The 521632-nt window shown below is 45.5% G+C and overlaps 3 protein-coding genes, 1 long non-coding RNA gene, 1 other non-coding gene and 1 pseudogene across 12 annotated transcripts; 5 read left to right on the forward strand and 1 right to left on the reverse strand.

The window, feature by feature from the left end:
* Window positions 1-18154: 18154 nt before the first annotated feature.
* LOC118550951 (uncharacterized) lies at window positions 18155-378519 on the reverse strand. The gene is made up of 14 exons (XR_013445824.1): window positions 378364-378519; window positions 357680-357763; window positions 335666-335840; window positions 324114-324209; window positions 308608-308783; window positions 253327-253417; window positions 110236-110342; window positions 108353-108464; window positions 44896-45003; window positions 43453-43498; window positions 30029-30160; window positions 26121-26296; window positions 18932-19196; window positions 18155-18560 (listed from the first exon to the last, which is right to left on the reverse strand). It is a non-coding gene; the product is annotated as an uncharacterized LOC118550951 (long non-coding RNA).
* On the forward strand, window positions 23431-23907 carry LOC118540098 (translationally-controlled tumor protein-like; annotated as a pseudogene).
* Window positions 33831-127399, forward strand: FGF1 (fibroblast growth factor 1). Of its 7 annotated transcripts, none has more exons than XM_036099126.2 (5): window positions 33833-34263; window positions 42652-42803; window positions 106656-106858; window positions 119983-120086; window positions 124068-127399. In XM_036099126.2, exons 3-5 carry the CDS (start codon window positions 106690-106692, stop codon window positions 124257-124259), a joined length of 465 nt encoding a protein of 154 aa, XP_035955019.1. In that variant the 5' UTR covers window positions 33833-34263; window positions 42652-42803; window positions 106656-106689; the 3' UTR covers window positions 124260-127399. The 7 variants fall into 7 exon arrangements, with proteins under 7 accessions (XP_035955021.1, XP_035955019.1, XP_035955020.1 ...); XM_036099123.2 differs by having other exon boundaries at window positions 33836-34263; window positions 124065-127399; XM_036099128.2 differs by lacking the exon at window positions 119983-120086 and having other exon boundaries at window positions 33831-34263; window positions 124068-124282.
* LOC118540101 (small nucleolar RNA SNORA36 family) lies at window positions 98937-99063 on the forward strand. The gene has a single exon (XR_004919465.2). It is a non-coding gene; the product is annotated as a small nucleolar RNA SNORA36 family (small nucleolar RNA).
* On the forward strand, window positions 233657-251654 carry LOC118550930 (F-box only protein 27-like). The gene is given in 6 exon segments (XM_078066483.1): window positions 233657-233710; window positions 234330-234838; window positions 234840-234945; window positions 234947-235304; window positions 241859-241967; window positions 251507-251654. Coding segments are annotated over 6 exon segments (1284 nt in total).
* Window positions 378520-378687: 168 nt separating the features above from the next.
* On the forward strand, window positions 378688-392651 carry SPRY4 (sprouty RTK signaling antagonist 4). 2 transcript variants are annotated; one of them, XM_036116418.2, is made up of 3 exons: window positions 378688-378878; window positions 380744-380845; window positions 387983-392651. In XM_036116418.2, exon 3 carries the CDS (start codon window positions 388030-388032, stop codon window positions 388927-388929), a length of 900 nt encoding a protein of 299 aa, XP_035972311.1. In that variant the 5' UTR covers window positions 378688-378878; window positions 380744-380845; window positions 387983-388029; the 3' UTR covers window positions 388930-392651. The 2 variants fall into 2 exon arrangements, with proteins under 2 accessions (XP_035972311.1, XP_035972307.1); XM_036116414.2 differs by lacking the exon at window positions 380744-380845 and having other exon boundaries at window positions 378690-378878.
* Window positions 392652-521632: the final 128981 nt, after the last annotated feature.

Here is a 521632-nt window from a genome sequence, read left to right on the forward strand (position 1 = left end):
GTGGTGGTAGTGGTGGTGGTAGCAGTGGTAGTGGTGGTGGTAGTGGTGGTGGTAGTGGTGGTAGTGGTGGTGGTAGTGGTGGTAGTGGTGGTGATAGTGGCGGTGGTAGTGGCGGTGGTAGTGGCGGTGGTAGTAGTGGTAGTGGTGGTGGTAGTGGTGGTAGTGGTGGTGGTAGTGGTGGTAGTGGTGGTGGTGGTGATGGTGGTGGTGGTGGTAGTGGTGGTAGTGGTGGTGGTAGTGGTGGTGGTAGTGGTGGTGGTAGTGGTGGTAGTGGTGGTGGTGGTGGTGGTAGTGGTGGTAGTGGTGGTGGTAGCGGCGGTAGTAGTGGTGGTAGCAGTACTAGCAGCAGCAGCAACAGTAGTAATGTTAGTAACACCAGGCCGAGGCCCTGAGAGGGAGGGTTCTTGGCTTGGCACTAGACAGAATTCAAGAGCGAGCCATCTGGAGACAGGGGACCAAGATTTATTAGGTATAGAAGTAAGAAAGGAGCTACTTCACAAAGTAGCAGTCTCTCCTCCCAGATGAGGAAGAGAACCCCACCCACTTTGCCTCTAAGTGTTTTGTAAGGTTTTTTTTTTAGGATTTATTTATTTATTTATTTATTTGAGAGAGAGAGACAGACTGAGAGAGTGAGCAGAGAGAGGGAGGCAAACAGACTCACCGCTGAGCAGGGAGCCCGATGCGGGGCTCGATCCCACGACCTGATCCAAAATCAAGAGTCAGGCGTTTAACAGACTGAGCCACCCAGGAGCCCCAGGGTTTTACAGGATTTTAAAAACCAAGGAACCATACAAGGAGGGGCTGACTCTTTCACTTGGGGCTCATCATTTACGTTGAGCAGTTAGTTTTTCCACTGTCTTAGGGTTGTGGAGTTCCTCACCAGGAACAATTTTTACGAATGTCCAACTCTTGGGGCTTTTACTGTCAGAGGGAGTGAGGTCTCATGGTCTCCCGTGAGTTGGATCTTGTGACTCTTTTTATGACCTGCTATCTTCCAGGTTAAGGGTCAGCCTACAATCAAAAGGGCTTTACTTTGGTCAGCTTGTCTCCTGAGTCGCCCTTTCCTTCTGCACCGGTAGGGACGGCACCGGTAGTAGTGATGGTAACAGTCAGAGGGTGCATGCTTACCACCTCCTGACTTGCCATCCTCGGGGAAACTGTACCAGCCTTCACAACATTCACGAAACAATTAAAGGGCTGTCTTTGCAGAGAATGAGACGCAAGGAGGACACGGGGAGATGGTTTCATCAGGGTTTCCAAGAAGGGAAAAGAAGCCTTCGCTGCAGTATCAGCAAAGACAGCGAGAAGTGTCCCGGTCTGTCAGTGCTCACAGTGTGAGAACAAGGAAGGGCCAGCCATAGCTCCTTCATGTACTGAGCCATCTCCTACTCCACCCAAGCTACAGAGCTGGCCTCAGCAGCTGGGGACAGGAAGGACGGAGAGGAAGAGAGCCGCAGATGATGTTGCCACGCTGCCCCCAAAATGCGCTGTCTTGAGAGGCTGTCCTATTGTGTAAGACAACCTAAGATCCAGATGGCAAGTTTTGGATTTGTAACTTCCTATGCAAAAGTCACATTTTCCAGTACATCCTAATTCTACTTAGGGTGTGTGTGATGGCCAAATGTCATTCACAATGGCCAGGCATGAAAATGAAGACAGTCATTAGGCTAGACAGGCCTCGCAGCTGCACCCGCTCTGTGCTCTTGGAGGGGAGGTGCAGGGCGCAGGAGTCCGTGCTGGGCTGCATCCAAGGGTCACGTGGCCTCCAGGGACCATCACGCATCTGTAAGCACAAATCTGGACTGACAGCCACATCACATTCAATCAAGGCCTGGCCTTACCCTCGGAGCCATAGACTTGCTAAAGAAAATGCCTGAATGGCTACACTCAGAAAACAAATAGGTGCTTATTTGCATTAGAACTTGAATTTGCATGCTGTTGGCTTCACTTAGGTACAGAGAAAGGAACTGGATGTAGTCTATGCTCCCATAGTTCTACATCCTTCTGATGTCAGACTGGGTCAGCTAGGACTAGAACATCTAACCATGGGGCAGGCAGGGGTGAGGTGGTTTACCAATCAAATGGCCTGGGTCTGAATGCTGGGTCTGCCTCTCACTCCAGCATGAGACCTGGGGAAAGCTGCTTAGTTTCCCAGAGCTTTTCTTTATCTGTAAAATGGGCACAGTAGAAATACCCACTTCATAGGATAGTCATGAGAATCGAATGAGGCAAATTTTTAGCTGGGTACCTGACATACAGTAAGTGCATAAGAAATGCATGCTTATGGGGGTGCCGGGGTGGCTCAGTCAGTTAAGTGGTCACGTCGGCTCAGTATGATCTCAGGGTAGTAAGACTGAGCACCGCTATGACGGGCTCCGTGCTCAGTAGGGAGTCTGCTTGAGATTCTCTCCCTCTTCCTCTGCCCCTCCCCTGCTCCTGCTCGAGCTTCTCTCTCTCTCTCTCAAATAAACAAATCTTTTAAAAAAAAGAAAGAAAGAAATGCATGCTTCTAAGTATGACTGATTTTTATTGTAGCCGTCTTTACTTAGACTTTGATGTTCTTCCTTGCTGCAGAACAGGAAAGGGTCCTGTTAAATGAATGGAACAAGGAGACATTACACTGAGGCGGCGCTAACACCCCGGTGGCCTAAGTGAGCAAGCAAACCAGAATCTAAGCCTGCAACTGCAGCAAGGCTATGAAACTGACGGACAACCAATCACAAACCGCCATGTAGGCTTCGCGCTACAGCCCATCAAACACCTTCCTCTTTGCTTCCGCAGCTTCTCTAAGTCTTTCCCTGGCTCCTGGCCCTGGAGCGCTCATAACCACTTCTGGTCTGGAGCTGCCTGATTCCAGTGGGTTTTTGCCCAAATAAACTCTTCAAGATTTTAATATGCCTCAGTTTACCTTTTAACAGTACAAAGAGGAATGGACACAAAAATGGGGACAGAATTTGCCCCGAGGCAAGCCTGACAAGAAGAAAAAAAGAAGAGAGAGGTGGGAGAAGAGTGGGTGAGGCTCCCAACAGGAATGGAAGTTGGGAAAAAGAAAGAGCACGTCAGGACAGTACTCTTGTGCTCATAAACACACATTAATCTGACCGCAACAAATAACTTGGTGGGAAGCTGCATATGTTTATTCCTAAATAAAAAGGGAAATGAGGCAGAGTATAATTAAAACATTTACTGGAAGTGGGAAAAGGAGCCCCACTGCTTTTGCAGGCAATATCAAAACACCAATAGTGACGGCAGTCTTCTTGGAGGGACAACCTTCTCCTGCTGCGGCCTGGGAGCCCCAGTCTCCGCTGACCCCCGCTGACCTCCTGCTTCCTCTCTTGCCCCCGCACAAACCCTTCTCTGTCCAGCCGGCAAAGTTATCTTTTAAAAATACCGATCAGATGATCAGATTACGTGACCACTCTGCTTCCAATCCTAAGGGCTTCCCAATGGACTTAAAATACTATCTATACTCCCTGCCATATCCTGAGAGGTCATGATCAGGTCTTTGCATACTTCTCTGGCCCCATCTCGTACTGCCATCTTGCTGACATTTCTATAACACGCCAAGCTCCTTCCGACTGCAAGGTGTTCCCTGCCCCTGGACCACTCGCGCCCACATCTTCAGCTGGCTGGCTTCCTAGCGTGTGACGCTCAGTTCAGCCATCACCTCCCGGAAGAAGCCTTCCTCAACCACCGAACCAAATGTTAACTCTCCTGCCCTATTCTCTGTCCTATTATTTTCTTTTATTCTCTTTCCAGCATTTTAACACTAGGCAAAATCACCTTCTACGTGTGTTTATGCACTTATGATCTGAATCCCCCCTCCCCACACACACGCGGATGGGAGCCTCGGGAGGGAGGGAACTTGTTCACCCGTGAATCTCAGGGACTAGAGAGGCATCGACACGGAGAAGAGATTTCTTGAATAAGTAAGTAAATAAATATGAATATAAATTCCACTCTCTTACAACCCTCCCCCTTCTCCATCTCTCAGCTGTGGGGGAGTTTGTGACACTGAGCTAAAAGCTGTCCAGGGGCGCCCGGCTGCCTCAGTCAGTTAGGCGTCTGACTCTTGATTTCGGCTCAGGTCTTGATCTTGGGCGGTGGGCTCTGTGCTCAGTGGGGAGACTGCTGGAGATTCTCTCTTTCCCTGTCCCTCTGCCCCTCCCTCTGCTCATGCTCCCTCCCTCTAAAATAAATAAATAAATAAGTAAATATCTGTAAAAAAAAAAAAAAAAAAAAAGTAAACACAGAAGCTATCCAAAGCCAGCCTGTCCTTCTCTCTTCTACGAAGATCTTAGCAAATTGAAGACCAGATGGAGGGGGTGCTTAGCAGGCCTACTGAGTAAGGGGTCTGACTTTGGGGAAATAAGCAGGATTTTCTTCAGCAGAGGGAGATGGGCAGATTGGTGAGTGATGGGACCCTAGAGATAGTCTCTTGCAGATCCCTGGGATCACACAGAGACCCGGGCAGGGCATGGAAGGATGCAGGGGAGAGAGCTTCATGGTGGGCTCAGGAAGGTGGGCCCCCGGTGTGGAGGCCTAGCCTGGGACTCCTGCCCCCTGGGAGGCATGGAAGTGCAGGGTCAGCAGGTCACAGGTGCTCACCTGAGTCCAGACCAGGCCCAAGCCTCCATAGTGGTATCTCCAGGGCGTGGGCACTCTGTGAAACCTGCGCACGGACGAACTGGAGAAATAACTGAGGGACTTTCCTGAAAGCCTGATGGGATGGGGGATTAGAGTTGGGTTTCTTTTGATTTTTTAAAAAAATAACCAAGTAACGGGACATTTCAGACACAGCTGAGTTCTGGAAGTAGACTACACGTGCTGTTCCAATACCTACTACAGAAACATCCACGCTTTCGGCAGCTTTCATTTAGTAAGACATTCCAGTGCCAGGCCTGGCCTGGGTATTCTGCATACCTTACTCCCCTTAAACCTCAAAACATGGATATGAAGGAGGTGCTATCTATCTATCTATCTATCTATCTGTCATCTATTTATCTATCATCTATCCACTAACCGATTTCAGAAGCCGAGGCCCTGTGATGCTCGGCAGCCAGTTCCAGGTCCGTCTGGGGCATGTTGTGGAGTGTGGTGCTCGCATCCTCCTCACCACCCAGAGGTGGCTCCATTTTGAGGTCAGTCCCCTTGAGACCCACATCCCTACCCTTACCCCCTTGCAAGGTTCGTGAAGAACCCCTGCTCAAAAGCCAACCCCCAGCCTAGGTCACTCTGCTCTGGCTCTTTGTCCTGCCGCTAGAAACAAGGGCGGGCCACGAGCCTGACGTGGAAGAGAACAGTCATGGCAGCCTTCTCTCCGGGAGGAACAAGGTGTTCTGTCCTGCGAGGCTGCAGGGCAAGGGAAGGGGGTATCGCTTTCCTCCAGAGGTTTGGGCTGGGATAGTTTTCACCCTGAAGAGGCAATAACTGGAAAGTGCTTAGGGAGAGTGAGCTGGCTCTGATGTCCTCCTCTGTCCCCAACACCTGCTAGAGGCACCCTAGGGGACATAAACGCTGCCTGATTTTTTTTCCTTTTCCTAGCCCACCCACAGCATGACATTAAGGGTTGTTTTCTTGCCTCAAAGACACAAAGATCTCTTCCTCAAATACCTGGAGACAGGTCAAGCAGCCATATACCACATTAAAAAAAAAAAAGAACTGCTAACAGTAGTCTATTACACAATATATCATTTTTTTCACGATCGGGGCTTCCCATCTGCCCCCTTAACCACTCCTCCTCACTGTGCCCACCCCCTCTTATGCACAGCCAGTGCAGTCCTCCTGCCCAGGGTTTTTCCTGGGATTGAGGAAAGGCCCAAGAAAATGAGTTCCTATGGAAGCACTTGAGAGTCAATCATTTCTTTCTTAGAAAACGAGGGCGGGATGGGGATGGGGGAGAGGAAAAGACTGTGTTTTGGACTGAGGAATGGCTCCCGTGGTTAGAAGTTCAGTCCCGGAAGGCAGGGAGGGAGCACAGCTGAGATCCCACCACCTATCGGTCCGAGTCACAATCCGGTGTCCTACCGGTTTGCATTCCTGAGACCAGGCCTGCACCCAGGGCCGGTGAGAAGAGTGGGGGTGGGGTGGGGTAGGGAGATAGGCAGCCCAGGAGGGGCATCTGGCTGAGCTTCTAGGGCAGGAGGGGGCCTCCAATTCGGATACTTGGAGGTTCGGGGCATTTACATATTCTCGCTGGGCTCAGTCAACCAGAGTTCTTAGTAGTCAGGGCACCCTCAGACTGGGAGACCAGGAGAAGGCTGCTCAACTCTCATGCTGCTGCAAGAAGCTGGGGAGGGTGCGGTGTGTAGTTGACCGACAGCCCCCTAGCCCCCCCAATGTCTGTGCCCAGGCAAGTGCTTTCCAGAGCTGCTCCCAGCAAGGACTGTGCGCAGGGGCGTCCTGGGCATGACGCCTCGAACTCTGGCTCAAGAACTCTCCCCTGGCCAGCTGAAACTTCCTTAGAACCACTCTGCGCTCAGAGACTCTTCATGACCATCTTCCTTCCCTCAGTCTCTTTAAACAGATCTCAGACCGACAGAACAGTCTGAAGGCTCGCCCGGCCCAATCCTGCTCCCACCCCTTGCCACAAATCAATCTTGTGAACTTCATGACATCTTGGCATCTGCTTCTCAGAGAATCCAAACTAACGCAGGAATGGTTGGAGAAAGGGGGCAGAAAGATGGGGGACTGCCTCACTCGCCCCCAGGAAGGCAAAGAGGACGCCATCCTGAGTAGACATTGCTGTTTCATTGGTGGGGGCCTGGGCAAGCGTCCCAGTGGAAGGACACAGCCTGATGAGGGGAAGAAGCAGGCATTTGAATGATACTGGGGAGCAGTTTGGGTGATGTCTACAAGGGCAGCAGAGTTAGCTGGTTCTTGCTAAACTGTCTTGAAGCTTGGCCAGGAGGGAGAAACTGAGGATCAATAACAAACAGTTAAACAAACAGTTAAAGGCTAAGTATGACAGCCAGAGGGCTTATTTGGGAGTTGACAAAGAGGCCCTTATTTCCTGCAGTAGAAAAGCTAACAGAGCTGAGGAACCCAAGCAGAACTGGATTGTTGGGAGCTTCCGAGCTGCAGAGACGTGCACAAGCTCAGTCCAGACTGGCTATTCCGCTGAGGTCAAAGCCCTTGCTGGAAAATCTTGGCCCTGAAATGTGGGATGGAGACAACCGGATAGATGCTCTGGGCTTGTTCACATCCAGGGGGATGCCTCCCTCCCCCATGAGGTGCTTCTGCAGAGGCAGCCCACCTCTTCCTAGTTAGAGTTAGCACTTCCCAGTGCCGATGGTGCTGCAGAGAGCTCTCTGCAGCAAGACCTCAAGAAGCTGCCCTCACTTTCAGATAAGTAGGATGAAACTCCAGAACACGCTGGGCTTGATCAGGGAGGAAAGTAACTATACAATGACAGCTGTATGAATCAGCTAGCATGTATCACCTGCCACTAGAGAAGGACCTCAGGGATTAGATTTGAGGGTTCTTGATCAAGAGGCAAGAATATAGGACTCAAAATACTTTGACTTGGAGGTGCTTTCTTGGGACATGGGATTTCATGTCTGAAGGAGCCCAGGGGTTGAGGCAAACCTGCTATTAGGGTAGCTATGTCAGACAGCCTCCAACATGGCCCCGTGCCTCCTGGTACTCATGTTATATGATCCCTTCCCGCTGAGTAAAGGCTCAGGGACTCACTTCTACGATGAAGAACATGGCAGAAGTGATGGGATGTCACTTTCCTGAGTAGATTGGCTTAAGACTTGGGCATTCTGAGGCTAGTCTTTCTCACACAGAGTCCAGCCATCATGTAAAGAAGTGCATACTCTTACAGAAGAAGCCACATGGAGAAGAAAGGTCCTGGAGGATGAGAGGCCATGTGGAGGAGAACAGAGGCACCCCAGCCAGTGCCATGTGCCAGTCGTGCGAGTGAGCCTTCTTGGAAGCATGCCTTCCTGACCCTCAGCAAGCTTCGGGTGATACAACCCCTGGCTGACACCTTCATGGCAACCTCATGAGAGTCCCTGAGCCAGAAGCATTCAGCTAAGCCACTTCCAACCGGACCCACAGACAGTGTGACATAATGTGTATTTGTTGTTTTAAGCCACGAGGTTTTGGGGAATTTGTCCACAGCAACTGACAACAAAGCCAATAGTGCTCAGAGGCCTGGAGAAAGTGATGGCCCACAGAGAACACGGTGCTTTGCTCTGAGAGCCTGTAGAGGGAGACCAGATGTCCCCGGAGCATGACTGTAACTCACCCTAGTAGTAGCCCTGGGCTGTAGCGGCTGCCCTGGAGGGGCCGTCTGCATTCCACAAGATCAATAAGGCCAAGGTACACAGCGGGTGGCTCCTGTCGTGGTAAATGTGTGTTTTATTCTCCTTAGAAAAGAGGATCACAAACAGTTGCCATTATCATGAAACTGACCACAATGATAGTTCTGCTTCCATGCTCTTTTAACTCTCTCACCTTCTGTCACATACAGTTCAGACAGCTGGTTCCCCGGGACACCCCACAGAACATCACATTGGTCCATCAGGCTGATCAGATAGGATGAGGAAGAGGCGGCCAAACAGTGGAAGCCTCGGTAAGATGAGTGCAGCCCACAGGGCGGGGTAAGAATGTTCTGAAGTTCAGGGACCAGCCACACCATTGGGAGGTTTTTAGGGGTCCAGTGGTCAGAGGCATGCCAGAATATCCCCTCTAAAGCAAAAGACAAATTGCAGAAGGACCCCATGGGAGAATCATGATGCAGGCCAGAGATTCTAGAGCAAGGGCATGTAATCTACAGCAGACATGCATACAGCTTTGCAGCAACAATGTAATGTGTTACTGACCCTGGTAGAGACAGAACGCTTGACCACTGGGAACAAAGTGATCGTGTGTCTGCAAGTGCCTCTGATGAGCTTGCTTCCGTCAGATCCATCAAGTCATCAAGTTGGGTAGGATCAGCAGCAGTCCTGCTGTTGGAAATGGTGTGTTTGGGATCAAACTGCATGGACAGAGAGTCCAGACTTCCGGGTAACCTAGCACCGTGGCACAGATGTCCCTGAGCTGGCCTGCACCCGTGCTGTGTTGTGTGTCCTTAAGAGCAGCTGAAGGAGGACGAAGAAGCCCTAGCTTGGTTTACACACAGGTTGGTCTGGTTGCCCAATATAAAAGAAAAATGAATGACGGCTGTGTTACAGCCACATTCAAGAATGGTCTTGAATGGATGGGAAATGGAAAATCTTATGAGTGGATGGCGCTGCAAGTGATCATCCATTTTATGTGAAAGGAAAAGTGGTCTGAGGGGAGAATACAGAGAGATTTATGGGCAGAGGCCATCAGGTCATTGGATCAGGGGTCTGGAAGAAAAGGGACTCCTCGGCAGCATGGGGCAAGGCCTCTAGAGTCTGCATGGTCTTGACATAGAGACTTGAGACAGAAGACCAGAACGGCACTGCCTGAGAAAAGAACAAGAATTCTGAATTTTCTGTTGCCACCCTAGAAAGGGATGAGTTGGATGCCTCAGACTTAACATGCCCCAACCTGAACTCCTTGACCTCAGCCTCCCCCTGCACTTGCTCCTCATAGCTTTCCTTATCTCAATAAATGCCAACCCCAGGCTTCCAGTTGCCCAACCTACCCCCCCCAAACTGGAGCCATCCTTGAATCTTCTCTTTCTTCACACCCTCCATCTGATCCATCAGCGGACCCTCTTGTACCTCGAAGCTATTTGCAGAATCGGAGCACTTCTCACACTCCCACACCCATCAGTCTGCCCCACACCACCAGTGGCTGTGGCTTGCTTCCAAATGGGTCTTCTACCCTTGCTTCTACCCTTGCCCCATTATGGGCTGAATTGTGTTCTCCCCAAATTCATGCGTTGAAGCTCTAATCCCAGGACCTTAGAATAGGATTGTATTTGGAGATAGGGCCCTGAGAGAGGCACTTAAATTAACATGAGGCCTTTAGGGTGGACCCTGATCCAATCTAACTGATATCCTCAACAAGAGGAGGACATTTGGACACACAGAGAGACACAGGAGATGTGTGTGCACAAAGCCCATGCGAGGACATGTGCAGAGGGACTCAGAAAAAACCCACACCTACCGACATCTTGATCTCAGACTTCCAGAACGGTGAGAAAATCCACTTCTGTCGTTTCAGCCACCCACCCGGTCTGTGGTATTTTGTTATGGCCTGCCCTAGTAGACTAGCCAACACCCTCTACAGCCCATTTTTGACACAACAGCCAGAGTGATCTTTTGAAAGCATACCAGCTCTCTGCTCAACACTCCCCTATGCTGCTCATTTCACTCCAGGCAAGAGTCAAAGTCCTCATGTGGCCTGGAAGATGCCCTTCTCCCGCTGACCTCACCTCTCCCCAGGGGATGCGAGGTCACACGATTCCCAAGGGCATGGTATACCACCTAACGCTTCCCCCTTTGCCCCTCCCTGTGCTCGAGCTCCACTGATGTCCTGGAAGTTTCTCAGACACATTAACTGCCCTCCTGCTTTGTGGTCTTTGCACATGCTGCCCTCTGTGCCCCGAACACACTTCCCCTCATCCATGCAGCTCACTTCTTCACCCTTCAGTTGCTCGTGTCACTCCCTAGAGGACGTCCCCCACCGTTTGGTCTGAAATGGCTGTACCCTCTCCTGGGCTCTGTACATCCCTGCACACAGTTTCACTTTTCTTTTAGCATTTATTATCGCCTGATATTCTGTCACATTTCAGTGTTTACTAGTATATTATTTATTTCCCTTAAGTGGAACTTAAGCTTAAGCTCCTTGAAGACAGGGACTTAATTTTGTTCATATGGCTCTATACTCAGGGCCTAGGACAGTCCCTGGCATATAGAAGCGCCATATTTTTTTTTTTTTTAAATAAAGCAGAAAGTGGAATGGAGCCTATTTGAGTTACATTTAGGACTGATCGCTTCTTTGCTTGCTAAAAAGCTCAGAACCAAATCTGTGTGCTGTCTTTAATAAGTATACCAGGGAATTCATGCAAAAACTTCTACCTGGTTTTGTCTGTTTCCCTTCCTTTGCTTTCGCTTTGATTTTATTCTTCTTGCTGAGATATACTATATACAATTTGGTAAGCTGTCTCAATTTTTGAAATGACACCAAGTTTAATAAAATGAAATTAAAAACAAATTTTAAGAATGCCTCCAGTTTCTGGCCTTCTGGGATGGCTGTTTGATCTCTGGCTCTTATAGGGGTGGGAGAGAGACACTGTGAGTGTTCCCAGTCCATACTCCTGGGTGGACATAGGTGGCTCTTGTCCCCAGAGCTCCTGGGGGAATTCTTCTCAAGATCTATAAATTGGGCAGGAAGAAAAGAGACCCTCTTGAAGAGCTCATGGTCAAAGAGTATGGAAAAACTGGGCTTTGGGGGAGGAAAGTGCATCTTCTCAGCCTCTGAGATGTGGGGCCAAAGTTAAAAGGAGAGCTTTTAAATTTGCCTGCCCCAAAGGGCACAAGGGCAGTTTCTGGGTTAACTGCCTGGGTACTAGCGAACACAGGAACAGAGTGCCCATTGTCTGGCTGGCTAGGTTCCAAGAGAATGGCTCTGCGCTGGCTCTTCGGGGACTCACACTGCTCTCACGGACCGCCAGGAGAGGGGACACGAGGGTGAGGGCTCCATGGGGCTGGCAGCACAGCCTGCCCTGAAACACTGCACAGACACATGGCCCGCACCCCTCTGCTGCCTCGAGGTCAGACATTGCAGGCTCAGGCCCAGGCTGAGGCCTCTGCCCTTTGGGATCCAAGCTCCCAATCTCTCTGCTCACACCATCCTGCCCCAAGACTGCCATGAAGAGTCAAAAGCCACCTAAGTCTAGAAGCAGCTTCTTGTTCTCCAGGAGGAAGCTGTGAACTACAACTGACCCATTTGCCAAAGCACTGTGTAGTGTCGACAGTTTTCAGAAGGTTCACGTTACGTTTCACCCTCCAAAGCTTTGTCACAGTCAAGGTGAGGAGCCCTAGTGTTTTTCCATCACAATTTCTTGGCCTCAGACACAACGTGGCTTCAGATTACATCACTTTTCTACTTTCTTTGCTTCTTTGTATTCTGTTGGCCAACCCTGCTCTTCGTTGCTGAGGGAAGTCTAGTTGAGTCAGGGAAAAAAAACATCCAGGGTCTGCAAGATGGAAATGTGAGCTTAACTGTTGTAGAGCGGTGGCTTTGCCCGTGTCATGATGTGTCAGAATCACTGATGCAGTGGTTCTCAAAGGTTTAGGTCACTTGTTAAAAATGAAGCTATCACTGTTGAATCTCAGATCTGTACCTCTGAAACAAATAATGCAATATATGTTAAGAAAGAAAAAAAGAAGAAGAAGAAGGTAGCAGGAGGGGAAGAATGAAGGGGGGTAAATCGTAGGGGGAGAAGAACCATGAGAGACGATGGACTCTGAAAAACAAACTGAGGGTTCTAGAGGGGAGGGGGGTGGGAGGATGGGTTAGCCTGGGGATGGGTATTGAGGAGGGCACGTTCTGCATGGAGCACTGGGTGTTATGCACAAACAATGAATTATGGAACACTACATCTAAAACTAATGATGTAATATATGGGGATTAACATAACAAAAAAATATAAAAAAAATGAAGCTATCGATGGGTGAAATAAATCAGACAGAAAGACAAATGCAGTACGATCTCACTTATATGTGGAATCTAAACAAAACAAAACGAATGAACAAACAAAAAACAAAACTCATAGATACAGAGAACAGACTGGTGGTTGCCAGAGGGGTGAGTGAAATGGGTGAGCCGAGGCAAGAGGCAGAGACTTCCAGTTATAAAATAAGTACCTCATGGTGACTACAGCCAGTAATATTGTATTGTAAATTTGAAAGATGCTAAGAAAGTAAATCTTAAAAGTTCCCATCACAAGAAAAAAAAGTTTTTTGTAACTATGTATGGAGATGGATATTACCTAGGGTTGCTGTGGTGATCATTTCCCAATGTACACAAACATGGAATCATGAAACGAACACAATGTTGAATGTCAATTACATTTCAATTTAAATAACTTAAAGCCTCAAAATCCTAAGCTGTCTATTCCATGAGTCTGAGGTCAGGCCAAGGAACCTGCATTTTTATTTTATTTTTTTAAGATTTATTTATTTCAGAGAGAGTGAGCGAGCTCAAGCATGGGGGAGGGGGGAAGAGGCAGAGGAAGAGAGAGAATCTCAAGCAGACTCCCCGCTGAGCACACAGCGGGTCACGGGGCTCACTCTCATGACCCTGAGATCACAACCCAAGCCAAAACCAAGAGTCGGACACTCAACAGACTGTGCCACCCAGGCGCCCCAGAACCTGCATTTTTAAAACAAGCACTCCGGGTGATTGGATTCAGGCGATCTGCGGACCGCACTGTGAGAAGTCCTAAGGAGCTGAATTAAGATACAGGTGTCTGGGCCTGGACACATACCTACCCTTCCAGAACTCACAGCCCTGTGGGTCTCCTACTCTAGAGAGGAATCTGGCACACGGGTAAGTGTGGGACCCACTGTCACAGAAATTCTTGCAATTCAGAAACAATAAGCCAGACTTCCACTTTTCAGGTCCCTCCCTCCTGGGCCCCTCATCACCACCTGAAAATCGGGGTACGCAGCTGCCAGCACAACAACCTGGAGAAAAACTCCCATGGGCTCCAGCCACTGAGATCCTGAAGCAAAAATGACTACAGATAGGGAAAGCACGACTGTAATCATTTTCGAGTTTTTCTCTCTTTTCCTGGGAATCCCCAAGGTGAACGTGGCCACCTGGAGCTTACCCAGCTGGCTGGAGACTGTCCCCCTCTGTGTTCTTTGGGAGCAAGGGACACAGGGGCAGCAACTGTATCCATCCATCACGCAGGAGCCAACAAGGTTGTCATGGGTCCTGAACGGATGCGGATTTCCAGCGATGGGCTCCTTGGCGCCAGGCGCCAGACGGCTGCAGCTGCCTGGTAGGGAGCGTGCTGTTGGCCGGGCTGTGAGCACCTGGAGGGAATGATGAAACCTGCAGGAATGCTAGAGTCACAGGAGTGCAGATGAGCCCCCTGGGGAAAATCAGCAGCCTCAGCACCCAGTGATGGCTGATTCAGCTGCAGCATCTGGGGTCAGACTGGCGTGTGGAGGCAGGCTGCTGGTCAGGGGGACCAGATAGCTTCACTGGGACTTTATGACAGCACTGAAACGTATCTCCGTTGCAAATGAATGTAGCCCTTATTTCCCAGTCCTCAAAAGACACGCAGAATCACGTGCGAGTCTCAAGTTTAAGCTCCTGCACTGATCTCCCAACTCCTGTTGGTATCACTGAGTTGGCTTAAGCCATTGCCGTCTTTCATTCATTCAACAAACATTTAGTAAGTGCCTCAATGATGATAACTCACATTGTCTAAGCAATTGCCCTGGCCAAGCACTGGCCTAGACCTGGCAGGGGCATCTGATGCAATACCCACCAAACTATCAGTGACAGACTCTACTTTGCATGAGGAAACTGAGGATCACAGAGGCGAAGGAGCCTGCTTACGCTCTCATACTAGTAAGAGGTGGTCAGTCCTTCCATGTGCCAGGCTGAGCTAATGCGATGCCCTCCTCCGGCTTTTTGGTCGATTTATCTCCTCCATTCACTCACAAATCGGTCTTTATTCTCTCTGTGGGGTCTGCCCCTTAGCCTACCAACCCTGCCTCCTTTAGCACCCGCCCTTCTGTTTGTCAGCTTTTTCGGGAACATCTAACCCTGAGGTCCCCAACTCCTCCTGATGCCTGGTCACCACCCTCCCGATCTTGCCTATACCCTCTGCCTCTTCCAGTGCTGGCCCGTTGAACCTCGCTGTTCCTCAGAGTTCTCTGACACTCAGCCCCCATGACATTTCTCACAGGAAGTCATCCCTGACTTACCCCTTCCCCCACATGCAGGACTCCAGTGTGTGATCTCACCACATCCCGGGGATGCCTGTATTCCAACATGACATCCCACATTATGTTGAGATTTTGTGCTTCCGTCAGCATTTCCTAACAAAACAGTTTCATGGGGGCGCCTGGCTGGCTCAGGCAGTAGAGCATGTGACCCTGGATCTCGGGGTAGGTCGTGAGTTCCAGCCCCACAGTGGAGGTAGAGTTTACTTAAAAAATAAGTAAAATAAAAAATAAAACGGTTTCATGATGGTCAGTGACTGGTGCCCAGCACGCTGCATGGCACATCATGAGTACCCAGTAAATAGTTGTCAAACCGACCAGAACAGACCCATATTCCACACCAGGGCATGGGCAAGGAAAATGCACACCGATATTTTAACACAAGAAGGTAAAACACAACGTCACGATTATCGCTCATGCTTGGAAGGTGGAAAACCATGACTGAAATATGGTAACTGAACTACACAGGAAAGGATATGACACACAGGCTAAAGGCATGAGTCAAGAATGTGACCACCTGGGCTGGAGTCCTGGCTTCCCTACTTGCTGTACGATCTGGGGCAAGGGATTTTACCTCTCTGAGCCTTAGTTCTCTCATCTCTAAGATAGGAGTAGCTAGTCTTACAGGACTGTGAGAGGATTAAATGGATAATCCAAGTGAAGCATTTAAAAGTACACTGTTGATGTTCAGTGAATACTTATTTTTTTGATTTTCATCATAAATGGGTTTAATAGAAAAGAGTGAGGGAGGAAACTAAGAAGATATACTAGCTTTAGTATTTTCAGAGTATGGTACAAAGCCCCAGGCCAGGAAAAAAAAAAAAATCCAAGTCAGAGGGGTACCTGGTTGGCTCGGTTGGAAGAGCATGCGACTCTTGATCTGGGGGTCATGAGTTTGATCCCCACATTGGGTACAGAGATTACATGAATAAATATATAAAAACTTTTTAAAAAAACCCTTTAAATTAAAAATTAAAAAAAATCCAAGTCAGAACTGACCAACCAGAGGCCCAGACTTTAAAATTTTTAATTAGCTACCATATTTTAAAATGAAGAAACAAATAGGCTGATTAAAAATGGGCACGGGGGCGCCTGGGTACCTTGGTCGGTTGTGTGTCTGCCTTCGGCTAGGGTCATGATCCTGGGGTCCTGGGATCTGCCCACATCGGGCTCCTTGCTCAGCGGGGAGCCTGCTTCTCCCTCTCCCTCTGCCACTCTCCCTGCTTGTGTGCTTGCTCTATCTCGCTCTCGCTCTCTCTCTCTCTGTCAAGTGGGTAGGTGAAATTTAAAAAAAAAAGGGGGGAGGGCAGAGGACATGAATACAAATTTTCCCTAAGAAGACCTCCAGATGGCCAACACATCCGTGAAAAGGTGCTCATCACTCATCATCAGAAAAATGCAAATCAGAGCCACAGTGAGTTATCACCTCCTACCAGTCAGAACGGCTAGCATCAAAAAGACAAGAAGTACGTATCAGTGAGGATGTGGAGAAAAATGAAACTTGTGCACCCTTGGTGGTAACATAAACTGGTGTAGCCACTGTGGAAAACAGTGTCGAAGTCCTTCACAAGTTAAAAATAGAAATACTATATAATCCAGTAATTCCACTACTGGGTATTCACCCAAAGAAAATGAAAACACTAGTTTGAAAAGATATATGTGGGGCACCTGGGTGGCTCAGTCATTAAGCATCTGCCTTCGGCTCAGGTCATGATCCCAGGGTCCTGGGATTGAGCCCCGCATCAGGCTCCCTGCTCAGAGGGAAGTCTGCTTCTACCTCTCCCATTCCCCCTGCTTGTGTTCCCTCTCTCTCTGTCAAATAAATAAACAAAATCTTAAAAAAAAAAAAGAAAAGATATGTGCATCCTTTTTTACTGCAGCATTATTCAAAATAGTCAACATATGGAAGCAAACTAAGTGTTCATCAATGGATGCAATGGATAAAGAAGATACGATGTATAAACACTGGAATATTACTCAGCCATAAAAAATGAGATCTTGACATTTGCAACAACATGGATGGACCTAGAGGAATTATCCTAAGTGAAATAAGTCAGATAGAGAAAAACAAATACCATGTGATTTCACATGTGTGGAATCTAAAAAACAAAACAAATGAACAACAATGATGAAAACAAGCAGAAACAGACCCATAATACAGAGAAAAAACTGATGGTTGCCAGAGGTTAAGAGGCTGGGGGTGGTGAGGAAGATGGGTGATGGGGAGTGGGAGGTACAGGCTTTCAGTTATGGAATAAATAAGCCACGGGGATGGAAGATACAGCACAGGGAATACAATCAGTGGAAGGGTAACAGCACTGTGTGGGACAGTTGGGAGCTACACTCGTGGGGAGCACAGCATCATGTATAGACTCCTGCAATCACCATGTTGTACGCCTGAAACTAACGTAACTGTGTCAATTATACCTCAATTTAAAAAAACCTCGTCTCTTTTAAAAAATGAAGAAACTTCACATTAAGAGACTGATTCCCCAGTAATCCCCCACGTTAGAGTGGGCACGGGCTCTAGCTCACCACAGCCCCTCCCGGCCCGACTGCTTCGTACCTGACCTGCTTCACACCACCCGCATTTCAATCGTGACTCCGGCGGGACATGGTGCCTTCTCAGTACTGATAGAATTCATTATTACACACACTTCTCCTCCGCTCAGGAACCAACTCCAACTTTATCTGTCACCTCCTCCGTCTGAAGACCTATCCAGCCTCACTTCCCACGACTCTGCATCATATCCTCCATCCCCCACAGGCTACCATGACCCTCACGCTCAGGCCCCTCCCTCCCCTCCGCTCACCCGGAGCCCCCTCACCTGCCACGGCTTAGCTCACGTCCAGTGGCCCTCAGGAGCTTCTGCCACACCTGCAGCCCGCAGCTCAGTCTCCATGCCCCAGGCTTGCAGTGCTCAGGGACAGGAGCACTGATGGTCAAGTGCACTCGGGTGTTCTCGGTCTTTATCCTGAACCGAAATCTGTCCTTGTCCGCTCTGTTCTCTCCTTTCCCCCTGCCTTCTGGGGTCTCTGTCCTTGCTGAATCTATCCTCGGGACTTCTAAAACAAAACCAGAATAGGGTGGAGGGGAAGAGGACAAGAGATGGGGGGGTGGTGTTAGGGGCAATAAGAGAGAAAACTGGAGCAAACCCAGGGTGGGCAGTGAGCTGGAAGGAAAAGGAGGGGGCTGTAGCAGCAGCTGGGTGTGAGAGAATAGAAAAAGCAAGGAAGGATGGGGGGGCGGGCGGGGAGAGTTTTGCAATGTGTGTGCTTCCATTCTGTTTCCACATGCAGTCAGAACCACACCATTCGGAGCCCCCGTGGTCTTTGGTTCTCTCGGTCTTTGATTTGGCAGTCCCATGTTTTACAGGTGATTGGAAGCTCCTAAGGGCTGACTTCACTTAGCACTCCTTTCTACCTCTCAGAGCCCAGGGACTGCACACGTTCACGCAGAAAGACGGACCACAGTGTCCTCAGGTGTTCTCAGGTAAGTGACCTGAAGAAGATGTCAGGCATCAAGAACCTGGGCTCTTAGATTTCACCTCTTGGCAGAAGCGTGACAAGATCAGATAGCAACGTGGTTGTGCATCCCAGCCAATACTCCGGAAGATGCTCTGGACTAGAAAGCAGTGGTTCTCAAGCTTGAGCCAGCATCGCAGTCACCTGGGGTGGGGGTGGAGGATAAGAGGGAAGACACTTGTTAAAACAGAAATCATTGGGTCCCATCCCCAGAGCTTCTGATTCAGCTGGTCTGGGATGAGGTCCAGTAACTTGCTTGCCTAACAACTCCCAGGTGATGCTGATGCTGCCAGCCTGGGGACCACACCTTGAGGAATCCGGCCCTTGAGTCCAGGGCAGAGGTCCAACTCAAAAGTCACACCCCTGAGCCACTTTATCAAAGAAGTAACAGTTCCCTCCCCATCCCTTCACTATCTAACAGGTCAAGCAACCTTCCCCTTCAGGGTCTTTACTTGGCCCATGGACGCCCATGGCAGGGTGGAGGGTGCCCCCTTGTGGCTCAAGCGGAAAACTACCTGAACGGTAACGCACTCGCTCTTCGCCTTAACGAGGTTTGCCGAACTCATTTATCTTGTATCTGCCTCACAAAAGATCCAGGAAAACCTGCGATGTTCATCATTCGCCAGATTGGGTGCACGTGTAGATGAGGGGCCAAAGAGTCATTCAGTGTGCGATGTCAAGTGCTTGGCCCAAAGGTGCCCCGGGGACAGCAGAAACGACTGATTCTCATGGCTTGGCATTTTGTAGGGTGCGAAGCGTTGAGATTATTCACCCAATTCTCTGTTGGAGAATATGCTTTAGTCACATAAATTAGAACTAAACGATTTTAAAGCCCTGTTAGCACTATGTGACTGAGATGGGACCCTGAATGAGTTCGAACCATGTTTTTCTCCCTAACCTTCCCGAAGTTAGAAAGCAGGCCCACTACTGAGTGGGAGGCAGGAGCGAGCACGCAGCGCCCCCGCTCTCCGCCAGCCGTACCACCCCGACGTCGGGTCTGCTGCCACCTGCCGCTCACGCGCGGAACGTGCGGGAGGCGGTAACCCGGGGACACCGTCAGCCCAGCAGGCTTTTCAGACCTCAGAGTATATTACAATCGCCTGGAGGGCTTGCTTGTTAAACCGTAGATTTCTGGGCTCCACCTTATCTGATTCAGTGGGGAATGGGGTGGGGCCTAAGAAGGTGCGTGTCTAATAACTTCCCGGGTGGTGAGGCTGCTGCTGCGGGTGGGAGTTGGCGGGGGTGGCTTCCCAAAGCACCTGGATGACATCTGTAGTTCTCCTTGTGCCACACATTTCTGAAGCTTGATTATTAATCAAAGTCTGTAAATGACCAAGAGCCTCTAACTCAGGGCTGCTCACCTGGGGCATTATTGATACTATGTTATGGGGAGCGGGGGGGGGGGGCGTGCTTTAAGCTGTAGGATGTTTAGCGTTATCCTTGGCCTCTGTCCTCTAGATACCAGTAGCAGCTTCATCCCTCCAGGTTTTGATAAGCAAACATGTCTCAGACATCACCAGATGGCCCTGGGAAGCAAAACTGCCCGAGCCAAATATTGCTGCTCTTCAAGGTGGGCAGATGTTCCTTTCCCATTTGGTGGACTGTGAAGGCATCCTTAAATATTGCCTTGCATATATAATGATACTGACATAGAATAAACTCTCAACTCTTTGGAATTAAACAACAAAAAAACATAGCTTACACATGTTGAATACCTACTATATGCAAGGCACTCTGCTAATGCTTTTCAAATCACCGCTTTTAGAGGAAAAAGAGAGAGAGAGACAAACCAAGAAACAGGCCCTAACTATAGAGAACAAACTGATGGTAACCAGAAGGCAGGTGGGTGGGGCGATGGGTGAAGTAGGTGATGGGGATTAAGGAGGGCACCTGTTGTGATGAGCACCAGGTGACGTATGGAAGGGCTGAATCACTATATTGTACACCTGAAACTAATATTACACTGTATGTTGACTACACTGGAATTTAAATAAAAACGTTTAAAAAAATTTTTAAAAAGACCCCCTTTAATTCTTATAACACTTCTTTTACTGATGAGGAAACTAAAGCTTTGACTTGTTAACTAACTTGCCCCCAGGCATGGTTACTGCCAGTGTGGGGATGTGGGGGTCGGGGGGCACGGGGAATGTGGGGCTATCCAGACCACCACAGTCCAATAAAAATATAAAGCAAGTCATAAGTACGAGCCACGTGTGTGATTTTACATGTTATAGAAGTCACATTTAAAAAGAAAAAGAAACACAGTAAAATTAATTTTAGTATATAGTTTGCTTAACTCAGCATCTGAACCGTTAAAGTTTTAACGTGTGATCAATATATTTTAGATTGTTAATATTTTTATGTTCTTTTTTTGGTACTTAGTCTTCGAGATCTGTGTGTATTTTTACACTTATCACACTTCTCATTTTCCAGCAGCTACATTTCAAGGGCTTGAGAGCCGCCTGTGCTCCCGGCCGCCCCTCCGGACAGCACAGGCCCAGACTCTGCTCAGCTGTCCTCCAGCCTTTATTTGTGGACCAACATGGGCCGATTTTACTTCAATGTCCTTCAATTTCTGCCTGCACTTCAGTCATTTTGTCAGACTCACATACCTATTCACATACTCTGCAATCTGTTCTTGGAGTATCTCTACTTCTACTTATTTTAAAATGAGGTCTACAGTTTTAATTTATCACAGTAGATGCCTCCTCTGGTGGCCAGACTGTTGACTACTGTCTAATTTTAGTTCTGATGGCTTTTCCAGTGGCTGTTTCCCCACACAGTCTGTGTTTGTACTTGCATAACAGAGATCATTCATCTTATCTGATGCTAACCACAGAGGTACATTTTCGTCATACTCTCGTGCTTTCTGGTTTATCTCCCAACATCTAGGAATGTTCATTCTCATTTGAGGATTCTGCCTTTCTCCAGCCCCTCTGCAATGTTTCTCCCTGTAGTTTCTCACGTTGTCCTTTTTAAATGTTCCTTTCCTTTTTTTTTTTTTTTAAGTAGGCTCCACACCCAACGTGGAGCCCAGTGCAGGAGGCCCAAACTCATGACCCGGAGATCAAGATCTGAGCTGAGATCAAGAGTTGGACGCTTAACCAACTGAGCCACCCAGGCGCCCCTTAAATATTCCTGATCACTCAGGAAACCAATGATTTTTCTAGAGAATTTTGTAACAAACCCTTAGTCTTACCACATTTGTTCATTTACATTTTATAGGTGTGATAATCAAGATGGACTTAGATCATACGGTCAACTTATACCAATAAAAAGTAGTAACGAGAGCTATTCCTTAAGAAATGCTTCCTATGAGCCATGCACTGTGCTCAGCACCTGACACATGCTGTCTTACTCACTTCTTCTAATAGTCTCATGAGGTGCCTGCTATTGTGATGGCCATTTTTGAGGTGAGGAGAGGAGGCACAGAGCATTGAAGTAACTTGCCCAAGATCTCCCAGGTAGCAACTGGCTGAGCTGGGGGTCTCTCCAGATCTGTTTGATGATAGAGTTGATCTCCTGACCTCTAGGCTCCACTGTCTGAAAGATGTTGTGCAAATGTTGTTCTTGTTTCTGAGTCTGTAAGGATATGGTTCCGTAGATCATACACCTTACCTGGGTTACCATATACCTTCATAGGAGAAAAAATATATATATGTACTCTCGGTATTCTAGGGACTGCCTCTGAAGCTACAGGCCAGGACTTCTCAGGATGAGCACTCTTGCTGTCTTGAATAGGAGGTTGAGACTCAGGTCCATCACGAGCTCAGACCAGGAGGCCCAGCAAGGTCACAACTGAACCCAGAAGAAGAGCATAGGGGCCAAAGCCAGAGTGCAGTGGGTCTAGGAGTGAATTGAGTGGAATGTGAGAGCGGATGGTGAAGACAGGTTTCCAGGGGGACAAGAGAGAGGGTGGGAGGTGAAGGGAGACGGGGCTCAGAAGAGGGGTTGTGCTTTTGCCTTGCAGTTTTGTTTTGTTAAAGACTTCAGCATGTTGCAGTGCTGATGGGGAGAAGTTAAGAGTTGAAGACACAGGAGAGCTCAGGGAGGGGTAAATGGGAATCAACAAGGACCCTAAAGAGTCAGGACAGGAAGGCGTGTGGAGTCCATGTGGGGGAAACATGTTTGCCAGGTTTAATGCCAAAGCCTGTTTGTTCCTACATCATTCTGTCACCTCTCAATGTCACTGCCTGATTAATCACCACCGTCAAAACGCCCATGGTCAACTGGCTTGGGAAGTTAAGTGTTTATATACTTTCTACCCACTGGGCATAACTTTTTATCCTTTTCAGTGAGGAAATGCAAAATACATGATGCTAGAACGTGCCTCTGGGGGCAGGCCCATATGCAGGTGACATGGTTTGATGCAGGGGACACTGAAATCTGTTTCCACCTAAAATAGCTCTCACTGGCTTTCCTGGGTTCTTAAAATATCCCACCATTTGAATTTTCTTCCTAAAGAGTCCTGTTGAAACACCAATAGGTCAAAACAATCTTGAAAAGAGCACCTAATGTTTCTTGTAGCATTATTCACAAAACCAGAAGGCGGAGGCGACCCAGTGTCCCTCAGTGGCTCCGGGGATAAACCAAATATGGTTTATACCTACAATGAAATAGTATTCAGCCTTAACAAGGAAGGAAATGTTGACACATGTCACAACATGGATGAAAGTTGAGGACATTATCCTAAGTGAAATCAGGCAGTCACAAAAGGACAAATACTGTATGTTTCCACTCATATGGGGTACATACAATAGTCAAAATCATAGAGACATAAAGCCGAATGGTGTTTGTTTGCCAGGAGCCAAGGGGAGGGAGCAATGGGAAGCCGTTGTCTAAGGGCACGGAGTTTCTGTTTTGCAAGACAAAAAGAGCTCTGCTTTTCTGCCTGTTGCCTGCTCCCCTCCCCAGTGAAGCAGTGCTCAAGCTGGACCACTCCCTCTAGGCTCCAGGCTCCTGTTAACCTAGAGCCATCCTCATCTGTCTCCATTCTCCACCTGCCACTGTGATCATGTACGGTGACATCATCAACCATGATGATAAGTCCTCAGACATCAAGATCCAGGAGATCAAGGGTGGGCTGCCCCCCGAGGTAGAGAGGAAGATGGTCAGTGGGATAGAGGGTAACACTGATGACTTATTCGTTTGTGGCAACGCCTCCACTAAAGACCCTGAGAGTGAGGGTACTGAAAGCAGTCACTGGTGTTGGTACCTCATGGACTGTCACTTGCAGGAAACCACCTTCACGTTAAGAAAGCCTGTACATCACAGACAACATGAACTCGACCAAAGGCAAACCTGAAGAACAGAGACCCGGGTTGCAGAACAAAGCAAGCCTATCCTTGCTAATTGCAAAAACCACCAGCTCTTTATTGATGGAAATACAAATCCAGACGGCGTGCTTGCTCTGCTGGACTACTGTGAGGATGATGTGACCCCCGATATGACTTTCTTTAAGGATGGTTTAGAAATGGAAAAATGTGACTAAGTTTGGCTATTACTTTAGATCTATCACCTGCTGTCGTAACTGCTGCTGCTATTCATGCCCACACCACCAGGACTCAGACCAATGGGTGATGTCCTCGTGAGGTCTTCATTTACTGTGACCTTGATTTCTTTGGAGGAGAGGCATTGTTTTTAAGAAAAAAAAATGTCATGTAGGTTGTCTGAAAATAAAATCATTTAACCTTTAAAAAAAGATGAAAAGAGTTCTGGAGCTAGAGGGTGGTGATGGTTGCACGAGAACGGGAAGGTACTCAATGCCACTGAACTGTGCACTTGAAAATGGTTAAAATGGTAAATTTTATGTCATATGTACTTTATCACGATTTTTAGTTTTTAATTTTTTACCTTTTTTTTGGTCCCCCCCGCCTTTTACTTTTTCAGAGACACAGAGCATGAGAGTGTGAGGGGGGAGGGGCAGAGGGAGAGGGAGAGAGAGAAAATCCCAAGCAGGCTCCACGCTCATCACAGGGCCCCACGTGGGGCTTGATTTCACAACCCTGAGATCATGACTTGAGCTGAAATCAAGAGTCAGAAGCCCAACCGACTGAGCCACCCAGGTGCTCCCCTTTTTTTCTTTATTTAAAGTAGGCTATACGCCAGCGTGGAGCCCAACGTGGGGCCTGAACTCATGACTCAGAGAGCAAGACCTGAGCTGAAATCAAGAGTCGGACACTTAACCAACTGAGCTACCCAGGTGCCCCTATATTTTAACTTTTTTAAAAAGATTTTATTTTTATTTTTATTTTTTTAAAGATTTTTTATTTATTTATTTGACAGAGAGAGACACAGTGAGAGAGGGAACACAAGCAGGGGGAGTGGGAGAGGGAGAAGCAGGCTTCCCGCTGAACAGGGAGCCCGATGCGGGGCTCGATCCCAGGACTCTGGGATCATGACCTGAGCCGAAGGCAGGCGCTTAACGACTGAGCCACCCAGGCGCCCCAAAAAGATTTTATTTTTAATCTCTACACCCAATGTAGGGCTCAAACTCACAACCCCAACATCGAGAGTCACACGCTCCACCAACTGAGCCAGCCAAGCACCCCATCACAATTTTTTAAAAAAAAAACATTAAATACCCAGGTCATTTAACAGGGGCCACTTGATCACTTGTTATTGTCTGCTGTTAGTTTGGCTCAGTTTTGCTTTTCAGTAAAAGACTATCAGTCTTAAGCAGGACATCGAGCGGCTGGGACCCGGAAGAGCGGGCAACACAGATGACAGTCATGAGGAGGAGAGTTCACCAGGCTCTAGGACGTGCTTTGAGAAAGGCCCAATCTGGGGTTCCTGTCCTGAGCTAAGGGGACACCCCTGGGGATCCTTGGTAGGAGGAGGAAAATCTGAAAGCCCCAGACACCTTGAGGAGCTGCTTTGTGAAGGAGAGGACATCAGCTTCTGGGGTTTTTGTTGTTGTTGTTGTTTGCCCTTTTACTGAGGGCCGCCTGGCCAGAGACCTCCCTCTGGGAGAGTAATAATACTACACAGTTATGATGATCAATTAGGCTCCTGTGAGTCAGTGACACTGGCTTGTCCAGAAAACCTTCTCCCAGATGCCCCATCTCACAAGCTGGTGTAAGAGGTGGTCCCTGACACCATGTCTCAAAGTCAAGGATGGGTGTGAGGATGGTAGAGCTACACCCGACTGGCCAGAGGGAGCCTCTCAGTCTAGTGCTTTCCTTAATTCAGCCAGCACCTCCTCCACCTTCAACCCTGGGAAAGAGAGGCATTTTGGTCACAGAAAGTAGCATTTTAAACCTCTCTCATCACTGAGGGAGACAGAATTGTTATACTAGCAGAGGAACCCTCAAGAAGGAATAAATTTCATTTCCATGCATCTCCAGCTTGAGTCCCAGGCTTAACAGATGCTATTTTTATCAAATACTTTCTATTCTGTGACATGCTTTGCCAGCTTTCTATTATTAGACAAATCAGGAAAAGTCCACATTTGATTTTTCTTCCTTCTGGCTTCTCCCTCCTCATTTGCAAGATGGGTGGTGGTTTGGGAGGGGGCACTGTCCTTTCAATAGAAGGTAAATGACAAGGAAATGGCAGCCATCAGAAAACCCAACTTGGTGCCAAAGCATCCTGGAAATTGGCTCTGCTTCCTTTGCAAATGACATCGCGTCCTGGCTTTACCCCATCCCAGATGGCATAGCTGATGGGACAGGAAAAAAAAAATACAGATTTTAGAGTACTTACAGCGTCATGTCTCCCCACCCCCACTTCCTGTGAAGGAGGATTAGTCTTGGCAGCTAGGTTTTGGAGCCTTTCTTGTGTGGAATATAGGAAAATGCTGGAAGGGATTCTGAGTCACATGGTGCTGTGGGCGGGGATGGTTTGATGAGTCCACTGAAGAAAAAGCAGGGAATTACCTGCTAGGGAAAGCAGAATAGATCAGAAGGTAAGAGGGAGGATAAGAGAGCTAAGAGCCAGAGATGGGATGAACCGGGGGAGGGGGGAGCACAAATTTAAGAGATAAGTTAAGGGGGATTGTAGTAGCTGGTGGGCTGTCATAAGAAGAATTTGGGAGAGAGATGGGAGGAGATTTTCCAGAAATATTGTTGGTGTTATGAATAGAACCCATCCTCCTGTTGGCATTTTTTTTAAAAAGATTTTATTTATTTATTTGACATAGAGAGAGAGCACAGTAGGGGGAGCAGCAGGTGGAGGAAGAAGGAGAAGCAGGCTCCTCATTCAGCAGGGAGCCCAATGTAGGGCTCCATCCCAAGACCCTGGGATCATGACCTGAGCCAAAGGCAGCCGCTTAACAGACTGAGCCACCCAGGTGCCCCTCCCATTGGCATTTTTAAGAGATTTCAGTAAAGACATAAATTGATTTCATTTTTTTTTTTTTTTTTTGTATGAGGGACTCGGGTTTACTCAAGGCAGCCTGGACTACTGGAAGCTAAGGTTAATAGTGAAAGATAACCACATTTAACCCCCCTTCTCCCATCAATACATACTATAGTTCAGATATTTCAAACTGGATTTGAACTGCAAATGTGTCTTGTTCGGTTTCCTGATAGTTAAATTTTTTTTTTAGTCACCATTGAAAATTGTGATTTCACATTTTAAAAGCCTGCATTTCCTGCTTCTTTTGAAAAAAAAAAAAAAAAAAGGAAAAATCTGGTAACATGAGACTCTCATTTCCATTTGTCAAAAAAGGCTCATGCTGGGGCGCCTGGGTGGCTCAGATGGTTAAGCATCTGCCTTCGGCTCAGGTCATGATCTCAGGGTCCTGGGATCGAGCCCCGCATCAGGCTCCCTGCTCAGCGGGGAGCCTGCTTCTCCCTCTGCCTCTACCTGCTGCTTCCTCTGCTTGTGCTCTCTCTCTCTCTGTCAAAAATAAATAAAATTAAAAAAAAAAAAGTCTCATGCTCTCTCGTTAACCCCAGCACCCAGCACTCACATAAGGTTTATGCATGCACATAAACCTGGCCCACTTCCCCCGTTTCTATTTTCTACCATCTGGTAACAGCAGACTACATCATTGGGGCCTGCTCTCCTGCTAAGGACAATTACAAAGGTTGGACAAAATAAAAATAAAATCAAACTGAAGGGCATCAAAGAGTTAAAAAGATAATGAAGAGATGCTAAACCAAGGTCTGGGGAAAGATGGGACTTTAGGCGGGCAAGCCCAACAACTGAGGTGTCTTTTCCCCTCATGATGTTTGCTACTTCTGGAAGAGACAACTAAGAAGTTGAGAGGCTAAGCAGCGTGGAGGCAGTTTTGCATCCTAAGGGGACAAAAGTTGGAATCCAGTGCCCACCATAGGAGAGGGGACCCTGTAATCCCCCATTTTACATGAGGGCCCTGATAGAATGCACCTTAAAACTGGATGAATAGGAAATAGACCACATTTTGCAGGGTCTCAGTTCAGCTACCAATGAGCTTAATTCTTCAAATTGGATTAAGGTGATCCTAGATTGCTAGTATTCCCAAGTGCCTAGCAGAAGCATATATAAATACTTACTGGAGGAATAGAACACATTAAGGTCTCATGTTACTTCTACAAACAATTTTTCACACACAATTGCTGCACTCATGAAAATATCCAGGCACATAAGGAAAGAAGACGATATGAATGAGATCCAGTGGAAACAACTACAATAGAAACAATCTCAGAAAACTGCAGTTACTAGTGTTATTAGGCAGAGACTAAGCAAAGGTGATAAAAGATTAAAAATTCTGGCAGAGAACTAGAAACTTAAAAAAAAAAAAAAAGACAATGATGATTTGAAAAATAACCAAACAGAAATGTAGAATTGAAAAATATAATAACAAAAGTAAAGAGCTTGGTAGATGAGTTTAACAGCTGACTAGACATGGTTAAAGGGAGAATTGATGAACTGGGCAGTAGAGTAGAAGGAAACATCAGGAGGAGACATGAAGGGACAAAAAGTGGAAAATGCTGTGAGAGAATGAGATATGGAAGATAAAAGTGAAGACTGAAGTTCCACAAGAAGAGAGAAACAATAAGGCAGCAGCAATATTTGAAGAGAAAAATAGTGAGAAATTGCCAAAATTGACTAAAAATATTAAGCCACAGACTCCAGAATCCCAGGGAACCCCAAGCAGGATAAATAGAAAGAAAGCCACACCTAGGTACATCACATTAAATTGATGAAAACCAAAGACAATGAGAAAAAAAAATGTTAAAAGCAGCTAACATTACTTGAAAAAAAAAAAAAAAGAATAGACCATTAGCTTACTTCTTGACAGAAACAACAGTTGCTAGAAATTAGTAGAATTTAAATATCTTTAAAGTGTTGAGAGAAAACCTAGCATTCCATACCCAGTGAACGCAGCCTGTGATAATAAAAGTGAAATTAAGACATTTTCAGGATTTTTCACCAGCAGTGTTCTTTAAGCAGAAAATGATTTTAAAGGACAGGTTATATATATAAGAAGAAATGAAGAATGATGCAAAAGCTAATTTGAAGAATCCAAATGAATTAGACTATACAAAATAACATAACAATGTCCACTGGGGATTTAAACTTTTTAAATGTATAACAAGTACATATAAATCAGAAGGGAGGGGTAAATGAAATTAAAATGGCCTGAGATCCTTGTATTACTGTGGAAGAAGATAAAAATACCAATTAACATTAGACTTTGATAAGTCAATGACACATATTGTTATCTAGAATAACCTCTAAAAGAGTAGTAAAAGACGTATATAACTTCCAAGGTAATAGAAATATAGAATATTTGACCACACCAAAACAAGAAAGAGAGGAGGACAAAAAGAATGTAGGACATGTGGGACAAATAAAAACAATAAGACGGCAGATTTAAATCCAAATATATCGGTAATTACATTAAATGTCAATGGACAAAATACTTCAATTCAAAGTGAAAGAGTATTGAACTGGATAAAAAAATCTACATACTAACTAGAAACACATCTTAAACATTAATTTAAAAAATGTTAAAAGGGTGGAAAATATGTAAATATTAACCAAAATTATATTAATATTAATAGTATATGTTAATATCAAATTATATTTTAAGGCAAAAATCATTACTACAGCTAAAAAAAGATACATCATAATAATAAAAAATTCAATTCACAAGGAAGACACAGTGATTATAAAACTTGTACACGTCTTATAATGTAGCTTTAAAAATATGAAGCCAAGGAGCCCCTGGGTGGCTCAATCAGTTAAGCGCCTGACTCTTTTTTGGTGCAGGTCATGACCTCAGGGTCATGAGATCGAGCCCTGCATTGGGCTCTGTGCTCAGCAGGGAGTCTGCTTGAGATTCTCTCTCTCCCTCTCACTCTACCCCTCTCCCCTGCTTGCTCTCTCTCTCTCTCAAATACGCAAATAATTTTTTTAAAATATGAAGCTAAGATTGATAAAACCACAGGATGAAGTGAGCAGATAAATGAGTAAGGATACAGATTATTTGAACATGATTAGCAAATGACTTAATGGACATATATAGAATATTGCACCCAACAATTACAGAATTCGGGTTCCTCAAATATTTATTACTCTCTACCTTCCAAGAAAATAATAGGATTGAAATTCTCCGTTTCATTTTATGTTAGGTGTGGCCATAGGACTTGTTTTGGCCAATGAAATGTGAACAGAAGTACCTTCTAGGTGCTAGTGTATTAGTAAAGGTATCTCCTTTTTCCTTCCTGACAGCAGAGTTCTGGAGTTCCTTGGCCTCCTTGAGCTCTGGGTCCTTGATTAAGGATGATATGGAGCAGAGTTCCCCAGCCAACCTGAAAAGGGACAAGTTGATGTTCATTAATGAGAAATAAACCTTTGTTATTTTAAGTCACTGACATTTGGGGATTAATTATAACCACAGTATAACCTAGTCTATCCTGACTAATACAGGCATAAAAAATGGAGGACTGTTCTTCAGGCACAGAGGTGAGCCTATCTTGAAAGAGTATGGCCTGATGAATTCCCAGGAATCCACTATGGCTGAAGCTCCAGGGAGGTGGGGGTGGGAACAAGGCTGGTAAGGGACAGCAGCTCCCAAGAAGAGCCCTAAGTAGACTGGCTGGAAACATGTTTGGAAGGGCTTTGGATTTAACAATAAGGAGTGGATACTGTCCTGGAAGTTGAAGGATCTCCACAAGTTGGTGACTGGTTGAATATTGCTGGTATTGGAGATGATAAACTGGAGAGAATCTAACTGATGTGAAAGGAGGAAATCAGGTAGAGGGCTATTCTCACTGAACACGTTCCAGGGTTATTTTTCCACTTCCTAGAGATAGCCATTATTAGAATTTGGTGACAATTTCTCCAGTCCTTGCATGCACATGCAAACACACGCATAAACCAATTTAAAAACATAAATCACATCAATCATACTCTACCCACTATTCCAAAATTTTTTCCCAGTTAATAATATCTTCATGGTTATTTTCTGTGTCATCTTTTGTTTCTTTCCTTTTGATTGGACCGCAAATATATGGCTGTGCTAGAATTATGTAACCATTCCCCTACTGACGGATATTTAGGTTGTTTCCACTGTTACAATGCCTCAGTGACCATCTTACTGATAATGTCCATACCTTGTTATCTCTTCTTTCTACAGACAGTAAGACCAATTTTGCCACTATGTGGATGGTGACAATTTTAGGCTGGGTCACAGGAGCACAACCAGGCTGGCCGTTTGAGGTGACAATTTTGGTTAAGGGTATGCCTCAGATAAACCCAGAGTAGGGTCTCAAGCATAGTGAGCACTCACTAAGTATTTGTTGAATGAATGAACAAATCAATCCACATCCACTGCAGACGGGTGTCGGGCCTGCCCTGCCCTCATCTATAACAGAATTTCTCAACCTCAGCACTACTGACTTTGGAGGCTACATTTTGTCGTGGGGGCTGCTGTCTTATATATTGTAGAATGTTTAGCAGCAACCCTGGTCTCTACCCTCTAGAAGCCACTAGCACCACCCCAGTTGCAGCAACCAACTCTATCTGCAGAAATTGCCAAATGTCCCCTGGGAAATAAATCACTCCCAGTTGAGAACCACGGATTTATAACATGGGTTGTACTTGTGTAAAGGCAAAGGCCCTTTCTCAAAACAACCTACTCTATAGAGGTTGATCCTCCTTCTTCCGATGCTGCCATACTACCAGGGCCCTTCTTCTTGGGTTCTCAGAGTCCTTTCATAGAGAATCTACGTTCTTGGTTCAGACGTCATTTCCCTAGGGCCACCTTCCCTGCCATTTCCTTCATGAAATGGGTCCATCCTCATTATTTTTTGTCAGTCTCCATTCTACATTCTCTACTCACCAAATGCCCCTCCTTAGTAGTACTTACCAAAGTTGAATTTTAGGGTTATTTGGGTAATTATTAAATTAAGCACTTTGCCTCACTCAGCTCCCCAGAGGTAGCCACAAGTAAGAATCTGGCATGTAACATGTCGGTTTTTGCTCATGATGTTTCCATCTAGTGCTGGAAACAATGCCTGACATGCAGTAGGTGCTCAATTCTGTTGGACGGATGGACAACAATTTGTTATCAGTCAGCCATGGCTAGCTCAGGGTACAATGATCTTCAACCATCTGTGTTCTGTGCCTTCTGAAACAATTCTGAAAAATGTTACCTATACCTACATTTTAAAGTTGATACGTTACATGTTCATCATTAGGTTCATTTGGCTTCAAGATAATAACTTCCAGCACAATGTAAATATTGGGAATGAAAAATTAAGCTGTGCCATCATTCTTTAAATATACCTCTTAATCTCTTATTATTTCTAATATTCCCTATGATTTGCCTTCACAGTGCTTTCTTTTAAAATCAAGGAATAGAAGAGAGTTTTGTTAAATACAAAAAAATGCCTTAATTAATCATGAAAGGTAGCTGAATTAAATTAGTAAAGGAAGTTTCCAGTTTGGGGAACGTGGACCTGGAGATACTTATATTTGGAGCAACTGCCCCTTAGTAAGATTTGTGGAGTGAGGGGTATGCTTTCCAGTAGGGGAAGGATTATTACCAACACAGACACTTTCTCAGGCAAATCAGTTTGAGGAAACGGTGCCTAGAGAAACTGAGAAAATGGAAGCCAATTCTCTAAAAATAATCCTTGCCCCTTCTGAAGTTTTGACCACCATCCTGGGAGTAACGCAGCATAGTGGCCCGAAGGGGTCAGTGTTGGACAAGCTGATGGACCCTGTCACTGGCACTCTCCTTTTCCGGAGAGAAAAGGCCAATTCCACCTAGATGCAGTAGGGAGCCCGGCAGGGGCGGCCCAACCCAGTCCTGTCTGGTGTGCATGTGTTTGCACTGTGAATTAGCCATAGGAGACCGGCTCCCAGGAGAATGGAGGCTAGAGATTCTCCCTCCTGTATCTAGAATCAGGGTCTGGGACTGTAAACAGATGAAAACCTCTTTCTCTCTCTGCTTCAAGAACTGGGTTTAGGAAAGAAACTGAGGGGTGAAGTCATGCGTCTGAATCAACTGTGAGGATTTTTTATTTTCCTCTTAGGAAATGAAAACAAGAGTGAAATCTCAGTAATTTATAGCTCAGCAGACAGTAAGCAAAGGGGCCAAACACTCCTGCTCTGGAATCAGACAGATGAGGAGGGCTCGGATCTCTCCTGGGCAAGCCCACCTTTCCAGCCCCTGCTTCTCGGGCTGTCCATCGGAACCACAGTCCCTTCCACAGAGGGCTGCCAGCAGGAGAGATGAGCCAGCGCAGGGAGAGGGCTCGGCATAGGAATGGCATGTAGCAAGAGCTTAATAAGTTAACAGTGATGATGGTGAAGATGATGATACAGCATTTGTCAGCCATGAGTGTTTCAGAACTTTCCATTCATGTCTGAAGAGGAAAAATCGGAGGTGAAAACCCAAGCCATTAAAAGGTTTTAAGTTCCATAAGCCTAGGAGTTAGAAGCAGAAATAGCAGGGCTGGGGGAGCGGGGAATCCGGGCGCTTCCATGCTGCAGGCCGGCTCTGTTCCTGCACGTTGCTCCTGACTGCCTCCCAGGCCTGAAGGTCCCAGCCGGTACTGAGAAGACGGTCTTGATGTCTAAGACAGTGTGTATGTGACGGCCAGATCTATGTTGACCGTATGACAGGTCCACCGGCCTCAGACAGAAAAGTAATGGCATTGCTCATTATATGTATCCTCTGTGAAACCTCACGGTGGGCGGGGGGGGGGGGGGTTGCAGAACTAGCTGACCTAAAATTAGTAATTGGGACTAATTGCTGGGATATATGAAAAGTCAGGTCCAGAGCAAGGCCCCCAGAGTTCCGCCTTATACAGGGCAAGGTAACAGGGACTAGCTCAGCGAGAGGCATGGAGACAACTTGGATAAGACACCGGTCCTCTCACCTGGCAGCTATCCAGCCTCCAAATAGCTTTTGTGTCCCGTCCAAAAATAAGATCACATGAGAGGGGAGAAATAAATACGCAAGTGCTTGTCCTTGGGCTTTCCGTGGGTACACCAGCATCAGCCGCCCTGCTGGAGGCCCGGGGTGGGGGGTGGCCTCCCCGCACACTCTGCTGCCTCTGTCTTCGGGCTTTTGGGGCTGGGAGAACAACCTGTATCAGGGCGGGTGTGGTGTGTGCTTTGCACTCAGCCCTCCTCTTAGGACTCCCTTGAGCTCCATTCACATGGGAGAGGGAGCAGGAAAGAGGATGAGTGAGCCAGTCGAACGAACAGCCTGACTCCAGGGGAATGAGGGCCTCGCCTCCTTTTGGGGAAGGACACTCCCTTCTGATGGAGAATGGGAACTCCCTCCCACAGCGGCCTGCCTGCTAGCTCCGGCTAGCTCCGCGTGGACTGGGTAGCCTGCTGAGGCCTCGCCCGCCACCCCCACCCCGGAAAGAAAGTGCCTCAGAGCCAAAGCAAAGAGGTGAGTGCATTCCTTTCCCCGAGGGGCTCAGTACTGCAGATGTTATGCTTGGCTTCATGCTCCTGTCCTGCACGAATGCTCTCCCCTGCCCTGCTTCTGCCTCTTCTCCTCCCTGATCTGGGACTGTGGCAGGCTGTAGTCTCCGTGAAGGAGGCTAGCTTCAAATACCTGTCCTCTCTTCTCTCATTTAAGGCCAATTTGCTCCCAGAAAGAACTGGCTAGGTCTAGTTCTTAGCGGGGAAGCAGGAAATGATTCCCACCAAGTGAATTATCTTTGCTGAGATCCAAGAAGATGTTTTCCAAGAAATCATTAGACAAATCCCATTACAGTAGAATTAATGCTTAGTTTTAAAAAGCCCTGCATGACATAGGAAATAAAAAGACGTCAGCTCATTCCTTATTATTGGGCAAAAGGGAAAAAACACATACGGGATGTGCAGAGCTTCCTCCCCCCTCACGCCTTCCACACCTCATCCTGGCTTCTTAGAACCCTGCAAAATATACTTAACAGAGCCTTGTTTCTTTGGCTGAGAACAAGAGGAATAAAATGGAGGGTTGGGGAGAATTGCTCGTAGGCAGAGTCACAGGACAAAGAAGACAAATCTCGCAGAGTCTTGGTTTCCCCTCCCAAGCACATGAAGGTACCTGTGCCCGAATGGGGATGTGTGCAGATGTCACCATCACGTGCACATGCCTAACACTAACCTGTTACAGAACCCCCTTGACTATGGACCACAAATATCTATGCTAAGAAGAAGTCAACAAAATGTAGGTGGGAGCAAGGTAACTACTCCAATGAATCAGGATGCTTTTAGTGACAGTAGACTGGAAACCAGTTTGAAGAGACTTGGGCCAAAATGAGGAAATTTGTTTCCTCATGTAAGTGAAAAGGCTTTGGTATGGCGGGATCCAGGTGCCCAGATGATGGCATCCTGACTCCACTTCTCAGCTCTGCAGCCCTGGGTCATTCTATCCCAGGAAGACTCGCCGACGGCAGTGGTGAAATGGCGACCAGCGGCTCCAGGCTGACACCCTCCTGGCCCAGCCACCCTAGAAGAACAGCCACTTCCCATTCCCAAGAGTCTAGAGTCTCAGAGTCACATCTCTCTGAACCAATGTGGGCACCGTGCCCATCCCTGCCACGGGGGTGTAGTCATCCCCACCCAAAACCGCATGGACTGAACGCAATGAAGGGCTGGGTCCCCAGAGATAACCAGCGTGCTAGTCCTAGGAGAGGGGGCTGGATACAGGGCGGCCATGGTCAACGCGGGCCACTCCGTGTTGCTCTTTTTGTGATGATCTGGATTAAGAGTTCAAGTTCCTCCAACATAACTCCTCCTCCTCTCTCTTACAGTCCACAAAATTAGTGACAGCAAGTCTCATAATAAGGATAATTATTAGAAGTGACTAAAAGACCCCATGGCATCTCATTCCTAGAGACCCCAGACCGTGGAAAAGCCACCAGAAGGCTTGTCTCTGGCTCAGTCCCCAGATAACTCACCACGCCGAGACCCACCCAGGGCCCCAACCTGCCTGTGCGCACACAGATCTCCCCTTCCCCCTCACCCACCCCTGCCCACTTGGGTCTCCCTCTGCTCCACTGATGTGAACCCATCTTGTCTTTCAAGGGCCAGCCTCAGGGCTGCCTCCCCTCTGAGGCCTGCCCAGGCCCATCCAGGCTTTCTGCTGTCTCCCACCCTGAATCTGGACAGCAATGACAGTCACCAGTAAGGCTTACTGTATCTTACTTTCTCTCCCAGCTTGAATTTTACATTCCTGGGGGGAATTAGATTTCATCTCTAGCTCTCTCTGTGGTGTCTGATACCTAGCAGGTGCCCAATTAAGTGACCAATAGAAATCCAGCATCCCCAAATACCTGAGAGAGGATGGCTTGGTAACTTGAAATCCTATATTTTTATTTTAAAAGTAATATGATAACTATAGTAGACATAGATTGAGCTTGAACTGTGTGTTGCCCTCATGGGCATCATCTCAGGAAACTCTCCCCATGATCCTACAAGTATTGTCATTATCCCCATTTAACATATGGGGAAACTGAGTCTCAGAGAACTGAGCTACTTGTCCCATATCATACAGCTAGTAAGCGGTGACATGGGAGTTGGAACCCATCTCATTTCCTATTAAACTTGTCACTGACATGCTTATCAGGGGAGCTTCCGGCTGACTGATTTTAAAGACCAAGGAACACCGGTGACTGGCCAAAGGGCATGAGTCAGCTTGGATATTTTGGACCCATCCTCTGTCAGTGGGGCTCCCAGTGCCTTTATAGGGGGGTCCTTATTAGACTGTACCCAGGGCTGAGGAGACACTCACCCACCCCAAAACCAAAAAGAAAGTCAGGGGCACATGGATTTCCCCAAACAAGATACCTCTGGGGCTCTGTAGAGAGTGAGGTATCTTTTCTATTAAATGAAGGTAGAGCAGTCGTTCAGGAAATGTGAGCTGGCAAGTGGGCTTTAGAATTTAAGCTTGCCGTTCTGGCTGCCCATCATTACATAGATGGCCCTGACATTTCTACCTTTGGAGGGTAGCTTGCAGGATTTGGAAAGCAACCAAATTCTGATCTCGAAGGAAACCAAAATCTTGAGAAAATGGTATTTTTTGTACTGCCTGTGCCTCGAGCGTCCAGCCACTGGCCTCTTGTCTGATGCTGTCACCTGTGGGGCCTGTGAGGCGCTTGCTTTGAGGGTATGTGGTTTTCTTGATGCCCACTGACCTATTCATATGGGTTAGCATCTTCTCAAGAGCAGAGCCTCCTTGACTGATTTCATTAATCCTCCCAAGTTCCCATGGGAGGGTCAGAGTGAGAGCGTTCTCACAACTGAGGCACGGTGAGACTGAGTCTGGTCCCGGGTTACACGGAGGTTACACAGAGCCCAGACTGGGGCTAGCAGAGCTCTGAGGTCTCAGGGTCCAAGCCTGCTCACTTCTCAAGTTTATTGCAGAAAACAGTTAAAGACAAAAGAATCATATAAGATAAGTAAAATTCTTTGGCTAAGTCTTTAAGAGAAAAAGCACTGTTAGACCCAACAGAAATGAAACTATACGTTCGCACAAAAACTACACAGATCTGTACACAAACGTTCATAGCAGCATTATTTGTCATAGCCCAAACAGTGAAACAAGCCACACGGCCACAGGCTGGAGAATGGGTACATAAGATGTGGCATCTCTGGACAATGAGATATTACTCAACAAGAACTAGGAATGAAGTTCCTCTATAACACCGAGGAACCTTGAAGACATTATGTTTTTTAAGGGAAAAAAGCCCATACTGTATGACACCATTTCAGACAGAAAGCAGACGAGTGGTTGCCTAGGCCTGGCAGGAGGGGGGCATGGGGAGTGATTGCTACTGTGTATGGGGTTGCTTCTACGGGATGACAAAAATGTTCTAAAATTAGTGGTGATGGTTGCACAACCATGTGAATACACTGAAACCATTTGACTGTTTACTTTAAATGGGTGAACTGTATGGCATGTGAATTCTATCTCAAACTTGTTTCAAAACCCAAACCATGGTTAATGAAATAATGAACCCAGTGACAGGGCTTCCCTGAAGGATATGGTCTCACCCGTGGGCTCTGATCAGCTCGGGTCTTCTCCCGCAGAGCTCGGCCATGACAATCTCAGGGGCAGGGATACAGATGGAAAAGACTGGATCCTTTGATTTCTCCACAGAGACTACACGAGGAGGAGTTCTGACGCCCTCTTTCCCGTGTGGATTATTTAGAATTTTATGGAATCGATCTCACTATTCTGTTTTCATTTCTGGGTTTCAAGTCAGGCTTCAAAAAGCATTCTCCATTCTAAGATTATAAATCTTATAGAACTTAACTAATGTTTTCCTCTAAGGTTTGTCTTCTTACGTTTAAATACTCAACTGAGGATCCAGGTTGTTTTTGTTTGTTTTGCCAAACAGATAGACAGTTATTAAATCAGGAGTTTTAAATTTGGGGTTACGATGGACTTGGGGTATCTTGTAACTTGCAGGAATATAAAAAAATGTGAGTGTGTGTGTGTGTGTGTGTGTGTGTGTGTCTGTTCATTTTTGGGGGGGAAAGGGTTATAGATCTTGTCACATTCTCAGGGGTTTTGTGACTCACAGAAAAAACCACTGAACTCTACATTTCATAACCTGGGGTCCAGGTAGACTATGCATGTATATTCCAGTGCACGAAGCTGAATCCAAGCCAAGAGGACAATTATTAAACAATTACAGGGGAGGCCTGAGCGATTACTTCTGGGAAAGTTCTTTGTCACATGTCTAGTGAGAGTTGTACCACCTTTTGGTTTGACGGCTTACTGAGGCAGAGAACAAGAGGTAACTCTCACGGGCTCTCCCTGGGCCTAGAAAACTTGACGTTTTTATTCATCTGCTGACAGATCAGTGGAGCTAAATCATTTTAGCTGACAAAACTTGGGGCCTTCTGTCACAAAGAATTTGAGGAGGCTTACGGTCCTCAATATAAATGAATGATCAAGTGGAAATGAAACTGCCATGACAAAGAAGGTGGCAGACCCTTGTGTTTGTGTGTGTGTGTGTGTGTGTGTGTGTGTGTAGACTCATATATTCATGTACTAAATATATACGCAACACCCGATGCATGCCAGGCATGGTCTAGACTGGGCTTCTCAAAGTGTGGTCCCCAGACCAGCAGTTTCACCATCACCTGGGTACTTGTTAGATGTGCAAATTTCTAGGTCCACCCCAGACCTCCTGAATTAGAAGCTTTGGAGTCAGGGCCCAGCAATCTGTGTCTTAATAAACCCTCCAGGTGATTCTGATGCACATCCATGTTTGAGAACCACTGGTTCTAGATACATCTAGGGATGTAATGGTGAAAAGACAGATGAAATCCCTGCTTTCCTCATGGAGTTGACTTTCCAATGTGTGTGGTAGGGGAGACAGGAAACAAGTAAGCAAATAACTGAATATGACAATGTTCTGATGGCAGTATGGTCTATGAAGGAAAAGAAAGCAGGGGGATATGAAGGACAGTGATGGGGGCTGATTTAGAGCCAGTGGTCAGGGAAGAGGCAATCTGAAATGAGATAAGAATGATAAGCTATAGCTGGCTGTGCAAAGAGGGGCAGAAAATAAATGTGTACATTTTAGGTAGAGGGAATAGCAGATGCAAAGGTCCTGAGGCAGGACTGTATTTGGCCTAGATGAGTAGTATGACTGGAACACAGTGAGCAAGGAGTTTATAGCAGGTGGAATTAGGGAAGCAGGTGGAGGGAGCTAGCTTAGCTTTTGTTCTTAGAACAAGTCAAAGGCAACAGACAGTTTTGAACAAACACGGACATGATCTGATTTACCTTTCAGCAGGATCCCTCTGGAATGAACTATAGAGGGTTAGGGTAGAAGCAGGAAAATCAACTAGGAGGATATTCCAATAACCCAGGAAAATGGTGCTTGGATGGACTAGACAAATGTGCAAAGATCTATTATTAAGGGAAAACCAAACAATAATGCAGGACACTGGACCTAGTAAATTGTTTTTGAGCATATACACATTCAGATGGATGAAACCATTTCTCCCCAAAGTTTCCAGGAAAACTCCCCAGTTTCCCCTCTGGGGAGAGGAGATTAGTGAGGGTCATTTTATAGCCTACTGTATGTCATGCATTTTGGTCATGTGTGTGAAGCATTACTTTTATGTAAAGATAAAATATTTTAAAATAAAAATTGAAAAACTGAGATCGAGGAAAACATAAAACAGAATAGGTGATGGGTGATCAATATCAGAGAGAGGAAGCCCACGTGGGTTAGAGTCCTTTCCAAGCACGGGCTCCTGGAGTCGCTGGAGAGACAGGCTGACCATGGGCTGAGCTCCTGCTCTTGGATTATGATGGGATCAGGCTACCGCCTGCTTGAGAACCACTGGGCCCTGTTTCTGTCCTGCGGCTCTGATGATGTTTGTGGCTTTCGGGTCTCCTTGGGCAACTCATACAATTTCCTGTGAATGTCTGCTGCATTTCTCTCTGCTCTGTTTGTCAAATCGCTCCCCCAACATCCTGGCAGTTGGTTCACCATGAGGCCAGCATGCCCTTCATTTAATTGCATGATTTGGCATAAACAGAAGGAAATACTTTGCTAGGGGAGAGAGTATAATAACGCAGCATCTGATTTCTCCTGTCAGCTGATTAGGATTTGTCGTGTCCCAACAAGGTCAAATGAAATTAGAAAGAAAATGCAGTGTGTCTGGTGTGTTTCAAATAACTGCGTCATTTATGTAAACAGGACGAACGAAGGGGAAGTTTTTAAAGCAAATACTGACTATCAGCCTCAAGATTCAAGGCAAAAGAAGCCATCGCTTGTAGGTTATGCCTGGAGAGGAAGAATATTTATTGGGGGGCATTTTGAATTCTGCTGATTCTGTCATGCTCTGGTTCTGCTGTCATGTTGGTGAAATTAACCAGGGACATCTGATTTTCAGAGGCACGGAGCATAGAATAAGTAAAAGCACAGCAATACTACATCTACCTTTATCACCCTGCTACACCTCTTAGAAGAGGTTTAGAACCACTTTCTCTACAAGCAACTGCTCAAGGGCTCCAGTGAGTCAATCTCTTAGGATGCAGAAGGAAAAATCTCACCTCCGGAACCAGCCACAACATTTTAGGTGTGGACGACTCTGGCCACAGCCACACTTCCGTGGATAAACCTACCAGGCTTCTCCTAGGGTTTCTGTGGGTCCTGCAAATTGTCATGTTCTTCTTCTCCCAGACCCACCCTCTGCAGTGCTAGGAGGCCCGCATACAGGTTGTAACCACTGCAGAAATTGTTTAAAAGTAGTCTAGGAGCTTTGAGGGAAGAGATGGGTTTTGTTACATGGTCTGTAGAGGATCTGGTGTCTTGTGGATGCTTAATGAGCAGCTGCTCATTGTTATCTCTCTGTGCTTCAGAAGGCCCTTTGGCAATGTTCAGATCCTCAGGAAGATTATTATGTTTTAAAGCCAATTATGAGTGCCTTTGAATACGTGTACATGGCAGTTCATGGAGGTTCCAGGTAATAAAATTTGGTGAAAACGACTTTTTCTGTAGTTTTCAAGTCCCTTTCAGGAGAGCTGCGGCTCACCCATTATTAGACTTAAGTGATGTGTGTGCTTCTAGGTCTCTGTCCCAGGGGATGAGCTTCTCTGAGACTCATCCCCTCAGAAGGCACAAATATGGCTCTGTGGATGCTACCTTCAGAATGCATCAGAAGCTACCCGCTGTGTTTGGAGACCAGGCTTCCACCCCCACCTTCCAAGGGGAAGTGGAGAACAGAGAGCCTATTTCTAGTTCTCACAGGTCCACCTGTACCTGTCTTTCTGAATCATCGGTGGGTAGGCTTAGACACACACACATACACACACACACACACTCACCCCTCCCAGGCTCAAATGCCTACCTAAGGAGGAGGGACTCTCATCCATTATAGGAAACTATTAATCATGTTTCCATTTAGTCTCTTCAAAGATACCTCCAGATCTATATCCTCTCAATCCAATTTCCAGCTTCACTCCCTACCTTCTAGCCAGGCGGCTTCCTCCCTTCCTCACTCTGTCCTGGCCAGTGGCATAAAGATGATGCCCGAGGTCCTTTAACGAAATCCCCGCCCCTAGAGCTGGGCTCACCTGAGGATTTGTTTGCCTAGCTCAGCAGTGACAGGCTCGACCACGGGTAAGGGATGACAGAAACGCTCACTCTGCAGCCCCTTCCAGCCCTAGCCTGGATGGCCATTGCCTCGAGTGGCTTTGCAACATGCCCTTTGCAAGGCGTGGCTCTAGGAATGGCACAGACACACACACACACTCTGCCACACACAGACACCAACACCCTGTGTAGAGATGCCAGGTGACAGAACAGAAAGGGACTCTTTCATCCAGCAGCCTTCTGATTCCAGAGGAGCGTCTCTGAGCCACGACCTGCTGTTTCCCTGGCGACTGAGACTTCCAAATAAACAGGATTCTGCTCAGACAGGCCAGTAGTCCATTCGGCTCAGCCATTTGCCCCAACACAAACCACGCTAAAATAACACCCAGGACAGTCGCTGTCGCTGTCTCTGCCTCCCTTCCCGGCCGGCCAATAGCTCTGCATTCCTGGGCCTGCAGCTGGAGTCAGAGCTGGGGGCACGCAGAGCTTTGTGTATGTCCTTGTGGGTGGGGTCCGCATGGGCTGTTGTCTAAAGGCAGGTCCCCTTTGCTGACCAACAAGGCCAGCGAGAGACCCAGAGGCTGACATTCTTGGCCCCCCAGCCTGCCTCCCTGCTTCCCACACAGCCCCGCGGGACTGGTAGCCGGCTCTGTGGCATGGTGTCTGGAGGCGGACCAGCAACCTGATGTGCATGCCACGGCCCGTCCCCTCTCCCCACACAGAGCTGCAGCAACCAAGAAGTCCAGAGAGCCGGTGTGGGGCTGCTGGGGAAGCAGCGGCGGCACAGTGACCGCGACACAGAGCGGACGACACCCAGCCGATTCCCTTTCCCCTTGGACGAAGAGGCACCGTCCTCAGCCTGCAAGTTTTTCAGGTAAGAATCTGAGTATTTGTTCTAGGGAACAAAGAGCAGCTTATATGCAAAGCTGAGGGTGTGTGTGTGTGTGTGTGTGTGTGTGCGTGTCCCAGTGCAAGGACAACAATGACGCGGAGATGGAAAAAAACTCGGGAAAAGTTAAGGCAGTAGGATGTTTGAAGCAGATCCCACTGGAACCAGCTGTCCTGCAAGGGCACCCAGAAGCTCCCCTCCGGCTGGGTTTAAACCGTGCTGCAGACTGCTTGGGGGGAAGGGCTTGCTGATGGCACAGGCAGGTAAAAATAGCACCTAGTTTAGAGACTGTAAAAGTAATCATGCACCATGCTGCCCAGCACCTTCCTCCCTGCACTGCCAGGCTGGTGAGGACTGGAGGGGGCAGAATGTTCTCATTTACTAAAGTGCTGGATGTGGCCCTTTTGGTTCGGCAGAAGCCAAAATCTGTGGCTTTAGTGAGTCTGGCTGGCACACTCACCCTCTTGGGGAGCCTGGACGTTCAGCTGCCTCAGGAAGTCTGTTCACTGGGTGGGCACCTGAGATTTTATCAACATTTTGGTATGAAAGTCAGGCTGAAATATAGGATTAGCAGAATGCGATAGGATAGGCTGGTATTCTGACGGTCCTCCCAGCCACCTGGATTATTCCTTACCTTCCTTCTGATCTTCTCAGAAAATCACCTCCTCCTCTCCGTACCCCTGCAGACAGGCACCGCAGAGAAGGTGTGTGAAAGTCTAGCCACACCCACGTCACGATTACGTGCCCAAAGTGTTCAAGGCTTCTAGACAGGAGCACCTGACAAATTCAGACCTCCAGGTCTGAGGTAGAATTCAGGCATTCAATCAAGTACCCATTTTTCAGAGACCCCAGAGGGACCCACCTCATCTGGGCACTCGGGTCCAAGAGCTCCCTCCGTGACTCGGCAGAATGTAAACACTCTGTGCTTTCTCCAGCTGTTTCAATCCACCCCCACTTTTCTGCATTCTTTTCTGCTTGGGCACTTTCCCTTTCATTCCCTACAGGGATGTGATTGTTTATGACTTAGCTCTGCGCACACCAGTGGGAGATGCAAGCATCCGGCAGAGGATGAGCCGGGCGCTGTGTGGGGCTGAGCCGGCCTGACGGGGCCAGAGGGTTGAAAAGAAATGAGCCTAGCATTGCAAAGTGGTGTCCAGTGAGGAGCTGTCTGGGTGAATGAGTGTGGATTTTGGTGGAGACTGTGATTCACAGTCACAAATTCCCTTTTCCTTTGTTTTCCTTGTGTTGGTCATTGAGGGCTTCTGAGGAAAGTCCCCTTTTGAGATTGTATATCCGAAGGCAAGATCATCAACTTGCCGCCGAGGGCGGCTGGTGCACACTGGAGACTTTCTTCTGTTGACCCTGCCTTTTTTAGTGTGAGTAAATGGATTGGCAAGTGAGGTACTTAATCCAGAGCGAAGTTAATGCACAAAAAATTAAGGGAGGAAACACGGAGTTTCTTGTAAACTGCCTCCCAAATCTGGTGTGCAGACATACATATATGGCTTTTACCTGGTTGCGGAAAGGATTTAAGGAGGCACTCTGCTTCGTTCGGTGGTGTGACGTCACAGGCCAGGAGCATCAACCATGATGACTGTATTTGCAGTGGTGACGGTGGAGGGACATCATACACTCCTCTACCCTTAGTGAAGGGATGCCTGATCCCAGGACAGGGGGTGTGCTCACTGAGTCTGCTGACATGCATTCTGTGGCCCTTGCGTCAACTATGGAGGATCATGGTGCTACCAGGCCTGCTGTACCAGCTTCTAGGAATCAGGGATGGTGCGGACCGGAAGGCACGCCCCTTCCACTTGATCAGATCGGTGTTGCTTGGCTAATGCAATACTCCTTGATTTAAGCTACTAGAAAAATAATCTACAGTCATTGGTGCCACAGACATACCCTGTTTTAGGTAAATCTAACACCTACACATGACACAAATTCTAGGCGAATGAGTTTTTTTCCTTAAAAAAGGATCCGCTAATCAACAAATGTTCATTGGGTACTGCCAAGGTGTCCCACTTCAAGGTACCGCTGGATCAAGCCCACTCAACCACAGAGGAGGGAGGGCACCTACCTGGGTGGGCAGGTAACAGAGAATGGGCCTGGGCTGACAGGATATCCAACGCAGCTGGGAGGCAGAGTCCAAGATATGGGGACAAGGACAAGCATCTGGACCAGTGGCCTAGAGGGAGAGAAGAGGAAGGAAGGGAACAGTAATTGTCTGATTCCTAAATATCACTACTTAAGAGAGGCAGCCTAACATAGTGACCAAGTGCATAGATTCTGCAGCTGAGCTCCCTGGAGTTCGAGTTCAGACAGTGCTATTTATTAATCCCATGGCCTTATGCCTCAGTTTCATCATCTGTAAAATGGGGTAATAACGTACCATCCTTGTTGGTGAAAGGATCAAATGAGTCATGCTCTTAGCACAGTGCCTGGCTTATAGTGAGTACTATGTGAGTATCTGCCATTGTTATTACTGAAAGGTGGGTCTGAAAAGGCTGTCCACAAGTCCATTTGTTCCAAAGTCCAAAGTGAGACTCTATGAGTGACCACTATGGCCACGTTTGGGGCAGCATGGAAGTGCTTTGGCTCTGGCATGGGTTTTGCTTTCATCTCGGGAGCATTCAGAAATCGAAGGGCTTCTGTGTTGGTTGCTAGTGTTTCCTGAGCCCTTACTGTGTGCCAGGTACTCTGCCTGGCTTTACGCACAGTTGCTCAAGACAACGTCTGTGAATCTGTCCAAGGAATGCTAGCGATGGGGGCAGGTCTGAGGAGCATGCCCGTCTTGCTCCAGGACTGTGCAGATGTGGGTGGTCCTTCGGCCAAGACTCATCTCTGTCTCTTCAGGATCTGTGGTTTGCAAACTTTCACATGCATAAGAATCATAGGGAAGCTTGTTTTAAAAATCAGGTAAAGATCCTGCACACAGAAGTCCTGATTTAGCCAGGTTCCCGAGGGCCCCAGGATTCTACATTTCCTGGGTGGGGCCCAGGTGATTCTGACTTTGGTCCATAGGCCACAGCTGAAGTCTGACCATGACTCTGGTTCTTTTCTCTTCATTATTGTGAACAAGAACATGGAGTCATTTGGCCTCAGTGACCGTCAGCTTCTTCCTTGCCATCACCTTCTTCCGGAATGGCCATTTTCCTGGGACTCACCCCCCACTGGCATGAGGTGGACCACACACCACACCTGCTGCACCCTGAGTTATTACGTGCCCAGCACAGTGGCAAGCCCTTCATGCCCATCCCTCACTCAGTCTTCAGAGCTATCCCATCAGTCAGGTGCGGTCATTATCCACCTGTTACAAGGGAGGGGAAAGGCCCCACTGCTAGTGAGCAGCTAATTTGGGGTATGAACGCCGATTACCAGAGAAGCAGCATGTAACCTCTTGGCCAGGCGACAACTGGGGTTTTAGCTGCTTGTCAGGTCAGCCTTTCCCTTCTCACTCGTGGGTGTCTTTCTCTGGTTCACACTCCTCTCTCGTCTGCTTCTGTTCCCCGGCTCCCACATAACTTCCTCAGAAGATGATGTGTCCCTGTGCTTCCCTACTTTTTTCTCCTTCAATAAATCAAAAAGGGTTGGGGCAATGCACAGGTGGAAGGCAGGTGTTATGAGTTGAACTATATCCTCTCCTTAAATTCGCATGTTGAAGTCCTAACCCCCAGAATATCAGAATGTGACCTTATTTGGAGACGCCTTTACAGAGGAAATCAAGTCTAAATGATGTCATTAGGGTGGGCCCTAATCCAGAATGACTGGTGACCTTATAAAATGGGGAAATTGGGACACAGAGACACATCTAGAGGGATGACGAAGAGATGAAGACACAGGGAAAAGAGGGCCATCTCCAGGTCATGGACAGAGCCTGGAATAGATCCCTCCCTCACAGCCTCAGAAGGAGCTAGCAGCCATCTATAAGATGGAGAGAGGCCTGGGACAGCTCTTTCCCGCACCACTCTCAGAAGGAACCAGCCCTGCCGGTACCGTGGTTTTGGACTTCAGGCCCCCAGGACTACAAGGCAATACACTTCTGTTGTTTGAGACATGGTCTGTGGTACTTCCTACGGGAGCCTAGCAGACTACTACAGTGGGAACCGGAGTCCTACATTCCCCCCGCAGGCCCTGAGTTTGGGGTGATCTAGTTTGAGGCCAACACGTTATACCAAGCTATGACAACGTTCTCTTTTCTTTAACTCACGACTGTTCTTCTGTTGGCTTCAACACTGTTCATGGGAGTCACAAGTAGGTCCAAGTCCCAGGAAGGAAGAAGGAATGAACAGCAAGGATGAGGAGGGAGGAAGGAAGGGAAAGTAAAGAAACAAAGAGGCAGGAAGAGGAAAAGGAGAGAGAGTGGGGACTGGGATGGGGGATACTTGAGGGTCGATCATGCCCATGTCAGGTCCATCCCACTCCCCTGTGGGAGGCCACCTGTGTGCCAGGGAGCATGTTAGGGAACACTGGGGTACAACAGAGCCTGGAATGGGTGGCCCCTACCTTCAGGAAAGCCGGAGGCCAGATAGGGACACAGATCTCAATCACGCAGTACTTCTCCCGAGTGTCTCAGGAAAGCAAATGCACTACCCGACCCAGTCGGGGGGTCTGGAAAAGCTTTGGTGAGTTCGTGATGCCTGGGTTGAGATGTGGGGGACTGGCAAGGGTCCACTGGGTGAGGGATGAGTGTTTCAGATGGAGGGAGGAGTACTGCCAAGGTCACACGGGATGAGGAAGTGTGGCACTGCTAAGGAGTGGTGGAAAGGCCAGTGTGGCTGGAATGCAGGGAAGAAGAAAGAGGAGCTAGCCAGAGCTCAAGGCCAGGACGGGGCTGGACCATGGCAGCTGTGTTGACGATTTTTGTTCTTCAAATGAGAACCACAGAAGGCCGGAGAAGGAAGCCATCCTATATAGGGAAAACTCCTTTCAACAAAGGGAATGCTGGGATAGAGATGCTGATGGTGTGGTTTAGCAGCGGATCCATCCTGAAGCCAGACATCAGGCTTTTTGAGCTCCCAAACTTGGGGTTGGCTGCATTGCTTCTCGGGACTGAAGTTCCAGGACACTTCCTAAAAATTGCTGTAGCCATGGTCGACCCTCAACAGAGCACATTCTAGGTGTTCGTCATGGTCCCACTGGAAAGGGTCAACTAGGGACACTTTTCTCCTGTCAGCGAGGTTGATTAGCAAACTGGGCACCTCAGACGGGTTGACCAGGCAGCCCCCTGTTCGGCATCCTTTGGAGGACAAAGAGAGGCAGGCCCCGGAATATGACCTCTCTGCTTGCGTACTTTGCCTGAAACAAGAGGAGCTTGCATGCATCCCGGAGGCTAATGATTCCATGGGGCTGCCGAGAAGGGCAGAGATTCCGGTTGTGAAAGGGAAAGAAGTAAGGGCAGGAAGCCCAGAAAGACCCCTGAGGCTATCAGGGGTGAGAGTGGGCAGAGAAGCGTCTGAAAGGAGCAGGGCAAAGTCCAATGTTGCCTTATTCATGAGTTCCTGGGAGCAGTATTCAGCTGAGCCTGGAGCCTGTAGCCCTCCCAGGCACAGAAGTGGCCCCCTACCACACACACACCATCCCCATCGCCGGGATCCTTCTCATCCATGCCTGTTGTTGTGGGCACAATCTGCACGGGAGGCCTTCGCCAGATGCCCTGCCTCCCACAAAAAGAACTCTCTTCCTTTTTCTTTCTGAAGAGGGACTGGATTTGGCTAAGCAAGGATGAGTTCTCGGAACAAGCGGAGCACACTTTGGAGAAGAGAGGTGATTTTCAGGAAGGTGAATAAGCAGCCCGAGGCCTCTTGGCGAGCAAGATCCCCTGACTCTGCTCCTCTCACATCTCTCACCCACTCTTGCCCCACTGGCCTCTTTCCTGTTCCTCTGGGGTGCCATGTCCTTGCCTGCCTCTCGGACTTTATGACTCTGTTCCATCTGTCTGGAATGCTCTACCCTATTCTTCACATAGCAGGTCTTTTCCCCCTCGGGCCTCACCTCTCTTGGGAACTCCCCAAAGAGGCTTTCTTTCCTGTCTCTCCCTCTCATGGCCCTTGTCCCAGTCTGGACTTTTCAATTTTTTAAAGACTTACTATTGCCCAACTTCCCCACTCATGAGAGCAGGATCTCATCCATCTTGTTCCGTGCTGCATCCCTAGGACAGAGCCTCGCTACAGAGCAGGTGCTCGATAAATATTGGCCCAAGGAATGAATGAGTGAATCATACAGTCTTGGAGTGGGAAAGCCAAGGTCAAGGACACTCTCTGTTGCTCCTCATAGCTCTAGAAAGGGGCGCATCACATCTGAAAGCAAAGCTGACAAGTTTGCATCAAGTGCCTCCGACCCTGCCTTAGGGGAGCACACCCCTCAGGGGCCCCCATGCTATATGCCACCGACTCTGGCTTATCCAGCCTAGTCTCATCTCTTCAGAGCACTCACTTTGGTTGTCTGGAAAAATCCAGCTTAGTTGTATTATTCATGCTTAGAGATGAACAACATCTTTTGGCTGATGGGCATCAAAGGCAAGTAAGTGATGTCAGGCACCTAGAAGGGAGAGGTCGATCTGGTGTGTTCCGGCCCTCACAGCCATGGAGGCAGCTGGAACAGAGCATCTCTGCCTTCGCCATCAGTCGGATGGGAACAGAAGCAGTTTGCATTGATTAATCAATGTGTGCAAAGTGCTGGACCAATACCTCTGCGGACATAAAGAACCTCTAAAAATGAGACTCTCCTTGTCCTTCCTCAGGATCTGTCAGAGTTTAGAAATGGCAACAGGGGGAGAGCTGAGGTGAAGGCTCCAGTCACTCCCTGGAGCCCACATAGAGCAAGTCTGCAGCCCAGAGAACATTCCCCCAGTTCAGAGTCATGGGCTAGGTCGACCCAGGCTTCTCGGCCTTTAGTGATAAGGAATTTCAGTTATAGGAGCAAGCACAAAATCTTCGCTCAGGTGGCCACAAAAAACTTGCTCCATTCTCCCCGGCTGGTCCTGGATGCCTTTGTGGAGGGCTCTGGAAGCAGAGTTCCAAGTGCCTTAGAAAGACAGTAAGCAGAGAAGCCCAAGATTCATCTCACTGTTCCGATTCTGCCCCACTGCTCTCATTACCCTTTCATTAGTTCAGAGTGACAGTCTGTGGTGCCTAATGGTAGGGGAGCAAAACGGTCAAGGGCATGGACTCTAGGGTAAGGCTGGCTTTGAATTCTGGCTCTGACTCTCAACAGATGCATAGCCCTGGCCAACTTCTCCATTTCTGTAAAACAGAACAGGGGCACCTGTTTCCTGGGGTTGCTTCTGGGAATATGGGCGGTAATAGAGGCGAAGTCCATTCTGCGTTACATTATCAATGTTAGGTGCTGCTCTCTCATAGGGTTGGGTTAAGGCTTTAGTGAGACAGTCCGTGTAAAGCACCAAAAATGTTTTAGGATGTAACACACAGCACAGTATTTGCCCATTAAAATAGTAATTATTGCTACTGACAAGGCTTTTTTAGAAGTCTTTGTAAGAATTTATTTGATCTAAAAAAATGTTCCTGGGACATGAAGGTCACCTGCTGTCCTGCTCTTCTTCCATCAGTTTTTTTGTTTGTTTGTTTCAAGGGACAATAATCACCCTGTGCTTTCTCAGCACTCTAAAATCCTCGTGTCAGGAACCCACAACTAGCCAAGGAAGCCATAGAGCCCTTGAAGAGTTGAAGCATGGAACAGACACAGGCCACTTGTTCAGGACTTGTAGGCTGTGGGCGTTTCCAACAAACAATTAAAGGAGTCAGCTTCAGCAGGCTCCTTCTGCTCAGTTCACAAAACAGCTTTTGGGATTCCCACCCATCCAAGGGCATGAGGTTCCTCAGGGCACAGACTCCTCACAAATTCTGCTCTAGCGCCCCGGTCCGGGACTTTGAGCTTAAGTCATCTGAAAGTCCGACTGCTGGGATGAAAGCGACAGGCTGGTGTAGGCCGGACTGGCCCGGCTTTTGCATTCAGGCTGTCCACTGCTCCGTCCCTCCCTCCTGCATGACCTTGCGTAAGGAACTGGTCCTTTTTATCCTCTGGGCTCCTTCTACAAGAGCTGCCTCTAGAGAGTGGGGTGGAGGTTAAATGTGGTGTGTAGAGCTCCAGCTGTCTCTCTCTACACGCCTTCCTTTGTGGCCTTTCTGACCATCACATAGTTGTGGATATGGAAAAACCCCAGCAGCGATCAATGTGTTAAAGGTTTGCCAATATTCGCTTGCACCAGGTGACCGTGAGCACATCACTTGGCTTCTGGAGCAGCACAGAGAGATGGATTATGGGAAGGGGTCCAGGCCATGGTCTGAAGGAGGGGATGCTGGCAGCCCCCACACTCAGCTCAGCCCATCCTTGCAGCGCGGGAGCCAAGCCCACATTATGGATTTTCAGCCTGCTGCTCCCCTGGGATGTCAGACTTCTCACGAAGACCTGAAGATTGATGGTCTTCCTTAAAGGAGGGGGACCCCTTCCTGACCCACTCTGAACTTCCCCAGATGCCTCTCCACCTCCCACTGAGGCCCGAGGACCTAACACGCAGCTGGTTCAGGGTGGATCCAAATGGAAGCAGCACACATGGGGGGAGAGCGTTTCCAAGGCGATGTCCGAGTTGTCTCTAGTGACCCGCTGACCTGATCCTCCCTGCCTTATGCTGCCCCAGAACTGAGCCAAGCCTTTGGAGGGCGGATACACCTTAGGATGTCTGGCCGGGGCCCTACTGTGGTGGGAGGTTCGGATCCCACGCTGGGATGGGCCCTGGGGAAGGTCAGGGGGAGGGTGAGCCAAAGCAGCCTTCATCGCCTCTGTTACCTCCTGGCCTTTCCTTCTTCTGATGGAACGGCAGTCAGATGTGGGGTGTGGAGGCCCCTGTTTCAGCGATTGTAAAGAACATCTCTTCAAAAGAGCTCTCAACATGTCTTATTGTAGGATGGAAGCAGAGCCTGAATTGGTTACTTTAAAGTCTTTTTATACTGTAGATCAAGAGAAAGACCTCTGGTGACTAATTAGGAGTCCTACATTCGTCAGACTATTACAGCCCCAAAGTCAGTGTTTCCCCGGAGTCAAGGTCCCTTTCTCTTCCTGGCCAGTCCCACATCCTGCTGGGCCTGCGTTGGCCGCTCATGTTTCTCATTATCTCTCCCCCATCCTCTTTAAAGGCTTCTCACTCCACCCAGGGGTTTTATTTTTAAAACTTGCACAGTAATGCTAGGGCTGAGCAGGACACACTGCCCACATTCCCGGGAAACTGGGCTGCCTGGAAAAGCATCCCCCTTTTCGGAGACTTCCTTCCTTCCTCCCTCCCTCCCTCCCTTCCTTTCATATTTATTGGGCACCTTCTCTATGAAGGGCTCTGCCAGAGGACATGAAAACAAAGGGAAAGATACAGTCCCTGCCCTCGGGGAGCTTACTTTCTAACAGGGTAGGGAACACTGGGGATAGGCACGTACACACACACCAAGTAAATACTGGAAGTAAGTAGAAATTTGTTCAGATCTACTCTATAAAAGGGACAAACAAGGCACTGGAACAAGAGAAGCTGTTACAAATCAGGTAGACAGGGAAAGCCTCTCTAAGGTGGTGGCACAGAAGAGAAAGCCAGAGGAATGAGGGGCGTCATGCATGCAAAGAGTAAGGCTAAGACTATTCTTTGTGGAAGGAAGACTAGGGGGTAAGGTCCTGAGGTGAGCAAGTGCTTGGTGTGTTCTAGAATTCCAACAGAAGGCCAGGATACTTCAAGCACCGTGGGTAATGGGGAGACGTGCTCAAAATGGAGAAGTGTGCAAAGAACAGATCATGCAGAGATGTGGAGTCACGTTGAAAGTTAGGGCTTTTGTCTGAGGGCAGTGGAAAGCCAGTGGGGATTAGAATTAGGAGGTGACATGCAATACTTGACATTTTTTTTTAAAGATTTTATTTATTTATTTGACAGAGAGAGAGAGAGAACAAGTAGGCAGAGAGGCAGGCAGAGGCAGAGGGCGAAGCAGGCTCCCCGCTGAGCAGGGAGCCCGATGTGGGGCTCGATCCCAGGACCCTGGGATCATGACCTGAGCCGAAGGCAGCAGCCCAACCAACTGAGCCACCCAGGTGCCCCAATACTTGACATTTTAAGATGCTTATCGGGTTGTGAATGGAGAACAGACCCTAAGAGGGGCAGGAGGGAAGGCAGGGCATGAGTTAGGAGGCCTCAGAATCGTGCAGAAAGGAAATGACGGTGGCTAGGCTGGAGCCGGGCAGTGCTACAGCTAGAAACAGGCAGGCCCTTCCAAGAATTAGCCTGCCACTGGACGTTCTCCTTCCAGAGTCCTAAGTGTCCCACATTCAGAAGACAGAATAGAACACCAAGCCCCAAAGTCGAGGTGGTCAGAATAAACCATAAAAGTTTAGATGTCCTATTGCCTATAACTAGCCAGATTTATTAGGTTTCCAAACCCAATTAAGTAAGATCCTTGTCCAACATTGGCTCCCATGGTTTTCTGAAAGGCGTATACATTCTCCTTTACACCATGGCGGCTCTCTCTGTCCTTTACAGCTTTGGCTTGGATATGAGACCAAATGGCTTTGACTGGGTGATCCCACCTACACACAAAATCCAAAGGTGACTTTATATGCCCAAAGGACCTGAACAGTGGTCTCTGCTGTCCAAGAGAAACACAACTGTTTATACTCTTTGGAAGCAAGGAGAAGGAAAACAAAGTGGAATAGCAATGTATCCGTTCTACATGCAGTAATAATAACAACAACATGACTTGTTGTGTACCTCAAGGCACTTTACTTGTAACTCACTGAATCCTCCAAGAGACCCATGAGGCAGGTACCACTCTTAGTCCTGCTCACTGGTAATGGCACGAAGGCTTAGGGGGCAGTGACGTCTGCTGGTACAAGAGGCAGAGTCAGGGCTCGGGGCTGGTTGGCCCGGACTGGCTGAACGAACTCCTAACGACCAGGGCTCAGGGCTGCCTGCTCTGTGATGACTCTGTTTTAAAAACTACACTGAAGGAGATCATCCAAAATGTGAGTGGAGCAGGGATATCAGTAAATTTTCTTTTTTGGTTTTATTTTATTTTCTAGTGTTTGGAATACATAGAGCCTGGTACATAGTGGATACTCAAAAACTATCTATTTACTGAAATTGTTGGGTTAATGAGTATGTGTTACTTAAAAATTATCTTTACATCATTAATATATTTCATTATAGGAAATGTAGGCAATACCAGAAAAAAAATTTACCCATTATCCGGAGATAATCATATTAAGATATTGATATCTTTCTAGTCCTTTTCCTGTGTTTCTGTCTGTCCATTTCTATCTCCTACCTGTCTATCTACGCATATAGATAGTATGTGTGTATAAAACAAAAATGGGATCATACAATATTTATGGACTTTTACTTTTTCACTTAGTGATATATCATGGGCATTCTCCATTCCATTTTATATTCTTTTATTTTTTGAAGGTTTTTTTTTTTTTTATTTGAGAGAGAGAGAGAGAGCACAAGCAGGGGGAACAGAAGAGGGAGAGGGAGAAGCAGACACCCGCTGAGCAGGGAGCCTGATGGGGGCTCCATCCCAAGACTCTGGGATCATGACCTGAGCCGAAGGCAGACCCTTAACTGACTGAGCCACCCAGGCGCCCCATTTTATATTCTTTTAAAAGAGAATTCTTCACAGTGGCAGTGCGTACCCCTAGAATTTATTTAATGAGCCCTCTCTTACTGGATATTCAGTTTGTAGTACTAATATCAATAATGCTTTATTGAACTTCCTTCTAAAAAACATTTATGCAATCTATATTACTATTAAAGAGAAAATGACTATGTATTGAAATACAAAAGTGAGAAAGACACTTACTTAGGGGGTTCTTTTGGGTAGGCCAGCTAGCATATTTCTGGCATCTGTCCGTCAGAATCAAAGCGGAGGAGATGTCATTTACAATACTCTCCACTTTCCCAGTCTTGTCATTACTCACCTCTCAAGTATGTTTTTGGTGCCACTGTGTTGCAATGCAGGTAGGTTAAGAAAAATTCCAGTTGTGGCTACAATGTGGGCCCTGAAGTCAGGCAGCTGGCTGTCTGTTCCCAATCCTACCCTCACCAGCAGCCTGACTCCAGGCAAGTTCATTTTTCTGAGCCTTAGTTTCTTCATGTGTAAATGGCATATACCCCAGAGGATGCAATGAGGTAAATCAGGCAAAGCTCTCAAGCAACTGCCCAGCCTAGAATGAATGCTCAAAAAATGATGGTTTCTATCATTATGAAAATAGACAAAGACTTTTCTCACAGGTTCAGTGCTTTGGAAAACTCCCGCCCAACCTACAGTGCAGGATCCAAGTAAAATGAACTAAAAAAAAAAAAAAATCACTCAACATACCCTCTGGCTATATTACCCTTTTACTCTTTGTGTGTGTGTGTAAGACTAAATTAAAAAACAATTAACTTGGGGCGCCTGGGTGGCTCAGTCGTTAAGCGTCTGCCTTCTGCCTTTGGCTCAAGCCACGGTCCCAGGGTCCTGGGATCAAGCCCCGCATCGGGCTCCCTGCTCCGCGGGAGGCCTACTTCTCCCTCTCCCTCTCCCCCTGCTTGTGTTCCCTCTCGCTGTCTCTCTCTGTCAAATAAATAAATAAAATCTTAAAAAAAAAAAATTAACTTTCCCCCCCTTCCTTGCCAAGAACCAGGTTTGTTGGATTAGAGATATATTTAAATTCTGTTGTTCACAGCTGCAGTTAGCATTTAGCCAGCTGTGTTTTATAAATGTCTATGCTAAAATAAAAACAAAGCAGGCAAAAAAAAAAAAAAAAAAAAGCAGGACTGTCTATAGCAATCCTCAACTGCTCTCAGTTTTATATAACAAAACAGAAAATATCTAACCCCTAAAACACAGACCACAGAAAGAACTACCCTGACTTGTATACTGTACATTGTTAACCCAGACACACTGTTGGCATGTAGTAGGTGCTCACTGAGCCTTGCTGAATATATTTCTTGAATGTATGTTTTCCTTACAGACAGCAAGCTGTTGAGAAATAAATCAGGATATTCATTACATCCAAATACTGTCAGAGGGGCAGAAGAAGATGATAGATGATTGAATGAACAGATGCTTTTTGAGTTTGTAAATTGAGTGTTTGGGAAACTTTATCCTCCTAATTCATGGCTCTTGAAATATGTTTATGATCCTGGTGGAACTGTCTAGGGCTTTCTCTAAACTGCCATCAGGGACAACACATAATGATAAAGCACTTCTGATGGGCCAGGCCAAGCTTTTCCATTTTCGTCTAACTCCAGGCAATGCTTGGCAAAATCTTAGTGTAGGTGTAAGAGTGTATCCTCCATATCAAAATGGCTCTAGAGAGCATGGGTAACACATGCGGTTGTAAGACAACCCCCCGCTGGGCCAAGATATTAATTACAGAGTGAACCCCTAAAGCCAAATAACTATGAGGCACCCCATAATTTCCAAATAACTAACAGGAAGTGGTGGAGCTGTCAGCAACCCCTGCTCTGGGGTACTTCTCTCTTCATAGGCTTTGCGGGTGTTGGTGGACTGCCTTCCATGCATGAGAGCTCGTGCTGTGGGCGATTCAAAGACAGCATGTGTCCTTTCCTCTCATAACATAAGCTAGCAGAGGGGAGAGACAAGCCATCAGGTCGATGGAATCCTAGAAAGAATGAAATAATGGCTAGGCGAAGCACTCCATGGGTCCTGGAAGGAAGGAAGGGCCCTACTTACTGGAGATATCATGGAAGGCTTTGCAATAGAGGTAGCATTCGATAGAGGTCTTGAGGGATGAGAAGAGTTGTAATTAGCAGCCATCAGAGGGGAAGGGCCTTCCAGGCTAAGGGAAGAGTCTACACCAACCATGAAGGCTTGAGAGTCCCTGGTATGCAACAAGGAGAGGGAGCACCGCAGCCTGATGAGATGGGGAAGGATGTAGGAGAAGGGGGTGCTTTTCAGACCACATGTGGGGTCACTGAAATGCTTTGCCACGGGCTTTGGGCCTGACTGTCTAGGAAGTGGGAAGCAATGGAAGGTTTCTGATAATGGAAGCAATGACGCATGCAGATCCTCCTCCGGAAGAAGGACCTCAGTGACAGCGTAAGAAGTGATCAGAACAACAGAACTTGGAGGTGGGAGACTAATCCTACAGCTCTGTCTGCCATTTTCCACCTGTTGAACCTCTGGAGTTTTGCACAGTACGGACCAGTGCCAGCTTTCGCCTTGAATGCTGTGACCGTGTGCCTTGGGCCTGTGTCCCGTGGCTTCTCTGAGAGAACTGTCACATATTGTGGATCTGAGAACGTGGGGTGCCCCCCAGGGTAGCCGCCTCTGTTCACTTCTCTCCTCAGGTTCCAGGTTGATCTCCCTTGAAGATCCCACCTCTCCCCTCTGCTCTGACTCTCCTGCACCTTCTTCCAACTCTGACCTCTCCGCAGAGCCCTGCCTCCACAGCCGGCCCCACCCTCAGCTCCGTAGGGATGGGTGACTCGTTTTAGATGCAGCACATGCCCTAGGGAGCCCCCCTCTGCTCTGTAGAGTGGGATTCTTCTGGTTATGTCCACCCTGTCGGTGAACAGCCTCTCTATTCCTGTCTCTGTCCTGCGCACCCACACCCTGAGTTATCTGATGATTCCTATGTTGAGTTCCGGTCATTGGCCAAATCCGACTCATTGTCCACCCCTCGTGGTTTGGACCCATCATCCCCCTTCTACTCTCATGGCTCTAGTTTAGGACCTCCTATTTCCATTCAACAACTATTGATGGAGCACCAGGGACCGTGTTGAGGATACGAAAGTGCAGAGGAAGCACGAGGCCCCTGCCCTTGACCAGCGTGCACTCCAGTGAAGAAGATGAGCATTAAAGAAAGGACTTGAAGACTGATGAATTTTTTGGGGATGGAAACACAGAGCACTGTGCCCCTTGGCCTTGGCTCTGCCTCTGCCCTGCCCTCTCCCACCACCAAAATTTTCCCACAAAATGTTACCAGAAGTATCTTCCAAATTCCCTTCTCAAAAATTTCCACTGGCTCCCCAGTGCTTACAGATAAAAGTCGAAACTCTTCAGAATGGCACTGAGGTCCTCTATGACCTGACTCTGAACGAGTGTGAGGTGACCCTAGGCACCTGCACATCCCCCTGCCCAGCAGCACCCACCCCTCTGCGGGGAGACCACCTCTACGTCCCATGCCTGGGCCCCTGGTGAAGCCGGCCCCTGATCCCACATCCACATGCGCGAAGCCTGTCTGTCCTTATGGCTGAGCGGCCACAGCTTCTGCCATGTCCCCCCGGACCCTGTCTTCCGAGGGCTCTCACACTCCCATCCTGCTGCTTACCACGGTCTGTCTCATGCACGATTTCACTTCTCACCCTCCATCAAGCATAGGGAGTTGGTCTTATTCATTCTGAATAATCCTAACAGCAAAAATCATAGCTAGAACTATGAGATGCTTTCCCTGTGCCGGGAGCCCTGTACTTCACTCGTGTTACCTCGTTGCATCCTTAAAGCGAGCACGTGGGGCGGGCACCATCCCTGGTCTCCTCGTGCAGGTAAGCTGACTTTCTGGGTTTAAATCCAGGAATCCTGACTGCAGAGCCCATGCCTTTGACCACGACCCCACCTTTACTCCTTTACTGTGTTTTGTTAGGTCCTTTACACTTACTAAGGGTGGCTCAACTAAGTGCATGGGGACAGTGACCTCCAGAGCAGTGAAGCTCAAGGTCATGCTGTAAATCATAGTCTCTGAGAGATGACAAATGCAGAATGGCTAGTGGCCATGTCTTCTCTTTGGCATATTAACTAGGAAATAGAGGAGATTTTCAGAGGAAAGCTTTTTTGACTGATGGAGGGCAAAGGACTGGATAGCAGCTAGTTGCATCCCACTTGGTTTAATCTAGTTTGATTTGGGTGGTGACACACCCCTCTCGCACAGCCCTGCTGCACCGGGTGCCCAGAGCAGAGCACTTTCCTCTCACGCAGTCACCGGGTCTCTGCCTGAGCCTGTGAGGAGATGTTTAACAAGGGCAACAGCCTCTCCCCAACTCACTGGACTGGACCTGTCTGTTTCCTTAAGGAGAGAGGTGTGGAGCCCAGGCCCTCCCCTGAGGGCCTGCCCTGCTCCGCTCCAGACAGACCTGCCTTTGTGAATAAGGGCAGGCAGGCAGGACCTCTGTGGCATCCTAGCCCATGGGAGTGGGGCCAGAGGGGAGAGCCAGGATGGGAAGGGTGGGAAAGGGGAAAAGCTGGTTGCCCAGAGGGCTGTACACAGGCAGCCACCAGTGGGCCAGCCAGCGTGCTTCCTCCATCCTTTGTGGGCATGAACAGGGAGCGTAGCCCTGGAGAGCCTGGACCAATGTGGCCCCAGGTCCCAAAACCTGACCACACGAGGCACTCAGTCTTCAAATCCCCCCAAGAGAAGACCTCTGTAGTGTGGACATTTGGGAGTGGGAGAAAGCCCACCCCTTTCTTTCCATTGCCTCTGCCCCTTAGCTGGGGAGGAACTACAAGGTGGGTGGCCTTTCTTTGCTTTATTTCTTCCCCTGGCTAGAGTTTGGCTCATCTTGCTGTAGTCTAGACATCTTTATAATGCCACTTTGTCTTCCATAGCCTGGCTTAAATGCCACATTCGGGGGGGGGGGGCGGGTAGGGAAACATGTCTGAGGGTATACAGATGGACAGACAGATAAATAGGTAAATGTTGGGAGTCTTGTCTAACACACTGTGCTTTCCAGTCTCTGATTCAAGGGTGCCCCAGTACTGCTGCATTGTGTGAAACCCTATGCCCCAACCCAGCCAGCACACTGCACTATGTCCTTAAGATTTTTAAGTGAGCAGAAACAAGTTCTGAGAGGCTAGGCCTTTTTTTGGCACACTCCTTAGACCATGAGAGTCATTCTGTTGTGTCGCAAACCCAGTGAAAAGTCCTAATTCCACAGCTTCCCCAAGGGGCATCTGGAGGGCCCATGATGCTGCTCCGGATCCAACTCTGTGATAACCAGACCTTGAGGGGAAACCAGTGTTGTTAGAGAACTTTCATCAAATGCCATGCTGGAGTGGCTCGTGCAACACTGCAATTCTGTTGGCAAAGGTGTACATAAAAATCCGGGTTTTCCTGATCCCGGGATCGATGCAATGAGGCAGGTCAGCTATTAATGGCGGAACAAGGCAGATTGCGGGGGGTGGGGGTGGGGGTGGGGTCTCACCTCAAAAGAGAAAGGCTTGCCAGAGAGCCAACCTGGAGAAAAGTCATTAGTTCTAGCTTGGGTCCTCATGAAGTGAGGAGAAATATCAGGGATAGGGCGCCTGGGTGGCTCAGTTGGTTAGGCGACTGCCTTCGGCTCAGGTCATGATCCTGGAGTCCCTGGATCGAGTCCCACATCGGGCTCCCTGCTCTGCAGGGAGTCTGCTCCTCCCTCTGACCCTCCCCCCTCTCATGTGCTCTCTCTCTCATTCTCTCTCTCTCAAATAAATAAATAAAATCTTTAAAAAAAAAAAAAAAAAAAAGAAATATCAGGGATAAAGAAAGGAGCTGGTAGAGCCTATCTGCCCGGGAGCCTCTGCAGCCTCCCCAGAGGAAAGCCTGTTTATACCACTTGGAGAGGAAATACGTGCAATGCTCTCAAGACTGTGGAGAATTTCGGATGGGAAACACCAGGGAGATCTGAAGATACGGGGAGGCTCTGGTGTGTGAGTTATTTATGTGGTACACAGATCCTGACTGATTTTGATAAGCCAGACTCATTAGGCAGAGGTAAGAGGGTTTGAAAAAAACATGCATTTACATGTAGGCTACTGCATATTGAGGGAATTCCAGCAAGGACAGAGGCAGACCGCTGGGAGAAGTGACCAAGGGTGCAAGAAGAGACAGGAGGATGATGGGACAGAGAGGAGGCTCGTTGGGGGGAGCTCTTGGGTCACTAATTGCTTGAGAAACCCTGGGGTTTGTGGTGGTCTTTTCCAAGGGAGATGAGCCAGCCATCTTCCCAAGGCAAAAAGTTCCTAAAGTAATGTGTCCAAAGGGGCCAAAGTCCTGAGGAGGGGAGTGCTGGGGAGATGGAAAGCTGGCTCAAGAAGGAGGATGGCAGCTGGGGGAGAGCATGCAAGGTGAGGCCGCAGTCCTAGATACACACCAGCGCAGAACAGGAGCGCCGATTTGGGTTCTGAGATCCCTTCCTGCTGAGAGTCCCAGTTGGATGTTTTGCAGCGGGGCTCCCCAGGTAGTTCAGGAATAATAATAGTAACACTTTTTAGAAAATGTAATCTGGTTATATAAGGTAATGCTATTATTTAATTATTAGTCTCATCATCATCATTATTCAATGTGTATGCAATGCAGCACTGTGCTAAGCCCTTTACAGAACTCTATGCCATTTTATCCTCACAAAACCCTAGGAGGGTAGGTAATATTGTTACCCCCTTATAGAGGAGAGGGAGAACTGAGGTTCAGAGAGGTGATGGTGCCTAGCCCCAGTCTCATGGTGAGCAGCAGCCAAGTCAAGACTTGCCCTCAGTGGGGCTGACTCCAGGGGCCAGGCTCCTGTCCCCAGGGAAAAGGCTCATCCCACCTAAAGTCAAGAATGAAACCTGTAGACGTTGACGGAGCCATGAATCTAGCACAGGTAGAATAACCAAAAACACCCCAACTGCCTCTTACTAGATGTCTACCTACTTCCATATTTTATTAAACTTAAGACACCATAAATTGAAAGGTACACCATCATTTTACATACCACCATGAAAAAAATGCTGTACTTCCTGATTCTAGAGATGTGAAAATACCCAAAGAAAACTGCCCCCAAGGCTTGGGAAGTGTTTCAAGTGCCATACTGTGCTAGGAGCTGTGCCTCTACTATCCCATTTCATCCCAACCACAGCCGTTGCTTATCACTCCTGCTTTTACAGGTGAGGACATAGGCCTTAGTGCAGCGAGGCCTGAGTGTGTGGTCAGTGACACAGAACCAGGGAGCCACAGAGCCTCGGCGGCTTCCTGGGCTAAAATGCCTGCCCTTAACCAGAAGGCAAGACTGCCTCTGAAGGAGATGGGCCATCTTTGTCATCTGTTCTTTCTGGTGGGTGGACAGCTGGGCAAACCAAAAACACGATGGAGGTGCCTGGCCTCAAGAAAAAATAAAATCTCGCCTCGTTCCTCTTCACAGGGTCATCTGTGCCTGGGCTCACTCCAACACTCAAGCTCCCCTGGGCTCCCGGAGTGTGTCCTCTAGTTGCAAAGTCGGCCAACCCCTTTAGGAAGATCCTCCAAGATCTACTCATTCATTTACTAGCTCATAAGCTTCCTCGGTCTGGGGTCTTTCTCTGACCCATCTTTCCCTTTTCCCCAAACTCTAGTGAGCAATCTGCACTAGATTCTGTAGCGTCATCCTTGACCCTGAACCTTATTCTGCCCACATCTTCCTTGTCTCCTCCCATTTCTCCAAGTATCTTAAGTCTCTGACCCTGCCCTGCCTTGTGCAAGAGCCATGGTCATGTCCTAATCAGTTCCTAGCCCTGTTTCACATCTCCTTCCCATTATAGGTTTTCTAGAAACCCTGCATATTAAAATGAAAACATGGGGCAAAAGAGAGGTGGAATGAGGAGGTTGTAGGTGTGAGAGAAGTCAACTAGACAAGTTTTCTTACTTTCATTTTCAACTCCAAGACTTCCATCACCCACTGTGGGCTGTGTATCTACAAGCCAGCCTCTTGGTTTCCCAACTGTGTCATCATCATATATCTTGTTGCCCTCTCTCTTGACCTCTTGGCTGTCCTTCCCATAATTTTCCATTGTGAAGAAGGCAGTTATACTATAATGAAATCTTCCCCATCTCTTTAAAACACCCTTGTTCCCTCCCCTCCCAGCCACTGAGTCACTCTTTCCCTTCCTATCTCTTCTTGAAGACTTCTCAACAGTGGACATGGAGGATGGTTCTTGGCACTTTCCCCTTTCCCAATATTACTCCCCACCTCAACAAAAACTTAAAATCACAGCTTGGAATTGCCTCCTTGGAACCAGCAAAATCATTGGCAAACACCCGTTTTCTTCTTTTCTGGATTGACCTTCTACTCACTCATCCTCTATCCTTCAGAATCTTTTTCTTTGCATGACTATCTCAACTCAGCCCAACTTCCCACAGAGCCCCAGTAAGGGGAACTTTAACAGAATTTCTGCTTTCAATATTTGCAAATCTTTAGTGAATATTAGATATTATTTGTTTTCAGTGTTTCATCCAAGTGCTAAACCTTCTCGGTAAAGGTTTCCTTTGCTGTAAGTTCCCCCAGCACAGAGACACGTCTGCCTCATTCATTCACTCCACACACCACGAGGCTGCAGTAAATACACGCTGAGTGAATGATGACTAGCAGTCATCACTGGCCTTCTGTGTCCATTTAGTATGTGAGCTCCATGAAGGCATCCGTTCATTCAACAACTATTTATTGAGACCCTACCATCTGCCAGGCCCTATGTTAAGCATGGTGGATATAACAATGAACAAAACACAAGTCCCTGCTCTCTTGGAGCTTACCTTCTAATGGAAAATAACTGTTTAAAGATCATTAAAGAGGTGTCTAGCTACCTAATATCAGACTCTAATAAGTGTGTTGGAGAAAGTCCTGAAATGACTGGAAGTTGAACTCATATTTGTCCTAGGATACCTAAGGAACTGGGAAAGAGGGATTCAGTTGGCGAATGAGATGAGCACATCTTTTCACAGCTTTCTTGAGATAAAATTTACATACCACACAATTCACTCATTTAAAGTGTCCAATGCAACGGCTCTTACTATATTCACAGAGTTGTGCATCTCTTGCCACTATATCCCTTCAGGACATTTTCATCACATTAAAAATAACCCACACCTATTAAGCAGTCCCTCCCCATTCTACCCTCCCCCAGCCCCTGGCAGCCACTAAACTACTTTCTGCTTCTATGAATTTGCCTACTCTGAACATTTCATACAACTGAATCATACAAAATAGAGTATTTTGTGACCACCTTTTTTCACATTGCATAACAATTTCAAGGTCCGTCCGAGTTGTAGCATGTTATCAGTACTTCATTCCTTTTTATAGCTTAGTAATATTCCACTGTGTGGCTACACCATGTTTTATTTACCTATTCATCATTTGATGGGCATTTGGGTTGTTTCCACTTTTTGGCTATTTTGAATAATGCTGCTATGAACATTCGTGTACATGTTTTTGTATGAACGTGTTTTCATTTCTCTCGGGTATATCCCTAGCAGTGGGATTGTAGGCTCATACGGTAACTCTCTGGATTAACCATTTGAGGAACTGCCAAACTGTTTTCCAAAGTGGCCATACTGATTTTACATTTCCATCAGCAATGTATGAGGGCTCCAATTCCCCATATCCTTGCCAACAGTTGTTAGTATCCATCTTTTGATGATAGCTATCCTAGTGGATGTGAAATAGTATCTCACTGTGGTTTTGATCTGCATTTCCCTCACGGCTAATGATGCTGAGCATCTTTTCACATGATGAGAATAGAGTTGACACTTGAACAACATGGGGGTGGGGGGGGGCTGACCTCCCATGCAGTCCAAAACCCATGTATAACTTTTGATTCCCCAAAAACTTAACTACTAATAGCATACTGTTGGCTAGAAGCATAAATGATAACATAAACAGTCCACACATATTTTATATATTACATACTGTATAACACAATTAACTAAACTAGAGAAAAGAAAATGTTATTAAGAAAATCATAAAAAACTAATGATGTAATGTATGGTGATTAACATAACATAATAAAAAAAAAGAAAATCATAAGGAAGAGAAATATATGTGGAAAAATCCACATATAAGTGGACCCGCGCAGTTCAACCCCATGTAGTTCAAGGTGTTCTACTGTATTCATATCACAGCTGTGAGGCACTACTCACTTGGATCTCAGCACAATGCCTGTATATCAGGTGCTTAATGACCACTGCTCAATGAACACAGGTAAGAATGGAGCAAAGAAAAGTGTCTTGGAAGACATTGGCGCCTTCAGCTGTGGTAGGCCTGGAAGAGGCATGGGTGCAAAAGGGAGAATATTTGGCAAATACGAAGCCATGTGTTTTGATCCCTCCCACCCCATCCTGCTGCCTTTAAACCATGCTCCATTTGGAGCCTCCTTTCCCAGAGGCTGGGTCAGGGGGCCTGTCACACAGAGCCAGAGAAGGAAAATAGAACACAGAATACAGAGGATTAGGCAGCTCCACTGCCAAGATTTGTGGAGAGAAGGCTTGCAGAACTGCTCGAGCTCCCATTTAATACAGCAAGTCTAGGCGTATGGACAGACTGGTGCTTCCACTACGGTGTAGGGGGATGCCCATCTGCCGTGGGAGCACCTGAAGATGGAGGTGGAAAAAAAGGTGTGTGTGTGTGTGTGTACGCATGCATGGGTGCAGGTGGTTTGGCCATGGAAACATCCAGATGAGCTGGGGGCAGCATGGCTGGCCTGGGATATGGGGAGGCCCAGAGGGTTGAGAGTGTGGATGGGTGTGATCCAGTGCAAGTGGGCATAATTCGTACTCTGGATCTCCTGCTCTCCCTGCATGATGAAGATGCTGAGATGACAGCCAGAGGCCACTGGAGGGGGGTGGTGAGCCTGCTGTGGGGCTAAGGGGAGACCTCCTGGGCGGGGAGGCAAAGAGCCCATGGCCAGCAGGAGCTGGTCATCCAATGAGCCGCCCTGACTGCACCGAGAGAGACCAGGACCTCAACTTGAGCCTGACGGGGCAGTGACAGGGCAGGCGAAGCACTCCACATTGAGACCCTGGGCCCCAGAGGCCTGTGAATGAGGGTCTCGGCTCTTCTGGTGAGAGACTGAGTGACCCTCACTCCCCTTATCGCGAGATGATACTTCTGAAAGGAGCAGGTGCCAGAGACGGGGGGTCTCGGGGGCAGAGTATTACTTAACAGGACTGTTTAAATTCTTATACTGGACAAGACTGAGCTGTTTTCAGCCACTTAACAGCCGAGGTCTTGTGAGAAAGCCCAGATTACAGACAAACAAAGAGAAATTAGTCATACTGTGTGGGGTACCTTGTGACCCTGCCACCCGGGTCTGTTTGTGGCTGGTCGCGTGGCCTTGAACTAGCCCAACACAGGGCAGTGGGAGCAGGGGTATGGTCAGAATCTGATGGAAGCTGGATGTGTGGTGTGTCTGTGACCGCTTCCACGCCTGCTCTGGAGTCAGGGAGTGCAGGAACAAGAGAATTTCTCCTCTTCCACCAGAAAAATAGCTCAAAGTGCATGCCCTTTGTCGTCTTTGGCTACGATTCGTCTAGAAGCTTTAGGAGGCATTTGGATGGGCCAGGCTGAAGAATCCTCAGTCCTGTAAGAGCGGCACCTCCCGGTTTTTGAGTCCTTACTTGGTTTCATGTGCTGTGCTCTTACACGTGTCACTGAATCCTCCCAGCCACGCTCTGAAAGTATGTACTGTTGTCAGTTATATTTTACAGATAAAGAAACTGAGGCCTTGGTGAGGTTCCCCAGAACCTATGGACCTACCACTGTGGGTAGTGGCTGGACCAGTGATCTAGCTGCAGAGGCTGGACACTTAAGCATTGTGTATACTACCTCGTGTTTTTCTGCCTTAAAAAATTCCCTTAGAATTAAAGCAAGATCCAGTTAAGAGCTGTTTATTGAGAAAAAAGTTTCTAAACGTTAGTTTTTTATTTGTAAGAAAAAATGCTTGCCTGGAATAGAGTCAATAATATTATAGTAACTTCATATGGTGACAGATGGTAATTATACTTATTATGGTGAGCATTTTGCAATGCATATAATTGTTGAATTACTACATTGCATGCCTAAAACTATATAATATTGTATGTCAATTCTACTTTAATAAAAAAAATACTTGCCCATTTCACAATAATAAGGATGATTACACAGAAAAACGACGTGTAACTAAAGTGGTAGAGAACCTGAGTGAGAATTCTTTTCAGTCACTTTTCTCGCAGCTCAAGCCAATTCCAGCAAACTCCAAGCCTCAGCTTTGTTGGTTATAAAATTATCCCCAAAAGACAATACAGCCAGCTCAGCTTAAATCGTGTGTACTTTTTTACCCACCCATCTATCTACCCACTCACCCATCTATCCATCCATCCACCCACCTATCAATCTATCATCCACCCACCCAACTACCCATTCATCCACTCATCCACCTATCCATTCATCCATCCATGCCTCTATCCACCCACCCACCCACCCATCTATCTATTCACCACCCAACCACCTATCCATCCATCCATCCATCCATCCATCCATTTATCCATCCATCCAGTTTTTCATCTCACAATTATTGAGCCTACTATGTGCCAGGCACCAGGGACCCAAATGAACAAGGCAGTTCCTCCCTTTGAGAAGATCACAGCTAGGGCAGAAGCATCCCCGAGTACAATGTATACGAGTACTAGACGGTGGTTCAGCCTGCATGAGGTGCAGAGTAAATAGGGAAAGGGAGTGAAGAAAGGCCAGCATGAGAAGGAGAGATTTCGTCTGGAATGAACTACCCACTGCATCTTCTCTTCCTCTGGGTCTCAGCTTAAATGTCATCACCTCAAGGAGTCTTCCCTGACCATTTATCCTAAAGTTGGCTTAACTCTTCATTCTCGTAGTCCCTTGATACTGAATTTTAGTTTGTCCTTTAAAGTGTGTATGCATGTTGGGAGTGGGGAGTCTGTAAGGTCCCAGGCACAACGTGGTCCCATAAAGGCAGGGACCATGACTTGTTTTCACAAAAGTGTCTTCAAGGCCTGACAAATAGTGGGCGCTCACTTTGTTGCCTGAATGAATAAAGGCCAAAAGCAGATCATAAAGAGCCTTGAATGCCAGGCTAAGAAGTTTGGACTTCAGCCTGCAGGCAGTGAAGAATACGGGAGGTCATTTGAGCAAGGATGAGACCTGATCAGATTTGTGGTTTGGGAGGACAAGGCTGGAGATGTTGTGGATGAGGTAAGAGGAATAAGTTATAAGAGAAAAATTAGAAACAATTGCCTTGGATAGGGGTCAAGATTTTGCTGGCCTGACTCAAGATGGGGATGGTAGGGAAGGAAAGGAATGAAAATGTAAGGAATCAAATCATTAGGAGAGGCCTGTGGGTACTGAGGGAAAAGGAGTATGACTAAGGTCTGTGGTTTGGGTTACTTTGTAACCACTGTACTGTCATGAATGAAGGCAGAGGCAGTTTGGGATTTTGGAGACACGAGCGGAACCTGAGGCAGACAAGGGCACTCACGGAGACAAGGAAAGCACATACACCAAGGACAGACCCCTGACGGATGTTGGACTTCAAAGGATGGCTAAAGGAAAAGAAGCCAGGTCAGGACGCTGAACAAGGGCAGTTAAAGAGAAAGGAGAAGACCTAGCAGCTGCTGCTACTGTTGAAACTAAACAGAGGAGAAGGGTCTAAAATGGGATCAAACACTCTACTGCCCAGGGGGCCGGGAGAGTCCACAAGACAGAGTGGTGGAGACCCCGGGTCTGGCTGACACTCAATTCCAGCCGTGTGGGAAGGTGGGTGTAATGGGCCAGATCTTCTGGTGGTTAAAGAGAAGACAGAGAGCAGGAACTCTAGGGCAAATTTCCCAACTGGTAAACATCAATACTCTGGTTTCTCTTCAGATCGCATAAATCTTTCGCCTTTTACCAACTGGTAAACATCAAATCCACGAAGAAGAAACACAACCAAACGTGGTGCTAGCCAACTATAAAGCCTCGGGCCACATCTGGCTCCGGGGTCACAAGTCTGCAGTCCTGGTGTTGGAGGAGATCAAGGGCACTTTGAGTGCAAGAGTGGGGTGGAAGGAGGACTCCAGAGGACTGGGGATGACGGAGAGGTGCTGGGGCTCTGGCTCCCTTTGGGAAGCTCAACCCTGCGGGAAGGAACAGGACCCAGCACAGAGGCGGGCGCAGCAGGAAGGATTCTCCAGGAGGAGGGATTTAGCAAGTTTTGGGGCTGAAGGGAAAGACTGAGTGGATAGCATTCTTGCCCTCTTTTTAGAGGGCTTCAAAGGTGTTACAAATTTTTCCTTTAAATCAGAAAAATAACTGCAAAAAAAACAAAAGAAAATGTGAGTTCCTCCTCACCCACCCCATCCCATTCTCCAGAGCTAGTAATTTTTTCAGGTTTCTAGCCGTGTATCTACAGAAACACGTATAATTTTAAAAATAAGTTATGGGGTAATTCCACATATATTACTCTAGGGCCTCCTTTTCCCCCACTCATCTATCTACCTATATGCCTAGCTCTCTTTTTTATGGCTGCCTGGTATTTGCTTGGCTGTACAACTTATCATTCCATGATTGGTGCCGTGGTTTCCAAATTCCTGCTATTATTTAAGTGGGATTTTTAAAAGGATTTTATTTATTTGAGAGAGAGAGCAAGTGGGGGTGAGGAGCAAAGGGAGAGTGACAAGCCGACTCTGCACGAAGCACAAGCCTGACACGGGGCTCGATCCCACGACCCTGAGATCATGACCTGAGCGGAAACCAAGAGTCAGATGCTTAACCAACTGAGCCACCCAGGCGCCGCCCCTGCTATGATAAACAGTTCCTGCTGTGAACCTCATCCAGTGACCTCTCCGCACTGGTGTGAGTCCTGCCATAGGACAAATTCTTAATATTAAATGTGCCAGCGACAGTCTGTGCCGAGTGTGCTGTCTCTTCCACGTACTTGCTGAATCTGTCTGCTCATCCCTCAAGGCCTAGGAATAAAAAATGTAGGGAAGAAGATGTGCTTCCAAAGAAGCTTATAAACTGAAACAAGCCTTTAAATTATCTTTTAAGCTTTAAAGCTGACGAATATACAGCTTTCTTTTTAATCAAGATGTTGTGGGTAAGGACCACAACTCACATGGCTAGGTACCTCTTATTCATTACCTTGACAAACATAGAACGCATCCACATAACTCTCAGAAAGATAAAGTAAGTCAACCCTTCTTGATTTGATCATCCATTTCCTAGGTGTAGGATCGATATTTGAAGATACTGATTCCTGGGGGCCCATTTAAACATACTAAAAGCGTTCATGGTGTGGGAAATTTGTTCACAGATTTCAGGGAGACCAAAGGTTGAAGGCCATTAAAATGTTTTTGTTTAAACACGATTATACTCTTGGGTTTTGGTACTTAATCTGTGAAATCATCAGTTTAGTTAGACTTTCGGAAGAGGATTCTTTGGCACAGAGGGGGAACACCCTCTGTCATTCCTACAGAGAATGTGAAAACATGGAGAAGAAACAAAGACATAACATAAACAGCCTCTTCTAGAGACCTGCTATTTCAGCACGGCCCTTGGCACACTTAGCTTGGAGCGCCCTCTTCTGGACCTGGGCTCCATGGCACCATCCGACCACCAAGGCAGTCAGACAAGTCTGATTTTCAAGTTCAAAAGCTGCTCTAATCTCCAATTCCAACTTCAGCACATCCTTCTTCTACCTCAGCCACTGAAACCCTGAGATGTTCTTTTTCAATATTTGTGCTATATTTTCAGGTTACACAGAACTCTTTCTCCTCTTTAAAAATGACTCCTTGGTTGCTATTTAAAAAAAAAAACACCCTCCTTAGATCTGATTTAAGCCACTGGGATTCCACTTAACATTGTTCACTGTCAGAAATACATTCATAACTTTGAATAAATGGGAACTAGGTCTAGAAGCCAAAGGAGAATGGCAAACAGTTCTATGTGTCGTTACCGAATACACTGGAGCAATATATGCTTAAGATGAAGGCTTTCTGTCCCACTCTAGAAAGCTGTCAGAACCTTCAGTTAGCCTCATATTTCCTGAATTAATTAAACAAATATTTGCAAAGCAAATTGTATGTACATGCCAGGGAGTGTGCTAGGAGCTGTTTCACAATGGGGGACAAGGTGAGGGTAGTGTCCCTTTAATCAAACATGTGTGATAACTAGGTGTTTTTATTGCAAAATGCTTGGCAATCTTCGAGTGTCATAATGGGTCACTGGAGCTTCAATGTTCTTTCACATTACTGTTAATCTATCATGTGCTACTACTATTAAATTTAACTAGGTTAATCCTCTTACTCAGAAATGCTTTCCCTCAAACTTCTTAAAAGGAACTATTCAAACCTCCAAGGAACATGCTCATGATGTGTTGTGATGGGAAGGAGGAGGCAGGATGAAAGCAAACAGCGTTTGCAAACAGCTGCCTGTTTTCCTTGGAGCTGGGGTGGGTAGGGCTGAGGCCGGGCCCTGCTTGGATGTGGGAGCCTGTGGTTCCCTGGCACCATCTTCACAAAACTCTCCTGGGTGAGCACCAGGCCCATCACCCACAACTTGCCCCTTGTCCTGCTCATCCACCAGACAGAGGAGAAGCACCGTTTGTTCCCTCTCTCTCTCTCTCTCTCCCCCCCGCCCCAACCCCTTTCTCTCTCTCTCAGGTATGGAAGCCCATAACCCATCTGCCAGACTGAGGGGCACCAGGTCCTGGGCAGGGCCAGCCCCAAAGAGGGGGGTGTTTCCATGTAAGCAGACCACAGCATTTACGGAGTCAAAGTCAGCAATGACAGCAATGACAGCACGGGGAGGAATGAGCCACGCAAGGTCATCCGAGAGAGATAAGGAAATGACACAAGGCCACCCACCGGCTGTAAGGAGCCAAATCCCAACACGATTTCTAGTGAGATTCCACTAGTAACTTCTGCTCTGACTTTCTCTCAACTCCAGATGAACCTCTGAGCTGAGATGTTCCTTCTGCCTCCCTTCTCTTGGGTTCGTAACTGTAATCCGATGCTTCTTTGGGCAAGTCACGGATCCCTCTATTCTGTGATCCAAATTATAAAGGAACTTGGCTTTTTAAAAAAGCTAATTTTTTCTCTCAAATCTCTCCGGATCTCCAAGGGTGGGGGATGGATTCGGAATAACTGTAATCTGTGGGCTTTCCCCATCCTAAGTTCTGAGTTTTCAGGTGCCCTTTCCTCACTCTGTCCCACTAAATCCAGTACATTCAATTCAACTCACCAAATATTTACTGAGCTGAGCGCTGTGTTAGAAAAAGACCTGGACGGTGCCCTCAGGAAATTCACAGACCAAGGGATGAGAAAGATGAATAAACAAATCCTTTCAGGCCAGTGTGGCAAGGGCTATGACAGAATTATCTAGCACTTTCAAGCCATTGCTCTTGCGGAGTTAGGGTCTGGAGGGACAGCCGGACACTGATCAGAAAACTGCACACAGGAAAGCAGGATTTCAGTTCTGACCAGTACCCTCGAGGAGAGGCGGGCAGAGACAACTGAGCTTTAATGGGGCATGCTGCTGGGCGGGAGGGGGTCCAGTAGGGCATCCTTGAAGAAATCACAGTTGAGATCTGAAAGATGGGTCAAGGAAGATTAGGTGTAGAGTGTAGGAGTAAACAGTGGCCCAGGCAAGGGGGAAGAGCTTGTGCAAAGGAACTGTGGCAGGAGAGCACAGTGATCCAAGGCAGCAAACCAACGCTGGTATGGCTAGAGCCCAGGGTGGGAAGGGGAGTGTGGGGTGGCTGGGCCAGAGAGGTCGGCAGGATCCCACATATTGTGTGGTCAGCCATGGCCTTGGCTCAATTCCTCATCTGTATCAAGGGATCAGACCAGCACCCACCTGGTAAGAATCGGTGAATCCCGTTTAGCACTTAGGGGAGGATGCTCTCAGCACCAGCTGCTCTTACGTTGTACTCATCATCCTCATCATCTCACCAGGACGAGCCTGTGGATGAGGACCCTGTCGGCCCAGGTCAGATATTTCTTCTTAACACAACACTGCTTATGTGGGCACAGCTCCACAGAGGTCTCAGAGACCACAGAAATTAGCATAAATCCTATAAGGGTAACCGCTGGCTTTCTGGAGACATTCTGAATGAATGACCGGCTGGGCTGCTGACCACAGGGCTTAAAAACAACCACCAAGAGTTTATCCTCAAATACCCAGAAAAAACCGAGACAGAGGAAGGAGGACAGTGCCTCCTGAGAGAAAGCGGTCTATAAATGGAAAATTACACGGAAAGCAAACAAATCTTATTTGATGTGAACCCTTTTTGACTCTGTCTGGAAATCCAGGGCAGAAGGAAGTGGAAGGGACAGGGAGTGAGCAGGTGTGCCCAGGCTGAGGCTGCCTGCCGGGGACCAGTGGGTACTGTGACCAGGATGATGAGGAAGGGCTGGAGCCGCTGCCAAGGCACCCACACCTCAGGCCAGACACTGGACAGACCCAGACGCTCCTGGGCTGCTTCTGAGCTGTGACGCATGCCTGGGCTGCAGATGTTGGCCCAGGCTGTGGTGGGGAGCAGGGAGATGGGGGGGGCGGGCAGGAGAAACTTCAGGGGTGTGTAACGAGCAGAGCTGCATCTCCCACCTCTGTTTCCTAATGTGGGTTGTTGTAGCATTGAGGGGGATAAAGTATCTAGTAAGCGCTCAGTAGATGTTACCCTCAACAACCAACTCTCTTCAGAGCAACTTAGAGCCTCCATTAACCATGACTTTTAGTTCCGGACCTACAAGCCGTTTGCTGCGTGGCTCGAGGAGATTTCTGAACATCTCAGTGCCTCATACTTCTCCTTAGAAGAGAATCGTGACCCTCTGATTTACGTGGCTCTACTTCAAAAACATTAACAATAACAAGAGGTAACGTTTGGTGACATGTTTTATCTATGTGCCAAACACTGGTAAGAATGTTCCTGGAAGGTTAGAGCCTCAGTACTAAAACCTGGAGTCAGAACATCTGGGTTTGAATTCCAGACAGTTCCTTTCCTGGATGTGTGGCCTTGACCCATTATTTAACCTCCGTGAGCTTTAGTTTCTACACCTGTCAGGGGAGGGGCAGGGGGTTGTTCATACTACCGATGTCACAGGTTTCAGGAAGGACTAGATGAGGTAGAGCAGAAGGAGGCGGTTACCAGGGTGGCTGGTAGCGAGCACTTAAAACGTCCGTGCTTATCGTTATTACGAAGTCTCTTAGTCTCTGCGACCCAGAGCCCTGTATCCAGGAGACTGAGGCTAAGAAAAGGCAACATGCTCACACGATGGAATACTATTCAGCACTAAAAAGAAAAGAGCTATCAGCCAGGAAAACATGTGAAGGAAACTTACATCCATGTTACTGAATGAAAGAAGGCAATCTGAAAAGGCTACACAGTGTCTGATTCCAACTATATGACATTCTGGAAAAGGCAAAACTAAGGAAGCAGTAAAAAGATCAGTGGTTGCCAGGAAGTTGCCGAGAGGGAAACGAATAGGCAGAGCACAGAGGCTTTTTAGGGGCGTGAAACTATTCTGCATGATACTACAACGGTGAAGATATGTCGTCATATATTTGTCCAAACCCTTCAAATGCCCAGCACCGAGTGAGCCCGATATAAACTATGGACTTCGGGAGATTAAGATGTCAGTGTAGGTTTATGGCTGTAACAAATGTGCTGCTCTGGCAGGGGCTGTTGGTAACGGGGGAGACTGTGGGGCGGGGAGGGGCAGACAGGAACCCTCTGAACCTTCCTCTTAATTTTGCTGTGAACCTAAAAACTGCTTTTTTTTGTTTGTTTTTATAGATTTTGTTTATTTATTTGACAGAGAGACACACAGCGAGAGAGGGAACACAAGCAGGGGGAGTGGGAGAGGGAGAAGCAGGCCTCCCGCGGAGCAGGGAGCCCGATGCGGGGCTCCATCCCAGGACCCTGGGATCATGACCTGAGCCGAAGGCAGACGCTTAACGACTCAGCCACCCAGGCGCCCCTAAAAACTGCTTTTAAAACGTAAAGTCTATTAATTAAAAAGAAAAAAACAAGTTAAGAGAGGCAGAGCTGGGACTCAGACCTCTGTATCTGAAGTGTAAGCCAGGGGTCTGGAACTCTGTCCCCAGCTGTGGTGGCAGATTTGGGCTCCTCTGGCTGATGCAAGTCACAGGAGAAAGGTGGGTTGAGATGCAGGGAGGAAAGTTGGTGGGCACGCCTGGGTCAATTTTCCCTGGTCCTTGTCTGTGGATGGGACCCTACACGCCCTGCCTCTGGCCCCCTCGCCTCTCACCACTGGCCCTGCCAGGAAGGCGCTCACAGGGAAGAGGTGTAGATACTGCTATGTTACCAAGGCCCCTGTGTTGACACACTCAGCTCCTCGGCAGGGATAACCCAGGCCGTGTGCGTGCTGTGAGAGCGCGTGGGTGTATTCAGCTATACATTTACACTTAAAGTTTAAAATGTTTACCCTTTGGGACTCAGCCCCCACCTCCAACAATACAGGCACTCTCCATTATCCACCTAATACATTTCTAGAACCTGTGTCTTACAGCTGATTTTATGTGTTAATCATACTTTCCCATGAGAATAATGGAATGGCTGAGGGCGACATATTGAAGATCTCCATCCATGTGATATGAAAGCAACATCTGGTTACTATAAACCTCAGTTGTAGTTTCAATAATGGGGTATGATCCAAATTATAAAATGTGTATGAATGGATTATGAAGGGGGGGATAAAGATTAACACTCACCACCACTATCCTCATTTGGTGGCCACCTAAGAAGTTTCAAGCTCTGGGTTAAGCAGGTCATGTGCCTTAAGTCATTTGATCTTCACAAAATTCCTTTCAGTTAGGTACTATTATATATTGTAGATGAGGACACTGAAGCTCAGAGAGGTTGTGTGACTTCCCAAGGGCACACAGACACGAAGCGGTGGACTCCACAGAGTTATTTTTTAACTGCCATGGTCACCTGTGCTGGACTTTTGAACTTCCTGCATATATTATCTTGATAAATCTCCATGGATTTCCCCATCCTTTTTACTCCAAATGTCATGTCCTAGTACAGTCCTCCCTCTGACCAGCCCCCTCCACTCCCAACTCCTCTCAGAAGAACCATCTGTCTCTCAGGTACGTCCCAAACTGGAGGATGCCTCAGCATCACCTGGAGAGGGTTAGTATAGTGTAGACTCAAAAGGTCTGAGGCAGGGCCCAGGAATCTGCATTTATAACAAATGTCCCACGTAATTCTAATGTCGGTGTTCCTTGGATCATACTTTGAGAAACACTAATTGGCAGGTTTCCAGGGGAAATTAATTTTTCTTATTTAAAGCATCTGTTAAAGTGATTTGCAATGTTTATAGCAGCAATGTCCACAATAGCCAAACTCTGGAAAGAACCCAAACGTCCAGCGACTGATGAATGGATAAAGAAGATATGGTATATATACACAATGGAATATTGTGTAGCCATCAAAAAGAATGAAAATTTGCCATTTGCAATGACGTGAATAGAACTAGAGGGTATTATGCTAAGCGAAGTTAGTCAGTCACAGAAAGACAAGTATCATGATTTCACTCATATGTGGAATTTAAGAAACAAAGCAGATGAACATAGGGGAAGGGAAGGAAAAATAAAATAAGATGAAAACAGAAAGGGAGACAAACCATAAGAGACTCTTAACTATAGGAAACAAATGAACTCTTAACTATAGGGAATAAACTATAGGGTTGCAGGAGGGAAGGTAGGTGGGGGGGATGGGGTAACTGGATGATGGGCATTAAGGAGGGCACTTGATGTAATGAGCACTGGGTGTTATATGCAACTGATGAATCACTAAATTCTACCCCTGAAACTAATAATACACTATATGTTAATTAAATTGATTTTAAATAAAAAATTTAAAAAAATAAAACACCTGTTAAAAATATAAACGGTTGGGGTGTCTGGGTGGCTCAGTCGCTTAAGCGTCTGTCTTCGGCTTAGGTCATGATCCCAGGGTCCTGGGATCACGCCCTGCATCGGGCTCCATGCTCAGCGGGGAGCCTGCTTCTCCCTCTCTCTGCCTGCTGCTCTGCCTACTTGTGCTCTCTCTCTCTGTCCAAGAACTAAATAAAATCTTTAAAAACATATATATATATATATATATATATATATATATAAATGGTAAAAAATTCAGAAAGTTCAAAAGAGGGGCACCTGGGTGGCTCAGTCAGTTAAGCATCTGCCTTCAGCTCAGGTCATGATCCCGGGGTCGTGGGATCGAGCCCCATGTCAGGTTCCCTGCTCGGCGGGGAGTCTGCTTGTCCCTCTGTCCCTCCCCCCGACTCATGCTCTCTCTTTCTCTCTCAAATAAATAAATAAAATCTGGAAAAAAAAGTTCAAAAGAGTAGACAGTAAAAAATATATCTCTCCATGTACAAGGTTGTTCAGAGCAACAGTTTCAATGAGAGTGAAAAACTAACATACCTGTTTGTCCCTACAGAATATATGCAAATACAGTGTAGGCTATTTGTAAGACCGGAGCTTACTTACAGAGTTTACTTACATAATATTTGTTGATGTATCTGTATGGGCATATACAAATGGAGATCTCAGATATAATGTGAGTGAATAGAAGCATCTGCAGAACCAGAGAGCACACTGTTTATGTGCATTACACACACCCCTAAATTCCTAATAGTAGTTGCATCAGAGGAAGAGAGAAATATTATGTAAAAGGAAAATGGGAACTCCAACTTCCTCTCTGATGTTTTATTTTATATATAAAAAAGACCTGAAGAGGGGCGCCTGGGTGGCTCAGTCATTAAGCTTCTGCCTTCGGCTCAGGTCATGATACCAGGGTCCTGGGATCGAGTCCCATATCGGGCTCCCTGCTCGGTGGGAAGCCTGCTTCTCCCTCTCCCCCCACCCCCCGCTGTGTTCTCTCTCTCGCTGTGTCTCTCTCTGTCAAATAAATAAAATCGTTAAAAAAAAAAAAAGATCTGAAGTAAATTTGAGAAAATGTTAACATTTGTTAAATCTGTGTAGAGTGTACACAGGTGTTTCTTCTTATTATTTTTGTTTGTTTTTCTTAAATAAAAAAGAAAGCTGCCCCTGGCTCCCCAGTTCACCCAGTTTCCTTCCCTGAAGGCAGCCTGTTATTTTTCCTTTGTCCCTGTCTAGGTCAGCCTCAGCATTAACAAGCACCTGAGTCTAATCTACATTCTTCATCTGATTCTCTCCTACCCACTTCAGGACCTGGTCTTATTAAATTCTCTTTGGATCTTCAATCTATTCAGTCCCTTTTCCTGCAGGTTTCTTCTTGACAAACATTCTCAGGTTTCTCATTTTAGAAAAGCTGCGCTCCCATCTTACTCCCTCAAGACACGAATTTTCTTTTGGTGGGATCCCAGTCGTTCCCAGGAGGGTGGTGTGGGCTCACCGTCCCCAGCTTCTTACACTGACTCAAGCCTCTTGTCTCCTCTCCTGGCTCCCCCACCCACCCATCTCCGGAGACAGACTCAAGACTTTTCTGCAAATCTGATACATTTGGCAGTCCCTTTCTTGACCTTGTCCCCTGCCCATACTTTTGGAAGCACTCCTTATCAGTCTCTTTTCTCACTTCCACACCTCAGCTCACCTCCTCTCTTGCCATCCCAGGCCTCTCCCATGGCCCACCAACTCTGTCTGCTTCTCTTCTCTCTTGTTTTTCTCTCCATTGACGACCTCACCAAGCCCCTAGACGCCAACCCTCAATGCGCATTTTGGGGAAGACACCCACTTCCTCTTGAATTCTCTTCCTGTGGCTTCAGAACCACCTTTCCAACTGTCTGAGGGTCATGCCCACCTCAAAATCCTACAGATAGAGTAAATTCGTCCTGCCAAGTTCAAAGTACTTACACAGAGTACGTAATTCTGTATTTCTGCTAGGTCAGTTCTTCCTAAATTTAATACGCATACAAGTCAACCTGGGGCGTCTTGTTGAATGGCAGATTCTGGTTCTCTAAGTCTGGGGTGGGGCCTGAGAGTGTGCATTTCTAACAAGTACCTGGGTGATGCCTGTGGGACCCCACACACAAACAGTAAGATGCTAGAGCGATTTCCATTCTCCAGGTCAGGGCTCTCAACTCTGTCTTAAACTTAGAACTACCTGCAGCTCATGCTAGGTATAACATGGTTTAAAAATATGCACATGGTTAGAAGATTCAAATTAATTAACTCTTCTTTTGCCTGGCCCTGGCCCAGATAAATGAATCAGAATTTCTGGGTGCGTGGCCTGGGCCACCTGCGTTTCAAGAATAACTACTAAGTACCTGGGCAGGCTAGGATTGTGGGAAAGACTGAAGGGACAGTGGTAAGACAAAGCCCCTGCGGAGCCTACCTATTAGTGGAAGTGGTGGTGATGAAACAGGAAAACAGACATCAATATTGGAGAGCATTTCAGGTAAGTGCTACAAAGGAAAGAGTGGAGTTCCGAGTAGAAAAAATCTGAAAAGGGGCTGCTTTAGTTAGGGTGGTCAGGAAAGGCCATTGTGCAGGGAGGACATTTGAGCTGAGAAATGGACATGTAAAGGTCTAAGGACAGAGAAGCATTTCAGGCTGAGGGAACAGTAAACACAAATGTACTGTGGCAGATCCATGCTTGGTGAGGAAAAGAAGGAACGTGAGTGGCGTAGGTGGAGCACAATGAGCAAGGGAGGAGCGGTGAGGGATAAGTCTTCGGGAGGCTAGAGGCTGATCATGAGCCTGCGGAGCACCATCTTCCCAAGGACAGAGCAATAGTAAGCCTCTAGAGGGTTCTACCCAAGCAAAGCCCTGTAATCAGACTTAAGCAAGCTGCTGTAGGAGGCCAAGGGTTAAAGCAGGACGCAGGTGTGAATGGTGGCTTGGAACACAGTGGGAGTAATGGAGAACCCAGAAGAGGGCAGACAGAGGATAAAGCCTGGAACAAGAAATAATAGAACTTGCTGATGAATGAATGGAATGGGCTTACATGAAGTAGAGACATAAAAGGACTTCTCTGTTTTTCAACTGAGACATCAGGGACATTTACTAAGATTTGAAATATTTGAGAAAGAGATGCTGAGGGGCTGCGTGGGGGAAATCAAGTTATGTCTGGGTCATCTTAAGATAATTACCAGACATCCAAGTGGAGGTGCTGAACAGGAAGTGGGATTTAAGATCTGTCTAGATATCTTTCCAGCCTTATTCCTCACCTTCAAGAACCCATTATATATGAGCCAGTCCTAATTCAAAGTGTCCTGATTCCAATTCTCACTATGCATTTTCCTAACTCTGTTCCTTCCTATGCTGTATCCTCTGTCCAATGTACCTTCGATCTTGGCCTTTTGAGACCCTAGTCCCACATTACAAACCATCTCAAGTAATCACTGTTCCCTAATATCTCTGTCATCAGTGAGCTGTGCCTCCTGGGGACTCCCATAAACCCTGATGCCTTGTTTGTGACATCTGTCACATTTTCCCCCCATGAGCTATTTGTGTGCGTTTACCTGCCCTGCTGGGCTGTAAGTTCCTGGAGGGCAAGGCTTGCCTCCTATTCTTTTACTGTATCCTCCATGATATCCAGAAATACACCCAGCACATAGAAGGCTACTCATTAGAAGTGTTGAATAAATGAGGATTAGGACATGTTCTGAGATGATCACCTGAGGTTAATCTAGTCATCAGTGATCAAAGGTGGCAGGTTTTCTTAACCCTGGAGGAACTGATGACTGCTGAGTCTCTGGGTCATTGGTATAGAACCACCTAGTACGACGCTAAAACTCTTGACACACGTATGCCATTGCTTATCTCTAAGTAGTAATGCATGCTTTAGGCCCAGAGTATATCCTTTTTAAAAAGTATTAATCTCATGTGTGAACTCACTAAAGACACCTATTGTTGGAAAAGCTGGTGGTATGTTCTTTCCCAAGAGAAAAACTCCCTTTGTAATTATCACCACTGCTGCCCAAGACCCAAGTTGCTAAGACTGGACTGTGATCCACTTTGCTTTCTGTGGGGGCATGTCTATTACACTGGGGCACTGGAAAAACTGGTGTTGAGCCCAGTTCAGTTTATAGCCTCATGCCCAATTTGTCCATGAGGCTTCATTATAATCCGATTGATTTATTATAGCGCATTTTGCCTCATGGCGTGCAAGGCATGGATTGTGTACTGGGGAAGAGAGAATGACAGGTCACATATTGAACAGTGGGCTCTTGGTACACAAGCTGGCAGACACTGAGAAAGTAAGAGAAAAACAAGACAGAAATGGAGAGTAGTGGCCATGAAGGGAGGCTGGGGTGTGGCCAGAGCTCATAGGGCACCATAGGTAAGGGATCACTCCTGCAAGAGGGGCATGGGGGCTGAGTGAGATTAACAGAGAAATAAAATAAGAAAGGATGGAGAAGTAATGGAGGCTGGGGGAGGAAAATGGTCAAAGAACGTTGTCAGTTCCCATAGCGATCATCTACTGAGTGTTGATTATGTGCCAGGCATTGTGATGAAAGCTTTACACAGATTGTCTGATTTACTTTTCCCACAACCTGTAGTAGATACTATTTAACCCATTTTACAAATGAGGAACTTGAGGATCAGAGAAGTTAAGTAACTTACTCAGAGTCACAGAGCTAGAATAGGCGAACTGGGATTCAGACCCAGGTCTGTTGGACACCAAAGCCTATGTTCGTAACGACTGCTTTATACTACCTGCTGATATGGACGGAGGGGCATTTCCTCCCACCAAGCCTGCTATAGGCTGAGAAACACAGTGTCTTCCAATACTCCAAAGAGCAAGGTACTGAGTGATGAGCTAAGTTAGAGGTGTTGTTAAAAAGCCCTGCTATGACTGAGCTGTCTGCTGGGGCTGAGGGTGCTCAGGGCGGAGATGCTCTCATCCATCATCAGGGAATACTCACTCCATTGTGTCGGGCCCCACCTAAATGTTTTTTTATTGTCTGCTCTTCACCATGAGTAATGCCACTTTCCATTTTAAGCTGGGAGCTTCAGGAGATGACCGCGTTATAAGCCAGAGTTTAAAGCTAAGTGCTGCCTGGGGGATTACTCACCCACTTCAAGACGTGGCCAACATCTCACCCTCCCACTCAAGATGCTGCTGGAATATCCTCTTCCTTGCCAAAGCCTAAAGGAAATCTGGCTTCCCCTAGAATCAGACTGGGAATGGTGCCAGGTTATCAGAAAGCTGGCAAGTTAACTAATTCTCCAAGTGAAACTACTGTGGTTGTTCTGGTCCCTGCCTGTGTGGTAAAGTTTGCTTGCTTATTCATTCATGTGGCACAGGCTGAGAGCCTACTATGTACCAGGCAGTCTGTTCCACGATAGAGATACTGCAGTGATCTAGATAGCTTTAGTCCTCGTCCTCAGGCAGTTAACAGTCTGGGGAAGATGAGCAGTTATAACAAGATGTCATAACCAGTAGAGTGTAAGAAATGATAGGACATGAGGAGCTCAGAGAGTTTGAAGCACTCACAGCTGAAGGATTTATGCCAGGGTAGGAGCTGACTGGGTTTCTTAATTGTAAGCAACCAAAATTGACTTTGACTGCTAATAAACAGAAAGAGAATTTAGAGAACCTGGGGTTGCCCCAAGAATCACTGGGAAGGTGTGGTGGTCCAATATCACAGGAAGGGTGTAGCCAGACCAAGACCCTGGGGGGTGGGTAATCCCTCAAACAGGGGATGTGGCTTCAGATACTGGGCAGTCAAAAGGATGACAAATGTCCAGGACAGCAGGTAGAAGTAAGGAAGGTAGGGAGGAGAAGCCCGTCTCAGAATGACCTAAGATAGTCTGAGTCACAGAAGCCAAAAGGAACAGCTTAAAGGGAGTGCTGCCTTATTGAGGGAAGCAGGCAATGGGGCCAGGCAGCCAAGCTCCCAGGGGTTTCTGTAGGGAGTGAAGTTTGCTGCTCAACCAGACTTTGAAGCTTCTGTGGGGAAACAGCCCTGTGGCAGCAGGTAAGGAGGAACTGTATTCTAAGCCTTTCCTTTTTGTTTTTAGGGCTCCTGGGGCCATTCTGGAAGGCCCCAGTTCTCAAAGGATGCCTTGAACTTATAAAAACCAGCTAAATCAGAAGAACGTTCTCCATATCATAGTTGGAAACGATGACAGAGATAAGCCAAGGAGATAATAATGATAATAGCCAATGTTGACTGCTTGTGCTAACATGAGCTTACATGCATTATTTCATTTACTCCTCATAATAAGCCTATTAGTTTACAGACAAACAGATGGAGGCACAAAGATTATAGATGACTTGGCCACAGTCCCATGGTCAGCAGATGGTGGAGAGGGATGCAAATGCAGATCTGCTTTACTGTAACTAGAGTCTGCTGACAGGAGCCACGAGAATGGAAAGGTCAGAGAAAGAAAAGTGAGAAATCATTTTTTTTTTTTTCTGTGCCAAGTGTATCATAAGAGATTGGAAGCCTAGTCCCTTACCTCTTACCTCTCGCATCGGTACCATGTTGAATCTTAAGGATAGCCACTGCTCCCAAGCAAGAAATTTTCAAATTTTATCTGAAGGGGAAAAGGCCTGTTTTCTAGAGGGAGTCTTGAGTGAGGAACTTGTAGCAGTAAAGTCAAGGTATTGACCCCTAGACTACAGCAAGAGCTATATACAGCATTTTTAATGGATTTTTAAAAGTAGAAATTTCTCTAATTATACAAATAATACATGATATTTGTGAAAAAATGAGGGAAGTATCGAAAAATAGGAAGAAGAAAACAACAGTCATCTGTAACCTCCCCATTCGATGATGGCTGTTGTCACATTTGAGTGTGTGTGTGTGTCTGTGTGTGTAATTTGTACTCTCACTTTCCAATGCATATATATGTCATACTGTCTTGTAAAATCAGTTCTTCGTATCTGAAATAATTGTTATTTGCCTTGATTTCATCCTTTTCCTCAAGGAAAAAGTGTATCAGAGTGTTCCATTTTGCAAATCTACTAAGTGAATATCAGTTCACAGAGTAGAGCATGGTATGTAATGCAAGCCTGTTTGTTCAAATAGGTGTGTAGATGACATGGGGCTCCCTGGGATGCACTGCATACAGTGTTTGTGAAAAGGCCTAGTTCTTTAAGGAGGACTTGGTTGTTCATCATTCACTGACATTTCTAACCAGTAAGCATTACCTGAAAAATGTATACTATACTGAGTAACCTCATCATTTATTAGATAACTATTTATGTATCAGGAGAGATTTATTTCATCATCTACCATATGGATAACATTCAAAAACGTTACATAGACAGAAACCAGAAGAGCGGTTTCTAGGACTGAGCTCCAAGTGGAATCCTGGTTCTGTCTGATCCCACTTCCCCTTCTCAAGCCTAGGGGACCTCATCTCCTTCGACATCCCTGCCAAAGGCGGTTCAAAGCCCCCCAGTCCAGCACACACAGGAACTTGGCTTTCTTGGGCAGGAATGCAGCTGGGCCTCTCCAGTCCTCTCTGAGTATCTCATCTGGGAGCCCACATGGCTCAAGCCAGCCCACAGCCAGGTCTGGTAGACCGCTGCTGTTGTCAGCTCTTGGCACACCCAGTGCCATCCATCTCTTGTCCTTTTCTCCCACTCATTGAGACAAAGTCCCACCAGTTCAGGAGCCCTGCGTGCTTCCTGTGTGCAGCCCAGACATCTGTTTTGAGTTGAGAGTCAGTGGCCGGTCAAGCGCCTGCACGATGCAGCTGGATTTGTTGATGTAAACAAAGGAGCTTGCATGTGAGTTTTCTGACCCCGAAAAGGCCCCATAGGGTGATTCCCTCGGGCCTCCGTCAGGATTTTAACCTTGTCCAAGGGGACAAGGAAAATGAACTTGAGTTTAGTTAATGAGCTACAGCCGAGAGAGAAGCAAAGCACTTGGGCCCTCTCTTTCCTTCCCTGTCTCCATGTAACCCTGTTCTCACTGGGCCATTCCTCAGCCTGAACTGAGGCCGGATCACTGCCGGGCGAGCCATGTGGGGCTCCGGGGAGCCACGGGTTAGCTGGCTCCTCTGCTCGTGGCGGACACTTTCCTTCACACCCCCAGTGCAGGGCTCCCTTCCCCCCTTGCTTTTTTCGCTTTGTGTTTCCATGCTTCGTTAGATTTTATCTTTACTTACAAAAGCAAACAGTTCATACCTAAATTTATGTTTTAACAGTTAACCATCTCTGGCCCCAGCATCTATTCTACTTTTTAGCTCCATGAAATTCCTGGGGTCCTCTTCACATAGGACATTTGCAAACAAAAAAACTAAATGATAATTCAGACCGAAGGACCTCCTAACTCTGGGAGTGACTGAATTTCTTCATTGCCCAAGAATGAAGTTTTTTCATCCATGAAACCGAGAATAATGGTATGCTCAAGTGCCACCCCATGAAATCATGAGATAACATCTAGGAAGCCCTTCATAAGACAGTACAAATTAATTAGACTTTATAGTTATATACTTCTTATTTTTTTTAATTTCCTAACATGCTATGTTTTGATCATTCTTACTTTTACAATTACCTTCTGTGGCAACTGGTGCTGGTTATATATTTCCAGTAGTGATACCAAATTTCCATGTGATATAAATTCCAGTTTGAACACTAACTCAACTTTAAACATACTAATTAAATGATAATTAAAGATAAATTCGAGCTGCATATATCTAGATTAATCAGGACAAATCGTTCTGTATATATGGAAAATGAACCCACTGGAAGAAAAGAAATGACCAAGGAAACAAGAAACCCCAACCAACCCCTAAATCAACCAACTAACCAACCAGGCAGCAGAAATCTCAGAGTAAACATGGACATCTGTGGCACCGTGCAAGATGATTTTCTTTCTTTTTTTTTTTTTTTTTAAAGATTTTATCTATTTGACAGAGAGAGGCAGTGAGAGTGGGAACACAAGCAGAGGGAGAGGGAGAAGCAGGCTTCCCACTGAGCAGGGAGCCCGATTCGGGGCTTGATCCCAGGACTCTGGGATCATGACCTGAGCCGAAGGCAGATGCTTAATGATTGAGCCACCCAGGAGCCCCACGTACAAGATGATTTTCAGTGGCTCTTTACCACCACCAAGACCAAAACAGCCAAATTAGGCATTTAGTCTTCATGGCCCTGCTTCTTCCTGTGTCCCCCACAACTTGCTTTTCTTATCCTGCCATCCTCACTGGAAAGCCTCAGGCATCTGACATTCTCGACTAGAACCATCTGGGTGTGGGTCTCCCTCAAGAATTCTATGCTCCAAATTACCATTCCGGTTGCCCAAATTGTGACTTTTTTTTTTAAGATTTTTTTTTTTTAAAGATTTTATTTATTTATTTGACCAGAGAGATACAGCAAGAGAGGGAACACAAGCAGGGGGAGTGGGAGAGGGAGAAGCAGGCTGCCTGCCAAGCAGGGAGCCCGATGTGGGGCTCCATCCCAGGATCCCGGGATCATGACCTGAGCCGAAGGCAGACGCTTAACGACTGTGCCACCCAGGCGCCCCTTTAAGATTTTATTTATTTATTTATTTATTTGGCAGAGAGAGAGACAGCAAGAGAGCACAAGCAGGGGGAGGGGCAGGCAGAGGGAGAAGCAGGCTCCCCGCTAAGCAGAGAGCCCAACGCGGGGCTCCATCCCAGGACCCTGGGACCTGAGCCAAAGACAGACGCTCAATTGACTGAGCCACCCAGGTGCCCCAAGACTCTTTAAAATAGGTATGTTTTTAAAATAATAGCCAGAAATCTTAGTTATCTGATTTAATAAATGTCAGCAAATATCCACTGAGCATCTACTAAGTGTGAGACAAGAGTGTGTCCATGGGAGAAGGGAGAGCATAAGATCCAATCCCTGTCCTCAAGGAGTTGAAAAGTCACTAGGGAGGCCAACCAGAGGATGCAAATAACTATAATTGATGGGTAGAATGTAGTGACTGCCACAAACAGCGCCAGCCAACACGCTGCAGGAGGAGACAATGAATTTGAACTTGGTGAGGATCAGGACAGGTTCACAATGGAGGCAGCACTGGCCCTCAGAGAAGCATCTGTCCTTTGAAAAGATTCTATTAACTCTTGTGGCTCCCCAGTTGAATTATTTTGAGTCCTGTGCCTATTCTGGGCTAACAACTGGAAGAAAGCTTAGCATCCTGACTTTTCTTCCCCGAAATGCGCCAGCTCCTTGCTCCGGGGGATCACGCAGTCTCCTCCAGCCAGTGAAACACACTGGGACACATGGGGCTCTGCACACGTCCCTGACTCCACCCACTGAATTCCTGCTCATCCTCAAAGGTTGCAGCTCAGTGTGACCTCCTCAGAGACACCTGGACCACTCTCCCCCTGCTGATGCACTCCCGCTCTCCGGCCACTGGTATCTGATTTCAATGGACGGAGAGAAGAATTGGCACTGTTTCAGATTATCTTAGCTGTTCACTTTTTTAAAAATGCAGTATCTCCCCCTACAGGAGTAAAAATAGACAAGAAAGCGGGAACTTGGCTTTTCTATTGCCTCTGTGTCCTCCGTGCCTGATAAATCATAGTATTTAATAAGTATTGGTTGAATGAATTAATGAGTAGTAATAGATCAACTCATCCCTTCCCTAGTTTTTTTCATCTCTCTGATCTGTTATTTTTGTGGGGAGAGATCAATGGTTTTAGAAAATATGTAGGATTAATGTCATACTGATGTAATCAATCAAAAATATTCATACTTGGGACCGCCTGGCTGACTCAGTCAGTAGAGCATGCAACTCTTGATCTCAGGGTTGTGAGTTTGAGCCCCACGTTGGGTGCAGAGATTACCTAAGAATAAAATCTTTAAAAATATATTCATCCTGGGGCTCAGTATGGCGACTGGCAATTAGCACAGTTTCTTGGGCTTTGGTTCATGAGAGGTTTTCTGCACAGTGCAGGTCTTTTCAGCAAAACCCACACACTGTGCGGCACAATAGAGCTCATCACCCCGCTCCCGCCCTCATTCCTTCCAGCAACTATTTAGTGAGCACGTATTACATACCATGACGTGCAAGGCACTGCAGATACAAAGCTGAGCGTCACAGACAAGGGCTCTGCCCTAATGGAGCAAAGTGGAGAGGGAGAAAGAGTCCGCGAAACAGCACCAGTGAAGAACAGAGGGATAAGGGGCACCCCACCCTCACCCCCGCCGGGGGGCTGGGCCTGCTCCTGGGGCTGGTAGTAAAAGAAGGCTTATTTGAGTACCATTTGAGGTGAAGTCTGAAGAAGAAGTAGGAATGTGCTGGGGGTGGGAGGCAACGTTGGCAAAGAGAGCTCCAGGCCAAGGGAAAAGCAAGTTCAAAGGCCCAGAGGTGAAAGCAAGCTTGGCACATTTATAAAATGGAAGCTCACTCTTGTTAGAGGCAACTGAAGGTCCGATGCCAGGGAACATGGGCCTTTTTATTCAACACCAAGACCAAGAGAGCATGGAGGCAGTGTGGGTCACTGATTGTGCCTTGGGAAATGCCTGGAATGTAAGCTCCATGGGGTAAGGACACTGCCAGCTTTATTCACCATATGAGAATGGGTCCAGGAACACAGCAGGGTCTTAATAACCATTTGCTGAGTGAATGAATGAAGCGCCCTAAGATGACCTCAGCTGTCTCTTCTAGTGTCACCAGGCCCCAAGGCATCATAAGACTGGGAGGCGTCTTGAGAGCTGGCTGGTCTGCTCCCTCCCCTCAGGCTGTCTGACCTGCCCTGAAAACTCTCAGAGGTGACACTATCTTGTGTATTTTAGAAGTATAGTGGCATGACTCGGAAATTCAGTTCTTGAGGTCATACACATGCAACTGAGGGGCAGACGATCTGTCCAGTCATTCGGTGAGTCACAGCAGGATGGACAGGAGCAGGGACAATAGTCCTTAATGCTCCGACTGGCAGGTCAGGTAGCGAGGGCACTCTGGCTCCCCAGCATTATCTGTCATCTGTTAAGATGCCCTGGTGCCTCATTTCTCAATCTGCGAGTGAAGATCAATGAGACCCACATTCTCAAAGCAGCGCCCTCAAACGCGGAAATTGTATTTTCTGGTATAGCTGGCAGACCCAAGTTTCTCTCACCTCTCAGTACCTCTCAGCCCTGGCTGACTGCTGCCGTCTCTCCCAGAGAAGGCCACTGCGCCTGTGATCCAGGATATCCTGGCTGGGAAGCTGGGAAGAACAGACACCACATCTGGCCTAGGCCCACAACGCTCACCCTATCTGAGGGGCCGCTGGCTCTCACTTGGGCTACTGCACCTGTTCCCTGCTTCTGCCTCACCTCCCCGACTTCTCCACTAAGCCCCCAGAGTGATGTTTTTAGAAAGCTAATCTGATCATGTCACACCCCAGCCCGCACTGCTCAGTGGTTTTCCACAGTCCTTCAGAGAGAAGTCTCCAGGGCTCTGCATGGCCTGACCCTGCCATCTCCAGCCACAGCCATCTCTCCTCATCCACAGCAGGCTATTTTCTCCCCAAGTGAAACATGCTCTTCCTGCACTCAGGATCTTTGCACAGGCTCTTCCTGCTACCTTCTTTTCCCTACTCACTAGGAATATAAATTCCACTTCTTCTAGGAAGTCTTCCCACCTCTCAGGCTCTGTAGGTCACCTATTATCTAACTTCCATGGTACCCTGGACTTCACTGCAACACTCAGTTCACTGGGAATCCCTTTTATGGTGGGCCTTCCCCACTCGAATGCAAACTTCAGGAGGTCCTCATTGTGTCTGCCTTATTCCCCACTATATTCCTCATGTCTGGCACAGCGGAAGCTCATCAAGTGAATAAATGAGGACTGCAATCTTGGAACTCTCGGGAAAAACTGGACCAATTAAAATAGGAGGCAGAGAGAAACGGAAACATAACAGAACCTCATTACATTGCTAAGCTAAATGACCCCTCTGCCCCCCTCCCCGGAGGCCTGATTTCATCTTATCATGGGCGTGTATATTGTGACTAGGCCTCAGTTCATTCTTCAGAACTGGTTTCTGGTTTGGATTGGAGACATATGGGCCTTGCCACCATGTGCCACCATGGTCAGTAGCCGGAGCTCTGTGACAATCCAAATCAAGTCAAGATGCACTGCCTGTGGCCTGTGCCCTCCGCTGCAGAGACAAACAGCCCTCCTGTCCCAGCCTCACACAGCAGAACAAGGCCAGAAGGACCTGGAGCCTTCACTCGTTTTGTCTTACCTTCTGTCTTATTTTCTTCCCCCCAACAAGGACAAACAATAATTCAGTAAAGGAAATATGAGTAATGGAAAGAAAGAGAAAAAAATAAACATATCAAAATGGGCAGTGTCCCTTGGGCCACTGCTTTTAAAGAAAACAAGAAGAGTCGATTTGGAGATATTTCAGTAACTTTGGAGAAAAAAGGAGAAAAATAATCAAGCTGGCCTCTCCCTTTCTAGGCTGGATTCCTTCTCTCTCTCTTGATATAGAAAGAAAGGATTTCTCAGGCCAGGGGTTGTCACTCTGGCATGCATCAGAATCCCGTGGGGAGATGTGTTGAGCTTGCAGGGGCCAGCCCCAACTCAGGTCCAGTGAATGAAAACCCCTGGGGGAGGGGCCCTCACAGGATCACCCCTCCACCCCTGCAGGGAGGGCCCTCTCCGAGGAACAAAGCTCAGGAGGCAAAGGCAGAGTTATGCCCTGTGCCCATTGACGTAAGGTACAGCTCAGGTAAGGAACACAGATGTGCTCCTGGGGTCCCCAGAGTCAGGTACTGAAAAGCTTGTTCAGGGGCGCCTGAGTGGCTCAGTTGTTAAGCGTCTGCCTTCGGCTCAGGTCATGATCCCAGGGTCCTGGGATCGAGCCCCGCATCGGGTTCCCTGCTCTGCGGGAAGCCTGCTTCTCCCTCTCCCACTCCCTCTGCTTGTGTTCCCTCTCTCGCTATGTCTCTCTCTGTCAAATAAATAAATAAAATCTTTAAAAAAAAAAAAAAAGAAAGAAAAGCTTGTTCAAAGTAAATGGAAGAGGCCTAAGAAAATCAAAAGAATTAGTGCAAAACATACAGCTTTATGAAACAATGAGCAATCAACCTGTGGACCCCTGGTGAGTCTTACCCTGTTTTGGTTAAAAACTCAGCAGAGGCTTTGTTACCTGGATCTCAGGAGTTGTGAAAGGAAAGCAAAGTCCTCTAAGCAAAGCAACCACTTCTCTCCTCTATGGAAGGGCGGAGTCGGAGTGCCTTAGAGAAAGCCAAGCAGCCTTTACAGTGCGTCCCCCCCATGGCAGGAAAGGATGAGGGGAGCAGGGGGCAACACAGCCCAAACCCAGGAGGGAGGCTGGGTCTTTTGCGAATTCCCAAGTTATGAAAGACAGTCATGATCCCATTTGTGGTGAGCTTATCACTTGCTAGGTACCGCGCGCTATTTGCTTTCCGTGCTCTTACCGAATGTGATCTTTACAACAACCGTGTGAGCAGGTACCGTTCACGCGAGGAAACCGATTCGGAGAGCGTGAGCGACTCGCCTGCAGTCACACATCTATCTATAAAGGGGCAAGTCAGAGATAATATCCGTCAGTCTGAATCACAGTGAGTTCTTAACTTGTATCTTGGCTGTCTCTTATTTTAAAGACAAGGACAGACACCATTTGGAATGTGACATGAGCAAGAATTCTCAGTTGTCTGCCATTTTTATTTGGCTGGGCCAAGCGTCACCTCAACCTGGGAGATGAACCAGGTTCTTATTTCAGTAAGTGTTACTGACGGCCTTCAATACATTGTGCTCTGTGGCAGCTACAAAAGCCCCAGATTTAGTAAGTGGGAGATGAGGTCCCCCTTGCAAGAATTTACTGTAAATTTACAAATTTACAGCGTATTAAAGAGACAGACATAAAACACTGACAGGTAGTTTTACCAGAGGTCTGGGAATTGCTGCATCATACAGAGTCACCGATGCCTGGAGATTTAGAGAGGAGGTGAGCTTTGAACAGAGGTCAGGACTGGTTTGTCAGAGCTGAGAGGTAAGGGTGGTGCAGCAAAGGACGAAAGCAGCCAAGTGTCAGTCAAAAGACAACTCTGCCTCAGGCCATTCTGCTCCCCCTTAGTCCGGGCCCAGCGGAGTCTGGCAAGTTCCCAAGCTCACGCTGGAAAAGCAACCCTTGGCTTGGGTCACGTGTCCAGAAATGCCTGCAGTGAAATCCCAAGAAGGGTGCTATGCATCCTCAGAGCACCTTGAGGCAAGGGGAGCAAGGCTCTCATTTTATGAGGTGACTTTGAAACCAAAGTCAGCAGGTCTGAAACTTTCCAATTAATTTCTCCTCTACCTTGAAGAGCAGACATATAAATCAGAAAGGAAGCACATGTAAGCCAAGGAGTAAAAATGGAAATTAAACCCACGATAGGTAGAAACTTTCAGAATATTTTGAGTAAAAACCTTAACAATATGCACGTGCTTTCCCCCGCAATTCCACGTCCATAAATCCTCCCAGGGGGAGGGGAGGGTGCAAGGCATGGGATGCAAGGATGACTATAGCAGTTTTGTTTATAATAGTGACAAACAGTACACAACCAAGTGTCCAACAAGAGAAGATTAGCTCACAGAGTTCAGCATGTCCACAAAACAGAATCCTATAATCCTCTGTAGCCATTGCAAATGGAGATGTAGATTTATGTTTATTAATGAGGGAAACAGTCCTAATGTATTTAGTCAAGTCTGGTTATAAATAAGCAGATTATAAAACTATACATATATATATATTTTTTACAAAATGGAATCATGTGATTCTACTTTCTTCAGACCAATCCTGAATCAATTGAATAGAATTGAAATCATATGGAATAAACTCTCTGATCACAGTGTAATTAACTTAGATATCAAAAACCATAAGATAACTAGGAAAACTGCCAATATTTTCAATTAAACAACACACTTTGAAATAATCCATCAAAAGAAAATTTATAGGGTAAGGAGAATTTATAGAGTAATTTAAACTGAACAATATACAAAATATAGAATATGAAAATTTGGGGAGGCAACTAAAACAATTATTAAAGGGAAACTTTTACCTTTAGCTGCTCATATTAAAAAAAAATTTAAGGTCTAATATTAATGACCCAATATTCTGCATGAAAATAAATAAATAGGGGCACCTGGGTGGCTTAGTCATTTAAGTGGCTGCCTTTGGCTCAGGTCATGATCTCAGTCCTGGGATTGGGTCCCCAGCGGGGAGCCTGCCTCTCCCTCTCCCTCTGCCTGCCACTCCCCCTGCTTGTGTGCGCTCTCTCTCTCTGACAAATAAATAAATAAAATCTTTAAAAATATATTAAAATTAATTAATTAATTAATTAATTAATTAATTAAAGGGCAAAGTAAAGCAAAAGTAAGCCAAAATAAGAAAAATGAAAAATAAAGATAGCAACAAAATAGAAATCAGGCAAACAATGCAGAAATCTAAGAAAGCAGAAAGCTGTCTTTCTGTTTCAGAAAATCTGAGATATTCCTATATATAAGACCCTGTATAAAAGGCTTATATCTCTATGAATAGACATGTTAACAGAAGTTGTCTTTGGCTGATAGGATCAGGGACAATCTTTAAAGACTTCTTATTGACGTTCATCTGTATTTTCTTTTTTTTTTTTCTATCCTTCTTTTATATTTGAGGGCTCCTAAGGGAACTGACATCCTCTGCTTATTTGCTGAAAAGCAACAGACCCTATTAACCCTTTGTTTCCCAAAGGAGGGGCATGGGCCCCTGATGATACAGAAGTTCTGAGTGGTATGAAGATATCTTTCAATCACACTGCAGAGAAAAAGGGGGCCCCCTTTGAAGTTTCCTTCAGTTATTATGACTGTATTCAAGGAGACAGCTTTGGTTTGGTGCAACTATGTTTTCGAATGCTTTCCTCTCTTTGCAAGCAAAAGGGCTGCAGGGGCAGGAAGCAACACCTAAGCAGAAGCTAACCACAGCTGCCCTTCACTGTGTTTATCTCGAGGACTGCCTTCTGTTCATGGGATGCTTTTGCATTAATACTCGAGAGAGATAGCTTCCTTCAAACAAGGAAATGAAATTGAAGTAAAACCACACATCAGTAGTTTAAATAGAACTCACAAATAAGGAATTTGGTCAGGGGATAGCAATCAAAATGATGAAGCTAGCACACGTGTACTGCAGTCCCAAGGTAAGTGGTGGGAAGCTCTGGGGAGGAAGAAACTGCCCCTGAAGAGTATCAGTGTGCCCTGGACTGTCCCCATGGGTCCCTCAGGCCTTGATTCCTGTCTGTCGTGTCACTGAGGTATCAAAACAACAGCACGGAAATAGTAAATGTGCAATTTGCTCAGGTGATGGCCCAGGCAGTAGGAAGACCATTTCAGAACAGGATTCCAAGTCCAGATAAATCCTGCTGGGAGGATGATTGATGTGGGAGGTTTCTAAGAGCAGATAACATTTCTTTGCAATGTTTGCCCAGAGGAAAGAGGCCCTTCCACAGGAAGAAGGTCAAGGCCGGTCTATTTTTATAAAAGCATTTCAAGTGGTTTAGTGGACTTATTTCCTGTGGTTCCCAGGAATCCTGCAGCAGGCTCCCAGGAGGATGTTGGTGATAGGGAGCAGAGACTTGATGAGTGACAATCAATAATTATCTCTATATTTGCTTCACTTTTTCCAATAAAAATAATCTAGGGGAAAAACACTTGCTCTAGAAGAGCAAAGTTCACAACAACAAAGAGCAGAATGGGACATGAAAGTCCCTTAGTGTGCGGGAGAGTCCCGAGGTCAAGATTTTGCAAGCTGAAGATTGATTTATTCACTCATTCCCTTTTATTCAACAAATAATCGAGCATCCCCTCTGTGCCAGGCACTGTTTACGGGCTGGGAAGAAGATGGTAAATAAACATGGCTTCTGCCCTCCAGGAGCTTACAGTTTACTGGGCGAGGAAGAGATCAGACAGGTCACCACATGGAAGGATATATACTTAATCACAAATGGCAGGAAGCATTGGGAAGGAAAGAACAGGAGGTACAAAAGAGACTAATGGAGGTGGGGGTGGGGGCAGAACTTAGACTGGGAGGTCAGGGAAGACCTTTGAGGGGGTGGCTTCCGCTGCCATTGAAGAGTGAGCAGGAGCCAGCCAGGGGAAAGTGCTAGAAAGTGAACAATGTGTATGAAGGCAGCTATGTGGAAGAGACCACACTAGACTCAAGGATCCAAGAGAAGATAGGAGTGGAGGAGTGACTGGAATATAGTGGGCAAAGGGAGGGAGTGGTGGAAGGTCAGACCAGACCATCCAAGATCTTGCAGGCCATGGTAAGGATTCAGATTTTACTTTATGGAAATGAGAAGCTACAGAAGGTTACAAGCAAGGGGTTGATGTACGTTTCCAAAGATCCTTCTGACTCTGTATAAAAACGATGGGGGTCCATGGACAAGAGAGGAGGCTATTTTAGAAGTTAAGAAGTGGACTGGACTGGGCGTTGACAGGAGGTACTAAGTACATAAATTTGATAGCTCTTAACTTGACCATAAGAGATTAGGAATTCTACCAGCATACGGAGCTGGGACTAAGGTGAGGCAAGGGAGACACTTGCTTTGGGCACAAAATTTACTCAGAAACCAAGATAAATAATACTTTAGTGCAATATTTTTTTTAAGTTTATTTATTTATTTAAGTAATCTCTACACCTAATGTGGGGCTCAAAGTCATGACCCCAAGATCAAGAGTCGCATGCTCCTCCAACTGAGCCAGCTGGGCACCCCTTTAGTGCAATATTTTTAAAAAATCAAATTTCGGGCAAAACAATCCTTGATGAACAAAATATCAAATTTCTTTTAAAAAGACAGGATCAGCAACAGTGCTGTGCCAAGCCACATAAGGAGCCTGAGGCAAAAGGAAAACGTCTGTAATATTGTCTGTATTTAAAATTTTGATTTTTTGTTCATTTCCTACTCTTGTCTGGCTAGCTGACCTTCCCCACTGTAAACCAAGAGGTCACCATGTCATTTTCTGCTCTTAAAATAGATACTACGCAAAGAAAACTAACAACAAAAATCATCACAAGCCCCCTGGTAGTACAGATGCTCTTCTTTTTCCTGATTCTGGAGACTCTGAGATAGAAAGTGCATCATAGTTGCTCCATAAATATTTCTGATAATGTTAATGGCTAACATCTATCAGGCTCTTCATATGTCAGGAACTTTGCCAGAAACTGGTAAATACAATGATCTAATTTTATCCTCACACCAATCCTGTGAGGTAGGTATAGCATTATCCCTGTTTTACCATGGTTGGCATATACTTGGTTAGCACTTAGTGAATACAGGAAGCCAGAAAGGGTGTACAGATCAAAGGGAAAATGAGAGAAAAGAAAGTGACGGGCCTCATACTATTCCTTAAAAGTCCTATCTGGATAACCAGTGATTCCAACTCCCTTGGCAAACACTCTTCTCTGACAAACACTAATTACCACACTTAAATGGACCTGTACAGAAAGGACTATTTTTGGTAAGTTAGGTGTTTTAAACCGAACAGCTTTTCTAAGAACATATTTCTTGAATTCGTTCATTCCCAAATATTTACTGAGCAATCAGTATGCAACAGGCACACATCTAGGTACTGTCATGTGTGAGCAAATCAAACCTGAATGTGGGTCCTCGTGAGACTTATAATCCAGTGTGTGCGTGTGCGTGTGTGTGCTGAGAGTTGTGTTGGCATGAGACAGTCAATAACTAGGAAGCAAACACATGTATAAGATCATAAATTATCATAAGTGTTATAGAAGTATAGACAGGGAAGTGAGGGGAGCTACCCTGTATATGGTGGGCCCGACACAATAGACTCAGGGAGGCAGGTATCCTGCTTCCCATAATACTTATGTTGCTGAAAATGCCGTGTGAAGAATGTTTGCAAATCAAATCAACCAAACTCCCTTCACAGAGTGTGAAACTTTACAAACTAATGACTTATTCCTATCGAGGACAGTTTCAAAAAGCAACACCATTTACTTATTTTCTACCCAAACACATCTATGGAAAAGGTCTTCCCACCACTGAAGGTCAAGAATACAATACTGGAAAACATTGGAAAATGTTCTGCCTTCTGTCTGCCCCACCCCCGTGGGCCCATCTAAATGTCTAGATTTATGGAATTCCCGAGGAGCCCCACGAACCCGCCAACACCAAGGAGGAACCAAGGAATGTAGGACCTTTGAAAGCCAGCAGAAATTATGCACAAAATGATGGCAGCCTAGCGAAGTAAGGAGAAGTCCCTTTGACGTTTCTTTTTCCCTCCTGTTGCCTAATCTACTTTCAAAGGCCAATAATGTAGAAATTCTCCATTTTTCAAACAACCCCACCCAACAGAATAGCACTTTGATCTCGAAAGCATGAGAAAGGAGCAGTGGATGGTGCAGGGTATAAATGGCTTTGAAAGGTCAGTCAGAAAAAAGAAATAAACAAGGAGAGGAACCATGAGGAGTTGAAGGAATAAAAGCAAACCATGCTTTGAACTACCTGCCAACTTGAAAGCAAACTCCCCTGAGAGGCCACGGATGACAGATGAGTGTATTATCAAGGTTACTGGTACCTACCTATGCTTGCGAGGTGCAACCCGCACCTTCCTGGTGATGCTAGACACCGGGGGCAGGTTTATCTTAGTTTACCCTCTTGGATACAAGATTTCAACACACTTCCAAGCTCTTTCATCCCTTATCAAACACCAGTCCTTGCCCGGGGCCTTCGGTGATACTCTCTTACTTCATCTTCTTCCCATAAAACCCACCTGGTTCCTGCCAACAGCTGGGTTGTGGATAGGGCTGCATGTGGAATACCAATGACATGCTCACAGGACCACGGGAGCCATTGGGCCTGCTGAAACAGGGCAAAATGTGAGGATGGGAGAATGGTCCCTTTTGGACTTTCTGTGTGGGATCAAAGAGAGCTGGCAAGTGAAAGGAACCTCTAAAAATAGCCGAAGTCCTTAAAAAGAAATCATGCAAAGGGAAACAAGGTTTATACTGTCCTAATGTAGGCTCTGCAAAAACTAAGGCCTGGCAGGCTGATGCTGGGACAGCTTATTATTTTCTTCCGGCCCTTTGGTGGAGACACCCACTGGGTCCCTTTGCAAATCCCGGGCCCTGCTCCCCCGCCTGCTTCCTGCATAGCGCTAGAAGCCTCCGCAGGAATGTAGCTCTGCTGGGGCACAGCCGGGGCCTCCATGGCCCACTTTCAAGATCCAGAATAGACTCTGACATGTGAAATGAGCTCCACGGGGTTTACAATCCTCCTTCGTATCCAAGTACCTTAAACACAAAACCTCATGCCGGGATTGCTAACCATTCTTCCAGAGACGCCTGGATATCATGTCTGGCAGAAATGTGAGTTTTGTCCTTTTTACTCTTCAGTGTTTTGAATGAGCATGGGGCCCGTGGAAATGAGGCTGCCCAACAGAGGGCTGACATAATAAATGGATGTCTTAGGGCTCAGGGTTTTGTTCTTGGCTAAGCTACAGATTTGCTTTGATAAGCTGTTCAGCCTCTCTGTGTCACACTTCTCTTGGCTAGAGAAAAAGAGAAAGGGCTCATCTATCCCACGTCATAGGAGGAATAGAAAATACAAAATGATTATCAAGTATCTCATGTAGTATCTAAACACAACAGGCATCCAGAGATGCCTGCTTACTCATGTAAAATGCTTTGTGAAACTCCAAGTGCCATAAAAAGGTAAATAACCAATGCTGTAAACCATAGGCTCTTATTAACAACCATAACAACACCTTTTATTTCCTAGGCACTAACTACATGTGAGGCCCTTCCCAGGCCTGCCTTGCTCTATTCCTCCCTCACAGCACCGATACGAGATCAGTATGCTTAATAGCTTCATTTTACAGATGAGGCAGCTGAGGATCAGAAAGGTTAATGACTTGCCCAGTCATGCAAATTGTTAATGACACAGCAGAAACCAAACCCAGGTCTATGAGAACTTCCCTTTTTCCTGGCCTTTCCAGCCCAGTCGGAAGTAGGACTATCCACTCATTTCCCCCAGTGGGCTCTGGCCTTAGCCCAGCCCCTTGAAAGCAATGGCAATTGATTCTACTGTGACAAAGGCCAGGAGGGACTTGACTGCCACTGGGTCATCTTGGGAAAGCATCACAGTGACGATCAGAAAAGTGCTGGTGGGGGTATTTATCACACTGAGCTGAGAAAGAGGACCATTCTGTGTCAAGGGAGGAACCTGCAAAGACTCCATTCAATAGACACAAGTATCTGTCGATGGGGCTGTGTGAGTTATGGGTGCTGGGAGGGCTTGGGGAGTAAACAGAATAGAGAAGCTAAGGATCAGTTATCTAAAGGCCCTTTTGTCTCTTTCCCGTATTTCTTTGGCAGTTAAAATCATGGACTCTGCAGTTAGAAAACGCTACGTTCAGATCTCGGCTCTAACATTGATTTATCTGCGTGACCTTAGACAAACTGTTTAAACTCTCCAAGCCTTGGTGTCCTTCACTGCAAACTGGGGATAAAAAAAGCAATGCCTTGAGTTCAGTTCAGGGCAGCCTCCTTATTCAATTAATTAAACTTTGGGACATGACCAGGCTAGGGTAGATGATTACATAGAAAATATTATTCTATTCATTTATCTCTCAGCCGAAAGAAAGAAAGAAAGAAGGGAGGGAGGGAGGGAGGAAGGGAGGGAGGGAGGGAGGGAGGAAGGGAGGGAGGGAGGAAGGAAGGAAGGAAGGAAGGAAGGAAGGAAAGGGAAAAGCAATGCCTACCCCACAGAACTTCTCTGAGGATTAATTAAAATAATGTATGTAAAGCACTTAGGACAGTACCTGGTACATAGTATATGTTCAAGAAAACGTCACTACTTTATGATATATGAACTTATTTGATTATTTATGGGTATGTCCAGAATAGGCTATTGGGAAACATACGGTAGGGCAAGCCCTCAGCATTTCCAGAGATAACAAACACATACTTCAAAAGACTGAGCTTGGAGAAGCCAAATTTTGTAGGTCAGGAGGGAAGAACAAAAAACACCTAGCAAGCAGACCATCTTCCTACGAGTTGGAAGGTCAGCTGTCTTGGAGAAAGGAATGTCCTTGTGGGCTGGTTCTGGAGATTGTAACTTGCACAACATTTTCAAAAGAGTTTTGGAGGCACATCAGTGAGAGCAGCCTGGAGAGCGGGCCCAGAGCCCCTGCAGAATCACTTTGCATTTGGCTGGAAGCCCAGGGCTCTAAAGCATCAGTCTGTAGGAAGGATACATCCACGTAGGAAGTGTGGAGGTCTTCAGGCTGGCCGAGAGCCTACAGGATGCTCCGGACGGAGGGGCACCAGTACCTGGGGCCCGCAGAGCATGCCGCTGCACCGGGGCATGCGCAGTTTCTCCTCTTGGAGGGTGTTTTCTCTAAGCATCAAAATAATTCCCGACCTCCAAATGAATGATGCTCTATGGGGGTCTGAGTTTTGGGGGTGGATAAGCCCCACTGCAGAGAATTAAAGACCCAGAACCCAGGGAACAAATAATGGACACTGGAGGCGATCCCTGGAAATGTGTGCATCTCTGCTTATGTTTTCCTACTCCTCGTAAAGGAGTGCGGAGGCTAACGGTGCGATTGAGCTGTTGGGAGATACCGCCTGACTGGATTTCCAGGCCCTACTTCCTGCCAGCTACATGCGGTCCAAGCATCTATGCCCCTTTTACTGGAAGCTCGGCTGGATTGATCTGGTATGGCCAGATTATAACCTCCTTAAAGACAGATACTGTGATTTCTACTACAGGCTCAGAATCCCTTCTCTGAAAAGCCTTGGGATGATATGTTTCTGAGTGGAGACTTTGGGGGATTTTAGACAGGTGGTTTGGTATGCATATTGTATATTATGGAACAACCTCAGTGGGGTCTGGGGCAGTTCCCTGTCATCAGAAACACTGGTGATTCTGTACCAGATTACACAAATATTAATACAAAGGGTGATAAAGACTTTAAATCGTCTCAGGGCAGTTTGGGTCAGGTTTTGCCACAATTTGAGTTATGAAAGAATGTCTAGTTTTCAGAGCTTTTTGCATCTCAGAATGTAGATTAGGGATTTCAGGTCTTTCTTTTCATTTCCATTTCTTTCTCTTTATTTACTTTTTTAAATTTCCAGAACAGTCTGCCTGTGGCAGGTGCTGAGTAGAAGTGGTTGGCATCTAGAGTATGACATCTTGATCTCCCTCAAATAATATTTGATCCTGGAAGCCAGGGGATGGTTTATTCTCAGTGACTTGGGGATTCTTGAGGATTAGAAGGATTCTAAATTAAAGAACAGGAGAGAAAGACATTGAACCCACAGGCTCTCTGTCACCCTGGACAGTAACACACAAACCCATGAATACACAGAATGGTGACTAGTACATGATATTCAGCACCCAAGTAAACGAGAAGAGGGCATCATGGCGCATCAGTGGCAATGGTAAGCTTTAACTGATTGCTTAGAAAATGATATTTTTAAAATATTGCTAAAATATTACTAAATGTTAAACTCAAGTTTGTTCAATGCTAAGTCGATAGCACAGGGGATTGGCAAAACGAAACAACAAGCTACATGGAGAATGATAATCAAGCTAACATCTGTGAATGCTTACAAGTTTTCAAATGCTGGGCTTAGCACTTCATATGCATGATCAATGAACACAGCAATTCTGCGTGGTAGCTAATGGGGCCCCATTCTGCAGATGAGGAAACTGAGGCTCTGTGAAACTGAGTGAGTACTTTGCTAGTGAGCGTCCAGCCAGGACTAAAACTTGAGTCTAGTCGTATGCTGGTAAACCAGCTATCAGAGAAAAGGAAGGAAGGAAGGAAGGAAGGAAGGAAAGAAGAAATTGAAGGAAGAAAGGGAGGTGGGGGAAAAAAGAGAAGAAAAGAGAGAAAAAAGCCCTGATTGTAGTATTTTCCAATTTCTGTGGTGTAAATACTCTCACAAGGGTTGATTTCAAGCCCACTAATGATTTACTAACCTGAATATTTAAAAATTGGCTTTCACAAACCGGGAGGAACCACCTCCTGCACACGCGGTCAAGTCCACCCCATGGCCATGTCCACAGTTCGCTGCCAGCTCTGGAGGATGAGATTGCAGTTCACAGAACACAACTGGCCTGGGAGCGCCAGACCAAGATGCTAGCCCCACCAGTCAGCCAAGGCCACATTCCTACCTCAGACCTGGTACAGATCCCTGAGCGGGGGAGGAGGGGGAAAAAGACAGAAAAGCACCCTGTCTCCCTTTCTTCAGGCAAACTTTCCTCACCAGAGGGTGTGAGGTGGGTTCCTGCCAACCTGGCACTCCCTGACAGAAATAACAAAACCTAGAGTTCTTTTTAGGCCCTACAGACTTTTTCGCCATGAGGTAAAGAAGTGAGGTAAAGACTCGAGACTAAAAGATCTGATCCTTTTTTGAGATCTTTCAATTCCCAAATATTGCCTTCAAAGAAGTAAGGAAGTATCTTCTACAAGATGGGGAAAAATGTTTGGGTCTGCTTTTAACCAAGGGTAGGGTATTCCAGCCTAATTTGAACTCACTTAGAATACGTTTAGGGTCTTGGTTTAGCCTCTCTGTTAATACCTGTAGGACCCCACCTTCTAATTAGGTCTTCTGATAACATGTTTCCACTAGAGGCTCCTAAGAAGGGACCGGCCTGGTATTCAATCCACAAATATGCCGAGGGCAATGATTATGTGCAGGCATTTGCTAATAAATGCAGGGCCTAGAAAAAGAGGCATAGCTTTTGTTCCGGAGCTTCTGAGACAAGTGAAGGAGACAGTCAGGTAACCTTAGTTAAATTGTATTCATTTACTCATTAAACAAATATTTATCAAGGGCCCATTAGATGCCAGGCATTTTGCCAGGCATTTTGCCAGGCACTGATGGTGAGCGAGACAGATTGGTTTGTACTATTATGGAGCTGACAGTCCAGTCATAAAGGGAGACATTAATTAAATAATCACAAGAATGAATGTGTAATTAAAAAATGAAGTAAGAGCTCTGAGGAAATGTTAGATGGTTCTACGAGAACGAGAGGAACCTGACCCAGTTAAAGAAAGTCAGCAAAGGCTTCCTTGAGGAATTGGCAATTGAACTAGGACTTGAACAAAACGTAGGTGTTCACGCAGGCGAGTGGGGTGGAAGGAAAGAGAGGAATCGTGCTCTAGAGAGAGGGAACCGTGTGGGCCAAGATCCCAGGGTGAACAGGGGCACAGGGGTTTCAGGGAAATGGAAGGCCAGTGTGGGGAAAGAGCACGGTGGGTGATGAGGCAGGGGATAAGCCAAAGCTGGTCCTCCGAGCCCTGCAGGCCCTATTAAGGCCTTAGAACTTTTTTAAAAAAGCAAAAGGGAACTTGTAATTATGTTTTGTAATTGAAGTGTAGTTGACATACAATAGTATATTAGTTTTAGGTGTACAACATAGTGACTCGACACTCATATACATTATGAGACAACAGGGATAAGGCCTTAGTCTTGCCCCCAAGCAGTGGGAAACCACTGGATGGTTTCAGTGGGAGACATACATGGTAATCATAGCCAGGGCTTCCGTAGGGTAAATGTGCTACTAGAGGGGCATATAGGGAATCAACTAAAATCTAAACTGGTGTGTGTGGTGTGGAGGGAGAGGAGGGGGTTAGGGCTGAGGGATGTGTCCACATCGACCTTCTGGAGGAGGACATATCTGAGATGAATTTTTGAAGGGAGAGAATGACCTAGCCCGGCCACGGTGGAAGGTGGAGGGAGGGAGAGAGGATGCTTCTGGGTGAGTGTGAGGGTGTGGGGGGACTACAGGAAGAAGAGGCCAGTAAGAGAAAAGGCAACAGAACTTATAAATTTCCATTATACTTAATGCCTGATTTCATGTAGTTAATGGATTCATTTATTAGAACAATTTGTGAAAATCCCCAAGGGCCCATGAAGGCTGGGCTTAATGGTTTTATCATGTCATAGACTTCCTTTACTCCTCTCCTTTAACGAATCCTGAGTAGGCAAGGAACTTAGGACTAACTACTGCTTAAAATATAGGTAAATTGTAAATAGAGCCCCCAAAGAATAAGGGCTTTTTGTGCCTCTGGGGTTTCCTTCAGCAACAAAAAGGGATTTCATTTTTTGTATGTTTCAGCTGATTCATAAATCCCACTGCCACAGTCTATCAGCTTCATGTTGACTCAAGGCTGATTTTCAGGAGTCGACATGTTCTCCTCAGGTTTCCAGCTATGGATGTGAACTGCAGGGCGGTGAGAGCGATCTGAAGTCAGTACAGCCACCCCCCATTACTGTCCCTCTTACTGCGGGAAGCAGACAGAGAGCACAGTCGTGGCTTTATAACTGTGGGGTGCACTGTGGTCGGGAGGAGAGGGACACCTGAGGACCTGCTGGCCTCTGGCCGAGATCTCCACAGTGATGAAGCCCAGGCTGTCAGGCTTAGACACACATAAGAATGTGAGCATTAGGACAATCCTTGGCCAGACCTGGAGCCTCCAACCTCAGGAGCCTTCTGGTCTATCTGGTCCCCCTTCGTACCAAGGGGATAGAAGCAAGAATGCAAACGGGTAGAGCCAAATTCATACCCAGCACTTAGAAAACGACTCAACAGAGACTCCCCGCTGGTGCTAGATCTAGAAGGGAAGCCATCCTTGATGCCCACACAGTCAGGGGCACACAGGGACCTCCACTTGAGGAAATCCAGGGACAATGACAAACAAAATCCTGTCTACCAAAGACTGGCAATACAAATGGCTATTTGTACAGTTAAATGGCAACCACCAGTATATAATTATCGTCTCCTGTACCAAATTAAGTACACAACTTAGCAAGTCCTTGGGGGAAAAAACCAAAAAAATATTTATTATCTCTTGGCTGTACTTTAAGGCACAGGGATCTGATCACTGTTGCATGTTAATGAAGAGGTGATAGGTGAAGATGCCCAAGTTTGGAAGAGCTAAACTGCTTTATATCAGAAGGAGATCCAGAAGCAAATGGAGGGAGGAAATGGAATGAGAGAGAGATTGAGAGGTTGGGTGAAAAAGGGCTGAGCAGAAAGACAGAAAGAGAGACCGTGAAAGGAAAAGGTGGGCCCACAGACGTAGAGGCTTGTGGATGAACAAGAAGGGTTTGGAAGAGAGAGTGTGGATTTGGGAAAGAAATGCAATGTGCTCCACAAGGTGAGGTCTGCGGATATAAATAACATTTTTTATCTGTTACTACATTATCTGAAAAGAGCTGTATAGAGTTTCACCATATGTGAAGGGGATGTTTGGGATGGCCTGACTTTAAATATAGTTTCTGTAGCATATCCAAAATGCTCTTTGGGGGTCGCTGGAGGGACTGCAAAGCATAGCTGAAACCGGGGACCGTGACTGGCCCGTGTGACTGCGGATTGGAAGACATGAACCACAGACATTAAAATGCCTGGAGCAAAAGAAACAAAGAGAGGCTTCCAGCATGAACCCTAATTCCAGGAAAATTACTCAAATTGTTTTGATTTATGATGGAATTGCTTTCCATGTGAGCAGCTCTCTGAGGCCACCCTGGAGATGGCTGGCTGGATGGATGGATGGTTAGTGCAGGGCCTGCAGGAGGCTAGCAGACCTTCCGTGAAGCACACAGTGCTCCCTAGAGCCTGGCGCTGTGGGGTCTCTTGGGGAATGAGGACATGCCTGGAGTCTCGCTTCAAGGTTGACATGGGGACAAAAGTTGGTGAAAGCCAACATCTGGGTCACAAATGAATAACTTAATGAATAACAAGCTCAGGGGGGCAGATGTCTGTGCCAGACAAGAGGTAAAAAGCCCACTTTTGGCAATGATACAGTATCAGTGAAGTCCCTTCACCTTTTCATGGTGTTAAGGCCAAGTGACCGCTTTGTTTCAACACACTCCTTTTGAGGCTCAGCACCACCACCTAGAAGCTGTTGACCTTGGACAGGCCATCGAACATCTGTAAGCTTCGGTGTCATTTTAGAAAAAATGGGGATCATATGAGTGTCTGTCTCAAAGAGTAATAAAGAAGGTCACATGAGCTAATTTGTACCCCAGAACGTGTGAATGATGATGATCATTATTATTATAATTGATATTATATTGCTATATTTGATAATATACACTTGGTATAATTGATAACAATATAATTGATATTACTGATGATCACCGTGTACAGCCAGCACCTGATCACTTTTGTAAGGAAGCTCCCACATAGTTTTCTGGCTCTTCTTTGCCTCCTCCCTGCGTATCCCTGTTGTCACCAGCGCATTGTTCTCCTAAGTGGTGGGGCAAGGAGATGTTTTAAAATTCTAATGTTTATTACTTTTGCTTTTTAAAACTTAGCTTTGTGTCACTGATGCATTTTTACATGATGATATAAATCTCTATAGAGTGGGTGTCTACACTATTGGAGGATTATACCGTGTAATATGGCGGCTGCTGTGTCAGAATAAATATGTCTCGTTAGAAAATAATGAGGAAGAAGACGGCCTTTGTACAAGGGACAGACCCACCTTCTCTTTGTGATATGAGGACGTACGGAAAGCTGGGGAAGGATAACTGGCAGACCCTTCATCATGATCTGTCTCATCAAGGTTCCTTTGGTACAGCGTCTGCCCTATAGAACCCTCCGGAACACGTGCCATGTGCTTGTTCCCTGCTCCACTGCTGTTCCTGCCAGCAAACCCTTGACGCATGAACCCTTGGCGGTCCCTACTGTGGGCGGTCTGCAAGGCCTCCATCCCTTTTCCTATGGGTCCCCAACAGTCAGGCTATCCGCGGGGCCGGCAGTCCCCAGCCAAAACAGTGGGAGGATGGAGAGCAAAACCTCAGTGCCGGCCTCTCGGCTTTTGTGGGTTTCAGCCAGGGCCCAGGTGTTATTTTAGTGCAACTCCAGTGTTTAATTTGAGGATATGTGTGGATCAGAAGGAGGGACCAAAACATTATTTTTTTTCCCTTGGCCAAGTGATTAAATTTGAAGTTCTAAAAAATGCACAGCCTGGTCCAAAGCTGTGTCCAATTGGGAAGTAAGAAATGTCCTGAAAATCCCTCCCAGGCCAGAGACCTTTATTCCTTAACCACTGCCCACCGCACAGGCCCGTTTCCTGTGGCCATCACCTGGGCAGTCTGTGGTTACTAACCCACCAGGAGCCCCGTGCCCTGAGGCTCTCCTCCCCTTCTTGAAAGGGTACGCGGCACCTTTGCCGGTGGGACATTCTACAGGGTTGTCTAATTTCTTACAGCCTTGAAAGCGCCGTAACCAGCAGCTGCTGAGCCATGGCTGAAGGGGAAATCACAACCTTCACCGCCCTGATGGAGAAGTTTAATCTGCCTCCGGGGAATTACAAGAAGCCCAAACTCCTCTACTGTAGCAACGGGGGCCACTTCCTGAGGATCCTTCCAGATGGCACAGTGGACGGGACAAGAGACAGGAGCGACCAGCACAGTAAGCACCCATCTCTCTTGCAGCCCCCTGCCTTCCTGGCGTCTTCCTTAGTCAAGGAGGCGAGCAGGGAAGCTATCTGCATACGGGTACCCTTTCTCTTCCTGACACACTCAGCGGCAGGGCAACATAAACGTGTACAGCTCTAGGTGTGGGAAATAACACACTGTGAGAGCTACAGCCTACCTAAAGGGGTCCTATATCAAGATTTTAAAAGGACTATCTGTTGACCTAACATAACTGCTTTGAGATCAGATACACCTGCCAGAGTTCAGCTGTTGTGGGTTTCTGTAACTAGTGAAGACGGGCCTGGCCCCCAAGGCTGGTGAGGGCCCTGCCTGCTCTCTGACAGGAGGATCCACGTGAGGCAGGGGGGCAGTCAACCCTACACAAAGACCTGGGCTCAGTTTCATGGTCATGGACGCTCCAGCGTATGTTCCCACCGGGCTTGATTTGCGAAATCCTAGTTCATAATCATAGTCTTACACATCGTAAATTACGCAGCTTTTGCTCTGCGTATCATGCAGATGTGGTTGTGGTAACCGGGAAGGGGTAAAGTCATTCTCCAGATCTTATAGAAACTGGAGAGCGAGAGCAGTGGGAGCCAAATGCTGACTATCTCTTCCGGGCTTTCCTGCCAGCTTAGCTCTCAGATGGCGTTGATAAATGGAGGTATGACTTTAGAGAAAAGAATCGTCGTGACTATCTAAGAATAAAAATCTCTTCCTTCTGCTTTAGTACTTTTCACGGTGGTGTGTCTGTTTGATATTAGGTGTCTGGGTCCTACTGTGATGTTATCAAGGATTCCCTGAGCCAAAAGTCGGAACTAAGTTCCTGCTTAGAGGGTCAGTGATCTGATGGGTAAAGCACACTGTGAATCAAGAGAAGAAAAGTGTAGAGGAAACCAGGAGATACATAATAATAGCACAGGTAGCAAGTAAGGGTCTACAGAACAGGCTTGAAAATGAATGCAAAATACTGACCTTGATGTGATATACCAAATAGTCTTAATTATTCATGTAATATGCACCAAATTGCAGGCTGTAAGCACAAATGACCACCTCGGTGTTGCTCACTCTACTTTTAAATGCAAAGGTCGTGGGGTCGGAAGCCGCCATTTATGGACCAGAGGCATTGTCTCTTCCTTCCCATTCACCAGGCAGACCCTTGAGATAAAGAGCAGGAAGGCTGATGTTGGGCCTTGCAGTTGCAGGGTCAGATTTTTGGGGGGGTTTGTTTTGATGGCTTGTCTTCAAATGGGCCTAGCAAATGCCTTATATTTGATGAAAACTAGGTACCAGAGTGAGGCAAAAAGAACCCTATTTAGTACATTAAACATATATATGTATATAAGTAACATTTACTGCAAACAAATGGACTTAGATTGTAGTCCATTATGTGAGGCAAGCTATACAATTTGTGTGATCTGCCCCATACAACACAAGGGAAAGAAGTTTTAATTCCTCTGGGATTTTAAATGTTTCTCATAAGTCTTACCCATCTTCTGAACCAATGGGAATGCTCTCTGGTGCTCAGACTCTCAGGGGAAAGACAACCATTATGCTGTGTTCCTCAGGGTTAGGCTGGCTTTTCTGGGAAATCTTGAATTCTGGGAAAACAAGACACTACAATTAGGACTTCCAAGTACTGGAATTTCTGTACAAATGGCATGTGATTCCATTGTTGTCATCCCATCATTAACACTATCAATTGCATTCTGGGTATGTAACATTGGGACAACTCCTGAAGGTGCTGTGAATTTGGCCACCTGACCAAAGACATCAGGAACCCCTGGAATGCAGCAGCAGAAAGCTATAAGAGTAGGTGTGAGGAGGTCTACATCCAAGTAATGCTGGATCGACTGTTTGCCAAGTGACCTTGGGCTAATTATGTAATCTTTCTGGCCTGACTTTTCTCACTTGTAAAATAAGAATAATACTACTTGCATCGCTGGTTTCTTGGGAGGATTAAATGACATGATCGAGCACAGTGCCTGGCTCAGGGTAACAGCTCAGTACAATACTGCTGTTGTTGTCACCATCACATAATCAAGGCTTCGATATATTCAATCCAGCATGTGGAAATACAGTATAATATTTGAGGACCTTCCCTTCATTTTTTCTATAATATTGTCTCCCAGGAAGGTCAAGGGTCTGGATTCACGTTTTGATTCAGGGCCTCTTTGGCAACATTCAGAGTTGTGTTGGCCTATTTATTTACTCTAGAACTAGGAAGATGGGCCAAGGAGGACAGAAATCAGAGTAAGTGGGGTGAGTGAGCAGAAATCCATCTCTACTTGTGAATGCCAGGAGAACGGGATAATTCACATACTCTCTGCAGACTCAAGGGGCCCTAGATTTGGAGTCAGAAAGCTTGAGTTCATATTCCTGCACCATCACTTTGTGACTGGGACAGCACTAAACAATGACCATTCTCCCCATTTTGCATAAAATGCTCTGCAAAATAAATGTCAAGTCCCCCAGCCCAAGGACCCTTCCAATCACCCCTCCTGTCTAAAAATGTAGATGTCTCCAGTGTTCCCAGCTGTCTAATCTTGGGAATAGTATTGAGACTCAGCTTCCCCAACTGGGGAATGGGAATAATAACACGGCCCTGTGTGTCCGAAAAGTCTTAAAAGATCGTGCAGGCAAGAGGACTCCCAGGCATGGCTGTACCCACTGAATGTGGTTCTGTCGCCCTCTACTGCCCAGTGGCGGTACTGCCACACACCGTCTTCATTTTAAGGGTTATTCTGCATCAGAATCAATCTGGACAGGGCAGGGTCGGAGACAGTAGATGACCCTGGCTTACCAATTAGCACCGTCTGGCGAGGGGATGGTTTCTATTCCTAGATCATTAGTTTGAGCATGACTAGAGATTGTGGTCACAGGTACAGAGCCATACTCTAAGACTTCCGTGAGGAAGAATATTTCTAAAACCCAATCAAATATTGAAATGAATCTACATACCAAATAGAACTGCATGCCTTCCAGCTCTACAAGGCAAAAAAATAACTCTTTTCACAGCTTCTCTTTGTCTGCAACCAGCAGATCTGCCCTGGGCAAAATTGGGATGTTTTCAAAACTTATCGTCTTCCTACTTCCGGGAGAGTAAGTTTCCATGTACCTAACACAAGGCCTTTCTTGGAGTGGTTGCTGCTGTTGTTGTCACCATCACATAATCAAGGCTTCGATATATTTAATATCTTGAATAAACCTACGACAGATGCTTGTGCGCAGGCCACTGTAATGTAGGCCTGAGTAAAATGTCCCCCTAACTCCTCAAACCACGGCTGTAGGCAATCATCCATACAGGCTGTGACCATCTGTTACAACGCCATTCTAGGAAAGCCAGGCAACACCAGAGTAAGAGCTGCAGACCTTGAGACAAGGCAATGGGTGTTAAGGTGCAAGAAGATTCGTGGTGACTCCTATGGCTTTCCTTTGGGACATGGGTAGATGGCGGCATCACCTTGAGAGGGAGGATCCTGGAAGAGGAACAGGCACAGGGAAAGATGACCAGTTTCATTTCAGACACAGAGTATTTGAGGAGTGCCTCTTGTACCGTGCATATCTCCTGGTAGTTATAATTACACTTATTGTGTGAGTATTTAATGGTTTCCCCACACACACACTAGGCTCCCTGAGGTTGGGGACTTTGTCTCTTATAGTTCAACAATGCAATTCTGTGTCTAGTACATTGACTGGCACTTGGCATAATGCCCAATAAATGTGAATTTGATGAGTGAATGAATTGTATTCGTGGCAGATAAATTCAAATTCAACAATAAATTCAGTAAATTTATTGAGCACCTGATATATGCCAGGCATTGTGTTAGATTCTTTCATTTCCACTTAACCATAATCTCACAAGGTTATGAATTATCATCACTCTGCAGACACTGAGCTAACCGGGCCTGTGACCGGTTAATAAGTGGGAAAGTTTAAAAGAGGTCCATAGCTTCTTCTTCCAATACTAAGGCTCTTTCCATATACCACTACGGCCCCTGACATCAATACCATGATGGTGGTCTTACCCCATGAACTGATTAAATAAACATAGTGGAGGGGCGCCTGGGTGGCTCAGTTAAGCATCCGACTCTTGGTTTTGGCTCAAGTTGTGATCACAGGGTCGTGAGATCGAGCCCCATGTCAGGCTCCGTGCTCAGCATGGAGTCTGCTTGAGATTCTCTCTCCCTCTCCCTCTGCCCCTGCCACTTGTGCTCTCTCTCTCTCTCTCGATCTCTTTCTAAAATAAGTAAATAAATCTTTAAAAAAAAAAGAAAAACAAACCATACTAGATTCACACAGCCTGTCATGTGGATCAGAGGGGTGTAGGTGCAGCTCCCTGTTCACTAGCTCCTTGTCCCCCTGGAGAAGTTACTTCCCCACAGGCCTCCGTTTCTTCATTTTAAAAACAGTTCCCATGTCCTAGGAAAGGAGGAACCTTAAAAGTAGTATAGCACATAGTAGGTGCTCCAAAAATGTTATTCATCTTCACTCCTAGGCTTACTTGACCTTCTTCCTGTAACCATCTGATCTCTGTAGGCTGTTAAGTTAAATGAATGTTAGCCTTGCTCACGGGAGTTAGTCTTACTCTTTATCTCGGTATCGCCAGGACCGTCTAGGTTTGGCGCTCTCAAGGCCTGGAATGTAGGAAAAATGTGCCCAGGCCCAGCAAGCCCTGCCCTGTCTAACTTCTCTGGCAGAGAGAGCAAGCTGTGGTGGGCAGAGCAAGGAGGGGCTCCGTGTTCCATTCTGTTCTTCCTGCTGCACTTTCTTCTCGGGCAAAAGGGGACATGATTTATTCCTCAATGGGTTGAATACCTGAACGGTAACTGGAGAAGAACAAGTTCACGAGCATCCCAGATCTGCAGCCTCCTCCGTGACCCACACCCCCTTGCCTCCCCAAGCACACAAGAGGCTGTGCGGGGAGCAGGATTACTGGCACTGCTCACCGCACAAATGGAAATGTTCCTGAGCAAAGTGTGTGCCAATCAAATATTTATAAATCAAACCACATCCTAAAGGCACTAAGGGAGTTCACTGGTCAGAGGAATGTACTTTGCAGCCCTTTATAAAGGGCAGACTCCTTTTCAGTGAAATCCCTCCCACCTCCTTGTTTGGGGGCCATGCAGACTTCAGTTTCTGGTATGACTCGGCACCCCATGGTAAAGGCACCTGGCTCCCCACCAGCTTGGGCTGCAAGTCAAGACAGTTTTTCAGATCACCAAGGTGGGCAGAACTGGGCCCTGCTTGCAGAAGCCAGCGAGCAGGGCCGGTCTTCAGGCAGAAATGCTCCCTCAGCCCCTGCAGGGTGTTCCCACCTTGGTGGGATATGATGCCAGAGGTCGTCCTGCCCCTCCTCCCACTCACCCCTTATCTGGTTATACAGAAGAGATTTTTCTAGATAGACTCCTTTTTTTTTTAATATCCACAGTCCAAGGACTATATCAAAATTTTCCAGGCATCTTTTTTTCAGACCCTAAAGCAGAAGCAGACACCTTTACACATTCTAAGAAAAGTCTTTTTCATATATATATATATATATATGTATTCCAAACCACTGGAATTTTTTTTCCACAAACTCACTGTTTTTTTTTTCTTCTCCATTTTTCTCTAATGTTTTACGGAGCCCAGCTTGGGGCTACATTTTAATTATAAATGCCACTGACATAAAACAACCTCACTGAGTTCTGAATGAGGCTGACCTCACTTTGGGTAAACACAGCAAAGGACGGGAAGTCTCCGACCCAGAATAAACTCGGCACGTAATCTTTTTTGGCCTCTCTTTGGAGAGCAGAGGTGGAAAGCAGGCTTCAAGGCCACAGACGTGCTACCAAAGCAGAACCTCCCTCTGCACTCATTTGTCCCCTGAACGCACCAGTTGTAATCTTATCTTTAAAAATTTCTAGGGTAGGAGAGGAAGACGCGAGGATGGCTTGGGGCTCGGAACCATGGTGCAGTGCCCCAAAGCTCACTTCATCTTGGCAGTGGTAGGCTCGTAACACCTTTCCCTTCTTTCTATCCTTGGAAAGTAAGAATCATGTATCTTCCTGTGAATAAAAGTACTGCTAAGAGCTAAGGGAAGGTACTGCGGAGAAGAGAAAACCAGGGATATAGACATAGTTCTGCAGAAAAACAGGCACACTGCCTAGTTAGGGGCTGGCATGTCCACCCAAAAGCTCTGGGTTCACCTTGATGTACGTTCCTCCCAGTAAAAAGCCCCGTGAAGGGGTCCAAACTATAAGCCCAGGGCAGGGAGGAGTACGATCCACAAAGGTGGAAATTACGTTGCAGTATTTCGACATTTAGTTTTGATAAATGGGCCATTCCTAAACCAGCACACCCTTCTGCGTTTCCTAGTAAAGAAGCAGGGCTCTGGATGCCACTGGGCACATCATGGTCACAAATCCACCAAGCAAACACTTACAACCTGTGTATAAAAAATGTAGCCCATTTTTTATACTGCTTTGTAAATTTGACTTTCTCTAAGAAGCTTATGTCTATCTAGAGTAACTTTAAAAAAATTTGCTGGTGAGGGGCAGAGAAGAGGCCCGGCCGGGGGCAGAGAAGGCAGGAGCCCCAGACAGTGGCAGAGCCTCTGTGCCTGTGCAGGCCGTGGGGGCTGGGAGAACTGGGGACCACAAGAAGGCAATTAAAAAATAAATAAATAAAATAAAACAAATTAAAAAAAAAATTTTTTAATTAAAAATTGCTTCCATTTCTCCTGCTAAGTCAAAAGTGGAACAACAAGTACTCTACGGACTAAATGACTTGTCTCATTTTTCAAAAAGTACTTGCCCTTTCATCCTGGGGATGTGACAGAGCCAAGGACCTTCCTGTCACAGACAGCAAGTCCTAAATTCCCTGCCCAGGATGAAGAAAAGCTGTTCCTTCCCGTTTGCTCAGGTGTTAGTTAACCTGGTGGAAGGTGCTGGAAAAGGAAACTGAGCAGAGAATGGGGAGGCCCTAGTGCCCCCTCACCCCTGTCCTGCCTCATCAGCTTTCCTGGCTCCCTGTCACCCCCCAAGAAGGCTCACCTTTATGGATACCTAGGTTTGGGTCTACACGGGGCCTGGGTCAAGCCTGAGCTGGGTCGTAGGGCATCAGGGGGGAGTCAGGAGCAAGCAACGGGAGCCTTGGCCAGCTCTGAGTGTTTGCCCATTGACTAAGAGCAGAGCCTTATACATCAGCTACGGCCCCGAAAAGGAGAAGTCCATGGTCAACAGCAGCCCCATCACCCAGACTGAACCAGGGTCACCCGGCGGCTGGGTTTGCCCTGGAATTGTGCTTTTAACAAAATGAAGAGCTGGGACAAAGGGGAAGTTCCTCCCACTGCCCTCCCCAACTCGGCCCTTCACCTCATCCTCCCCAGAGCAGCAACTGGTATGAATTTGGTCTGAATCTAAGGCACATTTTCCCATTTTACTCCCTATATATTCATGACCTATGCACACTATTTTGTGTTTTATACAGAATTTCATCAAGGATTTACTACATTCTTTTGCAATTTGCTTTTTTTCACCCTACATTATTTTCTGCTTTTCTTTGAAAGATAAAAAATATATATATATATATTTTCTACCTAATACATATGTGTATCTACCAATAGCATCTAGTACATATGAAATAGAGAGTTTCTGCTGTAGCCATTGCACTTGTGTTTGCTTGTAGCTGAAAAATGAGTGGAGTTTCTCTAGTGGGTGTCTTTATCATTACAGGGTCTGAGCCCCCTCGGCTCCCGGGGCGGGGTCCCTGGGTGGCACGGGGCACGAGTCTCTGCACGCCACAGATGGGCAGGGAATGTGTGCTGACTGAGCAGTTTCCAGGCCGTTGGGTGTTGCTCTGAGAGGGAGGAGCTGTTGCTGGGCCAGGCTGGGTGGCTACCCCTCCCCTTTCTGAGCCCCCTTTCTCACACACACTCCTTCTCGCTCCTCCTGGGCAGCAGCTGCCGGAGGCTGTAGGTTGAGAAGACTGGAATGGAGTCACTCGAGGGAGCCAGACACCTCGTTGGTTCCACAAGCAGCCCTAGCTGGGTGTTACTCCTTCCTGCCAGGCCTGCTCGCAGAGGATATATGTTTAGGAAACTTAGCCAGAAAGAAATCCAGTGAAAATGAGCTATGAAACTTGGACATCCTGGAGAAATAATATTTACAGAGGAAACTCTTGAGACGAACTCTCACCAGTGCAACAACCCTGGCGTTGGGGCTCATGGCTGAGGACTGAGTCCTGTGCCAAGCAGCTCCGGCTCATGTGTAACTCCGTGAGGCCTTCACGTGGCCAGCATGGGAGTCCATAGTCCACAGACGGCGAACTCAACTCTACCTGCCCACCCCCCACCCCCGAGACTAGGGAAGGCAGAGAACAGAAATGAGCTAGGAAATGAAAAGCTTTCTAAAAACGTTCCTTGCTGATAATGACGTGTCAGTGTAGGTCCATCAGTTGTAACAAATGTAACACCGTGATGGGGGTGTTGGTAATGGGGGGCTGCACACGTGTGACAGCAGGGGACATACGGGAAATCACTGTATCTTCCCTTCATTTTTGCTGTGATCCTAACATGGCTCAAAAATACAGTCTATTTAAAAAAAGCATCCTTGATTACACAAAAGGACCTGTCCTTTGGGATTTCTGCAGCACCTATAATGTGTTTGAATAAATACCCACATAATGGGTGGGTAGGTGGAAAAAAGTCCCAGGCAACCGACCTGGGGCTACAAACGGGATCCTGGATGACTATCCGTCATCTGTACATCTTGTCTGACCTTGAACACAAGGGGGTGCGAGAAAAGAGAATTTGGCTGGATTTGGATCCATCTTTCCCATCACTGGAGCCCAAGGTGTTGTATGAAAGAGAAGAAACACAGGGTACTTGCAATACTCAGGGCTGGGCTCTGGTCACGATGTGACTCCTGATTATAAGTATAATGTTGGGTAAAACATTTTGTCAGCAAGCTTCAGTCTCCCTCCCTACAGGACAAAGCCACTGCCACCTTCCTCCAGACAATGCTGGGAGAAGCAATGAAGTCACCGTAGCTCCGTGGAAATGACAGTGACAGTCCTGGGCCCTCACCATGCATTAAATCATTTAATCCTCAAAACAATTCCATGAAGCAGGTACTATCATCACGCATAAGGCAACAGAGCTAAATAACTTGCCCAATGATCACACAGCTAATACACAGCCAAGCCAGAATTTGAATTCATGTAGTTTGATTCTGGAACCCACACTCTAATTTTATACTGTTTATACCAGGATAGAAACTAGCACGATGCCTGGCATGTTTAGGTGATCCATACACAGTCCCTTCCCTTGGTCTCTCTTAAACATACAGATTATGCTGAGAAACTGGCAGGAAAATGTATGTAAAACTTCTCTGAAAACCATAAGATCCAATGAAAACACAAAGCACTAAAAAACCCCAATTTTACTGAGATATCATTCATATACCGTAGAATTAACCCGCTTATGGTGTACAAGTCAATGGTTTGTTGTTTGTTTTTTTTTTTTTTTAAGATTTTATTTATTTATTTGACAGAGAGATAGTGAGAGCAGGAACACAAGCAGGGGGAGTGGGAGAGGGAGAAGCAGGCTTCCCCGCCAAGCAGGGAGCCCGATGTGGGACTTGATCCCAGGATCAAGCTCAGCTCAGGCTGAGCTGAAGGCAGACGCTTAATGACTGAGCCACCCAGGCGCCCCCAGTGGTTTTTCTTAATTCACAGAGTTGTGACTATCTCCACAATCAATTTTAGGACATTTTCATCTCCTGCAAAAGAAACCCTGTACCTCTCAACCGGAATTTCCCCTTTGCTCTCCCTACCCTTGTCCTCAGCCCCTGGCTACCACTAATCTATGTCCTGTCTCTATGGGTCTGTCCATTCTGGACATTTCATTTAATAGAACCATACAATATGTGGTCCTTCGTAACCGGCTTCTTTCACTGAGCACGTTTTCAAGGCTCATCCATGTTGCAGCACGTAGGAGTACTCCGTTCCTTTTTATGGCCAAACAATATTATGTTGGTGCAGCACTGCTGTGAAAGGTATTTACTTAGATGTTAGAGCTGGGAAAAACTTTAGAGACTGAATGCAAAGCCTTCCCATGTTACTGATAAAGAGCCTGTGGCCTCGAGGTTAAGGAGCCTCGCCAAGGTCACCCAGCAGGCTGGTGGAAGTGCCCGGAAAGCTCTCAACTCGGTCCCTCTTACTTCGTTCCACAAAGCATTACTGGAAACATAATTCAAAGTGCACAGCTTATTGATGATGGACAGCAGGATCATCTCTGCAAATATTGGCCTAACATCATCCATCTGACAAATCTATCTTGGCTGAACTGGTGGGCAAGACACGGTGTGAGGTGCTGCAGACCTACGGGCAACAGGACAGAGACGATCCCTGTTCCTTCCCTGGGTACACATTCTCCTGGGGAGGCAGGAATAAAGGAGCAAATCCCTAAATGACAAAAACAATTGCTCGCCGTATACAGTGCCACAGAGAAAACAAAGGACTGAGAAGGCGGACAATGGCGGGGACTCAGGTGGCATTGGCAGGGGCAAGGTTGTATACAGACAGTTCTGGGGGCCTTGAGTGGGAAAGGCCTCTCTGAGGAGGAGACATTTAGGCTGGCGCCTGGAGGAGGAGAAGGACCAACTGTGTCAACATCAAGGGTTAGAAGGTGCCAGACAAAGCGTCAAGCGTGGGAGGTGGGAGAGAGCTTGATGTGCTGGGGGAGTTAAGTGGGTGGGGCAGGGTGAGTGGGCGAGCAAGTGGTGTGGTGTGAGGCTAGAGCAGAGGCCCAGATCACCATGGAGGCCCTCTGGCCTGTTCTCTCATGACTACCCTCTCCGACTAACCCAAGTCAGGAGGACCCGTGGGAAAGGAGATCAGTGGCTTCCGGTTTCCTTCCTGTGAATTAGATAAACTCCACTGACCACAGGAAGCTAGAGGAGACCCTAGTCTCTGTAGTGAACACTTCCAAGGACAAGAAAACTGCATCTTCAGTAAGGGTAACTATGTATCACTCTCGGGATGAATCAGAAGATAAGGAAAACAGAGGGAAATGAGAAAAAACAGACATATTAATAAGGAAGCGGTTAAATGATCATGGTGTAGCCACATAGTAGAACACATAGAGGTGCAGCTGGTAAAAAGAATGAGGTTAACTCTTTCAGTGCTGCACTGGCAAGATCTCCAGTTGGTTGTTAAGTTTGTGTTAAAAAAAAAAAAAAAGGCAGAGGGGCGCCTGGGTGGCTCAGTCGTTAAGCGTCTGCCTTCAGCTCAGGTCATGATCCCAGGGTCCTGGGATCGAGCCCCACATCGAGCCCCACATCGGGCTCCATGCTCCACAGGAAGCCTACTTCTCCCTCTCTCACTCCCATTGCTTGTGTTCCCTCTCTCACTGTGTCTGTCTCTGTCAAATAAATAAATAAAATCTTAAAAAAAAAAAAAAAAGGCAGGAGGGATAACATGTATTTGCCCAGTCGCACAAGGGAGGCTGGGGGACAGAGGCAATAGAAGGGAGACTCTGTCTCCTCTTAACACGGTTTCCAAGTTCGAAACAGGTGAATGTATTTCCTATTCAAAGAAATTGAATAAAGCAGGAAAACAAAGAAAAGGCAATGAGGGGTCTCCAGCTGCCAACCAGAGTCCGGTGTTCCTTCCAGCCCACCCTGCCCCTCAGCCTCTGACTAAGCTGACCCTTAGGGAGGTCAGCTTGTGCTCCCGGAGAACGGGGTGCTCACTGGTCCTCAGTTAGATTTTTCACCCCTAGTCATCACGATGGTTGTGATGACTAGTCTAGTGACCAAAGAAATCATCCAGAGAGCCCAGAATTAGTTTTGCTTCTCAAATGTGAGCCATTAAAGGATCTCCCCCTTTAGAGCCACCAGGGGGAGAATGAACAAATGAAGAATTATTGAGTGGCTGTCATACTCCAGGTAGTGGTCCCGCAGTGGGCAAGCCTCCTTAGGGTTATTAATCAGTGTAAATGGGGAGTCTAACTCAGAGGAACTCAGCTCCTTGCCCTCAACCTCATAGTTTCCCAACCGCAGCACTATTGACCTTCTGGGCTGAATAATTCCTTGTTGTGGGGGCCACCCTGAGCATTGCAGAATGTGTCACAGCATCCCTGGCCTCGACGTACCATCCTCACTGCAGCTAACACAGCCCAAAATGTCTCCAGATGTGGTCAGATGTCGCCTGGAGAACAACAGCACCCCAGGGTGAGAACCACTGTTCCCATCCCTGCATTTCCAGACAACTGCTTTGTCTTCCCATTGAGAAGCTGGGGTTCCCCTCTGCCTCTGTCTCAGCTGGGCTGTCGCAGAACCTGGCAGTTGACTGAACTTCATGGTGGGAGAGTTCCCCGAGTTTCAGATGCACTAATCAATCCAACTTCCTGGGAACCTCTCTGTCTGGGAAAATAACGCTATCGGATTTTTTTAAATAACAATCTAGGGGCGCCTGGGTGACTCAGTCGTTAAGCGTCTGCCTTCGGCTCGGGTCATGATCCCGGGGTCCTGGGATTGAGCCCCGCATTGGGCTCCCTGCTCAGTGGGAAGCCCGCTTCTCCCTCTCCCACTCCCCCTGCTTGTGTTCCCTCTCTCGCTGTGTCTCTCTCTGTCAAATAAATAAATAAAATCTTTAAAAAAAAACAAACAATCTATCCGTGAGAAGCTCCCATGGCGGAACAGGCTGGGGCCCTAAAAAGGCACCCCCAAAGCAGGTTGCTAATGAAAGCAAAACGCACTCAGGCTGGCCAGCTGCCCACCCTGCAGCACCTAGGAGAGCGAATGTTACTCACTCCCTCCCGTGGTTACTTCCCTGCCAGGAGGGGACAGAGACAGGAAGTGCGTGAGGGGTCATTCTGTAACCAACAGGGGGATGGAGGCCACGCCCACCAGCATCTCTCCTTCTCTCAAGAACATCACTCCCAAAGGGCAGCTTTCTTTGGAGGGCAAAGAAAAAGGAACTGTATTTCTATGTTTTGATTAATTTGAGTCTCATCCTTGAGGGCACTGAGAAATGAATGAGCAGAATTTTCCATGGCTAACTGTCCTGGCCGCCAGGCCCTATCAGCAAAGGTTTAGTGTTTATTTACTTTTGCTCGTGTTATTTTTGTTTCAGTTCAGCTGCAGCTCAGTGCGGAAAGCGTGGGGGAGGTGTATATAAAGAGTACCGAGACTGGCCAGTACTTGGCCATGGACACCGATGGGCTTTTGTACGGCTCAGTAAGTATGAGGCTGACATGCTTCCAGACACGGCCAAGGTTTGAGGTTTCCAGAAATCGTGTTACACTGAGTGATGCAAACTATAAAGCAACAATTAGTCTCTGTTTGTTATTTTTTCCAGCAGGATTCCCACCCTCTACCGTGCCTTATTTTAGGCGCAGGCATGAAAGACTTTCTTGTGGTGCTCTCTCAAAATACTCGAACGTATTATCACCTAGACACAGAGGAGATATTGATTGAAATTTTAGTAACTCCTCAGTCAATCATTTCAGAATACCTACTTCCACTTCATTCATTCATTCCAAAAATGTTTCTCCAGCACCACTGCATGCTGTGTGTTCTCTATGCTTTTCACAAAAATTATAGAGCCTAGACTCTAGCATGTGACTCATCACCCAGTAAACCTTCAGCAAGTGCCTCCTGTGTCTAAGTACTGAAGGGATGTGGCGATGAATGAGCTACATCCCTGTCTGAGCGTTTACTCAGGAGCTAAAAATCCTCCACATCTTTTGCACCATCCCTCCTCTGGGTAATGCTTTACACAGGTTTGACTCAGTATATATTGGTCTTTGTGAAAAAAGAATGGAAACACACAGTGTGATTTTTGCCCCTATTGGTATCTCTGGTAGAAGATTTAAATGGAAAGAGAACTAAAGCCAATGGACCCAAGTTTTGAAATGATTTCTGAATCTCAGTGATCCTTTCTCTATATCCTAACAATTGATCATTGAGGCTTGGCCAAACTCCTTTCTTCCCTTTTATGAAGATGTCTACAAAAAGGCAGCTAGTAGGGGGTTTTGGTCGGAAGCCCCCTTTAACTTACATCAAATTGCCAAGGGGCATGGGCACAGAAAACTGCCTCTTAAAGCTGTCACTTCAGCCAGGGTTCAGGATGTGAGCACAGTTTGGTCTTTCAGGCCGCCTGCTAAGGGTCAGGAGATGAGACTGTCAGAGTAATGAGCAGCCTCCTGTAGGCTATTTGCTGAAATATGGATTAAATGGGACAATTTTAAAGGGTTTGGAGCTAGGTAGTGACTGCTACATAGGAAGTAGATTTTTTTTTAAGGTGGTTCTTCTACTTGGTAATAAAATCAATCAACCAATCAATCACTGAATCTCAGACTCAAAACTGAATCTCAATTCTCTGCAACTTTGGCAAGTTACTCACCTCCTCTGAGCCTTGTCTAAAATGAAGATAGTAATTGATGGTGACTACCACATATAGGGGTTAAGAGGGGTCAAAGAGACAATGCACAGAACCAACCCACCAATGTTGCTGACACATGGGAGGTACCCCATCAGTGAGAGTTATAACAAATAATAAGTTTATAAATCCCTTCTCCTCATTATTTCATAGGTTACATTTTTAGTTTATGGCTTTTCCTCTTTTAAATCAGTTTTGATATTTAATATAATCTTCTTTTACTTGTATAAAAATATTGAGGGAGAACCCCCAAATCCAGTTTCCTCTGGGCTCCCACCGTAGTCCTGTCCATCACTGTACTTCACCTGAAATATTCAGAGGGTAATCTTAATATATTATGCCTAATAATCTATATATTTCTCCACTAATAATGACAAGTTCTAAAATATCTCAGAGCTCTGCCTCACACTCTTAACCAGTTTTAGGTATTAATCCACCCTGCTACAAATTTTTATGTCTGTAGAAAGGACATATTATTTTAAAAAATAAGTTTGAAAGGCTATATATCAAAACATTAATATATGTATCTCTAGGGGTGGTAAGTGGCTAATTTTACAATATGTGAATGCCTGTCTTATCCAAATTTTCTACAGGAGGCATATGTCACCTATTTAGTGGGGGGAAAAAAAGTGTGCTAAATATAAAAAAAGAGAGTAATTTTTAAAATAGTCATGAATCAACTGTTAATCTCCAGGCCCTTGGCATTGCACCAAGTGCATCACAACTCCTGACAAATCCTGGTTGAGGGACAGACGGAGCTCCTCTGATGCGGCCCTGCTGACTCAGCCTGTGACTCAGCCGCTCTGTGTGTGTCAACTGCCCTAGTGTAACAGAGACATCAGGGGAGGGACGTGGCCATCCTCACCTGCGTCACAGAACGCAGGCCTGACGCCCACTGAGGGGTGCCATGGGGGTCCCTCCCTGCAGGGAAGCGGGTAACCCACACACGTCCACAACTGCCTACCTCCTCCCACACCCAAAAACGTGCATCAACCGCTAACGTCTGGATAAGTTCCTTTAGGGGCAGCAGCTACCCAATTAAATATTAGTTGTCTCCCATCTTATTCTAAAAGGATCCAAAGTGTCTCACCCATATGTCATTGCATGAGACTACAAATGAATAAGAAGCAGGAAACGTCTTGTTCTGTAGTTCCTTACTAATCAGACGTGCCCACAAATAAAGAATAATGAACAAGATCGGAAACCACCAGGAAGGGCATCACCCACTCCTGTGGGTGAAGAGATAACGTTAAGATCACGTGACTTGGAACTGGAGCAAAATCAATATACAGCATACGTATTTTATATCCAAATATAATAAATGTATTCTAAAATCCTGATGAATAGGAAGTTAAATGCCTGGGATTCTTCCCACTTTCTAACAGATGAACTCCAAATAAAACAGTAATCGTTGGTAGATATTTTTAAAGTAACTGCACTATTGAATATGTCATAGTGATCTTTCCAGCTTAATAAACTGGCAACTGCACTGGATTCCACTGTATGGATGTGCCCCTAGCCACTTAACCAATCACCTTTCCATGAAGATGTAGGTTACTTCGAATGTGTTCCCATTATACCCAGTACTTCAAAGACCATCCTCGAAAATACCGTTTTACATTTGCTCAACTATCTCCCTAAGGCTCAATTCCTACAAATGAAATTGCTGGGTCAAAGGTAAGACATATTGCCAAACTACCCTCAGAAAATTGCTACCAATTTATCTCATCAACAGTGCACAAAAGTGCCTATTTCCTATGCTCTCACAATACTAAGCATTGCAAATTTTTTTTGTTCTTTTCAGATATTACAGCCAACCTGTTAAATTGGTTTTAACTTGCATTTTCTTGTGAGATTGAAGGTTTTCATAGGTTTATCCCCCCCTCCTTTTTTTTTAAAGCAGAGATAGCATGCCATTTTGCTAACATCATCAGCCTCTATCCGTATGGCCTTATCTATGTCCCTCTGTGTTTACATACGTAAAGATGGGAGGAAGTATGTTCATCACTGTTAACAGTTGCCTATATCTGGGTGGGTGGCTTTGGGGTGGTTTTTAAATTTTTTTTCTTTTTTTAAAGTAAAGTTGTGATTTTTTAAAAGTGCAATTCTTTAAAAAAAAAATACAGTGCAATTCTTTGTATAAGTAGGTCTTTTTATACATAGGAAAAAATAAAGCTATGTTCACTTTTTAACAATTTTAAGTTCCAGGATAATGTTTAATGCTTAGGATACATTTTGTACAAGTGTTTATATCCCTAACAATGCTAAGGTAAAAATGCTGATATTGTTAGTGAAAGTCACCAGGATATAAAATAATATTAGTAGGTTTTCATTTATTTTTCAATCCAAACTTAAAAACCCTCACCATATCACGGTTTGGTTTTACCGATTTTGGCCTTTTTTCAGGGTCATGTCCATGTGCCAGGCCTTTACAGAGACAAAAGGCTCAGCCCTGCCCTTGATGTGCTACGTGGTCGTTCGGGATCTTCCCAGCTGGGAACTCTAGGGTCCTGAGGACAGCAGATGGAAGGGAGCTTGCAAAAACAGTAAATGAATTTGAAGGCTCACTAGGTGCTGGGTCCTGTTCTAAGTCATTACCATTACCATTACGCTCAGAGACAGGTCCCATTATGATCTCAATTTTCCTGAAAAACAAACTGAAGGACAAAAGGGCCTCAGTAAACTCTCCCAAGGTCACATGGCTAGTAAACAGAGAAACCTCACTGAAAACCAATCACTAATAATTCTACCCTCTTTCGGTCTTATCTTTTTAGCAGACACCAAATGAGGAATGTTTGTTCTTGGAAAGGCTGGAGGAAAACCATTACAACACCTACACCTCCAAGAAGCACGCCGAAAAGAATTGGTTTGTTGGTCTCAAAAAGAACGGAAGCTGCAAACGCGGTCCTCGGACTCACTATGGCCAGAAAGCAATCCTGTTTCTCCCCCTGCCAGTCTCCTCTGATTAAAGAAATCTCTTCTGGGTGCCGACCACTTCAGAGGAGGCTGAGGGGTCCTCACCCAGTTGACCCCAGATTGTTCCCTTGACCTTGGCTGCACTAACCCCCGGCCCACAGAGCCTGAATTTGTAAGCAGTGCACTTCTAAATGCCCAATTCACTTTTTTTTGCAGAGCCTCTTACCCCAGCACAGTTTGGAACAGAGGGATCAAATTGCTTCTAGGGGCCAACAGGCTGGTCAGTCTGGGTGTGTGGCATGTCCAGTTGCCTCCGGGCACCTGCTGTAGGCTAAGCCTCTCAATGCAAAGGTGTGGCCAAATGAAGTGTGTTCAGGGGGCTGCCACGCGAGTCATCAGTAACTGCACACAGTTCCCTCTACTGAGTAAACTCTGTCTGTGATTCCCCCAAACATCTGGCATGATGCCCTTTTGTCCTTTCAATTCCCCACATGTATTAGCAGAGAAGCTTATGGCTAGGTTAGGGGAAGGTAGTGTTCCAGGGGTAGAAACTGGGAGGAAGAAATCAACCTCCCACCCCACCCCACCCCCCAAGAAGAGAAGGGACTAAAATGGCAAGGGGAGATTGGGTTCTGGTGGACAGCTCACAAGGATGGGCTCTCAATGCAGAATAAACAAAGGATGGGAGGCTTAGCCGCAAGAAAGGATAAATGCATAGCTTCAGAAGTCCTTAGGATGCCTCGACTTTCCCAAGATGATTAGGCAGCAGGAAGCCCCAGGATGATGTCTAATGGGCAGCATCAGAAGTGGGCTCTTGGATAAAAGCAAAAACATCCAATGTTGGTAAATTCATTTGGGTCTGGGGTGTGGGAGTGCTGAGAAAGAAAGGAAACGTGGGCTGAGGGGACGGCTTTCCTTGAAAGAGGTAGATTCCAGAAGTGAGGAGGAAAGAGAAAACAGAGGATCTGGGGTCCCAGGCAGTGCTTACAAATCACAAGCGGATCGGGTTCGAGTGTAGATTCCGGTGCAGTGGGTCTGGAGTGCGGTCTGTGTATTTCTAACATGCCCCGGGTGCCGCAGGTGCTGCTGCCCTCCCCCCGCCCCAATTTAAGTAGCAAAGTCCTGACGAATGCAGTACAAAGGAAGGTGGCTCAAGCCCCCTGATCCTCTCTCGCCTCACCCCTAGAAACGTACACACCACGAATCTTCCCGAGCGTTCAGGCACCATCCGCAGCAGTGATGCTGCTGTGAAGGAACAAGGACTTAAGGCGCTTTGGCCCAGTGCCTATAAAATACCCATTTAGAAGATATACAAAAGCATACTTCAAAAATGTTAAACCCTCACCAACAGCTTTTCTCAAGAGACCATTTGTGTTACGATTACTTGTATAAATATGCTTCCTGCTTAAAGTAAACTTGACCCAAGTGGCTAGCAAATTAGAAACACCATTCATCTCTGACATATGATACTGTTGCCATGTAAAGGCCCTTAATAAGCCATTTACATTTACTGTGAGACTGTATGTTTTAATCACATTTAAAAATATAGAGCTCAAAGGCAGTTAACTGATTAGCATTCAGCCGCTGAGAATAATAATAGGCTATGATGTATAAGCTCTTCAATTATCTACTACTTATACTATATTTACCTATAAAAAGAGATTGTACTTCATTTTCCATTGTGCTATTACAAATTTTCCTTTGAAAGTACGGACTCTGAAGCAAAGATATGATAACTGTGGATAAAAACTGTTGAGAATATCAGCTCATGGTATAAGGAACTGACATGACTAATTGAAAAATAATTCCTTACTAATTGAGTTGTCATGTTTACAATGGGGAAAAAAAGACAATTTGTGAAAGTTCAAAGCAACGGTACAACTGAGGAACTGAACTAAGTTCACACTATGGTTGATAATATCATTCTGCATTTGTGCAGAAAAATGATTTCAGAACTTTTTGTTTTTTATAACTTGGATAAGACAATGCTATTTCATTTTAGTAAATGCTTACAGGCAAGTTGGGGATCGTGCAGTGTGGTTTAACATCTCCTTACTCTGAAGATCTGGCAGAAAAGGGTACCCAGAGAGGAAATCTAAGATATTTATAATGGTCCATAATTTTTAGCGTATGAATCAAATTCAAATATAACACCGGCCAAGAAAAATTAACTGTTGCTAACAGATGAGACGGAAGTCTGTGGTTTCAGAGATCCAAAGCAGTTAGAAGAAACACTACCGTGGCCTCCACGGCCTCCGCCTGATTATTCATGCATTCATTCGTGAATATTTATTTAGTGCCTACTGTCTGCCAGGCACTGTCCTGGGTACCAGGGCCCCCGGAAACCTTGTCTGTCTGGTTCGCTGCTGTATTCTCTCCCAGGGCATTATATTTATAGAAAGATGTTGTGGATTCATTTATTTCAGTCAAGTAAAAACGGAGACTGTGTAGGTTCCTGCTGAATAAACAGCAAGTCCCCGAAACCCAGATTCTGGAAGAATTAGCAACACCCAGTGTAAGAAAATCTATCAAGGTGTCAGAGGACATGGCAAGGTAAACCTAGTATTTTCAACCGTAGAACCATGTCCGCTTCAGGGGGACCTCTTTCAAATTGGGAAAAGAGCCTGTCAGATCTTGTAAGAGGGGCGTAGTGGGCAGATCCCCCGCCATCGGGAACATGCTCTAGTTCCTTAAACGTGGAGCGTTCCTGTTGTGCTCTCTCCCTTCCTTGAGTAAGTCATGCAGCCATCTGCTTGTCACATGCCTCTCGTTTGGATTCATTTTCAGGCCAACTGTTAAGAATTGCCTGACATTCTGTACAAAGCACCAGGAGCATTTATGCTTTTTGTTTTCAATTTATTGTTTTCAACGCGGAGGTGGAGGTGGTTAGTGATCTGTTTCCTTGGAAGGGATGATAGTTAGAGCCTCCTCTGGCCAACAGTGGGTACTTATCGAGAACTGACTAGAGCATCAAGTGTTCCTGAAGATAAAGGTCCTTGCTTTGTATCAGAAGCAACGGAGCCCAACTGCTCGGCCTCGGGGAACATACTGCCTAAAGCAACCGAGCCCACAGGCTGTGAAGCAGACCTCTGATGAAGAAGACATCTGTCATTTTACATCAGTGTCTCTCCCCCCCCCTTTTTTTTTTTGGCACCTTACAAGTATTAATAAATGTTCCACTAAAAGGTGACAATGTGTCTCTGAGTTTTAGAACATCACAGGTCTCATCTTCCTGTGGAAGGTCTTCCCCTGGCACCTAGCAGGTGTGGCTGCTTTGTTTTCTAGATATAGCTTGTCACCGGATAGGATACCTTAAAGGCCGAGAGGAAAAGTTAAGGTAGAAACATTTTTTCATTTTGTTTGGAAACCTAAGGCCATATTACTGTTTTTCTAGGGATCCATCAGGGAAGTATATTCAAAGGGATTTGCTCCCTGAAGAGCCAAGTATCATAACGAATTCAACTGATACTTTTTTCTTCATGGTATAAATTATGAAAATTTATGCTACTATCATACAGTTGACCAGCTTGTGCTTAGGCAAACATATATACTGTGACGTGAAAAAAAAATTTAAGGACTTACAACTTTAGGTCAATGGCAAAAGGTGCATCTCTTGCATCTCAAGTGCCTTAATGAAGAGTAATAGGTTTGCCCATCAGATTTTCTGAAATTACTATCATAGTAAGCAACATCTCCTTAAATAAACTTCTCAATCTTAGTACTTTATCTTATTTTATTTATTTTTTGAGAGAGAGACAGGGCATGAACAGGGGAAAGGGCAGAGAGAGAGGGAGAGAAACAAGCAGACTCACCACTGAGCAAGGAGCCCTACAAGGGGGCTCCATCCCAGGACCCCTAGATCATGACCTGAACTGAAGTCAGACTCTTAACCGACTGAACCACCGAGGTGCCCCTTAATCTTAGGACTTTTTTTTCTTAGGAGAAAGCATACCACTGCCTAGACCTCGTGGCAGAATCAGATCACACACACAAACACTCACACATACACACATACACACACACACACATACACTCACACAAGCACGTGTACCTATTAATACTGGTTGGGCCGTGTTTGTCCACTCTACCAATTACACACCACAATCAATCCCTCCTTTTCCTTTCAAAGTCACCTAAACCCAGTACTTTCCTACTCTTTGAGCTTGATCCACAGTAAGAACTACATTTTCCATAACAACCCAGCGCATACACATCCTTGTATACACACACAACTGAAACAAAAACAGCAGGAAGCTATATACAGGTGATGCATTTTTTTCTGTTACATTCCACTAAAAAATGCTGGTCAAAGATCCATTAAGTTGGGTCACAACATTAATGGGTTACAACCACAGTTTTTTGGAAAACACTGGCTCAAAGCACCTGGTCTTCTTCCCAAAGATGACGAGACCCAATTAGGATTACTAATCATGCAAAATGAATATAACGATGCAGATCCCACAGGTAACCACTGCCTGCAAAGCTTCCAAAGCTTTGAGCAGATTTCTGCTGGCAGAGCCCTGAGGACTTTGGCCCCCTCCCCTCCTTTGGAATTCTCATCACTGTGGGGCTTGAGGCCATTCCCTCCCTAACTTCCACAGTCTTCACTTCATTCCTCCCTCTTGCTCTCCAGCGCCACCCCCCGCCCCAACCTCAAATTCTTAATTCATAACCATTTCTAAACAAGACTTGAAAAATAGATTGAGCCAGGAAAAGGCAAGGCGCCCAGGGTCTCTGAACATCCTCCCCAGCCCCCAGCCCTTTCTGACAATTACCCTCTTATCTACCTAACAGAAGAGTTTAACATCCATAACTCAGTGACAAGATGAACACCATTGCTACTGGAACGCATCTTATACTGGGATTCAAAGATTTTCATTTTTGCTGAACCAACTAAAAAAAGTAACTCTGTGCCCTAAATGTTTGAGAGGGTTAGGCTGGCTGAGAATTGGCCTCTTATGGGTGAACTCGACAGCAAAAGGGAAAAGTATAACTGAAGTCACTGCCTTCCATATTTATCTGAGTGATGTCCTAGCTGCCATGGGATGGGGAGGGGAGGGGAATCCTAACCCTAAGCACCCTTGGGTGGCCGTTACATTGAGGAGTATGGTAACAGTGATACGTCAAACAAAGACGTGCTTTCATGTGCACTTGTACAAATTAACAAAAATTATTTGTAGGAGCAGTAGTACAATATAGGAATCCTTAAACCTGACCTACCCTTGGGACTTGTAACTTCTCCATTTCAAAATCACTAGGCATTTGTTTGACAACCATTAAAACTGCAATAATGGCTCATGAAAAGCGGCACACCCCCACCTTCCTACTCCACTCCTTAAACCTGTCCTCCAGTCCCAGAAAGAAACTCCCTTGCTACTGTACATAAAACTTACTCTAAAACCCAGAGAACTCAGAGCCTGAGATGTGGGGATCCAACACAGGGCATTCGGGACCCCAGTGATCCATCTGACATTCTCTCAAGTTATGGGGAAATGTACTAAATGACTACTGGGATCTTTTGGTAACACTGTACTCACTCTGCGGCTGACATATCGACCATGACATACTACACTGTTAGCTTTCCACCCCAGTTAGAAAATTTAAAAGAGAAACCAGGTCACACACAGCCTGAAGCTGGAGGGTGGGTTTGCTTTATAAAACGCATGTATTGTAGGACCTACTTTTGGGGTCTTCTGATGGGGCTAAGAATGTGTGTGATGTGGGAAGGAGGTATTTCCTAAATTGCTTCCTTCCCTCTGAGCTACCCACTGTCACACAGGCTGTGTTTACACATTTAGCAGCTAAATACTGGTGTCTATTTTATTACGTAAACAAGCAAAACCTCACCATGTCCTCGATGTGCTCTTCTATCAGCCTTAATGAAGGGTTGGGCACTCCTTGTTTGGAAGTGTGTTCAATTTCAGGATTTGGTTCACTTGGTTGCAGTGTCTGGGGAGGTAGGTGTAGGCAGGCAGTTCGTGCAAGTCGTCACAGAGATGCACATCACTGTGACTTTTGTAATTCATATTTTCCTGCCTTAAGAGAAATTCTTTTTTTAGTCTTACCCAGAGATGCATAAGAGCAAAAGGTTAGCCTATTTTACTGATACGCTTTGGCCCAGAACTTTTTCCTCCAAAGTAAGTTACAGGGACGTCTCCATACACTAACTGGTTTTGTTTGGACTGTAAAAACAGGACTGTTCGTAGTCTTGACGTCAACTGTGTGGAGAGTTCAGTAGTTTCCTGTAGAAACGAATAGGAAGATCCCTGGCTTTCTCAAAATATAACACCTGCGGGGCGCCTGGATGGCTCAGTCAGTTAAGTGTCTGCCTTCGGCTCAGGTCATGATCCCAGAGTCCTGGAATCAAGTCCCACATTGGGCTCCCTGCTCAGCAGGGAGTCTGCTTCTCCCTCTCCCTCTGCCTTTCCTCCCTCTGGTGCTCACACTCCCTCTCTCTCTCAAATAAATAAAATCTTAAAAAAAAAAAAAAAAGCACCTGCATTAGGAGCCCTGAATGATCAAATCAAAAATCCAGGCGGGTGTGCAGAGGGGACGTATGAGAGAGGAACTTGTTTCCCTATCCGTGGTGCCGCTGGAATCTGTCACAGAACATTTACCTGAAGAGAAGAAGAGAGGTGGGTTTTGATAGACTGTTTGAAAGTGTGTAACTCTCAAGCTACCTGAACATTTGGGAAGAGTTTGGCAGGGCAGAGGGCTACCCCACACCGTCAAGTCTTCAAGAATAAACAGAAGGAATACGTTTTGAAAAGGATGCATTTTTCCTCAATTCTCTCCCTCATTCATTCATTCACCGGTCATTTATTGAGTATCTAGCATTGTATTCGTGAAAGTCGGGTCAGGAAACTGAGACCGCACCAATACTCTGAACAGGGAAATTTTAATGGGAAGAATTCTTAGCTAATGAAAAGGGATTAACTACTGAGGGGTAAAGAGATCTCTAAGCAGGTGGAGGGAGCAGCTTCTATCCCAAGGCTAAGGAAAGTACTCAAGAGAGAGGGCCTTCTCTCAGGGATGAGATTCAGACTCCATGGGCAAAGGGGTGGCTCTGGCCCAAGGATGGTGGCGGATCTCACCGTGGCGCTTCAGGGAGCTTCCCACAGGGCGCTGGCGAGCCTCCCTGGAAGCAGCCTGAGGCCGAGCCAGTGCGACTCGCTGCAGGTTTGCACAGGAAGCTGCCCGATGGCCACCCCAGAGACAAGCCCCTTCCCCTCGAAGTGTCCCTCCGGTGCCCTCTGCTGACAAAGCCTAAGCTGCATCAGCTGGCAAAGGAGAAACGTTGCCAGGGTCCGGCTGCAGCACGACAAAAGGAGGCAAAGAGGAATGGATTTGGAGCAGAGAGACAATAAACCGACAACCTGCATAACCACATGATTTAGATACTCGGCCAGACATAGCATTAGAGATGAATAAATGTGGTCCTTGCCCTTAAAAAGCTTATTGTAGGAGTGGATGGAGCCAGTCCCTAGATGAAGGCATCGATTTTTTTTTTTTTTTTTTTTTGGTTTATTCCCTTTAAAAAATCACTGCTCTCTGAGCCCTCTGAGCCTCTCCGAAGACCATCACGTACATTCAAGGTACTTCCTTTAGATATTAAGTCATTTGCTATTTTATTTTTTCAGGGAAATAATAAGGTCATTTGCTATTTTAAAGCAACCCTAATTGGGGCGCCTGGGTGGCTCAGTCGTTAAGCATCTGCCTTCGCCTAGGTCATGATCCCGGGGTCCTGGGATCGAGCCCCGCATTGGGCTCCCTGCTCAGCGGGAAGCCTGCTTCTCCCTCTCCTACTTCCCCCCGGCTTGTGTTCCCTCTCTCGCTGTGTCTCTCTCTGTCAAATAAATAAATAAAATCTTAAAAAATAAATAAATAAAGCAACCCTAATCAGTGCAATATACACACAGAGAAGCTAGCTCTGGAGCCAGACCAGCAGAGTTGGAATTTGGGCTCCTCTGTTTACGGACTTGGTAACTTTGGGCAAGTGACATAATCTAGCTGTCCTCCAGGTCCTCCTCCATAAAGTGAGGATCCAAATAGTATCAACCTCACAGGCTTGGTGAGAGGATCAACTGAGATGGAGGCACACAAGTACTTTTAACACAATATCTGGCAGACAAAATATAATTATACATATTATAATAAAATAGGGCTAAAAATGATCTTTTAGATTCTCCATTCAGGTTCCCAGGGATTGTTTTCATGAACCCACATTTAGAAAGATCTTGCTTTTAAGCAATTCATTTAAAAGAGTTATAAATGGGGGTGCCTGGGTGGCTCAGTCAGTTAAGTGTCTAACTTCAGCTCAGGTCATGATCTTGGGGTCCTGGGATTGAGCCCCACATGGGGCTCCCCGCTCAGCAGGGAGTCTGCTTCTCCCTCTGCCCTTCTCCCGGCTCGTGTTCTCTCACTCTTTCTCCCTCTCAAATAAATAAATAAAATCTTTTTTAAAAATAATAAAAAATTAAAAAAAAAAAAAAGAGGGACACCTAGGTACTCAGTCGGTTAAGCATCCGACTCTTGATTTCAGCTCAGGCTATGATCTCAGGGTGGTGAGATAGAGCCCCGTGACAGGCTCTGCAGGCAGCGTGGAGTCTGCTTGCTTTTCCTCCCTCTGCTCCTCCCCCTGTGCTCTCTCTCTGTCTCTGTCTCTCTCTCTCAAATAAATAAAATCTTTTTAAAAAAGATAAAAGTCTAGATTGACTCCAAGCTTACTTTTATATGGCACATCTTAAATGAAGTTTTACAAATTAAAAAAAAAGGTGTGTGGAAGATAACACAGGAATAGTAAGGGGCCAGAAAAAATGTGCAAAAACAGAGCCGAAGAAACTATGTGTGTTTGGTTAAGAGGTTTAAAATGAGAGGTCTTTGCTCTCTTCAGATAGTTCAAGGGTGATTTTGGTTTTCTTGCTCTGCTGGTCAAAATGAGTATGTGGAACTTAACAAGGAAGGGGTTTTGGTTCAGCATAAAGGAAAAAAAACTTGTAACAACTACAGCCATTCTAACCATGGTTGAAGTACATGCACTTAGTGGCTGGTACCTGCTACTCCTGGAGACGTTCACACAGAGACGGGATGGACACCTGCGGTAGCCTGACACCCCACCCACACCTCCCTCCCGAGATGAAGCCATCAGCACTCCGCAGGGGTGGTGCAGGTGAAGACAGCTGCCCTGCCCAAGGGCACGCACGCCCCTCCGAGGCAGTCTGCATAGGGGCACACCTGCCCGGCTCCTTTGCTTCGGCACCAGACAGCTCTCAAGGATCATTTCAGCTTCAGAACTTCTCTAACGTGGGCTGAGGCCCCTACCGAGACCGCCGCACTTCTCCTTCTACCCTATCCTGCTTCCTTCCCTCCCACAGGGGTGGATCCCCAAATCCCTAAACAACTGCCGGCAGGAGAATCTGCACCTCACAGTCTGCTTCTCGGGGCAGCCCAGCCTGTGACAATACCTGCCCAGGATGCTAGAGATACGGCTCTGAGCAGGATAACTGCAAAGGTCCCCTACAGTCCTGTGACTCGACAAAGCCATTGGGCATCTGAAGCTGAATGTTCTAAGTCTACACAGTGTCCACTATGTGCAATCCATACGGATGATCCTCAAGAGAAATCTCAACCTTCTTTAGTACCGTCTGATCTACGGCCGGCCTGAAGTCACTTAGGAGGGGTACCTGTGGGGTCATTACATTGTTCATTCAATCACTTGTCAAGTCTTTCAACAACTATTTATCAAGGCCCAGACAGGCACCCAGCCTGGTAGAGACAACAGTGAACAAAAGAGCTCTTTTCTGGAGCTTACATTCTAGTGAGGAGAAACATATCAACCTATTTTCCAAATTTCAGTCATTTGCATAATGCTTCCAAAATTTCTGCCTCTATGCCCATTGCCTGATCATGGTACTTCTACTTCCTCTGGCTTATAGATGGTGGATTCACAGTTTTATCTACTTTCGGCCCAACGTAGGCTAAAATGTTCACAAAAGGATAAGCTGAGTATATACATATGTTTTCTAACACACATTAAAATAAACATATAACTTTAAAATAAAAAAAAATGAACACCTGCATATCATTTGTGCCATATGCGTACCATACTTTAGGAAGCAATTTATACAAAGGATCACACAGAGAAATGTAAAACTGCAAGGGTGACAAGTACTTACAATGAGAAGTATCCAGTGTCCTCAGAATATATAACAGGGGGATTTAATTTACTTAAGAGCTTCCCCCAAGGAAGTGAGCTAATATCTGAAAGAAGAGTAAGAGCTGACAAGGTAAAGAGGTGGAGTGTGTGTTGTGAAGAACATTCCAGATAGTGGCAGCAGCATATGCTAAGGCCCTGTGGCAGGAGGGAACACAATGCCAATGAGGCTCAAGTGTGGTGACCAAGGGGTAGGGAGCATGTCATGAACTGAGGCTCGCTGGCAAAGTAGAGGCCAGTGAAGGAAAAGGGAAGTTAGGTAGATTCCGTTCTCCAACATCCGTAGATAACCAAGTTGAAGCTATATATACATAATCACTCTCTCCCTCCTTCTCTCCCCCACACAACTGAATTGTAACACTTCTCTAGACCCTCTGCCAAAGGACACAAATAAGCAGCATCAACATGCGTGTTTCTGGACTGGGGCTGTGAAATTATTCCAGACTTGAAATTTTGGGGGCTGAGGTTACATTTGTTAAAATATTTAGACCTTTCCCCTAGGCTTTTATTCATTCCATCCAGCAGGTGGAGTATAGGGATATGCTTTTTGTTCCCAGCAAATCCCCTTATGTCGAAAAGGAAGAGCAAGGTTTGCCCGCACAGTGAAGGGTGAGAGAGAGAACAAGGAAGCAGTGATTGTGTATTTGAGTCTCATTCATATGGAAAACATGAGCTAATTAGCTTCTTACTGCTGCGCTTCCAGAGATTCTGAATTTGACGTTTCTGTCCAAGTTTGGGGAGCTATTAATCAGTCCCAAAACAAATGAAGTGGCTTAAAAAGAATCACATAACCAAAAACCACATCCTTCATAAGATAAAAAAAAAAAAAAACAGAAAGGCAACTTGGAAACTCTTCAGAGATGGTGCCCGTTTCAGGGTTTGGGGGGGATTTGGCTGGCTGACAGAGATGTCTTAATCTGGGGATGAAAATAGAGAACACAAACATATTTACACAGCTCTAATGAGGAAAACTCAACAGACCACATTGCCCTGTGGAAAGCGGCTTCTTAAAGTCCTATAGCCAAACAGTGACCTTGTGGGAAAAAACAAAGAAACCGAAGGACAGAAAGTGAATAGAGACAGAATAAGTTAGTTGGGGGGCTCCAGATTCTGTAAGAAACATGACTGATTCTTTATAACCATTCTGAATTGATCTCATTCCTTTTTCTGGAAGACACAGAGACCTGCCTTCCTGACAACCAAACAAAGAAGACAGTTCCTGAGTCTCTGCCATGGAGGAGGTTATTGCAACAGATGTGGGGGAAAAGGAGAGAAAAGGGCTCTATTGAGGACTTGCCCCTGAGGACCCTCAGCTGGTGGATGTGGTTTATAAACAAACCCTCAGAACGCAACCTAAGAGAGCACCGAAATAAATGCAGGCAGGGTGCTCTAGGAGCATGGGCGGAAGGAAAAATTCCTCCTGGGGGAGTTAGAGAAAGCTTTCCAGAGGAGGTGATGTCTGACCTGTGTCAGAAGAGATGAGCAGGTGTCTACCAGGCAGGGAAGAAAGCAGGAAAAGGGGGGACCATGGGGAATGGGGGGAGGGAAGCAGGATGATGGAGTCTCACCTCACTCATGGATTAGGAACGAGAGAGCCCACTTATAAAGAGGAGTCAGTCCCCCCATGGTCAAACTCAGTCCTGAAAAGCCCCCAGAGAGATGGACGTACCATATCTCAGTGAGGAACTGGCATGCATTTGGGGGGGGGGGGCTATGAACACTGAATAATTAAGCCCTGTAATCACATTCAGGCAGCCAGGTGCTCCCAGTACGAGAGGCCTGGAAAACCAGGATAGCAGCAGACTCTTGCCTCCCCTCACTCCGTGGGGGGAAACAGACACAGGAGTAGAATGTCAGACAGATCACCCACAGTATTTACTGTTATCTTTCTCCTTCCTCCCTCCCCCACGCTCTCTCTCTCCTGAGTTGGTAAAGTTGATTTCTTTTAAGTTAACTGTGTGTGCATGTGATGTCACTTTCCTTCCACGTATAGGGCACAAGCCGGGAGTGACCCAACTCCACTATTCAGTATGTGGTTTCTGCATCTCTAACACAGGGAGAACATTAAAACCTCCCTCACAAGGTTATGGTGAGGATGAAATGAGCTAATCAGTGGAGACTGCACAGAACACTGCTTGGTGCAGGGTAAGTGTTTAATTATTACTGTTACGATCATTACTCCAATCACAGGAGACAGCACACGTTAGGACACAGAAAGACAGAGGAGAATGGTGTGTTTAGAGGATGGTGAACAGCACAACCAGCCAGAGGTGAAGCTAGTAAGGTAGGCTTTGGGGAATTTGTGAATATTCTTTATTGCAGGACTAAGCTTAAATTCTATCTTTGGGTAAGAAGAAACCAATGGAGGTATTCTGCAGGTAGGTCATACTTCTACATTTATATTAAACTGAGATACCTCTGGCTGTTGTGTGGAAAAGAAGATGGGAAAACCTGTCAGAAAGCCACTGTAAGAGTGTGGTCTTGGGGGGCACTGGGTGGTTGATTTAGTTTAAGCATCCGACTCTTGGTTTTGGCTCAAGTCATGATCTCAGGGTAGTGGGATCAAGCCCTGCATTGGGTTCCACACTCTTTGGGGAGTTTGCTTGGGATTCTCTGTCTCCCTCGTCCTCTGCCCCTCCCCACCATGCACCCACTTGCGCTCTCTAATAAATAAATAAATCTTCAAAAATAAAAGAGTGTGGTCTTGGGATGAGGAGGACCTGAGCTGATGACAGTGGTGAGGGTGATGATTTTAATGTCAGTTCCCCCAAAACAGACCCTGAGACCATGACTTGGGCACAGGCTGGGAGGAGATCCCAAAAAGCACAAGTGTGGGAGGGGAAAATAAGACAGGGATAGGAGAAGGGCCAGCCATGCCTCATGGAACAGGTCACTGGTGTGGACAAGTGAGGCTCAATTCCACCGGGGTCTCTGCGAGGCTGTGGAGAAGACACCTGGGAATTGCCCCAATCATGGAAGTGGGATACTTGTGCAGCATGCCACCCTTCTCCAGCTGAGGGCTTCCCCTGGAGGTGTAAATCCCCGTACTTTGGAGCTGCTGTGCCTCCAGACTGAGCAAACTTCTTTAACACCCAAGGAAGTCCTCAGGCAGAGAAAAAAAGAGAGGCAGGCTCTGGAGGGGAAGCTGTTGGTTTGTATGGGGACCGTCCAACAAGGCTGCATGCGAGCTCAGAAGTGGCTTGAAGAGATATGAGGCAGGGCATGATGATGACGATGATGATGACGACGACAATAATACTAGCTGCAGTAGGTAACCTTTTCTGAGTGCTTACCATGGACCAGACATGATGCTAAGCATCTCATGTAAATGCATTATCACGGTCTATCCTTACAACCCTCAGGAGGTGCCAGTGCTATTACTATCCTTATTTTACAGATGGGGAAACTGAGGCACTGAGAGGTTATGTGATATGCCCAAAGGTACATAGCTAGGAGATGATGAAGCGCATGCTGGATCTCATGTATTGTGACTCCAGAGCCCATACCTTCAATCGCTACTGCATACTGCCTCAAAAAGACTGGCAATGAGCTGGGAAGAAGAGATGAATCTGAGAATGATTTAAGACAGTGCAATCCAATACAATAGCCACCAGCCGTGTGTGGCTACTGAGCACTTGGAAATGTGACTAGTACAACTAAAGCAGTGAAGTTTGAATTTTATTTAATTTTAATTAAAATAGTTATGCATGCCTAGGGGCTACTGCATTGGACAGTGGAAATTTAGGAGGTAGAATACTCTGCCCTTGAAGAAGGTAAAGAATACTTAGATGTTTACCAATATGGTGATGTTATGATGCATCTTTATGTGTGTCACAGTTAATTAATTACAAAGAGTATTGAAAATTCTGGGGGCGCCCAGGTGGCTCAGTCGTTAAGTGTCTGCCTTCGGCTCAGTTCATGATCCCGGGGTCCTGGGATCGAGCCCCACATCGGGCTCCCTGCTCCACGGGAAGCCTGCTTCTCCCTCTCCCACTCCCCCTGCTTGTGTTCCCTCTCTCGCTGTCTCTGTCAAATATAAATAAAATCTTTAAAAAAAAAAAAAGAAAATTCTGAAATTAATGAATTTTTTATATTTAATAAAATCAAACTAAAGCAGGCACACAGTTTTAAAAACACAGTATTACAAAATTTATAGCAGTAGTACACTTTCCCATTGTACTCCTGGTTCCTGCTCTCCAGATGCAACCACTTTTATTTCTTCTAGACATATCTCCTGATACTTACTTTGTATTTCTAAACAGTATCTATTAAACAGTACCTATTAGTTTCATTCTATGGAAGATACAGATTTAGCTTTTTATACTATATGCCCACCAGTTATTTACATAACCTCTATCCCATCCCAGGGCCCTTCTCATCATGCCTAAAGAGTCACATCACTGGTTTGTTCAAGATTCAATGTTCACATTAGTAAAATGTTGTAATTATTAGTTACATATAAGCGAGGGGATGATTTCATGTCATTTTTCATACAAGTGTCTATCTTTCATTTCCTCCATTTTCAGCTTACTCATCATTAATTTAGCCTCAAACTTTCAGACAAGCTCTAAGAAGCCTCTCAATACAATCAACCACATTTTTTATCATTTTGATTTTCATTGAGACATCCCTCCTGGAGCCCTCAGATCTGTGAGGGCCTTTGGCAGCACCATTACCCTGTGGCTTCCCACCAATATTTTCCTGGGATTCCTCGTGCCTCTCTCCTATTTTAGATTTGCTATTCCAGGATCCCATGCAATCTTCTTTCTTGATTTAGCCCCTGGGCTATTTAATATTACCTCTAGTAGCTTTTTTCACAAATGGTAAATGGAAAGTTACTATTTAGAAGGTGTTTCGGTCTTCATTTGATAGTCCAGCCGGGTATGGAAGTCTCAGTTGTAAATTACCCTCCCTCAGGAACATGAAGGCATTGCTCTGTTGTCCCTTAAGCTTACAGTGCTGACGTGAGGGAGTGTAATGCCATTCTGATTCCTGATCATTGAATGTTACCTCTTTTCCTCTCTGGAAGTTTTCATTATCTTCTCTGGCTCCAGTATTTGAAGTATTAGAATAATGGGTCTTGCTGCAGATATTTTCCATACATTGCGGTAGGTTAGTGGTGGGCCCTTTCAGTCTAGAAATACATGACTTTTGGTTCTAGAGAATTTTCTGGCAAAATTTCTTAGATAATTCTTTTCCTCTCCTACCCCTTCTACACACACATACATTCTCTCTCTCTACACACACACACACACACACACACAATTTCTCTGGAGAATCCTAATTAATACAGTTTGTTAGGTATTAAATAGTACTACAATCTTGTAAAGAAAACCCTCATTTTTGGAGATGCATAATAACATATTCAGGGGTAAAATATCATGATATATATAATTTACAATGGTTCAGCAAACACAGACATACAAAAGCAAATAGGCAAAATGTTAACAATGAATAAATATAGGAGGTGGGGGTATGGGAGTTTATTGCATTTTTTTTAATGTTTTATTTATTTATTCATGAGAGTCAGAGAGAGAGAGAGAGGCAGAGGCAGAGGGAGAAGCAGGTTCCCCACCTAGCAGGGAGCCCGATGCGGGACTCGATCCCAGGACCCTGGGATCATGACCTGAGCCGAAGGCAGACACTTAACCATCTGAGCCACCCAGGCGCCTTGCATTCTTTTAGTATTTTTTCTGTTTAAAACTTTCCAGAGTAGAAAGTCAAGTCAATTAGGAAATAAAAAATCAGAGCAGTAAGTGGGAACTGGCAGTATTAGAAGTTCATCTCATTTCTCATGGTAATCAAGTAGATAAAGTATTAAAAGCTTCTGGTGGGCTGAGGTGACAAAGGAGAGGTCTTGAGCTGGAAGTAAGCAGAAACTATTACTGAGACTACTACCAACCAGGAGTTTCAAAGAGCTGTACTGTCAGTGATGGGATGGATCAAGGGAAAAATAATCTATCCCATGGTTGGGGATATGGCTGTCCTCAGGCCTGTATCATGAGAAAGGAAAGTCTCCCTCTAAGAAGCTATAATCATGAGCCTGTCCTCAAGCAGAATTGGACTACAAATTTATACTACTTGCCTCATCTAGGAACCCATACCCTTAGAAATTAATGTAAGAGAGTGGTCCATGATATTCTTTAGACACCAAGTACAAGCAAACAATCCAAGAATTACTGGGCAACTGGGTGATTCAGTTGGTTAAGTGTCTGACTCTTGGTTTCAGCTCAGGGCATGATCTCAGGGTCATGAGCTAGAGCCCTGCCTCAGGCTCTGAGCTAAGCATGGAGGCTGCTGAAGATTTTCTCTCTCCCTCTGCCCCTCTCCTGCCCACACATGCTCTCTTTCTCTCTCTCTCTCAAACAAAACAAAACAAAAATTACTTATAAAAAGTTGAACAAGAGGGAGTCAATGGACAAAAATGGTGCTGTGGAATACTCAAGCACTTCAGACACTGGACTTTCGGGTACTAACTGGATACAGACCATCAAGAAGTACATTTAAAGTGGTCAAATACATTTTTTCAAAAGGGACTTACAGTGTGAGAAATAAAAAGACTATCATGAACACCAGGTGGGTTTAACTCAGAAAGGAATGAAATAAGATTCCAAATGAACAACAGAGATACTGAAATTAAAAACCTAATGGGTAGATTGCTTCCAGAAATGTCAGAGGAGTGAAGCAGACATGAAGCCCTCCCATAGTTAACAATAATAGAAATAAGACTAAAGAAATATGTTTTAGAGGACATCTAAGTAAAGATATTTTGGACTGTGGAGAGAGTCCAAAAGCAGACAGAAGCAAGAGAGTTTAATCTCAATAAACTGCCACAGGAAGGGGTCAGAATTGAGAGTTTATGTCTTCCCGGACTGAGGATGATGCCCAACCCTTACAGCTCTAGTTGTAAAAAACAAAACAAAACAAAACAAAAAACAAAAAAATAGCAGTGGAAAACCACAGCCTTACCAGCTAAGGTGCCAAAGATCAGAGTTCAAGGCTGAAAACGTAGCTAGAAATCTACAGGAAAAGTACTGGCAGCAGAAAAACCACAGAAAGAGTATAAAACTCTGAGTATAAACTCTGCCCAACTTCTGGGCCAAGAGCTAAACTACGCATGTGTGGGAACAGGCACTAAGAGGCCTAGGGAAAAAGTGGGCAGAAACCAGAAAGCAATCTGCTCTTGAGTAAGAAAACTGTGTGCTGCCCTATCTGTGAGTTTGCTGCTTTTTTTCAAAATTGAGTTAACTTCCCAAACATGCACAAGTCAGGTACCAGAAAGTTGAATCTTACAGGCTTGAAAGGTCAGAGACAGAGCCCCAAACCAGCCAAAATAGCTAGAAATTAAGAAGAGGGGAATAACTAAAAGCAAGAAAATCAAAGAGAGTGACCTCTATCTCTGTTGAAATCCTTGACTAAACACTACATTACAAGAAGTGGAAAACTCCCAAAGGATCAGGTGGGAAAGGTAGCAATGAGAAGCCATAAGAACAGAGATATTCAATGCTGCATACTCTAAGGGTGACAAAAGTAACACTGGAGTCCAGACAAGTTAATTGCCTACTAGAAAACAAAATGCACCTCAGAAGAATGAAAGAGAATCTAGAGTTGCCATAACATATCATCTGTAAGGCTCAATTTTCAACCAGAAATTACTAGATATACCAAGAAATGTTAAGTGTGCTCTGTATTCAGGGGAAAAGGCAGCCAATAGAAACTGACTCTGAATGCCTCCACATGTTGAATTTAGCAGACTTTAAAGCAATTATTATAAATATGTTCAAAGAAGTAAAGGAAAATACGGTATCGTATTGAATGGACAGCTAGGAATTCTCAAAAGAAAAACGGAAACTAAGAAAAAAAAAGGAAATTCTAGATCTGAAAAGCACAAAAACTGAAATTTAAAAAGTTTATTACATGGGCTCAATTATCTATTGAGAATGGCAGAAGAAAGAATCAGTGAACTTGTAGGGCAACAAAAGTATCAAGAAACAGAAAGAATAAAGATTAAGGTAAATTGAGGAGAACCTCAGAGACCTGAGGGAACAATATACAAATGTTGCAATACACATATAACCGGAATTCCAAAGGAAGAGGAGAAAGAAAAAAAAGGGTAGAAAAAAATATTTGAAGAAGGAATTGCTGAAAACTTACCAAAGGGGAATAAGGAAACTCTTAGGGGTGATGGAAATGTTCTGTATTTTGATTGTGGTGGGGGTTTCATGGGCATATACATTCATCAGAACCCATCTAATTATACAGTTTAAGTGGGTATGTTTTGTTGTACATAAATGATCTCAATAAAGTTATTTAAAAATGTAAATGATGAACTATACCTCTCTCTTCCATTTAAAAAAAAACAAAAACTAAGAAGGGGAGCCTGGGTGGCTCAGTCAGTTAAGCATCCAACTCCTGATTCTGGCTACAGGTCATGATCTGAGGGTCATGAGATCAAGCCACCACATCGGGCTCTGCACTGGGCATGGAGCCTGCTTAAGATTCTCTCTCTCCCTCTTCCTCTGCCCCCCTGCCCTGGCTTACACACTCTCTCTCTCTCTAAAAAAAAAAAAAAAAAAAAAAGTCCTAACAAATGGGCTAAATATTATACTGGACATATGGGAGAGAATATGGATAAAGAAAAAAATAAATCTGAAGAAATTAACCGGAATGTAACATGGTGAAATCAAGAGGTCAGGGAGAAGAGAATGAGAGGAGGAGCTGTAGTATGAGACAGAGTGGAAATGTGGACAGATAGTATTTGAAGGGATTTTTACTGAGAATTTTCCAAAGTTGATGAAAGACATGAATCCTACGTTTCAGGAAGCACATGGAGTCCTGCAGAGTAGAAACAAAACTACAGCCACATCTAGACCAAGAGCTGTGAGGGGGGGAGAAAACCACGGAGAGTATCTTCAAAACAGGTGGAGGAAAGAGGGATTGCCTACGAAGTGGCATTTACACTGGCAGCAGACTTTTCAACCCAACAGTAGTGGCCAACACAGAGTAGAATCCGGTCTTCAAAGTACTGAGAGAAAATAGATTTCGACCTCTCCTGCTCCCCCCTGGGTACCTTGCACCCAGCTGCAGAGCTATTTCTGAACACACCTTCTGTTTTGAGCCTTCTCATTACCTCTTCACTCCCAGTCCATCAAATATGTCCAGTCTCTTGGGCTATTAAGGGATTTTATTTAAAGTAAACAGTGTTAATGTGCTGAGGGTGTTAATGACTCGATGCTGTGGGTTGCCAGTATTGACCTAAGCTATTTTTATTATAATATTACTTAAATACACACAAATATATAAAACTAGGCATAAACTCTTATGCTTATCGTTCTTACACAACTATTAAACCAAGACAAATTCATAAATACATATGATTAACTTATAAAGAAATTATAAGCAAAATTATGACAATAAAATCTAAAATACAGATATGTGTGGCCGATGATACTAATTTGCTGAGATGAATGGCTAAAACTGTGTTTGTTTTTTAAAAATTTTATTTATATGAGAGAGAGAGATAGCAAGAGAGTATGATCGAGGAGGAGAGGGAGAAGCAGACTCCTTGCTGAGCAGGGAGTCTGATGGGGGGGGCTTGATCCCAGGACCCCGGGACCATGGCCTGAGCCGAAGGCAGACACTTAACTGACTGAGCCACCCAGGTGCTCCTAAAATTGTGTTTCAGAGCAGAAAGATACCATTGTGTGTCTTTTCCTTCACTGAAGCAGGCTCAGAGCAGAGAGTCAGGCTGCCTGGGTTGAAAGCCCACTGTGTGATTTGGGCAAGTGACTTAATCTCTTTAAGCCCCCACCCCTCCCCTCTAAAATGAAGAGAGTGAAACCCAAATCAGGAATGTTGTGAGGATTAAATGCAACAAGAGGGGAGTACTTAGCCCAGTGCCCAGCACATAAAATGGGCTTTATAAATTATTATTACTATTGTTGTAATTTGTCCTCTTTGATAATAAACCCATTTTAACTTCTGTTCCATCATTTTGAAATTTAAAACACAATACTAAAAAAATTTCTTTTCAAGAAAAAAGTCCTAATGAACTTGGAATCTACAAGCTGGCTCTTGGCTGAGTCTTTGCCTGTAATGAAAAAGGTAGTGATCACATCAGGCTTTTGAGTTTGGAACACCTCTGCTGGCGTGGACCTCCTAAGACTCAATTTCTACATAATGTCTTCCCTTAAGTCTACCCTGCGATGGGAAGTCAATGGCCTTCCCTTGCTCCCAGTGTAAGCATAAACTCCCATGCAAACCTGGGAGCTATAACGATGTTATAACGATGTTATAGCGATGGGGTAAATGTCCAGGCGATCCAGAATAGGTATACAGTCCCTTTTAGAGATCCTCCCTGAAATAGAAACACACACACACCACCTCTACCAACACCAACACCACCCTTAGATTTAACAGCTTCCTGGAAATGAAGGGTTTTAAGCCAAAGGAGTTGCTCCAGGGTGAGAACCTTAGTCTTGGTGGCAGGCTGTAGCAGGATGGTGATAAAGGGGAGGGTCTGTCATCCTTTAGGGGCAAAAGAATGCTTATAACATAAAAAAACAAAGAAACCCCTATATATTCAGTCTACCAAGAAAGCAGGTTCAGCTATTTAAAACAAAATCTTACAGTTTTAATCTTTATGAGATGGTAATTTATGGTAAGAAAGGCTTGGATGAAATTGAACTATCTTTATAATGTTTGTCAAGAGAAATTTAAGGGGCACCAGGGTGGCTCAGTCAGTTAAGCATCTAACTCTTGATTTTGGCTCTGGTCATGATCTCATGGTCCTGAGATCAAGCCCTATGCTGGGCTCCTCACTGGGCGTGGAGCTTGCTTGGGATTCTCTCTCTCTCCCTCTGCCCCTCCCCCACCCCTCTCTCTCTAAAAAAAGAATAAAAAATTTTTTTAGAAAGAGAAATTTAATAAGCAAACTAGCAACACTAGAGGATGAACTTTTCACCACTTGAAAAAAACAACCATTTTTAAAAATGACTTTAGCCCCTACTGTATACAATGAAGCTACTTAAAAATAAGTTATAGCTATCTCTCTTAATTAAGGAAAGTCTTTTAAGCTCTTGGTCCCAAAGGTACATGCTTGAGGGTAATCATAATCTGTTTCCAGTACTTCTTGTAGTTGACTGGCCCTATTGCCAATTAGTCTAAATGGGTAAGGAATTAGCTGAGCTATCTGAGACTGGGTAGGTTCAGACATTTCTTACAAATAAAAGCAGATCCTTCAGGGGGGACCTGGGTGGCTCAGTCGGTTAAGCATCTGCCTTCTGCTCAGGTCATGATCCTGAGGTCCTGGGATGGAGCCCCTTGCTCAGTGGGGAGCCTGCTTCTCCCTCTGCCTCTGCCCCTCCCCCAACTCTTGCTGTCTCTCAAATGAATAAAAATCTTAAAAAAAAAAAAAAAGGCAGATCCTTCAGAGTGAGAAGGTCACTTCTCACTAGGTACTTTTGTCCTTAACCTTAAGTCCTCTCCTAATGGCTCTGCAAACTCTGTGATAAAATGTAGCAAAGGCCAGATAAAGTACATCATGTGAAACACTTATCAAAGACCACTTCAGGGGGGCCTGGGTGGCACAGTTGGTTAAGTGTCTGCCTTTGGCCCAGGTCATGATCTCAGGGTCCTGGGATCAAGTCCCACATTGGGCTCTGGTTCAGCGGGGAGTCTGCTTCTCCTTCTCCCTCTGCAACTTCCCCTGCTTGTGCTCTATCTCAAATAAATACCTTAAAGAAAAAAAAAGACCACTTCAACCCAGGTGTTATACCACAACCTGAGAAAAGTACGCACAGAGGCTCCACTGACGGACCCCTGCCCATTACCTGAAGCCCACTTTGCCCATACCCAAACTATGACTGCCTTCCTCCACCTCCCAGAATACTGAGAGGCACCTGCATGGCTCAGTTGGTTGAGCAGCTGCCTTGGGCTCAGGTCATGATCCCAGGGTCCTGGGATCGAATCCTGCATTGGGCTCCTTGCTCAGTGGGGAGACTGCTTCTCCCTCTGCCTCTCCCCTCCGCTTGTTCTCTCTCTCAAATAAATAAATAAAATCTTAAAAAAAAAAAAGGGTAGAATTCCTCCAATACCTTAAGAATGCTAGATACAAAGAACAATGACAGCTAGATTCAGACAAAACACCAGATTCTTAGAAATGAGGATTCCCACATACACGACCACCCCACCAATTTAAATAAAAAGTGGGGGTGGCCAAAGAACAGAAAGCAAGGACTCAGATACTAGTGCCCCATGTTCACAGTATTATTCACAATGGCCCAAAGTAGAAGCAACCTAGTGTCTATCAACAGAGGAATGCATCAACAAAATGCAGTATCTAAATACAAGGGAATACTGTGCAGCCATAAAAAGGAAGGAAATACTGACACATTGTACATCACAACATAGATGAACCTTGAAAACATTACGTTAAGTGAAACAGGCCAGACACAAAAGGACAAATGCTTTATGATTCTATTTATATGAGGTATCTAGAAGAGACAAATAGAGATCAGCAGGGGCTGGAGAGAATGGAGAGTTATAGCCTCTCCTGGGCCCCCCATACTCCCCTCCCTCTCAAAATGTCCAAAGATCACAGTCTGGAAAATATGTTTTGTAAAATTATAATGAAGGGTCCATATTTCTATTCCTAGAAGGGATTCTTCTCCCTGCACCTCATCCATCCACATAAAATCACACTGTCTTTCTAGCCTGGATACCTTTCCTGAACAAAACTCTATTCACTTGGGAAAAGAAAGGTGGCTGTGTCCCAGGGATAATGTCCACAGGGTCCTGGAAATGATCAGAACACACATCTATCACAACACAATGAGGAAAACATTGAGAGTACTTCCTCTGAGGTACAAACTTGGCGAAATTTGGGTTCTCTCATGAGTGTCCTAGGTTGTTCAATAATGACAGCTCCAGAAAACCTTCTGGGTTCATGACTATGAGTACCTGGAAGGAGACAATCCCACAAGAGCCCAAATCTTAAGGCTCCATCTAGAAAGCACACCAAAAAAAGCTGTGGGAAACTCTGGATGTAAACCAAGGGTCTGCAGGAAGAACATGGTAACAGACGGCTCCCAGCTATCTCATGTTTCCATGGTAATTCATGCTGCACTGGCAACTCCGGCCTCTGGAAGCCCCTGGGACATGATTTATGGCAGCCACAGGCAGCTATGGGCGCTGGATGTGAGCCGGACACACATAGGATAAAGCAGACAGAGACAGACTGCCCTGCTTTATCTCATCATGTACTTCCTCACCTTTCCTGACTGGGCGGGGGTGTCGCCCAGTGAAAGAATGTTTTACAAGCAAGCCATTCATCAGGACTCCTAATTAAAAAGTCGGAGAGCGTAACAATGGAGCGGATTTTGCCGTCTTCTGACACTTCATTAACCTCATCATTGTTCTTCTGCCGAGGGCAGGAGTCTCCAGGATTACTACCTAGGTTCTGTCCTTAACACTCAGGCAGAAAAAGAAGCAGTAACACTTTGCCTGAAAAATAACTCCCCCATATGACCACAAGAGTTGTGCCAGATCATGAAGGAAACGGGAACAACATGACAAGGAAAAGAAGATCTACTTGGACTTCACTAAATTTAGGAATATTCCCCTTCACTCAGAGGAAAATAGAGGAGGAATAATAAGTAACCTATTTTTTCATAGACCTTTCTAGTAAAGAGTAAAATGTTACCCACTTCTCTCTGAAGCAGACAGCTAAGAATAAAGAGCTAGGGAATTGACATACTATCTCTATACCAATAGCTGCACATTTTGTGAATTTTGACTTGAGCTCACTTATCCTCCCCCCCCCTTTTTTTTTTAACTCAGTGGCAAAACTAAACTTATGTTTTAAATACATAAATAAACCCCGGGGGATGTAGTTCAAACCAAAACCATATCCATTTATTTTCTGTGACTGGTGAGCTGAAACATAAAAATATTCACCCAACCAAAGCAGTGTTTCTGTGTTTGAGTCTGTCTCTGGGATCATGGAAATGGGAGGAAGATGCCAGACTCTGCTGGAGCAAGGCATTCAACTTCACCTCACTCCAGGTGAGAATCTGGTTAAGACTCAAAGAGGGAGAGGTCCTGAGTGGTCTCATGAAGCCCAAAGGCAGAATTCCCAAAACTCTAGGTTTTACCTGACTCTGACATTCCTCAGAGAGCAGAGGACAGTGATACAGGCCTGGCCCAAAGCCCTGATCATCTTTCACAGTCTCTTTTGCTTTGTGTTTCCTCCTCTTTTTTTTTTTGCCTATGGGTCTATTGTTGGCCTCTTCCACTCTCCTTAGGTGACTACAGCTGCTCTGACTTTCGTGGACAGCCTGTTCTCTGATGACTTCCAACCCATGTCTGTGCTTCTTTTGGGAGCTGCAGGTCAGTATGTTCAACTGCCGGCTGGACATTGCCAAGGTGATGTTCAGCAAACGCCTTGAAGGTAATTAGCTCTCCCTTTCTCAGTTCCAAATCTATTCCTCCTCCGGATTCACTCATGAAAATCCTGAGCTCTGAAGCAAACATTACTCCCAAATGATTCCCATGATGCTTTCTCAGTCTCAAAATGAACAGATTTCCAGAAAGGAGACGGTGGCCAGAGGGTGACCACGTTGTGGAGAGATGCCTGCTCACCCTGAGGCTACGTGGGTGAGTGTGAGGAGGTGTGTGTAGGGCAGGGGGATAGGGAGCTGTTCCCAGGAGACAGAAATAGTTCCTTGAAAGTCAGAGAGGTTGGTCAAACAATCCACTGCAAACTCCAAGAGCTTTCAATATTTATGCTCAGTGTAAGTGTTTAAAGGACCTACCTTATTGCTTATAAAATAAAGAAAATTACAAGATTTATGTGGAGTTTGCTTACGTCTTGGGATATCAGGACTTTTATAGCTTCCTTTAGCCAAGTCACCATGTGCTTAAATAAAAATACAAAATTTTCTCAAGAATGACAGAAAAATCTTCTAGAAGGAAGAAATGTTGAGCAGTTTCTGATTCTTGCCCCCTGAATTTCTGCCTATAGGTGAAGTATAGACAAAAATCCCCTTTCTTTGTTTCTACTTGTAAGGTCTCAGACCATCTAACAATTTTGTAAAGAACATTATAAAACAAATAAGCTAGCAAAAACACAGAATGCTTAAGTCCTCACAGTGTTAAAACTTGAAATCTGGGCATAATCTAACAACCAACCTCTTTAACTTTCTTTTTATAAATGAGGAAACTAAGTCCCAGAGAGAGTAAATGAAGGGCCCAAAGCCACAAAACTATAGAGTGACAGAGGCAGAACCCAAACTTGGTGACTTACCTCCCTATCTCATGTTCTTTTCATTCTTTCAAGCTACCACTCTTAAAAACAAGGTCTTGATCCCTTCCCTCCATCCTAAGGTTGACTCCTCCTTGGCTTTCTACCGTATGGCCTCCCAGCACCATCTTGGTTCCTTGGCCCCTGAAAACTGGTTGATCCAAATATCTTGCTATATTCAAGGTCAGACTCCAACTCCTCTAACAAACCAGTTCTTTTATCTCATAAACATTCCACTCTGTTCTGGTTTTCCATCTAAGCAACATGCCTGATTTACAATGGAGTTACCTGGTAATGGGAACTAAAATCCCTGAGTCTCCATGAGTGGCCATGGTTCAGGTAACTTGTTCCAGCCCCTTTAGGAGTCTACAGTGAGTCTCCCAAACAACATAGAAAAATGGACTCTAAATTGTGAATATTACCTTCTCAATAGACTAATGCCTTAATCAGACAACTATTATAACTGCACACACATGTGTGTTTATACACACAAACTCACACAGTAAGAACTAGAATATATATATTGAGGAAGATTATTCTTGCTGTAATATCAATAAAAAGGCACTTGAAGATCATGGGATTTTACAGAACATGATGTAGTAAACTCAGTCTTAGGCTGGAAGTCATCATAATGTGTTCCTTCTCCTGATTTTGCTAGCCAGAGTTCTTTTTTTTTTTTTTTTTTGCTAGCCAGAATTCTAAGAGAGTCTGGTCTGCATGCCAACTCAGGAAATCTGTGGAATCAGCAGGAATTTCATTTGCCTGGGGCCTCAAAACCTCATAAATTGTGCTTTTCAAATATCTTTGGCTTTCCTTGAGGGATGGAGATGAAGGAGATGTAGTCTCTACATTAGTAAAAGATAAATGGTTGAGGAGAGATATTATATGATGTGTAACATTCCTTTTCTAGAAGTTTATGTATGGATCTCAATTTCCCTTCTTTGGCTTTACAGGGAGTGTTTAAGGGGAACACTAACTTTTCTCTGGAATTTTTGCTTCTGGTACTTAGAAGGGACTTGAAGTGTCTTCCTTCCCCATTCCACTCTCAGGCAAAGCCTGAAATTGTTTTTTAAAGGTCTGAGCATCCTGGGGGTGACTGGGTGACTCAGTCGGTTAAGCATCTGCCTTTGGCTCAGGTCATGATCCCAGGGTCCTGGGACGAAGCCTTGCATCGGCCTCCCTACTCAGCAGGAAGTCTGCTTCTCCCTTTCCCTCTGCGCCTCCCCCCAGCTCATGCTCACTCTCTCTCAAATAAATAAAATCTTTTTAAAAAGTAAAAAATAAAATAAATAAATAAATGTCTGAGCATCCCATCCCTTCTCCTATCCCCTCTTCCCCCTCCCCTCTTCCTTACGCTTAAGGGAATAAGAGTAAGCATTTTTGGTTTAGGGGGATTATACTAGATCAACCCAGAGAGAAGGATGTGGGCCTCTACTTTACACCAAAGAAGCAAAAGCAGCCAGACTCCCCAAAAGGGTGGCTGGAATTTTTTGGAAGGTCATGGTTTTGAAGTTTCTGCGTATAGAACCTGAACATCTGTACCCTATTGACGTGCCATAACCTGAACAGGAATGGGGCATTGCTTCTAAGTCACAAAAGCCTGACAGCAGTGCCAGGGGCTTCTGTATCTTCATCCTGTAAAAATAAAGCTCTTTGAAGGACATCTCTGGGCATCTTGGGGAAATAGTACCCAAAAGATGGCCAAAAAAAAGCCACCTGGAAATAGCAATCAATGTCCCAAATACTTCCCAATTCAATTTATGAGACCAGTGTTACTCTGATACCCAAACCAAAGACATTATAAGAAAACTACAGACCAACATCCCTCATAACATAAATTTAAAAACGCTTAACAAGGGGGCACCTGGGTGGCTCAGTCGGTTAGGTGCCTGACTCTTGACTTCGGCTCAGGTCCCGATCTCGGGGTTGTGAGATCAAGCCCTGAGTCAGGCTCCATGCTCAGTGCTTAAGATTCTCTCTCTCTCCCCCTCTCCCTCTGCCCCAACCCTGCTCATGCTCACTCTCTCTCTTAAAAACAAAACAAATAAAAATAAAAACACTTAACAAAATATTAGCAAATTTATCTAGTGATACAGAAAAGGATAAATGTGGTATATCCAGGCAACAGAAAATGACTCAAAATAAAGGGGAACAAACTACTGATATGCATGACAACAGGCATGAATCTCAAAAACACCACCCTAAGGACAAGAAGCCGGACAAAAGTGTGTGTGTGTGTGAGTGCAGATACAGATATACATGATTTTTTGTATATGAAACTCGAAGAAAGACAAATCAATGGCAGGGTGATAGAAGGCAGATCAGCGGGTGCCTGGGGTGGGGAAGATGAGAGGTGAGCACTGACTAGGATGGGGCCCAAGGAAACTTTTTGGGGTGATAGAAGTGTTGTACATCTTGACTGTAGTGATTATTACATTGATTTATAACTCTCCCCAAACTTATCAACATATACTCTTAACATGGGTGCTAATAATCACATGTAAACTATAGGTCAATAAATTTGATTTTTTAAAAATCTGACAAAGCAAGCTTCTCTAACACAGGTTCTAATCTTTAAAAGGCCCCAACATTTGGTGGAGTTGGCCAAAAACACTGTAAATACCAGGATGCAAACTCACTTACACCACCAAGGACTCCCTTGAAGTTGGGGGCAGATAGTCTTGGGAAAGGCAGTGGCAGTATGGACAACATAAAATAATCAACCCAAACCCTGAGAACTCACTAAAAGAGACATGTCTAAAAACCATGGGGTTGATGTCCCTCAAGAGTCCCTGAGCGCTCAGGCTTCAAGGTTTACGAGGGTTGAGGCCTCTTCTTCAAGTCCTACAAGCCTTTTTTTTCACAGAAATATTTATTAATTTATTTTAAACTAGCAGTAATAAACCATTGCATGTTAATACAAAAAACATTAAAAATTTTTTTTAATTTAAATTCAAGTTAGTTAACATATAGTGTAGTACTGGTTTCAGGGGAAGAATTGAGTGATTCATCAGTTGCATCTAACACCCAGTGCTCATTCCATCACATGCCCTCCTTAATGTCCATCACCCAGTTACTCCATCTCCCGCCAACCTCCCCTTCAGCAACCCTGTTTGTTTCCTATAGTTAAGAGTCTCTTATGGTTTGCCTCCCTCTCTATTTTCATCTTATTTTATTTTTGCTTCCCTTCTCCGATGTTGATCTGCTTTGTTTCTTAAAGTCCACATATAAGTGAAATCATAAGGTATTTGTCTTTCTCTAACTGACTTATTTCGCTTAGCATAATAACCTCTAGTTCCATCCACGTCGTTGCAAATGGCAAGATTTCATTCTTTTTGATGGCTGAGTACTATTCCATTGTACAGATATACACCACATCTTCTTTTCCATTCATCTGTCGATGGATATCTGGGCTCTTTCCATAGTTTGGCTATTGTGGGCACTGCTGCTATAAACATTGGGGTGCAGGTGACCCTTCAGATCACTATGTTTGTATCCTTTGGATAAGTACCTAGTAGTGCAATTGCTGGGTCGTAGGGCAGTTCTATTTTTAACTTTCTCCATACTGTTTTCCAGAGTGTCCAGTGTGTGCATTCCCACCAACAATATAAGAGGGTTCCCCTTTCTCTGCATCCTCGCCAACATCTGTTGTTTCCTGAGTTGTTATTTTTAGAAGTCCTAGAAGCCCTTTTGTTTTTCTCATGAGAGGTCTCTGAGAGCTCAGGGCAGCACCCAGACAACAGCCAGTAAGGACATGGGTACCTCAGTACTACAACCACACACAACAGTATTCTGCCCATGACCTGAACAAGCCTAGAAGCAGATTCTTCCCTCAGGCCTCTGGAAAGGAACTCAGTCATGCCCACACTTTGATTTCGGTCTGTGAGACCAAGAACAGAGAACTATGCCCACCAGATTTCTGACCTGCACAACTGTGAGAAAATAAGCCTCTAAGATTGTGGTACTTTGTGATAGCACCACAGAAACCAAACAGGTTATAACAATGATAGCCACATACTGGAACTCTATAGACTTTACTAGACTAAAAAAATCAGAGAGAAGAAAGAATCAATCTCACTGTTCTTTTTTTTTTTTTTTTAAAGATTTTATTTATTTATTTGAGAGAGAGAGAATGAGAGACAGAGAGCATGAGAGGGAGGAGGGTCAGAGGGAGAAGCAGACTCCCTGCCGAGCAGGGAGCCCGATGCAGGACTCGATCCCGGGACTCCAGGATCATGACCTGAGCCGAAGGCAGTTGCTTAACCAACTGAGCCACCCAGGCGCCCAATCTCACTGTTCTAATATATCTTCCTTTTCCTTCACATTTCAAGAGGAAAATAATTAAACATATGTGTATCTAGTGGTCCATACCCCTAACACTAAACTGTTAATTTCCCCTTTGGTTTGACCTGAGTAATTCCAAGAACTGACATTTCATATGGAAGAGACAGTATCTTTATAGTAGACCTTTTGTTTGAGTCAAAAGAATTGAGATTTTCTTTATTACAGTATGGAACTGAACTTTGATAAGAGACTTTCTTTGATTTCTGAAGGAAAGTATATTTAACATTTTACTTCACATATAGAATTAACTTTGATTTCAAAACTGCTCTTCACTTAAAACCCAGACACAGGATTTTTAGTACATAGTCTTACTAATATACAACAAAGATGTATGTTAGTTAAACAAGGTTTTCATTTTTAAAGATGGGATTTTCCAGGTATAATCAAAATGGTTTCTTAGCTATAATCTATAAAATATCCTCCCATGTTTCTTCACTATGTGATAGCAACTTAAAATGCCTTTTCTCCTCCTTAAAAAGTTTTAAAGAGCACCTGGCTGGCTCAGTCAGTGGAGCATGTGATTCTTGACCTTGGGGCTGTAAGTTCGAGCCCCATGTTGGGTGTAGAGATTTACTTAAAAAAAAAATTCTTAAAAAAAATGTTTGAAATAAATTTTTTGCTTAGAAAGCTGATGTCAGAGTAGCATAATACCTCAAGCAATAGTGAGACAGATTCACAGATCCTTGGAAATCAGTGGAGTTTAGACCAATCCAAAAGCTACCCTGAGGATTATTTGAGTAAAAAAAAAAAAAAAATCTAATGAGTTATACAGATTTTATAATACATTAATCCAAAAGGGGTTTTTCGGTTTTTTGACATCCAACTTTGAGAAATAATGGATGTGGGTGCCAGGATGTCCCAGTGATCACTGTGTCAGGGGCTTGTCTTGGCCTGGGTTGTACTTTTAGTCATCACTAGGAGAAATATCATTTTCAAAAGGTGAGTGGCTGAGAAGATCCTATTCTTCCCTAATTCCATATAATAATTCTACAATATGAAAATAGAGTACTTTTCCATATTTCCTAGGTATTCATCCACTCCTCTGCATCCAGGATTATTTCCAAAGCTCCCAGATACTTAGAGTTTGTTTTTTTTTTTTTAAGGGGATTCCTGCACTAGATTACTCATATGCTAATTTTTTTTTTTTTTTAAAGATTTTATTTATTTATCTGAGAGAGAGAGAATGAGAGAGAGAGAGCATGAGAGTGGGGAGGGTCAGAGGGAGAAGCAGACTCCCTGCCGAGCAGGGAGCCCGATGCGGGACTCGATCCAGGGACTCCAGGATCATGACCTGAGCCGAAGGCAGTCGCTTAACCAACTGAGCCACCCAGGCGCCCCTCATATGCTAATTTATCTATAGAACTTCCGGTTTCTAGCTTTGCTTTCTCCCTCTTCCTGGTTGCCATGTCTAGTTGCAATTGTCAAACATGGTTTATTAAAAAGACAAGCTGCCTCTTGAAAAGCTGCCCTTAAGCCACTATTAAAGAGTCAGTCTCAAGGTACTAGAGTAGGGGGTGCCTCCTAGAGGACAAAGGTGATCACCAAGCCCACAGCCCTCGCCAGCAGCAAGATGAGGCCACCTTGGATCTCCCAGCTTAGAAGGAAGTAGCCAAGCAGCACATGAGTCAACCTACACAAAAACAGCAGAGGAACCACCCAACCAGTCCATGGATTGGTGAGAAATAATAAATAATTGTTATTTTAACCCATTGTGCTTTGGGGTGGCTTGTCCTAGCAAAGGCTCATTGAATTATTCGTAAAATACTGAAAAATTTCTGCCTGGGATATGGAATAACAGTGTATAACTTACAACCTTCTACTGGAGGTCTTACTCAGAACAGTAAGGTGGGAGGATATAAATAAAAGGGCTAAGGATTGGAAAACAAAAACAGAATGGTAAATATTTGGAAATAACATAAATATGCAGGTAATATAGAAGGACCTATTAGGTTTAATAAACAAATTTAGCAAGGTCACCGGTTTAAGAATGAGATCAAAATTTCCTTCATATATAAGGCAAAACACATAGGAAAATAAAAATGATGCCATTTACAATAGGATTAAAAGATATGAAATACCTGGGAATAAGTTAAATGAATGACATGTAATACCTCTATACAGAAAACTACAGAACATAACTAAACAAAACAGAACAAGACCTAAATAAAGGAAGAGATACAATATGCACGGAAAGTTCAGTATTCAAACATATCAAATCACCCCACGCTGATCTATAGGTACAAAGCTAGTACAAACAAAATCTTGGCAAGGTTGTTTCTTCTTTTTCCTGGAAATTGACCTGTTGACTCTACAATTCATATGGAAATCCAAAGAGCTAGAATAAAACTGATAATCTTGAATTAAGAACTTTCAGAAGGACTTAAAGTACCAAATATCAAGGCCAGCATTACCCTGATACCAAAATCAGACAAGGACACTATAGGCCTGTATCCCTAATGAACACAGATGCAAAACTCCTCATGAAAATACTATAACACTGAATTCAACAGTACATTGAAAGGATCATACACCATGATTGAGTGGGGTTTATTCCTGGGAGGCAAGGATGGTTCAACATCTGCCAATCAATAAATGTGATACACCACATTAACAAAATGAAGGATAAAAATCATAGGCTGACAAGAGAAACAGATTTACAGATGATTCCAATATTAGAGGTAGCTAATAAGGACTTTAAAAATAACTAGGTTTAAGGCGCTCCTGGGTGGCTCAGTCCAACTCCTGATTTCGGGTCAGGTCATGATCTCAGGGTCGTGAAATCGAGTCCCATGTCGGGCTCTGTGCTCAGTGGGGAGTCTGTTTGAGACTCTCTCTCTCCCTCTGCCCTTCCCCCTGCTCATGCTCTTTCTCTCTCTCAAAAATAAATAAATAAATAAATCTTAAAAAAAAAAAACTAGGTTAAAATACTGAAGAAAATAGAAAAGAATGCGGAGCAAATAGGTTAAAAAAGATGGAAACATTTATGTTTCAGATGGAACTGAAATCTATTTATACTTATTTTTATTTTTCAGCTTTATTGAGGTATAAGCATCAAATAAAATTGTAATGTAGTTAACATGCACAATGTAATTATTTGATTGTCCAGATTCCTTTTCTCTGGAGGGTCTGTAACTCTAATCTTTATCTCAAGATACTGCAAAAGGCTTCATTTTTGCTCTTTAGATGCTTTCCACTTAGGTTTTTAGTTCTGCACAGTCCCCCAAAGCAACAAATGACCTGAGGAGGAAAACTGATTATGCACTTAAGGCCCTTCTGATTCTCTGCCAACAAGTTCTCCTTCTAATTTTTCAATACATTCTCGACTATTCATAATGAGGACATTTCCCAGATACACTTTTAGCCCAGCATGTCCATGTGACTAAATTCTGACAAAGAGATTAACGAATGTGTCATGTGACAGCTTTTTGAGCCTTTCTGAAAATAAAGCTGATCCAGGAGGCCCTTTACCCTTTCCTTTTTGTCTCTTTCTGTTGGGTTAGAATGTGGTTATAATGGCAGGACCTGGAGCAGCCATCTTGGGCCATAAGGTGAGCCTAGTTAGAGAAGTCATGTGGGGAAGCAGGGACGGGAGCTGAATATTCTGCAGAGCAGAGCTACTATACCCAGTCCTGGACTACATACCATAAGACTTTTCCATGAGAGAGAAATAAACTTCTCTCATGTTTAACAACAACAAGATCAAGCTGCTGGGAACATTAGACATGAGAGGGACAAATAGGGTATTCCTCATTTATTATGGACTTAGTTACAATATAGTAAACATAACTAAAACCCAGATGATGTAGGTAGTAAAAGAGACAGTGAAGATGTTAGGTTAACTCTAGGAGAGTTTTGTCCACCATAATGGCATAGGTTGGTGGTAGACCAGTAAAGTTACTGTGGTACTTGACAGAGGCCTTAGAGTGGATCAGACATGGAGAAGCCAACATGAGCCAATCAAATGCCTAAGAGACTTAAGTATATAAACCAAATCGACAAATTACGGTTTCCATTCCACTGTGTAGGTGGGATGATTTGAAAACGTGTTCAGTGGGTGTCTGTTGTCTGCCTCAGTTCATAACCTCCAAGCGTGGTCCTCTATCTTTTCCTTTGAGCTACTCCTTATCTTTCTGACACTCTCCTCTAGTACCTGTCATTCAGTTCTCATGACAAAGATGCTATTACTGTCACCAATTTTTAGATGGGAGAATGAAGGCTTAGCAAGGTTAAGTGACTTGTCGTCCATGGTCATACAGCTGAGATGTAGACTCAGGCCCGGCTTACTCTAAAGTCCCTGCTCTTAATCACCCTGCCACTCTGTCTCCTTGAAAGGGTTCAGGTGTTCCATATAGGTAATCTTGTTTAATTCCCAAAGCTGTGTGTTTTACAGTTGGTGAAGTGCAGGCTCAGAGAGGTTAGACAACTTATGAAAGGCCACACAGCCTCTGAGCAGCAGAGCTGGGGCTTGAACGCAAGCTTGTCTGAGACAAAGCCTAGAGTCTTCACCTTACTATGTGGTCTCATTCTCTCTCTCTTTTTTTTTTAATTTTAGAGAGAAAAAGAGAGAGAGTGCAAGCAAGCAGGGGGAGGAGCAGAAGAGGAGGGAGAAAGAGTCCCAAGCAGATGCTGCGCTGAACATGGAGCCCACTGTGGGGCTTGATCCCAGGATCCTGGGATCATGACCTGAGCCAAAACCAAGAGTTGAAGGCTCAACCAACTGAGCCACCCATGCGCCCCAACTATGTGGTCTCTCTTGGCTGTTAGGCAAAGATAAGCACGCTCCTCATCTGAAAAGTAGGGATAATAACAAGCAGCAAAATTTGGAGCTTGATGAGGTACATTAGCCCTTTCAAGATCACAGCTTTGGAGTCAACAGTTTCTACCAAGAGAACTGCATTTTTTTTCTAAAATAGAGAAAATGATGACATTTGTCATTTGATGGGAGTTATCTTCACTCCTTCAAACTCATTTGACACTTATCATTTAAAGAGATAAGAGCATTTTATGAGGTCTGCTCAGTAGATTACATTTTAAAATAATAATTGTTGTTACTGCTTTGTTGTTGTAATTACATTCAGTGTTTAGATTTGTAGGCCAGTGACTCTGAAGAGTTAATGTGCCTCCTTCAATGTTTAGTTCCTTGCCAGGGTGCCTCAGGCAGTGAGGAGAGGGGAGCGTCAAGTACTATAAATTCTGAGTCGTGAATTATCACCGCATGAAAACATTCCCAGGACTTTCAGTGTACGTTTGTTCTAATATGCTACAACCTGAGAAGAAACAGCACAGGCACCGTGATTAAAAAAAAGAGACTGCCCACCAAAACAGTGCAAAGTAGACAAGCTTTCATTTATTTTCTTTGGAGCATTCCTGTTGGCAGCTCTACTCACTTGGTTAATGGAATATTCTTGATTCATTAAACAGGCTCATTTAGAAAAAGGAGCCACCATGGCTGGGGTGGGACGGGGAACCACCCTTGCTCTCCCTGGCAGGTTCTCCAAAAAGTGGTGCCTTTTCAATGGTTCCCAAAGATAGTATGTGGACAGGATGGGCGTTAGAGCCATGTTGAAAGACCTTAAAGAAAGCAGCATGAAGACAAGACTGTGAGTCTCAAGGGGAAGGAAGTCAAGGGTGGAACCTCTTCTGTGGGCTCGCCTGGCACCACTGGGTGAGGGGTGTGGACAAGGAGAATAGTGGTCAGCGTCAGGCCCCACCTCCAGGCTGGTTGCCTTTACACTAGGACTGGCCTTATCCCTGAATGCCTCACCTGCCCGGAGACTATTCCAAGAGCAATCATGGCTCATCCTCCAGGACCCTCCAGTCTTCAGTCCCCCTCCTAGTGCTATTTTTGAAGTGCAGCAGGCTCCAGAGTAGGGAAGAGGCTCCAAACACTGATTCCCAGAGCCCATGAAAAGGCCTGTGGCCAGGAACCGTGTCAACAATTTGCAATATGGTTTCGTGCCAAACATCTCAATCTGTGTCCCTCACCTCTGAAACTGGAACTAGACACTTCTTTATATTATCCCCCAAACTAACTCTAAGCGGCAGTTAAAACCTTTGATGGATGTTCGAATCTTAACAAAGCTGTGCTGGCAGGAACTTTCGGTGTCAGGGTAGACCAAATCCCATTACAGTGAGTTCAAGTACAACACAAAATCATCCCAAACTCTTCCCAGGACCCACTTATTTCTAGCAATATTTAATACCAGGTAGCTCCAGCACCACCCAAGAGTCTGCTAATCTCTTGTTTTTCTCCTGTTAAATCTGACCTATTAATCATACACTGAAGACAAAACTCTTCAGTCGAACATTGACTCACTTTTTCTACAGATTATTCCCATCAGTGACTGACAACTGTATAGCACTTTGGGACATTTAATGTTAAGACCTACTTCTCTTTTAAATACCATTATAACCATTTGTTATTTACTTGTCATCTCTCTGCTCCTCTGACTCTAATCTCCCTACTCCTCCCTGCCCCAGCCTTCTATCTTGATAGCTTTCCACCCCAAAGTGGCATCTCTTGGCTCAAAGACTATTTCAAAGACCTCTGGGTGACAAATGTTAACTAGATTTATTGTTCTGGTTATTTTGCAATATATACCAATATGTGGAATCATTATGCTGTACACCTGAAACTAATATAATGTTATATGCCAAGTACACCTCAATAAAAAAAGGAAAATTATGGTAGGTAAATTATACCTCATGGAAGCTGTTAAAAAAGTTCTCTGAAATGCACTTGGGGAAGGATTGCCTGACTCCAGGGATATCCCCTTACTCTGGGTTCTGAGTTTGGTTACTTAAAAGCTCTGCTGGGACCAATCAACGCTTCAGGGTATGACAGAACCCTAAGGAGAAGGACAATTCAGGCATGTGTATGCACACAGACAAGAAATAGGTTTAAATACTTTGGTTCCACCAAGACCAAGTCCAAGATCCCTCTGGAGACTGCGCGCGCGCACGCACACACACACACACACACACACACACACACACACACACACGTGCACGCCCACGCGCAGGCACGAACAATGTAATTCATTTCCCAACTTGAGATAGAAGTAATAAAGTTAACTGGAAAGTGATAAGGAAGGAGTTAGGTTTCACAAAACTAATCAGCCGCCATAAATATGAACACAAACAACTCTGCTCAAGAGAAAACAATCTTTCTTTTTTTCTTCCTACATAGAAGTTTCACTCCACAGTATTATAAACAAAAAAGACTAGCCATCCAAGAGGAGGGAGGAAAAACTCTATAGATTTTGCCATTTGCCTGTTTTGTTTATTCTACCCCAGAAAGAGGGGCATGAAGTCACATAAACCCCTGTACTCTAGGGGCTAAAACTTTTTAAAATTGTACTTTATGTTAAATAAACAAACTTTCTGAAGCACTGCCATTTGCTGAAGAAGAATGTAAATCTGGACTTAATGGGGCTCAGATGTCCTTCAGGGCTGTCTGCACATGACCATGAATGGAAAAGTACTAAGCCCCAGACAGTAATAGTGTGCACAGCTATGGATCTGCTCAACTAGAGACTTTCTCCTTCCTTTAGAGATGAATTCTGTCCCCTAGACATGAAGAAGGGGTAGCCATAGTGCCATCCAAGAGAAGCCAAGGGAAAGGGCTCAGGATGAGGGCTGACAGAGAGCTTCTGATATAGCCTAGTACTCAACAGAAATGAGAAGCAAGAGTTACGTTACCAAGCTTATCACAAATATATCAAAGTCTCACCCTGAGACACTCCATTCTGCCCACATATAGCCACTCACCCCCTCCATGGATATAAAGAACCCACCGCAGGTGAAGTCTTCTTAAAGGATCTCCCCCAGGGGCGCCTGGGTGGCACATGGATGGTGCAGTTGGCTACGCATCCGACTCTTGGTTTCAGCTCACGTCATGATCTCAGGGTCGTGAGATCGAGCCCCATGATGGGCTCCATGCTCAGCATGGATCTGCTTAGGATTGTCTCTCTCTCCCTTTCCCCCTGCCCCCTTCCCCCACTCTAAAAATAAATTAATTAATTTAAAAAAAAAAAAAAAAAGGGATCTCCCCCAAAGCCAGATCTATATTCTCCCGGGAAGGGATGCAGTTTACCATCTTTGGTCAACACCCTCTCCTCTTGTCTGTAGGCTCAGAAGACTCAAAAGCCCAGGAGTCTCTACTTAAGACTATTAAGGTCATGAAAAACAAGACAAGACTGAGGAACTCTCAGACCAGAGGTGCCCGGGGAGACTTGAGGACCGAATGCAATGTGGATTGGAGTCTGGAGTTTAGCTAATAGTAATATACCACGGTAATATAAGATGTCAAAAATGCTGGGAAACTGGGTGAGGAGTATATGGAAACTCTGTACCTCTTCACAACTTTTCTTTAAACCTAAAATTATACCAAACTAAAAGGTTATTAAGAAGTTTTATTTTTTAAAAATGCCAAGAAAAGATGTATTAGTTTTTTTTTTAATTTATTATGTTATGTCACCATACAATACATCATTAGTTTTTGATGTGGTGATCCACGATCCATTGTTTTCGTATAACACCCAGTGCTCCATGCAGTACGTGCCCTCCTTAATACCCATCACCGGGCTAACCAATCCCCCCTCCCCCCTCCCCTCGAAAACCCTGTTTGTTTCTCAGAGTCCATAGTCTCTCATGGTTCATCTCCCCCTCCAATTCCCGCCCCCTCATTTTTCCCTTCCTTCTCCTAGTGGCCTCCATGCTATTCCTTATGTTCCACAAATAAGTGAAACCATATGATAATTGACTTTCTCTGCTTGACTTATTTCACTTAGAATAATCTCCTCCAGTCCCATCCATGTTGATGTAAAAGTTGGGTATTCGTCCTTTCTGATGATGGAGTAATATTCCATTGTATATATGGACCACATCTTCTTTATCCATTCATCTGTTGAAGGGCATCTCAGCTCTTTCCACAGTTTGGCTATTGTGGACATTGCTGTGAACATTGGGGTGCATATGGCCCTTTTTTTCACTACATCTGTGTCTTTGGGGTAAATACCCAGGAGTGCAATTGCTGGGTCGTAGGGTAGCTCTATTTTAAAATTTTTGAGGAACCTCCACACTGTTTTCCAAAGTGGCTGTAACAACTTGCATTCCACCAACAGTATAAGAGGGTTCCCCTTTCTCCACAACCTCTCCAACATTTGTGGTTTCTTTCCCTGTCCATTTTTGCCATTCTAACTGGTGTAAGGTGGTATCTCAATGTGGTTTCGATTTGAATTTCCCTGATGGCTAATGATGATGAACATTTTTTCATGTGTCTGTTAGCCATTTGTATTTCTTCTTCAGAGAAGTGTCTTTTCATATCTTCTGCCCACTTTTTGACTGGATTATTTGTTTTTTGGGTGTTGAGTTTGAGAAGTTCTTTATAGATCTTGGATATTGGCCCTTTATCTGTAGTGTCATTTGCAAATATCTTCTCCCATTCTGTGGGTTGCCCCTGTGTTTTGTTGACTGTTTCCTTTGCTGTGCAGAAGCTTTTTATCTTGATGACGTCCCAAAAGTTCATTTTTGCTTTTGTTTCACTAGCTTTTGGAGATGTATCTTGAAAGAAGTTGCTGTGGGTGATGTCAAAGAGGTTACTGCCTATGTTTTCCTCTAGGATTTTGATGGATTCCTGTCTCACATTGAGGTCTTTCATCCACTTTGAGTTTATCTTTGTGAATGGTGTTAGAGAATGGTCAAGTTTCATTCTTCTGCATGTGGCTGTCCAATTTTCCCAGCACCATTTATTGAAGAGACTGTCTTTTTTCCATTGCATGTTTTTTCCTGCTTTGTCAAAGATTATTTGACCACAGGGTTGAGGGTCCATATCTGGGTTCTCTATTCTGTTCCATTGGTCTATATGTCTGTTTTTGTGCCAGTACCATGCTGTCTTGGTGATCACTGCTTTGTAATATAGCTTGAAATCGGGCAACATGATGCCCCCAGCTTTGATTTTCTTTTTCAACATTTCCTTGGCGATTCGGGGTCTTTTCTGATTCTGTACAAATTTTAGGATTGTTTGTTCTAGCACTTTGAAATGTCATTGGAATTTTGATCGGGATGGCATTGAAGGTATAGATTGCCCTGGGTAGCATAGACATTTTAACAATGTTTATTCTTCCGATCCATGAGCATGGAATATTTTTCCATCTTTTTGTGTCTTCAATTTCTTTCATGAGTGTTTTGTAGTTCCTAGAGCATAGATCCTTTACCTCTTTGGTTAGGTTTAATCTGAGGTATCTTATGGTTTTTGGTGCTATTGTAAATGGAATCATTTCTCTAATTTCTCTTTCTACAGTTGTGTTGTTAGTGTATAAGAAAGCAACTGATTTCTGTGCATTGATTTTGTATCCTGCCACATTACTGAATTGCTGGATGAGTTCTAGTAATTTGGGGGTGGAGTCTTTTGGGTTTTCCACATAAAGTATCATGTTGTCTGCGAAAAGAGAGAGTTTGACTTCTTCTTTGCCAATTTGAATACCTTTTATTTCTTTTTGTTGTCTGATTGCTGTTGCTAGGACTTCTAGTACTATGTTGAACAACAGTGGCGAGAGTGGGCATCCTTGACATGTTCCTGATCTTAAGGGGAAGTCTCTCAGCTTTTCCCCATTGAGGATGATATTCACTGTGGGTTTTTCATAGATGGATTTTATGAACTTGAGGAATGTTCCCTCTATCCCTATACTCTGAAGAGTTTTAATCAGGAAAGGATGTTGTATTTTGTCAAATGCTTTTTCTGCATCAATTGAGAGGACCATATGGTCCTTCTCCCTCCTTTTATTAATGTGTTCTATCACATTGATTGATTTGCGAATGTTGAACCACCCTTGCATCCCAGGGATAAATCCCACTTGGTCATGGTGGATGATCCTTTTAATGTATTGTTGGATCCTATTAGCTAGGATTTTGTTGAGGATTTTGGAATCCATATTCATCAGGGATATTGGTCTGAAATTCTCCTTTTTGATGGGGTCTGTGCCTGGTTTGGGGATTAAGGTAATGCTGGCCTCATAGAATGAGTTTGGAAGTTTTCCTTCTGTTTCTATTTTTTGGAACAACTTCAGTAGAATAGGTATTATTTCTTCTTTGAATATTTGGTAGAATTCCCCAGGGAATCCATCAGGCCCTGGACTCTTGTTTTTTGGGAGGTTTCTGATCACTGCTTCAATCTCGTTAGTGGTTATTGGCCTATTCAGGTTGTCAATTTCTTCCAGTTTCAGTTTTGGCAGCTTATAGGTTTCCAGGAAGGCCTCCATTTCATCCAGATTGCTCAGTTTATTGGCATATAGTTGTTGATAATAATTTCTAATAATTGTTTCTATTTCCTTGGTGTTAGTCGTGATCTCTCCCCTTTCATTCATAATTTTATTAATTTGGGTCCTTTCTCTTTTCTTTTGGATAAGTCTGGCCAGTGGTTTATCGATCTTATTAATTCTTTCAAAGAACCAACTTCTAGGTTCGTTGATCTGATCTACTGTGTTTCTGGTTTCTAATTCATTGATCTCTGCTTTAATTTTAATTATTTCTCTTCTAATGCGTGGCTTAGCCATCGTTTGTTGCTTTTTCTCTAGCTCTTTAAGGTGTAGAGTTAGTTGGTGAATTCGGGATTTTTCTATTTTTTTGAGTGAGGTTTGGATGGCTATGTATTTCCCCCTTAGGACCGCCTTTGCAGTATCCTATAGGTTTTGGACCGATGTGTTTTCGTTCTCATTGATTTCCATGAATTGTTTAAGTTCTTCTTTGATTTCCTGGTTGACTCAAACATTCTTGAGCAGAGTGGTCTTTAGCTTCCAAGTGTTTGAATTTCTGCCAAATTTTTTCTTGTGATTTAGTTCCAGTTTTAAAGCATTGTGGTCTGAGAATATGCAGGGAATAATCTCAGTCTTTTGGTATCGGTTGAGACCTGATTTGTGACCCAGTATGTGGTCTATTCTGGAGAAAGTTCCATGTGCGCTTGAGAAGAATGAGTATTCTGTTGTTTTAGGGTGGAATGCTCTGTAAATATCTATGAGGTCCATCTGGTCCAATATATCATTCAAAGCTCTTGTTTCCTTGTTGATTTTCTGCTTAGATGATCTGTCCATTGCTGAGAGTGGAGTATTGAGGTCTCCTACAATTAATGTATTGTTATCCATATGACTCTTTATTTTGGTTAACAGTTGGCTTATGTAGATGGTTGCTCCCATGTTGGGGGCATAGATACTTACAATTGTTAGATCTTCTTGTTGGATAGACCCTTTAAGAATGATATAGTGTCCTTCTGTGTCTCTAATTACAGACTTTAGTTTAAAATCTAATTTGTCTAATATAAGAATTGCTACCCCAGCTTTCTTTTGAGGTCTGCTGGCATGGAAGATGGATCTCCATCCCTTCACTTTCAGTCTGGATATATCTTTAGGTTCAAATGAGTCTCTTGTAGGCAGCATATGGATGGGTCCTGTCTTTTTTCCAATCTGCAACCCTGTGCCGTTTTATGGGAGCATTTAGGCCATTCACGTTGAGAGTGATTATGGAAAGATATGAATTAATTGTCATCATGTTGCCTGTGAAGACGTTGTTTTTATAGATTGTTCCTGTAAATTTTTGTTGTATATCACTCTTGGGGTCTTTCTCCTTTTATAGAACCCCCCTTAATATTTCTTGCAGGGCCGGCTTAGTGGTCACATATACTTTCAGTTTCTGCCGGTTGTGGAAGCTCTGCATCTCTCCATCCCTTCTAAATGAAAGCCTTGCTGGATAAAGTATTCTTGGCTGCATGTTCTTCTCATTTAGTACCCTGAATATGTCTTGCCAGGCCTTTCTGGCTTGCCAGGTCTCTGTGGATAGATCTGACATTATTCTGATGTTCCTCCCTCTGTACGTAAGGAATCTCTTCCCCCTAACTGCCCTTAAGACGGTTTCCTTGGTTCTAAGATTTGCAAGTTTTACTATTACATGCCGGGGTGTTGGCCTGTTTTCCTTGATCTTGGGAGGGGTCCTCTCTGCCTCTAGGATGGGAATGTTTGTTTCATTCCCCAGATTAGGGAAGTTCTCAGCTACGATTTGCTCAAATACATCTTCTAGTCCTCTCTCTCTCTCCACTCCCTCCGGGATTCCAAGTATTCTGACATTGGAATGCTTCATGGTGTCACTTATTTCTCTGATTCTATTTTCATGGATTCTGAGTTGTTTTTCCCTGGCCTCCTCTTTTCCCTTTTTATTTATTATATTGTCTTCCAAGTTGCTTATTCATTCTTCTGCCTCAGTTACCCTAGCTGTTAGATTATCTAGATTGGATTGGATCTCATTGATAGCATTTTTAAGTTCTGCCAATCAGCTTTCATTTCTGCCCTTAGAGACTCTATGTTGCCATGAATTGATTTCTCCATTCTAGCCATTGTCTTCACAATTGCTAGCTTGAATTCCATCTGCGACATCTTGGTTATATCTGCATCCATTTGTAAATCTGCAGCATAAGTCATAATCTCGGAGTCTTTTCTATTTTGGGGGCTCCTCCTCCTAGTCATTCTGTTGATGGGTGATTGAGGGAATGTATAGAGTCCAAATTATTGACCAGAACCCAAGCAAGATGCACCTGTTTTCTTGGGACCTTAGGGTTGCTGGCCTCTTGTTTTCCCAGCCTGTCTTCTGCGGGAGGGGCCTGCCGCGCTGTTACTCAGGCAACCCTGTTTGGGCGGAGTTGCCCTGCCCCCCTGTTGCGGGGGATGGGCTCAGCGGGAATCAGTTTTGGGGGCTTTTGTTCTCTGGCGGCTTTCCCTGGCAGCTTTCTGCGTCTCTTCCGCAAGTCAGAGCAGAAGAGACCGTTTCCAACCCTCTGCCTCAGAGCAGAGAGATAGCAGTCTGTTCTTCAGTGAGCTCTCCAGGCCACACCGTCTCCGTTTCTGTCCGTGCTGGGTGCTATAAACTGCAGCGTCCTGGGTTGTGCGCCCCTCCGCAGCGCTCCCAGTCCTGCCTCCAGGTCGGGGCATGTCTCTGCCCTTTGTGCTTCTAAAACTGCCAGCCCCTCCCAGATCCTGCGCGCAACCCTGCCGCTCCGGGTTTCCGTCCCGGAGGCTGCCCTAAAGTCCTTTCCCCGACGCTACTGGTCTGCGAGTCTGTGCCTGTCCCCAGCACGTGAGGCTCTCGCTCACCAGCGATGTAGGATCCCCATGGCCAGGCACCCTCCCGCTGCCGTTTATCCTCTGATATCTGCCCGCGGAATCACGGCTCTCCGCTTCGTACCTCAAAACCAACCACCTGCGATATTCTGTTTGTAGAGATCCAGATCTTCTTACATCTCAGGCTGGTTTCGTGGGTACTCAGAGTGGTCTGGTAGATATCCAGCTCAATTCCGGGGACCAGTTGAAATAGGGTCCCCTACTCCTCCACCATCTTTCCTCTCCTCTCGAAAAGATGTATTAGTTAATGGATTGTATGAAACAACTGTTTTGACAAGTGAGACATAAAGTCAATCTCTATGGGATGATTTGGTCTTCCCCCCAAATTTTACTCGGATTAAAGATTTAAATATAAAAAATAGAAAGATGGGTCATTAAAAACAACAACAATAACAACATCTTAGTTTCTGGGACAGTTTCTAAGCATGTCCAGAACCAAAAAAACAATAACAATAAAAATGAAGAAAAAATTGATAATTTTGATAAATTTGTCATTTAAATAATTTTCAGAGGTTACATGGAAAAAATACCATAAACAAAACTAAATGGCAGCTGATATAGTGGGGACCTACTGATAATACCTAAGACCAGAAAAGGGTTATTTTCCTTCAGATATAAAGAGATCTTCAAGTCAATAAGAGGCAGATAAGTAATAGGAAAAGAGTCAAACTTACACAAGCAGAAAGCTATACATCTTATTTGGGAATAAGATTGGAAGCCCACTCCTAACAAACTATTACTTTAAAAAATCATAAAATTCATTTATTTCAACATTGGCAAAGCTAAAAAGTGTAATTATACATGTACTGGTGACAGTGTACATAATCAGGCATTCCCATACATTCATTCTTGAGTTTAAACCAGCAAATCTTTTTGAAGGACAATTTAACAACATCCATACGATTTTATCTTCCCAAGCCCTTTAATCTATTAAAAAAACCCAAAAAAACAAAAAACAAAACCACCTCTGAGTGGAAGTCATTCTAAAAATACAGGATATGGATATAGATTTAGGATACTTATTGTACTATTGTTTGTAATAAAGTGGAAACCACTGAAATATTCATTAGAATGGAACTGGTTAAATACGTTAGTACATTTACACAAGAGAACACCACTTGGCAATTTTTTTTAGTAAATCTAGATTTACTGAAATAGGAAACATCCAAAATGTGCTAAGTAAAAATAACAAGTTGTAGAACAAGATGTCCAATATGCTCCCATTTGTGTTAAAAATATATATACATTTGTATGCTTGTAGGTTCCTAGAACATTTCTGGAAGGATATACAAAATTCTGTTAAACTGTGGTTACGTCTGGAAACGATTCTGTTTGAAATTTTTGCCATGACTGTGTAATGCTTTAGTAATAAAAAAAAAATGTAGTTAAAATACAAAAAGAACCATGTTGCTTCCTCTGAAATTTCTCAAATGGGGGGAAAATGTTAGGACTTAACATTTCTTCTTAAGAACGAGTGTCTGGAGGCAGAGGGGAAAGTGCCCATAAGGAGAGGAATCTCTTGGATGAATCTTTCAGAACACAGCTCTAAATGGAATATTCGGAGAGTCCCCGAGTTTGGATGTGGATGGGGCTGAAGAACCCTGTCACTTCCAGCCTGCCTGCCCCTGACCCACTTGGGCCTTTACCACCACAATGGATAGAAAAAGCAGCAGGACTCAGTTCCTTAATCTCTTCCTGACCTCAGAATTAAAGCCAGCTCAGGAGGAAAGGAGAAGAGGTGGGTGAGGAAAGGCCTCCCGGGAAAGACATCAAACAGAATGGAAGCATCTCTGACCTCCAGGTCACAGGCCACTTAGAACAAATGCTGCCTCACTGCTAGCCCACCCTGGGTGCCTGCGCCAGCCCTGGAAGCCGAGCTGAGTGATTTAGGAAATCACCCCAGCCCCAGGGCCGGGGTGAGCAGGAAAGGGGCGATTAAGGGCGAGAGGGAGAGGTGATGCTTCCTCGGGAATGAGCACATTTGGAAGCGAGGCAGGAAGGGGGCAGGAAGCAGCTCTCATAAAACAATCTGACAATTATGTGTCAGTCTAGGAGAAGGGCTCTGGAAATTACGGGGCTGCCACACCGCACTGCTGGGCCCTCCCCCCGCGGTTTCCTCACGGCTGCAATGAGCTGCAGGAGGAAATTATATTTGGGGCCAAGTGTTTGCCGCTCTACGTTTGGGTTCAACTTGGGACTGAGAATTTTACGCTCACATGCCGAGGGAGAAAGTTTCCTGTTGCCGCTGGAAAGCACAGGGGCTGCACTGATTCCGCAGGCCTGTCCCACTGGGGTTGGGATTCCCGGACCTGGCACTTTCCAGCCAGACGCAGCACCTGCGTGAACTCACAGCAACCCTGCGGTGGATACTGAGACCTCAGAGGGTCAGTGACCGGCCACAGGTAACGAGCTAAGAGTGGCAGGACAAGAATCAGAACACAGGCATTCTGTCTCCAGAACCCCCCACTCAAAATCCAGTTGAAAATGGATTTTATGGAGATTTTTCATTTAGAGCAACCAGAACCATTATTTTATAGATGTTTCTGGAGGAAAGGGATTCCTAAGCAGACTCCTACCCAAACACAGTGTCTGCCTTCTCCTGGTCCTTCTTTCATTCCTTTGCTCACTTGTTCGTTCCTTTGTATGTAGGAAGTACCAGTGGTATGACCAGGACAATTAGGTGCTAGGGAATCACAAGACCCACTGCTGCTCCTGAAGACAATGGGAGGACACATTTCATAGACTTTGAGTTCAAATATATCTGCAGTCTTCTCCCGGGCCTTGACATGATTCTTCTAGGCCCATTCTGGGTTTGCCTCAAACAGACCCACTCCCTTGAACCCTCAGAACCAGCAAACTTTCCCAGCCCCCGTCTTGCCCACTGGAGCCCTCCATGCGGAGAGGATCCTCTGGGAGGTAGTGGAACATTTGTGCAGGGGCCCTGGGGATAATCTGATCTTTCCTACATGGGCTGAGGGAGTGAGGCTCTTAGAAGCTCCCACATGGCACCTGAGGAGTCCAGGGGAGCAGTGGTCAAGGGTCCTCTGTCCACTGCTCCACTAGCCATGTGACCCTGGGCCAGGTGCTTCACCTTTCTGAGCGTCTTCTGTACGTGGGGTTGAGGATTCAATGAAACAGCATGCTGGGTTTTGAGCGAGTGTGCTTTCTGGAACCTAGAAAGCATTCATCAGGTCCTGGCTATGACCCGAAGGTCTGTGCTGTGTGCTCTGAGAGATGAGAGGGAGCCAATCCTGCCCTCACAGCCTCTTCTAGTGACAGAAGCTCCCAAGACCTCAGAAATGCTCTACTTCCTCCCTAGCTCAATCCCGTGACGCCAAATCACATTAATATTTAGGAAATGAACTGTACCTGGGAACATGATTATTTCTTTAGTCTCTTAGCGGCACATTTATTAATTACTTGCAAATGCTCAGGCAGATAATGTACACCGTGGAGAAGAACAAGGTCTCTAGAGCTAGACTCCCCACTCACATCCCATCCCTGCCACTTAGGCAAGTTACTGAATGCCTCTGAACCTTAATTTCCGCATCTGTAAAAGCAGGGATAATAAAGATGGTTCTTAGCCCCTCAGGTAACTGTGAGCATCAGATGAAAGAAAATGAAATTATTCTGTGCCTGGCTTCATGTAAGGACTCACTAAGTGACACTTACTCTCATTATTATTTTTTATCATTATTGAATTGAAAACTGAACAAGCAAAACAGACATAATACTCGATTTATGAGATCAACTGGACAATGCCCATGGTCTTCAGCATATAGACAGAGCTAAATAAAGCAGAACTTGCATGCCAATTAGAATAAACGTCTGGGTGAAACAGAAACTAGAATGCTGAGTGGGATTGAGAAGGTGCCATTAATATCTCTTATTTTTCTGCAAATGTCAATGAGGAGTCTAATGACTGGTGAAGAAAAAAGAGGAACGTGGATGGTGGTGGTAGGGGTTGGGGGGAAGATGTCCAGTTTTATGTTAACTTGTTCAATAAAAGAACCTTCCAGTACATCTACGTCCACAATACTATGTGTGAGGACTGACCATCCTATCAGCAAGTCCTCTCCTAGCATGTCACAAAGGGACTGCCAGGCCACAGACCTCACCTCACCGCTCTGCGATTTCTGCCATACCCAGGGTGCCTTCAGCACACTCGGTGCTTTGTGATGGTTTAAAATAGTCTTTTCTGTGCGTTTAGGTATTCATTCTTCATATTCCTCATCTATACTGATTACAAGCTCTTCTTTCCCTTCGTTCACACGCTTGCCCTGGTGTCCTGCACATGGTAAGTACTCACGTAAGTGTTTGTTCCCTAACACATGGGAGTTGTAATCTCCGATGTTATTCCTGTGGACTCGCAAAGAGTTCAGGGTAGCATTAAAAAAAAAAAAAAAAAAAAAAATAGATGGGGCCAGGAGGGGGCAGTGATGGGGCAGAGCTGGCCAGAGAAAGGTAAATGTCGGTTATTATCCTAGATGATTTCAGGACAAATAGAAAACATTTGGATTTAGCCCAGGAGAGGGTGCTACCTACTTCCAAGACAGCCTCGCCAAGAACGCTGGGCAGGGCCTGTCCCCTGACATGAGGCTGGGGTTTGGGCTTCTGAGCCGCCGCTCACCAGCACAGGGAAAATGCTCCCACTCATCGCATCCTGCTTTGATAAAAATCACTCTTCTTCTAAATTAGATAGACAACAGGTAGGAGTCCAGGGAGCAGGAAGACGTCAGCAGAACACATGCAAAGCTTCTCCTTTTCTTCTCAGCATTTCTCTAAGCTTGCTGGGAACTGGAGATGATGTAAAAAAGAAACCTACATGACCACCCTACCACTGATGCAAACTCGAAGGTTGTTTTTAAAAGATTCTGAGAAAAGAGGGGAAGTGTTAAATGTAGGCATAGGTGGTTAGAGATCACAGGATATTGAATAAGCCCTAAATCTGGACCTTCTCCCAGCCCTTACATAAGGTATCTTTCCATGTCCAATGATATTCAAAGTCCCTTTTGTCTTTGTGGTGGAACAACTTCTCTGGAGACTGGGATCTAGGAGACTGGCCTTTATATTCTTAGTTGCATCCCTAATCCTTTCTCCCCATAGCTCTTCAGCTAGCTGTTTCATTTCTTCAGAATGGAATATGCTCCTAACTTGGACAGAAAAAAAAAAATCACTTGCATCTTTTCAGCAATAAAGTGGAACTTTTGCTCACAATGCACTTTAAACAATACACAGTATTATACTGAAGGAGATCACTCACCTGCTTCTCATTTGTCTCTCGAAAAGTCAGAAGTCCTGCCTGCTTTCTCTAAACACAAACCCAAATAACAAAACTAATAAGTGAACAGGAAATAAAGTGAATGTCAAACTGTGGTTCCTGATGGGAACCTGAGTTTAAAAAGCAGCCTTTATACTGTTGGTGGGAGTGTAAATGCACAGGGCTTATGATAAACTTACACGTTTATCATACCACGCCACCTAGCAATTGGAATTGCTAGGTGGCGTGGTATGAGTTACCGTTACAGATGTATTGGGACACATGCACAAAGATACACATACAGTGAATCTGTTGTAGCAATGTTTGTAATAGCAAAACTCTGGGAATAAATGTCCATTAACAGGAGACTGGTTAAATTAATTATAGGACATCTATTGTACAACGAGATACATACATCAGACAGAAGTCAGTGTACATATGCTATTTTGGAAAGATGTTCAGAATTATTATTAAATCTAAAAAACAAAGTATATTACAGTATGTGTGGTATGTTCCCATTTATGTTATGTATGTGTATATATACATACATTTATATATTTGTGTGTATGTGTATATATATGTTTATATATATATATATATACACACACACACACACACACACACACACACACACACACTTATTTATGTATACCTTCTTTTTTAAAAAAGAAGGACTCTCTATATATGGAAAAATTCTAGGTTGTCCCCAAAGCTTCCAACATAGTGAGTTTTAGGTAGTGGGACTGGGGAAAGGGAGCACCTTTTTACTGTCCGTAGCTTTGTACCATTTGAATTTTTTACATGTGTTACTTCTGTAGTAAAAAGCAGCCTCAAGTCGTAGGAGATGCTCTTCTCATCTGCCTTTAGAAACTTGGTTGGCTTTCTTCACCTACCTCTAGAGTCCAAGTGATAGATGTGCAAAAGTAATAGACAACAGTGTGTACACTGGGACAAGTCCCTGTGGCTAGGGGAACACGTGAGCTCAAAGCACATTAGGTATGAAACCATTATTTTCACTTCTCGATATATGAGTAAGGGTGATGCTCACTGCATTAGGATTTTGTGAATGATCCTGGCGACATAGGAACGTGGAGTGACTGAGGATTCAATGACTCGGAATAGGTGCATGTTCTCGTCAGCAGACAAAGACACCGTGGAGCACATCCCTGAGCAGCCTACACAGAGCAAAACTGAGCTAATTGCATTAGTTGGGATTCGGTTCAACTGCGAGGACTAGCAAATCTCGAATAACAATGCCTTAAATAAAATTTCTTTTTCCTCTCATATAAAAGGCCTCAAAGACAGTCAGGGTATGGTGTGCTATGCCTTCTACCTTGTTGCTCCATCGTGCACTGCTTCTACCTCGTGGTTTAAGATGGCAGTTTCTACATTTCAGGGAGCAGGATGGAAGAACATATGAGGAAGAAGGGGCAGAGTGTACACAAATAACATCTTTTAACTGGATTTTCTATAAGCTGCCACAAGACACTTTTACCTACTCACTTGAGCCAGAACTCCATTGACTGGCCTACCTAGCTGCAAGGGAAGCCAAGAAATGCAGTCTTAATGCCATCTGGCTATATGCACCACTCAAAATTGGGGGTTCTATGTTATTACCATGGAACAAGGTAAGGGTGGACACTGGAGATGGCCAGTGGTTTCTGCAACATTGATCTAATCTATTTCCCCAGGCCCCCCAACCTACTTTCCAAAGATGAATTTATTTTATCACCTCAGCAAATGACACAGGTAAGGAAAAGTATCATGCCTTGCCATATACCCAACTTTGTAAGCTTAGGGAAACATTTATCTATCTATCTATCTATCTATCTATCTATCTATCTATCTATCTTAGCTAGGGAAACATTTAGAGAAAAGTTTTGCTATTATTTTAATACTGAAAGGATGGCAGTGTGTCCTGGAATTTCACCCACCTGTGTACCACGCCCCCCCCCACCCCGTCTCCATAATGGATGGGATACAGGAGCTACTGGGGACAGGAACCATGTCATTCCCACAATAGTCCTACAATAAACGTCAACAGAATGCAGTAGAACTGGTCTGTGATGTAATTCAGAGACTATTTCCTGTGAATGAGACAATATGCCCCGGAATAAAATGCTATTTATGCTATGGGAAAGGCCTGTGGGGCTTCAGATTTAGGTTCAAGGAAAAAGAAATTCAAGAGCTGATTACACTGGATCCCTGGGGGCTAAGTACAGTAGTGTCAACAGTCATAAATGAATCGGGACTTGAGAGACTCCCAAGGTTAAGAAGGACTAAATACTCTCAGAGGAGACTGGGGCCGGCTCTCTACACATTCCTACTGGCCGCCCATCCTCAGAATTGCCAAAGACCAGGGCTTGAGGGAAGCCTCTGCAAGGTGGGGACTGGATGCCTCCCTGCCCCTGCCATCCCCATCATTTACTGCAGGTTCTCAGACACAGGACAGCTCTTCACTAGGAGCTCGAACAAGGATACTTTCATTGGTTTTATTCTGTGGGCCCCACCAGTTAGCGGTAAAAAGTCAAATGTTTAAATCTTTAGCTAATCTCCTTGTTGTTTAAAACAAGTCACCTTACGGTTCTTTGATCAATAAATAGCATCAGGGTGTAGAGATACAGGAACAGAACATTATTAAGGAGGCATGAAGGCAAGAGCCGAATCCAGGTGCCTGTGGATGACTCAGAGAGGTAGGAGCTCAGAGGCTCCTCTATGGATTTCCCCGGTCACTATGGAAGAGCTCTATTTCAGACTTGAGGATTTGTGATCACTCCATTTCAGCATCTGCGGAGCTTGGCACTGACCCCACCTCCTCTTGGGCCCGTGGCGAGTTGGGACTCAATGGTCATCATGCCCATCCTGCGTCTCTGCCCCATAGGTTCTACCAAGGTGCTCAAACTTAGGACATGCCGCCACGTCAACTGTTGCATTCTTCCCCAACGTGCATCTCTCAGTCTCCTCTATCTCACTAAATGGCCAGGCTATTCTGCCAAGGACTAGGTCTGAAAGCTTCGAGGCCTTCCCTGCTCCCTTTCTCACATCCCATCTCCAAACCACGAGCAAATCCTATGGCCCCACCTTCAAAGCATATCCAGAATCTGACCATTTCTCATCACTTCCACTGATCCAGGAAAATAACCTGCTCACCTGGATGACTACAAAGCCTCCCACCTGGTCTTGACAAGCCACCCAACCCATGATTTTCAGCTTTGAAAACCTAAGCCAAGTCAGGGAACCCCTTGGCTCTAGACCCCTCTGGAAGCCTCCCCATTTCACATGGAGTCCAAGTCCATATACTAGGCCTCCAAGCCCTCTGTGACCTGATGCCATCTCTCACTTCCTGCACCCTTCCTCTTGCTCTGCTCTAGCCTCCCGGCTCCTCCATGAATGAGGCAGGCACTTAACACTGCTCTTCTTCCACCTATCTGCCTACTTTGCTCCTTCACGTCCTTCAAAGAGTTCTCCATGCCCCCCGATCAGAAACCTTCCCTAACCACCCCTTTATCCTACTTTTTCTTTACAATGTTTATCTCTACTTGACAAAATATATATTCATTTTACTGTCCATCTCCCCCCAGTGGAGTGTAATCCCCATAAATACAGGATATTTCCTCCCTAGAATACAGAGCAAATACCTGAAAAACAAAGGATGCTGCACGCTGCACAGTTAAATGTGCAGCATAAAGTGAAAACAACAGCCGCAGGTACAAGAGAAGACCCAGTCATCTGTATGAATATACGCAATGTCTTTCTTCATTACTAACGTATTTAGTTTTCTCATTACTAACCTACTACAAGAAAAAGAGAGGGAAAGTTTTAATTTATTGAATGACTGAAGAGGAAAACCATTTAGTGAGCACCTACTATGACTCAGGAACTGTTCTAGTTCTGGAGGTATAGAATCAAGATAGGTAAGCTCCCTGTTTTATGGAGCTTATGTTACAGAGGGAACATGGGGATTGAGGTGGAAGTTGAAGAAGCTGAGAGGAATATACCATAAATAAGCAAACAAATGAATAACACAGTTTCAAATAGTTATTAATCTATGACTATTACATTAATAGAAGAGTCACAGAAATCTTACTGAAAATTATGAAAAATACACCTGTATTATTTCTGAGTCTCTTTCCTCAATCCACCCCCTCAAATCCAGCACTTTAAGTAAAATATATCTATATTTCATTTATATTAAATTAATACATGCTGCTCATTTCAGAGCAGCTACTTATAACTTCTTTTGAATGATGAACTATGCCAAGTCAAAGGCAATCTCTCATATATGGATTTAGCAATTGATACTGTAGTCTGCCATGTGCCTAGAAGGCACCCATTGAAAATGGGTTGATTTCCCAAAGATTTTCAAAAAGTGAATGTCTACAATTCTTCCCAACCTATCACTGAATCTTTGTACATATTTCTGAGCACTGCTGAGAAGCTGCATGCTTTTATTTTAGTAGAGTTGGTAAAAATTCCATATGGATTCCTCCGTTCACAAAACTAAATGAAAACACAGAACCTCTTAAAATAAAAATAGACACGTTTGGGAATCACAAGGGAAATGTTACTTATTCTCTGAGCACTCAGCTTCTGCTATCCCTAGTGGTAGGAACCTACACTGGCATTCCAATTTCCTATAAACTTGGCAGGACTCTGTGTCCACTTGGAATTGTAATAGCCCGGATTTCAGTTTGGGGAGGAAGGAAGGAGTCATTGCATTCCACCTAAGAGTGCTCCAGCTGAATCCCAAGAAGCCAAAACTTAAATGTCAATGTTCTCCCAAAGGAAAGAGATGGCTCCATCTAATGAGTTTACCTGGTTAATGCTCCATAACCAGTTCTGGGCTCTCTTTGCTGGCCTTTCTTTGGTAATGTTGCTTGTTGCAGAAAATTCTGGTGCCTGTTACTGGCGTTTCGGGGGTTATTTTTGTTTTTGTTTTGTTTGGCAATTATACACAGATGATTTTCATACTAAATACCTAGGCATTTGAGACCAAAAGTTCCAGGATGTGTATATTCGTACTGTTCATTCCCCACTCCTGCACGCTTCCTAATTTAGGATGTGGAAGATGCAAGGAAGGCCAGGCAACTGGCCCTCACCACCCCCCCCAGCTCTCATCTCTTACTGTCACTGTCAGACAAAGGAGCCGGATCCTGTCCAAGTAGCGGAAACCCTGAGACGGAGTTGGGGGGCGGGGGCAGGAGACTGCTCTAACGGGCTCTGAAGTGACCCAGGTAAGAGACACGTGTTGTGGGGAGTGGAAAATGCACAGGCTTGCTAAATGCTGATCAAGCCCTGAGCCTGTGGCTCCTATATCCCTCTCCCCGACTTTTGGTTCCAAGTAAGAGATTTGCGTGCAAACAGTTACATTCCACAAACAAGCCACTTCCTCTTCCTTGGGGGAAGGCAATTGAGAAGGAGAGGAAGAAACACACACCTCTTAGAAAACTAGGACTGGGTTCAGGCCTTCAGAGCCCCTCTGCTCCTGATTTTTCATGTGAGAACTCCACTCTATGCCCTCCTTGATGTAAACATAACAAAACACATCTCAGGTTAAAGATGTATGTTTCTTTCCCTGGTAAAATAATAATTAAAAAAAAAATCTGAATTTCACTTTTAAAATTATTTGGCTCCAAAGAACTAAGGTCTAAACGATGCTGGGGAAATGAGTAAATCTAACATACAAATTATTTTCAAATGAAATAGTTTTAATGAGCACCAAACTTAGTTTCTAAGTTGACATGATGTTAGGTATCATAGGCATTTAATTAGACAATACTAATTTAAATTCTGTGGACTTCCTTTCATATGCTGAAAAATATATTTGTATTTTGCTATGTATCTATATACCATATAGATGACTATAAATATATTACATATGTAATATTTTTTCAGGGTTAAATATTGCCATAGGCCCTGAAAACACCGTGGGCTCTGGGACCTGGCCCTATGGAGCCTCATAGATTCACCAGACTGGGAGGTAAACAGTCCTCTCTAAAACAGAAGAAAAAATATTAATGTAAAATGTTACTGCAAACCCAGGTTACTGAATGGCTTAACGTGACCAGAAGGCCCGTTCTGTTGAGGCTCTCTTGCCAACCCCCAGGCTCCACTAGAAGCTCTAGATTTTTACACCCACTCCCCTCCAGCCTTGCCACAGGAAGCAGTAATCCCACCACAGAGTCTTCTATTTCAGACCCTCTCTCGGTCCCTTGGGACTCTCCTCCAGGCTGTCCTTCCCAAACCACTTGAATCTCATTTCTCCTGCAGCTGATTTTTTTTTTTTTCAAGATGTTAACAATTTCTCTGGAACCATCTGGATGTTATTAAGAAAGTGTCCTGGGTCCTCTGAGGCAGCTGGCTGTGGCCTCTTGCCTTGTTTCCTGTGTCCTGGATGTCTAAGTTGACTTTCATAAGAAATTTGGAATATTAGTTTAAAAAAAGAAACAGTCAATATTTTTTAGGCACTGAGCTCTTGCAGCTTAATTTCCCGGACTGGGACTTTGCATTTTGAGTTCCCATGGCTGGCCCATGCTCTGGGAACGATGAAGCACGTCTGTTTTAAAAAACAGAAGGCCCTAGTGGTCAGGGGTGAACCAGAAATCCAGTCTTCCCCACCCTCCCCACTGAGCCCCACAAAACCTTCCTTATGTTGCTGCTGCTCAGCCATTTCCACATCTCCAACCCCTGCTGCAAGCTGAAAACACCCCCCACCCCCGATCTCGCTCTAAGAGTAAATACTAGTTCAGCTCTACTAGACTCTCTCCTAGCATCCTTGAGGGAAAAATAATGGAACAAAGACAAAAAAAAAAAAAAAAAAAAGAGGCTGGGCAGATGACAATGATTCCCCAGGTAAGAGGGGTAGTGTGAGTAGGTAGGACAATATGGGACACCATATAGTCCCTTTTCTAACCACCAGCCAAGAGCAAGGCTGGAACAAGGAGAATCCCAAGCATCAGTTTCGCTATTCAGAGGCTGCAGATGGGGCCAGGACATTGATCCCAGCTTGCTTCCGTTTATTAGTCAAACTCAACAGCCAAACTTGGGTTGCTGGCCTTGACCCTTTGCCTATTGCACTCCATGTGCATATGCCCGCCTCCTTCTTCCTTCTAGTTCCTAGGCCTTCACCTTCAGCTGACTTGCATCTCATTACCCTTTTGATTTCACTAGTTAATGCTAATTAGTTAACACTGGCTCTCTGGAAGATTTTAAGACCCCCCCCACCCCCCCCACCCCACCCCACCCAGGCAATCCTATCAAGTCAGACATGCTAGCAGACCCACTCTACCTATGAAGCCCAAGAACAGAATGAATTTCCTGGAAAACAAACAGCCTGATTATTTGTCTCTGATGCTGGTGGGAGCAGGAGATGTTTTGAAGGGAAGCATACAATTCACTCTCCATTAAGCATTCCCTCAGAAAGGAGGGAGGGCTGCACGACAACATCCCTCATTTCTTTGTCACAATCCCACAAAAATCTATCATCCCCTAACTGGCATGTAACAGACACCCAGTAAATGAGCCCCCCCACCATCTTTTTATTTTGAAAAAAATTCAAGCTACAAAAAAGATATAAGAATAATAACAATGAACCCATGTATATCCTTTACCTAGATCACTGATTGTTAAATTATTACTACATTTGCTTTCTCCCATTACTTTTTTTTTAAGATTTTATTTATTTATTTGCCAGAGAGAGCGCATGCGTGAGCAAGAGCGGTGGGGAGAGGCAGAGGGAGAGGGAGAAGCAGGCTCCCCACTGAGCAGGGAACTCGATATGGGACTTGATCCCAGTACCCTGGAATCATGACCTGAGCCAAAGGAAGACTCTTAACCAACTGAGCTACCCAGGTGTTCCTCCCATTACTTCTTCTGATTCATTTGAAAGTGCAAATAGCATGACATTTTATGCCTAAATACTTCATACTTAAATACATCCCTAAATATTTCCTACAACTCAAAGACATATATATAATCCTATATAGTCACAAAACCATTATCACATTCAAGAAACTTAACATTAGAAAATATCTAATAGCTTATATTCAAATTTCCCCAACTGTCCCAATGTCCTAATAGCTTTTTCAATTGAGATATAATCCACATATCATAAAATCCACTCTTTTAAAGTATACAATTTAGATTTTTAATATAATTACAAGTTTGTACAACCATCACCACCATCTAATTCCAGAACATTTTCAACATCCAAGCAACCCATTAACTCATTAGCAGTCACTCCCCCTTCTCCACTCACCTGGCCCTTGGCAACCACTAGTCTACTTTCTGTCTGTTCTCAAAGTTTCATGGAATTGGAATCATAAAATATGTGGCTTTTTGTGTGTGTCTAGCTTCTTTCTCTTAGCATAATGTTTTCAAAGTTCATTTATGTTGTAGCATGTAGTGGTACTTCATTTCTTTTTCTAGCTGAATTATATCACATTGGGTGGAAATACCACAATTTTTTCATCTATTCATCAGTTGATGAACATTTGGGTTGTTTTATGACATTTTTTAAAAACCAAGATCCAATCAAAGAATATACATTGCAATTGAATCATCATGTCTTTAGTTTCCTTTCATCTAAATCCTACAAAATTAATTCTAGAACATTAATCTAGATTCAAGGAAATCCTCTTTTTTTTCCCTTTTTTATCTCTTACAACAGTAAAATATTTGAAAAGCACAGGTTGGTTGTCTTGGAGAATGTCCTTGCTAGTCTGTCTGATTGTTTCCTATAATTTGATTCAGGTTAGACGGTTTTGGCAATAATACCACACGGGTGAGATTGTATACTTCCTGTTGCATTAAATTAGAGGACATATAATATCAATTTGTCTCATAACCGGTGATACTAAATTTGGTCATTTGATTAGATGGTATTTACCAGATGTCCCCATAGGAAAGACACATTTTTCTCTTTATAAAATATTAAAGTAAATAATATTAATACAAGTAATCTTTAAGACTATGTGAATATCTTGTTTCCCAACAACCTTTAACAGAACATTTTAACCTCCAGTAATGATCCTTGCCTGAATCCATGATTGTAACAGTGTTACAATAGAGTATTTTTCTGACTTTTCTAACTGTAATCCCTTCCACATAAAATTGTGGTTATTCTGTTTTAAAAAAGGAAAGAAAAAAAGCTTTCCCTGCTCTATCCCATTGTCTTAATAACTACTGAGAATTCATGGATTTTTTTTTTCCTCTATGTGTTATAGTCAACATCACTGTCATTATTCTTCTGATGCTCAAACTGTCCCAAATTTGATAAGTGGGAGCCAGTTTGGTTGAGTTTACCTACCTTTTTTTTTTTTAAGTTTTATTTATTTAAGTAATCTCTACACCCAATGTGGGGTTTGAACTCATAACCTCAAGAACAAGAGTCTCATGCTCTTCTGACTGAGCCAGCCAGGCACCCTCCATCTATCTTTCTGATGTCCTCATCAGCACTTCATTATTTTGTGACACAATAAAATGTTCCAGATTCACATTGTATTTTCCCTTCTCCAGACCTTAAATCAACATTTCTCCAAGAAGACCTGGTGTCTTTTAGTGAGAAATGGTATTTAGAAACCAAGATTTGGACACTAGATGTGCTCACTGATACTGGGTGGTCTCAAATGTTTTTGCCTGGATGACTTATAGCATTATTTAAACCTTCTATGTGTGACATCTCTTAAGATTTTCATTTGGGTTTCAGTTAGTTGGTAACACTACTACATATAAATGAGTCCTAAATATTATAGGTGTAACAGCTTCCTTTTTTTTTTTAAGTACTTAATAAGTATTCAAAAGCTCTGCACTTGGTGTCTTACACACAGTACCTTAATCTCTATAACAACTCAAAGACATAGGTATAATTCTTTATCCTTACTTAACAGATAAGGTCATGGGGTATCAAGTGGTTAGGTAATCTGTTCAAGGTCACGCAGTTAGTAAGTGGCTGACCTGGAACTACACTCCAGGTCTGTCTGACTTCAGATCTGCTAACTACTAGGTGATAGGTCAAAAATAATATTTCCTCACTATGAGGGAAATATAAGTATGTGTTAAAGCTTATAATCCACTCCTGGGTATATTATATCACATTTGTCAAGGGCATGTGGTCATTGTAATCCACCTCTGAGACACAGTGTGGTATAAGGAGAAGGGCACAAGGCACATTGATGAGTGGGTCAATCTCTACACCTGTCTCTGTTTTATCACCTATAAGAGAATAATGATACTTAGCTTGTGTACCACATAAGGTTGCAGTGGGATCAAAGGGATTATAAGCGGAAGCCCCTGAAAGAATTATAAGCTCCATTTACTATTAGGAAGCAGCACTCAAGTCAAACCGAATATGTGTAAGAATCACCTGGGGGAAGGAGTATGTATTGAATTTAAAGTGCAGATTGCTGGGTCCTGCTCCTACAGATTCTGACTGAGTGGCGTAGTGTGGAGCCCAGCAATGTGAATTTTTAACAAGCATCCCAGTGATTCTGAAGCAGGTGGCTCATAAATGACACTCAGAAAAACTCTCATGTAGTTAATGCAAGGATGATGAGAATAAACATGATAAACCCATGCGTGGAAGCCACTGCTACACCTTCCAAACACATTCTTTGCATCAGATTGCCTTTTTTTCATTCTTTCTCCCTCGTCCCTAGTATTTATCCTTTACCTTAGTTTCAACTCAAATGTCACTTCCCCAGCTTAGTCTTCCCTGACCCTTGACATAATCGGCTGTTCCTGTGACCCGCTCTCATCACAGTCTTTGATTCATTACAGCCACACATCAACCTGGCAACTACATAGTTGTAACTAGATGCTTAATGTCTGCCTCGCCTGATAGAGCGTAACCACCTGAGGGCAGAACCAGGACCTCCTTGGTACGCCCAGTGTCTCTGTTTAGTGGGCAATTTAGTGTCTGTTGGACAAACCCACAAATGAAGGGGGAAAAAGGCAGTACTAACTTTATTACTAAATAAAGTTTCGGCTGAATACAGCATTCATAAATAATGAATACAGAATCAAGTTCATTACCAACATGAATAACAATACCCTACTTCCTGTTCTCATCTTTCCTGGGATCCTTGGAAAGACACTTCTCATAGAGGAAATTGCACTTTTAATGACAAATTTGGGGACAATCTGCTCAGAATAGGCAGGAATTCATAATGCAATTATGGCCCTCTGCTCTGGCCTCCCCTCTCACTTCCTTCCCCTCCTGGATTCAGTTGTCATCTCACACCGAGCATCCCCTCCCTCCTGCCTCCTGCCAATTCTCTCTAACTAGGATCAAGCAAGAGAGCTGTCGGCCTGGGGAGGGAGGATGTTTCCCTCGGGCCATCATTAATTGTGTGTGTTCCGCAAGTATGTGTATTTTCATTTGTGCATTTATCTCCATCCTGAATGGGGCCGTAAAACTCCTTTATGATTTAGCCTCAGGCCAAATAAGCATTGAATTTCACAACTAGAGTTTATGCTCATGTATTTATGGCAAGGTGGGAGGTGGGGTTGTTTTGTTTCAAATATTTGTTTCTCCAAAGTGGCTGCTGATTCTGTTTGGAAGACATGCCAGAGTACATGTGAAGGAGTGAGAACTGGAACTGTTTCTATCAAGTGACAGGGATCAGGACTTACTATTCCACAATAGGGTACCATACATATTCAGTATTTTAAGCTGAAGGAAAGTGAAAAAAACAGCAGAAGCATAAAGTTCTCTCATCTTTCTCCCTGAAGCAGGTCTTAAGATGTGAGAGGTGCATTCTCTACACCCAGAGGAAAAGAGCATCTTTACTGCCAGGATGGAGGGTCACGGGGAAGAATCCAAACAAGCAGGACTTGCTAAGTTTCCCCCAGTTTGCTACACTTCCCTCACATTCTCTGTTCTACCACATTTCTGCACAACTGGCCACTCTTCATCAAAGTCAGCATAAAAATGTGCAGGGTTAACTGTTTCTTCCAGTCTTCATTTCCTTATGAAGGCTCCTGTGCCATGTAAAACTTATACTAAATAAATCTGTATGCTTTTCTGCTGCTAACTTGTCTTGTCAGTTTAATTGTCACACCTGCCAGGGGCCCTACGTGGATCAAAAAAACCTTTTTTCCTTCCCTGCACAAGGTTTCCAGAATTTTACAGCAACTCTCAACTTGAGGCACCAGCATGGCACTAAGTGAGGACCCCGGGGAACTGAGTTTATGTGATATTTTGTCCATGGAGACCATTTCCCAGCACACAAAGGTGAAGAAGGCAAAGACACCAAGCATTTTCAAGCTTTCAGTTTTAACTAGATAAAGGAGTATCCTAGTTCCTGAAACTTACTGACCTCAACAATATTAAGATAAATATGCATAGTTATTCTTATAAATCTGGCTTATGTTATTTTCCTGGGAAATTCTGTTTGATTGTGGCACACTCTAAATTCAGACCTGAGGAGGGCCGCTGCCAGTGGGGACCCAGCACCAGGGTTTGGTCTTCAACCCAATAAACTATTTGCTGGAGGCAGAATGATGCAGCGGCTCACCGGGCTCAAGTCCACGCTCCGACACCTACTAGCTGAGTGGTGTAGAACACAGTACTGCCCCTCTGTGCCTCGGTTTCCCCAACTGTAAGATGACATTAAAAATACAAAGTGGGGATAATAGTGGAAACTTCAGAAGATTGTTGTGAGGCCTCAATGGACAATGTGTGTACACAGCTTAGCACAAGGCCTGGCACAGAGTATTAGCAGTTATTATTTCAATGTCTGCATTCAAAGAGGTTCTGAGGTTTAAGACACACATCTGTATGATGAGCTCCAGCTGACTTTCTCCAGCCAGTATAATAAACCTATGTAACAGTCAATCATTCCAGTGTGTGTGGTCATCCAGCACCTTCCGGGTGTTTTCCAGTTTAGGAAGCTGCCCAAATCCTAAGTCCTGCTTCCCAGAGGTAGAAGATGTCGTCTGCCCATGGTCCTGTCTTCACCCTGAAGATAGAGTATAGGTATGTGGCCAGTCTTCTCTAATTAGAGCCAGAAAGCCTTCTATTCACAAGAGTAACATGCAGAATCCATTTTGTGGTGAGGACAGCAGCCCGACCTGTGGTGCCTGGGGAGGCAGCCAGAGGGGAGGCTCAGGCATCATGATGTGAGCTGCAGTCTGTGTCTGGCGACGACAACCCAGAAGCTTTTCCAGGACAGTTCATCATTGTGGCTTGGGCCTTGTCCCTAGCTTCAGTCTGACACTTCTCAGCTTCTAGAGAACTTGTGAACCACCTAACATTCTTTAATAAATTTCCATTTCTGCCTCAGCTAGCCAGAGTGGATTCTAAGCCTGGCACCTAAGAACGTGATCAAGGTCCCTGTCTACTGGGTTGGCCAAATACCAAGGCAATGAACTCCAAGAAACCATCAAAGCTCTTTGATTCAATGAAAAATTCAATGTAATAATTCGTATTTGGAGAGAAATGGTACACTAACTGGAACTAGAAAATCCTTTTATTAAGAAGATTTTCATCTTCACAGCATTTGTTATAACTATGTCTTCTATTTCTTCTTCTTTTTTCTTTTAAGTAAGCTCTATGTCCCATGTGGGGCTTGAACTCATGACCCCGAGATGAAGAGGCACATGTTCTACCAAATGAGCCAGCCAGGCACACCTACCTTCTACTCCTAATGGAATAATAGAGTAGCAGAGGTGGAAGAGACTTAAGAGATGGTCCAGTTTGCCCCAACAATTTCAAATGAGGATGAGAAGTACCAGAGAGGATAAGTGACTTGCCCATGATCAAACAGCAATTGCAGCCTAGGGTGAAGATCACCAGCTCAGAAGTCAGATATTGGCTATGATACTTACTTACTATGTGATCTCAATCTAGCCATGTAGTCTCTGAGCCAGTTCTCTTGGTCTCCTTCTTTGTTAAATGAAGAAAGTAATAGTCGGTATCTTACAGGGTTATTATGAAGAATAAATGAGATAATGCATCTGAAGTGTTTAGCATATGCTCTAAAAATAGTAAATATTCAATAAACATTAGTTGGTATTATTATCATACCCTTAAAAAAATATTTACCATGATCCCCTATGAGCCAGGCACTGTCCTAGAAGTTGGCAACATAAAGATAAAGAAGACATTCCCAGAAAACAACAGTCCAGGACCAGATGGCTTCACTGGTGAATTCTACCAAACACTTAAAGAAGAATTAATATCAATCCTTCTCAAACTCTTCTAAAAAAACGGAAGAGTAGGGAACACTTCCAAACTTACCTTACAAAGCTGGCATTACCCTGAAAGCAAAACCAGACAAGAACAAAGACAAGAAAATTCACAAGAAAACAAAATCAAAGGCCAATAACTGATGAATATATATATATATTATATGCAATAATCCTCAACAAAATATTAGCAAACCAAATTTAACAATAAATTAAAAGGATAATATACCATGATCAATAGGATGCAAGGACAGTTCAATGTCTGCAAATCAATGTGCTATACCACATTAACAAAATGAAGGATAAAAATATGATGATCTCCACAGATGCAGAAAAGCCATCTGACAAAAGTCAACATCCATTTATCATTAAAAAAAAATTCTCAACAAAGTGGGTATAGAAGGAATATACCTCAACATAATAAAGATTATATAGGGCAAGTCCACAGCTAACATCACATTCAATGGTGAAAGTTTTCAAAGATCAGGAATAGGACAAGGATGTCCACACTCACCAGTTTATTCAACACAATATTGGGAGTCCTAGCCAGAGCAATTAGGCAAGAAAAAGAAATAAAAGGAATGCAAATCAGAAAGGAAGAAGTAAAACTGTCACTGTTTGCAGATGACATGATACTATATATAGAAAACCCTAGAGACTCCACCAAAAAAAACCCACCAAAAAAACATTAGAACTAATAAATGAATTCACTAAAGCTGCAAGGACACAAAATCAATAGACAAAAATTTGTTGCACTTCTACACACTAATAAGAAACTATTGAGAAGAGAAATTAAGAAAACAATCCCATTTACAACTGCATCCCCAAAAATACCTAGGAATAAATTTAACCAAGGAGGTGAAAGACCTGTACACTGAAAACTATAAGATGTTGATGAAAGAAACTGAAGAGTCAAATTCCATGCTCATGATTTGGAAGACTATTGTGCAAATGTCCATACTCCCCTAAGAACCTACAGATTCAATGCAATCCCTATCAACATTCCAATGATATGTTTCACAGAAATAGAATAAACAATCTTGAAATTTGTATGGAACCACAAAAGACCCCCAATAGCCAAAGCATTCTTCAGAAAGAACAAAGCTAGAGGCATCATGCTCCCAGATACTGAAGTGTATCATGTATCACAAAGCTATAATAATTCAAAAAGTATGGTATTGTCATAAACACAGACACACAGATCAATAGAACAGAATAGAGTCTGAAAATAAACATATGTATATGTGGTCAATTAGCTTATGAAAAGAAACCAAAAATATACAATGGGGAAAAGACAGACTGTTCAATACAGGGTGCTGGAAAAACTGGATAGTCACATATGAAAGAATGAAACAGGACCATTATCTTACACCATACACAAAAATTAACTCAAAATGGATTAAAGACTTGAATGTAAGTCCTTAAAGTGTAAAACTCCTAGAAGAAAACATAGGCAGTAAGTTTTGTGACGCTGGTCTTGGCAATGATTCTTTAGATTTGATACCAAAAGCAAAGACAACAAAATAAAAAATAAGTAGGGCTACATCAAAGGCTTGTGCACAACAAAAGAAAACATCAACAAAATGAGAAAGCAACACCTTTCCAGTGACATACAGATGGCCAACAGGTACATTAAAGGTGCTCGACATCACTCATCAACAGGGAAATGCAAATCAAAACTACAATGAGATTATCACATATTAGAAAGACTATTATCAAAAAGACAAGAAATAACAAGTGTTGGCAAGGATGTAGAGAAAAGGTAACCCTTATGTACTGTAGGTGGAAATGTAAACTGGTGCAGCCACTATGGAAAATACTACGGAGGTTCCTCAAAACATTAAAAATAGAATTACACTATATTCCAGCAATTCCACTTCTGGGTATTTACCTGAAGAAAATGGAAACATTAACTCAAAAATGTTTCTGCACACCCATGTTCACCTAGCATTATTTACCACAGCCAAAACATGGAAACAACCTTAGTGTCCACCAATGAATAAATGGATCAACAAAATGTGGTACACACACACACGAATATTCTTTTGTAAAAAAAAGAAGGAAATACTGCTACTTGCAACAACATCAGTGAACCTTGAGGGTATTATGCTAAGTGAAGTAAGTCAGACAGAGAAAGACAAATAAATATTCAAGATCTCACTTATATGTAGAATCTAAAAACAAAAAACAAAGCTCACAGATACAGAGAACAGACTGGTGGTTGCCAAAGGCAGGAGGCAGAGCATGGGTGAAACAGGTGAGGGAGGTCAAAATGTACAAACCTCTAGTTATAAAATAAATAAATCATGGGGATGTAATATAAAACATGATACCTATAGTTAATACATATTTCAAAGTTGTTAAGAGAATAGAGCTTAAAAGTTGTCATCACACACGAAAATTTATAACTAAATATGGTGAGGGAGGTTAATTAGACTTATTGTGCTGTTATACATTATATATATATATTTGCAATATATACAAATATCAAATTACATTATATGCCTGAAACTGATATAACAGTATAAGTCAATTACACTTCAATATTTTAAATTAGGGGGCACCTGGGTGGCTCAGTCGTTAAGCGTCTGCCTTCGGCTCAGGTCATGATCCCAGGGTCCTGGGATCGAGCCCCGCATCGGGCTCCCTGCTCAGCGGGAAGCCTGCTTCTCCCTCTCCCACTCCCCCTGCTTGTGTTCCCTCTCTCACTGTGTCTCTCTCTGTCAAATAAATAAATAAAATCTTAAAAAAAATTTTTTTAATTAGATTTTTAAATAAAAGTCATGCCTAAAAATACTTTCTCACTTCCAATAGTAATGACAGTAATAAAAATAATATAATGATAATAAAAATGATAGTAACAAAAATGTAACAACAATGGTGGTAGCAACAAGTAATATTTATTGAGCATTTAATATGTGCCAAGCATTGGGCTGGCTAAACACTTCCATAGATTATTCCAATCTTTAAAATAACCTTTTAAGAAAGGTGCATTCACTGTTTCATAAATGAGAAACCTGAGGCTCAAATAAACTAAGTAACTTACCAAATGTCACCAAATAAGCAAGTAACAAGACCGGGATTTTGAACCCACCCAGTCTGACTCCACAACCCAAGCTCTTCAGATTCTCTAGGGAGGTTTCCAGTCATTTGAGGGTGAGGGTAGGGAATGGAGAGAGGGAAGGCATGGGAAAAAAATAATTGAACGCACTCTGACTACAGAGTTCCCTACAGGAATATACTGTGGAGAACAATGTGAAGGGACTTGAAAGGTTCAGAGGTTCGGGTGGTGGGAATGAACTTAAGTTGGTTCAGAGGTTTGGGTGGTGGGAATGAACTAGGCTTTGAATAATAAGTAGGGGGCTTACCAGGCATTCAGAGTCATGGGCTGGGATGGGGCAATGGGAAAGGAAGAGAATCCAAGGTAGACAAAAATCCAGAGCGTGAAAAAGCACACAAGAAAAATATCACGACATGTTAGAGGAGCAGCACGCTCCATGGGCAGAAGTAGAGCACGGAGCACGTGGGACACAGGCAGAGGGGAAGATGAGAAAGTTGGCCGGGGCTGGCTGTCCATGAGGACTGAAAGCCATGCTAAGGAAGGGGTACTTTATCCAGGAAGGTTCTGAAGCAGGCCCGGATATGGGGACGAGATGGTAAAGAGAAAGAAAGAACTAACCCAAATGGAGAGGGGATGAGGCCTGAGGAAGGGGGACAGTGGGGAGGCTGCTGGAAAAGTCCAGATAAGAGATGAGGGAGCCAGAAAGGAAAGATCAGCAGAAAAAATGGAGAGAAAGACACCGATTTGGACAACATTTAAGCAGCACTGATTAGGAAGGAAACTAACCCTTGAAGAGCCCGGGGTGCTGAGTCGGGGCTGAGTTAGACACATGTTACCTCACTTAACCCTGTGAACAGCCCTTCAAGGTAGGTACTATCATCATCCCACTTGCCTGGACGGACACGGAGGCTCTGCAATGTTAAGGAGCTCACTCAAGGCACGTGAGGATAGGGAAGCAGAGCCAAGATTGGAATCTAAGTTTATTTCAAGGCAAAGCATGTTTCTTTCTCTTCTAGATGTGGGAGGAACTGAAGCAGGAAGGAGCTGCGTATGAGGCATAGGTTTCCTGCTCAGGAGATCAGATGAATGGTAAGGCCATTATCTGAGATTTATGTGAGGAGGTGTGTAGGGAAGGATGGAAGGATGAGAGACTCTGAACTTGACACACTTGATGGGATATCCTGGTGATGCCATTCAGTAGGTGACCAGAAATATGAAAGTCACTGGATTGGGAATATAGAATCAACCTTCAGGTTGAAGTCATGGGGAGAGATGAAATCAGAGAGTGAGCATAAAGAGAGTCGGGCATGGAACTCCATGGAACACGAACTTTGAAGACACTAACAAAGGAACAGAAGCCAGATAAAAGCCTGAGAAGAAACAGTCTAAGAGAAAGAAGACCCTAAGTGGGGTAAGGCTGAGGCAGGAGACCAGAGAGAAAAAGGTTTTGAGAAGAGCAAAGTGGTTAACAGGGTCTAATGCAGCAAAGAAATCAAGTAGGAAAACAGTGTTCCCCGAATTTAGCAAATAAAATGTCACCAGTGACCATGGTGAAAACTCAGCTTCATTGAAGTCAGGACAGTGGAGGTAGTGGAGATGGAGGGGATACGATCTTCAGCAGAGCTCGCCTATGGAAAGCACAGAGGGAGCAAGGTGGTTAGAGGAAACACAAGGATTCAAGAGTCTGCTGCTGCTTTGTTTTCACATGTGAGACAAGAACATACATGGAGCGGGTAAGAAGTCAACAGAGAGGGAGGACCTAAATCCATATGAGAGACCAGAGTCACCTGGAAAGGGTGGGAGAAAAAGAACTGAGAGCACTAAAATAGGACACAAAAATGTATTTAAAAAAACTATAATTAATCAAGGCACTAGGATGTTTTAATTAACTGCTATACAGAGTAAGAGAACAGAGATGAGAGCCCAGGGAGAGACCCGAGGATGGGTGTGTATATCTATGAATTTAGAAAAGGAAAAAGTGAGGCCATTTCTAACAGGGCAGGGAGAGAGTTTATTCAAGACTGTTTAATTCCATGTGGTTAATTATTTTGGGGAAAACTTAGATTCTTACTTCTTGTAATGTACCAAAACATACTCCAGATGGATTAGATGTTTAAATCTATGACATGAGGCCATACACAAAGTTATCAAAAAATATATATGGAAATAATAATATAATCTTGAATGAGGGTGGTCTTTCTAAATGGATTAGTATGTCCCAGGTGAGCCTGAAGAGGGATTCAGTTTGTCTCTGTTCGGTTAATGGGTGGGCTAGTGCAGCTGATGCAGGTTGGGAGGTAAGCGTGTATTTTGTGACCTGATTTGCTTGGGGGCCAAAGGGCCTTCAGGGAGGAGCTGCAAACCCATCACTTGAAAGTGGGGGGTGAGGCAGCAGAAAGGAGTCAGTAGACATATATGGACTGAAACGGACAGAGTGCTATGGCAAAAGACTCCTAGCCTGGCTTCATGGACCAGATCTGAGCTCCCATGAAAGTAGCGACAGTTCTGACAGGAACACAGAATGGCCATAGCACAAGGAGCCCTGAAAGAACCATCCAGGCTCCCAGGAGGCCTTCTGGACCTGAGAGCACAAGGACTCATGCTTCCATGGAAGCTTCCAAGGTAAGGGCAGTAATGAGGTGTCAAAGCCTGCCACTCCTGACAAGTCAAGTGCAGAACATGCAGCAGAATAGTGACCACCTCCCCTGCTAGACACTTCCTTGTGTGCATAAGCCTTGTTCCACAAGTAGTAAACTGAGTAAGAAATGATTCAGAGGAGGATTCTGACAAGACAGTGGTGGTAGCATAATCTTTCAATCTCTCCGAATTACCACATAAAAACAGAGGCACTAGCCCAGGGAAACCAAAAACCATGGAAGATATTTACAAAAAACTAGATGAGACAGATTAAATATGGTGACCAATCTTTGGTGGTTCTTCCCATGGAGAGCGGAAATCTCTCCCTCTACCCTGTGGATCTGGGCTGGCCTTGTGGCTTGCTTTCAACAATCCAATGTGGCAGAAGTGACAGAGCATGACTCTTGAGCCTCAGCTCTGGAGGACTGAAACTCGGCTGCCTGGTGAACAACCCAGCTCACCTCCCTAATGATGACACATCTCCATGAGTTAACAGATATTTATTTTATTAAGTTACCTTTTGATGATGATAGGGAACCAATTTGTTACTAAAAAACTGGATAAAGGGAAAGTATTTATCCTGCCTTTCCTATATGAATTGTGCCCCTATATGAACAAATAGTAGATGAGGTAAAACAACCTTTTATAATAAAAGTATTTCAGGGGCCACCTGGCTGGCTCAGTTGGTAGAGCATGCGACTCTTGATCTCAGGGTTGTGACTTAAAGCCCCATGGTGGGTATAGAGATTACTTAAAAAAATAAAATCTTTAAAAATAAAAGTATTTCAGCAAATAAATTTTTTAAAAGAAGAATTAGAATATATCACCAACCTATAACCCCAGTGAATTAAGATCTAGGCAATGAGTATCAATAGCTGCTAACATTACAAAAAAAAAGAGAGAGAGAGACAACAGACATTATGTGTCTCTTAATGAAAGAACACAGTACCACTTATAGTCTTGCCCAGGGGATCGAACAGGAGTTTCATCAAGACTCTGAACCAGTTGCCAATCTGCAGGAAACACAGAGGACAAAGGAACATGCTGAGGAAACAAATCATGGGATTGCAATCAACCAAATCCAGACTATGGGAAACTCTACAGATCAAGTATCTTGAATGGCAGGAAATGTGCAGATTAAAGAGTCTTAGAAGAAATACATACATACATATATATATGTGTGTATAAATGTATATATATGTCTTAGAGGAAACACATGTATATATGGATATACATATTATATATATGTATTTTTAAAATTTATGTTTATATATATTATATATTTCTACATAAAATATATACTATATGTAGATATATAATAAAAGTTGGAAGTTCCAAGCTGTGGTGTCTATCACTTGGGTGATAAAACTATAACAAATAGAAAGTGAATACTATAAAGTCAGGATAACCGGTGCTTTTGAGGGGACAGAGAGCATCTGATCAAGATAGAGCCAAAGGGGGGCTTCCAGAATGGAGAGCACAGTTATAGTTGCTGACCTGGATGGTATCTGTCTTAGAATAAGTTTCATCAAACTATACATTCGTTTAGAGAGATCTTCTACTTCTGGTTGTTTATAAAGAATTAATTCCAAAAAGCAGGGGGGTGAGAGAGTGAAAGAGTAACAGGTACAGAAGGCTCTCTTTTCCCATCTCTTATGGTTGGAGATGATGAAATACTAAGCGGGACTCTGCTAGAGAGACAAACAATATGGGCTGTTTAGAGTGATTCTGCATAATGGTAATAGTCTCTTGGGGGGAGGTGTTTTAGAAACCAACTAGGGACATGAACCAGGTGAACAGATATGCACAGTCAAAGGCGTGAAAGAGTATGTAAGACATTTGCAGAAGTGCATTGTGAAAGAAAGAAGTATGGGTATTATTTGTTATGTAGGCGTTCATGTATGTATATTCCTTATCTCATCGTTCCACAGTGAACATATACTGATTTTGGTAAAAACAAATAAAGCAATTATTTTTCATTTTTAACAGAATAACATCAGTAAATAGAGAGTTCCTCCAGGTTTAGGATCTTCCGGGAGAGGGGCCTTATGGACCCACCCTCTGTAGCAGTTCTGGAAACTAGGCCTATCACACTTCGTGCCCAGCCCTTAAGATCACCCCATTCGCACCCCTTGCTTCGGTACAGGTGCAACCACCAAGAGACCTTCAGATTATCATTTGGCTTCTCGTGTTATTTTCTTGCAAGGAGAGAAGGCACTGAATGGCTAACACGAGCATTCTTATATGCTTGATTATAATATTTCTGACTGTAAATTAAGAAACTTTAAAGTACGTATAGAGGGACTGGCTTAGGCCAAGAAGATGAACACTACTTTCTCTGAAACCCAGGAGAAGGTAAGTCTGAATGATGAGTTTATCACTTTTTAGTTTAAAACCCCTGGTTTCTTCATCCCCTGGACAGTGGGAGGTCAGTCATCTGCTGAGGCAGAGGAAGGCGGGAACAGCTGCCAAAAGTCAATGAGAAATGGGGCACCTGCGTGGCTCAGTCAGCTAAGCTTAAAACTCTTGATTTTGGCTTAGGTCATGACCTCAGGGTCTTGGGATTGACCCCCACGTCGGGCTCCCCGCTCAACGAAGAGTCTGTTTGAGGTTCCTCCCCCTGCCACTCCCCCTGCTTGCATGCACTCTCTCTCTCTCTCTTAAAAAAAAAAAGGCACTGGGCGCCTGGATGGCTCAGTCGTTAAGCGTCTGCCTTCGGCTCAGGTCATGATCCCAGGGTCCTGGGATCGAGTCCCACATCGGGCTCCCTGCTCGGCAGGAAGCCTGCTTCTCCCTCTCCCACTCCCCCTGCTTGTGTTCCTGCTCTCGCTATCTCTCTCTGTCAAATAAATAAATAAAATCTTTAAAAAAGAAAAAAAGGCACTGAGAAAGAACTGAACCCAAGACAGGTGAAGGGATTACTTGCCAACCCTCCAGGCCGTCGGATGCACCACCTGTGCCAGCCAATCGGATCACTAAAAGGCACCCAAATCTGAAATCCCAGTTCAGGTTCAACTAGGACATACTACCACGCTTAGAAAGGCCACCCCCCTCCAGTTTAAATATTCACCTCTATTTTTTCCTAGTATCTTTGTTTTAAATTTAGATCTTTAGTTATTTTAGAATTTATTCAGATTCATTATATAAACCAGGAATCTAATTTTATTTTATGTTTTTCCAAGTATGGGTCAATTGTGTCAATACCACTGAACTAACCTATCCTTTCCCTACTGGTTTAAAATGCTGCCATTATCAGGACTGGCTACAAGAGAACACAAAACTAACTTTCATATGGAGAGGATTCTTCCATATCTTTAGTTCAAAGTCAGTCATGGCTTCAAGGCAGAGGACCAAAGCCTTGACTCCAAGACTTGACAAAGTGTAAGCTGGCTCATTTCCCAAAGTGTGTGCATAGCCACCAGCTATTTCTCTCCCATCAGGAAGTGACAACTGGTTGATCAAAACAAGGACTCCGGAATCAGACAACCTGAGTTTGCATCCTGGCTGACTCTTCACTTAGCCAAGTGACACTGGTTACAATACTTCAGCTTTCTGTATCTCAATCTCTCCCTCTGTAAAATGGGGATAACAGAAGTACCTACTGCACAGGCAGCTGTGAGAATCAAATGAGATAAGGCTTTTAAAGTGCCTGAGTGATAATACCAGTGGAATGACATCTTTCATAATCGGTGGTGACATCATTTTCATCAACATCTAGATAGGCTTATGAGGGACTGCGGCGAACTCATGTTCACTGTTCATTCATTCAGCAACTCCTATTAAGTATTTACTACGTTTCAGCAACCATTCTAGCAGTAAACAGCAAGGACAAGATCCCTACTCCGTCAGAATTTATATACTACTGGGGGAAGACAGTTAAACCAATGCCTAAACAAGCAAATATCTGGGAATGTGAACAGTGCTACAGTGAAAATAAAGCAGAGTGCTATGGTAGAACTTTACCGGGGAGCTTAATTTGAATTGACAGAGAAGGCCTCATTGAGGAGGTAAATTCTAAGGTTCAACCCAAATGAGAAGGAGTCAATCGGTAGTGTGTTGTTTTTCAAATACTTGGAGTTTTTCTACATATCTTACTGTTTTTAATTTCTTTTTTTTTTTTTTAGTTTTTATCTGAATTCCAGTTAGTTAACATATAAGACTAGTTTCAGGTGTACAATATAGTGATTCAACACTTCCATATATCACTCTGTGCTCATCACAACAAGGGCACTCCTGAATCCTCATCACCTATCCAACCCATCCCCCATCCACCTCCTGTCTGGTAATCATCAGTTTGTTCTCTCTAAGAGAGAAAGTCTATTTCTTGGTATGCCTCTTTCTCTCTTTTCTTTTCCCTTTGCTTGTTTGTTTCTTAAATTCCACATGAATGAAATCATATGGTATTTGTCTTTCTCTGACTTATTTCACTTAGCATAATACTCTCCAGCTCCATCCATGTTGCAGCAAATGGCAAGATTTTGTTCTTTTTGATGGTTGAGTAATATTCCAATGTGTATGTATCTTCTTTATCCATTTATCAGTTCATAGACACTTGGGCTGTTTCCTCAATTTGGCTTACTGCTTTTAATTTCTAATTCAGTTCCATAATCAGAAAACATGCTCCATATAATTTCATTCCTTGTAAATTTATTGAGACTTGTTTTATGCTCCAAGATATGGTCTGTCTTGATGAATGTACTATCTGCACTTGAAAAGAATGTATATTCTGCAGTTGTTGCATAGTGCTGTGAAACTACTAGATCAAAATGTTTGATAGTGTTATTTGTAGCTTCTCATTTTACCTGTATTTTTGTCTAGTTGTTCCATTCACTGGTGACAATGTTAATGTTCTAATGATTATGGATACTGCCTCTCTCTCCCTTTAACTTTGTCAATGTTTGCTTCATGTATTTTGAAGTTGTTATTAGATGCATGCATACTTATGATTGCTCAGTTATGAACAAACCATTTTATCACTCTATGTCTCTCTTGATCACATTGTCTTAAAGTCTACTTTATCTAGTATCAATACAGCCAATCCAGCCATCTTACATTCACTATTTGCATGTTACATATTAATCTATCCATTCACTTTTTAAAAAATATTTTATTTATTTATTTGATAGAGTGAGTAGGAGAGCACAAGCAGGGGGAACAGCAGGCAGAGGGAGAAGGAGAAGCAGGCTCCCCACTGCACAGAGAGCCCGATGCAAGGCTCGATCCCAGAACCCCGGGATCATAACCTGAGCTGAAGGCAGATGCCCAACCAATTGGGCCATCCAGGCACCCCTTCCATTCACTTTCAATCTGTATGTCTTTATATTTAAAATGGGTTGCTTACAGATAGCATAGAGTTGGATTTTGTATTTTTATACAGTTTGCTAATATCTACTTCCAATCAGCCCATTTACTGTATCTGCATTTAATACGATTATTCAAGTGATTAGATTTAGGTCTAACATTTTACCATTTTGTGTTTTGCCTGTCCTGTTTTTGTTCTTCTTCGCCTACCTTCTTTTGGGTTAGGCAAGCATTGTGTAGAACTCCATTTTAGTTTATCTACTAGCTTTTTAGGTAGACCTCTGCTTTTTGTTTTGTTTTGTTTTAGTAGTTGTTGTAGGGATTATAATATACATCTCTAACATCCCACCGTCTACTTAAGTTAATGTTATACCATTTCACGTACATGTCAGAACCTTGCGGCTAGTATCCAAAATCTATAAAGAACTTATCAAACTCAACACCCAAAGAGCAAATAATCCAATCAAGAAGTGGGCAGAAGACATGAACAGACATTTCTGCAAAGAAGACATCCAGATGGCCAAGAGACACATGAAAAAGTGCTCAACATCACTGGGCATCAGGGAAATACAAATCAAAACCTCAATGAGATACCACCTCACACCAGTCAGAATGGCTAAAATTAATAAGTCAGGAAATGACAGATGTTGGCAAGGATGTGGAGAAAGGGGAATCCTCCTACACTGTTGGTGGGAATGCAAGCTGGTGCAGCCACCCTGGAAAACAGTATGGAGGTTCCTCAAAAAGTTGAAAATAGAACTACCCTACAACCCAGCAATTGCACTACTGGGTATTAACCCCAAAGATACAAATGTAGTGATCCAAAGGGGCACCTGCACCCCAGTGTTTATAGCAGCAATGTCCACAAGAGCCAAACTATGTCCATCAAGATGTCCTAGATGTCCATCAACACATGATTGGAGAAAGAAGATGTGGCATATATATACAATGGAATATTATGCAGCCATCAAAAAAAATGAAATCTTGCCATTTGCAACGATGTGGATGGAACTAGAGGGTATGATGCTAAGCGAAATAAGTCAATCAGAGAAAGACAATTATCATATGATTTCACTGATATGTGGAATTTGAGAAACAAGACAGGATCATAGGGGAAGGGAGGGAAAAATGAAACAAGACGAAACCAGAGAGGGAGACAAACCATAAGAGACTCTTAATCTCAGGAAATAAACTGAGGGTTGCTGGAGTGGAGGTGGGTGGTAGGGATGGGGTGGCTGGGTGATGGACATTGGGAAGGGTATGTGCTGTGGTGAGTGCTGTGAATTGTGTAAGACTGATGAATCACAGACCTGTACTCCTGAAACAAATAATACATCATATGTTAATTAAAAAAAAAAAAAAAAGAACCTTGCAACAGAACAGGTCCATTTTCCCCACTCCCATTCTTTATACTGGAGTTTTTATACATGTTAGATATTCATAGACCCTGAAACACAATGTTCTAATTTTCCCTTTCATATATATTTTAAAAGAGTTATAAGAAAAAAACCTTTTCTTATTTATTTATTTATTTATTTTTAAAGATTTTATTTATTTATTCATGAGAGACAGAGAGAGAGAGAGAAGCAGGCTCCCAAGGAGCAGGGGGCCCGATGTGGGACTCGATCCCAGGACCCTGGGATCATGACCTGAGCCGAAGGCAGACGCTTAACCATCTGAGCCACCCAGGCGCCCAACCCTTTCCTATTTAAAAACACATTTACCATATCCAATATTCTTCACTCTTTCCTGAAGATCTAAATTTCCCTCTGGTATTATTTCCTTTCAGCCTGAAAAACTTCCTCTAGTGTTTCTTGTGGTGGGAAAAGCTGGCAATGAATTCTCATAGCCTTTGCTTATCTGAAAATGTCCCCTCCCTAACTCCTTCAATATTAAAGGGTATTTTTCATATATATAGGATTCTGGGTTGATTTTGTTTTCTTTTAGCATTTAAAGGTATTGTTACACTGTTTTCAAGCCTCTAGTGATTACAAATCCACAGTCATTAATATCATCTCTCTTTCTGGCTGCTTTCGAGATTTACTCTTCATCTTCAGTCTTCTGAAGATTTGTTATGCTTTGCTGGAATATAGCTGTCTTTGTTTTTTTTTCCACTTGGGCTTCATTGGGTTTCACAAAAAATTATTAAATGTATAGCTTTAACTAAATATGGGACATTTTCAGCCATTATTTCTTCAAATATTTTCCTGTTCATTCTCTTTTCTCTACTTTTGGGACTCCAATTAAACATATATTAGACCTTTAACTACTGTTTGTAGGTACTGTTCCATAAGGTACTCTTCTGTTTTTAAAAGACTTTTCCTCTTTATTCTTCAGCTTGGATGATTTCTACTGATCTATTTTCAAGTATATAAACTCTTTCATTTGTTATGTCCAATTTTCTGTTAAGCTTATCCAGTGATTTTTCCCCCCAGATATTGTATTTTTCAGTTCACAAATGTCCATTTGGTTCTTTTTATAGTTTCTCTTCCTCTGCTGAGATTTCCATCTGTTCACTGACTGTGAGAATATTCTCCCTTATGTACTTGAACATAGTTATAATAGCTGCTTTAAAATCCTTGCCTCCTTAATTCGACATCTGGTAATCTAGTAATGGGTATCCAAAGATTGCCTTGGCTTGGGTATAAGTCATACTATTCAGTTTCTTCATATATCTAATAATTTTGTATTGTGTCCTACACAGTGAGAATGATGTGTTGTAAAGCCTCTGGACTCTGTAATATTTCTCCAAGTAGTGTTTATTATTATTACCTTATTGTAGTTTTGGCAGGCCAATTGACTTGATTGACTTGAAACTCCCAAGTTCTGTTTCCCCTGCAGTGCATGGCAGCTTGATAGCTCTGCTGAGTTTTGTTAACATTATTCTGGGTTGCATGGAGTCTACCCCAAGCAAGCATAATTCAGAGATCATCCAGAACTCTAGGCACTCCCTCCTTGCTGTATCCCATTTTTCAAGTGTAGAGTCCTTCTCAATCGTGTCTGCTTTTGATCATTCTCCAGGCCCTCCAGGTATTTATCCATTTTTTCTGGAGTTCATAGCTTTTATCTCCATGAGGGTTAGTCTGATAGGAGTCAGCTAGATATTACTGGATGTAGTCCAGTGAAAAATTTTTAATGGGGGAATGACAAGAACTTACTTCTTTAAGAGATAATTTTGGCTGCTATGGAGGGGAATGAACTGTTGCAGGAATCAATAGTGGAAGCAAGGAAACCAGTTATGAGGCCACTTTAATGGTCCATGAAAGAGTTGGGGTGGCTTGTACTAGGATGGGAGCAGAAGAAAAGGAGAAAACAGTATTTGCTGAGATTAGATGTGGTGAGTGAAATAAAAAACACTAGGATGACTCCTAGGTTTGTAGCCTGAGCATTTGGGTAAATAATGGTGTCTCTTAATGAAATGAAGGAGATTCAGAAAGAAGCAGGTTGGGAGTGGGGTATATTAAGTATGAAGTGCCCATTAGTTACCAAAGAAAAAGTATCAAGTAGGTGGCCAGACAGATGACTCGAGTTCAAAGCACAGGTCAGAGCTAAAGGTGTAGATTTGTCGTCTTCAGTATCTATAGGATGTGTAACACAATGGGATTAAATAAGCTCACTTGAGTGAAGTGAAAATCAAGAGAGGTGGTTGCAGGAAAAAGACCTTGGACATTTGAAAATTTAGATGTTGAGCAGAGAAGAGGCAAAGCCAAGATGTATCCAAGCTAGGAGAAAAATCCTAGAGGAAAAAAAGTGCTTTGAGAAGGAACAAAGCAGTGAGTGCTGTTGTGACTCTGACAAATTAAAGACAGAGAACATCTTCTAGATCTAGCAGTGTGGAAAGGCATGGGTGGAGAAGGGCCCAAAGACTGTGCAGACAGAGAGGAGAAGAAAACTCAAGTGGGGGAGGTGGCAAAATGGTGATTATGGAGAATCTTTGTGGAAGCTGCGTTGTGAAAGGGAAAGAAATGGGGCAGTGGCTGAAGGGGGGATGTGGGTCAAGGAAAGCTTTTTTTGTTTAATATTGGAGTTATAAGAACATGTTTATATATTGATAGGGAAAATCCACTTGTCTTTTCTGTATGAGCAAAGCTGAATTCAAATGTAGCCTGCCTGTTCTTGACTTCCATTTTTCTACTCCACGTCCCCAAAGAGGAGGAGAGGATTTATCTGTATTAAAGACAATGAAATGTATCTTCTCCCCCTCTTTGAGGATATAGAGTAGGAAACTATGTTAACCATGTAGTTACCAGGGGGAACAAAATCCCACTGTCATGTGATCATCAATAGGCACCTTGTGGTCATTGATATCAACAGTTCTACATTTAATACTGTGAAAATGTTAACCTTTATAAATGTAGGAAAACCCCAGTATATTAAGGGTATTTTCTCTGGGTGATATGGTCAATCAATTCTTTTAATGATGAGTTATATGGTTCTTTCCTATAATCCCAAGAAGAGCAATACAGTTTTATTATAAGAATACAGACTTTGGTATCACTCAGACCTAAGTTCAAGTTCTGGTTCTGCCTCTTCCTAATGCTGTACCTATTTTTAAAATGACAAATAGAGATTACTAGCCAAATATTTGTGTGTTTTCTAGACCTCATTAATACCATTAGTACATCTGGCTTTCCATTCTTGTGCTCCATGATTGCTCTGGTAATAGGAACTGTAACCACTTTAAAATCTACCTCGGCATTGGAAAACTCTGAGTACGGGGAACCTGAGCCCTGCACTTAATATTTGCATTGCGGATGTGAAGATAGTCCACACCTCCAAGGGTTTCCGGCCACCAGGGATCACTAAATTGCATAAACAGCTGTCCGTGCAAAGTCCAAGAGGTTAATAATGAACAACTCTATTTTATCTGTGGCTAGGGAGGTGGACTCAGTGTTGTCAACACCAAGCGAACACACGGCAAAGCATTTCCCGAGAGAGATCCAGAAAGATAAGTCAGAGAGAAATGCACCTGTTAGAAAGATTACCCTTTTCCTGGGATTTCCTACTGGTTTTCCAACAACTGGTCATATTTGTCCACATGAGTCACTATTTCCGCCCCCGCCTCACTTATCTGAGCTAACAATACACAGAACAAAGACAAAAATTCTATTTCCCCACAAATCCTATTAAAGGACAGGGCACCCTCCACATCAATGGAAAGGATCAGATTCCCCATCAAAAGTCAAAGGAAAAGCTCTGAGAATGATAATATTTGGTGTCTAGAAATTATATTGAGAGTGACTTATTCAAAGATTAGATTTCCCATTGTTCTCATTTCGGGATCTGGAATTTGCCTGAAAATGAAGCAACGGGGAGAATAGATGTTTCCTGATGATTTGCGTATATTTGGCATGCTATCCTGACTTCAAAACCATCAGAGTATCAAACCTAATAGTACACTTCAGAATAAAAAAGAAAAAATAGTGCCTCTCTTACAAGTAACAAAAGAAATATTCCAGGTAAGGCTTTTGAGTTTTCATCTAATTTTACACTCTGTCCCAGGAAATGGAGCTCCCATACTCCAGTGTTAAAAAACATTCCTTCTCTGGCCTCTTTAACATTCAAAATTAGCAGACAAGTCTTTGTTACCACCAGCAACTCATCCACATTGCCCTCCACACACATACATGCCAGTTTGAGAAACTCAATCTTCCTGCTTCTAAAACATAAAAGGCTGCCTCGGCCCCATGGTGCCGAGGAGTCTAGGTATCCCAAGAAAGGGCTGAGATCATAGGCCACCCAGCCCCTCCCCTGGGAAGGGTCTGCTGACAGCAGCAAGGGAAACCACCACCAAGGGTAAAGGCTTGTGGGTGAATTATCATTATTTTAAATTGTCTTCCAGATTGTAAAACTCCTTCCAGGTCTCCAACCAGAATGAACAGCTTAGATCCTGCAGGAAACAGCAAAATTGCACAGAGAGGAGTTAATAGCATGAATATGCATGATGGCCAAACTGAGCAGAAAACTGGCGTGTGCTATGGAGATCTAGGCTCCCTGGACTCCTAGCAGTTCATTTTTACCAGTCTAACAAATATTACCTGGCTCCCTTGGGAAAATTAAAGCGCCCACAACAATCACAGAAGATTGAGGATTGGGATTCTTCCCATTTTCATCAAAGGGGTGGGTTGGGACCTTTTAACGGGTAAATTTAAGTGTGTGTGTGTTTGTGTGTGTGTGTGTGTGTGTAGAAGAGAGAAAATTTAATATTTCAACTGTGTCCCTGGAAGATGTGAAGTACGGAGAAGGAAAAACTATACACCCCAGTTTTAATGGCAGGGTTTCTCAGCGTGCTCTCTGGGGCAGCTGCAGCAAACTCACCTGATTCGTGAGTTTAAAATGCAGATTCCTGGGCTCATGCCCTCATAGATTATGTTTTAGGGGCCTGAGGTGGGTCTTGGGAGTCTGCATTTTCCATACACTCCCCTAATGATTCTAACATACCCTAGAGTTTGAGAATCACTAGCACAGGGTATGAGAAGAACAATTACAGGGTTGAGCCTCATGGAATAAAACAGATTTCCTTCATCCCCATTTTCAGGTAGGCCAAAGTTACCACATAGCACCTATTAAGGACACATAATAAAGGTGAGATTGTTCAAAACACAGGGGCAGGACAACTGGTCATCCATGTGAAAAAATAAAAACTCCACTCCTAACCCGCAGCATACACAAAAATAATTCTAGGTAAAAGAAAAATCTAAATGTAAAATATCAGCAATCCTTTAGCTTTCCAAGGAAAAAAAAAAAAAACTGCATATCTACATTGCATAGCTAATTGAGTGATATGTAAATATTTTTTGAATAAGTTATAAAAAGCACAAAGTATAAGGGAATGATTTATCAATTTGGCTACATGAAATTTTTAAAATTCTTTATACATAAAAGACTCAAAATATAAAAGATAAGCAATGAACTGGAGAAGTAAGTTATTTGGAACACTTAGATCTGATAGATTACTATCCATACTTCATAAAGAACTCCTACAAATCAGTAGGAAATAAATAACCCAATATAGAGATGGACAAAGGATACAGACAGCCAAGTCACTGAAAAGAAAGCCAAAACGCCCAATAAACAAATGAAGAGATGCTCAATGTCACTAACAATCCAGCAAATGCAAACATTTAAAAAATTAGATAATATTTTCATACCCATCAGATTGGAAAAAAACTTTTTAGATCTGATGAAATTACATGTTTGTGAGAATGTTAAGAAATGACAGCTCTTGGGGCGCTTGGGTGGCTCAGATGGCTAAGCGTTTGCCTTCGGCTCAGGTCATGATCCCAGGGTCCTGGGATCAAGCCCCGCATCGGGCTCCCTGCTTGGCAGGTAGCCTGCTTCTCCCTCTCCCTCTACCATTCCCTCTGCTTGTGCTCTCTCGCTCTCTCTGTCAAATAAATAAAATCTTTAAAAAAAGATATGACAGCTCTTGTACATTGTGAAGGGCTCAATAAATTGATTTCATTAGTTTCAAGAGCAATTTCTTAATCTCTAGTTAATTTCAGGAGATGCATTACCTTCTGACCTATCAATTCTCCTTCTAAATATATAACAAAGGAAATTTCATATATGTGCACAAGAAACCATGTATGAGAATGTTCACTTCAACAACGTTTAAAATTTTATGTAACAAATTGGAAAATAAGGAGAATATTTTCCTTAAAGGCCAAAATAGCCATCAATAGGGTAGTGAATAAACAAGCAGTGTTATATTCATATAGTGAATTATGAGCAGCAGTTAAAATGAGATAGGTCTGTTGAATTAACAGGGATAAACCTCCAACACATAATGTCAAAATAAAAGCATCTATCAAAAGGCTGTGTAGAAAATAATACCATTTAAGTAAATTATTAAAGTAGAAATGGTAATATATATTGTTACGTGAACAATATAACGGAAGGTATAAAACATGCATGCGAAAGAAGCACTTCAACTTTCCCTTAATGGTTTCCTTCTGGGGAAAGAGGGGAAGGACTTTAGCTGTAATGTTTCACATCTTAAAAAAATAATGATCTGAAGAGAATATGACAAAATGTAAACATAGTGCTCATCCGAATGGTGAGTAAACAGGTGTCTGTCATAGGATTCGTGTAGGCTTAAGTATTTCATAATTACAAGAAAAGATAAAAACAAAACCAGTATCAACCACAAAGATGTGACTAGGGGGCGCCTGGGTGGCTCAGTTGGTTAAGCGACTGCCTTCGGCTCAGGTCATGATCCTGGAGTCCCGGGATCAAGTCCCACATCGGGCTCCCTGCTCAGCAGGGAGTCTGCTTCTCCCTCTGACCCTCCTCCCTCTCATGCTCTCTGTCTCTCATTCTCTCTCTTGCAAATAAATAAAAAAATCTTAAAAAAAAAAAAAAAAGATGTGACTAGGTTAGGTAGACTGGCATAGTCCATTATAGTCCAGTGATACCTAGAAAGCTCGAGAAAAGGAAGTGGAGGGCACTAGTCTTTTCTTTTCTTTTTAAGATTTTATATATTTACTTGTCAGAGAGAGAGAACAAGCAGGGGGAGCGGCAGGCAGAGGCAGAAGCAGGCTCCCCGAGAAGCAAGCAGCCTGATGCGGGACTCGATCCCAGGACCCTGGGATCATGACCTGAGCCAAAGGCAGACGCTTAACGACTGAGCCACCCAGGCATCCCAGTACTAGTCTTTTCAAAGAAACATGGTGGGAATGAAGAAATAAAAGATTTTCCCAAGTGCTAACTCCTACAGGATTTGATTACAGGAAAAATAAAAGAAGTAGTATTTACTCACGGACCGAAGAAAGGAAATGCTGACAACCACAAATGTAAAATGCTGTCTTGACACGAAATGTTTTTAGCAGATAGAACATACTGTGGTTACATGATTTCTTATTAAATTTGTTATGAAAATAGCACCAAAGAAACCAAAGAGATGAGTTAGTGTGAAATCCAGAAAACAAAGGTATCCTTTGTGATATCCTGAAATAATACATTTGGTCAGAGGTTGGTCTCCAAACAAATCATATTCTGAGACTCAGAGGACTTAATCAGAAGCACAAAGTTTCCCTTGAAGTCATGGCCAAAGGGCTGGGAGTTTCACGAGAGGGTATCCTTCCCTGAATATCCAAAAATGAACACAATCAGGAGGGAGGGAAATGATTCTGGATCAGAATTTAGTACATAGTAGATGCTCAGTGCACATTCGTTGAACTCACAGAACAGTCTCAATAAACAGAGGACAACTGAGGCAACCAGGCAAAGAAGCAACGGGATACCTTAATTCTTTCAGTGAAATTCTAGCATCCTGAACCATATATACTTTCCACTTTATCTTTCCTCTTTAACTTCAGTTTTTATCCCCTTTTTCTCCATGTTTTTGTTACCTTCTACTTTTTGCTTTTGTTAACGTGGCCCCAGGGTTATTTCGTCAGGTTTCTAAGTCTGTCAGTTGCTGATGGAGTGATTTGTGCTTTGAAAAGCACTGTCGGAAGAAAAGCCTTTCATTTTGCCAAAGAACTTGTGTCAACCCCAAAGCCACTATTTCATGCAGGTATCTAGAAGCCAGGTGCGGCAGGAGAAGCTGGGCCCCTCCCCTGTCCCAGGGTATGAATTTTTATTAATCAAACCAAATATAATAGGATTCTTCTTGCCAGTGACTGTTTCAGGAATGAGCAATGTTACAGCTCTGGCCATTGAGATGGGAGGAAAGTCTGCTGAGAAACTCATTTTGCCCCTAAAAAGAAAGAGACAAGATTGTTCCCTTTCCCTGTTTCTCAAATCGCTCGTGTAAAATGATATCCTTAGAGACTGCAGCCATCCTGTGACATGGACAAACCTAAGGGGGAAAGCCATACATGGAGAATGGCAGAATGGGAAGATAGGAAGAACGTGAGTCCTCGATCCTCTTGTGAACCAACCCTGGAACAGCCCTACCCTAGGATTTTCTGCTAAGTGAGCTAGTAGATGTCCTAAATATTTAAGCTAATTTTAATTGGGAAACTCTGGGAACAGAGTTTCTTGTAGCAGAAACTCTCCTAATAGTGACCTCCTACCCAAAACTGTGTTTATCACATTCCATTAGGTGAGATCTCAGCCCAAAGCGTCTCTGTGAAGACAGTCCACAGCTTTTAAAATTGGGGTCACTGGGCCCCAAGAGAAATTCATTACTTGAGGACTTGCAATCTCTCTTCTCCTGGGCAGCATTTTAGAGAGCCCACAATTCTGGCAAGCATGCATCCACTCTACAAACATCTGAGTACCACGTATAAGCCAGGCACTATTTTAGAAGTTGGGAATTACAGCGGCAAACAAGAACGTCACAGTCGCTGTACCCATGGAGCTTCCATTCGAGGGTGAGGGGCAACAATGATAAACAAGTAAACAAATAAGATGACTCCCGCAGTGGTAAGTGCCATGCAGGAAAGGAACCAGAGGGCGGTGAGCAAGTGACTGTCAAGACGCACAGCCATTTCAGACAAGGTAGTGGCAAAGGTCTCTCTGAGAAAGTGACATCTGAGGGCAAATCAGAGAAGGAACCAGCACAGGTGAATCTGGGGACAGTTTCCCAGGCAGAAGTAAACACCTTGTGCAAAGACCCTGGGGGTGGGGGTTGGGAGGATGATGAGTCTGGGGTGCTTTAGGAACAGAAGGAGCATGCAAGGGGCTGGAAAAGCATTAGAGAAGCAGAGCACTGGTCGACAAAGTCAGAAAATTCTGGAGTTACCAGGTCAGGTGAGGCCTGGAAGACTGGCAGGAGGTCTGGCTGTTACTCCATGCGCTAAGGAAATCCACTGGTGCGCTGGCAGGGAGGGCATGACAACCCATGATCCAATTATCAGGAGGTTTCACTGCCATCTGCCCTCTGGTCGATTGCTAAAAAGGGCCATTTTATCTCTTTCTCAGAGCCCTAAATGAATCACAGTGCCCTGGGATGCAGCCTGAGCCTAGGGAGCCAAAGAAGGGGGCTGGCGATGGAGAGGTTCTCACTCTGGTGCTATCCCACACAGTCCATTTGGGAGCTGGCTCGTGTCCATGAGGGAGATATGGAATCCGACATGTTAAATAGTCAACAAAACAAAACACCAAATCCACTTCATCGATTTCACTGTCCTGTTGGAGGCTTCACAACAAGCAGCAAAACTTCCTTTAAAAAAAAAAAAAAAAAAAACTAGGTCAGGGCTCTTCTGCTTGGTAGCGCACTGAGCACTGGGCAAACTCCAAAAGGAACCGCTCCACTTGGAGGTCCCTATTGAGCAATTTGAGTGATGTCAGTACTAAGGGCCTCCGAAAGCCGTACGGTTTCTGAACCTGACCTCACCCGTGGTTTTCCTGGTAACTTTTTAAAACCATTACTTCCTGCCCTGTGCTTTATTTATCCCACATGTTTATTTTCTATACAGTCTATTCCAAAACAGAGCTCTGTGTGAGTTTCCAGGTCACAGCGTCCCATCAGGGCAAACTTAACAGATGTGGGATGAGCTGGAAGGTAAAAGAGGCCATCACTGCTGATACTGAGTGCAGCCTGCCACTGCTGAGCTGGGTTCTTGCTCTGGGGCCAGCCAAGGAAAGTCAGCATGTGGGATCTGTGCTGTCAGTCCTCCTTCTCAGAAGGACATCCTGTGGGCAGGCAATGTCTCCCCAGCCCCCACACCCCAGAGCGTTCGTTGCTGACATATTCAACATGAGGGTGGAGGTCAAAGAGATGTCCACAGATTCCTGAGAAGCCTGCTTTCATTTCTTTTTTCTTCTGAGGGCACCAGCAATTTCCTTCCATTTAATTCATTCTTTGGGTCTCCTGGCACAGTCGGCTGTTGTCACGGCAACGGGGACCAGCAATGCTGCTCTCTGAGGTTAATGCACCCTGTGGCCCACTGCCCACTGGTCTCAGCTCATCTCCAACAGCCCTGCCTGCCCCCCAGCAGCCTGGCACCACCGCAGAACCAAGAGCCCACAGGACTTTCAGACAAGATTGATGTCTCTTGCTCCTCCACCAGATCCCAACAAATAATAATAAAAAGCCTCTCTAGAAAACCAAACCCCAAACCTTTGAACTCAGTTTTGCTAAACTAAAATTGATCTTTCATGTGCCTGAAACCACAAGCAGAAGCTTGGTTTTGGCTGTGGGCTGTTTTCTTTGAACTCTTCTGCCTAGGAAACTCATTCTTCAGCACCTTATGAGGGTGGTTCAGTACTACCAGGCCTGAATCCATGATGGTGGTAGTGATGAGCACAGTATTAATGGAAAGTACTGGAATGTAGGCACAATCAAGGAGAAAGGCTTTCCTGGGTTCTTTATCCTTTGTTATTATTTATTATATAGTATTTATTATTACCGTATTGCCGGTATCTAGAACCTAAAATAAATCCTATCTGTTTTCCCAGATACAGAAAATGAGCATAGATAAAGAAGTGATTGGCCCGTGTTCATATAGTAGGGGGCAGAACTGGAATTTGAACCCAGACAGTCTAGAATGAAATGCTTGCTCTTCACATTACATTCATCCCTGAAACATCCACTGTGTGTCATGTGTGCTAGATGCTATAGAGCTATAAACAAAAGAGACAAAGCGCCTCATGAAGCTTATGTGGGGACTAAGGTGCAGAGAGGGTGAGTAATTTGTCTAAGGTCACACAGCAGAGGGAGCTGGCATTTGAACTCAGCATTCTGACTCCAGAGCCTGCCCTCTTCTCTCTCAAACAAAATGGGAGGAGCTGGCCTAGTTGCACCCTGGAAACTATAACTAGAAGATGAAAATGTCGGGACATGTAGTGGATTGCAGCCACTGTCCCCTTCACCTCCGAGTAAGGTCCCTTGTCAGTAGGGTTCACTCAGATGGCCTTGTGACTGTGGAGCCAACTGGTCTACCATGAGGCAGAGGCAGAGACCCTTTCTACCTCTGCCATCAGGATGGCCCAAACTCTGGGGAAAACACCATGAGGAGATGGTTTACACCAACACTGCCCTTCCAGATTGTAGGCAGCCTGAGACATCTGACTTAACTCTTCCAGCAACAGGGTCAGGTCTGCTCCTGTTCGCAATGGAATAATTGGAATTCCACCTGGAGAACAAAATGACTTATTAAGTGAAACCAGACATCACTCCCCAGGTCCAAGTGTAAAAGCTCTGAGTGGTGCATCTGCACTTTCAATGAAGCAGAGATGTTGTGTCCTGGGACTTCCGACACCTAAAGACAAACACATTTGAGAGGATGAAGGTGCCAGAAAGGGCCAGATATGTGTTTTTAAATTTCTTTCTTTCTTGGATTAAAAAAAGAAAGAAAGAAAGAAAGAAAGAAAAGAAGAAAAAGGTAGGTTACCCTGAATAAACGTGGTACAGTTTCCTTTTTTTGAATTGAATTTAACTAGATCAATGGTGAAAGCAAAGGGAAGAGAATGAAGGGAATAAAAGAAAGGCAGGAAAAAAAGGGGGGGAGGGTTGAAAAAGTAGAAAGAGGGAGACAGAAGAGGGAAGTCCCTCCAAAAGAGGTAAAGAAAAATATGAGGATGAAGCGGCAATGGGACGATGACAGAGGATCAGGACAAAATGCAAGAGAGACTAAAATCAAGATAGGTGACCAGAGGAAAAGTGGAGAAGAAAGACAGTTATTTTCTGCATTGGTTTTCCAAATGACCCTCCACCTGGGGCTCTGGCCCCCCCTCCCCTTAGCCATTGCTCAGGGGACTCTCTATCAGTCTACTGAAGAGGCAGGAGGCTATCAGTTTACAAGAAGAGAGGAAGCAGAGGAAGAGGAAAGAAAGCAGACAAATTACTAAATGAGGAAGCCAATTATCCAGTGCACCATACTTCAAGCTGTCAGTAGGCTGCTATTCCTCAGGCACCTTGGAGCAAAGTGGGACTTAGAACTCTAGAGTTTGCTGCCATCTGGCCTTTCCAATAAGATCATCTATACAGACTTCCCCCTGGCCACCTCCAACTGCCAGCACGCTGAGTGAAATCTTTCCAAGTCAGAGACCACTATTATGGCACCACTGGATCACAGGATCACAAAAGCAAAAGAGGCTTCCAAATAAAACCACCCAGGAGCCATCTCGGTTTCCTATTTGTACAAACAGTGGGGCTTGTTTGGAGCCTTCTGCTGACTTCTCTAATAGCCACAAACCTAAAAAGCCAAAAGCAATAGACACTTGCTTTAGTCAAGAAGCTGGAGATGGGGCCCGGTGAAAGATCTTTCGTAACTGCCAAAGGCTGGTACACGGAAGGCGGTTCAGCACACAAGTAGCTTAATGGATGGGGAATTCTTTATTTTCACATAAAACCCTCAGAAATGTTGACGCAGAACAAAGTAAATGCACCTAGCCACACAGGCTGACCGGGGCATAGCTGCGCAAGAGCGGCCCCCATACCGTTTGACATGGGGAGGTGAGGGCAGAGAAGGTCAGACAGGGGATCAAAATGTCTGGAAAAGGATCCTGTTAGTCTGTGGCAGGTTCCACTTTGCAAGAAATACGAGTTACCGAGGAAAGCTGGGGCATGGGGCAAACAGCAACAGCACGATTATATAACATCTCCATCCTGAGTAAGCAGCAGAACAAACTCCAGCCGCGGGGACATCTGCAAAGTTTAAATTTATGATATACTATATTTTCTTGTTCCCTGCATACACTCAGGTGACGTGTGGTTGGCCTCAATGTGAAGGAAAGCAAAGAACCCTAAGAAAGGGAAAATGTCAGGTGTACAGTGATAAGGTTACCTGTGGGATAAAAGACGCGGGCCTTTCAGGGATGACTACATGCTTACGTCCCTCTGAAAGCAGAAATGGTACATCAGCCTCTCCCCTCACCAGCGTGCTGCCTAATTCCAGAAACGACTCTCTCCTTCTCCATAGAGAGTGATGACTATAACTCTGGAAAACATTTATAGTGACTGATACACCCACTTTCATGCTCTGGAGGGAAAACTGATTAGTCACATTCACAGTTTCTATAACAACGATTCTCAGTGTGAGGCCCGTGGACTACTTGCGTCAAAATCACCAGGGGCACTTGTCAAGAGTACTGACTGCTGAACTGAAGTTTCTTGGGAGTGGGGCTCAGGAATCTACATTTTTTAAAGTAGCTCTGCTGGGGATTCTTTCAAACTCGCAAGTTTGAAAACCACTCTTCTATCACAAGCTATCCACGGAACCCTTCCTTCTTTCTCTCCAGCCAGCTCTCTTCCTTCTTTGCCTCCCTCCTCCACCTATTACAACCTTCATTCGAGGCATGGTGTTGAGTCCTAATGACGCATCAAACGCAGAGCTCACACTGCAAATGGGTGCAACAAGGAAGCACAAAGGGAAACGTGTGTCCCTAGCTCTACTCGAAAAGCTATCAAACTGCAAGAAGATGAGTTTGGCTTCCTTCTGTGAAATGCAGGACTTCTAAAATATAGTTGAGGAAATTAACACACACGGTAACAATCACAAGCGAGACATAGTCACTTCCATAGACCATTTCCATTGGGAAGAAGGCTGGAAACATAAGCACATTTATCAAGTTTGCCAGTAAGTCTTTGCCCCATACACTGTCCTTATCTAGTTTTTGACTGTGACGTACAGAGCATAGCCATCTTCACTTAGTGTGAATAAGAAATGTATCCACTGAGGTCTGTGCCAAGGGCATAACCATCTGAACAAGTAAGTGAAGGGTGGCAGGAGACACCTGACATGGAGGCCAGGAAATTCTCACCCATGGGCAGGAATTTGTACCAGGCCTGCCATTATTCACTCCAAGGCAAAGACAAGAAGAGAGTGGCACAAAAAGCTGCTGGGAAGTGATTCTGGAGATGGCCATGGGTCGGTCTTGTTCATCTTCTCATTACAGCAACATGTTCCACGTGAGAGGAAATACAGTGGCTCGGAATTACATTCTGGCCCAAATCCTGATCCCAATACTTTGCCTCGGGCAACACAGACTAGATATTCAGCCATGTCTGGTACAGACCCTGACACTCTTCATCAGTGCCCCAGTCAGCTGAGAAGCAATCCCCTTTCTGTGAAGGGGAACTCATTCTTGCCAGTTCCCAGGGAATCACCATCTTTGCGCACCACCTGGGTCAGCCTCCGGGGGCCCTCCCCTCTGCTCTCCTCTAACCTCATGTGAGTCCCAGATCCCATCACACTGTCCTGTCCCAGTTCACAGTCTCTTCTACAACAGCGCCCTTGACCCTTCTCCATCCTCCTTCCTTCCATCTTTTCAACCACCACAAGCTTTCAAAGGAGGATGAAACAAACTCCTTGACCAAGTTTTGCATGTATTTTAGTTCTACAAATAAATAGGGGAAAAGATCTCCAAGAATTTCATGTCACCCATAAAATACGCTTGTGAGGTATATTGGTTTCCTGCTAGACAAAGAAAAGAAAAAACGAGCACATCGTATACACAATGGGAGGTTCGGGAGATGGCAGCATTGAGGTTTCAGCTCTGCTAGTCCAACTTAAAGAAGACAGCAGTGGACCAGAAGGAAACCCTGTCTGATAACTCTTTAAAAATAATTCCACTGCCTGGTAAGAAACAACTTATTTTCTGTGAGGTGGGAAGCTGAGTGGGCCATCAGTCGAGCTGCAGAGCAAATCTACCTTGGGAAAGAATCCACTGGTCTTACAGTCAAATTATCATATTTCTGCCCATTTGGATTTTGCTTAAAGCTACCTTTTACACTGGTTTTTAAACTGTGTTCTAGAGTTATGCCCAACATGTGTTTGTTCACCTCCAGGTCCTGCCTGTAGATTGGGGTATCAGATCAAGAAAAACAACACCTCAAAAAGCTTGAAAACCACTAGCATAGCACAATAGTTTCCCTGGGGTCTCAGGTGCTCAGCCAAGGCAGAGGATGAAAACAGAATAAAGAAAGGAAATCACTCAACCTCAAGACCGCTGTTGGCCACATCAGCTTGGCCGGAAATCTCGCAACAGATTACGCTGGCTCTGGCAACTGCCAAATATTTGGGCCAGGGTGGGGTGGGCAAGAGAAATACCTTTCTCAGGGAGACATTTTCACCCTCTTTCTATTCCGTGGATTCATGTAAAGTGATTTCACAGAAAATTAGCAGCAGCTGATACAAATAATAAGGAAACCCTCCAAAGACTACAACTCGGCAGTTCTAGCAACTCGGGCTAAATTAGAGACTTCACAGGTCTTGAGTTCCACAATTATTTTTAATTGCCTTAGCTAACCGTCTCTGTGACCCATGGTCAACAACAACCTTCAGTGAATAGCCAGGACATGGGCTCTTGAATCCGTTCTACTGAAGCAGACCCCGGAAGCTCCCTTAAAACCAGGATGTGTAATTTTTCAGCAAGAAGGAGGGGTGAGGGGAAGGGTGTGATATGTATTCCACCCAATTTATAAAAAGAACCCTGAGTTTTTAGAAAATCTTGTCTAGTGTAGGTCTCGGCCTTAAAGTTTTCTAGGAAACAACCTAACTGCCTCAGAAGAAGAAGTTCCAGACTCATCACCTGTGGGCCTGTGGGGAGAGCACAGCCAGACAAAACGAGGGAAGAGAAAAGTAGCAATTACTTGCTGCCCTTATGCCCCCAGCTGCCACCCTCCCCTCTCCACTTCCTGCCTGGTGATTTCTCACATACTCAATAATGTCATCCCCATCATCCTCACCCTCATTTCTGAGCTCTGACTATGTGCCTGGCATTTTGTTTTACAGACACCACACCTCATTAGTTCTCACAGTATCCTTATAAGGCAGATATTATCATTACCAGCATTTACAGGTGCTACACCTTAGGGCTCCAAAATTTTAAAGGACAACCCAGGTCACAGCCAGTAAGTGGTGGAGCAAGACCCCGAGTCACCCCTTTGACTCCAGAGCCTGTGCACTTAGGCAGCATAAAGAGAAAAAGAGGTGTTAGCTCCATTTACCAAGTGAAGGAGGCAATGAGGTATGACCAGGGAAAATACATAAAAAGGCTTAAAAACCAGACATTCGCAGAAAGCTAAGCCAAAGCAGATTCAGTGGTACAGAACCACTTAGTATAATTGGAGGGGATTTCAGTATACAAAGCAAGAAATTTATGAGTAATTTATTTTTTATTTTTTATTTTTTTTAAGATTTTATTTATTTATTTGAGAGAGAGAATGAGAGACAGCACAAGAGGGAAGAGGGTCAGAGGGAGAAGCAGACCCCCCACTGAGCAGGGAGCCCGATGTGGGACTCGATCCCGGGACTCCAGGATCATGACCTGAGCCGAAGGCAGTCGCTTAACCAACTGAGCCACCCAGGCGCCCAATTTATGAGTAATTTAGATTCAGTGAATTTAAAAAGAAAAAAAGAAAGAAAGAAACCTTTGATTTCTTTAGTGACATAATGTTGGGAAGCCTTCCCTTTGAAGATTTCTGGCCCTGGATAGGAATATGCAAGGCAAATAAAAATATGAGAGGCATATCAAGGGGTCCTTTGGAACTCAAAGTTTTGTTTCAGTAAACTCAGTTGCCTGAGAGTGGTCTGTAGATTTGACTACAGAAGATGGGAAAACTGATAATAACATGTTCCCTGGTGTCAACTTTGAAGACTTAAGAAGCTGTAAACGGTACCTTTAGAAGTAATCACGGAGGAGTTTTCATTAAGAGCATTAAAAAAAAAATCAAACCTGCATTTATCCCAGTGCGTCGAAAGATGCTGTGAAAGGAAAATATTCCCATTGCTAATAACCTCTTTACTCTTCAGCAGCAAGCTCAGTGGTTCAGGAGTATGCAGTCCGGCCATACACAGAAATGGTAAGAAATGGCAAGACTCCCATTTGTTACCTGCAGAGATAATATGTTACAGAATGCTTTCAAGATCATGAAGATGTTACTGATGAGATATTAAATCGTTCCATGAATGATGGGCAGACCTTATGCTGGGCAGGATAGGGCACCAAAGAGGTGATAGCAATTTGGTGGACAGTGCAGAAAATGAAAAAGCCTTGGGTTGACAAGAGATCCCCAAAGTGACCTGACTCCTTCTGTATCTAAAATGGAACCACAGTTCTTTGTCACTTAATAGAATGGGTGGGTTAGATTCCACTGATGGAGGCTCCAGCCTCAGCTCAGATGGAAGGGAAAACCAATCCCTCATCCCACGACGGAGACAAATTCCATCAGGAACGTCCCCTGCATACAGCCAGGACATCTGCCACAACATACCCAGTGATCACAAACAAGTAGATTTGGGTTTGCAAGGTAATGCATACATACTCACACCTGGCATCCAGTATTTTCCCCACAAGCATCTTTGACGCAAGCATTTTAACTGTAAGCATTTTCACCGCAAACATTTTCACCACCTAACTAATTGGCCGTAAGGTAATTTTGCCATAAAACATAAACTCATGAAAAATAATAAAACAGTGACATGTATTTAAAAGGACACAAAGAAACATGAAAAATGAATGACAGAAGTAAAAAGACTTTATTGCAAAACACAAAATATTTGAATACATTCAAAACGTATAGCGTAGATTCATGGCAATACTGTACAAATAACTGATTTCATTTTGTTGACTGCCCCCAAGCATTTGCCTTCAAGGTTTTTTTGTTCATACTATCATACATCATTTTTGTTTGTTGATCCATCTCCTCATTCTGCATCACACTTTCTTCTCCAATATTTCTTTCTTCATCAAGAGAGGTATCAGCTTCCAGATACTAGAACGCTTATTGGCACCCGAGCTTTGTATTGCACTATGAAAGCCTTCTACACTGGTGTTTGTTGTTGGTAGATCATCACATTGGAATGTTGACAGACATTCTAAAGTCCTCTAGAAAATGTGGGTTAAAAACTGTGTGACAGTGTAGAGACCATTATGATGGCTAAGATTTATATAATATAAAAATGGGAATACCCTATCAATTGAAAAATGAAACCAAACTGTCAACCAGTTGATTAAGCCAGCAACCTGTCAAACCAAACTGTCAACCAAGTTATTTTTTATCTTTTAAGGTAGAACTGCCTTACGGCCAATTGGTTATGCAGTGAAAATGCTTCTGGCAAAGATGCTTCCGGAAATTCCCTAGAACCCTGACACATACACACTTACACACACCCCGAGATTTGGGGGAATAGATAAAATTCTTAAGTGAAATTTTCTGGCTTTGTTTATAAGAACAATGTATTTCTGGAAAAAAAAAAGTGGGGGAGGGGTGCCTGGGTGTCTCAGTCGGTTGGGTGTCCCACTTTTGACTTTGGCTCAGGTCATGATCTCAGGGTTGTGAAATTGAGCCCCACTTCGGGTTCTGTGCTGGGCATGGAGCCTGCTTAGGATTCACTCTCCCCCCTCTCCTTTTCCCCCTTCCTCTCTTCCTCCAAAAAAAAAATGTATTTCTGCATCACTTACATAATTAGAAGTAATTTTAAGATATTTAAATATATCAGGCATGTCATTCCCAGCAATGGGACTCCCTCCCCTTCACATAAAAGAAACAAAATAAATTAACTCTCCTTCACCCTAGGAGACTGCCGACATAATTTCTCAATTCATTCACTCCTTCCACAAACATTTTCTGAGAGCCTACTATGTGCAAAGCTGTGTTCTATGCACTGGTCTCTTCTCTCAGCACAGAGCCTCCACTCTAGAGTTTCTTCATTCCCTGATACTTCCCATAATTCATCTTCTAATCCCAAACTTCTTTCCACCCATGTCCGCCAGACCCATGAGCTCTGGTTTCCAAACTCTCACCCAAGCCTCAACCTTCACCAGGAGCCATGCTTTTGGGCGCTCTGCTCCTCCTCAACAAATAATAATGTAACCATTAGCCTCCGTACCAGTTAACTACACCTATTCCAACCCTGACGTGACCAGGAGCACTCCCATGTCTACAAAGTTGGGGCATAGGGAGGGGTATTTTCCACCAACCACCCCCCACTATGACTCACAGTAGAAAAATTCACAGTGAAACACAGACCCACATCTGAAAACTGCCCTCACCCCTTGCTAGACACAGAAACAGCAGAGAGTTATTTTGAAGTTTCTGATCTGCTAACCTCCCACCCAGACATCTCTAGCTTCTGCTCTGTCTGCAACTGGAGAGAAAGGGGACATTTGACACTAACGAGATTTGGTTCTCATCTCAGCTTTATATCATTTCTGCCAATGAACACTTTCCAGGCCACGGCTCAGCTTCATTCTTCCTTGATTTTTCTTTTTTTTTAAAAGGCCTATGGACCTTGCACTTGAAGGTCAGTTTCTATTAACTTTCCTTTCTCTAGTCTGCCTCCAAAACCAAAAAAAAAGGCTAAAAAGCAAAAGCAAAATCCCAAATGGCTTGGTGGTGGTTTGGCAAGTGGCAGGTTTCTCCCGGAGAGAGGCAGAATTTGTGGATGAAGGGTTAAACATTAACACGCTTCCCTGGAAGGTCTCTCCTGTCCTGTTAATGGAACCCAAGTGCAAACCTTGGCAGGAATTGCACATTAGCTCATGACAGGTGTAGGCTTCATGCTGGTTGCTGCTGCATTTCTAGCAAAAAATCAGGGACATGGGGACCACTCCATGACACAGTAGGCTGGAACAGATTGCTTTGCAGACATCTCCTCTGGCTGAAATAATTCCCTATAACAACTTCCTTGACACGCTGTTAGTATGGCCTATTTCCAAGGTAATGGCTGATGCATGAGGATATAATAGACATCATCTGTGGTCTTCCAGAGACGAAGCTGCCAGAACCACCCTGCTGCATTTTTCTCATAGAGGCATTCACCCATTCGGCAATGTTTACTAAACTGGGTCCCCTTGTTACACGCTCCCCAGCAGTCTCTAGTTCTTTCCACGTCATAACATTGTTCACTTTTTAATCTAAGTCTGGGGCCACAAACTCAACCATCTATGGGGACTTGCCAGATAATATAAATGTCTGAAGCAGGCTAGGGACAACCAGAGCATCTCTGCCTGTCTAAAGGGAGGTGTCACTCACTCCTGTGCAGGTGTTTTCACTTCAGGAGTCTCTTCTGGAAGAACTCTTTGCAGATCTCTTCTGATTAAAAATAGGCTTGTCAGCAATGTCCTGACAGCGTCAAGACGGTCTGTATCCTGGGCTGAACAGTGTCCCCCCAGATTCATGTCTACCTGGAACCTCACCATGTGACTTTATTAGGAAATATGATCTTGGCAGATTTAATTAATTACATAAAGATGAGATCACACTGGATGAGGATGGGCCCTAAATCCAATGACTGATATCCTTATAAAAGGAGAGTTGCAAAGACACACAGAGAGGAGGACGCTATGTGCAGACAGGGCCAGACACTGGAGTGATACATCTACACATCAAGGACTGCCAAGTAATGCCCAGGATCACCAGCAACCACCAAAAGCTAGGAGAGAGACAAAGAATCACCTGGCTGAAGATGGGACTCTACTATACTAGTATTTATTTACTTACTATTTAAAAAAATTTTTTTAAAGATTTTATTTATTTATTTGAGAGAGAGAGGGACAGAACAAGCAAAGGGGAGGAGCAGAGGGAGAGGGAGAAGCAGGCTCCCCGCTGAGCAGGGAGCCTGACATGGGCCTTGATGCCAGGACCCCGGGATCATGACCTGAGCCAAAGGCAGATGCTTAACCGACTGAGCCACCCAGGCGCCCTTGTATGTATGTATGTATTATTATTTATTTATTTTTAAAGATTTTATTTATTTATTTGACAGAGAGAGACACAGCAAGAGAGGGAACATAAGCAGGGGAAGTGGGAGAGGGAGAAGCAGGCCTCACGCTGAGCAGGGAGCCCGATGCGGGGCTCGATCCCAGGACCCTGGGATCGTGACCTGAGCTGAAGGCAGATGCTTAATGACTGAGACACCCAGGCACCCCTGTATTTATTTACTTTTAACTGAAAATTTTTTTGTCTTATAAAAGAGCAAAACATTTCAGTGAAAAAGAACAAAAACAAATATGCTCATAGGCCTATATGCTACACTGTGTCTCATCTGAACTATCACAATGACCCCAAATCTATTCTGGCTCCTTTCAACCCACACTCTACACTGTAGCCAGATGGATCTTTTGAAAACTCAAATCAGATGATGTCACCCATCTCCCTCAAATCCCTTAATGATGTCCCATTGCTCTTCCAATAAAGACTAAAATCTTTACCATGGCCCACGAGGCCCTGCTCGCTCTGGCCCCTCTGGCCCTACTCACTCTCTGCCTTCAAGTACCACAGGCTTCTAGTGGCTCATGCTCCTTATATTCTCTTTAACCTCAGGACCTTTGCACCTGTGGTCTCTCTACCTCAAGTAGCTTTATCTCCCTCACCCCCACAATGGGCACATACACACACATGCTCAGACATACATATGCCCCTTGTACCTGGCTAATGCAAGGATGCCTACTCATCCTTCAGATCCCAGTTCAGTCATCATTTCCTCAGGAAAACTTTCCCAAACCTCTCCCTCTTCAAAAATATTAGTCCTATCTCTTTCAGATACTCTCATGGTACCATGTCCCTTAGAAATCTAGTATCTCCTGCCTAAATGTGTATGATCATCTGATTCATTGTCACCTCCAGTGGACTGTAAGGGTGATCCCTCCCACTTAACATGGTGCCTGCCATACAATATGGTCTCATAGGAGGCATCTAGTATTATCCTCCAAGGAGTTTACATGCTTTTCTCCTACTCCAGGTTAAACCATCTCTACAGCCTCTTTCGTCCAGTAGTCCTTGGTTTGTACTTTCATTAGAGTAACACTGCAGATTTTGCACTGTTCTGTGATCTTCACATCTGTTTACGTCGTCTGGCCATTGGCCACACTGGGAGCAGGAATTATACTACGTTTGTCATCACATTACTCAATGTACGGTATGGGTCTCTTGTCACACTTGGATTCTTAAAGGCAGATTTTAAACCTTTGTCTTATAATAATTATAAGGAGGCCTTCCAGAGTTGTATGGACAGAGAGGACGGCAGAGCTGTTAAGACAGTCTGTATCCAAGTTCGAATTCACTTTGTGCTACTTCTATGAGATTTTGGACCAGTTAGTTCACTTCATTGTGCCTTAATTCCTTACCTGGAAAACAAGGGTAAGAACAGTACCCCTAACAGAATGACATTCTAAAGATGGAAAAGGCACAAAGGTCCTCGAGCTGAGTGGGCATGGGCATACTCAGTTACATCAGCTTATGATTGGCACTAACTTTTGTTGCTGGAGTCAGTGAATGCTCTTCTTTACATTAAAAAGTATAATAATGGGGGGCACCTATCTGGCTCAGTCAGTAGAATATGTGATCCTTGATCTCAGGGTGGTGAGTTCAAGCCCCATATTGGGCATAGAGATTACTTAAAAAAAAAAAAAAAAAAAGGTGTAAGAATGATAGCAGCTAATTCCTTCTAAGATGGAAATCCTTGAAGGTTCAGGGAAAAGCTTCATCAACTTTTAGAAAAGCAACTATTCCAGAGGAAAAGAATTTAAGACGTATTGATCTAGTCCCCAAAAGCAGCAGAAGAGAGAGGGGATAATAGGCACAAGTCAGGGAGGGTAGCTTTGAACAGGAGGGCTACTTCTTTGCAATGTCAACTCTACTTTTTAGGAAGACTTCATTTGAAATGACAGATTTCCTACTGCATGGGCTCCCCTCTGGTATAAATGCCTTGCTCAGATGGTTCTAAACTCAAAAGTTCTACCAGCTGTTTTCAGCTGGGGGCTAGTCCCTACACCAAGAACATTAGTGACAATGTCTGGAGAATTTTGTAATTGTTATGACTTGGGCAGAGAGGGGTGGAGCGGGAGGAGGAGAGGGGTAGGGGAAGAGCAGCTTGCTCCTGGCATCTAGTGGGTAGAGGCCCAGGACACTGTGACACACCCCACAATGCACACAGCAGCACCCACACCCCCAACACAGAATTTATCCACCCAAAATGTTGACAGTACTGAGGTAGAGAAACCTCATTCTAGATCATTACATCTCAACATCGTAGGGGTGCTAGACCTGTATTCACAAACATCACGTTACAGGTTTGGGAAATTTTGTTTCTGTGACATTTCAACTGGCCCCTCTTGCCAAAGAAGAGCCTTCAACAATAATCAGTGTGTTTTAGGACTCTAGAACATAAAGGAGTCTGTCTGGATCTAAACTAAATCTCTCATATCTTCCACCCATCCAGGCCCCGAAATTCCCTTTCGTGTCCACTGTCCTTCAGAAGGGACCACAATGCTTAGAGGAGCTCCAAGCTGTTCAGTGCCTGCAGGAAATCTGTGGTTAATCACTTCAACCTGCTTTACTTTAAGAGAGATTTTCTGAGACCTGTTTATTGTTCCACTGCTTGGCTTCTCCGGAGTTATCTATGACTGAAGTATTAACATTTATTTGTAGAGTAGAAGGTATATTTTTACTCTCACATCTCTTCGAAGTCCCTGAATTAAATTAGTACGAACTTTCCAAAATAAATTCACCTTTGAGCTGAAACTAAGCATGGGAAGTTTCAGTCCAAAAGGATACCTTATTGGAAAGTTAGAGGCAAAGGAAAATGAGGATTATAACGAATATTTGAGTGTAACCTCAGCACTCGTAGTTACCAAGGATAGAGTATTTGTTATTTAAAAGATTCTCTAAGAGATTTGATGTGTGCAATCCAAGATTGCCATTCAATTCCCTTTTCTTCAGACTCAAAAGAAAAAACAACTGGAAATAAATAGAACGGAAAAATCAGCACATGTGGATCTAATTCTGCACCATGTCACTGGTTAAAACCCAAGGAAAGAATGTTTTATCAGAATGCGAAAAGGGGAACGATCAATAACAGGAAGGAAGATCTCTGATTCCTTCACTCCACAAACGTAATTTCTTGGACCACGACTATGGCCGGGTAGCAGTTGTCAACGGCTCCAAGTTAACATTCTACGTGAATGGCCACTATGGTTCTTCCTACAGAAAACGGTTCTTATAGCTCTGGGTGATTTGTACCACAGATAGACAGATGTTAGGGCATTCGGCGCTGGTTTTTTTCTCTTGATTCTCAACACAAGAAAGTATTTCCCAATCACGTCTAACCCTTGAAAGATTCAAAACCTGTACAATTCTGATATGCACCTTTTCAATAATCTATTCATAGCCCTAAGTGCAACTTTGCTCACATAAGGCCCAAATAAAATTCTACTAGTCAATGCAGCATTAAAACTAGTGCATTTTTAAAACTGCTCTCCTCCAGATGAAGCTATTATTTTCCAACAGTTTTTGGCAGCAACGGAATGCTTTTCTTCCACCTTCCCGCCCGCAAACACACATACAGCCTTGGGCAGAACTGGAATACACAGAATAGATAAAAGAGGAATGGCTTTAGAAAAGCAGGGGTCCCAGAAGCTCAGACCCACCTCCCCATTCCAATACTCTTCTTTGTTCCTGCTGTCTGGAAAAATACATGAAAAAAAATGGTTTCAAAATTATTTTTTTCAGGGGTGCCTGGGTGGCTCAGTCATTAAGGTCTGCCTTTGGCTCAGGTCATGATCCCAGGGTCCTGGGATCGAGCTGTGCATCGGGCTCCCTGCTTGGCAGGAGGCCTGCTTCTCCCTCTCCCACTCCCCCTGCTTGTGTTCCTGCTCTCTCTGTCAAATAAATAAATAAAATCTTGAAAAAATTTATTTTTTTCATTTTTCAACAGAGTTGGCATCATTTAGAGAGAGTCCTTATTCAGGCCACAGGAGCACTGAACCAAGTTCTCTTAATTTTAACAGCTCACATAAATAGTAGTTACCGGGGAGTGTAATTTGGGCAAAGCCACTTTTGTTTTTCCTTTCCTTGATTCTGTGTTACTTGCATTTTTATGATTTGCCCCCCAAAAGCAGTCTTTACTTTAAAAAAAAAAGCATATGTTGAAAAAAATTAACATTTTACCAAGCTTCCTTTTTGCCTTTTTGGTTAATACTTCTTCTAGATTGCATCCTGGCAAAAGTAAAAGAGTCAGAAGGACAAATGCATCTTTCCTTGTTTTTCACCTACAATGTGATCCAACTATAATACACATATAACTATGGAGTCAGTCAAATTAACACACACTATATAGTTTTAAAGGGGTCCTATGCATTATCTTCAATGTATTTTCATGCATTTAGTCTCTATGAATGTAAGATGCTTGCACTGTGATGTCTGTCACCCACCCTGTCAGGGTTGATTCTCTTTCTCTGGATGGCTAGACAGAGATCCCCGCCGCCATCATGGCTCAGTGGACATTCCTTCCACCACCTTTCATCAAAGAAACCACATTCCTAGATGAAGGAAGACAGTTCTTCCTCCATCCAAGGCATGTCCCTCCTCCAAGGGCATGTTCTTGGCATAGGCTAATAAATTCTTAATACTCATAACCCAAAGGATATGTGTACATTGGGTAATTTTATGTTTTTAAATAAAAACATTTATTAAAATTCACAGGACCTTAAATGTGTACTTGGAATGGGAAGACATCCTTAGAAATGTTTTTTCATCAGAAAATGACCCCCCACAATGCATGTTATCACCAAAACGATAATCACCACCTCAAATCTGTAATCCTACCAAAAGAAGCCTGCACAACAGGAGCCGTAAGATGACAGGGGTTTGCGGAAGCTCACGTTCCCTAAAATATCCTTAGCATTCCTCTCTAAAAAGCATGGGGGAAGTCAAAGCAGCTGAAATTGTGCCTTCTTCCTGGCCAGTTCTGAAAAATAATGTACCAGAGGGCGCCTGGGTGGCTCAGTTGGTTAAGCGACTGCCTTCGGCTCAGGTCATGATCCTGGAGTCCCTGGATCGAGTCCCACAGCCCGCTTCTCCCTCTGACCCTCCCCCCTCTCATGTGCTCGCTCTCTCTCATTCTCTCTCTCTCAAATAAATAAATAAAATCTTTAAAAAAAAAAAAAATAATAATGTACCAGAGGCTCGGCATCTTATCTTATGGTTCACATTTCTAGAGAAGTCGAATAGAGAAAGTGCATTTGGATTGGCACATAGTTTGAACTATTTTACTTTAGAGAAAGAAAAATTAAGCAATCCTGGAAGAACTCCATATTCTTCTTTTTTAAAAAAAAATTTAAGTTCCTCTTGAAAACTAGTTACTCCTTTGAGCAGGAAGGAAGGGTTTGGAACAGCTGTCCCTGAGTGAGTTGGGAGAATGTTAATCACTGTCCCTTCTCTCCTTTACTTAAAGATTAGCTCACATCCCAGGCCCCTGCAAAAGGAAACCGCATACACTTAACTTTTGAGACTACCATGAGGAATATCTCTGTAACAGTAGTAGTATGTCAGCCAGATCTTAGAGACGCTCAAGTACGGAAATGTACCCCAAAGGCAACAAAAGCCCAAAGGGTTGGCAGTGGGCTGACTGGACATTTGAGAAAGTCATTTGTCTCCTGACTAAAGCTCCCCAGGAAGAAGTCAAATGTAACAAAAATGGTTTTAAAAAAATTGAAATTGACATATACACGGGCATCTGCAACTTTAGCCAGAGCCTTCCTAGGCAGAGTGAACTTGCAGACCATGTTAGGTTAAAAATATTATATTAAATGCAATTTCCTCTGCATATTGTTAAGTGAGGAGAGCAAGATGTAGGCAAGTAGCTAATATATAATCCCACTGTAATCACAAACAATATTTCTCCCAAACCCGAATAAAAATATTTTGCTCCATATCATTATTTGAACACAGAGCTAGGTGTGGAAGGATATACAAATTGCTAATATTTATAACAGGGAGGAAGGTAAGAGAAGAGAGGGAAAAGGAGTTAAAAAAAAAAGAGAGAGACACACACAGACTCTCACTGGATAGAAAAATATGCGTGGCCTAATACTTGATATGTGTGTTGGATGGGTAATTCTATGTTTTTAAATAAAAGAGACACATAATTCTATAAAAGAGGGACAGACTGTTGTTAGAAACATACTCATGGCAATAACTAGAAGGTGACACAAACTTTTGTTTTCAGGATGAAAGCATGCATGGTTTCCTCAGAGTCACACAATAAGACATTTTATCAATATGGAGTATGACAGATTCTCCACCTGCAGGTAATATGCTTTCTAACACAACAGTTCGATATGAGGACGAACATCAGTTGCATTTGAAAACTGGGTCTGAGACAGCGTGCAGACAGGCGGGGGTCTATGGGATCTAAATGAATCAGATATGGCCTAAAAAACAGACGGTTTGCCGCTGTGTGACAAGAAGGGAAAGCAGTCCCCTCTGTTGGTTTTCTCGGGCTCCGGGTGGTCCGGAGGTCCGTGACCTCTTGGAGCACTGGAGACCACCACCCCCAGAGTCGCAGAGCACTGAAGTGAAAAGCGAAACCCCGAGTACATATAGCAAAACACGCCCTTAAGTCTGTCAATATGGCAGCAAGATGCTCGCTTTAGACGGTGGATAGGAAACCGATCAGGAAAAAAAAAAATTAAGGAAACAAAATATTAAAAATGTAGATGTGACGGAAATCATAAACAGCCTAAAGCTCCTCTCCCTTCGGGAACAGCTGTGTCTGCTAATCCCTCGAGGAGTCCTCCCTGCGATCGCCCTTCCTTCCTTCCTCTGTCTCTCTCTAATAGCTCCCTTGTTCCTGCTGGACAAAACTAGCCCTTTGTGGCTGCTCTCAGAACAACATTAAAAACAGGAATAGGGAAATTGTAAACAGGAGGCTTCTGGTCTACAGGCAAAGACACACACAGGCCTCTGAGGCCTACTTCATGCTAAGCAAAGAAACAGATCTTTGTTGCTAAAGGGATTAGGGCTGCGGGGTTTCGGAGGCACTGCTGAGGCATTCAGCTGGCCTCAAGTAGGGGCTTTGTAAAGAGATACCTCCATTAGAGGTCTGTGAGCGGAAATCATTCATACTCTTTATACAATCTGGGTAATGTGATAGTGTTGGACTGCTCAACGCCTCTGGTGAGGCAGGGTCCTATCTCCTTGAATGGTAAATTCTTCAGCAGCTCAATAGATGGTGGTATAATTACCTTCACTGACTTTTTTTTTCTTTTTTTGAGGTGGTGGTGGTTGGGGTGGGGGTGAGGGGAGGTCGGTCTTCTACCTTTAACCCTTAGTGGGAGTGACGTTAAAGATCACCCAGAAGCTGAGAGGCAAAGTCTTCCCAAGTCAGCTCAGAGGCAGTCACGGAACTTTTTGTGCTGGCATCTTCCATGATCAAAAACGACCCTCTCTGTGCATCCTCTGTGCATCATCAATGATGACTTTGTCCCCACATTCATCATGATGATGGAAATCTCCATAACTCATTCGGTGCCTCGGCCTTCCCCCAACAGACCTAGCTCCTCTCTATCCTATGCCCGCCAGTCCTTCCTTGCCTCCCCCTCCCCAGGCTGCATTGGTGTTCCCTCCTCCGAGGTCTCCCTTGTAGAATTCTCCATAAATTTGGAGACTCTGTGTGTGTCTGCTACCCCCGCAGATGATGAGCTCCTTGAGAGCAGTTGCTAATTTATCTTTGTATCTATAATGCCTGGTCCTTCATAGGTGCCCAGAGCTGTGTCCAGCAGAATGATGGAGTTCGACCATGGTGCCTTCAGATCAGTCCCTGTGGTAGCTGGGAAGATTATGTTGGCTTGCCTTAATGGCTTTTGAGGAATTTTTTAAAATTTATCAGAGAACCCTTGTAGAGAACCTGGGGTCTTAAGAAAGCAAGCAAAAAAACACTGTGGCCAGTGAGGAAAGAAAAGGAGTCCTCCAAGGAAGACAGTAAGAGGTCACTTCCCACAAAGAGCCAGCAGACTTCTAAGGGACCTGGCTCATCCTGGCCAGGCCTCCACATTCTTCTTGGTTGAGGAAGTGTCACCAGCAGAATGGAAATGCTCTTTGGGTTCATATTTAGAGTACCTGGAAATAAATATTAATTATGGTATCAGCTGTTGTATACTCAGGAAACTTCTCAGAGATAATTCCAAAAATTAGAACTACGGGAAGAGATGGTGCATCAGAGCTAAGGGACACTTTCCCCCAGTACAATCAGACCGATCCTAGATGGCTGACAAACTCATTCAGGTAGATGTGGATTTTGCGGAAACTTCACTTAGAAGGGATCCTGGTTTCCGTATAAGATAAGCTTGCAAATACCATGGGGGCTTTGCAACAACTGATGGAAGGCTGATGTTTTTCTCCACCGATGCTTTCAGTTCTCTGGGACATGCTTCTCTGTGAGCACGGCCTTGGATGCCATTAATTGTTGGCTCTTCCCATTGTTCACCATTCCCTATCCAGATTACCTCTCTTCTCGCCATTTGGCAGATGGGACTCTGTTCTTACATTATTAACATCACTGTCTGCAAAAAGCAGTTACATATGGAAGGAAGAAAACAGAGCAATGAGATCATGGGCTTTGTCTCTAATCCTGCCACTGACTCCATCACCCATTCAGCCAACAAAGGCTGAGCACCTGCTATGCACCACACACTGGGCTGGGCACTGAGAAGAGAAGCATGACACAGGACTCGATGTGAAGAGGGGGAGGCACACAGAAACAGAGTGGAGTGGCTAATACCATGACGGCAACCTGCACAAAACCTTCTCAGAGCACTGGGAAGCTGAAGGAGTACAGGAGGTCCTCCTGAAAGAGACGAGCGCTTAGCCCAGAAGATCCCAGATAGATAAAAAAGCCACAATCATTTGGGATAACTACAGACATATGAATATAAAATACAAATCAAGTAAGATTATTGTATTGATACTAAATTCTTGGATGTAATAATGGCACTGTGGTTATGTAAGAAAATGTCCCGTACTTAGGAGATACACACTGCACTACTCATAGGTGAGGAGTCATGATACCTAAAGTTACTTTCAAATGGTTCAGAAAAAGATGTGCCGATCTGGGTGTGTGTGTGTGTGTATGTGTGCACGCAAGCGCATGTATATATATTTATATACATATATAAATGTATACATACATGTATATAAAGGGGGATGGAGGGAAGAGAATATGCAAAATGTTAGTCAATCTGGGTATATATGAACATTTCTTGTACAATCTTTTAGTTTACTGCATTTTTTCAAATTTTCAAAATAGAATACTGGATAGACAATTGTTAAAAATATATGCATACAGGGGTGCCTGGGTGGTTCAGTCGGTTGAGCGTCCAACTCTTGACTTTGGCGCAGGTCTTGATCTCAAGTTTGTGAGATCAAGCTCCACAGAGGGTTCTGTGCTGGGTGTGGAGCCTGCTTAAGATTCTCTCTCTGCCCGGGCGCCTGGGTGGCTCAGTCGTTAAGCGTCTGCCTTCGGCTCAGGTCATGATCCCAGGGTCCTGGGATCGAGCCCCACATCGGGCTCCCTGCTCCGCGGGAAGCCTGCTTCTCCCTCTCCCATTCCCCCTGCTTGTGTTCTCTCTCTCGCTGTCTCTCTGTTGAAAAATAAATAAAATCTTTAAAAAAAAAAAAAAAAAAGATTCTCTCTGCCCTTACACACACACACACACACACACACACACACACACACACACAATTGATCCTTGAACAATGCAAGGGTCAGAGACACGGACCCCCATGCATTCGAAAATCTATGTATAAATTTTGACTCCCCAAACACTTAACTAATAGCGTATTGTTGACCAGAGTCTTACCAAAAACAAAGTCAATTAACACGTATTTTGCATATTAATATGTATCATATACTGTATTGCTACAATTAAGCAAAGTGGAAGTGTTATTAAGAAAAGAAAATGTGAGGCACCTGGGTGGCTCAGTTGGTTAAGTGTCTGACTCTTGATCTCAGCTCAGGTCTTGAACTTACAGTCATGAGTTTGAGTCCTGCAATGGGCTCCATGCTGGGCATGAAGCCTACATAAAAATAAAAATAAAATAAAATAAAATAAAATAAAATAAATAAAATAAAAATAGGGATGCCTGGGTGGCTTAGTTGGTTAGGTGTCCAACTCTTGGTTTCGGCTTGGGTCATGATTTCAGGGTCCTAGGATTGAGCCCAGCGTTGGGGTCCATGCTCAGTGGGGAGTCTGCTTGAGGATTTCTCTCCCTCTCTCCCTCCCCCCACTCATCCACTCTCTCTCAAATAAATAAATAAAACCTTTTTAAAAAAGAAAAAGAAAAAAGAAAATGTTGCTACAAAAATCATAAGAAAGAGAAAATACATTTACAGTACTGTTCTGTGTCTATAGGAAAAAATCCACATTTGTAAGTGGACCTGCGAAGCTCACACTTGTGTTGTTCAAGGGCCAGCTACATTTATAAAGCTATTACAAGAGCTAAGACTGGACTGGAAAAAGAGAAGTGTGCATTAGTCAGATAATGACAGAAGGGAGGTACCCAAGGGAGAGCTGATGGCTGGAGCATGGGATTTGGGGGTGGTAGCTGGTATGCACAGAACCACTCCTGGCCCAAAGGTGACACTCGTGTATATTTATCAAATGAATAAAAGAGTTAAACAGCATCGTTTATGCAGGGAACTGCAAGCAGATCAGACCAAAGTGAGCATAAGGCTTATGTTAAGGAGCGAGAGCCGATTTGGCTATACAGGCAGGGGGTCTGTCATGGAGGCCTTTGTATATTCTGTCAAGGTCCTGGGACTTTATCCTGTGGGCGACGGGAGCCACGAGCAGGAGGCAATGTGGTCAGATTAGCATCTAGAGGGACCACCCTGGCAGTCAGGTGTCATGTGGAGTGATGGAGCACAGACCTCAAGGCAGGAGACAAGGATACCAGTCAGGATGCCTTTGGCTCCCTTAAACACAAAGCTCTGAGTCTAACTGGCTGAATTTATCAAGAGACTTATTATCCAACATAGCTGCAAGCTCTGAAATGACAGGCAGCAGATGTGGTTGATTCAGTGGCTCAAAAATGTAACCACGGACCCAGGTTCCATCCTCTCTGCACTCTACCATTCTCTGTGGGGCTCTGCCTGCAGACTGCCTTTCCTCATCTTTACAGGATGGCTGTAGCAGCTTCCAGAGTGATGTGCGGACACAGTGAAGACCACAGACAGAAGGGAGCCGTTCCTTCTTTGGTCTCTCTCAGCAAGGAAAACTTTTCCAGAAGCTTCCCAGCAAACACTGCCTCACATCCCACTAGCCCAGATTGGATCACAAGCCCATTTCAAAACCAATCACTGTCAAGGGAACAAGATTACATGTTTGGCTCAGAATAAGAATTTATACACAGAGGGAATGAACTACGATGAATCATCACTTAAAACACTTGGGAGCCTACTGGTCCAGGCAAAAGACGCTGGAAGCCTAAACTAAGATAATGGTGGCAAAGAATGGAGAGATGAGAACAGATTCATGATTTATTTAGGAAGTTATGTTGGTACAATCTGATGGTGGATTGAAGGTGGAGGAGGAGGAAAGGGGGAAAAGGACACCCTCTTCTATAATTCCAGCTTGGATGAATGGGGGGAAGGAAGTGCCATTAACTGAGGTAAGGTACCCATGAGGAGAGCAGAGGAGGGTTTGGGGAAAAGGTGGTTTGGGACATATTCAACTGGAAGTGCCTGTGGGCTTCAGAATAAAGGTGCCGGGCAGGGAGCGGAATTTAGGACTCAAACCGTTATCCCATACAGGTGGTCCATACTCAGCCATGGTTCTCAAATGGGCTTTGGTCTCTACAGACATTTTTGAACCAATATTTAATCACTGAGAGATTCCAAATAGGATTATATATTTCTGGTTTCTCTGGAAAATCTGGCAACACTGGACCTAAATTGCTGCCTGTCAATAGTCGGTGGAGGCCAGTAGCGGCCATTCTCTTTAGCTAAAATAAGAGGTTCTCTGGCCTGCCACACTCACCCACTATCTCTCTGCCTTTACCTGCTTGGCCCTGAAGCCATTTCCAACCAATACCCGGGAAAGAGGCCTGAGCTGCAGAAACACGTCTGGTAGTCACTGGTATTTAGATGGTGGTCAAAGACCTCACTGCGGATGCCGTCACCCAAAGAGAAAGTGGAATGAAGTAGGTCAAGGAGGTAATCCTGGAGCCATCAGTGTTTTAGAAATGGAGGAAGAGAAATTCACGCTGGAGAGAAAAACAAAGAAACTGGAGCGGAGCAAGTGAGCGTGAAGTCTCAAGAGCTAAGAGAGGAGAGCTAAAGTTGGAGGGAGGGCTCTCCTGTGCCACATGCAACAGGACATCCAGGGAAGAAGGATCCCAAGGAGATGGGACATTGGGGAAGTAAGTCGTGGGCAGCCCAGGAGCCTAGCTGTGTGGCACGGTGAGGGAAGAGGCAGACAGCATGATGTGCATGGGCTGCTCAGGTGAGAAAGGAGGAGTAAAGCCGGATGAAACTAGAGAGGCCATGGGGTCAAGGCATGGTCCCTTGGCAGGATCAGAGACACTTGGACATTGTAAAGTGAAAAAGAAGCCAGGAGTGAGATGAAGGCCAGAGAAATCTCACAGAGGGATGAACAGCAGAACCAAGCCCAAAAGGAGGTAGTGGGGGCAGGGGAACAAAAGAGTGAGACATAGGTGGCTGGATTCACTGCAAAAATGAGAGGCCTCCAAGGCTAGCGGACTGGAGGTGATGATAAATCTGGAAGCAGATGGGTGTGTTCAAAAACTTGAGAGCTGCAGTGACCCGTGGCACCCCAGCCCGGAATCTGCTTGAGATCCTCTCCCTCTGCTCCTCCCCACCCCCAGCCCTGTTTGTGCATTCTCTCTCTCTCTCAAATAAATAAATTAAATAAATCTTTAAAAAAAAAAAAAAAAGAAAATTGAGAGCTAAGTCATCACCGAGCCTGGCACTGGCGGGGGTAGGGGGGTGCGTAGCAGTAGGGGGGAACCATGGGTTCAGGGACACACCAGCCCAGGACCATCAGCCCAGGACCCCCAACCAGAGCCGGAACCTGAGGAGGTGCTAGACCTGAGCCAACTGCCACCTGAGCTGCTCCTGGTGGTGCTGAGCCACGTGCCCCCATGCACGCTGCTGGGGTGCTGCTGCCAGATACGCGGGGGCTGGCGTGCCCTGGTGGACAGCCAGGCCCCGTGGCCACTCATGCTGGCCCAGGACCACCGCGCTCTGTTGCTGCTCAACCACAGCGGCCTCTACTTCTGTGAGAAAGCACAGATGGATCGATGCAACCTCAGGTGTAACCCCTGCAGCCAAGAAGGCCTCCAGAAATGGATGGTGCAGCATGCTGGGGATGGCTGGGTGGTGGAAGTGAACAAGTCAAGAGTGGCTAGAGCTCCCTTGCAGAGCTGCTTTGTGTCTTCCTTCAGCGGATGTGGCAAGAAGCAGGTCTTAGACCTGGAGGAGCAGGGTGTGTGGCCAGAACTGCTAGATGGTGGCAAGATTGAGATTTGTCAACCAGACGGTCCTGAGTAAATTCTCTGCTAGGCCTGATCCCGACCAGCAGTGGAACAACAATGTCCGCTTTCAGGTCACTCACATGTTCTCCATCAAGATGGGCCGGCCACTTTGAGTCTTTCGAACAGTGGGGCCAGGACATGCAGCTCTGGGCTAGTCGCTACGGAGCCCGTGTGATCAACTGCAGGGTGATCGTGCCAGCCTGTGTGTCTTACTCAAGGGCTGTCCTCACCAAACAACCTAACTGGGACCTTCCAGCACCTGGGATCATTGGCCAGGACTTCTCATTAACCAAGGACATGTACCTCCCTGACATCCTGGGTACTCCAGAGTCCATTCAAGCATTCTTCTGGGCACCTTCTTCAGCTTCTGGAAACTACTACAAGAAAGTTCTTCCATCAGATCTACCTACTGCTGTTGAAGGGCAGTCCTTCCCCTGCTGGGGGTGTGGAGAGGCAACAGGTGAGCACAGAGGAATGCTGGTCCTGGAGAGGGCTCTTCGCCCTCCCCCACTGAGGCCCTCTGATTCAGCCTCAGTCCCCTCTGGCCTTGTCTCCTCGTGTGTCTGCTTCAGGGGCTTCATTGGTCCCTTGAGGGAAGACCTCTCACCTCTGAAGCAGAATCTCATCCTTAGAGCTGGGACAATCCCAGCCACCCTGGGTGACAAACAACCTCCTGGAGCTTCAAGACTGGGACCAGGTCTCGTGGCTCAAAGTCAACTCGCTCAAAAAATGTTTAGAGATCCTCAAGAACTGTAATCATGTGGTGTATAAAACTATTTTTTATTTTGAAATTTTTCACAAACATTGAGAGAATAAAATACATCAGCAACAACTATCTGCCAACCACATGTAATAAATGTATTATTTTGCCAGAAAGAAAGAAAGAAAGAAAGAAAGAAAGAAAGAAAGAAAGAAAGAAAGAAAGAAAGAAATTTGAGAGCTACTAATTGACCTGGCACAAGGGAGGCCTCAGTAACCCTTCAACGAGATGCTCCAAGGTGCCAATCCTTTTCCGTTTGGTATGAAGGATGGGATAGGGTGGGAAGAGTGGAGAGGCCTATCTCCCCAGCAGCAATGGTAGAGGACAGAGCCAGTTTTCAAGCCCTGGGAAACGGAGTTCCTACCAGCAGAGAGAAAGAAGCACACACTGATAATCATTCTCCTAGGGGAAGACAGAGGCACCAGCTCCAAGGATAGAGGGGAAGGATCACAGCGACATCCACAGCCTCTGGGCCATCTCTGCTGTGCACCCTGGTTTGGGGGAACGTTTGTCCTCTCCTCTATGCTTAACTCATCACAGAAGCGCCTGACATAAAGAAGAGGGCAGTCGGGGTGCCTGGGTGGCTCAGTCGTTAAGCGTCTGCCTTCGGCTCAGGTCATGATCCCAGGGTCCTGGGATCGAGCCCCGCATCGGGCTCCCTGCTCAGCGGGAGGCCTGCTTCTCCCTCTCCCACTCCCCCTGCTTGTGTTCCCTCTCTCGCTGTGTTTTTCTCTGTCAAATAAATAAATAAAATCTTTAAAAAAAAAAAAGAAGAGGGCAGTCAATGTAACTCGACTCACGCAGGGGTGTCGACCGACTATAACACCGATACCTCTGAAGCAAATGAGCACACGGTTCTGTGTGTCGGACGTTACAGTAGGCCTTGGCGCTACCCTTACTCCAGGCCCTCAGGCTTCCTTCCAGGAGGTGTCTGCCAAAACAATTTTGGTAATGAGAAAGCATTTTGTGGTATTTTTCTGAGGAAATGTTCTATCCTGGGGAGTCAGAGAGATTCCAAGGCAATGGATGCCGAGGGCAGCCCACTGTTGAGATCAAGGTTGTCACTGTGACCAACACCACCCTTCCTGGTTTGGGGCTGCAGTGTCTATACGGCTGCCTGAGGCCCCAGAGCTGGGCCTGGGTCTTGGTCGCCCACGTTCCATTTCCCACAGTGGGAGCTCTGAGGAGCAGGGACAGTTTGCCACAACTCACCCTTGCCATCCAATTCAGTGACTCTTACCCTAAATTGTGGGTTAACAGGGACAGAGGTGAGGGGTGACACCTAGTAGCATCAGTGAGCAATCCCCAGCACTCGAGCAGGCAACGGCCTTCCCTCTTCCTTTCCTCACCACATTTTAATAAAATTTCCCAAGCATAATTATTTCAGTGTCTGTCTTCTCTGTCTTATTTATTTTATGGTGGAGTTGCTATGAGGCAGAAACAAACAAACAAACAGAAAGCACTTTTAAAAAATGCAGGAGAAATATGCCCGGACAGGTCACTAACTTGACATTAGGCATCCCCAGAAGAACTAAGATTTAGCTGACATAAAAATCTCATGTCTTAAAAGCTCTCTCTGATCTTAAAAATACTACTATTCTGGTTACAGCCCTTCCACTGGAAAAAATCAGTATTCTGTAATTCCTTCTACAAACTGGGGGCATTAAAATAGAACCAGGGTTGCAAGAGGGAGGCATGGCAGCGTCATTTCGCCGGTTTTGAATGATGTGCTTCAACCCACCGTGCATTTCCCCAGAGGGGACGGAGAATATCTTTCAAGAACATGCTAAACACCCATCTGTCAGAAACAATTTTTGGGTACTGAGATGTAGAGATGGAGAAGAGAACACACCATCCCTTGGGGCTCGTGCCTGGGCAGAACAGTTCTGCCTCTGTCTGATGCCTGTCCTCATTATCTTTGATCATGCCCCTGCTCGACAGGCATGGTGCCACCCACCTGCTAGGCTGGGGACACAACAGTCCAGGTCCTCAAGAAGCTCCCCGTGTCCTGGCAGAGCCAGACACCCAGACAATTACATGACAATAGCCCACTGTGAGAAGAACATTGATGAGAACCCAAACCGAACACAACCATTAATTACAGATTAGTGGGAAGAGGGCACCATGGAGAGCTGAGCTCCTGTACCTCCAGGGCTGGGGGCTGCTTTCCCATGGAACACAAGAGCCCCTGGGGCAGGTGACCTTAGCTCCATATTCTTAGTGACACCCAAGGTCACCAGGAGAGTGAGGGGCACAGCTGGGATTTGAGCTCCGGTTGCTCCAATTTCATGCTCCTTTTATATTGAGCAACACCTCTCGTACCATTCTTTAATTAGAGCCTTTCCTGACTCCCTGAACTGAATGTTACTTATTTGCACCTCTCTCCAGGCAACTGTCTTGGCCTGGAAGCACTGTCATTCATGTACTCGTCCATTTTACAGGACTGTAACCTTCAAAGGCAGGAATGGCATTTCTTTACGTGTTTTGTGTGTGCATAATTTTTAAGATAAGGTGTGCCTCTCTGATGAGCTGATATGAGGCAGACACCTGAACAAAATGAGAGCAATCCTTGAGGATGATGGGGGACAGGAGACTGGGATGGGGGATATTCCAGGCAGAGGGCACAGCAAAGGCAAAGGCTCTCCATCAAGGGGTGAGTTTGAGAAATAAAACCTCCATCTTACCCCACCTCCGCCGCTTTGTCCCCTGCCTCTGCTTTATTTTTCTTCAAGGCACTTTTCACTATTTGATGCTACATTTATGGACTTATTTGCTTACCATTCATCCCTCATCTACACTCTGAGCTTTGTGAGGACATGGACTTTGTTTTCACTGATCCTCAGAGCCTGGAAGAGATCTGCACACAGAGGAAACTCCATATATATTTGTTTAGAAACATATGAATAAATGTATAAAGCATTATATATATTTTTAAGTTGCACTTTTATTAAGTACTTATCATGTACAATCACTGAACTAAGCACTTTATATACATTACTTCATTTACTTTTCACCCAAACCCCATCACAGTGGGTATTTTTATCCTCATTTTACAGGTGGTGCAAGTGAGATTAGGAAACTTGCTTCAGATGACTCAATCAGTAAGTGGTGGAGCTGGGATGTGAGCCTAGGTCTGAGCCAAAAGCCTGTAACTTTCCAAGAATATACAATGGGGGAAAGATAATCTCTTTAATAAATGGTGTTGGAAAAAAACTGGACAGCTACATACAAAAGAAAGTGGACCAACTTCTTCCATCATGCACAAAAATAAACTCAAAATGGATTATAAACATATACATGAGACCTGAAACGATGAAACTCCTAAAAGAAAACATAAGCACTAATCTCTTTGACATCAGCCTTAGCAACATATTTATGGATGTGTCTCCTCAGGCAAGGAAAACAAAAGCAAAAATAAACTATTGGGACTACAGCAAAATAAAAAGGTGTTGCACAATGAAGCAAACCATCAACAAAATGAAAAGACAACCTAACAAATGGAAGAAGGTATTTGCAGATGACATATCCAAAAAGAGTTAGTATCCAAAATATATAAAGAACCTCAACTCAGCACCAAAAAAACAAATAATCTGATTTAAAAATAGGCAGGGGACCTGAATAGACACTTTTTCAAAGAAGACATACAAATGGTCAACAGATAAATGAAAAGACACTTAACATCACTCATCATCAGGGAAATGCAAATCAAAACCACAATGAGATATCACCTTGCACCTGTCAGAATGGCTAGTATCAAAAAGACAAAAAGTAACAGGTGTTGGTAAGGATGTGGATGAAAGGGAACCCTTGTGCACTGTTGGTGGGTATGCAAACTGATGCAACCACTGTGGAAAACAGTTTGGAGGCTCCCCCCAAAATTAAAAATGTCATACGATTCAGTAATTCCACTACCAGGTATCTACCCAAAGAAAATGAAAATAGTAATTCAAAAAGATGTATGTACTCCTATGCTTATTTTAGTATTATTTACAGTAGCCAAGATATGGAAACAACCCAGGAGTCCATCAAGAGACAAAAGTTGTGGTATATGTGTATTTATATATGTATATGTGTATACACAAGTGTGCATGCACGGGCACATGCACAGTGGAATTATCATTCAGCCATAAAAAAAGAATGAGATCTTGTCATTTGTGACAACATGGATGAACCTACAGGTATTATGCCCAGGGAAATAAGTCAGGCAGAGAAAAACAAATACCAGATGATTTCACTTATATGTGGAATCTAAAAAACACAATAAATGAATACACAAACAAACAAAAAACAGAAACAGACTTAGAAATACAGAGAAGCAACTGGTGGTTGCCAGAGGGGAGGGATGAGGGAGATGGGTGAAACAGGTGAAGGGGATTAAGAAGTACAAACTTCCAGTTATAAAATAAATAAGTCACAGAGATGAAAAGTACAGCAGAGGGAATGCAGTCAATAACATTGTAATAATGATGTACGGTGACAAATGGTAACTATATGTATTATGGTAAGCATTGTGTAATGTACAGACTTGTTGAATAACTCTATTGTGTACCTGAAACTAATGTAACATTGTATGTCAACTATACTTATATAATAAAAATTTTTTTAAAAAAGAATAGTATCATACTATATATTCTTTTTACATTTTTTTCCTTTAACAATGTATCATCAGCATATTCTTTTTTTTTTATTAACATATAATGTATTATTTGTTTGAGGGGTACAGGTCTGTGATTCATCAGTCTTACACAATACACAGCGCTCACCACAACACATACCCTCCCCAATGTCCATCACCCAGCCACCCCATCCCTCCCACCCCCCTCTACTCCAGCAACCCTCAGTTTGTTTCCTGAGATTAAAAGTCTCTTATGGTCTCCCTCTCTGGTTTTGTCTGGTTTCATTTTTCCCTCCCTTCCCCTATGATCCTCTGTCTTATTTCTCAAATTCCTCATATCAGTGAGATCATATGATAATTGTCTTTCTCTGATGACTTATTTCGTTTAGCATAATACCTTCTAGTTCCATCCACATATTTGCAAATGGCAAGATTTCAATTTTTTGATGGCTGCATAATATTCCATTGTATATATATACCACATCTTCTTTATCCATTCATCTGTTGATGGACATCTAGGCTCTTTCCATAGTTTGGCTATTGTGGACATTGCTGCTATAAACATTGGGGTGCACATGCCCCTTCGGATCACTACATTCATCAGCATATTCTTTTTTTTTTTTTTTTTAAGATTTTATTTATTTACTTGACAGAAAGAGAGACAGCGAGAGCAGGAACACAAGCAGGGGGAGTGGGAGAGGGAGAAGCAGGCCTCTTGCAGAGCGGGGAGCCCGATACGGGGCTCAGATCCTAGGACCCTGGGATCATGACCTGAGCCGAAGGCAGACGCTTAATGACTGAGCCACCCAGGCGCCCCTCATCAGCATATTCTTATATGATTATTCTCTTATACCATTTGGAAAAAAAAAAAAAAAAGCCCATGCCTTTTAACCAAAACATTCTAATCTGGGAGTGCCTGGCTGGCTCAGTCAGTGCAGCGCATGACTCCTGATATGGGGGTTGCGAGTTCGAGCCCCATGATGTGTGTTCGGATTACTTACAAATAAAATCTTTAAAACAAACAAAACAACATTATTTTAATCTTGCTAAGCCTACAGTGGCCATGGGAGGCCCTCAACAATTAACGAGTGGATTAAATTAAATATATTCAGTGCAGGGAAGGGGCAAGCTCCAAGACAATATAATGTGGAATCTGGAGAGCAGGTTAGAAGATGCTCATCCTGGTATGGAAGCTAAAAAGAACTGACATAAAAGATATGAGGTTAGTTGAATGTGCACATTTTCTCCCAGAAATTTGCCCACATAAGAAGTGATGTCAAGGGTGTGGCTCACATGACAAGGGCACTTCCTAATGCCACCGAGGCTATCTGACTCCAAAGGAAGACACGGATTTCAACTCAGCTAATGGCAGACAAGTTCTGACCTCTGGACATTGTCAGGTCTGTGAGGAGGAGGAGTTGTTTTTGGCGGCTCAAAAGGAATGCTGAAGAGAGGGAACGGGATAAGGAGACCCTGTCAGAGTTGGCTAGAGGCACTTCCCGTGGTGGGCTGGAGAATTCTACTCTGTTGAAAGATAAATGCCAAAGACAAAACTCAAAAGGTCTTCATCCAGAAGAGGTTAGGAGAAACATCCCACAAAGACTTATTAACCACTTTGCTTTGATTTCATGCTGGCTAGGACAAATCCAGATCCTAGATGCTGAGAAGGTGACTCCCAGAATCATCATCACAGGATGTTTTCATAGGATTCTCTACCCTCCTGGCTGCATGGCTAAGTCAGCACTCAGGTGAGGAGCTGGCTCAGCTGCTAGGAGGTGAGCTCTGAGCCTGCTCAGTCCCAGATAAAGTGGTTAAGACGGCTCCTGAGACAGGAAGTGTGGGAGGGAGCCTCTAGGCTCAGATGCTGCCGAGTAGCAGCGCACCCCGCTCTGCCTTCTCTGCCTCTCTCCAGCGGGGACTCCTCTGTCTCACAGGCTGTTCCGGCACTCAGGTGAGAGACTGGCTCTATGAACACATTCACCGATCCGAGAGTTTCTGTTATCACTAAGTAACACATCAGTCACCACAGGGAAATGAACGCTTTTCCCCACTTCTCTCACTCTTACCTAAAAGTTTTTTTTTTTTTTTCCTTTTCTTCTCCCATAAGCACAGCTTGGGGTTTCCAACATCAAACTACCTTTCCCTACTCACAAACAGTAACTACAGACTGAAACTAAAAGCATTTGAGCCTTCGTGTCCGTATTCTGGTCCCTTCTCTGAGATCACAAGAGAGACCTCGGGCCTCACTGTGGTTTGCTGACTTCCGAGTACCCTCACAGGTGACATCTCGTGGGACTCTCCCAACGATGCCTAAAGGTAGGCTGGAAAGTGGTTACTCCTCATTTTAAAGAGGAGGCTACAAAAATAAAGATTAATTAATAATAACAAATAAAGAAGAGGCCACAGACTCCAGGAGGCTACGTAAGTGACTCGAGGCGCAGGGTCCCAGCGCTAGGGAAGGGGGAGCTGGACTCGAACCCAGGCCTGCCGACCTCATGCCTGGAGCCCTTTCCCTAAACTGCACGACCACGGGTGCCACAAGCCACCCTGGTCCTCTTGACACTTAACCCTCTAGACACTAAAAGAGCCAGAATGTGAAGTCAACACCAGAGTATTCATAAGCAAGGGTTTAAATGCTGGCTCTCCTCAATTACTTGTACAGGTGACTTAACTTCAACTTTCTCAGTCATAGCATAGGCAGGTTAGAAAAATATATATGGCACAACAATGAGGGCTTTAGAAATTCATAATTAGCAATGTTTTAAAATAGCTGACATTCATAGCAACTGGCCATGCTCCAGGCACATTCTCACAGAAGGCAACACGAGTCAGGCATCTCGAGCTGAGCATCTCACCCCCAGACTCAGAGTGAGGAACTTGGCTTTGTTGGCTTTTTCAGAATGGATCAAGCTCAAGGCACGTCTGCCCTCCGAGCCTCCCACCACTACCCACCATCCACACTGCTGCTCAAAATGGCCACAGCAGGCCTTCTAACTGCCCAGCTGTGTGAGTTATTCATCCTTCCAGACCCTCAGCCTTTCGACTACTCTAATTGCAAACACATTTCCTCACACCGTGCTTCAGATCAGGCAAACAGGAGACAGAGAAAACACTTAAGAGCCCTCAACATCAAGGGGCATCAAGGTGCTGGGAGCATGACCCCTTCTGGCTCAGGTGCAGAGAAGTAAGTGCCCCTGCCTAGCTCCTCCCTCCCCCCAAACCAGCAGCAGCTACCCACACCTAACTGGAGCTGCAAGCACAATGTGGGCTCTGAGGCTCCTGGCTTCTTTTAGGCAACTTCCACCTTGCCCGGCACTTTGGCCTACCAAGGCACAAGGATAGGCTGCCCTCCTCCTTCCTCTGAAGCATTTTAAGATAAAATGCATTTCATCAGTCTAGCACACTGCCCCTCAGATTCTTCCTCTGAGCCATTTCAACCTGCCACGGTTGCTGCCAGTGATGCAAGGAGCCCCCTAAGAGAGGCCTCACACACTGGCCAAAGGGGACTGCTCCAGAAACACGTATTTCTAAGGACTGCTTCCTTGGCTCAGAAAAAGGCACCACTCTGTCTCTCATGACAGGAATATCTGTCTCTCATGACAGGAAGTGAGTCATCCCTGATTCTTTTTCTTTTTTTCCTCAACCCCTACACCCACCCCAGGTCTACCTCCCAAGTACATCTCAAATCTGTCTACCTCTTTCCATCTCCACTGCCTCTTCTCTGAGCTACTGTCGAGCTACTGTCAACACTCCCCTAGGCTCCTGAGAAGCCTCCTAACTGGTCTACCCACTTCCCCTCTTGAATTCTGGCACAATGCTGGTTACCGTCCAGATCCATTCTCCTCTTCCTGGGGAGCTGGAATATGGCAATCCATTCAAAGACTTCATTTTCCAGACACCCCCCACCCTGCAGCTAGGTTGGCCATGTGACCATTTATTTACCAGCAAAATGTGAATGGAAATGATGTATACACATTTTGTATCATTTGTTGTATCATTTGTATACAAATTTGTATCATTGTTGCAACATGGCAGCCCAGGATTTCCTCTCTTACTCCCTTTCTATGGGCTAGAATGTGGATAGGGAGCTGAGCCAGCTCCGACCTTCTTACAGATGAACGCAGCAACGCAAGGGAAGATGAACAGGAGAGAAGGACCCTCAGTCCCAGAATGATCTGGTGGAGTAGAGCCACCTCCCAGTGCTGGATCACTGTGGCCAGTGTGATGAGAAGAGACTGGGGCAGCAGCAAGACTAGAAGTGGACAGACCAGTGTCAAGACTACTGTGGAATAAGGACTGGAACACAGACGGCTTTGACAAAGGTGGTAGAGAGCAATGGAGATGATGGGATGCTGGATGTATTGTGAAGACACGATTAACTGAATTTCCTGGTAATTGGGGTATGAGAGAAAGGGAGAATCAAGGAGGACACCCAGGTTTCTGGCCTGAGCCCCTGGAAGGATGATGTGGCTGTGAACTGACACAGAAAAAAACTGAAGATGGAGACTCTATGTGGGGAATGAGCAGGAATTAAATTTTGGACATGCCTAAGAGCAGAGATTACCAGAGCCCGAATTTAGAGTCAAGACTACCTGGATTTGAATCCTGACTGACACTTAACTTTGTGACCTTGATGGAGTTACTTAAATCCTCTGTGCTTTGGCGTTCTCATCTATAAAATGAGGATGGGTAATGGCCCCCGGCTCAGAGAGTGCATGTAAGGAGGAAATGCGTGCTTTCCAGACTTTGTGTGTGCTGTTTGATTCTTCAAAAAGGCTCAGAACTTTGGAGATCAGGAAGAAATCTTCCCTCATCTCTATGCCTGCTTATCCGATCTCAAATAACACTAAGCCCCCAAGATTTTGAAAGTAGAGATGTGGCTGTCTGCTCTGGTTTGGGGACAGCTGTGAGGAAGCTTTCAAAGCAGCTGGTATAGGCATATAACTAGAACATTTTCTTCACCTCAGTTTCCTGGCGAAACAAGGCCTGCAGTTAGAAGGGAAAGGTTTTAATTACAAGGCCACCTGTTCAGCCATCTGAAGCCAACCCCAGCCTCTGGCTGGTTCCCTGTGGGCAATGGGGCATTTAGGGGGACTGTGCTCAGAGTCCCTAATGTCTTTCACATTTCCTAGTGCGGTATAATGATGGCGAAAATTAACAGATCTCAAAAACAGGCCCCATTATTCCTTCCCTCCCCCATTTGTTATTAAGGATGGAGAGAGAGATGGAGGGTTTGGGAGAACCTGAGTTCCATCCTTTCCTTTCATGTGTTCAGGATGAGGTGGCCTTAAAATCAAATTATCTTGTGCTCTCCAAAGCAAACTGCACCCCTCTAATTCCCCCTCCGAACGGAGATAAGTGGTTTTCTAAGTTATTAATTGCCCACAGACATTTTTAGACTGACATGTATATGAAAGGCGAGCTGGCTATATACAAACCTTTAAAATAAAAATAAAAATTAATGGAAATTTCTAACTCAATGCAAAAAAAGAAAAAGAAAATAAGGAAAAGGAAAGAAGAAAAAAAAGTAAAAGTAATGAATCATTTTTAGAGTGCCATTATTTAGATCACAAATGAACATACAAAAATTTAAATGTTTTCCAACTTTAGCTTTTTTTTTAAGTGCCAGGAAAATTAAATTGTAGATGGTCGTAGAGAAGGTTCGTTGGTCCTTAAAATGGTTTCTGTTTCTTCCTGGGCCCATAGCTAGGTTACATTCCCCAACCTCCCAGATGTGGCCACGTGACTGAGTTCTGGCCAGTGAAATGTGGGGAGCAGTGATGGGTGCCATTTCAGGCCAGGTCCATGACAACCTCCCACGTGTAATTTGCCACGTTCTTTCCCTTTCTGTGTGATCTGGGCACCTACATGAGGGGGAGGGTGGAGTCGCAACATGGAAGAAACCTGGGAGCCCCAAGCACTGCTTAGAGGAGAACCACCCACCCAAATAAATTTGGATAGCAAGCCACTGAAATGTTGATGTTTATCTGTTAACAGCAACCAGTGTTCCACTAACTAATAAACAGCTCCTTTCTTACCCATCCCCTTCCAGACAGACTCACTGTGGCATTTGCAAATACTAAGACTTCATAAGACCAGGTCCCAAAGGTTGTGAGTAAAGTCTATCAACAGATTAATCACAATCAACACAGAATACCTGTGTTGACCCTCTTACTCTCAACCTCAAGACTTCCTTAGCTAAAAAGCAATGTCTTCATTAGGAATGTGTTATTCCATAAAACCCCAGACACCCAGAACATGTTGTCATTTTTTTAAAGGAAGAAATTATATTTAGCAAGAGAAGAGATCCTAAATAAACAACAATTAGAAATTAAATAATCCATCAGGTTGCCATAGTAATGGAAAGAGCATCCTCTCTACTATGAGCTGTGAGCTCTCTGAGGGCAAGGACCCGGTCCATCTTGCTCACCAATGCATCTCAGTTGGCCTAGCACACAAGGGCTATCCAACAAATATTTGCCCAGAGGATAAGAAGATGAAAGGATGAACTTGCCTCTGCTCACGTCCTTCCTCATCTCCATACAACCCCCCCCCAATCTCTATATACCAAGTACACATTTGATGCCGCACCAAGCCGAGGACCATTGCACGTACTACTCCCTCTGCCTGCAGTGCTCTGCCCTCCTCACCCTCGCCTTCACGGTGTCCTTTGCCTGGTCACTCCTATCCCTTTCTCAGATCTCAGCACAAGCATCCCTCCCATGTCTCTCTGCGCACCTCCCCTTTTATGTGAATGGACATTTACGCGCATGGTCATTTCCATAGCACTTGTCTGTATATGAAGCTACCCCGCTTATGTGAGCATGTATTAATGATCTCTCTCCTCACAATCCCACCAGGGAGCTTAAAGATCTCGTGCACAGACCTCTCCCCGTGCCGCCAGCGAGAGCGTACGGCCCTCAGAACGTCCCCCGTCATCAGGCTGAATGAATAAATGACTGTGTCAGGTATCATCATTCCAATTTATTTAGTTGATTTTATCCAGTCAGCCCAACCACTAGGTTGATTTTTTTCTCCTTCTATTTTTACATCATGTATAAAGAGATACCTATTAGTATCAGTGAGGTAAAAAAAACCATGAATGAGACACTAATAATACAGAATCAAAAAAAAGTAATCTACCTTTATTCTCTTGCCTAATAAATGTGTATTTAGTGTCTCCTCTGTGCAAGGCATTATTTCAGCTACTGTTGAAGAGTTCCCTCTCCTCAGTTTACAGTTTTTCTCCAGGCTTCCTTGTATCCATGGTCCTTGCCCTGAGTAGTCTGCTGGACTAGTCTGCATCCCTTGCCTCACAGAAGGAATGAGAAAGCAGGGAGAAAACTTTAATCCAGGGCTGGGGGACTTCACGTTTCTCTCAATCACACCAGGCCCCAACACAGCAGGCTGGATGCTTCTGCCTAATTCTCCATCTTCCAGTGGGGCTGCTGCTATGTTCCTACTAAGGCAGCTTGGTCTAACCTTGTTGCGCTTACACTGGCAAGAACTGCCTGAGTTCACATTCAACGAGTTCTCTCTTTTCATAAGTCAGGTGTTATCATTTCCATTTTAAGATGACAAACTGAGACTTCCCAGGGTCACACAGTCAGGACTCAAAACTTAGCTCTCCCTAACTCCAGATTCAAGGCTTTTTCAACAAGCCTACCCTAACCCCACTTCTTTCCATGTGTGGCTGGTGTTAATCAGAAGACTTTCTTCCCCAGGCTGGAGTGACTTCCCACCATTTGCCAAAGACATGCCCCCCACCTCACTCTGCCCTGGTGAACACATGACACTGTTTAAACCAATTTGGGGTTTAACCTGTAATCTTGGTGTCAGTTCGTGGCTAATAGCTGCCTTGTAACTTTAATGGGTGCACCAGGTCTCTGAAAGGTGCAGACAAGCCACCAAGAAATCCACTCTGAGTCTGCACGCTGGAACCATCCCTAGATATCAACCAAACTACATGTAGTGGTCAGGCAAGGCCCTTGGTTTTATCAGGAACATTACAAAGATTTTTTTTTAAACAATTGTTTTAAATGTTGCAAAAATGAAAACTACTATAAATACTTCTCTATGGAACTAATCAATTATTCTCCTACACCAAGATCTATTAATATGGCATTACAACCAAAGCCTGAAATACTGTTATGTTGTAAGTGGAAAACATTCTAGAAGCAAGGATTTAAGTGTTGGACAAATAACATTTACTCCAGATTCTAGCCTTAATCACCTTTAATTTACATTAAATATGGCATTTTAAATGCCATAGTTTTCTTCTACAAAGAGGACTTCCATTTAGAAGCCAGACTTTCTGACTTTCCTTTCTTGTCAGTTCCTACAGCTATCCCCTCTCTTACCCTCGTTCCTGGTTCTATGCTGCTTTACACAAACGCTTTCGTTTCTGGCCTTCTGTTCAGTGTACCACGACAATACCACAAATTCTTCCATCTCCTTCAATCTAGACCCCACTCACCCAGACTGACCCATCTCAGCTGACTAACAGAGTATGCCCCACATGCACAGGAGTCTGAAGGAGCAAGAGTAATGTGACATTATGATGGGATTGGCCGAGGCACAGACCAACCCAAGTCCTGCCGCATACCAGCCACTGTCCCCACAAGGCCCCTGAGGAAAAGGGGTGCAGAGAGAATAAAGCTAGGCAGAGCAACACTTGGTTATTGGCTGGGGGTTGGCCTCAGGCTCCAAGCAGAACTCCAGCAAGACTGGCTGGGCTGTGAGCTCCCTACTCGTGCTAGTTAAGCCTGAGGGCCACCCTTGAATATTCACTTCCGGGCCCAAATCTGAGCCTCCCACAAAAGCGAGCTACCACCCTAACACACAGAAGAAGAGAACAAGCAAGAAAAATGGGGTGGTGGACCCCATGCCCAGAATGGAGTAAATCTAGGCCACCTCCCCAGATCCTCTCCAAACAAGGGAGAGAAAGGGGCTGCACTCGAGGGAAAGAATGAGAATGACGAATGAATGAACTAAAGAATGAACGAATGAATGAATGGACAGGCAGACAAAAGAACAAGACCACAACTGAAAAAAGGCCAACCAATGAGGTCTTCTCTCAGAGGGTACGGGCCTCACTCCAAATCATCTCTCAGCACAAGACTCTCTTCCAAGAGGACTTCCATCCAGAAGGGCACATGGGGCAAGGATAGGTCCTGTCTTTTATTCCTCAAGTAGCAGAGTTAGGAGGACAGGAGAGAGAGCGGGTCCCTTGGAGGGAAGAGTGTTAAGACCCTCAGCGTTCTGGTCACATGAAGGGAGAGAGAAAGGCCCATCCAAGGTTATATGGGTCTTCTAGTGGCCTAAAAGCTCCATATACCTCCCCCTCACCCTCCCACACACATTCTCACACCTTGCTCTGGGTGTGGTGCCCGTAGAGTATCCACACTTCTTATGTCCACAGATGGGAGCCAACTGTGAAGGCTCAAGAGCTGAGAGGGACCTTAGACCCATTCTCCTCAAGGGCCATGTTGCATAATTGCCTGAGTTTCTAAACCTCACGTTTTCACTATTGATTTGCCCCAAAGGCTACATGAACACAAAGAACCTGGAAGGAACTCAGCCATCTGCCTTCTGTCCTCCTTCTTCCACGACATATTCTTCAAGCAAAACCAAGGCACTCCATGGTGCTTGGGAGGAGACAGTAGGCATGATGGTAAGAGCCCAGGCTCTGGAGTCAGACCCCTGGGATTCAAACCCTGACTCTACTACTTACTAGCTGGTGACCGTCCACAAGTCAGTCAAGCCACCAGAGTCTTAGATTTCTCATCTGTAAAACAGGGGGAGCAATAGTATGACCTCACAGATCGGTGTGAAGATCAGAGGAGACCATTCGTGTAAAATGCTGAGCAGAGTGCTGGGCACACAGTGAGCGCACGGTAAATACTGGCTGCCACGACAATGAGGATGAGGTCACACTATCACTACTACTACTAATTTTCATCATTATTATGATTACTCTGGCTTTACTCTATCTGCATGGCTCCCAGAGGCCAATGAAATCTCAGCCTCCCTGCCTTTTGTTTTTTTTTCTTTTTCTTTTTTTTTTTTTCAGCCTCCCTGCTTCTTATTCCCTTTGCTTCTCCACAGGTGAGGACCCTGGTCTACCAAGGTGAATTCAAAGTCCTTCCTCACACTGAGAAAGACTCACACAGGGCTTTGGGGGCCAGGCTAAAAGACAGGGGCGCTGCTCACTTCAAAGACCACAGATTGTGAACAGGCTGATTTCCCTGACAGTTGTTCTCATGAAAGGACACAACCCCAGAGTTCCTGACCAGCCATTCAAATCGAAGGCCCAGCCCACTTCTTTCCCTCCCCATCCCCACTACATTTTATGAATTTCTTTGAAGGAAAAAAAAAAAAACCACGGATTTGCTAAGCTTTCTTCTGGTTCATTTACTCGCACTCCTACCTCCAGTGAATACTCTGCTAGTTGTAACAGGGTTTAAGAAATGCTATAAGCAGAATTGGTAAAAATAGTAACAGAACAGAAATTTATACCTTAAACAAATCATTCCAACAGATGGGACTTAAAGTATTTATTATCCCTCTCTGGTCTGGGACTTTTCAAACACGGCATTTCCAGCCGGCCAGACTGGGAGCTATTTGATAGTACCTCTCTGACCAATTACATACTAATTAAAAGACCTTGGTGTGGGCTGGAGGTAGCAGCTTTGCATATGGACTTTAATTACTGGGCTCGAGTTTTGCCAAGAAAACACAAAGGGCTTTTCTGGCTGGATGCAGAGGCTTAGAATGAACATATGGCCTGCGTGGGAGGGGAGGGTTAAGAGTGTCATCCTACACAGGAAGTGGAGTATTTCCCCCCTGTAATCTCCTGAAAGTAACTATGTACTAGGGTTAGACAAAATCCTTGGTCAGCCCAGGGAACAAAGGGCAACCTGAGTGGGCAGTGAGCTGCCACCCTGGACACATCACATTCAATCCCAGGGCCATCTGTGGATTGGAATTCTTTCTTGCTCCCACCTCCGCCGGCTTTTCATTGTTGCATTTTTTGGATCAGAACCTCAGGTCTCTTCCTGGGGTTTCACTGAGTCTGGAATAGCCTGGTATTAATTTTTGGTTACTCAGAATGTATTCCCCCATCTCCTGGTTACACTGTCCCAAACTCCCCAGACCATAAGGCTCTGGCAGCAGGGAGCATATGGCCCAGTCCTGACCAATCAGCACAATTTAACACCTCGGGCCACAATGTTTGGTTCAAGAATGGACATTAGACCTAAACCGGTATTATCGGCATGATTTCTAGGATGTGTATGGAAGTTCAGTTGGGTAGACATGTTCTCTACCCAGGTTTGGAACTGAAAGGTGATGACTTTGAAGCTGTGGCAGTCATCCTGCTGCCACAGGGCAGAAAAGATGTGAAAGTGGAGCCAATCGAGGGGAAGCAGAACTGACAAAAAGGAAGAGGGGAACTGGAACACTGTGACAGCATTGGAGGTCCTGGATTAAGCCATTCCTGAATGCATCCATTCATGACTTCCCAGTGTTGTGAGCCAATAAATTACTTTTATGTTTAAGCTGCCTTTAGTTACACTTTCTATCAATTTAGAACTGAAATAATACTATCTAACAGACATAAGACCGGGGCACAGGAAGTGAAAACAACTGCCAACTGCTATAGGGATCCAGCCTGCAAAGAACACACTTGCTACAGACTCCATGGAGTGCCAGGGATCATGGCCCAGAATCAAAGAATTCTAGAGCTAGAAGAAACCTTGTGGACAAAGCATCCTGTTCAACCATCATTGCTGACTTTCTTTTTCTAAACAGGTATGCATCTGAAGGCTTAGGGAAGAAAGATGTCACACGGTAAACAAGAAACAAACTCTTCTTCCCATTGGTGTCTCAATGTCATGTATGTTGTTCAAGAAAACCTTTCTGAATGAACATTACATGCCCAGTCACCAATAACCATTCCTTCTGCATGGCAAATAGCTCTTGCAATAAATTCCTTAATGGATTACGTTCACTTCCCACAACAACCACAATCTCAATCTCTCTTTCCTTCCTCCCATCCTTCTTTCCTTCTCTCCTCCTTTGCTTGACTAGCCTCTCATTTCTTCCTCTTCCCCATTCTGCCCCTTTAGTGGCTCAACACCTTTTCTTTTTTTTTTTTTTTTTTTTAAAGATTTTATTTATTCATTTGAGAGAGAATGAGATAGAGAGAGAGCATGAGAGGGGGGAGGGTCAGAGGGAGAAGCAGACTCCCCACTGAGCAGGGAGCCCGATGCGGGACCCGATCCCGGGACTCCAGGATCATGACCTGAGCCGAAGGCAGTCACCCAGCCAAGTGAGCCACCCAGGCGCCCTCAACACCTTTTCTTTACTTGTCAATTCAAACCTACATTGCCTACATGCACTTAATAACCAACACACTGTCTGCTTCTCCATCCTTTAACCTCTACCTCAAACCATGAGTTATCTACCAACCCTGACCCATCCTTCACCTTCCCCCACAAGTCCATTGGCTACATTTAAAAACAGCTCCAAATTTTTTACACCCTGCCCCCAGAACACATGCATACACATAAACTAAAACCAACTCTTCACTACCGAGTTATCAACATCTTTATGACTCTCAAGAGATGTTTCTTCCTAGGATCAGATCTCACAGCCACCTGAAATATTTTTCTATGGTTCAGGATGATACTGGAAAATAAGTCGAATGGTCTATTTGTTGTCAGCTCCTTATAGGACATAACCAGATATTTAAACTTCCTGAAACTAAGTTCCCCTATTTCTATGACAGATTAATGCCACTTGCCAGTGTGTAATGTTAGCCACGTCCTGGTAACACACAGATGGAAAGCTTCACGTAAGCCTTAAACAAGGTTATGACTCTCTGGAACCCAGAATACCACTGGCAGGCCTCAAGAATTACAATTATTATTTTTATATTCCTTTTAGAATGTCTTAGGAACTTACAGGTCTTTAGAGAAAAAGCTGTGGGATTTTGGATGAGATTCACAAACACATGTGATCTGTAGCCCAAGTGAAACCTTTTATTAAAACTCTGGACTGGGAAGGTAGAAAGTTAATTCAGGATATAAAATAAACAGGTGATACCTTGAATTTATGCAGGCCCCCGTCTGCAAAACTCTGCAACTGCTCACGTGTGTCATTTGATCATCAGTGTCTTCTTTCACTGGAAGTTTTCCTGAGGCAAGAAATACAAATCAAAAAGAATTTAAAGACATTTACTATGGATACAAAGTCTAGGCTTTCATTCTTCTTAGCACTGTTAACGTAACTCTATTTAGATAATTTCCCTTCAAATCTTTCTTCTTAATCCAGCTTCAAAACCGTAATTCACTGTGGGGACTGGAAACCTTTGCGAGCCTGACTTGTTGAGCCTCCTGGGGGACAAAGCTGTGCACCATCTCACGTGCCCTCAAGGGCCTCCTTGCTCCCTTCTCTCCAGGCCAGCGTCCCACCCTCCCTGGTTGCTACTCTACTACCAGAGATACGGAGACTGGCTTCCAGAGAAGTCACCAAGGGGCCAACGGACTAAAAGGTAGGGTACTGAATTCTCACTGGAGTGAATTTTACCAATGGAAAACAGGTGTAACAGCAGTGTGGGGAAAGGGCCAGACCCCCCTATTTCCTTCCCCCTCCAGCTATGCTGAGGTGTGATTCCTCTGTGCAAACTATCTGGAGAAACCCCATACACTGAGGGACCTGCTTGAGTCTTCATGGCTTATTTTGAAATGGTAGCCAACACACACACACAAATCAATGTACCCTATTACTTTCTTACTTCACCCTCACCATCCTGGGATTTTACCTTCCTGATCAAGTATTAGTACCACAGCTCTTCCTCAGACTCTGCTTTCTGGAGGGCCTGGCTAAGATGTTCATTTTCTCTATTCCAGCATTTCTCAGGGTGTGATTTGCAGGCTACCTGCATCAGAATCTTCTGGGGTACCTGCCAAAAAGGCAGATTTCTGGCCAACCCTGGAAATTCAGACTCAGTCAGTCTGGGGTATGTACTAGCCATCTGCAATACTGAGCTGTACAGGTGATTCTTCAACACTCTAAAAGGTGATGACCACTGGTCCAAGTTTCTCCAGTGCCCCCCACCTCCGCACAGAGGATTTTATGGTCACTCAGGACAAAACTCTTGGGTTCTTTCCCTTTCTCCCACATTCTTGTTGACCTGTACTGATATCTGTCCATACAATGTCCCTTGTATCTGGATCTGTCTTCTCTTTCTCTCTCTTTTTTTTTTTTTGGTTGAAGTATAGTTGACACACAGTGTTATGTTAGTTCCAGGTGTACAACATAGTGATTCTAGTGATTCAACACCTCTCTACGTTATGCTATGCTCACTGCAAGTTAGCTACCATATGCCATTACAGTACCAACGGCTCCTTCCCTATGCAGTACCTTTCATCTCTGTAACTTACTCATTCCGTAACTGAAAGCCTGTACCTCCCACTCCATGTCACCCATTTTGCCCATCCCCCACCCACCTCCCCTCTGGCAAATACCAATTTGTTCTCTGGCCCTGTCCATGTTATCAAGATGTATGGAGAACAAAAACCATGGTACTCGACAGCCTCTCTGGCCCAGGCAGAGTTCCATTTGGCAGAATTCTAGAGCTGGTTCCTTTATATTCTAGTTGCCCCTTTAAACCTCAGCTTTTTCTCTGTGCCCCAGGGCCAACAAACCTGCTCATGGTCCCTCAGTACTATCCTTTGCAGCCTGGGGGGTGGAGTTCCCCTTGTTACCGTGTCTCCTTTCTCTTGCTGTTATTCTCTGTGTGGTCTGTCTTTTATTTTTCAGAAGCTGTTCAGTCAGCTCTCAGTTCTTCTTCAGGAGGAATTGCTCTATAAATAGGTGTAGATTTGGTGTATGCCTGGAGGAGGTGGGTTTAGAGTCTTCCTACTTCGCCATCTTGGACTGGAACTCTTCTGTTTTCTTACTCCATTTCCCCACTCCCCCCCCCCACCCCCCGTTTGAGCTCATCTTCTTTCTCTTGGAATGTTCACTAAACTCTCCTCAACGTTCTCCCCACCCTCCTTCTTCCAAACGGGGATGAAAGTGGGAGATCAGGCTGCGTATTTCATTGAGCATCTGGAATAGTCCAATACAAGACATGGACACTCAGATTCTGTCAGATATATTTGGCGTCCCCGAGGTGGTGGATCTTCCTGAGTCAGAATCACGCCCCTGCTGGGGTAGCACTTCCTGCCTATGTGTGCTGTTTAATTCTTCCAACGTGGCTACACTCACTTAGCGCATCACAACGCATCCTGTGAAGACCACATGAGCCGGGGCCAATCCATTTCCACAGAATCCCATATCCAATGGGACACAATGTACACAGTGGGTGCTTTACCCAAGTCAGTGGCAGTAGGGCTAACAAGAATGCAAAATTCACTGCTTTTCTTTCTTTTTCTCCCTTTCAATCCTCCCATAACTCTCAATTACTCAATTTCCTCTCCTAACTTGGTAAACACTCCTACCACAGCTCGAGCACTCTCCTCTGCTCCCTTTGGCATGGCTTTGGCCAAAATCCATTTGACGGCACCTGTGTTCTATTTGTTTCCTTCTTCACATGCCTATTCTTTCTGGCTTGAGAAACTGAAGCAAAAATGTCGTTATCATAAGGACACAAATCGTATTGCTTAACTGGTATAATTACAGCTAATATTTGTTGAGCATTTACCATGAACGAAGCCTCTTCCAGGCACTTCCTCATTTAGTCCTTTCAACAGCCCTAGTATGTAGGTACTATTTTTGACCCACCTTCCTAGGTGAGGAAACTGAGGCTTAGAGAGAGGCTTAGAGAGACTTAGAAAGTGCTGGAGCTTGCCTGATCACAAGATCTAGGCTCTTAACCCTTCTGGTACCTTCTTCCAGTACCACCTGATGATGCATGATGAGTTTCCCCAATGCAGCTACCTGGTATGAACTCCCCATGCTGAACAACTGTCCCCAAGTCCACAGTCAGGGTTGATGCAAGTTGACCCACCCTGACAGCAGGTTACCAGCTTCACAGTCCTGGTCCTCCATCAACCCTTTGATTTTTGCAGATCTAATTTTGCAGTTCCATTCCCACATGGTTCTCCCACATCAAGCGGACATTTCATTTCTGAATAACAGTCTTCATGTTTGGCTTGCCTCATAAGCATTCTTGCCACATCAAGCCAAAAGCTCATTTCCCCCCAATATTTCTTCCACAAACGTCATCTACTCCATCCCCCCTAAAACCCTGCATCATAGTCTTTCATCCCACCATCTGAACCACTACAGAAATGTGTCTCAGAGCCATCTTCGGTGACTCACAATCCCCACAACAGATTCTCTGTGGGCACTTGACAGTTTCTCCTTTGAAATCGCCTTCCAAAGACTAATTAGCCCTCAATCTCCCAGGGAACAATTCTCTCTTCTCTGTCACTCTGTGTGGACTCTCTATTTCCTTCTCTTGCATCTGTCTCTGTCCTTCTGAGCCTTTAAAACCGACCAAGATCTGGGCTGAGGGATGAGGTTAGTTACTTGCCTTTAGCATGCCACTTGCTTAATGAAGGCATGGGGTTAGCCCTCATTTTTAACAGGCTGAGGCATCTCATGATGGCACTGTTCCCCTTCTTGGACCTTCAGGTGATGGCAACTGTCACCCACCCCAAACTTAATTTAACTTTTAATTTTAAGCTTGTCTTTCCAACTATCATGCTCTCCCCAAGCCATCTCACTCTCCCCCAATATGCACATCTGGAACCATTCACAAAGTGGTGGTTGAAATTTCCACTAATTCAAATGGAATGCTAGGGATGGAGGCCACTGGGAGGCCCTCAGCTTCCCCCAGGTCCCAGGCAAGTAGTTCTACTCTAAGAAATTCATGAGTCAATAAACATCCTAGAGCATGCCCACTAGGGGCTGAACCAGGGGCACTGGAGCAGCCCAGCTCTGTATGTGATGGCCCTAAGGCAGGCCAGGACATCACAGACAGGACTAAGGACTTAATAGTGGTCCCCCAATATTCATATGTTGAAACCCTATCCCAGTGTGACTTTATCTAGAGACAGGGTCTTTAGGAGGTAAGGAAGGTGAGGTGAGACCATAAAGGTGGGGCCCTAATCCAATAGGACTATGGCCTTGTAAGAAGAGAAAGAGATCTCCCAGTCTCTTCTCTCCTCACCATGTGAGGACGTGACCAGAAGGTGGTATCTACAAGTCAAGAAGAGAATGCCCACCACAATCCAGTCATGGGGCACGTTGATCTTGGTCTGCCCAGCCTTCAGAACTCTGAAAAATAAATTTCTGTTGTTTAAGCCACCCAGCCTATGGTGTTGTATGGCAGTGTTAACACAGACAACCAGCTCTTACGTCCGTGTCCAGTTAATGTGGTCCAAGGGAAAACCAGGAGTCCAGAGCCTTTGCTCTCCTCATCTGCCTAGGCATTCTGCCCAGAAAGGGTTCAGAAATCAGGGAGGGCAGCAAGAAAACCAGGGAAAAACACATTGAAAACAGATTCATTCATCCATCAAGGCATCAATAAGCATTTATGGAATGACTATTGTGTATAACTATAAATACTTTCAAACACAATATATTCACATTTGTTTATAAATACATGGAAGAAATATGTGGAAAGATACACACTAAATGGATAAGGGTCACCTTTGGGGTAGAGAATAGGAGTAGGGAAGGGAGAAAAGGGGTGAGGATGATGAAGAGGGGCTTTTAATGATATAAAATTGTTTTAATGTGTTCACCTATAAAATAGAAACACACACACTTGCAAATATCTGCTGAATGAGGAAGAAAGGCAGTAGGCAAGGCACACTGGGTCTGGCTTTCCTATTCAACAGGCAATCCTACTCCCCAGGCCTTTCTTTCTGGGACCTGGGAATGTAATCATTTTGAAGGCACCAACAGTTTGCCTGTCCTGTTAATGGCTATATCCCCAGCACCTAGCAAGTTGCCTGGCACAGAGTAAATGCTCATTCACTCATTGGCTGCTTGGATGCTTGAATGAATGCATGAATGAATGAATGGGGGAAGGGGGTCCAGAGTCTAATTGGAAAGTTCTGTGGGAACCTCTATCCCAGGCCAGGAGATTTAGTTGAAGCCTCAGGAAATAAATCTGAGAGAGTTTCTGGAGAATTTTTATGACTCAGAAGTTGAGACAGTTCAAAGGACTCTGGGTGGCACATGCCTCAAGAGAAGGGCCAGAGGGACCAGAACTCTGGAACTAGGGTCTCAGGTTCCAGCACTTGCAAGGGACACTAATGTCCCCAGCAAAAGAGTATGCCTCCTCTGCTACCAGCGCCCACTAGATCCCACGTGGTCCTTGTAGAGACCCTGCCCTCCCCAAACAAGTCTGGAATAGAAATGACTTGTTGCAACACCATAGTGAGACTGAGCATGAGAGGAAGGTTAAGAGCACAGTCTCTGGCCCCATCACTGTGCTTTGGTGTCCCCACCTGAGAAATGAGGATGTTCAGAGTACCTTCTTTATCTACACTCAGACCTAGGAAAGAGGAGGGGAGTTTAATGAAATGTGGATTGATTTGAAGATAGCCAAATAAAACCATGTGACTTCATCCATGCAGAATTCATCATTCTAACTCCCAGAAATCAGATGCATTAAGACCTACATTTGATGCATCATTGTGACGGTCTTCAGATGGGCCACCCTGGCTAGACTAAATGACAATGTCAGGGCAGAGCTATTTTGGAGCATACATATTCCTTCTACCAGCTAGTCAATCAACTCATCAATGCCTAACTAACCTTGTTTTATGTGTATTTTTGTTCAAAGACCTTATTTAATACACATTGTTGAGTCCATTCACATTGAACCCATGGTTAGGGGCACTGTCAATGATGCCTGAAGGAAGCTGATCGGACATAGGTATCTTCTCCATAAGGCACATCACAGCCTTTGTGCACTTAGGAACACTAGACAGCCCTTCGGCACTATACCTGGGGGGCATTTCAAATAGTGAAATCACCAAAAAAAGCACAGAAAATGTGTCACAAGACAAACACCGAGAAGGCACTTGCTTACAGCCCAAGGGCTGAAACTAGAAGGCAGAGTGTCATTTTCATCCACCTCGGCTAGTAAAGTGCCCGTCCTGGGACTCACACGTGTGCCTCTCCGAGCGCGTCCACACATGACCACAAGAGCATCACCGGTACTGATTTCCAGGTTACCAATAAATTTTAGCAAGTAAGCAAAATTCCAACTATAGAATCTGTGAATAATGAGGATCAATGGTATTTTGTAACCTTTCTCCTTTGCAAACCCTTAAAGAAAGTTTCTTTTCGCTCCCATTCAAGGCATGAATTTTGTGGGTTTGAATCTGCCCTCATCTACCTCCCTTACTCTCCTGCTTCGTCCTCATCTTCAGGCCTTAGGAACCAAGCTGGATGCTGGATGCCCTCTACTTTCTGCCCTGAGGACGTCAGATAAAAGATGGGATCTGTGGCTGTGTGTGGTCAAGGCAAGAGCTGATGGAACCTGGGGGAAGGTGCGAGCAACACCAGAAGAGGCAGACCCTTGCTTGGCAAATGCCAGAGGGCTGGGGGTGGAGAAGAGGAGACTGAAGCTGACTCTCTGGTTTGAAATTACACAACTCTAGTAAGTACTGAGGAACTATGAGATTCCAAATGAAATGATGTAGGTATCTGAAGGAAGGTAATGAGTCCTTCTTGGAACCTATTAAGTCTAAAGCACCCACAACATCCAGACAGTATATATGTATCAATCGGTGCTCTCAGTTGCAGGGACAAGAAAGCAATCCTGGCAAATTCAAGCAGACAAAGAACTTACTAAAGGGTATCCGACAATTCACAGAATTTCTGTAACAGCCAGAGAACCAAGGTCACCACCTCTGCAGCCAGGAGCAAGCACCAAATTCATTCCGGACCTAGTCCAGTGAGGAAGCCCTAGTTGATACAAACTGCAGTTCACAGTTCTGCGCCAGGCCTCTGCTTCTAGAACATGGCTGCTTCCCCAAGAAGCCAGAATGTGTCCACCACTACCATCCTCACAAGGATGGATTCTGCAGGGGCCCTGCTTCTGATCTCAATTGGGCCACAGGCCCGTGCTCTAGCTGCCAGGTTGGGGATGGGGTTGGGGATGAGCCTCTGCCCCTGGCCGTCTCTGGAGTGTGAAATGGGTCCTGCCTCATAAGGCAGGAGATGCCCAACACAGTGGAATGATGCTCAGATGTCAGGAAGACCAACAGAATAACAAATGTCTGCTATAATATATTCAGAAGGGTTAGAAATAGGACTGGTAAGAACAGCTCCTACTTTTAAGCACTTACCATGTGTCGAGCACCACACAAAATGGTTAACATGCATTTAGAGTTTAAACTATGCAAAAACTATAAAGTGAGTATAAAGAAGAGATGGAGGGAGGGCAAAGCAATTTACGAGGGCAGCCAACCATGCTGGTTTGCCCAGGACTGAGGGGTTTCCTAGTACGCAGGACTTTCAGTACTAACACCAGGAAAATCTCAGGGAAAATAGGGCACTTGGTCAGTCTAGTCACATCAGCCTGCCCTGGGCCCCAGATCTGGCTTATACAACAGGGAAAAGTGGCTTAACTTCCTGTAACCTCAATTTCTGCATTTATAAAATGGATAAAACAAAAATATCTCCCCCCTAGAACTGTTGTGGAGAATTAGAGATGATATGTATGAAGTACTTGGCACATCACCAGGTATATAGTAAGAAGACCCAAAAAATGCTAGAAATTATTCTTATAAACTCCCAGAAAACTTGAGTTTCCCCACATCAAAACAAATGGTCGAAATGAGTCTTCTCTCTAAGCCCGAACAACTCCACGCTGTACTCCGGATGCCTAAGCATTCATCGCATCCCTATCCAGATGGTGGCTGAAGTTTGGGGAGGACGGAAGAAATTAGCAAGACCAGCTAACCTAATCCTTAAGGCAGGAAAAAGAGGCAGAGGCAGCAAAGAACAGAAGAAATACATCACAGATGAAGAAGACATTATTATGGAAGTAGAATAATTATAAAAAGTCAGGATGGGCAAGTCAGATGCACAACTACAGCAAACCAGGAGGCTGGAAACACACACAGTCCATGGTGCAACCAGGGAAAACGGAAAGACCTCCTAATACATGGAGCATCACGTAGGTACTGAGCTCACATTAGCTTCAGAGAGCGGTCAACTTTTTCTTAAAGGATCAGACGCTGCATATTTTAGCTTCGTTAGGCCAAAAGCAGCCACTGACAATACGTAAACAAATGTGTGTGGCTGTGTTCCAATGAGATCTTACTTCCCAAAACAGGAGGCTGGTCTGCGGGCCACACTTTGCCCACCCCTGGCTTACACTAAAGCCAGTCTTCTGGACCCCCCCTAATAAAGCTGATAAACAAGCCTCAAAAGAATCAAACTAATTCCAAGGACCTTAACTGCATCCCAGAGCAACAAAGCCCAACAATATATACAGGAATGCAAAGAACGCCAACACTCAACAATATAAAATACACAATATCTGGAATCCAATCAAAACTTACTAGTCAGGCAAAGCACCGAAAATATACCCCATAATGAGGAAGGGAAAAAAATCAATCACAAGGAATGTCACAGATGATATAGAAAAAGCATACAAAAACATTAAAACATTATTATAACCGGGTAAGTTCCGGAAAGTTAAAGGAAAGCATGAGCATGTTAAGAAGAACCATCAAAGGCAGAAAAAGTTGTAAGTGTAACTTCTGGAGATGAAAAATACAATGTCTGCGATGTGAAATAAACTGGATGGAATTAAGGAGCAGATTAGACATTACAGGAAAAAAATTTAAAAATTTAAAGACATAGAAATAGAAACCATCCAAAATGAAATACTGATAGAAAAAAAAAAACCATTAGAAAAAAAATGAACAGAGCATCAGTGAGAAGTCTAACAACAAAAGCAGACAAATATACTTGTAATTGGAGTCCAAGAAAAAAGAAGACAGGTCCGAGGAGGCATAAAAATATATTTGAAGGGGTGCCTGGGTGGCTCAGTCGTTAAACGTCTGCCTTCAGCTCAGGTCATGATCCCAGGGTCCTGGGATGGAGCCCTGTGTCGGGCTCCCTGCTCAACAGGGAGTCTGCTTCTCCTTCTCCCTCTATCCCTCCCCACTGCTCATGCTCTCTCTCTCTCTCAAATAAATAAAATCTTTAAAAAGAAATCTCTCATATGTGAATTTAAAAAACAAAACAATCAAGTAAAGGGACAAAAAAGAGAGAGAAGCAAACCAAGAAACAGACTCTTAACTATAGAGAACACACTGATGGTTATCAGACTGGAGGTGGAGGGGAGGGAAGGTGAAGTAGGTGATGGGGATGAAGGAGGGCACTTGTCATGATGAGCATGGGTGGTGTATGGAAGTGCCGAATCACTAAATTGTACACCTGAAATTAATATAACACTGTATGTTAACTGGAATTTAAATAAAAACTTAAAAAAAAATTTCCTTAAAAGAGAAGTGACTGTCCACAGGAAAAATATCAAGAATGCTTTGAGGGGTTCAAGGCACATGGAGAAATAAATGAGTAACAACAGCACAAAGAAGGAGAGAAGAGAGGAAGGGTTGGAAATACACTTTCATAAGTTTCTTACACTAAACATGTATTACTTGAAGAAAGACTGTGGTAAGTTAAAGGTGTATACAGTAAGCCCTACAGGTACCTCTAAGAAAATACAAAAAGATACAGCTGATTAAGCCAGTAAAGGAGAAAAAAGGGAATTATATTGGCTGCAAATAGGTACAAGGGATCCTTCTGCAGTGTCAGAAATATTCTAAAACTAGATTGTGGTAATGGTTGCACAACTCTAAATTTTCTAAAAATCTGGGGCACCTGGCTGAGCAAGGCACTGAGCAGTCAGCAGAGCATTTGACTCTCTTTTTTTTAAAAGATTTTATTTATTTGTTTGACAGAGAGACACAGCGAGAGAGGGAACACAAGCAGGGGGAGTGGGAGAGGGAGAAGCAGGCTTCCCACTGAGCAGGGAGCCCGATGCGGGGCTCGATCCCAGGACCCTGGGATCATGACCTGAGCTGAAGGCAGATGCCCAACGACTGAGCCACCCCGGTGCCCCCGGAGCATTCTACTCTTGATCTCCAGGTCAGGAGTTCAAGTCCTGCCTTAAAAGAAAAAAAAAAAAAAATAGAATGACAATCTCAAGTGTTGGCAAGGATGTAGGAGCAATTGGAAGTCTCATACCTTGTTAATGGGGATGCAAAATAGTGCAGCCACTTCAAAAAACAGTTTGGCAGTTTCTTATAAAATTAAGCATACTTAGCATATGACCAGGAATCCTACTCCTTCATATTTATCCAAAAGAAATCAAAACATGTATCTATATAAACACTTACGGGTCAATTCTCACAGCAGCTTTAGCCTTCATAGCCAAATACTAGAGACCACTTAAATGCCCATCAATAGGTAAATGAATAAACACATTGTGGTATGTATAGTCACACAGTGGGTAACTACTTAGAATTAAAATGAATGAACCACGGGGGCACCTGGCTGGCTCAGTCAGAGGAGCATGTAACTCTTGATCCTGGGGTGAGTTTGAGCCCCACATTGGGTGCAGAGATGACTAAAAATAAATAAATAAATAATTTTTTAAGACTTGAAAATAAAAATAAATGAATGAACTGCCAACACTTGGAGCAGCATGGCTGAATCTCAAAAGCATCTGGCAAATATAAAAAATCAGATATACAGAAAACGACCTACTGTGTAATTTAACTTGTATGAAATTTTAGAAAGGGCAAAATTCTAGTAATAAAAAGCAGGTCAGTGGTTGCCAGGGACCAGGGTACAGGGAAAGGATAAACTAAGAAAGAGGAATGGGGGATCTTTCTGGGGTGGTGTAAATGTTTTGTATTATGACTGAGGTAGTGGTTGGAAGACTAAATTTATACACTTGTCTAAACTCATTGAATTTAGATGAATTGTACACTTAAAACTGATTTTATTTACTGTATTATACCTCAATAAAATTGACAACAAAATAAAATAAAATACATTGGAATCAGTAAATGAGACCAAAGCATGCAGGAGACTATCCTCTTAGGGAAAATATTTGAACTTTTACATTTAAATCATCTTTTAAATCATTTGTTTTGATTTATATTTCATAGTATATATATATTTGTATACTAGCATATGTATATAATTTATAAATAAATATACATTGAGACACCTACTCATTTTTTTTTCATTGATAGGGATTAACCATTTGAAACATTTGGAGAGGGGCCCCTGGGTTGCTTAGTCAGTTAAGCATCCAACTCTTGATCTCAGCTCAGGTCTTGATCTCAGGGTCATAAGTTCGAGCCCCGTGTTGGGCTCCAAACTGGGCATGGAGCCTATTTAAAAATTAATAATGATAAAACATTTGAAGACCTTTGAGTTGTTGTAAGCCTAGAAGGGCAATTTCAGTAATGTGGTAGAAACAGAAACCAGATTGTAACAGCTGTTGAAAAATGGGGATAATAAGCAGACTTCTCTTTCAAGACATTTGGTGGAAAGGGCATAGCTAAGGCATAGTGGAGAGTTAGGGAAGGTGATTATTTGTAGAATGAGTCATTTCAACATAGGTTTAAAGAAAGGAGTCAGAAAAAAAAAAAATATCATGGGTGGAGAGAGAGAAGAAAAAGTTGTGGGTAAAATATCCACAGTTTGCAAAAGGAGATGGTTCTGGGGCCTCGGTGAAGAACAGAGGGAGAGAGTGGGTTGTCAAGTTGATAGTCTCATTTATTAATGAATTAGTATTTTTTTTTTCATTTTTAAAATTTTTATTTTTTAAAGGTTTTTTTTATTTTTTTATTATGTTAATCACCATACATTGCATCATTAGTTTTTGATGTAGTGTTCCATGATTCATTGTTTGTGCACAACACCCAGTGCTCCATGCAGAACGTGCCCTCTTTAATACCCATCACCAGGCTAACCCATCCTCCCACCCCCCTCCCCTCTAGAACCCTCAGTTTGTTTTTCAGAGTCCATCATCTCTCATGGTTCTTCTCCCCCTCCAATTTCCCCCCTTCATTCTTCCCCTCCTGCTATCTTCTTCTTTTTTTTTTTTCTTAACATATATTGCATTATTTGTTTCAGAGGTACAGTTCTGAGATTCAACAGTCCTGCACAATTCACAGCGCTCACCATAGCACATACCCTCCCCAATGTCTATCACTCAGTCACCCCATCCCTCCCACCCCACCCCCCACTCCAGCAACCCTCAGTTTGTTTCCTGAGATTAAGAATTCCTCATATCAGTGAGGTCATATGATACATGTCTTTCTCTGTTTGACTTATTTCGCTCAGCATGATACCCTCGAGTTCTATCCACGTCGTTGCAAATGGCAAGATCTCATTCCTTTTGATGGCTGCATAATATTCCATTGTGTATATATATATATATATATACCACATCTTCTTTATCCATTCATCTGTCGATGGACATCTTGGCTCTTTCCACAGTTTGGCTATTGTGGACATTGCTGCTATAAACATCGGGGTGCACGTACCCCTTCGGATCACTACATTTGTATCTTTGGGGTAAATACCCAGTAGTGCAATTGCTGGGTCCTAGGGTAGCTCTATTTTCAACTTTTTGAGGAACCTCCATACTGTTTTCCAGAATGGCTGCACCAGCTTGCATTCCCACCAACAGTGTAGGAGGGTTCCCCTTTCTCCACATCCCCGCCAACTATTAATGAATTATTAAGCAAGGTCATCAATACACAGAAGAATGCAGGATAGGAATCTTCGGAAGAACCAGCATGGCCAATAATAAGCAAACTGACTGGACCCATACACGTGTATAGATAAGCAGTTGTAAGAAAGCAGCTGAGCTTCTATCATGAAGTTATTTTTATGGTGATGGTACTTACCACACACTCACATTTCCAAGCTAACCCTGAGATGGTTGACTGGAGTTAGCTGCTCAGACTTGGCCACTCAAGGAAATGTCTCTTGATGTCTACTCTAGCAAGAGATGGCCCAGGAGGTGGAACGTGGTAGGGACCTAAACAGAAACTGGTAAACTGGTATCTGTGCCCCTGGGTCCCTTTGTAATTCATCTACCACCCACAGGACCTTGGACCAAGATTCGCATTTTGCCTCAGATGCTAATTTTGGTCCCACTGGTCAGTGCTAACCTGGGTGTGGTGGTTGTGTGGGTGGGACCACCGGGAAGTGGAGGAAGTGGGACTGGTGAATCAGGCAGGGCCCCCACTGCAGCATGGCCTGACTCACCCAGGACCATGGGAATGGGGACTTCGGGGCTGGTGGCGCCATCCCTGAGCAGCACCAGGGCCTTGAGGGGCATCATTAGTGGTTGCGAATGCTTGCCCAGCACTTCTCACAAGGTGGCCTCAGGGCCTGCCCACATGCCATCTGGGTAATTATGTCCTATTTACCTTCCTGTAGATCCAGAAGAACTAGCCCTTGACTTCCGGACTTAGCCTCTCTTAGTGCTGCCCTGAATGATACAGTGAGTTGAGCCTTAAAGATGGTGCTTCTTTCCAAAACTAGTCATCCCTTTTTCCTTCCTACTCCATGCTAAAGGATTCAACAGGAGTTAGGGGTGGGGGCTCTGACCACCTTCTCATTTATCAGCTGCAGTGCTCTTCTCCCAAAGCAAACCAGACAGCCTCTACTACCGGTGTGGACACTCAGTGTCGTTTCTCTATCTACTTCAAGTAACTCTACTTTTTTGCTCTGAAGAAACAACCCTCCTTCACTTTTCAGTTGATGTGGTTCAGGTAGTGCCAAGTGTACCCCCGGCCCCAGGGGAGGTGCATATGAACCTGGCTGGCTTGTTGGAACGTTGCCATCTCTTGGTCAATGACTGGTTCAACAGTGGGCATGTGACCTGAAAAGAGTCAACAAGACCCAGTTCTGAGAGTTCTGTGGGACTCTTAGAGGAGAGAATCGTTCTTTGCTGAGGTTACTGAGAGCAGAGAATAGAGGCCTCAAGTTACTGGCAGCTTTTTTTTCTTTTTTAAGATGAAGTTAAATAACCCTATGTGCCAAGAACTGTTTTAAATGTCTCTATATATTATTATCTCATTTAATTCCCACATCAGCCCCAGGAGTCACAAGTTCTATTACACAAGGAGGCACAGTTTGATGGTCGATAATACTGCATTTGAATTCTGGCTACATCATGTATTATTTGTAACAGGCAAGTTACATAAACTTTCTATACCACAGTTTCCTCATCTATATAATGGGGCTAATAATAGTACCTATCCCATAGGTTGTTGTAAAGATTAGTCAGTTTACCAATGTGCAGTCTTTAGAAGAACACCAGGCACACAGCAAGTGCTCAGCAAATTTTAGCTATGACTATCACCATCATCAGCTCCAGTGTAAAGACAAGGAAAACAAGGCGCCAAGATGTTAAGAAACTAATCTACGGTTGTACAACTAGTAAGTTATGGACTGGGGATTTGAATCAAGGCTGCTTCTTGCTCTAGAGACTGTATTTTTAACTGCAAACCAATACTTCCTGTGCTCCAGCACCCTACGGGAGAGTCTGGTCAAAAACACAGAACACACACAAAGCAGAGCTGAGAGATGGACAGGTTAAAATGGAGTCCTGGAGACACTGTCAGAGCCCTTGAATCTGCTATCTTAGTCCGTTCTAGTTGCTGTAACAAAAACACCATAGACCGAGTGGCATATAACCCACAGACATTTATTTCTCACAGCTCTGAAAGCTGGGAAGTCCAGGATCAAGATGCTGGCAAATTCAATGTCTGGTAAGGGTTTTCTGGTCTATCAATGGCCATCTTCCTGTGACCTCAGAGGCAGAAAGGACTAGGAAGCTCCCTGAGGCCCCTTTGGTAACAGTACTAACCCCATTCAGGAGGGCTCCACCCTCATAACCTAATCACCTCCCAAAGGGCCCACCTCCTAATACCATCACACTGCTTGTGAAGGGTGTTGTCATGTATGAATTTGACAGGGACACATTTAGTCTATTTGATCAGTCAAGCCAGAAGTCAAATCTACCTTTGGAGTTTTCAATAATTTTATTTTTTTTAAGATTTTATTTATTTATTTGAGAGCGAGCAAGCGAGCAGAGCGAGAGAGAGAGCGAGAGCATGAGCGGAGGTGGGTGGAGGGGCAGAGGGAGAGGGAGAAGCAGGCTCCCCACTCAGCAGGGAGCCCAATGCGGGGCTCAGTCCCAGGACCCTCGGATCATAACCCAAGCCAAAGGCAGACACTTAACCGACTCGGCCACCCTAGTGCCCCTTGAGTTTTCAATAATTTTAATCAACAAAATTCCTTCTATCTCAGTCCAGTTTGAGTTGAAGTATCTGACCCTTGCAGATGAAATCCCTTATAGACTTGACTAACATAGCAATTCAGGTCCTCAAGACTATCCTCGTATCCTGGGCATCAATGGGCCAAGGTGAATAGGAAACTTTCCCATGAAAGAATCTACTCTAGGTTACAAAACAAAGCTGTTCATTTGTTCCATCATTCATTCATTTCATCCAAGCATCCCCCATGTGCCAGGCACTAGTTAGTTGCCCAAACATTCTGGATGGATTGGGCATAAGGCATTCTAAAGTATCAGAGTATCAACGGTGTTCCCTTGAGTATATCACTTAGGTCTGGCTTCAAACTCAAGTGGAATCGCAGTTCTATCTGTCAGAACAGAAGTCTCTGGGATCTTATGATCTATGCCAGATCTTTTCTGAGCTCTGCATATCCACTGCTACAAGCGGACTCTATAGCTTGTCTTTAAATGGAAAAGGTAATGGGGGAATTCTGCACAGACTAAATTATTCATCTCCATCGAACCACATAAGCAGCATCAATCTCCATCTCTGGACACAGTCTTCCCAGATCAAATATTCGATCAAGGTCCAAACAGGAAATGCAGATGCAAGTGTGTGGCTGAGAATGCCAGGGTAAGGCCTTCCACCAGCAAGGTGAGTTTTCTCCTTCTTTGCATCAGATGTACACACACACAGAGCCCTTGAGGGCTGAGATTACTTTTGATTTTTACATCACAAGCGTCACAAAAAATATACAACGAAAAACCCAATGATCCCTTGGAAAGTTCACTGCTCTCCCCCATCGTCTTTGATTCCCCTGCCTCCTCTCCACATCCTTTGAACTTCTAAAAAGACACTTTGAAGGCATGTCATAAAGCAGTTTTTCATTCATGCTCTTCTCTTTGATGATCTTGCTGTTTGTCTGAACTGCAGCGTCCACAGGATGTCGGGCGGGCAAGCTGAAAGCCAACACTGATGAGGAAGGGCCGAGTAAGGACGAGCCCGAGCTGCGTTTGTCAATAACAAGAAAGGGGAATGAAGGAAAGAAGGAGACCAGAAGGGCCCACGCAGAATTTCTGGTCTCTCCTGTATGCCCTACCCCTCAAAGTGGCCACCTGTGAGAAAGGTCAAGGGTACTGCAGCCCAGCGACAGTTCACAGCCTGCAAAATATTTTGTTCGGAGGCTTCCCTCCAGCTCTGGCCTCAAACGTAAGAGCTCTCTGCTCACCCCAAGATTGCAATAACCCAGCTTCCCCTCGATGAAAGTATTATTGGTTTTGATTTTTCCCAACTTCTCCCATTTCCCCTAGTGAAAGATTCATTCATTTCAATGCTAACGAGATACCATGAGGCAGGGAATGGAATGGGAGAGAGAAAAAGCATACAGGCTGGTCCACAGACATGCCTTTCTTCTCCTTGCCCACAAAATAAATGGCTGAGAACTAAGACTCTATATGACTCTCGAGAACCCTAAAATACTCAGGAAATAGCCACGGCCCTCAAAGCACCAGCCCTGACTCCCCAGGCCCGGGGTAGGGTGACTATGGTGAAGGCAGACAAGAGCTTTCCCTGAACCTGAGTGTTCTCAGACGCAAAGGGAAAATAAACCACTCCTTGTCATGGTGCACTGAGTCTGATTCGTGCTAAAGAAGTGGTTATGAGGGTCAGGGTGGGGAGAAAAGCCTTCATCCAGTTATAAATATGAAACACATTATAACCTATCACTCTGGAGGATTCTGCTGTCAGTGGGGAGGGTAAAGAACTCACTCACTCTGGGCGCCTGGGTGGCTCAGTTGGTTAAGCGACTGCCTTCGGCTCAGGTCATGATCCTGGAGTCCCTGGATCGAGTCCCGCATCGGGCTCCCTGCTCGGCAGGGAGCCTGCTTCTCCCTATGACCCTCACCCCTCTCATGTGCTCTCTCTCTCTCTCTCATTCTCTCTGTCTCAAATAAATAAATAAAATCTTTAAAAAAAAAAAAAAAAAAAGAACTCACTCACTCATTCATAAATGTTAGTGACTGCCCGCTAAGCCCTGGGAGCACAAGGGTGAGCAAAACAGATAGGTCTCTGCCCTCGCGGAGCTCACAGTTTAGTGAGAGGTCAGACATTGAATAGTTCCACTCATTTACGTGGAATCATAAATTGGGACGTATGCCTTGAAGGAAGAGTATATATAGGGTGTAACAAGAGCCTTTAGCAGAGAGACAGCATGTGGGCAGTTGGGCTACATGGAGATCTGGGAAAGTCCATGTAAGCAGTGCCATCGAAGCTGAGACCTGAACGGGAGAGGGAGCTCAGCAGGCAAAGAGTAGGGAGTACTACGTTATGCAGTTGGAACAGCATTTTATGGAAAAGCACAGGCGAAGGTCTAGGTGAAGGGGAGACAGATAGAAGGCGTCAACTGCAGAAGCCAGGGACCAGTTAGGAGTAAAGATTCAATAAATGTGCAATATACCTCCCAACATGTCAGGCGCTATCCTGAGTACTGGGAACACAGCACCAAACACCGCTCACAAAGTCGTGGTCCTCTTGGAGTTGTCCTCCCAGAGGTTAACCTCTTCGGAAACCCACTAATTCAGGCTACACGGCCATGAGGAGGGAAAGGGCAAGCCTACTTCATATGCTCCAGGGTTTTCTCACCCGAAGGGCTCACAGCATGTGCCTCCAAACTTAAAGTGGACAGCTACTCTCGTCCCTCCCCTGCTTAGACGTATGCCAGACCAAGATCTCCAAGGAATGCTGCAGGCAACACGGCAAGTGAAGCCGACCTGGACAGCATCCGCCCTCTGTGCTGGCCATTCTGGCCCCACCAGGGCAAGGGGTCTGGAAAGATCTCTAGCTTCTCCAGGGGCCAGTTCTAAGTTCTGCCGATCATTCTGGCACAGAGAATCATGACTGGCAGCGTGGCATGTCAGTGTCAGCGTGGCAAAATTTGAGTCCGACCATCCTGGCTTGCCAGCTGGGCCCAGAACTTAACCTCTGTGATCCTGATCCTCAGTCTATAAAAGAGAGTTAATAGCACTTGGACGACAGGTTAGTTGTTAGGATTCAAAGAGTGAGGGCATGTGAAGTGCTGAGCGCTCTGCACAGCAAACGCTCACTCAGCATCCGCGACCATGGTTATTACGACTGTCCTATATCCTACTTCCCTAACCCAAGGCGCCTGGCTTCGTGTAATTTTCGTATATCACAGAATTACAGCTCAGGCAATTAAGCACAATGCACAGCCCTCTCCCCTTGATTCACTCATTGCCAGGGAAACCAAGGCAGAGTTCAGCCACTAGCCCGGCGTAACCCCAGGACTTCAAAGTCAGGAATGTTCATTTCTGAGAACAGTGAAGCAACCACAGGAAGCGTGCTGCAGAAGGAACCACTGGCTGAATTAGTCCCACGGGGACTACTCAGAAATATCTTCCATTCAGAAAGACTTGGTGAATTTTCCATTGCAAATATTTAATATCGAACGGGGCTCTCTCTTCCGCCTTTGTCAGTGGAGTGCTCAAAATAATTTTAATATCAGCCCAAGCCTAGTAAAATTAGCAAGATAAATCTACTTCCTTCCCCTTCTCCCTCCCTCTACTTGCCCACGATGGATCTCAAAGCCCAACTTCGATGTGAAGTCTTCCACAGCTCAGCAGAAGGGCAGCCAAGCAGTTGCTCTTAAAACAGAGGACATGGGCTTGAACATCGGCCCTGCTACTGATGTGTTTTATGATTTTAGACTAATAACTTGTGCTCTTCAAGCCTCATTTTCTACCTCCATAGAATGGGGGCAACAAGAGCACCTACCGAGTTACTGGCACACAGCGAAAAGTGCCGCAGGTGAACGCTGGTTGCTAGTATTCCTACCACTGTTCTGTCCCCACCCTGACCTAGGTCATCCAGAGATGAGCCGGGGACAGCTGGGCCAGCAGGCTCTGGGCGGCCACCAGCTGACCACAGAGAAACCCATCCTCCACTGGAATGGGGTGAGAAGGCTCTGTGTCCTCCTTGGAGGATGTCAGGCCACACAGATGGAGAGTTCTGTGTGAAATTAAGAAAATCCATTCATGACCAAGTCAAACCACATGACACAGAGAGAGCTGCCCAGCTCTGTTTCTGACACTTTCCAACCCCCAAATCAGACCTGACACCTGATTAAAATCCTCAACTTTTAAAGTACATTCAAGGACCTCTACAGGGTTTTCTTTTCCTCTCTCCCTGAAAGGAACCATACAAAGTCTCTGACCTCATGGAACTTCCAGTCTTGGAAGGAAGAAAACAGCCCATACATAATGTCAGGAGTTAGGAAAAATCCTATGATGGGAACAAACTGGGGGACAGGATGGAGAAGAACAGAGGATGGAGAAGCACCTCAGAGGGGATGGTCAAGGAAGCTGCCCCCATGAAGTGACAGACGGCCCAAGCCTGCACCAGTCACAACAAACAGGTTATCTTGCTAATGCCCTGTTTTCAAGGTCAAAAACAGGCCCACAAGAGTAAGTGGGAGAGCCAGGTGAGAGGAGAAGTACTAGACCGAGGGTCTGTCCTTGTAACGCTCCCTTGCCACCACTAACCCATATAACAGTGCAGAGTGTCTCCTTCTCCTCCCCACAGATGGCCCTATAGCATTGCCAGAAACACAGGTCTCTCTAATTTCTGCCAGAACCACCACTAGACTAATAATAACCATAACAGCAATGATCATTCACTGAGCGGTGCTCTATGCCTCCTGCACGTTCCCTCATTTCATCTTCCCTACAAAGGGGATGAATGGGCATGAGGGTATTACTATCACCACCGACATTTTACTAAAGGGGAGATGCAAGCTCAGGGAGGTTACCCAGCTCAGGGGAACACATCTAACACAAGGTGGGGCAGGGATGCTGCAAGGTAGGTACCATTACCAGCCCCATTTTACAGTGGAAGAAATTAAGACACGAAGAGGTAAAGTGACTGGTCCAACTGGTACAGGCCATAATGGGTAAAGAGAGGATTTAAACAAGGCAGACAATGCCAGAGTCCACGCATTTCAAGACTCTAAAGTGTGTGCATGGAACAGGGAGTCATTCCATTTCTCTGCAGCAGTTCAGGTAGGAAGAGTCTACAGTCATTCAGTGAACACAAGACATGCACAGAACAGCCAGGCCTGGTACCATCTTCCCAGCACTTCAGTCCAAAAGGAAAGCCAGAGGCAGACATATTTATACACAAATAATTCATTACTGCTGGGGTAAGAGCTGAGAAGTCTAGGGTACAATGAGCAGATAAGAGGAGAGATGAGAGAACTCTCATCTGAGGAAGAAACATTTAAGGGCTAGCTGAGTGAAGAGAAGGGAGACCAACATGCCACGTATGAGGATCCTGGAATGAACATGGCAAACATGAGCAGGTGAGAGAAAGCAAAGGGGCCTGGGACAGTGAGCAAGAGGAGGGAAGCAGGGGCAGCAGGGGAGGAGCCTGGACAGGTTGGCAATGGAGAAGATGAAGAAAGTGATGGAACCAGGTTGTTGGGAGCTCTTAAGGCTGGGCTAGGGAACCTCTACCATTTGGTCAGGGGGGGACTAAACACTTTCACAAGCAAAGCTGCCCCTCAGGAACAGGGTCTGGAGACATGTGTCAGGTGATTCAGGAGGAAGCAGGACTGGTGGTATAGCAAAAATGACCATAATCCAGGTAAAAGGTAATGAGTACCTTGAGGGAATGATGGCAGGAGATGTAAAGAGGAGGGAAGGAATTCAAGAGACAGCAGAGAGATGAGCGACACGACCCGGACAAGGTCTAGAGGTCAAGGAAGAAAGCTGGGTCAAATCTGGTGCCTAGGAAGGAGTGTGGGGCTGTTGAACAACGAGCAGGAAGACCGGGGCGCCATGAGCAGCTGTTTGATAATGTTGAAGATGAGGCCCGTTGGAGTGACAGCTACTGAGCACGACGCAGGGCACCTCGATGGGCTCTAAGAAACAAATGCCATCTATCAGGAAAATACAAATCAAAACCACAATGAGATACCATCTCACACCAGTCAGAATGGCTAAGATTAATAAGACAAGAAACGACAGATGTTGGCGAGGATGCGGAGAATGGGGAACGCTCCTACGCTGTTGGTAGGAATGCAAGCTGGTGTAGCCACTCTGAAACACAGTATGGAAGTTCCTCAAAAAGTTGAAAATAGAGCTACCCTATGACCCAGCAATTGCACTACTGGGTATTTACCCCAAAGATACAAATGTAGTGATCCAAAGGGGCACCTGCACTCCAATGTTTATAGCAGCAATGTCCACAATAGCCAAACTATGGAACGAGCCCAGATGTCCACTGATGGATGAATGGATAAAGAAGATGTGGTATATGTATACAATGGAATATTATGCAGCCATCAAAAAATGAAATCTTGACATTTGCAACAACATGGATGGAACTAGAGGGTATTATGCTAAGTGAAATAAGTCCATCAGAGAAAGACAATTATCATATGATCTTACTGATATGTGGAATTTGAAGAGGATCATAGGGGAAGAGAGGAAAAAATGAAACAAGACAAAGTCAGAGAGGGAGACAAACCATAAGAGACTCTTAATCTCAGGAAACAAACTGAGGGTTGCTGGAGTGGAGGGGGATGGGAGGGATGGGGTGGCTGGGTGATGGACATTGGGGAGGGTATGTGCTACGGTGAGCGCTGTGAATTGTCTAAGACTAATGAATCACAGACCTGTACCCCTGAAATAATACATTACATGTTAATAAAAAAAAAAAGAGAGAGAGAGAGAAAGAAACAAATGCCATCTTCCATATCACACTTTGGAAAGGTGAGACTCAGTGAAGTGGAGTGACTGGGCCATTCACACACTTGTGCATGGGACCCCTTGGGCCAAAGCCCATCTCCCTCCACAACCCCATGCAGCTTCCCTGCAGCTCTTTTTTGGTTTCAATCCCTCTCTCATTTACATCCATTTGCTTGTGTTCTGCCATCTGAAGAAACGGCACCTTTCCAATGACTCACCCTGCACTGGCCCAGGGACAGCTAACTCTTGGGCAAAACCTAACTCCCAGATAAGTTCTGCTCGAACCACAAAGAATATCCACACCATGGGTTTATTGTCAACATTTAAAAATTAGAAAATTTTACATACAAATCCAGATAGCAACTTTCTCCTGAAAACCCAAATTATCTGGTGTCATGGGATCCCTAATCTCAGCTGAAAAGCAGCAGCCCTCTTGAGTAACCACAAGCTTTCTAGTTCACCATAGTCTCCACCCCAAACATCCAACAACCAAAATAGAAACTAAGATGTGTGACCACCTAAGAAGTCTATTCCTTCAAAACCAGCAGTCATTGTTAACCTTAGGGACAAAAGGAAGTGCAGGGACTACGGCTAACAGGACAGTACACTCTTCAACTGCGGGAGAGCTCCCTTTCCTTAGTCCTTATAGACATTTGAGTCTCTGACCTGGCCTTTTCACTGTCGATTATTTTATTTTTATTAGATGGTAAAGGAGAAGGGCTAGTTGGGCACACATGCTTGATGCCCAGCGTGGGACCACTCAAGAATAGTCTCTTTTTCCCTATTACAATCACCCTAACTCCACCCAATTCCTGAGTTATTCACCTCCTGCCACACAGATTCTAAGTTTTAATTCAAAACGTTTTCCAGCAGGACATCCCAGGAAAGTGGGGACACAGAAGTGTTATCTGCCCAGCACCATTTGGGAATAAATACCATCCAACTGAACTATGGGCTCACGCTGAGGCTGGCTCGGGTCTTCAATGAAATGGGACATTCTTTCAGAGCAGTATCCTAACAAAGGAGCCGAGGAGAGAAAACACATCTCATTACAGAGCTTCCTCCCCCTCGCTGAGACTTGGCAGAGAGCAGAAAAATGAAGCACACCCCTTGCTCCTCTCTAAAAAATCCTACTCCGGGGAATGGGAGCCAAGATGTAAAAGGTGATGGGGTAGAGACATCAGTGAAAGTAAGTGCCTTGTGGCCTGCTCGGAAGACAAACGAGTAACTACAATTTCAGGGGGCCTGCTGTTTAGAGGATCAAGAAATGCCCAGTATCTGCCAACACTCTCCTGTTCAGCACTCCAGCCCTCTCTCATTTCCATCTGACTGGATTCTTTCACATCTGCAGAGGATGTGTCAACAACAGAGCAGCTCGTGCCCGTGCCGGCCGGAGAGAGAGAGCCCTGTCCCGCAGCCCTCAGGAGCTGCCCACCGCGCACACGCTTCCTAAACCTCCATGGAAGCGCCAGCAACCAGCCGTTCTCTGGAGAGCTCAACCACTAAAGGGTTAAGCATGGGTTACATGGGGGTTACATGATGAGCAACCACGGACATGTTCCCGCCACTGTCAGAGTTTACAGCCAAGTAGGGAAGACAAATAGTAACGATATAATCACACACATATATGCATGCGTTTTTCAAAACAGAACTATGGAGGCACCTGGCTGGCTCACTTGTTAGAGCATGCAGCTCTTGTTCTCGGGGTCGGGAGCTCAAGACCCACACTGGTCACAAAGATTACTTTAAAAATAAAATGAAATAAACCAAACAGAACTATGTACTCTGAAGGCTACAGTCCCGTGCATGCATGCGATCAATTCATCAGACATAGTCAGGGTGGTGAGAAAAGGAAGGCTTCCCAGGGTAGGAGTTGGCTGGTTGGGGGGGTGGGGCAGGAAAGTATTCTAGCAGTGGGAAGAGCAGGTGCCAAGACTCTAAAGAAGTAGGGAGTATGGAATGTTCCAAGACCTGAGACCTGACTCCTACAGTTGAGTGTGGCTGCAGGGGAGGGGTGGGGGGAAAGCCCTGCATCTGATATGCCAGGGCGTAGGCTCTGCAGCTGATAGACCCCTCCCTGCCTGCCGTGCTGCTTCCCAGCTGTTCTAACCAGCCCCAGATTCTGGGTTATGCTCATTCTTCGGTGACCTCCGCAGAGCTCCTAACACAGTCCTCAGCCCAGAGTAAGGACAAGCAGAAAGAGCATAGAAGATCAACACTAAGGACAGACCTCGTGGAGGGCACGCGAGGAGAGGAATGAAAGCACGTCTGTGAATTAAATACACAGCCACCAGCATAAAGCTGGAGCTGACGGTAAAGGTAACTTTAACGTCAGGGCTGCTAAACCCTGGAGACCGTCTTCTGCAAAGAGGGATTCTTCTCTCTCCGTCTGGGTTCTGAAGCTTTGAGCCAGCTGCTGGGTCCCTGTGGGTCTGGGCATCTGGCACCACTGACAGAGAGCCTCTGTCTACACCACGCCTGCCCAAGAGCGGGCGGGTGCCTTGCTGGGCCGGCTATTGGGTTTCTTCTGAAGCTTTGCTTTGGTTCCAGTGGGATCAACTTGAAAGACCTGAACAAACATGGGTGGGCACTGGGAAGGAGTGTGGGGGGAGCAGGTGGGAGGCAGGAGCTCCACAGACAAGGGTGGCAGGATTCCCCAGAAATGCTAGCCCACGACCAAATTACAAGCTGCCTAGAAGGCGACAATACCGCTAGGTTATTTCTGGAGCCTAATGATGTTGGCTCTCATCACCGACAAACCAAAGATAAATAAGGAAGCAAGACATAACCCCACTGACCTCTCCAAAAGGCCAAGACCATGCCTCAGAAATTACTCAGGTATAATTTCAATTACAAAAACAAATTAAAAATTTTAAATCATCCTTTGTGATACCTCTCAGTTCTGGCAAACAATACCTTGAATGTATCATGCCCTCATTAACTTGTAGAAGAGATTTCATTCCAACCTGGCAGCAACCCGCAGAGGTGCTTTATTTTTTTATTGTTTATTTTTTAAGATTTTATTTATTTATTTGACAGAGAGAGACACAGTGAGAGAAGGAACACAAGCAGGGGGAGTGGGAGAGGGAGAAGCAGGCTTCTTGTGGAGCAGGGAGCCCGATGCGGGGCTCGAATCCAGGACCCTGGGATCATGACCTGAGCCGAAGGCGCCACCCAGGCGTCCCTCAGAGATGCTTTAAACAGCAGCTGGTGATCTTTTTAGAGATGACTTCTTTTCAGGATGTTCCTCTGTTATCAACTCTCCAGGGACTTCCCACGGCATCTAAAATTAGCCCCAGCAGCCCCTACCCACAGCGTCAACCCCATCTCAAACCTCCTTCACCCGGCTCATCACTCTGCAGGCAAAATGCCTTCCCCTCAGTTCCTCAACCAAAGCCACACACTTTCCAGCTGCCAGGCCTTTGCACATGCCATTCCCTCTGCCAAGCATGCCGTCACCAGCACTCCACACCTGGCTCCTCGTTGGCACCTGCTCATCCTTCAGCTCTCAACTTAAATATCACCGCCTCAAAGAGACACCCTCCTCAGTCACCCATCAGAAGCAACGCTCTTCCCTGTCTTACCTCAGGCCTATTTTATTTCTTCGTTTTTTAGAGCAGATACTGTCTAACCAGGAACTCTTCTTAGTCCCCCACAGCATTTTTCACTTTTCTGTAACTTGCTCGTTCAGCATCCCGCTCTCCCACTAGACTATGAGCTCCAAAAGGGAAAAGACCCTATCCACCTTGCTCACAATGTTTTCCTACCACCCGCACAGTGCCAGGCACCCAGGAGGGGTGCCATCACTGCTAACTTCAAGGAATAAGCTGCATCATCTGCAAAATCACTGGCCTGGGCTGCTCAAAGATGTCAGCTCATGAAGGAAGAAAAAAGGCTGGGGAGCCACTCTTGATTAAAGGACACCAAAGAGGCACGACAATTTAATGCAATATGTGTCCTTGAATGGACTTGATCTGAAATAAACACTACTACTAATAAAGGACATGACTGGGCGCCTGGGTGGCTCAGTTGGTTGAGCGACTGCCTTCGGCTCAGGTCATGATCCTGGAGTCCTGGGATCGAGTCCCACATCGGGCTCCCTGCTCAGCGGGGAGTCTGCTTCTCCCTCTCCCGCTCCCCCCTCTTGTGCTCTCTCTCTCTCTCTCTCAAATAAATAAATAAAATCTTTAAAAAAATAATAATAATTAAAAAAATAAAGGACATGACTGAGACAGTAGAACCATTTTAATCTGAACTGTATGTAAGAGAAGAGTGTTGTATCAGTGTTACATTTCCTGAGTTTGGTAATTTCACCAATGTTAGGGAGAAGGGCACAAAGATGTGCCCTAGAATACTTTGGGACAGAAATGTGATGACATCTGCAATTTACTTTCAAACCATTCAGCAAAAATAAATGTATGTGCGTGTGTCTACACATACCTACATAGAATATTGTTCTGGTCTTACAATCCGTCCTATACGTTTTAGATTTTTCAAAATAAAAAGCTGGGGGCATGAGGGCAAATAATAGACGGCTTAAATAACCAAATAAAAATTGTTAAAAAGATTTTATTTATTTATTTGACAGAGAGATAGGAAGTCAGCACAAGTAGGCAGAACAGCAGGCAGGGGGAGAGGGAGAAGCAGGCTTCCCACCGAGCAGGGAGCCCGACATGGGGCTCGATCCCAGGCCCCTGGTATCATGACCTGAGCTGAAGGCAGCTGCTTAACTGACTGAGCCACCCAGGCACCCCTAAATAACCAAATCGAGTTCTACTTACTTTCACTGAAGGGCTGTGATATGTCTAAGATCGTACAGATCGCCTCTGGCAATTGGGGTGATAACCAATATTCCAAAGTCCCAGACTTTTTGAGTTTTCACTACATAAAACAACTCACCTGGACTCCTGACAATTTCAAATAGGTAACTTTCAGGACCCTGAATTATATCACTAGTTTGAAATGCATCATTTAAAAAAATCAAAACAATGTCGGGTGATTTTAATCTGGGACTTTTGCTTCCAGGCCATTTCACCTTACAAGATAAAAGCCTTCTCGTTTGCACACATCTTGACCTGAGACAGTCAAATACTAGCACTTTCCACCTGCCCCCACCCCATGCTCTATGAATTATAACTCTATTAATAGTGGAGGAGCAAGATGGCAGAGGAGTAGGAAACCTAAATTTTGTCTGGTCCCAGGAATTCAGCTAGATAGGGATCAAACCATTCTGAACACCTACGAACTCAACAGGAGATTGAAGAAAAGAATAACAGCAACTCTCTGAACAGAAAAGCGGCCACTTTCTGGAAGGTAAGACGTGTGGAGAAGTGAATCCGAGGCGATATTCGGGAAGATAGATGGCGGGGAGGGGGCCTCTGTCAGCTGCTACCAGCAAGTGATAGAGCAGTGGAGCACAAAATCAGAACTTTTTAGAAGTCTGCTCCTCTGAGGAACGTCGCTCCAGTGGCTAAGCAGGGGGTGGAACCCTCGCTGGGACAGTGTGGTCTCAGGACCCTCAGGGTCACAGAAAGACCGGGTGTACCTGAGTGTGGCAGAGCTCCCAGGTATTGGAGCAGGAAAGCCGACTGCGAAGACAGAGCCGAGGAGCGGACTCTCAGCTCAGGGTTGCCATAAACCGTGATCCGCGGCACAGTTGGGCCACTGCTCTTCCAGCAGTGACCCAACAAGCAGCAGATCCAGAGGGACTCCCCTTCCTCCCCCGGGAGAAGCAGCGTGGGAGCGCGCTGCAGGAATCTGCTGGGTTTGGAGACTCCACAAGGGGTCGTGTGCCAGAGATAGAAATACTGGGTCCCAGGCCAGATGAGGCAGAAGAGAGAATTAGTGATCTAGAACACCAAATGATGGAGAATAAAGAAGCTGAGAAAAAGAGAGATAAACAACTACTGGATCACAAGGGCAGAATTCGAGAGATAAGTGATACCAAAAGATGAAATAATATTAGAATAATTGGGATCCCAGAAGAAGAAGAAAGAGACAGAGGGGCAGAAGGTACATTGGAGCAAATTATAGCAGAAACTTCCCTAATTTGGGGAAGGAAACAGGCATCAAAATCCAGGAGGCACAGAGAACGCCCCTCAAAATCAATAAAAATAGGTCACCACCCTAACACCTAATAGTAAAACTTACAAGTCTCAGAGACAAAGAAAAAACCTGAAAGCAGCTCGGGAGAAGAGGTCTGCAACCTACAATGGTAGAAGCATTAGACTGGCAACAGACCTATCCACAGAGACCTGGAAGGCCAGAAAGGACTGGCATGATATATTAGAGCACAAAATGAGAAAAATATGCAGCCAAGAATACTATATCCAGCTAGGCTGTCATTGAAAATAGAAGGAGAGATAAAAAGCTTCCAGGACAAACAAAAACTAAAAGAATTTGCAAACACGAAACCAGCCCTATAAGAAATATAGCAAGGGGTCCTCTAAGTGAAGAGAGAGCCTAAAAGTAACATAGACAGAAAGGAACACAGACAATATACATTAACAGTCACCTTATAGGCAATACAATGGCACTAAATTCATATCTTTCAATAGTTACCCTGAATGTAAATGGGCTAAATGCCCCAATCAAAAGACACAGGCTATCAGAATCGATAAAAAAACAAGACCCATCGATATGCTGTCTGCAAGAGACTCATTTTAGACCAAAAGACACCTCCAGATTGAAAGTGAGGGGGTGGAAAACCATTTACCATGCTAATGGACACCAAAAGAAAGCTGGGGTGGCAATCCTTATATCAGACAAATTAGATTTTAAACCAAAGACTGTAATAAGAGATGAGGAAGGACACTAGATCCTACTTAAAGGGTCTATGCAACAAGAAGATCTAACAATTATAAATATCTATGCCCCTAACATGGGAGCAGCCAAGTATATAAGCCAATTAATAACAAAATCAAAGGAACACATCGACAACGATATAATAATAGTGGGGGACTTTAACACCCCCCTCACTGAAATGGACAGATCATCTAAGCAAAAGATCAACAAGGAAATAAAGACTTTAAATGACACACTGGACCAAATGGACTTCACAGATATATTCAGAACATTCCATCCCAAAGCAACAGAATACACATTCTTCTCTAGTGCCCATGGAACATTCTCCAGAATAGATCACATCCTAGGTCACAAATCAGGTCTCAACCGGTACCAAAAGACTGGGATCATTCCATGTGTATTTTCGGACCACAGTGCTTTGAAACTAGAATTCAATCACAAGAGGAAAGTCGGAAAGAACTCAAATACATGGAGGCTAAAGAGCATCCTACTGAAGAATGAATGGGTCAACCAGGAAATTAAAGAAGAGTTAAAAAAATTCATGGAAACAAATGAAAATGAAAACACAACTGTTCAAAATCTTTGGGATGCAGCGAAGGCGGTCCTAAGAGGAAAGTATATAGCAATACAAGCCTTTCTCAAGAAACAAGAAAGGTCTCAAATACACAACCTAACCCTACACCTAAAGGAGCTGGAGAAAGAACAGCAAATAAAGCCTAAACCCAGCAGGAGAAGAGAAATAATAAAGATCAGAGCAGAAATCAATGAAATAGAAACCAAAAGAACAGGAGAACACATCAACAAAACTAGGAGCTGGTTCTTTGAAAGAATTAACAAGATTGATAAACCCCTGGCCAGACTTATCAAAAAGAAAAGAGAAAGGACCCAAATAAATAAAATCATGAATGAAAGAGGAGAGATCACAACCAACACCAAAGAAATACAAACAATTATAATAACATATTATGAGCAACTATATGCCAGCAAATTAGATAATCTGGAAGAAATGGATGCATTCCTAGAGATGTATCAACTACCAAAACTGAACCAGGAAGAAATAGAAGACCTGAACAGACCTATAACCACTAAGGAAATTAAAACAGTAATCAAAAATCTCCCAACACACAAGAGCCCAGGGCCAGATGGCTTCCCAGGGGAATTCTACCAAACATTTAAAGAAGAATTTATACCTATTCTTCTGAAACTGTTCCAAAAAATAGAAATGGAAGGAAAACTTCCAAACTCATTTTATGAGGCCAGCATTACCTTGATCAGAAAAAGACCCCATCAAAAAGGAGAATTACAGACCAATATCCCTGATGAACATGGATGCAAAAATTCTCACCAAAATACTAGCCAATAGGATCCAACAGTACATTAAAAGGATTATTCACCACGACCAAGTGGTATTTATTCCTGGGCTGCAAGGTTGGCTCAACATTCGCAAATCAATCAATGTGATACAATACATTAATAAAAGAAAGAACAAGAACCATATGATCCTCTCAATAGATGCAGAAAAAGCATTTGACAAAGTACAGCATCCTTTCTTGATTAAAACTCTTCAGAGTGTAGGCATAGAGGGTACATACCTCAATATCATAAAAGCCATCTATGAAAAACCCACAGTGAATATCATTCTCAATGGGGAGAAACTGAAAGCTTTCCCCATAACGTCAGGAACACGGCAGGGATGTCCACTATCACCACTGCTATTCAACACAGTACTAGAAGTCCTAGGCACAGCAGTCAGACAACAAAAAGAAATAAAAGGCATCCGAATCGGCAAAGAAGAAGTCAAACTCTCAGTCTTTGCAGATGATATGATACTTTATGTGGAAAACCCATAAGACTCCATCCCAAAACTGCTAGAACTCAGACAGGAATTCAGTAAAGTGGCAGGATATAAAATCAATGCACAGAAATCAGTGGCATTTCTATACACCAACAACAAGACAGAAGAAAGAGAAATTAAGGAGTTGATCCCATTTACAATTGCACCCAAAACCATAAGATACCTAGGAATGAATCTAACCAAAGAGGCAAAGAATCTGTACTCAGAAAACTATCGAATACTCATGAAAGAAACTGAGGAAGACACAAAGAAATGGAAAAACGTTCCATGCTCATGGATTGGAAGAACAAATATTGTGAAAATGACTATGCTATCTAGAGCAATCTACACATTTAATGCAATCCCTATCAAAATACCATCCACTTTTTTCAAAGAAATGGAACAAAGAATCCTAAAATTTGTATGGAACCATAAAAGACCCCGAATAGCCAGAAGAATATTGAAAAAGAAAAGCAAAGCTGGTGGCATCACAATTCCGGATTTCAAACTCTATTACAAAGCTGTAATCATCAAGACAGTATGGTACTGGCACAAAAACAGACACATAGATCAATGGAACAGAATGGAGAGCCCAGAAATGGACCCTCAACTCCACGGTCAACTAATCTTTGACAAAGCAGGAAAGAATGTCCAAAGGAAAAAAGTCTCTTCAACAAATGGTGTTGGGAAATTGGACAGCCACATGCAGAAGAATGAAACTGGACCATTTCCTTACACCACACACAAAAATAAACTCAAAATGGATGAAAGACCTAAATGTGAGACAGGAGTCCATCAAAATCCTAAAGGAGAACCAGCAACCTCTTCGACCTCAGCCACAGCAACTTCTTCCTAGAAACATCGCCAAAAGCAAGGGAAGCAAGGGCAAAACTGAACTATTGGGACTTCATCAAGATAAAAAGCTTTTGCACAGCAAAGGAAATAGTTAACAAAACCAAAAGACAACCGACAGAATGGGAGAAGATTTTTGCAAATGACATATCAGATAAAGGGCTAGTATCCAAAATCTATAAAGAACTTATCAAACTCAACACCCAAAGAGCAAATAATCCAATCAAGAAATGGGCAGAAGACATGAACAGACATTTTTCCAAAGAAGACATCCAAATGGCCAACAGACACATGAAAAAGTGCTCAACATCGCTCGGCATCAGGGAAATCCAAATCAAAACCTCAATGAGATACCATTTCACACCAGTCAGAATGGCTAAAATTAATAAGTCAAGAAACAACAGATGTTGGCGAGGATGCGGAGAATGGAGAACCCTCCTACACTGTTGGTAGGAATGCAAGCTGGTGCAGCCACTCTGGAAAACAGTATGGAGGTTCCTCAAAAAGTTGAAAATAGAGCTACCATATGATCCAGCAATTGCACTACTGGGTATTTACCCCAAAGATACAAATGTAGTGATCCAAAGGGGCAGCTGCACCCCAATGTTTATAGCAACAATGTCCACAAGTGCCAAACTATGGAAAGAGCCCAGATGTCCATTGATAGATGAATGGATAAAGAAGATGTGGTATAGATATACACAATGGAATATTATGCAGCCATCAAAAAATGAAATCTTGCCATTTGCAACAACGTGGATGGAACTAGAGGGGATTATGCTAAGCGAAATAAGTCAATCAGAAAAGACATGTATCATATGATCTCACTGATATGAGGAATTCTTAATCTCAGGAAACAAACTGAGGGTTGCTGGAGTGGTGGGGGGTGGGAGGGATGGGCTGGCTGGGTGATAGACATTGGGGAGGGTATGTGCTATGGTGAGCGCTGTGAATTGTGTAAGACTGATGAATCACAGACCTGTACCTATGAAACAAATAATACATTATATGTTAAAAAAAAGAAAGACAGTAGGAAGGGAAAAATGAAGGGGGGGAATCGAAGGGGGAGACGAACCATGAGAGACTATGGACTCTGAGAAACAAACTGAGGCTTCTAGAGGGGAGGGGAGTGGGGGAATGGGTTAGCCTGGTGATGGGTATTAAAGAGGGCATGTATTGAATGGAGCACTGTGTGTTATACAGAAACAATGAATCATGGAACACTACATCAAAAACTAATGATGTAATGTATGGTGATTAACATAACAAAATAAAATTTAAAAAAGAAAAAAAGAAAAAAAAAATAGTGACCTAGAGAATTGGGGGGAGGGAGAAGGGAGTCTAGCACTAAAGTTTTAATTTTCTATTTCTATTAAAATTCTTAAGCTTAAATTCCATGTTTTTTTTAACCTAGGCATTTGGAGCCTGTGAGTGGTCCAACTCCTATTCATCCTTCAAGTCCCAGCCTAGATGCCTCTTCCTCCAGGAAGCCTTCCCTGACTTTTCCAGGACAGTTTAAGAGCATTTCACCTAGGCTCCCACAACCCCTCTCCATTCTCTAGGAAAAAATTAAAACTCATCACACTAATTTTTATTGCCTGCTTGCTTATCCTATTTCATCACTGGATCATATCCTTCACAAGGGCAGGAGTTGGGATGTCAGTGCTGAGCCTGTGCCCAGCCCATACAGAACACACGAGAATCCACTGAGCTGAACTTTACTACAACAGCTGGTCCAATCCCACCACTGACCAGATCTTAGATGACTTGTGGAGGGCAGGCTGAGGCCGGCTCTCCCAGAATAGCTCTAGTAAAGCTCTCCTTTTGCCTGTTGTTTCAGGTGTCCTGTATCGTACATCCCCTTTGGGACAGGAAGTGTCCTGTGTCACTGTTTTCTCCTCTTGTTCTGATATCAAAGGCTGGACCAGGGAGTTCCTGAGTGAAGATCAGGGGGCTTGGGTCCAGTTACCCACCACCTGCTAGAACAGCAACTTGGCCGCATTGCCAAGTAGGGAACAACACACGCTTTATTAAATAATAACGACATAATACACACCACTCACTCTATCCAGTCATTTCAGCTCACGGGTCATATTTGGAGTCTCACCAGGGTGGGACCAACAGAAGGCTTCATGGGCAGAGGTGGGGGCAGAAGATTTGCAGGATGCAAATTATTTGGATTTCATGGATTTGACTGAGGAGTAGTTTTTCACTTGCCTATCCCTTCACACAAGGACTCCAAACAGAAACTGTCCTCTACTGGTCATCGTACACAGAGTAAGGGCAGATGCTGTGTATCTTTTCCTCATCCCCCTCTTCCCTCCTGGGCCCCAGGTTTTCACAAGCCCAGCAGCTGACAAGGTGACGCTCTTCCCCCAACAGTTCCCACCAGAGTTGAAAAGACTGAATTTCTGTACATCACTGTCATTTTATAAACATACACACAAGCACACATTAGCAACCCAGAATCTAGCCCCCAAATCCATATGTTTCTGTTTAAGGAAATGTTTGCTCACATGGGGATCTCCTGGTCCCTGAACCAAATTCAGAACTCAGGACACATGGGGGAGGGGGGTAGAGTCAATGCCAAGGTTATTGAATAGTACCTTTGTCCCCAGTGTCCCACCATCCCTGAAAGCCCACCTCCCATGGGATCTGTCCCCCATGAGCCTTCTCTCACCCACCCCCTCCTCTCCACACCAACCACTACGGCCCTACTGTTTGCCCTCATTATCTCTCACCTAAATGGAAGCAACAGCCTCCTCCTGACAGTCTTCCTCTCTGTGGCATGCCACTAACCCACCCACCCCAAATCAGACCACCGAACTCCCTTCCTGAGATCCCTCAGTGACCCCATGACCCAGAGGCTCCAGCCCACACTCTCCAGGAAGGCAAACCAGCCCTGTCTCATTCTGCAGCTTCAGCCCCCACACGGTACACTCCTCCCTTGTCTGATCAAACTGCTTGTGGTCCCCCCTCTCGCTCCACACTGGTTCCCCCACTCCAGGCCTTTACTAAGTCTTCCAACCTCCTGGAAAGCCCTTCCCATCCTTGGTTAATTCTTATTATCTTCATGAGTCAGTCAGGCATCACTGCCTCTAGGATGTTCTCGCTGAAGGCCCAGTTTGGGCTAAGGACCCTTCCTCTGGTCCCACAGTCTCCAGTTTAACTCTTTTAAAGTGGAGTTGTGTGTACCTGAGCCTGACTCCCCAACTAGATGGTTCCTTCCCGGGGGGAATGAGGGGGCTGATCCTGTAGAGCTCCCTCACACCTAGCACAGTGCCTGAACTCTAGATGACCAATAAATATGTGCTGAATGAAAATGAACTTCAAAACCCCCAAACAGAACTGCAATGGGCCGTTCAACTGAGAGCCCACTCCATCGGTGGAAAGAAAAAGTTTCCAGGTTGTTGGAGCCCACACTTGGCCCTGGGTTTCCCTGGGCCTAGATGCTCAGAGCACCAGGACGACACCCAAGCATGACCTGAGGACAGAACCAGTGTTAGTCCTGAACCTGTCCCAAGCCTGGTCAGCAGCCCCAGCCACTCCAGTCTCGGGACTATCCCTCTCAAAATGCGATTTGCACAATCAATTTAATATCACTAAAACTTCTTTTAAATAGCTAACGTTTATTGAGTATTTACTATATCCCAGGCTTCTGGGTATGTGCTTAAAATCACTTTATAGAAAAAGAGTATGGAGTTGCATACTTTACACTTTACATAAAAAGTACGGAGGTGTACATTTTGTATGCTTTTTTGAAAATACAAGACTTCAACACTGGAACCTTACTTACCTCTCCAAGCTCATTTCTCCACCTCCCTCTCTACTCCACTCTGGCTTCCTCTCAGTTTCTGGAAAGTGCCAAGCTCATTTCTGCCAAGGAACCCCCACACATACTGACCCCTCTGCTGACAATGTTCTACAGATATTTCTGCCTCTCCACTCAGCTGCTCCTTACCCTTCCCACCTGGGCTCGCTCTTCACCATCTCTGGTGGGCCTGGCCTGGCAACCCTCTCCAGGGCTCCCTTGGCTTCTCCAGCCCAGCAACCCCACCATTCAATCCACGTTAGGATTCTCAGTGGTTGGGCACATGGTTGCTTTCCGCATCTTGACTGTCCATCTCCCTGACGGCACCATAAGCGTCCTAAAGGCAGGAACTGTTCTGTTTTGTTCACCCAGCACTGGGCAATGAAGTGTTCAAGAAATACTTATTAAATAAAGAAACAAGTGGATGAATGAGAGAATAAACTAATTAACCAAAGGAAGGAAGGGCCAAAGGAAGGGAGGAATTGCCACCTTAGGCTTTTCAACTCTGGGAGAGATACATCCACTAAAATGGTGGAATTTTGGTAGAACAATTTAAGACAAAAATTCAGAATTAGGAATCCGTGTTTTTGGAAGAAGTGACATAGGGAAAACTCTAACCAGTTCATCTGTTCTGGTGGTTTGTGCAAACATGAACTTTGCCTTCTTCAGAGACAGTCCTTGGAGAGGACCATGGAGCTGCCCGGGCCTCCAAAGATGACCTTGCGTGGCCTCAGGCAAGGCTCAACAGGCAAGCACCCCACTGCTGCTTGAAACATTTAATTCAACTCCACAGGGCTGGAAGGGTCTAGAATCCCTAGAGCAACTCCCATGAGAATAAGTTCACAGAATCACTGTTACCCTCAAACCTAAGAGCCAAACTTCTGGGCATGTACTATCCAAACCCAAGGTTACAGTTCACCGTTCCAAAAAGGAGGTCACCGTGCAGAAATCTGGATGCTGCTGCCCCGGGGAAGGGGGTGGGTAGCTCAAGCCTCAAACACAGCTAACCTTTCCAAGAAATAATGGGCACACCTGAAGCTTTTCCACCCAGCCTTAGGAAAATGTTTATGAAGAGCAGCAGAGGGGAAGAGGGTGGGATGCCGATTGTTATTAAAAAGACAACTAGAGCCACAGGAGAGGAAATGTCTCTGCTATTGCTCGCAGCAGGTCACTATTGTGGAAGAGAAGTAATACCATTTTAAAAGTGCCAAACAGGAAGGAAGAGCCTGGGGGGTGGGGGGACGCAGGGGGTGGAGATAAATGAGATCAGAGCAGGTCAAAAAAAATTAAAGAAACGAACTCCCTCTGGGAGCAAAAATTGTTCTGTAGGGAGACACACCCCTCGGCAAGTTAGTCTCCCTCTGTCTTAGAGAATTTTTCCCCCCTGGTGTACTTATTTTGTCTGTATTTGTAATTTTTTTTTCTTTTTTTTTGCAGGGAAGGATGGGTCTTCCTCTGCCTTTCTCCCCGTTTCTCTTTCCTCTTTTCTTTTTGGCTCCCTGAGCAGGCCTCCTACACCTTCTGGGTTCCAAGAGCATCCTGAGGATATTTACTAACAGGAAGTCAGACAAGAAGGGAACTGACACAGTCATTAGGTGACATAAGCCTGCTGACAAGCTGCCAACTCAGCCCATTGAAGATAGAACTGAAAAGCCAGCATTTCATTCAAACTAGGTCACCTCCAAGTGCTGTGAATGTCAGCTGGGAATTCGCACAGACCAAGAACCGAGAGGCCAAGAGGTTAGTGGTTTCCCCTGGGGACAAGCGGAGGTCAAGGGGACAAGGGGAAGATGAAGACTAAGAAGGGAATTTGTGACAACGGATAAAGTGGAAGAATGGGAGGGAGACGTTCACTGGCAAGTGGATTTCCAAAAGCAAGCTCTAGAGATTCAGCTGTCAGGGTCTGAGCAGGCCACTGGTGTGGCATCTGGCATTCTATTTTCATGCATTCACTCCTATTTGCCTATTCTGTTCATTAAACTACAAAACCGGGGCGCCTGGGTGGCTCAGTTGGTTAAGCGGCTGCCTTCAGCTCAAGTCCTGATCCCAGGTCTTGGGATAGAGCCCTGCATCAGCCTCCCTGCTCAGCGGGGAGCCTGCTTCTCCCTCTCCCTCTGCCTCTTCCTCGTGCCCTCTCTCTCTCTGTCTCAAATAAATAAATAAAATCTTTGAAAAAAATTTTTTAAAAAATAAACTACAAAACCTCCCCCAAATAAAGTGCCGGTCCCTTAAGGGAATGGTCTGTGTCTTCAATTTCACCAAATACCATGTCATAACAAAGTCAACATTTAATCGACTACATGATTATGAAAAAACAATATAGTGAATGGTTGAGCACATGGGCTCTCTGAGGCCAGTCAAACGTGGGTTTGATGGCCATCTGCATCTCTCGTTTGTTGTCTCCACTTGAGTAACGCTTCCAGGCTCTTGATGTTTTAGACCCCTCATTCATAAAATAAGGACAACAGTATTGCCCAACTCATACATGGTTCCCATGAGGGAAAAGTGAGGTATTACATAAGAAGCAGTCAGCTTTGTGTGTTATTATTACTATTCTTTTCAGTCACTATTATTGTGAATGATGACAGGCTACCTTCCCCCTGACTTTGGGTTTCCCTGAGTACCTCCAAGTACATCTGGATTCTGCTTTTACCAAAACCGAAATACCCATCCAAGGCACCCAGGCTTCACCTGGCAGATTTAGGATGAGAACAGCCCCAGGGAAACAGTGTTCAGTTGCGAAAAGCCTCCCTTCTGAATGGGTGATAGACTGGCAAGATCAACTGGTTTTCAGCAAGGCATTTACAGCGTCTCTCATTTTACCCTTGTGGTCAACAATGGAAGAAGCTGGGCCAGATGATAAAACAAATAACTGGTCATTGGAACATCTACCTGAACATTTGTCAGACTAGGCTCTCTAGAATATATGTTGACGGATTATTACTAGGAGTTACATAGCAAAGCAGGGGAGGAGAATTTCTTGGTCATGTACAGTTGGAAAACTATTTCTAACAATTTTTTTTCATCAGAACTTTTAATATACTCCTAAGCATTGTGGGTCTTTGAGAAAGGGTTATGGTATATAGCATATCCAAATACGTTTGATTATTATAGGGGTACATTTTTGAGGACCATATTATGGACTAGCATCCTCCAGAATGCACTCTGAGATATGTCATCCACGTTCAAAGGTATGTAGCATCAACCCTGGCAGGAGTATCTTGGGGGCATGCTGTGGCTCTGGCCTTGACCTTGTCTGGTTCATCATCACTAATTTGGTGGCACACTGATGAGATTTGAAGATGACCCTAAGCTGGCCTGGGAGACTGAGGGAGGGATGGGACAATTAGGACTATGATCTTTTTTTTTTTTTTTTAAGATTGATTATTTATTTATTTATTTGACAGAGAGAAAGAAGAGAGAGAGCACAAGCAGGGGGAGTGGCAGAGGGAGAGGGAGAAGCAGGCTCCCCACGGCGGAGGGAGCCTGATGCAGGGCTCCATCCCAGGACCCCGGGACCATGACCTGAGCCAAAGGCAGACGCTTAACCAACTGAGCCACCCAGGTGCCCCTCAGGACTATGGTCTAACAAGATACTTCATAGGAATAAATCTCAGGTCCTGCATACACAATCCAAAAGCCAATACAAAGACTTCAGGATGGTGGAAAATGGGGCTCACTGTGGTACATGTGAAAAAGACTTGGGACTCCTGACTATGCAAAGAGAATGAGAAGTTGGGTCCTTTGTCAAAGTGTCTGAGCCTCTGGATCAAGCCTCACCCGTAGGCAGTACCACCCCCAGGCCTGGGCCTTGTTACATATGCCAACAAATTCCCTTTCAATGTTAATGTTTCTTCTTTTTTCTTAATCCGCAACATAACATTCCAAAATGATAGTACTGTCAAGAACACTATGGTTTCTAAAGAAGACACTGCACTTTTAGGAAGAACTGAAAGAAGTCTCAAGTCAAATCAAGGAGAGATGTCCCACACTTCCTGGTTTGATGACTCCTGGAGTTCAGCTTATACATGGTTTGGGGTGGGAGGGCAATCTTAGAGGGACCCTGACAAACTAGGAAAAATTGGCAGGACAAACAGGGTGCCTGAAACCATGCTACACAAAGAATTAAGTAAAACAAATTTAAAAGAGACAAAAGATACAAAGGCTAAGGAGGGGGTGCCTGGGTGGCTCAGTCATTAATGTCTGCCTTCGGCTCAGGTCATGATCCCGTGGGTCCTGGGATCAAGCACGGCATCGCAATCCCTGCTCAGCAGGGGAGCCTGCTTCTCCCTCTCCCTCTGCTGCTCCCCCTACTTGTGCTCTCTCTCTCTCTCTCTCACTGTCAAACAAACAAATAAAATCTTAAAAAAAAAAAGACTAAGGAGGGTCTAGCCTTCCAAATAGATCTATGAGGGATACAACATTCTATGAAAAAGAATCCAATGATTCTTAATCTTTTAAAGAGAACAAACAGATACTCTTGAAAAACTACTGAAAGCTATAGAAACTCTACCCAGGAAAATGTACATGCAAACAAAATTCTACAGACATTTTCAAGGGGTTGTTGCCCTGGTCTCCCATCATAACCATGGGAGCTCATCCATGGATGTCCCCCACAGAAGATCAAAACCAGGTTAAAAGCCTCCTCAGAATTAGGCATTATCTGTGTCATGTCCCCACCCCCACTGCTGTCAAAGTAATGAACTAGGATCAATGGATAGCTCTATCAGCTCAGTAAAAGACACACATTCTCATCACGCCTGCCATCTGGTTACAGAAAGAGCTTGTCATCTTTAGAAGTATTCAAGCAAGAATTGGATGAGCATTCTCACCAAAATGCTGTAGAGGTTTCAACTATGCTACAGGACCCAAGGACTCAGGCCTTTGTAACTTAAAATGTGGTCTGAGGACCAGCAGCATCATCTGGGAGCTTATTAGAAATGCAGAATCTCAGGTGACTCATATGCATGTCAGTGTTTAAGAAACATTGCTCTAAGATTTCTAAGATTCTCCAAGGGGCAAGAAATAAAATATTCTGGTCCCTCAGCAGCCGTTTCCACCCACGCCTTCAGAGAGTTGACATTTGATAGTTTTAAGTAAGTTTGGGTTTTGAGGGCATAAAAGCCAGGGCCTTTCTCTAAATCCTCATCCTACCCCCTACGAGTTGCATGAGTCATTTATCTTCTCAAAGACAAAGATGGAGGGGCACCTGGGTGGCTCAGTCATTAAGCGTCTGCCTTCGGCTCAGGTCATGATCCCAGGGTCCTGGGATCGAGCCCCGCATTGGGCTCCCTGCTCAGTGGGAAGCCTGCTTCTCCCTCACCCACTCCCCCTGCTTGTGTTCCTGCTCTCACTATCTCTCTCTCTCTGTCAAATAAATAAATAAAATCTTTAAAAAAAAAAAAAAAAAAAGGACGGAGATGGAGAACTAAGGGAGAAGAATGGAATAATTCCCACTTTGTCTCTAATCCAGGTCCGGAACTTAGAGAAGGAAAAAGCCATTTAAAATATTTATCTTCATGATCCTCTCCTTTAATAATATAAGATTTGATTTATTGTGCACTCACATGTGCCATATACACTAAGTGGTTTCTTATTCTCTATCTTAGTCTTCACAATAACCCTATAGGTACTATCATCATTCTTCTTCCCATTTTATGGCTGATTTCTGAGGCTCAGAAAGGGTGAGTGACTTGCTCGAGGCCACACAGCTAGTCGGTGGGGGAGCCAGGTCTTGACACCGAAGTTCAAGTCCTCAACCACTGAAGCCACACACCTATCTCCTTCAGAGAAGATCTCTTGCCTTCTACTCTTTTCAGGAAGCTGTAAAGGTGGCCTGAAGGCTGTCAGGTTCCCACAGAGCTTATTCAACTTATGCAAAGATGCAGCCAGGCTGGGGAGCCACAGACACAGGTGTGCCCAGGTCTCAGATCTCAGCCCTCCATTATACTCTGTTCATTACACAGGAAGACTGAGAGGTCACGCTTTCAAACCCTGGCCCTTCCTCATTATCGGTTCCAGCATCAGAGTTCTCCCGGTCCTGTATTGACTTGCTCTATCTCCTGGCTGCTGTCCCATCTCCATTAGATCCCAGGCATTCGAGCCAAGTACACAGCTATCCAGTTCTGGCTGAACGGAACTAACTTGCCATTCCTTCTCTATAATTTTGGGCATAGTCTGAGAGGATTTAGAAGGTGTCATTGACTTGGAATTACAGTTCTTTGTTACAGAATGAATTTCCGGACCTCGCTGAAGAGACGAGCACTCCCCCTCGCGCTTACACAAGCAGCTTTGTTCCCCCTCCAAGTGCCCCTCTAACTGCACGGCACACACTGCTTGTGGGCTCTGCCACTGCTCAAGGAGGGACCTTACCAGAGAGAACTCAGACCTCCAGTACTCTGCGCCGACAGCCTTCCTTCAGAAATGAATCATGGCTGCGTGCTCTCTCTTCTACTTACCATTACTACCTTTTATTTTACTTTCTGGGGCTGTCATACTTTTTTTTTTTTTTTTTTAAAGATTTTATTTATTTGTTTGACAGAGAGAGACACAGCAAGAGAGGGAACACAAGCAGGGGGGAGTGGGAGAGGGAGAAGCAGGCTTCCCACCAAGCAGGGAGCCCGATGCGGGGCTCGATCCCAGGACCCTGGGATCATGACCTGAGCCGAAGGCAGATGCCCAACTGACTGAGCCACCCAGGCGCCCCAAGGCTGTCCTACTTTTTGTATGCTTTTGTCTGACCTATCCAGCCAGGTCCCCCAAGGTAGGACCACATTTTGATTACCTTTCTTTCTGCTGCAAACTCTCGCACAATGCCTGGCCTGTATGAGATGCTCAATGACCATATAACTGATTGATAACCAACCGATTGCATTTTACATATTATCACGCACATCTGTTGCTACATCCAAAGTGAATTCACTCTTCCAGATACTGGACTTATTTGGAGAGAGGGACTCGGGGGTGGCGCGGGGGGACTCTAAGTAAGCATGTTGAGATCCTGAAGCAGATGGTGCTGTGTAAAAAACCATGGCATTATGGTTTCAGCCTTAGAAGAGGTAACAATAAAACTTGCTCCCATGAGGTGGGACTAAGCCACTAATCCCCAGGTACAGCTGGAAACACAAAAGCTTCTTAAAGTTCAAGGAGCCCAGCCCACCTGGTTAGATAATAACCAGGCCAAAACCTCATTTCTCAGCTGTGCTTGCTATCACTAGGCTCCAAATCTCAAACCACTTAAAGAGAATTCTGGGAACTTTAAAATAAACTTTCTTGAGAAATGGGCCAGGATTTTTGTTGTTGTTGTTTTTGTTTTTGTTTTTATTGTTTCATTTTCTTACCAAAAAAAATTCCTTGGTGATACCTGGCTAGAAAAAGGCCATTTTGTCCAATAATAAAGGGGGGGGGGGAAGGTTCAGTAAATTAAAAAATTTTAAACATATACTAGATGCCAATTCATTTTTTGAAACGTTCTCAGATTTCTCTCTTCAAGAATAACTCTTTCTGGGGCACCGGGCTGGCTCAGTCAGTACAGCACGGGACTGCTGATCTTGGGGTTTTGAGTTCAAGCCCCACTCTGGGCATACAGCTTACTTCAAACAAACAAACAAACAAACTTTCTGATCTACTCTCCACTCAACAAATAGGTCCAGAGAAATGATTATGTTCTGTAGCTGTTTACTCTGTGTACAGACAAAAACAGACATGGGCTGTTAGGCTGACTTTTTCATACTTAGTTCTTCTGCAATTTCTTCTGCTCTAATTATCAACTTTACCACAGAATCTCTAACAAGGTGGGACCCTAAGGGGAGGAGGAATACAGTCACCAAAGCACAGACCCCGGGCGAGGCAAAGCTCAAACCCTGTCTGCATTACTTCACCTGAGTATTCGCCCTCTCCACGCCGCAAAGACCTCACACAGAAAATGGCGATGAAAACAGTCCCTACCTCGGAGGGAAAGAGCCTGACATTTTTATAAATACCCCTATCTGTGACTCTATACGACCTTAAGCTGGGGGTTGAAAATGAAAGTGTCTGCAGGTACAAATAAGTATGGGAGCTGGGCCAAGAGAATAGGACTCAGAGTTGGGCCTGAGATGGGTGGGTGGGGATAGGGGTAATGTAGACAATTGTTACTGGTCACCAGTCAATTGTTACCACAAGGGGACACAGCCCCGTGTCCTCAGTTCTTCTGATATGTCAACAGAAGCCAGCCCTCCAGATTTTCCCAGTTTTGAAATACGGGTTCAAACAAATTGAGATGCAATAGAGTATTAACAGGAGCTTGGGGTCTGGAACCAGAGCAGCTGTGTTTTGAGTCCCAGTTCTGCCGTTTACCTGCATATGACCTTGGACAACTTACTAAACCACTTCATGCCTCATGTTCCCCATCTGAAAAACCGCTACCATAAGAGGTAATACTACTGCCGATTTCATAGGGCTACTGTGAGGAATAAAAGATATATATAAATTTTAACATACAATTTGTTATGTAATATATATTTATATAGCAATTCTATGTATAAATATGTAAAATATATATGCAATTGTAACAGTGCCCGGTAAACATTATGTAAATTTTAGCTATTACCGTCATCACTTTTGCAAACATGACATAGAACAAACGAAACACTTCTCTTAAGAGGGGTCTATATTAGCCAACACTTTGCTGGCCCCTCCCACATTCATGGAGCCACACATCTCAGCCTCACACAGTTATGAAGGTTGGGGGAGAAGGCCCTCTACCTGCACCTGCCAGCCATCCCAAGAGACCCAGGGATACCAGGCAGCAAGACCCAAGGAGCACTGGGGGCACCGCCACATGAATGGCATGTCAACTGCCTCTCCTTATTCATCTCCTCTGTCCCCAAGGTGACAGCAGGCTGGGATGGCTCTGCCAGGCAGACAGAGCAGCTCAGGACCATTTCTCAGAAGCACTCTGAGTCACAGAGATGTTCTAGGTACCGGGAGCCCACTGGAAAGCTTGACTGTGCCTGGGAATTCACGGAGCTTTTAGCCCCAGGGCTAGTGCACTGGTCCCACCACTACATTTGGCTAACCAGTCGCCCCACTGGGTGCACAGGAGCGGGCCTGGCTTCCTGGGTCACTGCAGCACTGCAGAGACGGCTTCCAAGCCTCTTGGCCTATATGCTTTTCACCAGTCCATGCAATTCTCTCCACCTTGCTCACACTGCAAAGTATTTGCTCCGGGCCTTCCTACAATTCCTACTGAGCTAGCAGTGATGCATCTGCTGGCACTCAGCAAAGGCTTAATTTTTACTTAGTTTTTTTTTTTTTTTTACTATTGTTTATTTATTTGAGAAAGAGTGAGAGAGAACACAGAGGGAGAGGGAGAAGCTGACTCCCCACTGGGCAGAGAGCCTGATGTGAGGCCTCATCCCAGGACCCCGAGATCATGACCTAAACGGAGGCAAATGCTTAAATGACTGAGCCTTCAAGGTACCCCACAAAGGCTTAATTTTTAAAAAGAAGGCAGGGAAGAGTAACTGGGAAATCGAGTTATATCTTCAACCTATATTAAAAATTGTCCTTTTCAGGGCACCTGTCTGGTTCAGTTGGTTAAGGAGCAGACTCTTGATTTAGGCGCAGGTCATGATCTCAGGGTCCTGGGATTGGGTCCTGCATCGGGCTCCATTCTCCTTCTCCATCCCCCTCTGTCCCTCACCCTGCTAGTACTCACACACACACTCTCTCTCTCAAATAAATACGTTTAAAAATTGTCCTTTTCGTCATTTGCTTTCCTTTGATCTAGCCTCATTTCTCTCAGGCGCTGGATTTTTCCTTCACCACAGTAACAGAGTAACAAAAGCAAACCTTTGTTAAGTACCACTTTTGTTTGCAACACTTCACACCCAAGCCTCACCACCACCCTAGAACACATATACCACCGGATCCTAATGCTGCAGAGGAGGAAACCTAACTCAAAGCTAGTAAGACCCTTGGCCAAGGTCACACAGCTAATAGGCAGCAAAACCAGAAGTCAAAAAAGTTCTGTGACTGCAAAGCCTGTGCACTTACCCAACTGAAGGAGTTAGATCATTCTACTTCATTCAGGTGGTAGCTGAGCTTTCCGAAAGAGCACACTGGGCTAGGAATAGGAGGAAACCGCGGGCCGCACTCCAACTGGATATGGCATCCACCCTTCCTGCCCTGGAGTTCCCTCCTCATTCCACCTCCCCAAAAAGATATCTGAAGGTGAAAATAAGATCACAGGGTAATACAGCTTGCAATTTAGGAAGATGCTATATAAATCTAAAATGTTAAAATTATCCTAAGAATTGAGGTGCCTGGGTGGCTCAGTCGGTTAAGTGTCTGCCTTCGGCTCTGGTCATGATCCCAGGGTCCTGGGAGCGAGTCCTGCATCAGGCTCCCTGCTCAGCGGGGAGCCTGCTTCTCCCTCTCCCTCTGCCCCTCCCCTAGCTCATGCTCTGTCAAATAAATAAATAAAACCTTAAAAAAAATTATCCTAAGAATTAAAGTTTGGAGGTATATGAAATAAATTCATAACAGTAAGTCTTACTGGTCATGTATATATTTTTAATCTGTGTGGGTTTTTTAATTATTAAAACAATCCATGCTCATAACAAATTCAAATAATACCGAAGCATATAAAGTTAAAAGGAAAAAAAAAAAAAAGAAATTTCCCATCATGTCCCAACTTCCTCAGTGAATATCTTTCCAGATTTTCCTAAGTACAAACTAACATAGTATATATATAGATCTATATGCATATACAGCTTTCTTTCTCAAAATCAGGATCCTATTCTATAGTTTTGAAACTTTTTATTCAAAATTGTATTTATTTACATATCTCCACATTCGTTTGAAAAGACCGGAGTTTTTTTAACCAACACAAAGAACTGCATTATATGAACATTTGGGTTACTATTTTTGGTGCTGCAATAGTTATATACATTATAAGAATCTCTGGTATGTGTCCTAGTGACTATGAGATGATTAGGGTTACAACTTTTGGTAATGGTGCTGAAATGGAGCTTCTCTTCAGTTAAATGAAAGATCCCACTCACATTTAAAACCATCCCAGCTGCTAAGACTACTATTTTCAATAGTAAAACACAGAACTGAACACCAATTCATTCTTTCACTCATTTATTCATCCAAGTACCTGTGGTCTACCAAGCTCTATACTAAGTGCAAAGGATTAAAAAACGAAAAGACCTAGTCTCATTTCCTGCCCTTGAGGAAATGACAATTTGGTGGGCAGATATACTCATAAATGAATTCTACATCCTATTTAGGAGTTCTGCTAGGTTTAAGTCAAGGAGCCTCTAACTCTGGAGGATATGGACGTGCCTTCAGTAGGAGTTTGACAGGATAAGAAAGCCAAAATAGGGGCGCCTGGATGACTCAGTCAGTGAAGCATGAGACTCTTGATCTGAGGGTCATGAGTTGAAGCCCTCGTTGGGCGTAGAGATCAGATAGATAGATAGATCATCTGAAACAAACACAAACAAACCTAAAATAAAGGACAGGTAACCAAGACTTAATAACTACAGTTGTAAAGCTTCACCTTTAAAGCCATGCAGAGTATTCAGGGAACTTAGAGGACTCAATGTAGAGGGTATCTAGCGGGGAAACGTCAGGAGAGAAAGTGGAATGAAAATTGCTTTTGAAAGGCCTTGAACATGAAGTTCAGAAATTTGGACTTTAGGTTGTCAGAGGGGAAATACCTCTCCAGGGGAATTTTGGATGTATTACAATTTATCCCTTCAACTGTAAATGAACATTTGTGTCGTTTCTGGGTTTTACTACAATTTTGACTACAGTTGACCATTGAATAATGCAGGGGTTGGGGGTGCCAATCCCCTCACAGTCACAAATCTGCATATAACTTGTGACTCCCCAAGAGCTTAATTACAAATAATTGACCATAGCCTTGCTGATAACATGAACAGTTGACAAGTAAGTATTTTGTATGTTATATGTATTATATGCTATAATTCTTATAATAACGTAAGCTAGAGAAAAAAGGTTAAGAAGATCTTAGGGGAAAACACATTTACCGTACTATACTGTATTTTATCTTAATACAGTATCTTTAAAAATCCATATTTAATTAATCCATGTTAATTTAATTTTAAAAATCCATGTTTAATACAATATCTTAAAAAAAATCCACATCTAGTTAGACCCATGAAGTTCAAGCCCATGATGTTCAAGGGTCAACTATATTACAAATAATCATGCTATGAATATCTGTATACGAGTCTTGCTTGCTTTCTTTTCTCTTGGGTGAACACCTAGGAGAGCAATGGCTAGATCACATAGGAGATATATGCCTAACTTTGTAGGAAACTGCCAAACTGGGGCACCTGGGTGGCTTAATCAGTTAAGCGACTGCCTCTGGCTCAAGTCATGATCCTGGAGTCCCAGAATCAAGCCCCATATCTGGCTCCCTGCTCAATGGGGAGTTTGCTTCTCCCTCTGCCCCTCCCCCCACTCATGCTCTCTCCCTCTCTCTCTCTCACTCTCTCTCTCTCAAATAAATAAATTAAATATTTTCCAAAGTGGCAGCCTTTTTACCTTCTCACTAACAGTTTGTCAGAATTCTGGAACCCACATCTTCACCAACTCTTAGTATGCGGTCAGTCTTTCCAACGGCAGCCATTCCAACAGGTGCTGATGGTATCTCATTGCCGTTTTAATTTCCATTTCCCTAATGACGAATGCTGTTGAACATCTTCTCGTGTGCTTATTTCCTACCCATACATCTTTGATGAAGTGTCTTTTCACGTCATTTCATTGTTTTTTAAAATTCGGTTGTTCTCTTATTACTCGGTTTTAAGAGTTCTTTATATATTCTAGATACAAGTCCTTCATCAGAAGTATGCTTTGCAAATATTTTCTCCTACTCTGTGGCTTATCCTTTCATTCTCTTGCCAGTGCCTTTTGAAAAGCAAAAGTTTTTAGTTTTGGTGAAGTCCAATTTATCCATTTCTGGTTTTATGGCTCATAGTGTTTATGGCTCATAGTGTTGCATCTGAGATTTTTTTGCCTAAACAAAGGTCATAAATATTTTTCTCCTATGTTTTCTTCTAGAAATGTTATGGTTTTAGGCTTTAGATTTAGGTCTGTGATCCATCTCCAGGAGGCATTCTGGACACCTGTGGGGGCCCTTTTGTCTGTCACAGTTGGGAATAGGGCAGGAACACTAGAGGTCCCACAATGCACAGGAAACACACATACCATGCTCCGTAGAACTGTCAAATGTCTTGCCAAACATTTGCATGGGAAAACAGTTTGTCACATAGTATCTGTTTAGCTCTTACTTGAAAATACCAAAAGCTTTACAGAAAGTTTGCACAACAGTACTTAAATCTTTCCTTCTCTTAAATCCAAAGTTTTCCTTAAAAGCACGTATTTCATTATGTCTTCTGGTATATCTGTGCCTGTGCATTTATATATCAAATTACATCTTTTATTATACACTAATTTCCTTTCATTTCTCCTTTTTAATTCAATTATGGCATTAAATTAATTTTTTATCTCATGTGTGTAGCTGGTTGTATTATCATACATTAACAAAAAGAAATTAAAAACATTGAGCTGAGTGAAAAATGAATCACAATGACATAACAATACCACTTATATATTAAAATATATTATAATTATAGAATTAAAAGTTTGAGAAACTTGCACATAAATTAACTACACACATTTTCTAAGAACGCATGGAAGAGAATAGACATTACACACATTAGAACAGTGTATAAGGGAATGAGGAAATGGGTCACTGTAAAGACTTTGGCTTTTATTCTAGTGACATGGTACAGCTTTTGAAGGGTTTTAAGCTGAGAGTGGCATGACCTGACTTTACTGGAGAAGGACCATGTGGGCTGCCATGCTGAGAACAGCACGGCCAGTAGCAGAAGCACAGTTAGGAGTTGACCACATGGTCTGGGCAAGAGACAGTGGTGGTTTAGACCAAGAGTAGCAATGGAGGTGGTGAGAAGTGCAAAGATCACAGATATACACTGAAGGGTGAGCAGACAGGATTCGCTAAAGCACTGAATGGGAGTGGATCGGAGGAGAGAGGTCAAGGATGATTCCAAGGTTTATGGCTTGAATAACTATTTAGTGGGGTGGAGGAAGACTGGGAAGAACAAATTTGGGGGGCAGGGACAATTAATATGGGCCTTATTAATTTTAAGATGTCTAATGAATATTTGAAGGGGGGAGTGCCAAGCGGGTAAATGGATACATGAGTCTGACAGGCGACAGGCCAGAGCTGGGGAGGATAAACTTAGAGGTGGTATTTACAGCTAGTGTGAGGAAAGAGAGAAGAGATCCAAAGACAAAAGCCTGGGACACTGCGACAGGGAAGTTCAGAGAAGGAGTTGATAGGCAGGAAGGAAGACCATCAGGAAAGCACGGTGTCCAGGGAGTCAAGCAATAAACAAAAAAACCTTTTCAAGGAGAAGGGTATGATTAATTGTGCCAAATGCTGCTGACGGGTCAAATAAGACGAGGTTTGAGAATGATTGTTGAATTTGACCACAGAGGCTAGAAGTGGGGGAAGCAGCCAGGCTATGTGGGGAGCCATAAGGCATGCAGACAGGGATCTCCCATGCTCCCAAGAGGATTTCACCCCTTTTTTTCCCCTTGCCTTTGCATACGCTGCTTCTCTGCCCCTCTTTACTGAGTTGAGGTCTACTTAGCATCTTGACCTCGGTTCTCCCAGGAACCCCTCCCCAGCGAGGCCAGCTCCCCTCACCATAGACTCTCAAGGTACCAAGCACCTGTCTCCTTCCCAGCATAGGTCCTGAGGGCATTTTCCTTTGTTGTGATTGACGCAGTAAATGGAGTCTTAGTCTACTTGCCTGCACTCCAGGGGCGGGGACTGCGTCCTTTCACCCATGGACTTATTCCATGCACCAAGCACAGGACCTGGCAAAGAGCAAGCATTCAACTCCTACTTAAGTAGATCAGGGAAGAGAGAGACTCACAGGCACTAGTGTGATCAGGTATAGCTAGAAAGATGGTCAAGTGAGATGTGTGTGCAACTCAAAAGGCAGTATGGAATCGGATTCCAAGGGAAGATAGGATGGGAATGTCATGAAAGGAAAAGATGTCCTTTCTCCAAAGCAGAGAGCTGGGTTGACTCAAGCATCAGAGACCACTCTAGGAGAGAGCTGATTTCAGGGCCTGGAGGAGTACTGGAGGGCTCTGAAATCCTATCTGCTCAGTTCAGAACCTTGTTTTGGGCAGAGAAGACAGCATAGGTGGACTCTGTGATGAGAGGTTGGGAAGCCCATGGACCATCACTGTGGTAAGACATATGTTAGGCTGCCGCACACACACCAAGGAAAGAGACATTTTGTTTGAGGACAGAAATCCATCATGTACTGCTGCAAATTAAAAACCGGGAGGTAGCAGATAAAATGTTTACTGTTGTAGGAAGAATAATAACTTTATCAAGTGCCTTTCATGTGCTGTCCAAGAGTTATCGCCCGTGATCCTCAACTCCCTGACTGCCCTATGTACCGTCACTCTCTCCTATCACCCCATTTATTCCCTGCAAAGCATTTTATCACCATGGGTAGCTACCCTGTTTGTATGTTTCTTTACTGCTTATCATCCACTCTCCCCATGGGATTTAAGCTCCTTAGGGCAGGAAGCTTATCTGACCTTACACTACACCCCTCTGCTAGCAGAGCCCCAGGTACACGGTATACAGCAAAAATTTATCAAGAGAATGAAAAAGTTCTGTAGCCCATAGCCTATACCTCACTTAGCAGACTTATCACACTGTACTGAAATTATTTCTTATTGAATTCTCTCCTACTCTAACAGGGATGACAAAGAGATTTCATCACAGGTGCCAACTCAAATATGTAGTTAGTGGAACAATTATTTGATCAACGAGTGATGTATGTTACAGGTGGAGGAATCAGGAGGGGCAGAACATGCGGACTCGAACGGGCATGTGAAGCACCAGGGGACCTGGAGACAATATAGACCTGTGACAATGCCGACTCTGCTTCAGTAAGCTGGGATGAGCCCTGGGATTCTGCCTTTCTAACAGGTTCCCTTAAGACAGAGACTGTCTTATTCACATTTGTATTATACTTTGCATGCTACAAAGTTGGAAGAATGAATGAATATTAAAATCCTGGAATCTGGGGTGCCTGGGTGGCTCAGTTCGTTAAACGTCTGCCTTTGGCTCAGGTCAGGATCCCAGGGTCCTGGGATCGAGCCCCGAGTCGGGCTCCCTGCTCAGCAGGAAGCCTGCTTCTCCCTCTCCCACTCCCCCTCCCTCTGCCACTCACCCTGCCTGTGCTCTCCTGCTCTCTGTCAAATAAATAAAATCTCAAAAAAAAAAAAAAAAAAAAATGCTGGAATCTACTTCCAAAACCAGGGCAAGTGAAATACCATTGTTTTCTATCACTTAGTTACCCTTCACAAAGACCTTCCCTGGCAGGCACCTGTTGGCCAGGAATGTTCTCTCAGTAGCCCACCCCTGAATACCCGAGGTCTCAACCGCATACTGAGCTTTGGGCAGGTCCAAGGGTGAGGCAAGGTAATCTCCTCTTCCTTCCCTCCTCTCAGGCTGGAGGGGCTTCCGGTGAGGAAATACGGTCTCTCTGTGTGGCTGTGAGGATAGCAGCCGACAGGCCCCAGCATGTAATGATGTGAGGAGGGTGATGCCACTCAGCAAGCCCCGCTTCACTTGAAGACCAGCTCTTGCAGCAGTTTCAGGCAGCACTCCGCTGAGTGCATCACCTTCCATCCTGGCCCCTCCCAGGTACAGCCCAGGGCCCAGGAGCATTTCTCCACCGGAAGTGGCTAAAAGCTTCAGCAATGAGGGCTTGGTCCCAACTGCTCGGGAGATCCATGCGGGCCCCCAGATGCTCTCTCATGCCTACACAGGTTCATGTCATGCATGCACACGTGCACATGCACACACACACACACACACATCAAGTCAACGAGAATGGAAGGCACACCAGGGACTTCTGAAGTGGGGTGGGTGGAAAGTCTGGAATAATCCTATCTGCATTCCCATGGTTCTATCCATAAAATTCAATAAAAGTTTGGGCAGAGTTACTGCAGGGGTCAACTAGACAAGTCCTTGATTTCTTTAACAGGAATGATAAAGTTCACACATAGTCTTCACTTGAGTGACAGGCCACGGCTGTGGCTGGGAAGGCAAGGGGGTGGGCTTTGTCTGCTTTCTGGGTTACAGAAGTGGATTGCACTGGCAGCTCAAGTTCTGAGCGAAGGTAGGAAAGAAGGCAGTAAAGTAAGAGGGGGACTGACTGGGATGGGGGTAAAAATCTTTTCCCATGGACAGGACTTTACAGAAATCTTATTTCCTGCATCTTTCCTACACAAATGGCTTTTGCTCTTCATTGGAGTCCCAGGCACGGGCTGAGAGGCACTGGGCAGGCAGGTGGGAGAAGAGGGGCAGGGTGGACAAGTTCAGGAAGCGAAGCACAGCCCACCACTGCTCAGGCTCCCCAAGCACCTCCAGGAAGGAACAGAGCAAGCTGACAGCCAGGCGGCTGTAAGTCAGCAAATGTGGAAATGAGCAACTGGAGGAGAGTCTCAAAGGAGACCAACAAAATGACTGGGTTTATGGAAGAAGGTGGCCTGTAGTCCCGGGGTGTGGGCCAACTCGAGACACAGCACATGGGCCCCTGCGCTGGTGCAACTGCTCTCTATTAAATGAGGCGTTAGGCTAAATGCCCTACTCAAGGTCCTCTTCAGCTCTGGCATTCTCTAGTCTCGGAGAAGGAGCTCTGGAGAGTGGGGAAAAATCTACACATGCATGGATTCATGTAAATACACCTACTTATATTCAGAGCCTTGCCCCAAAAAGCCAGCAAATCAGAAGAGATGCTGGGAAGTGCGGGGGCTCAAGAGTGGATCTTAGAATCAGAGGGGTTAAGTCCCAGCTCTGAAGCTCACTATAGCTGTGTGACTTCATGCAAGTGACTTACCCTCTCTGACCCCCATCCCTTACCTGTTGAATGGAGCTAATAACACTATTCACCTCTGTGAGGCAGGAGAGAGGCCCCAGACTCCACCACTTAGAGACTCCTATATATTTAACAACAAAGAACTACCAAACTAGATTATCAATTGTCGTGTATTTTGTGTTTATTTTTCATAAAACAATTTAACTTTAATAACAAACGGAGAACCTGAGTTAATAGGAAATGCTAACATCAGTTTCCTGGTTCTAACAGTGTACTACAGTTATGGAAGATATTATCATTGGGGGAAGCAGGGTGAAGAATACACAGAAATTCTCTGTACTATTTTTGCAACTTCCTCTGAGTCAAACTATTTCAAAATAACAAGTTGTTTTTAAAATTAACACACAAAAATAATATTACTGTATATATAACCTTATTTGAAGATAAAGTCAAAAATCTAAATTTGAGGGGTACCTGGCTGACTCAGTCAGTAGAGTATGTGACTCTTGATCTCAGGGTCTTGAGTTCAAGCCCCATTTTGGGCATGGAGACTAGTTAAAAAAAAAAAACAAAAACCTAATTTGAAGCTTAATGGAAATGAGATACAACCTGGAAAATCTACACCTGATCCTAACTTGTTCCCCCGCAAGAAGCCCTAGTTATATGAGGCTTAAAATAGATAATACACACACAGCTCTTAGCACAGCATGAGGCACGGAGCCTTGACGTCAGCTTATTTATTTATTTTACAGATTTATTTATTTTAGAGAGGGAGAAAGAGAGAGAGCGCACGTGCCCGAGCAGAGGGGAGGGGCAAAGAGAAAGGGAGAGATACAGAATCTGAAGCAAGCTCCACGCCCTGCACAGAGCCAGGGCTCGATCTCACAACCCTGAGATCATGACCAGAGCCAAAATCAAGAGTTAGACGCTTAACTGACTGAGCCACGCAGGCGCCCCTGATGTCTGCTATGTTTAAATACAATAATTATTATTACCTAGAATGGCCACATAAGAAAATAGCCTTCCATTTTTGCACTGCTAACGCCACAGCTTGCCCATTTTGAAAGATGCTCTGAATGTAGCTATTGACATCAAAAGGGATTCATAACATATTAAGTGTAAAAAAGCAAGTTAAAATTTGTTATGAATAGTTTTATCCTATTCTTTTTTTTTTTTAAGATTTTATTTTTAAGTAATCTCTACACCCAGCGTGGGGCTTCAACTTACAACCCCAGGATCAAGAGTCACATGCTGTACTGACAAAGCCAGCCAGGCGCCCCTATCCTTTTCTTTTGCAAATCAGTATAGCGTGTACCTAAGAGCACAGGCTATGGAACCACATTGCCGGGGTTCAGATCCCAGCTTGGCTACTTACCCATGTGATCTTAAGGTACCTAATCATTCTGGGCCTCGGCTTTCTCATCCATACAACGGGTTTAATAATAAAAACCAAATGGATTCTTGAGGATTAAATTAGTCTATACATGTAAAGTGCTGGCAAATAGTAACGTTCAAATGTAAGCCATCATCACTTATTAGATTTTATTTTATATTAAGATATGCTCATCAGGAGAGAGTCTCGAAGAACATAAACACCAATAAGCAGCAGTAACTACCCCGAATGCCAGGAATGCAAAGGACTTGGGTCTCCTTATTTTTGCTATGTTCTAATTTTTCCATAATTAATACAGGTTAAAGAACAAACCTGAAATTCTTAGGATAAAAGATCTTTAAAAAATTTTTAAGATACGAGGGTTCTAGAGGGGAGGCGGGTGGGGGATGGGTCAGCCTGGTGATGGGTATTAAAGAGGGCACGTACTGCATGGAGCACTGGGTGTCATACGCAAACAATGAATCATGGAACACTACATCAAAAACTAATGAGGTACTGTATGGTGACTAACATAACATAATAAAATAAAATTTCAAAAAAAATTTTTTTAAGATACCTATCTGGTTTCCATATAATCACCTGAAAGAAAACAGGGAGAAGGCGTCTATAACAAGAACATCAAACAGCAGATCGTACCCTCACCTCAGAGACGGTTCCTGAGCGTCCCAGTATGTCAGAGCAGCTAGCTGGGCGTCTCCCCTTGTCCGTGGCTCTCAAAACACATGCCCGTGCAGGTCGCCAATGTCACAGATACATATTTTTAACCACGCAGGGAATCCAATGTCCAAATTTATCTCACACGCACACATATGGACTTACTACCAAAGAGAAGAGATTATAAATGCAGGTTAAAGCTAGTCATGGAAAGTGCCCTGGCAAGCGGCAACCCAAGGCACAAAGAGCGTTCTGTGGGTGCCCTGTGCTATGGGCCCCCTGCAGTCCCCAAGCAGCAACCCTTGACAGTGTAGATCCGCGCCTTCTTCCCCAGAGTGGCTGCCTTCCCAGCCCGCCTGCCGCCTCCTTCTTCCGCAGCGGCCATGGAGGACCTGCGGCTGAAGGACGGTGACCAGGCGACCTCGAGCGTCCAGAGGAGGCCGGGGCGGGGGCTCAGCCGGCAGGCAGGACGTCGCAGAGCTGCACCCAGCACTCCGGCCTCGCCCCACCGGCGGAGCCCCGGGCGAGCCACTGCTGGGGAGCTGCCCCTGGTCCACTCGGCTTCGTTACAGGAAAACAAAACACCGGCCTGTTCAGGGTCTGCCCGGCGCATTGCGGGGAGGAAGCTATAAAAGCTGCCAACATGGGTTACCGCAGGCGTTTTCCTTCTCAAATACGCCGGGAGCGAGGCACTGCCTTTCTTCCTCTCCCCCGCTTTCCACCTTTTCGGAAAGGACTTTCTGGGCCCCGACTGTGTGTGCTGACGCCCTGGCCTCTTGGCCGTTCCAGCGCAAGAGCGATTCGCCCTCCCCGCCATCCCAGGTGGCCCCTGTTCCGGCCCGCTGCCCACAACCTGCGCTTCCAGACCACACGGCCCACTGGCTTCTCGAAGTCTGGCTCCGAAACCAAATAAAAAGCTTTTCATTTACACTCCCAGTTTATGTGCAGCAGCTCAAAAGCCTTATTTCCATGTCTTACACAGCTCCCACCTGAATAAATTCCTTTTAAGTGCCACTTTTCCATTTGTGGATTAGGAAGCCGAGAGGAGGTCTGAGGGCTACCCCACAGGCCCCTTGGGCTGCTCCAAGCAGGCAGGGGTCAGCGTGTCCCCTCAGGGACCGAGGAGACGGAGCGCTGCCAGGCCCCGGAGCCGCGCACGCACACCACGTCCCCCGGCAGCGCGCTCGCGGGCGCCCCCTCACCTCGGCCCCCCGCCTGCAGCCAGCGCTCAGGCGTCCTCGTGGTTGGACGCACCGCGCCTCCACCCCTGACTTCTGTCCCAGCGCTGGAGGTGCTCGGCGTGGATCCTCTGGGGATGAACCCGGGACAATACCTGGGGAGGGGGCTACTGACCGAACGGGGGGACGAAGCATCAAGTGCTTACCGCAGCGACGGGCACAGAGAAACCCCGTCTGACAGCACCGTCATCACCCGAATTCATTGTTCAACGTGCGAAGCCCGTGTTCCACACGAGGTGTTGGGTATAAGCACGACAGACACGGTCCCTGGCCTGAGGAGCTCACGGTCTGGGGACACAACAGACCAACAGTCCTACCCTGTGTGCGGACTGCCACGAGAGCCGTGTGCACCCGTGGTGCAGACGGGGAAGGGGGCGGCTAACTCCTCCCTGAGATCTGGAAATAGTGATTGCCGCAAATGGTGAGAAGGCCAGTGGCATCTGGTAGCTTCCAGCCTGACCTCATTTCCCACCTCTGCCTGCCCCCACTCCCGTGGGCCTTCTTGCTGTACCCGGGTCAGTTCCACCCCGGGGGGCCTCTGCCTGGAATGCCCCCCACAACATTCTCATGATTGGCACCCTTACTCCACCAGGGTCTCTGCTTATGTATCCCCTTCCTGGTCACCCCAAAACACTCCTCTGTCCCATTCCACTGCTTTATTGTTCTTCATTCCCCAAGACTGCATTCAAATCTATGTGCTTACATGTTTCCTGTCTGTCCTCCCCACTAGAATATGACCCCTGTGAGTGTGTGGATTTTTTTGTTTGTTTGTGTGTCACTGTGACCTCTGAACCTAAAACGGTGCCAGAATCAACAAATTATTAATGAGCCACAGATAGAAGGTCGGGACATTGAGAGTCCCTCCTGCTCCAGCAGGAACTCTGGACCCTGCCCACGTCTGCCAGGCTGGGTTCCCTCAGGAGGTCCCACTAGGCCCAAATGGGCCCCTATTCTGGTCTCTCCTTTTGGCCCATCACTAGGAAGAGCGGAATTGGAACCACTCTGGGAACGCCCTACCCAGCCAGTCTTCTCCCTGTCCTGCCAATCTTCAGTGGTTACGTTTCTGATAAACAGCTCCCAGCAACACATGCCAGGACTAACAAGCAACACCAAAGGTCACTCCTATGTCTGACTGACTTGCCCTCTAGAGTCCGCCCTTCCCAAGGACCAACAAGGAGATCAAGTGAATGAGAAAGGGCCCAGCAACCCCCATATAAACGACAGCTGCCACCACTGACTGAATGCTCATCGCCCCCAGGGCCTGTGCCAAGGTTCTGCAGTCCTTCTCTCATGACATCCTCACACGCTCCCTTGGAATAGTTACAGCTCCCTCATTTTACAGAGGAAGAACCAAAGATCACAGAGGTTAAGTCACTTCCCATGCTCATACAGCTAAGTCCTATCATTGTCAGGATTTGAACCCCAGTCTGTCTGATTCCAAAGGCCATGCCATTACCCACTATATCCCTGTGCCTCAGCACTGCCCAAAACATTCTCCCCTACTGTGGCTCTGCCTCCCTGGTCACCAACAGTGCCCGACAGGGCAGAGGGCCTGGGCTCTGGGCCAGACGGGCCTGGGCTCAAATCCCTGCCTTGACACTTCCTGTGTGTTAGAGCAGGTAGTTACCTTCTCGAAGCTTTAATTCCATCTGCACAGTAGGGTGAAGGATACCTACCTGAGATGGGAAGCGTGACCAAAACACCCATCAGGTGCACAGCAAACACTGCACAGCCAGTGAGAAGTATCTTGGGGGGGGCGCCTGGGTGGCTCAGTCGGTTAAGCATCTCCCTCCAGCTCAGGTCATGATCCCAGGGTCCTGGTATCGAGCCCCACATCGGGCTCCCTCCCTCTGCCTGCCGCTCTGCCTACTTGTGCTCTCTCCCTCTCTGTGTCAAAATAAATAAATAAAAATCTTTATAAAAAAAAAGAGAGAGAGAAAGAGAGAGAAGCATCTCAGGACCAAGTCTCTATTGGCCACAGCAAGCCTCGCACTTCTCCCAGCTGGGTCCTGCCTAGTGGCCACTGAGGTCTGGGTCAGAGGTTCCCTCTCTGCCTCACAGGAGAGCCCTGCCCCGCCAAGAGAGCACAGTGCACACGGTCCACCAGCACCGACTAAGTGCCAGACCCATTTAAGTACGTGAGCTCTCATCTCTAGTTGCATGTCAGTATCACCCGTGGACAAATTACAGGATTTATTAAACCAATGTGCTCCACATCTCACAGCTGGGGCAGGGATTTAAACCCAGGCCTGCCTGACACCAGGCTACCTTCCATGCTGACGCTTCAACATACCCACTCAGGGACCAGCGCTAGACACTGTAGAAATTTTACCTTTCCATAGGAAACTAAGGCACAGTCCTGTGGGTATCAACTTCTGGTCTGGTTCACTGTCCTTGAGCTATTTATCACCTCTTAGTAAAATGACTTTTTACTTTGTTACCTACCTGTCAACTGGACTACATCCTGCCATCTTGCACATTTTCTCACTCCTCAGCAAGTTCTCAATTGTTGTTTCCCATTTTTCTCCCATTCTCCTGACCTGGCTTCACTGAGAACTACAACCTGACTACTGACTTCCTCATGGAACTCCAGGGGGGTCGTAGCCCACCCTCCCTGCCAAGATCTAAAGAAGCCCGGCAGGCTGAAGCTGGACGACCTGATAAAAACTTCAAAGGACTCCTCGCCACTGCAGACCCTGAGTCCCCCTCGGTTCAACAGTTTGCACCATCCAGCAAATGTCCTCTATCACAAGGCCCAACAGATGGCTCTGCTGATACTCAATGAACAAAAGGCAACGGAACAAGAAATGAACTTAGATCATTCTAAGGAAAGAATGGGGTCTCTTTCTGTCCTTGAACACAGGAGGGACAGGCCAAAATCTCTTCTTGATCAAACTTGAGTCAGACTTCTCTGACCCCTCTTCACCACCAGGCCTCGACCTGCCCCTCATCCCTCCGGGCCTGCACAGCCCAGTCTTGGCCAGAATCTGCTCCACTGGTTTAGAGAGGATCCCCTACTTTGATGTGTTAAGTCCTCCCTACCCTTGAGATCTCCTCTTAGCCATTCTGCATCCACTGAGCCTCTCATTCTGTTCCTTGGCGAGCAATCCCCACTTGTCCTTGTTGTATTCAGAGCTGAGCCCCAGCTCTCTTTCCTCCTGCAATACCCTTTTTGTGAGAGCCCTGAATAAAATCTGCCTTATTGTAACCAGTGTCAGAATAATTTTCTTCAACAATATACTAAGGCTTGCATCAAGGGAGAAGGTTTCCCCTTCGTGAAAATTCTCCATTCACATCCCAGTCAAATAGCACCCCCAGATCTCCTCCAAGAGCCTCCTCTCTCTCTTCCTGACCGCGAGCAAACCTATAGCAACAACTGCATTGGTTTCCCCGTCACCAGCCTGGGGATCTTTGTCTCTCACGGGCTGGCTGCCAGCCCCTGGCTTCACGACAGTCCATTCACGCAGAGAGCACAGCTATGAAAATACAGAAATGCATTTCCCATCTGGAAACGCCTCAGAGCTAAGTAGTATGTGGGATGTGATGGTGTTCGTCTACCAGCACAAGAGTGAGGGTAAGAGCAACACTACTGACACGAGGAGACTGCTAGGAGACAGCCAGTGCGTCAGCAAGAGCTAAATTTAGCAACTGAAGCCTCGAACTTCACTCTTTCAGGAAAAAGAGCAGCAGGAGAATGTATGAACATATTTATATGAAAGAACCTTTGAGAGGTGGAGAGAATCCACATCCTAAGTGACCTGCTGCTACTTCTCGCAGAATGAGGGTGGAGAAGGAGCTCTCCTGGGGAGCCTGGCCCCAGGTCAGGGGAAGGGCTCCACGCCCTTGCCCAAGGAACTAAATCCCCCCCAGCGGAACATCCCTTTGGACCCCACAGTACATAGTACTAGGGAAGTACAAAGGAAGCTGCAGACTGGGAAATTCAAATGTTAATTGCTGGGGGCAAAGGGAACAGGTGCATTTTGAAAAACTGGAACTTCTGGAAAAACCTGTAACAGCTTTCAAATAGATTTTGCTTTCTAGTAGAGTGGCTTCTATAAAAACACTCATCTAGGCACCAAATGCCTACAGGGAGGCTTTGGAAGCCTGGGAGAAAAGACACAGAAGCCCAGGCAATTCAAAGTGGTGCTGGAGCTCAGGCCCCAGCTCTGCAGGTAGCCAGCTCTGTGGGGTTGAGCCAGGTACCCCCTCCAGGCTAAACACCACTGTCTGTGAACCCAAGGCTGTGCTCTAGGACATTTTCACATCCTCAGATACTATATAGTTCTGGATGTATACTGCATAGAAAAGGGGGTGGGCAGCATCGGATCCCTCCCCCAACCCCACTGCCCGCTCCAATCAAGCATTCTACCTTGACCTCAATAAAAGATCTATTATTAAAACATTTCATTCACCACACTCTTAAAAATATATTGGTGCCCACAAAGGGCTAATATTTTTACTATAAACAGAGTCTTTATAAATCAGTAAAAAAAATATAAGCACTCCAACAGGAAAATGAATAAAGGGTGTGAAGAGCAATTCACACACACACAACCAAACACACAAATAGCTATTAATTCTATGAAAAAAAAAAAAGTTCAGCCTTACTGTAACCAGAAAAAGGGCATATTAAAATAAAATTGAAAGAGCTTTTCTCACATATCAATTAGCAAGTTCCTAAAAATCCAGTAATACCCAGCAAGGGCCAGATTCTGAGAATTCTGAAGCCCTATGCACCACCTAATTTATCACGGGTAACCTGACCAGATAAAGACAAAAAGTCTTAAGTGGATATCCCATTTGACCTTCCCTACCATTCTAAAGCTCTGTCCCACAAAACTATTTAAGGATGGACATAAAGAGGGGCGCCTGGGTGGCTCAGTGGGTTAAGCATCTGCCTTCGGCTCAGGTCATGATCCCAGGATCCTGGGATCGAGCCCTGCATTGGGCTCCCCACTGAGTGGGGAGTCTGCTTCTCCCTCTGCCTGTCGCTCCCCCTGCTTGTGCTCTCTGACAAATAAATAAATAAAATCTTAAAAAAAAAAAAAGATATCCTTAAGATATCTGTAAGGATTTAACCACAATATTGTTTTATAATCCTAAAAATTTAGAAACAGTCTTCTACCTAATAAAAGGAATACATCTAAATGGTGGAATGTAACAATTTAAAAAATCAAGCTGTAAAAAAGTTCTAAAAATATATAGGAAAATGTTTCTATCATACATTAAGTGAAAAAACACAGATTCTAAATCTATATATACAGTAGAGTCAAATTTTATTTATAGTCTCTCTCTCTATTTAAAAATACACATAGGCACACTGAAATCAATACTGGAAAGAAATAGACAAAAATGCTGCCCGTGTTATCTCTGGCGATATCATTATCATGGGTGGTACTTCCGTGTATGTACTATGCTCTTTTTAAAAAATTCTTAAACAGATAAGTCATTACTTTGTATTCAGAAAAACTCTACATTATTTTGAAAAAGAAACAGATTTTTGAAAAGTGGGTCTTTCCTTCTTTCCAATACGTGAAAGGCACTGAACAACTCCAGCCAGAAGCCTGCCCCAGCCCCCTTGCTCAGGCTAGCATTCAGAAATCTCCTTCCACATCCCTATCTCTGACCCCTAAGGAACTCTCAGTCCCTAGGCCCTACTTTTATGCTTCCCCTCACCCTCTTTTACTCAAAATGATCTGTCATCTGCCATTCATGCAAAGGTCAGATCAAAGCCCAAGTCCACAACAGACACTGAGGGATTCTCCAGTCCTTGTCTATCCTAGCCTTTTACCTTCAAGCAAATGAAGCTATAGAGTGCTGATGGTTTTCATGAGAGTGTCACCAAAGGAGGCTGTTCCCTCTGCTGAGCCTCTCACAACCCCTGAAGTGAGCAGCCATCAGCACTGAGGTTTACCAAGTTGAAGGCAAGAGCCTGGAGCTAGCTTACAGTCCAGGGCTTCCCCAATCCCTCTGCCTGCTGACTCTAGGCCCTCCTCAGCCAGCCAGGGAACCCCTGCTGGGAGGAGATGCCACCCTAGTGTCCCCAGCCCCATTTGGCCAGGGGCATGCCTGTCTGCCCACCCTTCAGTCTCCCTCATTCATCCCCATCTCAACCCTCTGTCCCCTCTCCTGCTTCCGTAATAAAAAGGTTCAGGGAAATTAGAACTTCCTCTCACAACTCATTAGTTTAATTAAAATGGTCTAATCTTCTGCTGTCCTATTTCTCATTTTCAGCCAGAATACTGTGAGTCAGAACTTGCTCAGCTGTGATTGATAGAAGCCACCAAAGTCAGCCTGGCTTAAGTGGGGGAAAAATGGAATTCATTAGCTCGTGTCATTGGGGAGTCCAGGGTGCACACCTAGCTTCAGGCATGGCTAGATCCAGGGGCTCAAATACCAGTGCTCTATCTGTCCTGCTTTCTCCATTTGGTGAGCAAGATATCCACTAAAAGCCTCACACTCACGTCCTACCAATTTCCCCAAAAATAGACCACCATCTTCCTCATAGAGCTCTGGCAGCAAAGTGCTGGAGAGAAATCAACTGGCTCAGATCACATGACCACTCCGAGGGACACAGGGCAGAGGTCAGCCCCACCCAACACAGGAAAAGGTGTTCTCTTCCTAAAAGGGAGTGGGAGATCCTGAGAACGACATCAACAACAGATTTCCACCTAAACAAATCTCTCTCACTTTAAGAACAAGTCCGTTTCTTGGCACAAGTATTCACTGGCAGCAGTAAGCCTGAGTGACACCATAGGGCTGCGGTCACGTTGCCACCAGGCAGAGTGAATTATTAGCTAACTCTCACAAGAAGTGCTCCAATACTATAACAGAAGTCCAGATGAGAACAGGGCATGTTTTAGTTAAGTTTACTGAGGTGTGATTTACGTACAGAATTCACCCATTTTACTGAAGAGCTCTATCAATTTTCATAAAAGCACAGAGTTGTGTAACCACCACCACAGTCCAGACAGAGAACATTTCCATCACCCCAAACAGTTGCTTTGTGCCAACCAACCCCTGCCCCCCTTCCCAGCCCCGGCAACCTCTGATTTGTTTGACGTCCTTATAACGGTGCCTTTTCTAGAATATCATGAAATTATTCAGTGTGTAGCCTTTTGAGTCTGGCTTCTTTCACTTATCACAATGCTTTTGAGATTTATCTATGTTGGTGTACATATCATTAGTTCATTCCTTTCATCGTTGAGCATTACAGATATATATATACACACACCCCAAAATTTTTAAAAATTCACCTATTAAAAAGCTTGATCTAAAATACTGATAAGATGGGGGCGCCTGGGTGGCTCAGATGGTTAAGCATCTCCCTTCGGCTCGGGTCATGATCCCAGGGTCCTGGGATGGAGCCCCATGTCCAGCTCCTGGCTCAGCAGGGAGCCTGCTTTTCCCTCTGCCTCTCCCCCTGCTCGTGCTCTCTCTCTCTGTATCTCTGTGTCTCGAATGAATAAATAAAATCTTTAAAAAATAAAATAAAATAAAATACTGATAAGATGTATAATTTTATGTATCACTTCAACAGATGTTTAAGTTTCCTCTGTGTGCCTAGGAACGGGGGTTACATCAGTAAGCGAGATAAGGTACCCCCGTGGTGCTTTCATTTTAAAGCAAAGAGACAAAATAAATGTTTATCAGGTGGTGAGAAATGACAGGAGGCAACACAGAACAGTACAAAAGATGGAGGGGGTGGCAGTGTTGTAAAAAGGTGGTCAGGGGAGCACCTGGGTGGCTCAGATGGTTAAGAGTCTGCCTTTAGCTCAGGTCATGATCCCAGGGTCCTGGGATTGAGTCCCACATCGGGCTCCCTGCTCAGTGGGGAGCCTGCTTCTCCCTCTCCCTCTGCCGTTTCCTCCACTTTTGCTCTCTGGCTCTTTCTGTCAAATAGATAAATAAAATCTTTTAAAAATTAAAAAAAAAATTTTTTTAATAAAATTTTTTTTAAAAGGTGGTCAGGGAACACCTCTGAGGGATCCAGAGGGAACAAAGAACCAGAAGCCCTGAAGTGACTTACACCAAGAACATTCCAGGCAGAAGGAACCAGCAGAGCAGAGGCTTGGGGCTCACCGAGCTGGGAGTGTTTGAGGAGCAGCAAGCTGACCAGAGGCTGCAGTACGCACAGCAAGGGAGGGAGCTGAAATGGGAGGGAAGGCAGAGCCTCACAAACCTAGGTAAGGCCTTTGGGTTTCACCCAAGTGAGGCGGGAAATGATTGAATCCAGATGCCCCATACCATTTGCCTTCTCCACACAGACGTTCAGGTGGCTGGGACCTCGGGAGATGGTTGCACAGCCTCTAAGTAACAGCAACAACAAACCCAGTCTGCACACCCACCACCACTTCATAGAGGAGACCTCCTGGGACCTGGGACACCACCTCACTATCATCCTCGGCCTCCCAGCAGGACCAGCCAAATAATTTCCCAGCTCCACATAAGGTCACCAGATAAAATACAGTGGAATCTGAATTTCAGATGCACAATGAATAATTTTTAATATAAGTGTGTCCCAAATATTACAAGGGATATATTTATACAAAAAAAATGAAAACGAGGGGCTCTTCATTCAATAAGTAAGAATTCCAAGACAGTGGCAGCAGAGCATTGAAGGAGGAAACCCTTTTAAGTACAGGGACATGCATGGCTATGCTGGATGAAGCGGCACAGTGGAGCTGCTCCCCCTCTCCCCAGACAGCCCTCTTGTCTCCATGGGAGACAATTCAGAGCTGAGCCTTCCTAAACATCTGACCTACCGCCTCCTCTTTCCGCTGCCTTACAGAGCAAACCATCTAAATGGAAACTCAAATTCTTGGTCCCACACACGCTCCCACATGTGCATCCTCCTTGCCTTTTCCCCACCTGCTCCAATGGGAGCCACATCCTTCAGACAGAGTACCCTCCCCATCTGAGCCCTAGATCCCACCCCCTCCTGCTCCCACAGGTGCTTGCACTATTTGTTACCCACCTCTTCTCTGTCTCTGCAACTTCTGGTCTACCAGAAATCTACTTCTCACCAGCAATTCAACAGGCCCAAGTCTTCCCTGTGTTTTTGTTTTGTTTTGTTTTGTGTGTTTTTTTTAAACCTTCCTTGGATCCTCCCATAGCTCTATAGCTACCACCCCTTCTATCCAAACCCCCCTACTCTCCCACATCCCAGTGTCCTGTCAACTTCCTGCTACCAAGTTGTGGCACTCTATGGCACAGCCCTCGCTACAATCTGTCAATTACCACGGTACCCATTTCTCAGGGCTTACCTTTCCCTCATTAAAGCCATCTTTCCTTGGCTTTAGTAACACCAAATTCTCCTGAATTCTTCTATTTGAGGCAGCAACTTCCCAGTTTCCTCTGTGGGCCCCCTTTTCTTATACACTGGGATTCTGAGGCTTGTCCTACACTCCCTATTCACATGTTGCACATTCACCCACAGTGGAATCCAAAGGTTGTACATGAAGAAGCCCCACATCTCTCTAGCATAGACTTCTATCCTGAGTTGCAGACTCTAAAGTCTACAGGACAGCTCTACTATACGTCCTTGAACTTGACATGTGGGACATCAGACTTAAAAAAAAAAAAAAATTGGACTCATTCTCCTCTCCCCTCTCCCCTGGCACCACCTCCTGTTTTCTGTATCTGAATGGCAGGTCCACCAACCCATGTCTAAGCCACAAATTCAGGTGTTATCCTTGATTCTTCCTTCTCCTTCACCTTTATATCACCAAATCTTATCAATTCTGCTTTCTAAATACCTTTTGATAGCACACATACCCTTCTCCCTGCCCCCCTGTTTCAGTTACCACTATGTCAGCCGCACTAGAGTCTTCCAACAACCTCCTAGCCCATGCCTCTTTCTAATCTTGGCACCTCCGGTCTCCACCCAGCAGCCCTAGCTCCATCTGTTCTCCAGCCTCATCCCCTCGTGCTCCCCTTCACACAGTATGGCTCAAGGTTCCCATGATATCTTTCACTTCTCAGCTAGACCATGCCATCTCTTGCCTCCCTCTGGGCTTTTTGCACCTGCTGTTTCCTCTGCCTGGAATGCTCCTTCCAGCCCTCTTTACTGCCTCACTCCCTCAACAAGGCTAACTCCTGCTCAACAGCCAGGGGAAGCAGTAAGGACAGTGGTCAAGACATATTCGAAGTAAAAAAAAAAAAAAAAAAAAAAGACATTCCAAGTCAGGCTTCCTGAGTTCAACCACAGTTCCACCTCTTTCCAGGTGTGTGACTTTAACCTTTCCAAGCTTCAATTTCCCTTTCAGAAAAATGAGAATAATAATTGAGGACACATCATTGGTTGAGTACCCAGCTATCTCTCTTCTTCCTCACTAACAGAACCCCAGTTTCTTTCAGAGGCCGCATGCTCATTCTAGGGAATCCATCATGATTGGTTTAAGTAAATTATAGAAACCCACCTTCCTTTTGCCAGTGATTAATCCTGACCAATACAACTTAAAAAGAAGTTGGCTGAGGACTTCTAGAAACACAGTACTACCCTTAGAACCAGGCAAGAGAGGTCCCTTCCCTGAGCCCCATGCTTTAGAGGGTCTCATCTATCACAAACACACACGTAAAAGCTAAAGAACACACGGGCACCTCTGTCCCTGAGGGTCACACAGCACGACTTATAACCCTCAGCATCTGCTGTGATGACCAACACTGTTCAGATGCCAGACCAACACTTCCCATCTCTTGCCCTACATCCTCAAAAAAAGGTAGCTGCCCTCCAAATGAGAAGGTTGTGGATTGTGCTTTGGCCACCACCAGAGACCAACACTGCTATGACTGTAAGGAAGACCTGAGTGGCAGGAGCCTTCACAGAAGAGAGAAGACAAACGAGCCTGTTGGGTCCTTCCTCTCAGCACAAAGGCAGCACATTCTTGCAAAACAAAGTATAGGAACTCACGAGTCCTGAATATCCATTTTCTTGCTTCTGTTCCTATTCATGGTTCCAGAGGTACTCACACTTCAGAGCTATAGTAACGCCAGCTGCAAACAGCGGTTGAGGAACACTTTGCAAAATTACATCCTATTGCATATATGCGTGTCATACATGCACATACTCCTCCTCCCACACTCATGTGAAACAGAGCATGCATGAAGCATAATACTAATTCTTTATTTTGCAAATGAAATGGACATTGAGCACTACAACTGCAGATACTAAATTCTTAAAAAAAACTCATTTAACTTTCAAAAATTTGAAATGGCTTCTTAGCTTTAAAATAATTTTGATTACAATTTTAACACTAATTATAAATTTTATTTTGCTTTTTACTTTTCATCGATAAATGTGAACATTTTAGAAGAAAAACAGCTTGCTAAAAAAGATAATTTACATATTATCTCATTTGAATATAATGGCATAATTTTGCATACAAGTTAAATTCTCTTATGCTTGCATTTAAAACCAGCATTTCACAATATAAACGGTAAAAGTTGTGGTCACAATTTAATATTGTAATTGCTTTTCTTAGAACATTAAGTAGCAAATAAATTGCCATAGTCAAAAGAAAGATTACAAAGAAAGTAAAAAAGCTTTACATTTTAGTACCTTAAACGGCACTTCTTCCCCCGCTTTCTAAACCAGGAATCCTGCATTTTCATTTGCACTGGACCCCATAAATTATGTAGCCACCCCTGATGGTGGAGTAGAAAGAGAACAAGCATCTGAGTCCTTGATGTCATTGGTGAGCCCCTGCCAACCTGTGGACCACCAACCCCGTATTTCTTGTTTTGTCCACAATAAATGCCATCGTGACTAAAGCCACTGTTACAAAAGGTTTCTCTTACTTGCAACCAAAAGCACTCCTAACCACTAAACTGCTACCCAGCCCAGGGTTGTTCTGAGGATGAAATGAGGTAAGTCCAGTGACCAGCCAACAGGTCATTTTCGAGCACGGAGTATGAGCGGGCACTACTCTAGCGGTGGAGGTGCCGCAGCCACGCTGGGCACATCACGGGTTTCCATAGGACTCAACACCCCCACACAGTACTTTTCAGAGTAAAAGAGGGAACAAATAAAAGTGATGTCAGGACTAGGGGCGCCTGGGTGGCTCAGTCGTTAAGCGTCTGCCTTCGGCTCAGGTCATGATCCCAGGGCCCTGGGATCAAGTCCCGCATCGGGCTCCCTGCTCCGCGGGAAGCCTGCTTCTCCCTCTCCCACTCCCCCTGCTTGTGTTCCCTCTCTCGCTGTCTCTCTCTCTGTCAAAAAATAAATAAAAATATATATATATAAAAAAAAGTGATGTCAGGACTAAAGGACAGTACCAGGCCAACTAATAAGAGTAAACACTCGACAAACGTTGGCTCTTCTTATTCATGGATTAACTTAAACATCACTTCTCCAGGGAGGCATTCCCAGTTCCCCAAGTCTGCATGACAGACCCACAGCACCCTTTGTGTCCTCTAACACAGCAACTCCCACAGACCGTAGCTCCAGAGCCTTTGACGAGGCCATCCACCGCACCGGACTGTAGTTCCAACAAGGTGGGTACTCTGCCTGTCCCGTCCTCTGCTGTATGCCCAGGGTCTCACAAATAGCAGGCACTCAATTAATACTTGCTAACTGAAATTATTTGGTCTCCTTCTGTATATGCTTGCCTAACCCTGGTGATTCCACCGTGAATTAAATGCTCTTATATGGGCATTTGGGTTCTGGGGAAACAAGACCTGTATTTTATTCACTGATGTGTCCTCTGAAGTCCTAACTGCAGTGCCCAGTAGGTAATGGTACTCAAGCACTATGTGCTGCTCTTCCAGAATCCTCTCCAATGGCCAGACCACGTCTGTGGGGAAGTGAACAACAGGCAGGGAGGCAGGACCTACTGCTCTCATTGCATATCATCTACCACATTATCTAGTTCTAGAAGTTGAGAATGAAGACTCAAGATGGGAGATCCCATTCTAGGCACATGGGCCATATTTCTCTCCTGTCAACTAATTTTTAAATTAGGTCTTTTAAGAAAAAAAGAAGAAGAAGAATGTAGCAGGAGGGGAAGAATGAAGGGGGGGAAATCGGAGGGGGAGAAGAACCATGAGAGACAATGGACTCTGAAAAACAAACTGAGGGCTCTAGAGGGGAGGGGGTTGGGAGGATGGGTTAGCCTGGTGATGGGTATTGAGGAGGGCACGTTCTGCATGGAGCACTGGGTGTTATGCACAAACAATGAATCATGGAACACTACATCTAAAACTAATGATGTAATGTATGGGGATTAACATAACAATAAAAAAATTAAAAAAAAATAAATAAATTAGGTCTTTTAAAAAAAAAAAGATTTTATTTATTTATTTGACAGAGAGAGAGACTGAGCACACAAGCAGGGGGGAGCAGCAGAGGGAGATAGCTTCCCACTCCAGGCTTTCCACTGAGCAGGGAGCCCAATTTGGGACTCAATCCCAGGACCCTGGGATCGTGACCTGAGACAAAGACAGACGCTTAACTGACTGAGCCATCCAGGCGCCCCTAAATTAGGTCTTTCTTGCCACAGCAAGATGTATCATACAGGCGGGGAGGAGAGCCCAACATAGTAGCTCTCCCTATCCACCGGGAACCTGAGCTTACAACCATTAGCACCTCCCTCTTCCCCTTCCCGAATCAGCTTGCTGGGGCTGTTGACTCAGTAAACCAACTCTCCAGAACATCGTTCAGAAACAGCATGCTAGAGGCAAGCAGTGGACCAGAGCTGGGCACTCACCATCCCCTCCCAAGAATTAAGAGACAGCCCCAACACAGGCTCCAAGGAGTCAGAAAGGAAGGACAATAACGGAAAACACAGAGAACGGAAAACACAGAGGCTGCGTGCTCTTCCCTTTTCACATGCAATCACCCCATACTCCCTTTGGGGAACAGATAAAACCACAGCAGGCAGTTTGGCTGGCCCACCCCGGCTAATTACTGCCACCAGACTCCACTGGCAGAGCCCCCTTCAGGGTTCAGGGGAAGGGGAACTGTGCTCTGAACATTCTTCAGCAAAAAGGACCAGCTGTGGTTTGGGGACTAATATCACACCAGGCATCTAGCTGCCCACAGCCATGCCAGGGACCCCGCTCTACCAGGGACCCTGCTGCAGCCAATCAAGTCCACCAGAGCCCACTTTACATCACCACACTCACTATCTTCTCTAAAGCAATCACTCCAACAGAAGGGGGCTAAAAACCATTCAGACATCTGAGCTACTCCCACAAAACACTATCAATTTTGTTTTTCCCATATTGTGTACCCACGATCTCAGAAACACTCCTTACCTTTCACTACTCAGAAAGCCTCTTTCTCCACCTTGTAAGGGATCCTTCATCTTGCTCCCCTCATTAATGTATAAGTCACTGGAACAGCGATTAAACCTAAAATGAAATTTTGAGTTAATTATCTATCTTTAGACTTGGAATTAGCTTCTGTGATCAAAAGTGGATTTTTTTTCTAGAACCCTGTGGATTTTCTCCCCAGCCCCTGATATCTTACTTTCCTACTCTCTCTTTAAAAAAAAAAACAAAAAAAAAAACACCATTTAACTTCACTAGGAAAAAAATAAATGAACCATTTCTGGTTGTGGGAGGGGGTAGGGGGAAACAAGCAAATACAGTGAGGTCCCCCTGGCCCCCATCTGTTCCAAATCTTCTCCTCACAGGATGTAATGTCTGAAAAGCAAGAAAAATATTCCTTCCTCTTCCAACATTCAGCAGGATCTTGCATGCAAAGAGAAGAATGTCTGGTTACTCTGTGGGTTTTCATCTGCTTTTTAACTCACATGTTGCCGAATTACACTGGCCCCTCCATCCCATTTCCCCCACTTCCCAAAGAAAAGCAGTGGGATGGCTGGGAGGCAGCAGGGTTCACCACTAGCAAGGAACATCCTGGTTCTGGCAAAGCTCCCTCCCCTACACCAACCCCTTTGGCACAAAGGATTAGTTCTAAGTCTGGCCAATGACTTCTGCAGAGTTCTTTGCTGAAGACTTGCCAGAGGGATGCCTGGGCCCCCAGAGGAAGTGGGGCCAGCCCCAAGAGTAAAAGGAGTGGGCTCAGAATCCCGAACTTCTTGTTCTGCACGCTCACCCCCTGCTTCCAGGCACTTTGCGCGGATGTCCACACGCAGCCAACTCCTGGACATCTGAACAGGAAGGATGTTCCCCAGTAGCTCGCAACAGCCGTCACTGATGCCTTTCCAGGACCGGGAGGGCGATATTTATAGGAATGGCAGCCAGCCAAACCAGGGCAGCTCCAACTTTATTTCAACCAACCCTCCTTGCGTCTTCTATAGTTCTCCTTCGAGTTAAATGGGGAGGCATTCCTCCCTTTATTGCTTGATTTTTACTCAGGGAAGGAGACTCTCATTAAAATGACTGAAAAGCTGGAACAGGACCCACATGGTCCGCCCCTCCCCCTTGGCTCTCAGTCTTCCTCCCCTGTGCCCCCCAGCCACGTCCACCTCCACCTTCTTGACCTCCCCAGACACTCTCCTTGGTACATGCTCCTTTTTTATGCCTGGGCAACACAGAACCCCTTGCAGCCCTCCAGGTGAGCAAAACTCCCTCTTAACCTGGGCCCAGATTATCCTTCCGGCCACTCCCTCATCCTTTCTTATCACATCCTACAAGAAAGACCCTGCAGGGTCTCACCCACCCCCACACACCCCTTCTCTGACCTTCTTTCCTTCCACTTTTCCTCTGCAGACCTCTTCCTCCTCACGGTTGCTCAGACACACCAACCCACCCCTCACAGCCTTCCCACTTGCTGTTTCCTCTTCCTGGGACACTTTCTTCTGGGGTGTTTGAAAATCTGGCTCCTTGACACCGTTTACATTTCTGCTGGGAAATTACCTTCCTCAAGAGGCCTTGCTAACACTGTCTGATAAAAAGCAGCCCCCATCTCTCTCTAGCTGCTCTCTCCCACGCGTCCTTTATTTTAATTCGCAGCACCTTTCACCACCACCAAACACTCTCTTTGACCAAACTTCTGTAAGGCTCCTCTGAGCCCTTGTCAACTAGGCCTCCACCTTGGCCAGGCTTCAACAATGAGTCTTGCTAATGAGCTCGTACTCTTGATATCTGACCAAATTCCTCCACCCCCCACCTCTGATGTTTAACTGCTTGGCCTGCCTTCTGCAAGAATCCTGAGGATTTAACAAGAATTTCCCCACCCTTGATGTCTCCTCCATCCACGGACCCACTTCCACTCATTACAGATGTCCAGCTATCTTCGTTATATTCAGCATTGAGCTCACTCTCTTTTCCCTACAGAAACAGTCCTGATCAAGCCTTCCTTACCGTTTTAACCTGTGCCACAGTAATTTTTCTTCACCACCACCTAACATGTGATCTCTTCGTTCATCTGTGTCTCCCCACTGGATTGGCAGGGTCTGCACGTGTCCTGCCCTCCAGCAGCCTCCTAGCTCCTAGAGCATGTCTGACATCCCGCCGACGCTCAACAACTCTTTGTTGAATGAACAAACCTAGCTACTTCCACTTGTCTCTCACTGTCCGTTTACCTGCCGCCTCCTCTGGGAAGTCATTCCTGAATCTTCCAAGGCTTGACCCTGTACCTCACCTAGCAGTGATCCTACTGATCACAAGGGATTCAGTCTCTGGTTTAATATGTATATTAACATGTACATGAATATGTATGTATAATTTGCTACCTATATAATATACTGATATACAGTACAAAGCAGAGAAATCTATCTTGACCATCCACCCTCCTTCCCTTCCACGCCACCCACTTCCAGTGTTTTCTCCATCTATACAGTCCGACACATGTCTGTTTGTGTGTGTCTCCTCCTCCCAGCACATAGACACTGCCTGACCCCTAGCAGGGGCTTAATTAACAAGGGGAGAGGAGGGGCGCCTGGGAGGCTCAGTTGGTTAAGCGACTGCCTTCCGCTCAGGTCATGATCCTGGAATCCCAGGATCAAGTCCAGCATCCGGCTCCCTGCTCAGCAGGAAAGCTGCTTCTCCCTCTGACCCTCCCCCCTCTCGTGCTCTCTCTCTCTCTCTAATAAATCTTTAAAAAAAATTTGAAAATAAAAATAAAAGGGGGAGGGAGTGCTTGATATCTGAGTGGTGAGTTCAGGCCCCACATTGGGCGTAGAGTTTACTAAAATAAAAAGGGGGAGGAAGAGGAGCAGTGTGGGGCTGAGAGCCAGGTCTCTGCTCTCCAAAACCAAGCCCAGCTTGGCCCCCATCTTCCTGGCTTTGTCCACCCACAGAAGGAGAGATGCCACACTGCAGGCTGCCCTGCAAGAGGGAGGTTAGTCTACCACAGAGTGGGGCTCCTGGAGAGCCTGAGGGTTCATTAGGCCCGGAAAGCCAGGGGAGCCAGGGCCCTGTGGTTGGTGAATTCCAGCCTGCTTGGAATCTGGGGGGGGGGGGTAGCATGGGGGTGGGGAGAGTTGATTGTAGAAACCGCCCAAGTAGGTTTCCACATAAAGGAAAAGCAAACAGAGGAAGGCTCTTCCTCAGCCCTGTGAGCCTCTCAGAGGAGGGCAAACCTTCAAGTGTTTGTTGAAAACCTAATCGGATTAAAAATGCTTTGAAAGGGCTGAAGAGGAAATAGACTCTGACCCCCTCCACTAGCCTGCAGCCTAAGCTCTGTCACTTTCCCTTCCCGCGGACTCTGTCTCCAGGTACTATACGTATGTATGTACGTAGACAGACCCAGGTCTAGGAAGGTACCTGGGGCAGAAGTGGGAACCAACCGTCGTCGTCGTCCACTGAGAGCTACAAACTCCCCTAACTGCCAAGAAAGAGAGCTTCTGGAGAGCAGCTCAACCAGCCAGGATTGGAAAAAGGGTGAGCGCTACACATAGCCTTCACTTCACTCACCCCAGAGTCTGGAGATACTTCAAGTGCTGGGCCCCTGCTTCCTGGGAGGCTCTTAATTATCAGCCACCCCACCCCCACCCCAGGTGGGTGGATCTCCTTTCTCACAGCCAATTCATCCCAAGAAGTTCCAGGTGAAGTGAGTGTCCCAAGTGGGTTTGTCAAACAATAACTAAAGGAAAAGACAATCCTTACCAAATACTCCAGATTTTGGTTCTCTCTCTGTTGGACAACTTTACCAGATCCTGTCACCCAGTACCATCATGCTAGGATGACCGAGCACCCCAGGTTGCCAGGGACTGTCCTGGTTTGAGCCCTTAGAGTATCCCATCCCAGGATGGTTGGGTCCATCACTGCGGCTTCCCCAACCTCCTTCCCTCCCTCCCCACGGTTTCAGATAGGCACATATTTGGGGAAGGTGGGCTTCCTGATATTGTTCCCTAATGCTCATGCCCTTGCTGGGTTTTAGAAGGAAGGAAAGTGGTGAATCTATAGGTTGAATTACTTTCTTTCAACCAAATATTTTAATTTAAAAAAGAAGGAGATAGATAAGAACACTGCCAAACACTCAGCGCTTTCTCTGCTGAATATACAAGGCCTTCTTAAATCCTATGAGGTAGATACCATTTTCCCGATTGGGAAAGTGTGGCCCCAAATCACAGATACTGAGTGGCAGGGCTGGGACCCCAATCCAGACAGTGACACCAGAGCTCCCAAACTTACTGTCTTATATTGTGATCCCTAAAGATGAAGAGTCCTTGTCATTTTGATCATGGAGGACAGAAACAACCTGAAGTGACTTATGCCAGATGGACAAAGCACACATAAGTGGAGCAACTCACCAAGAAAACGGGATCGTGAGACTGTGACCATAAGCTCTCCTACGGATGGTACCCGTAGCTGCTACAGGGAGATGGCCAGTCTCGTGGACAGTTATGGCACCGAGGCCCTGCAGAGCAAGGCAGAGCTTCACCCCGGAAGCCCCTAACACGGGCCCCGCCCCCGTCCACCCTCCCAAGGGCTGCCAGATGAATCCACTCAAACCCCAGATCTGAGAGTGTTCCTCCAGCCCTGTCTGGCATGTCAGCAGCTACACTGCATAATAAAATCCAGGTCCCTCAGCCCGAGTCTCTTGTCTGTTGCCCTGAAAATAGAAGTGAGGGCCGACTCTACAGGAACCAATTTGGCAGCATAGGTCATAAACTTTGATACAAGTGCATGCCCTCTGACTTTATAATCTCTCTTCTAGGACTTTCCCCCAAGGAAATGGTTGTTAACTGGCAGTGACTGACAGAAAAAGGGTGACATTTTACACATAAAGGTGTTCATACATAGGGTTATCTGGAATGAGGAACTTGGAATAATTCCTATGACTAACGATAAAGAAATGGTTAACTAAACTATGATGCATCTGATATATCCATTCAATTGGATATTATGGAACCACTGAAATGTATGTTTATGAGTTGAAAATAGCATGGAAAATGCTTCGGCTACCATGTTAAGCATAACAAGCAGGAAATAAAATTATAAAGACAATGTGATCACAACTATGTGAAAATAAAAATACTACTTGCAGGGAAAGGACCAAAAGGAAACGAACACCATGAAGAACTTGCACTTACTAAGTAAGCATCCTGCTAACGAACTGCTTTATATTCTTATCTCACCTAACCTTCATGATAAGTTAGAAACTACTTTGATCTTCCCTTTACCAAGGAGAAAATCCAAGCTCCAAGAAGATAATTAAGCTGCCTAAAGGGTGCCCCCAGCTAATAGTGGGGAAAGAAGGGATCTGAATTCAGATTTGGCCGATTTGAGGCCCGTGCCCTCATCCTCCACACTGTTCCACACCCAGGTGTAGACAGTAGCTTAATTTGGCGGGTGAACTGCAGGCAAGGGTTTCCCTCGACTTTCCACTTTATTTTCCACATTGTCTATATTAACCACTATGACACTGTTGAAACATTTTTTTTTCATTTCAAAGGAATAATCCAGGTTTATAACACTTGGTATGTTGTATTCCTTTTTTAATGTAGGAAACAATACACTCAGGACCAAACCACATTTAACAACAACAAACCTTCATCTTCCATTCTCCACAGTTTGGCTCTCTGCTGTCCTGCTGGCCACATTTCCCACACTCCTTTCTCATCGTCGTTAAATCACTAAGCTATTAGGTGACATGGTCAGGTCTACAGTTCGGAAAGAACACCTCTGGTGGGGAGAGGCAGGTGGAGAGGCAGCTGGAGGTGGTGGGGGCAGGTGAAGGGGTCCCTCTGGAGATAAGCCAGCAAATGGCCAGGGCATAACACACTCGTGGAAGGGACATGCTCACAGTGTCCGAGAGAGACAAACCATCCATGGAAAAGCATCAGCAGTAAACAAAAGAAACAGCAGGAGGACTGGGAGCCAGGACCTGAGGGAATGCCACCCCCCACCCACACCCCCCGCACTCCCCGCATGCACCCCACCCACCCCCAACCCCATTCGCCACTGCCGCTGTCTCAGGGCCCCCTGGCTGTGGCTCCAAGGAAGCCAGGAGACACGAAGGCCTTGAGCCTGGATAGAAGTGGCGAGGGCAGTAGGACCACCACCAGCCACACGGCCATTCTGGACCCAGCCTCCCTTGGGGTGCTTTTTTTCTAGTTTGAGGGAGAAAGCAGGCTTTTTTACAAGACAGCTTGGCTGCAACAGAGCAGTAGCAACACAAAGTGTGAAAAGTTGCAACAAAGATGCTCATATTTCACTCACTCTTCCCAATCTTAGCACATTGGAGGGCTTTCCAAGTAAGGAAGCCACAATATCACTGGGGAAAATAAAATGCAAAGGAGGAAACTTTCAACAGTGTTTCTTAGCCTTTGGGGGGTCTGAGAACGGCCTCCGGAGAGGCTGTTTAAATGCTGATTTTTCAGGCTCACCCGTGAACATTCTGATTTCATAGATCCCGCTCAAGCTCAAGAGTCTGCCTTTTATTGAGCATCTCCCCAAGTTGCTATTGGATCCTACCTGCTAAGAAACCCTGACTTACGGTGTCTTATGGATGTAAGGATTGACATCTGGGGAACATTTCTAATTACTTCATCTTAAAAAAAAAAAGCATATTGCAAAGGGTATACAGGGAATTTTTTGTATTATTTTTGCAACTTTTCTGTAAGACAAATTATTTCAAAATAAAAACTTTTAAAAAAATACATATTACAAAAGTAATATGTGCCTATAATAAAATATTTTTAGGGGCACCTGGGTGGCTCAGTCGGTTAAGCGTCTGCCTTCGGCTCAGGTCATGATCCCGGAGTCCCAGGATTGAGCCCACATTGGGCTCCCTGCTCAGTAGGGGGTGGGGGGTCTGCTTCTCCCTCTGCCCCTCACCCCGCTCTTGTGCGCTCTCTCAAATAAATAAAATCTTAAAAAAAAAAAACCTTTTTTTTAACAGTACTGCATTAGGTAAAGTAGAAAACAGACATACGGGGTGTCTGGGTAGCTCAGTAGGTTAAGCATCTGATTTTTGGTTTTGGCTCTTGTCATGATCTCAGGGTTGTGAGATCAAGCTCGCCTCGGGCTCTGTGCTGAGAGTAGAGTCTGCTTGGGATTCCTTCTCTCCCTCTCCTTCTGCCCCTCTCCCCAACTCACGCACATGCTCCCTCTCTCTCTCTCTCTCTCCCTCTAAAATAAACAAATCAATTAAAAAAAAGAAAGAAAGAAAGAAAAGAAAACAGACATCCCCCTTCACTGTCTCTCCTCCTCCACTACCAGGCTAATCCTACTCTTCAAACTAACCAGTGTGAATAGTCTGGTACATATTAGCAAACAAGTCAGACTTTCTCTGTGTCTTTTCATTTTTTAACAATAACTTATGCCTACAAGAATGTGGTGAAAATGACCCTCAAAATTACTGGTCGAAATGCAAATTAATATAGCCCTTTTGAAAAGCAATTTAGCAATGTATATCAAAAATCATAAAACATTTATATTCTAAGACCTACCAATTCCATGTGTAAGAATCCCTCCCAAGGATAGCACTCTCCTGGAATAGTATGCATTTTTTTTAAAAAAGATTTTATTTATTTATTTGAGAGAGAGAGAGCACGAGCTCGAATGAGGGGAGGGGCAGAGGAGGAAGAAGAGGGAGAGAGAGAATCTCAGGCAGACTCCCAGCTGAGAGTGGAGCTCGAAGCAGGGCTCAGTTTCAGGAATGCTGAGATCATGACCTAAGCTGAAATCAGGAGTCAGACACTTAACCGACTTAGCCACCCAGGCATCCCCCTTGTTTTTTCAATTGTGGTAAGAATACTTAACATCAGATCTACCCTATAAACCAATTTTTGAGTGTATAATACATTACTGTTGACTATAGGGACAATGTTGTATAGCAGATCTCTAGAACTTACTCATCTTGCTTAACTAAAACGTTATGCCCACTGATTAGTAATTCCCATTTCTCCCTCCCTCCTTCCAGCCCCTAACACCACCATTCCACTGTTTCTATGAAGACTACTCTACATACCTCATAAAGGGAATCATGTAGTATTTGTCTTTCTGTGATCAGCTTATTTCATTTAGCATGATGTCTTAAGGTTCATCCATGTAGTCACATATTGTAGAACGTCCTTCATTTTTAAGGCTGAATAGTACTCCATTATATATATATACCAGTTTCTTTATCCATTCATCTGTCGATGGACACTTAGATTGCTTCCACATCTTGGCTGTTGTGAATAGTGCTACAATGAACCTAGGAGTGCTAATATCTCTTTGACATCCTGATTTCAATATTTTTGGGTAAATATCCAGAAGTGAAATTGTTAGATCATAGGGTATTTCTATTTTTAATTTTTTTTTAAGAACCTCCATACTGTTTTCCAAAGCAGCTGCACCATTTTGCATTCCTCCCAAATGTGTGCAAGGGTTCAAACGTCTCCACATCCTTGCCAACACTTTTTTTTCTTTTATAAAAGCCATCTTGACAGGTGTGAGATGCTATCTCATTGTGGTTTGATTTGCATTCCCCTGATAATTAGTAACAGTGATCATTTTTTCATTTACCTGTCAGCCTCTTTGTCCTCTTTAGAGAAATGTCCTCTCAAGCCCTAGCCCACTTGAATCAGGAAATCAGGTTTTTTAAACTATTGAGTTTTAAGAAGTATGCAATTATTTAAAATAACATCATGAAGTAACAAAGAAGATAGTTCTGATGATGTTAGTGAAAAAGAAAAACAGCATAAACATTTTACATATCCTACAATTATCAAGTTTTTATTTTTCTAATTTAGTTTTTTAAAATAGGTTAAACTAAGGAAATAAAACTAAATTGCTAAACAGTATGTTACGGAGGTGTTATTTGAGTGAAACTTCTCTCTCTCTTTTTTTAAACTTGCAGGTTTGGTTTTTTTTAAAGTTTATTTCTTTATTTTAGAGAAAGAGAGAAAGTGCATGTGCACGAGCCCAGGGGAGGGGCAGAGGGAGAGATACAGACTCCCTGCTGAGAGCGGAGCCCTAAGTGGGGCTCCATCCCAGGACCCTGAGATCCTGACCTGAGCAAAATCAAGAGTTGGAAGCTCAACCGAATGAGCCACCCACGCGCCCCTTGAGTGAAACATTTCTATTATTTCTCTGTTGAGTGCTCAGCACTTGGATTTTGCAGAAAGACTGACAGACCTGGGTGAGAAATCCATCTCCCACTTTCCACATGTACAACTTTTTTTTTTTAAAGTAGGCTCCACTCCCAGCATGAAGCCCAACCCGGGGCTTGAGCTCATAACCCTGAGATCAAGATCTGAGAGGAGATCAAGGGTCGGATGCTTAACAGACTGAGCCACCCAGGCGCCCCTCCACATGTATAACTTTGAGGACTTCATGTAACTTCCCTGAGCCTCAGTTCCTTATGGACATAATAGGAGATAAAAATTATCACCTAAACTTAATTCAAGAATTAAAATAAGGGGCACCTGGGTGGCTCAGTCGTTAAGCGTCTGCCTTCAGCTCAGGTCATGATCCCAGGGTTATTTGTCTGTATTCTCTGTGATGGGTCACATTTCACAAATCAATACTTAAACACTGGGATTTAAAAATGGGGGTCAAAATTTTGATAGCTCTCATTTTTCTCACAGGACCCTCTCTTAAGCCCGTTCTTTACCTCTGAAAGGGACATTGTATGAAATGCATTACAGTGACAAGGCACTATGCCCGGTTAATTGAAATAATGAAATGGGAATAAGATTTGCAAATTGCAAAGTACCTAAAAGTGTAATGCATCATGAATGCATTTGGAAGGGATGACCCCGAAGGGACGGCGAGGGGATAAAGGCCCAAATACCTAGAGTATTTATGTGAGGTGCAATAATGCATTACATGAACACATTAAATACAGGGGACAGGCAAGTGAAGATGGAATGTGGAGGGGCCGTGTGTCAAAAAAAAAAATCACCAGACTCTTCCAGTGTCTGGGCAAATGCTTCCAGGAGGAGGCAAGACTTTGAAGGGTAATGAGAGTAAGAATAATTATCTCGGGATGCCTTTCAGCCAATCAGAAGAACAATTTCTGGGACTACTTTCATCTAATTTATCACTAGTCCTGTCTATTAGGCTTGGCTCCACATCTTTTACTTTGGAGTTAATCACAAGGGTTACTCTGAGCCCATGATTATAGGAAGTCTCTCCTTTCTAAGGACCATTTAGAAATAGAAACTAAAGTATGACTATTTTATTATCATTACCCTGATAGTGTGGTCAGTCTTACTCTTCCTAAAATTCCAAAAGCACTTGTTCCAGAAAATATACAACTGTATCTAGTTAATAGTAAAAAAAAAAAAAAAAAGGAGGGGGTGCCTCAGTTGGTTGAGCATCTGACTTTGGCTCAGGTCATGGTTTCCAGGTCCTAGGATTGAGCTGTGCATCGGGCTCCTTGCTCAGCAGGGAGTCTGCTTCTCCCTCTGCCACCTCCCCCCACCCCCCACTTATGTTCGCTCTCTCAGATAAATAAAGAAAATCTTTTAAAAAATAGTAAAAAAAAAAAATCCTCTTTATTCACCCCATCTCCTATCCTTCCCTGGAGGGAACTGCTGCTTGGATATGTATTCTTCCACACCTTGAATTTTACATACACATGTGATATATTCACATGTGCACGCATGTGTGTGCACACACACGCACAGAATTATTTTTACACAAATAAGATCACACTCCCTGCTACTTGAATTTTTCACTTGAGAATAACTCAATGACATCTTTCTTTATCTGGAGTTACAGGCATGTGTGTGGTGGTTCTAGACCTTGGGGCCTGCCAGCTTGAAGTCCAGCTTCCCCACTTACTAGTTATGTGATCTTAGGCAAATTACTTAATACCTCTTTCCCCATCTATAAAAATATTCTTTTTCTTTCCTTTTTTTAAGATTTTATTTATTTATTTGAGAGAGAGAGAGAGACAGAGCGTGAATGGGGGGAGGAGGCAGAAGGAGAGGGAGAAGCAGACTCCCAGCTGAGCAGAGAGCCCAACGTGGGGCTCGATCCCAGGACCCGGAGATCATGACCTGAGCCGAAGACAGACGCTTAACCGAATGAGCCACCCAGGCGTCCCCTATAAAAATATTCTAATAGTAACCAAAGGACTGTTGTGAAGATGGAATGGGTTAATATTGTAAATATGTAAATATTATAAAATACGTAAAGCACTTAGGATAGCGTGTAGAGTAAGTACTGTATGTGTTGGCCATTGTCATTGTAGTAGACCCCCTTATCCATAGGCAGTACATTCCAAAACCCCCAGTGGATGCCAGAAACCATGGATCGTTTCAAGCCCTATATATACTATGTATTTTCCTATACATACATACCTATGATAAATTTAAATTTAAGAATCTGGCACAGTAAAAGATTACAATAGTAACCAATAATAAAATAGAACAATTGTAACAATACACTGTAATAAAAGTTAGGTGAATGTGGTCTCTCCCTTTCTAGCAAAATACCCTATTTACTGTACTGACCTTTCTTTCTGTGATCAAGGGAGATGATGAAATGCCTCCATGATGAGATGAAGTGAGGTGAACGACACAGGCACCATGACAGAGGGCTAGGCTACGTTCGACCTTCTGCAGATTCTTCAGAAGGGTCATCTGCTTCTGAACTTCAAACTTCAGTTGACCATGGGTAACCGGAACTCTGAAAAGCAAAACTTTGAATGGTGGGGGAGAAGGGAACTCCTATATTTGCTTTGTTCTCTTCTTTAATGCTCATGTAGTGTTACATCATGTGGATGAACTGTAATTTACGAAGCCCATCCCCTGCTGAGACACACATTGGCGATTTCCTACTTTTTGCATTTCTGAACATAGATCTTTGTATATGTGGGCAAACATCCCTCTAGGATAGTTTCCAAGGAATGGAATTGCTGCATCGAAGGTCATATTCCTTTTTTATGAAAGATGTTGCCAAATTTCTCTCCAAGAGGCTGCACTAATTGACATCATGGCCAACGGTTTATGCGTGCCTGTCTCCAGGCATCTCCACAACCCTGGCACCCTGGATCTTTGGCGTCCTCATTTCTGCATTCGCCTTCCCTCCGTGAAACCTCAATCAAAACCACCAACAATGCATTTGTTGAAGTCCCCGGGACACCTAATCCCTTTGTCTTTTCTAAAAAGGAATGAGGCGTTTTTGGCCCTGACAGGCCTTCAGTTGCCTGGACACAGCCCTGGGTTGACTTTGAAAAATACAAATAAAACGCACTTGCTGTTCCCTAACACCCTCAGAGAAGCTCAAGGGGGCCCACGTGAGGCCCACTGCTCTGCTCTCTATCACGTGCAAAAAGATTTTCAATAGCAGCTGGTGTTTTCCTGGGTGGAGATCAGAGCCAGCGTTTGTATATAAATATTATCCGAAGGCTGGAGGGAGAATCAGGCTAGAAGCAGAGGCTGCAACATCCCAGTTGTCTTGTTAATGGGGGGCGGGGGGATGCAAGAGCAGTGAGCACCCTCATCCTTCTCCTGAGCTCCCTGTAGAAAGGCGAAGCGTCCCAGGCCCACGCCACCAGGGCGGCTTGTAATAAACCCGAGGTGGGAGCGGGTGCAGAGCGTGGCTGGAAATCCACAGCCGGCAGAGAGGGAGGGCAGAGAGGTACATCTACAGGGCCCAGACTGCGGTTCTGTCGCCTGTCTGGCAGAGTGAGCCCCTGCAGCCACCTGGCTCCTTAGACCACAGCTCCCGTCCCGTAAGGACATGATGACCACTGACTGACGAGGCCCCTCTGGCTTCCTCTCCAGTGTTGCACGTCACAGGGTGACTTGTGGCTTTGCTTGAGGACCTCTCCGAACAGAGGCAAGCTGTGCAGAGACGGGCTCTGGCCCAGGCAGGAATGTCAACAATTCTGAGGGTTGCCCCTGCTAAGCTCTGCAAGCCCAAAGCCATTCATCTTCCAAACTTGTTTTTCAGGCTTACTATTTTATGGCTCAAAACCCATTCACCTTTGTTCTTTCAACTGTCTGCTTGCCTCCCACCATTCCCAGGGACCCAGGTCAGGTCAGGGAGGCGGGAGAAGGCAGGCGAGCCTCTACAACAGGGGGTTCTATGGATCAGAGCGAATTCCAGGGAGGAGACCCAGGGACCCTGGCTCGTGTCCGTAGCAGAGGGAATAACTCAGATGACTATCTCAGGCACTCGACGTGAGTTAGGCTTCCCCTTCCTATACAGCGCATGTGGGAGGGTCAGTGGGAAGAAAGGAGGCCCACAGATTCAGGGTCTCCCTTGGGTCTAACCAGCGGCAGTGTACAGCACAGGAAAGCTCACCATGCCTCAGCTTCCTTTTCTCTGAGAGCCTGGACCTAAACACCCAACACCCTGCATTTCATGAAATGCACAAAATACGTATTTGTTAAGTGTGGGCTATGTGTTCTAGACACTGTGGACACAGCAATAAACAATCAGACCAGTGCCTACCCTCATGTTGACGTTCCCAGTGAAGTAAATAGTAGTAATAGTATCATGCTTACTACTGAGGGACCCAGGTTTATGAAGAGACAAGGTCACACAGCTCCCACAGGGGCTGCATGGCTCTCTCTACCCACAAATACAAACAACGGCTTAACCAGGTCACTGTGAAGCTCACAGGGCTAAAGCTTCAGAGCCCTCGCCCACAGCAGCCCCTTCCAAGGCCCTGGAAAGAAACATATGCACATGGTCTTGGGTTTCTCTAAGCTCTGCCAAAGTCAAGTCTCAGCCACAAGTGGAAAGAGCGCTGTCTCCCCCCACCCCAGTTTCCCTGCTGTTACGCCCGCCCTCCTGTTGTGTGATGTTACAGTGGCCTCGGCGTTCAGGGAACACCCAAGCAGGAGTCAAACTGGTGAACTGGTGGGACACTGAGTTTATAGCAGGATGTATTTATGTGGTTCGCAGTCACCCCCGCGTACAAGGAGTGACTGCAAACGCTCCAGGGCAGACACAGCTCCCAAGAATATTCCTGCACCCAAGCGCCCACCAGCCCCGGTTCCTGACACCAGCCACACCAGCGGGTGAGACAGCACATGAACCTGTCCTACAGTGCCCGATGCAGAAGTATGTGGTGGAGAGGAAAGAGAAAGGTTTAAAATGTATGGAGTCAGATGCCAACCTGGGAGAAATGCTTCCAGTTAGGAGACCTGTATAATTATAAGTGGAGGATTCAGCTCCTGTGGTCAAAGGGGAGATTCTCTCCAATCAAGAAATGGGCAGAAGACATGAACAGACATTTTTCCAAAGAAGACATCCAAACGGCCAACAGACACATGAAAAAGTGTTCAATATCGCTCGGCATCAGGGAAATCCAAATCAAAACCTCAATGAGATACCACCTCACACCAGTCAGAATGGCTAAAATTAACAAGTCAGGAAATGACAGATGTTGGCGGGGATGCGGAGAAAGGGGAACCCTCCTACACTGTTGGTGGGAGTGCAAGCTGGTGCAGCCACTCTGGAAAACAGTATGGAGGTTCCTCAAAAAGTTGAAAATAGAGCTACCATATGATCCAGCAATTGCACTCCTGGGTATTTACCCCAAAGATACAAAAGTAGGGACCCGAAAGGGTACGTGCACCCCGATGTTTATAGCAGCAATGTCCACAATAGCCAAACTGTGGAAAGAGCCAAGATGTCCATCAACAGATGAATGGATAAAGAAGATGTGGTATATATATACAATGGAATATTATGCAGCCATCAAAAGGAATGAGATCTTGCCATTTGCAACGACGTGGATGGAACTGGAGGGTATTATGCTGAGCGAAATAAGTCAAACAGAGAAAGACATGTATCATATGACCTCACTGATATGAGGAATTCTTAATCTCAGGAAACAAACTGAGGGTTGCTGGAGTGGGGGGTGGGGTGGGAGGGATGGGGTGACTGGGTGATGGACACTGGGGAGGGTATGTGTTCTGGTAAGCGCTGTGAATTGTGCAAGACTGTTGAATCTCAGATCTGTACCTCTGAAACAAATAATGCAATAGATGTTAAGAAAGAAAAAAAGAAGAAGAAGAATGTAGCAGGAGGGGAAGAATGAAGGGGGGGAAATCGGAGGGGGAGACGAACCATGAGAGACAATGGACTCTGAAAAACAAACTGAGGGTTCTAGAGGGGAGGGGGGTGGGGGATGGGTTAGCCTGGTGATGGGTATTGAGGAGGGCACGTTCTGCATGGAGCACTGGGTGTTATGCACAAACAATGAATCATGGAACACTATATCTAAAACTAATGATGTAATGTATGGGGATTAACATAACAATAAAAAAATTTAAAAAAAAAAGGGGAGATTCTCTTCTGTCAGAAATATACTTGATGCGTGCACTTACAATGAACCCTAGTTTCTTTTTTTTTTTTTTAAGATTTATTCATTTATTTTTGAGAGAGAGAGAGAGAGCACGAGCAGGAGGTTGCAGAGGGAGAAGGAGAGAAAATCTCAAGCAGACTCCTCACTGAGCACGGAGCCTGATGTGGGGCTCGATCTCATGACCCTGAGATCACAACCCAAGCTGAAACCAAGAGTCAGACGCTCAACCAACTGCACCACCCAGGCACCCCAGCTTTTTCATTTTAATGGAACCACACAACACAGAATTTACCAAAATTCCTCTGTTTATGGGACATGAACATGTAGTAATACTACAAACAGTGCGTGTGTCTATGTGAATTTGCTCACTTTCTGTGTCTAAACTGTTAATAATGAAGGACAAATTTCTGCAGCCATCTCTTACTCGGCATCCTGGCCATCCTCAGACCTCTGGTGAAGCCCAAGATTGTTAAAAAGAGGACCAAGAAGTTCATCCGGCACCAGTCAGACCGATGTGTCAAAATTAAGCACTAGTGGCGGAAACCCAAAAGCAGTGACAACAGGGTGCAAAGAAGATTCAAGGGCCAGATCTTGATGCCCAACCCTAGTTATGGGAGCAACAAGAAAGCAAAGCACATGCTGCCCAGTGGCTTCCCGAAGTTCCTAGTCCACAAGGTCAAGGAGCTTGAAGTGCTGCTGATGTGCAATGAGCCCTACTGTGCAGAGATTGCTCTCAATGTCTCCTCCAAGAACCGCAAAGCCACTGTGGGAAGAGCAGCCCAGCTGGCCCTCAGAGTCGCCAATCCCCACGCCACGCTGTGCAGCGAAGAATATGGATAGACAGCTGATGTGCACGTCATATTTGTGTTAATAAAGCCATAAAACTACAAAAAAAAAAAAGACACATTTTGATCAACCATGCTAGAGAAAAGGCTGAATTGTCTTTTATTCTCTCCACAGAAAATTATTTTGGAAAATCATTATCATAGGAAGAAATGATCAAAAACTATGAAGCTAGAAAATGTAGGAATAAAAAGTATGATGGAGGTGTGTCAGGCAGTTAATTAAGAAAAATGTTATTCTTTTGGATTTTATAGTGTTTGAGGTATCTGTCAGTTTTTAAAATATGCAAATTGTTGCAGCTCTTTTCTCTATTTTTTTCTTTACTTTTTTAAATTGTAAGCATAGCTGACATACAATACTATATTTTTTTTTCTCTAAATAGTTACTTACATTCTTAATATTGGATTCCTAATTGTTATTCTTTCTCTTAAAGACAGCTCTCCAATCGTACAACCTTTGACCCCCATAAAACCTTGACCCTCCCGGGCAGCCGCCATCTCCTGAGCATCAGGATGTGCCAGGAACTCTGAGAGATCCTTCTCTGTGGATTATTTAAACTTAATCTTCAATCAGCCCACAGAGGTAAACTGAGGCTTAGAGCATTTATTCCAAATAACACAGCTCATTCTGCAGAGTAATAGCAAGGATTCAAAATCACCTGGCGTCTGGAGCGGTGCCCCACACGCAAAGTAAGAACTTTTATGACAATCTATGTTTTTCTCCCTGAGCTCAAGATTCCTCATATTTAAAGATGAAGGGGTCAAAAGAGATTTAAATACCTGTACGTGCACAGAGGACAAGATACACATTACTGGTGATGGTGGCCGCCTCTCTGGGATAAACACTGGGCGCGTCTTCCGATTTGTAAGCAACTTATCTATGAAAGTCCTTAGCACAGTGCCTGGCACGTGACAAGCACCCAATAAATATTAGCTATTGCTATTTGTTAGTGCTATTGCCAATTACTTAAATAAATTAATTTTAAAAAATTAAAAGGTGGGCGCTGATGTTTAAAATCTCTTCCAGCTGGATTTGGTGTTTGTTTCAGTAACAGTTCCTAGCACATTCCAGTGCCAGGGGCTCTAGGGCACTATTGTGTTTAATACTCCCTGCATCTCTGTGCGGTAAGTACTGTTCTCATTCCATTCTGCAAATATGGAAACCGAGGCACAGAGGGGTTAAGTAACATACCCTAGGTCACACAACCAATGAAGCAGAGGATAGGATGAACACCCAGGCTGGTGACTCTAAAGGCCAAATAAGAGAATGGCCTCACTGGCTCCACTCCTAGTATGATTCGTGGGTGTCCTAGCATCTTTTTCACTCTTAACGTGCGCATCGCAATGAAATCCATGTAAAGCAGGACAGTCATCAAGGAGCCTAGTGTGGGACATTTGCTGTCACTGCAGATGTGAAGGTGGCAGAAAAGCCCTACAGGGCTTATTAACAGCTAGAAATTCAGAAGGAAGGGAGTCAAGGTTGGATAAGGAAGGAAGGAAACGCGTGAAGCATCTACCCTGAGTCTGACAGTGGACTTGACTGTTCCTCAGCTACCCTCCCATCATTGCAAAGGGGAGTCCCTCTCATCCTCATGCCCATTTCTGAGCTGAGCAAGCAAGCTGAGAGTTCAAGAAGTCCCTAGGTGGTGGGGCCTTGGAAAACCCAGGCTTGGGGGGGAGGGAGTGGCTCACTGCTCTCTGACAGCAAAGGGCATCTCCCAGCAGGCCCTCCTTCCCCTGCTCCTCCAGCCTCTCCTCGGCCTGCACAGCCTAAAGCAAGTATTTCTGTACAGCACAGCTCAACTCAGCAGGCCTGGGGGGCCTCTGTCCTACTGGAAAACCTTTGGGGACAGGAGGTCTCCTGAGTCTGTTTGCCAAAACAGGGACTCTGTCACAGGGAGAGAGGTGGGTGAGCCCATGAGTTCTGTTGCACAGGAGGCAATGGACCCAGGAGCCTACAGCTATCTTGCAGGGATAAAGCTCTTTTGGAATCTCTACTCCGTTCAGGAGCATTGAGCACATACCCTCCAAGCACTTGCCACCTTGGCCTCTGTCTGATCTTTAAGTGCAGCTCTGACCTTTGCCTGCCTTGCATGTAGGAATGTGATGGTCTACATAAGGGGCTTGGACTACTGTGGACTTCTGGCAACAACCACCTAATAAAAGTCTTGTTATATCAAAGCTATGTGACCTTGGGCATGTCACTTGACCTCCTCGACTTGGTTTCCTTATCTGTAAAATGAAGATTACAAATTAATAATTGTTTCTATACAATGAAGGATGACCCTCCAATCCACCCTAGATTGCAGGTGCCTTGAAAAGAGTGAACATTCTGACTCACCTTAGCATTTCCTTCAAGGTGCCATCCTAACAAGGCGACTTACTCCACAGAAGGGGCTCAGCACAGTTTGCTAATTTAAGGCAAACGGGGTAGTGCAAAACAGTATGTGTTATGGGTCATCCAAAGCTGGATTCAAATCCTGCCTCTGCCACTAACTTCCCATGAGGAGGCTTTCAGCGTTTGGTCATCACTCATAACTACGGCTCTAGGGCCCTTACGTTGGAAAACTCTAGTTTCTCATAGTGTTTTCATAAAGTGAGGCACACAGGAACCCTGGCTATTTCCAAGGCAGGTGGGGGTGGCATTCAAGGCCACAGTGAGTGCAAAGTAGGCTAGCACAGGTCTAGGAAAAGCATAAATCAAAAGAGGATGCCTGGGTGGCTCAGTGGGTTGAGCGTCTGCCTTCGGCTCAGGTCCTGGGATCGAGCTCGAACACCGCTGGGATTGAACCCAAGCACCACGGGGCGGTGAGCTCCCCGCTCAGCGGGGAGCCTGCTGCTCCCTCTGTCTTCCTCCCCACTCTGCTCTCTCTCTAGCTCTGCTCTCTCTCTCAAATACATAAAATCTTTAAAAAAAAAAACGTACACAGGTGGCGCCTGGGTGGCTCAGTCGTTAAGCATCTGCCTTCGGCTCAGGTCATGATCCCGGAGTCCTGGGATCGAGCCCCGCATCGGGCTCCCTGCTCTGCGGGAAGCCTGCTTCTCCCTCTCCCACTCCCCCTGCTTGTGTTCTCTCTCTCGCTGTGTATCTCTCTCTGTCAAATAAATAAACAAAATCTTTAAAAAAAAAAAAAAACGTACACAAAAGAGGATGTTAAACTAATGTAACAGCAGACTAGATCCACAACATGCTATTCGAAAGCTAGAATTTTGCTAATATGCAAAGATAATACCACAAGTTTGTGTTTTCAGGGACTCCTTTTCTGATTATTCCAGGAAAGGTTTTATGAGCCTTGTTTTTCTTCCCCCCCCCCACATTGTGAATGTGGAAATGGTTCCATTAGCAAAGATATATGAATTTTTAACAACCCCCCCACCAAAAAAAAAACGGTCTATTGACATAAACGAATCTTCATCTTCATTTCATATTGATAAGCTGCAGCGCTGACATAAACAATGGGTTTTGTTTTTCCCTTAAAACTGTCTTGTCATTCTAAGAACACAGTGCTGTTTGCCAACGCTCTTTTAAAGGACTCAGGGCGTTTCTACTGTGAAAAAAAAAATGTGTAGTGATCATTGCTTGGACTCGAAAAAGGTGTTTCTAGCAGCACTGCACTTCTCTGAACAGAGGCTGAGTGGCTGCATTAAATCCTAAAGATTTACAGAAGGAACTTGAGCCAACATCTCCATCCTGGGCCAAGGAGACAAAAAGAAAAAAACAAAACAAAACAAAATAACCCCCACCTTGTACCTGGGAAGTTTTTGTTTGTTTGCTTTTTAAAGATTTATTTATTTTAGAGAGAGAGAGAGGCAGAGCATGAACAGGAGGGGCAGAGGGAGAGGGAGAATCTCAAGCAGGCTCCCTGCTGAGTGCAGAGCCCAACGCCAACGTGGGGCTCCATCTCAAGACCCTAAGGTCATGACCTGAGCAGAAAACCAAGAGTCAGATGCCCACCCGACTGCACCACCCCGGGCCCCCCCGGGCCTGGGAAGTTCTTAAGAAACAATTTCCTGGTTTTCCCTGCCAGCTCCGCTGCCCTTCTTTAGAACCCGATGTCTCCACGGGGCTAGCCCTGCTGCACCAGCTGTAACCAGCCTGGATGTGCACACGTGCGTTTGCTCGGGGAGCACCCCCCGTATCAGGAAGAAAAGCCGTCCAGAGGAGGGGAAAACAAAGGTCAAGCTGACAGAGGAGAAGGGCAGAGGAGCCAGAATGCCCACACCCTGTTCTTCCTCTTGCTCCTTCAGAGCTGTGCTCTGGCCAGTCTTTTGACCTCCCCTGAGACTCAGATTCCTTTTCTGTAAAATGGGGATAGAAACTCCTCTTCCATGGACCTCGAGAGGATTGCTCCTTCCCCTCCACCCTCACCTGAGCAGACAGACAGCTGCTGCCCCCGGACCCAGCCCCCACACGCATTCACACAGCTGAAATCGAGAGCAAGGAATGCAGGGACCGCCCACCCAAGTGTCGCGCGTGGAAGTGAGTGGAGGTCTGCGTGCTCCCCTCCGCCAGCTGCGGTGTGCTTCTGGTTCCAACAGCCCAGTCCTCCGCCCTCCACACTGCGCCCTTTCCTACCACCACTGCTCAGCAGCCCTCAGCCAACGCTCTTGTCCACGAGTGCCCAAAAGGAGAAAATGGCTACACAGAGCTGGTGCAGGGCATCTTCGGTTCCTATTTTCAACAGTCATTAGGAAGGCTATAGAGGAACTCGGGGAAATGTCTATAATATAATGGTGAGTGGAAAACACGGTCACAAAAGTCATATACGTCCATAAATTTGCAGACTTTGGATGGAATCGGGCCTGGGTCTGAATCTCAGTTCTGCCGAAGCACCTCTCAGAGCCTCAGTCTCTTCATTAAAGTAACGGGGATAATAATTCCTTCCTTCTAGACTTATTGCAAGAATTTGGTGGAAAATATGTAAGCATTGAGCACAATCCTGGCCCCGGGAGAGCCAGTTCACAGTATGTGCATATGCGCATATGGGCAAGGATAGGGAAGAGAATGCATAGCGGGCCAAAGGGCAGGGCCCTTCTAGAGATAAGACCCGCGGTGGTGGTGTTGTTTCCACTTAAGACTGCGATATTATCTTAACAAAACATACAAACATAAATGGGGCTTTGGACTAGAATAATACAATTAAATAAGATTCCTCTAATCAACAACCCTGCCCTTCTCACTCTTGCTGGGCAGTGTTGCTCCTGTGACAGCTGCTCTTGGAACCATTTACATAAAAATCAGAAAAATCCGAAGCCTCGGGAGCTTCCCCACCCCAAGCCCAGGCAACTCTTCAGCCCCCTCTGTTATCTGTTTTCTAGAGATCACCTACATCCAGTGGCGCCGGGGGTGGCAAGGAAGCTAGGCTGGAGGATGAAGGGCAGATGCGCAGTTGGAGAACACAATAATTAGGGCCTCGGATAAATGCTTAGAGGTGTTCTCAGAGCTTTTGCACCTTGGTCCCAGAACGCCTAGACACCCTTCAGCAAACCATGAGGCTGCCCAGTAGGGTGTCAGCCACCCTGGAAAGTACATCTAGCACTGCAGCCTGGGTTTAAGGCCCGAGGTCCTGCGAGCTCAAGCAGGACCGTTTGCAGCAGGTGGGGTGTGTTCAGTCGGAGGCGGATGACTGGGGCGGGCTTGATTTGTTCCTAGACAGTCATCGGTGGAGACAGGCTCAATTATTTTCATTACATGGAGTCAACAGCAATAGGACGAATAATGGATCTGAGCCAGAGAAGCAAAGGTTAAAGGGAGGGGGAGAGAGTGAACCAAGGGGGGCCCCTCTCAGGCCCGCCGTGCCCAGTGAACCATGATGCCAGGATGGGTGAGCAACGGCAGGAAGACATCGGATACTTGTCTGGTCCTGCTCTGCTGGCCCCAGCATAAACTCCTAGAAGGCCACGATGGCACCTGCTGGGTGACTGACTCCAGAAGCCTTGGGTGGAAAGAACTTCAAGACCTCAGCTAAGTGGTGCAGTGTTGAGAGGGCTGCACAGCCTGGGGGCCCTGTCACCCCCTCTCCCTCACCCAGCTGCTCCCTTTTCCACTGCAGGAATGACAGCTCACCTTCCTAGGGGCCTCCTACAGCCAGGCACTTGTCTAAACACTTGGCGCGCACCATCTTAGTTCACTTTCCTAACAGCCTGTGAGTTATGGACTGTTGCAATCGAGGAAACTAAGGGTCCTAGAGGGTCATATGACTTGCCCAAGCTGGTTAAGTGGCAGAACTACCAAATTCAAATCTGTCTGACCCCAGGGCCCAAGCTCTCAACCCCGACACTCTTTCTTCTCCTTTTTTCTCCTCTGCTTATGTCAAAGGCTTTCTACCCTCTCCTTCACCCCCCATCAGACACCGTATCTTCTGGAGGCTTGGGGGCTCATCAGTAGGCTGACCTCAGAAGAATAAAGCCCCTCAGGTGGAGGAGTTACTGTTTCTGAGATTTCTCAAGAACAGGAAACTTCCCGGGCTGCCTGCAATAAATCCAAGCCTTCCTTCCTTTGTGATTTCACCCCGGGAACAACACTCCAGGATGACTCATCTCGAGGCCGGCAGGAGATCTCCTCTGGAGACTGGAGGTGACCTTGGCCAGGCGCTCACATCCTGTGCCTGTTTTCCCGTTTGTCAAGTGGGCAGCCCCAGCCCCCCTGCCAAGCTTGTTGTGGAGTATCAGGGTGAACACCAAGCATGTGGAAAATAATTTTTTAGACAGAATGCAAAAATCGACAATCCTCAAACTCCCACCTACAGCCCACATACCAAACCCTGACCTAAACCCTCTGCAGTCCTAATTCTGCTGCAAGAGCTCACCTGCACTCTTGCATTCCTGGTGGATGGGCAAACTGTGATTCCTGGAAGGGAGGAGGGTGACATGGATCATAACCCTTTTCTTTCACTGTTCCTTCCGCTCCTCGTCACCTTATGATAAGCACATAATGCTGAAAAGAGCAAGTACTCACAGAGCCCTAATTAGGCGTGCGTTTTATATATTTTTTATTATTTATTATGTTATTTATCATTTATTTATTTATTGTCTATTATTTATATTTGTATATTTTTGCTTCACTGAATCCCTTTATGAGTGTCTACGACTCGCCCTACTGTATGGTTGAGAAAAGCAAGCTTCAGACCAGTTGGCCGTAGAAACAGAGGTCACACAGCAGGTGTGGAAGGCCAGACTCCCCGTCAGATCTGTCAGTCTTCACCAGGACACGCCGCGTTCTCCCTCTTCGTCTCTAAAAGGACCAGCCCCAGCACTCTCCTTCCCCACTCAATTTTTCTTCATGGTTCTTCTGCTCTTCAGGAATGAAGTCACTGCCGTGCCAATCCCCCACCCCAAGAGCTGGGAAACTCAGACAGGAATTTTGGGGGGCGTTCTGCCACTACTGTGGCCCATAACCACCTAGAACAATGCCTGATACACACTAGCTATTCCAATAAATACTTATCAAACGTATGAATTTGGCCAAAAATTCTCATCAGCTATTTTCAACTCTTCTTCCTACTGGATGGTAAATTTGGACACAGCCATTTGTTCATCTCAGTCCCTCCTACCCCTCACCCCCACCAGAGTCTATGATGATGCTTTGAAGAGAGTAAAATACTCAATAAAAACCTGGGAACATGATTTTACTCTATTTGTTTGGAAATGGAATATGTTGGGGGTGGTCTGCCGTTTGGGGAATGGGCTTTTTCGGTTCCCCACGAGGAAAAGGGTGCTTCATGGAAAGCTGAGCAGGACTGGAAGGAGTGTGGTGCTTGCTCTCGGTGGCCCTGGGTCCCACCCTCCCAGTCCTGCGCCAGGATGCTGACAGACAGGTGGGCTCCACAGGCTGAAGCCAAGGTACGCTCCTTGGCTTGGATTTGCCTCGCGCCTGACTCATCTTCCCTGGGCTGTGGCAAAGGGTTCAGGATACAGCTTCCTCAACTCGCTGCTGAGCAGCAGGCTGAGCGGGTGTTGGAAATGATACAGAAAAAAAAAGAATCTAATTAAGCAGAGTAGGTGATAGTGTCAGGAAGAAAAAGCAAGCAAGTGGCAATTTGGATATCTGCCTGCAAATAAAAGACATGACTGTCGTTTCTCCTCTGGCTCCTGTTTGCCCTATAAATCTCAGCTCACTAACCCAAGTGTTTTAATTATCGCTGTATAATACAACATGCTGTGTTGAGCCCATCATGGGGAAATTAAAACGAAGGAGGGGGGTGGAGGGATTCAGGCTACCCCATTCTCCCATTTCTCTTGTTTATACTAATCTGAAGGTGTTTCTCCCCCTTCTGCCATAAACACAACATGGGGTTTTCCAGCATCATATGTATTACCTTCTTCCACCCACAAGAAGGAACTTCAGGCCCTCAGCTCTTTCCCCAACACCAGGCAACTTAGGGGCCAGGAGTCATGGCCACTTTTGACACTTAATCCCCAAGAAATCACAGGAACTAGGTCCAAAATTAAACACCAGCTCCAAAAGAAGAGTCCCTGAGTGGGAAGCGGCATGAAGGTTAAGACTAGCATTAGAATCTCACCTCCACCCCCTACTAGCTGTGCGACCTTGGGCAAGTCACTAAACCTCTCTGAGTCTCAGCTTCCTCCAAACACAGCACTAAGAGGAGTAAATAACATCCTGCCTTTATCACAGTGTGAGTGCTATACCACACACTCCCATCTCCTGGTCCTTATCTCTGCCATTCCAACTACCTAGAGCAAACCTCACAAGGCAGGCGGGCTCACTCTCCCTCCCTTCTCAAATGTCACCTTATCAGTGGGCCTTCCCTTACGACCCTAAATAAAACACTACCCCTCCTCCTGTACTCACACACGGCATTCCCCGCCCCCCCACCCCACCCCCCGCCGCCCAGGATCTTCATTTTATCTTCCAGAGCACGAAGGACTACCTGACATTTCATATATCCATGTGTTTAATTATTTTTGGTCTCCACCTAAGAGGTACACCCCGAGAAGACAGAGCTTTTGTTTTGTCCTCCGCTGTCTCTCCCCACCTACAGCAGAGGTGCCCGGCATAGAGCAGATGTTTAATAAATATTAACCGAATGAGTAAACAGAAGCTACTCTTTGGATGATGATGACTGGAAGAGCCATCAGAGACCACACAGGCCACAGTCTGTCACAGCCCAGGAAACTGAGGCCAAGAGACATCAGATGACCTACCCTCCGGGCCCTGCTTCCCCAGAACAGAGCAGCCTCAGAGGCTGAGGCCCTGACTCCCTCCGTCTTGCTCTGCATCAAGCCGGCCGGCCCAGACCAACGACTCGGCATGTTGGTGCCCTGGGTTCCTCATCTGCGGAATGGAAAGAATTAAGCAGCTGGCTCTCCCTCCCAAGTGCTCAGGACCCGGATGCCCCAGTGACTGGCAATCTATAAAAGCAAAAAGGACAGGTGGAGATACTGCAGCAACGCTGGAAATCCCTCGACAAACGCGCTCAGAGGTGACGAACTACAGACAGCTGCAGCACAGGGGAGCCAGAGGCCAGCGCGTTTCTCTCTCAGAATCCGCCAGCATAAAGGACCCTCTTGGCCTGCTCCATGACTGAAGGCAAGCACGGCAGTCCCATTTCGGGGACGCCAGATAGCGGGCACTTCCTCTTGCACACACACACAAGGGGGCTGCAAACCCCAGCTGCCCACCATTCCTAGGTGGACAGCCTCTCTGGGTACTACTGACTTTTCATTCGTTAGGACCTTCTAAGGATCGAATGAGAAAGCACATAGATAGCCCCTGGCCCAATCCACGGGCACAGAGCGGGCACACGGGAACAGTAAGTTATATGGCATTGATGATATCTGGAGTCAAACACAAGCTTCTAGCACCCCACCCCCATCCACCCAGCACCCTGTAGGGCTGAGAATTAAGGGTCTCACAAATGAAGCCTTAGGAATACAGCACGAGACAATTTTTTTTTTTTTTTTTAAGTTTCCATGTTCCTGTTCAGGTAGAATGGAAAGAACTCAGAGCCCACACCAGTCCCCCTCTTGGTCCAAGCCACTCAGGCCCTCACCAGGCCCCAAAGGGAGGATTCTAGTCTGAGGGTGTGAGTCACTCAGGTGCTCTTTTTGCAGAAAGTAAGATCTGGCTAGAGTTCCCCAGAAGTTAAGGTGACGAAGGACCCAGCAAAAGTATCCTGTGCTCCTGTCCTTACCCGTTCTCCTAACCAAATAATCAGTTTTAAAATACTAAAGAAAGACACCACCAGTAATCAGCACGTGGTAACCAAATGAGTCCTGGTGCTTCCACTTACATAGTGTGAGCTGGTCCAACTCCTCAACCTCTCTGAACCTCAGTATCCTCATCTGTATTAAGGGAACAGCAAGGTCTAAGGGGGCTACTGTAAGGATTAAAGGAGAGAATGCACAGCGCCTGGGGCATTAACTATATTCAAGCCAAGAACCCCAGTGCAGCCAATGCCGGAATCATAAGCATTAATTGCTCAGAAAGAACACTCTGTACAGCAAAAGGAGCCTTTCCCTGCACCACAGACCAGACCTGACCACTCTACCACGGACTGCAAGTTGGGAGCAAACATTAACTCCACCAGAGGCTTTCAAAAATCATTCAAAACAATGGGGAAGGGGCCAGAAGATGTGAAGGTGCATGAAGGCACATAAAGGCACAGGTGGAACAGAGACCCAAACAGCTCCTGAAAGACAGGTGCCCAGCTGGACATGGTGGGGGATGCTCCTCATGAAATAATCTGGTCTGAAGTCATTGTTGCTTTGAACTTCTTTAATGAGTGGGAATTTCTAGAATGTTCCCATGGCAGTATGGCTGACTGGTTACAAACATATGCTCTGGGATGAACCAAATCTAGACTAGGCGTTCCAAGAGCCCTCAAGAGGTTTCAGGAGCTGGTGACTTTCGGCTACTCAGGGAACGCTCCTGGGCCTCAGCACCCCCCGCCCCCCCCCCCCCCCCCCCCCGCACTGGAACTAATGATTACTGCCTCTGCAGGGCGGTTGTAAGGCTAAACAGGATGGGCGCACGCTAAGGTGCTTCCAGGGCATGGCCCTTTCTCTGCTGCAGCTGTTGAAAAAAAAAAAAAAAATCCGAAGAAAGCAACTGAAACGCGAGCGGGAGCGCGGCGGGGGCGGGGGGCTCCTCCCGCAGGCGCCCCGGAGCCGACCCGGGCCTGTGGCCTGGCCGGGGAGGCCGGGGAGCGGGCGCCCCGCGGGAGCGCCGAGGCCCCGCTGCGCCGGGCCAGGCGGGGGCGGCGGAGGAGGAAGCGGGGGCGGCCGGAGCGCGGTGGGGATGTTTAAAGGAAATTTACAATCATTTCCTCTCTGTGGTTTGGTGACAAATCAACAACATCCTGTTCTTTTGTGAGGCTCCGGGCGCCTGCGAGGCGGGGGCAGCGCTCCGGCTCTTAAAGGGACACACACAGGGCCCCCTCCCCGCCTCCCACCACTCCCCTGAGGCTCAAAAAAAAGACGAAAAAAAAAAAAAAATACAGCCGCCCCAAGGCGCCACCTCCGGGGGCTCGCGCGGCCGGAATGCGGGGGCTGCTGCCCGAGCCGCTCCCCGGCCGCGACCCGGATCGCGTCCCCTCCCCCACGGCGTCCCCTCCCGGAGGACGTGAGGAGACCGCTGCGGCGCACCCCTCTGATGGATGTTGCGGCCCGGGGCCATCTCCCGCGCAGGGGGCAGGCAGGGGGCGGAGGCGCGCCCGCCCCACGGTCCCCCCCGCCTCCCCGGCAACCCCTGGGCCGGCTTCGGACCTCCGGGTAGTTTTAACCCCCCTCCCCCAAACCCTTCGCCTCGAATTTTCCAGCCCCCAAACTCTGGATTTATGGTTAAAATGTCAACGTACGCACACGAGGTTTATAAAACGCCAAAGCGGAGAGAGGCTTCCCGAGCTGTAGGAGTAATGAGAATCAGATGGCTAGGACCAGAAAAATAAAAAATATTCAACTACCCTCCTGGGATTTCCTTCATTCAGTCATCTAATGGGTATTTTTTTTTTTTAACAAGCGCTGGTCACCATCCTAGGCCCTGTACAACACGAACAGGACAGACATTGTCCCTGCCCCCAGGGGGCTTAGATTCTCATCTAAACTAATGATTACTGCCTCTGCAGGGCCGTTGTAAGGCTAAACAGGGACATGATGTTTAGCCTTACAACCTAAGGATGTGGTGGCTGGATGGTGGATGGATGGATGGATGGATGGGAGGGAGGGATTATTTCACATGCTGTAATAAAGGATGGTGGTATTCTAGAATTGCAGCTTCCTATAGGAGGACCTCCTTGAGTTGGTGACCAAAGAATGGGTTGAGGGGTCCAGCAGTATTACCTGGAAAGAGACTAGAAGCAGGGGCAGCACCCCTAATCATAGCCAAGACCACCTAAAGGGCATTCCAGGGATGGATTTCCCTCCCAAGGACAAGCTTTGGAGGTTGGCGTCCAGGATGAGAGAGACCTGGGTCCTTCTGGTCTGGCTGTCTAACCCACGTAAGTGCCTTCCCAGCTCCAGGCCTCACACTTGCTTCACTTAGAAACAGAACACTGAACTAAATTCAGTAGTCTCAATCCTGGGTGCAAAATAGAATTCTCCAGGGTGATTTTCAAAAGCAGTGATCCCGGGTGCCTGGGTTGCTCAGTCCTTAAGCGTCTGCCTTTGGCTCAGGTCATGATCCCAGGGTCCTGGGATCGAGCTCCCCATTGGCATCAGGCTCCCTGCTCTGCAGGAACCCTGCTTCTCCCTTTCCCACTCCCTCTGCTTGTGTTCCCCCTCTCATTGTCTCTTTCTGTCAAATAAATAAATAAAATCTTAAAAAAAAAAAAGCAATGATCCCCCTGATCCCGCCTCAGACCAATGTTATCAGAATCTCTGACAATGAAGCCTAGACACTGGCATTTTCTTTAAGGCTCCCTGGCTGACTTCAATGTGCAGCCAGAGTCAAGAGCCAGTGACCTAGATGATCTCTAAAATCTAGGTTTAAAGTGCAGTGAGAGCTATTTGGACTTAGTGTATAATCATTCACATCATTGAGTACTTGCCATCTACCATATAATGTACCAAATATGTCATGCATGTATTTTATTTAAGTTCCAGAGGAAAACCCTACCAAATTAGATAGGTACTACTATTATCCTCATTTTACAGATGAGGAAAGTGAGGTACAGAGAGCAAATTTGGTCAAGAGCTTGAAACCTCTAAGCTGGAGTGCCTTTCCAGTGACAAGAAGCAAATTTCTACCTAATGGAGTTGTTACTCACACAGAAGAGCTACCAAGAAAAAAGCATGGGGTACTTCGAGTGAACACATCTTGGATGCAGGCACGGGACTGGCCTGGTCATTCTGATAGCCCCACAGTGTGCATGCCCAGAGTGCACGTCCCAAATGATAAGAGTGTAACTCTAAGAAAACAGTCTTTCATGTTTCTCCGCATTGATCTTGGTCATTTTCAAAGATGATTCCCATAAAATGTGGGGTTTTACCTTAGGCAGACAGAGGAACCATTTGGCTGGGTGAGGAGAAAGAACTTCCTGTGTACCCCAGTATGGCCAGGACAGAATACACTCACCCGCCCCCACTCCCTCCCATATGGGGCCCACCACCGCCTTTGCCACCTTTTGACTGCCTTCCCATTTGTGCAGTTCTCTGAGGCAGGACCCAGAGGACGGCATGTTAAGTGGGAGCTGAGAGAGGTTCCCAAGGAAGTGAAAGATCAGTTAAAGCAGAGATTAGGAAAAAGGGAAGATGGTCTATTCTTAAAGTGGAATACTGTGCTGCCGTTAAAAAGGGGAGAGCTGTACGGATAGATTCAAAAGGTGCTCGTGATACACAAGGTACAGAAAAGGATCTTCTCACTGATATTTATATAAACACCACACACACTGGGCGCCTGGGTGGCTCAGTTGTTAAGCGTCTGCCTTCGGCTCGGGTCATGATCCCAGGGTCCTGGGATCGAGCTCCGCATCGGGCTCCCTGCTCCGCGGGAAGCCTGCTTCTCCCTCTCCCACTCCCCCTGCTTGTGTTCCCTCTCTCGTTGTGTCTCTCCCTCTGTCAAATAAATAAATAAATAAATCTGAAAAAAACAAACAAAAAAAACACCACACACACACACACACGCACACACACACACTAGCAGAACCATCTGGAAGGACAGATTCCAAACTGTTACTAGTGATGACTGGGCAGATGCACGGGGGTGGAGGTACACGGTAGGGCAGTGTGTTGTATTAATGGCATACTTTTACTTTCTCCATTAATCACCCTATTATTTAAATTGTTGACAGCAACTGTATATTAATTTTTTTAGATAAAGGGACATCAATTTATAAATCAAAAGAAATACTAAAAAGGGGAGCATAAAAGCCCATGCCAGGCCCCAGGAATTCTGTCCAGGATAGGCCCCCAGCAAGGTCATCTTTGCCAAGCCTTCCAGCCAGTGTTAGTGGCCCCATTGCTCTCCCCTGCTTGCTCTCTTCTCAGCATGCCATTCCAGTGGCAGCCTCTTACCTGGTCAGCTGCTTCCCCTCCAGTCAGGGAGTGGCCCAGGGAATTTTTGGGTTACAGAAGATGGATCTGAGAGCTAGTGGCCCCAGTTGATGTAAGAGATGACAAAGCTTATTTGGGAGGGAAAAATTGCCCAAGATGCTACTTGCCAGCAGAGGTGGGTAAAGGGCGTGGCGTTCATGTTAAGGACTCTGACTTCCCTGTGCTTCTGTGTGTTGCTTTGGGAGCTGAGAAATGGAAACTGACACACCAAGACCTGAAGAAAAGAATAGTGCTTTGTGGTCAGAACCTTTTCCCAAAAATCCAAAAGGCTAGGGGCAAGGGTCCGCTTATAACATTATATGCAGGACAGTCCCCCTCTAATGAGGACCTGATAACTTGGCAACTTCATGGCCTGCATGAACAGCAGGAGGTGGACTTTCCTTCCCTAGGGAGGAATAGTCTAGCCACTCTCTGCTTCCTCTTTATGTTTTCTTACATCTTTGTCATTTATAAACAGCATAATGTTGTGGTTAAGAGCAGGAGCTAAGAAGACAGAGAACCCAGGTGGGATTCTGCACCACTTCCCTAAGCCTCCATTTCCTCTAAAATGGGGATAATAATAGTACTTACCTCATGGATTGTCTGCTAAGAATTAAATGAGATAATGCAGGAAAAGTCCTGAGCCCTGTACCTGGCACATGCAGTGAATAGTAACTGTTGGTTTTATAACTAACAATAACAAGATCCACAGCAGTTATGAACTGTACCTTTAAAATGACAATAAGGAAGGTGACTGACGTTCACACACTTACTCGTTTACACATCTCTTTTTTTTTTAAGATTTTTTAAAATTTATTCATTCGAGACATAGAGATACAGAGAGAGAGAGAGAGCACGAGCAGGGGGAGAGGCAGAGGGAGAAGCAGGCTCCCCGCTGAGCCAGGGGCCGGACATGGGGCTCGATCCTACATCCCTAGGATCATGACCCGAGCCCAAAGGCAGATACTTAACCATCTGAGCCACCCAGGTGCCCCTCGTTTACACATCTCTAACATAAGTCCGAATCTAAGCTTCTAGAATTAGAAGTCTTTTTTTTTTTTAAGGATTATTTATTTATTTATTTATTTGCAGAGAGAGACACAGCGAGAGAGGGAACACAAGCGGGGGAGGGGAGTGGGAGAGGGAGAAGCAGGCTGCCCGCTGAGCAGGGAGCCTGATGCAGGGCTCGATCCCAGGTCCTGGGACCATGACCTGAGCCAAAGGCAGATGCTTAACGACTGAGCCACCCAGGCGCCCCTAGAATTAGAAGTCTTCCACAAGACCTGTGTCCACCAAAATCCTACATAGCTGAGCTTCCAGTGCATCCAAAAATTATCACGTTCCTCTGAAGTCATTCAGTAAGACGCTAATTTACTTGGCTTTTACATTTGCTAGCTGCCGTACAGACGGATCAGGACAAATAAATTCCTTCCTTCCAATCAGGCCTGGCCATCTTGGAATCTTCCCAAAGCCCTTAGAAATAGGAATCCTTTCTTTCATTTTTTTTTTTTTTTTTTTTTTTTTAAATCTCTATTCCCTCTTCAGTCTAGTTAGGAGAAAGAAAGTTTCTGGGGGTAGGAGGTTTAAACTGATGGGCCATTAACAGGATAACAAAGCAAAAGGAATTTTCCAGGTCACCAGCCAACAACTTTAGAGTGGTATTTAAAATTCACTTGCTTAGGGGGAGGGAAAGAGGATGGTCAGGAGAGGGTGGGGAAGGATTTCTCCCAGCTGATGGGGAACTGGGGAACGCCCTTTTTTATGGTTAGCAAAACCAGTAAACACCTTAACAAGCTGCTTGGTTTCTGGGCTGATCTTTTATCACAGTACTTAAGATGCAGATACTGAAAAGAAAACAAACGTCAGTCTGCTGAATCCATGAAGAAAATGGTCTCCTTGGTTTCAGATTTAGGGAACATCTGGATCCCTGCTACAATACAACATATCCATAAATTTCTTCTGAGCCCACTGAATAGACAAAGACACAGACACACACAAACTACACTCTCTCATCCATAACTTGCCTTATTCCAGCTGTGACAAAGTTCAGTAGAAGAGTCATGGTCATGCTGTGTTCCCCCACCCCAAGTTTGTATTTTGGAAAATTTATTTGTTGGCAGTCTGGAAGTCATTGGGGAAGGCAGCTTCAGCACTTAATTGGTAAAAAGAAATACTCTTCTAGGGATCACCTTTGCTGCTGAAGGAAGAATGACCAGCAAAGAGTCCTGCTGAAATTTGGCAGCTGAGCCTTTCCACCTCCCTATTCCACTCTCTCCTCTCTCACAGTGCACTGCTTCAGGAACCTGCGCAGCCCTGGCAGCTTCTGGAAGCCCCACCAAGTTACACAAGGCTGCTTAAGTAGTAGTTGTACACAGTTTTAGGTTTTTCTAGTACAATGATTTCCAAACTCTTTAAAACTCAGCAGAATCCTTTCCAAAGGAACACAAAGGAAAAATAGATTGATTAAAACTATTGCTTCTGGGGCGCCCGGGTGGCTCCGTTGTTAAGCGTCTGCCTTCGGCTCAGGTCATGATCCCAGGGTGCTGGGATAGAGCCCCGCATTAGGCTCCCTGCTCAGAAGGAAGCCTGCTTCTCTCTCTCCCACTCCCCCTGCTTGTGTTCCCTCTCTCGCTGTGTCTCTCTCTGTCAAATAAATAAATAAAATCTTAAAAAAAAAAAAAAAACAAACACAACTATTGCTTCTGGTAGGAGCCAATCACAAGGTTGCTCAAATGGGTCCTTGGGATTAAAAAAAAAAATCACTATTTTCGAATATCACTCCACTATTACTTTAGGTAATTTTGTCATTACAATCAAGTCCAAACTCCTATTAGATCTTTAGAACCCTATTTGATCCAGCCCCTGCCTACCTGAGCTTCATTCGGTTATTCCCATGTTGTCGGCTCTCTTGATTTACTCCTTGATTTTGGTGGTGCAGGTCCTCCACTAGCTTCCTGGGAAGAGATACATGGGAGGTAAATTTTTTTGAAAGTTTGTATTTCAGCATATATCTTGCCTTTTGTTCTCTCTTCATATTTTGACTGGTAGTTTTTCCAGGTATAAAAATCTAGGTTGTAAATCATTCCCAGCAAGCCTAGGCCTCTCCAGCATCTAGGTGTTTGAACTGGAAGTTCCTCTTGCATAGAACACACATGCCTCATGCTCACCCCCTGCCCTTGTGTAGATAATACTTCATTGTTCTTTTTCTTTTTTAAGATTTTGTTTTTTTTAAGTAATCTCTATACCCAAAGTGGGGCACGAACATACAATCCTGAGATCAAGAGTCATATGCTCCACCAACTGAGCTAGCCAGGTGCCCCACACCTCATTATTCTTGTCAGGGAAACTTACCTGCCCAACCACATATCCCTCTTAGTTGCTCCCACAACTTGGTGGTTACCCCTCGTTACACTTCTTACACCATATTATCACTACCTATTTACTTATCTGTGCCCTGCTCTAGTTTGTGAGCATGAGGGCTAAAAACACAGAGCCACAGTGCCACTCGATAAATATTTGTAGAACAACAAAATAAATGAATGGTTGTGATATCTTTTTAAAGATTTATTTATTTATTTGAGAGAGAGAGAGAGAATGAGCCCAAGCACGAGCGGGACGGGCAGAGGGAGAGAGAGAATCTCAAGCTGACTCCATGCGAAGCCCGGAGCCCAGCACGGGGCTCGATCCCAGGACCCTGGTATCACAACCTGAGCCAAAACCAAGAGTCAGACACTCAACTGACTGCACCACCCAGGCGCCCCAGATGATATTTTTTATTATAAGACACAATGTACAGTAAAATGTTTGACAAATGCCCTTACCAGCTGGTACATGCTGGGGGAGTAGAAAGCAGGACTAGTCTCAGGGAAGATATGCCACCTTGAGACTAAGAGCATAGTTAAGAACACTTATAATTTCTTGCTCAATATGTGCCTTTCATGAGGACAGGGACCACATCTGGTCCCAACAATCAGACCATAATGACAGCTTAATAAAGAACTGTTGAGTGAATGAACTGGTCCAGACAAAGGGAGTCCTATGCATTACACGACCAAGAAAGCAGAGAGAAAAAGTCCCTACGCTGTCTTACAGTCATAGGAAAAAGGGAGGTTTGGAATGAAAACACAATTCCTCATCGGCTCCCACCCCACCTCCAGTAGAAAACCCTCTCCCAATTCCCTGTTCCAGATATAGGCATTCCCTTCTTTGGACACATGGATTTGAAGCCCCTCAACTATCTGGCTTGAATCCTTGTTTTTGTAGTCTGTTTATTTTCAACCCGCAGGTCATGTTGCCTCCTCTCCCTCTCTCCCTTTACAGCAGCTTTCACCGCGACCCTCCTGCTTCATTCCTCTAGTATGGAAGAGTGAGGCCTCCATCACCCCAGTGAGGCCTCCATCACCCCACACCTACATTTTCCCATGGCTCTGTCCTTCACTCCAAGTCATTTTGACACCTCTGTCAGATTAATCTCTCTGAAGCATCACTTTGCAGTGTCTCCTCACTGCCCCAAAATATCTTCAGAGGCTTTTGACTTCCTCTCGTGTTAAGTCACAACTCTTCTGCCAGTTTTCAACCTTCAGAATGACTTCTGAATGCTCTGTTTTCCCTCCTCACACACACCATCTCACTTATCACACATACACAACTCCCAAAGATTAGGCAAGATGCCTCACTGTCTCAGAAACAACAGAGCAGACTTCTGCACAACTTGTGCATTCTCTTCTCTGGAATGTTCTCCCCACCCCTCTCTTAATCCAATCCATCCTTCCAGACCTGATTGAAATCTTTCCTCCTCCAAGATGCCTTTATTTACAACTTCAGGTCTTGCACATCTTTCCAAATTTAAAATCCAAATAGCACTTATCATCTTTGCAGCCCAGTTACATCTGGATGTGTGCCTTATATAAAACCCTATATAGGGGCGCCTGGGTGGCTCAGGCGTTAAGCGTCTGCCTTCAGCTCAGGTCATGATCCCAGGGTCCTGGGATCGAGCCCCGCGTCGGGCTCCCTGCTCGGTGGGAGGCCTGCTTCTCCCTCTCCCACTCCCCTGCTTGTGTTCCCTCTCTCACTGTGTCTCTCTCTGTCAAATAAATAAATAAAATCTTAAAAAAAAAAAAAAAAAAAAAAAAAAACCCTATCTAGCCCACAGGCATTGGTGCAGTCTCCCCCAACTAGCCTGGCTGCTCCTTGATGGTAAGGATGTCCTGTTCTTGGACCTGAGGGCCCTAGAGTTCAACACAGAGTAGTATTCAGGAGGTGGTAAGAGAGCTGCCTTCAGAAACAGACAAACTAGGGTTAATCCCAGCCCTACCAATTCTAATTGTGTGTATGTGGACTCTCTGAGCTTCAGTATTCTCATCTGTAAAACTGGGATAATAATAGTGCTATCTCATAGGTTTGATGTGAAAATTTAAATGAGATAATGCTAAGTAAAGCAATTTGCGCATTGTTTTAATACAGGATAAGTACTCAGTACGTGTTAACTATTGTTATTAGAGACTCCAATCCCTGTTCTTGGAGTTGAACTTTGGCCTTGATTTTGCTTGAGACTTTCTGTCACTGAGCCAGCCTTGCAAATAGTGATTTCCTGCCAATCCCTGCCTCTGTGTCCACCCTTGGCTGGTCAAAGCATTCTCTGTAAGCAGTGGCTAAGAGAAAGTTCCATCATGCAAAGTCATCTCAGGCCCCACCTGTGGTTCCTCCTGCCCTCAGCACTACTGGATTCAGTGCTGAATTGTTTAGTACCTTTGGTTTGTGAACCTTAAGCTTTTCTTTTTTCCACTTCTTCTTTATCACTATCATTGTATTATAAAAACAATATATGCTCATTTTTTTTTAAGTACATAAAAATATAAAGAGCAAAAGTCTCACTCCTCACCCAAACCTCCATTCCTACTCTTTAGAAGAAACCAGTTAGCAGTTTCTCATGTGTATTTCCAGAAAACACGGCTATAGAAACATACACACACATACACTTTTCTGTGGCTTTATTCACTTAATAATCAGTCTTGAACATCTTTCTCTACCTATACCTGATAGGGTCACCACACACTGTTCAATGGCAACTTAGACTTTTTTTTTTTTAAGATTGTATTTATTTATTTGAGAGAGAGAGTGTGTGAGTGGGGAGGGGCAGAGGGGGAGGGAGAAAGAATCTGAAGCAGACTTGGCACTAAGTGCAGAGCCCAACATGGAGCTCAATCCCACAACTACCAGATTACAAACAGCTGAAACCACAAATCGGATGCCCAACCAACTGCACCACCCAAGTGCCCCTTAGATTTCTTTTGTAAAAAGCAACCAAAGTTGATTTCATCAATCCCCTACAGATGGGCATGTAGGTTGCTACTACTAAAACAATGGGATGAACATCCTTGTATATATATTTCTGTGTACTCCTTAAGTCTTCAGGGTTCTGACTGCCAAATTAGACTAGATTGGGGGTGATTCATCAAATTTGGTTCTACCTCCCAAGTCTCCACCCAAATATAGCATTCAGTTCCTATACCCACTGACTCACTGCTCAGTGGTGTGACTACCTTCCTCTTCACTTTAAAATAGAAGAAAGAGGTCACTGGACTGTTTCCTCATGATCCCACTCAAAAAGAGTTAACAGAAGCCATGTTTCTCCCTTTATCTGGAACCAGAGGGGAAATCCCAGGCATTGGGGAATACGATTTCAGAATCAGGCTGTGTTCTCAGGTAGCCCTGAGGTAGCCCCAGAGAAGGAAGGAAACACGTTTTTGGTTCATGAGACACAATCCCAGCTGTTTTCAGTGGGGCTGAGAGGGATGTGAGTGTGACAATAAGGACAGTAGCTGAGACAGGCTTCAGGTAGTAGCTGGGGGATGGTGAACACATAGGGCTTTCATCAGCAGTGACTCGGCATTATTATCCTAGCCCACATCCGTCCCTTTACACCATGTCCTTGCTCAGGCCAAGGACAGGATGGAACAGCAGGAACTTTGCTTATCCCCAGCTCAGCCTGACTCATGCAGGACCCCAAGCCAGCCCCTTACTGTACCCTGGGGGAAGCTCCAGGGGCCTGGGTGAAACTAGGGCTGGAAAAAGTTGTCCCTGGGATGTATCTAAGTTGTTTACATATAACTCTATGACCCACAGCGAGCTACCAAACCATTTTAAGCTTCGGTTAGCCCATTCCCCTATCTATAAAAAAAAGTAAATGCAACACCAATAGTCCATGTGTTACACTGTCCTTGAAGGCAGGAGGTATACTTAACAAGAACATGGCATTGCATAAGCAGTCAATAAATCTCTGATACTTGCTTCACTGATATCTCCCTCTTGCCTAGCACAGTGCCCGATTCAGAGTAGGTGCTTAATTAAAAATTTTTTCAATGAATGAATGAACAACCTCTTCATTTCTGAAGGGCAGACAGGAAAATTGCAAAATAACCCCCAAGGCCTTTCCAACCTCATGTCACCCTATTCTCTTCCTTACAGTATGGAAGTTTACTGATAATGGAGTTTGGTTGGGTTCATTCAATTCATTTTCTCTCTCTCCCTCTCTCTCGCTCTCCTTTTCTTCCTCCCTCTCTTCCTCCCTCCCTCCGAGAAAAGATGTTCTATTCCCCCTGGTTTGTCCTCAAGACCCAGCCACATCAAAGAATAAGCTCAAGGCCAAGGTCCTGGAATGCAGCCTCACCTTAGAGTTTCTTTTTTTTTTTTTTTTTTTAATAAAGATTTTATTTATTTATTTATTTGAGAGAGAGAGAATGAGAGAGAGCACATGAGAGGGGGGAGGGTCAGAGGGAGAAGCAGACTCCCTGCCGAGCAGGGAGCCCGATGCGGGACTCGATCCAGGGACTCCAGGATCATGACCTGAGCTGAAGGCAGTCGCCTAACCAACTGAGCCACCCAGGCGCCCCACCTTAGAGTTTCTAAAGAGAAACCAAGTCCTAGGACCATGGAAAATCAGAGGAGGGAGGAAAGAAAATTCATTTATTAATTTAATAAATATATATGTGGAATATCTATTGTGTCTAGAAGTGAAACCAAAAGCTTGCTGCTTGGCCTTCCTCTACTCTCTTGCCATGCTGTCATCTTCCTCAAACCCTCAAAGCCTGATCTCCAAATGCCTACTGAAAAGCCTTCCTTGTAGGTAGTCCTCAGGTACTCCCACTGTTAATGCAGATGCCCTTGCCCCTTCTTGTTCCTCACTACCTCTCTCCCAGCACCTTTCTCATCCTTTGGTTTCCCTCCTCTGCCCCTGATTCTTGCCTTCTGTTGTGAGCCTAACTGCATCCCTCCAAAATCCATGTTATAGTCCTAACCCCCTGCACCTCAGAATGTGACTGCACTTGGAGATAGGGTCTTATAAACATTTTATTTATTTATTTATTTGAGGGGGAGAGAGAGAAAGTGAGTGAGCATGAGCGAGGGAAGGGGCAGAGGGGGAGGCAGAGGATCTCAAGCAGACTCTGCACTGAATGCAGAGCCTTATGGAGAGCTCGATCTCATGACCCTGAGATCATGACCTGAGCTGAAATCAAGAGTCAGATGCTGGGGCGCCTGGGTGGCTCAGTCATTGGGCGTCTGCCTTCGTCTCAGGTCATGATCCCAGGGTCCTGGAATCAAGCGCCGCATCAGGCTCCCTGCTTCTCCCTCTCCCTCTCCCACTCCCCCTGCTTTTGTTCCCTCTCTCAGTCTCTCTCTCTCTGTCAAATAGATGGATGAAATCTTTAAAAAAAAGAGTCAGATGCTCAACCAACTGAGTCACCCAGGCGCCCCTGGAGATAGCGTATTTATTTATTTATTTATTTATTTTTAAAGATTTCATTTATTTATTTGAGAGAGAGACAGACAAGAGAGAGAGTGAGAGAGAGCATGAGAGCGGGGTGAGGGTCAGACAGAGAAGAAGACTCCCTGCTGAGCATGGAGCCTGATGCAGGGCTCGATCCCAGGACTCCAGGATCATGACCTGAGAGGAAAGCAGACACTTAACCAACTGAGCCACCCAGGCGCCCCTGAGAGAGGGTCTTTAAAAAGTAATTAATAAAGTCATTAGGGTGGGCCCTAATTCAATATGACTGGTGGATTTATCAGGATACAGGCAGAGGGCAGACCATGTGAAGACAAGGAGAAGATGGACATCTACAAGTGAAGGAGGGAGGCCTAAGAAGAAACCAACCCTGTTGGTATTTTGATCTCAGACTTCTAGCCTACAGAATTGTGGGAAAATAACTTTCTATTGTTTAAGGCACCCAGTCTGTGGTACTTTGTTACAGCAGCCCTAGCAAACTATTACACCCCTGTATTGTAAGTCACAGTCATCACCCCCAAAGATCCCATCCTCTTCTATTAACCCACCTCCATGGCCTAAACTATCATCCCTCCCCTTCCCAGTGGCCTACTCAGGTTAACACGTCCATACACTGAAACCTGAACTCTCATTCAGATCCCAGCTCCAAATTCCAGCTGCCTACCAGACTCTTATGCCTGAATTGTTTTGCCAATCCTGAAACCTCAAGAGGTCTAAAACCACAAAATCCCTGTAGGTCAGCCCAACCACCCCTGCTTTACCCATAAGGAAACTGAGGCACAAAACAAAAACAAACTTGGCTCTCTTCCCAACTTCCCTATTCCTAAAAGCACCATCTATCTGGTCACTCAAAAATGTGGAATCATCTTTTACTCTGCCCTTTTTCCTCCCTCAGAGCCAATCAAGGAACTTCCAATGGATTCCAAAACAAGATAGAGCTAGGGACACCTCAGGAATGGTCCAAGCAAATATAAATTCTCTCTAAAGGACTACAATTTTAACCAATGCATTCAGGAATGCCCATAAAGTCCTAAGAAACTGGGCCTAAGCTAAAAACCACAAAACACACAAGGAAACAAGGCACCATAAGTGAGAATCGCAGGAACAACAGACCTACATAATCATATCCATAAAAGTATGACATAGAAATTATCAAGTACAGGGGCGCCTGGGTGGCTCAGTCGTTAAGCGTCTGCCTTGTGTTCCCTCTCTTGCTGTAAAAAAAAAAAAAAAAAAGAAATTATCAAGTACAGAAAGTGAATATATCTTTCCTTCCTTCTTTCTTTCTTTTCTTCTTTTTTTTTTTTTTTTTTGAGAGAAGGGGGGGCACAAGAGGGGGGAGGAGCAGAGGGAGAGGGAGAGAGAGAATTTTTTTTTTTTTTAGTAAAGTGACATAAATTTACTAAGTTAAGATACAGAAAAAGCTCTCAAGAATGAGAAGGGTCCTGATAGTGTTGCCCAGGAGAGAGAGAATCTTAAGCAGGCCCCATATTTCAGCACAGCACCTGATTCTGGGCTCAATCTCATGACCCTGAGACCATGACCTGAGCCAAAATCAAGAGTTGGATGCCTCACCGACTGAGCCACCCAGGCACCCGTATTTCAAGAAATAAATGTGAGCCTTAAATATGTGACCCAGGGGTAAAAGACTAAAAAAGTAACCAAGCCAATTTTGAAAAAAATTGAAACTAAGATGAATCCAGTAGCAGATTAGATACTGTTAAAGGCAGAATTAATTTACTAGAAAATGGATCTGAAGAAATCTAAAAAGTGACCCAAAAATACAGAGAGATGAAGAATACAAAGAACTATATATGTGACATTGGAGGATAGAATAAGATGGTCTAATATATATTTAATTGTATTTACCAAAGAAAATGAAGGAAAGAATAAGAAAGAGGAGTGTTTGTAGAGTTAGGAACAGGACTAGAGTGAAGTGAGTGAGGTACCTAGGGCATAAAATTTATTTTAGACACTCATTCTCAGGGCCAATTCTGCATTTACACAAGCTCAAGAATGAGTGTCTCCTAAAATTTGGTGCCCCAGGCACCTCACTGGCTTCACACTGGTGCTGGCCATGCTGAGAATTTTTCCAAATTGTTGTAAGACAGCAAACTCCAGATTCAGACGTCCCAAGAAGGATGAAGAAAAATATATTCACAACTACTTACATCATAGTGAAACTGCAAGGGCCTGGGACAAATATAGATCAATAACAAAGAAACTGAAGTTAGACTGACAGTAGACTTCCCAGCAGCCACAATGGGAACCAGAAGGGTATCTTCAATGTGCTGAGACAGAGTAACTGTTGTTCGAGAATTTTATTCAAGAATTTAAATATGAGGGTGAAAGAAAGTAAATTTCAAACCAATGAAAACTGAGAGAATTTACTACCAACAGACACTGAAGGAAATTCTAAAGGATGAATTTCAGGCAGAAGGAAAGCAATCTCAGACACTCAGAACAAAGAGATTAGTGGTTCTGTAAGCCACCAATGAACAATATTTGACCATAAAAGAAATGATAATGTCTCATCTCTCCTGAAAAAATGAAAAAAATTAAAAATTAAAAAAGAATGAAAACACTGAACTATAGCAGAATATAAAGGGGGGTAGGTAGAGACTTAAGGATTTAAGTTAATTTAAGGTCTTTGTATTAAATTGTTTAAGAGGGTAAAAATTGTGATTAATTTTTAAATATCTAGGGGATCCACTAAAAGAATAGAGAGACTATAACTTCCATGGCAATCAATAGGAAAGAATGGGATAACTAAAAAACAAAACAAAAAACAAACAAAGCAAAACAACTCAGTCCACAGGACGAGAAAGTAGAAGGAAAAGCAGAAATAAAAACCAGCACCTAGGGGAGGCTATGCACGTATTGGGGTAGGGAGTATATGGGAAATCTCTGTACTTTCTTCTCATTTTTGTTATAAATCTTTTTTTCAAAAAGATTTTATTTATTTATTTGAGACAAAGAGAGACAGAGATAGTACCAGTAGGAAGGAGAGGGAGAAGCAGGCTCCACGCTGAGCAGGGAGCCCAACTCAGGGCTCGATCCCAGGACTCTGGGATCATGACCTGAGCGGAAGGCTGATGCTTAACCGACGGAGCCCCCCAGGCACCCCTCATTTTTGTTATAAATCTAAAACTGCTCGGGGTGCCTGGGTGGCTCTATCAATTAAACATCTGCCTTCAGCTCAGGTAATGATCCCAGGGTCTTGGTATCGAGTCCCACATCGGGCTCCCTGCTCAGCGGGGAGTCTGCTTCTCCCTCTCCCTCTGCCCCTCTCCCTGCTCATGCTCTCTTGCTCTCACACTCTTGCTCTCTCTCAAATAAATAAATAAAATCTTTTTTAAAAAAATCTAAAACTGCTCTAAAAAGTCATCTTAACACATACATACACATGACAAATAGCACAAAATAAGACAGAAAGAAATCTAACTAATTCAATCATTTTCAGTTCTCATATAAATACATGCAAATTGAAATGTACTGCTCTGCATTGAAAAGACAAAGCTTGGGGGTGCCTGGGTGGCTCAGATGGTTAAGCGTCTGCCTTCGGCTCAGGTCATGATCCCGGGGTCCTGGGATTGAGCCCCACATCGGGCTCCTGGCTCGGCGGGGAGCCTGCTTCTCCCTCTCCCTCTGCCTCTCTCCCTGCTCATGCTCTCTCTCTATCTCTCTCAAATGAATAAATAAAAAATCTTTAAAAAAAAAAAAAAAAAAGACAAAGCTTGTCAGGGTGGCTAGAAACCAAAATCCAGTAATATGTGCTTGTTACAAGTAAAACAAAGGAGTTTAAGTAACTGCTAAAGTTTCCTCCCGCTTCATCCATCCAATGTGATTGCCCCAGAAAGTCAAACAGAATAAATTTGGTCATCTGAGGAGAGTTTGATAAAGGAACTATTTGCAAACATTTGGCCGGACCATAAGGAAACCGCACGAATAGTGCGACACCCTGGAACTGGGAAAAACTGGCCTCCAATATCACCTCTAGGACAGACAGAATGACATAGTCCCTAACACACACACTCACACACATACATCCCACAGCTTCAAGACTTTTAATAGTATCCCATGGTCCTTAAGAAGGATCAAACTGCACATCCTTACAGAGCCTCCAAAGCCTTCTATGATCTGACCCCTCTCCCCTATCTCTAGCTGTTTCTGGGCCCAGAGTCCACTGGATTTTCAATCCTTTAGTCACAGTGGCTTTCTCTTACAACCTTGGGTTCACCATGCCTGCTCCCTCCCATCTGAGGACCTTTGCGTGTGCTGTTCTCGGCCTGGACTACTTCTCGCTCCACCCTCCAAACCCACTTATCACCAGCCATCCTTTTGGGCTGAGCTCAGGTATCACTAGATACTAGAGGAACTTTCCCAAAGCCCCAGCCTTCATTATATACCCTCAGGGCATTGATACCTCTCCTGCAGAGCACTGATCACTGGTGTCACTTTGTATTTATTCTTGTGCAGTTGTTTGATAAATGTTTGTCTCACTAGACTGGAAGCTCCATAAGGGTAAGAATGGCACTCTTTATACTCACATCTGTGCAGTGCCTGGCACCTGGCGCCTAGCAGAAGCTCAATCAATACTGATGAATAAAGGAATGAAAACATCCTTACTAAGAGAAGGGCACTTTGCCCAGAAACAAGTGTTCCATACCCTAAGAAGCTTTCCCCAGCTTCATCACACAATTTGCATTCATTCATTCACAGATTACTTACTTGCTCTTTCTCTGTGTCAGAGAAAATTAAACACAGCCACCTTCAAAGGCCTTTCCTGAACGTAAAAACACTCCCTAGGTTGTTTATATGGCAAGAACATGGTAGGAAAGCCTCCAAGCCAAGGCAGTGGACGGCATCTCAGTAAACCTGGTGGACACTCAAGGTGGAGGACAGGGAACGCCTCCCCATTCTTGACCCATCAGACCCAGAGCAAAGGCAGATGGATTAACAATCAACCATGAGCCTTTCCAAGGGCCCTAAATGGTGGATGGGGCCACAGCCAAGGGTACCCAAGTGACTGAACTCTGGGCATTTTGGCAAAATGGGGCTAAAGGAGTTGAGTTTGGTTGGCTTCAGACAATTGCTGACCACAGAGAAAATCTTCTGCCTTAAAATTCCCGTTTGGGAAAGGGACAACGGAAAGCAGTTCCTTTGATTAATAAAATTTACAATCCTGTTCCCTGATTTGGTTGACTTTACACATGGATGGTAATGGCTTCCTGATCCTCAATGAGGATGGAAATTTTTAGATTCTTTAAAAGTATCAATAATAGGGGCACCTGGGTGGCTCAGTCGGTTAAGCGGCTGCCTTCGGCTCAGGTCATGATCCCAGGGTCCTGGGATCGAGCCCCCTGTCGGGCTCCCTGCTCCACGGAGAGCCTGCTTCTCCCTCTCCCTCTGCTTGCCGCTCTGTCTATCTGTGCTCTCTCTATGTCTCTGTCAAATAGATAAATAAAATCTTAAAAAAAAAAAAGAGTATCAATAATAATAATAGCAGTAGCAGCTACTAATATTTACCAAATATCACTCTATGCCAGACTCAGTGCTAAGTTTATATATATATATATATAAACTTGAGGATATACATATATATATAAAATCTCTTTTAATCTTCGTGTAAATTAGCTCATGGTGGTCTCCTGCTTAAGACTCTTCAATGATTTCCACTGATATTAGAATAAAATGCGGAGTGCCTGTGACTCAGTCAGTGGAGTGTGCAACTCTTGATCTTGGGGTTGTGAGTTTGAGCCCCATGTTGGGTGTAGAGATTACTTAAAAATGAAAAAACTTAAAAAAAAAATAAGGTGCACCTAGGGTGGCTCAGTCGATTAAGTGTCCAACTCTTGATTTCGGCTCAATCATGACCTTAGAATAGTGAGATCAAGCCCCGCATTGGGCTCTGCACTCAGCAGAGACTCTGCTTGGGATCCTCCCTCCCTCTCTCTCTGTCCCTACCCCTCACTGACCGCTCTCTCTCTCTCTCTCTCTCTGTCTCTCAAATAAATCTTTAAAAAAATAATTTAAAAATTAAAAAATAAATAAATAAAACGCAAACTCCTTACCACAGCCTTCAAGTCCCTGCATGACCTGGCCCCTGCCTATTTCTGCTGCTGTATCCCAAACTGCCCACCCATGAGTCAGTTAGCTACAGCAGGATCAACCTTCTTTCTGCAACTCACATACACCAAACTTGTTCCTACCTCATGGCCTTGGCACCAGCTGGCCCTTCTGCACGGAGTGCTCTTCCCTCAGAGCCACCCACAGCTGCCTTCTTCTGATCATCTGGGTCCCAGCTCAATCACTACCATCCCGACTGCCCTACGACCCTCCCCCCATCGCTTGGTCAGAGCACCCTGTTTTACTGCCTCCATAGCATGTATCGCTATCTGAAATTATCTTAATTATTTGCTTCATTATTATCTGCCTCCTCTAACTAGAACATACATTCCATGAGGGCAAAGCCTCATCTGTCTTGTTCACCCCTGAATTCTCAGTGTCCAGAACAAAGCGCACACAGGAGGCATTCCACAAATGTTTTTCGAGTAAAGGAATGGGTAAAAGACCCTGCGAGATAAGAACTACTGTGCTTAACCAATTTTACAGATGAAGAACTTAAGGCCTAGTGATGTTGGGTGACTTGCCCAAGGTCACAGAGATGGCAGGTAAATAGAGGCACTGAGTAACAATTGAACCCACTTGTGCTCTTAATCACTACACAGATTGAGACTCATCCCATGAATCATGTCATGATTATCTCCCCTCTATTCATTCTTTTTTTTTTAAGATTTATTTATTTTAGGGAGAGAGAGAGCGTGCACGAGAGAGCATGAGTGGGAGGGGAAGGGGGAAAGAGAATCTCAAGCAGACTCCATGCTGAGCACAAAGCCCCATGTGGGGCTCAATCTCACAACCCTGAGATCACGACGACCTGAGCAGAAACCAAGAGTCGGACTCTTAAACAGCTGTGCCACCCAGGGGCCCCTCCCCTATATTCATTCTTTTCGTAGAACCTGGCCCAAGAGCTAGGCAACAAGGAAACACATTAAAGCAGTACAGAGAGTGTGAATTACTCTAACCACTTGGGATAACTGGAAGTACTCACTAAAACTAAACCAGTCCTCAGTGTATATTCACAGATACATAAATATGTGTTCAACAAAAGTCATGTACAGAACTATTAACAGAAGCAACATTCTTTTTTTTTTAAGATTTTATTTTTAAGTAATCTCTACACACAACATGGGGCTTGAACTCACAACCCCAAGATCATGAGTCGCATGCTCCACAAACTGAACCAGCAGTATTCTTTTTTTTTTTAATTTTTATTTATTTATTCTGTTTGAGTAGGCTTCATGCCCAATGTGGGCTTCGAACTCAGGACCGAGAGGTCAAGGGTCACATGCTCTACCCCCTGAGCCAGCCAGGGGTCCCCAAGAAGCAGTATTCTTAAAAGTAAACACTGGAGGGGTGTCTGGGTGGTTCAGTCAGTTAAGCATCTGACTTCGGCTTAGGTCATGATCTCAGGGTCCTGGGATCTAGCCCCGGGATCAAGCCCCACATCATGGCCTACGCTCAGTGGGGGGTCTGCTTGTCCCTCTCCCTCTGCCCCTTCCCCCAGCTTGTGCTCTCTCTCTCTCTCTCAAAAAATAATATAAAATCTTAAAAAAAAGTAAACACTGGAAACAATATATATATATATATCCATCAAAAATAGTTTGAATAAATATACTGCAATACAATTATATAGCAGAATAGTATACAGCAATAAAAAAGAAACTACAACTACATGCAACCACATGGGAGAATCTCACACACAAAAAAGTATCTACTATATAATTCCATTTATAGAAAGATCAAAAAATAGACATTAATCTGTGGTGCTAAAAGTCAAGACAGTGATTACTGTTGTGGGTAGAGGTGGGGTATGGTGGTGGTTAGGGATGGGAACAGCATGAATGTGGCTTCCAGAACACTGATAGTGTTTTCTTTCTTGACCTGTCCACTAATTCCACAGTTGTGTTCATTTTGGGAAAATTCACTGAGTTGTACACTTGATTTATGCAGTTTTCTGAATGTTGAATCACATGAAATTTATGTTGAATTGCACAAAATTGCCATCATTGTACATGAAAAGAAGCTGAATATCGGCAATTTCATGTGGTTCAACTAATATGTTATACTTTTTTTTTTTAAAGATTTTATTTGTGGGGTGCCTGGGTGGCTCAGTCATTAAGCGTCTGCCTTCAGCTCAGATCATGATCTCAGGGTCCTGGGATCGAGCCCCGCATCTTTATTTATTTTTTCTTTTTTTAAAAGATTTTTATTTATTTAACAGAGAGAGACACAGTGAGAGAGGGAATACCAGCAGGGGGAGTGGGAGAGGGAGAAGCAGGCTTCCCGCTGAGCAGGGAGCTCCATGCGGGGCTCATTCCCAGGACCCTGGGATCATGCCTGAGCCCAAGGCAGATGCTTAACGACTGAGCCACCCAGGGCCCCTAATATGTTGTACTTTAAAAAAAAAGATTACTTAAGAAAAAAATATCCTATCCGGTTGAATTGGTTTGTACACAGATCTGTAAAAACTGGTTTTGAGAAAGAGCCTGTGCCTTCCAAGGGTTCCTTGGCAGGTGGTAAACAGGCTCAGGATGGTTGTAAATTCTTCCCCAGGGCCTGAGGCTGGTGCACTTGGCTGTGTACTCCAGAGTCCAGAGCCTGGGCCAAGCCCCGGTGTGATGCAAGTCAGCTGGAGGAAGCCAGAATGTCCTAGAGCAGAGATGAGCAACTCCAGCCCCAGGCCCAAGGCGTCAGTATTCCTGAAACACACCAGTTCTCGCCTGCCCTGCTCCCTGCACTCACAGTGCCCTCCTTCCTGAGCATTTCCATGGTTCTTGCTCTTCAGCCTTCAGACGGCCCAGAGACGCTTTCCCTGACCTCCCTAAAGGGGCCAGCTCCATCCCCCAGTCGCTGTCACATCCCTTTGTTATTCCCTTTGTAGATTTTACTTTATTTTATTTTTTTTTTTTAAAGATTTTATTTATTTGACAGAGAGAGACGCAGCGAGAGAGGGAACACAAGCAGGGGGAGAGGGAGAGGGAGAAGCAGGCTTCCTGCTGAGCAGGGAGCCCCCGATACGGGGCTCGATCCCAGGACCCTGGGATCATGACCTGAGCCGAAGGCAGAAGCTTAAGGACTGAGCCACCCAGACACCCCTCCCTTTGTAGATTTTACCAACATCTAAAATTGTTATTATTTGGGTGTTTACTTTTGATAATCTGCCACCACCATTAGACTAAGCTGTATTAGAACAGGGGATTCCTAGAACTTCTTTACTGTTGTATCCTCAGGGCCTGGCATGGCACCTGCGACCTAGAAAGTGTTGAATGAATGAGTGAGTGAACGAATAAATGACCAAAAGAAGTGGCATCAGTGGAAGTCAGGGGAGAAAAGGTGGCCCGAAGCACAACTGTCAAGTCAGAAAGAAGGACACAGCCCCCATCACCCTCATGATGAAAGATGGGCCTCCAGAAAGTTGCCGACACCCCAAGTCTAGACATCCATTCTTTATCCTTGTGTTTTCCCAGGGTCCCCATTCTGTTGTATGAAGGACAGAGGCATTTATGAGGTATTTACTGGACCATTCTACAGAGTAGGAATGAATCATCATGCCCATTATATAGATACGATTGAGGGTGTAAAGGATCAGTAACTCACCTGAGATCCATCAACAGTTAAGTGTCCAATTACTTTGGATAAAGTCTAAGTCTGTTTATTCCTAAAGCCAGACTTTGCCAACCACTATATCACCTGATTTTTCAATGTTACTAGGGAATTTCTGTGATTTGCAAGCAAGGACCAAGAGGGCTACTCTTGGCCATTTTTTTTCCCTTCTCTTTCTGTTCACTGCTCTCAATGGTTGCTTTCGATTTAGCTCCCACACCTGAAATGAACAGTGTGCTTGCATTTTATGTGAATTTGAACTAAGGCAAATCTGAACTGTGCCACAGAAATATATTCACAAAAATCTTGACTTGGTAGCCAAAACTGATAGCATGCAAATCTGACTTCACAGTCACACCCTATGAGGAAATTGTTCTTGAATTACGTGAGGTCTTCTGGAATGCTTCTTTTTTGTACCATTCTACTGCCCTGCTCAGCAAACAGTGAAAACCCAGGGTCTTGGAGGAAAAATGGGGCAAAGGAAGCTAGAGAGCTGTATTATCACAACCAAGTTAAAATCTTTAAAATATTCCTGTTACACAGATTAATTTGAGGACCACAAAAATGTGCACTTGGTTCTCAGCTAAGTTACTTGAAAAACATCATGTTTAGTGCTCACAACTCTCTGAAGCAGATACTATAACTATCATCCCCTTTTTTACAATAGAGGCTTGAAGAGATTAAGAAATGCAAAGTCACCAAGTGCTTGATACAACAGAATCATCATTTAGCATACATTCAGCATTATATCACACGTGCACTACTGCCGAAATTCAAGCATCTGTATTGGCCATGGTTAAAATCAACTCTTGGGTCAACTGTCTAAAATACCCAGCCACACAGCTGAAAATACCATAACTTTCGTCCTGCAAAATTGTACTAGTTAAAGCAGTGATGACAGCCACAGTATTATTGTTTTAACTGTTTATTAACAATGAAAACTTTGTTTACAGTTTAGGTTATTTTTCTCTTTCTCAGGTTTTGATACACCCACATAAATGGACTCCTCTTAAAATTCTAACTCATTCCTTGCATCAAAATGGCCGGGTATTTTGAATAATCACCTAAATGCATATTTGGCATTTACAATTTGCCAGATGCTGTTCTAAGTGCTTTATGTACATTTTTTCCATTCAATTGCCACTCAACCCTCTGTGGTAAGTACTACTATTAGTTTTCATATTGCAGAGGAGGAAACTGAGGCACATAAAGTTTGGATCACTTGTCCAAGGCTATGGAGCTTGTAAGGGTAGGACTGAACTCAGCAGTCTGTGGTCAGTGTCTGCACATCTGTCTTTCATGGTCTCCAGCCTTCAAAGCTGAAACAAATGAACACACTGAGCCAGAAAGCCCAGGAGCTAGGGCCAGAACAGAGCTTTAACTCAGGCCTGACATACCCTCCCTTCCTCAAAGGACTAGGGAAACTGTAGCTATCTTCAGTTGCTCTAATAGTCCTTGAGACTTCTTTCCGCTTCTGAGCCTTCTGTCACTGAGCCCAGCTTGGCAGAGACTGCATTCTGCAGATCTGAGCTGCAGGGAAGCTTCTCCAGAGCCCCTAGGCTGTGTCCCCCTACTTTGCTCTCTGCACTCTCTATCGCATCACTGATGTTAACTATAATTAAATCAGTCTTCGATCAATGGTTTGTTTAATGTCTTATGTTCCCTACTTGACTACGGGGGAGGCAGGTGATCTGTTTGGGTTGAAGGGCTTGGCTTCCAGTGCGTAGTATGTGCAATAAAGTTGAGAAATGTCAAGTGAACAAAGAAATGAATGAGGGCGCTGATGAAGATTACGGGGGAAAGCACACCCTGCCCCGGCCCTCTTACCACTGACTGAGAGCTCTCTAAAGGCAAAAATTGTGTCTATCTCTTTTATCACTATAACCCCGACACCTGGCACTCTGCCTGACTCACAGGAAGTGCATAATAATTTTTGGTGGAATTTAATAATTAAAACATAGCCTCTGACTTCTTATTTGACAAAGAGGGAGAGTAAGACCCAGAACACAGCTTTTTAAAGCAACAGTCCGTATGAAAACATGCTGAGCCCAGGCACGGCACACGGTAAGTGTTCCAGGAATGTCTGTCATTCAGTTGGAATTCCTGCCTCTCCTAACACTCACTAACTCAGCTTCCAGGTCCTGGCAGGGCCAGGGGCTTAACAAGAGGGCCAAGCCCAGAAGTGAACCCCCTCGCCTCCCCTGGCCATGATCTGGTAGGGGTGAAGATGTTTACATTGAAATTGGGGTGAGAGGACTGTAATTAGCACAAGCAGGAACACAGGGCCGTTAGCATCTGCCTCTAGCATAAAAGTTATACCTGGGCAGGAGACAGCCTCTTAGGAGTAAACTAAGCCAGATGAAGTAGAAGAGAAAAAAAAGCACAGGCCTACAGGCCACCCAATCCGAAATAACAAATATGGCACCGTCAGCCTGTCAGGAGCAAACATCCTGCATTCCCCTGTCACTCTGTCCCCTCACCCCCAGCCACCAGCCTCTGGGCTGCTACAGAGGTTTAGAACACAAACCAGAATATGTCATGACGCTGCTTGAAATCCTTGAGGGGATAATATCTGAACTCCTCACCAGGCCAACTTCCACCTTGTTTGCCAAGCTGTGGCCGCAGAGGCCTACCATCAGCACTTCCATGTCAGGCCTTTCCCACACAGGGCTTCCACCCAGGCTCCCTCAGCCCCACCTGTCTCCTCAACCTCCCTCAGGCTCACGGCTTCTCAGATTTCAGGTCTCGACTCAGACCCCCTCCCAGCACTTAGCACAGCCTCAAATTCTGAGGCCTGTCTGTCTCCTCAAAAGATGGTGAGCTTCACAAGGGCAGGGAACACGGTCTGTCTCTCACCACTGAGTCCCCAGAGTCAGGGCAGGCTCCTAACAGAATAATATGTGAATGCATGCATGCATGAATGAACACATGCACACACTTCTCATAACACTTGCTCCAAACCTCTCTTTAGGTTCCAAGTAGAGGCAGAATATAATCCTCACTTATCTCCCAGACACTCTGAATCACACTCTGCTTACAAATCAGGGGCTCTGCCCAGCCCAGGCCTGGGGGCTCCTCCATTCTCTCCACTATATCACCAGGGCTGTGGTGTCTTCATCTCATCCTTCAGTAAAGCTGAGAAAAGACCAGGAATGGAACCCCATCTATCTCTTGGCTAATTCCTCTAAATAAAGGAAACAGAACAGCAAACACACACTACCACCACCATCTTGCTTTCCTTTGATAGTTTAGGAAGGATGTATTTACTGCCATCCTTTTAATTGTTCAAGCAAGTCCCAGAGTGAGCACTGGCTGCAAAATTACTACTCCAACTTCCCTTGTTTAATGTGCTTAAATGACTTAACAAAAGAACAGGTTTTGGGTTTGTGATGCCAAGAAGGGGTGGTAGCAAAGTAGAGAGAGTTAGGTTGCAAAGATCTGGAAAATCAGCTCTACATTTACTAGATCTTCCATTGAGCAGGTATAGGACTCTTGCCCTCAATTTCTTTCTACCTCTGACAAATGGGAATAATGATACTGAATTCAAGACCAGCAAAGGTCATCCTAAACAACTGTACTAGTAAAGAGTTTTTCTTTTGGCTTTAAGTAAGGTCTTAGCCTTGAAAGACTGTGGTCCTCTAGGGGAGGGGGGCGTTCTGCCCCCAAGAGCTAAGTAAGGAAATCACATTGCAAAAGTACCTCTGAGTAGCAAGAAGACATTTTAGACTGAGACTCTGTGACCCCGAGTCCTGGTCTGGGTTTGCAAAATGTCCCTTCACGGCCCATCTCCAGAGCCCCAGACCCAGCTCCAGCCCAAGGCCAGACCTCTGACCTGGACTGGAAGCCTTTCATTGGCTCCTCGGCAGCCAAGCGCAGTCCTTCGGTGGTGTAGAAAAAGACAGCTCACAACCTCGCGGTCAAGCCAGAACACCAGCAAGACAAACTTACGGGGGATTCAGGCCCTGGCCTAGCTCTTATTCAGGCATCAAAGCCATCCACATCCCCTCCGCGCCCCCCCCCCCCCAACTCTCCTCCCCTCCCAGGCTACAGTCTCCTCGGTTCCTGGGCGGAGCTGGGCCTGCTGCTGTTGTGAGGGCTCCCAGCCTTCCCGGAGTCAGGCCTAATGGCGGGGGCTTTTCTTTTCAACAGCCTGGGCTGATGCGATACCCCCCACCCCACGCAGCATCATTAACTGCAAAGAAAGGATCCCTGGCCCTTTCCATTTCCTCTGCGGCTCCAGTACCCTGTTGTTATTTAATCCCAAGGCCACTCCCGCAGCATCCTCTGCTAGGCCGACTCCACCCATCCACCTGGCTAATTCTGGGCTGTTCCCGCTTCCCCGGAGGGTAGCTGATGGGGGTGAGTGGAGATAGGCTCCCACCGCAGCAAAGGGCCGTGGCCTTCGGTGGACAGAGGCTCCTCAGGCCCGCGTCCCGTGAGAGTTGGGAAACGCAAAGGGGTGCAGAGGGGAGCAGCTAGTCTGGGCAGCCTAGGGCGGGCAGGAGCCAAGGCACTGAGGACACTACACTGGGGTATGGCGGGGGGTAAGTGGCGCTGTGAGGCTAGAGCCCGGCCTCTAGCTGAGCTGCCAGCGTCGGCCCGGGGACAGGGGGTACTGGAGATGGAAGAGGCCTAGGCCCTGTCGCTGTCCACACCCAAGAAATGGTGGAGTGGGGGTGGGGTGGTCTGTACTCCCTCAAGGAAGAATCAGTCTTAGGAATGGAACCAGATTCATTCAAGCAACCCCCACAATGCCCTTCCTTGCTATGGACATTTGACATTTTCTTAATTTTTGGTAAGCGCAGCTTCAAGACCCCTCCCCCCGACGCCCCTAGGCTAGAGAAAGATAAGGACCACCGTAGGGGTCTTCCCGTATCCCGCCCCGCCCCCCACCCCTGCGGCGGGTCGAGATCCCTAGATCTAGCTGAGTCCTCCCCACCCAGCACTCGACCCAGGATTCAGAGGCTGCAGTGCCCCCCGCCCCCCAACGACACTGACGGTTCCTGCCCAGGCCCGCAGTGGCGTGAAGGTGGCCTTTACCTCCTCTCGCAGGCTGGGAGGGGGTACAGCCCGCGCAGCTGAGCCAGCTGCAGCAGTCGCCGCCGCCCTCCATTCATTAAAAAAAAAAAAAAAAAGACAACAACAACCTCCACCCCTTTTTGTAAAAGAACGACGGCCTCTGGAGGAGCTAGAGTCAGCCCCAGCAATCAGGGGTTAAGTTCTTTTCCGGCCCCCCATTCATAAAAAAAGGACCGCGGCGCATGCGCGCGCGGGGTCTCTTGTGCCCACCCATTCATAGAATCGTGAACGGAGCGCGTGCGCACTGGAGCTCCCTTCCCTCCCATTCATAAAAAAGCCATTTTCCCAGGCAGTGGTTGCAACACCGCCGCGGAGGCAGCGAGAGGAGCTGACAGCGCGGAGCTGGCCCTGCGGTGCGCAAGGAGTCCTATCGGTTTCTCCCGCCGACGTCTGCGTGAACAGCGGCGTCTGACCCGCCCGGGTTCGGGGATTTACACAGGCGTGGAGCAATGCTTGTGGTTCTGCGGCTCCTCAAAGTAAGTCCCTGGCCGGTTTCGGGATCCGAAAGTACCCCCTCTGAGTCGCGACACGACTCCCCCTCCGGCTGGGGCAAATGGTGCGCTATTTCTAAGCGCGCCTCAGTGTTCCTTCCCTCTCCCTGCGCCTCTTCGAGCTGCTGCGGTGTGCCGCAGCTCCCTGACGCCTTCGGCTGGGCCGGCACGGCGCCGGGGGTGTTCACAGCCTGGCACCGGAGTTTCCGACCCCGGGGCACTGCCAAGCCCGACTTCCCCACTCTGCGACTCAGAAAGCCCCGTGCGTGTCCCGGGAGTTTGCTTCTGGCCTGGTTTCTTTTCTCCTGCCACCACCCGCCTCGAGCGTTGGAATGGGAGGCTCTGGGCTCGGTCAGGAGCCACCTCTTGGGTCCGGCGGGCGCTCTTGCCCTGGGCGGCTTGCCCACCCCGGGCTCCGTGCCCACGGTGCCAGCTCTGCCCAGATCTCCCCAGCCCACTGGAGCGGCCTATGCTCGACGTAGGTTTTTCTTTTCCCTTCGGAGCCGTGACGGACTGGGTTTTCTACCCTTCTGCCTCCTCCTCGATGGTCAGCACCGAGATGGCTCGGGACTGGGCATTTCTGCTCCCTCTCTTTGGCGAGGCCGTCTGACCTTTGATCTGCTGCTGCATTTTATGCTGTGCATGCCTTGCAGTTGTCTTTCCCTTCCCCGGCCTCTGCAGGGCCAGAGGCCCCTCGGCCTCCTCGTGCCTCCCTTCTCCGGGCACCGAGCCGTGCCGGGCCCCGGGGCCGGGCCGCGCTGGGGCTGTGGTGGGGGCTGAAGGTGCGTTTACATAACGCCGGGCGTGTGGGAGCTGGAGAAAGAGGTTGCATGCGTAGGAGAGATAAGGTTCCCGCTTTCCCTCCTTCTTGGTAGTACCAGGTTGACATCACCGAGAAGAGAGAAATAGAGAGACGGTACGTTCTGAAAATTCTGACTCTCCAAGGCCAAAGGGGCAAAGAAGGGGGGCAAAGGCGGGTTTGGGCATCCAGGGCAGCTGGAGGTTGGCTTCATCACTGGGGCCAGGGCTGTGCCCAGTTCCCCCTCTATGCAGACGATCAAAAAGCATTTAGACAGTAGCTGCTCTTGTGCAAGAAGACGATTTCTCAATTCTCTTTGATTGGGGCTGGGGGTTGTGGGCAGAGAAGGCAAGAGAGACGAAAATGGTTGCATGACTTGACGGCTGAGTGACGGCCAGAGAAGCAAACTGAGCCGGTGGGGCTGGATGGTGGTGATTAGAGGGGAGAGCTACTGGCTGCCTCATTCACCAGCTGCTGGATGGGCGTCCATGTTGCCAAGGCTGGGTGAGGGCAGGAGGCTGCGTTCTGGCGCACTGAGTCTCCGGGAACCCCCAAGCATGGTTAGCGTTGAAAGGAAAGGTGTGGGTTCAGTGGGGTGCCCAGATCCAGTGGGAACCCCCACTTTACTGCCTCCAAATCAGTGGTGTGATTCTCCCGTTTGGGGAGGGGCAGGAGCAAGTGCATGCCTGTCTGGTTAGCTGACCGAGGCTCTCCAATCTTTCTGATGAGCCTCTCGGGCATACAAAGCTGGAAGGTGAAGGCCTAGAGCATTTAGGAAATACGGCCTTATCAATCTCTTAATAAGCTCAGTCTGGCCTGCGGCCCTACCCAATATTGCACTGGTGATTTCACAATGTTTAGAGTTCTCTGGATCTTCACATGAATGGAGCATAAACATCTGAATTGTTCAGTTTTTTTTCCTTTAGTCTGTGGGTGTGGGGTGGACTAGGAAAGGGAAGGCTGCAGTAGACTCCTTTAGCTCTGTTTCAGCAGAAGGGTGGGAAAGATGTAGACTTGTCCAGTGTGAAATCTAGTTTCCTCTCTTTGCCAGACCTTGGGAGCAACCTCACTTGCCAGCAGGCTTCAGACAAATCCATTAATGTGAGCAGTGCACACAATGACCAACTGAGATGCTACGTTTGGCCAGTACCTGGTAGGAGGCATTTTGATGGCATATTTCTGAAATATCCATGATGGACAAATGTTGGTCAGTTAGGGTGAGGAAGACTTTCATAAGACATCTCTTATTTTCCTTTTTTAGATTCTGAACCCAGGAGTCATTCCTCTTTTTGTGGAGTGGAAATCCTCCTCATTCCCACGACCTTTTCCAGATTACCATCATTTTGAAATGACAACATTTCCTTAAAGCTTTGGTTAGGCTTGGTGGGAGGAGACAGAACACATAGACTAGAATGATTCCTGGCTAAGCAGGACAGAAACTGGTGATCATTTGGAGCTTACAGATGCCATTTTTGTTTTAATCCTTCCAGAATAGGTATTCCACCCTCTGTCCAGCATATTTACTCACTCCTCCATCTCCATCCCCACCCCCTGACTCCCACTCTGGTAAACCTGACTGACTTAGTCTTTACCCACAGGTGTGGCTGACTTGAATAACAAATGAAGGCAGCCTTTCAAAGCAAAATTTGAAAGTGAGTGATTCAAAAATAAAGGGAGGAAAAAACACTCATTAACACCTTCAGAAGTGGCCCTTGAAGGGGTACTGCTCTGCGGTTTGATACTTTGGGATAACACATGGGGACTTCCGCATCCAGTTCCTGATGCTAGCCCCTTGGTGTGACATCTTCTAGCCCCAAGTGTGGGGCCCCCACAAGCATTTTTCTTTCCTCAGGCCATCCTCTTGGGTAGGACCTAGATGTTTGTACCAAGGAGGTTTGGAAAGGAGCCCCCTTTCTTTAGTCAGAGAAGTTCAGTGTTCTTAGAGCGTTAAGGCATTTAATCTGGTTCTGACTCCAGAGTGCCTGTCACGTTGCCGCTTCGGAGTTGGAAGTTCCCCTGTGAGGAAAACTTCAAGGAGTCTTGCACAAAGCTGGATTTAGGGACACGGTTGAAAAATTTGGATTTGGGATGTAGATATGAAAGTGTTCTTAAGGAAAGGGCGAATGGCAAGAGTGGAAAGGTCCCATCTCAGGGCAAAGCTGGATCTCCCTGATAGAAGGGAAAGCAGTGACCTGTTGGAATGTATTTTTGGTCTTTCAAAAGAGCCAGAGGAAAAAGGTGATGAAGAGCGACATACAGAAAACTATTACTCCTTTCAGACCAAGCTAGGGGCCAGATGAGTAGCTAGGAAACCTGCTAAGTTTGGGCCTTAGTCTCTCCATCTGCAGAGTCGGGGAGGGGCGAAGGAAAGAAACTTCCCAAGGGGGCTGGGCTGGGCTGGGCACCTCAATGAGGACCTGGTTCTAAGGGAGCCACTTCCTACACAGGAGTTGCATGAGGTTAGAATATGGGGTATTCTTGGCTCTCGGGGGTCTGGGGCCACCCTGCGGATCGGACAGCTGACAAGGCTGGGAATGTATCCGGGACATGTGGCTGGATTTAAGAGGCTCCACCATTCAGCTGTAATCGTGATTGTTCTTTCCAAGGACAGTCAGTGGAGGAAGCAAGGGCACTGGGGAGGGAGCACAGATGTGCTGGATCTAGTGGAGAAGGGAAGAGGCCCTTCTGGGGCAGGTGGCCATTTACAGAAGAGTGGCTTCCCTTGTCCGGTAGTCTTTCTTTTTCTGGTTGAGAGAAGGGGGCAGTCATCTGCTGCCCCATCCCAGGAGTAAACTAAAATCTATTATTAGGAATCTATTATTGGAATCTCTTAGAAATCTCTGGTGGAGGGTGGTGAGACAAATTATCTTGGTGTCAGTGAGCGGGGCCCCTCCAAACTTTGATGTGGGCCAGGAGTTCCCAAACTGTGATTTCTAGTATCTCTTTAAGGGGATCTGAGCAGATAAACAATGAAACCAACATTTAAAGCCAGGTAGAACAGCCCAGAGCCAAGTACAGCAAGACCCTTCCCGCTAGTCCTTATGCTGGGGCTTTGGCGCTCAGCTGACTGGTTGTGGATGAGGAAGAGGAGAGGGTTGGGAACTGCTAGCTGGTAATGGGACAAAGGGATGAGAAGCAGCTGCTTTCTTTTGTGATCTCTAACGGATTATGGCCAGAGGTGAGCTCCTTAGTGCTGGTGCTGGAGAGGGGTGGGATTCTCTGACAAATCCAGCTGCATCAATGCTTTGTTCTCTGCAGAGATGCAGAGATGGTCTTCCTCAGTGGGGTGTAGGGAAGGCAGGTCCCTGGCTTTCCTCACCACCACCGCCCCCCCCCCCCCCCGCCAAAACACCTTTTAAAGTCTTTTTGAAGCAATAAGTCATTATTTGGTTGGAGTTTAATTAACTAAACTGGGCTGTTGTCACAAAGAACCAAGTGGTACTGGGGGGCGGGATCCCTGGCAGCCTAGAGACCTTGTCTTCTGAACTGATAAAAGGGTTAAACAACCCTTTTCCTGGGAGGACCTGCCGAGACTGAATGGAGCAGTGCAGAAATGGCCCATTCATTCAGAGCCTCTTGCCAGTCTGTCATGTGCTGACCTCTAGGTTTGAAAGCACAGCTGTCAGGTTTTCCAAGTATTTCCCAACTTCTCTTCCCAGGGTAAGTCAAGGGGAAGAGGTGGGTGGGTGGCGTGGACCTTTAACACACCCCTTGATTCTTTTCAGCCTGCCCACCTTGTGAGGTCTGCATCCTGACGCTCAGCCCCTCCCACAGGTACACAGGCCACAGACCACAGACCGCCAAGTGGCAAAGACACGAGTGTATGTGCTCTGGGCTTTGCGATATCCTGCTGATTCAGTATTCTAGGACTGGCTTCTGGCTCCCTCTTACTCAAGCCCCTCCCTCCCTTCCCCACAGACCTGGAACAGAAAGCCCCATCTGAGAATGTGCCCTAGGGACCCTTAAGTTCAGCTTTGTAGGAGAGAGGAGAGGGAATTCCCTCCCATGTCAGGACTTACTTTAAGAGACTGCTTTGTGGTGAGATCCTACAAGTGAGACTTTAAAAAAAAAAAAAAAAACCTAAAAATGAACACACTTAGTAAAGCAGCGGTGTATGAGGTGACAGAAGGGATGGTAAAGAAAACTGAATTGGAAGCCAAGGTAACTTGAGCTCTGGGCCTTCCTGTAATGACAGATTTCAACACCCCCCCCCCCCTCCGCCGCCAGCCTCCACTCTGCACGGTGAGAATTCCCTCAACGGGGGCGGTGGGGGGCGCAATCTGATGTAACCCCTGTCTGGCTTCATTTCCCTGCTGGTTTGGTTAAGAGCCCCGTGAATGGCCTGATGAGGCTCCCTGAGGGCTGGTGGCAGACTGGGAAGACTAGTAGAGTTCTTGGCGGTGAAAGTGATCGGGGCTTTCCTGCCTTCACGTGAATACCCAGACGTTACTGTAAGTCAGGACTGTGGGGTTGAGGTGGCAGGCTCTGGAGCCTTTGCTGTCTGGGTTCGAATCGTGACCTAATCACTTAGCCGCATTATGACCCTTTGTTCTTCATTTCTTCCTTGCAAAATGGGTGTTACTCTCCAAGGTGATGGTGTGAGGATTAAATGAGAAAATCGCTGAGGGCTTAGCACAGACAGCCTGACACGAAGATATGTTTCATAAATATTAGCTGCTTCCACAATTATTATTATTTATTATGAGAAGTTGGGAGTGGAGGTAAAAGTTTCCTTTCCTTATGCTAATCCATAATAATGCCACCTAAAACTCGATAGTGGTGCTTCTCTGACTAAGTGGAGTGCTGGCTTTGTTTCTCTGTCCACAGTCTTCCAAATTGGCCATCAGTCTTCCAAAGAGCCTAAATGAGGCAAAGCCTCCTCTCCCCTATTTATATTATAAATCTCTTCCTTCCTTGCAGGGGAAGCAGAGTACATATTAAACTGCACTTAAGTTCCTCAGCATTGCTTAGGCTGGAGGCAGGGTGTGTCCCAGTGAGTAGAGATTGATCTTCTAAACCAACTGAGGGTTGGGGTTTTTTTTGAGACCTCATTTAGCTATGCTGAGGGGTTATCAAACAGGCTGCTCAGGAAGTAGTTTTTCTCGGTCAGCCGAATGAATTCTACCCTCCTGTGGAAGTCCCCGCTAATGGGGCGGTAAGGCAGTGAGGCTGGCGGAGGGTTTTGAGCACAGCAGCTCTGAGCCAGCCACTGGTTTTTGCTGAGCTGGTGGCCGGAAGGAATCCGACATCAGGGTTATGATAGGGAAGATGCATTTTGGAATATGCCTGCTGGAGCCCTCTTGGATGGAGTATGTCCCAGGAGAGCTGAGTCATCATGGACCAAGCTCCCACCCCCATGTCTGGCCCCAACTCTAAGTCCAGATGTTGACAGCTACCTCTGGAGGGTGATGGGAGCCTGCTAAGGCCAACATCCCATTGCCTGCAGGCTCTGCGCCCACCCTGGCATCCTGGTGGGAATTTTCCATGCATGTGCCTTCTGATTCCAGGGCCTGTTAAAGTCCTTGAGCATTGCCCATGCCTTTTGTTTTACCCCCCCAAAAATGTGGCTGTTTTGAAGAATCCCAGGAATAGAACTGGAGGAAGAAGAGTGGATAATTTTCTTCTTTCCCCTTACTTTTTCCAACAGCATGGCAAGTCGCTATCCTAGTCCTAAGAGACAAAAGCCCAACTACATGGGATAAGACCCTGAGCAGTCATGACCCAGGCTTCTGGAATAAGGGAATCACGTTGTCTTTGTCTGGGGTAGGGGTTCAGGCTGAGACACCTCTTGGCTGGTGCCAGAGAGTCTCACGCTATGCCTCCGTCAGCATTTTCCCTTCTTGTGCCCAGTCACACCTTTTCCTCCAGGCAAAGTTCCTAATCTTCGTCTGTTGACCCTAAACCCATTTCTTTTGGAGCTTTGGAGCCCCTGCAAAGAATAAGTGGGCTAAGATAGCATTCCCTAAAGTTCTGCGCCACGGTTGGCTGGATCCTTGGAAAAACTCCTCTCCGTAGATGCATATTTGACATCACCCCCATCCAGCCCTGACCACAGGGTCCCTAGAAGAGGCTGCCTTGGTAAATGACCATTCTTGGTGGCGGAAGTGCCAGACACTTAAGGCTAATTCTGCTACAGGGAAGTCTGCCATTTGAAGAAGATGCTCTCCTTTCCTCTGGAGGGAGTGTGGAGACGGGAGGCAGGTGTTGCCATTAGGCAGACTTTGTCCCACATGAGAAAAACCGCACAGAAGTCCCGGCATCTTTTAAGTAGGTAGAGCATGGGAGCAAAGCCCCATGGGCATACGTGCCCTGTGCAAATGGGAAATATCAGTTGACTGAGCACTGAGGCTTATGGAAAAGACTTGATGCTTTTTTTGCATTTGCAGTATAGATGAAATACAGATGAGAACCCTGTCGTAAAAGTGGGTAAAGTTCCCTTTTATCCCCTTCGTGAACTCTGCATCTAGAGCTAGCTCTTTCTTTTAGACAGGTCAGAAAGCATTTATAGAAGCCCTTCCCCCAACAATTTCACCATTTCTGATCAAATATTGTTTCCAAGTAGGGGAGTATAAATGAGTTACCCTGAATGCCTGCCCCCCCCCCATTCCTCAGTGTAGACATTGATAAGTATGGATGAGTTAGTTACCTGGGGCAAGGTGTCATTCCCGTGATTGGAGTACTGGGATAGACCAACTGTGTACCCAGTCTGGAGGGGCAGGGGGTTAACTGGAAATGGAAACCTGTCAACCTCCGCCCTCTTCTTAGCATTACCTCTTAGGCCAGATGAACCTCACAGCAGAGGCACAGGGACCGCTCTCCTAATGAGAACATCATTAGCATCATGAAAAGGCATTTACCAAACTCCACCCCATAACACATTTATTCAGTGGTCTGTTCTTTTTTTTTTTAAGACCATTATCTTTCCCTTCTATCCGCACCTTGTTCTGTCTCACACCCCCACCCCCTAGTGGACTCTTCCCAGAGTCTAATCTTTCTCTTGGATTCCAAATTGTGTCCCCTTGGGCAGAGGTCTTGGCCTTCTGCTGCTATTTCTTTAAATTGATCTCCAGCTGAATTCCGAATGTAAAGGTCAGCAGGCGAGGAAATGGTACTTCTAATAGAAAACAATGTGCACTTTCTAAATTTGAACCAAGTCGTTTCCGCTCTTTGATTTAAGTGACTTCCTGGGGTTCCGTGTCAGGCACTGCAGTTGAATCTCTGGCGGGATTCCAACTTAAAATTGCACTCTCTTGGTGAAATTAGAAACTGATCCAGAGTTGGCTTAGCTATTCTAGTAAATAGCATTTAGGCTGAATGTTCAGCTCAGCATTTGGAAATGGGTGATGTGAGTGCCCCTCGAGAGGATTTCCCATCCAAGTTGTCAGAAGTGCTCCTAGCCAGGGGTTATTAGCCACTGGAGGTTGCTGCTCTTAGAAGTGGTGGTACTAAGTTAATATCCTGGATGTGCAGGCATCCCGTACAGCCCTTCCTTCTCTTGTGACTGTGTGAAATAAAGACTTGTTTATCCAGCTGATACACTCCATGGGAGCTTACAGGGGCTATCTGTCATGGTCACTACATCCTCAGCACAATGCCTGGCACACAGTCCTTTGGGTGTTCAGGAAATCTAAGCTGACGCTCTCTGGAATAGTGACAAGATTACTGGCAGGCAAGATGCTAGGTACTGGATAGCATTTTCTCATTTAATCCTCACAAGAACCCATTTTAGAGATGACAAAACTAAGGCATAAAGGTTACAGAACCTTATTTATGGCAACATTGCTAGGCAGGGGGTGAGAATTCAAACTTGGATCTGACTCCAGAGCCTGTGTTTATAACTAACACTGAGCTATCTATCTTAAAAATAGAGCATATTTCACAGCTGTTGCAAGAATGAGTTTGGTCGGGCTAGGTTTGAACTCCTGCTGAGTTCTGTTGATAGTTTTGTGTGCCTTTGGACAAGTTACTTTGAACCTTCGTTTTCTATAACTACAGAAGGGATAATCATAGTAGTTACGTTTTAGAGTGAAGCATCAATGACGTAATATATATGGTGCTTAGCAGAGTGTGTCGCTCATTAAGTGCTGAATAAGTGTTGTTTCTGCCACTCATTATTAATTGTTATTATTAATCATCTAAGCCTCCATGCTGGAGAGTCCACTCAGAGAATCCAGTTTCCATTTCATTTGTACTCCCGACTACCTGTTGGGGGGGGTGGGGGTGTTAACAGGCCAAGTACTGATGCCTGGAATCCACTCTTTCTTCCTTTTCCCCACCTCCCCCCACCCAGGGCCCCTAGAAGCCTGTTCCTCTGCACAGTCCAGGACCTCCAGCCCCATGGAGCCCCCGATCCCACAGAGCGCCCCCTTGACTCCCAGCTCAGTCATGGTCCAGCCCCTACTTGACAGCCGTATGCCCCACAGCCGCCTCCAGCACCCACTCACCATCCTCCCCATCGACCAGATGAAGACCAGCCACGTGGAGAACGACTACATAGACAACCCTGGCCTGGTGCCCCCTGTTGGCCCCAAGCGGACCCGGGGCGGGGCCCCAGAGTTGGCCCCGCCACCTGCCCGCTGTGACCAGGACGTCACCCACCACTGGATCTCCTTCAGCGGGCGCCCCAGCTCTGTCAGCAGCAGCAGCAGCACGTCCTCTGACCAGCGGCTCTTAGACCACATGGCACCGCCGCCCGTGGCTGATCAGGCCTCCCCGAGGGCTGTGCGCATCCAGCCCAAGGTGGTCCACTGCAAGCCCCTGGACCTCAAGGGCCCGGCGGTGCCCCCTGAGCTGGACAAGCACTTCTTGCTGTGCGAGGCCTGCGGGAAGTGTAAGTGCAAGGAGTGCGCATCCCCCCGGACACTGCCCTCCTGCTGGGTCTGCAACCAGGAATGCCTGTGCTCGGCCCAGACCCTGGTCAACTACGGCACCTGCATGTGCCTGGTGCAAGGCGTCTTCTACCACTGCACCAACGAGGACGACGAGGGCTCGTGCGCCGACCACCCGTGCTCCTGCTCGCGCTCAAACTGCTGCGCCCGCTGGTCCTTCATGGGCGCCCTGTCCCTGGTGCTGCCATGCCTGCTCTGCTACCTGCCGGCCACCGGCTGCGTGAAGCTGGCCCAGCGCGCCTACGACCGCCTGCGCCGCCCTGGGTGCCGCTGCAAGCACACGAACAGCGTCATCTGCAAGGCGGCCGCCGGGGACGCCAAGGCCAGCAGACCCGACAAGCCCTTCTGACACTTGGGGTCAAAGCCCCCGCGCTCCCCCTGAAAACCTGGTTCCCTTCTGACACCTGAGAAGACCACAGCGAGGCCGGAGGTTTTAGTGTCCCGAGGCTGACCTTGCCGGGCTGCCCACTCCCCACCCTCCGCTTCGGAAGCCGTGGGGACCACCAGTGCCCGCCCTCTCGCCCTCTCTTCCCCGAAGGGATGAAGAAGCACTTCGAGTTGTGTTTCGGTTTTCTTTTTCCGGGCCCTGGAACTCTGTGGCAGGGGCGTGGTGTGGCGGGGGATGGGGGGCGTTCTTTTTCAGAAGACCCAACACAGATGCGGGCACATATCCGGAAGTTGCAGCTGCTTGAACCGCCTTCCCGGTCCCTCCTCCCCCCCACCCCACCCCCCCGCCCGCCCTCCCTTCCGTTCTCTTTGGCTGCCGGGAAGGAATCATTAACTGCGGGACCAGGGGACCTTTGAAGAAGACCCTTGGAACCCTGACGTTCATACTGCTCCTCCCCCCCCAACCCCAGGTTGCCCCAACACCCTGGGGAAGGCGAAGACCCTGGCAATCCCTGTTGTATATACTTGGGACCCCCCTCCGAGCAGGGGCTCATTCCCCACTCTGCCTCCCTGGAGCTGCAAATGGATTTAGGAGCCACTACACCGTGCAGTTCTCCCTTCCAGCTTCATCACTAACTCTCGGGGGTGTTCCGCCCATAACACCGTCCTTCGGTTCTTACCGAGTCACAGACTCACCTGCCACTACGTGCCCCGAGTTCTCTCTACCCAGATCCTTTCCAGAAATTTTATGGGTAGAGAAACAGGGGCGGCACACGCGAGACCAAATATCATTTTGCCAATGAGTCTGAGGCTGTGGTCTCTGGATCCAGTCATTATGTTTTTATAGAACAATTAAACCAGATGCTATAACGGTGTTTAAAAAAAAAAAAAATGAAACACTTGCTTCCTTTTGGGCCACCCCCCAGGAAGGGCTGATTTCAAAATCTGGGGGGCGAGCAACCTCAAGGAACACAATCCCCCTTCCCACCAAGAAGAGGATTTTAACAGCAAAGAAGAGAGGCAACACCTGTTGGCAGAGTGACAGAGCCAAGCTGGGTGTGGGTTCCTTCTCTTCTGAGTCTGCTGCTTGCTGTCATAGCCTTTTGTGTACAGTGATGTGTCTGTATCTTTAATGTAAATAGACAGATGATGAAAAAAGAGTCTATTTTAGTGTTAGGAAGCCCTGGCGGGGAGTAAGAGCAAGGGGGGTGGGAATTCTCCAGGGGCTTCTTGGGATTGAGCCCTGCTTCTGTGTGTGGCCACACCGCCCGCCCCCTCCCAGCAGCCCCCAAAGACGTAGCAACTCTTTCTCTCAAGGTGCTAAAGGACTCAAAGTGCAGCACGTCCAGTGGGTAGGTACTTGTTGCATGCAAAAGCTATATTGTGTCTGGTCCTTCCTCCCCAGCTGTTGTGCAGGGGTTTTTGCCTCATGTGATATTCTGTGTGTCGTCCCACCCCCATGAGAGGAGGTGGCCTGGGTCAGAAAAGCTACCCCAGGTGAAACTGGAAGTGTATTAGGCAGACCTTGCATAGCATTTCCAGTTTGTTCTGTAGGAACAGAACTGCCTCCAGGGCGGAGGCAAAGAGGCAGGTAGCTGTGATTGGCATGCACCCAATGCTCAAGGACTTTTTTTTTTTTCCTTCTTGAAGACTAGTAACATCTTATGATTTAGAATAAGTTAATCGTAACCGTAGGTATTTATTGATTGGAGGAAAGGAGGGGAGGGTCTTATTATTTTAGGCTTTATTTATATAACATTTGCTAGCTTGTAAAAAGTATGAAATATTGCATCTGCATTTTTCTAAGGCTGATTCATGTAGCTACCCTTGCCATAGTCGTGATGGATGTATGGATGTTCTTGCACAAATAGGAGGGAATGGTAGGAAAAACACATTCAGCCAACCACTTATTCTAATTGAATGTATCAGATGTGTACTGAAGGGGCTGGAGATGTTTTCCTCAGAATAGGCGTGCAGAGGTTACCCCCAAAATGAAGGGCACGCGTCCACTCTTGGCAAGGCTTCAGAACTTTTCCCAGGGCCCCTCTCAAATGTCTCCATGGGAAACTTGACCTAGTGGCAAGTTGCACTTTGGTGATCTTGGTGTTCTACACACCCGTTCTGTGGAGAATTGATTTACATAAGCTGTGTACACACACACACACACACACACACACACACACACACACACTACACACCTACCCCACCGACCCTCTATCTACACAGAACCTGTTTCCTGACAAACAGCCTCCTGACCCCTGATGAACCCTGACTTTGTGTACATAGTTGTAAACACGGATTTTTCTGGTTTGGGTTTTCTTTTTTCTTTTTTTCTTCCCCCTGTTTTGCCTTGTTCTTTTTGGTTTGCATTTAACCTGCTAGATGGATGTGTGCCGAGCTCCCGGTGTCCCCTGTGCTCAGTGGTAAAGGGAAGCAGTGAAGCAGCTCTGGTTCTCCCAGCTCTGTTGCAGGGCAAGCCCTCAGCATGTTTTTCTCAGCTTCTTGGCAAAACAACAAAACTGGCTTGCCCGTGGGTCCTGGGGGCCAGTCAAGGGCCACTGAGGGACTGAACTCTCAGAAACACGACACATTTCTCTGGGTGCTCTGGCTGATTGTGTTTCCATCGGCAATAGCTTGCTTGGCTGGATTATGCCTCATTTTAACCTTTTTTTTTTTTTTTTTTTTTTTTAAAGAGCCAGCTGGTTCCCACTTCTGTTCAGCCTGGGGTGGGTGGTGGTTCTGCCTGGAACTGGGGGTAGGGTCCACAAGCCTGGGTCCAGGACACATGTCCCAGTAGGCCGTGGCTGCTCCCACCCTGAGGGTGGGTTTGTGAAGGCCCAACACTCCAAGAAGCACCCTGAGAACTGGCTCTAGAATAGCCCAAGATCTTCCGGATGGATGTCGGGGTGCAACCAAGGCTTCTCACAGTCCCTTGCTGGAAGGAGGTGAAGACCAATCCCCGCTGCTGGTATGGGCCCCTTCACAGCCAACAGAAGTGAAAGACCTTCATGTGACACGTCTAGTTCTTCAGCGCTGTGGAGTCTGCGTGGGTCCCCAATGTACATTGAGTGGGGCCCAGTTAGATAATGACTGGCCCAAGTTTGCACAACATGGAAGGTATTGGGAGCAAACACCCCGTTTCCATCACCTCGAAGCTTCATAGTCTCCCCCGCTGCCCCAGGAAATGGCTGATGGGGTCGGGGCAGCATGACTTTGCACTGTACAATTCACTAGGGCATCTCCCAAGCTTCACCGGCCTTCTGGTTCATGCCTTCGGTAAGCATTTCCATGCCCTCTGCTTACTGTGACAGTTGATGACAAATCTTGCGCTGCCATGTTTGCTGTGGGTAACTCCGTGTGGTGTCTGTCCTACCTTGCTTTCTCTTCTCACTGCCCCACAGTTTGGTTTTGTGTTACAAACAGAAAAGGCTGTTCCGAGGTTCCCACCCCACCACATTCCTCCTTCCTGTTCCCTCTTCACTGTAGCCCCTTCTCACCCCACATCAAAAGTTACCACAGAAGGTTTCCTTTGTATAGAATATTTATTTTGAAGCTCTATTTTAATAGTATTTATTTTAGAAAGTCTACTATTGTAAGAGTTCTTCTGTTTGTGAAGAAAAAAACAAGTTAAAAACTGAATGTACTGATCTAGAAAATATATATAAATATATATTGTTAAATATACACAGGACTGCCGTTTCTCGTGTGTTTGTGTTCACACCCCAACACCCTCAGCCAACAAGACTCTGAATTTGTCAGAGTTTGTCATCACGTGGGAATGCGTACCCCAGCTCTGGCAGGACAAAGGGGCAGAGAGGGGGCTCTTTGTGCCAGAACAGTCCCTCGTTCTGCCTCTAGGACACACTGATAACCACTGGAGGTGAGCTTCCCTTTCTTATCTAGCTGAATTCTGCCAGGTGCCGCCACCTCTTCCCTACACAGGTGTGTATTTGTAACAGATGACAAACCTCAGGGAGGCAGAGGAGGTGGCAAAGGGTCATCTGACCTGTCCAGTTTAGAAAAATTGTGCAATTCTCTCCTTTTGGTAAGCCCTGGTGCCCCCAAAGCAGATCTCAATGCACACAGACACATACAATGCTTTGAGAAGGCAAACAGAAAACCTTTGGTGGTTTTCTTATTTTCACCAGATTGGTGGATATTGTACAAAAGCAATTCCTTTGACTAAGTCTCCCATTTAATGCCTTGCCTTTGCCCTTCTAATGCACCTTCTATGTGTTTCCTCTGTCCCCACCCCATCCCCTCAAAAAAAAAAACAAAACTGGTAGAGACCTGGCCACTTCTCACTTTATGTACCTGGGGGAACTTTTTTTATTTTGAACATGTGAACACCTGCCTCTTGTTTTCTGAAAGAAAAGGAGTTGAGTGATTTTTTTTTTTTCTGTTGCCATTAAGCACGGGCACACAGGCAACAATGATGGGCGAGGGGGCCTGGAGGGGAGGAAGAGAAGGAGCTCGGAGTCCAGTTCTGGTTTTCTCTGGAGTCATCAATTTCTGGCATCTTCCAATTCTTGGTTAAAGTCTCAGGTTCCTCTTGAGATAGCTAAGCCCATTCCAAGGACCCTCTGGTCAATGCCAAAGAAGGCACAAAGGATGTTTGTCCTCAGCGTGGTCCTGTCTGCTCTAGAATTTTAAGAATAAAGATAGGCTCCCATTCCCAAATGGATGGATGAAGAGTAATTTGTACTCTGAAGTCTTCCTGTGCTGACAAGGTAAGTGTCACACTGCTGATGCTTTTCTTTCTAATCCCCTCAGTCCCAGTTGCTGTATATCAGGCTTTGATTCAGCCTTGGATTTCCTGATGCTTGGCCTGACCCTGGTTTTGCTTGGTCTCTCATATTCAGAGATGAAAAATAACAAAAACCTATGCAGGGTGCTGGGTGCTTAGAATCTCACTAATCCAAGTGCTGTTTAAACAAACATGCACTGGTTTTTTAAAAACTCGATGTCCAGAGAAAACGTTCCACATCTGCCGCCCTTGTCTTTCCTTCCCTGACCGGCCCTTCCTCCCCTTGCTTCCCAGTTACAAAATGGCTTTGGGTATAATAATGGTTAGCATTTGCTGAATAGGATGTTTTCTTTCTGCCCGGAATTGACCGATACACGGCAGAGAGTACTTCTAGCTACCTCTTACAGGTGCAGACACAGGCTCGTAGACCAGGGCGCATGCCCAGGACATGGTTGGGAGTGGATGGGGAAAACAGGGAGTTGAAGGCTTAGCAGCTCAATTTGTGTTAGAAGCAGAGAATAGAGTAAAAAGGCTCCCCAGTGATTGAATTTTAAAATAAGGGGGAAGAAGCAGAATTTCCGCCCTCTCTATGCTGATAACCACATATTCCTAAGAGGTACTACAGGCCTGGTGCTCATTCCACAAAGAAAGGGGGGCCTTGGTTTCCCTGCTCTGGGGGCAAAAAACAAGATTTCCCCCTGGACAAGTCTGTGGTATGGCCAGGAAGCCCCAAGCCACGCCCGCAGCCCCCCAGCCGTCCCCTCCAGCCTGCTGAACCCACAACTTGGAATGAGCTCCACTTTCTGAAGTACGTGGGTGAGGTAATCAGATGAACCCAGGCAGACCGACAGCTCCATGCCGGAGGTGTATGCCAGATGAAAGCCAAGAGGACATTTTTAAGAGTCTGAAGTTTATTCATCGGAACTTTAATAAAACAATATGTCCATGGCCTGGGGCAGGTATAATTTTCATAATTTATGGGTCTCCGAGACAGGAAGAGAGCTCAGGGTTTTATTGTGTTTTGCACGATAAATGGCATTCCAATTGTCTACATGATGTACCTTAAGGACTCTCATCTGGCAGGAACACGGGCCTTCTGGAGCCCACCTGGGCCTCAAGGCCCAAGGCGAAGGATAATTATGAATACATCTGTATCTGTTAAGCAGGAGATGATAAACTCCCTCGTTTCCTTCTGTCCTTAGAAGACACTTCCTATGCCGACACCCACATTAACATTTAACTGTTGCAGGGTTTGGAACCCTCCCTGTTCTCTTCCTCTCCACCTTCTCCTCCCTTGGGTCTGGCCTCTTTCCTTCCTGCCTTCCTGTACGTGAAGAGACTCAGGTCAACTTATGACTGGCTCCCCTCCCAGGGAATGGTGAGGGAGGGAGCGGCCTCGGACTCTGAACAGAAAAATTTACCATCCACGGAGCAGGATAATGGAGCTCCAGATGACACGCTAATTGAGATCAGTAGTCAGAATACCTACCGTCTTCTGGCAAGCCTTCAACAGGGGAACAAGAATCAAGTGGCCAAAAAAGAAAAAAGAATTAAGTGGCCTTATGAAATCATTACAAAAGCTACTGCTTCTGAGCAAAGATGCTGTGTTATCATCTACAGTCTTGAAAACATTCAAGTTAGGGTGATATAATCAGTCTCATAGATGAGAAAACTGAGGCTCAGAGAGGTTAAGTCATTTGCCCAAGGCTACACAGCTGATAAGTGGTGGACCTTTCCCCGGAGCCTGTGTCTTATTTCAATTTCCAAACCCAACCCAAGTAACACCTCCCCTTGGATACTTTCCTGTGTTCCCAGAAAGGTTTCCTTCCACTTGTGCTTTTGTACAAGTTGGCAGAGTAGGTGATCTTTAACCAAGATTTCATAGACTAATTGACAAGAGATTTGAATTCTGGTCTAACCACCTCACCACAGCACAGCATTTGAATTTTGAGGCCACATCTCCAAACCGATCTCAGGAGGGATCCTCCATGACCACATGACATTACAAGAACCCTCCCAACATTGCCCCTAGCCAGGCTTCCTGATGCCTTGTGCCATCAAAAGAGGAACTGTTTCCCCAGATTATGGAATTAATTTGGGCTGTGGTGGCCAGGGACGAGAATCCTACAGGGAAGTGAGGGAGATGTAAGTTGCCCCTTATAATTCACAAATGTGTTCTGCTGGCCTCGTGGGTGAGTGGGGCAGCAGCTACGAGAGGAGAGATGCCTACCCAGGGTGAAGGGCATAGGCCACTCCTCTGCACGTCCAGGGGCCAAGTCACATTCTTTGCACCAGTCCTGGGGCAGGTGGATGGGGCACAGATCAGGGAGCCAGAGCAGTCAGGGTGGAGATGAGGGTGGCAAGGGTAGGGGGCCCCTAGTTAGAAGCAGTGCTCCTCCCAACCCCCCAGGCTACTGCTTGATTGATTTCCAGGCAATCCTCCAGCCAGCCCTGGATTACTAAAGCTCTTGGAGATGCCAGGCCTAATCTGATTAGAGAACTAGTATCTATCCAGGCAGGGCTAGTCCCCAGGGTGGGCAAAGCCTCCAGGCTCTCTGAGTAGTGACTGCCACTTCCACAGGCCACCCCTCGTAGGGCAATGTGGTGAGAAGAGCACTGAGCCTTAGGATCCCTAGTGCTCAGGTCCCTGTTCTGTCATCTTCACTAGTGTGACCTTGGGAGAACGCTTGCCCTAATAACAGTTGGAGGATGAGATAGTGGCTGTGCACAACCCCGATAAATGCTGTTCCTACTATCAGAGATGAAAATGGGGCTCATGTAGGAGGGCAGGGAATAGAGGAATTTAGGTATCTATTCTTGAGCCTCAGTTTCTCCATCTTATGCTGGCATCCTGGACCATGGAGGCAGGAAATCACAGAATGCTGGTCCACAGTGTTTTCAAAAACTGATTTGAAAAATAGGTTTCCAAACCCCATATACAACTTCTCTTGGAAAATAAAAACAGCTGGTGCCTCTGAGCCCCCATTCCCCATGGTAGGAATTGGCTGGAACTGAAAGGCAACTGCCCTTTGCAGACTGGGCAGGGTCCCCTTGCCTTCCCATAGCATCCCCTCTCTTTGCACTGCCCAGTTCCCCTGGGTTGAATGCCCACCAGCATTGATGACGTTTGTACCATGATGTCCCTTAGTCCAGCCTGCTTCTCTTTTTTTTTTATATTACCTGCCTGGCTCTCCACTCCTAATGCTGGCTGGTGTGAAGTCTGATTGGCCTCGCTGGGCACTTTAACCCAAATCATGATATCCCAAACCCCATCTAGAGGCTTCCTAAGGCTGTCCACCCTGCAGGCTTGTCACTCAGATACACGTACCAGAGTCGTAATTCCAGAAAGGACATCTAAGCTCATGGAGGCCAGTGGTTCTTAGCCCAGAATTTGGGGAGGTTTAAAGGGAGCCGTTTGACATTGTTAGACAAATTTCTGTATGTTTGTGCTTTTTGTCTGAGAGACACTTATCAGTCTCTCAGAGGGCCATGTGACCCTCCCAAAATGTTAAGAATCCCTGGTCCAATCCACCCACCTCCAATAAATGGACAGGGATGTGAGACCAAGTGGCTTTTCCAAGGTCACATAACAGGTTAGCTGTAAAGCGAAGAATAGGAGCCAGGTTTTCTCTCTAGGGAACAGTTCATGGTTTTCAAACATTTATGAGCCAATCTATAGTGTCTCCTCCAAAAAATTCCCCCAAAATGGCCTCAACCATAATGATACCATCAGTAATCACCCGACTGTCTTGCCCCGACTCTCTCTGATCTTTATTTGGCTCTTCCTGTCACTTCTGCAATATGCAGCGATTTGACGACCTGTCTACTTGTTCGCAACATGTCTCGTCCTCACTAGAGGATGCGTTCTGTGACGGTGGGAAACTTGGCCTCTTTTGCTCGTGACTTCAGTGCTGCCTGGCCTTTGTCACAGCACACAGAGAAACTGCCCCCTCAGGTAAACCGGTAAGGTCTCCTGCCAGTGATGGGCAGCAACACCCCAGAGTCCAGGGGCTCCATCCTCCCCAAGCTACACCCACTGCCCTGAGCATCCAGGGGATCAGTGTTTCAGTACACCCCACATCCACTGGGAAGCTTCCAGCACAGCATCTGGCACATGAGGGGCAGTCAATAAATATTTGTCAAATGTAGTAATCAATTAATGATACACTGAGAGGAGAGTTAAGAAGGAAAGAACAAGGGGTGCCGGGGTGGCTCTGTCAGTTAAGCACCCAACTCTTGATCTCAGCTCAAGTCTTAATCTCAGGGGCATGAGTTCAAGCACCATGCTGGGCTCCACCCGCGTGGAGCCTACTTTAAGAAAAAGAAAAGGGGGGGGGGGATGAACAAGTGGTCTCAGGCTTTATTTCAGTCCTAAAGCTAGCCATGTGAGAGAATGTAGCATTTCATAATCATAATGTTATGAATAAGACCAGCTTCCACCTTAATAAGGTCGAATATAAATACCTGAGTATTTACCACATGCCTAGCACCATACCAATCAACTGCTTTTTATCCATTTTTCCTTTAATCCTCACTCTGTCTTAGTACTTTCCCCCCATTTTACAGATGAAGAAACTGAGGGTCTAGAAGGTGAAGTCATGTGCTCAAGGTCACACAGGCCTGACTCCTGAACCCCTGCTTTCCTACCCGAGTGCCCACCCACGGACACTGGGAAGAGGCATGAGCATGGTATCTGGGCAGCCAACTGGGGGTGGTTGAGGAGGAGGAGGGAGGGGGCCTGAGCCCTAGCTGCCAAGTAAGAAGGCCTAGCTGCATTGCTCTAGAATCACTCATGGACTGTGAAGGTATTGGGGCCAGGAGTTTGCAAAAATGAATCTGGCGAATTCCCAGCCCTGAGCTCCCGTCACCATTTGCCTGTGACAAAATATCCTCAAAGAGAAAATGAGGAGGCCAGTTTAGGAACCTATGCCATTTGGTTCTTCTGACCTTTCCAGAACATGTATGGTTACCAGAAGTGCTTGTTAATGGTCAATAGTGAACATTCACTACTTAGACCAGGCCAGCATAAGAAGAATGATTATTGATCAGCTTCAGGAAAAATAATCAAGGTGGCACTTAGTTTTTTTTTTATATATTTTAAGGAATGAAATATATTTTTTAAAAAACAACATGACTTTTGCAAAAAGGAAAACAACAGAAAAAAATAAAATTCCCCACCAAATTCCCAGCTTCAATCTGACATTTTGGAGTATACCATTCATTCATTTAACAAACAGTGAGTGTGCAGAAACTGTCTTTCCATCTTTCAAACCATACGGGGGATCACACTGCAGAAAACTCTTCCACGCAACACACATGGATGGACTTCCTTCCGTATCTGGACAGCTCCACTCTCGTTTTTAGTAAGTGGTGTTGCATGGCATTTCATTTTACAGCCTTCCCACTCCTGTTTCCACCTCCGCTTGTGATAGCTCAGCTCTCCATACCCAGCCACAAACCTCACGTGGACCACAGGACACACACCCTCTGCTTGCCCTGTGCAAGGAGGCCAGTGATCAAAACTAGGAGCCCTGTTGGCCCATGTGAGCGTGGGTGGGCACAAGGGGTGGGGCTTCACACGGGGCAGCGTGTTGGAGCCATTACTGGGGGGTACCGGAAATTCCTCTCCTTCCAGAAGACCTGCCACGTGGCCCATCTCTGAGTTAGGACAAAATTTAGATGGTATGACAGTCTCCTTAAAAGATGACCACGAAAATCAACAGGAAAGAACATGAAAGACTGTGGTCTTTAAGATACACAGCTTTCACCGGGCCATCATTTCCAGGTCTGTACTACTTAGAGAAGTGTATTCCAAAGTAACCATCATTTATTTATCCAATCCCTTCTTGTCACTGCCCTTCTTAAAACCTTCCAGTTTCTCCCTCCCCTTGAGTGTGGGCTGGACCGGGTGACTTGCCTCTAAAGAACAGAGCATGGAACGGGGACAACGGTAACTTCACAGTAGAGAAATCTGGCAGACGTCACCTTGACCAAGTGATCAAAGTTAAACATCACCAGTAATAAGTCACACTGATGTCATATACTCCCTGAAATCATGTGACAGGAAGGGCACATCACCTCTCTTATTCTTCCCCCAAATTCATAGCCTTAGTGGAATCATGAGATAACAGCAGACATACCCACATTGAGAGATACTCTTCAAAATACCTGATTAGTGCTCTTTAAAAGTGTCAAGGCAATGAAAAGCAAGACTGAAAAAATGTCACATACTAGGGAGGACTGAGGAGACATTAGCACTAAATACAACATGGTGGGAAAAAATGACAAAATCTAAATAGAATTCGTATAGTATTGTACCTGGGTTAATTTCCTGGTTTTGAGCAATATACTATGGTCATGAAAGATGTTAACATTAGGGGAAGCTGGGTGAAGAGTATAGGGAATTTCCTGTGCTATCTTTGCAACTCTTCTGTAGATCTAAAATTATTTCAAGATAAAAAGTTTTTTGGGCGCCTGGGTGGCTCAGTTGGTTAAGCGACTGCCTTCGGCTCAGGTCATGATCCTGGAGTTCCTGGATCGAGTCCCGCATCGGGCTCCCTGCTCAGCAGGGAGTCTGCTTCTCCCTCTGACCCTCCCCCCTCTCATGTACTCGCTCTCTCTCATTCTCTCTCTCTCTCAAATAAATAAATAAAATCTTAAAAAAAAAAAAAAAAAAAGTTTTTTAATAAGTAATTTTTTAAAAAAAATCTTCAGTTTCGGGCACCTTGGTGCCTCAGTTGTTAAGCGTCTGCCTTCGGCTCAGGTCATGATCCCAGGGTCCTGGGATCGAGCCCCGCATCAGGCTCCCTGCTCTGCGGGAAGCCTGCTTCTCCCTCTCCCACTCCCCCTGCTTGTGTTCCCTCTCTCGCTGTGTCTCTCTCTGCCAAATAAATAAATAAAATCTTAAAAAAAAAAAAATCTTCAGTTTCTTCCCATTGAACTTAGAATGAAAGTCCAACTCCTCACCAAAGACTACAAGACCTTGCCTAACCTACCCCAAGTTCCTTCCAGAGTTCATCCCTTCACTGTGTGATTAAGGGAAATGTAATTCTAGTCATAGATAAACTCTAAGGAGTGTAATCAAAGCATGTTGGCCCCAGTCCCCTTGCCAGTGACTGGTTCTGCACGGACATGTGGTACAGTAACAACTAATTGGATGCAGGGGGAGAATCTGCTGAGGGTTTCTGGGAAGTTTCTTCATTCATAAAATGAGACACAAGGAAGAAAGGAACACACTGTAGTGTCTTTGTGACATGGGAACTGCAATCTTCTTAATACCATGAAGGGAGCTGATCTGAGGATAAGGGCCAGAAGCTGGATGGCAGAGAGAAGACAGGGAGAGACCCTGGCACCTTTGTGATATCACTGGGCTGCCTAATTAGCCAATCCTGAAGTCACTGTATCTGGAGACTTCTTTTATAGAAGTGAACACATCTTTCTTATAATTAAAGCCAGTTTGAGCTGGGTAATTTTCATGACTTGTAATTGAAGGCATCCTAGCTGATGGAGTTGGTACATTCTCTGCTTCTTGAGAAGGTTGGCATTTAGAAAGATCCTAGGTTTGGGAGGGGCCTTAAGTCATCTTAACTATAAATGCGCTGAACAACTGTGTAAGTACAAGAAGTCATTGTTTTCAACCCTGTCTGAGATTTTCCTTGGAACTAATGTTACCATGTCATGTCTCTCTTTTTTTTTTTAACATTTTATATATATATATATATATATATATATATATATACTTAAAGATTTTATTTATTTATTGAGAGAGAGCATGCACGCATACACAGAGGGAGGGGCAGAGGAAGAGGGAGAGAGAATCTCAAGTGGACTCCGTGGTGAGTGTAGAGCCTGATGCGGGGCTCGATTTCATGACCCTGAGACCATGACCCAAGCCAAAATCAAGAGTAGGATGTTTAACTGACTGAGGCACCCAGGTGCCCCTAGATTTTTTTTTATTTTTAAATAATCTCTACACCCAGCGTGGGGCTTGAACCCACAGCCCTGAGATCAAGGGTCACACACTCCACCAACTGAGCCAGCCAGGTGGCCCTACCACGTTATGTCTTAAATGGGCCAGTAACTTTTGTAGAGGGCTATGTCCGGTTCTAGAGAGTCATCTGCAGCATCAGAGTCTGGCTACCAGACTACCCATAGGTAGTAGCTGTTTCCACCCCCAAGTAAACAAATTAATGTAGAAGGAGTGCTACAGTGTTTCAAAGTATATCCTATTAGTTAATTTAACATTCCCTCTTTTCAAGGTGGGCTACCCCCAGAGCTACAACTCCTAAAACCTTCCAAAGTAGATTACATAGAATGTTGTCTCTGAAATCAAAATAATGTTTTCCTTGTAATTCCAGGAAGGAAAGGGGAAGTCAGATCTTAAATAAATCCCAAATTAGAAACAGTCTTTTCTTCCCCCCTCTGCTGAAGCTACACGGCCCCACAAGTCTTTCTTGTGGACTTTCAGACTGGATCACTGCCAAAAATGTGAGCAAGAATTTGGCCCATTGTTACTTTAAATATCCTGTGTTGCAGGCCATCTAGGAATGTCTAAGTATGGGAATTTTCCTTCTGAGGTCTGGGATGGAGATATAAATAACTCGTTTGTTAGAAGCTGTCTCCATCCTGCCTCTCCTGGCTTCGGTGGTGTGAATAAGCCAGCCTTGTAAATAATGATGACCAGTCCACTCAGGGCGAGGCCAGCAGCGCAAAGCATCAGGTGAATGTTTCTCACCTGCTCTCCAACAGTAACTTCTCCCTGCGAGGTCAGGCCAGCAGGTGCACAACTACGTCCAAGGCTGCCCCAAATTTGTCTTGAGAACGTTGCCTGGAAGACTGCAGTGTAGGTTGACCCATCATCATCTTTCTAGCCCCTTGTTGAAGTGTGAAGAGCTTGTGCTTCTGGCAGGGTCAGAAGGAGCGAGTTTTATTCCGTCCTTCTTGCCACTTCTTTCCGCAAAAGGGTCTGCTGGAGTCAGATTTCCAGTCATATTGTCACAGATGAACTGGTAGATGCAGTTTGTAGGTGCTTCTCTCCTCCCACCTCTAACTTCCCCAAGTTTCTCTGGCCTTCAGGTTGCAACTAAACCAAGCAGGCCTGCAGACAGCACCTGGACGGAGAGCAAAGGGACCCCCCACTTCTCTCAAGAGCAGAGTGCACATGAGGGGTGACTGCAAGGTGTGACCTCACAAGCCCACCCATCCAGCCCCCTCTTGGCCTTCCCAGCCTCATCTTCACCTGTTGGAGCCGCAGAGTGGAGATCACCATGGCCTCAGAAAAGAGTATTTGTTTTCTGTCAGAACCACGGCCTGACATAGAGCATAAGCATCAGAAGATCTGGGTTCAAATCCCAGCTGGACCATACACTGGCTGTGTGAACAGACAAGTCACAAAGTCTGCCTAAGCATCCATTTCCCCATCTGAAAAATGGGGACAGTAATGACCTATCTCACGTAGACTCCTGTCAGGGGTCAACACGTGTGTGTGTACATATAGCAGTTACCATGAGGTAAAAACACAATAAAGAAGTCAGCACAGGGCGCCTGGGTGACTCAGTCAGGTAAGCGCCTGCCTTTGGTTCAGGTCGTGACCCCAGGGCTCCCTGCTCAGTGGGGAGCCTGCTTCTCCCTCTCCCTCTCCTGCCACTCCCCCTGCTTGTGCTCTCTCTCTCTCTGTCAAATGAATAAATAAAATCTTGAAGAAGAAAAAAAAAAAAGAAGTCAGAGCAAGGAGAGGGAGGATGAGTGGGAGACCAGGAAGAAGAGAGAGGGAGACAGAAATAGAGAAACAGAGGGACAGAGAGGAAGAGAAAGAATCACAGAGACAGGGGCATGGGGAGAGACAAAGAAAGCTCAGATCCAGAGAGGGACACGGGGAGGTGGGGTCTGAGGTGACTGGGAAGTCCTAAGGGGAAAAGAGGGACAGACAGAGCAGCTTCCTCTCCTGGTGGAAGGTCAGTGAATCTCTACTACTTCAGCGAGTGAAAAGTGCTACATGGAAATCAGGTGACCTGGTGGAGAATGACCCACATAGTGGTCAGAGAAGGCTGTTCTGAGGTGTGAGCCCTGGGATAAAGATAGGGTCTTCCGTGGGAGGCCCTCCCAGAACCTGGTCCCTACAACACGCACACACCCCATAAAACAAAGTCAAAGAGAAATCTGCAAGAACTGCCCAAATAAAAGATGGCTGAGATGAATTGGGCTGGCAGGTTTTTAGAACTCAGTCACCCCGCCCTCACGTGGCAAGAGCAGGAAGAGGCTGTGAGCCCCCAGGGGGGCAGGGGATGGCAGACAAATGGTTCAGATAAAGATCTCCCTGCTGTGTGCTATTTTCCTTCCTAAGGGATAGCACCTCAGCTCACTGAATCGCCAGGCCTTCCTCTGGCTGGGGAGAGAGACTTCACACTTCCCAGCACAGGCCCCCAACCCACCTCTACCTTTCCTGGGGCCAGCGGGGACTGTAATCTACATTCAAAAAAGTGCTTCTGGGTTGGGGGGAGCTGTGTGGGGAGGGAGGCAGGGAGAGAGTTCAAGGCAGGATGCCTCCCCTTGACCCCAGTACAAGTTGAGGTGAAACTGCTCTCTTCAGGTCAAAGCTGCCAAAACAAAGTTAAAGGTGTAAAAACAGTGTGAGAAGGTCACACAGGGATAGCCTCTCTCTGGAACCCTGGGTGGAGTGGGGGGAGGGGGAGGACTTGACTGAGAAGCACCTTTTAACTATTTTAACCACAGATGTCCCTCAACTACAATAAAAGCATGGGAAGGATGGCCAGTTTCATCCATTCAGCAAACACGCATTTTTACGTGTTTTAAACAAGCCAAAGTTGTGACTTTCTCTCCTAACCTGCTCTTGCTGCAGCTTTCCCCTATCTTAGCAAATATTTATTTATTTATTTATTTTTTTTTTTAAGATTTTATTTATTTATTTGAGACAGAGAGAATGAGAGAGAGAGAGAGCACATGAGGGGGGGAGGGTCAGAGGGAGAAGCAGGCTCCCTGCCGAGCAGGGAGCCCGATGCGGGACTCGATCCAGGGACTCCAGGATCATGACCTGAGCCGAAGGCAGTCGCCCAACCAACTGAGCCACCCAGGCGCCCTATCTTAGCAAATATTTAATTTACCCAGTAGCTCAGCCCCCAAATCTTGGGCTCATTCTTGGCTCCTTTCTTTACTTCCAACCCCACGTCTGAGCCAGCAGCAAATTGCATTGGTTTGCATTCAGGTAAATCCAGGATCTGATCTGTTGTCACCACCTCTGCCACCATCCAAGCCACCCATCATCCTCTCTCATCTCCATTATTGTACCCGCTTCCTACCACAGCTCCCTGCTGTCTCTTGCAACCCCTACAGTTAGCTGATTCTCTGCACAGTGGCCAGAGAGAATTTACTGAGAACACTGAGCAGCTGGGTGACCTTAGGCAGGTTTCTTTCATTTCTTTGTGCTTCAGTGTCTGCATCTAAACAAGAGGGAGAATAATAGTACCTGCCTCACGAGACTACTGTGAAGATTAAATTAGGTAAGAGTGCCTGGCACATAGTAAGTCCTAGTATTATGATTTGTCTGTCATTTCACTTACCATGCTGTGTCATAATTAGTTTTTTAAGAGTCCTTTCTTCCCACTAGATTGGGTGTTACTAGAAGGCATGGACCATACTAACTCCTAACACAAAATCAGAAGTCATTCCTCTGCTCACACACTCCCTACTGGCTTCTCATTTCATTTAAAACAGTATCTAAAGGCTGATTTAAAACAGTAACTGAGGCCAATAGGGTTCCCTATGATCTGTCCCTGACTATACCTTCCCTGACTCTCCTTCCTTTTACTCACTTCCTTCCTGCCACATGGGCTTCCTTGAGGTTCTTCCATCTCCCAAGCATGTTCTGCCTCAGGGCATTTGCATTTGCTGGTTCCTTGGTCTAGAAAGCTCTTCGCCCAGATATTTGCATATCTCATTCACTTACTTCACTCAGGATTTTCCTTAATTGTCACCTCTTCAGAAAGGCCTATCTCACCTCCCTGTCCCCAAACAATCCCCATTTCAACCTCCCACCTCCCATCATCCTATTTTACATTTCGCCACTACGGGCTCTTATATTACATATACATTTTTTATTACTTTTTTATTGTCTGTCTTACCCACTAGAATGTAAACTCTATGAGAAGGCAAGGAGGTTGTCTTTTTATTTCTATTTTTTTAAAGGTTTTATTTATTTATTCATGAGAGGCAGAGAGAGACAGAGAGAGAGAGGCAGAGGGAGATGCGGGACTTGACCCCAGGACCCTGGGATCATGACCTGAACTGAAGGCAGATACTTAACAGACTGAGCGACCCAGGTGCCCAAGGAGGTTGTCTTTTTAACCACTATATTCCTAATGTCCAGGACAGTGCCTGGCTCATGGTAGGTGCTTAATAAAAATGTGTTGGATGGATGAATGAATGAATGAATGAATGAATTTACTGAACACTTATGCACCCTGGCACTGTAGAAGGCATTTTACAAACTACACATCCTTTTGTTCAGTCCTCAAAATTATCATACTACTAAGTGGGACTCATATTTTTTTCTTTTTTAATATTAAAAAAGAATTAAATATTTATACTTATCAAACTGAAGCCTATGAATGCATCACTGGTCCTGGGCAAAATTCTTGATTATATTGGTAAACTAGTGACTTATGAGCACCTAGAAAAGAAAGCTATGGTCACCAGAAACCAGCACAGATTCACAAAGAGCAAATTCATTGGACTTCTTCTTTGATAAAATTACTATCAGAAAAGTATGAGCCAGTTCAAGGCCTTTGTGAAAGTCTCACGAATTCTTTTGAATACAACTGAAAAATGTAGGTTGAGTGAAATACAACAAGGTCCTTGATAAATGATGATTTCCAAAATCTGGAGGGAGGTACATCTTTCTTGTTTCTTTCCTTTGTCCTCCTCAAATGAATATTTTGATTAGTGATTTGATTAATGATAGAGAAAGAAATGCTTAGAAAAATATCAGTAGATTCCATGAAGATAGAAGGAATATGCATACTTGGGGCGCCTGGGTGGCTCAGTCGGTTAAGCGTCTGCCTTCAGCTCAGGTCATGATCCCAGGGTCCTGGGATTGAGTCCCGCATCGGGCTCTCTGCTCTGTGGGGAGCCTGCTTCTCCCTCTCCTCCCCACTTGTGCTCTCTATCTCACGATCTCTGTCTCTCTCTCTCAAATAAATAAAATCTAAAAAAAAAAATTAAAAAAAAAAAGAAGGAATATGCATACTTGGCTATCACAATAAGATGGGTTTTTTTGTTTTCTTTTTAAGATTTTATTTATTTATTCAAGAGAGTGAGTGAGAGAGAGGGAGAGCAGGAGTGGGGAGAGAAAAGCAGACTCCCGGCTGAGCAGGAAGGCCAACGTGGGGCTCGATCCCAGGACCCTGAGATCATGACCTGAGCTGAAGGCAGAAGCTTAACTGTCTGAGCCACCCAGGTGCCCCCACAATAAGGTTTGAATAAATTTTTTTTTTTTTGCTAAAAACGTAATTTTTTTTTTTTTAATTTCAGGTGGGATTCTTATTTTAAAGATTACAAAGGAAACCAAGTCAAGTGGTGAACCTTACAGAGCTAGGCAAGAGCAAACCCCAAGTAGAAGGGACCCCACATGCTGTTCCCTCCCCTGCTCACTCCTGCTTGGCCTTCTTAGCCTACTGGACCTTCAAGATCAACTCAGACATCTTTTCTTCCATGCAGCCACTCCAGCCCTAGGCTGGCCGGACACCCTTCTGACATCCTGTACGGTCTGCCTGGCTTCCCATCCCACTTCCAACAGCTGGGTGGACTTGGACAGGTTACTTCACTCCTCTGTGCTGTAGTTCCCACATCTGAAAAGTGGAGAAAATACTAGTATCTGCCTCATGAGACTGTTGTGAAGATTAAATGAAATAAGATGAGTAATGAGCTTCACAGAGTGCCTGGCATATCCTAAGTCCTAATATTGTGTTCCATTTGTTATTTCATCTACCATGCTGTGTTGCAGCTGGGTGTTTCACAGGCCATTTCTTCCTACCAACGGGGTGTCACTGGAAAGCATGGACTATATCCAACACCCAGCACAACTCATGGCACAAGGTACATTAACAGTCACTGTTGGCCAAGTCAACAACAGCAACGGTGAAAGCTTACATTTAGTATGTCCTTTTCAGGTGCCAGCTTCCATGCCAAACACTTAAAAATGCATTCACTCATCTGAGCCTCACAACAAACTATGAGGTGCTACATTTTTGGCTATTTTACAGATAAGGAAACTGAGGCTTTCAAAATTTAAGCGAATTGCCACCCAAACAGTGAAGCCAGCATTCAAGCTAGAAGGAAGGGTAGGAGCAAGGGAGGAAGTCAACTTGACCTTTCTATTGGCTCAGCGAACCCATAGCTCAAGGTGATTAGCGTACATTTGTGTGAAAAAGGGAAGGACAGAGCTAATACATTTGCAAATCTCCCACCCAAGTCCCTAACCTCACTCTGGCTCCAGCCTAAATAACACAACATCAACTAATTGTTTCCTGGTGCTCAGACTCTATCTCTTTAGCACTGAAGCACCCCGCTTGGGGTCCAGGTGCAGAGCTGGAGAACTGTCCTTGTTCACCTCTGGGTGAAGGTTGAGGGGCAGCGGGGGACTGGAGCCCCAGGAGTCTCCTTGTGTCTCCACTTCCCTCTACAACAAATTCCTCCAGAGGAGTGTATGTACCAAAGCCACCTGACAAATAAATCACCAAACCCGGAGGAGCCCAGCCCAGACTGCAGCCCCAATCCTCCAGTTTCAAAACTGGGAGAGAAAAAAATTCCATCTCTGAGCACGACACTGGGGGAAGTTTCCACTTGCCCTGAGCTTCAACCCCCTTCGGGGACTGTCGGAAGCACGCAGCCCAGTGCTGCCAGCGCCCAGCACACAGAGCAGTTTGGGCTTGTCCACGGCTGAGAACACACTCTGATGAGCTGGTCTAGTCTTTCAAAGTGGTCCTGCTAGCATGGGAAATGGGTGCCAAGAAAAGAACGATAGATGTACAGTTTGAAAAGCCACAGTGGGCTAACCTGGCCAATGCAGGAAGTGTGGGGTAATTCAAAGACCAAGGATCCCAGGGCTGGCCTCAGGTTCAGATCATGGCTCCACCGCCCACTGACTGGGGAACCTGGATGGGTTACTTGTCCTTTCTTCACCTTAATTTCTCATATGTAAAATAGGGATCCTAATTCTCCCCTTATACGGCTGGTGTTGGGATTGAAAGGAACAGTGGCTATAAAATGTCAATGAAGAGGACTTGGTAGGCGCCCTGTAACACGAGAATGCACTCCCCCAGAGGGAGAGGGACCTCTGAGCCAGGAGGCCCAGAGCAGAACTAAGGAGAGCTGCTCACACAAGGAATCCCCTTCCTTATTGCAGACATGCTCTTTCATCATTGCTATCCAGGTCCCATGGCCGTGACTTACCTGCTGATTCTGATTCATTATCATGTTCCTAGGAGCATGAATTTACTTTCTGAGGCCTTTGAGATTCAAAGCATGTGTTTCAAACATGCCTCCTAGACACTGAACACGGTGCTCAAGGCTTCTCTTCAATAATTAATTCATCCAATAAATATTTATTGACCGCTGATGACTTGTCAGGCCAGGATCTGGGATGACCAACACAGACCTGGAGCCTACCCAGGAGAAGCCTGGCCATCTGGGTGGGGAAACCAGACACAGGCATGATGGGAAAGCTGAAGGCAAGGCCACAGCGTAAGTTCTGCTGGTGAGCCCGTGTATTATGAATTTTTAGCAGAGCCCCTTTCATAAATATGGCGTGAAATGAATATATTATTGAAATGAAGACAAGGGAACACATTGAAGGAGCACCCACAGTGTTCCAGAAGGCAAAGCATGTGGTGTCAGCCTCTCAGAGCAGCCGGTAGAAGAGAAGGACCACCCCCCCTCCTCCATACAGGCAAGGCTGCTGAGACTCTGGGAGGTTCGTTTCCCCAGCATACGGGACTATTGGAAGAGCCGGGATTTCAACACTGGCTTTTCTTGACTCCCAATTTGGTGTTCTTTCCACTGTCACAGGCCATGAATACAGTGTGTCCCCATTCTCTGAGGATTTCAGACCATCTGAAGATGGTCTGACTGTGGGGGATTTTAGGATCAGACCTTAGCGGCCCTTGAGTACTAAAATAACATGTTCAGTCTTGATTTTTTGAGCAGGGCGAATGACAAGTTAAGAGCCGTACTCGAGAACGAGAAGCACTGACTGGGGGCAACAATCACAGAAAGAATATGCCATCAGCTACCATGGTTGCATTCACCCCAGTCCTGCTGTTATCAAGCTCATGTTAGAGGTAAGGAAAAGGAGGATAAGAGAGGTTAAGTCATCTGTTCAAAGTCCCAGGGCTGGTGAGAGGGGTTTGAATTCATAGCCCATGATCCTGACCACTTCCTCACCCATCAGAATATTCTGAGAGGAGACGAACTAGAGAAAAGGCTGTGGAAAAGGTGAGGCTGGTGGTCTGTGGAAAAGACCTGCAGAGAAATATCACGAGTCTTGGGCCTCCACAAGCCTGGTCCGGCCCAGTGTCAGTGTCCCATGACAGACTGCCTTTTCTACTGCATCCCCTCTTCCAATCCTTCCTCCTTCTTGAAAGCTGACCCACCTATCCCAAAGGCCACTCTTTTCCCTGACCCCCCACTGCTCTTGGTGCCTCTGACCCCCAACCCAGCATTTGAAGCCAAGATCAGAATCTGGACCTGTCACCTCTTAGCTGAGCGACGTGGGCTAGTCTCTGCCTCAATTTCATCGTCTGTCATAAAGATGTCATAAGACCTACTGGAGTTCAGTAATTAAAGGCAATAAAGATGTGCTCTAAAAGAAACAGTGATGTTTTTATGTGACGAGCAAAATTTCCCATTTTTGCCACATTACCGCACTAGATTATGAGATTATGAACCAAGGTTTTTGTCCGTCCGTCTGCGGCAGAGCGCACAGCTGACCAGTCACGCGAAGGCCTTCACTCTTGGGATCTTGCTGGGGAAAGGCCCTGGGAACCAAAGGAGCCAGCCACGGCCAAGAGGCCAGGCTGCCTGGGCCTCCCCAGAGCCTGCCAGTTCTTTCCTGAGTCTGCTGGGCCTCTGGCTTCCGAGGCAGCTGCAGCCATGCACAATTCACCTCCTTCCCGTGGAACCCATTTCAGGATTAGCTGCCAGGAGGTCATAAAATGCAAAGAGGAAGTGGGAGCATCCCACAATTGTAGGAACCTGGCTCCAAGGGAAGTAACCTGTCTGTTGGTCTGTCTGCCTCTGGGGAAGTGGGCTATAAATCGCGGTCTTAAGGGCTGGTGAAAGGCCAGAGCTATTTATAAAAAGTCTGGGCTTTTGAACTCTTTAAAGAGGCAATAGCCTTCTCTCAGATAATTGGGGTTTGGCATCAAGGGCTCAACTGCTTCGGCAAACAAAGCCGTCAGTGCCCAGCTGGGAGAATGAGGGGGAGAATGTTTGCTGGGAAGCACAGGAGCACCCCCCACCCCCGCCACACACACACCAGAGACAGGCCTGCCCAGTCCCTCTTGCATCCCTGACCTGGGCTGACCACCAAGCACGCACAGATGAACCCAAGCAGGACTGTCCACTTCCTTACAAGAGTAGGAGAGGTAGCGGGAAGCAGAACTGCTCCCCCAGGTTTGCATCAAGGCTGTGTGACTGCGCACTTGCTCTTTCTTCCACCTTGAATACTCTCCCCTCTAGTCCCTTCTTGAATGTCACCTCTTCCAAGGGCCCTTCCCGGACTACACTGGCTTCTTGCAGCACCTTAGTTGGTTTTATTTTCTTCAAAGAACTTTCAACCATCTGAGAGCTGGGCTTCATAGCCATGTGTCCCCACCAGACCCTTAGCACCAGCACCCTGAATAGCAGGTGGAAGATGCTCCCTAAAAGTCTGTTGCATGAGTGTATAAACTACCATAAGGTCCATACAGAGGAGGGGACCATGACTCTGTTGGGGGAGTGTAGATTGGACCGGGAAATGCTGCAGAGAGAAGGTGACAGCTAACGGTACCCTGCAGGAGGGGCAGTCCCCGAAGTGCAGGCCAGGTGGGGACTGCGCACTATGTTTCAGAGAGCAGGAACCATGTGGTGTGGCCAGAGTACAGGGTGCAGGAGACAGGGCTATAAAGGAGGAGTGCAAGTAGGTTATAAAGGCTCTGAAGGGGCACAGAATTTGCTGCCCTAAAATATGCCTCTTTGGCATGAGGATTACTTCAAGCTGGTTATTTTTAAGAAACTGCAGATAGAGGAGAAGCTCTAAAAACTGAGCAGAAGTTACCCTTTTGTAAGAGACATTTACATGGATAAGAGAAACCTCTATTTGTAAGGCTGTCTTCCTCGCTCTATCAGGAAGGGGGAGATGACCAAGTCTCTAGAGATTCTTATCAACGAAGAAGGCAATGACTTAAATCTTCATTAACAACCATATGCTTGTTTTCTGTGCTTTTCTGGTGACCTCCCATAACTGGCCTCCCCCTGCCTGGCTCTCCAACAACATCTTCCTTTTGTCTTTAGCTAAAGATGGTATTTAAGGTGATGTCCTGGGCCATTTTGGAGAGTTACTTGATTTTCCTGGGTCTCTCCCATGTAGACAGGAGGGCTACATGTTATTTAACTTTGTGTTTGTTTTTCTCCTGCTAATCTGTCATTTTATTACAAAGGTATCTCAGCCAAGAAACAAGAAGGGTAGAAAGAAAATTATTTTTCATCCCCCTCCCCCAGTTTTGGTGCCCCAGATGGGACTTTCTGAGACACCATACTCATTTTGTAGTCTACAGACAGAATCCTCGAAAACTGGCAGAATCCTTGAAGGGTAGGAATCCTTATCAAAGCCAGCTCTCCTGGATCTCACTCTGTACTGCCTGGTCAAGGGAAAGATAAAAAATGTTTGCCTCTTCCTTTCCAAACTTAGATCAGCAAGAGAAAATATTTGTGTGAACTAGGTCCTTATGGACAGCCACTTTGGTAAAAATCTGCTATGAGCACTCTTGTTTGCTATTGATCCTCTTCCTCCTAGAGATGGTCATTATTTTCTTTTGTCTCTGTCTTCTGTGCTGTTTAGACAAAGAGGAGAACCATAGGTCTGATGAGGTTTTTCCTTTCGTCTTGTTCTATGCTTGAGATCTTGGCTCTGCAACCAGTAAGACTATTCTCCCGGTCTCGACTAGCCAGAGGATACATATACCAGCACGTATCTAGCAGACAGCCAAACAGGCTGTGGATCCAAGCAGCAGCGTTTTCTTTGTCCAACTGTGACAGCACTCAGGGGAGTTTGTCATAAGCGGTGCCAATCCATAAGGAGCCTTTGTCATGTCAACCTTCATTGTGTTGTTATTGCTGGAAAAGTCCCATTCCAGCAGTGCCTGTCCAGTGTCACAGACTAGTGGGTCTGTGACTGAAGGCATCTCGCATTCTCATGGGAAATGAGCAGGCTCCCTGCTGAGCTTGGGGCCTGACACAGGGCTCAATCTCATGACCCTGAGATCATGACCTGAGCCAAAATCAAAAGTCCAACACTTAACCGATTGAGTCCACCGAGGCGCCCTTAGGAATGAACTTTCTGGATCTTGTGGGGGCTGCATTTTTTACATTCCCTTTTGGGATGTCTCTTGCATCCATGGTTAAGCCATAAAAAGGCTTACTGGTTTGAAATGCTATTGAGATTATGGCCAGATGATGGATCCTTTGAATTAAACAAACTTCTACATTTGAAAAAATATAGAGAGCTCTCATCCTAAACAATTATCTCATTGGTGCCTATGGAAAACTCAAATTGAGAAGAGGACACACAAACATACACACACACACACACACACACACACACACACACACACACAATGAGTATGGTGGCTAGCCTTAAGGCATTATTTAACCAGATGAAACTAGAAAGCCCTTTTTGCCTTTACTTTGAGATGATCCTACCAAATTTAGAGAAGAGTTAGAAAGAGCAGTAGATATTCACAATCCCACTCAGAGGGACCTCAACTGACTACAAGACTATTCTTGCCACTCCTGATTTATACTGTAGTTATCAGACAAGCCAGACAGCTCCCTGGGGAACCACTCCCATCACAAAGAAAACAGATGACAAGAATTTTTCCCAGGCCTTACTATGAATCATCAGGAAATCAGTTACCTGGAAGCCAATATTCAGGGACTAATAGGAGCAGTAGTAGAGGTTTTTCCTTCTAGGTAAATTGGTCCAAGGTTGAACTGTGCACTCAGAAATGAGGCCTTTGTTAAACGCTTTAGATAGACTTCTTAAAAGAACCCTGAATTTCTAGAATATAGAAATGTTTTGACTTCCATCTTAGTTGGAAACCTCCCTGATGAAAGAAGCAAGGTTTAGTTGGATGGGTGCATCCTTCTATTGATGTTTAGGCTACAACTAGATTCTCTGAGGAATTAGAAACAACTGTCTTTGACGTGCAGGTCTATAAAACCAGAAAAATGGCTCTAGACACAATTCAAAGTCCACCTATCCTTACCAATCCCAAAACCTCCCTTATTCATCTCAAAATGCTACAGATGTTGGGACACCGGAAATACAATTGTCCTGCACTTAAAAAAAGAAGGAAAAATTTAAGTAGTAATTATACTCTAAACCTCTGATAAGAGGCAATATACACCAAAACTTGGATACTTTCTCTATGCCTTTGTGATAGAGATTTTCTACCTCTATCTTCTCTAGGACCTAAGAGCCATTCTCCAAAATGCAAAGTTTTGTGTCAGAAGGAGAAAAAAAGGAATGATTTGGAAACTGGGCTAATGAAAAATTTAAATGTCCTCTCCACAAATATTAGCAAAAAGCTTTAGCCATCTGAATAGTTATGAGGCATAGTGAGAAGTTTTTGTTGAGGGAAATGAAAGAAAGTGATTTTGTCCTTAAGTAAAATTGGCTATTTCAGAATGAGAAAGAGAAGAATAAAGGACAAAGTGGTACAGAAAGTTGGGAAAAGAGAGAGGGAAGAGAATTTTACTTTGTGTAATCAAACTAACATTGCATTAAGTTTTTTTAAAAAATAAGATTTAATATTAATAGTGTACTTAAGTAAAACTGGAACTTCACTTTCTTTCATTTGCTAAAAGGACAAAGTTTTCTTGGACTACTGGTCTGCTTCTGGTAAGAGATTGTGAAAGGTTTTTCTTTATCTTTTAAGTAATCTGCCTAGAAAGCAAAGATTTTTGTGTTTTACCAAAATAATTTCCTGTGCTTCATGTTTTCTTAATTAGTTCTTTAATTACTTAAGAAAACTGGGTCGTCTCAACATTAAAAGAGATAAGTTTTGCTTACAACTATGTAACCTCGGGCGCCTGGGTGGCTCAGTTGATTAAGCAACTGCCTTCGGCTCAGGTCGTGATTCTGGAGTCCCAGGATAGAGTCCCACATTGGGCTCCCCGCTCAGCGGGGAGTCTGCTTCTCCCTCTGACTCTCCCCCCTCTCATGCTCTCTCTCTCTCCCATTCTCTCTCTCAGATAAGTAAATAAAATCTTTAAAAAAAAAACAACCAACTATGTAACCTCCTGTATTTGCTTTAAAATCTTTTGTCACTTTGGACAAATAGATAATTACTGTTTTATAATGATCTGTAATTCTATTTAGTCAGGTGTCCAAACCTTTTGATATATTTTTTTAAATATATATATATATTTTTAATTTTATTTATTTATTTAAGGGAGAGAGCGCACGAGAGAGAAAGAGAGCGAGCGCACAAGCAGGGAGGAGGGGCAGAGGGAGAAGCAGACTCCCTGCTGAGTAGGGAGTCTGAGGCAGGGCTCGATTCCAGGACCCTGGGATCATGACCTGAGCCAAAGACAGTCGCTTAACCGAATGAGCGACTCTAGTGGCCCACCTTTTGATATTTTTGATAAACTTCACAAAATCAAATTCTAAATGAAGTCTTCTCGACCTCTGACTAACTTTGGGATTTTTCAGAAGGTCCTTGGAAGATCTCTAAAGATTTGTTCTCTTTGTTAAAAAAGGTGGAAGAGATGTTAAAATTAATTATGCTTATTTAATATGTTAAATTACAGAGGAAGCTTTGACAATTAAGAGATTAATACTAAGGATTCTTTAGGTTGTCTCTGCATAGATATGTAAGACTTCCAGAAATTGTATGAAATTTCTAAAATTCTGGTATGTCCTAGTATAATGTTATCAGTCATAATTCTAGTTATTATCTTGAAATAATCAGTACATTTCCTTGTCAAATGAATTATAATGAACTCTCATCAGATCTTTAAGCATGGACATTTTAAAGTCTTGTCATTTACAATTATTGTTTTACTCTGATACTTTTGCAAAAGTGTTCCTGCAAAAGTACTTCATCTGCAAGGAGATTCATGGAAAGGGCTCTAACAACCATGGGCTTTAGATAACTTTTAAGATCATAAAAGCAAACTGGGTACGAATTTCTAGAACTAAGGGAAAAACTACACCCAAACAGAACAATAATTAATAACATGGGACTGAATGTACTAATGAGGATGATTATAATTTTTATAACTTTTTGTGGGAAATATTGCTGGTTCTTTATTGTTTTGTTTTTCCAGATTTAAGGACACTATTTTCTCTTAAGCTAACTATGACTTATAGCAATTTGGTAAAATATACCTTTGTAAACAAGAATGAAACAATGTCTTTTTCTCCCTACCTGATCCCTCCAGAATGGAAACTCTTAGTATTCTTATTTTCATGACAATACATATATTTGTATAAGTTCAATAAGAATCGGTTCTCCTTATAACAGGACACAGTTGGAAACACTGGTTATATTATCAAGGCTTTGACTGCAGTGTCAGATTTGAGAATGTGCATACAATCAGATATGCCAGACAGCTTTAAGGAACTAAGGTTGATTTCATGGAGCCAATAAAGCCCCTTGGAAAAATAGCCTGGAACCTTATAGGGTCACTTGTGGGCAGATGCAGGAACCTCAGGACATTTGGGGGACCTTAAGAAGAGAAAAATTCACCCAAATCTACAGGTACCACAGGCAAAGTCTGATGGTGAGTCCTTGACTTGGTTTCTTAGCATGGAGAGGCTTTTAAAAATTCCACCTGAGATTCCTTATGAAAAGTTCCAGTAAAGCAGACTGAAAGAAGCCTATACGGTTGATTACTATGCTTGCTGCCCTTATGTAAATAATCAGGCCAAAGTTTACTGAGACCAGACTTATTCTGGAAACAAATCTGTCTTAATTTGGCCATTTTTGGTAGAAATGATGGTACTTTTAGAGAGAAAATTTGTATTTCAGTAGAAACCATAACACACACTTGTGGTCATCACATTCCAGGTCAATTAATTGTCTTTGAGGTTTCTGTTTTCTACCTGTAAAATGGACCAGATCCCAAATTCTAGTTTCTTCAAATATCTGGCTACAAATCTCCAAACTAACATTTTGAACTTTCTCTCACTTTTTTTTTTTAAAGATTTTATTTATTTATTTGACAGAAAGAGAGAGAGAGCATGAGCAGGGGGAGAGGGAGGGGGGAAGCAGACTCTCCACTAAGCAGGGAGCCAAACTCAGGGCCCGATCCCAGGACCCTGGGATCATGACCTGAGCAAAAGGCAGACACTTAACCAACTGAGCCACCCAGGCACCCCTCTCTCACTGTTTTGACTTAGAATCACTGAGAACACAAACTGCCCTTTTCCCCAAAGCCCTGCAACCTGAAGGTGAATGACCTGATGTACCCTTCTGAGAGAATGCTGCACTAGCGCATGTTTAGACAACCTTCATGCCCGCTGCTGTGAGGGCCATACAGAAAGTTTACCTGAACACCCAGTAATCATCGCAGACATTCAAACTGTGAGACGTGTTCTGAGCCTAACATCTAGAAATCTTGACTGACTGCCCTCAGGACTCAGATTAGGTTTCTAATTTGCTCCAATCATTAACATTTTTTTTCTTCTGGGTCCATAGAAACGTCTTATTATTATTTTTTTTTTTTTTAAGATTTTATTTATTTATTTGAGAGAGAGAGAGAGCACAAGAGGGGGGAGCGGGAGAGGGAGAAGCAGACTCCCTGCTGAGCAGGGAGCTCGATGCGGGACTCGATCCCGGGACTCCAGGATCATGACCTGAGCCGAAGGCAGTTGCTTAACCAACTGAGCCACCCAGGTGCCCAGAAACATCTTATTAAATCCCTGATTTCTCACGCGTGCCTCAATGGCTCAGTTGGTTAAGCGTCTGCCTTTGGCTCAGGTCATGATCCTGGAGTCCAGGGATCGAGGCCTGCATTGGGCTCCCTGCTCAGCGGGGAGTCTGCTTCTCCCTCTGACCCTCCCCCCTCTCATGCTCTCTCTCTCTCTCTCAAATAAATAAATAAAATCTTAAAAAAAAATCTTAAAAAAAAAAGAAATAAAATCTTTAAAAAAATAAAATAAAATAAAATCTTAAAAAAAAAAAATACCCAAAAAAATGAGGTATTTTTGGGGATCCTAGCTACATTATCACTTCCTGAAATGAGACACAACTGTTTGATTCAACTGACCTAATCTCAGGATGGAGTGACTGGTTCAGTGAGATATGGAGCAATCTATCAATTTACCTTCTGCACTGTGAAACTTCTTGTTTAAAGTTTCAAAGGCAGGACTGAGGGGGAGCAGAATTTGTCACCTCAAAATATGCCTTTCTGGCATAGGATTATTCTAAGCCTGTTATTTTTAAGAAACTGCAGATAGAGGAGAAGCTCTAAAAACTGAGAAGTTACCCTTTTGTAAGAGACATTTACATGGATAAGAGAAACCTCCATTTGTAAGGCTGTCTTCCTCGCTCTATCAGGAAGAGGGAGATGACCAAATCTCTAGAGATTCTTATCAACGGAGAACGCAATGACTTAAATCTTCATTAACAACCATATGCTTGTTTTCTGTGCTTTCCTGGTGACCTCCCATAACTGGCCTCCCCCTGCCTGGCCCCCCAACAACATCTTCCTTTTGTCTTTAACTAAAGATGGTATTTAAGGTGATGGTCTAAGCCGTTTTGGAGAGGTAGAGCACAGAGGATTTTTAGGGCTGTGAAACTATTCCGCAATAGTGGACATATGTCATTATGCATAATAATGTACAACACAGGCTGAACCCTAATGTAAACTACAGACTTTAGTTAATAATAATGTATGAATACTGGCTCATCAATTTTAACAAAAGTAACACACTAATTCTAGATGTTAATAACAGGGGAAACTGGGGTTGGAAGAGATAATGTGAGAACTCTGTACTTTCTGCTCATTTTTCCATAAACCGAAGACTGCTTTAAAGAATAGAGTGTATTATTGGGAAAAAATACTAACAAACAATGTGTCCACCAATAGGATATTATTGGTTATATAAATTTTGAGAGAACCACACAGTGGAGTACTATGCAGCTATAAAGCTTATGTACCCAACACAGAACAATCATCAAGAAAAAAGTAAGTGCTAGCCAGTGAGGATGGCATGACCCCACTGATGTAATTACTCATGAGTTTGCTTGACGATAGCTAGACTGTCTCTGGGATGATACCCAAGACAATATGGCATCACTCATCTCTGAGAGGAGATGCATGGACACTTTTCACTATATATCCTTTCATATTTTTTAGATTTTATACCACACATAAGTAACACTTATTAAAAAATGACATAAAGCTTAAAATTTATCTGTAAATTTAAAAACTTCCATTCTTCAGGTCTAGCTTATACAAGTACAGCAGAAAGGAAAGAAAAATCCAGTGCACAGTCCCTGTCTCCCAGGAGTTGATGGTCCCCCAGCACCTCTATCTGGCACTGATCACACTCATGCTGATCAATTATTCTTAAGTAGTTGTTATTATTTTCTTCCAGGTTAAAGCATAAATACCTTGAAGGTGAGGGTAGGGTCGGTCATATGTATTACTATTTCTCTGGTGCCTGCTAAAAAAGATGTTTTAATGACTATGTTGATACACTGATAGCTTAAATCCAGCCTCTTTGAAGACTTGCCTGATTGCTCCCTGGAAATATCTCCTAAATTTTACTGTCTGCCTGATTTTCTTTATTTGATTCAATCAAAAAATGTTTATTGAGTGCCTATTGTGTCCAGACACTTCACCATTCTGTTTTGCAGTACAGTCTTTTGGTCATTTTTCCCTTCCCTTCCATTTGATCACTGCTTACGTGCAGAGATTGTATATTATCATATACATACAACCTAGAATGTTAGCATGCATATAGTACATCCCCAATATGTATTTGTTGCATGAGTGAATGCATTAGCTCAATTCATGTCCTAACCAAATGAGTTAATATAAATAACATGGGAACCAAAAGTGACTTCCCATTTAATCCTCACAGCAAGCCTTTGAGATCCGTACCATTTTGCAGATGAGGAAACTGAGGCGGGAAACATTCGGTGACTTGCTCAGGGTTACAGAACCACTAAAATGTGGAACCTGATTTCTAGCCTAGACCGGCCTACTGGGAACTAGCATAATGTAGGGGGAGAGCCAGGTTACCTTTTCATTTAGGCATCAGGCAACGTTTCTGAGACAGAATAAGAAATGGCTCTGCTGGTCTCACAGGCAATATTCTGGGACCTTCCCCTGAATGCAGGCAGTGGCAGGGGGATACATTTTAAAGGTGTCACTTTTGGGGCACCTGGGTGGCTCAGTTGGTTGGGTATCTGCCTTCGGCTCAGTTCATGATCCCAGGGGATCAAGCGCCACATCGCTTCGGGCTCCCTGCTCAGTGGGGAGTCTGCTTCTGCTTCTCCTTCTCCCTCTGCCCCTCCCCCCACTCATGCTCTCTCTCTCTCTCTCTCTCTCTCTCTCAAATAAATAAAATCTTTAAAAGATAAAAATAAAAAAAAAATAAATGTGTCACTTTAATGACAATGGTTCAGTTAAGTCACCCGGGAAGGACACCTTCAGTTACACCACACTGGTAGGTACCACAGGTGATCAAAGGTGGGCTGCAAGCACCTGGGAGGCAGCTTCTCCACTGGAGGGACCGCAGGGTGGGGAACAGGGACTAAGGGGAGAGTGAGAGCCATCAATGACCAGGCCAAGGCCCCTGTCATTCCAATCATAATACTGCCGAATAATCATGGTATTAACCCATACTGGCGTGGTCAGAGAAGGGGCAGGGGTGGACAGTGCCACAGTCAGACGGGGCATGGAACCCCTCACATTCTGGTCAGGAGCAGCAACACAGAGGGTTGTGGAACTGAATGTCACAGAGGAAGAAGTGAGGGCTTGGCAGTTAGGACCATGGCCCAGAGCTAAATCCCTCACCTCAATGTTAGACCAAAATGAACCGTCAAAAAAAAAAAAAAAAGCCAATAAACATAATACTTTAGCAGTAACCACCAGAAATCCTGTCGTACGTGGGCAGGTGTGCTGGCTGGCTAACGCAGGTTAAGTGCTGCAAGTGTGAGTCTGACTCTACGTGCCGGGGCTGCAGGAAGCACCTTTTATCCCAGGCTACCCAAAAGATGCACTCACCAGTCATAGATGGGGACCCAGGCTCTGGCCCAGATCTCACAGCTGCCGAGTGACAGAGCAGGTGTTCAAGCAGATCCATCTCACCCCAACCACAGGCCTTGGACCCCCAGACTCTATGAGGCACTCCCTTGCCAGGCGCCATGCTAAACACTCAACATGCATTATCTCATTTGATCCCTGTGGCACCCAATGCCTAGTGTTATTATCAGGGCCAGGACCAGGGTCAGCCTTGATCGGAACTAAAAACAGAATCATGATTACTGATTTTTCCTTTTTCCTTAGGCTGCTATATGGTTTCATATGGCTCTTCTTTATTAAAATTTTTGATATTTTGGGGGCGACTGGGTGGCTCAGTTGGTTAAGCGCTTGACTCTTGATTTCGGCTCAGGTCATGATCGCAGGGTTGTGAGATCAAGCCCTGTTAGGCTCTGAGCTCAGCAGGGAGTCTGCTCTGAATTCACTCTCTTCCTCTGCCCCCTCCCTGACCCCACGCTCTCTCTCAAATAAATAAAACTTAAAAAAATTTTTTTAATATATTTTGTTCATCATGGATTATTTGCACTGATCTTGACACTCTAAAAATATTGCATTAAATTCCTATTTATCTTGATCACCAAGGTTTTTTGGGGGGATACCTCACTACATGGCTTGCCAGCATCATACTCAAGGCAAATGCCTCACCCACCTTATCCTGGTCCTTGCCCGGAATTATACCCACTTTTCAGATGAGGAAACCAGTACATTGGGAAGGGTTTATGCCATTTGTCTTGATTACAGAGCTGGTTAAGTGCTAGTAAAGAAATTAGAATTCATGCAGTCCAGAGCCCATTGTCTTAAACTACCGGGTTCAGTTCTCAGGGGTTTGTGTCTTGTGGTCAGATGCTTTTATCTCGTCTCTGATTCTCTCATTCTTTGTTCTGCAGTCTTGTGGCATCAGACACACCCTCTTTGCTCCACTCTGGTCCCTCCTCACGCCCTAGGATATTGCCGCGCGCTGATCTGTCCTTCCAAACCATCCCCCACCCAACGGCCTCCCTAGAGCTCTTCCTGACTTCCTGAGTCTCCCAAACGGATGTGGCTTCTCCGTCCTCTGTACCAAAGGCCCTCTTTGTATCTTCTCCGTGGCACGTACTCTGCTCTCTCCAGCAGTAGGTCATGTCTGGACTTGTCTTACTCATCTTCCCAGGCGGCCCTTGCTATCATTAACTCCCTGAGTTAGGAAATGAGAGGGAAACAGATTTCATCTACTCCTGTTTAAATGCCCTCCGTGCCTACCCTAGGGCTTTCTTCATAATAAACATTTAGGAAAAATATTTTAAAATTCCGCATTAGTGACGGTTAGGAATTCAGGCTCTGCATCCAGCTAACTGTGTTCAAATCCTGGCTCTGCAATTTACTACCCATTTGACTTTGGGCAAATCTCTCACCTCGTCTGTTTCTTCAACTGCAAAGTGGCAGTAATACTGAAAGAGGACTTTGGTTGCCTCCATTCTGACCTCAAACTTTTTAGTTGGGTTCTTTCCAGCTTGTCTCTTGGCTCGGGCAGAAGACCCTGAGAGCAAAGCATCCCCTGGTGGAAACCCAAACTACCTCAAGCAACAAGGACTGTCCTGGGCTAGCAAGATCCCGCCCAGTGATTGACCCCAAGACAGTGATCATTTAACCTTTACTACCCACCTGCACGGACCCACCCACCTTTGCCCCACATTTTCCTCATGTAAACCAAGAAGTATTTTCAGCATTTTGGAGACAGTCTTTGAGACACTAGTCTGTTGTCCTCCCGGTGTTGGCCTCCCGGAAATAAATTCCTTTCTGGGTTTCCCCACCCCTCGTCTCTCTGCCTTTGGATTTTGTCAACTGCAAGGGGCTGAACCTGGTCTGTCTGGGACCCCTGGGGCCGAGTGCTCCCGCACCTCTGTGCCCTAGCTACAATGCTGGACAGTTTCATGTAAGTTTGTGGTACACTTCTTAACAGACGGGGCCCTGTCACTAAATGTTAGCTGGAATTATTAAGTACTCAATATAGGTTGCAACTGTTTTTAGGTCAATGAATGTGCTAGCCATTTATAGGATGGATTCGAGAAGCAGGGACAGGTCTGAGATTAGCCAAGTAGGCAGGCACCGAGCTAGAGTGTGGTAAAGAGGACGCAAAAAGGAGGGAGGGATACAAGGCACATGGCAAGGAGTGAATGGACGGAAAGACAGTAGGAAGTCAGGGTGAGCTAAGGGCACTGTAGGAGGAAGTGTGTGTGTGTGTGTGTGTGTGTGTGTGTGTGTGTAGGGCCCAGTGGCTCCTGGCACCTGCTGACACGACTTCTGCATTATGGAAACCTCAGGCCAACTTTCCTCACAAAATGATGGCGGAGCTTAAAACATATACCACGGGGAAGCTGTGACCCTATGTAACCAAACAGCAAAGAGAAAGGCACTGCGAACATCTCCTTAGGGCCGGGGAAGAAGGAAATCTTCCTGTCCCTTCAGACAAAAGAGGCGGTGGGAATTCGAGCACATCCTCCTCTTCAGCCCCGGAGGTGCTAGTTTCTTCATGGGTGAGGCTGGGGGCAGGGGTCCTTGGGCAAACCACCAGGAGAGCTACGGGGCTGCCCCTCCCCCGCAGGCAGGGGCATTTGCTCAAGTGGCCGGAAGGAAGGTCCATTAGAAGGCCATAAAGGGGGCAAGCCTCCTGACCCAAGGGCCTCTGGTCATGTTGTGGCTGAAGGGCCAGGCTCTGGGTGAACAAAGGGACCTTCCTTGGCAGGAAGGGGACAACAGGCTTCATTGCCTCATTTTCTTCCCTCCTCTCACTCGTCCAATGGCCCCTCTGCCTCACTGAGCTGTAAGCTTCTTCCTTGCCACAAAACATGGGGAAGGGGTGTTTAATGACAGATGAAAAGAAATCTCCCTCCTATAGAAGAGAGTTGTCTCCGTGAAGTGACAGGGAGACTTGAGGGGGGCCAAAAGGCCACCTCCATTTGGTGCCTGAAATTGCCACCCTTAACTGCCACTGGGGTCCCAGGCCCTGGGAGGTGTCATTATCACCTATTAGCATCGTCAGTAAGTTTTAATGTTCTGGGAGGGGCACTGGAGGCAGGCTGGGAACCATGGGGAGGCCCAAGGAAGGGGCTCCAGATCTAGTCTCCCCAGGGGGCACTGAGAAAGGAAGGAGGTCTTAGACTGAAGGGGGCTCAGAGGAGTTGAGAAGACAAATGCTGCCTATTTCAGATTCCCAAGCACATCCTGTCTCCACCAGACTTCCTCAGGCTTCTTGGCCAACACCATCCCAGCTAACCTCCTCAAGACTGTACTGCTCACCAAAAAAACCACCGCCTCCTTTTCTTGGTACAACAGCCTCAGACTTCTGACAAACAAAACACAGAGAGTTTCTCTTGAGCTCTGCCGAGCCTGGGAATGGACGCGGCCGGCTGTGGGATCTAGTGCTTGGAAGACAAGGCAGTGTAAACACCCAGCTGTTACGTCAGAACTGCTGACATCTTCACTCCCACCAAACCTGTTTGGTGCTTCCCAGGAGGCCCCAGGCTGGCCCTCCCCAGAGAAAAGTCTCACTTTCAGGGCCCTTTCCAAAGAGCATGTGAGAAGGACGGAGCTGGTAGGTCCCGGCAGTGCTCGGTGCTGTTCTCAGTCACTCGGTGGGTGGCTGCTGAACACGGAGAGGGCCTGGCCAGGGTGGGCAATATTGGCACTCTGGCTGTGCTGCCAACCAGCTGTGTGACCCTGGGCAAGTTACTTAATCACTCTGGGCCTGTGTTTCCTCTGTTGAAAATGGGGCTGAGAATAGCAACTACCTTCTAAGATTTCTGAGAGGATGAAGTGCTTCCCACCTTTTGCATTTTGGATAGAGACCAAAATACCCAACCTGGCCTTGGAAGCCCAGGAGGCCCTGGGCTACCTGCCTGCCCATCAGTGAGAGCTGCTCTGTCCCTCCTGGTAGGACGTCCAGCGGTTCCATCTTACGTCCTCAGCGCTCTGAACCATTGTACTCAGCACCTCGTGAGCCAGCTTCCTAGAAACTCTCTCCCCTTGAGTAACTCCTTCCGGTTTTAACTTAAATGCTCCCACCTTGACCTTTGCCCCTATCCGAATCAGGCTCCCATTTTATTCTCCTGTCAGAGCCTCTCCTTTCCCTCCCCCGCACTTGTCACCCTCCACCACTGTACCGTGATGTGGGTGATCACGTGTTTCAGGGCAGCTCCCCTCAGTGCCCTGCAAGCTCTTGAAAGACAGAGGCTCTTGTCTCATTCACCATGTAACCCCAGTGCCTCGCACGCAGTTGGTGCTCAAAGTGACACTGGTCGAATGGAGAGATTAAAATGAAAGGATGCAGGTACCATAGCAGGCGCAGTCCCAGGTCGTTAACAGCATCCGTCACTTTGGCCGCTGCCCTGTGGTTGCTGATCCAAGACCCTTCAGGGAGAAAGTGAAGGAGACAGGCCACTCCCTGCAAGCCCGTTAGAGAAGAGCGAGGAAAACAGGATACACACGGACAGAGAACAGTAAGGGACAGTGCTGAACTGAACGTCCCATGATGTTCATTGCCTCAGAAACTCAGAGGAGAAGGAGCTAATGAGTGCAGAGAAAAAGTGTATCAGACAAAAAAAGAAACAAAGCTGAAGGAAACGTGGCACTGGAACAGCAGAGGAGAAGAGGATAGAAGTCCAGGAGGAAGGAAGATCAGCCTTCCACTAGCCAGCGTTTACCATCAGGAGGAGCAGAAATCATCATCATAATCATCATCATCATCATCATCATCACCATCATCATCATCATCATCAATCACAAAGCCGGCATCCAATTCGGACCAGGGGCTATCCTAAGCCTTTTACAGAACTGTTTCATCTTTAAAACAACCCTAAGCAAGTTTTTCTATTATCTCTTAGAGGTAAGGAAGTGAAAGTTCAGAGAATGCTGTGTAATTTGCCCACGAATTCAGAGCTAGTAAGTAGATATGAGACTCCTACTGCGCCCACTTCCAGACTGAGCCTTCACAGTGGACAGGACAGCAAACCTGAAGCCGGAGGCCAGTAAACCTCGAGTGGGGAGGGCACGCCTGGTCCACGCTAGTACAGAAGGAAGGGAGTCAGGTTTCAGAGCTGACAACTTGAGCGCCTGGGCGGTGGGGCCACAGTGGACATGAAGAGGAAGGGATGGATGTATGCAAGAGAGATTTTAAAGAGGGCAGAGCCAGGCCCTGGAAGCTGACTGGCTGGAAGTGTGGGGCTGTTAAAGGTTATCATTTAAAGAGAACTTTCAAGTTTTAAGCCAAAGCGTACTATGTGGCCACCCCCATTCTGTCAACAGTTCTCAAGGACTTTAATTTGACAATCTGCCCCAGGGCTCAGATTTTTCCCCGCTCCCCAACATTTTAAGATATCTTTCCCGGGGTCCACCAGTGTGCCAGTGTTGGCTCAAGGGTCAACAGCCAGTTGGATTCTAGGAGGAGTCTGCTTCCCAGGAACCTCTGTAGGCTCGATGCCCTCAGCTGCACTTCCAATCTAAAGGTGATGGCATGAGTCATCAAAGGAGCTGTGGAGGCTGGGGTTATCAGTACTGGCTTTGAGGAATAATGCCCTTTTGTGACAATCCCTATTCACTGAGCATGACTCAGCCTGCCTTTTTAGAACGGGCTTGCAGTCTCCTTTGGGTCTCTGGGACTTCACCGCATAGGCTCCAAAACAAAATATTGTAATAGTAATTTAAAAAGAGACAGCGAGGAAGGGAAAGAAAACATAGGAACATGAACAGCTTCTCTTCTTTCCTCTAGCTCAAATGTATTAAAAATACAGATCTCCAAACAGGTTCAGAGTCAATCCAAATCAGGCCCTCATTTGCACCTCAGAATGGTACAGATATTATCCTAAATACATCATTATCCTTAAGGCATCTTTATGTCAAAACTGATGTATTCAGAGAACACGCAGCATAAAGCCCTCAGGGACATCTGGGCTATGTTTCCTAGAAAGGTTTTATCTTGTAACCGACCCACCCCATGTTCCCATCATTTTTTTAATAGATACTATTTTTTAGAGTAATTTTAGGTTTACAGAAAAACTGAGCAGAAAGTACCGAGAATTTCCATATGCCTTATTTCCTCTCTCCCACATTATCTCCCAATAAGTAACATCTTGCATTAGTGAGGTACATTTGTTACAAATGATGAAACACGGGCGCCTGGGTGGCTCAGTCACTGAGCATCTGCCTTCGGCTCGGGTCATGGTCCCAAGGTCCTGGGATCGAGCCCCACGTCGGGCTCCTTGCTCTGCGGGGAGCCTGCTTCTCCCTCTCCCACTCCCCCTGCTTGTGTTCCCTGTCTCACTGTGTCTCTCTCTGTCAAATAAATAAATAAAATCTTAAAAAAAAAAACAACAAATGATGGAACAATCTTGATACATTATCACTAATTAAAGTCCATAGCTTATATTAGGGTTCCCTCCCTGTGTTGTACATTCTATGGGTTTTAACAAATACATAATGTCGTGCATCCACCATTACAGTACCTTACAGAGTAAAATCATTGCCTTAAAAATCCTGTATTCCACCTATTCGTCCTTTCCTCTCTCTACCTAAAGCCCTGGCAACCACTGACTGATTTTGTACTGTCTCTATAGTTTTGCCTTTTCTAGGATGTACCATGGTTGCAATCATACTGTACGTAGCCTTTCAGACTGGCTTCTTTCACTCAGTAGTATGCATTTAAGTTTCTTCCATGTCTTCTCATGGCTTGATAGCTCACTTCTTTTTTTAAATTTATTTTTTTCTTGATAGTTCTTTTCTTTTTACTGGTGAATAATATTCCATTGTCCGAAGTGCCACAGTTTGTTTCTCTAGTCACCTTCTGATGGGACAGCCTGGTTGCTTCCACATGTTGGCAATTCTGAATAAAGCTGCCATAAACATCTATATGCAGGTTTCTGTGTGGACAGAGGTTTTCACTTCATATGGATCAATACCAAGGGTGTTTACTTGCTGGATCATGCAGTGAGAGTATATTTAGCTGTGTTAGGAACTGCCGAACCGTATTCCAAAGTGGTCGCACCTTTCTGCACTCCCACCAGCAGTGAACGAGAATACTTGCTGCTCCGCATCCTTGTCAGCGTTTGGTGCTGCCAGGGCCCTGTCAGGGGCACCCGGGCTGTTTCCGAGAAAGATTTTATCCTGCAACCAAACCACCCTATTTCTCCATCCTATTTTTATTTAAAAAAAGAAAGAAAAAAAAGAGATAATTGGTTGTAAGTCTCTAAATTTAGGGGTTATTTGTTACACAGCATTAGGTAGCTAAAACAAGAGCCATACATAGACTCCAAGCTATCAGCGTAGCACCAACTGCCAGGCATGTGGCTCAGTCATGCTGAATCCTCGAGCCTCAATCAAGCCTTCACATGGCTGCGACTCTAGCACAAGAGATCCCAAGAAGTGGCAAGACCTTCCTAAATTCCTGACTCACAGCAACCATTTATTTCTTAGACCTCATCATGACTACACAGTGGAAATTCAGGACTCTTAGGTTCTTCTCATTTAGTAGAATTGAAGAGGAAAAAAAAGGGGGAGCAAAACTGTATTCTCACCTTGGCTTAGTTGCTTTTTGGCTATACATCAGTAGATGTGGCCCATCACTTTTTTAAAAAAATATTTTATTTATTTATGAGAGAGAGAGAGCAAGCATGCGAGTGGGGTGAGGAGCAGAGAGAAGCAGACTCCCCCTAAGCTGGGAGCCCGATGTGGGGCTCGATCCCAGGACGCTGGGATCATGACCTGAGCCGAAGTCAGACGCTTAACGACTGAGCCACTCAGGTGCCTCTCATCACTTTTGAGAGACTGTTTTCCACGTTATAAAATGGAACACCACTCCAAGCTCTGCCCACCTGTCAGGGTTGACATGAGAATAATTGTGGCAGTGTATAAAGTATCACTTACTGAAGAAAATTTCAAGTGTCACATAAATGGAGAGAACCAGTAGTGAAAATTTCAAAGTGATGTCTACCTGACTTTGGACCATTACATAGGATTTTCTCTCCATCCAAACTGCAGTCACCCTCAAGATTGCTTGGGGGCTCGTCTTAAGCTGAGACTGAGTCCTTTGGGCATGCTTGTAATGGCCTAAGGAGAGGTCAACCAAAACCTGAAAATTTGCAAGGTAATCCGTAATATACATAATCTACTTGACCGTAACTGCCCTTGACAAAACAAAATGTCTATATAATTCGTAACCATCCAGACTGGGTCTACCTTAGAGCAGTAAAAACTAAAATAACCATAGTGATCACAATTTATTGGCACTTACTGTGTGCTGAGCACGGTGCTAGGTACTTCACATGCATTATTTCAATCCTTTACCAACCCCATGGGTAAATATTATTACTCCTTTTTAACTCATTAAAGAAAAAAATTGACTTACAAGTAAAAATGAGGGATTGAATACACATAAATGTGTTTGCTCCCATCCAAAACACCATTAAAAGAGTAAATTGATTTTTTTTAAAAGCCAAACCAGTGTCTGGCACATAGCACAGGCTCATAAATATTTGTGGGATAGATGAATAAAGTGATGAATGAAAAAAAAATTAAAAACCTACAAGATAAATAAAATAGACATTGAGCTCACACCAACAAAACTTTGGAAGATGGAATGAATATTAATGGACTTTACAGACTTGAGAAAGTTGAATGTTAAATCAGAGAAGAAAGCCAAAGAAATGCCAGGTTATAGCCCAGACTTCCCCACAAGGGGCTGGGATAGGGAGCACTAGCTACCCCCTAAAGTGGGAGTGGGATGGAGGTAAAAACAGAGGATTCACTGATTTAAGGAGGTGTGGATCCTGGATCCCCTACCCTACTCCAGTCAGTCTTGTGACTCCCACTTCCACAACTGAGCAGAAGACTGAGCTGTTTTCCCAGGAGAGGGCAGAACAGAAGGAGTATGGATTAGAGAAAACCCTACAACTGAAGGTGAGGATAGCATGGAAAAACGGAGGGCTCAAGTGACACCGACATACTAAATGTTGAGATCCCCCCACCTCCTTCTTACTTCGGTGCCCAGAGAGCTAGCAGCCAGTCTAGTGCTCTCCTGGCAGGAGATGGAAACCCCCTCTCTGGGCACTTTGACTAGCTCAAGGGGAAAGATACAAAATACTAAAATCAGGTGTTCCCCAATGAAGGAGTGACCCAGATCAGCATACAGCAGAGATCACAGTCAATAAGTACCACACACTCAGAGCTTCCAACAAGTACCTCATTCTTAAATATGAACAGAAAAGGGCCACTAGACATTTGAGGAAAGCAAATGAAAGGTAGAGACCCAAACAAACATTTAAAAAAGCATTTTGGTGGAGGTAGAAACAGTGCATGAAGAAGAAATCTCTTTTAAAAACTATCATTACTGGGGCGCCTGGGTGGCTCAGTCGTTAATCGGCCGCCTTCAGCTCAGGTCATGGTCCCAGGTCCTAGGATCGAGCCCCACATCGGGCTCTCTGCTTGGCAGGAAGCCTGCTTCTCCCTCTCCCACTCCCCCTGCTTGTGTTCCCTCTCTCGCTGTCTCTCTCTGTCGAATAAATAAATAAAATCTTTTAAAAAAACCCCAAAAAGTATCATTACTATTTTCAGAGTGTTAAGATGTTTTTACATCCATGAAAAAAGAAGAGTATGCTACAAAAAGGAATACCCAGAGACCAAAAAAGAACTCCTGGAAATTACAAATAGCATAAATTTAAAACTCAATAAAATTACTGGACGATAAAACTGAGGTACAACCCTAAGACACAGAGTAAAATGACAAAGGTGGACAATAAGAGAAATGATAAGAAAAGTGGAGGGTGTACCCAGGAGGGCAATCTTCTGTTAGCAGGGGTTCCAGAAAGAAAGAACAGAGGGAATGAAGGAGAGCAAATCATTAAAGAAATTACTCAGTCAGGGTGTGCAGAGATGCAGAACAACCCCAAGTGACAGAAGATAAGGGATTTGCTCCGGGGCTTAGAGCTTACACAGCTGTGGAGCTGGTTAGAACACTTGCTATAAATCACTACACATCACCACACTGGCCTCTCAGGTCCTCGTCTGCTCTGTAGTGGACCCACCATCTGGTGGGTCTGTACTTGGGTGATATTGGACTTGGGGCAGAGAGGTCAAGGGCACAGTTGGTGAAAGGGTATAAAGACAGAGAGAAAGAGGAGAGTCCCTGGAATCACCTGGGCACCAGGGGACTTGAGAGGGACGGCTTGTGCGTGCGGGGAAGAGGAGCCCGCGGGGGGCAGAAGTTCAGGCCCCCTGCACAGATGCTGGTGTGCGGGCAGGAAGGAAGGGTGGGCTGAGGAGGGAAAGGACGCTCCCTGGACAGGAACCTGGGCACAGCCCAGGACAAAGCCCATTCAACAGGGCAGCTGCAGGTTTTCATTCTTGCTTCCAGGGAGAGCAAACAGCAGGAGCTCCACAATTATCTGCAGAGTGCATGATACACGAACAGAAGTGAGGGGCTCTGCGGCAGTTCAGATTCACCTTCCGGGCCCTAAGCAGTGGTAATGTGGGTTGTTTTGTCTGTTTGGTAATATGCATGTTTCTGAGGCTCTCGTCAGACAAAAAACGTTCCCATCCTAGATTTCTCACCAAGACCCCTACATGGGGCACTGAGAGAGACCCCTTTGTACCAGCTCTCAAGAGCAGAATGTTAAATTTTCAGGAAATTTGTAAGCCAGTTGTCATCATACTTGTAGCTTGAAATTGGCCATGCTGGGAGAATTAACACTACAGAAATCAGTAGAAACTACGAATTCAGGCTCTGTTTTACTTTCAGAAAGCTCGTTGTTGGAACATTCACCAGCACACCACTGCCTACAAACGTTAAAACAGGGGAAAATAGATACAGACTGAGTAAATAAGGAAAGTATCGTGATAATGTTAATTATAAAGCTTTTATGGGGGTAAGAGCTACATGCTGCCAACTGTATTAGATGCTTCTTGTCTTGCTTAATCTTAGAAAAGCCCTATGGGGTGGGTATTTATTTTTACCCATTTTATACATGTTAGGACTAAGGTCCAGACATTAGATAATGTGTTCAAGGATACAAGCCAGTAAATAGGAGTCAAGATTTCCAGTCTACGCTCAGGACACCACCACCACAGCGGAGGCAATGTTGTGGAGCACGTCCGTGGGAGGATGCTGGAGCCAGTGAGCCTGGACAAACCCCAGCTCTGACATGCACTAAATGTGTGACCTGGATGAGATATTTAATCACTCTTTGCCTGACTTTCACCATCTGATTAAGCGGTTCTTTTTTTTAATAGATTTTATTTATTTATTTGAGAGAGAGAGAAAGCCCAAGCAGGTGGAGGGGCAGAGGCAGAGGGAGAAGCAGACTCCCCACTGAGCAGGGAGCCCAATGCGGGGCTCAATCCCAGGACCCCGGGATCATGACCTGAGCCAAAGGCAGACGCTTAACTGCCCGAGCCACCCAGGCGCCCCTGATGAAGCAGTTCTTAAACCAGAGTCTGGTACTAACCACAAAATTAGTTACTATTACCTTAATTATTGACAAAGCTTGGTGATTTTTTAAATCTTACTTCATATTTAGTAAGACTGACTCAAAAAACACATTTGCTATCTGGAGGATACACAAGAAACTGGCTTGCTGACCCAGCTACATGAAGAGGGGCACTCATGTCTGGTGCTGGTATCTTTGAGGGGGGTGCAATGAAGCTGGGGGTAGAAAAACTTCAAACTGGTTTCAGTTGCTGCTTCAGGAGGCCAAGATGGAGAAGTGAGGCTGGGTTGGGGGGGCAGGTATGCTCACAGTGTAGGAAGCAGCAGGAAGCCCATAGAAGAAGCAAGTTGCTTCTTCTCCCTCTGGCCCTACAATCTCCCTGACACTGCTGTTGGCAAAGTCTCACCTGAGACAGCGACCAAAGCCGAAACATACTGTACAGAGCCCCAGCCCCAGCCCCCAAAACCTGAGTAGAAAAGTTTGGAACTGAGAGACAGTAACTGAATAACTGGCACAGACTTTAGCTGAATAGCTTGGTTACCTTTGGGATTTTATTCCATTGAAAGTATTACCTAATTTAAGAAATACTTAAAATTTGGGGTGCCTGGGTGGCTCAGTGGGTTCAGCGTCTGCCTTCGGTTTGGGTCATTATCTTGGGGTCTTGGGATCAAGCCCCTGAGTCAAGTCGGCTCCCTGCTCGGCAGGGAGTCTGCTTCTCCCTCTTCCTCTGCCCCTCCCACCACTCCTGTTCGTGCAGGCATTCTTCCTCTCAAATAAATAAATAAAATCTTAAAAAAATTTTAAGTTTAAAAGGAAAAAACGCCTGACAGTTGTCACTGAGCTTGGCACTAAGTGCTCAATATACTGTTATTGAGTGAATGAATGAATGGAAGGAAGCAACTTATGCAAGCATGCATCTACAAGAATTTGTCAAAAGCTACTCTGTGCACTATTCTGGATGTGGACGACCCACCAGGAAACAGAGCACACCGCAGTCCCTACCTCCATGGCGAGGGCATTGAACAGATTTATCACATAAACAAACAAGTTAATTTCAAACAGTGCTAGAAGGTAGGAAGGGGAACAAACATGGTGAAGAATGGGTGGAGAGCATTTTAGGTGCGGCAGGGAGGTCCTCTCTGGGATGGTAACATTTAAATGGAGACCTGAACGGTGACAAAGGACCAAAGTGTGAAGGGCCATTGCAAGGCCCTGAGGGAGGAGAGACCTCGGTGAGCTTGGGATAGTGACTGTAACAGGAGTGTGCTGAGGGAGAGGGCAGGCGTGTGAGAGCTGTCAGAGCCCAGAGACAGGAAGCACTGGGCCTGGCTGGGTTTCATGGGCTATGCATAGGCCTGGTATTTTATTCTATATGTGGTTCAACACACACACACACACACACACACACACACTGTAGTATTTTTAGTAGAAGTTATGGGATTTGTATTTCTCAAAGATCACTCTGGCTGCTGGGTGGAGAATGGATCACAGTGGGTCAAGAACAGAAGGGGAGCCTGGGTGGCTCAGTCATTGAGCGTCTGCCTTCGGCTGGGGTCATGATCCCAGGGTCCTGGGATCAAGCCCCGCATCAGGCTCCCTGCTCGGTGGGAAGCCTGCTTCCCCCTCTCCCACTCCCCCTGCTTGTGTTCCTCTCTCACTGTGTCTCTCTCTGTCAAATAAATAAATAAAATCTTAAAAAAAAAAAAAAAGAACAGAAGGAGGGAACTGACTCTATCAGTTTCCCAGGGCTGTCGTAACACATATCCACAAACTGGGGGGCTTAAAACAACAGAAACTTATTCCCTCACTGTCTGGAGGGCACAAGTCCAAAATCAAGGTATCGGCAGGACTGTGCTCTCTCTGGAGGCTCCAGGGGAGAATCTCGTCTCTCAGCACCTCGTGGCCCCAGACGTTCCTTGGCTTACGGTAGCATAATGCCCATCTCTGCTTCTGTCTTCACAGGCTCTTCTCTCTGTGTCTTCTCCCTGGTGTCCCTGCGCTTCTCCTTTTCTTTTAGGACACTTTTTTGTTGGATTTAGGGCCCACTCAGTTACCCCTGGATGATCTCATCTTGAGATCCTTAACTTAATTCCATTTACAAAGACCTGTTTTTCAAATAGGCAACATTCACAGGTATCAGGGGTCAGGAGGGTCAGGGGAACCACAATTCCCCCACTAAAGAGACCAACGAGGAGACTAAAGTGGTTATGCAGGAGAGGGACAATGGTGGATTAGGGCAGGAAGTGACTGCAGAGATGGAGAAAAGTAGATGGTCTGGATGGGTGGCGTATTAGGCTTCCCCAGAGAATCAGAACCAGTAGGATGTATATTCTTTTATAGAAAGAGATTAATTACAAAAAATTGCTTCACGTGATTATGGAGACTGAAAAGTCCCAAGGTCTGCAATCGCCAAGCTGAAGACTCTGGAGAACCGCCGTGTATTTCCAGTCTGAGTCTGAAGGCCTGAGTGTCAGGAGAACTGGTGACGTAAATTCCAGTCCCAAAGCTGGTGGGCTCAAGATCCAACAAGGGCTGCTGTTTCGTCTGGGTCCAAAGGCTCAGCAAACAGCAATGTCCCAGCTCATTCAGTTGGGCAAGAGGAGGTCATTCTTGTCTGGCTTTTCTGGTTCTATTCAGGTCTTTAGTTGGCTGGATGAGGCTCCTTCACATTCTGGAAGGCAATCTGCTATATATGGATTCAAATGTTCATCCATCCAAAAACTCCCTCAGGGATACTTGCTGAATGACATGTGGCCAATGTCTGGTTATCCTGTGGCCTGGTCAAGCTGACATAAAACTGACCATCACAGATGGGGAGGAAGGGAAAAGGGGGTCTCGGGTTCCAGAAAGACACAGATACTGGGTAGCCTAATTCAGGACCAAACAGCAGAGGTAGAGAAGAGCAGCCTTAGTGAAGTCAGAGGCTGGTAGATGCTGCCCTCCTGGAGAAAAAGCTGAGTCATTGCCTCAACAGTCATCTGTCACTGTCTTGCAGCTTCTACCTTCCCCCATCCCTAGTATTTCCCTGCCAACTACTGAGGCACTTTCCTCTCTTGATGATGGAGTCCTGTGGTTATGATAACATTATCACCAAGCAAATGGATCAGTGCAAAGCTGGATTACACTGGGCACCATCTTGTCGCACAGAAATGGAATCTATGAAACCCTTTCCTTTACGTCTCCAGCTCATGCAGGACTGCTCAGGAATATACAATTAATATCAGTCTGCCATACTGCATAAACTCTGTAGCATTCTGATTTCAGTCTGAGTGGGTGACTTCCACACCAGTGGAATTATGAGGTCTGTAACTACACTCAAGATCTTCTAGCTTCTGCTACCTTATTGTTGTCTCCGTGTACTAACATGGAAATCCACTGAGATTTTGATATATAGCTAACTCTATAGACTTGCACCCCAATATTTTTCTAGAAAGAAACTTCCTCCAAAGTCTGTTTTAGGTAAAGGTAATGTTTAGTTATCTATGGCTGAATAACAAATTACCTCAAAACTAAGTGGCTAAAACAACAAACATTTATTCTGTTGCAGCTTCTGTGGGTCAAGAATCCAGAAGCAGCTGAAACTGTATGGTTCTGACCGAGGGTCTCTCGTGAGGTTGTGGTAAAAATGCATCTGACAGCCTGACTGGGGATGGAGGGTGCTCTTTCAACATGTCTCACTGACATAACTGTGATCAGCAGACCTCAGTTCCTTGCTGCCTGGTGGCAGGAGGCTTAAATTCCTTATCCTGTGAGCTATTCCCTGGGGCTGCTGGGGTGTCCTCCTTACAACATGGCAACTGGTGTCCCCCAGAGTGTGTGATCCCAGCCAGAGTAAGGGGGAAGCTGCGATGGCCTTTTAGGATCTGCCTTAGAGGTCACACACCCCATCCTTTAGACCACATTCCATTTGTTAGAAATAACTTACTAAGTACAACCCAAACTCAAAAGGAGGGGAGTAAAACTCTACTACTTCTTCTTCTTCTTCTTCTTTTTTTTTTTTTTCTTTTTTGAGTTAAACTCTACTTCTTGAAGGAAGAAGCATCAAATAACTTGTGGGCACATTTTAAATGTCCAGGTACTCTGGAAGCTTGTCTCTGACACCGAGCAGGCTCTGAGAAATGGTTATCATACAGTGAAGGATGAATCTTCCAGAGCATGTTTATTCAGGAAAACTAACAAGCCACAGATTGGCATCATCTCTCCCTCTCCCTGTGAGTTAGTGGTGAGAACATCAACAGCAACATCATCAACGAAACATCAACAATAAGAATGGCACCTAATATTTGCTAAGCACAATTGAGGATGTGAGCATCTCAAGAGCAAAAGCACTGCCTGTCTAGTTCTCTACTATATTTCCGGCACCTAGAAGCAGGTGCTCAATAATTATTTAGAATTGAAAGGAGGCATTTTTTTCATTGTAACGTCACTAGAACTTTCTGAGGTAGATATGGTTATTGTTCTCATTCCACAGATGGTAGAGCTGAGGTACAGGGAGATGAAATAATTTGCCAAAGTGACATGGCTAATAGTAGTAGAGTTAAAATTAGAACCTAGACTATCTGACTCTAACCACCACCCCTACCCCACTGGCCATAGAGAAACAGACTGGTGACTTGCAATTACTAAACCAATACTGATAACAACAGGCTAGCCTGGCCTAATGGAAGGAAGATGAGGCCTGTGTTAAAACAAAACACTGGAGGAGCACCTGGCTGGCTCAGTCAGAGCATGTGACTCTCAATCTTACTGTCCTGAGTTCAAGCCCCACATCGGGCATGGAGCCCACTTAAGAAAAATTTAAAAATAATAATAAAGAAAAATGCACCAGATAATCCAAAACACTTCACTTGACTCCAGTGTACAGCCAGAAAGGTGAGTACACCTACTTTCAGAGGAGCAGCCACATCAACCCATGTGGGCTAGGCCCCGATCTCTACTGAGCTGACATTATCCGGAAGCAGTCCTCAAAAGATCTAGCCTCTGACTTCCAAACTGCCCTGATTTCATCTTCAAGTGCATCTTTAAGATTCTCTACAAAAGCAATGTCCACACACACCTCTGGAAGCCGTGCCCATGTTTTTTGCTGTTTGTCTTACTGAACTCTCACAACTTTTGTTTTGAAACAGCATATTTCTTCCTGTTGTGGCCTTAGGAAGAACACATTCTTGAGTTTGAAAAACCTATGATTCACCCTGGAGTGACTCTGTGTGAGGACCAGGGGAAGGTCCATTCCCCAACATGCGTCTGAAGGGCAAGCGGAGAGCTGCTCACGTCTCCGGACCAGATCCCAGCGTACGTTCTGACTTAGGAAATGTATCCAACTCTTCTGGTTTCTCAGAGCCCCTCCTGCCAACTGCAGCAACCACAGACGGATACCACGGCAAATACAGCCCAGATGTGGAAGCGTGAGCGAGTGGAGAAAAGTGTCTGAAAGGCCAGCTTCAGCTTGAGACGCAGGGCAGGTTTCAAGTAGAAGCCGGGAGCCTGTATAGTTCCAGCTGACCTCTGGGGCTGAGTCGGTGAATAATAAGCAAGTCACCTACCTATTCTTCCCGGGCTCAGTTTCCTTCTCAAGAGCTCAGACATAAACACAGGGCTTTCCTTCTCCAAGGGGTGAGGTAAACATGCCAAAGGGAGCTCAGTCCAACAGGGGCACAGGTAAAAGGACATACTGGCCCTGAGAACCCCAGGGGTTGAATCTGACTTGTAGACATTATTCGCTAAGAACAATTTTTTTTTTTCCAAATTTAAATTAGTTACTAACAGTAAAAAACCAGAAGTTTTCACATTTAAAATAATATAGGGGCACCTGGCTGGCTCAGTCGGTAGAACGTGCGATTCTTGATCTCAGGGTTGTGAGCTTGAGTCCCACACTGGACGTAGAGATTACTTAAAATAAAATCTTTTAAAAAAACAAATAAAATAAGATAAGATAATTCAGATATCCAAGAACTGAAAACTCAATGTCAGATGGCTTGCGTTTCTAAAAGGAACGGTGGACCAGAGCTGAGTACTGGCTGTCGTTGACTTTTGATCGGGCATTTTCTCTTCAGACCGGTCTGCCAGTCTCCACCATTCCCTGTTGTTTCCTTTTTTAATTTTTTTTTTTTTTTTTTAAGTAAGCTCTATGCCCAACGTGGGGCTTGAACTCCCATCCCTGAGATCAAGAGTCACATGCTCTACGGACGGATCCAGGAGGCATTCCAACCATTGCCTATTTTTCAAACCCCTTTTCATGTTAGTAATTATGGAAATGTAATTTAAATATTTTATTTGATTTTTCAGAACATTACAACACTCATAAGTATGTTCAAAGGACAAGATTTCCTCTTAGATTTTCATTTTGTGAAATTTTGCATAGTTCACTGAAGCCGAGTCTAGGAAGTCCTTGCTTTGCAGGTACCTTATGCATATTCTTGGTCTGTCAGTTGGGTAATCTTGACTCCTACAAACTTTGGGGTTTGGAGTTCTTACCATGACTCAGGGGGTAGCTGGCCAGCCTGGGGAAGGGGCAGAGCACTGTGAGAAAAGAGGATACAAAGGGAATATGCGGCCCATATTCCACTCACTCTTTTCTTAAATTAATTAAGTAATTTTTTTATTAACATATATTATTTGCTTCAGGGGTACAGGTCTGTGATTCATCAGTCTTACACAATACACAGCACTCACCACCACACATACACTCCCCAATGTCCATCACCCAGCCATCCCATCCCTCCACCCCCCCTCCACTCCAGCAACCCTCAGTTTGTTTCCTGAGATTAAGAGTCTCTTATGGTTTGTCTCCCTCTCTGGTTTCATCTTGTTTCATTTTTCCCTCCCTTCCCCTATGATCCTCTGTCTTGTTTCTCAAATTCCTCATATCAGTGAGATCATATGATAATTGTCTTTCTCTGATTGACTTATTTTGCTTAGCATCATACCCTCTAGTTCCATCCACATCATTGCAAATGGCAAGATTTCATTTTTTGATGGCTGCATAATATTCCAGCATATATATATGTGTGTGTGTGTGTGTGTGTGTGTGTGTGTGTGTGTGTGTATCAATCACATCTTCTTTATCCATTCATCTGTCAATGGACATCTGGGCTCTTTCCATAGTTTGGCTATTGTATTCCACTCACTCTTAACCCATAGACAAAGGAGACCTGGGCTGAACTCAAAGGGATAGGGGGAAATTTTCAGTCTTCATAAAGAATTAGATTCATCCACCCCAAGTCCATGCAACACTAAAATTTTATTTATTTTTTATTTTTAAAGATTTATTTATTTTATAGAAAAAGAGAGAGAGAGCATGAATGAGCACACAATTGGGAGAGTCAGGGAGAGGGAGAGAGAATCTCAAGCAGATTCCATGCTGAGCGTGGAGCTGAATGGGGGGCCCCATCTCACAACCCTGAGATCAAGACCTGAGGCGAGATCAAGACCTGAGCCAAAACCAAGAGTCAGACACTCAACCGACTGTGCAACCCAGGCACCCGATGCGACACTAAAATTTTAATCTAGCACAGGAGTTGACAAACCTCAGCTTGCGAGCTGGTCACCAGTTTTTGAAAACAAAGTTTTATTGGAACACAGCTATGCCCATTTATTTACATATTGTCTATGACTGCTTTTGCCCTAGGAAGGCAGCAGGGAGTAGTTTCAACAGAGACTGTGTTGCAAGGCTAAAATTAGGCTTGCAAACCTAAAATATTTACTATCTGCCCATTATAGAAAACGTTGCCAATCCCTGATCTAGCACCTTGAGTTGCAAGAAAAAGAGGCCCACCCAGGTTAGCTCAAGCAAAGGATGTTTGTGGTCAGGACATAACAGGGAATGTGCTGGATGCCAGGGATATAAGTCACAGAGAAATGAGGCCTTGGTAGAACTAAAAACAACAACTACAGATCTTTCTTATGGGTCTCTGCTTCTCCCCATCTCTTCTCTGTTCTCTTTCCACTGTCTGCTGTCCTCAACTTGCTTTGCCTTCCCTCAGCTTGCACCTGGCTCCTCAGGGCTACCCAGACTTCTATATCATGCAATCCCAAACAGCCTTTCAGCTCTGGTCCCCATTGCTAATGGCCCTGGCTTCTATGTTTTCCAATTCTGAACTCCCATGGAACGAATGTGACTGGCCCAGACCACCTTTTTAACCATAGGACATTGTCACATGGAGCAGAATGTATTGTCCATTCAGCAGGGGTGACAGGCACAGAGCCCTCCTTTAGAAGAGAATGCAACAAAGTAGGAGCCAGAACTTAGCTAACTCAACTTGTGAGGGACCTGGTCTTTTCTTTTTTTTTTTTTAATAGATTTTATTTATTTATTTGACAGAGAGAGACACAGTGAGAGAGGGAACACAAGCAGGGGGAGCTGAGGAGGGAGAAGCAGACTTCCCGCTGAGCAGGGAGCCCGAAGCGGGGCTCGATCCCAGGACCCTGGGACCATGACCTGAGCTGAAGGCAGACATTTAATGACTGAGCCACCCAGGTGCCCCTGGAACCTGGTCTTTTCTTAAAGTCAGAATTTTTCTAGCTCTCTTGTTCACAACACTGACCAAAAAGCCAAAATCTGAATAATCAACATGCCTGACAGCAGGGGAATAGATCCCACCTGGAGTTTGCTGTTGGGTATTAGTTCAGCAGAGGACCAAGCCCATCCCAGGAAGAGACCAGCAGATTAACTACAGAAACTGTCAGAATGAGAGATCTTAACAGAGAAGGCATGCCCTGCCTAATTTTCGGCAGTCTCCTGCCCTGGTCGCCTCGGGCTGCCCTGCTCCGCTGTTCTTGCCGGACTCGAGGAGACTTGGCAGGTGAGGACCTGGTCCTGATGTTGGATTCTGGTAAGGCCTGGGGCCCCAGGACCCAGACAGGCCCACCCCCATTGGGGTGGAAGGGGAGCCTGATCACCTCCCAGAGACTTCTTAGAGGTCTCACAGGTAGGGATTCCCAGGGAGGGAATGTAATAACTTCTGGAGTGTGAATGTGAATGAATGTGCAGTCCAACCTGGCTTGCTCAAGCGGACTAATTCTGTGACTCCACAGGCGGGCACCCTTAAGGTCCTCAGAAGCCTATGGAGTCTGAGTGGGCCCGTCGGCGATTCCATGGTGAACGGCATACAGTCTATGGTGGCATCGGAATAGTTTCCAATTGTAAGTCACAATGCTGAGTCCGCTACGGCTAAGCCTCACCTAAGCTCCTTCGGGACACAGCCAGATGGGCATCTGATTGGTCTCTTTGTCTCAGGAGGCAACCCCCACCTTTGTCTGTCTCTGTGCCACCGCACATGGGAACATCACCATGGGGTCAGAGCAGAGTAAGCCTACGGTTCCAGAGACCATGATCAAAAATTTCAAGAAGGGACTTTCAGGAGACTACGGAGTTAGGATGAACCCCAGCAAGTTGAGAACCCTATGTGAATTGGAATGGCCCACCTTTGATGTCAGGTGGCCTTCAGAAGGGACATTGGATGTCCCAACGATTCGTCGAGTATGGCAAGTCGTAACAGGAGAACCAGGACACCCTGACCAGTTTCTGTACATTAATGCCTGGCTAGGAATTGCTCAGACCCTCCCCCCCAGGTGAGATTCGCTTGCAATAGGCAGGGACAGGCCAGGGTCTTGATTCCCTCATCCAAGCAACCTAAAGAAAATCAGCAAAAGCCCCAGTCTCCACAAATCCTAGCCGGAGATCCTGAGGATGAACTGACCCTGCCCCCACCGTACGTACCCCCAAGACTGTGTACACCTGGCCCTTCAGCCCCAGACACTCCGCTGCCATTGGTTTCACTGGCGCCCCCAGGCCCAGAGGATCCACCAGTGCCCCCAGGCCCAAAAGATCCACTTTCTCCAGGACCAGCAGCCAGGCTGTGCCCCGGGCCAGGCACAAGTGCCCTCTAAATGCTGGTACGAGAGACGCGGGAACCCGAGAGGCACGATGAAGACAGGACAGTCCAACCCAGCCATTCCATGATGTATTATCAGCCCTTCTCCACCACCGACCTCCTCAACTAGAAACATAACACCCCATCCTACTCTGAGAAACCACAGGCTATGGTAGACCTCATAGGATTCCTCTTCCAGACTCATAGGCCAACCTGGGAAAACTGCCAACAGTTACTCCACACCCTGTTTAACACAGAGTGATGAAAGTGCACAGCAGTACCTGGAAGAGCACACACCAGCGGGAGTCATCGACCCTGCTGCCTGGGCTAATACGGCCGCACCCAAAGAGCGTCAGGCATGGGACTTCACCACAACTGAGGGACAGGCCCACATCCGCCGGTACCAGGAGGCCCTCCTCTGGGGAATCCGGGCAGGAGCTAAGAAACCCATGAACATGACTAAGGTATCCTTGGTCACTCAACAACCAGGGGAGTCCCCCAGGGACTACTACAAAAGACTATGGGAAGCCTACAGGATATACACTCCATTTGACCCCATGGCACAGGAAAGCCAACAGATGGTAAATACCTCCTTCGTGGCTCAGGCCACCTCCAACATCAGAAAAAAACTTCAGAAACTAGAGGGTTTTGCTGGGATGAACATCACCCAACTAATAGAGATTGCCAATAAGGTCTACATGAACAGGGAGGTCGCAGCCAAATGGGAAGCCGACAAAAAGATGAAAACGAAAGTCAGCCTCCTTGCCACCACCCTGAAAGAAAAGGACAACACAAAGATGGGGAGACCTCAACCACCGAAAAGAGGGGAAGCCCAGAACCCCCTTGGCAAGGGATCAATGTGCCTACTGTAAAGAGAAAGGGCACTGGAAAAACAAATGTCCCAACTGGGGAAGGGCTCAAAAGGCTTTGAGGGAATGGACTCATACTGAGGAGGACCAGCCTCTTTCCTCCTTGGCCCCCATGACTCCCAGTCAAAATGAAGGTGAGGGGCCAACCAGTGACTTTTATGGTTGATATTGGGGCCGAGCACTCTGTTGTCACCTCCCCAGTGGCACCTTTCAGCAAAAGGACTGCGACTATCCTTGGGGCCACTGGGACGCGGGTGATACAACAGCCCTTTTGCCAGGTTCGCCAGTGCAAACTCGGGGGCCACAAAGTCTGACACAAATTCTTTTATCTGCCTGATTGCCCCATCCCTCTCCTGGGCCGAGACATACTCTCCAAGCTTAGGGCTCAGATAACCTTTGAGCCCAATGGACACACTAGCCTCCGACTGAACCCAAGGCAAGAGGAGATGGGGTCTCTAATACTAGCAATTACCACACCAAGGGAAGAAGAATGGAGGCTATTCTGTGCCCAGGCCCAACTGAGCAGCCCACCAAAGTTCAGACACACCTTCCCTTCAGTATGGGCTGAAAACAACCCACATGGACTAGCCCGGAATCGGGCCCTTATCATTGTTGAACTGATCCCAGGAGCCCAACCTCAAAGGAAAAGGCAATACCCCCTTCCACAAGAAGCTAAGATCAGCATCCAAGAACATCTGACCAAACTCAAAGAAGCAGGTATTCTAGTCAAGTGCGAGTCAGCCTGGAATACCCCACTCCTGCCAGTCAAGAAGCCAAGAGGGGGATACCGACCAGTTCAAGACCTGTGGGCCATCAACAAGGTGACCATCTCTCTGCACCCAGTGGTTCCGAATCCATGCACCTTCCTCAGCCAAATCCCAGGGTCGACCAGATGGTTCAATTGCCTAGATTTGAAGGATGCCTTCTTCTGCCTCCGCTTAGCTCCCTAGAGCCAGCCACTATTTGCCTTTGAATGGTCTGAAACTGATACAGGGCGCCAGATGCAACTGACTTGGACGCGCCTCCCACAGGGGTTTAAAACTCACCAACCCTCTTTGGGGAAGCGCTGGCCATGGACCTTGCCAGCTTCCCAAGAGAGGCCACACAATGCACCCTCCTCCAGTATTTGGATGACCTCCTCCTCGCCAGTGACAAGACTGCACAAAAGGCACAAAGGCCCTCCTACAGCTCCTTTCAGAGTCGCAATACCGAGCCTCATGGAAGAAGGCACAAATTTGCCAACAACAGGTCCAATACCTTGGTTTCCTCCTCACCCAAGGGAAAAGAGAACTCGGGCCGGAGAGGAAAAGGGTCATCATCTCCCTGCGACAGCCCCAGACAAAAAGGGGCCCCACGAGAATTCCTGGGTGCTGCAGGATTCTGCCACATCTGGATCCCTGGGTTCTCGGCAATAGCAAGACCCCTTTATGATCTCTTAGGGGGACCAGATCGAGAACCCCCTGCCTGGACTGAGGAAGCAGAAGCCACTTTCACAGAGATAAAGACCGCCCTGGGGCGGGCTCCAGCTCTGGGCCTACCAGATGTAGAAAAACTCTTCAATCTCTTTGTGCATGAAAAGGAAAAAATAGTGCTCGGGGTACTCACCCAGACTGTTGGACCCTGGCAACGGCCAGTTGCTTACCTGTCAAAGAAGCTGGACCCCATGGCAGCAGGATGGCCACCATGCCTCAGAGCGCTGGCAGCCACAGTCCTACTCATCAAGGAGGTGGACAAACTTACCCCGGGGCAAGAACTTACATCAAGGTCCCTCATGCAGTTGTGTCCCTCATGAACACACAGGGACACCGCTTCCTTTCCAACTCTCGGCTAGCACAATACCAAGGGCTCCTCTGAGAAAACCCGCGGGTCACCCTTGAAAGAGTAAGGACATTAAATCCAGCAACCTTTCTCCCCATGGAAGAGGGGCAACCAGACCATGACTGTTCCAAGGTGACTGATGAAGTCTACGTGAGCCATGCAGATCTGCGGGCTCAAGCCATAAAGAATCCAGAGCTCACGCTGTTCAGCGATGGCAGCAGTTACCTACAAGAGGGTGCCCGGAAAGCGGGTTATACAGTAACCACAACCACTGAAGTCCTAGAAGCTAAGGCATTACCAGCTGGATGATCAGCTCAACGGGCTGAGTTATATGCCTTAGTCCAAGCCCTCGCCCTCAGTGAAGGCAAACGAGTCAACATCTATACTGACTCTTGGTACGCCTTTGCTACTGTACATATACATGGAGCCATCTACAAGGAAAGGGGCCTCCTAACCACAGCAGGAAAAGCTATCAAGAACAAGGAGGAGATACTGAGACTCCTTGAAGCTGTCTGGCTTCCAAAGGAAGTACCAATCCTGCACTGTAAGGGACACCAGAAAGGAGACGACCCCATAGCACGGGGAAATTGTCTGGCAGATGAGGCAGTCAAGACCGCAGCCAGTGAGGACATGGACAGAGCCCCTTCCCTCATCCTGGCCCTAACACCCCCGGAAGAAGTCCCTCCATCCAGTTACACTAAAAAGGAAAAGGAATGGGCCATGGCTGAGGGAGCCAGCCTGGCTGAAAAGGGATGGTGGATGATGCCAGACGGGCACATCTTCATTCCAACAGCAACTGGAGGGCATCTAGTCAAGGAACACCACCAACTCACTCATCTGGGGAAAACTGCATTAGAGGCCCTTCTCAAGAAGCACTACTACATTAGTCAGCTGCCAGCACTGTGCCGAGCAACGAGTGAATGATGCATAACGTGCTAAAAATAATGCTCGGTCTGCACCACGGCCCCCGCCAGGTGTCCAAAGGATGGGAGCAACCCCCTTCAAAGATCTAGAGGTAGACTTCACAGATGTGCAGCCGAGCAGGGGGTTCAGATATCTCCTAGTAATAGTATGCACATACTCTGGGTGGGTCGAAGCCTTCCCAACCAGGATGGAGCAAAGCTGGGAAGTAGCTAAAGTCCTTTTGTGGGAGATCGTGCCCCAGTTCGGCCTGCCATTAACAATCCATAGTGACAATGGACCCGCATTTGTGGCAGACATTGTACAGGTCTTGACCAAATCTCTCAACATCACCTGGAGACTCCACACCGCTTACCGGCCCCAAAGTTCAGGGAAAGTAGAGCAAATGAATCGCACCCTCAAGGGAACCTTAGCAAAGTTTTGTCAGGAGACTAACCTCCCATGGCTGGATCTGCTACCCCTAGCTCTTTGCATGATCACTGCACGCCCAGGACATTAGGTTTCTCCCCATTCTAATTCATATATGGACCGCCTCCCCTGTGCTTGGGAAGCCTTCCAGCAAACTTACATCAAGTTGGAGATAAAGGGATAAAGGAACAACTTCAGGCCCTGGGGGCCACCCTAAATAAATTACAAAAGTACACCATTGAGAGGGCCCCAATCTCCTTAGGGTCTCAGGTACACTCCTTCCAGAGAGGGGACTCAGTTTGGGTCAAAGATTGGAAGAAAGACCCCCTCAAACCGCAGTGGACAGGGCCCCACACTGTTGTTCTAACCGCCCCTACTGCCCTCAAGGTCTCAGGTGTCACCCCGTGGGTCCACCACTCCAGAGTGAAGAAAGCTCATCATTCAGACAAGGAGCCACGCCAGTGGAGAGTCCAGCCAGACTTCACGAACCCACTCCAGCTTCACCTTCGACGAGACCCCACCGACTGATGGACACCTGCTCACCATGGTCCCTGGCTCTTATCGGCGTGATTTCCCTCATCTTGGGAGTCAGACTCTACACTGTTGCCCCTCCTCACTGGACTTTCCCCCAGAGGCTTACTATTGTCATTGCTTATTGGGTGTCCCTAGGGTGTATTACTGCACTTACTTGTCCACAGGTTTCATCTGCTGACGGGTTAGCCATGATGGCTCCCTGTACCTAAGGTCATAGACCCCACTCTTACTGGCCCTCTGCTGTCTACTCCTGAGCACATTTCACCATGGTTTTCCTGGCCCCAGTCAGTCCTGGTCTTCTGGTACCTGGTGTGCTGTTCCTCCTCACTGCCTCTAGCTTGCCCGGCCAGGCAAGGGGACAAACTCTCATATCACCGTTACTGGCAAATGGACTTTGCAGCTTATCCCCCTCAATCCCACACCAGCACCCCCACTGACTTCTTCCACCTGGGATGGGCACACACCAAAGTTTGACCTCCATTTTGATGGATGCCAGCTTCTTGATACCTCCTGGGAACCCCATAGACAGTGTTCCTACCATGACCCTCACTCAAGTAACTGGCTGGTAGATATCTACATCTGTGGGGGCCCTATGCCTCAACAGCCAAACACCTGCCCTCAGTTCTGCTCGCAAGCCTGGGGATGTGAGTCATGGGTGGCGACTTGGCCGGGAATGGAATGATGGTCCAACAGGTGGTGGAGCCTCAAACAGCAGAGTGACATCTGGATTTCCTTGTCATGCAATGCCAGCCCATCCTCTTTCTCTAACAATCACTGTATACCACTCACCCTCTCAGTCTTAGAACCCAATGCCACATCATGGGCTGTAGGAATCATTCTCCTGTTCGGCCAATATCACCCTATGGGAACCGACCCCATGGCCAAATTTATGATTAAGTCCCTGTTCACTCCAAGCCTTACAGTCAACGCCCAGAGTCAGACAGAAAATAACTCGCCCTGGCGCATCCCTGGGTCCCCCATCCACACGCAGCAAGCATCTATAGCGCAACGGTTAAGTATGATTAACGCCTCCCACCAAGTGCTTAACCACTCAAATCCACCTCTAGCGTCTGACTGCTGGATCTGTATAAAGCCTGGTCCCGTCCAATACCTAGGTGTCATCCTCAACCAATCTACTGTGTCATCTCCCACCTCAGCACCGGGGACCTCAGATTATCCCTTTCTGGCTCCAGTACCGCTGTATGGCACCTCTTCCTCTCCCATCACGGGCCACAGTCGGGTCTGTGCGCCTCACAACACTTTTCTGGCTTGTGATCAAGGTGTATACATCTGCATCACCCCACGCAATCAATCATGCACGCTTGTCAGTCTCTTACCGGATCTTTCAGTCCTCCCCGGGAGCGATGCCCCACTCATATGGAGACGTCCTAGCTGCCCTCGACGCTCCCCCGCAGCCATCCCTCTTATCGTGAGCCTGCTGGCCGCGTCAGGTGTTGCCCTCGGCGCCACCGGCGTGGGGATGTCTCTGGTTCAGTACCAGGGGTTAACTCAACAACTCACGACGGACTTTATTGCCCTCACTGAGCCGGCCCTGGCCCTGCAACGCCAACTCGATTCACTGGCCTCAGTGGTCCTCCAAAACAGGCGCAGGCTCAACTTGCTCACGGCTGTGCAAGGGGGGGCTCTGCCTCTTCTTACAGGAGGAATGTTGTTTCTATGCTAATGAGTCAGGGGTGGTCCAAGAAACTCTGACCCAATTACAGGAACGAGTGCATCGTCGGTGGGAAACACTCCAGCAGACAACTTGGTGGGATACCCTCTCCCAGTGGTTCCCTTGGTTCGCCCCCCTCGTCAGCCACCTCCTATTGCTTCTCCTCATAGTAGCATTTGGTCCTTGTATTCTTAATGCCCTTACTAGGTTTATCACTACTCAAATCGCTAAAATCAGACTCCAGTTGCTCCCTACTCACTATTGTCCCTTAGAAGATGAAAATGATGCCCTCTAAACTAGGTGTTTAAAGGGGCATTAAAGGATGGCCGACCGAGCCAGCGAGAGAGTCCCAGCCCCTGCCCCGGGGCTCTTCCGGGTTCTTCTCCCCGCTCTGCTTCCCACGCGCACCAATCCGGGTTCCTCTCCCTGCCCCGCTTCGCGCACGCGCCAAAAGTGCCAAGTATGCGGAAGTAGAAGCGTATAAATTACCCCCTTTGTTTGTGCCCTGGGCTCAGACCTTTGGAGATCACTCTCCTGTGAGCCCGCTGGCGTTAAATAAACCTATCCTCCAAGATCTCTGAGTGCCGCTTGGTTCTACCATCGGGCGATCCAGTCCAGGTTCCGTAACAGTGGGATTTCAGAAATTACAGCCTGTCCTATCTGGACCAGCAGGAGAAGAAGGGGCAAAAAGAAATCCAGCCTGGGAGAACCTGTCTTGGTTCTGCCACAACCTGAGTGCTGGAATACACGTTACTTTCCTTCCTCCCAGTCACCGCTGGGCCTTGGTCCTCCCCTGATCCAATAATTGGGCTGAATTAGACCAGTGGTTCTCAAACTGCCCTCTACATGAAAAATCACCTAGATGGCTTATTAGAACATAGATGACTAGGTCTCACCCCCAGAGTTTCTGATTCAGCATGCCTGGAAAAGGAGTCTGAGAATCTGTATTTCTAACAAGTTCCTGGCTGCTGACCTAGCACCACACTTTGAGAAGCACTGGTCTAGCTCCACTAAGACTCCTTCCAGCCATAACATGCTATGAGTCTAGTCTACTCCTTAGCTTACACTGGATGGAGAGTTTGGACTGGGGGCCAGGAAACGTCGTTTGGGAGGAGGTCTTTCCCAAGCCTAACAAGATCACACTGTGCCCCCTCAACCACCTTTCGGCTTTTGCCACCACAAAGACCCTTTTACCAGCGAGTCCTGGGCTCCAGAAATGCCCAGCTGCTTCTTAGCCTGCTGGAAAATGTTGATTTTCTATTTCTCCCTTGGCCAAACTCTGTGGGTAGCGTGGCTCCTCGACACGTAGGCCACACAATCGGCTCTCACAACCCACTTCCTCAAGGTGATCCCATGTCGTTCTGCTGTCCATGATAAACAGCTCTAGACTGGGCAGCCCAAACAGAGGGGAAGCCAGCCTGCTGTGGATCTGGAAAGTTCCCCAGAGGCAGATAGATGGCAGCTGCTTTGCTGGCCCAGGCTGAGGCCAAGCCACAAGCTGGGAGGACATCTCGAGCCCAGGCTGCCAACCAGTGATGTAAATTGCCCCTGCAGGGCCTGGCCAGGTCAAAGGGGGCCAGAGGAGCTGGAACTCTGAGTGACAGCTGAGCAGGGAGACACTCTTCAGCCTTCCGCTAAGTCACTAAGAGGTTTCTGAAACAGGTGGCTCAAATTTCCTTGAAAACCCCGAATAATCCCCCATTTGAAGTGTGCGCGAATCTTGTTGTCACCACCTAGTATTAATGGGCGGGCACCGCAGAAGGAAAAAGGGGTTTTCGGCTGCATTTTTGCACACTGACTGGCCTGACAAGCTCAATAAAAGTTTAAACAAATATTAAAAAACACACAGAGAGTCAGGCTGGTTTAAATTAACTTCCCAAGCACTTCACCTACTGTAGGAAGAAATTATAATAAAATGTCAGTGCAAAAATAAACCACGCATGGAAATAAAAATAAAACATAAAATGCCCTCTTACAACTCACTGCTCAGTACGATTTAGTTCATAACAACATATCATTGTACATGAAGTTTTCATAGTCCTAAAGTGTATTTGGGCATTAGGAATGTTGACTCCGAAAAATTCATATTTTACACGTTGGGAAACTGTCCCTTTCCAAGAAGTCTTATGGATGTAAACCATTAAAACACACACACACACACACACAATCTGTTAACTCTGAAATAATAATTTGTCCAAATGGAATAGGCTGCTTGACCTGTGACCCCAAATTCCATTTCTCTTAGGCATCCTCAATCCTTAGCCTGCTGCTTAGGCTCCGCAATACCCTTTTCCTCACTGCAGGAGAAGGAAACATATGACAGGCTGAGAGGTGACAGGTTCATTCCAGCCATCCTGAATTCTCACCCAGAGGTGGAGTTTATTAAGGGGAGAGTTTATGAATCCTTGGATTCATGGGCTGTGGCTTGTCACATCTTTCAACCTTGGTGCTTACACTGAGCCAGATATAATGAGATTAAAAGGGAAGAGTGCTTGGTGCTCTCTTTCCAAGATGGAATAAAGAGAAAGAAAGAAGGCAGGAAAAGCAAAGAGAAAGGAAAGAGGGGAGGGAGGGAGGAGGGGAGAAAGAGAGGAAGAGAGGAAGGAAGAAAGGGAGGGAGGGGAAGGAGGGAAGGAGGGGGGAAGGAAGAGACAGAGAGAGGAGGGAAGGAGGAAGAGAGGGAGGAGAGGGAGGGGAAAAGAAAGGCCAGACAAGCGAGCTCCCCCTGCTCAGTTAGTTCATCCTTAAAAGTTCTTTCACAGTCTGGTTACTCTCACTTGGTTTATTCCGCCAAGCTGGCCTATTCTCACTTCCCAGTCAGAGTGCGGGGGCTAAGAAAGACCTTGTGGGCCCACGTGCCCTTCCTTCCCTGTCTAGGTTTCTGTCACTCCTCAAAGGTGATTTTCCGGGGGAGGGTTTTCCTGGCAGGGTCTGGGTGGAGCAGCACGGTACAGATCTGGGTCTGGCTCCCAGCAAGACTTCCCAGGGGGAACCCATGCTAGCCTCCCCTTCCTCCAGGGTCCTGTCAAGAACTCTCACGGAATGCTCCTGCATCAGAGAGCCCTGCAGAGGAAGCAGGGACAGCAGTGGAGAAGAAACAAGCAGTCATCGGACACACGGAAGTACACACATGTATGACCGTAACTGTGTGTCTCCATATGTAGACACACATATAGATGCCTTTAGATCTTTCCTGGTGTGTTAATTCCGACCTTCCCAAGAGAGTGGGAGTTGACTCACCAGCTGGCAGAGTTTGGACAGCCATGCCAGGGATGTTAGGCCTGACCATCTCTCCAGGATGGACGAGCGGACATGGAGGGCCATACAGACAGAGCGTGAGGAGGTCCAGTCCAGAGGCTGAACACAGACCAAAAAAATGCAACTTATTTCTCTAATCTGCTTGTGCTGATGGTGCCAGAAACAAATACCAGCAGGCCTGGAAAAAATGTTTGTGTTCATTTGCGTCGGCTCTGAGCTATCCACCCCAAAGTGGAAGGAAAAAGAAGAGGAACACCCTCCGGAGCTGTTTTGTCTGGATCACTGGACCCTCTTGCCCCCTTCACCTATGGGAGGGAGAGATGGGGGGGCTGTGGAGCCCCCCACACTGAGGACCTGAAACAGCCCCTTCAATTTCCCACAAACAAGTTTCAGAAGCGGAAACTAGCTCTGATTCCCCAGGGCAGAAATTGAGAGCTCCACTCTAAAACACTTCCTCTGCCTGGTAACAATGTGCGGAGGAATTTCCACAAATCCCCTTAGCTGTCATGGCTTCCGCTCCTCAACTTGGGCAAAGGCAGTCTGGGACATTCCAGCCCCCACCCCCACCCTGTTTGATCTGTTTGGCTCCTGGATGGGCCTGGAGAACTATGACATACATTTACCTTCCCTATTTTTCCTCCTGGAGTTGAGAAACATCCAAGCCTGACCAGGCTGTGGAAAGAGGCCTGGTCAGCCCAGCAGCATCACCCAGAGGCTGTTCTCTCTCCTCAGAGAAGAAAAGAGCTTCAAGGGAGGGATGGGGAGGACACAAGCGCAGAGCACAGCATTAGGGCAAGAACTTTGGAGCCAAACAACCCCAGGCCTGACGGGCCCCGCTGCTCCCAGCTGTGTCAAGGGGCTGACTTGAGCTCCTATCTAACAGGACCAGCATAGGGTCCCACAAGGTAAGCTTAGAAAGCAGTTGGCACAGCCGGGACATGGGAAGAACCTGGTAAAAGTGAGTGGCTACAGCTGACCCAAAAGGTCTGCTACCTTTGCAACAGCACAGTCGTAGTGCTCCCTGCCCCCCACAAGTGTTCCCCAATCCCATGTGCACGGACCACAGTCACCACATGGGGTCTGCTCGGCTCTTCAGCTTCAGCTCACATAGCCCCTTATTAAAAAAAATGGCCAACATCCTTGGCAATGTCCATGGCAGCCGTGCTTCACACAGGTGCTCCTGGAGCTTCCCGTCCATCTGAGGCCACAGGTGGAGTCCTGGGTTCTGAGCAGAGCCCAGGAGGTCCCTGCTAAGCTCTGAGCCTCACTCAGCCAGCAGGTCACCAGAGCATCTGTGCTCATGCCTCTGGTCTAACTTCAGCTCCTAATTTCCAACATGGGCCGTGAGGAATCATCTACCTTTGAGGATCCTCAGTTACTCCATCTGGAAAACTGGAGGGTGTTAGGAACTGAGTTGTGTTCCCTCCAAATTCTTGTGTAAAAGCCCTAACCTCCAGTGTGACTATATTTGGAGATAGGGCCTATCAGGAGTCAATAAAGGTTAAATGAGGTCATGAGGGTGGGGCCTTACACTAGTAGAATTAGTGTCCTTACAAGAAGAGGAAGAGACACCAAGCTCATTCTGTTCCCATGTGTACACAGAGAAGGGTCCTTCGGAGGACACAGCAAAAAGGCCCAGGAAGAGAGGTCTCACCAGAAACCAACCCTGCCGGCATCTTGATCTTAGATCTTAGATCTTAGCCTCCAGAACTGTGAAAAGTAAATTTCTGTTGTTGAAGCCAACCATTCTGTGGTATTTTGTTATGGCAGCCTGAGCAGACTAATAGGTGAGATACAGAATCAGTGCTCTGTAGAGTAAGGGGTACATTAGAGATGCCTCAAAGGCTGGGCAAAGAGAGCCTGAGGAGATAGGACTCCTGATCATTTATACCTCACTTTGCTGGAACCTGTACCAATTGTAGCTGTTTGTTTTTTTTTTTTAATTGGGGTTTAAGCTTTTTTTTTTTTTTTTTGCCTCAAGGAAGTTTCCTTGATGAATAGGTTTTTTTGAAACCCCAGGACTGAAGGATTTTTAAAAGTTCATGCTTGCCATCCTCATAGTATTCTATCACTTATGCTAAAGGATTATGAAGTCACAGGACTCAAGGACCTGCCTGGTTTGAAGTGTCCAAGGCTTGGGAACAGTTTTGGTTGCCAACATTAAGGGTGTATTTGCCAGGTGCCAGGCTGTCTTCCATGCTTTACATTTATTTATCCATTCAATCCTCCTCCAAACCTTATGAGGGGTGATATCATCATCATTTTACAAATGAGATGATGCTTTACATCATCGTTTTACATCATTATGGCTCTGACAACTTAAGCCCTTTACTCAGGGCCACACAGAGTGATCTGTCTAATTCCAAAGCCTCCACCATTCTAGAAGAAAGGAGAGGAAGTTGTAAGGCAGTCATTCTGTCAGCAAGTGTAACCCCCAACCTCACCACAGCACAGACCTGCTATATATACTGAAGGGTCTGCCCCTACAATCTCAGGACCTAAGTAAATGAGCTGCTTCCTAATTCCCCCCAGAATTCTATGTATGTCATAAACAGGCATTCAGATCTGTTGCTCTAACTGGTTTTGGCATTTGATGTAACATATTTGGATTAGGTCCTCTGAAACACTAAGGTGAATTTATATAAAATGGGCAAATGATCATGTTGAAATCAGTGTTACTTAATATTTTCTTACTAGACCTGCAGGACTAAGAATGTCTCCTTACACATTCCTGATATTCAAGAAAGAATGACTATAATAACACTGTCATTATTTGGAGTTGAATGAATGATTGGCTACATTAAAACCCTCAAATAATATGCAGATATAATATTTGAACCAATAAGAGAGATCAGTAATATTGTTAAATGTAAAAATCACAAAAAAAAATCATACACTTCTATACATCAGCAATAATCACCGAGAAACATAATTTTCTTGGGGCGCTTGGGTGGCACAGTTGGTTGAATGTCCCAACTCTTGATTTCGGCTCAGGTCATGATCTCAGGGTCATGAGTTGGAGCCCTGTGTCAGGCTCGGCACTCAGCGGGGTAGTCTGTTTGAGATTCTCTCCCTCGGCCTCTCCCACCCCCGCTCTCACATGGGCTCTCTTTCTCTAAAATAAATATTTTAAAAAATAAAAATAAAAATGTATTTTTTTTTAGATTTTATTTATTTGAGAGAGAGAGCAGGAAAGAGCACAAGCAGGGAGAGTGGCAGAGGGAGAGGGAGAAGCAGGATCTCTGCCAAGCAGGGAGCCCGATGCAGGGCTCGATCACAGGACCCTGAGATCATGACCTGAGCCAAAGGCAGATGCCCAACCGACTGAGCCACCCAGGCACCCCAAAATAAAAATGTATTAAAAAAAAGAAATGTGGGTCACCTGGATGGCTCAGTTGGTTAAGTGTCTGCCTTTAGCTCAGGTCATAATCCTGGGGTCCTGGGATCGAGCCCCATGTGGGGCTCCCTGCTTGATGGGGGATCTGCTTCTCCCTCTCCCTCTGCTCTTCCCTGCTACTCATGCTCTCTCTCTCTCTCATGCTCACTCTCTCTTTTTCTCTCTCAAATAAAAAAATCTTTAAAAAATGTAGTCTTCTTAAAAAGACACCCATTTCTAAAGGCCACCAAAAACTTTTTAAATATGTAGGAATAAATCCAGAAAAGATATGTAAACCTTCTGTGGAAAATGATCAAACCTCAAGTGACACTTGAAAGATCTAAATAAATGGAGACAAATACAACCTTCTCAGGTAAGAAAATTCAAAATCATAATTATATCAATTCTAGCCAAACTCATCTATATCATTAATGCAGTACCTATAAAAATCCCAACAAATATTTTTAGGTACTTGAAAAGCTGTTTCAAAAATGTTTATGGTAGAGCAACTATCCAAGAAAGCCAAGGCCCTTGTGAAAAAGAGTAAGTTGGTGGGGACCTACTCAACCAGATACCATGATCTACGGTTCAAGCTGGAGAAATAAAAGACAGTGTTCATTGGAATAAGGACAGACAAATGGACTAACTAAAAGGAAGAGAGAACCTAGACAACATCCATGTACATATGGAAGTTTGATTTATGACCAAGAAGATACTTCAGATAGCAGATAAACCCTGGACTAATAAATGGTGCTCAGACAGTTGGTTAATTACATAGAAATAAGTGAAATTGCATCCCTGCTTCACATATACCAAAAAATCCATTCTGGGACTTCAATATCAAAAATAAAACTGTAAAATCCTTAGAAGGCAACATAAAGAGGGACACCTGGGTGGCTCAGTTGGCTAAGCATGCAACTCTTGATTTTGGCTCAGTTCATGATCTCAGGGTTGTGAAACTGAGTCCCATGTTGGGCTCCACGCTCAGCAGGGAGTCTAAAGATTCTCTCCCTCTCCCTCTGCCCCTTTCCCCTGCATGCTCGATCCCTCTCTCTAAAATAAATAAATCTTTGGGGCGCCTGGGTGGCTCAGTCGTTAAGCGTCTGCCTTCGGCTCAGGTCATGATTCCAGGGTCCTGGGATCGAGCCCCGCATCAGGCTCCCTGCTCCACCGGAAGCCTTCTTCTCCCTCTCCCACTCCCCCTGCTGTGCTCCCTCTCTCGCTGGGTCTCTCTCTATCAAAATAAAATAAAATAAAATCTTTAAAAAATAAAAATAAATAAATAAATAAATCTTTTTAAAAAAAGGCAACATAAAAAAAATATTTGTATATGCTCAAGGATTGAGAGGATTTTCTAATCAAGAATAAAAAGCCCAGGGGCACCTGGGTGGCTCACTTGGTTAAGCATCCGACTCGATTTTAGCTCAGGTCATGATCTCAGAGTCATGAGATCAAGTCCTGTGTCAGGCTCTGTGAAAGACTGCTTAAGATTCTCTCTCCGGGAGCGCCCGGGTGACTCAGTTGTTAAGCATCTGCCTTCGGCCCAGGTCATGATCCCGGGGTCCTGGGATCGAGCCCCACATGAGGCTCCCTGCTCAGCAGGAAGCCTGCTTCTCCCTCTCCCCCACTTGTGTTCCCTCTCTCGCTGTGTTTCTGTCATATAAAATATTAAAAAAAAAAAAAAGATTCTCTCTCCAGGGCGCCTGGGTGGCTCAGTCGTTAAGCGTCTGCCTTCGGCTCAGGTCATGATCCCAGGGTCCTGAGATCAAGCCCCGCATCGGGCTCCCTGCTCCGCGGGAAGCCTGCTTCTCCCTCTCCCACTCCCCCTGCTTGTGTTCCCTCTCTCACTGTGTCTCTGTCAAATAAATAAAATCTTTAAAAAAAAAAAAAAGATTCTCTCTCTCCAAAAAAAAAAAAAGATTCTCTTCCTCTCTCTGTGCCACTCCTCACTCGTTTGTGCGCACACCGCTGTCTCTCAAAAAAAAAGATAAAGGAAACAACCGATAAATTCAACTACATCTGAAAAAGAGAAAAGCTACTAGGAATAACTTAACAAAGGATTAATATAGAGAATATATAAAACACTTCCATAAATCAAAAATAAAAATAAAAAATAAATTAGGGGTGCCTGAGTGGTATAGGTGGTTAAGCAACCTACTCTTGATTTCGGTTCCGGTCATGACCTCAGGGCTGTGAGACTGAGCCCTTTATTGGGGTCTTGCTGGGTATGGAGCCTGCCTAACATTCTCTCTCTCTCTCTCTACCCCCATCCCCCCTGAAGTAAATAAGTAAATAAATAAATAATAAACATGGGCAAAGGTCTTAAAGTATTTCACAAAAGAGGAAACACAAATGGCATGTCAACATGTGAAAATATGCTCAACCTCTTTAGTCATAGAGAAATGCACATTAAAGCCTGGATGAGATGCTCTCTCACACCACATTTTTTTTCCTTAAAGATTTTATGTGGAAAAGAAAAAAGAAAAAAAAGATTTTATGTGTTTATTTGACAGAGGAAGAGAAAGCACAAGCAGAGGGGAGGGGCAGAGGGAGAGGAAGAGGGACAAGCAGACTCCCCAGTGAGCATGGAGCTGACAAGGGGCTCGGGCTCAACATGGGGCTCAATCTGGGCTCAACCCCAGGACCCTGAGATCATGACCTGAGCTGAAGTCAGATGCTTAACCAACTGAGCCACTCAGGCGCCCCTCAAACCACATCTTATCACTCCTACTCCTTCACACCTACCAGACTGACTACAACTAGGAAAGTTGGTCAATCCAGGTCCTGGAGAAAATGTGGAGCATCAGGAACTGCCATCTACTGCTGATGGTAACATAAACTGGTACAACCACTTTGAAAAAAAAGTTTGGCCTTACCTAACAAAGATTAATATGCATGCTTTCTATCAACCAACAATTCCACTTCTGTGTTAAGTATCCCAGACAAACTGCTGCCCAAGGCGGGACAGGCGACAGGCACAGATGTTCTTAGCAGGGTTGCTAGGGAGATCCAGGGCCTGAGGGAGGAAGAGAGGCTCTCAGGGCACAAAAGGTAAGGTGACATTCAGCTCAAGGGTTGCTGTAGGCTGGTGCCTCTAATATCACACCCAGGGTGTCTGCAGCAGGTTGGGGGGCAGGGGTTGAATAGTAGTTCCCCAAAAGACATGCGCATGTCTTGAAACCTGTCAATGCGATCTTATTTGGAAAAAGTCTTTGAAGATGTAGTTAAGTTAAACATCTGGAGAGGAGATGGTTCAGGATAATCTGGGTGGGCCCTAAATTCAGTGATAAGCAACCTTATAAGAGATAGATAGAAAAGAGACACAGGGAGAGAAGGGGAAGGTCATGTGAAGACAGAGGCAGGGACTGGAGCGATACAGCCACAAGCCATCAAGCAAGCAACACCTGGAGCCACCAGAAGCTAGACAAGGCAAGGAAGGACCCTCTCCTGGACCCTTTAAAAGGGGAGCGTGGCCCTGAGGACATTTCGATTACAGACTTCTGGTCTCCAAAACTGGGCGAGAATAAATTTCTGTGGCTTTAAACCATCCCGTTTGTGGTCATTTGCTAAGACAGCTACAGGAAAATAACAGTGTCTCTCTTGCCTCACTGTAGCCCCACCTCTGTTGTTCAAAAGAGTAAAAAGAGGAAACAATCCTAATGTCCATCAACAGCAGAATAAATTGTGGCGGTATCTTGCAATGGAACATTATAGCTGAATGAATGAACTGCAACGACATGGGTCCATTTGAATGAATCTCAAATGTTGAGTGAAGGAGCAAACCAGAGAAAACTATAAGTATGATTCCATTTATATACATTTCAAAAGGAAACAATGTTATTATCCACACACAGGTAGTAAAGCTATAAAGAAAAGCAAGTGATTAACCAAAACAGTGATTATTTCTGGGAGGGAGGGACAGGTGATTGGGAAGAAGCACTCAGTATATAAGGTTGTGGGATCTAAGCTGGTTGCTGGGTAAAGCAGTATTTCTTCTATTGTTCCTCTTTATACTCTACATGTACCTTATATAGATTTTGTGATATCTTTGATATAATTTATAATCAAAATTAATTAACAAAGAAAGTATAGGCTTATGGAAATTAACCCAGTGTGCTGTTTCTTCTCAGATGAAAGAGTCCGTAGACCTGGGCTAGCTAGGTCAGAAGTCACTCAGTCAGGGGCTCCTGGAGGGCTCAGTGGATTAAGCATCTGACTCTCGGTTTCGGCTAGGGTTGTGACCTCAGGGTCATGAGATCGAGCCCTGCCCTGGGCTCTGCACTCAGCAGGGAGTCTGCTTGAGATTTTTCTCTCTCTCTTCCCCTCCCTATGTCCCTCCCCATACCCCGGACTCATGGTCTTTCTCTCTCTCTAAAAAAATTTAAAAAAAAAATCACTCAGCCAGGCACAGACACATCTGCACCAAACTCCGAGGAGGGCCAATAGTGTGCTGGGCTTTGGGCTGCAAAATCTGCAGGGAAAGACGGTGAGAGCTCAGCCAAGAGAGGGAACATGCGCTGACTCATTTGCAAAATTAATTTGCAAACTGAAATGTATTTAAGGGCAAGGACATTTTTGCTACCCAAAGCCTGAAAGCTTTAGATGATTGATAAAGAGATAAATCTACCAACTGGATAAATGCCATCCAGTAAAAGATGGAGGATTGACCACATGTATTTAACATTCCAAAGATGGGATTTTTTTTTTTTTTGAAATACATAAACCCAGAAGGACAACAGCAAAACAAAGCAAAACAAAACAATATCCCAGTACCAACAAGAAAAAGAAAGCAAGAGTACACATCTCTTGATGAAGACTGAGTAAAGTACAGAATTGTTGAATCAATATATTGTACACCTAAAGATAATATAACACTGTATGCTAACTATACCGGGAAAGAAATAAATGAAGAGTTAAAAAAAAAGAAAGAAAGAAGGAAGGAAGGAAGGAAGGAAGGAAGGAAGGAAGGAAGGAAGGAAGGGAAAACGAAAACTGGAAAGCAGATGGATGAGTGGTCATTAATTTAGGAGGCTGAATCCTAAGCCAGCAGCTGGGCAGAGGGCTCACGGGGGACAGCACCAAGTATCTCTGGAAGTGGGGCAAAGGTGGAGCCTAAGGGCTGGAGAATGGGTTGAAAGGCTGTTGGCAGTGTGGCCAGACTCCATTCCCTCCCATTCACCTTGCAGTCCTGGGCCTGCCCCTCCCTGAGGCTGGCCCCCAGGATGCTGGAGGTTTATTCTCTGAAGAGGGAAGCATGGAGGGTCTCTTTCCTGGGGGCAGCAACTCAGTTGACAACAGTGGGATTTTTTTTTTTTTTTTAAGGTTTTATTTATTTGACAGAGAGGGAACACAAGCAGGGGGAGTGGGAGAGGGAGAAGCAGGCTTCCCGCTGAGCAGGGAGCCCAATGCGGGGCTCGATCCCAGGACCCTGGGACCATGACCTGAGCCGAAGGCAGATGCTTAACGACTGAGCCACCCAGGCGCCCCGACAACAGTGGGATTTAAATCAATGTTTACATACCCTGTGCAGAGACACCCCCAGCCCTCTGCCCCACATGGGTTCCCCAGAAGGCTGGCAGCCAGGCAAGCTAAGTATAGTAATTAGTTCCCTGAAGAGCTCAATACTTGTCAGCTCTCATTACTGTGTCATTAGTATGTCTCTCTTCTTCTCTGGGGTCCACCGCGGAGGGCCAGGACTGGAGCCCAGACATCCACCCAGACCTTCCAAGCCCAAAGTCTTCCACATTTTCCCAATGGTTCCCCCAACTCGGGCAGACACTCCCCTCTGACCCCACCCCCCATCCTTTCCTACCCCCCTTTCCCAATTCCAACAATAAAATATGCTGGTCGAATTAGTTGGCATCCCCTCAAACAGGTTGAGGGCCTGGCTACCCTTCTCTGCCCTTGGTTAGCTCAACTCAGACTCCCTCACCCATGCTGCTCTGGACCACAGGGGATTCCTCCCTCACCTTCTTCCAGCCTTACACTGGGAGAGGGTTTTCTGGAAATTTGGGGGAGATATGAGGAGTCCCCAAGGGTCTTAAAACCCACAGGGCAGAGTCTGATCTTCACGGGCCATTCCTGAAAGCTCGCTGGTCATAGCCAGGGTGTAGGTGATGGGTATCCATTCCCCCAAGCCAGGGAGAGATCAAACAACTGCTTCAAGACCCTCGAAGGAGAAGCGAAAAGGCAGCAGCAGCTTGTGTGTCTTCTAAACCTGACATGAAAACCTCCATGTCCCCTGCTCATGCCACCCCATTGCTGCCAGCACCAGATGAGGGTTCAACTGTGTCGAAGAGCCTTCTGAGAGGTATGGCAATGAAGCCGTTTCACACAAAATGCAGCGGCCTCCAGACTATTGGGAGGCCAGGAATAGCATTCGGATGGTTCACCGGCCTGCCCAGCATGGGGGGCACCCGGGCCCAGCTAACCTGTCTCAAGGGCTTCGCTGGGACTGTTGGCCCCTGCCCTATCTGCCTGAGCGGTCTGCTCCGTAAGTCGGTAGGGCCCTGACTGACTTAGAGCCTCACAACAGAGACCCCATAATGAGTGAGGAAAAAAAGAGCAGAAATACTCGTTAGAAACCCAAGAGGAATTCTGAAAAGATCCACACCCACCCCCTCCCTGCTCCAACCCCAACTGTCATCAGCTCAAGCCACAAAGCCTTCATCCCTGGGGAGCCCCACCGCTATTCTTCCCTGCAGGTCCCACACAGCCGGGACAAGAAAGCATTCCTTTCGGTGGGCCAGGAGGAAGTGGGCCCAGCCCTGCCAAGCAGGAGGGGAAAAGGATTCCATTCCTATTGTTCTTACCCAGACTGCCCAACAATGGAAGAAGGAGCAGGAGGAAGGAGGCGCCCTGAGACTCAGTCGGACCTGCTCGAGCAGCACTAACTGGGTCCAACCTCCCAGTTCTCAATTGTGTCTTCTCCCTCCCTCCCTCTCTTCCCTAGATTTCCTACACCCCTCTCCTTCCTGCCCCCCACCCCCCCACCCCCTGTGTCTTCAGTGTTCAGGCTGGGGACAGGGGGACCATGCCCCAGCCCCAAGGCCGCCACCTGTGGCCGGCCCTTGCTTGCTTCTCAGGCTCTCTGCAGCATTCTTTCCTGCATCCCATAGCCACAACCAAGAGTTAAAATCGGGACCTGACCCCAGTCCTTAGACTACACACACACGCGCACACACACACACACAGAGCATGGGTTGCTCATCAAAATCAGTTTCTTCCATTATAGTCATCAACCCCATACACTCACGGGCCAGGCGTGTGATAGCTAAGGGTAGGTGACAAATGACCAATAATCATTTGTGCCAGGTACTGGGGATATGGCAGTGAATGAAACAAAGATTGCTGTCCTTATGAAGCTTATGTCCTAAGAGGCAGTTCTTTCCTTCCTTTCTGCTCTCACCTGTGTGCCAGATCTATGTGGCAAAAAAAATGCCCATCTCGGCAATGCAAGCCAGGAGTGCTATAATATGGTATAGTAGTTAGGAAGAGGGTTTTTGCCGCTAACTAGAACCGGGTTCGAGGCCTGTTTCTACCCATTTGCAAAGTGTATAGCCATAGGAGAATGTTTCTTAGCCTTCTGAGTGTCCTCATCTGTAAAATGGGGTTTTATTACTGAGATAACCATTACTGTTTAGGGTAACAATTAATTATCACAGGGATTGTTATGAGGATCCAATGAAAAAAGGCATGTCAAGGGCTTGGCCCAGAGTCAGGCATGTAATAAATAAATGCTCAGTAAACATCAGGTGTCATCATGGGGCCATTCCTCCTGGGGGAAGCTGTCTATAGGAAGGAATCTCTGTCCTGGTTTACAATATACTTAACAGAAGTTCCATTTGTCCTGACTGCTCCCTTTTCTGCAACATCTGATTGTGAGCCAGCTCCCAAACCAGACGTTCCTTGGGCTGCTTATTTCCCATTTGTCCATACGCTCACCACAAATGCAGAGGAACCTCTGGGTGACACTCACACTTAGGAGTTATAATCGCAACCTTGAGGCCAATTCATAGAGTCAGGGGATGGGACCCAAATGCAGACAAACTCTCCTTATGTTTCAGATATCTGAGGTCCTAGAGAAGAACAACGCAGGAAGGCTTTTCATTATGTCATTGGGCTACCTGAGAGGACTCTTCCCGAGCTACCAAACCAAGAGATAACTCACATCAGCTATCACATCTCCTCACATCTCATCAGCTCTCTGTGTACACGAGTCCATTGTGTTGGGACAAAAATACAGGTCCCATCTTGAGGAGCTTCCCAAAAGGGAGAACACAAGGATGTCTGAAATCATTCACTGAACATAGTATATGCAGGACCAGGGTGGGGACTGTTACCATATTGCTGCAAATATATCTTGCCCACAAATGATGTCTACCTCTTCATGTCTGCAGGGAGAGTGGGAAAACCATTCTCAGAGTAGACACACAACAAGGCCCTGAGTTTATACACCCAGCTTCTCCAAAGGTGTTAAGTCCTAGTCTCATCTGGGGGTCATTTATACAGATATTAGAAGGCTCAATGAAACATCTGAGGAGAACATCATCTAACCCTATTGTCTTACACAAATGTGCTTTCTGAGTTCTTCTCACCACAAACTTGATTTAATGAAGCCTAGTGCTGCACACAGCATCCTGCCAAGTGTTACCACATTTTTTTGCCTGTTGTCATTATACCTCTGACATTTAGGGAGGTTCTGTTGAGCTCTGAGGCTCCTAGACACAAAGAGTAGAGAAAAAGGGGGCACAGCCAACATTTTTCTTGGTTTGTTGGTCTGAGGATCTGAGGCAGGCCAAGATATTGTGGGGTATAAGTCAGATTTCTCCATGTGTGTGTTGGGGGGTGGAGGTGGACAAGCAGTGCCCACTTGTCCTTCTGTGTACACTAGTCCACGGGAATGGGGGGCTCAGTACCAGCTCAGAGGTCCCCAAAGTGACTGGTCTGAGGTGAACACACAATGACCTCCAGAAGGGATAGGACTACGTCTGTTTTACTAATTATGACAGCCCTTGGAGCCTAGCAAAACAGTCGGCACATAGTAGACCCTGCATCAATCAGAGGCTGGAGAGGAGATAAGGACGATACTCAAACTGGATCCATGAAAAGTTTAATGAAGGTTCTATTTACAAACCTAAAGGAAAGTAACGAGGGATGGTGCAGTGTCCCAGGGCGAGCCATAGTGGGGGATCCTTCACAGGGGTCAGAGGAGGGAAGAGTGCCCACCCATGGCAGACCAGCTCACTGTCTCACCTCTCTCCAGTCCGCTGCCTGTGCTTCCAACTGGCTAAACCAAACCAAAAACCAGGGAAGTGAGGCCCAGGTGCAGTGGTCCACCCTGTCTAGCCCTTCAAGTCGCAGAGCAGGGCAGAGAAGGGAGAGGTTGGATCTGAAGGGGCAAACAGAAGACGTCCAGCCCTCATATGAATTTTCTGGTTGACTGAGAAGCCAGCCTCTGACCAAGGATGAAGCTAATAGGGAAAGAAGCCAAAGGATGTTCCTCTGAGTTATTGCCGTTTGTGGACAAAGTCAACTCACTGAGTCCTTATGCACTAAGCACCGGATTAAGGGCATGACCTAAATGATCTTACTTAATCTTTACAACATCCCTATGAGGTAAGCAATATTGTTATCTCCATTTTATTTTTGTTTTATTTTAAAAAATATTTTATTTATTTGTCAAAGAGAAAGAGAGAGAGAGAGAGAGAGAGCACAAGCAGGGGAAGCTACTGAGAGGGAGAAGGAGAAGCAGGCTCCCTGCTGAGCAAGGAGCCTGATGTGGGACTCGATCCTGGGACCCTGGGATCATGACCTGAGCCGAAGGCAGATGCTTAATGACTAAGCCACCCAGGCGCCCCCCTTATCTCCATTTTGAGGAGGAGAAAAATGAGTCTCAAAAGGTTTTTGTAATTGGCTCAAGGCCCATACTTATTAAATGAAGGAACAGGATTCAAGTCTAATCCTACTTCTCTATTTTTATTTCCCAACTTTTCATTATGAAAATTTTTAAACAAACGTTGAAAAAATAAAACAAGGAGCATTCTTAAATTAACCACCTACATTAGACAATTGTAAATATTTTGTCATATTTACTTTATATGTATATAAAATTACCAGATTTTTATTTAGAAAAAACATAAAATAAGGGGAAAATATTCCCTCATGCATCTTCCAAAATAATGGCATTCTCCTCATAATCAGCCTACTATCACACCTAAGAACATTAACACCACTTTCCTAATAGCAGGCAAAGTAGTTCAGAGCCAAATTTTTCTAGTATTCCCTAAAACATCTTTTTACTTTTGTTCTTTATTTGCAACATGAACCAATTAAAGTTTGTACAATGCATGTGGTCATGATATATTTTTAGTCTCTCTTAATCTAGAACTGCCCCCACCCAATTTTTTTATTTAAATGACAGTGGCTTTCTGAAGAGTCCAGACCTGATATCTTACTGAACATTCCATATTCTCAATCTGTCTGTTTCTTCATGATGTCATTTAAATTGTCCCTGTATCCCTCTTATTTCTGTAAACTGAAAAACCAGAGCTGGTCTGCCATGGGTGGGCACTCTTCCCTCCTCTGACCCCTGTGAAGGATCCCCCACTATGGCTCGCCCTGGGACACTGCACCATCCCTCGTTACTTTCCTTTAGGTTTGTAAATAGAACCTTCATTAAACTATTCATGGATCCAGTTTGAGTATCGTACTTATCTCCTCTCCAGCCTCTGATTGATGCAGGGTCTACTATGTGCCGACTGTTTTGCTAGGCTCCAACTAAGGAGAGGTTGCACTGTATTCGGGTTAAACATGTTTACTAAAAGTGCTTTCCAGGTGATGCTGGTCACTCCTACTGCATCTCCTCAGGGTGCCTCTGATCGCAAGAGACCCTCCGCACCTGCACTCTTACCTGCCAATCAAGGGCTCGTTTCCCAGCTAGGGGAGAGACAAGCTTTCCTGCCCTTAGAAAAATCCAGACTGGGGAATTCCTCACTGACCATTGTCTGCAAAAGAGAATAAAAATCTGCGGAAAAGAAACAGGACAAAAATGGAGGACAGATGGCCTTGCCTTTGGTCTCGACACAGTGGTAACATACCTCATTTTCCAATACTCCAAGGAGAAGGACAACGCCCCACTGTGAAGCATGAACGTGTAGACGTGTGCTTCATTCAGAGGGGAACTGCCCCCCAGGTCAGAAATCCCTTATTCACCACCAAGGATGTTTGCCTTTCTTATGTGGCCACCTTTGCCCATCAAGTTAGGTTCTTATTTTGGTCAAGGACTGTCCTGTTCCAAGAAATAAAAATACACTCCAGGTACCCTAAGTGAAAAAGGAAATAAGGAAATGGGTACATAAACATACAGACTCTCCTGGGGACCCCAAACAAAGAGCTGTCCAGCTTCTCTCAAACTATACCCAGAAAAATACACTAGATATGTTTGGGGGTGACTGGACAGCACACAACCCCCCATGGGTTCTAAAAGCCTGGTTTTCAGTATACCCTCCTTTAGCCATTGGAATCCACCCCAGTCCAGTGAGATTCTGCCTCCCAGGAATTTGGAACTGCAACTAAGAGATGTGGGTCTCTTCTAGTTCCTAGAATTAAGGCCGTGTGACTTCAGTAAAGCTGAGAAAGCCACGGAGTGAATAGTGAAGTTGCCCCACAGAAAAGCCAGGGGTCTGTCACAGGGTCCTGGACAAAGGAAATTGGCACTGCCCACAGGCCTCTCCGTAAGAGACCCCACTTCCTTCCACTACATCACCTTTCTGGCTTAAGCCAGCTTGTAATGAGTCTGTGTAACCTGCCACTAAATTGACTTGACCGAACAGTAGCATACTAGGGCAGGGCAGGGGAGTTGTCTGCCCCTGTGGGGAGGGATACTTTGTCACTGACATTGTTTAGAATTGCTGGTGTATGGCAAGCAGTCCTTTGCCTCGGTTTCATTCTTGACCTTTTTCATTGTCGAAAGACAATGCACCCCCTTACTGCCCGCGAGGGATGACTGGAGGGCTCCAAACCATCTTGCTCTTTGGACACCACTGTGACTAAGTCAGAGAGGACAGAACCCGCAGAGTTTGGGAAAGATTGTTTAAAGCTTTTGTTTCCCCCTGATTTCTAGGCCTTAGTTCAAATGTGCTTCTGGAGGGAGCCTCCGACAAGAATTCCCAAGAGGCCTGAAGTTTTCCCTCTGGCCAGCCTGAAGAGGGGCATAAGACAGGCTCTGCCCGTGGGAAGCTCAGCCCTGGGCATAGCAGGGCCAGAGCGTGAGACGTCTACCTGTCCACAGCTTCAGCTAAGCACGTCTCCAGAGGCCACATCTAACACCCGATCGTGGATTTTCCTCATGCAAGGAAGATGGCTGGTGTCCTCCTCCTCCTCCTTCTTCAGGCATTCGCTCTTCTGTTTACTCAACGAAATCCAGCTCTTTAAAGGAAGGGAGGGTCAAAGATGGCAGCCCAGAAAGCTTCCCGGTGAAGAACTTATACACAAGACCTCAAGACACAATCCAAGTGTTGCCCCCTTTCCCAGAAACATTCCAAGAATATCTGCCTGTTCTCAGGCCTCTGGGGATTTCCCCCTGAGAGAGGAGATGAAAGCTATCCCACAGAAGCAGGGCTGCCGAATGGTTAAGAACTGGTGTCTGGCCTGGCTGTCTGCTTCACCATGTAACAGTCAGTCCCTTTAGGCAGCTTATGAGATCTTAGCCTCAATTTTTTAAAAACCAACTTTATTAAAGCATAATTTACATATCATAAAATTTGCCCATGTTAAGTGTACAATTTAATAATCTTTAGTAAATTTACTAACTTGTGCAACCAGCACCATAACCTAATATTAGGACTTTTCTATGACTTCGGTACATCTCTTATGCCCATTAACAGTTAATCCTCATTCCTACCCTTAGCCTCAGGCAACCACTAATCTACTTTCTGTGTCCATAGATTTGCCATTCTGGATATTTCACATAAATGGAATCATGCAACATATGGCTGTTTGTGTCTGGCTTCTCTCATTTCGCATGTATCAGGACTCCCTTCCTTTTTATTGCCAAATAATATTTCACTGTATGCAATATGTGTGTATTTATCCATTCATCAATTGATAGACATCTGAATTAATAGTTTGGGGCTAGTATACACAGTGCTGCTATGAACATCTGTGTCTAAGTTTTTGTGTGGACACGTTTTCAATTCTCTTGGGTATGTACCTTGGGTTGAAACTGCTAGGTGGTATGGTAAATTGATGTCTCACTCTTTAAGAAACTACCAGGCTAGGAGCCTGGGTGGCTCAGTCAGTTAAGCATCTGCCTTCGGCTCAGGTCCTTATCTTAGGGTCCTGGGATCGAGGAGCCCACATCGGGCTCCCTGCTCAGTGGAGAGTTTGCTTGTCCCTCTCCCTCTAATCCTCCTCCCCGCTTGTGCTGTCTCTGTCTCAAATAAATAAATAAATGAAATGAAGAAGAAGAAAGAAGAAGAAGGAAGAAGAAGAAAGAAGAAGAAAGAAGAAAGAAGAGGGGGGATGATTCTAGCTGAGTGCATCAGGCATGATACTCTCCGCACTTCAAGGTGAAGTATCCAAAATACCTCACCTTGGACTGAATCCTGGGGCCCTTTATTTTCTTCTGGCACAGAGGAAGAATGATGGGGGACACTCTCTGCCTATTTTCTCTGTTCCCTGCAAAGCCAGGAGAATGACTTCCAAGGGCATCCAAACTGACAGTTCTGTCCAGTACCAAATCCCTCCCCACTACCCTCTGCCCACCAAGACTAGGAACAGGCACCGGGATGCCCTCCATGGGGCTGGGCGACAGGCCTTAGAACTCACTGCTTCCCTCCTTAATAACGCTTCAGCTCCTTCCCACCCACCCTCCATGCCCCAGGCCCTAGCCTCTGTACCTCTGTCTTGTGTTGAGCTCCCTCACAGCCCTTCTGTCCCCAGGATTCCCATTCTATGCCGGCCTGTGTGCACGACAGAAAGCCCGGGGGGGGGGGGGGGGCAGGTGGTGATGGTGTGGTGGCAGGCAGCCAGGTGAATCAGGTTCACTGCGGGGCATACTCTCTGCTGGCCTTGCCCTTGCTCTCCTCCTGTGCCACTCACAAGAGCAGAGGTAGAGCAGAAAACCAAAGAGCAGAAGCCTGAGCCCACCAATACGGGAAGGCCCCCAGCCTGATTTACAGGGGGCCTCGGTCCCAATGCACCCAAGTCGCTCTCCACCAGGCGGCGGCACCAAGAGCATTCCAGCCACCAGCAGTCATACCTGCACCTCGATCTCTCACATCTGCTGCAAGCTCACTCCCCATCAGTCCCAGCAGTGGGAAACCTGCTCTGGCTGGGGGGTGAGGGGTGGGGTGGAGGACACACTTCCTATCCCAGAGAGCAATTTCAAAATCAACACATGGCCAACCCAACAGCAAGCCAAAGGCATGTTTAAGGAAATCAGTGGAATGTATGCAATTAATTAAAGGGCAAGTCTCAAAGCAGACTAAATACTGGAAGTCAGGAACCAGAGTCCAAGTCCCTTCATGATCGGAAAGGGGAACTTCCCGATTTGATTGCAGAAAGCAATTTACTTCAATTAGCAGTGACATAAACAGGGTGATTGCTTAATAGGAGTACTGAATCTCTAAAATATAAACAGCCTGAATTGCATCCCTTACCATTATATTAGCAGAATGGGATTGCTTTTCCCAAGACAGGTTTGATTAACCCTTTAGGAGCCACCCCCTCCCAAGGAGAGAACTTCATATCTCTTCTAAGGTCTTTACACAGTGGTCCTAACATTTGTGGCACATTTGATTCATATGATTCAATTTGCTTGTTGCTTTCATGATATTTCATGTCAGGGGATATGCTTTATTATGTCCATTGTAAAATATGGGGAAAACGAAGCTCAGAAATTTCAAGGGTGTGATCTTTTCTTTTTTTTTTTTTAAGATTTTATTTATTTGACAGAAAGAGAGACAGCGAGAGAGGGAACACAAGCAGGGGGAGTGGGAGAGGGAGAAGCAGGCTCCCCGCTGAGCAGGGAGCCCGATACGGGGCTTGATCCCAGGACCCTGGGATCATGACCCAAGCCGAAGGCAGACGTTTAACCGAGTGAGCCACCCAGGCGCCACTCAAGGGGGTGATCTTTTCAAATACAAATCCAATCGGGTCATTCCCCTGCTTAACTTAAAACCCTCCAAAGGCTTTCAAACTCTATTATGACCTCAAAGGCCATTCAAGATCTGCCTCCTAACTACTCCCCCTACCTCAATTCAAACCACTCTCCCACTGGCTCACCACATTTTACATTCTGTGGCCGTGGCCATGGCCTGTTCCTCAAGCACGGCAAGACTTTCCCACCTCAAGGCCTTTGCACTTGGCTGTTCTCTCTGCCAGGAATGTTCTTCCTTCATTTCTGTGTAGATAGGACGTCTTGCCTCCAGGTCTCAGATCAGACATCACCTCCTTGGAGAGGCCTGCTCCGTCTGCCCATCTTTCCCACTCCCTTTGGCTTTGGACCAGACACTTAGCCAAAGTTATTCTGTTGACTGATGATGTATCTCTTGCCCGTCCACCCCCACCCCAAGCTCCATGAGAGCAGAGATCTTGTCTCCTATCTTGTTCACTGCACATGGTCAAGCACACAGTAGGTAGACCGAAAATATCTGCTTAATAAAGGAAGCATAATCCCTTTTCTATAGATGAGAAAATTGAGGTTCAAAAAGTTAAGCCCCTTCATAAGGTCAAATAGGTGGCAAATTGCAGAGCTGGGGTTCAGACAGCTTCTTCCCACACAGCTCTACTACACAGCCCTTTTGACTTATTGAGAAGCCTCCATTCCCCTCATCTACACTCCCCCCCAACATTCTCACCATAACCACCTCAACCCCAAGAAGCAGGCACCCATGCAACCAGCTGAGAGAGCACCATAACCACAGCCCCAGAGCCAAATCTCTTCTTCCTACTGAAATTCCCTCCATCATTGGTATGTCAGTATTGTTGCTCCTCAGCTGGGCAATGTCTTCATTCCAAGAATGTAAATTCTGCAAGTTAAAGACCTCAAGACCTTCTTCCTTTGGCTCCCCACCTGCAAGGACTGAGGTTATGAACCGGGCTCCTCTTCAGAAATGCACTCCAGCCCAAGGAATGTGGAGACCATGGAAAAACTGTTTGGAGGAGCTTAAGCTTCCCGGTGACTCCCACCCACCTACAGTCAAATCCCACCCTTGGCCCAGGCTCACACACAACCATTGAGTGGGGGCCATCTGGGCCTCATCCTAGGCTGGCTGTAAACTGGAAAGGGAAGACTGTGGAAGCGGAGAAGTGGTCAGGAGGAGACCTGAGATTGGGTGAAGGTTGTGAAAAAAATGAGGACAAGAACCCCAGCTTTGGGCTGGGGGGAGTGGGACTATGAGCATTTCCCTGTGGCCAGGCAGCTGGGGTGGGGGCTGCCTGGAAAGCAGGGATCTTCCCCCTACCACTGCCCCCTTGATGTCAGCCGACTTTGGGTCTCAGGGTCTTCATCTAGTCCCTCTGCCCTGTCACTCGCGGGAGGTCAAGTACAGCTGTCATCAACCGTCCCATTCTCCCTGCTCATTCCCTGTGTGACCTTGAGGGGCTTTAGCCCTTCTGAGGCCACTTTCTGCTTGATAAGGAGATTACAATATTCACCCTGCCTAGTGGCAGTGTTTCAACAGCTTTAAATAAGGTAATGAATGGGAAAATGGCCTGGAAAGTGTAAAATATAAAAGTCCACTAAGGGGATATACTGTAGTTGAAGCCTAAGAAAGGGATTTGAACATTTACTGACGGTCTCCTGCCCAAGTTGTGGTTCCCTATGCCCCGTATTTAGAGGAAACTGGGGCTCTTGAGGCTGACAGAGCCCCTTGCCTCCCACTACTAAGCACTGGAGCCTAGATGTTAACCATTGTCTCTGCCGTGTGTAGGCACTGCGCTCAGACCTGATCCAGCATCCTGGGGAGAGGGTAGTCTAGCTCAGGCCCTGAATGTGGGGTGAGGCACAGGGTACAAGATGAAGATGAAGATGGAGAAGAGGCAGGGTCACAGGGCCTCCCAGGCCCAGGAAAGTTTTTTGTGTTTTTGTTTTTGTTTTTGTTTTTTAGATCTATTTATTTATGGGGGGGAGGGGAGGAGGGAGAGAGAGAGGGAGAGAAGCAGACTCCCCGCTGAGCACGGAGCCTGACTCAGGGCTTAATCCCACAACCCCAAGATCATGACCTGAGCCAAAATTAACAGTTAGACCCTTAACCGACTAAGCCATCCAGGCGCCCCAGGAAAAGGGTTTTTATTATTTGGTTCCAAATTACAATAAGCACTGAAAGGTCAACATCTCTAAAAGCACCCCTGGAAGCGAGAGGAGGTGGCCCAGTGGGCAGGAGGGGCCGGGATGGGGTTGGAAGAGCATAGAGCCAGAGGGAAGAGGATAGATTTGAATTCAAAACAAACTTTAAAGTTGGAACCCACAGGACCTGCTAGGTGTGGGCCATGACGACCAAGAGAGAGCACTACTGGTTGAAAATGCTTTGCAAAAAAGTAAAACAAAATTTCACAGCCTCCTGCTTTGCTGCAGACACTTAGAAGATTCAAGGAGATTCCCAAACCTAGTGGATAAACATGGAAAAACTCTTGCAAACAAGTTTCATGCATGCGCTCAGGGAACAGGAATGTATGGCGCCCCTAACCTGACTGGCTAGAGCCATCTGCTTCTTTCTGTAATTAAGCTCCTCTCTGTGCCCCTTCCCTGTTAATTATTCCCAGCCTCCTGGGTGGGACAGAATGTTTACTGGAGATTCCGGTCAGGCTTCGTCTTCAGAAATGCCTCTGTGTGGCTTTCCTCAGGCTCTGGCGCCAGCTTTGGGCCTCAGAGCCTCAAACTCCCCCTTGACCATCAGGAGGGATGACTGAGTCCAATGTGAGGTGATACAATGTTTCCGAAGGAGTGCAAATACCACCTCCTCCATGACGCCTGCCGTGACTACTCTAAAATAAGAATTCCACCTCCTCATTATTCATCTCTTTACCCAGAGCACTCATAGCAATTATCAAAATTTATAATTAACAATGACTCATTTGATTTACTCCGCCATCCTTAGCCCACCAGGTTGGGCTTTCCTGAGGATAGGGAACATATCTACCTACTCAGGCTGCATCTGCAGTCCCCCAGCACATTGCTATCACCCAGCAAGTGGTTTCTCAGTATTTTCCCACTAAATTCAAGACACATGACCGGGGCTTTGAAAGCCCCCAACAAGCCTTCGCTCTTGTGGTCTCTCTCAAACCCCAGAGGTCTGACTGCCAGGGACAGCACCTGTCCCCGCCACACAGATTCCTCTCTTCTCTTCAGGCGCCCCAGGGTTTTGTTCTCAGGGGGACTTAGGCCAGCGGCAGCCACATGTACCATGTCACTGAGGTCAGAGAAGTTACTGAACAGGCAGAAGCCAGGCTTTGCTTGTTAAAACGATGGCACGCAAAGCATCATTGCAGGTTAAGTTGATCAGTCCAGGATTCTGTGTGCTGGCCGTATGCCAGGCACAGTGCTCCACACTGGAACACAGTGGACAAGACCAACATGGTCCTTCGACCCCACCTCCCCCAACTCCAGGCCCAGGAAACCCCAGGAACGAAAGGTTTGTACCCTAGCCTTGTGGCTCATTAACTACATGACCTGGAGCATAGGACCTGTCTAAGCCTCATTTCTTCCCCCACAGAACAAGATTGTGTCCTCACCCCACAGGGTTGTTATGAGGATTAAATTAGATGATGAGGAGGATAACGGCTAACATTTTTTGAGCTCTTTCCTAGTGCCAAGCCCTGTGCTAAGAACTTGTCGGCATGATCACATTTAATCTTCCTCACAACCTCATCAGGAGGGCTGTTACCACCCCCATTTTCAGAGACAAGGGCAGGCAGGTTACCGCACTGCCCAATGTCACCCAGCCACTAAGTGGTAGAGCTGGGACAAGACCCAGCCCTTCCCACTACAGTATACGCTCCAACCTACCGCCTTACCCACCCCCATGTGCTTAACTTGGTGTCTGGTAGGCAGTAAGTGCTCTGATTTAGCAGCTGGAGGCCCCCCATACAAGGCTGCCCCAGCTTCTTCAGCACTGGCCTGGGATTTCCCAGCAGTCAGACCCTCCCAATCCCACTCCTGTCCCAAGTTCCCAGTCGGCCTCCTTATAAAAGCTCAGATTGGAACAACGCTGGCTGGAAGGCTGGCCTTCCCTGTCATCTCCCCAGCCGCCCGATCGCTGTGGGCCACCCACATGTGAGCCTCCTGGAAGCAGCTAAGTGGCCAAGTTGCCTCAAGAAACTAATCTGTGCTCTCCCTCTCCCCTTTACCCTCCCCGCAGGACAAGCCTGAAGCAAAACAGCAGGGGCCTAGGAGGCAGCTCCAGGTATCCCTGCAACAAGCACAACTCGCTTCCAAAGAAAATGATAGTATGAGATCATTCATGATAATATTTAGCTCCCAGAAAAAACCGCTGCAAGTCCCATCCAAACCACAGACAGATTTGGCAGCCCCAGTATCCTCTTACAGTTACATAAGCTTTGCAGAGAAATAAATACCAACTCATCTCGAAGGAATTTTAAGGGCTAATAAACCTTAACCAGTCTGTGCAGAAAGGGCTCCTTCCGAGGGAGGGGAATGTGGTTTTAGAGAGGAAGGACTGAGAGGGCTCTGGGGCAGGACAGAGAGGCCTCATAAGCCTGGCTGCAGGGACGTTCCTCAGAGAGGCTCAACCCCACAGCCTCACTTGTGGGGTACACACCTCCAAGGCCAATCATGCCCCTGGCCACCCCCTCCCTGTACACCATCTGAACCCAGTTAACTCTTACAGGTAGTGAGTTTCCTGTCACTGGAGGTGTTCAAACATAAACTGCATGGCTCTAAGAGACCTAGTTCTAGGACTTTATTGCTCTATCACAGTTGTCAGCTGTAGGAACGCACTCGTGGCAGCAACAAAAGGCAGGATATAATATAGGAGAAAGAATCTATAGCCAGAGACTGAAGACCTGTAATCTGGTGTTAGCTGGGTGACCTTGGACAAGTTGCTTCACCTTTTTGAGCCCTGTAAGACAGAGATAACAATTTTTCTCTCCTGCCTGCCCCACCTGATGGCTAGAAGAGGCAGATAATTTGCAGGTGTATGAAAATGCCTTTGCAAATCCCAGAATGCTTCGCAGACAGTGAGCTGCTACAGACTCCCGAGACACGGAGCAGAGACGGTGGCCGCCCGCCTGGGGTGATAGGAAAAGCACCAACAACCCAGACTGACCATCATTCCTTGCATGTCTGAGGCAGGTTCGTCCAGTATCCTGTGTTTTCTGGGGGAAGCAGATCAAGTATGTCAGGTTAGTAAGACCATAACTGGGAGCCAGATTCCCTGGGTCTGAATCCTGGATTTGCCATTCACTAGCTGTGTATCCTCAGGCAACTCACTTGACCTCTCTGTGCCTCACGTTCCTTACTTCAAATGGGCATAATAATAGTACCTATCTTAGAGAGGTATAAGAATTAAGTGAAGTACCAAGAGCTTAGACGGTGTCTGACCAAAATTTGCTGTTGTTATTGATCGTATCTTAGCTAGCTAATTAATTCACTACCTGTCACTGAGCAGGAAGACCAATCCTAAGGGAGAGAATACAAGATGAGTACATTTGGAAGGAATGACGAAGATGACGACTACCATTTAGTGAGCATTAATGAGTATGTACCAGGCACTGTGCTAGGCATGTTATATACATTGCCCTATCTAATCTCTAAAATTGTCCTTTGGGGGTAGTGTTATTGTTCCGCTTACACAGAAAAGACTAAACCTCAACAAGGTCATGTGACTTGTCCAAGGTCACAAAGCAGGTAAGTAATGGCTTCAGGGTTAGAACCAAGGCTGTCTGGTGCTAAGACCAATTCTTTCTCTCTCTCTCTCTTTTTTTTTTTTTGAGAGAGAGAGAGCCCACATGAGCAGTGGTGGGGAGGGGGGGCACAGGGAGAGGTAGAGAGAGAATCTTAAGCAGGCTTGACACCTAGCACAGAGTCCAACAAAGGGCTCGATCTCATGACCCTGAGATCATGACCTGAGCCGAAATCAAGAGTCGGACGCTTAACTGATTGAGGCAACCATGCACACCTAAGGCCAATTCTCTTGAGCTTATTTAAGTCTTGGGGCATTACCTAGGCCTTTGGGAGGTGCATCAGTACAGGACCCTCGTGACCAGAGTCCCCGCAGTGAAGGGGCTATAAGGAAATGGGCAGATGATGTATCATGAACACAGTGGGTAACCTGTAGGCCACACCCCAGTCCTTGGCAATTCTCAGGATCCTAGTGTGTCTGGTTTCCAAGGGAGAGAAGGGCCTGCCTTCAGGGCTAGACAAGACAGGAAGGTATTAGGGAACAAATGTCAGGTCTGAGGGAAGTGTCAAGTGCAAGAAGAGACTGACCCCCACCCCAGGCTGTGCTCAGGAGTTGGGGGACACACCCCCAGGGAGAAGTCTGGGTGGCAAATTGCCAGGAGACAAGGCTGCCCACTCATGTCAGACCAAGTCCAGGGTGAGGTAATGAGTAACTGGGCTCACTGAGATTCAGCCTGTGTAACCAAGGCAATCATGGGGTTAAATCATCCAGACACCAGAGAGCTGTAATGGGACCCCCCAGTGTGAGAGCTGGTGGGCCACATTCCCAGAGTGCCAGGATCAAGACATTTGGACTCCACTGCTTTCTCCCCACCAGCAATGGGAGGCCCCACCAGGTCCTCCAACAAAGATATGACTGCCCTCTAATATTAAAAAGCAACAATTTTTGTCTCTGCTTAAAGTTCTTACTGGCTAGGAGCACTTGGTCTGTTAAGTGTCCAACTCTTGATCTCAGCTCAGGTCTTGATCTTGGGGTTGTTGGGCTCTGCACTGAACACGGAGCCGACTTAAAAAAAAAAAATTCTTACTGGTGGACAACACCCATAATAGAAAAAAAACCTGCTCGATGCTTACTCCCCAGACTACTGCACCCTCCAAAAGACACATAGGCTGAGAACACCCTGGAAAAGTAGAAGGTCTGCCCCTCTATGCCAGGCATGTGCTAAGTGCCACCAGGCTTCTGGACATCTGGGTGCTGAAGGCAGAGCCTAGAGAGGGTGGAGGCCTTGGAAGCCTGTTGAGAACCCTGAATAGATGAGGTTGTGAAATCCTGCCTGTCTCCTCCTCATTTTCCAGCAGGAGTAGTTTGTAGTTTGGTGGTTTGGGTTTCCCTCCCTGGCTTGGGGAAGTGCCCCAGGTAGCCAACTAGGAGGCTCACAGACTGGCTGTGTTGGGCCCTGTCAGCCCACCCAGCTCCCAGCAAGGCACCTGTCCCATAGAACCTTGCCCACATGGCAGGCAGGCAGCGGGCGGCTTGTCTGATGAACATCCAAAATCCAAGGGGAACCACAAAACCATGCTGGGCTGCAGACAACCCATCATGTAGGAGGCTGACGCTGGGGATGCCCCTGCATCCTCCTCCTAGGCTGGGCTCTTTTTCTTTTTTTTCTTTTTTTGGTTGGCAGCAAAGCAAGGTTTATTGAGCAATAGTAAAGTTTATCGAATGATAGAGTACAAAGCTCCCAAAGAGGGAAGGGACCTGAGAAGGTTGTCCTGGGCTCATTTTTAATTTTAGAATATAAAATGATAAATATTTTCAAGTGCCTTTTTCTGCTATGAGATTTGGATGGTGTAGAGATGGGCAGATGGCTGAAACAACAGAGTTAGGGCTTCTCCCCAACCCTCTTGCTTCATCACGTTCACAGTATCATAGATCATAAGGTCTTAGCTTAGATGTAACTGTCTTCTGAGTGCACCTCTCTAACCATGTTGGCAGCTTTCTTTCCTCATTGTTCCTTATCTCTGTAAGGTTTTCTTTTCCTTCAGAGCACTTCATCACAATGTTAACTAGGTATTTTTTGATTGTTTATTGTCTGTCTCTTCCACTAGGTTATGAGCTCTATGACAACAGATGTATTCTAATCACCTAGCCTAATTTCCAGCACATACTGTATATTCAATTAATATTTGTGGGGCACCTGGGTGGCTCAGTAGGTTAAGTGTCTGATTCTTGGTTTCAGCTCAGGTCATGATCTCAGGGTGGTGAGATTGAGCTCTGTGTCGGGCTCCACGCTTAGCGGGAAATCTGCTTGAGATTCTCTCTCCCCCTCTCCCTCTACCCCTGCCCCTCTCAAATAAATAAATAAATAAATAAATAGATAGATAAATAAATAAAATCTTAAAAAAAATTAATATCTGTTGAGTGAATGAAATACTAAGTTCACAGAAAGATGCCAAGAGGCAAAGATGTGGTCCCTATTTTTGGTCTTACTATTTAGGTGGTAAAAAGATGATTATGTGGAAAAAAATAATCAGTAAATTAGAGTATTCAACAAATGGTCTTAGAAAGACTGCTTAAAGCATTCATAAGCAAAAAGAACAAAACTCAAGCTAAATCTCGCACATTATAAAAACATTCAAAACGAATCAGAGATCTAAATATAAAATATAGAGATGCCTGGGTGGCTCAGTCAGTTAAGCATCTGCCTTCGGCTCATGTCATGATCCCAGGGTCCTGGGATCGAGTTCCGCATCAGGCTCCCTGCTCAGCAGGGAGTCTGCTTCTCCCTCTGCCTGCCACTCCCCCTGCTTGTGTGCGCTCTCTCTCTCTCTCTCTCTGGCAAATAAATAAATGAAATATTTAAAGAAAATAAAAATAAAATATAAAACTTTTAGAAGGAAACATGGGAGAAAATCTTCATCAACTAGAGTCAGGTGAAGAGTTTTTAGATCTGACACCAAAATCACAATCCATAAAAGAAGACTAATCAGTAGACTTCATCAAAACTTAAAATTTTTCTCTGTGAAAGACTCCCTTACGAGGATGAAAGACAAGCCACAGAATGTGAGAAAATGTTTACAAATCACATTTCTTTTTTTTTTTTTCCTAAGATTTTATTTATTCATTTGAGAGAGAATGAGATAGAGAGAGAGCATGAGAGGGGGGAGGGTCAGAGGGAGAAGCAGACTCCCTGCTGAGCAGGGACCCCGATGCGGGACTCAATCCCGGGACTCCAGGATCATGACCTGAGCCGAAGGCAGTCGCTTAGCCAACTGAGCCACCCAGGCGCCCCTACAAATCACATTTCTGACAAAGGACTTGTATCCAGAATAAAAAATAACTTTAAAAAAAAAACTCTTTAAACTGAGATGTTAGAAGATGAAGGATCCAATTAGAAAATGGGCAAAAGACTTCAACAGATACTTCACCAAAGAGAACATGTAGTTGGAAAATAAGCACATGAAAAGTTGTTCAATGTCATTAACAAATTGGGAAATGCACATTAAAACTACAGTGTTGGGGTGCCTGGGTGGCTCAGTCAGTTTAGCTTTTGACTCTTGGTTTTGGCTCAGGTTGGCTCTGTTCTGGGCATGGAGCCTGCTTAAGATTCTCTTTCTCCCTCTCCCTCTGCCCCTCTCCCCACCCCACTCCCACCCCCCACTCATACTCTCTCTCAAAAAATGAAAAAATTAAAAAAAAAAACCCACAGTGACATTCCTATTAGACATTCCTCCACACCTATCAGAACAGCTAAATACAGACTGGACCAAGTGCTATGAGGATGAGGAGCTCTCAGACACTAGTAGTAAAAATGGTAATGGTCTAACCACTCTGGAAAACAGTTTAGCAGTTTCAGATAAAATTAGACACACTAACCACATGACCCAGCAATCAAACTCCTGAGCATTTACTAAAGAAATGAAAACTTATGTTCACATGACAAGATTACAGAGATGCAGAACACATCAGTGGTCACCAGGGACCAGGGATGAGGACTGGATATGACCATGAAGGAGTAGCTGAGGGAGCTCCTTGGGGGTGATAGTAGAGTTTGTATCCTGATTGTGGTGGTAGTCACACATATCTCTACAGGTGATAAAAATTTAATACAACTACACACACGTACAAAAGAGCATGTAAAAACTGGTAAAATCCAAATAAGTTCTGGAGTCTAATAAAAAGTATTGTAGCAATGTCTATTTACTGGTCTGTTAATATACTTTAATTATGTAAGATGCTACCATTGGGGAAGTTGGATGAAGGGTACAAAGAATCGGCAGGACCACTGTGTACTATTTTTGCAACTTCTTTTAAGTCTACAATTCCAGAATCAAAAGTTTAAAAAATAGTAAGGGTAATATAGGTTAAAACTCCAGAAGTGCAGAATAAATGTTAGAAGCTCTGAGCATCCAGAAGAGATATGATGATTCCCATCCAGTTTTCTTGAGTGGTCAAGAAAAACTTCAATTCAATGGGTAATTATTAAATACCTATCCCATGATGAATGCCAGGCATCATGCCAGGAAGTAATGGGGAATTCAAAGACACTGGTCCTATTCTCAAGAAACTATGAATCAAGAGGGTAGGGAAGTGGGATGGGGGAAATGCCCATTGGTAGCGGTGGCACCCAGGTAGACTTACTGTAAGCTGCATCTTGGTCAGGATTCCATTTATTATGTGGCCCTCTGTGGGACAGTTCCTTTCCTCCCCTATAAGGCCTATCACATTGTCAGTTGGGTTATGCTGTGACTTAACCTTAATTTCAAGCCACGTAAGGGAAGGTAAAGGCTGATTCTAGAGGTGCCTGTTGCCTTGGGAGAGATGCCCTTGCACTGTTATCTAGCACAGGGAGAATGCTAGTTCTTACTAGCAGGGCTGGGCCATTTCCATGTGCTCTGAAGGTTCAGTGGAGTCCGAATTTACAATATGCTGGGGTGGCCACATAAGTGTCTCCATCCCACATGTCAGGGTCCTGGGTTTTTCCCACCAGGGTCTTGACCCTGACATAACAAAACTGCTTAGTTTGGGGTCTGCCCTCAGCTGAAAGAGAGTGGTGCTTCTTTCTGTGTAATGAAGAAGCCTGCTGGCTTTCACACCAGCCTTTCAGTCACCTGTTACTGATGCATGGCGGTTGATACCTTTCTGGAGACCATCAGAAGGGTTTAGTAAAACTATCCCATATATTTATCCACGCAGTTCTATCAACTCCATTCCTCTCAAACATCTCCCGTGTCTACCAGTGCATCCCCCCACTTCACCAACAGATGAATTAACAGTTGGGCCACCACCTCACCCCAGGGGATGTCCGTGCTCCACCCCCACCGATGGTCAGTCTTGGGATAAGTGATCCAGCTCCAAACCCTACTTTAATGCCTGCTTTCATGGCCATTCCCTGTACCAACTCTCACAGGTTGGGTTCTCCAGAAGCACATGCTGATAACAAGTTCGGGGTACAAGTGTTTATGAGAGCCCAATGCCTGTGAAAGGAAGAAGGCGTTAGCAGAACTGGGCAGAGGGAAAACTCAAGCTGCATGCAGGCCCTTCAAATGCCTGGCCAACCCAGCAGGGAGCTCTGGAGCAAGCAGATGTTGTACCAGAGTTGTCCTCATCATGCGGCAATGGCTGCGCCTTTACACCCTCGCCTCACCGGGCCACCAGATGTGGATGCCCTGACAAGGGCACAACCTTGGGTGGGACAGGTCTTTGAGGGAGTCGACAGCTGGACACTGCCTGCTGACAGCCCCACAGCTGGCATCAAGTGCTGCCCTGAAGGGAGATGAAGGTGATGAAGGAGAAATCAAACCCATTCTGGCTGATGACAAACTTCCCCCCCAAAGAGCTGAAGCATGGCTGGGATTTCAACTGAAAAAAGAGAAGGGAGATACTTTCTCTGGGAGAAAACACTTGAAGGCTTTCCGAAAGACAGGAGATGGGGGTAGCCCCACGAGAGAAGCTGTGCTCCAAGCCTGGGGCATGGTCTGGAGGTCCCCTGCTCAGAGTCACCTTCAGAGGACTAGATACTCTTGACACTCACCATCTATTTGTTTCTCTCGTTTGCAAAGTAGTTCAGACTACTGTTCTTGAGTAAATCCTACAGAGCTCTGTGGGCACAGTCTACAAAAAGAAGACTCCCGGAAGTTCCCCAGGTAGAACCTGCAACACTACCAAAGTTCTTGGGAGAATTCTCTTTCAAACACTGTGCTGGCTTTGCTATTTCACATCACTACTGAAAAAACAGAGGGAGATGCCCCTCGACTCCCTGCAGAAAGTCCCGGCACTCAGATTGCACGTCACCGCTCCTGACGGGCTGCAGGCCTGAGCTCTGGGGGTCTCCCCACCGCTCTGAAGCAAGCCGGGGTGGCAAAGCCTCACTGTGCTGTTAACACAGAGAGAATAAAGGGATACCAGAATAACCCTTTGACCATCTACATATCCCTTGGAATGTCCTGAAAGATCTACTTCATTGCCTGTTCTGAAAGTACTAAAAATTAGGTCCCTCCTAAAGAAGTCCTCCTTCCCCTGATTTGAGAAAAGACTAATAGAGAAGGGGATTTTCTTTTTCTTTTTGTTTGCTTCCAATTACACTTGAATCCAGATACACTCAGTCCTTGTGACACCACCTTCCCTAGTTCCAATCTCCTTCCAGAGGTGACCACGGTCAGTGTTTATCCTCAAATCTGTCTCTGTGCATGCACATACCTCGATGTGCACAGATGGAAATAATTTTTGTGGAAGTATTTTTTAAAAACATATGTCCGTAATACCCCGAAACTTGCATTTTTCACACATCGATAGGTCTTGGAAATCTTCCCCTCACAGCAGTGTGGTGGCTTTGTAATGCAGCGATTTGGCAAGGCTCAAGGAGTCTCCGGATTTCCCTTCCCTGTATGTTTCCAGTTAGAATGGGCTAGGAGGCATTTCTGCTGAGATGTGGAGGGCAGATGTGATGCAGCGACCATGTTCCTTTTAACTCTCGGAAGGTGAGAGCAGGGTCACTGGTTGCTTTTGCAGGGCACGCACGTTACCTTTATCGGCCCTTATCAGCCGCTCCACCTTCCTCCGTGTCCTCTGCCAGATCCGCCATCTCCTGGGCCTGGAGAACGTCTCCTGAAGGTTCACAGGTGGAGACAATGAGGCTGATGTGGAGTTTGGTGGGTTCCAGCTGGTCCTTGCTCCCCCCACTTCATTTACATTGCTCTTTTCTACCTGCCTGACCTGTGGACCTCAAGCTCCAGCTTCAGATGAGAAAAAACAGCCTTACAAAGACTGTTCAAGCAGCTCTTCCAATTGTGTAGACTCAAATACCCATCACACACACACACACACACACGTGCGTGCGCACACGCACATACATTGTACCTCTTAGTGGTTCCTCTTCTCTAACTGAACTGTTAAGAATGCATAACTCTACTTCATTCTTCATTCTTTTTAACTACGATGGAAATACCATTTTACTTAACTCTCCTCTTGAAGGACCTTTGGGAAGATCCACTTTGTCCCTCTTATAAACTATGCTATATGAAGAAACCTTCTTCAAATCTTTCTTTCTTTTTTTTTTTCTTTTTTAAGCCACATCTGTGATTATTTCTCCAGGACAGAGAAATGAAACTGAGGACTCCAAAAGTTGACACATTTTACATTTTAGCAGGGAAGCTACCTGTGCCTGGAACCAACATAGGTAGAGAATAGTGACATGGTAGTTTTGGTCTCCTCCCCAACATAGAGACATACCTGGCAGCAATTAATCAGTCCTGATAAGGACCTTCCTGGAGTTCAGTGGCGTGGTTGGCACTAACACATACTCGACATGGGAATTCCCAGACCGCAGAGTGTGCCACGACAAGGTTAAGGCACACAGTAAGTGTAGTAAGTTGGATTATTAGTCTCAATTCTTTACCCGCCTACATTAGCAGTAGCATGCATCCATACTTCCACCATGTTTTCATGGAAGGCAGAACGTGCCTCCCACCCTTGACTTTGGGCTCAGTATTGTGACTTGCATTAGCCAATTAGACATTTCATATGTGAAGTGAGCAAAATTTCAAATATGATGGTATAGTTGAGCTTGACTTGCTTTCTGTCCATGAAAAGAATGCGCCTCCTGATTCCAGGAGTAAGAGAGACATGTGGTACAGACCTGGACTCAACCCACAGCCTGGAGCCGAGACCAGCAGGGCCTAGCTTAGAGCAGCCAAACCCTGGTGGCCCACAGACAGTTCAGAATCACACACGGTGTCACGCCTTTATAGTCTCCTCAATTTGGAACAGGTCCTCAGCCTTCACGACCTCAACGCTTTTGAAGATTACAGGTCAGTTATTTTGTAGAATGTTAACTTGGTCCTTATGATTACATTCTGATTATGCATTTTGGCAAGAATATCAGAGAAGTGAGGCTGCGTTCTTATTGCATTCTATCAGTGGAGTGTGATTTCGGTTTGTCCCATTGCAGATGATGTTCACTTTGATCATTTGATTAATATAATGTCTACCTGACTGCACTGTAAAGTTACCCTTTTCCTCCTTTGAATTTATTTATTTATTTATTTTTTCCAGTTGTTCTGTGTCTTTATTTTATTTTGTCACTCTTTTTTTTTTTTAATTTTTTTATTGTTATGTTAATCCCCATACATTACATCATTAGTTTTAGATATAGTGTTCCATGATTCATTGTTTGTGCATAACACCCAGTGCTCCATGCAGAACGTGCCCTCCTCAATACCCATCACCAGGCTAACCCATCCTCCCAACCCCCTCCCCTCTAGAACCCTCAGTTTGTTTTTCAGAGTCCATTGTCTCTCATGGTTCTTCTCCCCCTCCGATTTCCCCCCCTTCATTCTTCCCCTCCTGCTACATTCTTCTTCTTCTTTTTTTCTTTCTTAACATATATTGCATTATTTGTTTCAGATCCTCCTTTGAATTTAAAAATATCTTATGGAGAGAATGTTTGAAACTATGTAAATATTCATTTATGAAATTATATTAGTATGGAGTCATAGTTTCCTAATTCAGTCAATGGGTTATAATCCCTCACTGTCATGATTTATTCTGATGTTCATATTGTCCCAGACTTGGTCCATAGGAGCCCTTTTGGGCTGGCTTCTGTGTCCACTTGACATTTCCCCATTATATTTTGGACACAGCCTTGCTTTCTGTCACATGATGTTCCAGGCTCTTCTTGTACTTTCCATGCCCTAACGCAGGAATCACCATTTCTCTAAGGAGTCCTAGTTCCTGCTAGTGGAAAATGGTATTTAGAAGCCAAGATCTGGGTGCTAAGTGTATTCATTGCTACTGAGGTGTCCTTATTCCTGAGTACTCTGTGGATATTTATATCTAACTATCTAACATCTACCTATCTATGTACTGAAAGCCATGAGTTCTGATAGATAACTCCAATTCCAATCCAACACTACAGGGTTTGAATTTTCTCCCTCTCCATAATCCTAACTCTCTTCTCTCACAGTGAGAAAGCTGGCTCTCATTAGTCCTAATGTATCTACTTATTTAATCACTCTCCCCAGCATTATCAATCTGTCATCACCATCCTTTCCCCTGGATACCCTTCTCTCCCTCTGACTCCCATGCTGGACAGCCCCCACCCACATGAGCATGTTCCTCACTCTGCTGGGACCCTGACCTCTCCTCCCAGGCCCTGCATATATACCTTACTCACTCTATAAGCATACCTTGGAGATATTGAGGGTTTGGAGGCAGACCACTTCAATAAAGTAAATATCACAATAAAGTAAGTCAAATCAATGCTTTGGTTTCCTAATACATACAAGTTATGTTTATACTTTACAGTAGTCTATTAAGTATGAAACAGCATTATGTCTAAAAAAGCAATGTATATAACTTAATTGAAAATAATTATTGCTAAAAAATGTTAACCATCATCTGAGCTATCAGCAACTTAAAATCTTTTTGCTGGTGGAGGGTCTTGCCTGGATGTTGATGGCTGCTGACTGATCAGGGTGGTGGCTGCTGAAGGTTGGGGTGGCTGTGGCCATTTCTTCAAATAGGACAGTAATGAAGTTTGCTTCATCAATGGACTCCTCTTTGCACAAAGGATTCCTCTGTAGCATGCACTGCTGTTTGACAGCATTTTACTTGCTGTAGAATTTCTTTCAAAATTGGCATCAGTCGTCCCAAACCTTGCTGCTGCTTTACCAACTAAGCTTATGTAATATTCTAAATATTTGGGGGGTGCAGAAGGAGAGAGAGAGAGAATCTTAGGCAGTCTCCACACCTAGCACGGAGCCCAAAGCGGGGCTCGATCACACAACCCTGAGATCATAACCTGAGGAGAAATTAGGAGTCAGGTGCTTAACTGACTGAGCCACCCAGTTGCCCCTAAATCTTTTGTTGTTATCTCAACAATCTCCACAGCATCTTCACCAGTAGATTCCATCTCAAGAAACCACTTTCTCTGCTCATCCATAAGAAGCAGCTCCTCGGGGCACCTGGGTGGCTCAGTCCGTTAAGCGTCTGCCATGGGCTCAGGTCATAATCCCAGGGTCCTGGGACTGAGCGCCCTGTCGGGCTCCCTGCTCAGCAGGGAGCCTCTTCTCCCTCTCCCTCTGCCTCTTCCCTCTGCTCATGCTCTCTCTCTCTCTCTCAAATAAATAAATAAATCTTAAAAAAAAAAACAGAAAAGCAATGATGAGGACTTAGCATTTGTAGAATGGCTTTCTCATATATTAAAACAAAAAAGAAACAGCTCCTCATTTATTAAAGTTTTATCATGAGATTACACCAATTCAGTCACATCTGCAGGCTCTACTTCTAATTCTAGTTCTCTTGCTATTTATTTCTACCACATCTGTAGTTATTTCCTCCACTGCAGTCAGGAACCCCTCACAGTCGTCCATGATGATTGGAATCAACCTCTTCCAAACTCCTGTGAATATTTTTACCTCTCCCCATGAATCACAAATGTTCTAAATGGCATCTAGAACAGTGAATCCTTTCTAGCAGGTTTTCCATTTGCTTTGCTCAGACCCACCAGAGGAATCTACCTAGGACAGCTATAACCTTATGAAATCTATTTCTTAACGAATAAGACTTGAAAGTCAAAATGACTCCTTGATCCATGGGTTGCAGAATGGATGCTGTGTTAGCAGGCATGAAACACAACGTTAATCTCCTTGTACATCCTCATCAGAGCTCTTGGGTGACCAGGTGCACTGTCAATGAGCAGTCGTACTTTGAAAGGAGTCTTTTTTTTCCGAGTAGTAGGTCTCAACAGTGGGCTTAAAATATTCAGCAAGCCATGTGGTAAACAGATGTGCTGTTATCCAGGCTTTGTTGTTCAATTTATACAGCACAGGCAGAATAGATTTAGCATCATTCTTAAATGCCCTAGAATTTTTGAAACAGTCAATGAGCACTGGCTTCACCTTAAAGTCACCAAATGCATTAGCAATTAGGAGTCAGTCTGGGCTTTGAAGTCACGCATTGACTTCTCTCCTCTCTAGCTGTCAAAGTCCTAGATGGCATCTTCTTTCAAGAGAGGGCTGTTTGGTCTACACTAAGAACCTGTTGTTTGGTACACGCACCTTCACGGTCTCAGCTAGATCTTCTGATAAGTGGCCACGGCTTCTCCAACAGCACTGGCTCCCTCACTTGTACTTTCATGTTATGGAGACAACTTCCTTCCTTAAACCTCGGGACCAGCCTCCGCTAGCTTCAAACTTTTCTCCTGCAGCTTCTGCACCTCTTTCAGCCTCCATAGAATTGAACAGAGTTAGGGCCTGGCCCTGGGTTAGGCTTTGGTTTAACGGCATGTTGTGGCTGGTTTGATCTTTTCTCCAGACCACTAAAACTTCCTCTGTATCAGCAATAAAATTGTTCCGCTTTCTTATCATGTTAATGTTCATGGGAGTAGCACTTTTAATTTCCTTTAACAACTCTTCCTTTGCATTCACAACTTGCCTGCTTGGTGTAAGAGCCTAGCTTTTGACTTATCTTGGCTTTGGTCATGCCTTCCTCATGAAGCTTAATCTTTTCCTGCTTTTGATTTAAAGTGAGAGACATGCTATTCTTCTCTTCACTTGAATATTTAGAGGCCATCGCAGGGTTATTAACTGGCCTAATTTCAGTATTGTTATGTATCGGGGAAAAGGGAGGCCTGAGGAGAGGGAAAGAGATGGGTAAATGGCTGGTCGGTGGAGCAGTCAAAACACACACAGTTATCCATTAAGTTCAAGGCCTTATATGGTTGTGGTTCCGGGAACCCCAAGACAATTACAATAGTAACATCAAAGACCACTGATCATGGATCGCCATAACAAATATAATAATAATGAAAAAGTTTGAAATATTTTGAGAATCACCAAAATGTGACACAAAGACACAAAGTGAGCAAATGCTATTGGAAAAATGGTGCCAACAGACTTGTTCAACAGTGGCAGGGCTGCCACAAACCTTCAATTTGTGGGGTAAAAAATGCAGTAGCCGTGAAGCACAATATAGTGAAGCATAGTAAAATGAGGTACGCCTATAACTGGACTCTGATACCCCCTAATAGGCCTCTCCTCTCATGGGCATCCTCCCTTCCCACCCAAGTTCTGTCTTCCCATCTCCTCACATCTGGGTGCTCCCTGTACCACTTAGACGCCTTCTTTACCTTCCAAAGGCTCTGATATCCCTCTTCCTTGGATGCCTTCTTGACCCTCTGGGTTCTGACTCCCCATGCCAATCTTTCTGCATAGACACATTCCTTACCGCATTCAAACTCCAACATCATTGCGAACCACAGCAGCTCCCCCAAGTGCCTCCCACCTAATGGCTTTAGGACCAATCTGTTCATGAAAGGATGGGAAAACACAGGATGGGAAGGGAAGGGGACTCTGCCCATCTGGCTGCCAGGTGAAGAACAGACTGTAGGGATGCATGAGTAGACGGAGAGACACCAGTTGAGAGGCTGTTACAACAATCCAAGTGAGATTATGGAGACTCTGTAGCAGTGGGGAAGTTAAGAAATGACCATATTCTAGATATATTCTAAAGGCAAAGCCAATAAGACATGCTGATGAAATACTTGGGAACTCAAACAAGTATTTATTTTTCATATTGTTTAATCACGGTTCTCTAGTTGCAAGAAGCAGAAACCCACTCAAACTAGCTTAAGCAAAGAAGATGGATTTATAAGGATTGTAACTCTCTTAGGTCTATGTCTCAGAACCCAAAGGCAGAAGAAGCAGCCAGGCCTCATGACAGGCAGGAACCAAGACCTAGAGAGCCACTTGGAACCAGGGCAGGCACACTTCCTCTCTCTTTAGTCACATGGTCACTTGTGTATGCTCTTCGGTGCACATCTGCTCCATTCTCCTCTCTTGGCAGATCTCCTTCCTCTGTTCTCCACGCACACAGCAGAAGACAGTGATGATGATCCCGAGCTCCTGTTTCACATGCCCCATTCAAAAGTAGTGGGAACCAACTACTGTCTGGTTCCCAGTCCCAATTTCCCAGGGAAAGAAACTGAGTGGTTCAGTGTGGGTCAGCACTCTACCTCTTCTGACCAGGGAAGCAGGGTTACAGAGTAAAAACTTGGCTCCTGGACCTATTCTCGATGGGGAAGGGGTGACTTCTTAGGGATTAAGGGTTAATGGGCAGGTCAGACACCTCCCCAAATGTCACCTATTAATCTATCAAATGCAAAGGACTTAATAGCTGCTGTGAGTTACACAGAAACAGGTCAGACACAACCCGTATCTTCAAGCCAACAATCTCCAAAGAGAACTAAGATATGAAACCATAAGAAAATGATTCAAGACAGCCAGGTCATATGGCAGGAGCTCTGAGAAGCGCCGGTGGCCTTCAGAAATGGAAGCCTCCCCGCCGCCCCGCCGCAGGCTCTAATCAGCAGCATCTCAGTTACCAGAACTGAGGCCAGTGGGGGAAGAGTGAGGGAAGAAAAAAATCTGTGGTTATTTTGCACTGGACATGACAGGCCTGGTAGAGGTCCTGTGAGCCATGCTGTCCTCTGATTCTGCAGGCAGTGGGCCTCTAACAAGACCTTGGATCCCCTCACCACTGATTTACAGCCTGTGCAGTCAGCAAATTTATACCCTCTGTGGCTTTGTTTTTATAGCATTGCTTCTCCCAAGAGCTGGCTTCATACCTCAGACATATAAATCTGTTAGAGGGTGGTATATAGCCCAAGAGGTCTTTCCCAGGTGGACGAGATTTGGTTCTCATCTATAGATTCTTTCAGAGTCCTCTCAATCTGACCCCCACCTCCACTCCCATGCATTCAGCCTATCTTTATTCACTGAAAAAGCCAACCCAATCTACAGTTCCGGTGTCGCTGGGACAGGAAGCCTAGCTCCCTCCTGAAGCTCTTAAATGCTCACTGGGCCACACAATTGTTGTTAGCCCACAGACTTGGAGAGTCAATCCAATTTGCTAATTTTGCTAATACCCGCCTGTTGTACTTAGTTCTACCATCTCTAGGACCTCGGCTGAAGGGGCTACATGACAAAACAGAAGTAGAATCCTGTTACAACTAATTCCAGCTGTCATTCAAATCTTACATGTTTAGAATCATATTTATACTCTAAAGCAATATGGTGCTAGGGCAAAAGAGGAAATGTCATACAAATTCTTGATAATGCTGTTCATTTTCCCCCTACCTTTTCCTTTTGGAATACTGCTTTGGTTGGAGGAAAGCTATAGTGTTTGATGTAGGTATTGGAGGAGGCACTGTTGTTGAAGTATATTTACTTCTTCTGGCTGAACAGACTCCCATCCCCCCCGCCCCCCAAGCCAAGAAGCACAATCCAACTACCTTCCTTAGGAGCGACTTGCTTCTGTCAGGGGCAGAAGGAAGCTTGTGCTGGTTTGTTTGTGGGAGAGGACTTGCTGGAGCAGAAAAATAAAGCACTGCTACCCATAGAAATCGCTCTGTTCTGTGGGCTCCCTTTTTGACTCAGTGACCACAGATTTCACTCACAAGGAAATACTAAGATAACAGGAGTTCCTTCTTGCCCTCTACATAGTTCATTCTAGATCAGCACCTTCCAGAGACTGTTCCATGCAACATCAGTCCCATGAAACGTTCATCAACACATAAGTTTGGACAATACTATCTACGATAGTCCCAACCTGGGGTTAATACAATGGTGTGCACTGTGGAGGTGTGAAAAGCCCAACCGTTAAGAAGTCTAGTGAACTCTGTTTAAACTGTTTTACAAACCTATCTGACCATGGAACATATACCTCCTGTCATTGTTCTATCTTCAGTAACATCAGCTCTGAGGACACATTTCAGGAAATGGTCCTTCTGACAGACCTTTCAGGTAGGACGGAATATGGACATATTTAGTTCCATCCATGAGCCAGGAACATTGTGGTCCTGAAAACTACGGCTCTCTTAGTGAATGTGGCCTCTGCATCTCAAAAAAGGATGAAGACATAAATACTTGAAAAATTAAGTGATTAAAAACATTTTAAAAATCACTGTAAGCCAACCTATCTAAATTGAGAATTGAACATGACAAGCCAAACAGCATCAAAGAAACATGTGGTAAATCTGTAGAAGAAAAAAAATCTAAAATTGGAAAAATCATCTCAAATTCACAGTAATATTGACCATGACCTTCTTTTATTAGCCCAGCTCATTTTGATCTATTCAGTAACTTAAGCTCTCTAAGCTTCAGCTTACCTGCTCACCTGATAAGGTTGTTGAGAGGCTCAGAATGGAGCACGTATACGTAAACTTTTAATATACTGCAATGCTCAAGACACCACAGGTCAAAGATGACTCTTATGTCTTGGTTTTCTCTAAGGGTCCAGTGGCTGAGAACAAAGCCACTGATGCCCAGCATTCCTACATGCCAAAAAAGGGCACTAACCCACCAATGTGAGATTTCAAAAGGAGGTTATCAAAAATCATCTCACAACTCTCGGCAAACATCCACTTTAAGGGCATAAAAGGAAAAGACTGAAGAAGTTAGAAATGACCATTCTTCTGGAGAAAATTGCTGGTGTCCTGAGGCATCTCTGACTGCTGTTGGCCATTAGGATTTAGCTATGAGGCTGGAGTTGGGAAAACACATAAAATGTAGAGGAAGAAGAGAAGTCCACTCCTTCTTACCCAAAGGAGTGTGGGAAGAAGACAGCAAACAGAAGAACTGAGGAGGAATGTAGGTGTGTAAGTCCCAATTTTCTCTCAGAGAGGTGATAGGGGCTAAGTCAGAGGAAGAGAAGACCGTGACAGGGGAGATTCTTGCCACACTTATGATGTGGCCTCCAGAAGGGTACCAACAGGGCACAAGGTGCAGGAAAACAACAGGCCAAGTGGTATGACCAGGACAAGAGGGTCTGGGGTGCTATCAACAGCCAGAGGCCTCAAGTGGAACTCCTGCCCAGGGGCCAGAGGGAAGACCAGACAGAGACATAAGAGGATCCACTGAGGGGGAAACAAATCAGCAAGGATGTCCTACCAGACACCATCTGAGATGAGTAAGAATGGACTCAGATGTACAGTAGATACTAGGATGGCCTAGAGATAGGAATGAGCCAACATTCTCTGAGATACCAGCCAGCTCACAGCCAAGGGCCAGTGCAAGGACAGAGGGACCCTTCTTCCAGATTGTAAATTCTCCCATGCTCCTTCCCCACAGAGCCTCTCAAACCAGAGAGAAGAGATCAAGTGAAACCTCACTAGACTGTTTAGAAGATCAGACTATGTCATAACATGCACTGGACTGCATTGGCTTTTTGCCTGCCACTCAGTCTGTGGGGGTAGAGAGGGGCTTCTACCAGTTATACTCTTAAGTAAAGACACTATACTTTCCCTGCACATCTGAGACTGGTGTGAACACAATTTATGCTCCCACCACCAATGAATGGAGGTGTTTCTTTTTTATTAATGATGAGACCTCTTGATGGAACCCAATGAGCTAACCCAGATCAGGCTCAGTAACAACAACCTGTCTACTAGGAATCAAGATTTTCTTCTAGAAACAGTTAAATGCTCACTTTCAAAAATACTTTTATTTTGCAAGAAATTGCCAAAGGATGGGTCAGTGACTTCATAGTGCCAGGCGGGCAGTGGTTTTGCAGAGGGCCTTCATTAGAAGGACCCAGGTATGAACATTGAACCCCAACTTTGTGACCTCAAGCTGCTAACCTCCTGTGTCTGAGGCCAAGTACTCACCTGTCAAATGAGCAGGACACTCAGCTCTACCTCACAGGGCCCTTTGGAGGCATTGGTGAGGTAAAGCCTATAAGTACGGGGCCAGGGCCTCACCCCTGTGCAGAGCATCTAAGCAGTCATCATTTGTGCTCATGAGTCAGTAAGGATTATACTATTATTATCTCCTCATCTCTCTGCAGCATTGTAAGGCAAAAGACTGCAGAGTGATTTTTCTTTTTTTAAACAAATAGAACAGAACGTATATATCTAAGATGAATGTCATTCATTCACAGTCATCTCCACGGGACTGAGACCCACGTAAGGCACAGTGAATAATTATGTTCCACCAGCACCCATGCCCATTGCCCAGGGACTGCACTAAGCTATGCCAGGAACGGAACTGAGCATTAGTCATCTTTATCCCCAAGGCCCACCACGAGGCCTGGAACACAGTAAGGGCTACATGAATTCCTCCCCATTGGAGGCTTGCCCTTGTTGGGGATGTTTTTAGCCACTTCCTTCAGAAAGGCCTTCAGGTTCTGAGCCAGCAGCTTTCGTGTAAACCTTAGTGATGACAAGTCTTCAACACTGAGGATGGGCTTTAGTTTTGGAAAGTGTGGGGCATTTGCAGCCTGGATGGTAAATAAGGTGAAGGGGAGCTGGTTAAATAATGTTGTGAACCCATTTTTGGTCAAAGGAGCTAGGAAGCCATTCAACATGCAGGCCCTGTGGAGGAAGGAGCCCCAAGGGAGATGACAAGCAGATGTGTGTAATCCCCAGAACCAGTGAGCATTCACCAGCAGTCAACAGGTTCACTGATGGGAGGTCAGGCCAGATTTGTTTCTTTAACTCTGTGGCCTGAATCTGGGGGCTTTGAAGTCACTGTAGTCGAAAATTCTAATTCTTTTATTGTAAAGAACCAATGAACAAGTTGTCATTCAGTAATATGTATGTGGTATATTTTTCAATAAAGAAAGAGATGGTGGGGGGCGGTGCCTGGCTGGCTCAGTCGGTAGAGCATGTGACTCTTGATCTGAGGGTCGTGAGTTCAAGCCCCACTGTGGGCACGGAGCCTACTTACAAAAGAAAAAGAGAGAGAGAAAGAGAGATGGTGTATGGGTTCTCAGGAAGGATGCACTGGAAAGCAGTAACAGGGTCTGCCTGTGGGGTGGTGAGTAAGGAGGCCAGGGCAGAGGTCTCATGAAAGACAGACTTTCCGACATAGCATTTTGCGTCTTTTAGATTTTACACTCTTGGCGCGCCATTGCCCGTGAAACAGCCAACAGCGACAAAGCAGGAGAAGCCGGCGGGGGCGGGGGGCGGGAAGCAGCAGCATACTTTCTCTCTACAATAAATATTTAACCTGAGTTTCCTCTAAAAAAACAAAACCAAAAAAGTAAACCATGAAAGGATTAACAAGAGGCTCATGACCCCATCACACCTGTTAGCCTGTCCCAGGGTTGTTTGCCCAGCCTGGCAAAGGAGGACATTTTACTGCCACCAACTCCAGGTTCGTGGTTGAAGAAAACATGTAGCCTTGACCTAAACCTGCACAGATCATTTGCAATAGAGATAATCAACTTTACAAAGACAAATTCTGTAACTGGATTGGGAAAGGCAGCCCTCTCTCCCCACGAGCTCCTGCCCTCCCTCCCTTCTTGGCCTCTTTACTACTCAGACACTCGCCCTTAGGGCAAGAAGGCCGGTGAGAGGGTCACATCTGGCTTGTTCCTCACCAACTCCGTGAATGGAGATAAGCAGACCATATAAGCCATGACTAAAGCCAGGCTCTGGAATCGTTTGCAACTGTTCTCAGACTCTCTGGGGTTTTCTGTTTGCCACTGCTGGTCCTGGGATGAGGTGAATTAGCTTTACCTGAAGATGGGTTAAATTCCCCAACCCCCTCACACACACTGTAGATTTTATATCCTAAATCAATGACTATGTTATGTGCAACATGGAGAAGCCAGGGACAGTGATTTTCATCCCTGACATCCCCAACGTCCTTTCCTCTGCCTTTAGGAAACAGCTCTCAGGGCTTGTCTGGGGTCCTTCCCTCCTCCCACGCTCAAGGAGAGGTTCCAAAACCTAAGCCTCAGAGTCGAACCAACATCACATCCTGAGCCAGTCACTGTGCCAGATTCCCTGGGCCATGGGGCTTGCATCAGAGGTGGGAAAATGGCCATGTGGGGGGCCAGAGCCAGTGGGCCACAGAGGCCTTGCTGGAATGCAGAGCCAGAGACAGGCACTCTGTCCCGCTGGACTCAGACCTCCAAGGATAAGGGGCCATAGGCCACCACTGTCTTGCCTCACAAGGAGTGTAAGGTATAAGAGGAGATCTGAGATACAAAGTCTAGGGTTGAGGAGCCATCACCTTTTAGCCTGAACCCAACCCATTCCTATCTCCGCCCCTAGAAATCTCAGTATGTGATCCAATTAAATATCTTGTATTTTCCTGCTTAAGCCGGAGTGTGGGTTGGCTTTTCTGTCTCTTATAACCAAAACAGTCCTGTCTGACATGCTAGTGTGCAACATCTAGGAGACCAAAACTTGGTTCCAAAGCTGGAAAAACAGTGGGACCAACCTTGACCAGTGAGTGTCTTTGAAATAAACCCTGGACTGTTCCATCAAACGCATCATTTCCTATATCCTCTTACCTTCCTTTTGCGGGCAAGTAGGAATACAAGAGGAAAAGCCTGAAAGCATGTTAGCAGATGGGCATTAAAGGGACGCTTTACTCCGTGATGCAGCCCACTCCTTCCTCATTCCTGCATGGGCTTTTCCAGCCCAGCGACTGAGCTCAGAGTTCAGAGCTGATCTCACAATTTCAGGGAAGTGCAGACATCCTCTTACTGGGAATTACAGAGCCCTCTGGACACCCATCTAAGTAGGTAATGAGCCTGAAGATAGTGCAGGGTTAATAATTTGCTCACCAGTGCTGTGAAAGCCTTTCACTTACAGGCAGGTGGCAAGCAGCAGAGCTGTTGGATGAGGCCCTGAATCAGAGGCCTCCTGTACTGTATTTGCCCCTCCTAACCTCCCAACCATCACCCTATTTCTTTGATGGTGCCATGAGCATAGCTGCAAACTGAACTCTCCAGTATAAAAAAAGAACTAAAAATAAAAAAAATTGCTCAACACCTCTCACGGTAAAAATAAGATACAATTTTCCACCCATCAGATTGACAAATATGAAAATAGCTGATATCCAACCCCAGTGAGGGTATGGAGAAATGAACATTCTTGTTCCTCACTGAGGAGAGTGGGGGGGGGGGGGTTGAAGGCAATTTTGCAGTAGCCATCCAGATCTCTTTGGGCCAACAACTCCTAGGAATTAACCTACAAAAATATTTTTACCTGTTTATAAAGATGTATGAAGAGCAAGGGGACAGACACATGGACACACACACACACACACACTCATACACACTTAAGGTAGCCAGTCTCCCAAAATGGCCCCCCACAATTCCTACCCTCCCTGTATTGGCACACAAGCTGCTCCCACCTCAAAAGGTAGAGCTTGTCTCCCGCCCCCTTGAATCTGCACTTGCCGTGGGACTGGATTTGAGCAACAGAATATGGCAGAAGTAACATTCTAGAACCCAGTCCCATGAGAAACCCAAGCCCTGTGTAGAGACCAGTTAGAGGAGTGCCAAGGTGTTCCTGGTGACAGTCAGCCCGCACCAGTGGCCAGTCACTCAACTGCCAGACCTCCGGCTTTGCCAACACTACACAAGGCAGAAGAACCACTCAAACAATCCAAGGAAACGTGATAAATAATAAATTGTTATTTTAAGCCACTAAGCTTTAAGGGCTTTGTTCCTCAACAGTAAGTAAGAGAAATAATATTCATTCCCATCTTGTATGAAATAAAGAAAAACTGGAAACAACTTCAAAGGCCATCAAGAGGACAATGGTTACAAAAGTGATGGTCCAGCCACACCAGGAACGCTGTGCAACCATCAAGAAAATCGAAGTAATTCTGAATGTAACAGGGAAACGCCCCCAAGTAGGTTAATGAAAAAAAGCAAATTTTAGAACAATACACAAGTATACTTTTATGTAAAACAGGTATTATTTAGGTAAATGCATAGACACCAAACCATTAACAGTAGTTACTTCCAGAGAGAACCATGGGTTTGGTGGCAAAGAAGGATGTGAAACTTCTACTTTTTGATTTTTGCATGGATTTCTTTTTCTTTTTTGATTGAGCATGTACTCATGTATTCATTTTATAATCCAATAAAAGATTAAAAATGGACTTTAAAGCCTTTTCAACCCAGTCCACTGACTTGCTGAGAATTTAGGAGGAGCCCAAATTCCTGCTAGCTGTCATTTCACTGGGCACCTACAATAAACCAGGCAACCCATGTATTGTATTATCTCTAAATTTCTAAACAACCCAGGCAGGTGGGCATTATTTTTCCCATTTCTGATATGTGGACACAGAGGTTCAGAATGGATAAGCAGCTTTCCAAGTGTCACTCAAGTAAATGGCAGAGCCAGTGTGTGGACCTAGGGGGTATCCCACTCTAAAGCCTGTGTACCTTTTCAGGTAAGACTGGATTTGGCCCCAGTGAGTTGAAGGTCTGGCTGGGGAACAGAACTCACACATTTAAGAAGCACTCCTGGACCCGGGTTCAAATCCCAGCTTCACTCTTGACCAGCTGTGAAACCGCGGACAAGTGACAGCCTGCTGTGTCTCAACCTTCGAAACAAGCACCTACTAAACACCTCCTGGGTGCGAGGTACTGCTCAGCCCAGGTCTCTAGCACTTCAGAAGGGAAATCCCTGCCCTCATGGAGCTTAGGATATATATAATAAGGGAGCCATATGTAAAACAAATTACTAAATAAACACATAATGTGACCACAGAGAGTGATAAAAGCTAAGAAAAGGAAACAGTGAAATGCCTCAATTTCCATGTCTATAAAATGGGATACCAGTGGTGCCAACTCCACAGAACTCATGTGCCGAATAAAACATTTCATTTAAGATGCTTACTGCCAAGCTGAATGCATAGTGAATTCCAATAAATGGGAATTATTTATTATTATATGCTAAATTGTGTATGTAGGTTGTGATAAAGGGTGTATGCCAAATGGGTGCATGCCAAATACGTGTTAAATGAATGGAACAGGGGCACCTGGGTGATTTAGTCGGTTAAGCATCTGCCTTCAGCTCAGGTCATGGTCCCAGGGTCCTAGGATCAAGCCCCAGGGGTCCTGGGATCGAGTCCCTGGGATCGATCCCTGCTCCGTGGGGAGCCTGCTTCTCCCTCTCCCTCTGCCACTCCCCCTGCTTGTGAGCATGTGCACGCGCTCTCTCAAATAAATAAATAAAATCTTTTTTTTTTAAAGATTTTATTTATTTATTTGACAGAGAGAGACACAGTGAGAGAGGGAACACAAGCAGGGGTAGTGGGAGAGGAAGAAGCAGACTTCCCGCTGAGCAGGTAGCCTGATATGGGACTTGATCCCAGGACCATGGGATCATGACCTGAGCTGAAGGCAGATGCTTAACCGACTGAGCCACCAAGGCGCCCCAATAAAATCTTTTTTAAAAAAATAAAAAAATAATAAATGAATGTGACAACCCACTGGGCTAGAGCAGTCAAGGAGGCCTTCCCAGAGGAGGTGCCACAGGGGATTGTGCTCAAGGGTGGACCAAGCTTTGTTTGCAGGACAAATGCCTCCACCCCACCCTGGAGGCACTGGAGTGGCCAAGAAGACAGAGAGGCAAGGCGACCTGCCTGGCCCTCTACTCACGCAGTTAGTTAGGGCCTTAATCGCAGAGAGGAGCTGGGCCTCAGACACTTGGTAGGGGCTGACCGCACAGCCTGCAGAGAAACCAGGCTGGGAATAAGCCTGCTGCTGCCACCACTGTGAGGGCAGTGGGGGTGGGGGCGCAGGAAGGCCTGGGGGAGCACCAGGTTATTTGTTATGGGGTGAAGAGGAAGCTATAAGTGGTCCTCTGTCCTCCATTAACAGCAGGATGGAGTCAGGCTGGAGCCGCCGGCTGCGGAATCAGCCTTGTTTTTTAAACACACATGGCTGGGCCAGGCCTTTTAACCCCCAAACACCCCAGGGTTCCTGCAGGAAGAAAACAGTAGCCTTTGGTCTAGAAACTCTACAGCTGGGGTGTAGCTTGGGGCATTTCTGTTCAGCTCAGAAACAAACAAAAGATAAGAATATTATGATAAAAAGAACTGTACTTTTATAATGGATTATTCAAAGTCAGGGAGTCTGGGCTGGTTATAATTCTTTATACTTAAGACTCCTCACTGTATATCCTCAAAGCAAAGAGTGAATAATAAAAACGGATTGCTTCTGTCTGCAAAGAAATACACACTATTTTATTTCTACCTTACCTACTCTTCTAAGAGTGTCTCCCCACCTATCATCAAAAGTTACCTTCAAGTATGAGATCTACAAATGTTTAGACAAGCCCCTTTGCGTCCTCTGAACCTCATTCCCCACCATATTCCACTGGAACTTTCTCTATAGCACCCTGTGGTGAAGTGAGGAAGGGATTAGACAAGTGATTAACGTTTTGGAGAAATCCAGACACCTCGGGAAGCTCATGAAGGCCCTGCACCCTCTCCCTAGAAAAACGCATGTGTGCAAAAACCACAGAGAATTGTGCAGCTTCAGGGGTCTCAGACTCCCCTGCCCCCCAAGCATATTCTAAGGTTCCAACAGCACCAGGTTCTGTCCTTCCCAGATCAGGCCGACTGGTAAGCTTCCTTTTAACTCTACAACCGCTCTGACTTCATTCTATACACGAGGGAATCCTTAGCAATCAGAGGCTCCTAGTAACAAAAAAACCTCAGTGGCCGCCAAGAGACTGGCAAAGCTCAGGTTAGCAAGGTGAGGACTGTTAGCACCAGGCGGACCAGGGCCTTCAGGCAGGCCCCCCACAGCGGCTCTGAACCCCAACTCCCAGCTACGACATGGGGGAGGGATCCCTGGGACACGTGAGGCTCAAAAGGATTTCCATCTGCTTCAGAGACCCACTGCCAGGCTCAGGAGGAACCACTGAGGAGGAAGTTTCCCTAGTCCCCAGTGCCCGCTCCTCTCCAGTAGCTTGGACCCCCACACTCCATGATGCAGGTCTGCAAGCCTGAGCTGCTGAGCAGGGCCAGCCCCACCTGAGAGGGCTGCTTGGGTCCCCTCGACCTCAGAGAAATGGCAGAAAGCGAACATACAACACTCACTGTGACGCTCATCCAGTCTTGATTAAGAACAAAGGTCTGGAGCTGTGTTTCAGCCCAACCCAACGGGCCATGATGGGGGATGGTCTTTCCCTGAGCCTTCCGTCTTTATCAATCAGCAGTCCGTGCCACCTGCCCTGGCACAGCTCCACAAGAACCATCCCAGACCTGCCAGAGAGCAGCATGTAAGACAAAACCACTGCCCCAAAGGCAGCCCCTTCAGAAACCGAGGTGATGAGAGCAAAGTAACTTATGGGAGGCCAGAAGATTAGGACCCACGAGCCTTTGGTTGGGCTCGATGGGAGCAAACGAGCCCCAGAATGTAGGAATGATTACTAACAGACCATGTCCCAACCTTACACATGTTCCACATCCACAAGCTGGAAAAAATGTCGAATTAAATATGAAACAGGAAATGGAGATAAAGAGCTGTGCGCGCGCATGCACACGCACACACACACAAACACACACACTCCTCTAGTTAGCACGGGGATGAAAGCCAGTGGTGGTGACTGTTAATTAGAAAGAGGGCTAACAGCCGCCTCCCAAGGCCAGGGCGTTCATCTCTGCAGCGCCAGGCCAGAGTCAGCCGTTGCAGCCCCAGGGTCGGGTGCCTTGCTATGAATGGCCACTGCTAGCCTCAGGGTTTTCTAAGCCTGGCTTGGTTAACTGAAGAATCATGAAGAAAAACAAGGAAGAAGAGGAGGGGGCGGGGGAGGGAAAAGGAGAGGTTGAGGTCAAGGTCGAGGTCAAAGGGAAAAGCTGGACGGTGTATGGGTGAAGGCACCTGCGGGTTGAGAGAAATGGGTTCAACTCCTAGCTCTTCTATTTGACAGCTGCGTGACTGTGGACCTGCTTACACCGGTTCTCTTGGTTTCGATTTTCTTTGTCCAGCAAATGGAGAAGACGCAATAGGGTGGTTGCAAGGATTAAACGAGATGATGTATGACAAGCACTGGTTTGCCTGGAATATTCTAGGTACTCAAAAACTACTACTAGCAGCAGTAAGTGAATAGTAGTGACTACTACTATTCAATTAGTTGTATTATAACTCTTTAGTCACCTTACCCTGTGTGAGGCAGCCATTTCCTCCAATAAAATACAAGGGGCTAAGCTTCAGCCTGCAGAGATTGATTTCAAAGTGTGGGAGGCATGAGAGGGGAATAAGCAGTTGCTCATTTCATAAACAGATCAAACCCCCCACTCCCACCCCATCACCTTCACTAAGAGTGAGATGTGGCCTCCTGAGTGGGAGAGTCCGGTAGGCTGTCCTTTAGGAAACAGCCCCGGTCCCTTCCCCCAGCCCTGTCCCCACCCATCACTGCCCTAAGCCTCATTTGATTTCAGCATGGACAACAATACCAGTCCCTGGATTTCCACTTTTCTCTTTACAAGTCTATGTGAGCAGGAAAAAGGGGGCTTGTTTCTTTCTAATACAAAAAAGATCACTTAAAAGTAATCATCATAATCAGGACAGGGCTCCTCAGATCTCCAAGACCACTTCAACAGTGAGTGCACAGAACAGTGCTCGGCCGATAGTAGCCGCTCAGGGGCTCTGTTGAGTGGCCAGATGGATAAATGTGACCCGGTCCCCCACAGTGGCTACTCTGGAGGCACTTGCACTCCAATGGAGGAGATAGAAACAAACAAATCGCCCCCCACACCTTACCAAGCTTTCAGATACAGGGACATCATGGAATAACAAAAAGCAGTTAAATTATGGCCTCCAAATAAATTTCTGATTTTATAAAATTAGTTTTGGAAAGAACTGAGTTTTCTTCTCTCCTCTCTCTGCCTCCCTGTCGCCTTTAGTCACATATTCTTACTACGACATTGGATCTGAGACCTGGCACATAGCAGGTTCGCAATAAATATTTGTGGAATACAAACTAATTAAATGCATTTACTGCGATCAAGAGCCACACTGCCAGCCCAACACAACTGTCAGAGAAAGATGGTGGCAGAGCCCCGTGCACGGCAACCTTAGAGTTTTCTTCCCTCGGCATCCTGTTCCGGGCCGTTTCCTCCTAAATGAGATCACAGGTCCAGACCTGCTTTGGAAGTGCAGCATTGCTGACTCACTCCGGCGATTCACACCATATGTTGTAGAAAAGAACAGTCCACTTTTATTAGTAGGAGAGCAGTGCCAATAATTTACATTATGTGAGCATTTAGATGCCAGACCCCGAGCTGGATGGTTTATATTCAATATACCCTTTAATTCTCACAACAAGCCTATGAAGTAGGTTATATTATCCCCATTGTAAGGAAAAAGCAACTATGGCTGAGAAAAGTGAACTTACTTGCCCACAGCCACATAGCCAGTCTGTGAGTCTCCAGAAGGCTCCCTCAGCCCACCTCTCAGCATTGAACAACTACGAAGTCCACCAGCGTCCTATCCCACCCAACTGTGTCCGTTCCTCAAACACCTCTGACATTTGTTCAGGCACTTTCCTTGGCCTGGAAAGCCCTTCTTGACTTACCCACCATGTAAAGGCCTCCCTCACCCTCCAAGACTCTGCTCAGATACTCTTCCTTTCTGAAGCCTCCCCTGCCAACCCCCACTGCCAAGGCAGAACAACGGCTCCCTCTCTGTGCCCTCAGTTCAGAGCACCACGCCACAAACCCACTGCACTCTTGGGGCAGGTCAGGGTCCAGGGCCATGGCACCTCCGGCACCTAGCATGGACACCTGCCTGCCACCCAGTAGGAACACAACAAATGTCCCATAATTAAGTAAAATGAAGCACATCCTTCCCCAAATAACAAAACAGAGACGTAAACTCCCAACCCGGGGACATAGCCATTTTGGTCCCCTGTCTGCTCCCCAGGAAGTAGCTGACCAACGGGGTGGGGATGGGGGCAGAAAGCAGATAAGAGTTAGAATGACATTCCCCAAACAGCCCTGGGCAGGGTCCAGGCCCAGCATGAGCCCGCAGGCAGCCTCACCTTCCCTCCGCAGGCCTTGTGGTGGGTAAGTTGCCAGTCAAGCTCAGATGGTTAAAGGCCATCTGGGCTCTGGGGGTCACCACCCAGCTCTGCCACTTCTGTGGGCTCTCCAGGATCCCATTCCTTTTTTTCACAAGGGAGCCAGGAGAACAAGTTACCTCCTGGGCTTGTCTTCAGGCCCAAGGGCTTTTTCCCTGTGAGAACAAAGGCCATTCCCCCAGAAGTCCTAGTTTTTCTTATCAAGTAATTCTGAGCAGAGAGAAGGGGAGGATGGTGAGGAACATCCTCCCACTGACAGAACCTGGAAGGGCTGGACCCAGGGCCTGTGAGAGAGGCGCTGAGATCTTCCTGGATGGTGGGGATGGGGATGAAAGGTGGGCGAGTTCTGGTTATTGCCTTCCAGCAGGAGAATGAACAAAGAGACATCTGGAAATCCCTTCCAGACCCCAAATTCTATGTTCTTTCTAGAGACTGAGTATATGGACCTGCGGCTCTGGTAGCCATAATTTATTGTCCAGACCAAGATATAAAATGAAGAAGGGTCAAATAGGCATAAACTGGGCCTGCCCCAGGCAAACTGAGATGTCTGTCTTTCAACCTACAGGGCTGAGGACAGGGTACACTTCCCCAGAGTTCAGGTTTGCAAAGCTTCAAACTTTTCCAAAAGAAATGGCCACATCTCAAAGAGATTTTAGCAAACCACTTCTCTGAGCAACATAATAAGATACATCATAAGTCATAATATAATCTGTCTTTTGCCTAATGTCTTCTGGTTTCCCCTGTAGATGCTAGGCACAGAGGTACAAGCCTGGGGCCTCCTCTGAGCAGAGCAGATGCTCCCAAAGGAGAGGATGAGATAACACTAAATGGCTTGCTCTACTGAATGGTTGAGAGCAGTGCGCCCCTTCTAAAGGGGAGGGGGAGAGCTAGTGGGAGGCAGGGCTGCTAACTAACTTTCCCACGTGGGAAAGGGGAAGGAGTCTAGCTACTGAACACCAAGTAGAGCCCCTTTGGATAACATCCTTTGGGGTGCCCCTCCATGCCTCAGGAAGATGGGAGTCAGAGTAAGGGAGTAGTGCTTAATGTCCTTTCCCCAGCCCAGAATGTGAGCCCAGGCTCATGGCTTCCCTTTCTTCTTTCCCTCTGGCCCTATGTTTCAGGGTAATCGGTCCCAGGCAAGGAGGGATAACTCTTTATAAATTCTAGATAGTAAATGTGGAAGAAACAAAAATTAGAAAATCACCTTTTTGCAACCCCGATGAAATAATGGACTCAGGCAAGGAACATCAATGGGTGCACTCATTTGGGGGGAACTGGATACTCTACATGGGACCAAAATATCACCTCACAAATTGTTCACTGGTAGCAGTGCAGAAAAGGAGAATGTAAACTGACACTGGCAGGATCAGGTAGGAACCCCTTACCCCCAGATCAACCTCGGCCCCAGGCACAGAGGGACCCATAGTGAGACCACCAGACAAGATGAACTCTCTGATTTGGGGCAATAAAAGGTGTGTGTGCAGTGTCACCACACCTGAATCTAATCAAGTCCTACGTCTAACTTCAGCTTATGGGAAATGTAGCTGATAGGGAAGAGGTTAAACACCCCAAGTCAACAATCAGACCATCCCAGAAGGTGGGTTTATGGGCAACTTACCTGGTTTCTTCGATAAGCCCCTCTCATGAGGATGAGGAGAGGTGAAGAGGGAAGTTCTAAAATAAAAGTGTCTCAAAAGACTTAACAACCAGATACAGTATGTGGTCCTGATTTGAATAAACCAGCTATAAGAGATATTGTTAGGACAACTGGGGACATTTGAATGTGGACTGGAATTAGATGATATTAAGGTATTAACACAATTTTTTTAAGTTGTTATATACAGTGTTGAGGTTATTTGGGAATACATTTCTTAGAGATGCAATATTTAGAGAAATGTCGTGATGTTTCCCATATACTTTAAAACACATCAGTAAAGGGCGCCTGGGTGGCTCAGTTGGCTAAGCGACTGCCTTCGGCTCAGGTCATGATCCTGGAGTCCCGGGATCGAGTCCTGCATCGGGCTCCCTGCTCAGCAGGGAGTCTGCTTCTCCCTCTGACCCTCACCCCTCTCATGCTTTCTCTCTCATTCTCTCTCTCAAATAAATAAATCAAATCTTTAAAAAAAAATAAAATAAAATAAAACACATCAGTAAAAAAAGATCCAGCAAAGATGACCAAAAATCAATGATTGTTCAGTTTAGGTGGTGAACATATATAATGTACCTAGAATAGCTGGTTTCATAATGACAGTAAGTAGAAGGGTGGTTACCAGAGCTAGGGGTGGGGTGGGGAATGGGGAGTTAGTGTTTAATGAGCACAGAATTATAGTATGGATGATGAAAACATTCTGAAGATGGAGGGGGCCAGTGGTTACACAACATTGGGAATGTACTTAATGCCACTCAACTGTACACTTAAAAATGGTAAAATGGCCGATTTTATGTTTTGCGTACTTTCTTTTTTTATTATGTTCAGTTAGCCAACATATAGTACATCATTAGTTTTTGATGTAGTGTTCAATGATTCATTAGTTGCGTATAACACCTAGTGCTCATCACAACACATGCCCTTCTTAATACCCATCACCCCGTTACCCTATCCCCCCACCCCCTCCCTTCTGTAACCCTGTTTGTTTCCTGGAGCCCAGAGTCTCTCATGGTTCATCTCCCTCTCTGATTTCTTCCTATGCAGTTTTCCCTCCCTTCCCCTATGGTCCTCCATGCTATTCCTTATGTTCCACAGATGAGTGAAACCATATGATAATTGTTTTTCTCTGCTTGACCTATTTCACTTAGCATAATCCCCTCCAGTTCCATCCACGTCAATGCAAATGGTGGGTATTCATCCTTTCTGATGGCTGAGTAATATTCCATTGTATGTATGTACCACATCTTCTTTATCCATTCGTCTGTTGAAGGGCATCTCGGCTCCTTCCACAGTTTGGTTATTGTGGACATTGCTGCTATGAACATTGGGGTGCGTGTGCCCCTTCTTTTCACTACATCTGTGTCTTTGGTACTAGTAAATACCTAGTAGTGCAGTTGCTGGGTCGTAGGGTAGCTCTATTTTCAACGTCTGAAGAAACTCTATACTATTTTCCAGAGTGGCTGCACCAGCTTACATTCCCACCAACAGTGTAAGAGGGTTCCCCTTTCTCCACATCCTCGCCAACATTTGTTGTTTCCTGCCTTGTTAATTTTTGCCATTCTAACTGGTGTGAGGTGGTATCTCATTGTGGTTTTGATTTGTATTTCCCTGATGCCGAGTGATGCTGACCACTTTTTCATGTGTCTGTTGGCCATTTGGATGTCTTCTCTGTAGAAACGTCTGTTCATGTCTTCTGCCCATTTTTTGATTGGATTATTTGTTTTTTGGGTGTTGAGTTTGATTATGTTCTTTTTAGATTTTGGATACTAGCCCTTTATCTGATACGTCATTTGCAAATATCTTCTCCCATTCTGTCCGTTGTCTTTTGGTTTTGTTGACTGTTTCCTTTGCTGTGCAGAAGCTTTTTATCTTGATGAAGTCCCAATAGTTCATTTTTGCTTTTGTTTCCCTTGCCTTTGGAGACATGCCTTGAAAGAAGTTGCTGTGGCTGATGTCACAATAAAAAAAACTTAGGTTGTGGGTGTTCATTTTACTGCTACTATTCTTTCCACCTTTTCATAATGAATAATTTTTTTAAAGATTTTATTTATTTATTTGACACAGAGTGAGAGTGCACAAGCAGGGGGAGCAGCAGAGGGAGAGGGAGAAGCAGGCTCCCCGCTGAGCAGGGAGCCCGACACGGGGCTCGATCCCAGGACCCTGGGATCATGACCTGAACCGAAGGCACACGCTTAACGACTGAGTCCCCCAGGAGCTCCTTTTTTTTTTTTTTTTTTTTTAAGATTTTTATTTATTTATTTGACAGAGAGATATAGCAAGAGAGGGAAACAAGCACAGGGAGCTGGAGAGAGAGAAGCAGGCTCCCTGCCAAGCAGGGAGCCCGATGCATAATGAATAATTTTTTAAAAAAGACTAAATACTGGGGCTCCTCGGTGGCTCAGTTGGTTGAGCACCCGACTCTTGATTTCAGCTCAGGTCGTGATCTAGGGGTCCTGGGATTGAGCCTCACCTCAGGCTCTGCACTCGCTGGGGAGTCTGCTTGAGGATTTCTCTCCCTCTCTTTCTGCCCCCCCCAACTCTAAAAAAAAAAAATTAAAAAAGACTAAATACCCCTCTGGTGACTCTAATGTCACCTTGTCTTTTTTCTACTCCTAGTTTTATGCTAAGGCTTTCAAAAAGCCAGCAGGAGGCCAAAGCACTTATTTTAAAAATCCTCCTTTATTACTTAGAAGTAAATCTGGGAAAAAAAAAAAAAAAAGTAAATTTGAAGGACTAATCCCTTTCTGGACCTCCACAGAGTCTGGCTCAGAGCAGAATGGAGAAGGTCGTTTCGAGAAAGAGCCAGTGCCTGATTAAAGAAGATAAAGGTACTTACGTGGCTGGAGTCCTGAGAAGTCACACCTTGTTCTGAGTGCTCACTACAGTCTGGCAGGATTCTAGGGCAGCTCTCCAGATACGGTGAGGTCAGCAGCAGCATCCACTCTTACAGCTAGGGAAACAGCCTCAGAGAAGTTAAGTAACTTACCCAAAGCTGCTCAGCTGATATGCAATACATTTTTAACAGGCATTTTAGAAAGCAGAGCCTGGGTTAACCATCCTCCCTGCAACCCCCAGGCTTTTCTGTCTCCTTCCCTAAAAAGAGGGTGGGGCTGTAATATCCAAACCTATCAGCCCCACCACCACTCCTGCCGCAGGGTTCAAGGCTGGTTGATTGATCAATCTAAAGGCACTGATCACTACTTAACCACGATCTCTGAACTGGGTGAGGCTCATGCAGGAATCAGAGAAAGAAACCTGGTCTCCGGCCTAAAAGCACATACAATCCATTTATGACGACAACACTGAGAAGCATAACTAGCAGAAATAACAGATTGTATGGCTCCTACCCCAACACTCCTTTTGCACGTGGTTCCTCCTGCCACGATACTCACACTGCACCGTGATGACCTACTTAAAGAGAATCTTCTACCTCTGCTGTTTAGTGACTATGGGCTCCTCAAGCTCAAGATCTTATATTGTTTTTATACACTCAACACCTACAATGCTGCCCAGGGTAGACAGGGTGTGGGCAATACTGAATGCAGGAGGGAAAGAGAGTGACTAGGTGTGCAGAGGAAATCATCCCAATCCCCACCTTATCTGCCAAGACCTATTCTTTCCTCTCTGCCCTCCCTGCATCCTAATCATTCTGGAATCCCTCCAGATGACCTGGGTTCCCTCCACCTCCCCAGCTGTGGGAGAGGTGCTATTACTCCTGACAGAGCCATGCACACAGATGCTAAGGGCCCTGCTAGAATCTGCAGCTCTGGGACGCCTGGGTGGCTCAGTCGTTAAGCGTCTGCCTTCGGCTCAGGTCATGATCCCAGGGTCCTGGGATCAAGCCCCGCATCAGGCTCCCTGCTCAGAGGGAAGCCTGCTTCTCCCTCTCCCACTCCCCCTGCTTGTGTTCCCTCTCTCGCTGTGTCTCTCTCTGTCAAATTAATAAATAAGATCTTTAAAAAATAATAATAATCTGCAGGTCCTGGCCTGCCTAGCTGCACCTCCATAGGCAGGTGGGTATCTTAGCAGTGCTAGTCCCTATTTTCCCCAGTCCCTGGCTTCTAGTCAACCAATTTTCTTCATGGGTGATGGCGAATCATGAGGCAGAAGGCATCCGCTGCCTATAATCCAACCCTGAGACCTGGGGAAGGGGACAACAATAGCACCAGAATGCCCCCCAAATCAGAGATAAAGCTTCGTCTGTAGGCATAGCAGCACTTAGCAGTGCTCCTGCAAGGAGGAGCAGATCCTCCCTGACCTCCTGGGTCAAGCCTGCTTTCTTAGCAAGTCCCCTGGGACACAAAGCTGGGCCAGTACATGGGTTCAGGTGCCAAGTACATGGGTTTCCCCAAGTGTTCCTAGGAGGCAAATAACCCGTTGCAGCCCTGGTACAACTGTCCTTCTGACTAGGAGTTGAGTGGGCAAACCGGAGTCTTAGTAATAGCAGCTGCTCCCAAGGAAACATCCACCCCCAACGTCTGCGTCTCTGTGGGCTGGGATTTTTCAGTGTGGGCAGCATGCTCATTGCCACATTTTCCTCCTTCCTTTCCAAAGATGGCACTGAAAATGCATGATTTCCAGGGTCCAACGTGGCTGTAATGACTCCACAGTTTTCTTACTGTATGCTACTCATTGACACAGTTTTTAGATCCTACAACACGCATATACTGCCAAGTACGTTCTTGCCTTCCAAAGCCTTTTTTCATTTTGGTCAATTAGATCAAAATGATTAGCATCACAGGCAGAATTTGAAGGCTGAAAAAAATTTTGAAAAGTACAAAACTGGAATTCCAACTTTGTGTGTGTGTGTGCATATGTTTTGTTTTTTGTTTTTGAGGTGGAGGGGAGACAGAATCTTAAGCAGGCTCCCACCCAGCTTGGGGCTCGATCTCACAACCGTGAGATCATGATCTGAGCCAAAATCAAGAGTCAGATGCCCAACCAACTGAGCCACCCAGGCACCCCTGTCCTAGTGTGATTTTATAACTATACTTCAATTCTTTGGTATGCATACTCAAATCTTTAATTGAAGGTTATGTATTTACATTCACTCAAGATATTCGAACTAAGAGATTCAGTTCAGAACAGTACACATTTGAAACTGCATACTACCCCAAGATACACACACTCAACATAGACCCCTTAGTTCTTCCTGTTGTGACAAATTCATACAAAACCATGCTGACAAAGATGCTACCAGGACTTGCCCTCTCCACCCACCCTTGCACCCCCAGCTTTTTGCAAAGCTAGTTGTCTAAATACAATAGCATTTTTTACAATGACCTTATTTTGTCCTGCCTGTCAACTGTAATTAAGTTATATATATAAACCTGCCTAGCTAGAAAGCTTTTATAAATGCATCATAATGAGGCAGTGTGGCATAATGGTTTGGGGCAGGTTCGAGAGTCAGACCTGGGCTGGAATCCCAGCTCTATCTTTCCAGCTGTACAGCGTTGGGCAAGCGACTGAACGTTTCTCTACATGAGGTTCCTCTCCTGGAAAGTGGAGACAATATGTGCCTCAGCCTGATACCCAGTAGGTGCTCCGGACACATGCATTGCTTATTTTGTTCTGTTTGTCCTGACCTTGAGGTTTTCCCTAATTGCAATCCCCTGCTGCAAATATCATAGAGAGAGAACACATAGGCAGAACAAATGGGTAAGCAGTCAGCATAACCTTGGGGGCCAACTTCACTGGTGATCGAACTATATTTTAGCATCACAAACTTTGATTTGGCATGGACCCACCACTTAGGCCCAGAGGATCACAGACACCCAGGCAGGGAATGAAGACTCTTCTTCAAAGCTCTCATGTAGTTCGACATTTCACTGCCCTCAGCAAAACACCACCTTGAAAGCCACGTCATCCCGAATTAGCCTCAGCGTCCACAGCCAACATCTCAGCACCAGGGAAGGACCAGCTTTGCCCTTACCGGAGGGTTACTCTCTCTGTTGTCCTCAAGGTGCCTACCCGCTAAGGGGGCAACTGTCTGTGAGAAACCTAAAGTCTCCTCCCCTCCAAAGCGGGGGTAGGTGCTGCGGAGCTCACCTGGGCAGTCTCCAACCAACTGACACCCGCCCTTTCAAACCCAATAGTCCGCGCTAATGGGAGAGGGGAGCAACAGGAACCGGGACGCAGCCGACACATTCAACAACAGGAGATGCTTAAACTGTGATGCTGTCAGGTGATGGAATACAATTTAGCCACTTAAAATGACTAACTCAAAACGATGAAAAAAGATGCTCAAGATAGACTGACACAAAACCCGGCGAAAAATCGTACCATGTAATGCGGTTTGAAAGTTTTAAAAAAATCCTTTTCCATGCATATGTGTTTCTGTATCCGACATCAAAAACATGAAAGAAGATAGACCAAGATGTTCGCAGGGGCAAACCGTGCGTGGTGGAACTAGGGGCAAGCATCTCGTTCTTGGTTTTTCTTATTAACAGTATTTTCAATAACGCCCATGCCTGACATCTGGAAAGAGGAGGAAATTAAAGGACATTAAGAACGGCCTCAACTCTAGTCTCTCTCTGGCTGGGTCACATCTTAGAAGAGCCGAACGCAGACGCCGCCACTGGAGCCCCCCATATCCGTCTTTCCCCGCGCTTGCATGTGTGCGCATGCGCCTGCGTGCGTGCGTGCGTGCGTGCCACTGCCGTTCCTTCTCAGTGGCGGAGAATGCGTTTCTCGACAGCAGAGCGGGCGCGTCTCAGGGCCAGGAGGGTCCTGGCAGGAGGCACTTTGTAGCACGTCCCGACATGTGTTTCCAGTAACGCTGTTTGGGGCCGCTTTTTTCTCTTATCGCTCCTCCCGTGACCTTTGCTGGTTATAGGCTTACTGGCTGGAGCCAGGTGGATTTGTTTGATTTTTGTTGATGGTTATTAGGAAGAGGAAGTGCCAGAAGGGATTACCTCAAGTTTAAACCTATTTCCAGCAGAGTCCTGGGGCCTTTAATTACACATCTCGGGTCTGTTTGGTAAAGAAGTGGTCAAAGATGTGCTTTTTATCTCCCTCGGAATCTCCTGCGACTGGCAGCATTCCATTTGTGCCTGGTGTTCCTGTAAACTCAAGCCACAAGCTTCTGGTGGGAGGAGGGGTGGGGGTGGAGAATGGGATATGAAGTTGAAAGCTGGCGAGAGACATTTTTTAAAGCACCCTACCTGGGAGTCCTGGGTCAAGCCATGCCATTTTGGAGGACAGACAGTAGAGAAACACTAGGAGCTGCACCCCCAGGAAGCTGAAATTTTGGTTTGGGGACAAGACATACTGCAGCTCCCAGAGAAGTGTCCAGGGTCAGCTACTGCTGAACCACAAGGATGAGGACAGTCACAATGCTAAATGCCCAGCCCATTCCAAGAGCAGACTTTTCTTTATTTCTTGCCGATTTTCCCCCACATCTTGGTATTGAAATACTAACAGCTGCAGTCACCATGGGCAGGCAATCACTGTGTCTGGTATGATCAAGAGAGCAGATCAGTGGGCGCCTGGGTGGCTCAGTTGGTTAAGCGACTGCCTTCGACTCAGGTCATGATCCTGGAGTCCCTGGATCGAGTCCCGCATCAGGCTCCCTGCTCGGCAGGGAGTCTGCTTCTCCGTCTGACCCTCCCCCCTCTCATGTGCTCTCTCTCATTCTCTCTCTCTCAAATAAATAAATAAAATCTTTAAAAAAAATAAAATAAAAAAAGTAAATAAAAAAGAATAACATTGAAAATATTAAATATTTAAAAAAAAAAGATAGCAGATCAGCTGTAGGGCAGCTACAGGCCACTTTTCTGCTACAAGTGGGTCTAGTTAGAGAGATCGGAGGACCAGCTGGTCTTCAGAAAGAACCTTTCCCATTCTGATTTCTCCAGGCCAGTGAAAGAAGACAGACTCCAGGGGTGCACATCCCTCAGGGCATGAGTATGCTGCCATCCTTTGTCTTACTTGCTGGTTAGAGAGATTGCCAAATTACAAAATTGCTAAAATTCCAAGACTGGGAAGTTTATCACATAAAATGCAACTTTATTGGGGCAAAAAACTGTGGGTGCTCGCTTACTCAGGGTCTTACTCCATTTTTGGTATATACAGTGAAGTCAGGAAATTTAGCGGCTTGTATTAAAGACACAGCAATGTAGGTCAAATGCACACACAATTTCAGACAAGATTCCAACTCTCCCTTTAATTTAGGCCCCAGGGGCGATGGAATTTAGGGAGGAACATTTGGTTACGATGGAAATAGGAACAACTGGAGTTTAGTTAGAGGCCTCTTTCATCCTCGACTGGAACCCTTTACCACCCAAACTCTGCCCATGGCAAGACTGTCTTTCATAACCCCCAGTATCCCAGGAAATCCCTGCAGGAGCACGCAGCAATGGAGTACAGATTCTTACCCCAGTCCCTGGAATCCTTCAACCCCCTCAAGGCTCGCTAAGTAATAGTCTTTTTCTTGGCCCTGTAGCTGTCTTATTAGAGCCCTGAAAGAGTGTGGTCTCCACCAGAAGAGTGCCTTCCGTCGGGTTGCCCAGCCCCTTCCGGAAGCTCCCAGCACCACTCCCCATGAGGCCAGGGCCTGGGCAGGAAGGCCGCCTGGGGTGGAGATGTAGAGGCTATTTTAGTTTGCCCACAATTCCGTGGTAGTAGGGACATGCAGCCTTTACATCTTACACCAGGACTGTTGAATGTACAGTATGAATACACCGATGGTGCCTTAAATGATGCTGGTGGGACATAAATTTTTCATGTTAATGGTTATGTACTTATTTTAGTGTGAACTCTAGAAAAATGAGATAAGCACATCAGTGGTTATTTCATGGATATTGATTAGGATGAGGGTAAGTAATAACAAATTCAATAACATTTAATAAAAAAATTTAAATAGGAATTCAATAATACTGGTGATATATAAATATGGCAACATGCATGAAGCTGATTTTTAGGTGGATGAAGTTTGGGACAATTCTGTGCCAGTTAGAGTTAACCAACATGTATGAAAAACTCAGACGTGTATATTAAAACACTAGGGATAGCTGTCCACCGTGTTAAGAGCTCTGGAATCGGAAAGCCCAGGTTCAGATGCTAGCTCTATCTTTCAGTTAGCTCTGTGACCTTGGACACATCACAACTCTTTTTTTTTTTTTTTTTTAAAGATTTTATTTATTTATTTGAGACAGAGAGAATGAGAGAGAGAGAGCACATGAGAGGGGGGAGGGTCAGAGGGAGAAGCAGACTCCCCGCTGAGCAGGGAGCCCGATGCGGGACTCGATCCAGGGACTCCAGGATCATGACCTGAGCCGAAGGCAGTCGCTTAACCAACTGAGCCACCCAGGCGCCCCAGAAATGACAATTCTTATACGATTGTTCTAAGAATTAAATGAGGTAATCCTTTAAAAGTGGCTAGCAGAGCCCTTGGCATAGAGCAAGTTCCTGGGAAGAATGATGATTATAAATGGAAAGGACTCATTTCTAAAGCAGGCTGCCCATATATCTGCCCTAAAGATTTCCTTCCGTGAAAATGTAGCCCAAAAAGTACAGGAACATTTAGCCCTTTGGGTCATGGATCCACTCCCAGGCAAATGTGCGCACACACACTTGCAAACACCAAAACTGCATACAATTTTACGTATGCACAGTTGACGCCACCTTTAGCCACTTCCTGAGCTGACTACGGCCCTGGGAAACAGAGAGCCAGGGTAACAGGAAGTATCTCCACTACGTCTGCCGCAGGGCGCCCTGGAGTCATCCTAGCTTCTGGAGTCATCCTAGTCCTCTAAAGCGGACTGCGGTTCTCTCTGGGGCCTCTTAATACACAGGTCAGCACAGCTTCATTCTCTACACGGGCAGAATGCAAATAAGGTCCTGAGAACCCACACAAACCCCTATACTCGGTAACTGGCTTTTTCTTGTTCTCCTTGTTATACAGCCTGGCCTTGCAATTTTTAACTCAACGCTGATGGGGCTGGGTAAATTCAAGTGACTAGCAAATGTACATGGAAAACTGTGGGCCCCGATAAGCTGCTGATACGGTGTGCCTGCGCTTCCGCCTGTTCTATTTAAACACTGATAGACCCTTCGGCAAACAAGAAACCTTTTGTGCTCTGAGCATCCACAACTGCCATCCGGAGTCCATTCTGGACATGGCCAAGGCTCAGAGTAGGCAGAGTGGGGGTGGGAAAGAGGCAAACTTTTCCTGCACTTTATCAGATAAATGCACACAGGTAGGACCACTCTGATCTACATTCCTGGGGTTCCAAATCTTTCTCCCTGCCCCTTGCCACACCTCGCAGAGACCTCTCAAAAAGTGAGCTGGAGAGCGTGTTTTTCTAGAAAATTTACTGCTTATCCTTCAAGGAAGACATATGGGCTGGTTCAAGCCATGACCCACACACATCACACAAGTGAGTAAGAGATGAATAACTCAGCTTACAAAGAAGCAATGAGAGGAAAGCCAGAAAGTTTACTGCATGCACTAATATAAACCAAAAAGGGAGTCAAGGTCGGGCCCAAAAAACTCTATGAAAATCAGAATGCTATGGAGACTGCGGACAGGTGTTGTTTCTAACAACCATTTGAGTTTTGGGTTATTCAGTAAGCAGTTCGTAAATAGTTGAATTTGAATTTCTTTCTTGAATATAACGTGGGCTTAGAGCACTACTTCTCAAAGCCTCGTTCTCCTGGATCAGCAGTTTGGGCATCACCTGGAAGCTTGTTATAAATGCAGAATCTTGAGCCCCAGACTAGACTTCCTAAACCAGAATCTACGTTTTAACAAAATCCTTAGGAGTTCATGTACATGTTACAATTTGAGAAGCACTGGCTAGAGTATTGATAAAGCCTCTATAAAGGTCTATGAAAGGGTAGTCAAAGATCATAGATTGTTTCCTCTCACATTTGCGGCAGATCATAACCTTAACATCAAGTCTTAAAAATTCATGTTCTGGGCGCCTGGGTGGCTCAGTCCATTAAGCGACTGCCTTCGGCTCAGGTCATGATCCTGGAGTCCAGGGATCGAGTCCCACATCGGGCTCCCTGCTCAGCGGGGAGTCTGCTTCTCCCTCTGACCCTCTTCCCTCTCGTGCTCTCTGTCTCTCATTCTCTCTTTCTCAAATAAATAAATAAAATCTTTAAAAAATAAATAAATAAAAATTCATGTTCAATTTCAAAGGATGAGATTAATAACAATAAACCTGTTAATATAATAAATTTTGCTTTCAGTAATCAGTTCTCAAATCTAAGTGAAGAAATATTTCTCACGGATCCTTCAGTATATATGACATTGCTTGGGCAACTTCAAACACCCTTCTCTGACATGAAGACAGAATTATTCTTAGCAGTCCAAGACTACATACTCCTCCCATGAAGGTTCACAGCTGTACACATGAGAATTAGTGCAATTTTAAGAGGTTAAAAAAGTACTCCAGATTTAGCACTATTGACAGAAGGCAGAGTTTTAAAAATCAGCATTGAAATAGTTCCGTAATGAACATAGATTACCTTTTGGGGGGAAAAACGGAGAAGGGGGAAGAAGTATCAATTACTGGCCAAGAGTGTCTTGCACTCTCTGCTGTGTGACAATACCCAATTTACTGGACCTCTCTGAGTCAGCTCCCTCAGTATAAAATCAGGATAATAAAATGGGAATAACTTCTGCTGAATTTTTGTAGGATTAAAGGATACAATGCATGACAAGCACTTAAGAGCATTTGGACACAAAAGTGCTGAATAAATGTAAGCTATTAATAGGAAGTTAGTAATGAAATATTGTCTCAAGATGTCCCTTTGCTTAACTGGGGAGAGCAAAGACCCCTGGATCTTGTCCTGTCTCTGTGCAGTACTCATTCTAAGAGCCTGCAAAATCACTTCATTTGAGCCATGGCTAGAAAGATTCAGATCATCAGCTAGGCCTGCTTCACTGGCTTAGAGGGAGAATAAAAAACTCTCTGGTACAAGCTAGGGAGGCCGAGGCCAACGTCAGCGTGTGAGCACCAGCGGACATTTCAGGCAGCTGTGGAAGGGTGGATGTTCTGTGCCTCCGGGCCAGAATCCCTCCACTGCCACGTCCAATGAAGCGGAGTTGGCAGGCTAGGAGCCCTGGGGGAAGGGAAAGGAAGAGTGGATCAAGAAGGAGCAGAAGAATAAAAAGAGGGGACGGAAGCAGGTGCACTCACAGAAGGGGCAGGTGTTACATCACTATTTGGAGTTCATGCTCTGACAGCACAAAGCAGATTAGTCTCGGCCTCCCCACGTTAAGAGCCTCCCTTTCTTTAAAGTATAAAATAAGGATAATAGTACTACCTACCTCAAAGGTTTAGGATGGCAATTAAATGAGGTAATGTGCATAAAGAATGAAGAAGCTTACTTGGCACATGGTAAATGCTCGATACATGGGAACTGTTACTGTCTATCTATGATAGGCACTTGCAGCACAACAATAATATACATATTTACTCTAAGTTGAATCCCTGGAGACTAAGAATTTGATTTGATGTGATTTTCAGATGTGTAGAGAACTGGATCTCTTTTAGACATCCCATCAATGAAAGACCATAAGCTTATAGGAAGCCTTTATTGTAACTGTTGCAAAAGCCTAGTTATTCTCCTTAGCAAAAGAACAGTGGAAAGAGGTATTAGAAGTTGGCTTAAAAAACACCGCCATGTCAGATTCATTAGAACTAGGTGAAAAGCAGGAAAGGGCAAGAGCATCTCCAGGACAGCAAAAATTTAACGTGTGACATACGCAGAATGGCTTAATAAGCGACCTCATTCCACTGGACTGTACCAGGCTAGGACTACCCAAAATGTCAAACTGATAAATATATAAAAACAAGACTGAAAAAGAAAAAACAGTTGATTGGGGAGGGGGGTAGTGGAGTAGAGGTGACTTTTAGATTTGTTGACTATTTTTTGCAAAATCAGGGTATTTTTTGAAACCCCTGTAAGATCAAGGGAGAAAAAACAATATGATGGTCCAACAGTGTCAGGCAAAGTGAGGGATGAGTTGGGGCGCTCACCCAGGGCAGTGGTTTTCCAACCTTTTCTTTCACCTAGACAATATTTTGGGTTTTTTTTGTTTGTTTGTTTTTTAAGATTTTATTTATTTGCGAGAGAGAATGAGAGACAGAGAGCATGAGAGGGAGGAGGGTCAGAGGGAGAAGCAGATTCCCTGCTGAGCAGGGAGCCCGATGCGGGACTCGATCCCAGGACTCCAGGATCATGACCTGAGCCGAAGGCAGTCGCTTAACCAACTGAGCCACCCAGGCGCCCACCTAGACAATATTTTGTAAACAAAATCTTATTGATAAGATTTTGATAAGAAGCTCCCCAAATCCCAAATAAGAGGAAAAGACAGACAGGTCGTACCTCTACGACCCATGGGCATTCAGGAAGTAAATCAAAACCCATGACTTTCTGGTTAGGTGGGGTGGAGGTCAATGGCCAAGGAAGGCGGAAAGTAACTAGGGTTGGCGTGGCCCGGGTGAGGCAGAGAAAAGGAGGCAGAAGGCGGCTACAGAGAAAATGGCCCTAACTATGGTCGTAGAAAAGAGATATGTAGGAATTTAGGACCGGAAAAGGCCAAAAGAAGTAGAGTCATCGAGGAAGTACTGGAAAGCTTGTAGGGGGAGGTGCAGGGAGGCAGGCACAGAGGATATGTGAAGAGTGGGGAAAGTAGCGAAGAATTTAAGGCAAGTGCAGAAAGAAACAAGGAGAAGGATAAGAAGTTCAAAGGACGCTTTGAAGACCTAAATCCACACAAAGATAGTGTATGGGAAATCTTGAAATATAATACAAATGGCCCAAGAAAAAAGGAGGCCAGAATCTCAGCCTGTAGAACTCAGGAAAGGAAACGAGAATCAGAGTTTATTGGATTTATAGAGTGTTTTGATGTGACTGAGTGTTGAAAGATTATTTGCCAGGGGGAGGGAGGTTTTGGTTGCTTGGTGGCAAAGAACGCTCAATAATCCCTTTTATGGTAATCTGTGAGGATCAAATGAACACGTATACAAATAGAACGTCCTACATAAACACATGATGATATTACCAGAAAAGCAAGGGTAAGTCATATTCTCATCTGGGCAGCAGGAATTTAGGAAGGAAAAGAGTGGTCTGATTTATCAGGGATGGTCTAATGACAGCCTTGAGGAAAGAAAGAGTGAGGAAAGGCAGAACTTAGGGAAGCCACGTGGTCCTGAGAAGGGAATGAATGCCCTTGGTTTGAATTATAGGTTTGGGTTGTGTCCTGCCCTTGGATCCAGTGCTGTAGCTGGTTGCAGAGCTGCCGGGCACTTTACCTACATTATCCCATTTAAAACTAAAAACAGCTCCGTGAGAAAATATTCTGGAACGCAGGTTAGGAAAACAAAGTTTGGCTAGGGCAACTGAATGACCTAGATTGCACAGCTGGGAAGTGGGGAGTGAGGGTTCAAGCCCTGGCCCAGTGGATTTGGGCCTGCACCTCCCTTTGCAGCTGGTTTACCAGGTCCCTGAAATGCACCCCCCACCCCATCCTTGTTGGCTCTTTGGGCAGCAGGGACTTCCCCAGGTGGCAGCAATCTCTCTTTCCTTGGAGGGTATTTGGTTTTACAAAGATCTTTAGTGCCCTTCTGGTAAAAATAAAATTAGAGGCAGGTAAATGTAACTTGGAAAGTGTAAAAAACTTCTTCCACCACTATGCAAGCAAGCCAGAGAAAATGATGATGTATTGAGATTCCTGGACAGGAAAGCACTGTCTTATATCCCACCCAGCCCTCACCCTCGACCAGAAGCTCCCCGCAGCCAGGGGCTCTCTTCTACAAAGCCTGCATGTGTGACAGCTGGTACAAGGTCATACATATCATAATCAGCTAGTAACTTTTTAGCCAATGAAGGTCTAAAACATCTATATCCGAGAAACTGGAACAGTTCAGCTATGCAAGATGACTAAGACCTAGCAGTCTACTATACAGCATAGGGCCCGGAGTCAACAACACTGTATTGTGCACTTAAAATTTTGCTAAGAAGGTAGATCTTATGTTAAGTGTTATCACCAAAAAAAGGAGAAAAAAAAAAAAACCCAAAACAAAAAGATGATGATGATAAAGAGGGCAAAAAGAAATTTTGGGAGGTGCTGGATATATTTAAATATAGATTATAGATTATAATAATAGCAGGGCAGGAAGAAACTTTTGGAAGTAACGGATGTTTATGGCGTCTGAATGACTTCTCTCCAAACTCAAGTTGTATACATTAAATATGTACAGCTTTTTGTATGCCAATCATATCTCAATAAAGTGGTTTACAACAAAAAAGCCAAGGCGCAAGTATTTACTTTATAAAAGTAGAACTTTTCTTTCAAAAGTAGCTTTATCACCTCGGACACAGGGGACTGAATTTCATGCATCATTCTCTCGGAGGGGCGAGAACACCATAGACGGAGGTGAAGCCAAGGCCGCTTAGAAAGTGAAGATGCAGGGAGAGTGTCTTGGCTTCTCTTCAGCTGTCTCATATCACCCAAAGCAGTGCTCTGGAGGGCCAGCTTAGAGAAACTTATGACCTCTATTTGGCCTTGTGTTCCTAAAAATTTTATGGGAATGTCACTAATAAACTGAGTGTGTAAATGCTTCACCATCTAGTTAAAAAATAATAACTGCTACTGGGACTGACTTACACTACATATTTTCTGCAGAACATACTTATTTACCTTTCCTTCTAATAAAATACACCTGGCAATAAATAAAAGGCAGTAAAAGTATCCATGGCTTGCTATTAAAACTTGATATGTTTTAATGACAACTTTTAGTATACTGGTTTTGGATGGATCAGGTATTATTTGAAAAAAAGCACCTAATTAGGAAATGATTGAGATTGGTACCGAGATACAAACACAATAATCTGTCCTAAGTACAGTGTCTGTATTCAGGTTAAAAATCTCTTGATATTTAAATTATGTCTCCCCCTGTAAGATCAGACTGCACTTTAAAATGGTCAATATATTTCTACCAATGAGTCACTTGTATAAAAATGCCACTACAAAACACATTAGTCTTTTTGGCTTTTTGTTTTTTTGTTTTTCTTTTTAATGTAAACTACAGTCTAGTGAATTTAGTTCATCACACTCTTAAAAAAAAAAAAAGGCTACAGTGGGGGGAAAGAGTCTTTGGAATTTCAGGGCCTTTTTTCTTTCTTTTTTGTAAAGAAAACCTCTCAAGAGGGTATCCAACCACTTCTTGGAGACATAATCATATGTAAAGAAAAGTGACCTGAATAAAGGAGGAATTAAAAAAAAAAAAATCCTTAGTCACTCTTTAAGTTTATTCTTCAATTTAGGCCAATCCTCTTTTATGGGGAGCTCCTAGCAATTAGCTAGCAATTT

This window comes from Halichoerus grypus, chromosome 2, assembly GCF_964656455.1.
Source record: "Halichoerus grypus chromosome 2, mHalGry1.hap1.1, whole genome shotgun sequence".
NCBI classification, from domain to species: Eukaryota; Metazoa; Chordata; class Mammalia; order Carnivora; family Phocidae; genus Halichoerus; species Halichoerus grypus.

Coding starts and splice junctions, on each gene's coding strand:
- FGF1 (XM_036099123.2), top strand. CDS start 106,690: ATGGCTGAAGGGGAAATCACAACCTTCACCGCCCTGATGGAGAAGTTT. Junction 106,859..119,982: donor AGACAGGAGCGACCAGCACA/GTAAGCACCCAT, acceptor TTTTTGTTTCAG/TTCAGCTGCAGCTCAGTGCG. Junction 120,087..124,064: donor ATGGGCTTTTGTACGGCTCA/GTAAGTATGAGG, acceptor TTATCTTTTTAG/CAGACACCAAATGAGGAATG.
- SPRY4 (XM_036116418.2), top strand. CDS start 388,030: ATGGAGCCCCCGATCCCACAGAGCGCCCCCTTGACTCCCAGCTCAGTC.